At 44.0% G+C, this 576,716-nt stretch overlaps 2 protein-coding genes and 1 pseudogene across 2 annotated transcripts in view; 2 read left to right on the forward strand and 1 right to left on the reverse strand.

The window, feature by feature from the left end:
- Positions 1-35,016: 35,016 nt before the first annotated feature.
- EXOC6B (exocyst complex component 6B) lies at positions 35,017-477,721 on the reverse strand. The gene is made up of 22 exons (XM_054029651.1): positions 477,546-477,721; positions 404,630-404,795; positions 397,708-397,755; positions 394,761-394,851; positions 394,611-394,656; positions 391,007-391,211; positions 278,139-278,315; positions 269,395-269,463; positions 232,359-232,442; positions 232,152-232,198; positions 228,549-228,669; positions 225,618-225,689; positions 224,926-225,023; positions 221,003-221,108; positions 219,772-219,881; positions 203,342-203,453; positions 193,498-193,632; positions 191,679-191,858; positions 155,993-156,134; positions 134,199-134,272; positions 44,542-44,654; positions 35,017-38,579 (listed from the first exon to the last, which is right to left on the reverse strand). Exons 1-22 carry the CDS (start codon positions 477,656-477,658, stop codon positions 38,453-38,455), a joined length of 2,436 nt encoding a protein of 811 aa, XP_053885626.1. The 5' UTR covers positions 477,659-477,721; the 3' UTR covers positions 35,017-38,452.
- A 72,253-nt stretch (positions 477,722-549,974) lies between these two features.
- LOC128838754 (U4 spliceosomal RNA) lies at positions 549,975-550,104 on the forward strand (annotated as a pseudogene).
- A 15,128-nt stretch (positions 550,105-565,232) lies between these two features.
- EMX1 (empty spiracles homeobox 1) overlaps positions 565,233-576,716 on the forward strand; it is a 22,607-nt gene continuing 11,123 nt past the window's right edge. Inside the window, exons 1-2 of the mRNA XM_054028803.1 lie at positions 565,233-565,660; positions 572,102-572,286. Coding sequence (XP_053884778.1) covers positions 565,306-565,660; positions 572,102-572,286 — 540 coding nt within the window. The 5' untranslated portion in view covers positions 565,233-565,305. The remainder of the gene's footprint in view (positions 565,661-572,101; positions 572,287-576,716) is intronic.

The following is a 576,716-nucleotide window of genomic DNA, read 5'->3' on the forward strand; positions in this document are numbered from 1 at the left end:
ACCTTCCCCTCGGCAGAAACTCGTGACGTCTGCTTAAATGAACATTCAGCTTCTAGCCTTTCACCCCACAGCCCATCAATAAAAGACAGACGATCCAAGGAGAAGGATCCTCATTTATCTTCATTAGAACTCTGGCCAGCTCCTCTGATCACAACGTCAATGTAGCCAGGGATAGGACTGCTACTGTTCGACTCGCTGGCTTTCATACCCACACATACACTGAACTGTGTTTGCAAATATTTACGGGTGGAGAACCTGCTTTTCACATCACAACCACCTGCCCTAAACAGAGGGAGAAAGAGAAATTCATCAGCCAAGGATTCTTCTTGGACTGCAGTCTCCAGGAATTAAAAAAAAAGAAAGGAAGAAAAAGCAAACAAAGGTTTATGAGTATAAAACCTCCATCCATCATATCTTCTTGATCTAACGCCAGATTGCGAGGCGAGGCACTTATTAATAACACCCATGTGAGGGAACATAAAACCTGCACATGGGCAAGGCAGTAAATTGAATATACAGGAGTTGGGGTGTGGGGAGTTGAGATGTTTTATTGCAGTGGTTCTCAACCTTTCCAGACGACTGTACCCCCCCGTCAGGAGTCTGATTTATCTTGCGTACCCCAAGTTTCATCTCACCTAAAAACGACTTGCTTACAAAATCAGACATAAAAATACAAAAGTGACCCAGCACACTAGTACTGAAAAAACTGCTGACTTTCTCATTTTTACCATATAATTCTAAAATAAATCAATTGGAATATAAATCTTGTACTTACATGTCAGTGCATCGTAGATAGAACAGTATAAACAAGTCATTGTCTCTATGAAATTTTAGTTTGCTCTGGCTTCGCGAGCGCTTTTTCTGTAGCCTGTTGTAAAACTAGGCAAATATGTAGATGAGCTGATGTACCCCTTGGAAGAGCTCTGTGTACCCCTAGGGATACGCGTACTCCTGGTTGAGAACCACTGTTTTACTGGAACACTCTCTGTGCCTAACTCACAGGATTAAGGGATTAGCCGCAGGTTGAAGGAAAGATTTGGCAACACTTTCTTTGCCATCCTTACCCCTTTCATTAATCGTTATATCTCATCAATAATTGATGCTCTCTAGTTCCAACAGGAATTATTTCAGGGACGTTTTCTGGCCTATGCTATGCAGGATGTCAGACTGGATGATCACAATGGACCCTTCTGGCCTTGGAAGCTCTGAACGTAGGACTTGCTAGAATGAAGTAGGCCCATGATCCACCTAGGCTAGAATCCTGTCTTCCACAGCTGTAGAGGGACCTACAAGAAACACGGCATGCAGGAAGCAGCGGTGGGATAATCTGCGTCCACATTAGGTCTCCTCCTAACCACCCATAGTTTAAGACTGATTTAAACCCTGAAGCCTAAGGTTTAATATCTCTTCCAAAAAGTGTCAGCATTCACTAAAACAACTCTGGACATTCTAGATATCTGTATAAAGATTCAATCCCTCTTTGAATCTTTTGGAAGTCAGAAAAGTCTTTTGAATGTTTTTGGCCTCAATGACATCCTGTGACAGTGAGTTCCACAGTCTAATGAGGTCCCATGTGACCATGGATTTCCTTGAATGGGTGGTGAATTTTACCACCTTTCAATTTCACTGACTGTCCCCTTGTTCTTGTATGCTGCGTTGTTGTAGCTGGGTTGGTCCCAGGATATTAGAGAGATGAGGTGGGTGAGGTAATATTTTTTATTGGAACAACTTCTGTTGGTGAAAGCTTGTCTCTTTCACCTACAGAGGTTGGTCCAATAAAAGATATTACCTCACCCGCTTTGCCTCCCTTGTCCTTATGCTATGAGATAGGGACAACAGTGGTTTCTGATCTACCTTCTCTAGACCATTCACGATTTTATTTGCTATCAGGTCTCCTTAATTCATCTCCCTTCCAAGGTAACACTCCCACTCTTTCCAATCTCTTTCCTATCAGAGTTTTTCCAGACCCTTGATCATTCTCGTCACCCTTCGCTGAACCCGCTCTAGTTCTGCAATATCTTTTCTAGGATGGGGTAACCAGTTCTGCACACTGAATGAAGACAATGCCACACCATTAATTTATATAATGACATTCCAAATATTCTCCATATTATTCACCATCCTATTTGCATAGCTACTACCTGAGGGTGGAACTTCTGTGCGGGAGCAAATTTTAACAGATCAGCATTACAGCAATTAAATCATAAGGACAGAACCTGAGCGGGTGTAATTGAACATCACTCCATTGACTTCAATAAAGCGATGATGGTTTACAACTCACTGAGAATCTAGCCCATATCAAATGTGAGAAACGGAGTTTCACCGTTTTACCTGTGCTGGACTAGTGAAAGATCATTCCTAAAATATATTCTCCAGGGCTCTGTCCTCAGTGATTAGGTTCCCATGACATGACATCCCTGGGAGAGGCGCATTCCGCAGCAACGCTCACCCTGGGAAAAAATCTTCCATCATGTATTTCCCTTGTAATAGCATCCCGTTGCCTCAAACATCATATCCTGGGCACCTAAAAGACAACCCTAAACCAGTGGTTTGCAAACTTTTTGTAACTTTGAGTTACAATTTTTGGTTGTGCCACCCCCCCCCCCCCAATCCAGACAAAAACAGACATTTGCAAAAGTAAGCCTGATACCCTACTCATAAACCTAATGGAGACCCTAACAGAACTTTATTTAAATTAGCTACACCCTGGTCTACACGGGGGCGGGGGATCGATCTAAGTTACGCAACTTCAGCTACGTGAATAACGTAGCTAAAGTCGACGTACTTAGATCGACTTACCGCGGTGTCTTCACGATGGTGAGTCGACTGCTGCCACTCCCCCATCGACTCCGCCTGCGCCTCTCGCAGTGGTGGAGTACAGGAGTTGATGAGAGAGCGCTCAGGGGTCGATTTATCGTGTCTAGACTAGACGTGATAAATCGATTCCCGCTGGATCGATTGCTGCCCGCCGACCCGGCGGGTAGTGTAGACATACCCACAGATACTTACCCAGGGCACCAGCAAGGCTTCTTCAGCAGCGGGCTGCTTCTACCTTGCCGTCAGGCTGCACCACTAGGGCCACTCTCCCCTCGGGTTTTCAGGGTGGGGGAAGACCTGTGCGAAGGTCTCTGGGGACGGGGCCATCGTTGGGCGCAGAGGATGTTAACACTGACCCACAGGCTGGGTGGTCCGTTGCGGACAGTCAGGGGGTGGAAGTGATGCTTCCTCTCTGTCCCCCCCCCACTCCCGTGTGGACTAGCCCGGGCTTCCTGGCATCGCTGCCCCTGAATGTTCCTCCACACCCGCCTTGGGGGGGGGGGGACGCCCCACAGTTTGAAAACCTCCGCCCTAAACGGGAGGGAGCTCAGAGAGTTCATGCAACTGAGGAGCCAAAGCGAAATGAAATGGATGACGAAGAGGGAGGGGGCCTAGCAGAGACGGATGGTCCTGCGGCTAAGATGCGGGCGACACCTAGGACTCAGGAGCTCAGTGTTCACGTCCCAGTTTTACCACTTACTTTCTGTGCGAGAGTCTCTTTGTACCCTGTGTGTAAAATGGGCAGAATAATCCTTCCAATCTCCCACCCATTGTCTAGTTGATTTAGACTATAAACTCTTCAAGGGAGGGGCTCTCTCACCCTGTGTATGTACAGCACCTAGCAACCTGAGGCCTAAATCTCCTGGCATGGTTGTCACACAAATGAGAACTACCTGGCTAAGCAGCAGTTCTGCAGAAAAGGACCTGGGGATTACAGTGGATGAGAAGCTGGATACGAGTTAGCAGTGTGCCCTTGTTGCCAAGAAGGCTAATGCATATTGGGCTGCATTAGTAGGAGCATTGCCAGCAGATCGAGGGAAATGATTATTCCCCTCTATTCAGCACTGGTGAGGCCACATCTGGAATATTGCGTCCAGTTTTGGTCCCCCCACTACAGAAAGGATGTGGACAAACTGGGAGAGTCCAGCAGAGGGCAACGAAAATGATCAGGGGTCTGGGGCACATGACTTATGAAGAGAGACTGAGGGAACTGGGCTTATTTAGTCTGCAGAAGAGAAGAGTGAGGGGGGATTTGATAGCAGCCTTCAGCTACCTGAAGGGGGATTCCAAAGAGGATGGAGCTCGGCTGTTCTCAGTGGTGGCAGATGACAGAACAAGAAGCAATGGTCTCAAGTTGCAGTGGGGGAGGTCTAGGTTGGATATTAGGAAACACTATTTCACTAGGAGGGTGGTGAAGCACTGGAATGCGTTACCTAGGGAGGTGGTGGAATCTCCATCCTTAGAGGTTTTTAAGGCCCGGCTTGACAAAGCCTTGGCTGGGATGATTTAGTTGGGGATTGGTCCTGCTTTGAGCAGGGGGTTGGACTAGATGACCTCCTGAGGTCTCTTCCAACCCCGATCTTCTATGATTGTATACCTGACCGTGCACACCCTGAGGAGGAAGAATTATTTCCACTCACACCCATACCCAGGCTTGGGCGTGAGGCTCTGAATCAATTCCCCTCCTCCCCCCGCCCCCTCTCTCATGCTCAGCCCAGAGCTGCATGAGGTAATAGGTGTTTTCCATCCCTGACGTCTAGGAGGCCATTACTTTGTCACGTCTCTCCTGGGTGCTGATTAGATGCATGTCTGAACAAGGGTTTTATTTGCAGACAGCAAACAAAACATTGCTCAAGCCTGTCTGACCAAAGGTGACCTTTAGGACGGACTTGCTGGACATGTCTGTGAATCCAAGAATCCAAGAATATACCTATCTGCACACAATGTACAACCTCACCGTTCTTTTCTGTAGCCACTTGGTAACACTTTCTCCTTTTGCTTTTACTAAATACAGCTGGGGTCATCTAGTTCTGTATCCCAGCTGTGGCGTTAACTAGAACCTGAATGTTTCAAGAGTGGGAGGTGAAGGGGAAAAGTCCATAATGCATCTGTGCAATGTTGTACATAGGGGGACATTCCTTTCTGACGTGATCAGTTTATGCTCTGAAGCATGAGATTAGTAAATGATTTACCCTGCTTTTAGTATACCATTTTTCACAAAACTATCATCCAGCCTTTTAAAAATCCAACTACAATTCACAAGTCTCTGACTTCCTGGGTTATTGTGTATTCCAAAGGCCCGTGGCACACTGGATGAAGAAGTATCTATTTAGTTTATTGCAGAGAAAGTTGAGAGGACTTGATCATACACAGGACGAAGGTATCAGATGCTAAAGGGCTCTTGAGTTTAATGTAAGAGCCTCTGGCTGGAAGTGGAAGCTGGACAAATTCAAAAGGTAAATAAATCAAATTTTTAACCGAAAGGATAATTCACCTTTGGAACCAACATACCAAGGAAGGTGGTGGTTTCTCCCTCACTTGGAATCTAAGTCCAGACCGGGTGTTTTTCTAAAATATACACTCTAGCTCAAGCCGAAGTGATGGGCTTGATGAAGGAAGTGTTGAGTGAATTGTATGGCTTGTGTTGTGCAGGTCAAACTAGGTCATCAGAGATGCCAAGGCCAGAGGGACTAGTCTGACTCCCTGAATAACACTGGCCATAGAGTCAAGTATCAGAGGGGTAGCCGTGTTAGTCTGAATCTGTAAAAAACAACAGAGGGTCCTGTGGCACCTTTAAGACTAACAGAAGTATTGGAGCATAAGCTTTCATGGGTAAGAACCTCACTTCTTCAGATGCAAGTAATGGAAATTTCCATTACTGGCCATAGAGCTTCTCCAAAATAATTCCTAGAGCGGCACTTTGAGCAGCTCATCATGGTCCCTTCTGGCTTTCAGATCTGTGGACTTCCTGGTATTGGTTCTAAATTTGCCTGGCGCTAAAAGGACAGTGTACAAGTGCGAAATCATGGGTCAGAGTCAGCGTATGCCCAAGTGGGGTCAGTGCCACTCACTGCCGCAGGGTGTTGACTGTGTGCGCCAGGACTCAGTTCTGGTTTGTATGTTTACATTTTTTTTTTTAAAGTCCTTAGCCGTGTTTTAGTAATGACGCCATAAATGATTTAAACTGAAAGAATGATAAAAGTTCTTCAGGAGATGCAGTGGCGAGGAAGGAGGGGTGGCAGATGGGGAGTGGGAGAGGGCAAGGCTGAAGGGGAAGGGATCAGGGGTACAAAAGCAGGCACCAGAATGAGATCAGGATTCAGTCTGAACCGCACAGAGGAGATCAGGCGCCAGACCTAAATCAAACCACGGAGCCAGCTGATCAAAGAGTAGTGATGATTTAAAGCAGGTGTCACGCTGTCTGGAGTGGCTCACGACTGTGAGCGCCTACCTCAGGGCAGACTGTCAGCAAACAGGGCAGACACCCCAGACTGCTCGTATGTTCTATAAGATTTCACCAAGCCAGGGACAAATGCGAATTCCTGGATCACTGTACCAGGCTTCAGACAGTCCCTTTGCACTCTCCAGACTATCTTGCTACCCAGACAAACTGCACTCAGTGATAAAATGGCGACTTTACACCAAAAATCACATCACATTTAGGCTGCTTCCAGTCCCAAGAGACCAGTCACTTACCCCTGATCAACTGGTACTCCAGATCTTACACCAAAGACAACGCTGGCAGTCAATTCCAAGGTAAACTCACTAAAGGTTTATTGGCTAAGAAAAGGAAATGAGGTTTATTGAGAGGTTAAAGCAGGTAAATAATATATGCACGGGGAGTCACTGTTTGTAATTCCAAATGATGGCAGTGATGCAATAAACTGCCAGTTTCTCAAAAGTCTTTTCAGGGTACCCAGATTGTCTCTGTGGACCTCTGCTTTGCGTCTGATACACTTCCCTGTCAGAGTCCAAACAGTCCAGAGACCAGGATCTTCTCTTGAATCCATACTTGCAGCTTCTTCTCACAGAAAACTACTGGAGGAACCAACCAGGGGTCATTCTCCTGCTGCTCACAAACAGGGAAGAATTGGTAGGGGAAGTAGAAGTGGGTGGCAACCTGGGCAGCAGTGACCATGAGATGGTTGAGTTCAGGATCCTGACAAAAGGAAGAAAGGAGAGTAGCAAAATATGGACCCTGGACTTCAGGAAAGCAGACTTTGACTCCCTTAGGGATCTGATGAGCAGGATCCCCTGGGATGCTAATATGAGGGGAGAAGTAGTCCAGGAAAGCTGGCTTTATTTTAAAGAAGCCTTATTGAGGGTGCAGGAACAAACCATCCTGATATGCAGAAAGAATAGCAAATATGGCAGGTGACCAGCTTGGCTTAACAGTCAAATTTTCAGTGAGTTTAAACACAAAAAGGAAGCTTACAAGAAGTGGAAACTTGGACAGATGACTAGGGAGGAGTATAAAAATATTGCTCGAGGATGCAGGGGTGTAAATCAGGAAGCACAAAACACAACTGGAGTTGCAGCTAGCAAGGGATGTGAAGGGTAACAAGAAGGGTTTCTACAGGTATGTTAGCAACAAGGTGGTAGTCAGGGAAAGTGTGGGACTCTTAATGAATGGGGGCGGCAACCTAGTGACAGACGATGTGGAAAAAGCTGAAGTCCTCAATGCTTTTTTTGCCTCGGTCTTCAGACAAGGTCAGCTCCCACACTGCTGCCCTGGGCAACACAGTATGGGGAGGAGGTGAGCAGCCCTCAGTGGTGAAAGAACAGGTTAAGGACTATTTAGAAAAGCTGGACGTGCACAAGTCCATGGGTTCAAATCTTATGCATCCGAGGGTGCTGAGGGAATTGGCTGATGTGATTGCAGAGCCATTGGCCATTATCTTTGAAAACTCATGGCGATTGGGGAAGGTCCCGGATGATTGGAAAAAGGCAAATATAGTGCCCATCTTTAAAAAAGGGAAGGAGGAGAACCTGGGGAACTACAGATCGGTCAGCCTCACCTCAGTCCCTGGAAAAATTATGGAGCAGGTCCTCAAGGAAACCATTTTGAAGCACTTGGAGGAGAGGAAGGTGATGAGGAACAGTCAACATGGATTCACCAAGGGTAAGTCATGCTTGACCAACCTGATTGCCTTCTATGATGAGATAACCGGCTCTTTGGATATGGGGAAAGCTGTGGACATGAAATACCTTGACTTTAGTAAAGCTTTTGATAGGGTCTCCCACAGTATTCTTACCAGCAAGTTAAAGTATGGATTGGATGAACAGACTATACGGTGGATAGAAAGCTGGCTAGATCGTCAGGCTCAACGGGTAGTGATCAGCGGCTCAATGTCTAGTTGGCAGCCGGTATCAAGCGGAGTGCCCAAGGGGTCGATCCTGGGGCCAGTTTTGTTCAACAGCTTTATTAATGATCTGGATGATGGGATGGATTGCACCCTCAGCAAGTTCGCAGATGACGCTAAAGCTGGGCGGGGATGGGAAGGATAGGGTCCAGAGTGACCTAGACAAATTGGAGGATTGGGCCAAAAGAAATCTGATGAGGTTCAACAAGGACAAGTGCAGAGTCCTGCACTTAGGACAGAAGAATTCCAGGCACCGCTACAGGCTGGGGACTGACTGGCTAAGCAGCAGTTCTGCAGAAAAGGACCTGGGGATAACAGTGGATGAGAAGCTGGATATGAGTCAGCAGTGTGCCCTTGTTGCCAAGAAGACTAACGGCATATTGGACTGCATTAGTAGGAGCATTGCCAGCATATCGAGGGAAGTGACTATTCCCCTCTATTCAGCACTGGTGAGGCCACATCTGGAGTATTGCGTCCAGTTTTGGGGCCCCCACTACAGAAGGGGTGTGGACAAATTGGAGAGAGTCCAGCAGAGGGCAAGAAAAATGATTAGGGAGCTGGGGCACATGACTTATGAGGAGAGGCTGAGGGAACTGGGCTTGTTTAGTCTGCAGAAGAGAAGAGTGAGGGGGGATTTGATAGCAGTTTTCAACTACCTGAAGGGGGGTTCCAAAGAGGATGGAGCTCGGCTGTTCTCAGTGGTGGCAGATGACAGAACAAGGAGCAATGGTCTCAAGTTGCAGTGGGGAGGTCTAAGTTTGATATTAGGAAACACTATTTCACTAGGAAGGTGGTGAAGCACTGGAATGGATTACCTAGGGAGGTGGTGGAATCTCCATCCTTAGAGGTGTTTAAGGCCCAGCTTGACAAAGCCCTGGCTGGGATGATTTAGTTGGTGCTGGTCCTGCTTTGAGCAGGGGGTTGGACTAGATGACCTCCTGAGGTCTCTTCCAATCCTAATCTTCTATGATTCTATGAAAACAAGCTGATAGTGTCACTAGCCACTTGGGCTTTTCCTTTGATGATGTGAGTGAGGAATGCACTTTGAGTCTCTGACCTCTGATCATCACACACAATGGCCACTTGCTTTGAAATTAGCACTTTTCTGTTAAAGTCCTTCATTAGCATTCCACAAGGCTCCTTTCTTGTCTGAGGGGTTATTTAGTTGCAGGGGTATACACAATGTAAATGTTTCCTATTGCATTGTGGTAGGATACCGATAAGTGAAACCAATGCAAGTAACACTGCATTAATTTTCATGAAGTTTAAACACCAAATACACTCATACATTTAACTGTCACCTTGATCTCCACTAATACACAAGTGAATTGGCCTGGGGCTCTGTCATGAGCTGGTTCCTGGTCTGCCCGCATCACAGCAGGGTCAGATAACTGAGGGGTACTGGGACTTGGCACCATGGTTCTAGTCCCGGCTCTGCCCCCAGCCTGCCGTGTGACCTTGGCAAGTCACTTCCCTTCGCTGTGCTTCTGTTTCCTCCTCTGCCTTATCTGCTTATATTGTAAGGTCCCTTCCAACCCTGATATTCTATGACCCTCGCTCAACACTGTGCCTGGATTGGACTGCCCAGCATACAAAATGATGGGGGCTAACTGAGCTGTTACTACTCAAGAATGTGGTCTTGGAGTCATTGTGGATAATTCTCTGAAAACATCTGCTCAGTATGCAATAGTCAAAAAAGCAAACAAGGTTAGGAACCATTAAGAAAGGGATAGATAATAAGACAGTAAATATCATAATGCCTCTATATAAATTCATGGTACGCCCACAACTAGAATACTGTGTGCAGTTCTGATTGACCCATCTCAAAAAAGCTCTATGAGAATAGAAAAAGGTACAGAGAACGGCAACCCAAATGATTAGGGGAATGGAACAGCTTCCATATGAGGAGAGATCAAAAAGACTGGGGCTCTTCCAGCTTGGAAAAGAGATGACGAAGGGGGGATATGATAGAAGTCTATAAAATCATGACTAGTGTGGAGGAAGTGTCATTTACTCCTTCACATAACACAAGAACCAGAGGTGGCCCAAAGAAATTAATAGGCGGCAGATTTAAAACAAACACATGGAAGTATTTCTTCACACAGTCAACCTGTGGAACTCATTGCCAGGGGATGTTGTGAAGGCCAAAAGTATAACTGGGTTAAAAAAAGAAATAGATAATTTCATGGAGGATAGGTCCATGAATGGCTATTAGCCAAGATAGTCAGGGATGCAGCCCCATGCTCTGGGTGTCCCTAGCCTTTGTCTGCCTAGGGTGACCAGACAGCAAATGTGAAAAATCAGGACAGGGTGTGGGGGGTAATAGGAGCCTAGATAAGAAAAAAATCCAAAAATCGGGACTGTCCCTATAAAATCGGGACATCTGGTCACCCTATGTCTGCCAGAAGCTCAGAGTGAATGACAGGGGATTGCCTGTTCTGTTCATTCACTCTGAAGCACTTGGCATTGGTCGCTGTCGGAAGACAGGATACTGGACTAGTTGGACCATTGGTCTGACCCAGTCTGCCCGTTCTTAGAGTCTTATGTATGACTGTGTGTCTAGTATAATAGGGTGCAGAGTTCGGTTCACATGCATAATTACTGCAATGTTTCTCTTTCCTTCCACAACATTTCAGAGAGGAAAATAGTTGCACTGACCAACAAAGTGAATTTCCTCAACTTTGCTGCTGTTTTTACACAGATACACCAGCAACGCTTCTCCTGTGTGAAATTTCCTTATGAGGGTTGGGAAAGGGAAGGTGGAAGATGGTAAAACACATTTAATCCGGGGCCAACCAATCTAGATGTGTCAGCAAGATATATACTTTAGTAAGTGGCTCAGGTACTGTATGATGGGATCACAATGGTGACTACAGGGTTAAGGCGATAAGACAGTTTCTATTTTAAACTTGATTTTCACATCTCCTCCTCACCCAACCAACTCTACTTTCCACATAAGGCAGGCGGGAGGGGAGAGGGTCTCCCAAGATAAGGAGGATTGTATGTAATGGGCGGGGGGGCCTCACAGATGGGGAATCAGTCATTTTAGGGTTATGTATGATGGGTTTTTTCCTCTTGTCCTATTGCATGAGTGCACCTCTCCAATTTAAGAAGGGGAAGGGACTTTCCCAAGGTTACAAAGCAGGTCAGGGAGGAAGAGCTGCTACTGTGTATATCTATCCATGCATTATAAAGGGATTGCTACCTGCCAACAGGCTGGAATGGACTGCTCCTGTCAGGAATTATCTCCCAGTTGCAGTGCCAGGTATTAGAGCTACGGCCGTAGGCCGTGGAAATAAGTTACAATGCAGAAGTCAATCATTCCTCCCAGTGGAGTTCAGTGTTATGTACCCGGTAACTGTGGGCTTCGATCATCAAGTCAGAGACTTGAGAGGCAGGTACATAAACTATGAGCTTGGTTGACTGTGTCTGCACTGCAGGAGCCTTCACATCGTCCTCACTAAAGCCCTAGTTCAAGAAAGCATCCTTCATGCAGGAAAGCATTTAAAACTCCTAAATCAGGGCCCATTGGCCTGCTCCAAACCCAGCTGAAGTTAATGGAAAGGCTCCCGTTGACTTCAGTGGGCTTTGGACAAGGCCCCAGTAATCTCAAAGTCCTATCCCAGGATGCACTGGGCTCAATGTTAAAAACTGTTATGGAGTTTCTAGAGACCAGTGAGCTCTTTGGCTGTTCCAAAGCCTTAGCCAGGAACCTGAAAGAGATGTCCCCAAAGATATTATATCTCTCCTTGTACATGGATAGACCAGCAAAGTCATAGCTTTGCCTGCCTGCTATGAAGATCATTATCGTCTGGTTCGCTTCGTTTGACCCTTTGACCTCACTCCTGTCCCTGTTCTTTTATTAGTTGTCCCCCATAATTTTTTGGTCTTCAGGTCCTGTGGACCCCCCCCTTAGGCTGGGGGGGATCCTTTAGCAGCTTTGCCCGCCCACTTCCTGGATCCCAATAGGATGAAGATCATTATTACTCATGTCATCTGGTTAATCTTCGGTCGAACACGAGATGTTATTTCAAAATTCCCTTTGCAATGCCACACGTACCCCAGACCTTTTGACTCCAATAGTCTAGTAAGTGACGTCCAACAGTTGATTCAGAATAATCAGTTACAGACATGAGAGTGGCAAGAGATTGTTTTATTAGGTTTCCTTTGAATTGTAATTGCTATCATGAGAATGAGAAATAGCAGGGTGTGTATTATTGTGAATGATGGGAAGGCATAGCACACCTTGCCGCCTGATGGCCCTGAGCCAAACAGACCTACCCACATCACCATGGAACTACTTTCTTAGGAACTCTTGCTTAAGTGGATTTCTAACCTCATTAGAAAGGTCACCTCCCTGTAATAATAACATTGTTTCCTGCTCTATCGTAAGCTCTTAACATAGTGGGGTGGGCACACTTCTGTAATTCGCATGCTTGTCTCCAGGGTCTGCTGTACCAATGGAGGATGTTGTAACTATGCTTGTCCATGCCTGGAAAAATTCTCGTGCAGAAAACTGAAAGCCAAACATTCTTCTAGAGGACAACTGAAAGGAAAGCTGGCTTTAGGGTTAAAGGCACTAGGCTAAAGTTCAGGAGACCAAACTCCAGGCGTGAGCTCAGGCAAGTTGTACAATGCCTCAGGCCACCAGCAGTAAAATGGGGCTAGCATGGGGTGTCGTGAGGACTCCTCTGCCTGTAAATATGTAAAGCACTTTGAGATAAATGAAATATACTTAGTGCAACTGCTCTTTACCTGGAAAGGGAGACAGACAATAAAATATCCTGATTGGGGGCAAACTCTCAGGGGAATTACACAGCAGGGGCCTCTCAGGTTCTACAACCATTCACTCTAGGGTCCAGCATGGATCTGTTTCGTTACATTGCAAGGGTTTTGTCCAGGCTCCTACCACTCAGACAATGGGACTTCCACAACTTCCCTTGAGAAACTATTCCTCAGTCAACTGGATCTCGCTATTGTCTCCAGAGATCTCATATTCTCCCTTCATTAGTGAGGGACTGGGGGGTGTAATAAAGTAATATGATGAAAGGGAAAGCTAAGCGAAATATAGAAACACAGGAATTACCAGATTAGACCTGCAGTCCATCTAACCCACTGTCCTGTCTCCAATGATGGCCAGTACCAACTGCTTCAGAGGAAGGCGCAAGATATTCTGCAGCTCTGGGATTATTGGCCCCCAGGGAAAGTTTCTTTCTGACCCCAATAATTAAAGGTTGCCTTAGGCCCTGAAGCAGGCCCTAACCGTGACACCTACTCAGCTGTGGAAAAATCTCCCAAGGGAAATGGGACACTGAAAGCTGGAATGGCTGAAGCATTCGTAAATATTATATCCTGTTGGAGCAAAGGGCTCAGAGTCTAGAGAAAGTAATTAAAAAACAATGACAACAATGATAATAATAAGTAAATAAAAAGATTTCAGGGTCTGTTCAAAAGCCTCTGGCAATCCAGATTTGGCCCGCGGTCCACCTATTGACTATCCCTGCCTTGAATGGTCATGATGTCACCATACACAAAAAGCAGGTCCCTGCCAGGAGCTGTTTCAGGTAGTCACATGGCCCCTAACACATTGTTCTGCCTTCTCATGAGTTTAAGGAGAGGTGACTAAAGAATCCAAGCTATGCAGTTAGACTAGATCCCGCCCCTACGGAGCTTTCACCAGCCAATCGGAATGTTCCTTTTACAACCTATTTGCATACAGATGATTTTTAAACCAATAGTGTGGTGACCCAGGGGAACAAAGGTGCCAACCCAAAGCTAATAAGCAGTTTCCCACCGATAGCCTTATGAAAGTCCCTCCACAGCAATGATCTAAACTTTGCTATTGGCTGCAGGGTTCTGACGCCGTTCTGTAGAGTACACTACCTTAAGAGTTTAAGGCCAGACGGGACCAGCAAATCATCTAGCCTGACCTCCTGTCTATCACAGGCCACCAACAACACCCTCACATTAAACCCAACCACCAAAACGAGACCCAAGTGTTACAGCCCACAGGAGACGAGGCTGTTCTGTGCCACGGACAGAGAATAGGAGGGACCGAGGGGCACCAATGCCCGAGGCCCCCCGCAATAGCAGGGAAACGAATTGTTTTTATCCGACGAAGTGCTCGGAGACTGGGGAGATGGGAGCCGTATAAATTGGATGGATGGAGAGATTAGACAGATGAGTCCTCACCCCATCCAAACTAGGTAGCTGGGAGGTTCAGTGCATTTCCTATCTGGCCTCTGACCAGCCAACACTGACATCTGTCCTGTATTATCTATACTCCTCAAGTGCCTAGAAGCCCCAATCACAGACCAGGGCTCTATTGTGCCGGGCGCTGCACAAACAGAACAAAGAGATAGTCCCTGCCCCAAAGAACTTACAATCTAAGTATCAGACCAGAGACAACAGATGGAGACAGAGACACAGATGGGGGATACAAGCAAACAAATACCGGGCAGCCGTCTCTGCACGCCAGCAGCTGAACAGGACTTTGGTAGGCTTCCCAGCCAAGGAGAGCTTTGAGGAGGAATTTGAAGGACAATGAGTTGGCTCTGTGAACATTTACAGGGACTTCACCCCACACGAGAGGGGCAGCGGAAGAGAAAGATGAAGGTGCTGGCTCGAAACTGTAACAAGTGGGAGATGGAGGTTGGCAGCCTGGGCCGCTGGGAGGCGGGAGCTGACAGCTCGCTAGCGAATGAGAGTTGACAGGTAGGGTGGGGATAGGCCCAGAAGTTCCTTGAGCATGCAGACAAGCAGCTTGTGTTTGATGGGATAGAGAAGGGGGAGCCAGTGGAGGGATGCAAACAGAGGGGTGAGCTGGTCAAAGCAACAGGCTAGCAGAATGCAGCAGCCTTCCGAATGCATCTGAGCGGGGCAAGAGAGCATTTGTCAAGGCCCAGAGAGAAGGATGGTGCAGGGATGGAGATGCAAGCTGATGAGAGTTTTAGCTGCTAGGAAAGGCTGGGCCTAAGAGACGTCATGCAAAAAGCACTGGCAAGATGCTCCAAAGACGCCCTAGGCTCGGCCGGTCAAGGGGTTTGTGGAGCAGGGTGAATGTGCATTAGCAAAACTGCATTTGGGGCCACCGAACTGGAAAGAGGGGGCTCTTTGGGAGAGCTGAATCTGGTCCTTTCACTGCACTAAGCCAAAAGCTTTGCACCTCACTGCTGAGGTGCTTTGCCAGAGCTGCAGGTAGTAGCGGCAGGAAGAGATCGCATAGCCTCTGCTGCGCTATACCTGGCCCCAGCTCAGGACAGGGACCATACTGAAATAGAAGGGGAGCCCTTCTCCCATCTTCAGGCTCCCTCTTCCTTGGAGACACTGGCTGCATCAACTTAAGAGGGCTGGCTCAGTAACGGCTTTGTCCAGAGAAAAATGGAAACACCTTCGCCCATCACCACAATGCAGCCACCTCTGGAGTGGATTGTGGCCGCTGTTTAACAGCAGCGCTGCACAGCAGGTAGAGGAGGGGCTGGGGAGTGAGATTAAGCAGGCCACAATGCTCCATCCAGGATCATCAACAGTGGGCGCCAAAGGGAGGGTGCGTGCATGCATCTATGTGTGAACCATCCAAGGGCAGGAGAACCACTCCAGCATGAGGGCTAATGAATACAAACGAGCACTCCGTGCCCCGCAGCGGGGGACATTAACACTTCGCACGTCTCGGCGGACGTTGAGCGATCGTTTCCTGCGGCACTGCATACATGGGATTTAATAACCCTGCCCCGGCGCCCACCCCCGTCCCACGCTGTCCAGCATGGAGATGAATGGGCACCAAGATGACACGGCCCCATGACAATTTTTCATCCATAGCGTTGCTTAACCTTCCGTGAGCAAATGAGATTTCCCCAGTGCTGGGCCCCACCGTACCTGGAGTAGCTGCAACTGGGTCAGGGAGGGACACCAGTGATTGATGTCGTCTCCTGGCTAATCAGATTCTCAGCAAGGCAGATATTGATGGGCTCTTGCACTTGATGAACGGCTCTCATGAGCCTTCATTCAATTACTCCCCCACTTAAGGCAATGAGCAGGGCCGCTAAAGCATGTGTGTTACATTTCCTAAAAGACACAGCACGTCGCAAAGAGGGAAGGGATGGGGCCAAGGGGAAGGTGCACCGGCCCTGCCTGGGGAGGGGAACATGCATCTAGGGTGGCATGTTCTAGCAAGCCGATGGGAAAGTGACCAGGGGAAAGAGAGGAGGAGGAAACGGGCAACTCTGTAGAACAGAAGCTGGCTTGAGCGCTTCTCCCTCTCTTTAGAAGCTAATAGGCCAAACACACACAAAGTGATCTTGACATTCTCAGGCCTGTTCTACATCTAAAACTTAGATTGACCAAGCTACATCGCTCAGGGGTGTGGAAATTTTGCACCCTGAGCACCGTAGGTAGGCAGACCTACCCTCCGGTGTAGACATGGCTAGGTCCATGGAAGGTTTCTTCTGTCAACCTAGCTACTGCCGCTCAGAGGTGAGTGACCTACAATGACGGAAAAACCCTCCCACTGCTGTCGGAAATGTCTACACTACGGCACCGAAGCCGTGCTGCTGTAGAAGCTGTCGTGTAGACATGGCCTTACTCGGTGAATCCTTGGGGAACACTGTCTTGGATTCTCACTTCGTTCTGCTTAGGGCCTGCCCACCTAGAGGTGCCACCAGCACAAACCCCTCATGTAGACGCACCGCGCTGGTGCAAGACAGGCCTTGTACCTGTAAGATGATGCCTCAGGTGAGTCATCATCTATAGGGATCGAGTTGGGGATCCCTAGGTCTAGTAACATTAACCCTTTAGTGCCTGAGCTCAAAGGCCCAGCTTTGTTCTCTCAAAGGCTGTGGAGACTCAAACTTCTATGTCAGGGGGTGAGGAACCTACGGCCCATGGGCTGATTCATCCCCTTGCTTAATTTCATCCGGCCTACGGGGCTGGAGCCGCGAGCGCTGGCTCGCCCCGCTGTGGGGGGAACTGCATAGGCGCGGGAATTAGGGGTGCTGCAGCACCTCCGTGTTTTAAGTGGGGTCCCAGCTGCCGGCCCTGTGCCCACCCCCAGCTGTGATCCCAGCCTTGGGCCCCTTACCCCTGTCCGGGTCCCCCCTCCCAGAAATACGGCCCTGCTCCCGGTCCCAGCTCTAGGGGTGGGGACGGACAGAGGTAAGGGGGCTGGCTTTCAACACCCCCACCCAGCACCACTGGGAGAAGCCCTGACCCTCTGCACCCTCCCACTTCTCCTCCCGGCGGGTCAGTGGCCCAGGATTGATTTTTTTCTGTGGGTCAATGGCCTCTGACAGAAAAAAGATTCCCCACCCCTGCTTTATGTGGTCCAGCCACTACAGAGAGCGAGACATCCTGTGTAGGTGAAGGTTACATGCCCACATTGCTTACCAGAGGAAATCTCCCTGGTACAACATTTGTATCGGTGCAAATTTCCCTAGTGTAAACAAGCCTTTAACGCTGGATCTCCCTGGAGAGCCAATCAGAGATGGGCAGCAAGGAACCCTTCATGTCTCCTTCAAAACACTGCACACTCCAACAGGGCAGCACAAATAGCTAAAGGCCTTTCACAGCCAGCAGGAAGCAACAGCTTTCCCGGTTGGTTCACACCAAAATCAATCAAACAGATTTACAGGAGAAAACAAAGGGTGATTTTTAAGAACACGGGGACCTTTTCCCTTCTTCCAAGTGAAGCATTTTTTCCTTAGACCTTGGCTAGAAATAGACCTTGAGGCGGAGAATGTGAACAAGGGGTCCAGTTCATCACTGCGCCTGGTGCAGCCACTTACAGCAGTGCAAAGGGTCAGAGCAGTAGGGTTTCTGCACTCACCTTGCACTGGGACCAATGATGACACGGGGCAGGGCCAATGATTAATTAAGCCCTTGAGGGATTTTCAGATCAACTTTCTTTTCTGTCCTTGTTTGGTTTCCATCGGGATATTGCCTATGAAAATGCTACAGCAGCTCCAAGCCAAGCCAGTTCCCAGCTTCGGGGAAGGTGGCTCTCACTAAAAAAAGCAAAGTTCCTGGACCACAGGCAGTTGGGACAATTCCTCCGACAAGCTAAGAGATAGCAGAGGCATTGTTATGTCACGGTTCCAAAGAGGATGGAGCTCAGCTGTTCTCAGTGGCGGCAGATGACAGAACAAGGAGCAATGGTCTCAAGTTGCAGTGCGGGAGGTCTAGGTTGGATATTAGGAAACACCATTTCACTAGGAGGGTGGTGAAGCACTGGAATGGGTTACCTAGCGAAGAGGTGGAATCTCCATCTTTAGAGGTTTTTAAGGCCCGGCTTGATGAAGCCCTGGCTGGGATGATTTAGCTGGGAATTGGTCCTGCTTTGAGCAGGGGGTTGGACTAGATGACCTCCTGAGGTCCCCTCCAACCCTGATCTTCTATGATTCTATTTAGATGAAAGGTGGGATGCAATTATTTCATCCCATTCCCTGGAGAAACCCTGCCAAGTTCAGAATTACCACCACCACCACCACCGCAAGACTTGAACCCCAAGTTGAGAGGGTGCCGTAGGCAGAACAAAGACCAGCGTGGATCACAAGCGACCCACCACCCCTCTGAGGTAGGTAAATATGATCTTCCTTTCGCAGATGGGGAGATGGAGGCACTGAGAGATAAATGGAGCTGCCCATGGTCACACAGCATGTCCATGGCAGAACTAGAGATAGAGCCCAGGAACCCTAGTGTTCTACGTTGGAACCCTGAAACATGTCTAGGTACTTACATGGCACTTATCACCATGGTTTCTGAGCACCTCAGTCATTGATGGATTCAATCCTCAGACATGCCTGTGAGGGAGGGGCAGGGCTATTGTCCTTCTTTTACAGCTGGGGGAACCAAGGAACAGGGCAGATAAAGTGTCTTGCCCCAAGATCAGGCAGGGAATCTGCGCTGAGCTGGGAACCGAACCAGGTCTCAAGTCCCAGGGCATCCTTCCTCCTTGGGATAATTTCCACCCACAGGTGGGGAGGTCAGTCCTCGGGTATGTACAGGCTTCTGCAGCGCAAAACAACAGCAGCCCAGCGGCCTACTAAAACCAGTCTGGAAGGAACGTGGACACCACAGTAAATTCAGGATCCGCTGCGGGCTAGCAGCTCCGGAGGGGCTGTGAGGGTGCATGTTGCTTTGAAAGGAGCCTCCAGGATGGGTGCCGAAGAAGGAGAAGGCACAGCCCCTCTCTGGCTGACTTCTTCCCCTTACAACAAAAGGGACGGTTCCAGATATAGAAAGAGAGCAACCTGCTGGGAAGTAGCCAGAGGAGATTACGAGGCCGACTGCACTATCTGGAGCAGACGGTGCATCTGGAGACACACGGCCTACAGGCAAATTTGGACCCACCACCGCAAGGTAGTGGGAGGACTTAGCAGCAAAACAACACGGGATCGAGCTTTGGCACCCGCTCAAATAAAGGCCCCACGGGACTTGCGCCTCGACCACAGACTTCGGTGACGTGAGAGCTAGGTCTCTCCAGGGGCCCCTCTCAGAGACTCCTGGGGGGCCAGCTAGACAGAATCCCCAAAAGGAATTCCTCTCAGCAGGGACGACTAGCCTCTCATATATAGATTGTGTGTGAGCGGGTGCATAGACTCCCCCACCCCCATATCCTTATGTAAATAGCATGGATTACAGAGCTACAAACACAACACATCTGGGCCTTTTCAACCTCAGCTTCTGCGCCTGTAAAGTAGCACTGTGCCACATAACCACTTCCGGGGCAAAGGGACAGGCTGGGGCAGTCGCAGGAGTTAATCCATTACCTTGCTTTGAGATCCTCAGCTGGAAGCACCCTGCACCTTCCCCAGTTGCACTCTGCACTCCAGACCTCTGCCCGGCAGGCTGTGGGGCAGTGTGGTGTCCGGCTGGCCCAGGGACTGGCTGTGAAATGTGGCTGACCCTGGCAGGGGACCAGCTGTTGCTGTAGCGTGAAGAACTGAGTGTTTGGGTCTAAAAATCCAACAGGCCAGAGCATCCGACTAGCGGGAGTATCTGCAAACCCCACTGAAGCCAACGGGAGTAGTTCTCAGAACCGGGTCCCTTCTTCTGTGACTTTGGGGACAAACTGGGTGGGCAGGGAGTTGATTCTCCCCAACCAAGTTACGCACAGTCCTGAACCGGGGCCTTGGAGCGTGAGCTCTTCAAGCCAGGGAACGCCATTCCCACGTGCAGGTTTCAGAGTAGCAGCCTTGTTAGTCTGGATCAGCAAAAAGAACAAGGAGTTCTTGTGGCACCTTAGAGACTTAGGCCACGTCTACACTACCCACCGGATCGGCGGGTAGTAATCGATCTATCGGGGATTGATTTATCGCGTCTTGTCTAGACGCGATAAATCGATCCCCGAATCGACGCCCATACTCCACCTCGGCAGGAGGAGTAAGCGGAGTCGACGGGGGAGCTGCGGCGGTCGACTTGCCAGGTAAGTCGAACTAAGATACTTCGACTTCAGCTATGCGAATAGCGTAGCTGAAGTGGCGTATCTTAGATTGACACCCTCCACCCCCCAGTGTAGACCAGCCCTAACAAATTTATTTGAGCATAAGCTTTCGTGGGCTAAACCCCACTTCATCAGATGCATGCAGTGGAAAATACAGTAGGAAGATACACACACACACACACACACACACACACACACACACACACACACACACACACACCATGAAAAAATGGCTGTTGCCATACCAACGCTGATGAGACTAATTGATGAAGATGGGCTAATTGATTAAGGTGCGTGCATCACACCTGGCCCAATGGGGCTCCAACTTGGTTGAAGCCCCTTAGTGTTATTGATAATAAACAATACGATGGCCCATAGGACAGATGCTACACAAGCCTTCCCTTGCTGTTCTCATGCACGTCTCATTAGGGAAGTTAAAGCATTTCCTCCCAGCCAGTCCTTTTAAGCCTCAGGAATACACACACAGGCAGGAGTCACTCCCCATTAGCTCATTGGGCTTGGGAGTCTGTCTGCTTCTCCAGGGACATAACAGACCGTGCAGCCACTCTAAGCCATCCCCACCGCCTTAGGTCATGCAAAGCCTTCCAGCCCCCGGAGCAGAAAGTGACAAGAACGATAAATCCAAGCCAGCTGTCAGGCGTCAGTGCCCCGCTTGCTGTCGCCAGCGCAGGGCCACGGAGACATGCAGTGACTGTTCTCCCATTTCCCTGGGAAAAGCTGACAAGCAGCCCTTCCGTTTGTTTTGAGTGTGCATGTGTCAGGCCAGAAGCTGTCACTCCACTGCAGGTACCATTCTGAGAGCTGATTGCCAGGAAAATTAGCCTCAGAATATGCTTGTAAGTCCCTCGGTTATAATTTAAGGGTTATGTATTTGCTTAAAGAAACGTGAGGCAGATTATATTGGGTGAAAGGAAGCTCCATTAGGGAAGTTTAGCAGAGTGAATGGGCATTTTATACTACTCGATACGAATATGATGACCTTGTATTACTCATTCACTGCCATGGATGTGCCTGGTGACTTGTGGACAAACAAAATTGACAGATCTACAGATTTGTATAGGCCCCTCCCATTCAAGGATAAAATATACGGAGATATACCTATCCCCTAGAATTGGAAGGGACTCCAAAAGGTCATTGAGTCCAGCCCCCTGCCTTCACTAGCAGGACCAAGTACTGATTTTGCCCCAGATCCCTAAGTGGCCCCCTCAAGGATTGAACTCACAACCCTGGGTTTAAAGGCCCATGCTCAAACCACTGAGCTATCCCTCCCCCCAAACTGGCCAGCGTCTCAAAGCACTTTATAAACTTATTGTGTAGTAAGCCATGCAACACTTGTGGTGAAGGAAGAAAGACTCTTAATGGCGAGGTGGGGGGGGGGGGAGTGAACTGAAGGTTAAATAACTTGTTCAACATGGTCACACAGCAAGCGATCAGAATTTTTTTTAACCGAAACTAAAATTTTCCATGCAAATGTTTTTGTTTTGGTCGAAACACTAAACCTGTTTTGATCAGAATTCAAAATGATCTTGAAAAAATGGAGACTTGGTCTGAAATCAACAAGATGAAATTCAGTGAAACCAAGTGCGCAGTCCTACACTAGGAAAGAAAAAAATCAAATGCGCAACTCCAAAATGAGGAATAACTAGTTTGCTGAAAAGGAGCTGGGGGCCATAGAGGATCACAAATGGAATATGAGCCAACAACCTGACACAATTGTGAGAAAGGAGAAGATCATTCTGGGATGCATTAGTAGAAGCGTCATATGTAAGACCTGGGAGGTAATTGTCCTGCTCTCCTTGGCACTGGTAAGGCCTCAGCTGGAGTTTCTGGATGCCATGCATCAGGAAAGATGTGGACAAATTGGAGAAAGTCCAGAGAACAGCAACAAAAATGAGAAAACTTTAGAAAACCTGACCTAGGAGGAAAGGTAAAAAACTGGGCATGGTTAGTCTTGAAAAAAAGACTGTGGGGTTGCGGGAGGGGGGAGACCTGTCTTCCTCCAACAATCTTCAAATATGTGAAGGGTTTCTTATCAAGAGGATGGTGATCATTTGTTCTCCATGTCCACTGAAGGTCGAGAAGCAATGGGCTTAATCTGCAGCAAAGGAGATCCAGGTTGCATATTAAGAAAAACTTTATAACTCTCAGGGGAGTTAAGCTCTGGAACAGGCTTCCACGGGAGGTTGTGGGATGCCCATCATTGGAAGTGTTTAAGAACAGGTTGAACAAACACCGGTCAGGGATGGTCTAGATTTACTTGTCCTGCCTCAAGGCAGGGGGCGGGACTAGGTGACCTCTCCAGGTCCCTCCCAGCCCTACATTTCTATGACTCTCATGCAAATGTAACCTATGCTGGCAGCATGGCGCTTTGTTCCCCTCTGGTGCCTGAACCATGTCAAAGAGCCATTATGGTTCTCCTACTGCCTCCAAGCTAAAAGCGCCTGGTCCTTAAACTCAAGCAGTCAAGCGGCTCATGTTTTGCAGAGCACAGAGTCCACTCCTCCGAGGCTGTGAGCACAGGGCACCGTCAGGAACAGCTCCATCACACCGAGGGGGCTGCCAATAGGTCGGTTGGTTGCCTTAGGTTTGACTTTTCCCTGGAAGGGGTGAATCTCCAACCAATCAGGTATCATGAGCAAATGCAACAGCCGCCTTCTTAGCTGATGCAGGGATTGAACCGGTACCTTCGGAGCTGAAAGCGCCTTAGCTGGGGCCGTAACAACGCAGATCCCCTGTGGATTGTGCAACTCACACTCACCAGCGGGTTTGACGAATGCAGCTTTTCGACGGTACACCCAGCTGATTCTCACATGGCCGAGTAGACCCTGGACTTCAAGTTGATACTCCATTTACGGTCTCTCGCATCAGGTTTAAGCCTCTGATCCCAGCACACTCTTGCCACAGAGTTAAAGTGGTTTTTTTTTTGTTTCGTGTAACTAACAAAGCTGGGCCAATTTTTCACCATGCTTGAATGTTCTAGTTCCATTCCCCCACCCGTCACCTACTTGTGTCTTTTAGACTATAAACCTTTCAGGCAGGGCCGGTGGAAGGATGTTTCGCGCCCTAGGTGAAACTTCCACCTTGTGCCTCCTGTCCCCGAGCCCCCGCCCTGCGCCCCCCCCCGCGGCAGCTCCCCCCCTCCGCCCTGAGGTGCCCCCCTGCGGCAGCTCCCCACCCTGAGGCACCCCCCCGCCCCAGCTCACCCCTGCCCCGCCTCCTCCCCGAGCACACCGTCGCTGCTTCACTTCTCCCGCCTCCCAGGCTGATTGGCACCACAAGAAGAAAATGGCGCCCCCCAAATCCTAGCGCCCTAGGCGACCACCTAGGTTGCCTAAATGGTTGCACCGGCCCTGCTTCCAGGGCAGCAGATGGCTCTGTGTCTGTAGAGGGCCCTGCACAATGGGGTCTCGCTGCCACCACGCTACAAATATTTACTATTAGTTGCCCTTTTTTCTACCTATTTCTCTTACTGGTAACAAGTGGGTTGAGGGGGATGAAAGGAGGAGACGTGTATTTTTAAACATGTTCATTGCTTTAGTTCATTTCAGATGGTGGTTTTGTGAGTCCGTTAAACTTGCTTAATTTAATCAAGTGATTAAAAGTCAGACTCTCTGTTGCGAGAACCCGGTTTTGATCCATCATTGACGCTTATCTTTGTGATCTCCGGGAGCAGACACATTTTTGGCATTGACTGATACTTTGGACTCTAAGTAAGTGGATCCATTTTTTTCTTTTCCGGTAAGATACAGTTCTTTATGTCCTTCAGCCATCCAGACAGGAGAGGGATACTTACGAAGTAGCAAAGGGTAGATCAGGAAAAATTCCCAACTGTAGAAGCTTCATCAGTTGGGTCACACAGAATGGACTGGACAAAGCCCTGGAGAATAGATGGTGGGATGGATGGTAGGAGGGATTTTCATGAGCACTCAGCATTGGCCTAAACCGACTTCAGTCTTTTTTAGGAATGTGTTTGTGTCTCTTGTCTTTCTATCAATCTATGCAAGGTACCGGTGCATCCTGTTAGCTTCACACAGACCACTCATAGATCAGAGACTCATAGGCCTGGAAGGGACCTCGAGAGGTCATCTTGTCCAGTCCCCTGCACTCAAGGCAGGACTAAGCATTATCCATTACTCAGAGACCTTCCCTTTTGTAGATACCATCAGGCAGTTTGTTTATATTGTTTCACTCCACCTCCTTTACGTGCCAGTGCAGGCCGAGTATTTACAATGTTATCCAGCTTTACTAACCGGTCTCCTAAAGGGAGGGGGAAGGGAGGTGTCTCCTCCCAGGGAATTCCCTTTGGTCAGGCCCTACTAGTCTGTCTCCTGCATCTCCTCCCCCGCACGCACGGCCTTCCTGTGCTCTTTTATCCGCCCTCCTTCTTAATGGGCTAATTAACTACCCAGCCCCAATCTGATCTGGTAATCAGGAACTCCACCCCTTAATCATGCTATTCCCCAGGGCCCTGGCTGGTTAAACAGTGACCCGAGGGCTGGGCCAATCACTGATTCCCAGCACTCTGTCACAGGGCCCCCATTACCACAAGATCTGAGCCCCTCATCGTCTTCAGCGTAATTACACTCATCACCCCCCTGTCAGGCAGGCAGGGCCATTACCCCCGTGTACAGAGGGGGAAACCAAGGCTCAGGGAGACTAAGTGACATCCCCAAGGTTACAACAGGGAGTCTGGGGCAGAGCAGGGAATTGAGCCTGGGGCCAGAGTGGCACCCTGTATAACACAGGCCAGAGAACTTCACCACAATAATTCCTGGTTGAATTAGAGCATAGATTTTCGAAAGACATCCTATCTTGCTTTAAAAATTTACAATGATGGAGAATCCACCAAAATCCTTGGCAAATTGTTCTGATGGTTAATAACCCCGTTAAAATTTGCACCTTATTTCTAGTCTGAATTTGCCTAGCTTCCACTTCCAGCCACTGGATGCCATAATATCTTTGCTAGAATGAGAACACCTCTCTTGTCAAATTTCCGTTCACCACGTAGGTACGTATAGACTAAGATCAAGTCACACCGTAATCTTCTCTTTGTTAAACTACACAGACTCAGCTCCTTGAGATTCTCTCTGCAATGCTTGTTTTCCAATCCTTTAACCATTCTCATGGCTCTTCTCCACTCTCTCCCCAATTTAGCAACATCCTTCTTGAAGCGTGGACACCAGAACGGGACACAGGGTTCCAGTCGTGCTCGCACCACTGCAAAATACAGAGGTAATATAACCTCTCTACTCCTACTTGAGATTCCCATGCGAGGATCACATTAGCCCATTTGGCCACGGCATTCACTGGGAGCTCAGCTTTTACCCATCATGATCCGCAAGTCTTTCTCAGAGTCACCACTTCCAAGGATAGCGTCCCCCATCCTGTAAGTAGGGCCTACATTCTTTGCTTCTAGCTGGTTTATATTCGGCCATATTGAATCACATATTGTTTGCCTGCACCCAGCCTACTCTGTAGTAGTGACCTCTCCTCGTCATTGTTTACCACTCCCCCAATCTTTGTATCATCTGCAAACTTTATCTGTGATGATTTTCTATTTTCTACCAGGTCACTAATAAAAACGTTAAATAGCGTAGGGCCAAGAATCCGATACTTGCAGCACCCCCATTGGAAACACCTGTTTGATGATTCCCCATTTTCATTCTGAGACTGATCAGTTAGCCAGTTTTTAATCTATTTAATATGTGCCAGGCGGATTTTATGCTGTTTAGTTTCTTAACCAAAACGTTGTGTGGTACCAAGTCAAATGCCTTACAGAAATTGAGTATATTACACATACAGTGACAGAACTGAAATAGGTTTGTGGAATCTGATCTCTTGCTGCAAGAAGGCCAGACAAAGATACTAATATAACCATCACATTGAAAGGATGATAATACAATGAAGCAAACTGTGCAACACAAAATATCAGCCCTGCTCTAATGAGAGGGTAAAACCTCCCATAGGAGGTTAATGCAATTCCCCTTCCCTTGATGAACTGGCTCCCGTTATGTCAGCTCTTGCTTCAAAAGCTTATTCCAGGTTCGGGGGAGGGAGAGCTCAGTGGTTTGAGCATTGGCCTACTAAGCCCAGGGTTGGGAGTTCAATCCTTGAGGGGACCACTTAGGGATCTGGGGTAAAATCAGTACTTGGTCCTGCTAGTGAAGGCAGGGGGCTGGACTTGATGACCTTTCAGGGTCCCTTCCCTATGAGGTAGGTTTTTTTTTTAATAAATATATCTGCGAGCACAGACTTAATCACGGATGAGCAGGGCTCAAAACACAGCTTCCTTGAAGCCAATCATCCTTGTTTAAGGCAGAAAGATCATTAAAACCACCACTGAATTATTGGTGACTCAAAACCAGGCTTCAGCTCACAGCGAAAGGAGGGAGATGGGGGTGGGGTAAAGGAACTAGTTAAAGGGCCATTGGCCCTCGGGCCCAGCATTGTGAAACAACCCATGAAACAATAGGAAGAGTTTCTATGATCAACTAAGCAGTGGAGTGGTTGTTAGATAAAAACTTCACATGAAGTTTTGAAGGCAGGATTTGCTAATCACCTCCAGTTTAGCAAGAATGTGGCTGGGTGACCAGAAGCAACCCCTGTCCCATACCCCCCATGCTCCCTGCTCTCTCACCTTATGTTTTGAATAGAAATGAAATGAGCTGGCAGTACAGGATAACTGGGCGTGGTCTGAAATGCGCACTCCAAAGGGGAGGTTGGGAGGAGAAGTAAAAAATCATTGGGATACAAATGTGGTCAGGTGAGAACCCAGGAGCGGATTTGACACACCCAACTGCATCCCAGCCAGTGAGTGAGTCACCAAGTGTAGGTCTCACCCCAAAATAGAAACATTGGAACTGAACCAGAGCAGGGCCCGTCTAAGCCTGTAACCTGCCTCCGACAGTGGCCAGTACCAGCTGCTCCGGAGGAAGAACCCTTGCACTGGACAGTTTTGGGATAAGCTGTCTGCAGGGAAAGCTTCCTTCCAGACCCCCGGAGAGATTCTGTCTAGAAGCAGGTGGTTTATATCCCTTCCATTCATAGAATATCTGGGTTGGAAGTAGGGTTACCATACATCCGTTTTTTCCCCAGACACGTCCGGCTTTTCGGCAATCAAACCCCCGTCCGGGGGGAATTGCCAAAAAGCCGAACATGTTCGGGAAAAATACCGGACGGGCACTTCCTCTCCCGCGGCTGCTCTGCTCCTCCCCTGACTCAGACTTTGGCTCTGTTTAAGAGCCAAGCTGCCTGAGCCAGCGCTACCGGCTTCGGGCAGTCCCCGTGCCTCCGGACCCCAAGCCGCTGGCTGGGCACTTCCCTTCCCGGGCTCCAGCTGCTCTGCTCCGGCGGCGCAGGGTCTGGAAGCAAGGGGGCTGCCCGAAGCTGGTAGCGCTGGCTCAGGCAGCTTCGCTCTTAAACAGAGCCGAAGTCTGAGTCTGGGGAGGAGCAGAGCAGCTGGAGCCCAGATCCCTAAATGGCCCCTTCAAGGATTGAACTCACTACATTCTGTTTAGCAGGTCAATGCTCAACCCACTAAGTTATCCCTTCCAAAGCACTTGATTGTTTTTGAAGCGTTACTATAACACCTCTGGGTAGCCTTGCTAGCTATAGAAATGTCTAATCCCTCGTATGAATCCTGATAGGGGCTTTTGGGTGAGTTTTGGGGAAGGAGGGGTCGGGTTTGGTGGGATAGGCCAAAGCCAGGGAGCCCGGACGTAGATCTGAACCTCTGCCAAGCGCAGTAGGATTCAGGCTGAGTGCTTCAGAGGTCTCACTGGGCTAGATCAGGAAAAACAGCCTTGAGGTTAAAAGTACTTGCAAAGTATTTTTGAACGATCAGGTCTGTGACCATCTGTGCTTTTTTATGACGGATAAAGACAACCTGAAAGGGGATTACACCCCCTTCCTTCCTCCGCCCACGCCAGGGCTGCCCAGAGGATTCAAGGGGCCTGAGGCAAAGCAATTTCGGGGGCCCCTTCTATAAAAAAAAAGTTGCAAGACTATAGAATACTATATTCTCGTGGGGGCCCCTGTGGGGCCCAGGGCCTGGGGCAAATTGCCCCACTTGCCCCCCTCCCTCTGGACGGCCCTACCCCCTGCCAAAAAAAAAAAAAAAAAGGTTCTTCTCTCCTGCTGGCTTTTTACCATAAGAAATATCAGGTCTGGTCTTCCCTGGCGGTCCCTGGAGAGAGATCCATGATGGGCTCTCACACCTTAAAAGAAGGGGTGAAGGTGTCACATTTTTAACAGAGACACCCGCTCTCTCAGATGTTAATTAGACATTGGAGATAAATAAATGTCTAACCCAATCCTTCCCCTCTTAAGTGCTCAGCTTTCAGCCTCTTGGGATGTCATCATCTCACCAGTTCTTCAGTCTCCATAGAGGCTTCCAGGATAGACAAAACCTGAATGTCTAAATAAGTAGTTCTTTTAACACAGAAAAAACCCTTTTATTAGGACATCTTTATCTATCAGAAGCACCGAACGGAAGGGCACTAGCCCCTTTCTCCCACTTTGCAGGTCTCCTTTAAAGCCCAGTACGGGAGTCAGGAGACCGTGGTTTTATTCCTGGCTCTGTCACAGATTCCGTGTGTGACCTTGGGCCAGTTAGTTAGTTTCTCTGTGCCTCAGTTCCTCTTCTGTACCAGGGAGATAACAGCACCTGCCTCGATCGCAGCGGGGCTGGGACGCCAAATCCACTCAGACTTGTGAACTGCTTTAAGAACCTGGGCTGGAAGGCACTAGAAAAGTCAAACTTTATGTTAAAATTCCACTCGTTAGGCAAAACTAAAGAGCTCAGAGAGGGAGGAGAAGCTGTAAGTGGGGATAGTAGTAGAATAAAGAAAGGTGCAGTGCTAGGTTCAGAAGAGACTATACACTAAAGTGCATTTGCAGCTGGTACCTGGCCCGCATAACGTCTCTTTGGAAGCCCTGTGATGAGAATCCAAGGAAGAGGTCAGAAATCCTAGACAGGGGCTGAGATCCCTTTTTCCATCTCAGCAGAGGAGAGTTCTGGTCTCGTATCGGATGGCCCCGAATTACCATCATAACAGCTGCACATCAGATGACAACATCATGGACTCAGAGCAGAGGTTTTTAGCCAGCCGGGCACAAAGAGAAGGGTAACCCGAACCTAGCAGCTAAAGCAAGAGATAAAAGGGCAGATAGGGGAGGCACAAATGCACACAAGTTCCTTGATTCTCTGCTTTCCTCCTCCTCATTAGGCCTCAGGGTCTTTGTTCCACCTGTGAGATTCCCTCCAGTGAATAATACCCATTAGAAATAAATGGACGATAATGGGATGAGGTGGGGAACAATGCCAGGATTGCTGGAGGAAATCAAACAAAACCCAGAGATTTTAAAGGATCTCCAATACTGGAACTCACCCTCCCCCCACATCCCATTATAGTCTATTAGACGCCAACCCAGCAAGGCAGTTAAACACATGCTTAAAATGTAAACGTGCTGAAATCCCATTGACTTGAAAGAGACTTCTGCATGTTCAAAGATAAACACATACTTCAAGAATCTGCTGAATACCACAGGTGCTGGAACTAGGGAATTGGGTGGGGGGTGCTGAAGCACCCCCTGACTTCAAGTGGTTTTCATCGTACACAGGGTTTACAGTTCGGTTCAGTGGCTCTCAGCACCCCCACTATCCACATTGTTCCAGCACCTCTGCTGAATAGCGGTGGTTTGTGGATTCTCAGGACATTGAGGAAGGCCCCTTGTCTACCAGGCCCTGGAGAGGAATTTAGACTGGCCAGCTGATGGAGGTCATTGGTTGGGCAGCTGGTATATTTCATCAGTCCGGGGCAGGTCGATGCATTCCAAACTATTCACCCGTGGTTTGTACATTGCAGGGGGGTTGTAAGAGTTCTAGAGCTGCTGGGACGCGGATCAAACAAAACTAAATTGAAAGACAGAAAAAAATCTCAGAAATTAGAAGGACAAAATACAGAACTGGCTTCTGTGGTGAAGTGACTGCATAAAGACAGCTGGCCACTTCTTCCCCATCAGACCCTTGGCATGCATTTGGAGTCACACCTGCTAACTGCAGGGACAAAAGAGGTTTGGGCTTCCTCTTACCCTGTTGACCTTGCAAAGCCCGAAGGACGTTGTTGAGGGTAAGAACTGAGCAAGATTCAAAAAGGGATTGGACATTGATACGGCTAACAAGCACACCCAGAGTTCTAATAGTGAATGCTGACAAGAAGAGTATGGGAGGGAGACAGAACCTTGTATATCAGGGCTTAAACCAATCTCTCGGTATCAGAGCCCAGGATGAGACCTTCGTTAGGGCAAATTTCCCCACAACAGCTACTGCAGGGTTCTTATGCCTTCCCCTGAAGCAGCTGGTGCTGGCCACTGTCAGAGGTGGGATACTGGGCTAGGTGGACCTTGGGTTTGATTCAGTCTGGCAATTCCTATGTTCTTAGGTAACGGAGACTTAACTGGATTCTATTCTGGCTCATGCAAACCACTGCCAATCATCTGTATACATTAATCCAGCCCATAAAACAAGGTGTTCAATGTAGGGGGCCTGTAAAGTCTGTAGAAGATGGGCTAGACATCCACTGACGGCAAAAGTTATTTTCTTCAAAGGCGAAGGGCGAAATGTACGGCAGCCGCAGGGGACACAGCAATACGTGGATTGCTGGGTGGGTTCCAGCCAACACTGAGCTGAGCGGAGGAGGATCGTGTAAGTGCGGGTTCCCCTGGGCCAGGCTACACCATAGGAGTGATGGTGCAGGCTCTGGTACAAGGACAAGCCTGTGAATGCTGCCAGAAGAAGGCTGGTGATTAGGATGCTAACCCAGGACTTGGAAGACCCAGGTGAATATGCATACATAACCCCATGCCAGCAAGCTCCTGCAAACGTGTCCCCCTGGCCTCAACTAAATCTTGTCTAGGGGGAGTTTGAACTCAGAACTTTGTCTTCTGAACAGCAGCCGTAGGTAGTTATTTGGACAGCCAGGAAACAGAGGATAATGAGCAGGCCTGGAATTGAATTTCACCAGCATCCAGGTGATACTGCAAGTCTGATCTCTTTACTGTCTCTCCCAGCAGCCTCCATACACAGTGAAGAGGAGAGACAGAACGGAAGCCATCTCCTAGGTCAAAGTGAGCAATCGCCCATCATCCTGCTTCCTGTCCACCAGTTTTGGCCCCCTCCGTGAAGCACTCTGTATGAAAGTCACTCACAATTCATGCAGTCGATTGCTTTGTGATCAAAGTTAACGGACACACAGCATTTCAGCACGTGTTTAACCAGATTTATATGATGTATTATTTAATAGAAGTTACAATAGGATAAATGTACAGTTGAAATCAACATGCTAATTTCTAATGCATTTTAATCTGTAAACCATGCAGTCCATTTTTAATCAGCAGCTCCGCTAGTGAGTTTTAAGGAAAAAACATGTTCCCTTTAAAGTTAAACCTAATTTACTAAGTATTCCCCTTATTGTGCAACGACTTGTGCAAAAAAAGCTGTTTTCACCACATTAGGTTATAAAATAAACCTCCCCTCCCACCCCCTGCCCATAAAGGCAGCACAAGCAGCCAATGGACATTGAGGGGTGCATGTGGGGGCGAGGGAGTAAAATCAGAGGGACAAGCAAAATTAGAAAGCAATTCAGTGCAGATGTAAATCCTGATTAAGTAGAAGCACTAGCTCACTAAGCGCAGAATGGTCTAGACAGAAAGGTCTGCAGGGCTGTCCCTTTAAATTCAGAGCAGTTGGAGGGCAGGCGTAGAGTCACATTGGTATGAATCTCAGTTATGCCAAGGCCCCTTTACACCACTCTGGCAGCTCAAAGGGGCCTTATTGTAAACGAGAATCAGGCCCGTGTGTCTAACAAGGGCAAAGGCGGGACCAAGTGGACACCTGGACCAGATGCATTGTCTCCGCTCCTTGTGATTAAACCCAACTGGAACCAGGGTTTAACCCAGGACTAGCTAACAGCACGCTGATCACAACCTATGTCAACCGCAGTCACAATCAGCGTCGGGTCAGCTAACTCGACTCTTTGCACCCACGTTATAACCCAACATTTTGTGGTTAAGGCCAGGCCTGGGATGGGAGGGATCAGGTAAAAAGCAGCAACAGCAAGTGTCTTTTGCCGTTTAACCCTATGAAACAGGTGTGGGGCATAGTCTGCGTTGATCCCTTAGTCTAGTGTTTGTTGGGTGAGCACTTCACCCCTATATACACAAATGCAGACATCCACCAGAATCATCCCACTTTGAAAAACAAAACCCATGAAAACGGCTCAGAGTTTGCAACGTGGAGGGTCTTTCCCACCTTGAATTCATTAATTAGATGGTTTCCCTTTGTCTCCCAAGATTTGGGATAAAACGCAATTTACACCCCATCGCTGGAGGGTGAGCAAAGGCATTTTGGTATCCCAAGGGCATGTAGAAACTGGTCCTGAAAGTGAGGGGGAGTAAACGAAGCCTTTAAACATGTTCTTCTTTGATCAGGTGTATGCCTAATAGAACTGGCCCAGCCCATGGGTGGGATAAATGGAAAATGGTTGTTTCTCCATTGCATAGTCTCCTTGCAAGTGCTAGTACTGGAACCAACTAGAAAAAGCCGGGCAGTGACTTAAGGTGAATTCCGAAGCTAGGAAAGAAACGATCTAGAGATACAGTAATGGCAAAGTGAAGATAAATGTGGCAGAATTGGTCGCTGCTTGAGAAAAGGACTTGCTGTTCTCCCACCCCCTTTAATCAGCAGAGTTTTGGGAGCTGAAAATAACTCCCATTGCCAATTCACCATTGCTTGCCCATTTTCCCCTCATTTAAGTCTGGTGTTGAGATAATTGATGTTACACTCAGAACGGCTTTGCCTTGAGGCTGGAAATTAAATTCTGATTAGTTGTTGACAACTCATTCCAACTGAACCATCGGAAAGGGAACAGCGAAGTCTTTGAAGGCCAAGATTATTGATCCATGCTAGCAGATTTTGGATGGGGTACCATACCCTTCCACCCACACATCCATCCGTACATAGAGTCTTTGGCAGTACTTGTAATGCCTCCATCTAAGCATCAGCTTTGAATGTGACTCAGTGTCCCACAAACAGTTTTAGAACTGGACAAAAATGTCCAATCTATCAGCTCTGACATTTGTTAACGTAATCATTTTTGTAACTGCGCGGACAGCCTAGCTTTTAACAAACACCGAACAATGCACTGGACAGCTTTCCCACCGGAGAACAGAACTGTGGTCAGAATTAAAACAAAGTGCAAAACTGCTAAGAGCTTTTGTGACTTGAACTCCAACACTAGAGAATGAATACCCCCCCCCCCCCTACGCACTGGTACAATGTGTCTGTAAGTTAGTGCATTAAATACAAACCCTATTCCCAGTGCATAGGCTGTCAGAAGTGTGCCACCAAACTTTACAAAGAAGATATCTGGGTACTTCTCAGGGAGCAGAACTGTCTTCAACTGGTGCTTAAACATCTTTGCAGGGGGGAAAGTAATCCCGCCCTCTCTAGCATGACTTAAAAAAATGAAGGGCTGTTCATATATGTACCTGGGTACATTAATAGCAGCATTGTTTGATTTGGGAGGCACGGGTCTATCGTGGGTTCCGCTCCTGCCCCTGACTTGTACATTTATAATAATCTTTCCCTCATAAGCACTACCATTCGTATCAGAGGATACAAATCATTAGTAAGAGAGTTAGAGGGGATTTTAAACGTCTTCCAAAGCTTTTTAAGCAATCTGTTTAAAAGATTAATTTTATTTTGAAGGGACGGGACTGCATCTCTTGGAACAAAAAGTTAATTAGGAACAGAGCACCAAAATTCAATTTTTCATCCCCGCTAAGTGACGTGTGGTTAGGAGTTTGACCTCCCGAAATCAGAGACTCTCTGAATCTCCAACTTGGCGGGGGCTGCTTTCCTAGCAGAAAATCCTCAATCCCAGAGCCACAGCCAGTTCACATGATCCCGGTCCAGACGTTTTGCATGGCCTCTCCAAGCAGCATTAATTTCCTAGCCTTTTAAACTCTGGGCAGGCCATTGTACTCCTCTTTAAATTAAGCTTGGTGGAGACAGGACAGAGAGCCCAGCTGCAGGTCATGGAAGGTTCGGTGCTGGCTGGGGTCACGGCTGAAAGGTTTGGCTCAGGGATTCTGTTTACTTTGTTTTTTATATTAATTAGGCACCAAGTGGAATCGCTCAGTGGAAAATGGAGCCTACACCTTGGAATAACTCTGAATTTTAAAGCCTGAAGCATGAGTTTAACAGCTGGCGGCTTTTCTCTGCTAACACCTACTCCAGCATGGTAACCCCTCCCCTAGCTATCAGCCTGAGATACACATTTGGGGGCGTGTTTCCCACTCTCCCGTTCCTCCCCCCCCCCCCGCCCCGCTTCCCATCATTTAACAAGGAGTGGAGAAAAAATAATCACCACCAGCAAAACCTACACCCTGCCCAGCAGCAAAGTCAGTGGCTGACAAACGCGATTAAAAATTGTGTTTGACAGTCTCTCCTCCTCCTAATAAAAAACTGGAAAGGCCAGAGCGCCTTATTTGTCATGCTTGCTGATGCTCATTTATGCTGTTGCCAGCAGCGGCAGCAGCACGATTCCGAGGGATTTTAAAGTGCTCGTTACTATTTATGGCCCTTAAGTGCCTTGTGGACTCAAATCTCCCCTATTTTTTTCAGCACGGGGCTGCCATGGGTTTTTGATGTTTTTTTTTTAAAAAAAATCGCGATATTTATTTTAATGTGGGAAGTTTCTCTTGCATCTGAGGCATGTTTGCCTCTCAGTACGTCGCGACCTGTCCCCCCCCCTCCTGCGTCCGAGCAGTGTCCCTCTTCACGGCGCTGCAGGATGCGACAGCCCCACAGAAGGGAAAAACCTGCCTTTTCCATTTGTGGGAGGAGTAAATCGCATCTTTGTCCCCTGGTGTTTGATACTGATGGGACAGAGTTTTGCAAGAGTACTGGGAACTGTGACTGGCGACACTTCCTGTGTTTGCTAAGAAACCAGACCTTCTGGCCCTTACACTGGATTTTCAAAGCAGAGCTTTTCCCTTTTTCAGTAGCTAAGAGGAGTTTTCACTGTCGGTCGTCTTGTCCCACAAGCTTGTGAATTCTCCTCTTGCATTGAGCAGCGCCCTGAAACCAGAGATGCTGCAGACTGTCCCCTGGAGACAGCACCGTCCATCTAGCTGCTGCAGCCAAGGACTCACAAGACTTTGCAGGTGGGGTGGGTTCAGGACACACAGACTCTCAGCTGTTTTCATCAAGTCAGGTGAACCCATGGGCTTGAGGAGTCTGCATACACCATCTTCCTGGCACAGGAGAAGCTGGGTTTGCCAGCTCCACCTTCACAATCTCGTCGGGCACAGTACAAGTTTCTAGGTCGAAATGTAAAGGAACAGGGCAGAGCACGGAACTCCTTGCTGGCAGTTTGGAGCACGACCAAATGTAGCATTTTAGAGCTAGCGTAGGGTCTGAATGGGGAACCAGTCCCGTTCACATCTGTGCCCCCCATGTTGAGGAAAGCGCTTGCTCGCAGAGCAGTTCTTTGGCTTGCGGATCCCTCCAGCTTGCGGCCGCAGGTCCCTTTCCACCCAGGCCAATTTCCAATTCACCCACGTCGCTTTCACCATCCTTCAGAACCTGTGCTTTGGAGGTGTTTTTAAGCTATATTCAAAAAGGAAACACAAGGGAAATGCCAATATACAGCCCTCCCAAGTATAAAAAAGACCCTTGTACTTATCCCATCACTTGGATGTAGCCAGTAGCAGAAGTTCGCTGCTTACAAACATGGCTATTGACATTCAGGCCAAGTAATACGTACCCTTTTAAAAAACACATGGCTGAGGAACATTGGAAAAAATCGCCATTAGGAAAGACAAATAAAAAATAACCTCCTGGTCCACCCTGTGCTTAAACACGTGTTGGACGGTGGCACCAGCACCGTAGCCAGAAAATGCAGGATCAGCACGCGTGGTCGAAAGGAAGAGGGACTGAACGCGGCCTGGAGAGCCAGCCGTCACCTTGCGCATTACAGACAATTTGCATTGTGCATCGTATTTAAACAAGTTCCGTCACCTGCACAATATGAAGACTTGAGGAGAAAGAGGTTAAAACTAAATCTCTCTCCGAAGGCTAGAAAAGGTGCACTGGCTTCTTCAAAAATAATTGCAGTGTGAATAAAAACAACCCAACTAATTTAAACCGATGTAAAAAAAAATCCTATACTAAGTTTATGGCAGGTGTTGAAGCAACAGTACTGATGTGGTTATGTATACATTAAAGATCTTAATGGCTCCCTGTAATGTTATTAGTTTTAGGCAAATATGGAGCTTGGCATGACTGGTCCTACAGAAAAGGGACTCTATCACTAGAATATTTTTGTATCGGGATTTGATATTAAAGAGGGACCCACTAGATGTGTGTCCCCCCAGAGTAGTTACAATCTAGTAGGTAAATACAAGGTAAGGGCAAAAGTCTCCTCTATCAGGCAGAGTGAATTTCTCTGCCAGCATACATTCTGTACATAAGCACTCCAGTTGGCTTCAATGGGAGTCTTATGCAGAGGAGGAGGGAGGAATATGGAACAGATACTTGCTACAGACAAGAGAGGAGAATTTTGCCCGTGGGCACTTTTTACCAAGTGGATATTTGAGCTTGAATATTCAGCGGAGTGCTCTTAGAGTCCCATGTGACTCGGGAGTGCCCAGGAGTCTGTTCAGATCTCCACCAGAGTTATGCTAGTAACAGCAGTGCCCTGCGTACTGCAAAAGTCTGTTTGCTCAGTGCTCCCCACAACCTAACTAGAGTCACTGGGACGTCCCTCCGAACATTCAGGAAGGGGGATGACAGGAGACAGCGTCGAACAGAGTTGCAGAGAAAGGCAAAATTGTGGCATGATGTCCTCACGCTGTTTGCAGAGCGTTGATTTTCTTCCCTGCAACGTTAGCATCACAGGACTAAGCTGAATCACAACGAAGCAACAGCCTAGTGCAAACTTGGCACCACAAGGTCAGGCCATTGGAGCAGAATTATTCCGTGGCCCTCTCCAATCCCATTTGATGACGATGTAGCTCTCAAGCTCTTTCAGGTAGTGTCTTTGCAAAAGACAACAGCAGCTCCTAAAGAGTTATTCCAGATTACAGCATCCAGCCCTGCTCCGCAGGTCCAGTTACAGACCTGATGGATCTGTTTAGTGTACTTCTCCTGCCAGGAGTCGGCAGACTAAGGATGAAGTTAGCATGCACATCAACAAAACAAAGTGAATGGTTTTGCATTTGTTTGCCCTCCCTTCCTAAATATACCCAATACACTCATCAGCATTACGAGCTCACAAGCCATACTCTTTCCATTTGCAAAGGCGTAGCCGAGCTACAGGAATGGAGGAAAAGCATCGGAAACCACAATGCTCCCTACATTTTTTTTCTGCACTTGAATAACTTAACAAAAGAAAAGTCAAATGGATTCTCTGAATTTGATTACAAAAAATCATCTGGGCATGAACTTTTATCTCAAGTTTCAGCCTTTACGGTCAAGTTATAAACCCCTGAAAATAGGAGCTTATAGTGGGAAACCACGACCCCACCCTTCACGGCAGCAGTACAAACAATGCCGCGATATCACCATTTGATTATTCACCTAGCAACATTTTTTCATAAGGGTCAGTTCCATGAATACTATACACGTGAATAAAAAAATACATATATTCTCTTTAAACAGGAATCCCAACTCCAGGCGCATGGAGGCTGCAGTGCAGAGATTAGCACTGTCCTGAAATCCCAAAATCCCATCCCAAGCAGCTGACTACCCTCACAAATGGTGGCTGTTGATCAGACTTCGGAGCTGTTTAGCCACAGTGTCTATCAGCTTCTGCTTGTCCCTCTCATTCTTCCGGAACTGCGCAAAGACATTGTTCTTACGGCTGGTGTCTTTCATCCTGTGCAGAGTGGAAACAACCAGTCAGGTTACTTCATCTCATACATCACTGCTAGGTACCTTACCTAAAAAAACCTCCTACAGAACAGCAAGCCTGCATTTCCCTAGGCACACCTTTCAGAAGTGGTGTGCCGAGTCTTCATTTATTCACTCTAATTTAAGGTTTTGCGTGCCAGTCGTACATTTTAACGTTTTTAGAAGGTCTCTTTCTATAAGTCTTTAATATATAACTAAACTTTTGTTGTATGTAAAGTAAATACAGTTTTTAAAATGTTTAAGAAGCTTCATTTAAAATAAAATTAAAATGCAGAGCCCCCCAGACTGGTGGCCAGGATCCCGGCAGCGTGAGTGCCACTGAAAATCAGCTCGCGTGCCGCCTTTGGCACACGTGCCACAGGTTGCCTACCTTTACCCTAGGCTTTCAAGGACAGCTCTGTTCATACAGTAGTTTAATATCTGACACATCCACAGTAAGGTGACATTCTTGTACTGCCAGAGAGATAGTAGATGATCTAGGTCTTTCCCATCTCTAGCTTCTACGATCTGGGTGCAAACAAGGACGTATAAAGCCAGCGCCCAATACTACGCTGAGGCATTCCACTGTATAAAAACGTCTACAGATTTGTTCTTTAAACTCTGCAGTCACAAAAAAAGAGCCAATCTCATGGCAGAATGTTTATTTATGTGGTACCTTAATGCCAAAGCACTGTCTAGGTTCAGGTTCATCTAGTTCCCCTTCCCTTGCTTAGATCTATGTTGCTGTGTCCATGTAAATGCTTATTAAGTGATAAATGACAATACTGCAACGTAACTGCACAAGAGTCAGGAAATTCAGAAATCTGGAATTAAGCGTATGGCGTTAACTTTTACAACTTAAAATATACATCACATGTGGCTGAGTTTCACAGCATCTGTGAGTCCACCAAGTTCCTGACTTGCGAGTTTAAAAGATTATGCAATTTTACACACAGGTGGAGTTTCTGCATTGGCTTCCCTGATTTAGGAATATGTTCTTGATGCCTGTATTTTTATTAAAAGTCTAAATATGAAAATAAATCACTTATTTGCCTCAGCATCTTCCCTGAGATGCTGGGATCTCCAACTGTGCCAAAGAGAGGGAGAGATAACAATTGTGGGTCAGAAAGTGAAACAGATGCAGCTACATTTCTTCCAACATGCAGAGGTCCAGATTCATGCATGCTTGTGTAGGCACATGTAGGGGGCACTGTGCCTGGCTCCATGGCTAAAGTGTCAGCTGCGCATAGTCTCTGTGCACATTGGCAGAGCATAGAACATTGGAGGCCAGTGAGAGCTAAAGCAGGCAAGCAAGGTTGACAAAAAGTGTCACTCCACGCCCATTTACAGCAGCAGCTGGAGATGGCAATGTACTGGATTCAAAGCAGGTAAGGGGACTCTGTATGTCAAGCTGGAGGTGTAATGGCTAGCATGAGGAGACAGACCTCTGCTAGTTCAGACTGAACTAGTGCGCTAAAAATAGATGTGCGTACGATCCCATCTAAGGCTCTAGGTACATATGCAGGGGACTAGACACCTGAACTAACATCCAGCCCACTGGCCTCAAAAAGCCACCACTGTTTTCTGATAACACCATTGTTTGTAAATTATTATTATTTTTAATCAGGCCTGTCAGAGGTAATTATCCGTGGGCAAGGCGCACACATTTTCAGACCTGGATACCTAAAATTAGGCAAAAAAGTAATCTGATTTTCAGAGGTCCTAAGCTCCTATTTAGCTGTCTAAACATGGATTGAGGTGTCGAGCTTTGAGCACCCAAATGGGGAAACAGTGAAAATTTGGGGTTTTCCAAATTAAGAGGCTTTTGAGTTATCCAATCAGAAAACAAACCTCTTGAAACACCTCTGACAGATAAAAAAAATCCACTAAGTTCTCATGCTTCTATCTCACAAAAAGAGCGGAATCTGAAACATTCAAAACACTACAAACCTTGGAACTATTAACAAAGGATAACAACAACCTTTATCCCAAAGGATAATTATTTGCTAAAGTTATAAATGCCTGAAGATGGGCTTATACTGGGAGTGCTTTTTAACTATATAGCTTGTGACGATTTTACTCAGCAAAGCAAATGCTTTCGTGCACATCTTAAAAGAAAGCGTGTGATTGCCGGAAGCACCATGACATTAATCAGGGAGCGTGTACATGATGGGAGATGTTGTTAGTGTTGCTAAGTGCTACAGGAGACAATATTTTTAATACTACAGATTTCATGTTTTGAAGTGTTATTTAAAATAATAATTAGCACTTATATTTGTCGAAGGGGGCTCTGAGTGATTGCAGACAGACACCCTGCATGGCTCCAACTGCTGGATCAGGGCCACAATGAGTAAAATGGATAAAACGATTGTGTCCATTGACATTGTCAACATGCTGATTATTGTGGCAAAGACAGATAAGCTCGAGCTCTTACATTTGGGGCTGGATCCAAACTTCCTGAAAAGCTGGATGTTACCAGGTGGGATTATTTCCCCAAAGATTTAAGTAAACTACAGAAACTGAAGGTGTGTGAAAGCCTTGTATAGTCCATGCCCGGGACTGAATAGAGAATTGTTCTAAAGTATGGCAGAATGCAGGCCTCTGGAAGAATATTACTTGAGTTTACTAGCTGACACGGAGTATAACGAGGTATGCCAGAGAAAGAAAACATGCACATTTTGGAGATGGTTGAATTTTTATATTTGATTACTGTTTGATATGATAATACAGGTTTTAATCCTGCCATCGGTATTGGGCCGACAGACCCGTGAGATTCCGACTGATGTCAACTGTAGGATTGGAGTCTTCGATGTCTGATGTATAATGTAATTAACGGTGATTCCAGCAACTGTGTAATAGTATACGGGGACTATTGCATGACGTGCATCTATTGCTGATGCAATACAATGCTTTTTGGCTTTGCCATGGCAATCGTTACCTAGAAAAGTGACAAAGCAGCATTGTAATGATTTTTTTAAACCATCTGTGCATTCCTTTGGCAGTTTTATCTGTATTCAAAACATTGTGGGCAGTAAAGCTTATTTAAACTGGGCGCCTGTACTACCACTTGTATGTGGCTGGATTTCTTTCCTCTGGACATAGATTTGAATCCATAAATTGAAGCACATGGGCTTGTGCAAACTATGTGATTCATATTAACCCATGCATACAAAGTAATTTCACCTTTATCTGGCTAGAAAAATCTAATCACCATCTTTTTTTTTTAAACCTTTCCATAAATTCTAAGGGCCACATTTTGTATTTTAAATGTGTATTCTAGGCTCCCAATCATGTCTGAGGGTTCACATCAGCACGGAGGGCAGAGCTTGGTCATAACTATGCGTTTTCACTCAATCCAATGTGGTTAGGTTTCAGTGTTCTGCAGAAATTGCTGAATTCATGGGCCACGTCCATTTCAACATTAGCTGCAGAAAATTCCATAGAGAATTTTGGTTGAGGGCTGTACTCTATCATGCAAAAAAGCAATCTTTTTTTGAGTGGCCAAACAGTGCTTCAGGAATTGTAAGCTCTTTGGAATAAGGACTGTCCCTTTTATGATGTGTCTGCTCAGTGCCTAGCACAATGGGGGTTATAGGTACCATCATAATAGAGTTAACAATCAAAACAAAGGGAAGTTAAACTTTGTCCCCATCCCAGCCAACACCACCTCAGATTGAGTCAATTTTTGTTGAAATGAATCCATAGAAAAGCAACACAGTAAAAGCTCCTCTTTTAGTCGTATTTAGTGCATTTGAGACGATAAGGTTACAGGGGGGAACAGTTTCAAAGAGAGCTTGCATTTAGATCGTTTAGTGCTCCATTTAAATCAAACAATAAAGGATTCATTGCAAGGTGAATGTAAAAGCCCAAACGAGCAGCATACTTACACTCGCGATATCCTACGAAAGAGGTGAGATTAGGAAAAGAGATAATCATGAAAATAAGTTAAAAAAAAATGAACCAGCAGATCAGACTGTCCTGTTGGCAAAGCTAGTTACGTACAGGTATGGCCGGAATTCTGGTCTCGATGTCTGGGGGAGGAGAGGAAATGTACCCGCGTAAAGTTAATGCCGAGAGTTCGAGCCATTGAGACAGCATACGCTTTAGACGCCATTGGGACTAGTGGTGCGAGATGGAGTCAGCGCTACGTTATACACAGAGTCCACAAGGCGCCTAGAGTCTGATGGGGGTGTAAATAAGGCTGCGGAATCAAGCACCTGAATGTCGGCATGAACCTTACAATCACTTAGCTGAGGTATGTGCCAAGCCATTTGATGCACCGGGGTGCGTCTGGCAAACCACCTGGACACGTGAAACTCACTTTGACTAGATCAAAATGAGGCAAGTCCCGTGATGCTGGCAGGTGGAATTATTTGTTGTGGCTTTTTGAAACAAATACTCGATATGGAGGACTGATGTTCAAATGCTGCACAGGTGATATGGAGACATGGGTGAGATGTGTTGTAAGTGCCAAGCGTAAGGAGCTCTCCTCCCTCGCCTCCCATGGGTTTCTAGCTAGGCAGGCTAATTCCCGACTGACCCGGGAGTGGATTCCTCACCTTCCATCGACTTCAGTCACTTTAGGCCTTGGCTACACTGGCAATTCACAGCGCTGCACTTGCTGCGCTCAGGGGTGTGAAAAAACCCCCCCCCCCCCCCCCCGAGCGCAGCGAGTGCAGCGCTGTGAATTGCCAGTGTAATCAGCGCCCGCAGCGCTGCACGTGCGCTCGCAGCGCCGCAAGCTATTCCCCTCGGAGAGGTGGAGAGAGCTCTCACAGCGCTGGCGGCGCGACTACACTGCCACGGCAGCGCTGTGAATCCACGAGTGTACCCAAGGCCTTAAGTTACGTGCACCTTGCAGCTCCCACGTGCCTAGCACTTTGCCTGGGGTAAACGGCATCCTGCTAAAGCACTGCTGTTGCCACAGTGTGAACCAAGCCTTGTATGCAGACCGTTATTACCACGCCATGAATAACTCAGCATCTATGTACAGTGCTTTACCTGTCCAAAGAACTTGACAAATTTTAATTAACCCCCGTTTTACAGATAAACGGCCACAGTACAATTCTGTACGGAATTAGCTTCTCCCACCCATATGATGTCAGGATGCGTATTTTTGGAGGATTGCTGGTGAATAGTTGAAGGGCCGTGCGAAGCAAGATGCAGAATTAATGCAGCCTTCGAACATGCTGGGGGTATTACGAAAATAACACGAAGGCATCTAAGGTGAATGTGAAGCCTAACATTGGTAACCAACAATTTTCAACACTTGGGCTGGGATTTTTAAAGGTACCTAAGGGAGGCGGGGTGGCTAGCATTACTGGCCCTAGCCACTTGGCGCTACCTACAACTTATGAACAACTGGATGAACAAGGGAAGCAAAAGGTGCTTTCTTTTCATGCTGCCCCAGATCTTTGGAAGTATCATGTCTAAAGACAAAGCCACTTGGGAGCTCTGTCCCGCTCCCATAACTGAGCTCTTAGCATCCCTAGTGTGAAACTGTCTAGTCTTCCCTACAAGGTCGTTGCAGTGGATTACTTTTGGTGGCCACATCAGACACACACATATACAGGGGAAGCTACTTATAGTAAACTATGAGGAAACTCTGCTCAAAGTAAAGCAGAATGTGTGTCCCAATTGAAAAATATATCCGTATATAACCTATATAGAATAGAAATTTCTTCAAGGCATACGTAGAATGCAGCTCCAGTTAGTGTGAAATAGAGGGACTGGCTGCCAGAGGGACTCTTCCACTGTACACACCAGGATGCAAAAAAGATTGACCCTTTGAACGTAGGCATATGTGCTAGCAAGCAATTTTCCACTTACCTGAGATCAGCACAGAGGAGGCAGTGTGAATAATGAAATGCATTGCTGGAAACACCCTGGCTTGTTAAAGCAAGTACAGCAGTTGAAACCATCAAAAGAATGTCTTGAGCCATACTCACTTTTCCAGCAGGATAAGGGCTGTCGTTGGGTTCACACGAAGATATTTGCATGTGGGTTGCCCGTAGTCAGCCAAATACGTCGACCAGTCCCACTGGATGAACAGATCTAGAAGCTGCAACAAAAACAAAACCGCCATGTGATGAATACATTTTTTTTTAAAAAAAGGTCAGAGGGTCCACCTAAAAGCTACCAATGGATCAGGCTAGCAGGATCGCCTAGAGAAGAATTTTAAAAATGCTTTGCAAACGAGTTAATTTAGCTTCACAGCACCGCAGCAAGCTTGGTAAACACTACCTCCGTTTTACAGAGGGGAAACTGAGGCATACAGCGGTTAACTGACGTGCTCAGACTCACAAAGCAAGTCAGTGCCAGAGCCAGGAATAGAAACCCGGTGTCCTGTTACCATAATCACAAGACCATCCATATACAGATGTTAAAGTCATATTAAGTTCCTCCCTTCTTCAACTACATTACCTGATACTTCATTTGAACTGTGCCAAGGAAGATATTTCCAGCCATACACATTACAGAGTAGAGCTAGGTGAATAACTGATTTTTCAGTTCATCCAGGAAACCGAAAAATCAGGGAAAATATTTGGTTCTGAAAATGTTTGGAATTTGTCCGCAAATTGGTAGGGCCAGCAAACCACTGTGTGTATGTGTGTGTCCGTCCGTCTGTCACAACCTTTAGCCCAGTGATTAGGGCACTCACCTGCAATGGGAGTCTCAGGTTTGAATCCTCACTCTGGATCAGGCACTTAAACTCAACTCTCCCCATTCCCAGGTGAGTGCTCTAACCTGCAGGTTATTCTGTGGTGCATTGCTCTCTCTCTCTCTCTCTCAGTGGGTCAGAGAAAGAGAGAGAATGGCTCTGTAGCCTAAGAACATAAGACCGGCCACACTGGTTCAGACCAAAGGTCCATCCAGCCCAGGGGTTATTAAAACACTCATCTGCGGGGTAGAAAAAGATATGGGTTCAAATCTTTGCTCCTGGATTCAAAGGAGGAATTTGAATCCACCTCTCCTACTGCCCAGCTGAGTGCCTTAATCACCAGTCTGTAGAGACACAAGGTGGGGAAAGTAATATCTTCTACTGGACCCAGGGCCGGCTTTAGGCTGATTCTCCGGAATCGGGCTCCGCAGGTAAGAGGACCCCTCGCCTTAGGCTCACCCGCCGGTGGTCTGCTCCGGCAGCATTTCGGCGGCGGCGGCGGGGGGGGGGGGGGGGGAGGGGCGCTCCAGGGTCTTTGGCGGAATTTCGGCGGCGAGGGGTCCTTCAGTGCCGCGAAAGACACGGAGCGGACCCCCCACCGCCGAAGTCCCAGATCGCGGAATTGGACCCCGCAGGTCCTAAAGCCGGCCCTGACTGGACCAACTTCTGTTGGGGAAAGAGACAGCTCTCAAGCTCACACAGAGCTGCTCTTCAGGCTAGAGAGTCATTTTCACTCTCCTCTCTCTTTGGCCCAGTGAACATTTAAGTATTTATACAAAGTGGAACAGCGTCAATAGGAAAACTGTATCCCCTGAGTTTCCCACATCTCAGGCAAGCGCCTCAATCAATGAAGGGACTGAAAGTTATCAAGGGGACATATGGGCATGCGCACACCCAGTTTGCTGACCCTCAAAAAATAACCACTCACCCCAGCAGAAACCATTGGGTCAAGTTTGCAAATAGTTTCAGTTGCATCAAAACTGCATTTTTCAGTGAATAAACAATTTGTCCAAAACGCCTCTGTAATAGAGTGCTGGAAGCGTTCCAAGAGCTTTACAAAGGTCTCCACTACTGTGGAGTGGAGGGGAGGTCGGTGCCCAAAAGTTCAGACATTATCCAAGCATAACGTGTCTACAAAACTGGACTGGTTTGCGCAGGTGCTTTCCAGCCATTCTGCTTCTGGGTGGAATGCCCTAGCAGTTCCAGGTGGAGGCCGGAAGACAGATGGTTTCACAGATGTCTGAGAATCTTGGTTCTGAAGCACTGGACAAAGGTGCAGGGTGGTACATTCTTATTTGAACCATTTCACAAAGCCATAAAATCAACACATGCATGTGCCATGCACACACTTTCACTGTGCCAGGTGTTCCCTCTAAACCCTGATGGCTGCCCACTGTCAACAAAGACCCTGCTAACCTTGATCCTGGGTGAGGAAATAATCATGCTAATGGATTAGTTTTCTCAGGAGCCACTTTCAAACCTGGGATTCAAAGGAACACGTTCAAACTCTCCTCCCTGAACTCCAAAGACCAGTGACTAATCAAAGACATCTGGGATTTTTCACCCTCCCACCTTGGAGACGTATGCTGCATTGTTCAAATATTTGACATTCAAGTTCACCTACTTGACATTCAGTTCCACATCTTTCGCGGACATAATTTGATCGTCTTTTGCAGTCATACTTGACAACACTGTTTATCCTCTATGAATGTCAAGGCTTCTGGATGGCGTCTGGCTCCCGCCTCAGACACAAAGATGCTTAAGCTTCTCTTCCCCATGCTGCACTTTTAAACTTTGAGATCTTGGCTGCAGCGAGGGTGTTAATTAAGCGGAACTATGATCAGACGTGTCTTTTACACCCTAACTTCAATCAAAATGACAGTGCATCCAACAATATGCTTATGCACATTGGAAGGCCACATAACACAAGCTGGCTGAAGAAACGGCAACAAGCGTTTTTTCCAAATGAGTTTGGTGTAATGAATTTAAAATATAGAAGAAAAATTCATTTTTGGATAAGCAGCTGCATTTCAGCGATCCTTCACGACTGACATTTCATGCCACACTTTGGGATCCTGAGAGACAAAAGCCTGTGTGCTGTATATGTGTAAAGGATTTTATTAAATTAACTGCCCTGATGAATGGAACTGTATGTCAGGGGGAAACCATGTTCCAGCAGGGGAAATTTACTCAAGATTTTTAAGACCAACCCCTACTTTCCCTTGTGTTGTCTTATTTCACAGGACACTGAATTATCCTACTGCAGTGATTCTCAATCTTTTTTCATATTAGGACCCTCTTTTCCATACGAGGAGCCTTCCTTTCATTTAGCAGAGATCCAGAAAGGACTTTTTCCACAATATGGAAAGAGCAGGGTGCTCACGACCCCCAGGTTGAGAAACCTTCTCCTAGAGAAAGGCATTACCATTATCCTACTCATATGAAAGTTAAGGTGCTGGTTAAATAGGAAAATTATGGATGCATAATTTCTCCTTCCCCTTTTTACCTTTTATCCTTACTTTTTTCTTTTTACTTTCTTCCCCTGGTCTCAACACCCTTACAGCCACTGCATATCCCATGAGAAGAACAGCCCAGCTATTTTATCTACCAGTTAACGTCCTGAAGTAAATCAGGACCATAGAGAGCCCATTGTGCCTGCGTCTCCATGGTTTTCCTCCAGGCTCTAGTGCTGTTTAACAACACAGCCCACCACACAAAAAAAGGGATTTGGCTCCATGAGGACCTCAAGGTACAAAACAAAAATGTGCAACAAGATTCTTTTTGACTATATAGGTCACAGCAAAGAAAACAGACTGTGGGGAACAATCCCGCGCTGGCGGGGGGAGGGAGGGATTAGACGGGACCTTATAGGTCTTTTCCATCTCTCAGTTCTATGCGCCATTGTACAGTGGGTCAGTTCCAGCTCATTGTGTTAACGGCAAACTGAAGTTCAACATCAACGGCAGGAGTTTTTCCAAACAGAAACACTGAAAAGCCTTAAAGAGACAAATGCTTCAATATGATTTCATGTTCTCGTTTCACACATTTGCAGAATAATGGGGTCAGAACCTTCTCTTCAGATTTGTTGAGTCTGCCAGGAAATCATATATATACTGGACCATAATATCTACTGTCCGCTCGGGACTCAGCAACACAGGAACGTACTACATTGCCAGGGCATACACTGACACAAACACCGCAGCCTTGCTTCCCTGCAAATTGGTGTCTCCAGACCCTCCACCCGGCCAGGCAGTGACATGCATGGAGTTGAACTAAAATCCCAAAGCAGAGGGAGAGAAATACAGAGAGACACAGACGAGGCTTTCAAAGGAGATTTGAAGAAAGCTGAAGAGCGATGAGGCGGAAGGATACAGGGAGCTCTTCCAAATGGCATGTTCTGCTGTGGAGGCCGTGCTCATGCAAGAGGGTGTGAATGGAAAGAGACCAATACACAGATCCCGACCTTGGTGACACTGGTGTAAATCCAAAATAACTCCACCGAAGTCACCAGAAGAGACCAGTACCTGGCCCAAGGTGCGTACGGTACGCTACCGCAAGCGCATGGATAGGTGTTAAAATCAAGGGGGATATTTTTCATCTGGATGCTGGAATGCTGGGCAGACAGTGGAGCTGTCTGAGGGTGGAGGTGACGTGAGCATGAGCAGCAGTAATATTCGGCACACACTGGGCTTGGGAGAGCTCGCGCTTGGCTAGGCGCTCAGAAAAGGGAGTTTCATAGGCACGGTGTGTTCTTTTAAACAGCACATTGGTTTGGAGACTCATTTTTAAATGTAGGGGAAGCAAGGAGGGGGAAAGGAATTGAACGGAAGTTGAAAAGGCAGAGTTGGGCTTCCAAGGCATGGCTGGTTGAAGCTGGAGCCTCCTGAAGGGAACACGTATTTAGTCTGGAACGGAACACGTCTGGAACACGTAGTTAGTCTTCATCTGTTTCCAAGATGAAGTGCAGTATCTGCTTTCCCAGTGTCTTCCCGTGCCTGGGACCTGGATGAGGGCTGGTTGGCTAGGACCCAATCCTGGCAAGACCGAGGTGATGATGGCTAGCTGGGGGAAATGTCCTGAGGAGACAGGCGTGATACCTGCCCCTTGCTTTTTGTTAAGGTGTATGTGGATGGGTGTCATCCCAGAGTGTCCCCTGGTGGCCTGGGATGGCCCTGCAGGTACTTCCTCAGTTCCCTCTTGCGTTCTTTGCAATAACTGACTCTTAAGACCGGAATAAGAAGATTCCCCCTTGTGGGATCTTATTCATTCAGTCTGTTACTGGCTACAGACCCGTTGGCCCCACAGTTCCAGCTCTTTGCCCCCCTGGTTCAGGAGCCCTCCTTCTTGGGGGGTTTGTAGGATAATCCAAGCAAAATCCCACTCCCTGCCCCACAGCGCCTTCCTGGGGCCTTGTAGCTTTCAACTCTTCCCAGGCTCTGTTCAGTCCCTCCTCCCATAGCCTCTCCTGGGCTCCCCTCCCTGCTCTCCAGTGAGCAGCAACGCTCAGGGCTCGCTTCCTTCTCTGGCATCTTTCCTTCTCTTCCCTGCAACCCAGGCCTCTTCCTTATTTACCCCAGAGGCCTTACTGGGTCACATGATCCATTTTCCCCAGCGGGGGAGGCAAGTTAACCATGTCGCAGGTGGGGCTGAGAGCATCTCCTCTTAAAGGGCCAGCCACCCAGTGACTGAACAAGCCAAGAGTGCTGTTTTCACCTAAGCCTGGTGAAGCGTTTCCTTTTCGGGGGCTGGACCTTGCCTCATCCGTGGGCATTTGTGCAGTGCTCTCTGCATGGGGCTGCAAAAGTGAAGATTGTTCTCATCTTCAGTTGCTAGCTTCTTACTTAGTGGCATGTTTTGCAGGGGGTGTACAACATGGCAGATAGTTTGTACTAGCCACTATTTCAACTCAGAATGTAATTCAAGGTGCTGGAGTGGATTAGATCCTCCCGTCTGAGTCCTGGATACCTTACACACACACCCCCACTCTCCCCATACTGAGATCATCCCAGGAACTCATGCTAACAGCTGCCAGATTCAAACAGTGAGCATTTTCAGGGGAAGGTACCTACCTTCCACTGGGGTGAGAGGGTTTGAATTTGTTGACCTTCCAGACACTTCGCAAGGCCGATCTGCTTATGGCTTTTGCTGGAAGATTTAGCAGAGTAAATTCGGATGATATAGCAGGGAGAGTTGTTTGGTTTTTTTAGTCCACTCTGTTGTGTAATTTAGACGTCTCCAGTTGCATGCATCGCTTAGGGACCATGACCAGCGGATTTTAAAAGACTATAATAAATAAAAAACATCTTCTATGCATGCAAATGCCATTGCTAGGTCTGGGTCTTCCCTCAGCGATCGAGACAGCCAAGAGCCAAAATGTGACAGTGATGGACAGTCCGTGTATTTTACAGCTGTTTACCCACATCCATCTCGGGAGATCGGCAGGCCTGTGGGTACAGAGGCTTACACCTCTGGACTCTGGCTTCTTTATATGGCACAGTTTGAAGGCATCTGCCGTGTTTGTACAGAGGCACTGCTTTGCTGTAAAGTGGAGTGTTTTGTATTCCTTAGCAGATGAGGGAGGGAGGCCCTGAAGTAGGAAGTCTTATGGGTGAGCTGTCTCGAGACGATTTATCTGTCACATAAATGTACTTTTATTGGTTTTACTGTTTAAACTTTTCACCTCTGCAGCTAAATCTGAAAGTTAAAGGGGGAAGAAAGGTTTGTGCACAGACGTTCATGCAGCCCCGCTGCTCGCAGAGTTCAGTCTGTGCCTTCTGGGGGAAATTCCAAAATAAAATATGCAAATACCATTAATTCTTTAAACCAAAGAGTCTACTTTTCAAGTCCATAAATCAAACTCGACAGCACACACGCTGGAAAAAAAAAAAAAGGGGGGGGGGAGAAAGAGGAGTATTTCCCATTATGCTACTAAACTGCACTAACTGCACTCAGAGCCGAGCAGATGTCTCCTGGGCTACGTGCAAGATGATCAGTGACTGCTCACCTGAGGCACATCGGCGACAGCACACCATGGAAGTAAAGAAGTACACACGCTCTCTCGCTCTCTGGAGAGTTACTTGGAAGCAATTTAAATCCTCCTTGAAAGTTAGGGCCTGAAAAAGGATCAGGTCCTTTTTATACCCATAGGCAGCACAGCTGCAGCGGGAACTTGCTCGTTCTGTCTCGCTAGTGACTCTGACCTGCATGGATTCCACCCAACTCATACCAGCCTCAGGGCACGGTACAACCTCTCCAGCCACACTAAAGAGGATGAAACTGGTTCTGATGGCCCAGAGAGAACTAGCCACATTGGAAAGAGAAAAGAAAAATGGGCCAAAGGGGCTGGGGATTTGAGATGTGGTGGAAAACCATGAGGTCTAAGGTGAAAACTGATCTGCACCATCTACAGACAGTCTCTAGGGGATGTGCCCAGGGAGGGAGTTCCAGAGATGGGATCCCACGAAGGCTCTTCCCCCACTGGATGAAACTGAAAGTGAGATCTACCTCACCTCTGGGTTTGCTGCATGGCAGAATGGGCAATGCAATATAAACAAACAAACCGAAATCAGCCAGTGAACTTCAGCCACCCAAATCCCACTCAGACTCCTCCCTCAGATCCCAGTTTCCCTGGGACTTTTTGGAAATATATTTCTTGTCTGAACTGGCACAGTTTTGACAAACAGCACCCAAAGACAACACTACCTTGGATTCGCAACAAGGCTTTCAACTTTCCATAGCCTTCCGCCTAAGAATCTTATAGTGCTCTGTGAACGTGAGCAAATTCATATTCACCCCCCACCCCCAGAGACGTATTACTATTCCCATTTTACAGATGGGGAAACAAAGGGACACAAGTGAAAGTCCTGCTCCCCTTGACTAGCAGACAAAACTCCATTGATTTTAACCTGAGTAGGAGCAGGCCCTAAGTGAGATGCGTACGGTCACACAGGAAATCTGCCTCAGGGACAGATTTCTTGACTCCTGACCACCATTCCCCTTCTAAGGAGAGAGTTATGTAACAGGGATGTGCATCTGCATTCTGTAAAACCGGATTACATGTAATTATCTCAGTACTTGCCCGTCGCCATAGCACAGAGGTGCCAAAACCTGGCGGCCGCCTCATGGATTTTCAATTATCGGATGGTAGAAAAAGCACCCCTGAAGCTGACATCTCACTTTCTATCAGCTCCACAAGAGTCATCGTGAGCCTCTTAAAAGATTAAAAACAAACGTACAAAACTACAAATAAACTAATGCTAGAAACCACTCTCGGCCCCACCGCGCAGAGATTATTTCTTTTCGGACTATGCAGCAAGACCAGTGAGACGACTGGGAAAGAAGCTCCTTTGCCAACACAGATGCAAATTTTAAATGTGTCAACCACTCCTGGGGAGAGGAAATGGATAATAAAGCAGGAAATAAACTTCCCCTTCAATAAAGTCCAAATTAGGAAAAATTCTAGTTTTCACACTCCTACTGCCCTTCCAATCATTGTACAGCAGGAGATACAGGCTTAATCTCTATTAGGAGTCTGTTGATTTTCCATGGTGCTCAGGAATCGTGTATTATAGTGAAGCCAGTCTGCGAGGCATCCCCAGAAACATTATTCCCTGACAAGCCTCTCTCTGAGGCGCACTAACCACTATTCAAACAAACACACACACACACCATTAGCAAAAAATAGGCTGCAAAGGTAAAGATGAATAAGTCCATTAACTGGCAAATCCTTTAACCTGTTTAAACGAATTTAAACACAATTATCCTGGATTTCTTCCATCAGGTTGAACTAAAGGAATTATAGTTAACTCGATGCATCTCAAGCAAGAGACAGTCAGGTGCTTGGAAGAGTCAGACCTGGATCTAGGCGGTGCCAATAACAGGACCCTGCAATCTTGCCTCAGAAGGAGGTTTTATTGGGCGGTGGATTCAGTAAGCGAATGGATAAGCAAAAAGGAACAGCTGTGCTAGAAGGGTATGTTAGCCAAGGCTTTCCTGAATAGTATCAAGGTCTTCTACTTACCCGGCACACCAGGGCTCAGATCAGCCTAACACCCTCCCACTATCATCTGATACACAAGTCTAACACTAATGCTTTGGCTCTTAAACCTAAAATAGGGTCATTTTCGCAGCCCTGCTCTTGGTCTTCAAGATAGAGGCTCGTAAACAACAGAAGTCTTCTCTCTACACTAGGGATCTACATCTGCAGTTTGAAATTGGATCCAGCTCTAAAAAGCTGCAGCATCTCTTCCTCCCCAACCCTTTCCATTCAGGTAACACATGGCTTTGGCCAGAATGGACTGCCAGGTGTCTCCACTTTATTCTGTCTGCTCCCATCAAGGAGGATGAGCAGCCTTTTGCTTGCTGCCTTCTATGTACCAGTAGTTTTTTAGTCTTCATGCTGCCCAAAGACCTTCTTAAGTTAAATAGCCTAACACGGAGCTTTTCTTCAAATTTCCCACCCTCGCTATCCATTGCGCAGCTCCACTGGTGACAGCAACAGTGCGGGCTCTTGTACAAATAAAGAACTTGCCTTCTTACCACCGTGCCATCGAACCCCACCCAAAGCAAGGTCAGGACCCTTTCAAACGGACCCTTAGAACCACCACGTAAGGCAGGGGTGGGCAAACTTTTTGGCCCGAGAGCCACATTGGGGATGCAAAACTGTGTGGAGGGCTGGGTAAGGAAGGCTGTGCCTCCCCAAACAACCCGGCCCCTGCCCCCTGCATGACCCTTCCCATTTCCCGCCCCCTGACTGCCCCCCTCAGAACCCCCGACCCATCCAGCCCCCCTAGGCTCCTTGTCCCCTAACCGCTCCCCCCACCCCTAATTGCTCCTGGGATCCCACCCCCTATCCAACCCCCCTGCTCCCAGTCCCCTGACTGCTCTGACCCCTATTCACACCCCCGCCCCTTGACAGGCCCCCCAGGACCCCACGCCTATCCAACCGCCCCTATTCCCTGTCCCCTGACCCCATCCACACCCCCGCCTCCTGACAGGCCCTCCCAGGACTCCCACGCTTATCCAACCCATCCCCTGTCCCCCGTCCGCCCACAAGAACCTCAGCCCCATCCAACCGCCCCCTGCTCCATGTCTGCCACCCGGGACCCCCCGCCCCTTATCCAACCCCTCGGCCCCCTTACCATGCCGCTCAGAGCAGCATGTCTGGGAGCCGCACCGCCTGGCTGGAGCCAGCCACACTGCTCAGCAGAAGTGCGCAACCCTGTCGCCCAGAGCGCTGCCCACGCGGCAGCATACCTACAGGGGAGGGGCCGAGCAGGATGGTCCCACGGGCTGGATGTGGCCTGCGGGACGTAGTTTGCCCACCTCTGACGTAAGGCCTTGTCTACATTAAAAAGAGTTATCCTTGCTTGCCAATAGATGATAGCAACAAATACAGGTTTCAGAAAGTGGGCTGTAGTCCACGAAAGCTTATGCTCTAATAAATTTGTTAGTCTCTAAGGTGCCACAAGTACTCCTGTTCTTCTTTTAGCAACAAATACAGCTGAATCAGTGCTGACCATGGTTTTTGTCCTTGTCTATGCTTGCAGCTAAACTATGCTCCTTATCGGTTCCAGCTCCACCCGTTGTCAGCAATATAGAATTCTGTAATGTAGAAAAGCCCTAAGAGAGTCCAAGATCAGCAGCCACAGAGCAGCAAATTCAAATAATTGATTTTGGTGACGTTTCAATTATTCCTACTGGGAAAATAATATTTAGAGATAAAGAAAAACTCCTTTATTGCAGGAGTGACTGAGAGTTTGGACAAAGTTAGCAGTAAGACGAAAAGGCACCAGGAATTTGGTGTTAGTTCATTTACTTGTAAAAAAGAAAAGAGTGAAATTCTGGTTTCACTGAAGGCAAAGAGAGTTTTATCACTGACTTCAGTCCAGCCAGGATTCCACCCAAACTCTTTTATGAACCCTATTACCATAGTATGCGAGTGTCTCAAAATCTTCAGTGCATTTAACTTCACAACCCCCTGCGAGGTACGGAAGTTCTATTATCCCCATTTTACAAATGGAAAATCCAGGCACAGAGAGAAAGTAAACTGTACGTATGCTAGAAGGTCAGGATGCTAATTTAATCCTCTGAATTTTTCTGTCTTCTTTTAAGTTCTTTAAATGAAACAATTCTTGGAAGCATCAAGAGAAAAATCTGGAAGGGTTACGCGGAAGGGCCAGAATTTAATGGAGCAAAATTTGAGACTGACCACACCCTATTCTGTCCAGTCTGGATTATTTTTGGATTCATTATTGCCTGTTTATAAGATTCTGTATTTCTTAAATTGGGTTTCCAGTGGAAGGACTCCAGAAACATTTTCGTCTGCACATTGTATATAAAGGTTTTCTGTTTTTCCATCTGTAAATGTTCATAACTTATTGGGATGAATATCCCTGGATTTCCATTTACTTTGAAATTATAGTGAAATTACAGTGAGAGATCTTTTGTTTTCTTCAGAGGTTTATTACAAGATTCTTGTTAAAATCTTAGGCATGCTGCTATTCATATGGTTTATTGTGTGCTTTTGGTTGTAAATGACGTCTCTGTTTTTCTGAGAAGATAACAGTTGGGTTTTTTTGGTTAATAAATATTAATTTATTGATTTCTGGAGTCTTTAAAGCATGCCTGTGAAAAAGAAATGACATTCCAGTAGCCTGTGAGACTAAACTGAAGAACTAGAGGTGAGAATGATAACTCTGGTCAGAATTCAAGAAGTCTGATGTAGAGCAATATGAGCTCATGGGCAGGAATTAATGTGGCAGATTCTGGTGATAGTCTTGAAGATTTTTGGAAATTCCCTTAGGAATGGATCCTATCCCCCCTGAAGTCCATAGCAAAGCTCTCAGTGACTTTCATGGTGCAGGATCAAGACTTCAGTCACTAAGTAACGGGACTGGTGCCTGCAGGGAACGCTAAAGCCAATTTGAGGGAAATCTCAAGGTTCCAGACCCATTATAAAGCGACATCTAGAGCTGGTTGGAAAAGGGTGAAAATTTTTCATGAGAAACTTAATGAAAATTGGAATTTCGAAGATATAAAAAAATCCGAGTTCGCGCTAGTGACAACCGATTGGCTAGGGAATATTCTGAAAGGGCAATTAACAAGAGTTCACAGCGCTGGATTTATTAGTCAATTTGCACTCTGAGAAATGGTCATGCCCATCAACTTATTTATGCGGCACCATCTTTCCAGGTAAAGAAGATGGCAAAATTCCTGCCCTTAGGATTCTACAATCTAAATAAATTATAGACAATTTGGGGAATGGACAACAGAAAAGGAGATAAGAGACTGCTCATGGGGGAATGCTATTTAATAATACGGTGCACTTCTACAGCACCTTCTATCCAAGGGTCACTCTGTGCTTGGTAAATGTTACATTTAGGTTCCCTACACCCCTGCAGAGTAGATAAATATTATTATCTCTGTTTTAGACATGAGAGAATTGAGTCACACTAGAGTTTAGTGGCAGAATTGGGAAGAGAATCCAGTGCTCCTGACTCCCAGTAATTCCAACAACCTCCCCCACTACCCGTGTTCAGATGTTGCGCTGCGGTTCAAATTCCCCTTGCTTTTCTCTCCCAAAACAATTATGGTGAGAGAGGAAGTGTGTTGTGCCACGGTGCAGCTTAGCAGCAAAGTGCCTGAAGAAAGGAGTTTTAAGGAGGAATTTGCCAGGAAGCGGGGAGGGGACGAACAACAAGGAAAACATCTTTATGAGTTATTTTTCCTTCTCATTCTTAACATTTTTTTCTCCAGACTTTAGGAGCCAAGGAGTTCTTAAAGTCTGTCACCGGCTTCTGCAGACTGGCACATGCTGTTGTCAGCCAGCCCTGAACTCTGCAAGAGAGTTCTCCATCTCAGCTGCTGGCTGCCTTTCCAGACCAATTTCTATGGAAACGGAGTTCACATCAGGGAAAAAAAGGTAAGGATTGGAAATACTGACCGCTCTTAAAACCAAAAACTCTCCTGTACCTTGTTTGCATCACCCAATCCCCATTTTTACAATAACAGACCTGAGAAGGGCACCAGCAGCTGGCAAGGAGAGAGCTCACCCTTGAATGTTTCAGCTGCTAATTACAGCCCTTTAATTTGGAAGAAAAAAAGTTTAAAATTCATTTTTTAAAGTAATTACAAAAAAAAAATATGCCCTTATATACCAAAAAGATTTTCAGAAGGGCAATAGAATGGTCAGAGGACAGGAAATGGGATCTGTAGTCTTTGATCTCTGGTGCAGGTCAGTAGCGACCAAAATTTAACAAAACAAATACTACTCTTTAGCACTTATATACAGTGTCTCCATCTAAGTATCCCCCAGGTGGGTTACGAGCAATGAAAGCCCCACAGCAAATCCTCTGAGGTAGGTTTTACTATTCCTGCAGTACCGATTGGGAAAGTGAGACACACAGAGGAAACATGACTTGCCCATAGCCACGCATCAAGTCATTGGCAGAGCTCAAAACCGAAGTACTGATTCCAGTTCCCAGGCTCTCTCTAGATCCATACAAAGCTACTCTCTGGTCTTGTTTGTTTATTTGCACTATTAGAAACTTGGACATGGTCCTTTTTTGTAAAAAACAAAACAAAACACTTTTACAAATACAGGCAGAGATGACCTGTACCTGCGGATAGTGGGGAAGGGGGAAAGAGTGAGGGCAGCAGCTTAAGCAGATGTTATTGAGCATGCTCACTTAGTGACCAAGCAGCAAATCTGGGTGGCATTTAAACCTGCAAAGAATCTTAGAACATTAGGGTTGGAAGAGTCCATCTAGTCCAACCCCCTGCTCAAAGCAGGACCAACACCAACTAAATCATCCCAGCCAGGGCTTTGTCAAGCCAGGCATTATAAACCTCTAAGGATGGAGATTCCACCACCTGCTTAGGTAACCCATTTCAGTGCTTCACCACCTTCCTAGTAAAATAGGGTTTCCTAATATCCAACCTAGACCTCCCCGACTGCAACTTGAGACCACTGCTCCTTGTTCTGTCATCTGCCACCACTGAGAACATCCAAGCTTCATCCTCTTTGGAACCACCCTTCAGGTAATTGAAGGCTGCTATCAGAGGCTCACTCTTCTCTTCTGCAGACTAAATAACCCCAGTTCCCTCAGCCTCTCCTCGTAAGTCATGTGCCCCAGCCCCCTAATCATTTTCGTTGCCCTCCGCTGGACTCTCTCTAATTTGTCCACATCCCTTCTGTAGTGGGGGGACCAAAACTGGACGCAATACTCCAGGTGTGGCCTCACCAGTGCCGAATAGAGGGGAATAATCACTTCCCTCGATCTGTTGGCAATGCTCCTACTAATGCAGCCCAATATGCCGTTGGCCTTCTTGGCAACAAGGGCACACTGCTGACTCATATCCAGCTTCTCATCCACTGTAATCCCCCTGCATGCCCCCTCCCACACGTCGCCTCAACAGAGGCAACTTTTCTGAACAAAAATAGGCTCCTTATGACAACTAGACACCACTTACTGCACAACCACTTACACATACATTTATCTACACGTTCACACAATGTATTTACTAACAACATTCCAGATGACTGAAAATGCAGAAGCTCTTTCTCCTTCATTCTACTAGTCAAGTTATGTTGCTCACAAAGCAGCAATCCTACAACACTCTAGCGCGTGCCACCGAGCCCTCACAGGTAACTCTAAAATAAAAAGAAACGGGAAAAAATAGCTTTAAGTATCCAGTTTCTAGTGGAGGATATGCTGGATGAACCTATAGGGCCTGGATACTCGTAGCAAGCACGGTTTTGGTTTAGAGGCTGATAAAAACGATTTTATCATGTTGTGACATTTCAGCAGTAAATCTAAGATACAGGCCTATATAGCAGTCAAGTTTTGTATACACATTGTTGGAGATGGGCTGAGCTTCTTGGAAGACTTTAATGTCCCCCATTAAAATTTCAACATCTACTGGACAAGTGCAGCCATGATGTAGTGCCTAGATACTTAGGCAAACGGGATTCTGGAATGCCTAAGGGACAAATTCCACCACCCTTATTCACACGGCATAATATTGTACTCTGGTGAATGGTCCCATTGGTTTAAATGGGATTATTCAATGAGGAAGGTACTATTTGATGTAAGGGTGAGGTAATCTGGACCATCCAGCAGGTCTGATCCTCCTTTCTCATGCATGGGAAACTCATGATTTGATGCACATACTTGAATAAAACCCAAAAGATGCTGCTTAGCAATTTTCTATCCAGGAGCACAGTAACTGGTGGGTGACAGCAACTGCAGGATACCAGACTGTGCTTCCAGTTCATCATGCCACAATTATTTTTCTTGTTGTTAGAACTATGCCAAGTTCATTGCAAGTAGCATTTTTCTTTTGTTTACATATTAAAGGGAAAAAATAGGTAACCTCTCGCTAACCCCAGCCCGTCTGTGAGAAGCTGCTGCTGCCTTCACCTCTGAATGAACTTTCAGATTATTTTAGACAAGATTCACCTTGCATTGAACTTGTACACTGCTTTGAAGCACACAGTCACGTAGCATTGATTAAACATTACAGTGCAACGTGGCTATAAATTTAACGAGCATTTATTGGTACATTTCTGTTTCATTCTTGGAGAGAGAGAAATTGACCAACGTGAAGTGGTTTCACAAAGGGGAAATTTGTGGAATCAGTCCTTTCATGGTCATAGGTTGTAGAATAAACCAGTAGAGGTGCAAAGAAAAGGCGCAGCACATTACAAGGCTAAAACCTTTGCAAAGCAAACAGACTGAGATGAAACCAACAATTTCAGAGGAAATAAGGTGCAGGCCCGGACGCTGGGTCCCTCCACTCCCTTCATGACACTGTGCCTATGCAAAGAGCAGAGAAAGCTGGCTACTTGTCCCGGGGAACACAAAGAGCCATTTTAGGGGTTTCCGACACACCACCGCCAGCAGCCCTCAACACAGGGAGTGTTGTCATGGGTGTGGCTGAAATGTTGCTGCCCAGGTTGTACCTTTTCTGCAGATAAACAGAGGAGTTTGCTCTCAAGGGCCATCACGCAAGCCCATTTCGTCACCACTAAACTCGCAGGAAGATCATATCCTATGTGAGTAGGAGAGAGGTTCTAAGCTAACCAAGCCAAGTAGAATCACCCAACAGCCCCCAACAAAGCTATGGAAACATTTTGATTGGAGCACTGTATTTTAAAAAATATCAGGCGAGGTGGTTTAGGGAAAAACAGCCAACTGGTGCCAACCCCATGACTGATGGCAAAGAAAAAGGAAATAGAATTACATTATAAAAGCAGCTATGACCATTGAGAAGTACCTAGCACGATGTTTCTGCTCCCTAGCTAGTGTTTGGCTTGTCCTCACTCACATACGCACCCAACCCAGCCGTGGCCTTTCACTGCATTTCCTGACCTAAGCTCTGATCAAAACGGCTGAATCTGAACATGAGCCCTGTGTGGACAAGAGGGTTGCCGATTAAAGCAAGTCCCGTCTGGTAATAAAAATACAGTGAGAGGAACAGAAATATTTTTTGTCCAGAGAGATTACTTTGACAAACAGATGAATAATGAAATGTACAAAAGCCAACACAAGGAGGATTTACGTGGTTTTACACTGTAAAGACTGGGGAGGGGAGACAGAAACAATGCCACAGAAAAAAGCCAGGCGTTGCAATAGCTTTGGCAATTGGTATTGTAGCCAGGAAAGTACTGTGAAAGGGTGTGCATGATAATTGATAACCCAGAAGGAAGTCCTTTTCATACCATGTCCAACTAAACTCTGGATGGCCTTCTATGTACAATGCTTCACTGTACACCAATTTTTAGATATATATTGCGGGGGGGGGGGGGGGGACAGAGAGAGAGGCAGCTTCCTTTTATTCTTATGGCTGACACACAACTAAAAGACAGTAAAACACTGCAAGCCTAGCATGCATTCTGCCAAAAAGAGTCATTCAGCAAAGGTCATTTCACAGTTAAACAGGATAGCATCTGGGCAGTGAAATAGATATGTCTGGAATCTTTGTACAAGTTCAAGTGCCTGAAATACCTTTTTATTTCTTAACATACATCCAGAGCTAAAGTATCTGCTGCCTTGTGGGGTAACTTCCTCTTTCTTGTGCTGTTAGTTTTTGTTGATTAAGAAGAATTACATCTATTGTTCTCTAACTAGCCTTGCCTTGGGGTCCAGTTTGATTTCATTCTCATTTCTCCCTATGTAACTAATCTGATGCTTATTTCCTTTAATTATATTTTTTAAAGTTTAAGTGTACCACAGCATCCCTGGGTGGGTTGCTGGCAGCCAGGATCAAACCTGGGACCTTGAGAACTCTATTTCTGAGCTAAAAGACTCATGCATAGTCTGTGGAACTCACTGCCAGAGGATATCAATGATATCCAGAGTGGTTACAAGTCATACAAAACATCATGAGTCAGGGCTTAAAACAATCTTTAACTATTTGATACCAAGAGAAGAACTAACATAGGGAGCAGATTATCCCACATCTACCTTCTGTGGGGTTCAGGCATTTTCTTCAGAAGCATCAGGTGCTGGCCTCGGCTGGAGACAGAATACTGGACTAGGATGGACCACAGGTCTGGTCTGGAACTTTCTAGGTCAAATCTCAGCACTGTTCATCAGATACATAACCTTTAAACCCAACTCTTCTGAGTCACTCAAGGCCTGTGATGATTCTGAAATACTGGGTCACTGGGTTTGTAGGGGTTTTGTTTTTTAAAATTACCACTGCCCTTTGACTGCCTTCCAATTTGAAAGTGGTTGTATAAGTGTTTAAAGGAGAATCTTGTCAGTGAACTGCTGTCCAAATCCCCAAAGAGATAAACTCACTTCTGAACCCAGAGGCAGCTCACGTTTAAGATTAAATTAAGAGGTATGGGGTTCTACTGGAGTGGAAGATGGGGGCTAGAGTGGTTTTTTTTTTTAACATAGCCCTCTTGTAGTGAAGTCTCTCCCCCCCCCCCCCACTGCACATCTCCACTTGACATGAGGATAATAGGTTATCTAGGAACACTAATAGATTACTTAGACTGTAAACTCTATGGGGCAGGGACCATATTTTTGTTTGGTGTTTGTACAGCACCTAGCGCAATGAGATTCTGGTCCCTGACTATGGCTCCTAGGAGCTATGGTAATTCAAATGAGAAATAATAAGCAGGCTTCCCTATAATTGATTGCATTCGTCATAGTGCCGTCTATTGCAACATTTTCAGTACGGCATTCTGAGGTTGTAAACTCTTTCAGTAGAGATGGTGTCTTTTGAATGTATTTGGGCAACACCTATCAAAATGTGAGCCCTGGCCCTGACCAGGGCCACGGTAATATAAATATTATGTACTACCACTACACAATCAATGGTGTGTGTCAGATTCTGCTGGTGTAAATCAGGGTGCTGTGACGTGACTAGACAGGAAAAGTGAGGTGGGGCAAGGCTGGCTGTGGGGGGAGAGAGGGAGTGCACTGAATGAGCACATCCCCGCCCTCAGCAACCATCATCTGCAGGACATTTCAGAGGTGACTTTATCACCGTTTGTAAGTACCTATGGGGGAGAAGATTTCTAACAGCAGAGGCTGATTAAATTAGCAAAGACATAAGATCCAGTGGCTGGAAGTTGAAATTAGACAAATTCAGACTAGAGATAAAAATGCAAAATTTTAACAGCAAGGGTAATTAACCACTGGAACAATTAATCTAGGAATGGGGTGGATTCTCTTTCAATGACAAGTCTTTACATTACAATTGGTTGTCTTTCTAAAAGATAGGCTCTAGCTCAAACAGATGTTATGGACTTGATGCAGGAGTCACTTGGTGAACTTCTATGGCCTGTGTTATGTAGGAGATCAGTCTAGATGGTCATAATGCCCCCTTCTGGCTTTAAAATGTATGACTCTGTGGGTCCTGGACTGCGAGCCCTGAAGGAAGGCAATGCAGGAAACAGTGCATGCCTTCTCCTGGGGGTGAATTTTCCTGAGGTGCAGTGAGACTTGCTCATGCTGGGAGGTGAAATTTGAATACTAGCCTCAATCCTCATTTTTCTGCTTCCTTACAATTGTCTTCACGCCTTCTTCCTTGCTGTCCTTTAACACATGCCACCTTCCTTGACGTGACTGAGGAGACCACTAACCTAGGGTATGCCTCCAACGCAGTCGGTGGTGTAATTGGAGAGATACCCGGGCTAGCTTTAATCTAGCTAGTTTGGGTGTCAATAGCAGTGAAGCCACAACATGGACCTCAGCACAGTGTAGCCACTCGAGTAATTATCCAGGGTCTCAGGTGCCCTTGTACAGCCCACGCTGAAGCCCGTGCTACCGTCACACCTCCGACTTCAATGTAGACATACCTTTGACTTCAAACTGCTCTCAAGACCTGCTTCTGCTGTGATGATGACAAGAAGTGAGTCAGCTCATATCTAGCAGGATGAGGGGCACCTGGGAAGTGCGGATGTCCATTTATAAAGATGTATACATTTTGATGGTTATGCTTTAACCGTCTCTTGAACCGCTGGTGTACTGCTTGCCTCAGAGAGTGAGCTCTCTCTAGGGCATGGCCTGTGTCCTCAAGTGGGTGTGGACGGTGCCTTGCACACTGTAGGTGCTAGGGGAATACAAGTAACAACTGAACCTCCCTGTGTCAGCAGCGGAGAATTGGGGGCAGAGTTTCACAGTATCCCCGTTTATTATAACCAGGATGTGTTCTCCTGGACAAGGAGGATTTAGGTCCAGGCTATATCATCAATGACCCCTCTATGCATCCACCAATATTTACATATACTAACCTTGTTGATCCTTAGAGGAGCCTGGATGTTAAATCCCTGACATTTCTGGGCAGTGGCTTAGGACATCAAGCTCATTCACAGTTAAAGCATGGATTTAAAAATATATTGGGTAAAGCAGCAAAAGGGTGAGGTGCTGTACTGTGCTGGAGTTTTATTTCCTCCATCACTTGCCTGTCATGCTGCCAGGACACACACACACACACACAAGGTGCAGTCATCACCAGCAGTAAAATTTCCTCGTCTTAATGTGCCAGGGGAAAGGGAAAATCCAAAGGCGTCCTCCCTCTGCATGGCTGCTGAGAGAGTCAACCAACTGTTCAGTGAAGAAGGAACGGCAATCAGCCGCAGGGATTCTCATGTAGGAATCCCCCAGTCAAGCACTTGTCAGTGCATGTCAAAGCAAAAAACAGAGGATGGTGAAAAAAGAAAGAACATCTAGCCAAGAAAAAGACAGCAATAGGTCTTGACTGACACATGAATCCTCATAGAGGAAGGGGTGTGAATACCGGGAAGGGTGAGCAAAGGAGCTGTTCTTGTGATAGGGTGTTAATAGCAAGTGAAGTTTATCTATGCCTAATGCCAGTCATTATTGCTCTTTGTGAGTTACTGATTAAGAAGAAGGGAAGACTGGCCTGGTGGCCCATGCAGCGACCCAAGAGTCAAGAGATCCCGATGCTCTTCCTGGCTCTGTTACTCACTCACTGTGTGACTTTGGGTAAGTAATAACTAGAGCGGGGCCATGTTACAAAAATTTCAAAATAACGTTTTTCCCCACAAAAAGTGTAATAAATTTGTAGAAAGAAGTCACCATTTTTCAGCCAGCTAGAGTCACAACTTCTGTGCCTCAGTTTACCCACCTGCAAAATGAGGATAATATTTACCAAGGTGTTAGCTTCTACCAGCCTGCACAGAGAATGCAGATGTCATTTGTCTACACATGAAAATTAATCCAGAATAAGATAGGGTGTGAATTTAAAGATGATTAACTATTCCTAATTAACTCCACATGGGAATGCTCTTATTCTGGAACAGAGTGCTATCTAGAGTGCTGTCTAGTGGGTTAAATGATTCTGGAATAATTCTCCACATAGGCCAGCCCTTAGCTTTGCTGACTCACCATTCTCTGAACTTCACCCCTGGAGTTTATAAATTGGTCTGAGGGTATGTCTACACTGCAAGTGGAAGCAAGCTAAAAATAGCAGTGTGGATGTTGTGGCACTGGCTTCGGCGTGGGCTCACCACCCAAGCTCAGATCCAGGGGGGTCAGGCAGGCTTGGACCCTGGAAACTAGCCCCAGCCGTCACCCATGCCTCATTGTCCACACCGCTATTTTCAGTGCACTAGCTGGAGCTGAACTAGCACAAGTCTGTCTCCATGGGCTGGGAGCCACACTCCCAGCTGCAGTGTAGACACCCTTGGAGTGTCTCTATCCGAGGCAAAGAGATCGAAGGGGAGGGAGGTGTGTAATGTGATGAGAGATGGGTGAGAACTTTGCCTGTTCACACTTACCCATCTAAGAGCCCTTGTCAGGCCTAATTAATGCTTTGAAAGCACTTTGAGTTCCATGGATGGAAGGTGCTAGTGAGAGGCAAAGTGGCATTCTTCTATTTAACAACATTATCTGTAAGCTCATTGGGTGTGTGAAATAACTTTAAGATTAGGGTACTTTATTGCCACTATTTTTATAAGGCTGTGGGATACAAATTTCCAGAGCTAAAAATATCATTTGGAGAACAGCAAGCGCCATTTAGAACCATTCTAAAGACAAGTTCACAAGCAAAATGGATATTTAAAACAGCTGTGAAGACAAGACTGCGAAGAAGCATTTGGCTAAAAGCAAACGTGGAAATAAAATAACTTTGCAGAATAGGGAGACAAGGTTAAAAATCAGGGAATTTGGTAACGGACCCTTTTTAAAGGAAAACGCTTCAGTTTTTAGGCTTTCCAGAGACTAATAAATTATAAAAAAATGTAAACTCCTCTACTAGGTCCAGATTAACAACCATCACCTCAAGTTTTACTTTCCATCCTACCACAAAAGCTCTAGTATATTTTTCACTTCATTTATGCAGTCTACTATTGGCCTCCATTTTTTTTGCCTTTATAAAACTAAAGCATATCATGTTGAGGTGTAATGAATTCTGGGCAACCATCAAATGAAGAGGATCTCTATTTAAAAACCCTTGATGGATGTAATTGTAAGAAATCAAGCAGTTAAATGGGTGTGGCTGGATTTCCCCTTGGGAATGTTCTCCCATTCCCTTTGGAATCTGCAGGGCAAATCAATGCGAGCAGGATAATGCCACTAAGCATGGAAAAATGAGAGGATAAACATGAAGAACATCTTTGCTTCTTTCTAGCCCGGCTAGCAATAGCTGAGATTTGCATGGGGCATTATGCACAGAGATCTTACAAAGCCCCTATTTCACGCTATGTCTGTGGTAGGAGAAACAGCCATATATCATCTCCATCGCTTCAAAACACTGCCACTCACTCAGCTCAGTTTGTCTTATCCCTACCCAAACTTGGTTTGAATTTGATGCTGGATTAGCAGCTTTGGAGGCTGGAATTCTCTAGTTATCCACAGAACAGGTTCAGCATAAGCGGCAGAAGGGCATTCTTCTTCCACAATGCCACGTCTCAACCCTGACCCTGGCAACCATCTCTAAGGGAGTTCGGTCCCTATGGCCATTCAGTCCTTGGCCTCCCTGCTCAGACTGCCAGCAAGGGGCCAATTAGTGCATATTGTGGTGGTTTTGTGATGTGGCCACTGGTCCAATAGGATCTCAACAGAGGGACTATCAAATTATTGTGTCAGTTACTGGAACAGCCATCAGCTGTGCACTGGGCTGGATGAAAACCACTCCCTGGCGTGTCCCATTATCCTTTTCCGGAGCCAATGTGCTGTAGCAAAATCGTTTTTAAAAGGCTATGCAATATCAGCAAAATGAGCATTGTATAACACACCTTCAAAGTAATTTAAAAGCAACATTTCACCTTACATTGAAACTTCTCCTTCCACCAAAACAGCGGTGACAGCCTTTCTAATGGCTCAGTTATTAGCAACGTAGTCAGGCGCCCTCTGGTCATGGGGAATCTAGCCGCACTGTGAGGGCTGCAATCTCTGCCACACTCTGGCACTCTGTACAACTGGCCACAAAGCAGCACTGGGATGACTTTCAACCGTCCAAGCTGTAGCTTCAGTGCTTTGATGCAGTTGTTGCAGATTCCATTGTGCGAGTGAGGGATGCTGATGGCATCAAATATGACAACCCTTAAATGAGTGAAACTCCCACTCAGACCTTGTGATCTTCCTTTTATAGGAAGCTAAGAGATCCCTTTGCAAACAGCCTAGATGGAGAGGTTGGGCAAGAAAGCCACTGTATATTGAGAAGCATAGGCCTCTTTGCTGAAAATGATTTTTAATAATAGTTGCTTACTTCAAAGCTAGTCTAGCAACACAGGATTTTCTATGCCCGGCCATCCCATTTAATTTAGTATCTTGACTGCAGTGACTGCCACTAAGTGGTGCTTCGGATGCTTGTAAAGTCATGTGGTAGAGAATGGCCAGGTAGAGCGGAAAGTTTGGGGTTTTGAAAAATTATTGATAGCGTTCACAAGCCAAGTTTATTTCTCAATCTTTTTTTTTTTTTAAAAGATATTTCAAGAAAATATTGAGTTTATTTAAATTGCACCCCATTTTGTCATGCACAAGCCCTTTCTGGCAGGGTTAAATAAGATGGCCTCTAATGTATGGAGGAAGGACAGCCTTCCCACATGGGAAGATTTTAGACCACTTGTTTTTGACATCCTGAAAATACCCAAGGTAACTGCAGGGCAACTCAAAATTAAGCAAACCAAAAATCTCACCGAACATGCTTTATCATAACTTAAAACAACTTCGCTCCCGGGACCAGCATCAGGGTGCAGGGGATGCAGAGGGGGGATTACAGGTAAAGTAGTGCAAGCTATGGTAAAGCATTTAATCCTGATATTGCATATACTTAGCTTGTTGCTGCAATAGGCAGAAGTGTGTCACCCCTGGCACTAATCACAGGATTTATGACTATTTGTTGCAGATTAAAAAAAAATTACAGCAGGAATCTGAAAACAAAACGAGAACCTTTTCCTTATGCCATGTCACACGAACCTCTGGATGGCCTCATATTTATTGTCATATCCTTGGGAAGGCATAACCAAAGTCAGATTTCAGATGTCAAGAACAGGATCAGGCTGGCCAAGGAGTGGAAGGGGATCCTGTGTGTGTATGGTCATAATTCCAGAAGAAACCACCTTCCCAATGACATGTATTGTATAAAACTTCTTGATCTCAGTTGATAGTGTGCACACAAAGTTACCTGCACAGTATAAAGCAATTTACAATGAGAGAGGTGACAAACAGGGATGCCCATAAACTTTCATGTCAGGAAGGAATCGTGACGCCTGTCCAGTTTACCCTTTGAAATATGCCTGGCTCAGAAGGGAGTGGATGCATGCTGCAATGACAATGCAATGTGCTATTGTAAAATATCCAGTGTAAATGGTTTTTAAATGACAAGCTGCTTAGATCACATGCCCCTGGCTACTCAAATTCAGAAGAAAGGAAAGACTGGGGAGTGGAAGGGGGCAAGGAGCATGTTGATAAATTGGAGATGGTTTAGAGAAGAGTCACAAGAAGGATCAAAGGATTAGAAAACCTGTTTTACAGAGATAGACTCAAGGAGCTCAACCTATTTAGCTTAACAAAGAGAAGGTTAAGGGGTGGCTTGATCACAGTCTTTAAGTACCTACATGGGGAACAAATATTTGATAATGGGCTCTTCAATCTAGCAGAGAAAGACACAGGAAGTCAAAGCTAGACAAATTCAGACTGGAGATAAGGTGTCAATTTTTAACAGAGGGGGTGATTAATCATTGGGACAATTTGCCAGGGGTTGTGGTGGATTCTACATCACTGACCATCTTGAAATCAAGATTGGATGTTGTTCTGAAAGTTATGCTCTCAGAATAATTTTGGGGAAGTTCTCTGGCCTGTGTGATACTGGAGGGCAAACTAGGTGATCACAATTGTCCCTTCTGGCCTTAGAATCATCTATTTATGAAAGAAACTTCTCACGATAGCTCTGTAGCCTAGGAGTAAGTGCTCTGTGCTACCTTGTGGAAGACCCACGTTTGATTATTAGCAAACCTCAGGCTGGTACGTGACTGGCAATGGTCTGAAAAGTGGTAAGAGAAGTATTTTGTGTTGTTCATCAGCGATCACTCCAGGGGATTAAGGAGCACTACATGGCACCATCCTCACTAAGGACTAGTGTCAAGCATGTTTAGAAAGCTACCTCTCCACCCCAGACTTAGTCTCAAACTATGCGAACTATTTCTTTTTAAAATGCTTTGGTAGATCAATCACACAAAATAAAAGTTTTCAAAATCAGTTTGAGCTGAGTATAAGCAAGAGAAATTTTTGAGGAAGGATCATTTTGGAAAAGTTTCCAGGATACAGAAAAGGAGACATGGACTCGAACTGACCCTGAAATCTAAACCATTTCCTATTTGTGGAAGTGCTGTTCAGATTCAACCCCCAGATCTAAACCTACTCCCTATTCTTCTGGTTCTGATTCTAAACTGCCAGGACCTCTTATCCAGTTCTAGTTCTGATGCAACTTAATATGAAGACCGTTTTCAGTTGACCCCTTGAAAATTTAGCCAGTGAACAAGACTGTGGTGCCATCGAACCTGAACTAAACTCGGTTCAGCTTCAAATTCCAAGAATAAACCTCAATCCTGATTTGAATCTGAGCATCAACTCCTGGGTCAGCTTCTGCTAAAACAGATGCTTAGAATCAACGGGCCTCTTCACCATATGGTGCTACAATTCAATAAGGCATTGCATAATTTCCTTCTATTCAGTGCATTTATTTTTCGCAAGGTTCCTTAGACGTCAGGCTTCGCACATAGGTACCTATACACATTTCCTCCAACTTTCTGCTGCCTCATTCACTTATTTCCGTAGCATTATCCTGCATGAGCAGAGAGTCGCATAGGAACAGACAACCGAGCTGGGCCACAGCTGTTTGCTTTCTGCTTCCTACATTTGAGTGGAAGTGTTTGGGGAGAGTACAAACAAAACTATGTCACTCTATTTACACCAAGTTGTTTACTTTCTTTTTTTATTGTTTGGTATGAACATAAAGCAGAACCCCCAAATGATCAGCCATTTCTGAATCAGGGGACTTCTTGCAAATTTCCTTTTGTTGTTGTTGTTATAAACCTTTTTGGGGTTGTGAACTCTTTAAACAAAACAGCTGAGATAATTGTTAGGGGAAAAAAATGAGACGAACGTTAAAGTCACAGTTGAAGCAGCATGGACTTTGGTGAGAGGAAAGCCAAGACGGTGCACAATGAAATCTCTTCTAAGAGCACGACTACTGAAATACCTGATTGATCATAAGAATCAAGGCACTTGCAAGTGGGGAACAACTAACTACATGTATCCAGCTTGTGTTCATCAAACCCTTCTTTCCCACCTTCTTTTCAGTTTAATCACATGGAAAATGCTAATGTCTAATGACGATATTCTGTGCTTATACAATCAACAGATCTGAACTGGGACACCAGACCCCAGTGCTCTCAAACTGTGGGGAAGTTTGACTCCAGATGCAAACATTCATCTCTCATATGCCAATGATGTTGACTCCCCTTCTACAGCCTTCATCGCCCACTTGTTACATTTTCAACACACACTTTTGTGCTTTCTCCCAAACTGCTCCTCAGACATAGGAGGTGCTACCCATAAATATAGAATCACAGGATGAGAAGGGACCGCAAGGGTCATCTAGTCTAACCTCCTGCCAAGATGCAGGCTTTGTTGTGTATAACCCATCCCAGACAGAGGGCTATCCTGACTCCTTTTGAAAACCTCCAGTGAAGAAGCTTCCCCTACCTCCAGAGGCAGTCGGTTCTAGTGTCCTACTGTTTCTCTGCAACAAACTTTGCAGCGGTGCACAGTGCTTCTAACTTTTGGTATACAAATCTGTAAATAATTTAAACTCAGTCTGTCTGAACATGACGGAGGCTCCGAGGCACTTCTTCAATACAAATAAATAAATACTAATAATAATCATCATCTCTCTTTGTGGCTCAAACCCATTTCTATGAAAAGGAAAAACAGGAACTGTCCTAGATCACACTTAGTCAATCAGGGCTGGTCTACACTAAAGCTGTAAGTTGTCCTAAGTTACATTACTTGAGTTACAGAAATCACAATTACATAAGTTACGTAACTGACGTCAATGTAACTTAGTTAGACTTACAGCGGTGTCTACACCGCACTGTGTTGACAGGAGGCGCTCTCCCGCTGCTTACCTTCCACCTCTCGGGGAGGTGGAATACACGTGTTGAAGGGCGAGCGCTCTGCCATCGACTTAGCTTGTCTTCATCAGACCCACTAAATCGACAGCAGTGCATCGATTGCAGCAGTGCCAATTTAGCCAGAAGTATAGACAAGCCCTAAGAAAGCTAAAGAATAGAAACTGGAATCCTGAAGTCCAGTTCCCCTGCTTAAATCATAAGATGGCAGTTCTTATGGCCCAAAACCAAAAGCCTCTGATTGCCTAGCAAAGTAATTAAACTAAATACCAACTTTCCAACCTAGCAGCCCAGCCAATCAGAGAAACAGAAACCCAAACAGACAACACATCTCCACAAACTGAAACAGATGAAGAGTTTTAACCTCATTCAGGAAGAGCCCACAATATGGGAGAAGCACATTCTAACGATGCAGGAACTTTGGCAAAAACTGAGCTGCCCTCGGGTTCTCCTAAGATTATACTATGGGACGATCAGCATTTCCAACCCTGGCAGTCTCAGGGCAATGACAAGAGGTGGGGCAGTAGACGGTTCTCCAGACAGGCTGTGTTTAAATTATTTACAGATTTGTATACCAAAAATTAGACACTGAAGCACTGCACTGCTGCCAAGTTTGTTGCAGAGAAACATATTGCCAACATATAGATCAGTGTCTCCATTCCGGGTGAGACGTTAGAGGGAATCAAAAGAAATTCCTTAAAAAAGTGACTGAGAAAATTCATCTCTGCTTCGATCTAGATGTGAAGAACCGAACAACCCTCAGATTGATCCATATTGTCCTAGTGAGAAAAAGACAGAGCTGTAGAGAGCTGAATGACTTTACTGAGATTTGAAGCAGGAGCTCAAACTGGGGTGATGGATCTACCCATCTGTGTTGGGGTTCTGTCCTGCCACCCTTCACTGCAGTATCTGAGTACCTTCCACATGAAATAAATTAGCAGTGGTGAAGCTCCTAGTGGACTTCATGAAGTCTTTGGCTCTTCTCCAGGGTATAGAAAGCTCTGGTTGGGGCAGGGTTTGTTGTTTTGGGATGGGGGAAGTGAGAGAGAGGCAGCTGATGCTCTGAATACACTGGTCTACAATTTTTGAGATGTCGTCTGCTTCAGAGATAAAATGTGCTATTTATTATGTATTTTAATGTGCTGAATTCAAATATGACAATTGAAACAACTGATTGGCTACTGTTTCTAAGATATTTAAGTTTTTACATTTTATGTCTATGTATATTGGGTAGATAGTAGAGTTTTAATCATAAATTGTAAACCTAGGTCTTTTCATGTGTTTATGGTTGCTTTACATGATAATACTTCACCTATCCTGTTTATGTAACACTTTAAAAATCATCAAAAGGATTATATAAATAAAATTTATTATGAAACAAAAGGCAAAAAACTATTATGTACATAGTTTAGTCCTATTCAGTGTCTACTCGGCGCTTCTTGGCTTGTCTCTTGTATTCATTAAATGGAGCATCTCTTGTCACTGTCCAGCAATAGTCTGCAAGCATTGATGGGCTCCATTTGCCCTGATAGCGTTTCTCCATTGTTGCAATGTCCTGGTGAAATCGCTCACCGTGCTCGTTGCTCACTGCTCCGCAGTTCGGTGGAAAAAAATCTAGACGAGAGTGCAAAAAATGTATCTTTAGTGACATGTTGCAACCAAGGCTTTTGTATGCCTTGAGGAGGTTTTCCACATGTACTTGTCTGCCTTGTTGTTTCCGAGAACATTTATTGCCACTAACTGGAAGGCTTTCCATGCCGTCTTTTCCTTGCCACGCAGTGCATGGTCAAATGCATCATCTCGAAGAAGTTCACGAATCTGAGGACCAACAAAGACACCTTCCTTTATCTTAGCTTCACTTAACCTTGGAAATTTTCCACAGAGGTACTTGAAAGCTGCTTGTGTTTTGTCAATGGCCTTGACAAAGTTCTTCATCGGACCCAGCTTGATGTGTAAGAGTGGCAAAAAAATCTTCCTTGATTCAACAAGTGGTGGATGCTGAACACTTTTCCTCCCAGGCTCCAATGACTGTCGGAGTGGCCAATCTTTCTCGATGTAGTGGGAATCTCTTGCACGACTATCCCATTCGCAGAGAAAACAGCAGTACTTTGTGTATCCAGTCTGCAGACCAAGCAAGAGAGCAACAACCTTCAAATCGCCACAAAGCTGCCACTGATGTTGGTCATAGTTTATGCACCTCAAAAGTTGTTTCATGTTGTCATAGGTTTCCTTCATATGGACTGCATGACCAATTGGAATTGATGGCAAAACATTGCCATTATGCAGTAAAACAGCTTTAAGACTCGTCTTCAATGAATCAATGAACAGTCTCCACTCATCTGGATCGTGAACGATGTTGAGGGCTGCCATCACACCATCGATGTTGTTGCAGGCTACAAGATCACCTTCCATGAAGAAGAATGGGACAAGATCCTTTTGACGGTCACGGAACATGGAAACCCTAACATCATCTGCCAGGAGATTCCACTGCTGTAGTCTGGAGCCCAACAGCTCTGCCTTACTCTTGGGCAGTTCCAAATCCCTGACAAGGTCATTCAGTTCACCTTGTGTTATGAGGTGTGGTTCAGAGGAGGAGGATGGGAGAAAATGTGGGTCCTGTGACATTGATGGTTCAGGACCAGAAGTTTCATCCTCTTCCTCGTCTGACTCAAGTGAGAATGATTCTGGTGCATCAGGAACCGGCAGTCCTTCTCCGTGGGGTACTGGGCGTAGAGCTGATGGAATGTTTGGATAATGCACAGTCCACTTTTTCTTCTTTGACACACCTTTCCCAACTGGAGGCACCATGCAGAAGTAACAATTGCTGGTATGATCTGTTGGCTCTCTCCAAATCATTGGCACTGCAAAAGGCATAGATTTCCTTTTCCTGTTCAACCACTGGCAAAGATTTGTTGCACAAGTGTTGCAGCATATGTGTGGGGCCCACCTCTTGTCCTGATCTCCAATTTTGCAGCCAAAATAAAGGTGATAGGCTTTCTTAACCATAGTGGTTATACTGCACTTTTGTGATGCAAAAGTCACTTCACCACAAACATAGCAGAAGTTATCTGCACTGTTCACACAAGTACGAGGCATCTCTGCTCACTTTGGCTAAACAGAAATGTGTCCCTTTGCAAAATCAAACACTGACAAATAAGAGAGCACGACACTGTATGATTTCTAGAGCTGATATAGGGCAATTTGTTCAGCAGAGTGTTGTAAGCTTCGTTATGATTGCATCATCCATGACTTCTAGGACTAACATGATGCAATTCATATCATGTATGACGCAATACCAGCTTCAGATTGCATCATTCATTGTTTTGCCTAAAAAGCAAGTACTGTCCAAACCCAGTCATATATTTATTCATAGATCCAGTCAAAGATGTATTTTAGTCATTTCTGGTTTAAATTGAGATCCCTTCCCTTTATAACTCACTTATCCTCCGCCATTCCCAAGTCAAGGATCGTATATACTGACCCAATAGCATATATTGAAAACTAGAGCCAATCAACAATTTTAAGCATCATTTTCATTCTCAGTGACCCAGAATTAGTAAAGTTTGACTACATTTAGTTCAGAAGCATTTTGGCTGTAGAGCAGTGATATTATTCGGGTTACAGTGGAAAAACCTAATCAAAGAGGAAGATTTTGCAGCATTTCCTAAAGCTGCTCAGATGATGTGGATATACACTCCCAAGAAGGATATCCAAATTAAGGATCAAAATTCCAGCTTTGGATGGAGATTTTAATAATTCCTATGACTCTCCCTTTGCTTCCTGATAGGAGGAAAACTCACAGACACGGCAGTATAGCCTAATGCAGCGGTTCTCAAACTTTAGTCATCCAAGGACCCCCCTTGATTTAAAATTTTTCCACGGTCCCCCAAGTCCCCTGCTCAGCCCCAGGCTCTGCCCCCACTCCACTCCTTCCGCCAAACCCCCAGCCCCGCCCCATCTCTGCATCCCTGCTCCTCCTCTTCCCACTCTCTCCTCTGAGCACCTCCATCCCTCCACTTCCCCCCCCGCCCCAGTACCTCTTGCATGCCTGTTCCCCGGCGTGCAGTGTGCAGGATGCACTGGGAGGGAGGGGGAGGAGTTGATCAGAGGGCCCCCGAGCCCGCTGGAGTACCTTCGCGGACCCCCAAGGAAGCTCTGGATCCCAGCTTGAGAAACGCTGGCCTAGTGGATTGACCACTGGACTGGGACTCAGGAGACCTGGGTTTATTGCTGGCTCTGCCACTGCTGGGTGACCTTGGCCAAGTCACATCACCTCCCCATGCCTCTGTTTCCCCATCTGTAAAATGGGGATAAGGATATTAGCCTCCTTAGTAGAGGACTTTGAGATCTAAAGATGGTAAGTGCTAGGTATTATTAATATAGAGCAGAATTATTTTACCCAACACTGAAATTGAGTCCACTATTTGGTGGGACTCTTAAGCTATTTAACACTAAACATTAACAGTTGAGGAGAGAAAGAAAGTGAAGAATAGTTGCAGGGGGAATTTAGATACCATGACTATCGGTAGACTGTAATTTCTCAACAAGTCATTCATACAGGGCACAGCTAAACCAAAAGAAAAGGATGCCTGAGAGACATTAAAAGAAAATATTTGAAATCGACTAACCAACAAAAAAAAAATAATGGAAAAACCAAAAGGACATTGACAGATGACAACATGGTTGTGCCTCCCTCTCCAACCTGCTGCTACAGTTATAGACTCAGGCAGACAGATTTCCCTCTACCCATCCTATTATGTAATCTCTTGATCCACGAGGGATAGAATTACTCGCAAACCCCCAGAAGCAATTGTAGGCAAGATTTCATTTCAAATTGCCAGTGATACAACAATTTCCACTCAGCAGGATTGCTCTCACCCTTTGGTGAACTCGCTTAGTGTTTTTGGAGACCCAGTCCAGAGTCTGCAGCCGCTTTGTTCCCAGGCATCTTTGGTGCATCACATGTGAACAGCACGAACAAGCAATGGGATGACTGAGCCCTACCTTAAACTAGTTCTAACAAAGTTTACCAGGAGCAACAGCTAAGATACAGGTGGGTGAGAGAGGTAAAACTAGTGATACACAGAAGCGCACAGAAGTTTAACTTTCTTGTCTTTGCCTTCAAAACCCTACAAGCTAGCTCCTGTCTGTCTTTCCATTCTCATCTGCTTTTGTTTCCACCCAGACTACACGGCTAACAGCCGTGCCAATGAGCTTCATCTTTCATTCTTGCCTCCATGACTTCTTCCATGTGGCCTCCTTGCTCAGGGAATCACATCTCTGATCTGATCAGCTATGCCTCATCTCCTTTCCTCCTTGAAATGCACTTTTCATTGCATCCACCAACCTTCTATTTAGACTGTAAGCTCTGTAGAACAGGGACCTTGCAGGCTGCTGGTGCTATTTGCATAACAATAACGATGACCTATTTACCCTCTCTCATAATTAGGCTTGGAAGGACTGGATTTTTTCCGGTAAACATTGGTAAACATTGATTTCACTGAACATGCACAAAGCAATGAAAAAATATTTCCATCCATGGTAATCAAAATGTACAGACTGGCAAAGTAAGAGAGATGCTGCTTGAGAGCTTATTAGAGTTTGATTGAAGGATATTGACTTTGTATATTCTGACATTTGTGTTTTAGTGGTTATAAAGCTCTAACTTTGAATCTCATCGCCTACGGTCATAAAATAATTATTGTCTGACCCCTGCAGTGTGGTGAAAATTTAAATAGATCAAAATCTAAACAAACGCTTAAAAGCCATAATTTTGCTCAGCTGTAAAATTGAAATGGATACAAATAAAAAACCCACTAAAAATAACATTGCTGTTGTCTGTCAAAATTATAAAAAAATAAAAATTGATTTCTGCCAGGGCTACTCATAATACAAGAAAGAGCAAAACCTACCTTAAAAAGGTCACACATCTTAAACGTGTAAGAAGAAAATGCTTTTTCATTCAGTCTCCAGTTAGCCTGTGGGATTACTGAATTTCGGAAGATTAACAAGGGACTAGGCATTTATAAGAAAAAGCAGCAGTATTTATAGAGATACAGTAGCTAGGACTGAAATCATACAGGTTATTAAATCTGTATGCAACAGGGCCTAATCTAATGCCTAAAACAGAAGCGAAAAGAAGCCACAATGGGTATGTCTACACAGAAAGTTCATCACCCATGGCTGGCCTGCATCAGACGACTCAGGCTTGTGGGGCTGGTGCTGCCCTTTCACAGGGGCTCAGACGCCAGCCTGAGCCCGAACGTCTACCCCACAATTTTACAGCCCCGCAGCCCGAGTCAAATGACACACGCCAGCCACGGGTGTTCGATTGCAGCGAGACGTGCCCTATGTGTTATAGGAAAAACGATGCTTTTAGTAGCCCTAGGAATTAAAGGCATTTGATATTCTCTCTCTCTCTCTCTCTCTCTATATATATATATTTAATGTCTCCCTATACATCAGTTCATTCTGAAAGCCCTTCTAGGAGTTAAGTATCAGAGGGGTAGCCGTGTTAGTCTGAATCTGTAAAAAGCAACAGAGGATCCTGTAAAAAGAAGAACAGGAGTACTGTGGCACCTTTGAGACTAACAGAAGTATTGGGAGCATAAGCTTTCATGGGTAAGAACCTCACTTCTTCAGATGCAAGTCTGAAGACCCTCTGTTCCTTCTAGGAGTTGATCACTTGCTGGGGTTAGGAAGAAACATCAACTCAAGAGACGGAAAAGACCCATTAGATTATGCAGTAGCATCATCCTCTCGGTGCAGGATAGGTCCCTATTGTAAAATTACCAGCGTTTGCTCTAATACAGTTTTGAATCAGACTTTAAGGTCAGAAGGGACCATTATGATCATCTAGTCTGACCTCCTGCACAATGCAAGAAGCCACAGAATCTCACCCACCCAAATGATGAGGCTTTTACTCCTTCCACAGACGAGTGGATCCCATGGCTAGGTTTCGTACTGCACAGTTAGGTAGGCTACAGGGTTGTGCTCCTACCTCTGAAGCATCTGGCATTGGCCACTGCCGGAGACAGGAAACCCAGCTGCATGGACCACTGGTGTCTGTCACTATGGCAATCCCTACTCTGTGTCAGAAGACAAATGCTGTAGCTCTAAATGATCTGATTCCTGATGCCATATGTGTTAAAGATAAATTGCAAATCTTAATTAATTACGATAACAAGCTGCTACAACTGCCCCAACAGAGTGGAGACCTGGTGCTGTCTGCTCTCTAAATTATTCATTCTGCTTTAGTCACTGACGATCAATAAACTGCGGCTAAAAGTGACAGCTCTTAGTTGAACATATTTATCTGTCTGCAGTCTAGCTCGAGCTTCTGAAGCAAGCTGTTCAGGCTGTCAACGCTGCACTGGGGAACGGAGAGCGCTGGGGGAAGAATCAAGGCAGAGTTGCCACAATTATGAAGGAGCACTGGGTCGCTGTGATGTAGTGACAATAATACTACTTTGCACTTGGACTGTAGCTTTCATTCGAGGATCTCAAAGTGCTGCACAGTTAATTAAGCCTCAAAACGCCCGGTGAGGTAAAGATGGGGAAACTGAGGCATGCAGATTAACAGACTGTTTTTTCAGCGACACTAAGCACCTGCAGCTCCTATTGAAACATCAGAACATTAATGGCTTTCCCAAAGTCAGACATTGAACTGGTGGCACATAAAAAGGCCAATTTTATTTGATATAGGATCTTCCATGCAAACATATCAAAAAAGGCTTCACAGTACAGAGTAAAATAAGAAGTATAATAAGAGTGAAAGAAATTAAGAGGTGTAGACAAAAGAGATTTTCAACTAAGACTTGAAAAGGCATGGAGAGGTGGAAATACAGAGGATGTTCCAGAAGACAGGAGCCGCAGAGGAGAAGACTCACATGATCAGAGTAAGGGATACCCAAAGTGTGAAGGGACTAGACAGGTGCAAATTAGAGAGAGGCAAATCCATGGAGGATTTTGAAGTTTTTCCAAACTTATCACACACTGAGTGCTGAAAGAGAAAGCTCATTGATGAACTTGGAACTGCTGACAGAGCCCTAGTCATGAAACACAGAGACTAGACTCTCAATACATTCAGTGGAGGTGAATTTATTGTAATAATTAACATTAATTCGCAGATTTTGGAGCAGAAAAGGGATTAATGCTCCCGGCTGATTTTTTGGAGCTGGAGAGGAATTAGATATTTGGAAAATGCAATGGGAAAAAAAAAAAAAAAAAAAAAGATCAAATCCCCCCATTCATTTTAAGCCTGTCTACTAAAATCATTTCACTCTGGGAAAGTGTGCAAACCCTGAGTTATGAGCATAATTTAAAAATGATAAAGATCTGACCCATCCTTTGTGGTTTATAGATTATGAAACAATCTAGTCTCCCCCGGCCTGCATTCCATGTGAATGTTCATCGCAGAGAGGGTAAAAGGAAGGGTTAGCGTCTCCAATTACTTCCCCCTTCCCCCCTTCATTTCTCTCTTTTAGGCATCGGTGTATAGTTTACAATTTAATTTTCTGCCTTTGTAATCTGTAGCCCTTGTGTATAAAACGTCTAATGAAAAGGGCCTTTTTAAAATTAACGTGGTATTTGGGAAAAAACATGTGGTTCTATTTCATTATTGAGCTCCATTTATAAAAGAATCAAACGCTCAGACTCAGGGTGATCAGGTTCAGCTAGCAGGAAGCCGGAACATTTGAAGAATACAGCTACGTTAATGTCAACACCCACATACTACCAAGCAGGCTTGGGGTACACGAGCCTGTTCTTGCTGAAGTTAACGGCCAAGCTCCTTTATTAGGCAGGGCTTAGTACAGGGAATTCTGGTGTGTGCATCAGACTTTGGCTTTCCCTCCTAAATGCCTCTGGTAGAGGGACTTTTCCTTCCTCCTCCTGGCTCTCTGTGGTGTGCAATGATGTGCCCATATTTTTAAAAAAAAAGGGCAAGTGAACCAGCCTGACATCAACCCTGGGCAAAATAATGGAAAAGCTGATACAGGATTCAAATGAGAAAGAATTAAAGGATAGGAAGATAATTTATTCCAGGCAACATGGTTATGTGAAAAAAAGACCTTGTCAAACAAACCTGATTTAATTCTTTATTGAGATTACAAATTTGATTGATGAAAGATAACTGCATAAATGTCATATACTTAGACTTTTGTAAGGCATTTGACTTAGTACATTGATTAAAATTTAGCGCTATACTGTATCACTAGAGCACACACTCAATGGATTTAGAAGGGGCTGACAGACCTCAAAAAGTAGTTGTCAATGGGGAATCATCATCAAATGGGGGAGGTGGGCTCTAAATGGGGTTCTCATATGGATCGGTTCTAGGCCTGGAACTAGTCAATATTGGCATCAATGATCTGGAAATAAATATAAAATCATGGCTGATAAAATCTGCATGTGATACAAAGATTGGCAGAGTGGTAAATAATGATGAGGGCAGGACACACAAAGAGATCTTGATTGCTCGGTAAGCTAAGCCCATTCAAAGAAAATGTGTCTTAATACAGCCAAATGCAAAGTTATACACCTAGGAGCAAGGAATGGAGGCCATACATGGAATGGGGGACTGTATAATGGAAAGCACTGACCGAAAAGGTTTTAGGTCTCAAGCAAGTCAACATTGGCTCCCAGTGCGATGCTGTGGGGAAAAGGGCTAATATGAACCTTGGATATATAAAGAGGGGATTAATGAGTAGGAGCAGAACACTCTATCCAGTTCAGTTGTCCATATTTTAAAAAGGATGTTGAGAAATTGGAGAGGGTGTAGGAAAAGAACCACAAAAATTATCTGAGGAATAGAGAAAATGCCTCACAGGACAGATTTAAGGAGCTCGGTCTGTTTAGTGTATCAAAACAAAGGCTGAGAGGTGACTTGATTACAATGCATCTTCAAGGGAAGAAAATAAAAGGTACTGAAGGGCTCTAAGCCAGCAGACACACTCAGAACAAGAACCAATGGCTGGAAGCAGAAGCCAAATTCAAATTAGAAACAAGGCACACATTTTTAATATTAAGCAACAGAGGGTCCTGTGGCATCTTTAAGACTAACAGAAGTACTGGGAGCATAAGCTTTCGTGGGTAAGAACCTCACTTCTTCAGATGCAAGTAATTTTTAATATTGAGTGTGATAAGCCATTGGAACAGACTACCACGGGAAGTGGAGGTTTCTCCATCAAGACCTGATGCCTTGCTAGAAGATATGCTTCAGTCAAACACAAGTTATTGGTCTCAATACAGGGGTAACTCAGTTACATTTAATGGCCTGTGGTATACAAGAGATCAGACTAGATGATCAAAATGATTCCTTCAGGTCTGAAACTTTTTGAATTTATGTTGGAGTACAGGACAGATTGAGCAAAGCAAAATCTGTCTTCCTGCCCACCTTCTAAGTCTTCCAGTTTTGTATTCAGGAAGTTGTTACCCCATCTGCTGAAGTGGAATTCTAATCTTAACAGCCACCTATCACCACAGAAGGCTCTCAGATGCTCTGTGAATCCAACAACTCCCCTCTATACTATTCTCTGAACAGCCATTGCTTTAGATCCAGTATAGACTTCTCCTTTCTTCACTAGCCCTTGCCACAGGAAGGACACTCATGTTCATCTGCATTGACCCCTTTTGCAGATCCCACCTTGAGTTCTCTTCCCAGGTCCCTGAAGTTACCCTTGATTTTAGTTACTCGATGGGTGTCATTTGTTCCCACATGGATTTCAATTAGAGGGAATTCCCCAGAATTCAGGAATCCTTCACCTTTATCATTTCATCCTTTATCCTAACACCTGGGAGGGTGCAAACTATTGTTTTCCTTATCCATGTTGCAGGTCCATGGCATTAACTGTAACACAGACTTCTAAGAATGCTACACTTGTTTGTTTAAAAACGGAACATATGTTTCAACGCATTTCACCGTAATATAGCCACCAGTAAGCAAAGTCTTTTTAGCTTTGCAGATATCGTATGGATGCAAATGCTTTTTCCTATCTCAATTGTTTTGATATGCTCCGTCACTAGTGACAGAAACAGTGAACAGCGTTATTCCACAGACAGAGTGGTTGAATCTTTTGTGACTGCTAAGTTCCTTGGAAGGATAAATCAACTTTCTTGCCCCATTCCTGACCCGCGCAGTCTCCACAGAGTTCCAAGTGACACTGTCAACTGCAACAAAAATCTCTTCTATCTGAATTTTGATTTACCTGTTGTTAGAAACTGCTTTGGAGAATGAAGCTTAGGTTTAAGAATTCTCTGTTTTGTCAGAATGTTCACTTTGCGCATTTGACAGCGCTGGTATAGTTTCACCGTTTTCCCTGACATGTCAGTTTGCCTTATTTGTGTGGATCTTTCACACAGCCATGGGAGAGGGAGGGGAGAAGAACATCTGAACAAACAGGAAAGTATGATGGTAAAACCACAAACATTGGCAATGGGCACTACCTGAAATTAATTTTAACTCATTTCTTAATACTCTAGGCACACTATGTCTGGAAAATACCCAACACAAATCTTAATAACAACTACTATTTTTTTTCTTAATTGACTTTATTACAAGTCACTGGTGTCCCTTTAAGCAGGCAATTTAATTACTGACATTCTACAATGTAATTATATTGCATTTATTACACAGATGAATAAGGAATCTTGTTATACTAAATAAATAATAACTATATTAAACAAATTATTTTATAGAATCTAGAGATGGAAAACCCCCCTTAGGTTTTCTCGTCCAATTTCTTTTGCCAATGCAGGATTTTTTACTATTGTGCACCTAGTGGTGTTTTGTCCAGCCTAGTTCCACATGTGTTAAGTGATGAAACTCCCACTTTCCTTGTGAGATTACTCCATCTGTTAATAAAATCTCAGTCAGAAAATTCCAGTCTAAATTGCCCATGTCCTAATCTTATCCCATTACTCTGAGTTACTCACCCCAGCCCCTTTGATTATACTAAACAATTCCTTTTCCTTGGTGTGTTTACTACCTTCCAGTACCTCTGGTCAGGCTGTGGGGACAGCAGACAGGTGCTGAAGAGCTCCGAGGTTGGACAGATAAACCAGCTAGGGATGTCAGTGACATGAAAGGTAACTCTGTGTCCCACAAAGGGTAGGGAAGAAACTACAGCTGAACTGGATGAGGGGCAGGTTGAGGCCACACAAGTAATTTCTGAAAAGTAACAGGATGTTACATAGAAATGGACTCAGCCAAAAATAAAGACTATAAATATGTACAAGTATTGAAGTGATAAACGTAAAGGGGAAAAACAGGTGAACAAGAATGTCTAGCAATGGTAGAGGGACCCTGACCTAACAAGCATAACTTAAGATATAACTTGGCTATAAACTAGAGAACATGACCTATGAAGGAAGGCTGAAACAATTGGGTTTGTATAGTTTGGAAAAGAGAAGACTGAGAGGGGACATGATAGCAGTCTTCAGGTATCTAAAAGGGTGTCATAAGGAGGTGGGAGAAAACTTGTTCATCTTAGCCTCTAAGGATAGAACAAGAAGTAATGGGTTTAAACTGCAGCAAGGGAGGTTTAGGTTGGACATTAGGAAAAAGTTCCTAACTGTCAGGGTGGTTAAACACTGGAATAAATTGCCTAGGGAGGTTGTGGAATCTCCATCTCTGGAGATATTTAAGAGTAGGTTAGATAAATGTCTATCAGGGATTGTCTAGACAGTATTTGGTCCTGCCATGAGGGCAGGGGACTGGACTCGATGACCTCTCGAGGTCCCTTCCAGTCCTAGAGTCTATGAATCTATACTGGTTAGGAGAAGGAGGTAAAGGAATTGCAGTATACCTGAATGTAAAATGTAAGCTCTTTGGAGGAGGGACCACGATATTATGAACAACTGCAAAAATCTTCTATATAGTCAAATTTGTTGTTGCATGGGGATTTTTTTTGATCCAATGTCTAGATTAACTCCTTTTGTTTGTTGTTATCTCTAGAATGTTCTATCAATAAACATGAAAAAAGAAAAATCTAAGACATGTGTAAGGACCAAAATATAGAGTATGAAATCATGGCAAAATCTGTTTGAGGGAGGCCATTAAATGAGATTAGTTTTTACAAACACACACATAATAATGTTTTGAAATGCGTTGTTAGACTCTACATAAATAAAATGCTTAGATTCATTTACATGATGAGGGGAATCATTAAGTAAAGCTGCATCCACGTGTCTTGGGACACGTCACAGTGCTCTCCCTGTGCTCGAGCCTGGAACAAGTTGAAATTCATATTAAATCACCCGTAAAAATGAGGAGCTGAACCACTGACTTGGCAGTTGTCACAAGAAAGTCTTGTGAGGTTCTAACCAACCAGCATTGCTTTGCATTGATGTTCTTCTGGAAATCATGCGTGTGTGTGGGGTGTAGGTAGGCAGGTTTCTGCTCCTTACCTGTAAGCAGCAATAATACTAATAGTATCAAGGGTGGCCTTTTATTTACTTGTTTTTATTGATCTGTGTCCCATCATCATATCCCCTAGGCATCCAACAATACCCTTACTTGATGGGAAAAGCTCTGGATTCCTCCTCAGCAGTTTGGATTCTCCAGTTTGATAATCTTCAGAGAGATTCATTTGTAGAAATTCCATAATCTTATGTAATCAAAAAGAGTTGAGGTTACATTATCCATAACACTAGCCGTGTGCTTCAAAGCATGTGCTGAACTCCGGTCAGCTCCCTCACATAGAAGAGCATGACATATTCCCATGTGCTAAATACCCAAAGTTCAACACTGGGAGAATAAGCACACAAGAATACGAAGGGTAATCTTCTCCCCAAACCCACACTTCTGGGGAACTCCATGATGTTAAGGAGACTGAGGGTACAGCTATACTGTATACTGTACTGAGGGTACAGTGTTCGATGTATCAGGGATCGATTTATCGCATCTGAGATGCAATAAATCGATCCCCGAATCAACGCCTGTACTCCACTTCGGCAGGAGGAGTAAGCGGAGTCGACGGGGGAGCTGCGTCAGTAGACTTGCCACCGTGAGAACGGCCAGGTAAGTCGAACTAAGATACTTCGACTTCAGCTACGTGAATAGGCCTGAGAAGCAATGCTTACAAGAAATACAACTGTGGAGCAAAGGATTCCCGTCTAAATTATGAATGCAAACAGCAATAGTTACAAATGATGGTCTCTATAAACAAACATTTTTCTGGCTTTATTATTTTTCCTCCCCAAATGGCAAGTATTTGAAAGCTGCTCAGAGGTTCAGAAAGCAAGTTCTTCAGAGCACGGATATTTCTTTTACTTCTCGGTAAAGTGCCATGCACATTACTGGCACTGTAGACATAAAAAGAAGAACAGGAGTACTTGTGGCACCTTAGAGACTAACAAATTTATTAGAGCATAAGCTTTCGTGGACTACAGCCCACTTCTTCGGATGCATATAGAATGGAACATATAATGAGGAGATATATATACACACATACAGAGAGCATAAACAGGTGGGAGTTGTCTTACCAACTCTGAGAGGCCAATTAATTAAGAGAAAAAAAACTTTTGAAGTGATAATCAAGCTAGCCGAGTACAGACAGTGTGATAAGAAGTGTGAGAGTACTTACAAGGGGAGATAGAGTCAATGTTTGTAATGGCTCAGCCATTCCCAGTCCTTATTCAAACCGGAGTTGATTGTGTCTAGTTTGCATATCAATTCTAGCTCTGCAGTCTCTCTTTGGAGTCTGTTTTTGAAGTTTTTCTGTTGTAATATAGCCACCCGTAGGTCTGTCACTGAATGACCAGACAGGTTAAAGTGTTCTCCCACTGGTTTTTGAGTATTTTGATTCCTGATGTCAGATTTGTGTCCATTAATTCTTTTGCATAGAGACTGTCCGGTTTGGCCAATGTACATGGCAGAGGGGCATTGCTGGCACATGATGGCATATATCACATTGGTAGATGTGCAGGTGAACGAGCCCCTGATGGTATGGCTGATGTGATTAGGTCCTATGATGATGTCACTTGAATAGATATGTGGACAGAGTTGGCATCGGGGTTTGTTACAAGGATAGGTTCCTGGGTTAGTGGTTTTGTTCAGTGATGTGTGGTTGCTGGTGAGTATCTGCTTTAGGTTGGGGGGTTGTCTGTAAGCGAGGACAGGTCTGTCTCCCAAGATCTGTGAGAGTAAAGGATCATCTTTCAGGATAGGTTGTAGATCTCTGATGATGCGCTGGAGAGGTTTTAGTTGGGGGCTGAAGGTGACAGCTAGTGGTGTTCTGTTATTTTCTTTGTTGGGCCTGTCTTGTAGGAGGTGACTTCTGGGTACTCGTCTGGCTCTGTCAATCTGTTTTTTCACTTCAGCAGGTGGGTATTGTAGTTTTAAGAATGCTTGATAGAGATCTTGTAGGTGCTTGTCTCTATCCGAGGGATTGGAGCAAATGCGGTTATATCTTAGAGCTTGGCTGTAGACAATGGATCGTGTGGTGTGTCCTGGATGGAAGCTGGAGGCATGTAGGTAAGTGTAGCGGTCAGTAGACAATATATACCTTCAAGTCAGCGGCACTGCTATGGGTACCCGCATGGCCCCACAATATGCCAACATTTTTATGGCTGACTTAGAACAACGCTTCCTTAGCTCTCGTCCCCTAACGCCCCTACTCTACTTGCGCTACATTGATGACATCTTCATCATCTGGACCCATGGAAAAGAAGCCCTTGAGGAATTTCACCATGATTTCAATAATTTCCATCCCACCATCAACCTCAGCCTAGATCAATCCACACAAGCGGTCCATTTCCTGGACACTACTGTGCGAATAAGCGATGGTCACATCAATACCACCCTATACCGGAAACCTACTGACCGCTACACTTACCTACATGCCTCCAGCTTCCATCTCTTAATTAATTGGCCTCTCAGAGTTGGTAAGACAACTCCCACCTGTTTATGCTCTCTGTATGTGTGTATATATATCTCCTCATTATATGTTCCATTCTATATGCATCTGAAGAAGTGGGCTGTAGTCCACGAAAGCTTATGCTCTAATAAATTTGTTAGTCTCTAAGGTGCCACAAGGACTCCTGTTCTTTTTGCGGATACAGACTAACACGGCTGTTACTCTGAAACTGTAGACATAAGTGGCCTCAGTGCAGGAAGGAGGGACTTGTGGTTAAGACACAGGACTGGGACTCAAGCATTAAAAAAAAAAACAAAAATCTGATTTAAAATCTCAACTTCTGACCACCTCATGCCTTTATAATGAAGGACCCAGAGTGATTCAATAACCTGCGGGTCCTGAATTTTTATGTGGTTGCCAGGTTTTGAATGGATTACATGGTTGTCACTCACCATCCGTTCTTTTTCCTGAAAGGCTCAGTCATAAAACGTACATTCGCAGAAGAAACGCAAGCTAGATCATTAAAATTAGATAACTCTGAATAAACTGCTGTTGAAACACTACCTAGCTGAATGAAAACCTAAGATCAATTTTTAGTGGCGATAACTGTCATTTAATCGAGAACATGTGCAGCCTATTATTCTGACGTTTGACATAAGCTCTCAAGTGGTGTGTTAACAAGGCTTAACACGGGGACCTTGTATTGCACAGGTTTGTCTGCTACTGGGAATACTTATAAGATACAATCTGTTAAGACTGTAAAGCTAGGATGACATTTTTTGATGGTCAATGAAGCGGGGAAGTGTTTCATTTAGAGCATGTTCTACTAACAGCAATAAGAAGGTCTGATTGATAAATTACACGGCACCATCTTATTTCTGGGGATTGTTTTTGCCTTTGCTGTGTGATAACACAACAGAGGCTTTAGGATGTTCTTAGCTATGCTAAAAGCAACAGAGGGTCCTGTGGCACCTTTGAGACTAACAGAAAATACTTTGATACTTAGCTATGCTATTTATTTAGTACATACTAAGACACCAGTAGAGACTGTTCTGGCAGCATAATGTCGCCAACTCACCTAAGAGGCAGTTCCCTTACCCCCCAGAAATATTCAAAGGAGCAGCAGCACTTAACTTAAACAAAAAGACAAACTAAATAGATAAAGAAACTGAGAACAAGAGCTGCATTAATTCTATAAAGAGCAGTGTGCTTTCAAAAGGGAATTCACAGAAGGAGAATTTGCTTATGCACATCCAAGGACAGCAAGAGTTTACTTCTTTTCTGGGGGATTAGAAGTGCTGTGGCAGCTCCGAGGGGGTTGAGCAGAGAGCCTTATCACAGAGAGGGATTGGGAAGATTAGAGCAACTGGGAGGGGATCAAGTGAACAGTAACACCACACAAAAACCCCCATGCCTACGGACGGCAACAAGCTGCCTCAAGCATAATTTAAAAAAACTGGCATCGCTTTTTCCTATGGGATTATTTGAATACAGGGAAGTTTGCAGCAGACCTGTGGCGTAGAGGCAGCCAAAAGGGATTTTTAAAACATTGTCATTAATTCTTTTAATAGTGCCCCACAGCCTTGTCTGCAGTAAAGCACAGGCTCAGAACCTTTTTCACCTCCCAGCACATTTCCATTGCACTTTGAGTCCACACACAAACGTTTTCCAAATGGCTTACCAGCTGTGCCATGCAGACTGGGATTTTTCACTGGAGTTAGTTCAGTTAAAACTATTTCAGGCTGACCATTTCAGTGCCAGTGTGGATGAATGGCCACTAGTTGAAGTGGTTTGACCAGTCTCCCACTACTGTCCTGGTGGTTTTAGGAAATCCCCCAGAATGCACTCCTTCTGAGAGCTGAGCCAGGAACTGTGGGAAAGATACCCAGCCAGCATTGCAACGGAAACCATTTAAATCAGCACTAGTTAAACCACAGGGTAATCCTGCAATGGCCCTTAAACTGGTTCAGCCAGGCAGGGGTGGACTCATTGAACCATTTGTGCTTTTTTAAAAATTAAATTAAATTAATGGAGATATCCTATGTCCTAGAACTGGAAGGGACCTTGAAAGGTCATCAAGTCCAGCCCCCTGCCTTCACTAGCAGGACCAAGTACTGATTTTTGCCCTAAGTGGCCCCCTCAAGGATTGAACTCACAACAACCCAGGGTTTAGCAGGCCAATGCTCAAACCACTGAGCTATCTCTCCCCCCACTGCTTAAACCAGTTCAGTTACAATCAGTTCAATTCTCTAGTGTAGACAAGGCCAAAACATGCTAGTTGCCTCACAATGCAAACAGAGGATAATCTGACCAATTAATTATTTGAATAATGTGATATCATGAAGAGAAACAGAAGAGTAGGAAGGGGATCAGGGAGGAAGGACAGGGACTATGGCAAGAAGGTTATGCATTTACTCAGCAAAGGCTAGTGCACAGCCTGGTGGAACACACTTTTTTTTTTTTTTTTTTTTTAAAAGCATAAACACCACCTGGCTAATTTTTCACAGGTGTCCTGGTACAAATGGGTATTTGTACCAGGAGGAGTAGAGACTGGTGGCTTTATGGGCCCGTATTACCAGGGTATTCTATGCGTAGGGGGCAACATGCAAGAAATCATGGAAACACTCGTGACCAAAGAGTGCAGCAGGGCTGCCGTCACTGGCAAAGTGTAGGGGCAATGTATGTAGTAAGAGAGAGAAGCTAAAGAGGGCCGGATTTATGCGGGGCCTTGAAGGCAAAGACACGTTTAAATCTGATGCGGTGTAGAAGGTGAAAGCCAGTCGATGGATTCTTGAGGGTGGGGTGGGATGACATGATCAGATCGAACAGACCAGTAAGATGGTCCTGGTGGCTATATTTTGTGTGGATTTCAGGGGGGCCATCTGCATGTCATGGAGGCCAGAGAGGAGGTCAATCTTTTTTCCTCTGCCGGTCATCGATAAGCTGAAGAAAATAAAACCAAATGTGCTATTATGAGATTGTACCTACAAACTGGGCAATCTGTGTCTCTGCTCCTGAATCAGACTGAAATCCTTGACAGAAGGAATTGCATCTTCCTCTAGTCTGGCACAGCATCAAGCACACAGTAAGCACTCTATAAAAATATTTGTGTGTTTCTTTGTATTTATTCTCAAGCCTCTCCTATAGAAAATATTCATCATTACATTGTAACAATAACTGTATTTATTAGAAACCTTTCCAATCTTTCTGCATCGGAATTTGAAAAACATCTTGTAATACAGTTTCATCCAAGGATTTTAATGACAAACCACAAGAGCCAAACCTCAGCAGTTTATCATTAGAACTCTAAAATTAAATTTATAGGATCTGAATTACACCACTGAATGTTTCTTTACTTTTATAGACTATTTTCTAATATAAAAGTTATGCCATTTCAGTGTGAACCTTTTTTGAACATTCCATATTCCAAGCAAATGTTCCCATTCTGGAAAGCACTAGGATTGTCCTGCTCACATTCATACTATTGTAACATTAAGCATTCGATATTTTCTAAATGCTGTGCAAAGCACAGACGGGCGAGAGTTATTGTATGTTACATAGGACAAATGTTTTTTTAGAAGGGTTATTAAATCCACCTGCTTCAGGGCACGAACAAACCTCTAAGAATAGGGGGTTAAATTCCATAACTGTGCACTATGCGGCTTTTTACAATTACTTCTAAAGCAGCTGACTCTGATCAATGTCAGATATTGGACACTGGATTAGATGGACCACCGATCTGTTCCAAGATGCCAATTCCTATACGCCTCTGAGATGTAAAATTCAGATCCAAATTTCTAACTATCCCCTGCTCCCCTTAAAAACTCTCTTTCTCTCAGCACTTTGGTTTGGGGGTCATATCCAGTACAAACATTAGCACCTTATTTTGGCTAATTTAATGTATGTGTGTAAACGTTATACACCCACAACCTGATTTTCAGGAGGTAACGAGCACCTCATCTCCGGAAATCAGGCCCTGTGTGCCTAACGTTGGGCCCCCAAAAATGAGCAGCCACTTTTGAAAATTCGGGCCTACAAAACTTGCCCAGGGTCATACTAAATCAACAGCAGAAGCTTGGCCTGAGGCGGAACAAATGACCCTGTTCTCTCCTGCTCTCTGGGAACTGTCAGTAGCACACACACGTGGCAAATACATTGGTATAAAGAAACTGAATTTTAAAACTACACCTGCAACACTCAGCATACAGTGACCTACATTTGGTCTCAACAGCCAAACTCAGTAGCAAGGCAAAGGGCGGGGGAGGAAGCTGAAAGTTACTGGCAGGTTTCCCTCCCGACTTGGTTTACTGCCAAGGTCATTTAAGGGTCAGGCAGAGTTCTTGGTTTGGCCTTTTGTGTTTTCTTTTCTCCCTCCCTTATGTACACACTGATATGGTTTACAACCAAACCTCAACAGCGTTATCACATGGGGTTTTATCATCCTGGAGTTCACGGAAAGCAGGAAAAGAGGTCAGGTGCAGGTCAGGGTGTGGTGTAGCCCCACTTGTGTTATCAGCAGCTGAAGAAAGTGAATCCACCTGGCTTGTTTCTGGCTGTTAAGTGCAGCAAGGTCAGCCAGCATGCGAGAGGGTCATTCAGAGTTCACTTTTATCTAGGCCTCAGTTATCTACAGGATTTAGTTCATCAACTTTTCCAACTTGCAAAGACCAATTTCCTGCTCCGGTTCTCCCTCCCTGTAATCTAAATAGACAAGCCTAGAGTTCAGCCCCAGTTCCAGCCTTTAGCATTATTTACCCCGTTACAATGGTCACTCCCCCTTCTGCCTTAAAATAGTAATTGTAATAGAGAGCCATTGAGAAAAGCTTAAATTAGTCCAATGAATCTCTTTAAAGTAATCTATACTGTGTGAGGCATGCCTTGAAAGACAATATTATTATTCAAAATCACATAATATGGCACTATAAACTTGTGCTTTCCTAACTTTGGACAGTTCAAACAAATCCCAGTTGAGAAGCCATTTTACTGTATTATTATTACAGCAGCAAAAGACCTGTTTGCATTGGAGTGTCTGGAATGCCAGAGTCTACAACAGGCGGAGAACCCGGCCCTAAACGGCTGAAGGTTAATCTATTTAGTGTCTGTCTTTTGTATATCTAACTCCTGTTGGTCAGTGGTGACAAGTCTCGCAAAGAACAATGCCAGTGGGAATAATAGCCCGCCCGTCTCTCTGCTGAAGACTAAAAGTCTGTTGCGGTAGACAATCAGCCCTGCCCAAGCTAGATAAAGTACTGAACATGCTTTGGAATGAGCAACAGCAGAACTGCCCAAGAGGCCATCACCCTACGTTGGGCTAAGAATGGTTGATTTGACCACGTATATTAACACAAACAGAGAGTTGTACTGAAATAAATTCTTCCCAATGGCCAGAGCTCAGACCACATGGAATTAGCATGTTTCTATATATTGACATTATAGAAGTTCAGGCCTGAGGCCTTAGGGGTGCTGAGCACACACATTGGCTTTAACTAGAATTGTGTCAGACCCTTAATCAAACACACTATGCCTCTATGCATCCAAAGAAGTGAGGTTTTTACCCACGAAAGCTTATGCCCAAATAAATCTGTTAGTCTTTAAGGTGCCACCAGACTCCTGGTTGTTTTAATCAAATACTGGTTGACCAAATGTGAAGTTGCAGTAATGAAAGTAGAACGTACAAAACACTTGACGTGGTGTGCCTATGACACGTCACGTGCTATTTCTGCAAGGAACTGTTCTCTTGTCTTCTTGAGGGAATAGTTAGTGACACTTGTCAACAGGAGAGGAAGGTTAATGCACAGAACTGGGATGAGTGAGGGATTTTTTTGTGGGTGGCACAAGACAGAGTAGGGGGAACTTCCCCAATCCCAGAAAGCAAAAGGCTATTTTGCAAAGTGTTTGGCCATGAAACGTACCATAAGCCTCTGGACTTAATAGAAAATGTATTAATGAGATCACACTGATCCTACTAACTGGATAATTCCGGCCAGTTAAACCCATCAAAGGCAGTCACTTTATTTATTAATCCCCCAAAAGCAGAAGATTCAGCCAGCCTGTCAAAAGACCACAGTGAAGTCAGTTTGTTTAGTCTAATTATGAGCGGGCCAAGCCGAAACAGAAGAGAAACAAAACAGATCTTTGTGCTGTTTAATGTGCTGCTCCCAAAGAAACCACATAACACTGCATTTGGGAAAGTGGCGGGACTGTCTTAGTTACTCAGTGGGGTCAGAAAGAGTACTTACCAATAGGTCACGCTAACTACAAGCTTCAAGCTGTGATCGTTAGGGGAGCGTGGCACATAGTCTTCCCCAAATGGTAGCCATTATTTAGTTTTGTCCAATCTGCAAGGTGAAGGCTATGTCAAGTTCAAAACAACATTTCACATGCGTCAGCCAATTAAAAGTTCCATGGCCAAACCCAATTATTCCACCACTTTGATGACCTTGCACGTGCAGCTTTTTGCCATTACAACACTAAGTTTCTCCTACTGGGATTTCACCTGCCTGGTTTTGTACCATTCAATAAAGTAAGTTCAACCAGTGTGTCAACAGGCCATGTGGAGTTCAGGCAACACCTTGCTGCCCTCAGCTAGTAATTACAACTTCTTCCAAAACACACACAGATTCAATGCTATTTTCAGCTCTCGGCAACCTTACAAGGCCATGGTAACACATCTTACCTCCTCCTACTTCTACTTCAGGAATCAATTCACTTTAAGTGGTCAAGTGGAGTAATTTTCTCTGCAGCTTTAACAAATTGTTATGCCTCATGCTGTATCAGAGAGCAAAAACTCATTTGTATTTTCTGATTAACGCTGCTTAATTAATCCCATTCCCTCGCGCCAAAAATTAATCTGCTTTTAAAGAGCTGTAATCTTCTTTCTAAAAGTAAAATTGGCGCTGGATTTAACCATGATTTTCACCTGTTTGGGGTTCAATAAAGGCAAGTTCAGCCAGCGTACCAAGGGACTATGCAGAGGTCAGGCTAACACCTCAGCCATCAGCAGGTTAATTATAATTTCATTTACACACACACACACACACACACTCTGCTTGTTTCAACTCTAAATGACCTCACCTGCTTAATTTTTTTTTTTTTTGTCTATGTGGAGTAAATTTCTGTCAACAAAACTGCAAGGCCAAGTAGAGTTCATGGTAACAATTCACATTTTTTAACAGGTTTCCCAGAACTAAATCCTAACCTTAAACACCAAACATTCCTTAGAATATACAGGAGCTTTAAGAGAATAAAAATATAAATCCATACCACCTTCCCCTAGCATTGAAAATAAGAGTGCATCTGTACAATGCCTCCTGGGCTGATTTCTACAGGCTACAGTTGTAAGTCAGTCAGCTCAGAGCACTTCATCTGTTGGATATTTATCTCTTGCTTAATTGCAAGAACAAAAACTTCTTTCTACACCTGATGTATGCTGCTTTTTGAAATCATTATAATGGTGGTTCTTGGCATCATAAATTACACCTGTACATTTTATAGGGCAAAGCAATGTGTGAATCTTAAATTTCATTCTGGCATTCTACTTTCACAGGGATTTACTTCTGTTGTGGTGCTGAATACTGCCAATATGATACGTCACCTTCCTTTGTTATTGTCCTTGGGAGTCTGCATTCAGCATCCAAGGTTCCTCTGTATAAAGGTTTCGGAGGAAGGATGATAGAAATGAGCATTCAAATACCACCTAGTTTGATACCAACAGAAAGTAGTTAAGAAGGTTAGGACTATAACAGGGTTTAAAAGAGAACTGGATAAATTCATGGAGGTTAAGTCCACTAATGGCTATTAGCCAGGACGGGTAAGGAATGGTGTCCCTAGTCTCTGTTTGTCAGAGGGTGCAGATGGATGGCAGGAGAGAGATCACTTGATCATTGCCTGTTAGGTTCACTGCTTCTGGGGCACCTGGCATTGGCCACTGTCAGCAGACAGGATACTGGGCTGGATGGACCTTTGGTCTGATCCAGTACGGCCGTTCTTATGTTCTGATGTACATCTATTGACCATTTAATGGCTCATATGAAATGAGCTGGGGTCTCAGGCCAGATCCTCGCAGACAGGAATGCAAAAACCTCCTGCATAATTTCCATCATGCTCGAGTTTTAGAGCAAAGGGACCATGGAAACGGAACCACCTTTTCACTCTGGACCGATCCAGATCTCTGAAGTCAATGGCGAGGCTCCCGCTGACTGAAATGGGGTTTGAATCAGGCCTTTTTGAGGGGGCTCCCATCAGAGCAAGGTGGTGACGGTCTAGAGTTAAACTTGCATTGCCACTGCCCATGCTATACTTGTTCTTTATACAGAGGATTTTGGTCTCTAGGACAGTCAATAAAGACATGAAAATGACAAAAACACAATTTAAGCCAAAATATTGTCCTCTGCAAACAGAGATGCAGTCATGGTCTTGCTATCTGTAAATTAAAGTGACGAAGACTTATTTATATAAGAAATTATTAATCAGTAGTTACACAAAGACTTGTATTAAAAATGTCGGCTCAAAGATCCCCTCACAAACAGCAGTGAATGAACATGTGAAAAATTCCTACTTCCTCATTCCCGCATTGTGCCAACTTTCTTCCATTTCTGTCCAATCACCTTTGACAATTTGACATTACAGATTCCACAGTATTTATTTATTTCCTCTTCAGAGAATTCTTCTAAGTGGAGATGGAGGATGGTGCGGTGACCCTTTTAACTTTCAAACAGCAACCGCAGGATCATGCCTGTGGCTTGTCAGTACACTGCCAAGTCACATAACGTTTTTGGGTTATGTAATACTATGAGGTGATTCTCGCAATATTATTCATGGGAGAACTAACAGGCATGAAAAACGAATGTACAATTGCTGTCTTGTATAAAGGAGCTTGATCTAATGATTAGAATAGGGGATTGGGAATTAGGCTTCCTGGGTATCATTCTTGGCTCTGCCACCGATTCATTATGTGATCTAGAGCAATTCACTTACATTTTCTGGGCATCAGCCTACCCCTCTGCAAAATGGGTATGATAATACAGTACTTATTTATCTGAAAAGAGTTTTGTGAGGCTTCATATTTGTACAGCATTACAGCAAGTACAAGGGATTATTACTATTGTAATCTATGGCGGTAAGCATATAACAAGCCAAACTTTTAAACAGGCTAAATAGCCGTTACACAACCAAGTTATATATATCTTCCAAAATGAATTAAAAATATTCAATCTATAGCTCTCTAAGCCAAAAAGCAAATTGCCGGTACTAAATTACACAAAATCAACTCCATCAAGGAATTCCAATGTCATCTCAAACCATGAGAACACCAGAATAACCCTACTGAATAATTTCCGTGCAAGTCAGGCAGGACATCCATTATTCCCTGTATTGTACATGTGCAGTGCCAGCATCATAATCTAACAATCTGCAGGATTCATTACCCTTTTCAATTACCATAAATAGAATGTAATGTCATTGAAAATTGGTAAATAATGTACTTTCTACAAAGCTCAAAAATAGTAGTCCATATCAGTAAATATACTGTCATCCACTGTAGGGTTAAACTGTCTCCCAGTGTTTTCTGTGGGTTTCAACGTGGGGTGGAAGATGACAACTAGGGGTGTGGAATTGGTGATTTTATTTTTTTTTATTCTGTATTGAAGCAGGTTTTCTTGGGTTAGCTGGAAGGCCCATTCCATGATGCGATCTACTTCTCTGGTGGAGTGTCTTGTTTGGTGAACGAGATTTTAAGTGTGTTAGGTGTGTATCCTGGACTTTTTCCACAGCGCATATTCTGTGATATCTGAGTGCCTGGGCTGTAGATTTGTCCTCACCCACAACTATTTCACATTTGGGGACAATGTATACCTTCAAGTCAGCGGCACTGCTATGGGTACCCGCATGGCCCCACAGTATACCAATATTTTTATGGCTGACTTAGAACAACGCTTCCTCAGCTCTTGTACCCTAATGCCCCTAATCTACTTGTGCTACATTGATGACATCTTCATTATCTGGACCCATGGAAAAGAAGCCCTTGAGGAATTCCACCATGATTTTAACAATTTCCATCCCACCATCAACCTCAGCCTGGACCCGTCCACACAAGAGCTCCACTTCCTGGACACTACAGTGCTAATAAGCGATGGTCACATAAACATCATCCTATACCGGAAACCTGCTGGCCACTATACTTACCTACACCCCTCCAGCTTTCATCGAGACTACATCAAACGATCCATTGTCTACAGCCAATCTCTAAGATACAACTGCATCTGCTCCAATCCCTCAAACAGAGACAAACACCTACAAGATCTCTATCAAGCGTTCTTAAAACTACAATACCCACCTGCTGAAGTGAAGAAACAGATTGACAGAGCCAGAAGAATACCCAGAGTCACCTACTCCAGGACAGGCCCAACAAAGAAAATAACAGAACGCCACTAGCCGTCACTTTCAGCCCCCAGCTAAAACCTCTCCAGCACATCATCAAGGATCTACAACCTATCCTGAAGGACGATCCCTCACTCTCACAGATCTTGGGAGACAGGCCAGTCCTCGGTTACAGACAGCCCCCAAACCCGAAGTAAATACTCAGCAGTAACCACACGCCAAAAACACTAACCCAGGAACCTATCTTTGCAACAAAGTCCATTGCCAACTCTGTCCACATATCTATTCAAAGGATACCATCATAGGACCTAATCGTATCACCCACATCATCAGAGGCTCGTTCACCTGCACATCTACCAATGTGATATATGCCATCATGTGCCAGCAATGCCCCTCTGCCATGTACATTGGCCAAACCGGACAGTCTCTACGCAAAAGAATAAATGGACACAAATCAGACATCAAAAATTATAACATTCAAAAACCAGTCGGAGAACACTTCAACCTCCCTCGTCAATCAATTACAGACCTAAAAGTTGCAATTCTCCAACAAGAAAAACTTCAAAAACTTCAAAAACAGACTCCAACGAGAAACTGCAGAATTGGAATTAATTTGCAAACTGGACACCATTAAATTAGGCTTGAATAAAGACTGGGAGTGGATGGGTCATTACACAAAGTAAAAGCTATTTCCCCATGCTAATTTTTCCCCTACTGTTACCCACGCCTTCTTGTCAACTGTTGGAAATGGGCCATCCTGATTATCACTACAAAAGTTTTCTTCTCCTGCTGATAATAGCCCACCTTAATTGATTAGTCTCGTTATAGTTGGTATGGCAACACCCATTTTTTCATGTTCTCTATGTATATATATCTTCCTACTGTATTTTCCACTGCATGCATCCGATGAAGTGGGTTTTAGCCCACGAAAGCTTATGCCCAAATAAATCTGTTAGTCTCTAAGGTGCCACAAGTACTCTTCGTTCTTTTTGCTGATACAGACTAACATGGCTACCACTCAGATTTTTTTGGTGTGTCTGAGGTGGCTACTGGTGGGTTATCAAACAGTTATAACCCATACTTGATGGGGACACATCCGGAAAGAAATCTTTCCTGAACTCCCTCTTCTGGCCTTCAAACAACACTTCCATCCTAATCAACAGAAGCAAGCTCTCCACAGCCCACAACTCAAAGTGGCACCAGACCCTGTCAGAACAGATGCAAAATTTGCAGACATATCTCCACCATTATGATGATCAGTACCCCACACAACACACCTTTCAAGATGCACAGGTCCTACAAATGCCTATCGCATGTGGTGTATCTCATCCAGTGCACCCAATGCCCCAACAAAAACTATGTGGGTGAAACCGGACAATCACTACGCTCTCAAACGAACTCACACAGAAAAACGATAAAAGCCAAACACTCTGTTACCCAGGGGCCAATACTCTTCACAAAGCGATCACTCCATATCTGACCTCTCAGTCCCCCTATTTACAGTAAAACTGCACAGCACCTTCAAAAGACAAGCCTGAAAACTTAAATTCATAACTCTGCTAGACACTAAAAATCATGGACTTAACAGAGACACTGTTTTTTTGGTTCACTATAACAATTTGTAACCTAACCATCCTTTGTTTTATGACTGCAAAGGTGTCAATTGCAGTCACTTTCAGAGGTCTCCTGGAATGTGTCAACCCTTTATGCTTAACAAACTGTTCTACAGACCCTGATTATCTTTTCCAGATCTGAAGAATACCTCTGTGAAGCTTGCAAGCTTATCTCTTTAACCAATAGAAGTTGATCCAATAAAAGATATTACCTCACTCACTTTGTCTTGTCCATATGTTGTTATTGGAACATCTCTATGCAAGGAATAAGTGCTGTTCCTGGATAAACTTTTTGGTGGTTTTTTTTTTTTTTTAAATTGTTGTAAATGTAAAAACAATTTACAATACAGAAATTTACTTTTTTCAAAAAATGATGCAGGCAAAAAAAAAAATATCCCATCTGATTCAGATACTACTCTGTAAATGCTTCTCTCTCTCTTCCTCATAAACACACACTTCGGTTCTTTACTTGCAAATGCAATTAGACACAGTGAAGCAGAAAAAAACAGACTTCTAAGGCCTGGAGCCATGGACCCCTTTCATCTGTTTTAACCTGAAATCTCTGCAATGCCTCAATTTAAAACTGATACTAGTTTTTGTGAGGCACTTTGAGAGATTAATAATAATTATGTATGATATATATTTGTGAAGCACCAGTAAAATAGTACTATATGAGGCAAAAATACAGACAGTCTCTGCCCCCGTGTCTTTACAGTCTAGAAAACAACCATGGAAAGTGAAGACATCCTGGAAGGCCCAAGGGAAGACAGTACATATGATAAATATATATGTATTCAGATAACTGAGAATGTATGACATTGCTGAAAAGTTTAAACAGAAAGTTATTCAGTTAAGTACATATCTGACATTCACAGATTTTAATGTCAGAAGGATTATTATATCATTTAATCTAACATCCTGTATAATACAGACCATAAAATTCCATTCAGTTATTCCTGTACTGAGCCCACTAACTCGTATTTGACTAAAGCGTATCTTCCAGAAACACGTCCAGTTTGGACTTGAAGACTTCAAGAAATGGAGCACCTACCAATACTAACAGCCACAATTATAAAAGTGTTTTTCATCCATAAATCTCAAAGGACTTTACACGTTATCCCCATTCTATAGCTGGGGAAACTGAAGCAAATATATATGAACAATGTTAGACTCATATGTATGTTTACTCGTATATACATTCTTAATGATTTTTAACACAATACTCTCTCAGTTCTGTGAACGTCACGAGGAACAACGAATACTGCTTCAAGAAACAGAGAGGTTAACTAAAGCTCCAAGTCTGCAATAGAGTCTGCCTATTAAGCCAACTGGACTCCATGCAGGTGCAAGATCCGGCTGTCCATGCAGATTTGACTGCGGAATCAGGGTCTCAGCTTTTACTACAACACCACTCTGCACCTTTACAACACCTCTTGTCTAAGGCTCTCCAAACTCATCTAGATAGCACTTCTTGCTTGTCAATCTGATTTTGGCTCCTAAATACCTATATCCCTTTTGAAAATGAGCCATAGGTTCCTAAATCAGTTATGAGTTGCAATTCTGAGCACAGCAACGTCTACATACCTTTAAAACCTGGGTCTAAGCGTTAAAATCTTTGTCATTGACAAGGGATGGATCACTAGATTGTCTGTTCTGTTCATTCCCCCTGAAGCACCTGGCATTGACCACTTTCGGAAGACAGGATACTGGGTTAGATGGACCATTGGTCTGACCCAGTATGGTCATTCTTATGTCATAGCTAATTAAGTATTTTATTCGTTTTACAGATGGGCAAATGGACAGAGATCTTGTCTACCACTCTTGCTAGTAACAGCAGAAACTACTGTATATGCTGGCTGCTGGTGTTAACTCGAGTGGCTTGCCCACCCCTGAACTAAATCACTGACTGAGCTAATATGAAGTTATTTAAAATTATTTTTATCCCTTTCAACACCTTTGCATTATCTTGAACTAGAAACAAACAGATGATGTGATATGACTAGGTTCTAAACCATTATTAGCTACCATTCTAAGCACGTCCTAAAATAGTCAGGTCTCGAAATGCACTACATCGTGCAAGTGTTACTAGTTCCTTTTCATCTCCATCTTTCATGATCTTACTTTTTCACTGACAGACTCATGGTTTCCAAATCACATCCACAGACAAGTAAGATAATGGCTGGGTTATGTGCTATGTACAGCGATGTCTTAGCTGACATCTTAAATCAATGAAGTATCATTTATCAAAATTATATGATTAATTGCAAAGTTCTTCAACTGAAGCTATCTAATGATGATGCCGGGAACCCATGAAATACAGTTCAGGTTGCGGAAAGCCTTAATGAAATCTGCTGAGTAATACCTGTAGTTGAGCAATTCACAATCTGAGCAAAAGGGTGTTATGTTGACTTTTTTTATACTCAAAAATATAGTTCATTCAGAAGTGTACCCGAACCCTACCAGAACCAAGCCTTCTAGTCAGTATGAAAAACACTGGATAACCACTTCACAGCTATACCCCAACAATTTAAATTTACAAACAGCTCAATGCTGTTGATAGTACGTTTACTGTATTCATTATAACAATGCCAACAGACTTTCTAGTTAATACATTTTAGAAACATCACATACTATTTCTTCCATGCTCGTGTTATCTCCTTCTTGGCTTCTCTCTGTCTTCTCTCTCATTTCTTTTGTCCCATAGATCATGATTATCTTCTGTGCTGTTTTCAGTCAGTTCCCTCTTTTCCTACATTGTACGTTTTCTCTCTCTTCCCCTCTATTTTATGTCACTCTCTCATTCTCCCCCCAAAAAATTTGCCTCAATTCTTTAATGCTTGTTATCTAAATTTCAACCACTCCCTGTTTCTCCAGAGTATTTGCTCCCATCTGCTCCCCTCACCACTCAGTCCCTCCCCCATCCTGCTAGCAAAGAACAGCCGCTCAGCTTCCTGACTCCTAAGGAAAGAGAACAGGAGTACTTGTGGCACCTTAGAGACTAACAAATTTATTTGAGCATAAGCTTTCGTGGGCTACGGCCCACTTCATCGGATGCATGCAGTGGAAAATACAGTAGGAAGATAGATAGATAGATACACACACACACACACACACAGAACATGAAACAATGGGTGTTACCATAAACACTATAACGAGAGTGATCACTTACGGTGAGCTCTTATCAGTAGAAAGAGTAGCTCTGTTTGGGCCACGGGGCTCCTAGCTCGTTCCTGTTTTTCACTGAAGGGGGCCAAAGGACAGCCAGCCTGTTGTCTTGCTCCGCCTGTACATTTATCCTGCCACTAGATCGCCAGTATTATTTTCTAACCCATTCTTTATACATTCTAACTTTTTCTTTGCTTTCTGAGCATTCCTGCATAATGATCAGAGGACTATTTTGTACTGTCAAAAATGGTGCCCAGATCTCTTTCCCGAGTTGTCATGACCACTATCACCATCTCACAACATTTTACAGACAGGGAAACTGAGGCACAAGCAAGGTTGCCTGACTCTTCTCAGGTCACTCAGAATTTTCTCAGAACGTCAGTGGAACACCCTGGAGTAGAAGCCAGCAGGGTCTGCCACCTAGTGTTGTGCTCAGACCACTAGATCATATCCAGAATAGCCCATCGTCTCCTTTTATCACTGAACGGTGGAAACCATCTTGGTGGAGATTTTACTTCTGAAAGCTGAAAACAATCTAACAATATTACCGGATGGTGGAAACCACGACTCAGAAACAATGGCAACAGGTACTATGTGAAAACCGAAGACAAACACACCTTTCAGTTTCACTTTATGAACTACTCTAAAGGGATCTCCAGCAAACTGCTTGTTGCACAGGAATATGAAACTAAAAGCCAACCCTGTGTATTCCTGGCAATGGGTTACTGTCCACAGGCAGTACTTAGGAGATATTCCTCTGCGTATAGTGCTCCTATTCTAACTTACTGTTGTTACCCACAAATTGCACCAAGCTCACTGAATTACATGCGAGGCACAGCGATTCTGCTGTGAAGGTGAAGAACGTGTGACTATTTTTAACCAAGTATTTATTTGGATTATTTCAGTGCCTGTTTTAAAGGCCTTGAAAATGCCAGAATTTCTATCACCTTCCCAGGCAGGTGCGCACCTAGCCTTCCCTTTAAGGCATTCTAACAGATTAGCACTGGGGATAACCTGTGGAATATTTGGTTTCCACTCACATCAGATAAGTAACTGAACGGGTCCTGTTCAGAGTTTTGGCATTGGGAGCGAAGATGACTGTAGTTTGGCATCAATCCTAACAGTCGGAGATACCTTCAAGGCAGAATTTCTTGTTTTGAAATGGGGAATCTTTGGCCTTTTCCTTTCCTTTGTCTGAACGTGTCAGTTGGCAGGGCCATGGTTTTCTGATCATATTAGTCTTACTCCAAAATGATAACATGAAAAACATGCTTCCGAGTATCGCCTTTGGTTTTACATCTTTACTAACCAATGACTGAGAATGACAATAGAACGCTTTGCTCTCACACTGCACAGGCCACCGGAGGATCTCAAAGAGTTTAAGTCAGTCCTGCAAAAGTCTACTTGTACACTTGCCTGGAGCACATAATTCCTTTTATCAGGAGGGTAAAGCAGTGTTCATTATAGCACCAATGTGGGTATAGGAAGGGTAGGTAAACAGTTTGTGTATGACTGGTAAATATTTAGGACAGTTTTGCAATGCTGGATTAATTAAGACTCATGACCACCTTGCAAGATGGGTAAACAGCCAGAGAAAAGGTTAAATGACGTTCCCAATGTAACACTGCCAGTCAGTGGTTAAGTCCAAACAGGTTATGCTATTAACACTATTCTGGAGGTGGGAATGGGGGCTTGATATTCCTACTTGAAAAAGTTTAAAACCTCAGACCTATTTTATATTCTATTACAGTTACTGCAGACAAAGGGACTATCTATGAACTGTTGGCACAGCCTCTCCAGCCCAATAAACTGCGATGAGGGGAAAGCGGTGCAATTTGATGCTTCCCTAGCCCATTCCTGCCACAACACTGGGGTATAGAGATGCAGTGACAGAAGTCGTTATTAGTATGTATATTTTTCACAAAACTCTTGATTTCAAAGTGCTCGGAGTTCCTCGAATGAAAGGATTTCTAGAAGAGTATCTGTAAAATAGTAAGACCATTTAGCTTTCCTTGCTTAGAGGATGATATTTGGTGTGATACAGAATGACTCACATTCCTGGATGTTATATGGCGTGATCTCTCTCCGTTCAAATGGCCAGTCATTTTGGAAAGTGTATTAGGAAGTCTATAGCCCTTTATTCTAAGGAACTCAGGCTACAGCGAACCAGTCCATTGAAAGTGGGCTGAATGTTGAAATATCTGAAATGTTTGGTCTTTGGGTGAAGATGGCTACCATCTTGTCTTACAAGAATTGTGGCTAGGGTGAATATTCCTCTGACTGGGAGAAGGATGATTAAGATAATTTTTCTGATTGCCAGGAACAGCAAGTGTCTAATATCAGGAAACTAGGATTGAAAACAAAAATAACCAAGAATGACCTGCCCAGCAGGGAAATACCATGACATACTGACTGGAGAATTTTCTTCCTTCTCTTGGTACCCGCCCCAAAGATAACAATGGAATACAAAGTTTGTTGATAGCATGGAGAAGGAATGCAGCTGAAACTCAATTGCTGGGATTGGTGCATTAGACATGCAGAGATAAAATGTGCTAAAAAGGAACATTTCACTGTCTTGCTCTAGAAAGCTGGTGCAGAACTTCTTGCTGTGAATTAGTCAGATGACTGTGACAGAATTCTGCTGATTTAACAGGCACTTGGAAAACGAAATTTCTGGGGAAGTTTCCGTCCTATAAACACTGAGTTCCATCAAGAATTAAAATTCCTCTGCTTGCTGTTATAACTTATTTCTCATTTTCATGCCAACTTGCATAACCGAGGAAGAGTGGTCCCACAGTTCAAGCAGGGAGCAGAGAAGTCAGGATGCCTGGGTTCTGTTTCTAATTGAGTCACTGAGTCGGTTGAGTGAGAAAATCACAACCTTTTTGTGCCTCAGTTTACCATCTGTACCACAGAGTCAGTGATGGGATAGAGGGTGTTGCAAGACTTAACTAATGAAAGTGTTATGAAATCTTCCGATAAAAGTGCTAATAATGTTTGTTACCATTTGAACACAAGTAAAACAGGGGTCACAAAGAAGTAGGAGACACACATTGTTGAAACTGAGCATTTAAACTTTTGACCCCTGAAATTTGATTTGGTCACTCAGATGGATAAAAACTGTCTGCGCCTTGGAACCCAGAGACTGGAACTTGACAGCCACAGCACACGTGATGACTGGGGATCCAGAATGGCGCCAAGCAGAAGCTGTGAGAAAGCAGACCAGATGTCTGCTCTGACACTGTCACCCATCCAAGAGAGGCTCAGCTGAGTGGCGTGGAAGGCAGCCAGGTGAAGAAACAAAGGATGCCTGCTTGTTTTTTTGTTATTTAATATGTGGGCTTAGCATTCACCCTATATTTGTTCCTTTTCTCTTCACTGATAGCTACCTCATGTCCCTCCCATCTCCCTTAATAGGGACACACACTGTGCTCCACGATACACACAACAAGAGTTTGGGAAATTAAGTTCCTCGGCCATTAATGCAATGCACCATCATTGCATCAGTCTGGTACTGAATTCCTTATGAGGACATCCTATTCCAAAATATAATGGCCCTTAAATGCGCCAGATGAGAGCATGTTAAGGGGTTGATCTTTTGAAACTCTCCCGTTCCCCTCATAATTTATTGATGAAAGGATTCCTCCCTGGTTAGGTAATATCCCTCCAGATGAAAGCCTGGCTAAGTTTCTCTTCTTTCTACCATCTTCAGTAACATACACCTCCTCTCTAATGGCCCCCTGATGAAAAATTCACTACTCCACAGGCTGCAATGCCAGTAATACTGCCAGGGGATTATATTCCTTTTTACCTGTTCAGATTAATCAGGTTACAGCTCAAACCTACTAACAAAGCATGGCCTCACGCCTCAACTCTAGGACCTCAACCCACTTTGAACATACAACTTCTGCAAACGCTGCACAGTTATGGGGATGCCTACAACAAAGTCTGACCCACAGCACCCTGGGATGAGTACAAGGCAAAGCTTCAGGTTAAAAGGACACCTTTGTTCTCCCCGCATTGACACAATGCGCAAATCACATTTGCGCTTTGAAATCGAGCCTTTTTTAACAAAACAGGGTAGAGTTGGCTAATGCTTGGAGCCAGAGGAGTGGAAGCTAAGACTGTAGCGTTCTAGTCCTTGCTCTGCCCTGAACAAGGCAAAGCTGTCTAGTTGGTAAAATCGGAATATTACTTCCCTCCTCACCAGCCAGGAGGAGTCGTTTATATTTGCAATGTTGTATGAGAATCTTGCATGGATGGTGGTACAGAAGTGTTATTAATTAGCTAGTACATTTTGTACCCATCAGCCTGAGTTTATTCACCTCTGGGTGAAATTTGCCTTCTGCAGGGAACCCCAGGCCTACACCACCTGAGTCCTAAAACCATGTCTGAAAAGGTGCATAGGACTTGCCCCATCCCTCTACATGGGAGTAAATTTTAGCCCTCGTTGAAGAAACTGCATTTAGGAGAGTACTTTTTAATAACAGTTAAAGAGAACATTCAGCATGCAGTTCATTACCCAATTTCAGTTTTGACTATGTGGCGTGCAACAAATCTGTCTGCAACACGATACATTTTCTTAAAAAGTATTTAAAAAAAGACTGAAAATACACATTGTCAATTAATATTAACTGAAGGAACCGGTGTAGCCACTCTACTTAAGAATGCAAGTAACGTAGACTGATGGTGCAGCATGTGTGCCACACACCCAATGATGCCATTTATCCTAAAAGCGTACCTCGAGGTTACAAAGTACGTTAATCCTGAACTTGGGAATTTATATTCCATCTGATTACATTAATTAAATGATCCACCTGCTTAGTTTTCATATTTTGCTGGCTCTGTCAGCTGTTTTCTGTTCTTGTTGATTTGCGATTGGTAGTCCCAATGCTTTGCTCTTGGCTTACCTAACCAAGTGACCAATGCAGGTTAAATTTTCTAAACCCTGATCTGTGGAAACACTGATAACTCCTGAAGCCAAATTTATTCCTGAAGTAACTCCACTGTAAAGCTCATTGTAAAGTCAAAAGAATATTAACTACCAAAAGGAACCTTTGTGGATTGTATAATCAGCTAACTGGGAGAAGATCTGAAGGCAAAATTCCAAAGGCTGAGATCTTGACACCTCTGCAAATTGCCTTTGTTGTAAGGAAGGTGCTGAAGTGCTCCATAATTCATACTCCAAACCGATCAAGGAAAAGATGACAGACAAGACAGACTTGCTGAATACACTGAAAATCCAAAGCTTGGAAATGTAGAAGCTTAATTAATTTCAGCAGGCGAATATGGCTTCAGGGATTCTGAAACGATTATTAGTAAACCAATGTTTCTCAACGTTTTCAGTTTGGTGTCCCCTTACTCAAAGTCCAAAATTTTCATGACGCTCTTACATTTTCTGTAAAAGTAAGAGTAAAAAAAATATCTATCAATGATCAGCCTATATAATTTGTGCATGTATGTTTCTGTTTCAAGCGGCTGACAGAGAACACTTGACCTTGATGGGTAAGAGTGTAACAGGGAGCAGGAGAGCGAGACAGTCTTCACTTTAGATTGTAATAAAATATTTAATGCCTGATGACTCCCTGACTGCCCTTCCATGACCACCTGGGGATTGTGACCCACCAGGTTAGAAACCCTGGAACAAACACCACATTTATTCCTATTACATTATTATTAGCATTGCATTACATTGCATAAAGTTTTGCATTTCATCCAAGAACCACAAAGCACTTTCCAAATTTGCATTAAGTCTCACCCTCTTGTAAGGTCCCATTTTACAGCTGGGAAAAATAAGGAACAGAGAGGTTAAGTGAGTTGACCAATGATATCGTGATTCTGTGGCAGACCAGAATACTCCTGACTTCCAGAGCCTTCCTTGATAATTGTTGAATTTTCTATCACCCCAACATACACATCAGTGGCATGGTTCAAAACTAGGTTCAAGAAGTTCATCTTCCTCCATGGTGTCTTACATTGTTCAGATGTGCTTTATGGGTTTGTGTTGCTGGAGGTCTCCAGGCTGTTTCTGCTGTCGGAGTTAATCAGGCATGTTGTTTACTTATTGTAAATCACATCTTTAGTTAATTTCTGTTAAAATGCCCAGAGGTGATTAATAATTATGATCAGGATTCCCCACAGAAGGCGACATTCTCAGAAAAATAAAGTGCTTCAGAAATGTGAGGAATGCTGCATATGGACCAAGTGGTGAAGAAGTAATGGCTTAAATGAAGGAATCACATCTGGCTTAGTTTAGCCTAAAGCCATAACCAAACCACAGTCTCCTCAACAGTACTGGCACTGCTTTTGTGAAAAATCACACAATTATGAGACGACAGTTCAGAGTCCTGGTGGCAGGGAGTGAATATCACTTGATTAGGTGTCAAGCAAAACCTTCCTCACTGAAACAAATCTGATGATGATAACTCTGATCCCGGAGGAACGTGGTCAGATCATGTAACTGGATGGCTTAAGTAGGGATGCATGTCTTTAACGTGCCCCTGGAGAAACAGGCTAAGATGCACTGGCAGAGCGCCACAGTTAATCTACAGCATGCCTATGGTCTGGTGGTGGAAGAGATCATGCTCTGTACCCCACCGTTCTCAACAAGTATGGCAAAGTAGTCTCACAGTCACTATCCCTTTAGAGTGAGCAGTAAGTAGCATGCGGGAATCTGCAACTATTGGGCCCGATGCAGAGATGAGGTGCGTGCCCACAACTCCCATCGGCTTCAGTTCATTCACGAACGCATAACTGAATCAGCACTCGATTCTATGGCACTGAAGCCAATGGAAGCTACGGGTACCCAGGTCCAGCATTGGAATAAGGATGATAAACACCATCCAATTTTTATTTAAAGAACAAAAGCAGTGACTTGAAAGATCAGACCGAGTCGGCTGAGGGATACACGTTAATAACGCTATTCAAGACACTTGGCAGCAATGTCTTTTATGCTCCACTAACACCTCTTCCAAGAGAAACTGCTTTCTGTTACCACCAGCCTTGCTTTGTAGTGATGCTGTTCATCATTCCACAGGGGCAACACGCAAGACAAAACAGTATTTAATCTGTTCTTGACAAATTTTATGTGAATAAAATAACTACAAAATAGACCAAATATGGTATTAAAGGCTACAGTCAATGTAAGTATATTTTCTAAGTGGGAGAAAACCTGCCTGACTGCTGGAATTATAAAACGGTGAAAAAGAAATAGGTGGGGTGGAAATTTAACTTCAAAATAATTGCACAAAACGTATTTTTCATTCATTTATGAACATATGAACGGCCATACTGGGTCAGACCAATGGTCCATCTAGTCCAGTATCATGTCTCTGGCAATGGCCAGTATCAAAGCTTCAGGGGGAAATGTACAAAACAGGACAGTTTGTGTGATCTACCACTATCTTCCCCTCTAGTCTTCCAGCAGTCAGTGGTTTAGGGTCACCCCGAGCATGGGGTTGTGTCCCTGGCCATCTTGGCTAATAGCCATTGATGGCTATTAGACATCCTCCGTGAACTTCTCTAGTTCTTTTTTGAACGCTGTTCAAAATGAAATTTCAAAGATCGTTCATTCCCCCGGAACAGAGCCCAGTTAAGTTGCCTGTTACTTTTAAAATAAAACACTATTGTGAGGTTGCTTATTTCATTTTAAAACCAGCATGTGAGGAAAACCTCAACATTTACTTTATTTTTTAATACTAAATTCCACATGGGAATTTTGAAGGCACTGAGCTCCCTCAACTCTTCATGAAGTCAAGTCCTTGTTAGTAATTTAGTTTCATTCTCACAGGTGTTCGACTCATCACCAGGTTGGACCATGAGCAGCAAATACAGCCCCATCCTTCCTAAGCACAGGGCCTCTGCTTGGAGTGGAGCTGGGGTGTTCCTGCTGCAGAAGGATGACAGCAAGATTTGGAGAATCAACCAGGGCTCCCTGCGCATTGGAACATCACATCAGTTCTCAGTGATGTGAATGAGAACCCTTCTATGGACTTCAGGTGAGCCTTGGGATCAGGCTGTAGATGGTAAGGGGCAGTAAATCTGCCACTACACAGATCCACTATCTGCCCCTCCCCACCAAACCTCTTTGTATAGGGGAAAGCAATCAGTCCAGTGGGTACTCCAAGCCCAGGCATTAAGTAGTGGCAGCAGGGTAGCTCTCCAACTCATGTCCTGGCTGCACGGCCCGTGCTTGGGAAAGGATCTAGGCCTCCGTGTTTGTGAAAAGGGGGTGCCAGATTAACAGCGCTTTTGTTTCTTCACAAAACAACTCAGAAGCCGCAGAAGTGGCCCAGCCTCCCCCTCAGTGATGCAGAAATGTAGGGCAGGGGACTACCTGTAAAGGGTGACGGGTCAGCTCACTCTACAGATCAGTTCAGCTGGCCGCCCTACTGAGATTCTCAACAAAAGGGCCAAGTAGCGGCCATTGCAATGATGGCTTTTAGCAGGGCTTAATTTGTGCCGGGGCTGAGCCGGCACCTCTCGGCTTGGCAGTTCATAGCCCCGGCACTTCTGGGCTTGCTGCATCATGCGTGTAAGAGATTCATGCGTGTAAGAGATTCAAACCACTCTCACATCACGCAGCTGCCAGAGGAATATCCTGGGAGTGCTGCGCTGCTGCTCGCATGTGACGCTTGAGCCCCGCTGCCCCGGCACCTCTGGCTTGAGCCCCGGCACGCCTTTCATCACAAATTAGGCACTGCTTTTATGGTGAGGACCATGACCTCTAGAACTAGGCTCTGACTTCTAAGCAGGACACTGGACCAGCGTCAGATGGTAATTCTCAATCTCTACTGACTGAAGCCAGATTTGGAACCTAGTGCTAGAGCTGGGTTGCCAGAGCTGGTGGACATGCCAAAGAGCTGAATGCAGCCTCATCCTTTGTAGCCTAATGTTCTTTTATGAAAAAATAATAATCTCACTTGTATAAAGTAAAGAGCCTATTACCCTTTGTCGTCTGCAACATTTGTACATGGAGCCTGTGTGGCTTTTGCAACTAGTGAGCGTCAGTTTTGTTCGGTGTTAGAACAAGTTTATGTACTGCTGTGTGCGGCTGACTCAGTTACTAAACTGGCCACAAATCTTTTCAGTAACTCCCACAAAGTAGTTTTCAAATATACAGTGGAAAACACACACACAAAAATTCACATAAAAATGGTGGAATTAACAAGATCAGTGTTGAATTTCAGTGCTCACTTTGCTTATTGTCACACCCTGTCATCTGTATGTTTTCTGACCCATCATCCGTATGTTTTCTATTTAAACTGTAAACTCTCCCAGGCAGCGATTGTGTATTTTTTAGCTCTGTGAAGCACCTAGCAAACTTTTGGTGCAAGGATAGTTGTCGACAGTATTCAGCTACCACCAACAATTAATCACACCTTAATCAAACCAGGAAGGTAAGTCAGAAATATAGTTTTAAAAGAGTTGATGGACATCCTCTTACAGGTCACACTGAAGAGCATTTCCTCGCTTCTAATATAGGGAGGAAGGGTGTTCTTTTCATAAATACTTACCTCTTCCTTAATACTAATCATCCATAGAATTCAAAGCTTTTTACCGAAGAGGGAGTGTATCATTATTCCCATTTTATAGATAGGAAAACAAAGGCACAGAGAAATAAAATAGCTTGCTCAAGATCACGCGGCAAGTGGTGGCTGAGCTAGGAACAGAATTTAGGTCTTCTGACTCTCTGTCCACTCCGCTAGTCCATGCTGACTGAAAAAGAACAAAGAACTGGGAAACCTGGATTCTATCCCCAGCCTTGTCAAAGATTCTGGGCCAACATTTTACTCGTGAGAATAATCCCAGTTACAGAAATCTTGGACTTTCCCTCTCCATGATTTAGTCTCTATATCTGTAAAATGGGAATACTGCTACTTATCTACCACATAGGGCTGCCATCAGGGGATGGGGAACAGGGAGGGTTGGGAGTGGGAGTCCCGGGGGGGCCTGTCAGGGGGCGGGGATGTGGATAGGGGTCGGGAGGGCAGTCAGGGGACAGGGAGCATGGGGGGGTTGGGATTCTGGGGGGCAGTTGGGGCAGGGGGTCCCGGGAGGGGGTGGTCAGGGGATGGGGAACAGAGAGGGTTGGGAGTGGGAGTCCCGGGGGGGGGCCTGTCAGGGGGCGGGAGGGCAGTCAGGGGACAGGGAGCATGGGGGGCTTTGGGATTCTGGGGGGCAGTTAGGGGTGGGGGGTCCCGGGAGGGGGTAGTCAGGGGATGAGGAGCAGAGGGTGGTTAGATAAGGGGTGGGAGTCCCAGGGGGGCTGTCAGGAGGTGGATGTGTGGCTAGGGGTCGGGACAGTCAGGGGACAGGGGGGTTGGATAGAGGGCAGGGGTCCTGGGAGGGGGCGGTCAGGGGACAGGGAATGGGGGGGTTGGATAGGGGGTGGGGTCCCAGGGGCGGTTAGGGGCGGAGGTCCTGGGAGGGGGCAGTCAGGGGACAAGGAGCAGGGTGGGTTGGATGGGTTGGGGTTCTGAGGGGGGCAGTCAGGGGCAGGAAGTGGGAGGGGGCAGATGGGGGTGGGGGCCAGCCTGTTTGGGGAGGCACAGCCTTCCCTACCTGGCCCTCCATAGAGGTGCGCAACCCCAATGTGGCCCTCGGGCCAAAAAGTTTGCTCACCCCTATTCTGTAACAAGGAAATACCTCACCCAATAGATAAACTTGACTGTCACTGCTAGATTTGGTCAATTTTTTTGTCTAAACCTTTTTTTTTTTTTAAATCAAATAAAGACTTTGATTAAACACATTTTCTTGTGAAATCTTCTCTGTCTCTCTCTAAAAGGTTCATGGAAAGTAAAATACATTTTTTGACCAACTCGACTCACTTCCTTTCAAATTAGAAGTTCAGTTTTGTAATTGTTAATAATGCACGTTTGATACTTATATACTAAATGCTTTGTAAACTTGATTATATTTTCTAAATAAATAGTTATTTGAAAAACAATTGCTTTTCACTGTCTTAGAACAACTCAGACAACTCAAAGTGAAATTTGTTCCCTTACTCTTATTAACTGTATTTCAATAGTCCTTCGAGTCCCCCATCAGGGATCACTAATGGGGAACAGAGTGCTTGTGAAGCCCACACGGGGTGAGGAATTCAGAATTGCTGCTGGGAAGGACATGCAGAACGAAGAACAGGGGAGTCACAAAGCCAGCTAAAACGGACAGTCTCTACGTAAAAGAATAAATGGACACAAATCAGACGTCAAGAATTATAACATTCCAAAACCAGTTGGAGAACAATTCAACCTCCCTGGCCACTCAATTACAGACCTAAATGTCGCAATATTATAACAAAAAAACTTCAAAAACAGACTCCAAGGAGAGACTGCTGAATTGGAATTAATTTGCAAATTGGACACCATTAAATTAGGCTTGAACAAAAACTGGGAGTGGATGGGCCATTACACAAAGTAAAACTATTTCCCCATGCTTATTCCCCTCCCCCCCGCCCCCCACAGTTCCTCATATCTCCTTGTCAATTGCTGGAAATGGGCCATTTTCATTACCACTACAAACAGTTTTTTTCTCTCCTGCTGATAAAAGCTCAACTTAACTGATCACTCTCCTTATAGTGTGTATGGTAACACCCATTGTTTCATGTTCTCCGTGTATATATACATCTTCCTACTGTATTTTCCACTACATGCATCCGATGAAGTAGGCTGTAGCCCACGAAAGCTTACGCTCAAATCAATTTGTTAGTCTTTAAGGTGCCACAAGTACTCCTGTTCTTAAAGCCAGGGATGTGGGAGAGAGGAGGATGGGGAAAGAAGAGAAACAATGGGAGAAACACTAGTGGTCCTAAAAGGGGAGTAGATTTTCCCACCGAGTGAGGCTGAATACAGCCATAAGGTATCCAACCAAACAAATAGTGATCAGAACTGAAAGTTTAGTTTCTATATAAAGGCCAGATTCTGCCCATGACCTTTGTGTAAACCTCAAACTGGCTTCTTCTGAATCACACCTAACTGGTCTATCTTTAAAGAAAGCAATCTAATAATAGAGGTCATAATGTCCACCACCATCACTCTCACTCCTGATTACTACCTATACAGATTTCCTCACGACACTGAAAGAAAACACACTACAGTCCTACATTTATGCGTAGTCCACAGACTATAGTTAGAATTGGAATTTGGCCCTCTCCACCCAATGAGTTTCACATCCCTGTTGCAGGGTTTCTTGTGAGTGCTCCACCGCTGGAGGAGATTTTTGTTTTGATTAGATTAGGAGAACATTGAATTACTTATGTAAGAGCAAAAATGCACCAAATTATGTAAATGCTGCAAAGAGATACAGTGTTTAAGAAGAAGAAAAAAAAAAAGAGCCTTCCAACCTTGGCCATGTGTCGACACATTCTTGGGAATGTAGATTTAGTTGTGTAAATACTTTGCATAAATCCCTCAAAGTAACGTTTATTGGAACATCAGCAGCTCCAACAGCTTTAATTCAAAACTTGCATTTTGCATTAAGTGAAATGGATGAGTTTTGAATCTGGAACCCATCTTCCGTCGGGATGCCAAATTGGATGACCCGCTTTGACGTTTAGTTCTTCAACAGAACTCCACGTTCTCTCTGTTTAAAAGTGTGCTGTGCTACTCGCTGTTCCCACAGCACCTGCTGCTCGTTGAAGAACTGACCTAAATACTGGGTGCAAAGTGGAAGGAGGCAGAATTGCACATATAAAGGACTGAAAACAACAAAAACCACCACCACCCCAACACATTTCTCGCTCAAGTTGACCAAGCCTACAAGGTGCAGTAGATTATGGGCCAGGAGCAAATGCAATGAAATCTCAGGGAAGGAAAACATTATTTTAATCAAAATTATTCCCTTACATTTTACAACTGCTGGGCTTGCTATCTGTATTCTTGCTGCACAGAAGAATGATTGAGAGATTTAGCTCTCAGGCTTAAGTGAACCTAATTCTGAACCAGTGATTATCCAGAACATGCAGTGCATTGATACCTACTGACCCACTTTGCATCTGTAAAATATGATGCTCTTTAATAACTATAACAAGTTACTGATTGACTTGCACTTTTATCAAGCAAATCATGCAAGAGTTTCTAAGCATTTTACAAAGGGAGGTAAGTATCTTTTTTATTTATTTATTTTATTTTTATCTTCCTTTTGTGCCTGGTGAAACTGAGGCACAGATTGGTTGCATTTCTGATGCCGAATTGCTAAGTGAATAGTTGGCAACGCCTGCATACTGACACCCAGGCTCCAGCTCTAATTGCTAAACCATACTGCCTCTTTAAGAAGCCACTCTCCTGTTTGTGAGCTGAGAGTTACCTGGGGAAGTAGCAAGCAAAACATTACAGGGCGTCGCAGGGAGAGCAACTTGAGAACTATATTCCACTAGCTGATGAGAAGGAGCCATGTAAGGGGCTCATTAAAAACGGTTTATCCCTCTCCTTTATGTACTAACAAAATGGGAACTGGGGAGAAGGGCGAGTTTCAGCTAAAATATAAAGAAGCAATACTTTGCATTTACAATATATAGCATTTTTTCACTCCAGAGAATCCCTAAGTGCTTTGCAAGCTGTACCCATCCAGCACCAGAGAAATGCAGCCACCTCTGGGGTCGGGAAGATGAAAGACCCAGGATGCTGCACATCAGTAGGGATGGACATTTGGAAAGACGAAAGCAAGTGAAACCCTGCTCTTCCATGAAGGGCTGTGGATGGCTGATGCTTGGCTCTTATAAGCACTTTTCCTTTGAAGAGCATAAGATGCTTCACAAAGGAGGGCAGAGTGCCATGTCCACACAGAACAGATGGGACCTGAATTGTCAAGGTCTCTCCTGAAGGCCTCAGTGCAGTAAACTCCACTGCACCATCATCCACCGCAGAAAAGTGAAGAGCTGCCAGGATCCGAGCCTGTGGCTCCAAGGAGACGGCTGATGCCAAACCTGATGTTTATTCCCTTAAACCAGCCCCTCCGGAATAGATTTTTAAACACAGACTTTTAAAAACTCAAACAAAGTAGTTTCTGAAAATAGCAGATTTCACTAGTCTGGGCTATTTTTTAATTCAACATTCTGGAGCAGAATACCCTTCCTCCCCCATCCGCCTGAGACCTATCATGCTCACCCTGGCCAGCATTCCTCACCGTCTAAGTCAGGAACTTGGTCTGGTGTACAAAGTGCCGTGAACGTCTGACAGCACAGGCAGCAAAGATCAGTGGCATGGATACAGCAGTAATGCTTCTGGATCAATTAATCAAAAAGCAACGGAACAGTAAGTGTCCTTGGGAGCATCTGTAGTCACAGGTTTCAGAGTAACAGCCGTGTTAGTCTGTATCCGCAAAAAGAAGAACAGGAGTCCTTGTGGCACCTTAGAGACTAACAAATTTATTAGAGCATAAGCTTTCGTGGACTACAGCCCACTTCTTCGGATGCATATAGAATGGAACATATATTGAGGAGATATATATACACACACATACAGAGAGCATAAACAGGTGGGAGTTGTCTTACCAACTCTGAGAGGCCAATTAATTAAGAGAAAAAAAACTTTTGAAGTGATAATCAAGCTAGCCCAGTACAGACAGTTTGATAAGAAGTGTGAGAGTGACTCTATCTCCCCTTGTAAGTACTCTCACACTTCCATTCTATATGCATCCGAAGAAGTGGGCTGTAGTCCACGAAAGCTTATGCTCTAATAAATTTGTTAGTCTCTAAGGTGCCACAAGTACTCCTGTTCTTCTTTCTGTAGTCACAGTCTATGCTACTGAGCTTGGACTACTTCATTCCAGTTCATTTTGCCTTCTCCTATGCGAACAGCTCTGCATTTGAAGTACTTGAAGCAATCAACCAAAATAGGTTATTATTATTACCTGATTTCTCCTTATCAAAGGAAAAACTTTCCTGTGAAACTTATCACAAAGATTCAATAGAAATATCCAGAACCTGGTCTCATGTCAAAGATTTCATACATAGGACCTTTGGTTTTGTGTATTTGAACAATGGCATTTGTAGCAGCACTAGGTCCCCTAAACATGGTCCTGAAGCAATGCTTTAGCACTAACGCAGAGGCAGAAGAGTGCCAACAACTGAAAGACCAATTCTGTGCATTTCAATCTTCTTTGGTAGTCCCATCCCCGTAACTGACCAGCAGGACCCAGTTGCCCTGAAGAGGACACAGCACATAGTGGCGTGACAGGGACAGCATTTGTACAATGCAACAGTGCTGAAGCTCAGATCCACAGAGTACCACTACAATACAGTACATTATAGTGTACCATACTCCTTCCAGCACTTCCATTCCCAGCCTGTAAAGTGATTTCTGAACTACTGCTTTTTTTTTTTTTTTGGTCATGCCTAAGGAACTGCTGAATCTACTCGACACCTCCAAGCCATGACAGATGGCTCCACATGCTGCTGCTAATGCGCTGGAAACAGCCGAAGGATGCAGTTCTCTGCCTCGGCGTTGTGCATAAGTGATGTGTGAGCTTTAATGAAGTAGTTTATATTTCAATGGTTTTGTGCTTTTTTCTACTATTTATATCACAAGTGTGGTCAGATGAGTGAAGGAATAAAAAAGGGAATGTTATTTCCACAGTCCATTACATCACCCTCTCCTCCTGGAACAACAAAATAAATAAATTAAAAAAATCTTGATATTAAACTAAAACATTTCTGCCATAAACACTGAGGACATAAGGTACGTGAAACATATGCGTCCCATGAGGAATACCGAACTGCACATGACAAATTTCCCATCTCACAAAAAGATATTAGGGGATTCTCTGCCCACTGGATATGCAGACTACAGCTTGTGCCTTGATTTTGCTCTCCAGAGCTCCCTTTCTGGCTAGCAGGTATTAGCTTTTCAACATAAAGTGTCATTAAATATCATATTGAAAGGGGCAGCAAATGTTTTCAATATCTTCAAATCAAAACCTTACCATATACAAAAGCACATGAGGAAAAGCACAACAGACCAATCACCAGTGATGCATTCTTTAGGCATATTCCTATTCTTTAACCCAATCGGTGAACATTATGAGTGACTGCAAACAGAATGAAGAAGTGGTATTTTACCCACAAAAGCTTATGCCCAAAGAAATCTGTTAGTCCTTAAGGTGCCACCAGACTCCTTGTTGTTTTTGTGGATACAGACTAACACGGCTACCCCCTGATTCTTGGAAACAGAATAGGAATCGTTATGTAACCTGCAGTGGTCGATGCTCCTGCTATAATTAGTATTTGTATAAAACTCAACAATGCAGGTGTTCAAGGCAGGGAACATGTCTCATTCTAATGCTCCCATTATTACCAATGAAATCAATGGGACTTAAGTTAAGCGGGCAGAATTTTCCTACAGGTTTGGAAGTTACATGTACATTTATTATGCTTTCCTGACTGCACTACAAATTTGGGGCCTAAGTCATTTTTAACTGAAGTGAATTTAATAATAATAATAACTCTCTCTAACACTGGAGAGAATACAGTCAAGCAAATTATGTACTCTCAGTCTAACCTTAAAGAAATCCCCCAACTTAAAAATATAAAAAACTTTTTCCACAATACAAAACCACCCTCAATAAAAATGCCGAACTTGTGTCAAACTAATCTCAAACATGAAGCAAATTTCAATGTGCTATTTTCCTCTGACATCCCGGAATGTGACTCTCAAGTCCTCCTAGTCCTGCAGAAGCAATTGTTTTCAAACAGTTTTGAAAAATAATTTTGTATGGGGTGTGCATTCCAGGAAGAAAAGCCATTTACAAACGGTCCGTTTTTCTTTTTCTCTCTCTGCCTCCTATTTTAAACATTAAGAACAGAACAGGAACAGATTTCATACAAGTGTGTTCACAGGTACTGGATAAAGATGTGTTTGTTTTTACGGTACATGTGCCAAGCTACTTTTTTTGTTGGAACTTTCCGAGTCCATCAGCATGTTTAAATCCGAATAAGTCAATTCATCCACAATGAGAATCTGTTTTAATTAGCGGATCTTTACTCTGGGTACAAATTCTATTTCAGTTTACATGACACATGTAACTAGTCTATCTGTTTATGTTTTCTTAAACTTTAAACAAAGCAATCACGTCTACTATAATTCTCATTCCTGATTATCACGTCATTTCTACATCAGGTATGGTATGTCAGCAACCAAATTAAGCTATTAAACTCTGGAACATTTAACATGATTAGATTTCAGAAACGTTTACTCTTCCATTTGGATAGATGTGGTTTCTGTGGACAGGAGATGGTAGTGTGCCAAATAACGCTCAGCTTGATACACACCCATTGTTCTCTCTCTTATTGGCTGACTGACACCATATAATAGAAAAGTTGGAGGAGGTTTTGCTGGAAACATACTCCACCAGCGCACCTTGGGAAATCTTCGGCTCCATCGAGTGTCCAAAATGAGCTAGAATAAAACTAAACTCAAACACACACTTTCACCCTAGAAACCCGTTCTTAGAATTTCATTCACCCTATCATAGGAGTTGCCAGACTGGATTAGACCTGAGGTCCATCTAGTGCCATATCCTGTAACCCTCCCACATAATATGGGATATTCTGCATAACAGAATCCGGGTTAGACCCTGAAGCATGAGGTTTCATATCCTTTCCAACTGTACATCATATAGCAGAAACCTTGTGACCTTTGGGTCCAATCCAAACCAACTAACCCATCTCAAACATAAGACTATGAAATTATCACAGCAAACTGCTCATAAACGTCAAGAAAAACCAAAGATTATTTGTTAAAAGCATTCAGCAAATGGTCAATTAATTCAAGAAAGTCAAGGTCTGTTCACAGATAGCTAAATTAATTAAATTATTCATGCTTAATTATTTGTTCAGTTGTATTGAGAACAGGGCTTCTACATGACTCACATAATGTAACCATCTCTTTTCCAACAGATTATTCATTCGTTACATGTCAGTCCAAAAATATCTGCCATGTCATCTGAGATCTAGTGTAGGTGAGAAGGCAAAAAGGAATTCTATATTAGAGTTGGTCTAAATTTCTTGAAATTTTCATGGACATTTTTCACTGAAGTTTCACATTTCGGCAAAATCATGAATAAAACTTCTTGAAATTTGTTCAGGTTGTTCATCCAGGTGGCTGGCTGTGTGTAACGTGGATATGTGGGGCCCTCATTATGCTCCCCCCACGGCTGTTCCACTGGAGGGGCTCTGGAGTGTAAGCCCTGCAATCTACTGGGAGAGTGAAAACCTGTTCTTGTGGATCCCCTCCAAGATGCAGCATTTCAGGCATGCCGCTAGCCTGAAGGCTGGATTTGGCCTCTCCAAAGCTATAGAATTAATAAAGCGTAATACAACCTGACTGCAAAACAAACCAACAAAGTTTAACAGTGCCTTTTACTGGATCGAATCAAAACTGCAAGTCAGAGAGAGAGAGCGAGAGAGCCCTATATTGCCAACAGTATTTCTCCTTTAGTCCATATGGTAGAGGGTTTGTAATTTTGGAATGGGAAGACGTAAGTTTTGTCCCCGCTGTCACTATGAAGTTCTTAATAGTCACAGTGTGCAACATTATGACAACCATGTTTTCCTACGTGGCCACAGCTCTGCTTCAATATTAAGGGTAAAAAAGGGGCCCAGTTTGTCACTTAATTCTGGTATTTGAGATCACGCAATGAATGGTGCAAGCATCTATGACCCAGAGTTAAAACCAATTCCATTCTAGCTATTCTGGAGCAGGATTTTCCAATTAAGGGAAAGTTTATTTTTTCAGTGGTTTCTTTGTAATGATATAAAAGGATGATGCAGCTCCCTGAAGCAGTCTTTAATGGATCAATTCAAGCAACAGTCTCTCTCTGCAATTAACGTGCCTCTCCTCCGTCCAACTAATGTGCTTGTTTACACTATCTGGCAAACTGCAGATCAAGTGTCCATTTCATCACCAGTCTTCTTTTGCCTAAGCCAAGACTAACAGACCATGGTGGTAATTTAAACACTGAAAAACATTCACAATATCGATCCAAGAGACTTGAAGCCAGTTAACTGCTGCTACACTAAAATATATCCTCGAGGGGATGTGCCTTCAGTGAGGCCTGATAGAAAGAAAGAACTGAATGAATGGGAAGTTCGCTAGAGAGATTAATATGTATGACACATGACTTGAATAAGGTTGCATTTTACTTGGATTATTACATGTAGCCATGAGTTAAATTTGTTAGAAAGGGCAGAAGGGATTACGTGGGAGAAGAATGTGAAACCTACACCACAAAATGATCGTGGTTCTCTAAAGCAAATACTTATCTGGTATATCAGGACTGCTTCCAAATGATGCAGATGTGGTGCCTAGAAATGCTTAATAGCATCAAGTAATAACATGCACTAAATGAACAGATTACAGTTAGAGGAAACAAACCATGTATGAAGCTATTTACCTAACTTTCATGAGATTTACCGTCCGAAAGAGGAAAGGGTCTGGGACATTGTGTAAATTGTGAACTAATTCACCATTGCCCCTGAAGGAGGCATCTAATTCTTTGAAAAGTGACTCTGTAAAAGTGGTGTCACAGAGGATCAGTGGCACCTCTGCCCCCTTGTGGTTTCTCTGACAGCACCCCTGGAAGTATTAGACCTCTTGCTCTTACCTGTCTGGGATGGAAACTGGCACGCTTCCACTCTCAAGACTTGAACCTGGGTACATTACCCCTTGAATGCCAACTGCTCAATGCCATGCAGGCCCATCTCAGTCTGGGCACATGCTCGATCTTCCCTTTGGGAACCTGTGGCTGGGGATACTAACAGCCTTCTTCAAACAAAGTATTTTTATTTAGCAGTTGGAACAAAGTATCAGAGCAAAAAAGGATTTTAAAACACACAGCTACACGCATAGTTAGTCTTCTCTAACCTAACTGTTCACTACAAGTTGGGCAAACTAGCCTCTTCAGACCCACAGCAGAATCAACTCACATTCTCTTAGGGCGTGGCTACACGAGAAACTCCAAAGCGCTCCCGCGGCAGCGCTTTGAAGTACGAGTGTGGTCGCGGCGCCAGCGCTGGGAGAGCAGGTACTCCACCTCCCCGAGGGGATTAGCTTACAGCGCTGGGAGAGCGGCTCCCAGCGCTGGGGCACTGTTTACACTGGCCCTTTACAGCGCTGTAACTTGCTGCGCTCCGGGGGGTGTTTTTTCACACCCCTGAGCGAGAAAGTTGCAGCGCTGTAAAGCACCAGTGTAGCCATAAACTTAGAAAGCAAGAGGTCTCCGATGACCCACCGTGGTCACAACAGAGAGTATGTCCTGTTGCTCTCGCTCACCTCCCTTGTCTGTGAGAATCAGTTTTAAGTAGAAGACAGGCCCTCCAAGTTCAGAAGAAATCTATTACCGTACTGCTTACTTTTTCCTTTTCTTTTGTTGGTTACAGAGCCCAGGGGTGAAGTCTCCTAGTAACTCAGACTAGTTTCACCAGGTCAGCCAGAGCATCCAATGGGGCCTATCCAAGATTCTTGGGCCACAAAGCCACTGTGATAAGCTAGCTTGACCTCCTGTATTACACAGGCCAGAGACCTTCCCCAAAATAATTCCTACAGCAGAAATTTTAGAGAAACACCCGATCTTGACTGAAAAATGGTCATTGATGGAGAATCCACCACAACCCTTGGTAAATTGTTCCAAATGGTTAATTACTCTCATCATTAAAAATGTATGCCTTCCTTTTAGTCTGAATTTGCCTAGCTTCAACTTCTAGCCATTGGAATGTGTTATACTTCTCTGTGCCAGATTCAAGAGCCCATTATCAAATATATGCTCCCTATGTAGGTAATTGTAGACGGTGATCAAGTCACCCCTTCACCTTTTCTTTGTTAAGCTAAATAAATTGAACTCCTTGAGTCTATCATTATAAGCAAGATTATTTTACGATCCTTTCATCATTCTTGTGGCTCTTCTCTGAACCCGCTCCAATTTATCCACATCCTTCCTGAACTGTGGGCACAGAACTGCACACAGTATTCCAGTAAAATAACTCTCCACTCCTAATTGAGATCCCCCTGTATATGCGTCCCAGGATTGCATTAGCTCTTTTAGCCACAGAATGACACTGGGAGCTTATGTTCAGATGATTATCCTCCATGATCCCCAAATCTTTTTCACAGTCACCACTTCCCAGGAGAGTGCCTCCTATCCTGTATGTATGGCCTACATTCTTTGCTCCTAGATGTATATATTTACACTTAGCCACATTAACACCTACATTGTTTGCTTGTGCCCAGTTTACCAAGTGATCTAAATCCCTCTGTATCAGTGACCTATGTTCTTCATTATTTACCACTGCCCCAATTTTTGTGTCATCTGCAAACTTTATTAGTCACGATTATAGGTATTCTTCCAGGTAATTGATAACAATGTTAAATACCACAGGGCCAAGAACTGACCCCTAAAAAAACCCAAACCCAAAACCAAACAAAAAAACCCAACCAAGTTAGTTTGACAGGATCTAATTTTCACCAACCCAAGTTGATTTGCATTAATTACATTACCCTCATTTAGTTCTTTGTTAACTGTATCATCCGCTTCATTATCTTGCCCAGGACTGATGTCAGGCTGAAAGGTCTGTAATCACCTGGGTCATCCCATTAACCCTTTTTAAAAACTGGCACTACATTAGCTTTCTTCTAGACTTCTGGAACTTTCCCAGTGCTCCAAGACTTACTGAAAATCAACATTAACAGTCCATCAAGCTCCTCGGCCAGCTCTTTTAAAACTCTGGGATGCAAAAAGGATCCCCTGGTCATGGCTGCTCTGCTGTTCGCATGGTTAGACCAACTTGGTCGCTATGTACTGTAATCACTGGCCTAATGGCTATCTCCATTGGCTGCAGGTGGGGGTACTAAAAACTGTCTGATTATATGGGGATCTCTCATCCCCCTTTGTTAGTCTAACATACTATCTTAGAAGTCAAGCACGTAAATTACATTTTGGATATTTATCAAAATATGCAATTAATGCAGAAACACATGCTACTATTTTGTCAAAAATGGCATCATAATTGGGTTTCCCACATTTACTGTGTCTCAGTGACTTCTGGATCAAATGTGCTATGTTTCCAAGTCAATCTGGGATATTTCTGACGTGTCACCAGTTTGTGTCCCATAACCCACATGTGTAGATTATGCTCTGCCCTCAACTACTCTCTCTTCATGGGGGGTGCACAGGTGTAGCTGAAGATTTGGAACTGAGTTAACAGCTGGTACCTGCAACTAGAAACTCAGTAATTCTGTTAATATATGAGCTAGAATAGATTCCACCTCACTCTCCCATTATTCCTGTTGGCATCCCAGAGCCATCACCTCCAAAACTTACTGTCACTAAAGCAAGCAGATATGGCTCTGAAACAGAAGCTGACATTGTTTTAGAGCAGTACCACACTTTTCATGGCTAAACAACTGATGTTGAGTAAAAACATGAATTTCCCCAACTATAATGAAATCAACTTCTAAACAAACTAATACAAATGGTGAGAGAATTGCTTATCTGACCTATTAAATAATTAACTCATCCAGATTTCTAACAGCTACATCTATTCCTTTATTAGTTAAAAAACTATAACTGTTTTGTGAGATGTAAACCAGATCTATCAAAATGCAAATTATTGTAAAGAATGTATACTATTATTGAATGGGAGGTGGGGGGAAGGGGAACCACAGGGTAGGACAATGTTACAGAAATTAAAATACATTTTGCTGTAAAGTTTGCTGTTCTATAGTGCCACCTTGCTGTCAAGTCGTCAATACAGGGCTGACATCAATAAAGTGGAATGGCTGTCTTTCTAAAAAGGTATGTTGTAGCACAACCACAAGTTATTGTGTTCGATGCAGAATCACTGGAGGGAAATTATATGTGTGTTGTCCATGAGTTGTCAGAGTAGAAGATCACAAAGGTACACGCTTCTCGTAAAATCTGAGAGCACTTTAGTTAGGATGAGAAGACATCTACTGCAGATCTGATTTTTAATGCTTCATAACCTTCATCTGCATCACTTTGTATTGCATGCTTCCTGGCAATGTAATATTAGAATCATAGAATCATAGAAGATCAGGGTTGGAAGGGAACTCAGGAGGTCATCTAGTCCAACCCCCTGCTCAAAGCAGGACCAATCCCCAACTAAATCATCCCAGCCAGGGCTTTGTCAAGCTGGGCCTTAAAAACCTCTAAGGAAGGAGATTCCACCACCTCCCTAGGTAACCCATTCCAGTGCTTCACAACTCTCCTTGTTCTGTCATCTGCTACCACTGAGAACAGTTGAAAGCAGCTATCAAATCCCCCCTCATTCTTCTCTTCTGCAGACTAAATAATCCCAGTTCCCTCAGGCTCTTCTCATAAATCCCCTAATCATTTTTGTTGCCCTCCACTGGACTCTTTACAAGAAGGATGTGGAAAAATTGGCGTGTGGGGCCCAAAACTGGATACAGTACTCCAGAAGAGGCCTCACCAATGCCGAATAGAGGGGAATGATCATGTCCCTCGATCTGTTGGCAATGCTCCTACTTATACAGCCCAAAATGCCGTTAGCCTTCTTGGCAACAAGGGCACACTGTTGACTCATATCCAGCTTTTTGTCCACTGTAACCCCTAGGTCCTTTTCTGCAGAACTGCTGCCTAGCCATTCAGTGCCTAGTCTCGCAGTGCATGGGATTCTTCTGTTCTAAGTGCAGGACTCTGCCCTTGCCCTTGTTGAACCTCATCAGATTTCTTTTGGCCCAATCCTCAAATTTGTCTAGGTCCCTCTGTATCCTATCCTTACCCTCCAGCGTATCTACCACTCCTCCCAGTTTAGTGTCATCTCCAAACTTGCTGAGGGTTCAATCCACGCCATCCTCCAGATCATTAATGAAGATGGTGAATAAAACCGGCCCCAGGACCGACCCTTGGGGCACTCTGCCTGATCCCGGCTGCCAACTAGACTTGGAGCTACTGATGAACCCGATGATCTAGCCAGCTTTCTAGCCACCTTATAGTCCATTACATTAGCTTAAATACAATCCTGAAATGTCAGTCCTTGATTTGTTTGGCAAACACACCCTGTCTTTCCTTTGGCGTCCTCTCATTCCGCTCCAACCTTGTCATCGCTTTCCCAAAATCTTTCACTGGCTTTCTGTCTTGAACACATCAAATTTAAGCTCCTCCTCCTCCTCACCTTTGCCCCTATTTCACAAAGCCCCTCCATTTCAAACCGTCTGTCACTTCTTGTCCACCAAGGATGCTCTCTCCCTAAATCTCATCTCTTCCATGAATTAATCTTCCACTGGTCTCCTCACCAACAGTCTCTCCACACTTTGTCCTGAACAGGGATCCTGTGTTTTGTCTTGTCCATGTTAGTCTCTAAGCGCTTTAGGGCAGAAATCACATCTTATTCTATGACTTGTAAAGTGCCATGCACCATTATGACACTATCTAAATGGTTAATGATAAGGATACTCTTCAGATCAAGTGCAATAAAGTGAAGAGTCAGGAAAACTGAAGTGTTTTCCTTGAACAATTTTCTTCAAAATTCTTCTGAGACAATGATAGTTCCATGGCTGGGACAAATGTCCCATCGTTAAGTCAGCAGCTTTCATGGAAGAACGGGAAAAGGACGGCAGAGATCTGGAGCACACACTCATCACACAATCCTTAATACTGTTCGAGTTTGTACCATCATTTTGTGTATTTCAGCTTTTTACCTATTCATAACATAACTAAAATGAGAAATGATCTGAGAGACTGTAGATTTCTTGCCTGGCAGAACACGGATAGCTCTTTCCCAACAAAAAGCAGGATGACAACAGATCAAACCATTATCACTCGGAAAAGGAGAAGGTTCTTTGAAAAAAATAATTGGGGGTAGTATCTGCCTCTTTGGGGATAAAGGATTGTGCTACAGAACTGACTTAATTACCCAGTGGGCCCCGAATGATAGGAGCTAAAACATTCCTAAAATACACGGCAGCTAAATTCTCACTTTCGCAAGCAGCAAAATGGGCAGATTTTTTAAAATCTATAAGACGAAGGGAAGCTATCGAGCAAGGCAGCTCACTGAAGGTTCCTTTATCGATGGCAACTCCATTCAGCATGCATAGCTTTCCTAGCCAGCTCAAGAGTGACAGCTTCCAAGCATGCAGAGATTATTGGAGTGTATTCAGTTTCACAGGCAGGGATCTTGAGGTTAAGGGCATCCACCTCTGGCCCTCTTCATCCCCCATCAATCCTGCCTCAATCAACAGGTTAAAGGTGAAAGTGGGCCTTATCACTCAACTGGTGTCCATTTCCCTGATCAGATGACTGCCTCACAATCTCCTGCAATTAGAGGGCATCTGCCGTCAGGGTGGGGAGGAGAGGTTTGTTGCTACCAACAAGCTGGCTAACACCATCTAGCTACGACTGTTTATAATCACTCTCCATTACATGGCAGATATTTCAAAGTGACAGTTGTCTGATCTAAGCTGTAGGGAACTGATGACACATTCAAAGGGGCTTATTATCCCTAAGGAAGGCAATGAGAGTTGAACGAGCTCAGCAAAGTGCAGGATCAGACGCCAAATTTTAACAAATAACTAAAATGTGCTCCCAGTCTAGATGCAACTTTTCCTATTCACTGAGGTTTTGGGTGGAAATGGAGTTTTATCTGATTGAATATATTGTTTGCTCCACCACTGAAGGAAAAACAGACTAGCAAAGACATCCACATAAAACGAGTGCTCAGACATTTCTTTGCACAGTTGTCACAATTCGACCTCTCACAGCGTTGGGGGGAAAATTACATGATTCTCACAATAAGCTTCCAGTCTACTCCTTACTTAGATAGGACCATAAAGTTACTTCATAGATGACAATTGATTCTCTGACCCGGGAGAGTTTACAACAAAAGGATCCAATCTTTCTGACAATTAATATCGAACCCCCTGCAACATTTACTCCCAACAATATCCACAGGAGTACACTGTAATGAAAGAAACCCAGGCAGAATTTTTCTAGACTAACTGAAGCACTAACAGTATATGTTTGCACTCCCGATTTTTTGTTTGCAGGCTCTGGGGAGTATCTAGGCTGGCTAAATCCCCAGCATGCCAATACATCCTTTCTGGATCAAGGGTGTTGGGTTTTGATGGAGTCTGAGCAGCTGAATGAATTAGGGGTTGTGTGAGCTTAATATAATTGAACTGCAAAAAGCCATGTTTAAAGTACCATTAAGACTAGCTTAAACCCCCCAAAGCAAGGAAATTCAGAGTTAAGGCTCTAAATCCGCACTGAACTCATGCCTTCGTGCCTTTTAACTTCTTGCAGAGCAGTGTTAGCTGAAGACCATGTCAGCCTGGATTTCAGCACAAACTCTGATTCATCTTTCCTTTGTGAGTCAGACATTTAGCATTAAGTAATTTATTGATTTTGAAGAAAGGCGCCTTTTTCAAAACACTTATTTTTTAGTGCCCCAAAAACACATTCTGAGCCTAACAAGCAAGCAAAACATTAGACTGGATTCTGGAATCTGCTGCTAGCTCTTTTAGGATGGTTTAGTTGCTCCACAGAGAATTCCTCCATCATGTTTTCAGGAGCTGCAGGATTGAGAGAATCATCCTATGCAACACCCATACGGCCTATGGCTAGGTCCAAGAGAGGGAAGGGGCATATTCAGAATCAGAAGGAGTGTATGTGGCTGGAGTGCTCTGCTCTGGACAAATGGAGTAACCCATTAGGGGGCCATTCAAAGCCACCAGGAATTTGGACAGCCCTTGACAGTCCAAACCCACAATCCAGGAGGAAAAAAGGTGACTTAAAGTCACCTTGCCTCTTCCTATACCCATCAAAACGATCTTTCTTGAGAAGTGCAGTTCAGATTCAGGGTCACAGTTCCTTCCAAGAAGGGTGTACTGTCTTGATTTGACATGACACTACCATAAGGAGTCGGAAAGATAAGAAGGGGACGGGGGCAAGAGGACTAGGTGACAATAAAAAGATTTTGATGACAGGACGACGTGGCCATCTTGAGGATTTGTTTTTACTTTTTTCCTTTATTTGTTGTCACCTTTCTGCTCCTTCACTTCTCCCAGGTTATCGGTGGAGATGAGTTTACAGGGACACTTCAGTGTCATCACCAACAGATCTGAAGAGGGCATTCAATGCGCAAGGAAAGGCATGGAACTTAGGCCTAGCCTCCCCACCCGTGTGACTGTGTCAGACAGAACAGCCTCATGGTTAGAGCACAGGAAGTCGCCATTAGAACACTCCGGGTTCCTCCCACAGACCTGTTGCATCTTGTCTGACATTAAGCTCTTGGTAATTCAGTTTGCTCACAGATGAAATGAGTGTTATCCTTACTTGCCTGTCTCAGAGGGGTGTTCAGAGGCTTACCCTAATGTTCCTCAAGCACTCGGAGATCCTCACTTGGAGGGCATTATCAAAACCCAAGGTGTAACTACTCACAAATCTCCCACAGGACTAGCTTATTAATGCAGGGGTCATAAATGAAACAGTTGTTTAAATGGGGCATAATGAACCCATGACTTTGCATACGATGTATTGCTTTCCAACAAGGCATTATGGTAAAATATTTTCAAAGACAGGCAACTACATTTAAATATGGATTTAGAAGGCTAACTTTAGGCACCCGTTTTTGAACATATTGACCTATAAAAGTTAATTTTGTGCCTCTCTAGGCTGAGCTAAAAGACCCAGCTCTGTTAGCTCAAAGAGTGGTCCAGCGAGTCACACTGTATTAGCATAGGTGGCACAAGTAGCAACCAAACCCTATGAAATGAGGGGACTGAGTGGGGATACAACTCAGAGGGAGAATTAGAAGTACTGTAATGGGATGAAATGAAGGAAAGGAAAATTTGCACCGACTATCAGGAAAGACATCCGGACGGTATAAAGCTATAGCACATTCTCCTCCCACGGGAGAGGTGGAAGCCCCATTGCTTGGGGGCATTACACACTAAATAGGAAAGAAAACATCTAGGCATATGGCAGCAAGGCAATGCCTCACAAGCTGTAGCTCACTGACATCAACAATCCAGGAAGCCATCTCCTGCAGCATCAGCAGACTGGAACTTTTAAGCTACTTCTACCCTGCGCCTGAGAGTGCATTTCCCAGAGTGGGTAGACAGACAGGCGCTAGCTCTGCTCCAGCTAACACACTAAAATTAGCAAGTGGCTTGGGAGGTGATTAGGCTAGCCACCTGCGTGAATACCGGGGAGGTCGGGTGGACTTGTAGTTGGGAGGGTCGGCTGACCCGGGGCCTGTGCCACTGCAGCCCCATTGCTCGCACTAGCTTGATCAGATCTAGCACTTGACTGTCTACCCTTACTGGGAAGCACGCTCCCAGCTGCTCCAGACCTACCTAGAGTGCCAGGCTGAGAGAGACGGGGGATACTGCATGAGGAGCTGGTCTCTCCCTGACAAAGCGGTCTACAGAAGGATTTAGTTGGAGAGCTACTGCAATAAGGAATGCTCCTGCACTGGCTGGGAGATGAACTGGATGGAACCTAATGGGACATTTTGTCATGTCTAACGTCTAGGATTCTGTGATTAACGCCGCGATTAGCCACGTTTTGCAAGGTCTTCTCTTTCAACTGAAAAATGTGCTTCAAATATGCAAGTGCGTGTGTGGACCAAAGACATGTCAGAGGGTTTGTCAAAAGCAAAACCACTATTTTAGCTTCCCCTTCGGGGAATTATTCAGTTTAACTGACAATCTCTCTCTCATGGTTTGAACATTGCAATGTGTATTTCATCAAAGCATGAAACAAGCCGTTCTTGACATCTTTTAACAAGTATTTCTACACATTGCTGCACACTCAGTGGGACGGGCAGTCCCCGTCCAGGTGTGGCCAAGGACTAAATCTAAGCACTTGGTGTCGGGCTCATGCAATTGCCTGTTTTCAACCTGCCTCCAGTTTATGAAACTAGCCCTACGCAGAGAATAGAAATACATTTTCTTGGAAAAAATGGGAGAATCTGTGCTTACTGTCAAGCTGTCATGGCCCGTTCTGGGGCCATGCTTTCATGCTGCTGGCTGGCGAGGGTAGCCTTGAATGCAATTACTTCCTAGCATGAAACTGACAAGAGCGACACAAAGCAGACAGCAAGGACGGTGCAGACAGCATTGCAGTACAAAAGGTGTCCATTAGCAGGAGGCTAAACCCAAATCTTTCATTTCATCCAATTTTTACCACCAAGTTTCTGATTAAAACATGAACTGCAAATCCACGTTAAAGAAATACATGCATCTCACCAAATAACCTTCCAATTAACTTTGTCATGTCTATGAATGACCAATGAATTATTTAAAAAAAAAAAATCCATCTTTTCACTTTTTATTTCATGCTTCTCATAAAACAAGGGAGGCTACCTAGGATTATACAGGTAATGTAGGAAGTTAGGGAATATGGCGGGAGAGGGGGAGGAAAGTGTATTTTTGAGGGAAACATCCTTTGATTGTCATTCAACGTAAACCCACAACCACAACTGGCTTTGGGAAACAGTAAAAGACACATCTAAAATGTTCGCTGTTTGACAAGTGGTAAGCAAAACAGCTGCTATAAACTCAAAGCCAGCGGTTGTCTAAGTCTTACCCCACTGAAGTGGTTTGAAGGGGTGACTTTCAAATTTAGCTCTGTCAAGTTCCTACGGTTTCACATGATACAACAGTGACAGAGCAAAAGTGTCCGTGGAACACCCCAAACACATATTTATAGAAAGACAAGGGTTCAGGTTTTTTAGAATTGCCTGTGGTGAGAAAGTCAGCACGGCTCCATGTATGTGCAGGAGGTGCACAAAATTCCTTGCAGGATCAGGGCTTCACACAGTGAAAATCTGTGCAGACAGGAAACTTATATTTATGTAAAATGTCATGCACTACCCTGTATGAACAAATGATATCTGTACTTCCCAGAGGTTTTAGAATGACACAGAATGGTCAATTACCATGTGCTACCCAAGCAATACCCTACTTGTATCAAGACAGCATCACTCCGACACTCAAAGATATGGCGTTGCCTGTCCTGAACTGCAGATTCCACTAGGCAGGCTAGGTAAGTCAAGTTTTTACTTTACCCCAGCACAGATTACATCTTCGGCAAGTTATCAAAAATGCCGAAGACCAGTTAGTGGAAGAGAAAGAACAGAATACACTTAGTAGCAGGAAACTTACAAACAAATACAATTAGAGAAAACGTGTGTAGAGGAGAGTATTTGACCAAGGAGCAGAAATATTAGAGAGGAAGCAACAAATGGACCATTGTCTAGCTGTATCCTGGCTCATGTTGAATTCACTGGGGTGCATACTGCCCTTATAAACCATATTAACATTACACATACACCAGCCTACCAGTTAATACACTGCTTCATAGAAGTTAAACATCTGAGAAGCATTTATAGGGCATTTAATTCTTTAGAAAAACCCCACAGCTTTCCTCTTCAAAATCCCTGCATTCATCTCTGTATCTTTGGAGAAGAACCAACACCCCCATATTACCTAAAACACAAGGTCATGTGTGCTTAACTGACAACTCTGTATGTGATGTTGAAACACTTCTGTATGCAAAAGCTTGAGATTCGGGAATGACAACTCATTTCTTTTCTGCGAGGCATTTAAGACAATATTGCAAATGGACCTTACATGTAAGCGAATGGACAAGTTTGATATGGAAACAAACCGGGCAGAATTGAATTCCCAAACATAAGTGGGTGTGTGAAGACTCATTATCATCATCAAACTTTAACGTAGCTTTGCACAAGTGTCATTGGATGACAGATTACAATGCACATCAATTGGATTCGGAGAGGGTTCGCAATCCATTATGGGTTAAAAGCTGTTCCGGCATGAATCAGAGTCACAGTGGTGAGGAGATCATCGATACAAGGGATTATGCAGATTAAAGAAATACCCTATGCATCTGAAAGTTTTCAGAATGCAAACTATGTCAACCCTGCAAACAAGAGGTACTGCATCATTATGGCAGGAGAGACAAAGCAGAGGGGGTTTAACGGACAAAAAAAGATTGTTTTAATAGGAGAGAAACATCAGTCATCGAGTCCTACTTCATTCAGACTTTCTATCCAACCCCATCCATCTTCAGTGCCAAGAGATGACAGGGCCCTGCTCCCTTTTTCCCCCCGCCTGGTATATCAATAATGCCCATTTCTACCATAACAAATGACTCGCTAGAATGGCCCTTTTCCCTAAACTGGCTTGCCAAGCTCTAGGGATGCCTTAGTACCTGCTACGGTCAACATGGCTATAATGGGATCTCTTGTGAGGTAGGCATCAATGGGCGGAGCCTTTTGTACCCATCTTCATAAACAGCCACTTTGTCATTCATGGCTGGGGAATGTCTGCAAAAGAGGGAGCTGGGAGAAAAAAACACACACACACACACCCTACACAACCCAGAATGCAAATTCCTTCGCCCTCCTGAAACGCTTCTCCGGGCATTATCTGCGAACAAAAGTGCTCCATGCAGGCGGTCTCTGCATCACTGCTCTCTCTGTTAGCAACACCTGCTTAGTGTCAGCACAGAGAGTTTCAGAGTTATCTTTTTGCCATGTCTGCAGAAGCCAACCAGAGCACAATGGCCCATTGCTTGGGGTCACTTACGTCTTTCTCCCTTTCCCTACACCAACAACTTGTTCACCTCGGCCACTCCTAGGACCCTGGATAGCTAAATAAGTTGGCGGTCTTGAGTACAGGAGAGAAAGGGGGAGAATATAGGTCTCTGGCCTGAATCACCAATGCCGCTTCCCCTCCCCTCCCTTTTCCTTAAGACCTGATGGTCTTCAGTCACACATCTTAAAAGAAAAACAAAAAACAAAAACACAAAGACTTACTTGTCTCAAGTCGATGAAGGCCAACTGCAGTGTGTCCCCTTGGAACCCAGGCACTGGCCCGGATCTGGCAAACTCTGTGGGAAAGAAAAGAGGATAAAAAGCGCCTTTAACTAACCATGGACAGGGAGATTGGCAGACGGATGACAGGGAAGACAAGAGAGACTGGGGGAGAGGAGGACTGCACTTCTAAGGAGTCATGTCTCCCTCCCTTCAGCTTCTTTGTTTGCCCTTCAAAATTTGTGTCATCAAAACACCATTAATTCCACCGTCCTGACAGCAAGGAAACTGTACTAATTCGACCTGAAATTTATTCCCATGAGCCGCACTGGGCTTCAGAGTATTTGTTTTGTGAATGGACAAACAACTTGCAAAGAAGAAAGGGGAGGTGGGGGTGGAAAAGTTTTTCCTCTCAACACAATAAAATCTTCAGCTGTGAAACTCTTTTCAGTTCCGAAAGCTATTTATATTTTAGGGCACTGAAGGTATTTTCTAATTTCACGCCTGTCACCGGGTTCCATAAGCATTCATCAAAAAAATATGCCCAGCAGCACCATTAATTATTCTGCAGCAGATTATCTGCATTTTCGGGTATGAAACATTACTGCCCATATACAAGCACCCAAAACGGGAAGAACTGCCCCCACTGTTTGGCCTATTTATTTATTTTGGAAGTGGACTTTTGACATCTGAATAACATTGGTTTACAAAGCAAAGAACACTTCCAAAGCCACGTTTGCCCCTTTCTAGTGTAATCCGGCCCCAATTCTACAGGTGGTTTATTTTTCTTCTAATGTATTGGTTAAACTTAGTCCAAAACTAATATGTGGGACTACATTATGATTTCAGGTTAGAGGATCATTTCACAGCTCTTGGTCGATAATTATCACAAAGAAGCTGATAACCGTATTTCTCCTTGCTGAGCACTTGTGTTGAAGGCCATCTGATCTTGCCCAAGTTTACTAAACCAACCATTAGAACGACTCTTCATACAAAACCAGGACCTCACTTAGATACAAGGATCACGGCTGAATCTCCAACCTCACTTTACTCCCTCATGTCTAAGTGTACGCGGTTTGTGAAGTCACCTAGGAATACCATACGCCAACTGTATGTCCTATGCTTTTGCCTGGCTGAATTTTGTTGCTTTTGTGGAATTACAGTATGTCAAACTGGGACAATTTGCAGGAGACACCGTTTACCATGGCTGTACAGAAGAAGAAAAAGTGCTCCAAGCTATAGCTTTTAAATAAAATGATCCCAACACCCATGATTTAGCAGCTACTTCAGCACGGTTATGCATCATGTCAGGACGTTTTAAGGTAGGGGAGCAGTCCTCAGCCTAGCATGAAGCCTCCACAGCCCCCGGGCCCCTGCTGAGAGCAAAGGAGGATAAAAGCAAGGTTTTACTTCACATCTTCATGCCAAGACTAAGGTACTGAGGGATAATATATGGTTACCCACAAAGCCCTAAATGCTGCCACCTCACTCCATATGTTCCCTTCACTGGAAGCCTGCTTCCATTATTTCTCTCACTTTAAAGTAATACCAAGAAGGAAAAATACATCTAAGAACCACATTTTTAAGGCCCTGATGCTGCAGCCCAGTCACTTGAGCAGTCCCATTGGCTTTAATGAGACACATGGAATTTGCCCCATTTCCACATTCTCATGCAATTAAGATCATTTGTCCCCCCTCCACCGCAACCTTTTCATTCAAATGTCGGAGGAGGCACATCCTGCAATTTGGAAATTGGCTGCCATGTCCTTTTTAAAGTGCCAGTTTTCAAATGTCAATAGTTTTACTTTTTAATATTTTAACATACCAAAATAGTCTAAACTGGCATCATGACTAACCGCTCAATCAAGCATTTCTAAAGTGACTCTCACTGTAGTACAATAAAGGAACAGAATATTTGGAAAATTGAAGCAAGTTGTGTTTTGTTACAGAACTCAGAGAGGCAGTCAGATTAATAAACAGGTTTTCAAAACCAAAATTCCACACCTGTGCTACTAACAGAAACTTAATTTAACAAAGAATTTAACAAAAAATCTAATTTAAATTTCACCATTCAAGATGTTTGGCAAAGAAAGGTCCACCTCTGATGGTCCCTAAATATGGGCCCGAGGCCTAAATTTAGGCATGTGTGTTTGACAAGTTTGGTTTGGATTTACACTTGCACATCATGGAGATTGTACAGTTAAACTAGGCTGCTCAGTTTCTAGTCGATTTCATTTTCGGAGTCTCCAGCTATCGCCCATTGTGCTCCAGTGTCGGGGCTGCAAACAGTCCAGGGGAAAGTTGAAATTTAAAGTGACAAACTATTTTCATTGAATTAGTTTTAAATTTCATTAAACCATTTATATGCATGTTACTGTGCATTTTGTATAAACTTATTTAACAGACTCAATTTCACCCATGTACTCAGGGGACAGTTCATGCCCTAAGAGGGACTTAAGCAATGCAGAGGTCTCATGCTGGTGCTCTGCAAGAGGCGATTTTCTGTTACATGCCCATCCCTACAGCATCTGGGCACATTCACATAATAGAAAACCCCCATATTAAGCATCTGAATACCACACACATTTTAAATGCAGGAAAAAGCCTTCTGGCTTCCCAAGAATGCACAAAAAATATTATCACTGAGATGAGCAACAGAGGGTCCTGTGGCACCTTTAAGACTAACAGAAGTATTGCTCCCAATACTTCTGTTAGTCTTAAAGGTGCCACAGGACCCTCTGTTGCTTTTTACAGATTCAGACTAACACGGCTGTCCCTCTGATACTTTTCACTGAAATGGCGTATTTAAGTGGCCTGTCTACAGGATTATTGCACTGGGGCACTGTGCTGTAACAAAGGAGTGTTTTGAGAGGGGCAGGAGTATATTCTTGCTTCTATAGATGTGGCCAAATCCTGTTATATCTATAGCCGAGTGAACATTGGGAGAAATATCAGAAATTATTTTTTTGAAAAAAGCCAGTTTGTAAATTCAAGTGTCTAACAGTTGCTAGAAACTAATTTAGAATTCTAAAGTCAACTGTAAGATTCCCAATTTGTGCAGACACCATCTTTCAACTATTCATGACAATTTGTTTGCAAAAGATCTGCTGCTGATATCTTGAATGTTTCCAGATAAGCAATACATTCCCAAATCTTGTGATCTGTTTAGGGACAATTCAAGGTAAAATCCATCCCATTCATTACGTGTGTCTAATTATTAGCTCTGCTCTAGTTATGTTGAGGAACCAGGTTACAACCCTGTCTGTAGTGGGGTGTAACACACTTTAATAAACAACTGTAATAAAGTATGGTCCATCCTGTACAGGGAAGAGTAACCCATGTTACAGCACCGCTGTATTAAACATACACTAACTCAGTAAATTCTGTAGTGCAGACTGGCTCAAATGGTAACTCCTCAAAAAACTGGTGGAGGCATGGATTGCATGAATAATACATCCAAGGACTGAAACAGCCTATGAGATCATTATTATATTACTTGTATTACAGTACAAATGAGATCACAGATATTGCTTATACGATGCAATGTGTACATTGACTTCAAGGGATTGGAACAGGAATGAATGGGGTGTTTCACCACATTATTATTACAAAGTACTGCAGCACCCTCTGTACTCATAGGTCACATTTTACATACCAATGCCACAAACTTATCTGGGGAAAGGAAATGTACAAAGTCCTTTTAAAAAGGAACAGAGCTTTAAAGGAAAGACACAGCCAGTTCTTGGTTTTAATCTCCTCAATCAGGTTTCAGTACAGTTTTCTCAGAACGACCCAGCACAGTGGTGGCCTCAGCACTGTCAGATTCGTTTATTGTACTTTCTCCACTACCAAGGCGAGCGGCGAGATAGAGCAAGCCACCTACCATACGGCCCCTTGAGCAGAAAATCACAAGAGAATAGAGCAGATCTGTATGCGGCTGTTTGTACAAAGCATTTAGCCAGGCTAAAGGTTTGAGAGGCTTGTGTTCAGGCCAAAGAAGTAATGTCTTTGCAAGGCCTACAGCTAGGGCCACCCAGGGCAGGTTACAGAGGGACTCTAGCCTCTTTTCCAAAAGGCTTCTCCAATGAAAGAATCAAGGAACTGTTAAGCAATGAACAAAGAATAAAGAGTTCAAACACACAAGGAAAAAAGGCACCCATTGTAAATTAATGATACAGAATTTGGGAATCTCCTTTCATATACTGTAACACAGCTATACATGCAAGTATACAGAGATTCTAATACATCGTGTGTAGTTAGGAGTAAACACAGCTGGCTTCTTTATTCCCAAATTCACTAATTTAGGGACAAGGTTTTCTGCATCATACGTGTCCCACCTTCAGAATGATGGTGTGGATGGGTGGTACAACGATTTTATCATTTACTGTAACCTGCATAATTTGCTCATGGTTTCATTACCTGTGAATAATGCAGTTATCCCAAACTTGTGCCAATTAAACCTTTAAGCCAAACCATCAAGTTCTGTTTTTTACACACACACACCCACACACACACAGCCCCTTTTGTCACTGTAGTAGCTGAATTTTATATACACACACTATCTATATATACACACAGGTTTTTTATATTATACCACGTGTATTATGTATTTCACACACACACACACACACCCTTGCAAAATCCTACCTTCCCATTTGCTCATGCTATGCAATATTTTTGCCCCAGGTCAAGATGATAATTATAGAAGCACATTTTCTGCATGGGCTCATAAACGCTCAGAAGAGTTTTGCAAAGCTGACACATACACTTTCTTACTCTTCTCTTCACAGACATTGTTGGTAGGACTAGTGGAGGAGGTGGGTTTGCAGCAGACCTTTGGAGACAGAGAGGGGGGCTTGGAGTACAACAGCTGAGAGGCTATTGCAAGCAAAGGGGTGGCATCAAGGTAGGGTTTGCCTGAGCCCTCCCCCAACCCTGTTTATGGGATTATGAAGCTTCATACAGACAAGATTTAATCCTAGATGCTACAATGAGTCTGGGTCAAATCATAGTAGAAGGGGACAAGGGTTTTTAAATCAATTTGATATTATGAAAGTCACTGAACAGTAAGGAAGCAGAAAGGGCAGGAGAAAGACTTGGTAGGGAGGAGTTGGAAGAAACAATTTAGGAAAATCTTGGGTGGCAGGAGAGAAGCAGGCTCCTCCTATCAATCTGGGGAAACAGCAGGAGGGGAGGGCTAGCTTGGTAGGTAGCAAGGATAATCAGCACATCTGGAAATGAGGGAGGAATAAAAATTAAACATGGCAGCCCTGATGGCAATCCTATAGAGTATCTAACGAGAGCTCCAGACCTCATAGTGCTCCATAGCTGGGATGTATAACAGCGATTGAGTCTGAGAGTTGTAACAGTGCTGGAGCATAGCTGAACAGCATACAGGGTGGAACTTGAGATGTAGGAAAGAGAACACGGGAGCGAAGGGCAAACGGAGAGAACAAAGATGCAGGTGTGCTCAAATGTACGTATGCAGAGGTGGGTGACTGAGATTTTGAACAGAATTGGGAAGAAGAATTGAGTGAAGAGAGCAAATACACAGCCATAAGATCCATCAAGGGAAACACCAGACTGAGTAAGACGACTAAAGGACTTGGGGATGGATAGGAATTTGAATGACAGATGGTGACAGGGCTCATCTGCATACAGAATGAAGACCCCAGGAGGATAGGAAAAGGAGAGCAAGATGTATGAAGGAACAGTTTCCACCAGCAAGAAAGTTGCCTGCTATGGAGTTAGTCTCAGCTTCCATGGTGCCGAAAAGGTCTATGGCTTTGTCTACAAGATCCTGGGCAAGGAATGAATTTCCACTGGTGAGCGGGGTCAAGCATAGTATGTACACGTGTATTATATCTATTTATGTACAAAGGGCTAATTCAGCAGGAGATGCATATTGTGGATGGCTCAACAGTAATAAGAATCAGATTGGGATACTTACAGAAGGGGGTGGGGGCAAAAATGTGCTCAGAAAAAAGGAAAACACACATCATCTATACACATTTTGGACACCTACATATACGGTATGCCTTAGTGTGTACCATACATTTACACACATTCATCAAAAAAATCGAGATGTGCATGTAACCTAAAATAAACACGTGCAGTAACTTTCCTCTCTCTCTAATCCCACCGCATTGTTACTAGCACTCGCTGCCCTCTCGTGTGTGTGTGACAAACATCTCACACTTTGGGTGCAGTATAATAAATGTATTAGTGGTGGTGATGATGATCAGGGTTAGGGTGGAAAGAACTCTTAGGGGGTCAAGTTAAGGTGAATGAATTTGGAGGAGAAAAGTTCACTGTAGAGGAGTCTTGAAGGAGCAGTAACGAGGCGGATGAGGAGCACTGCAGGTGGTGTGGAGGACTGCAATGCTTTTAGAGAGAATAAATTACAAATCAAGCAAAGCTTCATATCCTTTGGTTGCCTGAGATTCTGCAGGAAGGTGCTGGGGTATGAGGATGTAGGCACAAAGAAAAGGAACAGGGATTAAATACATGCCCTAAATACAGTGGATTAGAACATATAAAACAAAGCACAGTTTAGTTGCTAGAAGCTAAAAGCAGGAATCAGCTTGTGGTAAATGCCACATAGTGCAAAAATGGTTGAGAGAGAGAATCCTCAGTAGAATCCAGTGTTAGCAAAGGAACTGGTGACAGGTAAGAATACAGAGGTCCAGAAACGCTGAAGACAGTTAGTTGGGCCATGCTGAAAAATGGAGTGATATTGGGAGCGAATCAAGTTTCTTGCCATACAGGGGAGGCTCCTGTTTCAGCTACTTCACAGAAAGTGTGCCTCTGCCACAAATGGCTAATAGGACACCATTAGAGTACAGTTTTTCCTCATCAGGGTCCTAAACAGAGCCATGCTGCTGAAAAGTACCAGGCATCCCACTCATTTCAATGGATGTCCAAGAAAACTGCGGTCACTACAATTGTTTGTGGTCATCGTATAGGTGTTTATCTGTACCGCTGAACAAATAGACATTTCACACAAGACTGCTCACTGTTGTATTAATTTCAATGGACTATATGGATCCAAAGAGTCAGAGGCGTTAAAATGACCGTGCCGCTGTCCAACATTTAACAGTGTTAAACAAGGTTCACGGTTTGGTACACAGAGACCTCAGCCTGCTTAGCACCAGGGCAAACACGCCTTTAAAAATCTTTTAAACCTTTTGCTAAAGATATGGAAAAAAGTAAAACTAGTTAAAGTATTAAATAAGGCTTTTATTTTAACCATAAGCCTTATTCCCTTTTCCTTTAGCTGTAGAGAGATTTTATAAGGAAAACCCATTTGTTGGACAGTCCGTTAGATGGTATTAACTGCCCTTTTTGGGGGAAAGAGAAGTGAGTTGAGATCGTCTGGAGATGTTATTGTTAAAGTCCAATCCCGTTTCCTAGAATACAAGTCAAGACAAACATGCACAAAAGGGGAGAACAGCAAAGAGAGAAAACGCAACTTCAATCTATGGTGTTGACTTTCACTTCCACCCTCAGTGCTGGAAAAACAGTCCCACAGAACACGGTTTTATCAGCCGTCCCGAGACCTGGCAAACTTCTCCCAGAATCAGGCTTTTTGGGGCATTGCATTTAGCTGGCTCTTTTGTCACCTGCTCACAACAGTGTTGCAAAAGATACAGCATTGGCCAGCTATGCCAGACTCTTATTAGACAGTAAGAAAAAGGAGATGGATAGGAAAGAGAAGAAATAAGGAGGGGAAGGAAAAGGACCCATTGGTGGGAGGGGTGGAGTGAGGAGGGAGGGGAGAAATTCTCACATCTCAGGTGGTGTTTGGGATTCAGCTGGAGCCAGTGGAGGTGGTGATGTCATCTGGATTGCTCTCTGGGCCTGGTCTGGTCAGGATGTCTCTCAGGATCAGGATGTCAAAGGCCCAGTGGTGTCAGAGTGCATGCCAGGGTCCCATGGTGGGGCTAGCAGCCATGAAGGTGAACTTCATTCCTTCCCCTTCTTTCAGTCAGTAATTTGTGGGCTTGTTCTCCACTTCCCCCCAAAAGTCTTCTTTTCAGGACTCCAAAGGGAAGTGATGGGCGGAATAGCTCATCCTCTCATTATTTTGTCCACCAGTGAGGCCTAATTTCAGTTAATTGATTTTCAGTCCCACGTTTCTTATTTATCTTAACACAGTCCCTGAGTTCTGAGGAGGCCATTTTATTCACAATAATCCAGTCCATCTCCCTTTTACACCTTTTCCTATCAACATTTATATGTAATTGGAACATTTATCCACTTTCCCACAGTTGAGATCACAATTAGAGGGCACAATTATAACACTACCACTTCCTCTCTCATTTCCCTCCTTCCCCACTACTAACACGTTTGAGCATCCAATGAGAAGTTAAAATTATACGGCAGACTTGTAAATCCTCAAAGGATGTCTAACTATAAATGAGTGTCGTCTGTTTCCACGTGCAGGAATTACAAGCAGTTTTAGTTCATGGTAGAATCCTCTCAATTGCTCTACGTGGCAATGAAATCACTCTCATCCCTAATGTTGGTACCTCTGTTGGTGTTAACACAAACACTGGTCTCTCATTTGCCTCCAAAAGGCTATGAAATTTGCCCCAAGGATAAAGATTAAAGGATGGATGCAGCGACAAATGGAGCCCTGAGTGTAGTTTTTGTGCTTCTGAATTTAGGGTCAGGCTCTGGCATAAAAGATCTGGCTGGTGAGAAAGAAATACTAGAAGGCACATTGATAGGGCTAGCGCAGGGGTGGGCAAACTTTTTGGCTTGAGGGCCACATCGGGGTTCCGAAACTGTATGTAGGGCTGGTGTAGTGTATTAAATTGCTCCCCATAGGAATGTGCTACTTACGGGGTACTACTTACGGCTGCCAGTCCTGGTGCTCTGCAAGTAGTACATTCCTACGGGGAGCAATTTAATATACTACACGTGGCGGCTCTCACAGCCCCACCACCCAGAGCTCTGGCAGCACGGCAAACTCAGGCTCCGGGGGAGGGGTCAGGGGCTAGACTCCCCAGCCGGGAGCTCAAGGGCTGGGCAGGACGGTCCCGCAGGCCAGATGTGGCCCGCGGGCCGTAGTTTACCCACCTCTATGCTAGCGGCTCCTAAGACCAAGGATTACTCAGCCAAAAGGGAACTCTAATTATGGACACATCTCTTTCCTTCTTGATATTTTAGAGCAGTGGTTCTCAACCTTTCCAGACTACTGTACCCCTTTCAGGAGTCTGATTTATCTCGCGTACCTCAAGTTTCACCTCATTTAAAAACTACTTGCTTACAAAAGTATCACAGCTCGCTATTTCTGAAAAATCGCTTACTTTCTTATTTTGTCTGTATGAAATTTTAGTTTGTACCGACTTCGCCAGAGCTTTTTATGTAGCCTCTTATAAAACTAGGCAAATATCTAGATGAGTGATGTATCTGTGACGTTGTGCAGTCTATATGGGTTTTATAAAAACATAATAAGAAGTGAATATAATGTAACTGGAATATGCTTCATGCAAAAGGTCTCTTGTAAGGTATCATTACAAAGCTTATAATCTACTGAGTGTGATCATCCCATTTGTATAAATGTACCACTCTTGTATCTAAAACTAGAAATATGAAATATAACTCTGAGGGCCTATTGTAATTATGTAAAGTATGGGCCATTAATAATGGTTTGGAATCTTGATGACTCCCATTAATCAGGACCATTGTCTGCAGATGGCTGTGTTTACCTGCGAGTCTTCCTGTATATGTGTGTGCTGGCAAGTGGGTAATGAAGTTTTGCAGTGACATGTGATCATGTCATCTGACCTGGAATCCATCTTTAACCTGGTGCTTTTCCAATGAGGGGGGGTGGAAACCCAGAGGGACAAAGGGTTCCCGCCTTATGCAAAAGATATATAAAGGGGTGGAAGAGAACAGAGGGGGAGAGGAGCCATCATGAAGAATCCCCTAGCTATCACCTGAGCTGGAACAAGAGCTGTACCAGGGGAAAGAATTGTGCCCAGGCCTGGAAGGTGTCCAGTCTGAGAAAAACTTACTGAAGCATCTCTGAGGGTGAGATTATCTGTATTCAGTTTGATTAGACATAGATTGGCGCATTTTATTTTATTTTGCTTGGTGACTTACTTTGTTCTGTCTGTTACTATTTGGAACCACTTAAATCCTATTTTCTGTATTTAATAAAATCACTTTTTTCCTTAGTCTCAATAAAAGACACGTTAGAACTGGTATCCTCTCCTAGTGTGTTGCACAGGGCCATGAGCAGATAAACACCAAGGAAAGCCCAGTAACCAAGGAGAAGATGCAAGTACGGAGGGGTACATGTGACACGTTGATAAGGAGTCAATGAGGTGTAAGCTATAGAGGGTGGCATGTGGCAGGAGCGGTAGAGAAAATAAGAAGAGATGAAGGCATGGATGAGGATGTGAACAGAGGTGAAATCAAGGCAGTGGTAGATACGTGCAACATTGCACAGGTAGATTTACAAATGTAGGAGATGGAAGGGGAGGAGAAGAGCTCATACGAGTAAATCAGTGAAGGAGATAGAAAATGGTTCCAGGACAGATGGAATGAGGAGTGTACAAGGTCAAGAATCAAATGAGGGTTGCACATAGTGGAGACAAGAGGTCTTGGGTGAGGAAGGAAATAAAACTGCTAAAGAGAAGCCCATCTATCTTTAACAGTCTGCAAGGCTTCCAAGATTTGCTTGAACAAGGTCTGAAAGGGTTCGTATTTTGACATGCAATATTGACGTATACCAATACACCCCTGAACCATTTCATTATCACCGTAGCATTTTATATCCTTTAAGAAAGGTCACATGAGGAAAATACACATGGAAGAAGGTGGCATTGCCTCTACTGACCAGGGATTCTACTCGTGTTCCCTTTGTGACTCCACACACACTAGTGCTGAAGAAAGCAAAATTATTTCAGTGACATATGAAGTCAAAGGTATGGTTCCTGAATGGCTGAGGTTGGAAGGGAAGGGACTTGCTCCTGTTTTGTCTTCCTAGCATAACATTCTCTTACTGAGAGCAATTAATACTCCTTGTAAGATTTTATGCTGGAAAAACAAGCATTTTTTGTCCATTTTGCTTTGTTTTCCCTTGCTGCTTAGCTCTGTTCTAGCGAGGAACATTCCAGTACATCTTGGCTAATAGCCATTGATGGACCTATCCTTCGTGAACTTTTCCAGTTCTCAACTGATTTATACTTTGGACCTATCACACTATGCCATGGCAACGAGTTTCACAGGTTAGTTGTGTGTTGTGTGAAAAACTACTTTCCTCTTGTTTGTATTAAACCTGCTGCCTATTAATTTCATCAGAGGACCCCTGGTTTTGTATTGTGTGAAAGGGTAAATAACACCTCCCTATTAACTTTTTCCATACCACCCTTGATTTTAACATAATCTCCCCTTAGTAAGCTCTTTTCTAAGATGAACAGCCCTAATCTTTTTAGTCTCTCTTCCTGCAGAAGCTGTTTCAAACCCTGGACCATCTTTATTGCCCTTCTCTGAATTTTTTCCAGTTCCACTATATCCTTTTTGAGCTGGGGAGACAAGAACTGGACACAGTATTCAAGACGTGAGAGAACCATGGATTTATATAGAAAAATATAATTCCAGTGTCTTATTTTCTATCGCTTTCCTAACGGTCCCTAACATTTTTGACTGCTGCTGTGCACTGAGCAGACGTTTTCAGAGAACTACTGATGGTGACTCCAAGATCTCTTTCTTGGATGTAACATCTAATTTATAACCCATCATTGTATATGTATAGTTGGGGTTATTTTTCCCGTGTGAATTACTTTGTGCTTATCAACACTGAAGTTCATCTGCCATTTTGTTACGCAGTCATCCAGTTTTATGAGACCCCTCTGTAATGCCTCACAATCTGCTCTGGACTTACTATCTAGAATAATTTTGTATCATCTGCAAACTTTGCCACTTCACTGTTCATCCCCTCTTCCAGATCACTAATGCCTCTCACCTATACATAAGAATGGCCCTACTGGGTCAGACTAAGGGTCCATCTAGCCCAGTATCCTGTCTTCTGACAGTGGCCAGTGCCAGGTGCCCCAGAGGGAATATTCCAAAAAGAACAGGTAATCATCAAGTGATCCATCCCCTGTCGCCCATTCCCAGCTTCTGGTAAACAGAGGCTAGGGACACCATTAACAGTAATATGATACATCGAAGATTAAAGAAACATCAGGCAACTGTTAGCTTTGCATATTACAAACCTTGGCAGTCCACACATGAGCAAGGGAAGGGGGCGCACAATAATTTTGGGCGAAGGCTGTAGTGCTAAATGAATAACAAGGTTTCCACGTGAGAAAATCTATGGAGCCAGCGAATATAGCGAAGAATGAAGAGATAAACAGTTGCATTGGGATCAATATAGGCACATTCTGGCATGCTTACTTATTGGGCTGCGGAGCTCCTCAAACTGGTTGGTACATCTGTGTTTCTTATTGACTATACCCAGGAGTAACTCCACCAGAGGTCTTTGGGGCCATCTGCCTGTCCCAAGTCAGGATATAGGAGAAGGGTTGGGCATGGGGGCTAGCAACTCCACCCCATAAAAAAATTAATTTGCTACAGAAACGCCAACAATAGAGATAACAGAGACTTTTAGCCTGGAAAAAGAAGGGCCTTCAACTCGAAGACGCATGACGCTGGGTGGTGAAAGTCGTGAAGAAGCCACTAAGCCGATTACCCTTCTTGCAACCAGGAAGATTACCATCGGTACATGGAACGTGAGGACCATGTACGAGTCAAGAAAGACGGCGCAGGTCGCAGCAGAGATGAGGAGCAACAACCTGACCCTACTAGGCATTCGCGAGACAAGATGGACGCAAGTTGGACAGAGACGACTGTTGACAGGAGAGCTGTTGCTGTATTCCGGACATGAAGAGAGCGACGCACCCCACACACAGGGAGTAGGCTTCATGTTGTCCAAGCAGGCACAGAAAGTACTGATTGGTTGGGAGGCACATGGTTCCAGGATCATCACAGCATCCTTCAGAACTAAAATGAAGAGGATTAAGATGAATGTTGTACAGTGCTATGCTCCAACCAATGACAGTGAAGAGGGGGACAAAGACTATTTTTACAACAGACTTCAGAAAATATTAGAGACTCTCCCAGACAAACACATTACCATCCTTATGGGAGACTTTAATGCCAAAATTGGACCTGACAACACAGGATATGAACAAGTCATGGGGACCCACGCTCTGGGAAAGATGAGTGAGAATGGAGAGAGATTTGTGGATTTGTGTGCACTTAACCTGGTCATAGGAGGTAGCATCTTTCCTCACAAGTGGATCCACAAGAGTACCTGGGTATCGCCAGCAGGCACGACAGAAAACCAGATCGATCATGTCTGTATTAGTAAGAAGTTCAGAAGATCTTTGCAGGACGTTAGGGTTAGAAGAGGAGCAGACGTAGCGTCCGACCATCACTTAGTGGTGGCCAGATTGAAGCTGAAGAAGAACTGGATAGACGCGTCAGATAGAAGAGCGAAGTACAACACGGCAGCCTTTTGAAGGATCATAAGATCAAGGAAGATTTTGGACTGACGCTGAAAAATAAGTTTTCAGTACTACAGGATGGGTCTGAGGAAGAGGAAGACAGTGTATCCAACAGATGGCAGAAAGTGAGAGGGACACTTAGGTCAGCAAGCCAGGAAGTGCTTGGAATCAAGAAATACCAGCAGAAAGAGTGGATCACAGCAGAGACCTTGACTAAGATAGAAGATAGAAAGAAGAAGAAGGCAGTAGTTAATAACAGCAGGACTAGAGCAGCAAAGGCTAAAGCGCAAGAAGAGTATGCTGAAGCCCATAAAGTAGTGAAGAGGAATATCAGGAAGGATAAGAGAGATTATGTGGATGGACTGGCAGCAGAAGCGGAACAGGCAGCATACAATGGTAATATGAAACAGCTGTATGACATCACCAAGCGACTGTCTGGAAAGTTCAGCAAGCCAGAACGTCCCGTCAAAGACAAGCAGGGAAAGTCTATAACAGAAATAGAACAACAGATGAATAGATGGGTGGAGCACTTTGAGGAACTCCTAAATAGTCCATCACCACTAAATCCACCAGACATTGACCCAGCCAACAAAGACCTTCCAATCAATTGTGATAGACCTACCAGAGATGAGATCAGAAAAGCCATCACTATGATGAAGAACAGGAAGGCGGCTGGACCTGACGATATTCCAGCAGAGGCCCTGAAAGTAGATCTGGATGCTTCAGTGGAAATGCTGTACCCCCCTTTTTTGAGAAGATATGGGAAGAAGTGATTCTGGCAGACTGGAAAGAGGGATACCTTATTAAAATCCCCAAGAAAGGAGACCTCAGCAATTGTGCCAACTACAGAGGAATCACACTTCTGTCGGTGCCAGGGAAGGTCTTCAACCGAGTTCTCTTAGAGAGACTGAAGGATGCCGTCGATCCACAGCTACGAGATGAGCAGGCAGGTTTCCGGCAAAATAGATCATGCACGGACCAGAAAGCAACTCTTCGCATCATAGTCGAGCAGTCTATGGAATGGAACTCCTCGTTGTACATCAACTTTGTTGACTATGAGAAAGCATTCGATAGCGTGGATCGAGAGACTCTCTGGAAGCTCCTTCGGCACTATGGCATCCCAGTAAAGGTGGTTAACTTGATTAAGAACTTACATGACGGCATACACTGTAGAGTGATCCATGGAGAGCAGCTTACAAACAGCTTCCAGGTGTGAACCGGAGTCAGACAAGGATATTTGTTGTTACCATTTCTCTTTCTCCTTGTCATTGACTGGATTATGAAGACATCCACTTATGAGCGCAGGAACGGAATCCAGTGGACGTTGTGGACCCAGCTTGATGACCTGGACTTTGCCGACGACCTTGCACTCCTTTCGCATAGCAAACAACAGATGCAAGAGAAGACTAACGTAGTGGCAGCCACGTCATCACAGGTTGGCCTCAACATCCACAAGGACAAGACTAAGATCCTCAAGATTAACTCCATCAGTAATGACCCAGTCACACTGAATGGAAGCCCTCTGGAAGAAGTGCAGTCCTTTACCTACCTAGGCAGCATCATCGACCAACAGGGTGGCACGGACGCAGACATCAAAGCAAGGATCGGTAAGGCAAGAGCAGCTTTCTTACAGCTCAAGAACATCTGGAGCTCCAGAGAGCTGTCTTTGGCAACAAAGATTAGACTGTTCAATTCCAACGTGAAATCAGTCTTATTGTATGGAGCTGAAACCTGGAGGACAACTAAAACAACCACCAGAAAGATCCAGACCTTCATAAATAGTTGCCTTAGAAGGATTCTCCAAATCCGCTGGCCAGACACCATCAGCAACATCTACCTCTCGGAGAGGACCCGTCAACTTCCAGCAGAGGAAGAAATTAGAAGGAGAAGGTGGGGCTGGATAGGACACACACTACGCAAGCAGCCAACCATCATCACTAGACAGGCATTGCGGTGGAACCCCCAAGGCAAGCGGAAAAGAGGCCGTCCAAGAAACACCTGGCGACGCGACCTTCAGGCTGATAGCATAAAAATGGGCTATACCTGGAACCAGCTAGAGCAAATGGCCCAGGACAGAGGACTCTGGAGATCTGTGGTTGGCGGCCCATACCCTGATTGGGGTGACGGGCATGAGTGAGTGATACCCAGGAGTGGTTTGAATGAAAAATTGGAATTTAATGACATTTAAAATATAATTTTACTGCCCTTTTAATTTCTCATAAATCAGCAGTTAAAGGACTTTAGAGATTATGGAATTGTTTATTTTATGATCTAAGTACTGTAAAAAACAATCTGGTTTAACAAGCACCGGACTATGTTACACTGGTGAAAAACACTTTTGTAAGAAAAACAACAGCCTTCTTTTCTCTTTTGGTCGCAATGTCCAAATTTGGGTCATTTGTGTTTCCAACTACCTCTGAGATATGCAAGGTTTGGAAAAATATCAAAAAGCAGGGGGTCCTAAACCATAAAAACGAATAGTGTGCATACAAGTAAGTTAAAAGCCACATATCAAACTCATTGTAAAATTGTAGATTATAAGAATGTCCTTGAAGACAGCACATAAATTCCTTTGCAAAAACAACAAAAAATAACTTTTCTATAACCATGGGCATTTCCTCTTCTATTTGTGGGTCCACAGCTTTTTGTTTTTGTTTTTGCTTAAAAAAAAAAAAAAAAAAGGTAACCAATAGAAATGTTTCAACAGACTGGAACTGGACCGCTGGGTTTAGTTCTGACTACTACAGCACTTGTCTGTGTCCTTGGGCAACTCACTTAACTTCTCTGTGGCTCAATTTACAATATGTACATAAGAACAGTCACACAGGGTCAGACCAAAAGTCCATCTAGTCCAGTATCATGTCTTCTGACAGTGGCCATTGCCCCAGAGGGAATGAACAGAACAGGTAATCATCAAGTGATCCTTCCCCTGTCATCCATTCCCAGCTTCTGACAGACAGACATTGGGACACCATCCCTGCCTATCCTGGCTAATAGCCATTGATGGACCTATCCTCCATGAATTTATCTAGTTCTTTTTTGAACCCTGTTACAGCTTTGGCCTTCACAATATCCTCTGGCAAAGAGTTCCATAGGTTGACTGTGTGTTGTGTGAAGAAATACTTTCATTTGTTTGTTTTAAATCTGCTGCCTATTAATTTCATTTGGTGACCCTAGTTCTTGTGTTATGAGAAAGGAGTAAATAACACTTCCTTGTACTATTTGTCAAGGTCTTTTATGTCTTCATATAACAGGTGCTATAAATGCAATGTAGTAGTAGTAGTATCATTACTAGTAATAATAGGAAAACATTTCAAAGTGACTGGTGACCTTCTGCAAACTGCAGCCATGTCACTGGTAAAGCTGAACAAAGAACTTTAAACTCTTCAGCAATTAATACATCTTGGGAAACAGTTTTGCAACTGGGAAAAAAAAAATCAATGTACCTTTATGCGTAGGTTTTGTTCCTTATAAAATTTTCTTTAGTGCTTTGTCCAACCTAATTTTAGAAGTCTGAAGCAATGTGGTTCCCATCAACTCCTTTGAGGGACAATTCACAGGATGACAGATCTCATGATTCACAGGTTTCGCTCCAATCACTAGCCTAACATGTTCGTTAGAACCTGGCAGCTCGATTCCTGCTTACCTTGCTCACACCAGAAATCCTGCTGACATATATTGGACTACTCACATGAGTAAGGTGGCAGGATTTGGCCTTTCATGTTTCCTTAAATGTATTTAAAGCCCTCAGAATGCTTTCTCTGCCAAGGTTTTTAAATAAATAAAAGGTATATTCAGTGCTTTGAAGCACTATCCAAAAAACGCGAAGTACATTGCTTCTCAGGAAGAATTTGTAGTACACACTGGGAATTCCACGATGATCATGTCTGGGTTTGGTGGTGCAGTGCTTGGCCCTAGACATCTGCCTGATTATTGGTTCAAGGTAAGTGGGTGATATCTTTTACTGGACTAACTTCTGTTGGACGAAGGGTCCAGTTTTTGAACTACACAGAGCTCTTCTTCAGGTCCGGGGAAAGACCTGAAGAATTCCTCCTCTTCTTCTTCCTTCTCCAGACCTGAAGATTTTTTTCAGCATAGTACCTAATCATTATGCAAAGACACACACACTAGACATTTTTTAAAAATGTGATCATGGACGAAAACTCTAACACCTCAAGATCCCATACCACTGAAGCCAAAGGGAGTGATGTGTGCTTCGCATATCTGTAAAACCAGCCTTTAATTAAATACCGAGGGTAATTAATACTTCAGGTGTGGAGGGCAGGGGCAGGAACAAGGCAAACTGCATCACTATTGAAGATGATAAAGCTGAGCTTTCCACCTAAACTGACAAGTAGATAGAATTCTCGCAAACAAATTAATTTTCTTAGTACATTGGCTATCCAGTGATTGATTTTTGTTTGTTTTTTAGCGTTGCATTAAAATCAGGACAGGCTGCTCCTCAGAGGAGGATTCAAATTATTCACGCTGTCAGCAAAAGCACCAGACAAACAAATAGGAGAGAGGGTTTTTGGTCTTCGAAAAGGAAGAATGACCTACGTCTGCGTTTACCATTCTCAGTGGCAAACAGCAGGGTTGACAGTGATGAATAGGAAGGTCAGGGCAACAGCATCTGTCTCAATTTTCCTGACTGACATGGCATCTCAGGCCTTGGCTGGGCGGAGCAGGTCGCCTGCCCCTGCTGCTCAGGTTGGCGGCACCTGCTATTGAATGTCTGAGTGCTCCTGATTTTGTGTCTCAGAACAATTGCCTCCAGATCTCGTGGAATTTAAGGAATCGTGCTTTTAAAACCTATATTAAATGTCATCCATTTTCCTTAGTGTTTGGGGGTTTTAAGAGGGAAAAAAAAGCTGCCGCTTAGTGACCCATGTTAATGAATGGGAAGAAAATTCGACAGGGTTACGAAGTCCATTTTCAGCCAAGCGAAAGAAAGCTAAACTATTATTAATGACAGATGCTTCCCATTATTTTCAGGAGCGTAGACTGGCCCTCCATGAACCCAGATGTTGACAATTTGGGATTGAAGACAACTTTTTCAGGGCCATAACCATTACTAGACTTTTACGTGTGGAACTGTTGCAAAATTCAGATACGGTTCACACTGCTTGGGGCCAGATCCTTCCTCAAGGAGGATTCAAATAAGAATGTTGAGAATTAGGAAAACGTTAAGGATCAGGCCCTCAGACAGAAGAAACTTAACTGGGTAACCAGCCAGGGAACTTATTTAACCTTGATAGTGAATGTCAATGGTTGCTGATTAATTGAAACAGTCTTAGCAACATTTGTGTTTAACAGGGATATTTGGACAGTATCAAATGGTACTCACTTAAAGAGAAGTGACATTTCAAGTTCTGATTTCTTTATATAAAGGTGTTACCAAATAAAGATTATAATACACAAGCATGAAATGCAATCAATATTTTCTCAGGGCCTGGTACTACTCGCACTGAAGTCAATGGCAGTTTTGCCACTGAGTTTAACGGGAGCAACATTAGACTGACAGAATGTCCCAATTCAGAGGGCTCTGCTGTAATGAGATTGTGCCACAGACCTTTGCCAAGACACGTTCCCAATCCTAACATCAACCTTCTGGCTTTCAGGGTCCAAAGAGAGCCACAGTGGTGGGTATTTTGAAAATGCCACAAGTGAAAATTCTAACCCAAGTTGTGTTTTTTGTTTCTGAAGTTAATTTAAAAAAAAACAACAACAACAACTATTTATCAGCCTATGCAGAGGAAATTTATATTTGCATCAAGCAGTGTATCTACTGCAGAAGTGGATCATTTGATACTATCACAAATGCCCAGGGATGTAATGACAGACACATTACATGGTATGGAGATGAAAGTTGGCATATAAATGGTCACTCTGAGGCAGTAATTTTCTCCTAGAAAACCCTAGTGGCTTTGTTAAAACATCTTTCCGCTGCAGTTGCAGAAGATTTGGGATGAGGTTTCAGGTCTTGTGTTTGGATACTCTGACTGAACAACTGCTTGATTTTATAATACGAAATTTCACAGAAAATTAGTCTGTACTGCAAAATGGTGACTTTTTGTATATTCATAAATGATTTGAAAATACCCTTATAATTTAACTTGGAAAAAATGTCAACTGAGCACGTGCATAGTATTTTACCTCTGCTATGAAGGAAACAAAATGGTTCCATTGGTTCTGCACTGCATTTTACTAACCCCTATGTAGACCTAGATAATGAATTACTTGGATAAGGCTTTGGGCCTAATGCAATGTTTACACCCAGTTTTTAGCCAGGCAAACTGAAATGGTCTTTACAGGAAGTTTTCCTGAGTAAGAGTTCGGTAAGGACATCAGGATTCAGTCTATATAGATTCACACGCATTCACGTGACACCTGGACATTCACATTGTGCCTGTTTCACGGACACTGCACTGCATCCCAAGAAACCCTAAGCTTGATATAGGGGCAAATTCTGCTCTCAGTGTAAATCCTTAACCTTAAATTAATCTGCACAGGTGTCACTGAAGTCAATGGGGTTGCACAGGGCATAATCTGGTCTGGAAAAAGCCCATTAATTTAGGGATGATGAATGAGAAGGAGCATCACAGCCCAAGTTGAATTTGTGGGGCTGGCAGTTAGAGAAATTGTACCTTGCTAACTGAACAAACTATACATTGAAATCAGTGGGACACAGTGATTACTTAACCCTGCAATTTCATTTTCACAAAGTCACTTTTTTAGGGTAGAAGTGCATTTTAAGCGAAAGATCTAAGGCTTTTTACAGGGTATGTGCATAATTATGCTGCGTACCATCAATATAGTCTACTCCTACCTATTCTCCTCACTGCGAAATCAAATCATTGTAGAGAATAATTAGGCAAAGCATCATAATCGCTTAATGAGGAGAATGATTAAACTATTATCCACGCCTGCAAATCCTTGGTGTGTGCTTGATATCATCTACTGCTATACCACCCAGTACATTTTTTAAAATGTTCACAACTTATTCTGAATGCAAATGTCATGGATTCAAACAGGCTAGAAATAAGAAAGACCTATCAGATGACTAGCCCATCTCCTTGCCAATGCAGGACTAGTCCCTACAGCATATTTTCTAGTGTTTTGCCCAGTCTTGCTTTAAACACTCCAAGCAATTGGGCTTCCACAGCTTGTCCTTCAGAGAATTTTTTGCCCTGCCAGGTGAATGCCATTGAATAACAGTGAGATACTGTTATTCAAAGGACAAATAGGAAAGTAAATGCAAATTGTTAGCCAAATATATATATATATATATATATTAGGCATAGCACACAGCACATTATTATTGTAGTATACAGAGCACACGGGCAGTTATGTTCACAAATTATATTATGCCTTTCCCACAATGTTATTCACTTCCATTCATGCAAAAAGTAATACCCATAACCCTTTGCACAGCTGAGATCAGCAGTGGCACAGGCAGATACAAAACCCTGTGAAAGGCAAGATGCCTGAATGTTGTGTTGTAGTACAGGTTGGGATGTACTTCTATGGCCTAACTAATACTTGGAATGCAGTATTTAAAACCGAGATAAGGAAGAAACTGGTGGATACAAGAAAACAAAACAAAAAGCTGGTTGGTGATTTAAGTCTTGGGTGATGTGCAAAGTGCTATCTAAACCCGCAAACAACCCTACAATAGATATTCCAAGTTTAAAGGCATATTTTTGGAAGCACTCTTTCTGTTTCAGGCGAACTGAACACCACTGTGATAATTGCTTCCCAGAAGGAATGGTAAAGTAGGAACTTTCTCCGTTCTGTACTGTACCGCTTTGTCTTTGATAATAACATTTGGCATTTTAGTTATTTGTTCTCTTACACATTCTTAACGACAAACCACAAGTTTGTCAAGCAACTGGCTACACTTTAGACAATAAAATAGAAAGGGATACTGCGGAAAATGAAGACTGTAAAGGACAGGCCAAGAAGCGTGTTTGTAAAGTGGGGAACCCCCATACGGAAGTTGCCTCAATAGTATATTTTCAACCGATGCCTATCATCACCCTGATCACATTTTATTTCCCCTCTCCTCTCCATTTTTAAATGTAGGCTCCTAAGAGTCAGGGACTGTGTCTTCCTCTGGGGCTGGAAAGTGCTACGGCAAAACAAACAGTTGCTTCCTTTCAGTAGATCGTCAAGATGAACCCAAGAACCACCACTGTCCTAGCAGCAAGCCCCAGTGCCCAACGACTAAACAAGGTACAACAGGATAAATGGAATGATTTTGTGCCTTACGTTCACACTCCTCTACATCCAGGTTGAACTGCTGTAAGGCCCCCAATGTAAGCTGCCTCACTTCAGCTTCTAGCAGCAGCTGCATCAGTGAAGTGGATAAGTGTTTGCATGCAGACATACATGCAGTCTGAGCCACCTTACCCTGGAAAATAAAAGGGAAAGCATTAAGGAAATGATGCATAGGATCCAAATGGGACCAACCTGTTCACCTGTTAAATCAAAAAAGTACTGTACATTCCACCCACCTTAAAGAGTCCCCGCTGGTACTTGGCATTTATATGGTTCCCAGACATATGAAACCTTATTGTAATGATCCTCATTAAAATGATTCCTTTTTAATAACTTTAAAGAAGCTACAGCAGGGCTAGATCCTGCCTGATGGAAAAGACTGCCTAAGAGCAGCTCAGAGCCCTCAATGCTGAAGACCACCGTGTTTAGTGCATTCAGCGCCTCTCTGTATCAGTCATGGATCAGCGTTCATGTCGCACTCCCCATCAGTACTCAGCCCGGGCCCAGGCAGCTAATGATCCAACCAGTGGACCAAATTCGATGATGAATCCTGGTCACGTGCCCTCTAAGGCACGTTGTGCACACGCTAAAAAGAATACCTAAGCAATGCCCAACAGCTAATGGGTACAAGTTACAACATAAGCTTATTTTGCACATCATCTTTCATGAAACCTGCATGCTTTAGAGAATTTACTTCGTTCCTAGGCCAAAAACAGTAGCACCAATTGTATTAATAAGTACTGCAAACTCAAATCAACAAATGAACCAGTAGCTGAAGATCTGTAGAGTGGGATTTTCAAAAATGTTTAGTAATGGCCTAACTCCGTTTGCATTAAAATCAACGGGAGTTTTATCATTGACTCCAGTGGGAGCGGAGCTAGGTCTAGTGCTGAATTTCTCCCCAGATAACACATGGAATCTAGATTATGGTGCGGCTCTAGCGCCGTTCTCAGGCACTGGTTTGGATGAGAAGCAGAGTGGGGGTAAGCCCGTGGCCCACTGTAGGGCGCACACACTCTTACTGTGTATAGCGGTCAATGTAAAGTCCATACTAAAGACTGGCTCTAGCAAGCTTAGTGTTCTTCAACCTCCTTCTGATGCTATCTAGGTTCCTTGCAGACACAAACAAGGCGCGAGCTGAAGGAAATGTCATCGAAGGAACAAGGTAATTGAAATAGCTGTGGTTATCCTGATAGAATCACTCCCCTGGGGGAATCCGAGGCAGTTGGCTGCACCTCCTGTCTTGTCCCACCCTAGGGAATGTGATTATCAACATTCTGCTCCCCTTAAACCATATCTAATTCACCAGTGATTAATTAACTGGTGATGCCTACAGGGAGGAAAAGTAACTCAGCCATTATTATGTGAAGGCAGCAGCGACTGCTGCTGTGCACTAAAGCAAAGCCAAGTGGTCGGTGCAGACATTTCAAAGCCTTCTTTAGCTCCATAAATGACAGCAAGTACAAGTGGCCAAGACTGCTCCGATAAAGAAGCAATCCTGCCTATACTGACAGGACATTAGGATTTTCTCACATTAGTTAGGAACTATTCCTCTTGTACATATATACCATTTAAACTCAAACATAAAACATGACCCATTTCCCGGGCTTTCAGTTTAGCCACACCTCCCCCCCCCAGTTTCAGGGCTCTCTGCACGGGGAAATGTACTGGTATAATTATACCAGTAGCGCTGTGCTAGTGTAAGTCACCATGGGGATGCTCTCTTTCGGGATTCAGAGTGCCTTTTTTGGTTCCACTTCAACCATTTCTAGAGAGACAAACTAAACTGAAAAGGGAACTCTAGATCCTGAAAGAGATGTCCACACGGGGAGATATACTGCCATAGCTTTACTGATACCACTGCTTAAAGCACAGTATACTTATATTGGTATAGCTATCCCAGTAAACTTTCTTGTGTAGAAAAGCCCTAAATCTCTAGTCCTGTTTCTTGGTGGAATGAAGGAGAATTCAATAAGAAACAGGATCAGAGTTTTAGGGCTTTTACACACACGGAAATTTACCAGTAGAATTATAGCACAGTATAAATATACTGGTACCACAATGTATATAAACTTCACGTAGAAAAGCCCTAAAACTCTGATCTTGTTTCTTATTGAATCCTCTTTCATGCCACCAGCTATGCCACATATACTGTCCCCCACATTACCTTCAGCTCCCTTGTGCCTGTTCCAACATTTGTAAAATAGGAATGACGCTTATCTTTTGTAGAAAGGCAATTTGAAAATGATGGATGAAAAGCCCTCCATGAAAGCCAAGTACGATTATTTGTGCAACAGGATTTAGGGACGGTCACACTGAGTGTTTTGTTGCACTTCTTTTTACTGCTCAGTTTAATAGTTTGTAAAAGTTGTAAGGTAATTTTTTACCAATGACTTAAACCTCTTGAGATTTGTTAGTATATTATTAAAAGCTTACATTTCTATTAGCTTCAGCTGCTACAGGAACTAAAGAGAAAATTCTTATTAAATCTTTAACTATTATTTCCAACACGTACTTTCTTTAGGCCTTGCCAATTGAAATTTCATTCTTGAAGAACAGTTGAGATCTCAACACAGGAAAGACAGTGCCAGGTACAACTGCCTGGAAAGGTCAGCCAATAAAATGACTGGAGTTAATTGTATGCAGTGGTGTAGCAGTGCTGCTCCCAGGATTTGCGAGAGACCAGGTGGGTGGGGTAATATCTTTTATTGGACCAACTTCTGCTGGTGAGAGAGACAAGCTTTCAAGCTCTTCTTCGGATCTGGGAAACGTACTCAGAGGGTCACAGCTAAATACAAACTGGAACGGATTGAACAGGAGTACCTATGGCACCTTAGAGACGAACAAATTTATTTGAGCATAAGCTTTCGTGGGCTACAGCCCACTTCTTCGGATGCATAGAATGGAACATATAGTGAGGATATATATATATATATATGCATACATACACACACACACACAGCATGAAAAAGTGGGAGTTGCCCAACCAACTCTGAGAGGCCAATTAAGTAAGAGAAAAAACGTTTGAAGTGATAATCAAGATAGCCCAGTACAGACAGTTTGATAAGAAGTGTGAGAATACTGACAAGGGAAGATAGATTCAATGTTTGTAATGGCTCAGCCATTCCCAGTCTCTATTCAAGCCTAAGTTGATTGTATCTAGTTTGCATATCAATTCAAATTCAGCAAGTTCTCATTGGAGTCTGTTTTTGAAGCTTTTCTGTTGCAAAACTGCCGCCCTCAGGTCTGTTATTGAGTGACCAGACAGGTTAAGTGTTCTCCTACTGGGTTTTGAATGTTATGATTCCTGATGTCAGATTTGTGTCCATTTATTCTTTTGCGTAGAGACTGTCCGGTTTGGCCAATGTACATGGCAGAGGGGCATTGCTGGCACATGATGGCATATATCACATTGCTTAGCCTAAGTAGTTAACACATATTTTAAGGGACCATTCAAGGTGAAGTGGCCAGTTAATGCCCCCCTGCAATGAGTAATCTGGGCAAAGCCAAGCACAAACTATTAAGATGCTTGCATACTCATGTAAGGAGCCGGGGAACAAAAGGGAGGAACTAGAGCTACTGGTGGTGCAGGAAGTAAACCAGATATTATGGGGATAAGCAAAACATTGTAGAATAGTAGTCATGACTGGAATACAGGCATTGAAGGGTATGTACTGTTCAGGAAAGACAGAAATAAACGTAAATGTCGTGGAGCAGCACTATATATTAATGATGAGGTAGACAGTAAAGAAATTAGAAGTGATGAAATGGATCAAATGGAATCTGTGGTCAAAATCACCGAGGGAAAAAAGGTAGCAGACGCTTCACTGGGATAGTGCTTGGGGTGTCCTACAGACTCCCAGGATTCAATTTTGATATGGCCAGAGACCTCTTAAATATTTTAAATGAAATAAATGCTACTGGGAATTGTGTGATTATGGGAGACTGATTTCCTAGTTATAGATTGGAGGACAAGTGCTACTAATAATGGTAGGGCCCAGATATTCCTGGATGTGACAGCTGAAAGATTTCTTCACCAAAGAGTCACCAGATCAATGGCAGAGATGATGCCATTTTAGATCTATTATTGGTAAGTAGTGAGGATCTCAGAAAAACTGGTTGTAGAAAACAACTTTGAACATAAGAACGGCCTTAATGGGTCAGACCAAAGGTCCATCTAGCCCCGTATCCTGTCTTCCAACAGTGGCCAAATGCCAGGTGCCTCAGAGGGAATGAACAGAACAGGCAATCACAAAGTGATCCATCCCCTGCCGCCCACTCCCAGCCATAGCAAACAGAGGCTAGAGACACCATCCCTGCCCATCTTGCCTAATAGCCATTGATGGACCCATCCTCAATGAATTTATCTATTAACTTTGGTTGAGTGATTCAGTTAATTCAGTTTAAACTAAGTGGCAGGATAAACAAAAATAGGTCTGCAACTAGGGTCCTTGATTTCAAAAGAAGAAACTTAAAAAAATTAAGAGAATTGACTGGAGAAGTAGACTGGATTGAAGAACTCAAGGATCTAAATGTGGAGGATGCTTGGAATAACTTTAAGTCAAAGCTGCAGAAACTGTTTGATGGCATCACAAGCAAGGTTAAAAACTGGACAGGGAAGGGCTAGAGACCAAACTGGATGAACAGATTATTAAGAAGCAGCAGAAAGCCTACAAGGACTAGAAGAAGGGTTGGATCAACAAGGAAAGCTATCTCTTGGAGATCAGAAGGTGTAGGGAAAAAGTGAGAACTGACAAAAGCCAAGGAGAGCTAGACTTTGCAAAGGAAATGAAAACCAATAGTAAAAGGTTCTTTAGACATATACATAAAAATAAAACAAAGAAAGAAGTGGGAGCACTAAGCACTGAAGATTTGGGTGGCGATTAAAGATAATCTAGGTATGGCCCAACACCTAAAAAAATAGTTTCCTTACATTTTTAATTAGTAATGAAGAGCTTGGGGACAGTGGCAGGATGGCTAATGGGAACGAGATGGAAATAGAAATGACCACAGCCAAGGTGGAAAACAAACTCAAACAGTTTAATGGGACCAAATCAGGACACTCAGATAATCTCCATCCAAGAATATTAAAGGAACTGGTACATGAAATTGCAAGTCCAACAGCAAGGATTTTTAATGAATCTATAAACTCAGGGGTTGTACCCTGTGACCGGAGAATTGAAAATATAGTACCTATATTTAAGAAAAAATGTGATCCAGGAAACTACAGGACTGTAAATTTTACCTCAATTGTATGCAAAGTCTGAGAACAATTTTTGAAATGGAGAGTAATTAAAGGCATAGAGGTAACCAATAATTGGGATAAAATACAATATGGTTTTGCAAAAGGTTGATCGTGCCAGACCAACCTGATTTCTTTCTCGGAGAAGATATCTAATTTTCTAGACAAAGGAAATGCAGTAGATCTAATCTACCTGGATTTCAGTAAAGCATCTGATATAGTTCCACATGGGAAATGAGTTAAATTGGAGAAGACAAGGATTGATATGAGAATTGAAAAGGAGAAAAGGAACTGGGTAAAGGGGTGATTACAATGGGTCATGCTGAAAGGTGAATTGTCAGGCTGGAGGGAGGTTACTAGTGGATCATAAGAACAGCCACACTAGGTCAGACCAATGGTCCATCTAGCCCAGTATCTGGTTTTCAGGCAATGGCCAATGCCAGATGCTTCAGAGGAAATGAACAAAACAGGGCAAATATTGAGTGACCCATCCCCGGCTGTCCACTCCTAGCTGTTGACAGTTAGAGGATAGGGAAACCCAGAGCATGAGGTTGTATCCCTGATCATCTTGCATTGATGGACCTACTCTCCACAAAAGTTCCTCAAAGGTCAGTCTTGGAACCAATCTTATTTACCATTTTCATTAAATGACCGTGGCACAAAAAATGGGAATGTGCTAATAAAATCTGAAGATGATACAAAGTTGGGGATATTGTCGATACAGAGGAGGACTGGAATATACAAGATCTGGATGATCATGAAAACAGGATGAAATTTAATAGTGCAAAGGACAAGGTCATGGCACTTAGGGACTACCAACAAAACTTTTTGCTCTAAGCTGGGGACTCATCAATTGGAAGTGATAGAAAGACCTGGGGTGTTTTGGTCAATCACAGGATGGCTATGAGCCATCAACGTGATGCGGCTACAAAAAAGGCTAATGAAATCCTAGTAAGCATCAGGCAACATTTTAACAGTAGAGATCGGGAAGTGTTAGTACCATTATACAAGGCACTGGTAAGACTTCATCTGGAATACTGTGTGCAATTCTGGTCTCCCAGAAAGATGAATCCAAACTGGAACAGGTGCAGAGAAGGGCTACTAGGATGATCAGGAATGGAGACCCTACCTCATGAGAGGAGACTTAGGAGCTTAGCTTATTTAGCCTAACAAAACAAAGTCTGAGGGGAGATATGATTGCTCTCCACAAATACATCAGAGGGATAAACACCAGGAAGACAAAGGAGTTATTTAAGTTAATGGCCAATGCTGGCACAAGAACAAATGGACTTAAACTGGCTGTCAATAACTTTAGGCTTGAAATTAGATGAAGGTTTCTAAACGTCAGAGGCGTGAAGTTCTGGAACAGCCTTTCAAGGGGATGAGTAGAGGACAAAACACCTAACTCGTTTAATGACTGAGTGATACATTTATGGAGGGATGGTATGAGGAGGCTGCCTGCAATGGCATATGCCCCATCCACAACTGCCATTAGCAAATATCTCCAATGGTCTGAGATGGGACGCTGGATGCAGAGAATTATTTCACAGGTGTCTCTCGCTGGAGGGTCTCATCCACACGTTCAGGGCCTGATTGCTATATTTGGGGTTGGGAAGTAATTTTCCTCTGGGTCAGATAGGCAGAGACCCTGGGGTTTTTTTTGATCTTTCTCTGCAGGGCAGAACATGTGTCACTTGCTGGTTTGAACTAGAGTAAATAGAGGATTCTCTAACTTGAAGTCTTAAAATCAAGATTTGAGGACTTCAGTAACTCAGTCAGAGCTATAAGTCTGGTTTTCTAAACCTTTTATCATTTTTGTCCGTCTCCTCTGGACTCTCTCCAATTTGTCCACAACTTGCTTGATGTGTGGCACTCAGAACTGGACACAGCACTCCAACCGAGGCCTCATCAGTGCTGAGTAGAGCAGGACAATTACCTCCCATGTTACTATACCCTAAATATTAGCCTTTTTTGTAACAGTATCACATTGTTGACTCATTAAATTTGTAACCCCTCCCAGCTTGGTGGCATCCACAAATGTTATATGCATACACTCCAGTCCCTTATCTAAGTCATCAGTGAAAATATTGAATAGTTTTGGACCCAGGACAGACACCCGCAGAACCTCACTAGATACATCCCCCGTCCAGTTTGACAGCAAAGCATTGATAACTACTCTTTTATTATGGTCTTTTGATCAGTTTTGCACCAATTTTATAGTAAGTTCATCTAGACTACCATTTCCTAGTTTGCTTATGAGAATGTCAGGTGGGACTGTGTCAAAAGCCTTACTAAAATCAAGACCTATCACATCTATCCAACTACAACTTTTGCTCTTATCCATCAGGCCAGTAACACTGTCAAAGAAGGAAACTAGAATGGTTTAGCAAGAAATGTCCTTGACAAATCCATGTTGGCTGTTACTTATCACTCATTTCTAGGTGCTTACAAACTGATGGTTTAATAATTTGTTCAATTAATTGTTTAATAATTTGACAAGATGTAAATAAGCCATCTTGTTCAGAGTGGCATTATTTTCAACTTTTTTCAATGAAAATAATAAGAGCTAAAACATTAAAATATTGAATACTATAATTTACAATGCTGTTCTCCTCTTGAAAAGTGGCTACCGTGTATGTAAAATTGGCATCTTCCTCAACCAACAGATAGGCTCTTCATGGGCATTTTCATGCATAGCTGCTCATACTTTCCTTAACAAAAAAACCCAACCACAAAATTCTTCTAGTCAACACAGCTATGAGAGCAAGTTTGACTCTTCTCTGTCTAATGCATTAGCCAAATCATGACCGGTGTACATCTCTACAACCCCACTTATGTCAATGGAGTTGCAGTGGTGTAACTGACAACATAATTTAGCCTGCAGATTCCCAAAAGATGAAAACAAACATGATGTGGGAGCAAGATAGAATCACAGAATCATAGGGTTGAAAGGGACCACAAGGGTCATCTAGTCTAACCTCCTGCCAAGATGCAGGATTTGTTATGTCTAAACCATCCAAGACAGATGCTATCCAGCCTCCTTTTGAAAACCTCCAATGAAGGAGCTTCCACAATCCCCCATGGCGGTCTACTCCATTCTCCTACTGTTCTTACAGTTAAGGAAGTTTTTCCTGAGATTTAATCTAAATCTGCTAAGAATCATAGAATATCAGGGTTGGAAGGGACCTCAGGACGCCATCTAGTCCAACCCCCTGCTCAAAGCAGGCCCAATCCCCAACTAAATCACCCCAGCCAGAGCTTTGTCAAGCCTGACCTTAAAACCCCATTGCCTCTTGTCCTACCCTCTGTGGCAAAAGAGAACAACTTTTCTCCATCTTTTTCAAGTATTTGAAGACCGTTATGTCCCCCACCTTAATCTCCTCTTTCCCAAACTAAGCATACCCAGTTCCTTCAGCCTTTGTTCTCAGGTTCTCCAGCTACTCTTCAACTCCCATGATATGAAAGGGGTTTGTTCTTTCAATAGGAAAACCAGGGATCTGTTTGTCAGAGTTTGAATTCCATCTGTTTCTGAAGAATTATGATGGAAATTATGAAGGAAAATAATGGTAAGGAAATGGTCTGATAGAGGTTGAAGAAAAAGGAAATTTTAACAGAAATTTAGGGAGGTGTGAAAAACCAAGCTTTCCTTACGGAATATGGTCATGGACGTGCAGATCATTGGGACCTGGATCCCATTCATCTGGCTGAAATACCAGCTAACAGGAAAGCTACCACTAGAATAGAGAAAATATTATAAGCAACCCACCTGAGGCTTTTAAAAAAGGGAGCACTGAGAGCCTTCCTTGAGGCTTGACTAAGATCCTAAGGCTGAGAAGGACATTGCACCAGAAGATAGATGTGGATAGGGTGTTTTGATGGGCAAACAGATTTCCCCACCCACTAGAGGGGAATGCTAACCACTAAGCAGACTTCCAAGGATGCCACCGTCTACAGACCAAAGCAACAAGGTGGGGCAAGTACGTTTCTTTTCCCTGCACATTTATCATACCCCATAGTCTCAATCTAATGCATTTTTTCTTGATGTGCTTTCTTTAATAATCTAACCGGTTTTGCTTGCCTGGTTTGTTCTCAGGTTGTCCAGCTACTTTTCAACTCCCAGTGGCAAAAGTTCCACTTAATTCTAATGGAAGCAGGGTTGGGTTTTAAGGTTTTTTGTATCAGTTGAAGATTCACTGCCACTCTACATTTCAAACCTTCTCTGGCTAAGAAAAGCTAGACGAAGTTCTCTTTAGAGCCTGTCAAGTCACTCCTTTGGCCACAGGAGTCCTAGAGAAGTGATATGGGGTGACCTCAGTCCCATTGCTGCCCCGCAGTATTCTGTTCAGATTCTTCTACAGCCTTTATCATCATGGTAGTTGAGTGCCTGCCAGAAATGTCCTATACAACTTGACTAATATCTGTTACATGGCTTTTTTCTTCTCCCTTCCTCTCTCTAGGAGGAAACTGTGTGGATATTTAAAAAAATTAAGCTTATATTATATATAAACACACACACACACACACCCTATGCTATTAACAAAAGGCTGATCAAAGAAGTGCACCTTGCACTTGGAGTGAACGGTGGAGAGGTTGGTGGTGGTTCTCGATCCTGAGGTCCTTCATTCCAGAGAGTTGGACCAACACTTAAGAAAGCTGTCATTGCACAGACAAGCTTAACCTTTGCGGTAGTCAGTTCCACTCTGCCTGAGGAGTCGAGCTGACTATTGTCCTCATCCTAGAGCTTCAGGTGACTTTTTAAGATGTCCTTGGGCCTGAATAAGCCTGAAGATAAGACCTAATGCCTTGAGTTTGGCAGTATATCTCTGAGATGCTAGTGTAGAGTGGACGATAGTTCTAATACACTTGCACGGGCCTGTGTTGCTGAGGAACTATGCTGCCATGTTCTGAAGTAGCTGGAATTCCCCAAAGGCTGATGGTTTCATGCCCAGGCAGATAACATTGCTGTCGTATAGCTGAGAAATGAAAAAGGCACGTATTACTGTGTATGATGGAGTATTTTAGCAAACCTCAGTATGATTGAGAAGAAACCAAAGAAACAAAATCTGATCTTGTGAGGTCAATGTGTAGACCTAATTAACGTTTTAAATAGTGTTATCTATGTATATGAACTCTTTTACAACTACGATGTTTCCATTAATCCATAGAAACTAATATTTTGCTCTCATACTAGCTTGTGCTTAAATTGCAGCACACACAGATTAAGCAGGTTCAAGATGCTAAAGGAAATGGTATTAGCAATTCAATAGGTAGCACTCGACCTTGTGATTCAGAATTGAACCAATGCCTCAGCACAGTAGTGAGTTCTGTGCTGCTGGAGGGGCACATTTCAAATATTTCAACTTATGGTCATTAAAGACCTTGTGTCACTTTTTTTTCCTACCGGGATACCGCTATCATTTTCAGCTGTATGCAATATTTTGCTTCATTTCCCGCCCTAAACTGGTTTGTAGTACTGCTATATAGAGTTCAAAAGCTGCTGTGTTTGACTCCACAAACGGCTGAAGTTCTTCTATATAAAAGTTCTCCAAATTTGTGTAATTTTTAGATACAATTTTAGACGACTGGACACTGAAATCATCTAAGCATCATCATCATCAATCAACATTTAACAAACGCAAGAGCAAGAAAAAGTTCCTAACTGTCAGGGTGGTTAAACACTGGAATAAATTGCCTAGGGAGGTTGTGGAATCTCCATCTCTGGAGATATTTAAGAGTAGGTTAGATAAATGTCTATCAGGGATGGTCTAGACAGTATTTGGTCCTGCCATGCAGGCAGGGGACTGGACTCGATGACCTCTCGAGGTCCCTTCCAGTCCTAGAATCTATGAATCTATGAAAACATTAAATAAGTATGTTTTAATAAAAACGGGGACATAGTTACAGAACAGCTGGTTTTTATGGCAGCTTTCCAAAATTCTACTCCCCTTCCCAAATGGGGACAGAATTTGGTTTTTTTTTTGATGGCTGAGCAAAGTATCATGAGATATTTTCACCACTGGAGTAAGGACAGGCAAGTAGATTTTAATGCCTGTGCTAGTAAGTTTTCCTGACAGTTTTAGAATAATCTGTTTTTAAAATTAATCCATATAATCTTAATATATCTTGCAAGCGACAACCATTGTTGGGTTTCATTCATCTTCTGCAGGGGGATTTTCCTTCTGGTAAGATGCTGGTCCATCCATTATGGAGAAAATACACTATATATGTCTCCTATTGTTTATTGCTGTTCCCAATGTCCATGAGCATTCATTACTCACCTCAAAACAAACAGCTTTATTAAAATTAACATGAAACATGGGAACTGTTTTGTCAGGTAGAGCCAAAGGCTTTTACATTTTATCATGTATTTGTACCATTTTGACACAGTCTGTGATTTAAAGATCACTTGTGCCAATTTCTCATTTCCAAACATAGTGGTAATCACAAAACTATTTCAGTGCTATTTTTCTTCATTATTGAGAACAGTCGCTTGGGTTTTATTATGCCCTGGCAACTCAGCTCTATTTGTTCACAATTTCATTCTAGCTTTAATTGACAGATATAAACAAAGCTGTCAGAAAGGACAGACAGCGGTAAGTCGTACATTGGGGCCAACATTTTGAAACATGAGATCATTTAAAAAATGTAACGTGCGCTCTCGCTCTGTTTTACAAGGAAATCAGGTGTTAAGAGCATTATTCTTTAATGAGAAATACAAATAATAATACTTTGTACCTGTCAGGCCAGATCCAACTGCCATTGAAGTCAGTGGGGCAAGACTGAGCCCTTACAGAACTTTCCACCTGTAATTCTCAAAGTTCTTTACAGAGGAGGGGAAGAGTTCCATTTGACACATGGCGTAACTGAAGCTCCCAGAAGTTGAGAAACTTGCCCAAAGCTACATAGTGAAGTTGCAGGCAGAGCTGGGAACAGAACCTAGGTGTCCTGAATCCCAGAACCATTTTAAGTCCATTAGATGACAAGTCCTCTTCTGTTCTGGATGCTACGAAAGATAACCTTTGAATGTCTGAAAGCCATTATTGAAGTTTTCTCTCTCTATGTAGACGGAAGATGGTGATCTGAACTGCCCTGGGACATTCATCGGGTATTCTGCCATGAAGCTCATCTTGTCAGCTATACCATAGCCATACCACCGTCTACTGTTATCCTATTGCCTACAGTTCTTTAGGAGGCATGTTGGTGGCAGTTCAGTATGTGGTGCTCTTCTTTGTGAGTCGGCATTGAATCCATGCTCCAAGTGTCACGAGAGGCCTGGACCCGAAATGACCTGCAGCCATCTTCTGTATGGACATAGCATAACCCGCAGCCATTTTGTATGTTCAGCCACCATACGTTGGAAATAAAAACTATAGTCGGGAAAATTCAGTCTTGGCTTAGGTAGATAGACGATACCAGTTGAAGCATTACTAACAGGGAGAGATGCAGTAAAGTCACAGATTCATGAGACTGGAAGGGAATAAGGACAAGCTAACTTGAGTTTCTGCAAGTTTCTTACTCGATAGCTGAGTTTCTTGTTAAAAGTTGCTTTTGCTGATAAGTAGAAACTATGAGGTTTTGCTGTTGCTAGAGAAATTGTTTTAGTCCATTAGGGGTTACGATTGGTTAGATTTATTGCATAGTCATGTTTTAAGTATAGGGGTTCTCACAACACATTTTTTGGTGGCCTCAGAGTGCGGCCACTAACTCTTGCTGGTGGCCACTCTGACATTTTTTCCCTAAAATACTTAATTAACGTTAGGAAAAACAAATAAATATGCACATATACATGTCCAAATCATTGACATTTATTTATGTAGGGTTTTTCTGCAGACTCAGTAATAAAAATAATGTACAGTTGTCTCTATTTACTGGACCAATACAGAACAGAAAAACAAAGAAGGTGCTTGCATGTTTTGTTTTTTTTGGGTGATTTTTTTTTTTTTTTAAGACTTGTTAGCTAGTGAGGCTGCTACTGTGAAAAGTGATATTTCACCCAGCAAACTGGGTGACAAATTAAGCCCTGGATAGGGAGGCAGGGAGACCAGGGGCAATGTGGGGGCTGGAGGCGGCAGTGGGGCTTGGGGTGATGGGAGGCTGGGGTGAGCCCAGAGCTGGAGTCTGGGGTCCTGCTGCATGGCTGGGGACTGGAAGAGACAGCAGGGGCCAGGGGTGATGTGCAGGGGGTGAGTCCGGGACTGGATCCCTGGGGCTGGGGGCCGGAGACCGCTGCCGTCCGGCCAGAGCCTGCCACCCACTATGCCAGGGCTTCAGCACTGCCCCTGGGAAGGTGGGGAACTCACACTGCTTGCCTGCTTCTACAGTGTCTGTGGCTCCAGAAGGGGACATGCACCAGCTGACGGCCCTGGGGGAGGGGCCACTGCTTTGCCCCTCCCCCCAATCACCACCCAGGAGGCTGTGGCCACATGAAAAGCTCCTGGTGGCTGCATGTGAGAAACACTGGATAAAGGACTCATTTTAACTATATAATGAGGGTCAAAAGAGAAGCTTGTTGGAACTTAGCTCCAGGACACAGCTCATGACCAAAAGCTGCCAGAATGCTTATATCCTGCACGACCCCGGAGCCCCAGGCAAAATCCAATCCTGACTGGCCATCGGGAGATGTCCATCTGCTTTATTGGGAGTGGCGAGCATTAGATGCTTGGAGTATGTATTCTGTTGATTAATTGATAATAAACATACATTAAGGCAATTTACTGTGTAAAGGCTCTTCCACTGGGAAAAGGTCCCATTAACCCGTCGAGGGTCACTGCACCCAGAGGGGGAGGAAAGGACTCTAAACTTGTGTGGATAACACAAGCTGGCACTAACGGGCACTTGTGGTTGCTGCTATCTTTCATTTAAGATGTAAAATAAAAATATCTTGGCCACTCCTGGACGAAGATCCTGCCACACTTTTCACAAGAGTACTGTCCTGATGTGAAAACTTAGTAATGTCAATTCCAATTCCAGCAACTGGACACACTACGGGCAAAAATCAAGGGAATAAAACTAGCAAATACTATGAAAGTGTAAGGAAACCCAGAAATCCCCTTTAGAGAATTCTTGGCTGTCTTTTGAATGGTATTGGCTAGGAATACCCACCCCATATGAGCCTAAAAACCATACAAGCAAACTGAACTGGGAAGGAGCATGAATGGCTTATAGGTATTTAGGACAATTGCTGTCAACATGCCTACCACGTTGTATGTGTTCTTTTGGCCAGCCGGGCTTACATAATGAAGAGTGGGTGACATGATGTTGCTCTGAGGCAAAAGAGCAAAATCTTGTGCTCAGGTATCTAGTCAATAAGCGGAGTGCAAGGAATTAAGGAGGGAAAGGTAATTTTATTATTACAGCTTGATAGCACAACAGTTTCTTTACTGAACCTTCAAACAAAGATTTTTTGCTGCCCCAAGAGATTTTCTAGCACCATTTCATTTCACAGACACTAACTGAAATCTGAAGAAGAAATAAACACAATAGCCACTGCCAGCAAATTCTCCCTGGCCACTCATTTTTCATGCAGCGGATGCTTGGGGCCAAACACACTGCTGGGGTCAGTGGGCACAACCCCACTGAACTCAGTAGAGCTACCTCCCTAGTCGAGAAAAAGGCCTTTGGTTTCCACAGCCCTGACATCTAAAGATGTTTATTCATTTAAATAAGATTAAATTCCCCACGTAAAAGAGAGCTCATGGTCTTAAAAGGATTTTAAAACATATACAAAGTCAGGTAATTTAGATCCAACATTTTTTGGCTTTGTAAAAATGTAACTATAAATATTTTCTAAATAAAAAAATCAATTAGCCCAGTTATAAACCACCTGAGCTTTAGTGGCTGTTGGACCAAAGATTCCATTTCTCCTCCTCCTCCCCTTTATCCTGGGTAGGACACAACCGTTGGGCTGTAGGAATGACCACACTGGATCAGAGCAGCGCCCAGTTTTCTCCAGTATCCTGTCTCTGACAGTAGCCGGTATCAGCATCAGAGGAAGGTTCAAGAAAACCTTGCCGTTACAGAATAACCTGACCACATTGAAAGCTTTTTTCCTAACCCCAACTTAATTAGACACTGATTAATTATGCCCTGACGTATGGAGGTTAATATCCCCTCCAAAATTCTTGGGGTTTTTAAAATCTGATTGTAAATCTAAAAATTCCTCTTAGCCATATATATGCCCAAAGTAAATGATACAGGATGTTCATGCTTGTGTTTGGAATGCATTCAGTTTAACGTTGTTGGCCATCAACTGCACTAAATGGGTCTTCACCCTAGAAACTTCTAAATGCTGTTTTTCTGCCTCTATTACACCACCTAACACAGGTAGCTCCTTTCACAGATTTTCTAGGGGCTCAAAGTGATGCACAAGTAATATATTTAGCCCAGGGGGAGCAAAGACTCCCTTCTTCCTCTCTCAAGGCTCCCAGCCAGGCACAGGATCAGCAGGCATATGCCATATGCTTGATAGCATGTTTCAATTTCTAGAGGGGAAACCGTTACGTTGACTGCCATGTTCTTCACCAGTCCTCCGATGAGCACTCTGCTAGCCGTCAGTAACTGCACATGCTGCATGAATGATGACAGCATCCGTGCAATGGTATAAGTGCTTTGGAAGAGTATAGGACACTTCAAATAGGATGCCTCTGGTCAGGCAGAATAGCTACAAACTACATCTCTGTCTCGAGCTAACTCACCAGTGGTGCTGCTAGATTTCAGAAGAAGCCACAATATGCCTCCATATCCAGAAGGGCAGGGCAGACCAACGTTTAATTTTTGCATGTAGGCATCCCAGTAGGTGATCTCACAGGCAACTTCCCTGGCGGCTGGGCAGTTGCATGGGTTTAAACAACAGCAGGCTCTGATCCCCATTATCCTCTCCAGGGCAGCTGTCCAATCAGCCTCAGTGTTGGCATATAGGCATTTCATAGGAAATGCTTTTACAATGGAGCCCTTCCAAGCTCGCCAACACTTCCAGGCCAAGAACAATCTTTTTTTAAGTGACAAGGGGGCCGTGCAGGCGGGGGAGATTAAGTATAACCAAGGACATGAGCGCTTTGAATGAAGTATACAGAAAAACTTTGTCTAGATCAAAGTTACCAATAAGTTATTCAATGACTTGACGGAAAGCTGAGGGGACTAATACATTAATAAAGTCTTCCAGGAAAACCACTGTTGTATCAACTGTTTATTCAAACCTTTACAAACTTCATAAAAAATTAACTGAATTTGGGGCAGGGAACCAGAGCCATAGGCGAAAGTTTACAAAATACAATCCTTGAGACGCCTGAATGTCTGCCGGTTTGCCCCTTTTGATTTCAATGCTCGGCATTACTCAGTTACTAAGTGGTTAGTACTCTAAATAAAGTGCTGGTCCTCCTCCCCCCAAATACATCATTGGAGTGGGGTTCATGGGTTTTGGTTTTTAAACTCCAGTAATTATGGCATTTTACTCTTATTTTACAATGAATCGCTCAGTTCATGTCCTTCAGTGCAATCTAGTTCAATGCATGTTTCATAACCATTGTTTCACCTCTGTGGTCTAGATCTACATGACATCTTCTCAAGGGGAAACTCCTGCCCTTTACAGATCTCCCTCCTATCCATGGATGTCACACCCAGTATGGCCAACTGGAAGTCTGCCCATGGATCAGGTGCAAGAACAGAACTCTTCCAGCAGCTGCGCACCACAGAGCCTTCCAGTAGGGTTAACGTGAAACCAGGCAAACCTTCAAGCGTGCAGTTCACAGGCTACCTCCGACAGAGCCTGCAAATCCCTGCTGAGTCAATCATGTTTCAGGAAATCAGGCATGAAATCATCTAATTTCATTTGTATTTCATCCTTGGGCGGTAGATTAAACCCTTAAGAACCCAAGGGGCAGAATAATCACCATGGGGAAGGTCAGCACGGTAACTGCAGAACGTTGGTATTATTCACGGTAGCATATTTGTTTGAAAATAGCAAATATGTTAACAATTAGAGAAGGGGAAAGCTGAAAGGCTGCCTTGTTAATTAAGGAACTTGCTATCAAAGGACTCATTAAAAGCTACTGAAACTGAATGGCTGTTAAAATAAATACCCATTAATCTTAACATGCAATCAAGGAGCATGCTGCCACTACCTACATCACTGCAGAGGAAGGGAAGGGGTTCCTCAGATGCACACCTAACTCTGTTAACAAGCATAAAACCTCTGTGTCAATCATGTAACCTAAAGGCAACACGCCATGGGTTTGAAATGCGAGGGAAGAGAGTTCCATAGGTTGTGTTAAGACTTCTACAATCATGGTGGTTCAAAACTAAGTGTTCCTGACTGGCTAGTAATTTAGCCAAGAAAAGGGCTTGTATAAAATGCTTGTTTATTTTCAAAGTAAAGACTTGGAAGATTTCTCAGAACTGAAAGGCAGCCCAGTAACAACATGCAACAATGAAGACGGAGACAAGGACTTGAAGTGACCTCAGACTTGCCAGTTTGGTCGCTGCCCAACACCTGAATTTCATTAATTTGTAACAAAATGTTAGGGGTGGGACACGATTAAACTGGGGTTTGTATGTCTATACATTAGAGTGCCCTTACTTCCTTAAAGGGGCAAGGCAGTGTTTGTTATACCAGACAGCAGAAGGAGGGTGGATGCCAGTAAGTGAGTGCTGCGTGACTGCACCCGGGTCGCAGCTGAGTCTATAGCGGGCTGGCTGCAGGGCAGCAATGCAACACCAAGTCTTGTCTGTCTAGTTTAACAGGGTCTACCACAGCACCAGTCCCTGCCTGGCAGAGAGCAGCACTGCCTAAAGTAAGTGTTCAAAACCCATGGGGTTTGTTTTCAATCTGAAATGCAAACAAAACTCTTTCCCCATGTACACATCACTCTGCCCCCATCCAGCCACCATGGCTACATCACAAGCAACATTGTGTTCTGAGCAGCACAGGAAACTCACCGGGAAATATCCTGAGCTGTTAATGGTTGATGCAGTGCTTCCTGTTTGCTAGCAGGAAAGAGCTGCTTCTGACCTGACTCTGCAATCTGCCTCTTCCCCTGCCACAACAATCACTTGTATTATTCAGGATTTTTATGAACATAGGACCAAGTATATCTAGACCATTCCTGACAGCAGTTTGTCTAGCATGTTCTTAGAAACCTCTAATGACAGGAACTCCCCAACCTCCCTAGGTAACCTCTTCCAGTGCTTAATTATCCCTATAGTTAGAAAGTTTTTCATATCATCGATCCGAAATCTTCCTTGCTGCCAACTAAGCCCATTGCATCTCATCCTACCTTTGGTGGACATAAAATAAAAAATAAAATAAAATATATAGAGATATACCTATCTCCTAGAACTGGAAGGGACCCTGAAAGGTCATTGAGTTGAGCCCCCTGCCTTCACTAGCAGGACCAAGTACTGATTTTGCCCCAGATCCCTAAGTGGCACCCTCAAGAATTGAACTCACAACCCAGGGTTCAGCAGGCCAATGCTCAAACCACTGAACTATCCCCCCCTGGGAAAACAACTGATCACCAACCTTTTTATAACACCTTTTACATATTTGAAGATTTAAGTCCCCCCTGCCCTCCTTTTCTTCTCTAGACTAAACATGTCCAGTTCTTTTAACCTTTCCTCATAGGTCACCTTTTCCCAACCTCTTACCAATTTTGTTGCTCTCCTCTATATTCTCTCCAAGTTGTCTACTTCTTTCTGAAAGTGTGGTGCCCTGAAGACAATACAGTACTCCAACTGAGACCTCAGAAGTCCTGAGTAGCGCAGGACAATTATTTCCCACGTCTTACATATGACACTCCTGTCATTCTGGGATGTATTAACATTTGCCGCTTTCTGCAACAGCATCAGACTGCTAGCTCGTATTCAATTTGTGATTCACTATAACTCTCAGATCCTTTTCGGCACCACTGCTGCCTAGCCAGTTATTTCCCATGTTGTATGTGTGTATTTGTATAAAGTCCTCTGGGAATTTTAATGATGAATTTCCTGATTTTTGCACAGCTAAATTCTAGATCTTAACACGGTGATAGTCAAACTGCAGTTCTCGAGCCACAAGTGGCTCTTTAATAGATCTCCTGTGGCTCTTGCAGTATGTGATATTAGAACCCTGTGTGATTTAACTATTAACCAGTCTAAGTTATTAACCAATCAGGATGCTTTTACTATGTTATTAACCAATTCAGTTATCAACTTGCACTACGTTATTAACTCATTTGCTGTGAGAATAATAAAAAACACTAAATATTTCCCGTCATTCACACGACTGTGGCTCTTCTGGGTAATGTTGATCACTACCGTGGCTCCTGAACCACTGAGGTCTGAGTATCGCTATCCTAACATAACATTGACGGAATATTTTGTGTTAAATTTCCATGTTTTGCTTTAAGAGTAAGTGATCACATGGTGAAGTAAAAGGCAGTTAAAAAAAAGGGGGGGACCAAAAGAGAGAGAGAGGCTGGTGCATTTATGTCCCTGGGCTAGACAGTCAGATACAGATTTGAAGGTGGCAGCCACTGACTGTAAAGTCAAATCAAACTGTGCAAATGCTGGGGCTCCAAAAATCAGAGTGAAATGCACCTGTGGAATGCTCCGCAGCAGTGGTATTTGCCAGGGTGACAGACAGCAGCAGAAAGGCTGCCAAAACTGCTGAATTCATTCCAATGCCATCTGTTAAAGTGATGAGTATGTGTCTAATGCTGATGGGGCATAAGACAAAAGCTAATTCCTCTGATCTTTAAAGATGGCTCGGGAAAGGCCTAGCAGGTCTCATGACTAAGTTCTGGCGCTCCTAATGACAGTTTCAAATTTTCCATGTTCTGTCAAATGAATCTATCCTGGGACATTCCACCAGGTTGAAAGTTTAATTGAAAAAGTTCTATAACAGCACATTGGAAGATCCATTGTTCTTCATCCTCAATTGTGAGGGGAAAGAAGGTCTAGTAAGCCAGGAGAAAGCTGGGACTGTTTTGCCAGACTGGTCCATCATAACTAGTTCTCCTTTACCTATAAACATGAAGAGAGCTCAAGGTATCATCTGTTACTTTGCTCCTCACTGGTGCTAAAAGTTGCATGGAACAGATTGTTCTGAACATGCAGTTTTCCAATCCTTATAAACTGGTTATTGTTAAACCACGTCTATTAATTGGTCAATAGCAGCTGTGCTCAATGATGGCTAAGGGCAAGATGCTACACGACTGAATTCAATGGGAGCGTTGTCATTAATTCAATAGGTGCAGAACAATGCCCTAAGTTCATAGAAAGTTTGAATGTTTAATTCTTCCCATGTGTAAAGTCTTCGGGGAAGAAATCTCCCCTGAAAGAAACAACCAAGTCCTTTGCTTAGGTATGCCATGGTTGTGTCAACCTTATGGCTTGTGAAAAGAAACTCCTTTGGTTCCAGGACCCCACAGAATTTCAGGACCTGATGACTAAGTCTCTTTCCCCTTCTCAGGGGTTTTGCACTAGTCTCTAAAGGCCTGTATGAAGGCAGAATGAATGAGGATGATACATTCTGTTTTGTTTGTGGATGGGTGATATTTGCCCTTGGATTTAGCCTGCTCACCTTTTTTTCTAGTTGGATTTCAGTGATGGCTACAACGTTCCTCCAAATGGTTTCAAACCTACTTAGAAAAATAGAACCAAGCCTGCTTCTCTGACTCAGATTTATTGGGGTCCTTTTTTGGGAGTGGAGAGGCGGAAGGGATCTTGAGCCCCCATGCTCCTCATCATCCTACATCTAACTGGAGAGGAAGTGGCAGGAAGACCGCCTCCTGGGAAGGACGACAGCCAGGATGCCATTCCTTACCAAGTTACTTGATTACTCACCTAAGAACCTGGATAAGACTCTGGACCTTTCCCTTTAGAGACAGAGAGGGGAGCAATCCTTGATGGCTAAGGACAGTCTGGTTTGTTGACTCCCAAGACCTGGAAAGGACAGTAGATGCCCTGATGGAGGTACCTCCAGAGGAGTTTTAGGTAGTCTGAGAAGAAGCAAACAACAATAACAACAAAGCTGTGCATGCTCTCAGTCTCTTCTCCTGAGGAGCGGGGGTCTGCAGGCAGAGAGTAGTTGTGGCAGAGCACCCTTTATGTGTTCCGGAGAGAAGGTCTCCTGGCAGATGGAGGAAGGTTCACTTCTTGACCACAGACTTGCTTTCTTCACTCTACTGTGCCATGGTGGGGAAGCAAGGAGGCAATAGAGAGATGGAACGGTGCTCCTGTTCTGGAAATAAAGCCTCACACACTTTTATCCGTTAAAGGACAGTAGCATTGCAAAAGGGGTGATGGGGAAATTTTGCTCCTTGCTACCTCAAAACCAGCTTTAAAATTTTAAGTAACATGTAAATAATGACAACACTGAAAAGGGCTTTCTGGACAATTAGCAATTGGTATGTTAAGGCAGGAGTGCTGAATCTCTGCTCTCTTTGTGCCACTGGAGGTAGAGAACCTGGTGCAAGCCCCAAAGGGGAACGGTCGAGCCCTTGAGTCCAATGGACAAATCTGAGCTGTGTTTGGTATTTGCAGGAAGAGAGGTGCAGCCCAAAAGGCTCAGATTAGGGGAACAGGTTGGGACCAAGAAAAGCGGTTACAATCTTCACGTTAGTCTTCTCTGAACAAGGGCTTCCTGTCCCTCTTTGCTCCATCCCAATACTCCTCTACATTTCCGCTAGCAGCTTGACATTTTTTTTTTTAAATCACTCAATTATTCTTGAATCACTGAAGATCAAGATGCCTCCTTCAAGTTGCTTCTGCCTCCAATACCCAGGGTTAGGCTCCTATCTGGAGACCTACCCAGTATGACGTTGGCTTAAACTAAAAAATTTCTTTAGCAGAAATAACTTTCAATCATTATCAACGTAAATCATTATCAACAGGCTCAGTAAAAACCAGTGACCTACAGGCAAACAAACACCTATAAAAGTAAACTACTTGACTATGGTCTCTTTAATTCCATCTCAAAAACATTAGAGGGATGGTTTCAGAGTAACAGCCGTGTTAGTCTGTATCCGCAAAAAGAAGAACAGGAGTACTTGTGGCACCTTAGAGACTAACAAATTTATTAGAGCATAAGCTTTCGTGGACTACAGCCCACTTCTTCGGATGCATCCGAAGAAGTGGGCTGTAGTCCACGAAAGCTTATGCTCTAATAAATTTGTTAGTCTCTAAGGTGCCACAAGTACTCCTGTTCTTTTTATTAGAGGGATGATTTTTTAAAGCAAACACCAGGCATGTAAATTGTGCACCTAGTGTGTGTGTGTGTGTGTGTGTGTAGATATATATCTTCCTACTGTATTTTCCATTGCATGAAAGTGGGTTTTAGCCCACGAAAGCTTATGCTCAAATAAATTTGTTAGTCTCTAAGGTGCCACAAGTACTCCTGTTCTTTTAACTATATCTTGGGAGTTCTAAAACTAGGGACTTTAGTTTAATTGTTTCAGCAGATGAGGATGGATTTAAAATTTAAGATACGGAGCTCATTTTCTCAGGTAAGTGTTGTTCTCCTGACTAGAAGACATGGGACCTGGAAGCGTTCACATCACAACTGGCACTGACTGACACTCTTGATGCAAGTCTCAGCAGAGAAGCTAAGGACTCAGCGAGCCATGGCAACGGAACTCCCTTCTCAAGTGGTGCCTCCAGGACAGGGTTGACACACGCTGCCATGGCAGCATGAAGGAAACTCGCATGGCCTATTCTCCATGCTGTCAACTGGACTGTGGAGAAATAAGGGATTTCCATCTCATGAGCTGTCAATAACACTTTTCCACAGCACTAAATTCTTACACAAACAAAACTTAAGGAAGGAAGGTATTGTGGATAAGGCTCCGGTCTCAGACTCAGGAGACCGGAATTCTATTCCTGGCTCCACCACAGACTCATTACATAGCCTCTATGTGCATCATCCTGCTCACTCATATTACAGAGGGGACACTTACCCTGCTCCACTAAGGAGCTGAGAAACTAAATTCATTCACGTCTGTCAAGTGCTTTGAGATTTTAGGATGAAGGTGCCAGGGAATTATTGGAGAAACACAAAGGTCCAACTGTTGGGGTCTCCAGTCACTTATGACTGAAAAGCATTTCAAATAAAAAAAAACTGCACTGAATGAGTCTGTTTACATACGGAAAGTCTGAGGCCATCTACAAATCTTCTCAATCCCGTTTACACTATGGAAAATATTTAGGAGAGTGAAATCTTCCACTGTTCAAGTAGACTTCCTCTTGTGCTCTAACTGGGTGAGCCTTTCCAAATGGTTTGAAATGAATCAAACCCATTCATACATTCCAAGGCCAGAAGGGACCATTGTGATCTAGTCCGACTCCTGTATCACACAGGTCAGAGAACTTACGCAAATTAATTCCTAGAGCAGATCTTTCAGAAAAACATCCAATTTTGATTTAAACATTGTCAGCGATGGAGAATCTACCACAACCCATGGTAAATTGTTCCAATGGTTAGTTACTCTCACTGTGAAAAATTTACACTTTCTTTCCAGACTGAATTTGTATTGCTTTATCATCCAATCATTGGATCAGGTTATACCTTTTTCAACTAGATTGAAGAGTCTTCTATTATCAATTTTTTGTTCCCCATGTAGGTACTTATGAACCTTAATCAAATCTTCCCTTAACCTTCTCTTTGTTAAGATAAATAGATTGAGCTCCTGAGTTTACCACTATCAGGAAAGTTTTCTAATCCTTTAATCATTCTCGTGGTTCTTCTCTGAACCCTCTCCAATTTATCCACATCCTTCTTGAATTGTGGAAACCAGAACTGGACACAGGATTCCAGCAGTGGTCACACCAATGCCGAATACAGAGGTAAAATAATCTCTCTACTCCTACTTTGGATTCCCGTTTATGCATTCAAGGACTGCATTTGCCCTTCTGGCCACAGCGTTGCACTGGGAGCACTTGTTCAGCCGATTATCCAGCATGGCCCCCAAATCTTTTTCCGAGTCACTGCTTCCCAGGAGACAGTCCCCCATTCTGTAAGTATGATCTAAATTCTTTGTTCCTAGATGTTTACATTTGCATTTAGATAGAAACACCCCCATTGCCCAACCATCATCAGTGAGCACCATTCCAAAATAGAACCAGAAAAACAGAGGACATATTTTCATGATGCTCTTTTGTTCTGTATTTGCTTTGGGAGTAGTATTCTTTCCATTTGAAAAAGGCAGATTTTCCATTAAATATGAAGCAGCTGCCATATTGGAAACAAAACTGATTAAGTGGATTTTTTCCCCTAATGTATACTCAGAGAGCTCAAACCATGTTTATTTTTTAAAAAGTAACCTTTATTACCTTAACTGGCAGACATTTTGCCCTGACAAACCAGCAGGAATATATTATAAAAAAATTGCAACAACTTTACGAAACAATCTTAAACTAAGTATTATGTGAAAGATTGACAGTACACGATAATGACGTTCTGTATCCACCCACGCAGCAGCTACGTTATGTGAAGTGGCACAAGCTTCCCCATACATTACCCCTGTCAATGTGACTAGTTCAATCTCCATGTGTATTTAGACTTCTGACTATTTGCTGAGATTGTCAGAAAGTGGGCAACATGGTTTTGTGATGAGCACACGTCTATTAGGAATGGGACTGAGACCTGACTTACGTCACTGATGGAGGCCAGACTCAAAATAGTGACTTAGAAGCCAAAAAGCACAGTATCCCCTTTCCAATCCTGTGAGCCATCAACTCCCACTTGACAGAATTTCCTTTCTGAACAGGGTTAGGAGAACTGGTTATAAAGGATCAGTGAACAATATGGCCGGCACATAACATTTAGACCAGGGGTCGGCAACCTTTCAGAAGTGGTGTGCCGAGTCTTCATTTATTCACTCTAATTTAAGGTTTCGCGTGCCAGTAATATATTTTAACCTTTTTAGAAGGTCTCTTTCTATAAGTCTATAATATATAACTAAACTATTGTTGTATGTAAAGTAAATAAAGTTTCAAAATGTTTAAGAAGCTTCATTTAAAATTAAATTAAAATGCAGAGCCCCCTGGACTGGTGGCCAGGACCTGTGTCACTGAAAATCAGCTCGCATGCCGCCTTCGGCACCGGTGCCATAGGTTGCCTACCCCTGATTTGGACTCGTGTTACATTTTTTATAAGAAACAAATATGTAAATTCCAACACAGTTTAAAACATGTAAAAGTTACACTGGTAAGTGTGGAGGCGAAAATATTTGGCTTGGAATTTTGCTTGATTCACTCCACTTATTACCACTCACAAAATACAATGACAAAGGTCCTCCTAAGTTTGAGAATCAAGCTAAAACCACGTAAGCACCTTGCTTGCCCTCTATTATGTCTAATCTGGACTGTAAGGTCTCTGAATAGACTTTTGTTAAAAGCTATGCTCATTTACACTGCTCCATAAATAATCATTAATCACAGTCATTTCTATAGTGCTGACTATTACAGTATTTGATCACTCAGATTGTTGTTGAAAAGAATAAATTAAAATAGCATGAATAACAACTCTTAGTGCAATTTCTGTGACAGTACTGTGAAAAGGGATTCCAGAAACACCAACGAGAAATCTATTACATTTGAAGATCTTGCTCCTTCCTCTAAGGCAGATTGGGCTGCTCCTGTGGTTACATGTAGCAAGATAGGTAGGGCTTTTGAAGCAGATGTGGTGTTAATCAGCATTCCTTTTCACATGCACAAGGGCAGTCTTAGGAGATTTAATGTGGCCAGTGCATGAAATAAGAGAGAAGCGTATAATTGCAAAGTCTATTGTTTCACTTAAATTTGAGCCTAAAGGGAAAACACTTCAACTCCCATTAAGGCTTTTGGAAGCTGTGCACTGGAAATCTGGTGCAGGAAACAAGCCTGTTTGAATCCCTTACCTCTGGAGATGGGCTTTCTATTGCTAATTTCAATGTTTCATACGCCTGGTTTTTCTATTGCAAAACTCTAAGTATATCATAGTAATTTTTAAAAACCAAGTCTGTGAAGTGAACCCAAAGCCAAACATAGCCAGTGTAACTAAACAAGTGACATCTAGGTGAATATGAACATGCCAGTTTAAAGGATTTATGGCACAGGGTATTTTGGCTTCACTTACTTTTCGAAGTACTGAGAGCACACAAGAAACCATGTAATTATAAGATAACTCTTTTTACCCAGCCTCTAGTTAACCAGCACTCCCCAGGTTAACCAAAGGTCAGTCTTGTCCCTGGATAACAACATACCCCAAACATTACTGCCTTTCTTATACTCATTCTTCTAAAGGTTTTGGATTTCAAAAACCCTTTATAAGGACAGGCAAGTACCAGTAACACATGGACATCAAAGCAAAACAGGTGAGGCAGCCCAGCCCAGCAGGGAACAACCATGTAAGTGATCCTGTTCCCGTTCACAATCTCAATCTCCCAGGTCTGGCTGGGCTTCAGGGGCAATATGTTCAAACTCATGGGAGGTTTGGTCCTGCACCCATTCACCCCAATGACAGTTTTCGCATTGACTGGAACAGGAGAAGAATCAAGCCGGGGGAGGGAGACACACAGAAGACTGCATGGATGGTATTTCAGAAACTTTGCATTGTCTCATCTTCACTAAAATGTAGCCATGTTTGTCTGTGTGTCCCAGACAAGTTACAAATAACCTCTAATTTTCATCTTTTTTTCTGTACACAAACGTGCTATAGACATGTTATGGAAACCACAGCGTAAACCTAGCTAGTACCTAGGTTAAAATATGGTTTCCTCTGTCTATCCAGACGGGCAAGAGGAAACCTTGTTATTTGGGATGACTATTGTCCACAGCCACCTTTAAACCCGGTTTCAGGATCTTTGAAATGCTGCAACATTGCGCTATCAGATTTTATTTTAAAATAATTCATTTTAAAAATGCACGCTGCGATTAGTGATCTGCTCGATCTATTAGTTCAAACTACCTACAGAACAAAAAATTAGAGGGTTACAGGGAAAAAAAAAAATCTGTGGCAGTTAAAAACAAATCAACTCAAAACAGTTTAGTAAAGCCCTACCGTAGGAAGGCACTCCTTCACTCCTCACGCATTGCAGGGGACTTACAAAGATTATTTTTCACCGATTTAGCTTAATGACACTAACGCACCCCTCTCCACAGGAAGCTGGCTCCATAGCGGTCTAAGCCCTGGATTACATTTAAAGAAAAAAATACGTCTGGCTTCTGAATAGTGGAAGTCCTGAAAAGTCAGAAGCTGGACTTCTTGTCCCTTAAAGCGCACGGAGGATAACCCCAGGGCTGGATCAAAACCAAGACAATAACCAGCACTGCTTCATTAAATCTCATAGGCGGGGAGAGAGTGCTGTCATCACAGAGGCACCCCTCTCCTGCGGAGGCAGAGTATGCAGTGGCCGTAGCACTCAGAGTCCCTGCTAATGCAAAGGATGAGGGACTGGGATCAGGAATTGAGCCATCGCTTTGATGGACTCTCGTCTCAAACTGCTTTAACAAACCACTTTCTTTTCAGAAGTTGGCCTTGATTTGAAAGCTACACGCTGACTTAGGAACCCCCAGGTGTTTGAAGGCTGAAAGCACTCGAGACATAGCTATGCTCAGTTTCCAGGAAAGGGGGTATATGTGCACCCAACTGCATCATGAAATGTCAATACTACTGTCACAGCCAACAGGCAGCTTTAATAAAGAGCATGGGTTAAATGCAGAAGCTTACAGTTGGGGTAAATACTACAGCGTAATGTGTACTATCTTACACCAAAGAACCCGAGTAGAGCAGAATTGTGTCTACAGTAATGAGGTGCACTTGTTAACACGTGCCTTGGCTTGCAAAAGTTGGAACAGAAAACAACAAGGTAGCCAGGATGTATTTTGTTTGTGATCTATCCATGAAAATGTCTTAGTTTTTCTACTGAACATGTAAACAAGCATAAATGACAACAATTAGAGGCATCCATTGAACCAGAATGCAGATCCTGGAGATCTGCTTTGCTTTCTTTGTGCTAATTGCCCTAATCCAAATAAGCATGATCGTAACATCAAGAGCCTGCACTGCTCACTGAGAAAATATTCCAGAATTATAAGCAGAGGGGAAGGTTTAGTAGTCTAAAGCATCAGGTTGGGAATATCTAGACTCTGTGGAACCATAAGTTCAAAACCCAGCAGGGTCAACTCCGCCGGTCAGCTGTGTGAGGTAGACACAGACTGAGAAACATGCAGATTACAGCGTACGTGGGAGAGGGTTTTTCCAATAAGATATTAAAAACAAAGGCCAAGTCTGCTAAGTGGAGATTAAAGACCCCATGGTACTTTTCGTCATAGGAATTTGCCCCAATTTCTTTGGCTAAATGACCCCTCTCCCATTATCGAGAAGGGGGTAGCAGGCAATAAGTGCACTGCATTTCAATAGCATTATGTATATATATTGATAAGTTTATGGAGGGGATGGTATGATGGGATAGCCTAATTTTGGCAATTAATTGATCTTTGACTATTAGTGGTAAATATGCCCAATGGCCTGTGATGGGATGTTAGATGGGTGGGATCTGAGTTACTACAGAGAATTCTTTCCTGGGTGTCTGGCTGGTGAGTCTTGCCCACATGCTCAGGGTTTAGCTGATCGCCAGATTTGGGGTCGGGAAGGAATTTTCCTCCCGGGCAGATTGACAGAGGACCTGGGAGGTTTTCACCTTCCTCTGCAGCGTGGGGCACAGGTCACTTGCTGGAGGATTCTCTGCACCTTGAAGTCTTTAAACCACAATTTGAGGACTTCGATAGCTCAGACATAGGTCAGGGGTTTGATACAGGAGTGGGTGGGTGAGATTCTGTGGCCTGCGTCGTGCAGGAGGTCAGACTAGATGATCATAACGGTCCCTTCTGACCTTAAAGTCTATGAGTCTATGATATTATTTATGATGTACTGGAATAAAAGGCAGTATTTAAATGTAGATCTTCTTCGTTAGTTCAACAATTTGGGACGGGTTCATCTTTCGTGAGGTTGCTGCAACCCTGCCACGTGGTGCCAGTATACTGCACTGCCTCAGCCTGTCATACTGGGGATATCAGCCCAGGAGAAAGCTTGGTCCTTGCTCTCTGAGCAGTGCTAGTGGGCTCTGGAGGAGGTCCTAGGCAGCACTCCATGGCTAAGAGGGCTGCTGCGGCCTTTGAAGCAGGTAAGGGATCCTGGCAGACTAGGTTTATGTGAGAGTTTGCACTAGAGTATTCTTTCTAAAAAGATGCTGTGTCAATGCTACACTTATTGACCCGAGAGCGCCTTGTATGTCAGGAAACCTGTTTCTTCACTGTGCTCCTACACGCTCTATTTATTCACTTTCTATTGATAAATGGAGGAAAATGCGTACATTCTGGCAGCAGTGAAAGGGTTAAACGTCTACTCCGAAACACTAAGATTTAGGTTGCTTTTCTTCACCCCTCCCAGAATACAGACCTTTTCTGGTTCAAATAACCCTCTAATATTTGAACTGCGAGCAGAACATACTGAATGCAAACAACACACAGTCATACTCACCGACATTGTAGAATGGACATCTACATCCCCCTACAGAGGACAACACAGGGAATTTAAATCAAATGCATAAGAGAGCAAAGTAACAGTGTGAATGGTAGTCAGGTGGGAGCAGTTCAGGAGTACGGTGATCATCTCCTACAACAAAGCTTACTCTTTAAACAAGACTCTCACTAAAGCTGTCACTTCAAGAACTTGACAGCATATTAAAGAACTGCACACACATTTAAATTGACACCCTTATCTCAGCATCTCACGATGATCTCAGTAATAAGCTACAATATAATGAAGTTTTTAGTGCTCATATTCTGTTTTCATGCCAGATATTTTCCACCAGGACAACATAAGATGAGCATCTTCCTTGACCAAAGCAGTAAAGGCTATGCTTACAATTTGTCCTGTATTTACTTCCATGCACTGTTTTCCTTCTTTCAATACGTGATGGAGGAAATGTTTCATCTACTAAAGCAACATAGGAAACCATTTTCTTTACAAGAAAAATCTACCTCTCTTTTAAAGTTCTCGCTACAAAACATGTGAACTGCTAGGATGACGGCGTTTATTTGCAACTGCAAAGAGATGTCGATACAGCTAATGGGGCACTGGACAAAGCATCCCATGCAAAGAATCCATAGAGTTTACACAGTTACAGCTGAAATCTGTGTTCACCATCTGGCAAAAATAAACGCACAGGAAAAGACTCCCTGTGCAAAGAGTTCGTGCTGAATTGCTTGAGACTGGAGAGGTTACAGTTGTAGGATTGCTGAAAGATTACTTCCCTTTCCCAGGTCACTGTCACCTCTTGGCCTCAGCCGATTACCTTCCAAAGGAGGTTATCAAGATACAAGACTAACAGAGGATTAAAGGAAATTTAAAATAAAAACAAAACACACCCCTTTCCCCAACTCCCCTCCCCGCCCCCTAGCAAAAAAACATCCTTGCTTTGTTAACCTGACAGCTCATTGTAGGTGTTGACACAACCCTCCATCTTTGAAAGGCTTAAAGTCAACAAATCAGTGTGTTTGGAGTAGCCTTGTCAATGCGATTTACATTAGCTTGTCTAACAAGAAATAAAAACAACCATCAGCCATCTTGGACAAAAGGCTTTTTCGTTCATTCTCTTTAAAGCGTTTTGCACAAAATATGAATCTATTTAAACTGTGGCCCTGTGCTCTCTAAAGAGCAGGGAAGCCACCTTTTTCTTTTAGCAAAGCATTTTATTTAAACTTTTACAGAAGGCGAGTACACTACCTTACCAACAGTGAGGCAGGCAGCATATGGTAAGTTACTTGCACTTGGTAATTCGGAAAGGAAAGGGCCTCAGGGCCAAACGTTCGCTGTGCTTTTTATTTCCAATAACGTATTATTTGTTTTGAGCTGTTTAGTGCACTTAGCAGACCATTTTTAAATTGTGGCTCTAAACCACCATGAAAGTTCTGTGCTGTGGTGTTATGTGCCAGAGTCTCGATGGCTTAACCATGAACTCTTCACCCTGCAACATGTGCTAGAGACATGCTGGTGGGTCCTGGCTCCAATTTGCAGCCCTGCATTTGCCATCTTCCCAAACTAGCAGAAAGTTAGGAAGAAATGCAAATATGTCCTTCCCTACACAGCCCTGTCCGTCCTAGCCATCAATACACTAATCAATGCTATAAAAATTCATATCTAAAGCCAAAATGCTGTCAAAGGATGAGAGCAAGAAACCTAAGAGAACCCAGGGAATTCAGAATTTAAGGAAATTGCCATTTTCCTTAGAAATACCTGCTGCTCTCACCCAATCTTGAGAGATGATGACTCAGTAGAAACTACAATAGACACTTCCCTCCCATTATCCCCTATGAAGTCCAAGCTGACACTGTAGAATTGAAACTGGAAAATACAACTCCCATTTGATTGTATGAGAACAAAGGAGACTTTCAAAGTTCTTTTTAAATTCTACTAACTTGTAATACTTTGGGTCAATATTAAAATTTTACAACTTACAACTATCGTGAAAGTTTAGGGTCTCTTGTGGATTCAAATCGGAATTGCATGACCAAAGCCCAGCTCTCAGACCAAAATTTACCCTGCGTATTGTTCAGAGTTACCACTTTAATTTTTTCAGCAAACTTGGGGCACCCAGGTTCTGCAAGTAAATCTGATCTGCTGGATACTTAGAGCCCTGACTCTGCAGGGACTTCTATACACAGGAACAGTCCTATTTAAGACAACGGAACTACTCACATGCATGAAGTTAAGCAAGTAAATAGGTCTTTGCAGGACCAGGGCTTTGTCTCAAGGTTATACTTCAGGTCTGGTCCTTTTTGTATAGCCTTGGCAAAATTCTGCATGCCCAGGGTGAATTTCTTTGATCAGCAAGCAAAACATTACACACTTTTATTTAGGATCATCATGATGAAAGGCAGGCAAGTTGCTTTTGAGTGTGGGCTGGTAAATTTTCATGACAATTTTCAAGGCTACTTTAATGCTTACCATTTAACCTGTCTCTTACTATTAGTCATTTCCAGAGACTTATGTTGATTTTTCTTCTAGTGAATTTGAAAAGTTAAAAAAATTGGTGGAGAATATTGGTGATATTTTTAATTGTGTGAATTCAGTAACTGTGAAAGGTGCCTGATCAACAACTCTGGGAAACAAAGTAACCACAGAACAGGAGCAAGATGGCCAGGGAAAGGGGGCTCTTCCCTCAACATGTCTCAACCCTGTTTTGCAGGGCCATTTCTAGCAGTAAGAGGATAGTTCACTCTCCATGGCCCACTCAATCTTTTACCTCTTATTAAACAGCTAAAAGTGTGCAGTCATGGTGGTAATTTGGGGGGAAGGAGGGAAATCGAGACTGCAAACTCTCTTCACACAATGCACCAACACTCATCCCATGCAGGGCCGGCTCCAGGCACCAGCACAGTAAGCAGGTGCTTCGGGCGGCCAATGGAAAGGGGTGGCATGTCTGGCTCTTCGGCGGCAATTCGGCAGCGGGTCCCTCAGTCCCTCTCAGAGGGAAGGACCTACCACCAAATTGCCACCGAAGAATGAAGCGACAGCGGTACAGCTGCCACCAAAGCGCCGCCAATCGCGGCTTTTTTGTTTGTTTTTTTACGCAGCTTGGGGCGGCAAAAACGCTGGAGCCGGCCTTGATCCCATGGTAGTAATACTCAGTTATTAATGACTTGGTCTGGATTCAAACCAACAAGCTAGAGGTGAAAGGCTCTATTATTCCTTTAGCAATACTCTCATATATACCTATAATTCATCTTTTTTATTTAGTAGTTTTCTCTTTCATCCATATTCTTCTACAAAGTACATACTGCTTTTGTATTGCTTCTACGTACTGCTTTTATATTGTTAGACTTGGGATTTCTTTTGTGCATAAGGGTTGACGTTTTATTTGAAAACAATAAAAAATACACTTAGAAACAAAGCAAAATTATGGGATCAACCAGGAAAACCCAACAAGAATGGGAGAGAAAAGAGAGACTTAAGTGTATTTAAGGATTTAAAAAAAACAAACAAACCAGGATGTATACAATGTCACATTTCTCCCTGACTAACATAGGCTACAAGTCACAGAGGAACCCTTGAACAACTTAGAATGAGGGCACATTCACACTGTTCTTGTAAAGAACATAGCTTTGAAATATTAAAAATTCCACACCCACCTCCCTCTACAAACTATTTAAGCTAGATGTGCAGCATTACAAATCACACTTTTAGATCTGATTAACTATCTCCCATACTTCCATAGGGCGGCTGTGAGGATTCGTTTTTGTATGATGCTTTGAGGATAAGGTGCTACATATGTGCTGGCTCAATGCTGTTAACTTGTTACTTGGCATCCTTACTATTAGGAAAGGCAGAGTGACTTTTTAAGCAGTTGGGTAGTTTTCCATATCTTAGCTTGATAGAGAGGTTGCTTCTACCCTCCTCAATCTTTTTTTGGAGTAAGCAGATTCCCTCCCTATTCCCAAAACAATTTTGATTAATTTGAAAAGGAAACAATGTTTTAAGGAAGATAAATCACCCCAGGTCCATCTCATAAATCACTATGGGCATGTCTTTCCTTCTTCACAGCCCCACGTTAGCCATGCTTAATGCTTCAGTGAAAAGATACCCTGTCAATCAGGTCTACAGCAAGACAACACAGAAGCTGAGGATGAACAAAGAGGGAGTTTCTCTTCTTACTGGAGGAGGCGTGTGTGAAAGGGTTGAAGGGGAAGGGGTATGGTGCAATGATTTTGTGGGCACTTAAGTATTTAATTTCCCAAATAAATATTCATTTGGATTCCTACAAAAACATGCCTCTTTTTTCATCCCAGGTGCTCATGCATTAAAAACACCAATAAAGCATCCAGGATAAACTGAGAAAGTATGAATTCTTCTTACTTTTTACTGTACCATCTCTACCTAGCAAAAACTTACTACTAAATTACTCCGCAAGTTCAAGCAGTAGAGGTGTGTGCTATGGGGCTGAAGGTCCAGATTCAAAACCTGATGACAACCCATGGTAGAGGTCACTGTAGTTATATCCAGATCCCTAGTAAGACAACATCTAGTAGTTAAAGAAACCAATCTTTGGAGCCAGCAATCCCCAAATTCTAAGCCTGGCTCTGACACAAGTCCCTGTCTGGCCACTGACATGTCACTTCCCTATCTGCGCTGCAATATGGGATGGAGTCATTTTGAAAACATAGGTGACCCAAAAGGAAGAGATGGGTGAAAACGCTGCAATCTCTCTCCACCACAGCCCAATCTCTCCCGCAAAAGTTAGTTGCGATGCTTAACATTCCCCCTTCTCACCTCATTCACAGTGGTGTCTTCAAATCTGATTAACTGGAACAAATCCTTCTCACCATGCCTCTGGCTGTTTCTCCATCCTTAGGAATCAGAACTAATTCCTTTCCAGCTGTCAAATCTTCTAGACACCACAACAAGGACCCTTATGGGATCCAAGATGCCGTAGGCGGAGGATTTCAAAAAGGTACCACTAAGGCTTTGGCTTTAATATTGGCTAAATGACACTGATGAGTGGTCTAAAACCTTTGTAGTAGATCAGTGAGAGAGATGAACAAGCAGGATGAAGCTAAGACAGACAGAACTACAAATGCTTAAGAGTCGGTCTTTTTAGTCTATATCACAGCTGATGAAATTTAACAAACTATGCGCCCAAATGCCACTGAGTTGGGCAGCTACCAGAGTGAATGATAAGTAGTAAAATGAAAGAGTGAAAAGCTGTAACCACATGTAATAGAAATACATTTTTCAATGGTTTTGACATTTCAAAGTTCTACTGATGGAAAATATTAACAGGGACAAATCCATAGGACCCAAAATAAATTTTAACAAGAAAGGAGTTATTTGTGGATAAGTGAAAATGCCTGATTATTAAGTTTACTTTACTATATAGGATATTATACTCTAGCAGAATTCAATGGATAACGGGATGTTTTCTCTAGAAATAAGTAAATGCAGGTGTATTGTAAACAGAGAAAAAGCTACTCTCGTCTATTCGATGCAGAGCTATATTTTGAACTGGTGACATTATGAGCACATTGTTACAAAATATGCAACTGAAAAACTCAAAGGCAAAATATATTCTCAAACGTGGTACCTTTTCTAAAATAGTCACTTAACACTGATTAAAATAAAACTATACCCCAGTTATTTAAAATCAAATTTAAACAGAGTACCTCATTAATTATATCCCTTACCGTATTTTTTAAATCAACAGCTCTGTATTTTTCTCTCAGGCTTTAAGAAGTGGTTTTGGGAGCTCCCTGAGGGAGCCTGACTTCTGATAACACTTGAAATGCCTTATTTGAAAAATCAGTTCTGTTCATGACAACAGCACAATGCATCATTTCCACTACACTTCAGAGGTAAAGTTCTACAGTGGCATCAGAACCCCCAGGCACTCCCAGTTTTCAAAGAAAGAGACCACTGTCACTTACAGGTAGGTGTGTGAACACAGCAAAGGTGCTGCGCAGGAAAGCAATGAGATCTACCAGGTAATCGCTGGCTTTGCTGCCCGGTTCAGCGGCCATCCAGTCGTAATCTGCCAGCTGCAAAAACTGGTCTATCTTCTGGTTCAGATTAGTGTAAATCTCTTCCTCTGCAGCATGGCGGGCATCCTGGGAAACAAGAGAAGACTCCTTACAATGAGATGGGGATGAAATTGGCCCACTTAGTGTACAGAGCATGCAGTGCTGTGCACCGGTTCAACTCACTCTACATTAGTAAGGTAACAAGATGTGGTGTCACATTCATGGTTTGTTCTTCATTGGCTTCCCTTTTTTGTCCTACATGCTGTGTAGATCTTCCTTTTTTCTACCAGTCTAGCTGATAATGTTTTTGCATTCTCCCATTAGTGGCTCTGTTCCCTTTTCTAACTGGGTAACAATGCTATTTACTTGCAAGTCAAAGCAGGAATGTGGGCTTGATTTCAGCCTCTGAAGTGCACAGAAAAATAGTAATTTCTGAATACACCACATAGTCCTTCCAGTTATTACCTGCATCTAGCAAGAGGTTTCTATCCACAAGGAAATATTATTCTGGGACAGCCATGTAGAGAAATGCATTAGCAGAACTTATGCTCAGTAGTTATACCTAGGTTATTTATACTGAATGTTGGTCTGGATGAGAACTGGTTCAAAGTTCAGCTCTGGAACAGGCTTCCAAGAGAAGTTATGGAATCCCCATCATTGGAGGTTTTTAAGAACAGGTTGGACAAACACCTGTCAGGGACGGTTGAAGTTTATTTGGTCCTGTCTCAGCGGAGGGGGCTGGACTCAATGACTTCCCAGGGTCCCTTTCAGCCTGACATTTCTATGATTTCTATGATGGCTACAGTCTTCTTATAGCCTAAAAATTACAAGTGTGTAAACTTATGGCCAAGAGAGCTGTCAAGCAAACAACTGCTCTCAAGCATAAATGCAGAAAGCTGGGATCTAAGAGAATGTTGGCTTGAAATTCGGTGGACATGGTCAAATGAGCTCAGCTGCGTCCATGGCTGACATACTGTAGGAAAGCCAAACCCAGCAGTGTTCTCCAGACTGCCGCTGCTTTCCAGTATGAATGAAAAAACGGCAATGATGTTTTTCCAGCATCCTGTCTTCCCTGTACTACTACCCTATTGATATTAGTTCACCGTTTCACAGAGAAAGTCCAGGCCTGGGTGCTTTGCTCTTTGGGAAAAGTCACTTATCTGTAATTTGTGTTCTCAAAAGTTAACCCATCCATGTATTTTTGGTGAGGTAGTATACCATTTGCTTGTCTGAGGGACTGTTCGCTAGGGGCACTAGGGGCTGATAAAATGCCTTAATAGTGGCAAACACTTGTTGATGATTTAGTTTGGCAGCTTTAGAATGCTACGGCAAAAAGAAATTTGTGTAGGTCACATGCACTGGGTGCACAAAGTGAGGAAAAACTCCAGCCTACCTTTTGGAACGTTATATAGGTGACTAATCTGGAAGTGACTCATTTGTTATTGTTTTCCTTGCTGCTTTGTTACTGTAGGGTTGATGATAAATACTAAATTGCTGACGACGGGCTTTTTTGTTTTTAAAGAAAGCAGTATTCAAATAATTTGAAAAACAACACATATTGAAAGGATTGCACAGATTTTATAAAATGATTAAAAAGATTAGTGTGGATGTTTCCAAACACATTTCACAGCACAAGATTATTTGTGGAGCATGCACAACTCACAAATGGTGTATCTACAGTCAGACATAATCCACAAAACACCCCAGGTTACTATGATTTTCTCACCTTGAAGGTGGTAGTGCCATAGAGTTTGGTAGTATGGACAGTCTCTGGGAGTACGTTGGTGATATTGGTTATGAATTCTTCTAGGAACTTGCAGGATTTCTCCAAATGGGTCGTATTTATAATAATCTGCACAAGCTGGGAAGGCAAGGAGATGTGTCAGGTGTGGCTTGTGTTTTTAAAGTAAGGGGTATGTCGGATTAATGGATGCCATAACCAGGGTGACCTGTAGTCATGCTGACACTGCACAAACATACTGTATCCCGCTAAAGGCTAAAAAAATATTGTCCTGTTTTAACATATGAAATTTAAATAAAAGCTCACACTTGAGAAAGTAATTTAGCATGACTTTTGCTAATACCACGAAAGACTATAATGAATTTTATAAACTCATTGTTCATTTTAGTACCGTTCAAATACTATTAAAATACAAAGGGTTACAGAAGATAACATATTTCTGGTCTGACATGGGATCTGTTAATAAACCCTAAATACCCTGTATTCTTGAGCGATAGCTCACAAAAATCACACAGTGGCATTTAGAAATGAAGCCACAGATGGTTTTGGTGATAACTATGAACTGATAAAATGCCTTACCAAAAAGACCAAGCATTGCAAGTTTAGGGCAAAATGACCTTGCTTTTGCCTCTGATTCATTCACAGATAATTATTTAACTTCGCAAATAACTTATTTAGTTCCTTATTCACATTCACTTCTCAGGCAGGAGCCCCGTCTTCTTGCAAATTGCCTCCCATATTTCAGATGCGATATAAGCAATAATGGAAAGGTTCCAAGAACTTGCCATTTAACCCTGATGTCACATTAAAATATCTTCTGGGACATTTGTGCCATTTTGCTGGAATATTAGAATTCCAAAGTGACATATTCGAGACAAAAGGAAGTGGACTTAGGACACCAGGAGAGAGTGTGCACGCTTTACTAAATTTAGAACATTGACCTATAAGTATTCAAGATCATTTGCTTTCAAGCACCAATGATTCAGAAATAGGCAAAGTCATATCTGACAGGGTGCTACTCCCTCTCTCCCTTTGCCCACACAATACTTCTTAATTAGGTTATAATAATTGATTTTTACAATTCAAATCACACAAACCTTCACACCAAGTTTCAGTAATACCAACTAGGCTGAACAGATGTGCAAAAATGAGCAATTTCAATTCCTCTTGTTTATTACCCAGGCTTCAAGCATTGGTGTATAGGCAAGTAAATAACTTCTCATCACGTCCCTTGATGCCTTAACTAATTTTAGTCTAATTAACTTGATTTTATTCCAAGTGAGTTCCAGTTTGTTCCCCCTTTTTATTTTCCCATTTTGTTGTTACTTTAACACCCTCTTGATTAGTCTAGCCAGCCTGCGCCCTAGAAGATCGATTCCCCTTTTACGGAGATGGAAGAGGGCATCCAAACTGTATAACTCATTCTCCCCATAGAAAAGTGGACCAATGTTTCACAAAATCAGACCCCTCTAATTTTACACCTCTTACCTAGCCAGCAGTTCACATCCAGGATCTTCTGCCTTGTGTCTTCCTTTGTTTAGGGGACAGGAAGCATCTCAGAGAAGAGCTCTTGGACAGTCTTCTCCTTCCGCATCCTTCTGAGTTCTTGGAAGTCATCTACTATCTGTGAGGTATCCTGCCATGTAGTGTCATTAGTGCCAATATTCACCATCGCCAGTGAATATTAGTGCCCATCGTCTTCAGAAGCTTACCCAATTTTAGTCACATCTCACATCTTGGCTCCTGGAAGACCGCACACCATCCCATTGTCCATCTGGGTCTTACAGAAAACATTCTATTCTTTCATAGTACAGAATCCCAAACAAGGATTGTCTGTCCTCACTGGACGGTTGGAGATCTCTTTGTGGGCAAGTTTGATTGTCCTGTGGGTTGGGCTGAGCAGCCATCCTCACGTACATCCCGTCTGCTCCATTCAGCCAGCTGGATCTTCAGAGATATTTTCTGCAGATTCCACATGGAGGACCTTCTAATGATTGGATTCTTCTAGCTCTGCAGAATTCCTCATAGTCCTCTTCCCTCTGGTAATCACAATCTGCCCATCCTCATCTGCTTCCAGACATGCAGAATGCTCCCTGTCTCTCTTGCCTCAAGTGCTTATGAAGTGGCAAGCTTACGCTCTAGTTTCCACACACACTGGTTCCTTGATAGTCAATTCCTTTCTTCCTTGAATCTGTAGTGGTGAGGCTTTTCAAATCTGGTTGTCCAAATTAAACAAATGATAGCTCTTTTCTCCCCCTCTTGTAATCCCTTGTGTCCCTGATATGCATTTGCTTAATCCCGCTCTTTACTGATAATGGCTGCCCCATGGCCCTTTGTCTCTTGGTGGGAGATCAAAGCACACATGGTTTTAATTGGTGATGCACAAATCAACAAGAAGGGGGGGAGTAAGGTTCATTGTCTCCAATGCAGTCTGGTTAGTATTTATATGGTATATCAAAGTGATGAGACATCTCAATTTACCAGGCTCAGTCCCACAGGCCTCCACCACGTTCCTACAAAACCCACTTCTATAAACTGACCTGCTACTTACCTTACATTAACTGTGGTCCTTTGAGATATTTTGTCGGTGTGGATCCCTCTTATGGTGCACATGCACTTCAGGCATGCAAGATCGGAATCTTTTGACTAGCACTGTCCACTGGGGCTGTGATTGTGTCCTGCATGTCCTCGTGCCCCCTCACCCAAGGGCATGTAAGTAGAGTGGCCCTGACCATCTCTCAGATTCATTGCTAATTCAAAATCCCAGAGAGCTGGATAATGAAGGCGATGGGATGGAGAGTGGCTGTGGAATCCACCTGGGTGAAACACCTTGGAGACCTACAGTTACCATTATGTAAATGACCTTTCTTTTTTTGAGTCTTTTTTGTCCATGTGGATCCTACTTACGACAACTAGTTAGCTGTTCCTAGATTAACAGGACACAGGTCTGAGAAGACTTACTGCAGCTAACCAAATAAGGACTGCAGAACTGCTCTCCTGACTTTAGCATCTGATCTAGTTGCTAAATCCAGGGCATAATGCTTGGTAAAGGTGTGGACTAAGTTGTATGTGAGTCCTGCAGCACTCTGATACGGAACATTTATTAGGCACATAGAGGAGATTGTATGGCCTCTAGCTGAATGGGTCCTGATGCTGCCCGAGGAGAGGGGCATATCTGTTAGTTGGTAACGAATTGTGATGCACCGAGTGATCCACTTGGATAATATCTGGGAAGAGGTGGCCTGACCTTTCACAGCCTTCTTCAATGCCACAAATAAATGGGATAATTTCCTGAATGGCTTGGTCCTGTCTAACTGATAAAGAAGGGCTCTGGAAACATCTGAAGATGGAGCTTGATTTTTCGCAGGTGTGAATGTGGTTTGGGGAAAGAAAACAGCGAAGCTGGTGGTTTGCTTTAAATGAAAATCAGACACCACTTTGGTAAGAAAGTTCTGATGATGACTCTGCACACCTTATCTCTATGGAAAAGAGTGGAAGGGGTATCTGCTACTGAGGCTTCCTCTGCAGCATGGGGCACGGTTCATTTGAACTAGGGTAAATGGTGAAATCTCTGTAAATTGAAGTCTTTAAACCATGATCTGAGGGCTTCAGTAACTCAGCCAGAGGTTTTGGGACTATTACAGGAGTGGGTGGTGAGGCTCTGTGGGCTGCGACGTGCAGGAGGTCAGACTAGATGATCATGATGGTCCCTTCTGGCCTGAAAGTCTATAAGATGTTTAAATCTCACTACCTCTTCTGGCTGAGGGGACAGCCATCACGAAAATGGTTTTGAGAATGAAATGCTGTAGAGAGTACTTGGATAAGAGTTCACTGGGGAGTTCCATGAGGCCCATAAGAACTACATTAAAGTCCCAGGCAGAAGTGGACTCTCAAACCAGCGGAATTGTATCTATGTGGACCCTGACAGAATTAATGGTGAGGCCTAATAGCTTAAAAAGACGTAGTCCAAAATCCTGGGAATAGGATTTAAAAGGATGAGACCATGTTGTGAAGCCCAGATGGAAAAACCTTTCCACTTTGAACTGTAGACTGATCTTGTCTCAAGAGGGCTTCCTGCTCTACATTAGAATTTTCTTGAACCTCTACAGAGCAATCGCTGTCTGTAGTGCTCAGTCACCAAACCTCCAACACATTGGATGTAAAGATGTTGGGTTTGGATGAATAATTTGTCCTTGATTCTCAGAGGGTACATCTAGGACATCGGTGAGAGATCTCAATAGCTATGTGGACAGATGCAGTAGGTCTGTGAACCAATACTATCTGGACCAACAAGGGGCTCTGAGTACTACTGTGGCCAGGTCCTACCTGATTTTCCTTATGATCCTGAGTATCAAGGAAATGGGAGCAAAGGCACAGAGAAGGTTGTGACTAAGGGGTTCGGAAGGCATCCTGGAAGGAGCCTGCACTGGGGCCTGCTCTGGAACAGAGTAGTGGACATTTGCTCTTGGTGGTGGCGAACAGATAAATTCTGGGAGGACCCCATCTGTGGAATACAGGTTTGAGCATGGAGTCTTTCAGTGACTGAGCCCTCATGAACGGTTGAGATGAATGGCTGAGTACTGCCTGCTGTGGTAATGCGCCAAATTGTTGTTTGCTCCCAGTAGGTGAAGAGCCATGGACGTGTTCCCATGAAGATGGCTTGATTGGTTGACAGAGGGAATTGAAAGTGCACCCCCCTTGCCTGTTAATATAAAACATTGTGGAGGGGTTAAAAGCAACAGAGGGTCCTGTGGCACCTTTGAGACTAACAGAAGTATTGGGAGCATAAGCTTTCGTGGGTAAGAACCTCACTTCTTCAGATGCAAGTAATGGAAATCTCCAGAGGCAGGTATAAATCAGTGTGGAGATAACGAGGTTAGTTCAATCAGGGAGGGTGAGGTGCTCTGCTAGCAGTTGAGGTGTGAACACCAAGGGAGGAGAAACTGCTTCTGTAGTTGGATAGCCATTCACAGTCTTTGTTTAATCCTGATCTGATGGTGTCAAATTTGCAAATGAACTGGAGCTCAGCAGTTTCTCTTTGGAGTCTGGTCCTGAAGTTTTTTTGCTGTAAGATGGCTACCTTTACATCTGCTATTGTGTGGCCAGGGAGGTTGAAGTGTTCTCCTACAGGTTTTTGTGTATTGCCATTCCTGATATCTGACTTGTGTCCATTTATCCTCTTGCGTAGTGACTGTCCAGTTTGGCCAATGTACATAGCAGAGGGGCATTGCTGGCATATGATGGCATATATAACATTGGTGGACGTGCAGGTGAATGAGCCGGTGATGTTGTAGCTGATCTGGTTAGGTCCTGTGATGGTGTTGCTGGTGTAGATATGTGGGCAGAGTTGGCATCGAGGTTTGTTGCCTGGGTTGGTTCCTGAGTTAGAGTTGTTATGGTGCGGTGCGTGGTTGCTGGTGAGAATATGCTTAAGGTTGGCAGGTTGTCTGTGGGCGAGGACTGGCCTGCCTCCCAAGGTCTGTGAAAGTGAGGGATCATTGTCCAGGATGGGTTGTAGATCACTGATGATGCGTTGGAGAGGTTTAAGCTGAGGACTGTAGGTGATGGCCAGTGGAGTTCTGTTGGTTTCTTTTTTGGGCCTGTCTTGTAGCAGGAGGCTTCTGGGTACACGTCTGACTCTGTTGATTTGTTTCTTTATTTCCTTGTGTGGGTATCGTAGTTTTGAGAATGCTTGGTGAAGATCTTGTAGGTGTTGGTCTCTGTCTGAGGGGTTGGAGCAGATGCGATTGTACCTCAGTGCTTGGCTATAGACGATGGATCGTGTGGTGTGACCGGGGTGGAAGCTGGAGGCATGAAGGTAGGCGTAGCGGTCGGTGGGTTTTCGGTATAGGGTGGTGTTAATGTGGCCATCGCTTATTTGTACGGTGGTGTCTAGGAAGTGGACTTCCCGTGTAGATTGGTCCAGGCTGAGGTTGATGGTGGGGTGGAAGCTGTTGAAATCATGGTGGAATTCTTCCAGGGTCTCCTTCCCATGGGTCCAGATGATGAAGATGTCATCAATATAGCATAGGTAGAGAAGGGGCATGAGTGGACGAGAGCTGAGGAAGCGTTGTTCCAGGTCAGCCATAAAAATGTTGGCATATTGTGGGGCCATGCGGGTGCCCATAGCGGTGCCACATGCCATCATATGCCAGCAATGCCCCTCTGCTATGTACATTGGCCAAACTGGACAGTCACTACGCAAGAGGATAAATGGACACAAGTCAGATATCAGGAATGGCAATACACAAAAACCTGTAGGAGAACACTTCAACCTCCCTGGCCACACAATAGCAGATGTAAAGGTAGCCATCTTACAGCAAAAAAACTTCAGGACCAGACTCCAAAGAGAAACTGCTGAGCTCCAGTTCATTTGCAAATTTGACACCATCAGATCAGGATTAAACAAAGACTGTGAATGGCTATCCAACTACAGAAGCAGTTTCTCCTCCCTTGGTGTTCACACCTCAACTGCAAGCAGAGCACCTCACCCTCCCTGATTGAACTAACCTCGTTATCTCCACACTGATTTATACCTGCCTCTGGAGATTTCCATTACTTGCATCTGAAGAAGTGAGGTTCTTACCCACGAAAGCTTATGCTCCCAATACTTCTGTTAGTCTCAAAGGTGCCACAGGACCCTCTGTTGCTTTTTACAGATTCAGACTAACACGGCTACCCCTCTGATTGTGGAGGGGTTGTCTGTCAGGATCTGCACCACTATGGTTCCTTTCAGAAGCAGTAGAAAAACTCCACAAGCTAGTTCAAATCACCCAGAATTCCAAACGGGGACCCTGAGCCATTCATCTCAACCATATGTGGGGGGTGGGGAAAACTTTCCAGAACCATCTGCTTTGAATCTAGGTGTTTTAGCCGGGTCCCCCAATCTGCTATAGAGACATCTGTAATCAGGGTCACTGTGGGAGGAGTGCAGAATATTTCTTTGCAGACAATCTTGGGGCCTTGTCCAACAGTCCAGAAAAGCTAGTACAGTAGTCCGTGCCACGAGATAAGTGTGCTTATGACGTTTGCTTGATTGGAAAACAGACCTCAAGCAGCTCCTGAGAAGGCAGAGGCAAAGTCTGGCAAAGGTACAGGATGCCACGTGACCTAATAGTTTGATGTTTGCACTGTAGGTCTCTGTGTAAGCTCGAAAGCGTCTCTCTTTCACCAACACAAGTTGGCCCAATAAAAGATATTACCTCATTCACCTTGTCTCTCAGAGATTCTTGCTGCTGTTGTAGGGTTTCCCCCGAGGTTGGATATTAGGGATGTGATGATCTGAAACCTGTCTAGACGGAGATATGCCTCCAGCTTGGAATCAAGAAGAGCCCCTATACATTCTATGGACAGAAGTGAGGGATGACCCAAATAGCCCGAGAGAACCTGCTTTAATATGGAAATATAACCCCTTCTGACTGCACACCTCTAGTTGTCACCTACCACCCCACGCTGGAACCCATATGGGGTATCATTAAACAATTACAACCCACTCTCGATAGGGACCACATCCTGAAAGAAATCTTTCCTGGATCTCTTCTTCTGGCCTTCAAACAATCCACCAACTTCTCCAAGTTCACCATCAGAAGCAAGCTCCCCACAGACCAGGATACGCCAACTCAAAGCAGCACCAGACACTGCCAGAACAGATGCAAAACCTGCAGATATATCACCACTGCTTCAATGATCAACACCCCCCCACAACTCACCTTTCAAGATCCATGGATTCTACACATTCCTATCACAACACATGGTGTACCTCAGCCAGTGCACAAAATGCCCTATCACCTGTGGTTGAACACTTTTCACAAAGCAAACACTATATCTGACCTCATCAGTCCTCATCCTTCAAGGAAACCTGTCTGGAAGATGATGAGGTGGTGGGTATTAATAGGAGAGGAGGGGGCTGTCTTATGGAAGGAACTAGAGATTTACTCTTAGAAGCTGCACTTCAGCTAAGTGCCTAAGTCACTTTTGAAAATGGGACTTGGCTCCTAAGTGACCTGGGAGGTTTTGGAAATTTTACTCAATCTGTGTGTCCCTCAGACACATTTTGAGAAACAGCGTAAAGCCTCTGAGATCCCCAGATGAAAAATGCAATGCACTATCATTTTATAAACACCGGCCAATATTTGTCCTACATAAGAATGAGCGTCAGGGTGAAGAACAGAGAAATAGTTTTGAGACAGAGCTAATGTCTTTTCCTCCTTTATCCGGACTAGAATGGGGCGGGGGGAGTTACCCATTTAGACCAGAATAGAAAAAAGGGGAAATTTGCTACCCAAACTGTATGTTGATAAGTGGTATGGAGCAGAAGGGTGACGCCAGCCTTAATATGAAAAAAGTGCCAAAGCAAAACACCGTAGGCAGGCAGCTCCTGCCAAATTAGACCTTTATTTTAAATTGGAGTCATTAAGTCTGAACTGTCGTGACCTGTAGGCATTTCCTGTGGAATCCCACTTCAGCTTCCAGAGCTTCCAGTGCCAATGCAGCTGAACAAACCCTCCACCACAGCACTCGCTCAACCCCATTATTTTCTTCTGCTGGCATCACCTTTCCTATGCCTCAGAGTGGAACACACACCATATGTCAAGCTCGTCTCTAAGCGGGGGGTAAGCAGCCTGGAGGGCCTCCCGTGGTAAGTTAACCAGTCAGCTATTAAGCGCTGTTCACAAAGTCACATGAATCAAATTGCTATTGTTTAAAAATATACTCGCAACAGAGGACAATTTTTTCCGCTGCATAGGGTAGGGCATAGCTCTACATTCCTCATTCCCAAGGACACCCTGGGGGGTAGGAGAGGAGGAAAATGCCCCCAAAGATCAGAGACGCTCTCCTGTGCTGGAGGACAACAAGGCAAGGGTGAATCCCAGTTGTAAAACTGAGCGCACATACAGGGATAAACCAGTTCTGATGTGATGAAATTCCCCTAGATGCACCCCCATCTTGGATGTATAATTGTTCCCAAAACACAAGAAAGGTTTTCACAGCAAAGTCAGCCGCGGATTTCTTAGAGTAAATGAGTGTTAGTCAGGTCTCACGTCACAATTCACATACAGTTACATCAATTAAATACAGCTCTATTTTATTTAATAGTCCTTGGATAGTAGAACCCGGAGGCCGCACTAGGATTCCTTAGCCTAAGCACAGTCCAAAGACTTGTACGTGTCTCAATTAGTTTATCATCTACTCACATTAAACTGATTTAATATTGGAGTTGACGCACATTTATAGAAAAGTCAGACACTAATCACGTGTACACGAGCATAAAATCGCTGGCTCACAAACATTTTGTAACTGCCATAAACCTCAGCTTTCCTCCAGTTTGGGAAGTTATTTCTAAATATCTGGAAAGAAACGCGCTCTAGGGGGAAAGAGACCGCCTTTTATACTCCACGTTTGTCTGGCATTTAGCGCAATGCTGCCCAATTCACTCACTGGAGTTCTGACTTGCGGCTGTAATACAAATAATAGTCATTTGTTTTACCTTATTTACATTTTTCATTCCCGTAACAAGGAATGTAATAGCCAGCATATAAATGTGTTCTAGAATTATAAATATTCAAGGAATACAGGCCATAAAATGATAGACAATGACAACTGAGAAAGCAGCAGAGAAATTCCTCTCTGACCATAAAGCACTTACTAATTATTACAGCAATGCTAAGCAGCTCCCCATTGTTCTTAGCGAACCTAACGTTACGATAATGGTCCCATTGCTGTGTTTTAAAGACGTGTACTAGAAAGCTGAAATGGAACCACAAACATTAGCTGACGGGATGCAGTCTCCTGCCATGACGAGTTTTTCTCGGGGAACTGAACTCCTTACCTCTGTCAGCCCTGTGTTTCTCCTCTTAATAACAGTCTGCAAACAATTGCTCAGCATTCGAGTCAGCAGCAAGTTGGTTGATTTTCGAATCATGTCGTCAACCTCCGTGGAGCTGAAAAACAAAAAGTTCAAAAATTAATTTGCACAATGCTTTGAAGCAGGGGGAAAATCCAAGGCCCCCAGCGCCACAGCATCTGAGCACCTCACAATCTTTACCCTCACAACACCCCCTGTGAGGTAGAGAAGTGCTGTTATCACCATTGTACAGATGAGGCAGACACAGATTAAGAGACTTGTCTAATGTCACATCGGGAATCTGTGGAAGAGCAAGGAATTTAATTCAAGTCTCCTGAATCCCAGGCTAGCACCCTCTTGCCTGGACCGACCACCCTCGCACTTCAGCACCTAATTGGCAAGGGTGCAGATTACCCCCAGTGGGTATTTAGCACTCCTTGGAACCCATGCCCACCTCTTCAATAGTGCCGTGTGTGTGTGTGTGTGTATATATTTATACTATAGGTATTATGTTTTGTGAAGTATCAGAGGGGCAGCCGTGTTAGTCTGAATCTGTAAAAAGCAACAGAGGGTCCTGTGGCACCTTTAAGACTAACAGAAGTATTGGGAGCATAAGCTTTCATGGGTAAGAACCTCACTTCTTCAGACTTGCATCTGAAGAAGTGATGTTCTTACCCACGAAAGCTTATGTTTTGTGAAGCTTCTTAATTCCTGGATAAGTATTAATATAAATAAAAACAGATTTTTTCCCCCCCAATGCTTTCTACTGTCCTTGTTTTTCATGCAATCATGTCATACAAGTAACAACATGCCAGCACTGTGCATTTCCACAGGTGGTTAGGAGAATCTCCCTAGAACTGGTTCTCCTCCTGTTGGGATCAATGCTTCCTTTCCACGCCCAAGTAAAGCAAGGTAGAGTAAACCTCCTGAGAAAGCTGCAGGTGAAAGGGAGACCGTGGCGACGCAGAAATGCTTCCCCCTGCCCAAGACTGCGATCTGAGGAGAAGCGGTGGAGAGTTAACATTGTTGGAGGCAATATTACCTATCCTTTGTGTACTCTGCAGAGCCAGGGAGCACAGCAGGTGACAGTAATTGACAGAACAGCGGCTGATTGTGCCATGGTGGGAAAAGGAGGAGTCCAGGAGAGTGGGGAGCTAGAGTCCCTCCACCCAGCTACCCCCCCTCAACAGAGCTGGTTGCTGGGATTCCCAACAATCCCCACCCTCCACTGTCTGCTTGAGCCCTGTCAGTCCCATAGACAGAGGGGCAATGAGGGAACATGTGCTGCCTCTATTGCTCCAACAGCGCTGCAGAAATCTTTCCATTTCTTTAACCCGCTCATTAAAGAGACATCCAGCCTCCATGCTGCAGCAGCCTTTCAATATCTGCTCTTTTATTTGCAGTGCATGCAGTTCTCCATTATTCCCAATATCCGCATTTTACCTAAACTTGCACCAAAGCCATCGATGCCAGGTCTGTGCTGGACAGAAGTACATTTGTTTCTAAAACAACGGACTTTGTATGGGTCAAGAAACAAGAGTGATAGGTCAAGAAACAGAGTGATAGGGCCCGATTTTCAAAGCTGGCCATGAACAAACCACATACACAGAATTAAGTATCGGGGTAGCCGTGTTAGTTTGTATCTACAGAATTGGGTGTGCCTAAACTTACATGTACTAATATCCAATATGCTTGTGCAAGTCAGGTCTTTTCACACACACAGACCTGATTTGCAAGCATAACAGGGTATATATGTAACACACTGGAAAAGTGCATGGTGCACCCACCTGCAGTGGCTGGCCTGCTAGAAGAGAACAGCCTATTACTGCTAACTGGCTGTTCTCTATCCTTTAGTTCAAGTGATCGAGATCTTTGGTGCTGTAGGTCCCCTGTTCAAACCTTGCTGATTATCTATGATGGGATTGGAGGGGTCATTATACACACACACAATGCTTACCTTGAAAAATCTGGCCCATATATTTTTCCTGAACCAGACCCACTTATAATTAATACAACCCCATTATAACTCATAACACTGATGACGCCCATTCACTTTAATGGTGTCAGAATGCTTTGGGCTTTATTTTTAAGTGGGTGTTTTCAGTATACTAGAGAGATATGAAGGCTATTAAAGAATATTCCCACTTTACAGGTCACTTTAACTGCTGCTGGGAAGCCCCCTCCCGCCCCCCCCCCCCCCCCCAGAAGTCCTGTTCTCCCTCCCCCCACACTCCAGTTAGGTGTAATCTTTTCTTTTTGAAGTAGGTTTTGGAAAGTGACTGAAATGTTGGCTCCTTTGATCTATCATCAGCATCACATTAGGCCTGAAACAACATGGCCTTTATCTCCGAGAGCAGGATGACAGGCAGCTGCTGGTGAAGAAAATCTCAAACTGGAAGGTTCAGAAACATTAATAACTTTAGGGCTCCTGGTAAACCAACCCTGTGACCTTTGGCTCCTTACCCTGTTTAACCTGACAAATGGAGAGATTACAAAGCAGAAAATGACATGGTAAACAAAAGAAAGCCTTCAAGTTAGCTCCGTCCACTTGTGCGCTAGGTAGCCTTGCTCTGTACTCTGCTATCCAGCATGTCAGCTCACTGAAGCCTGTGCTGGCAGCAGAAGCTAATGGGCCCAGCAGGCCTCTTCCCATCCCAGAACTCTCAATCCAAGTGATGTAATTTTTGTGCACAGCTGCTCTTATTTCAGTGAGATAAAGGAGACTCTGTTCTTACTGATCTTCCCCAAGGAGGAAAGAAAGCTAGCATAAGTACCTCTGCTCACAGTAGCCACTCTCCAATACCTGTACCCAACAACAGACTGCCTTGTCATTGCAGGTTGATCTCCTCTGCACCGGTAACCGTTGCGTCTCTTCTGGTTAATGCCGATTAGCATCTGCTCTTTTGGGCACTGATCCTGCCAGGTGCTTAGCACTTTTATCTGCTACTGACTTCTACGGGAGCACAGAACAGTCAGTACCTTATAGGATTTGACTCTTGATGACAGTTCCATTTTAAACTAAACACTCCTAGCTGAAGCCTCACCACGTGTCCCTGCCTGGTGCACTCCCTCTGATTCCTCAACTCCTTCCAGCCTTATTTGATTTTTATTATGTTGTACTTTGGGTTTGTTAGAGACGGGACAGAACCAAAACCCTAAGGACATTTGGATCCAGACACCAACTTCTTGCTTCAGGTCCATCTCTATCTCTGGTTCTTTGCAGTGTGGTTGGATCCACTGTCATGGACATACATTTTATTTATAAAGTGCTCCCCATCTCCTCCCATCCAAAGCTACTTGTGGTTCTGTACACCACACAATATAAAGATTAAATATAGCTATCGTAATATGAGCCATCCCAGGGAACATGGTAAAAGCAAAGGGGTTAAATAAAGCCACTACACTTCACAATATAAAAGCTAACTGTTGGTACAGAGGATCACCAGCTTTCTTTATCATGATGTCCCATGTTAATAAGAACGGCCACACTGGGTCAGACCAAAGGTCCATCTATCCCAGTATCCTGTCTTCTGACAGTGGCCAGTGCCAGGTGCCCCAGGGGGAAATGAACAGAACAGGTCATCATCAAGTGATCCATTCCCTGTCGCCCATTCCCAGCTTCTGGCAAACAGAGGCTAGGGACATCATCCCTGCCCATCCTGTCACCACAGCACAGCTGATCATCGGTGTCAGAGCAGACTGGGAGGGACCCCTATGCGTGGAGAAGGGCTTGCAGAGATTGGGGGGAGAGAGGTGAAAAGCCACACTGATAAGAGAGTAGCACGTACAGCCTGAAGGGCTGAGGGAGACCCAAAAACCATCTCATTTGGATTGCTGAAGTTAGCCAGTGTAGTAAGAGGAGGCCCTGAGATATAAACCTTGGTATCAGAGGCCTGGTATGAGGCCTGAGGCCTGAACTCAAGTAATGGTCAAGACTTTGCTAACATAAAGCAAAGCTAAGCTGTGAGCCAGAGGCAGGCCCTGCTCACAGAAGCTGGCAAGGAAAGGGCTGATGCTGCAAAAAGAGACATACCTAAAAGGTACTGGACACCAGATATCAGAACATACACTATACCGGAACATTCCGCAGATAACATGGAACAGGCCGACCCATCCCAACGACAGGGGCAAAAGGGTAAAATGATGGATAGAGTTGTTTGGATCGAACCAACATGTAGGCGGCACCTTACTACGTAGAGGGGTTGTACCTTGCTGCGTAGAGGGGTTGCACCTCAATACATCAGGAGTGATGTGTAACTTGTTTGTACCTGTGTATAAAAATGTATCCCTGTGTGGGGATGTATCATCCCTACACCAACCTAATGAAAACTTCCATGAGGAGGTAAGGGTCACGATGGGACACTTGCCAGGTAAACAAACATGGCCTTATGTAAGGCCCCCTGGTGGTCTAGGATTATATAAGATGATCATGGCCTTATGTAAGGCCCCCTGGTGGTCTAGGATTATATAAGATGAGGTAAACAAATCATGGCCTTATGTAAGGAACGGTTGAACCAATCGGTGTGGGGCTATACATGTGATAAACACATGATTCTCCTTCTTGTCCAATCCGTAAATGTGTTATTATAGCCTAATTGTGTTATGTAATGTTGAGAAAAACTATAAAAGAAAGCTTGCAATAAACAGGATTCGGATTCAGCTTGCAACCACAGTGGTCGTGTGCTTTATCCGCTCCGCCTGGGACGCCACAAATGGTGACCCCGACGTGATTCAGCTTGGACATCAAGGCAGCCAGGACTTTGCCCAGAGTGAGCTAGCAGAGATCATACTAGACACAGCCGCCAGTGGAGCAGGGATCAATGTTCTCAGACAGTAAACCCAACAGGTGTTGTCTCAGAAGCTAAGCAAAGAGAAAGCAGATCCAACCAGAAAAAGGATCTGAGAGGTCAGACTCTATGTCATCTCTCATGAAGAAACTGGAACAATTGAATTTAGATATTGAAGAGGCTCTCAGTGCTGGCTGTTCTCCTTCCAGAACTCCTTCTTCCAAAAAGCGCAAACAGCCATGCCCTGTTAAGGTGGAGACAGGCCTTCTTCACAGAGATAAAGGGAATCTGTGGGAATAAGAGGGCAGGGTACCAAGATTTAAATGGTTTGCCAAGCTCAGTGTCAACTGGAGCACGACCAAAAACTGAACATGGTTTGAGAAAAGGCGGAGGTGGCAGCCGCGGCAGGAGGTACCGGAGGATACCGGCTCCTGGTCGTCCGAGAGAGACGTTCGTGAGCTCACAGCCGACGGAAGCGTTCGGTGAGGAAAGGCGGAGATGGTAGCCGCGACAGGAGGTACCGGAGGATACCGGCTCCTGGTCGTCCGAGAGAGACGTTCGTGAGCTCACAGCCGACTGAAGCGTTCGGTAAGAAAAGGCGGAGGTGGCAGCCGCAGCAGGAGGTACCGGAGAATACCGGCTCCTGGTCGTCCGAGAGAGACGTTCGTGAGCTCACAGCCGACTGAAGCGTTCGGTAAGAAAAGGCGGAGATGGTAGCCGCGGCAGGAGGTACCGGAGGATACCGGCTCCTGGTCGTCCGAGAGAGACGTTCGTGAGCTCACAGGTAAGCGGCTGCTTTTAATAAAATGGGCTCTGCTTTGTCTGCAGAGAAGGAGACGGTGCATAATTTTTTATTACGCATCGCTAAAAAGCGGGGAGAGAAGCTTCCCTCTGACGCGTTGTCCCGTTTGTTGAAATGGGGGCAGAAACGCGGGAATGTACAAACAGGGCCTTCAGCTACAGGACATGCTGAATCAGTTGTCCCATTTGGCCGGTAAGAGCCATCCCCCGCAGTCCCACACATTGCGAGCCCTGAACCAGCCCGGCTTTCCTGTCACCAGTGATGTTTGTACCCCAGAGTTCCGGGCGGAGTTCCCGGGGCAGGGTGAGAAGTTGCGGAATAGGTTGAAAAGAATGGCGGAGCCAGGCTTATCTAACTTTGAAAGGACATATAGGAAAAAACCGCCAGATAAGATCCCTCCGGCGGATGATGTAGCTACCCCCTGTCCTCATTGTGGTTTGTGGGGCTGCGCGATTGGGTGCACTGGACGGGATAACGTGTCCACGCACCGGCCACTGGATGTCGCCAACCCGTTTGCTCATCCGATGTTTCCACCCTGCGACATGCTTCGGACAATATCCCGGGCGGCTCGGGCCCCCCAGACTCCGTACGGCGTTGGCATGGACTTATTAGGGAAGCCCATATAGAGGGGGAATTTGCGCCCGAGGCTTATCCAGTAGTAACACCGGATCCACAGAACCCCGTGGCACCGGACTTGCACTTGTTTGTCACAGCCTAAACACCTAATAATGCTGTACTTCTGTTTGTTCAGACTCCTTATTATAGGAGAAGGGGTCTTTTTATGTCCAAACTCTGTACCTTTTGTTAACCCACGACAAAATGTTTGGATCACCTGGGCGAACCAGACTGGCCAAGAAGCCCTTTTTGCTTGTCCATGGCCACCCCATCGGATCCCTTTAGAACATGTCTTATTGGCTATCCTTATTTACACCCCAATGGTTTTCATGGGTATTTATGTAATGTTATGTTTTTTAATAGTTCTCCATATATTTCGCAGTTGTTAAATGTCACCTGTCGTCAGTTTTATAGGTTCAAAAAAAGTAGTCAGGTGGCTAGTAATTGTCCTAATGTTAGTTGGACCCTCCTATAGGCCTTATTTAAGAAAAAGGGGGGAGGTGTGGGGATGTATCATCCCTACACCAACCTAATGAAAACTTCCATGAGGAGGTAAGGGTCACGATGGGACACTTGCCAGGTAAACAAACATGGCCTTATGTAAGGCCCCCTGGTGGTCTAGGATTATATAAGATGATCATGGCCTTATGTAAGACCCCCTGGTGGTCTAGGATTATATAAGATGATCATGGCCTTATGTAAGGCCCCCTGGTGGTCTAGGATTATATAAGATGAGGTAAACAAATCATGGCCTTATGTAAGGAACGGTTGAACCAATCGGTGTGGGGCTATACATGTGATAAACACATGATTCTCCTTCTTGTCCAATCCGTAAATGTGTTATTATAGCCTAATTGTGTTATGTAATGTTGAGAAAAACTATAAAAGAAAGCTTGCAATAAACAGGATTCGGATTCAGCTTGCAACCACAGTGGTCGTGTGCTTTATCTGCTCTGCATGGAACCCCACATCCCTGGGGTGGTGTCTTTGTCCGGCCGAGGGGGCAGTGGAAAGTCCTGCCACTGACTGAGCCGGGTCCGTTGCCAAGAGGCATCTATCTAGTAGTATGCCTGGTAGACTAAGTAATCTACGGGGAACTGCAATTGTGTCCGAGGTCGCAATAAACCTACTCGACGTGACTTTGCATCTTACTAGACTCTGTGGTTATTGGGGGTTCTCTTCGGGTCTGCTGTGTCAACTATTTGCGCAAAGCTGGGGCAGCACACAGAGGGAACACACACACGCAGCCGAGTGATATCAACATAGGAGAAAGCAGAGCACCACACCGGCAGCATCTGACAACAGCCAGCTTCTTGTTGGTTCCAACATTCATTTCTCCTATTTTTTAATCACTGAATGGAAGTTGAGGGTAGTGGTGGGTAGCAAGCTGGTACAAATTAAATTTTAGAGAGGGCTTCTTGTCCGTGAGCTCCCATTAGAGTCACATGGCTGAATCCCTGCAAAGAAGGGGCCACGTTATGACACGACATGAGCTGCTCAACTTGCATGCAAGCAGGAGAGCGAACTTCCCACACCTCTGTTCTTGTTGCATTGCACAGCAGATGTCTTCTGGAAACCTGCATGGAGGCCATTCTGTAGGCTTGTGATCAGTGGAGACTGTATTGATATGAGACTATTTTGCCAGAGTAAATACTGTAACGAATTTGGATGACAGAGTGGATTTTCTGTTTACTTTGAACACTGCCCATTTTGCTGTTTTAGGAGTTTTAGCTAGAGAAAGTTAGCAAGAGATGTTAAGAGTAACAAGAAGGGTTTCTTCAGGTATGTTAGCAACAAGAAGAAAATCAAGGAAAGTGTGGGCCCCTTACTGAATGAGGGAGGCAACCTAGTGACCGAGGATGTGGAAAAAGCTAATGTACTCAATGATTTTTTTGCCTCTGTCTTCACGAACAAGGTCAGCTCCCAGACTGCTGCACTGGGCAGTACAGCATGGGGAGAAGGTGACCAACCCTCTGTGGAGAAAGAAGTGGTTCGGGACTATTTAGAAAAACTGGACGTGCACAAGTCCATGGGGCCGGATGCTCTGCATCCGAGGGTGCTAAAGGAGTTGGCGGGTGAGATTGCAGAGCCATTATTTTTGAAAACTCATGGCGATCGGGGGAGGTCCCAGATGACTGGAAAAAGGCTAATGTAGTGCCCATCTTTAAAAAAGGGAAGAAGGAGGATCCGGGGAACTACAGGCCAGTCAGCCTCACCTCAGTCCCTGGAAAAATCATGGAGCAGGTCCTCAAGGAATCAATTATGAAACATTTAGAGGAGAGGAAAGTGATCAGGAACAGTCAGCATGGATTCACGAAGGGGAAGTCGTGCCTGACTAACCTAATTGCCTTCTATGATGAGATAACTGGCTCTGTGGATGAGGGGAAAGCAGTGGATGTGTTATTCCTTGACTTTAGCAAAGCTTTTGATACGGTCTCCCACAGTATTCTTGCCGCCAAGTTAAAGAAGTATGGGCTGGATGAATGGACTGTAAGGTGGATAGAAAGCTGGCTAGATCATCGGGCTCAACGAGTAGTGATCAATGGCTCCATGTCTAGTTGGCAGCCGGTTTCAAGCGGAGTGCCCCAAGGGTCGGTCCTGGGGCCGGTTTTGTTTAATATCTTTATTAATGATCTGGAGGATGGTGTGGACTGCACTCTCAGCAAGTTTGCAGATGACACTAAACTAGGAGGCATGGTAGATACACTAGAGGGTAGGGATCGGATACAGAGGGACCTAGACAAATTAGAAGATTGGGCCGAAAAAAACCTGATGAGGTTCAACAAGGACAAGTGCAGAGTCCTGCACTTAGGACGGAAGAATCCCATGCACTGCTACAGACTAGGGACCGAATGGCTAGGTAGCAGTTCTGCAGAAAAGGACCTAGGGGTCACAGTGGACGAGAAGCTGGATATGAGTCAACAGTGTGCTCTTGTTGCCAAGAAGGCTAACGGCATTTTGGGCTGTATAAGTAGGGGCATTGCCAGCAGATCGAGGGACGTGATCGTTCCCCTTTATTCGACATTGGTGAGGCCTCATCTGGAATACTGTGTCCAGTTTTGGGCCCCACACTACAAGAAGGATGTGGAAAAATTGGAAAGAGTCCAGCGGAGGGCAACAAAAATGATTAGGGGTCTGGAGCACATGACTTATGAGGAGAGGCTGAGGGAACTGGGATTGTTTAGTCTCCAGAAGAGAAGAATGAGGGGGGATTTGATAGCAGCCTTCAACTACCTGAAGGGGGGTTCCAAAGAGGATGGAGCTCGGCTGTTCTCAGTGGTGGCAGACGACAGAACAAGGAGCAATGGTCTCAAGTTGCAGTGGGGGAGGTCCAGGTTGGATATCAGGAAAAACTATTTCACTAGGAGGGTGGTGAAACACTGGAATGCGTTACCTAGGGAGATGGTGGAGTCTCCTTCCTTGGAGGTTTTTAAGGCCCGGCTTGACAAAGCCCTGGCTGGGATGATTTAGCTGGGAATTGGTCCTGCTTTGAGCAAGGGGTTGGACTAGATGACCTCTTGAGGTCCCTTCCAACTCTGATATTCTATGATTCTATGATTCTATGAAAGGGAGGTTGGGAAAAGGCCCTTTTTGAAATTATACTCACTTTTATTATTTAAACAACTTAGCCAACACGTAAGCTGTGCACTATACGAAAGTTCATTATTTAGTTAAAACATGGCCCTGCCATCAGGGTTTAGGGATCCAGCAATTTGATCATCGCCTTTACGCGTATATGTCCCAAAAGGATTTTGATAAATGGGAGAAGATTCAGAGAAGAGGAATGAGAATGATTAAAGGATTAGATAACACACTTTATAGTGATAAGCTAAACAGATTGAGACCCTTGAGTATAACAAAGAGAAGGTTATGGGACGACTTGATCATTGTCTGTAAGTACCTACATGGGGAACTAATATTTGATAATGGCCTTTTCAATCTAACAAAAGTTTAACAAGATCCAGTGACTGGAAGTTGAAGCTAGACAAACGGAGACTGGAAATAAGGCACAATTTTTTAACAGTGAAGGTAATTAAACAATGGAACAATTTACCAAGGGTTCTGGTGCATTCTTCAGCACTGGCAATTTTTAAATCAAGACTGGATGGTTTTTATAAAGATATGCTCTGTTCAAAAAATATTTTGGGGAAGTTCTCTGGCCTGTTATGCAGGAGGTCAGACTAGACGATCACAATGGTCCTTTCTGGCCTTGGGATCATTGAATCTATGATCCTGGCAGCACATTCACAATGCTTTGGCATGGATGATACTTTCTGCAAGAGGGTTGTTGCACCACTTTCCTCAAGCTAGCTGGAATAGGACAAACTGCTTTGAAAATCGATGGTTTAGTATCATCCCTAACTTCACCCTTAAAGCCAGCAATGACATTTCAACAAAAGCCTTTAGTACACAAACAACTAATTCTTAATACCAATGCTTAGCACTTACACGCTGCTTTACATCTTCAAAGCATTTCAAAACTAGCCGCTCTTTCTTTTTCAGTCCCCTAATATTATGCTGTCTGGCTCCAGTTCCTCCTTTGATGCATGAATACATCAATTTGTGACATAAATAAGGTAAGTGATGGGTTGTTAGTATGGAATATGGTACAATTTCCAACCTCTCTTTAATGGTCATTTAGATAGCTGGCAACATTGCCTGTTCGAATACTTCAGTTTTCTTTGTATTTTGGATAAGGTTGCTGGAAGACCTTTGGGTTTTGAGCCCCACAGAAATAAGAGTCAATTATTAGTAACAACACTACTCAAATATTCCACATGCTATACAAGATCCATTTACATGACTCCCTTGCGGGTAAACTCCAAATTCAAGCAGGGTTTCTATTCTATTCAGGCTTTTACACTGCCCCTACCACAGTGGTAACTCACAGTGGCTCAGTTGCAGAATGGCATCAGGAGGCATCACAATGAAGGACTTGATGCCTATATACACACCCACACACCCCATTCATTTTTAGGGTGGGTAAGTGCTAAGTGACCCTGGCTAATAGTGACATTCAGCATATTTTCCTTTTAGTTCCGAGCAATTGCAGTGTTGGTGAAAGATGCTGTGCTGATAACCCTGGAGGCCTCTGTTTATCCCCAGAGCAAGTAAAGCCAGGCACAGACAGTAAGCAGAAAGGCGGCAGTACAGGGTTTTCCATACTGCCCCACCAACAGGATTCCCTGCTGACCAGCAATGCCCAGCCCTACTTATCTAGGAATGAGACAATTGTTCGAATCCCCTGGAATGGAAAAATTTGCCCTCTTTTTCTTTACATCTAAACTCCTCAGGGCAAGGTCTCTGTATTTGTAATATTTACATATTTGTGTTTCAGGTTTTTTGGTTTGTTTTTTTAAGTTTGGTCTCAGTTGAGTTCCCGATACAGAACATCTTAGGCTTTTATATTAGTGCCCAACATGATAGTATCTGTGCTCTTTTTCCTCCCTTTCCTACAGTGCTATGTGTTCACGTATTAAAAATGTACTTGGAAACAGACTATAGACCGAAATAATATGATGGACTCCTCGGCTAGATGCAATGGTATAAAATGGATTATTTCTTGTATTGTTCTCCAGATAGGTCAGATCGTACAAGCACTTAAGCACATGAGTAACATTGATTTCAGTGGAGTTACACACGTGAGTAAAGTCATACCGCTGCTTAAGAACGGAATTTTCAAAAGAGACTAGGGGCTTGTTGTCACTACTGTGCTAAATTGGTACCGCTGTTGCAGCAGTGCTGATTTAGCATGTCTGGTGAAGATGCATTCAATCGATGGGAGAGTGTTCTCCTGGTGGTGTAATTATTCCACGTCAATGAGAGGCGGAAGCTATGTCAATGGGAGAGCGTCTCCAGCCGACATAGCACAGTGTAGACACTGATTTAAGTCGATGTAAGTTACGTTGCTCAGAGAGATGGTTTTTTCACACCCCTGAGTGACATAACTTACATTGACTTCGGTGGTAGTGTACATAAGAACGGCCGTACCGGGTCAGACCAAAGGTCCATCTAGCCCAGTATCCTGTCTACTGACAGTGGCCAATGCCAGGTGCCCCAGAGGGAGTGAACCTAACAGGCAATGATCATGTGTTTTCTCTCCTGCCATCCATCTCCACCCTCTGACAAACAGAGGCTAGGGACACCATTCCTTACCCATCCTGGTTAATAGCCATTAATGGACTTAACCACCATGAATTTATCCAGTTCTCTTTTAAACACGGTTATAGACCTAACCTTCACAACCTCCTCAGGCAAGGAGTTCCACAAGTTAACTGTGCACTGCGTGAAGAAGAACTTCCTTTTATTTGTTTTAAACCTGCTGCCTATTAATTTCATTTGGTATATTGTGGGAATAAATAAATAACTTTCCCTTATCTACTTTCTCCACATCACTCATGATTTTATATACCTCTATCATATCCCCCCTTAGTCTCCTCTTTTCCAAGCTGAAGAGTCCTAGCCTCTTTAATCTCTCCTCATATGGGACCCCGTTCCAAACCCCTAATCATTTTAGTTGCCCTTTTCTGAACCTTTTCTAGTGCCAGTATATCTTTTTTGAGATGAGGAGACAAGCCCTACATGATTTAGAAGTTCAAGCCCCGTGACATCAATGTGATTTGTGCTCCTAAATCACTCGTGTACTTTAAAAATTGCCCCCTACATGCCTGCAGAGATTGGGCCCTATGTTTGGACAATCAAAGTCCTGTTAGATAACAGGTTGACACATTTAAAGGTTTCCACCTGTCTGAAAAATTCTATTAGTTCCAAAGATAAGGAATATCTTTAAAATGGGAAATTCCAATAGAATTGGTGACCTCTTTTAAACCAGTGGAAATTTTTAAGACAACTTACTGGAGAAGAATCTCTAAAACATGACTCAGACTCATCCCAATGAAGAAATATTTTAAAACAAAGTTTTAAATTGAAATAGTAAAGCAAAACAAAAAGTGTGCACACCCACGAAAGCTGTTGAAAATAAGACAGGGTCTTTAAATATTTGAAACATCTTTCATAATCACCTCATTATAAAGGAGAATATTTCTGTCCAACAAATACAAGGAGCTGGTTTAGAATAATAATTAAAAATATATGACTCATGTTTTCTGCCGCAGGGTTTATTCTTCAGGAAAAGACTGTAGAGTACTTTAGAGAACTGTCTATGTTAATGATAGCTGATGTCCCATATCCCATAACAGTAGCCATGACCTTCATGCCTGCTGTGATTGACAGCCTGACCCCAATCACTCCAGGGTGCAAGGTAAGTGACAACCGCGGAAGAAAAAGAAAGAGAAAGAGAAAGAAAGTAAACTTGCTGCTGGCTTTGCAGCCCAACTTCCTAATAAAAACTCATTCAAACTGTCAGAGTGAAATGAAGAAAGTGTCAACTGGGGTTTTCAGAGAAATATTCAGTATGTTTGGATGGAAAAACACAACAGCTCCACTCCTTTCCCCTTGCCCAAACGCACCCCTCCAAAAAAAAAAAAAAAAAAGGATGAAAACTCTTAAGTCGAAAGGAATTTTAATAACTTCTCCATGGGGAGCCCCTGAGGTGGTACCCAGGAGAACACTTTTCTTCCATTCTCTGACAAACCTAATCATCTCAGTACTGGTTAAGAGTACAAAGCGCTTAGCTGCACTCCTCCAAGGCAAGCACCACTGGAGGAGTTAAATGAATCCGATAGCTCTGTGAAACGGGACCATTTTGCAAGAAGAGCAGAGGGCAAGCTAGCTTCAGAAGCCTAAATATTTAATGGCAACCCACAGGTTAACACCTGGGAGGCCCACCAATAAGAGCATTCTGCCATGAGATGATTAAACTCTGGGACTGACAGTGAGAAGGCAGCCACTGGGTCTCAGCTTCCATAGCAGGACACAGAGAGAATGGGGATTTCTCCAGGAACTGAAGCCCAGACCAAAACCGACAGCTATTCCATCCCTACAGAGCATTCTACAGACTCTGGAAAAGCGTAGCCTACAGGCGTCCCCAATAGCACTGTTGTAAAAGATCAGGCCATTGGTGCGATATCCAGCCTCCAGCAGGGCCCAGTACTTGAAGCTGCAAAAGATCGGGAACAGCCACATACTGCACAACACCTAGGTACCTGTGTACTGTGCACGGGCATTAGGGAAGAAGGAACCCTTTCTTGCCCTCCCAGTGAGAATTCACCATTTATTTATGCACCTTCTGCAAGTTAAATATATTACTGTGCGTAAGCAAGGCCCAACTTATAATTACTAGGTTGTATAATTGTTCTCCAGGCTTCCACAGACACAAAAACACTTGTGTAAATAGCATCAAGGCACCTGGGCAGGGAGGAAGGATTGTAAACAAAGAAATTTTGTAGGATATTTAAAAAATAGATTCAAATTTCATTTGTTTATTTATAAAATCCCATGGAAAAAAACTGAGACAACTTGTTTGGGAGAAGGCAAATCTTCCAAAACCACAGAGCTCACGGAAAACATGTTCTGACAGCATCTGAGTATTCAGCTTAGCGTGCGTGTGATCCAGTAGTTAGGTCAGAGAACTATGGGGTGGAATTCCTGAGTTTTATTCCTGGCTCTGGAACTGCAACATTGTGTGACCCTGGGCAAGTTTCTTGATCACTCTGGGCTTAGTTTAGAATTGGCATAAATACTACTTACCTTCCTCACTGGGGTGCTGGGAGGCTTGAATGGGAAACTTCTCCTATTTGATTTTTTTTTTTTTTTTCCATTCACTGAGAACTTTCTGCAAATCTAGTCTCTCGGGTATAGCTCCTCCCTCCAGAAGGTGGAGAATTTTTAATCTTTTTGGTGACGTCAGACCCTATGTATAAGGTGCTTGTTGGCTCACCAAAGCCAGGTGAAACTCTGAAAGTTCTTCTCTAAGAGGGCTTCATGTAATTCCTATGAGTTTACTCCAGTTACCAGCTAGAGAAGTTTCTCCGTTGGCTCACGTGATAGAGACCCAAGCTTTTAGCTTTGTAGTCCTGGAATCAGTCTCCATTATGGCTGTCTATAGAAGCATTGCCCTACTTGAACAGGTTGAGTAGCTAGGTGCCTGGAGAGTGATACCTGATGTTTCTGAGGCACGCTTTAGAGCAGACTCTCTTTGCTGAGTGGCTCTGTTGGCAGGTACCTTTTCCAAACTGGAAAGGGGAGGGGAGGAAAGGCTGCTGGATGTACAACTTAATTAGGAGAAGAGAAATGGGTGAGCATGGACATATACTGGTATTAAGGGGAGAGCATTACTGCCCTCGGTGACGCTGAGGGGCGGGAAAGGGGGCGGAGGACTTGCTGCTATTCTCTCATTGTGCACCTGTGCTGCTGGACCAAGATGGTGATACACGCTTCTGGTTTTGATAGCACAGAGCTTGTCGTCATAAGCTTCTTTGGAGAGCATGGAGGGTGAGTGGTGGAAACAAAAAGAAGGGAAATGAGTCGTTGGAGGAGAAAGCTAGTTGGTCAATTCCGTAGGTATGGGAGGGTGTCCCCCTCGAGGAGGGTAAATGAGAGCCTTGGGAAAGCAGAGTTTTCAAGACATAGGCCCTTGTGTTGTGACATGACCTTGGGCCCAAGAACACAGGGTGGACCCAGAGGGGTGGTGCCTAGTTTATCCTTTAGTTCCTGGAGTAGGGGAAGAGACCTGTTGGAGGCCACATACTGCCTACACTTCCTACAACTGTAGTAATCTCGGAAGGAGGATCCCTTTAACAGTTAGCACTTGACAACAGCTGTTCCAGAACCTTCTCTGGAGGCATTCCAGGGAGCCCTATGTGAGATTGCAATGCTATGCCCACACTATGAAGTCCCACCAGCCATTGGTTTGGAGAGCTAAAGACCATCACTACCATTGTCAGGGATGGCTGGGCTCAGCTGTGCTGTACAAACTCTTCAGAGGAATCACAGATGGAACAGACCCTAGTCCTCTGACTTTTTATGCAGCTGGCAAGATACTGTGCGCGCCACCAGCTGGAAACAGCCACAGCTGTTCTTCAAGAGCTGGCAAGCCCCTTATATGCACGGGATATCACACCACTAAAAAGGAGTGTACCATCTCTGTCCTCTGGCAAGAAGGAACTACCCCCAAATATTAGTACTGGCATGGAAGATTAAGGAGAAAATGAATATTTATAAAGTGTTTTGACATCCTGCAGTGAAAGGAGCTATATAAATTGCAAAGTTATCATATTTACATGAACAATCACCAGTATCTCATACTGTACCTCAGGTGAAGATCTTCTGAGAACTTTAGACAGGCATAGATGAATTCTTTAATCTGATTGTAAACTTTAGGCACAAACTCAGAAAAGGGGAACTTCTTTGGAAACGGTTGCTGTAAAATGCAGGAAAGAATTAAAATAAGGACAACAGCAGAAATTTAACAGGGAAAAGCACCACTCCCAGCAAAACCTAGAGTGTGGTAGCTGCTTTCGAGCTCCATGCTTTCAAATTAATTCTAATATTCAGCCAGGTTATGCAATAAAACAACAAGCCAGCATTTATTGTATGTTATACAACCGTTTCAGCCAAGTGAAGGACCAGATAATCACTCACAAATGGCACTGTACTGGGCCTGGAGAGAAATCTGCAGCTAGAAGGGAACAGTCAGAGGAACACCTCACCCATACCCATTACCAGCTCCCTTATTCATAAAAGGAAAATACTGGAAGACTCCTCAATGTTGATTTACCACCGCGCACGGCACAAGACATTTTGTTCTCTGTCACCTCTTACTGTTTCTGCCTAAGCCAGGCACTGGCTTACAACACCAATAGCAGGGAGGAAGCAGAGGTCATGTCCTTCAAATCAGCCTCTTACTAGTTTGGCTTCAACCACAGCCTAGACAGGGCCCAAGGGTCCAGAGCACAATGGTGAAGAAACTGGATGCCAAACAGATGGGGAATGGGAAGGGGGGTAAATAATGCCCAAACACCTAACTTGGATTGAACTCCTTCCCCCCGCAAGCCAGTTTGTAATTACACTCACCAGGCCGGGAGCATACATTTGCCAGAGGCTGAACGCAAGCCAAGCATGGTTTAAAGGGACACTGTTCAGGTCAAATTTGGCCCTACTTTTAGAGTTTTGTGAAGCCCAAGCTTTTACAAAACCGAAGGCATCGTTATATTTTAAAATTCTGCAGAAATTAAAATAAACCAAGTCAATAGAAACACTTCCATAAAATCAAAATGAAGTTCCAATGGAAACATACTTTTAAAAAACAAACATTCCCATGTATTGCAAGCATTGCAGAACTGTGCCAGCGCAATGATCCAAAAGTGAAACTGACTCAATACTGACAAGTCTGCTCTCTTCCTCTAAGCCCAGAAAATGTAAACCATGAAAAGTACACGTGATTTTTTTTAAAATTATTTCCATTTTAATAATCTTTGGTGTTGTTAGGAACTAGCTTCTTAATGGTATCCCAACAGGGTCCCCTTTTAGAGGCTTCCTTACCTTTTCCAGCTCCGGATCCTGGAATGGGAACTGTCCTATTATCTTCTTATAAAGTTCTTCATTAGCTACGGGTATAGGACTGTAATTATCTGAATCAAGTATATTTCTGTAAAATATAAGAGAACAGCTACAGTAACCCTTCTTGTGCAAAGAAATAGTGTTACCACCAGGAGCACATCTGTCCAGAAACCAAGCGGAACAGCCAATATCAGAGGTTACTGGCATTCACAAAGGCCTACCATAGTGAATTATAGCAGTGCAGAGCATTTCAAGGTGAGAAATGGGAGACATGTGGCTCTTTAACCTAAAATGGCTAGGCGTGCTGCTCTTACCCAGGTATTGCCTCTAGCCCCAATCCTTTCCCTACACAAAGACCTCTGATCCGAATTAGTAGTGCTTTCAGTCTGGGTCATCTGGGGTTTTCACTTGGGTGAGTAACCTGCCCACTTTACAGTGAGGACGCAGGCTAAGTCACTCGAGCGCTGATGATCCTCCAACGCCTTCCCACAATTCCCCCTCCGAGCCCGGAAGGACAGATACCTTTTCCCAGCATTCACTGACAAAAAAGCCACAGTGCAGCTCAGCTCACTGCAGCACAAAGAACTGGGCGATGTGCCTCCAGAAGCCCTGACATCACAGAGGTGAGTGCAGCACTAGTGAAGACACAGCAGCTCGGGTCTGGCTTTGAAGTGTGACTGGTTCACACCCAGGTTAGACTATCCCAGTGCTCAGGCCTGAGTGCCAATCACCCAAGTTAACTCTGCAATGAAGACATACCTTGTATTTTAGGTGGTCAAAGAAGTAGCACAAGTGAATGTATCACATGGATATCACTTGTGATGAGCGCTCTGAGGCTGACGAGTCATTTGAGATAATTACTTGCAAGGCCCAACCAAACCACAAGCCAGGGTCTAACCAGGTGACCATCAGGCAGGTATATAGGCTCCTAATGAAAGCAGTGACCCCAGTCTGCTCCACGTCTCTACTTTGTTGGTAGTTCTGACAGACTGCTCCTATGCCAGCCTGTTCCTGCCCCTGCTTCAACCTGTGCCTATCTCCGCTCCTGCTCCAGCCTTCATCTATTCCTACTCAAGCCACGGCAGGTCACCCAGACTGCTTCCCGACATGCTCACCTCTGGAAATCCCCCTGGCAGTTGGTCCGCAGCCTTCAGGGTCAGCTTGCCCAGTTGCAACAGGAGAACAATTCCCTCTGCTCCCAAATCCCAGCAGATCCAGTACTGCCGGCATCTGTCTCTCTGGAACATGGCCCAAAAGGTTCCACTGCCAGAAAGATTTGATGGCAGCTGCCAGAAGTTCTGTGGTTTTATTAAATGCTGCTTTTTGTTCTGGATGCATCCCGCAATGTATCCTGATGACCAGACCAAGATGGGTCTTCTCAGTTTATTGATCAGTGAAGCCCTAGAATGGGTCTCGCCACTTCTGGAACAGGCAAGCCTGGTCCTTACTTTCAATGAATTAATCTCATACCCTTTCGGTCCCATTTGATGATCCGAATAGCACTCGTGTTGCTGAAGCTGCCCTGCAGTTTCCCAAACAAGGCCTTTGGCCTGTCCTGCCATATGCCGCCTACTTTCAGTGTCTGGTTGCCGATACATCAAGGAACGAGGCTGGCCAGGTCTACCATTTCTGCCAGGGTCTGAACGATGATGTAAAAGATGAACTGGCCTAGGTCAAGCCCCCACTATTCTGAACTCATATTGAATTTTGCATTGGATCAAGAGTCATATGAGTGACTCCAAGAAAAAAAGACATACCTGTAACCTCAGCCAAGCCCTGCTCCATTGTGGCCATCTGCATGGACTGCTCCAAAGCTAGAGCCTATGCGGACCCATGCGACATGAAGGCACTTAATGGGTGAAACAGCCTTTGCCTATACTGTGGTGGACAAAGCTCCTTTGCCACTGAGTCCCGCCCCCGTAAATCCAGGCCCTTGACAAATCTAGGAAATGACCAAATCCAGCCCCATGAGAGGGGTCACAGCTGCACATGACCATGGAATCGAGTTCTCCACACAAGCCCTCTCTTCTGCCATCACATATCTTGGCAGCTGCTGTGTTGGTCATGGTCAACCTGCTTATGAAAAGTCACATTTTGTACCATACCTTCAAATTCTCACTGCAGAGGTAACACCCCAACTGTTTTACAACCATATCTTGAAACTCCATGGTCTACCATGTAATTTTACATCTGATCTTGGGGTACGTCTTCACTACCCGCCGTATCAGCAGGTAGCAATCGATTTATCCGGGATCGATATATCGCATCTCGTTAAGACGCGATATATCGATCCCCAAATGCGCTCACCGTCGACTCCGGAACTCCACCAGAGCGAGCGGTGGTAGCACAGTCAACGGGGGAGCTGCGGCCATCGATCCCGCGCTGTGTGGACTCCAGGTAATTCGATCTAAGATACTTGGACTTCAGCTACACTATTCGCGTAGCTGAAGTTGCGTATCTTGGATCGATTCCCCTCCCCAGTGTCGACCAGCCCAAAGACTGCAATTCATTTCACGTTTCTGGTGAGAGTCGTTTGATCTCCTGGACGTGGATCAGCACGTCTCCTTGGCTTATCACTCCCAGACCAATGGACGGATGGAATGAGTGAACCAAATACTTGAACAATACCACCATTGCTTTATCAGTTACCACCAGGATGACTGGGTTTTGCTTCTTCCTTTTGCTGAATTCGCTTACAACAACTCTGACCAGAGATCAACCCACCAGAGTCATTTTTACGCCAACTATGGTTTCCATCAACCATTTTATCCATCCATGCCACAAGTCACGCAGTCTCCAACCTAGTTGAACACTTGCACTGCATCTAGGAGAGTTGAAAACCCACCTAGAATCAGCCAAAAAGGATTACAAACATTACACTGACCTCTGTAGGCACGCAACCCCTCAATCACGGTTGAGGATGAAGTATGACTCTCCACACAACACTTTGGTTCGAGTCAACCTTCACGAAAAGTGGATTACTGATACTGTGGCCCACTGTGAGTCATCCAGCAGATCAAACCTATAGTCTTTGAACTCCAATTGCCCAAAAATATGAAAATACACCCGGTATTCTACATCTCCTGGCTGAAAAAGCATATTGACAACACCTTTCCTGGATGAGTTCAACTGCCTCTCCATCCAATATGGTCCAGGGACATGAGGAGTAACTGGTGAAGATCTTGGACTCCAAAGTTCACCGAGGGAATCTCACTCACTTTGTTGATTGGGAGGATTATGGTCCAAGCTGATTGCTCCTGGGAGCTGGCCAACAACATACATGCGTCTGCCCTACTTCGAGAAGTCCCTGTCACACGCCAATAAACCAGGTCTGAGGATGCCTGGTAGGCATCTTTTTTAGGGGTTGAGAGGGAGGGAGGAAGGTACTGTGATGAACCTTCTGAGCTTGATGAGTCATCCCTGAGCCTGAGTGTTTTGAGCCTGATGAGTCACTTGAGACGATTACCTGCAAGGCCTAAGGGCCCAGTCAATCCGCAAGCAAAAGTCTGACCAGGTAACCCCAAGGCAGGTATATAGGCTCCAAATGAAAGCAGCCACTCCAGTTTCCTCACTACCTTGTTGGGAATGCTCCCTGCTTGTTGGTAGTTCTGACAGACTGCTCCTGCTCCAGCCTGTTCCACGCCCCAGCCTCAGCCTGTGTCCTGCTCCAAACCCTCTTCTAGCCAAGGTTGGTTACCCAGCTTTGTTTGCAGCTATGTTGGTATTTCCTCTCCCTCTCCCAAGGTGGATAGGCTGCACCAAGTTATAGCAAGTTTAACATAGGTGGAATTTTAGACATTAGCATGCAGTTAGTGTCCCTTTAAATAAAAATAAAAAAACATTTTAGCCTGTACATAAAATCTCTGCAAGGAAAGTCTTGCCACCGTGTATAAAAAGCTTCTTACCTGAAAATTCCTGACCATTTCTTTAGCAGAGTGTCACTATATTGGTCTCTGATTTCCAGTAGCATATCAAACAGCTGGTTTACAGGGAAGCCATACCCCTGCATTGAGAAACGCAAGCACCTTCATTCAATAAGAAATGCTAACACTGGGATTTACCAAAAAAAAGGAAGGAGTCAATTCTACACTTCCATGACAATCATCAAATTTAATCTGATGCGAGGACTGCATGGCTCAGGGATTCAGTACCTGTGTACTAAACTCTAGGCAGCCAGTTCAAATCCAGACTAGATCACTAATGGTTGAATGTTATTGGCTTTTTCACAGGCCTGGCTCCTAAGAGATAGGAGTGGACATCACAAAAAGCCCTGTCACATTCAAACACCCTTGTAGGCAGTCTCAGCAGAAAGGCCAAGGGCCTACTCTGAACCCTAGAGGTGGTCTCTTTGGGTCCAGATGGAGCAATCACGTGGGTAAGGCAGCATGGGACACTGCCCACAGATTAACTGCCCTGTGCAAACAATGTGTCAGCCTCCTGGGCTATCAGTCTGGCCCCTGAATTCACACACCACAAAATAAAGAAACAGAGATGGCATGGTGAAGCGGTGCCCATCAGCCGGTTTAAATGGCTGACACCTTTCACAAGCACTACAGATGTTTAACAAGATGTACATCAGCATCTGACAGTCACATACCTGGAGTGTATCTGCAAACAGAACTATGAGGTTCTTCAAGTCTAATACCAGATTCGGGTCAGAACAGTAAGACTAAAAAAAAAAAGGGGGGGGGGAGAGGGAGGTTGAAAAAAAGTTTTAATCGTTACAAATAGAAAAAACATCCACACATACCCTTCTGTAATCCTTCATCTTCTCTAATAATATATAGACACTTGATACAACCTTATTATCGGTAGGCTTTTAATAGCCTATTATTATACAGCATGATCGGTCACATCATGATACACTGTCACAGAATACAGAAATACTGAAACATTATCCCATTCCAGAACATGTTGCAATCAAAAGCTCTACAGGACACACAAGGATTTCTGTTGCTGTGTAGATACCCCAGCAAGATGTCTTTAAAAGTACCAAGAAGTTACTGTATTTATCAGGAGACTGAGAAGGGAAAAGGTGCAAAAGCAGTACACTGACAGATCAAAGACACTGAGCGTTATCTATTGCTGAAAAAAATTGTTAATTACATTGTGTCTAATGTTAGCTAGGTCTTGCAAAACAGAAAATATCCCCAAAATTCTGTATATTAAGAAGATTTCATTTTTAACTAGAGTGTTCTGGAAACATGAAGAAAAAACATTGCATGTCTAGGTGTCAGCAATATTAACGTCCATACGATGATATAAACAATTACTACAGCTCAAGACACTAGTCAGAAAGATACACAGCCTTCTGGGAACAGCTGATCAAAATCGCAAATTAGATCATACATCCTCTTTGCACATAATCTTTATATTAGCAGACTACCCTACTAAGGAGAAATATGCCAAATTTCAAACAGACTCTCACCAAATATATAATCAGTGATCCTAAACTGGAAAAAAGAAACAGAGATTTCAAGTCCATTGGAAAACTCGAGGAATGACTCTGTTAATCAATGTGACAAAGAAACATTTCCCAATTCACTGCCCAGAAAACAGAGTAGGAAAGAAAGATAGATCCCTACTACTCTCCGAAATGATAAAAGATCTCCCACTCAAAAGCAAAGAAGAAAACCCAAGCATAATCCTGGCTGAAAGTACAGAGACGAAACAGGCTCACTAATGCGACAGCCTCCCACCAAATCAGAGATGAATGATAATACAGGATGGACATGCAGGGTCGTTATGTTGTTGCCAAAATAACTGTTTGGTGCCAAAATAATTTGATGATGACCATAATATAAATGCTGAACGACTACGTAAAACCGCATGATTGTTGTAAAACCTATTCTTATCAGACACTTCATGTATTAAATTGGGCAACACTTGTCACGTTAGTAAAGTTATTGAAATTTTTAAAAAATTGAAGTGTTTTAATTTGTTTTGCTCTCGTGGATTACACTGCGCCACCAGAAACCCGATTCAAAAGAGTACAGCTTTATGATAGAAATGTTCGGGTCTATTTTTCTCTGTACATATCCCCTTCCACAAGGCACAAACGGAGGCAGCCAGCAAAGTGTATCTCCAGTCAACACAGCTGTCATGCTATGGAGAACCAGAGCCATGGGAAACATCTGCAGATGCTCATCTATTTGGGTATATCTGAACACCAGATTTGTAGCCTGGATCCCCTTAACATGTTTATAACATGAATTAGTCCCATCTACACTGGTAAAACCAACCCCCTGTTTTGTAGCATCGTTTGCGCACAGCCACATGACAACTGAGCTGTAATTGTAAAGTAGATGAATAAATCTGAAAATGATTTGAAAGTAAATAGCATATTGTGCCTCCACATTACACAATGTTTAGGCTTTCCTATGAGCAGGTTACAGAACTGTGTTGGAACCGGCTAGAACAAGGGCTCAGATATGGTTCCAGCTGACCGTGGTTCCCAGAATAGCAGTATGGAAATGTTAACATGGGGCTGAAGGCAGTTTCAATGAACAGAGTTAAATTGTAGTAGCACTATAACTTTATAAACCGGTTCAGTAATCTGCTAGTGTGAACAGGCAGCAATAATAATGCACTACATGATGCAGTACCCAAAAGCAATCTGCAGCTGTCTGAGCCGTCTCGAAACCCACATTAAGGATCACGATAGCCAGTGGAGATTCTTCAAGGAAGGCGGGGTACAATGTGCCTACCTCAGGTAACTCGATACAGTAGAATGTGGACCTGCCATAAATCGAATTGGAAACAACTTGGTGTGTCAATTTCATTGCCCTCTTTTCAGCTCTCACCAGCCTTCACTGAGGGTAGAGTGGCCACGTTTTATTGTTGTTGTTCCCCCAAAAGAGACATTTCTAACTTTCAACTGATTTTTAAAAGAACATAAGAAGTATAGTGCCAGTGCATGAGAACCTGAAAATAAAACTGACCAGTTTATTTTATTATTATTTTACCAAGCTAAGAGAAATGTCAAAAATAAACAAGTCACCTAAGTGGCGAAAATATATATATATTTTTAAATACTTTCAGTTTTACTCATCCAAGACATTGTAACATAGGGAAGAAAATCTACTTCTTTGTCTTTAAAATGTAGGATATTTAAGCCTACGGCGTGTCTTTCACTGGCATTTACTTCAATGGAATACCAAAATGTCCGTGTTTCAGTTTAAAATACAGAACTCCATACAAAATGCATTAATCCAATGACGGAGAATAAGTAAACTCCCCCTACTGGTGCATTCCAAAAATGGTTGACCAAATAATGGAGAAATGGAAATGTGAACCAGTTTTTATTATGTCCAGTCCTGCAAACAGAGGAGAGCTCAGTGCAGGATGATTGGGACTATCTAGAGCGGAATAAAGCCTTATCAGTATATAGGTATATATTCAGTATATTATTAAAAAACAAACAAACAAAAAACACAAACAAGAAACAACAAAACAAAAATCGAACTCCCAGAGACTCAGATTGTTTAACTGTTGCAGCAAATATAATGAATCCGTGGCTTTTACTTACTGAATGTGTTCTTAGCGCGGCAATAGTTTTTGACAGAGCCATTTCCCACAGTTCATCGATATAGGCTCTATTGACCAAGCCCTGGGATGTATGTAAGATGTGATCTTCAACTACAAAAAAGCTAACAGAGGAGAAGGCACAGCTGTCAGACGGTAGAGTCCCTATGACATCAACATGGTTTTACAAACATCACATGCAACTGACACATGCAAAACTAGCAAAACTCTCCACCACCCCTCCTCCTGCCCAAGGAAAGCAATCTGCTGCCCAATTCTGTCTACGTGTACAGAAATACACACCAGGCGATAGACAGATATAAAACTCCACTGAATATTTCAACTGATGTTTTGAAACAAAGCTTTAATTTGTTGCTAGCAGCAAGTAAGCTGATAAAACATCAAATTTAAAGTATGTGTCAAGGAGACAGGTTTAAATAATGTCACCAAAATCCAACACACCCCACAACACAGATGTCAGAGGGCAAACACTTCCTATAATTTTTCCTACTGACCAATAGTTGCCTTGTGATCAGTTATGCTGCAGCGGAGGAAAGAGTATTTGAGAAGATGCCCTGTCCTGCATGAAAGGAAAGGGAAGGACAGTGGGATTATTGGAGTGGAGGGAACTAATCAGCAGTGACTTGCCTTCTTGGTCATTTTCCTGCATTTATAAACTCAATCCATGCATTTGTTTAGTTTCTGGCTTTCAGATCTGTGCCAACTTCCCTGCTCCGAAATGACAGGATTTTTTTTTTTAAAAGCGGTGCTAAATAAAGTAAACTGGGTCTCAGTATATGGAATAAGAATCAGGTATTTTCAGTACATGGGATATTTCCAATTGTAGGAATTTTTAATCACAGAAGCATAAGAGTTAGACCTAGAAGTGACCTGCTACATCACCCAGCCCTATCTCTTGGCCCATGTAGGACTGTGCTCTATAGCACACTTATAAATGTCTTGTCCAGTCTGCTTTTAAAAGTTGCAAGTGTGGAGGTCTCCACCCGGTCCCTTGAGAAGATAAGAAATCTCGCATTGTCAGGAAGTTTTCCTGCCTTTTAGCTTATGTTAGACTTTCCTTCATTTTTTATTATTACCCCAGTGTTTCACCCCAAATATTTCTTCTCCTTCTCTGGTGTTTATACTTTTCACATGTGTGTAGACTTATGTTCCCCTTAAGCATTGCTTAGTCAATTTAGAATTTCATATTTTTTATAAGACAATTATTCTAGCTCCATGACAGAAGACGAGGCATTGTTCCCAAGAAATGGATTCCCTAAACAAGTCACACAGAAGAGTCCATATATTTAAACCAGAAGTAAAGCTAGCATCTTCAGCTTTTACCCGTTCAAATTGCTCCAGGCACGCTGTCCAGCGGCCACTGAAGTCAACAGGACTTTACATGTCCTTAAAATTAGGTATGTTTTAGTACTTTTTTTGACTGAGGCTAGAGTGCACAGCACTTTGCAGGATCAGACCCCAGATGGTTATATAAACACATGGCATTATTCACGTTGCTACATTAAAGACGGTCAATATCTTCATTATAAATCCCTGTTTATCTGGTTTATAACCACCATAAAGTATTGTTCTTGGCTAAAATAAGGACAGTCTTACAATACTGAAATCCTACGATGAAAGGATATCTATAGATACAAAATATCGTTTTTATTATTAATATGCAGGCATAATTCCTAGCCACATTACACTATCAATAGGTTTTTCCCCTAATTTGAATTATCTAGCGATCTAGAAGGCAATCAATCCACTCCAATCTCTAGTTACCTAATATTTTTGCCAAATCAGAACAAGGAGTAATAAGTGATGTGCAGTCCATTAAAAAAACTCAATACAAAAAACCTAGATTATATAAAAATATCTGCTCAGTGGAGGAAGCCCATTAAGGTACAGTAACTCCTCACTCAATGTTGTAGTTACGTTCCTGAAAAATGCAACTTTAAGCGAAACGATGTTAAGCAAATCCAATTTCCCCATAAGAATTAATTTAAATAGGGGGGGGGTTAGGTTCCAGGGAAATTTTTTTCACCAGACAAAAAACTAGATTATATATAGATATATACATACATACACACACACACACACTCACACACAGTATAAGTTTTAAACAATTTAATACTGTACACAACCAATGATGATTGTGAAGCTTGGTTGAGGTGGAGGAGTCAGAGGGTGGGATATTTCCCAGGGAATGCCTTACTGCTAAACGATGAACTAGCACTTGGCTGAGCCCTCAAGGCTTAACACATTGTTGTTAATGTAGCCTCACACTCTACCAGGCAGCATGAATGGAGGGACGGGAGACAGCATAGCAGACAGAGACACACACCCTGTGTGTGTGAGAAAGAAAGAGATGCGCATTGCCCCTTTAAGTATGCTGACCCCACTCTAAGTATATTGCCTTTAAAAAAATCAGGAAGTTGAGACAGCAGCTGTGCCCAGCAAGCTCTCTCGGTCCTGAGCCCTGTCCTGTCCCCATCCTGCTCTATATGGAGAAGGGGTAAGCAGGGGACAGGAGTAGGGGGGATGGGGACACCCTGAAATTAGCCCCCCTCTTCCCCTCTCCCTTGCACAGCAAGCAGGAGGCTCCGGGTAGCAGCTTCAAGGCAGAGGGCAGGAGCAGTACATGGCAGTTGGGGGAGGGACAGCTGAACTACCAGCAATTGGTAGCCTGCTGGGCGGCTGCTGCACAGGGAACTTCGGGGAGCGGGAAGCTGATCCAGGTGCTACTCCACCCTGGTTCCAAGCCCCCACCTGCTAGCTGCAACGGGCTGCTCTTCCTGCAGGCGGCTGCCAAACAACGTTATACGGGAGCATTGCCCAACTTTAAACAAGCATGTTCCCTAATTGATCAGCAACGTAACAACGAAACAATGTTAACCAGGACGACTTTAAGTGAGGAGTTACTCTAGTACAAATCAGTGTCAGAATGCTATCAGTGTACATTTTACTAACGATTGCTGCTCAGATGGATATAAATGCATGCTGCGATTTATATTCAATCTTGGTTGATGAAATTTCTCCAGCATATTCCATCTTTTCAGGGGCAGCAGCCTTATCTTCTTTTCACTCAAATTTGGGCCATTTTTTGGAAGACTTACTAGACTGTAGTTTGCAGTAGTAACAAACTCGTTTTTTAAGCCACAGGAATAGAGGCTGAATGATCACACCAACAAACATCCTTTTCTGAGCAAGGCAAGGATTGGGATATCAAAGAACTATAATCAAGAGGATTACAACATCTGCATAATTCAATCAGAATTGGCCTATTCATCTCATTATAGCAGCAAGTTGACATACACAGTGCACAAAACATGTTTACTCTCTTGAACTCACTGCTTGCGAAATTTGCAAGCAGTGCACAATAACTGTTCAGTCTTTAGAATGCCTGCACTAGTGACACAGCAAGGTTTATGGGTGCAGTAAAATATGACTCTCCTCTTAAATGCTTAGGAAGCACAAACCGCACTTTTCCTGTTTTGGCTCCTAAAAAGAATTGTCAGAAAGATCAACATTTCCTTTTTTTTGTGCCATTCAATAACACAGCACACACATATTTCGAGAATGTGTATATAAAAAGAATACCTACCCTACAATTTGATTAAAATACTTCCTGTAGCCGTCTAAAGTTTCGTGCTGCAACAAAGAAAAGTGAACAAAGTTTAAAACAAAGAAGGGCAATAAAATTGGAAACAAATACGAGACCACACACATGCAACAATATGTGCAGAGATAATGTGCTGCTCCTTTATTAGGCAAAGCATCTTTGATCACTAAAGCTATTAGACAGTCATACCATATTTGAGGGGGGCTGAAGCACCAGTCTAGCCTGTTTTCTTCTCTGTTTCCTGTAGTAGTTCTCAAAGGTTTCTCTGGCACCCTGAAAAACAGATCAAATGAAGTCAAGTTCCTGGCCTTAGAGTTAACCCCAATCACCTACACATAAAACTGCTGCTTTTACATGTTAAAAGTTGATTTACACCATTTTTTTCTGACCTCGGTGTCAACATTCCTTTAAAAAGCTTGATTCAAATACCAGTTTGTCCTGGATATTTATATAGGTAACTATTTTGGCATAAGTATTTCTGAAGAATCCTGCTATGTTCACAGACACACAGACGTCCAACACTACTGTGCAGCATTTCTGTGTGCACTGATGTCTGCATAGCACACTTACTGTACTACAGTGCAAATAATAGAATGTCAGGGTTGGAAAGGACCTCAGGAGGTCATCTAATCCAACCCCCTGCTCAAAAATCCCCAAGCAGATTTTTACCACAGTTCCTAAATGGCCCCGTCAAGGATTAAACTCAAAACCCGGGGTTTAGCAGGCCAATGCTCAAACCACTGAGCTATCCCTCCCTACAATAGTTCTATCAGATTTTGCACACTTTAAAAAACCTAGGCCTGGTGGAAAATGAAACCATTTCAAGAGAGAACAAGCAAACATTTTGCGAGAAGGAACAAACAACCCTGGAGAAAGGTTATAGAAATGCCTTTAGACACTTATAAGGCCCTCACCACCCTTATATCTGAGCATCCGCAGTAAAACCCAGACCTACAAATAAATCTAGGACTAGAGCGCTGGTCCTACAGTTCTACAAACACAGGCCTCTCCCACCTGACACAAAGGAAGCTACCTCAGTTCAGCTACACAGGATGAGTGGTTTCCCCTTCACTAGGGAACTTAAGGCATTTCTATTTTTTTATCATTTGGTGACTGCTTCGTCTTGGGCATCTTGTCCACATCCAGGAGTGTGGCCATCCAGTCAGCCTTATAAACTTCTGAGCATCCTCAGAATCCACCTTATTGAGGCATCAAGACATCCAAATTCTGCCCAGGTTATGTGGCTACTGTGGCACCTTATTGTTTTATCCCTCAGTATTCCTACCTTACTCTGTTACCACCCTCCCCTCTCCACCTTCTTACTGTTTCACATCTGAAATTGGATTAGAAAATCTTTAGGGCAGGGACAGTGTCTCTATTTGCACTTTAAAGACCAAACATTTTTTTTTCAGATGCTGCACAAAACAAATAAAAACGACTCCTAAGTATTTGTAGTCTGCTCCATGCACCACAAGAGACTTGGGTCTTTTTTGTTTACATGGAGAAAGTGAATTAAAAAGCCCAACAATTGTTGCTATACTTCCCACACATAAGCCTCCTCCACATATTAACGTACAAACAGAGGCCTAGTCTTCACTTACCGGCTGGTCCGGCGGCACGCCATCGATGTTCTGGGATCGATTTATCGCGTCTGGTTAAGACGCGATAAATCGATCCCGGATCGATCCCGGAAGTGCTCACAGTCGGCGCCGGTACTCCAGCTCGCCGAGAGGAGTACACGGCGTCGACGGGGGGAGACTTCCGGCCGCGTCTGGACCGCGGTAAGTCCGGACTAAGGTACTTCGAATTCAGCTACGTTATTAACGTAGCTGAATTTGCGTACCTTAGTCCGAAGTCCGGACTAAGTGGGGACCAGCCCAGAGGCTGAGTTAACAGCCCCTTTATTAGAAGGTTCTCAGGAAATTTCTGCCATTAATATTTCTAGCAGTGCAGTCACACACACTCCCCTCCTTTGTGTGTAGATTATGGAGCGCCAGCCGTTTAGGTAAAATGTATTTCACTGAGTGGCCCCCTCCAGATATAGTCACCCAGGTGCTCTGTGTACCTAGATCTTGGAACACAGTTTTTTCACGTTTGTAACATTGGCTCTCTTTGTTAGAACATATGCAATGCCTTTGTCCTTACTGAAGGTGAAAAGGCAAATTCAGACCTGGCTTAAGCTATGGCAAATCCCTTGAAGTCAATCAAGTTGTTCCACTTTGTACCAGAGCTGAAATTGGTTTTAAGTCAACAGCAAGTTTGACATTTTAAAAAGAAGCATTAGGAGCTGTTTAAGAATAGCCTTTCCCCCTGTTCCTCCCTATCTCTCTTCTGACATTACTGCCATCTGACCCCTCATCGTATCAGCTGGGGTGGGATAACAGGATTGCAAGTCAGGGATTCACAGACTTTAAGGCCAGAGGGGACCATTATCATCGTCTAGTGTCTGACCTTTTGCGTAATACAGGCCAGAGAATTTAACCAAGTAACTTCTGCCGGCATGAAGTTGACAGCTTCTGGTTGAACTTTTAGAAAGACACCCTTAACACCCAGCTCCTCCCTGCAACCTCAGGTCTCAGACCTCCCCTTCCACCTCAACCAAGCTCCTTTGTGAGGATCACAGCCATTTCTCTGCAGGCAGACTCCCAGTTTGACAATTGGGGGAGAGAGAGCTCAGTGGTTTGAGCAGTGGCCTGTTAAACCCAGGGTTGTGAGTTCAATCCTTGAGGGGGCCACTTAGGGATTTGGGGCAAAATCAGGACTTGGTCCTGCTAGTGAAGGCAGGGGGCTGGACTCGATGACCTTTCAAGGTCCCTTCCAGTTCTAGGAGATAGGATATCTCCGTTATTATTTATTTATTTATACGATTCCTGCTTGTTAGGTCATCAGTGTTAGAAACACCAGCTTCATAGTCGCAAGTGGAAAGAAACTAAGGCAGGGAAACTCCAAAACTCAGTGTAAACTTGAGCAATTTTTTTACAATGGAATTTTCCCTTAGAAAGGCACCATCTGGGGATTGAATAGTACTAGCCTCCTTCTTAGGAACCGCAAATGGTGCCCCCACCTAGAGCGCTAAAAATCGTCAGACTTTTTAGCCCCCTGACTTGCATAATAAATACATCGACATTTGTCGGGCGATTGTTGCTATCCACTTCCTCTGACCTCCTGGTGACTGGGATGATAGTACTGAGACCAAGATTCTTGTCCCAGCTCCGCCACTGATTTGCCCCACCACTTTAGGCATGTCATTTAACTTTTCTATGTCTCGGTTTCCTCAATCTCTATTAGTGGCATAATAATGTTTAACTGCCTTACAAGGGGCGTCTGTGATGTGAAAAAGTTTGAGACCCTTGACAAGTGCAAATTATGGTATTCTAAATGAAGAATCTTTGAAACAATTTCTACACATCTCTGCACTTCCCTTATGCCATGCAGCAATTCAATGGCTATTATTCAAGCACTTTTCAAGACCAAACCTCTCAACTGTACCTTCATTATGGCCAGAGTTAGGTTCCTCTCCACTCCCCACAAATATGGCACTTGTCTTTTTTTCTGTTGAATTTAGGGCTGCTGAAAGGTGCAGGACTCATCCTTGCAACTGATGCTCCCTACTAACCCACATGACAAACAAAGCACCATCGGTAATAACATTAGCTCCTCCACCCCACAGCCTCCAATGTGTCTTAGAGGTTGTCTAACTCATTCATCCCTTGGCTACTTTGCTGACACTGCCAATATGGGTGCAAATTAATACCTGATGTAGCAGTGGCTTATACGATTAGGATTTTGTTGACTAGGAACTGGTTTGAAATGACCAACCCAATTGGCCAAACTTAAATTTATTCATTCCACTAATAATTCATTCCAATTGGCCAAACTTAAATTAAAAAAAAAAAAGCTGTCATTACCAGCGTGGTCTGGATTTGAACTTATGGCCAAGAGTAGTGGTTAAAGGCTCTGTATCCCATTCCATTTCTATGGCCCATTCTAGTCCTTTCACTTTTATTCTTATACAGAAATATAGTCAGAAATGCAGAATCATGATCCTCAGATTACAACGTTCATTAGGACAAAGTTTATTCCAGTTCATTTTAAGTTTCCTTTGCTAACCTCTCAACAGTTGTCTTGTATCATCCCATTTTACATCTCTGCCCCATCTACGGGCCTTGCCAGGCTCAATTCTTTTAACAGAAGGCCCTGAATTGGCACAATGGGTGGTACAGACTCAGCTACACGACCACATCAATCATCCTCAGACCACGGCAAGACGAAGGCCCCCTTCAGTAAGGTAATTGTCTATCTTGCTAAATGGTTGGGCAGGAACTTTTCCACAAACAACTAAAACAGGTTGCTGGCAAGAGAAAGTCTGTCTCTCTACTGACTACCTCCAAGGGTGAACCTACCAAAACTCACCTCTGACAGCATCATTCAGATTCTTGATTGAAACCACTCAGACTAACATGGAGCAGTCTCCTGTTAACACTGAATTCACAGAGCAAGCTCACACTAAATTCTAGTTTTTCCTTCCCGGAAAAATGTTTAGAAAAGCAACCTCAACTGACTGGGTGAGTTCCAGCAGTGTACAGCACCCTCTGGGAAGTGCAAACAGATGAGGTTAGGTGCAATCTTCAATGCGGAAGGGAACACACGGGATTCTTTCAGTCACTGAAACCAGCCACTGCGATTGCTTTATACAGAATCTGAGAGTCAATTGGTGGTTAATTTCCAATTATTTCCTGTACACAGAGGTTGCCATCTCACCAAACAATGTAGGTGAGATTTTGAGGTGACCTCAAGGGCTTAATGGAGTCTTCAAATGCAAGTCACTAGGAGCACAACAGCAATTTGAAACTGGTCAAACATTTTAATGAGTAACTTAAAGAAGAACTTAATCCACAATGAAGTTTCTGCTAGGAATAGCCCCCAACCATTCAGTTAAAATAAGGCACACTTTTACTCATCCCTCAAGATGCACAGCTAAGAACTCTCCTTCTTTTCCATACATTCCAAGGGAAAAGATGAGGAAGAGTCGCAGATATTGCCCTGATCCTCTCCTACCATTCCCCCAGCCACCTGTTCAAGTGCGCGTCTTCCATCTTCCTGGCATCCCATACCCCTTTTTGGTCAAGTCACCTAGTGACTCCCACAATCTCTCTGCTACCTCTGACAAGGTCGCACTCTCATTGGGTGTGCTCTAGGGCATGTCATACACCTTGGGGCATTACCCTTCGAACATGCTACCTAGGCAATGGGGCTTTGCACAGAAGGTGCCTTTGGTGTAGAACCTCGCTGCAGGAGAGCACTAAGGAAAGCCTACTGCACCCAAAAGCCACCAGTGCAACCAAGCATCTGACTTTCCCCAACCCAGTGTTTGAAAGCTAAATTGCCAGCTTTGTTTTTCTAAATGTTTTTTATTTGTCTTTTATAAATCCTCTGCCCATCAGCAATTATTTTATAAAATAAAATAAGGGGGGGGGGCAGAGCTGTTGGTTGAAAATGAAATATTTGAGGCAGCTTTACAATGTTCCCTCCCTTTCCTTCCAAAGTAAGCAGAGGTTAAGACTGATAAATGCTTTCCCTTTGGAAATCACTCCAGAGAGACTATGTGTAGAAGTGTTATTGCTTGACTTTAAAACAGAGTATTGAGACTTGGGGCTATATCATAAATTAGCCTCTCCATTTTTGAATGAAACCTCTTTATCCCCCGCAAACTTCTATACTTAGGATACTGCAGAAAGCAAATGCCTCCATGTTTCAATCTATCAAATGGCTTGAGTCCCAGATTTGAAAGGACTGGAGGGGGAGAAACAAAGTATTTGGAAGACATTAAAGAGATCAGAAACAGACAAGACATGCTGGTTCATCCCACTGATCTCACAGTCAACTCCAAATTGTTCGCTACAGAACCTAGTCCAGTCTATTTTTAAACGTCCCAAGTAATGTGAACTAAGAGATTATTCCAAAGCATAAACCCAGCTCTCTCAAGCAGTCTTTCCCGATATTCCCGATATGAGTCAGCAGTGTGCCCTTGTTGCCAAGAAGGCTAATGGCATATTGGGCTGCATTCGTAGAAGCAATGCCAGCAGATCGAGGGAAGTGATTATGCCCCTCTATTCAGCACTGGTGAGGCCACATCTGGAGTACTGAGTCCAGTTTTGGGCCCCCCACTACAGAAAAGATGTGAACAAATTGGAGAGAGTCCAGCAGAGGGCAACAAAATGATTAGGGGGCTGGGGCACATGACTTATGAGGAGAGGCTGAGGGAATTGGGCTTATTTAGTCTGCAGAAGAGAAGAGTATGGGGGGATTTGATAGCAGCCTTCAACTACCTGAAAGGGGGGGGAGGTTCCAAAGAGGATGGAGCTCGGCTGTTCTCAATGGTGGCAGATGACAGAACAAGGATCAATGGTCTCATGTTGCAGTGGGGGAGGTCTAGGTTGGATATTAGGAAAAAATTATTTCACTAGGAGGGTGGTGAAGCACTGGAATGGGTTACCTAGGGAGGTGGTGGAATCTCCATCCTTGGAGATTTGTAAGTCGGCTTGACAAAGCCCTGGCTGGGATGATTTAGTTTGGGTTGGTCCTGCTTTGAGAAGGGGGTTGGACTAGATGACCTGAAGTCTCTTCCAACCCTAATCTTCTATAATCCCACCAACATTTTTCCCCTTTCTTAAATTCATCCCATCCTCTTAATAATATTCCCCTGTACATCCCTAAACAGTTTCTCGTTCCTTTTTTCATTCTGCACTTCCCAAATATTAGGAAGTGTGTTTTTCCTGTGTTGTTGCTTTGCTAAACTATACATATTTTCACTCTTGATCTATCCTCAGTCTAGTCAGCCCTCCAAAAGTTATGTGTGTTTCTCTTCTGTGAACTTCCTCTAATAGAGGGGTGGCCAACCTGAGCTGGAGAAGGAACCAGAATTTACCAATGTACACTGCCAAAGAGCCACAGTAATACGTCAGCAGCCCCCACATCAGCTCCCCCATGCCTCCCGCCCACCGGCAGCCCTGCCAATTAGCGCCTCCCCCTCTCTCCCCGCACCTCCTGATCAGCTGTTTCATGGCATGCAGGAGGCTCTGGGGGGAAGGGAGGAGCGAGGGCACAGCAAGCTCTTGGGAGTGGGCGGAGTGGGGGCAGGGCCTGTGGCAGAGCCAGGGGTTGAGCAGTGACCCCCGGCACATTGGAAAGTTGGCGCCTGTAGGTCCAGCCCCGGAGTCGGTGCCTATACAAGGAGCCGCATATTAACTTCTGATCCACAGGTTGGCCACCCCTGCACTAATACATCAGAATCGTTCTGGTAGTAAGGTGACCAGAAGTGAATGCAATATTCCAGGTTTCTGTATTTTTTAATCTTTTATAAATGAGTCAATATGGAGGACAGGACCACCATAGGCAATGAATAACCTATATTTTATATTGTTCCCTTATAATCACCACAAAGTGTCATTACTAATGGTTATTTCTGTTCATGTCCCTATTTCTCTTTTTCTAAAGGGCTATCATTTTAGTATCTAAAAGCTGTTCAACAACCAGATTGCACAGAGAGGCCATTAAAGCATCACTGACCCACTCATGTTGTCCAGCCACCCTTCCTATCGCTTTCACACTCATCTGATCTTTTCTACAGATGGTCTCTGTGTCTTCTTGTCAGTCACAAATGTTCCCAACTTCTTTCTAGTCATATTCATGGCCAGAAGGGACCACTGCGATCATTAGTCTGACCCGCTGTATATCACCGGCCAGAGAACTTCCCCACAATAATTCCTAGAGCAGATCCTTTAGAAAAACATTCAATCTTAATTTTAAAATTGCCAGTGATAGTGAATCCATCATAAACCGTGGTAAATTGTTCCATTAATTACCTTCACAATTAAAAATTTACATACCTTATTTCCAGTTTGAATTTGTCTAGCTTTAATTTCCAGCCATCGGATCGTGTTGTACATTTCTCGGCTAGACTGAAGAGCCCGTTAGCAAATATATGTTCTCCAAGTAGGTCCTTATAGACTGATCAAGTCAGCCCTTAATATTCTCTGAGTTTCTTGAGGCTATCATTGTAAGGCTTGTTTCTAATCCTTTAATCATTCTCATGGCTCTTCTCTGAACCCTCTCCAATTTATCACCATCCTTTCTGAATTGTGGGCATCACAATGGGACATAATATTTCAGCAGTGGTCATACCAATGCCAAATACAGAGGTAAAATAACCTCTCTACTCCTGCTTGAGATTCCCCCATTTGTGCATCCCAGGATCGCATTAGCCCTTTTGGCCACAGCGACGCACTGGGAGCTTGTGTTCCGCTGATTATCCACTACGGCCCCCAAATCTTTGTCAGAGTGACAGTTTCCCAGGACAGACTCCCCCATCCTGTAAGCATGATCCACATGCTTTGTTCCTAGATATCTACGTTTACATTTAGCCATATTAAAATGCACACTGTTCGCTTGTGCCCAGCGTGCCAAGCAATTCAGATTGCTCTGCATCGGTGACCTGTCTTCTTCATGATTTCCCTTGCCTGCAAGTGTTTCTAAAAGCAGCTGTTTCACTCTGCATACCTTCAATACTCAACAACTCGTACATTCGGCATATCTGTAAAATCTATTCATCTCTTTTTTTTAAAATAGAAAAAGACAAATATTACTGGCCTAACAAAACAGAAGTCACATTGGAAATATTATCTTCACACCCGAAACATCTTGAATCAACTAGCAGCTAAAACTGGACAGGGAGAGAAAGAGAGAGTGAGGTTTCCAAGGTATGTTTCAGAGGATCTGCAACGCACTATGAAAACTTTCCTCCAAAGCAGACTATTGTCTGTGCAAATGTTTTTTTATATCTCAGTGCCTGTCTCTGGGGTAGACAGTCCCCAGAAAAGAGGGGAAAAAAACCACACGTGCTTGCTCATTTATTTAGATTTATTTGATTGGAACAGATTTCTCTCCCTCTCTGCCCCCCACCATTCAAGCAGGCAGCCAAAGATTCAAAATTACAGTCACAAACTGCACATTTATTCTAATCACCGGTCCAGGAAAAGCCATCAATAACACCATATGTTTTATAAAATTACTGGGCAGAACTTTATTTTTCAAATTAGCTTTGGAGCATCCAGTTCACAAACTTGGCAATGAGCGCCAGATAATCAAACTTGTTGATGATCACCACATCGGCTGCCATAAGGGAAAATGAAATATAATCACACGAAGGCAGATGCAAGATTTAAGGAACCAAAAAAAGCTATAGCTAAGGGGTAGCAGAGGTGAAAGTGCAGCCAGTTATGAATTACATGAGGATAGTTACAGTAAGTTTCATGGTTTTACTTTAATATATATTTGCATCTAATTTATTTTTCCTGCCATTTTAAATAATTAATGCACTGCTCTAATGTCTAAGAAGATTCACAACTCCATGCGTAGAAAAGTGTATTGTGGGTCCAAAACATGCTGAACATGTCATGTCTCACTAGGATAACCAAGAGGTTTAAGTGGTGTTAACCTTGAAACAGAAAACCGTCCAATGTACAGAATGTACTAATCATTTAAGAGCTGTGTAAAACATGGTAGTGACAACACTTTGCACGAATGCAGTGATTGTCAGCTGAGACACTCCAAGCGTTTTACAAGTGTTTTTTTAATCCTCTTATCACCTTTAATGTCTGCAGAGACCAGGCAGGACTTCTGTAATATCTCATGCAGAAGAGTCAAAGTAAATGGCAGAGTTTGCTATTTATCCACCTCAGAAGGTGGGAGGGCTGGGTTAGTCATGCTGGGATTTGAACCTAGAGTTACGAGGAGTCCAGGTATTTCAAACTAAAAGATTTAGCACAGACTTCCTACCTACTATAGTCAATTAATGCTTGATTCTGTAGTTGCTCCCCAAGCACAACTGCTATAAACATTGATAAGAATTGTATCTATGGAGTGGCTACAGAATTAGCCCTCTAGTCATTTGGAATAACCTAGGTTTCCAATCCAAAGGAGCACCGTTAATTTATAGCACTGGGAATCCTCTATCCACAGCTCATCTCATTCTAAATACCGCAGCTTTGGTTTAAAGTAAACAGGTTAACAATCAACTTGATCTTCCACTCAGCAGTGATAATCCTGAGTTAAAGCATGCTCCCATCTGGATTTATGGGTGTATTAGTATTTGCTACCGTTTGACCCAGCCTTTTCTTAAATTTACTCTTGGCATTCACTGGCTTTTTGATCCTTGTTAGACTTTGTTCCATGGTGATTTTCAGTTACACAGACTTTCCCCCTCCTTCATTTTCTCTGCGAGACTTACACAGCATCTCAACACAAACAAAAGTGAGATCAGCTCCATCGTTACAAAACCCACTCTGAGCTTTACAAAAACTGTTCACAAAGTAAGTAAATAAGGGGATTTTTGTACCTATGGAGACCCGCCTTCAAATTGCCTAAAGTCACAGGTAGAAATTTAACTGGGTGATCTGAAATTGAGGGACATTCTTGGAAATTCTCTGTGCACAAAGCTAATACCAAAGGCCACAGCAGTTCCACGAACAACAAACGTACAGGATTGGGATCAAATGCCCTGATCATTTTTAGTCATTTACGATCCCAGAGCACTCTTTGTGAGTTGGTGATGCCAGGGCCTTGGCCAAACTCCAGTGCTGGAGATTATATTCGGCCAGTTTTAACTAGATACAGTAACACTTCCTTCTCTACCCCATCGAGTAGTGCTGCTGTGCATTATTAACTATCACCTTCGCCTGGCTGAAAAGACCTCCCCGGATAGTTTGCATCTTATTTTAATTCATGTGTTTGAGTGCCAATGGTGCATTTGGCACCATATAAATATTAAACCCGGGGAATTGCAGACAAATCTGCTTAACTTCAGTACCCGGCAAGATAATGGAGCAAATAACAACGGTGCATATCAATTAGCAAACACCTAGCAGATAATAAGGTGATAAGTAAGAGTGAGCATGGATTTTGCAAGAACAAATCATGTCAAACCAACCTATTAGCTTTCTTTGACAGGATAACAAGCCTTGTGAATGGGGGGAGAGGGGGAGTGGTAGATGTAGGAAGGCTTTGGATATTGCCTCACAAGACCTTCATAAACAAACTAGGGAAACACAACCTAGGTACTATAAGGTGCGTGTATAACTGGTTGGAAAACCATTCCCAGAGAGCAGTTACTGGTTCACAGTCAAGTTGGAAGGGCATATCAAGTGGGGTCCTGCAGGGACCAGTTCTGGGTCTGGTCCTGTTCAATATCTTCATCAATGATTTAGATAATGGCATAGAAAGTACACTTATAAAATTTGCTGACAATACCAATCTGGGCAGGGCTGCAAATACTTTGGCGGATAGGATTAAAATTCAAAATGATGTGAAAAAGTGGAGAAATGGTCTGAAGTAAACAGGATGCAATTCAATAAGGACAAATGCAAAGTACTCCACTTAGGAAGCAACAATCCGTTGCACACATACAAAATGGGAAATGACTGCCTAGGAAGGAGTACTGCAGAAAGGGATCTGAGGGTCATAATGGATCACAAGCTAAATCTGAGTCAACAGTGTAACACTGTTGCAAAAAAAGCAAACATCATTCTGGGATGTGTTAGCAGGAGTGTTATAAGCAAAACACGAGAAGTCATTCTTCCGCTCTACTCTGCGCTGATTAGGTCTCAACTGGAGTACTGTGTCAAGTTCTGGGCGCCACATCTCAGGAAAGATGTGGGCAAATTGGAGAAAGTCCAGAGAAGAGCAACAAAAATGGTTAAAAGTCTAGAAAACATGACCTATGAGGGAAGACTGAAAAAAATGGGTTTGTTTAGTCTGGAAAAGAGACTAAGAGGGGACATGATAACAGTTTTTAAGTACATAAAAGGTTGTTACAAGGAGGAGAGAGAAAAATTATTCTCCTTAACCTCTGAGGATAGGAATAGAAGCAATGGGCTTAAATTGAAGTAAGAGTGGTTTAGGTTGGACATTAGGAAAAACTTCCTGTCAGGGTGGTTAAGCTCTGGAATAAATTGCCCAGGGAGGTCGTGGAATCTCCATCATTAGAGATTTTTAAGAGCTGGTTAGACAATCACCTGTCCGGGATGGTCTAGATAATACTTAGTCCTGACATGAGTGCAGGGGACTGGACTAGATGACCTCTCAAGGTCCCTTCCAGTCCTATGATTCTGTTTAACAGAGACACAGGGTCCAAGTCTGCTCACACTCCTGTTTCACCCCACCATAATGTCATTGTTTTTAATGGAGTTGCTCTGAATTTACATTGGTATAAGCAAAATCAGAATCTGAACCATAGTTCCTGCCCCAAAGGGCTGTAACAAACTACAGTAGATAACTATTAGCTCAGTCACAAGGAAAACCATTCAGGCATAATGCGCTTTGTCTCAGTGCCTGTTTGAGATAGTGCAGAAATTCTGGAATCTTGCAAACACCATCCCCAAACGACTTTGTAGAGCGTGGTGTGTTTTAAGGAAAGGTTTGAAGGAAGTGATGGTCATTTGGCAAATAAGAAGAGGAAAACTGCTAGAAGCATAAGGGGAACCATGAAATAAATTGCAAAGAAGTTGGTAAGGTGCTTGGAGACCCCTCAAGACGAGAATAAATCATTAGTGACTGGGGGACACAAGGAAACAAGGCTCCAATCCAGCAGAGCATTTAAGCACACACTGCTTAACTTTAAATACAAATATTCCCGATTAATTCAATAGGATTGTGTGTGTGCTTAAAATTAAGCATATGATGAAGTGCTTTGCTGGACTGGAGCTCAAAAGAAGGCTTCTGCCCAGCTCAGATAGCAGCACAGTATGGGTTCATTTCTTTACATTAAAGAACGAGCATCATTTTGATGGTGACAACAAAAGGTAAAGCAAACAGGGGAAAAAATGCAGTTGCTACTGTTTCTGAGGTGAACCATCCGCTTTGATATTTACAGAACTACATACACTCACAAGTGACCGTACTAATTTCTACATGCCTGGCACAACTGAAAACCAGGTACTGATGACAAGAGCAGAGGATTGTCACATTTCCGTTCTCCCATCACACTGCTGTCCTGAGCCCTCCAGTCTAAAGAGAGCCAGTCTCCTTGGTCACACAGCTGACTCTCTGCCTCATAGTGTTTTGTGCAAGTCGGTTTGCTGAGGTTTTATTTAATTCCTCTTCTTCCAGAAGGTCCATATTGTGCACTGGACACTGCATAGGTAAACATCTCCTCCTGCTTGTAGCTCCTTCTATATACACTCAATACTTGTTCAATTATTTCCTCTTGTCCCCCACCAACTCAATGTCGCACAAGCCAGACTAGATAGTATCCACTTTCAGACCTTACCAACCCAGGCCAGATTCAAACAGATGACTTAGTGGGGAAGAATGCTGTATCCCGTTTCCAGTCCCCTGCATCAGTCACTTCCGACCCATTTCAACTCCTTGACTTTATTTCATTTTTTTAACTAGTTTTAAGCAAGGTACGGATTGAAGTACGTTCCCTGGAATCTGGCCTCTATGGTCAAAGGCAACATATGACAGTGCTAATCAGGAGAGCAGCAGGTAGCAGTTAAACACACAGCTTGTTGCTTGCTGCCAGTCAGCTGGAGGTGGTCTGAGTTGATTGGCCTGCCTCTCCTGGAAGGAAGATCAAGTACTTTGAAGAGAAGCTTCTTCCCATCCTTCTCCAGATGGGGCTGCAAAGCTCTGGTAGACCCGGAAAAGCTTTAATTCACCTGTGGTTTCAAGCATACACTTGTGCATGTGGTGGACTGAATTTCCAGCGGTTTTTCTACAAAGAAATGAAGATGCACAAGAAGTTTCTCTTGTCTGGAAGGAAGTTAGCCTAACAGCAACTATTCTCAGTAGGAAAGTGGATCTCCTTGGACCTGATGGTGATCTCTCTCATATGGCTAACTATTGTATGACTCACCAGTTCTCCCACCGCAGCTGCTGATTTGCTTCCAACCACTCTGAGGATACAGCCAAGAATAGGTTAACTATACAGAATGGTGTCTTAAAATAAATAAATAAATCAATCCCCCCTTTGGGATGGTTTCACAGCAGCCACTCTCTAAAAGGGACCTCTCAGAAAATAGGGCATTATCCCTTCTTATTGATTGGGATGGCAGTGGAGCATTGTTCTCTCAGTTCAGTCTATAGGAAGGAATATCTATTTTCCATTTAGACGGGGTAAAGCCTTTAATTTCACCCTCCTGGCTGCAGCTGGAGTTCCCTTTTAACTGCCTGGCCATGGGAGTGAAGACAGTTTTATATGGAGGAAAATGCTGAAAAGGCCGCTTTAATATTCTTGCATGTGAAAAGGGGAGCGCTTTTCATAGTGCTCTGTAATGAGGGTCAGCGGGATATTACACTTCACCATATGGCTAATTTGCACAGCAGGTCAAATGCTCTATTTGCTTTTTAAAGACGGCCCTATAGATCAAGCGGCACTAAAACAAACCAAAAAAAGCATGAGTAAAAGATGCCCCCTACTGTTCAAGTCTGGAAATTGCCAGGCAGCAGACAAAGGCCACTGCATGGCATTCCAGTCACACAGACGAGTGCTACTTCATCACCTCTTTACCTTTTTAAAAGAGCAAAAAGTAGTAGTGTGGAAGATGCGTTAGTACAGAGCTCCAGCAAACAAGGCAGCAGGCAGAAAAGGAAAGCTGCTTTAGGGAATCCCAGTTGTATCAATATTTTAATATCCCCACACGGAAACACTTGCCAAACTCCACAGACTACTCAAAACGAGCTTTCACTCCATTTGCTTGCAATATGAACCTGTGCTAACTGCTGTCACTGTTCCAAGCGGTTGACTAGCTGCCTGACCTTCTGACTAACGAGTGCTCTGTTTATTAGCGTGATGGCCCTTGTAACCTATGTTTGTCTTGGCACTTCCTCCTTGCCGTGTCCCAGGCCTGACCCAAAGAAGAACTTCCCCTGCAGGGGCCAGCAGCAGTCTGCAGTACTAGAAAAAAAAATCTGATCACTAAAGATTATGGAGCCATGGGGCCTGGGCTTTTGAAGAGAGTAAACATTATGATTAACAAGCCTGGCCTTTGTAATCGGCTTCCACCCCTCCCCTCCAGATCAGAGTGTTAATTTATTAAATATTTTAACAAAGGGCCTTTATTACTGGCCTCAGCGTGGCTGGCTCCTTTCATAGCATTACCACCTACATCTAATAAAGCTTTAATTGACTACTGCTTTTCATAACCTCTGACCTAGGATGATAAACAGTTGGGCCATGGTAGCAAGAGGGTAAACCCCAAAGGAGTTTGCATCCTGCTCACGCTTAGCAACCCCCCAGTATAAAATGGATTTGCTTGAACAGAACAAAAATCTGAGCGTCATTTGCATTGATACTTAACTCTTGAAAAGCACTTTTCATCTGCAACGTTATTCCTAAAGATTAACTAATTTATCCTCACAACATCCTTTTTAGTAGATAAATATTCCCATTTTGCAAAGAGGTAAACAAGACTTAATGTCTTGGCAAGAGACTTGCTGTAGCTCAATCCGAGATCCTGGGCTTGATGCAGGAATCTCGGTGAAATTCTGTGGTCTGTGTTGTGCAAGAGGTCAGATTAGATCACCATGCTTTTTTCTGCCTTAAAAATCTATGAATCTATGAGCTGAGGTTTCAATGACTTGTCCAAGCCCACGTAGAAAGTCTGTATCAAAGCTAGTATTAAAACTCAGAAGTTACTGGCTCCCCATCCTGTGCTCTGACCATTCTTAATTAAAATTAGTTGTTTCCGTAAAAAACTTGCCACTTTATTCTTCTTTTTATAGGCACTAGCCTGGAAGATTAAGGAAAGCAGCGAGTTACAATAGGCAGAAAAACTGGGTTCCAATCCAACAACTCTTTCTCCAGGATTATCAGAGGAGCTCATCTTCTGCAAATATTAAACGTACAGCCCACGGGGGACCAAGTTCTCCAGAGTTGAGGCAAGGGGTTCCACCATTCACAAACTGCTGGATGTCCAGGATCTGCACTAATTTGTTTAAAACAGGGCAAATCACCACACTGACAATGCCTGTGCAACTAGAAATCCCAGGATGCAATATTTCATCTTGATAAAAGCATCCAGTCCACCATAGGCTATACCTCCAGTATTTTCCCAGGAGTCAGGCACAAAAATTATGAGATTGGGGGGAAAACCACCCACATTTGGGGGTCTATTTATCTGCCTTCTGTTTTCTGAGTCTTTAGAGTGCACTGAGGTCACGTTTTTAAGCTTTTCTCCACCAACATGAGGGCTAGAAACGCTCTCTTTAAAAAAAAAGAAGAAGAAAACTGAGATACTCATATAAAATCGCTTCTGTGGGAGCTGGGGCTTTAAGTAAAGCACAGAATGCTGCAAGACTCGTGATAAGATCATGAGGAATACTGTGCCAATCTAACACCCTCGTTTATTGCCATAACAGACTCCTTAAGCCCCTACGTTTTGTATAGAGATGTTTGAATGGGGTAAATTCCAAACATGTTTTGCCCACCCCCTCTTAAGGGATGCCTACACTGCAATCAGTGCGACTGCAGCTTGGACAGGCATGCTCACACTAGGTTTAGTCTAGCTAGCACAGCTAAAAAGAGCAGCGAAGAAGCCGCGGCACAGGTGGTACACGCCTGTCCAGCACCATGGGTGCCTAGCTAGCCACTGCCGCTTTACGGCTATTCTTTGCCACGCTAGCTAGATTAAAGCTAGTGCCGCTGGGCCTACCCAAGCTGCAATCAGTAAGGACGTACCTTTAGTAGTCAAGGTACGAGAGGTTCTGTGTGAAATCCCCACACAATCTAAAACCACAGCAATTGTCAAAAAACAAGCTGCACTAAGAATCTAGCAAGAATCAGATTTTTCGGAAAACGGCATGCTTAACACATTTTGTCTTAAATTCTGCAAAAGCTAATCTATATTAGCCCCATTCGGGACTGTTAAAGTACAAAAGGAAAATCTTGCATTTCTGGAGAGTACATCCACTGTTCACTTGACCCTTTTCTCTATGAAGCTGTGGTCAGGCCATGTATCAGGTGTTTCAATGTCACTGTTCTATATTCTCAAACAATCAAAAATTCCCCATTTACACCTTTCAAGTTATGCTGAGCTAGGGTTACCATTCGTCCGGATTTACCCGGACATGTCCTCCTTTTTGTGCTAAAAATAGCATCCGGGGGGAATTTGTAAAGCACTCACAATGTCCGGGATTTCCCCCTCCCCCGGCAGAGCGAGCGGCTGGGAGGGCTGCAGGAAAGTCCCGGGCTGGACTCCGGAGCAGCTTCCTCCTCCCACCCCCCCCTCCCTGCATTCTGAGCCGGCCGGCAGCTCCTCCTCCTGCAGCCCGCTCCGGCAGCCCTGTGCAGGGCCAGGGACCGGGTTTTGTGTTGTGCTGGGGAGCTCAGCCATGTGTCCGGCTGGCACAGAGCCCAACACCCTGTTCTGAGCAGCAGGGTAAGGGGGGGCAGGAGAAGGGACAGGGAGGTTCTGGATGGGGCAGTCAAGAAACGGGGGGGGGGGGCTTTTGGAGGGGAGTGGAGAAAGTTTTGGGCAGTCAGGGTACAGGTAGGGGGTAGGGTCCTGGGGGGCAGTTGGGGGGGGGTCTTAGGAGGGGGCAGTTAGGGGACAAGGAACAGGGAGTCTTAGGTAGGGGGTGGGGTTCTGGAGGGCAGTTAGGAGCAGGGGTCCCAGGAGGGGGCAGTCAGGGGACAAGGAGCGGGGGGTAGGGGGCTGGGAGTTCTGGGGGGGAGCTGTCAGGGGGCAGGAGTGTGGAGAGGGATCGGAGCAGTCAGGGGACAGGGAGCAGAGGGGTTTAGATGGGTCGGGAGTTCTGGGGGGGAGCTGTCAGGGGGCAGGAGTGCGGAGAGGGATCGGAGCAGTCAGGGGACAGGGAGCAGAGGGGTTTAGATGGGTCGGGAGTTCTGGGGGGGAGCTGTCAGGGGGCAGGAGTGGGGAGAGGGATCGGAGCAGTCAGGGGACAGGGAGCAGAGGGGTTTAGATGGGTTGGGAGTTCTGGGGGGGGGCTGTCAGGGGGTGGGGAGTGATTGGATGGGGCGTGGGAGTCCCAGGGGTCTGTCTGGGGGTGGGGGTGTGGATAAGGGTTGGGGCAGTCAGGGGACAAGAGGCAAGGAGGCTTAGATAGGGAGTGGAGTCCCGGGGGGCAGTTAGGGGCAGGGGTCCCAGGAGGGGGCAGTCAGGGGACAAGGAACGGGGGGAGGGTTGGGGGTTCTGGGGGGGCGGGAAGTGGGAGGGGCAGGGGCGGGACTAGGGCGGGGCTCCTCCCGTCCTCTTTTTTGCTTGTTGAAATATGGTAACCCTAGCTGAGCTGCTCCATTGTTATAATCCCTCACAGGGGTATTTACTCAAACATACTCAAGGCACGTCTACACTTACCAGTAGATCGGCACTGCTGCAATCGATACAGCGAGTGTCGATTTAGTGTGTCTGGTGAAGACACACTAAATCAATGGGAGAGCACTCTCCCATCAATTTGTGTACTCCACCTGCTCAAGAAGCATAAGGGAAGTCGATGGGAGATGTTCTCCGGTTGACACAGTGCACTGTAGCCACCACGGTAAGTGGATCTAACTACGTCAACTTCAGTTACGTTATTCACATAACTGAAGTTGCGTAAGTTAGATCCATTTATTGCGGTAGTGTAGACCAGCCCTCAGAATGTATAATTCTCTCATTAAGTGTCCTTTGTATGTTTTCCAAATCCATTCATCATATTTCTTGCTTTGGATAAACAGTTTCGGGTTCATGCCTTTCCAATAGCCATTACACAACTTTAAGTTATTCTGAAGATACATCCAACACAACAGTTGTATCACAGCTTGCAATCACATCTCTACCTGTCAAGGGCCATCAGATCTTTGATCTAACCTTAGAAATATGCTAGCACATTTATTTTCCTGCCTGGAGAAGTCAACCTGAATATAGCAAAGGGCTCATATTTTTAATTCTCAATTTTTTCCTATACTACCTCAAATATGAATCAACAGATGAGAATGATCATACAGTCTTGCCAACTCTCACCATTTGATCATGGGTCTTGTGGTATTTGGTGTTGTTTTTAAAGTCCCAGCCTTTGCAATCAAGAGACTGCATGAGAATCTAAGATTTCATTTATTTTTAAAAAGCCTACTCAGTTGCAAAGAAAAACTTTAAAAATGTGGAGTGTACCTTAATGGCTCAGAAACCAGAAAATAAATAAAAACTCAACGTTTATTCTTTTTTAAGTCTCATGATTAGAGACCTGCACGGATACAAAATTTGTGTCCGCATCAGATCCTCAAGCCGAAAAAACGGTCCGTGGATGTGGATACAGATATGCGCAGATAGAAAGCAGATGTCCACAGATTTGCAGGGTTCTAGATACAAAATTTGTACCTGCATCCAATCCACAATCTGCAAAAACCAGCCGTGGATATAAAGCAGATATCCATGGATTTGCAGGGCTCTAATCATGATTTCTTCAGGCCTTACTCGTGATTTCTGGTTCGGGTTGGCAATTATTATAACCAGCAATTTTCAGAATTTACCAAACAGCAGCCTCATCTCTAAAGCAGACTTGAAACTCTTTACCTTGAATAGTTACTGGATTTTGAAAATAATAAAGGTATAGTTTCCTATGACAGGGGTCGGCAACCTTAGGCACGGAGCCCATCAGGGTAATCCGCTGGCAGGTCGCGAGACATTTTGTTTACATTAACCATCTGCAGGCACAGCCCCCCACAGCTCCCAGTGGCCACGGTTCGGCATTCCCGGCCAATGGGAGCGGCGGGAAGCAGCACGGGCAGCGGGGGGCCATGCCTGTGAACGGTCACCGTAAATAAAATGTCTCGTGGCCCGCCAGCGGATTACCCAGATGGGCCGTGTGCCGAAGGTTGCCGATCCCTGGCCTATCACCCTGCCAAGCAGTGAGAGGTAGTGCTGGCGAGCTGTTAGGAGACAGACACTAAGTGCTGTGAGAACTGGGCTGAAGTGGTCCAAATTGTAAAGGAGAGCAGCAGAGAAGACTGACAGGAAAGGCATCTAAATAAACTCCTAGTTTTAATTTCCAGAATCAACCAAAAACACCTAAGCACATTTATGGAGTCGTATCAGCAAATGGGACTGGAGGTAAGAGCAGAATGAACTGAAAACTTGTATAAATCAAAAATTGAGTAAGTGTTTATAGTTTGTAATATGGCTTTTAAAAATGCACCTGTGTAATATGACTGACTGAACTGACTAATCTTGCTGTCTGCCCTTGAAAGAGTGGGCATGAAGCCATCAGCCCCTAGGAAACGCCAATCAGTAGAGAATGCTGCAGTATGTCTCCTCAGCAACACTGGCTACCAGTGCACACCAGACCTGTCCTCTGCTCTCTATGGCTTCCCATAGAATATCAATTCAAGTTCAAGGTCTCAGACCTTATCTTCAAGCCCTCTTTCTACTACAGGATAAAATTCATTTATGCAGCAGACAGAGCTTTCTCGGGGACTGTAAAACAAACTGTCAAGGGAACTAAAGAACCGTCACAAACCACAGCACCCTGCACTCCAAGTGCTAGGAACACTCCGCCGACCAGCCTCTTCTAACACACACAAAGTGTACATTTAAAAAAACCCAAAACACTACTTAAACAAAAACATACACACCTCTCTGCCTGGGGAAAGATAAGAGGGTACGTCTACACTCCCCGCTGGATCGGCGGGTAGCGATCGATCCATCAGGGATCGATTTATTGCGTGTAGTGTAGACACAATAAATCGATCCCCGATCGCTCTCCCATCGACTGCTGAACTCCAGCTCGGCGAGAGCAGGAAGCAAAGTCGATGGGGGAGCTGCGGCCGTTGACCCCCGCACCGCGAGGACACGAAGTAAGTAATTCTAAGTCGATCTAAGATACGTCGACTTCAGCTACGCTATTCTCATAGCTGAAGTTGCGTATCTTAGATCGATCCCCCCCCGCCCCCCAGTGTACACCAGGCCAGAAAGAATAATAAATGATGGATGCTAGTCACATCTCTTACTGCATGACGGGACGGTACTCAGATATTATAGTGATGAGGGTGATAAATGAATATATCATAGAATACCGAATAGGCACAACTGGCCTCCTCAGGGAAAAATTAGATCACTGCTTTCATCGAAGCACTTTATAAAGCAAAATTTACAAAGACTTCAGAGATGGGAGTAGTAATACTGATAATTTACCTTTACCTTTCATGGGCCATTTTACCTTTTCTTGGCCTTTGCAGGGTTCAATCACAGCTGCAATATTGTGACCTGTGGGATAAAAGGTAGGATTCCCCACTTTGAATTCTATTTGGTTGTTTAGAATCTAGCTCCTTGGAAACTTGAAACCAATGGCTACTTTCTTAAGAGAAAGGGTGTTTGAATCCATATGTTCAGGGTTTGGTTGGTTACAGGGTTGTGCTTTCTTTTTAAATAAGTAGAAGGAAAGCCCTTGCCACTTGCCAGCAAGTTAAAGAAGTATGGGCTGGATGAAAATGTTTTTGACAGAACAAGGAGTAATGGTCTCAAGTTGCAGTGGGGGAGGTTTAGGTTGGATATTAGGAAAAACTTTTTCACTAGGAGGGTGGTGAAGCACTGAAATGGGTTACCTAGGGAGGTGGTGGGATCTCCTTTCTTAGAGGTTTTTAAGGTCAGACTTGACAAAGTCCTGTCTGGGATGATTTAGTTGGAGTTGGTCCTGCTTTGAGCAGGGGGTCGGACTAGATGACTTCCTGAGGTCCCTTCCAACCCTGATATTCTATGATTCTATGTAGCAGTCAACACAGAGGACTAGGAGATGAGATCTGGGTTCTCTTCCCAGCCCTGCCACTGACCTTGGGAAACTGAAACACACAGAGAGTTTGACTCCTGTCTGCTGTAGAATATGGCTAGCACTGCTAACCTTATACAGGTGCAGTGAGGCTTCATTAGCATTTGTAAACAGCTTTGACAGCCTCAGATGAAAGGTGCTAGAAGAGTTCAATGTAATACAGAAGAAAGGACATTCTGAAGGACTTTTTGCACTTTACACTGAGCAACATAAAAATGGATGAATTTTATGTACGGACAAGCAAAAAAGACGGAGGGAATTTTGGATCTGCCAACTCTGACATCCTTTTAAATAAATGATTAGTGCTCAAGAGAATTTTAATCTTTATTTGCTATAATTCAAGATTGCAGAAATATCAATCATCTCCTGTGATGTCCCACAAGGGAGCTGGGCAAGTACTTGGATGAAAGACCTGTGAGGAATGGTGCACAAAATGGTATTAGCTGTTCAGTGAGGAACACTGTACTTTCCCCTTGAGCTCGGTACTGGATAAACCTACTAGTGAGGCATTAGGGGCTACTATCTTTTGGGTGTGACATAAAACCACAGACTTGACCACTTCGGTAAATAAGGATTCCAAGGAACATTTTGGGTGTTAGCCCCAGTGTGCTAGCTGAATCCCAACTCAGATAAAATCCATTTTACCTAAAATCCCCTATACTTTCAATTGGATTAGAGTCTTAACTTCTAGTCCTAAACTATTATGTACTGTCACGCCCCTTTAAACAGCTATTACATTACTCCCTAAAGGTGGATTTTAAGGTCAGAAGAGAGTATTATCATCTAGTTGGACCTCAAGCATAATACAGGCAATAAAATTTCACCTTGCATACCTCAGCTGCAAACAAAGTGGTATTTGTGTACACTTTTTATAGTGTTGCCGTAGCCGTGTCGGTCCCAGGATATTAGAGAGACAAGATGGGTGAGGTAATCTCTTATATTGGACCAACTTCTGTTGGTAAGAGAGACAAGCTTTCGTGCTCACACAGAGCTCTTCTTCAGGTTTTATAAACAGGTGTAAAGCACACTTGGATATTCAGGGTGAAACAGGCTTTCTTAGTATGATGCAGCCACAATTCTTCTTGAAGAGTAATCTATATCTCAGACGATCACTCACATTTTAGTAGGTTTAAATGTTAACCTGAAATGTGTCTTCTTCAAATTTAACAGTAGCTGATGAATTTGGTGCAAGTGTTTGCTACTCCTTCTGTCATTCAGAGATGCCAGAGTTTATTCAGCTATGGTATGACAACCCTTAGCATATTAGATTTTCAGCTTCTCCAATCCAAATTTTGTCCACCTTACATCATGCTTGGTAAAGTGTGGGGGTTATAATGTTTACTCAAAATAAGTAAAATATAACAGAACACAGATGATAATCTTCCCAATCGTGCAGCCCTTACAACTCACAAAGCTCCCATTGAGTTCCCTATGTACAAGTACTGCTGGATGAGACTTTCAAAATTAAATTTCTGGTATTTAAAAATAAATAAATAGTTTGCATATTTAAAACAGGTTTAATTTTCACACAGAATTAAACGATTTACAGGTTTTAAACATTTTGCTTTTGGGTTCTTCAGAATGGTCATTTCTATTTTTTTAAATAGCTAAAACAGGAAGAGCACAATATTTGGAACTACTATGGTTGCAAAGTGATCTGGAGTTATGATCATATTGGTTTTTAAAAAGTAAGCAATACACTAAACTTTTCTGAAATGACAGCTTTGGCTTTCTTATTTCCTTGTAGTTAATACTACTTGGAAGGGGTGAAAAATAACATGTACTAATTAAGATACATTGGGAAGAGTAATACTTTTGACTGATGAATGAATACATTTTTATCTCCAAGCAGCAGCAGTGAAACAAGCGTTGAAACACATGATCACACGCAAGAAGAGATCCAGGGCACTGATAAGACATCAAACAAAAACGCTTCTCAATTTTTTAAATTTTTATTTTGTTTTATGACAAAACAGTTTAAAAGCGTACTCTTATGGTTGGTAAGCCAACGCCTGCATATTCTCCTTACCCATCTGTTCTGAGGTCTTATCCATACTTGTCCCCTGTGATCAAAGCCACGGATGGACACATGCAAGATGCAGTCTCTATCATCAATTTTTAAAACCCATTTAAAATCAACATTTGATTATTTTCAAGCATTCTTCTCCTAGAACTACCAAGATGTGCACATGGCTAACTGGAGTGATCTGGTGCTGTAGCTATCCTTCCTCACCCCCGTTCTCCTTCCTAATATCAATTACCCCATGAATTGCAACATATCCAAGTTAGGTTGTAAAGCACTTAGTGGCAGGGACCATGTCTCACCTTTTATTTATTTATTTATAAAGCATCCAGAACACTTTAGGGATCTACAGGGGTAAAATACAGCCCTGCTTTCTAAGCTGGTGGAATTTTCTGGAACGGGGACATTGATTTGGGGATAGAGAAAGGTATTCGAAAGGTGTTTTTATGGCACATTTTGGACTAACTGGCCTTAACAGAGCTAACAATAAAACTAAAAGCTAATACACATGTCCACATTGTAAAGCTTTGAAGGATGAAAAGCAAACATACTGAATATAAGCTATATGCAGAAATCACTTCAGCGTCTCTGTTAAATGCAGCCATCTCTGGGGAACAGTGTGACAGCTCTTTGAGCATACAAAGCAATACTATTCAATTGTTTAGGACACAAAGGGTAGAAGAATTGGAGAGGAAGCCTGGTCCTGGGGCTAGGGTGCTAGCCTCAGACTTAGGAGACCCGAGTGGCTCTGCCACTGACTTCTTGTGTGACTTTGAGAAATTCATTAGTCTCCCTGTGCCTCAGATCACCAAACCTGTAAAATGGAGTATCTCCACTTTAGCATGACCCTACCTCACAGAGGTGTTGTGCTGAGAGAGACATTAAAAGACAGTGAGCTGCTCAGAGAGGCCATAAAAGTATCTAAGATAGATAAGGCAGAACATTCTGTTCTGTTGACAATGCAAGGAAGACTTGTATGAAGGCAAAATATGATTAACCAAATCACTGTTGTAACATTAACACAACAGGCAAATACATTTCTCTTGAAGATGTAGACTGGGGCCATTCAGTAAATCTTTATCCCGCACAGGAGAAAATGCCACTTCTAACATACCTGACAGCACAAAGAGCGCACATGCCAATGTGATATGCATATTCAAGTCCCTATACTTTAACAGCTAAGGAGGAATCCAAATCTATTTTGCAGTGAACACTTCTGCTCGATATCCTATACAAGGAAGCTGATGTTTTAAGTTTTGACTGACGAGACCTTTACACGGTGACATGCTGCAGGCTAAAAGAAAGAAGCCAATCTCAGACCAGAACTGTGTAACATTTTAAAGAAATTACTGCATGCTCAAACAATGGAATATTTGTCAAAGTACAACTTGATCACCAGAATTCATCTGTTTTTCATAACTTCACTTGACCTAAACTACATTGACTGAACAAGGTAGCCTGTGTTTTTCAGTCTGGAAAATATGGCTTTTCAACTTTTAAATTTTTTTTTTAAAAAGACCACACTAAAGAAACACTAATTACAAAATGACTGTGGCCCAGAAGACTGAAGTGCATTAGGATTTAGCCAAGGATGACGAAGAATGATTTTTCCTTGTTACAACAGCAAGCAGCTAGTCATCTTCAGGTCATATTTTTGACAGTCTCCCCTTGTTTCAGTCACCCTCCAAGGTTAAGCCCAGGAATGTCTGCCTTACTTGTATGTTGGTTTCCATTCTTTCCTCTATTTCCAGTCTTCCTTTCCTTTACTAAGGTTACCCCAGCATCCTGAGGTCATGATGAATGGATACAATAGTGTGGGGTTTATGGTTAGATGCTGTTTCATAACATGTTTTAAATTCTTCATTAAACTTTAATAGTGAGTTGGCATGAAAATCCTCCAGTTTTCAAGAGATTACCACTCTTCCCACCAGAAGAGCCATATATGCAAAGCCTTCGTGTAAGGAAGAGGGACAATTATTTCTCAAGTATAAGCTGTGCATACTGGAAGGAGCCTGGTCTAGCCTACCTCAGGAAAAGTCCGTTCCAAGAATTAGCAAAGAAGGGTTCATTCATATGAGTAGTATATAGTTCCACTGATTTCAAAGAGAATACTCACTGAGTAAGGTAATAATCATGGTCAGAGTTGCAGAATCTGCCCATGGGTACGATGAACAACAAAACTACAGGGCGTAGTGGGGACAAGGAAACAGGAAGACCACAGAAAAGGACAAAGGGAGACAATGTTTTTAAGAGAGTATTAGCTGCAAAGAATTCAGGTAATTAATTTTGTTCCTGTTTTGCATTTTGAAAGCCAAAATTCTGAAGGGGGTGAGTCTGTCTAAGATCACATACAGTATCAATGTAATATTGGATACCTTCTCTGTCAGGGGAAGGACTTGGTGATCTAGTAGCTGTTGTCCATCTCTATGACTTAACCACCAGACGGTTACTCCTTTCATTCACTACCGAAATAGGCTGAATTCAGACAGGCAATCTAGACACTTCATAGCCCACTGCTGACCAAAAGTGGATCTGAAGTGCAGTAGTTCTCTGAAAGATGGCCCTTCCTACTCGACCAATGTTCTCCTGCATGCATTCACAGTCAGATCTGCTTCTTTTACCAACTTAACAAAAAAAGTTTGCTCTTTTTATAAACCCTGTTAACACTGCGGAACCAATATAGTTTATATGGTGGAGTCCAACAGTTTGGGACTCGAGGTTGGATGGAGAGCGGCAGGAGTAAGGGGGTGGATTTATTATTAAAATTTCTCTCAGCATTGTTTTTAATGTTAACACATTGCAATAAAAGACAAAGGGAGCTCTTTGTGAAAGGGACAGTGCTTCCCTGTTTGTACACCATCACATTTTTCCATTCCACAGCATAAACAACTGTGCACTACAGCATCATATAAACTAGAGCAGTTTGGCAGGATTGCCTCGGGAAGCATGCTTAGGTGCCCTGTGCTTTCAAAAACAAGAGAGCTCACTGAGCACCCAAGATACAAATTTTTTTCTGTTATTCACACGTTAAAACAAAGAGGTGGTAAAATAAAATGGTATTGGATTTTTTCAAGCAGCTGCGTGCAAGTCGCACAGCACTTGGGCTACAATACCTCTACTGTGATCTCCCCAGTCTGCAATTTTCAGCATTATAGTCACCATCAGAAATATATATCTTTTGACTAAAATGTGCAGCTATTATTCAAAAGAACAGGTGCTTCTTTTATACAGCATTACACACACAAACACAGCTTTTCATCCTGAAGGATTCCAAAGCACTTTAAACTAAGTACTACAGCAACACTGAAATACAACCACTTCTGGGGTGAGAGGGCACTAGAAAAGCTGGATGCGGTATATCACGCAACAAGAAGATGTGGTTTAACAGTACAAGGTAAATGCCAAGTCTCTGTAGAATCTTAAGTGTCCATGTGTAGCACATAGGACCTCTGATTTTTAAGGTTTCACCCCACAGATCCACAAACAGTATGCCACTTAGAACTCAAATTATTAACTTCAGAAGGATAAAGGGATGAGTCATTTGTGCCAGATTTTAAACCAGTGATTCCAGGAAGTTTTGCAAAACTGAGTCAGCCTCAAAGCTATATGCAAATTTATTAAACATACTGCAAAATACATTACTGCATACATAGTGCTTATCAGATCAGATCTCAGAATCTTTGATCTTGCCTCATGTCATCCATAAAACATGACCAAAGTAGACCACCAGTTGCAGTTTGAAGAGGCATTGGTATTCAGAACATTACTCAATGTGTTTCTCTTATCTTTCCATCATTAAAACATCCCATCAGATAGCAAGCCACTTTGGTACCACACTCTTGGAATGCAAGGGCATCGTTTGTTCATTGTACATGCTGTGCCTTATTTCCACATTCTCCTGAACAAAGGCAAGTGCCCCTGAAATAGCGGGTGTATGCGTCATAAGTCTGTCCTGCACATTGCACACCCCTTCCTGAATAAGTATTTGTAAACAGACGGAGAATTAACATTCAGCCAACTCAAAATCCTTCATAAAAAAGGGACTGTATTCAAAACAGGATGACAATCATTTCCCAACTAAGGTACACAGGTATTTAAACTAAAACTATATACGTAGCAGGGAAAGAGCAAAAACACAGCTATGCACCAAGCAATTCTATGTGATTCACAGAAACATGGTGGCTAATTATGTCACGGTCCTCTTTAAGAATGGGAGTTTCTGGAAGCGCTTGACAATTCTCAGGAACTATGTCTGGAGAAAATATGTTTAGTAATGCAGATAGTTGGACTATACTACACAAATTCACATTCATAACTTTCTTTACAAGCAACATTTTAAAGGTTCACACTTTCCACTTACTCTATTGAATAAAAACACCCTTAAGAATCAAGGGTACCAAACATCTAGGTACATCAAAGTAATAAAATAAAACATGGATATCACACAGTCACGATTGGTATCACTTGCTAAAAAAAGAGAGAGGAAATGAATTCAGTATGCAGAATGTCAGGCTAAGAGCATGGTCTGACAGTCTAGTGGTAAGACTCTGCACTTCTATGAGACAATACAATCCAGGCACAACTCCAAAGGAATTTGGCCCCTGAGCTCTCTATTACTGGTCTCTCACCCTCAGAGGCATGGAGCACCACCAAGGTAGGGGCAGTAGATCATATTCAGTCCCAGAAGGTAGTCTCCTACTGTTCAACTGCAACACCACCTACAGCCATTTAAGGAGTATTTTTGACCCAGCTGCAGAAAGAACAGCAGCTCCGAAGTAGAAATCTGAGGGTGGGAAGAGAGGTTTAAAATGGGAAGATCTGCTAGGCAGGCAGAGAGAACCTTTTCCCCTCCAGTTTAACTGAGTTTTGCCTAGGAAAACAAACAATGGAGGCTGGCCTTGTTTTCTATCAATGGTCTCAAGTTGCAGTGGGGGAGGTCCAGGTTGGATATTAGGAAAAACTATTTCACTAGGAGGGTGGTGAAACACTGGAATGCGTTACCTAGGGAGGTGGTGGAGTCTCCTTCCTTGGAGGTTTTTAAGGCCCGGCTTGACAAAGCCCTGGCTGGGATGATTTAGTTGGGAATTGGTCCTGGTTTGAGCAGGGGGTTGGACTAGATGACCTCTTGAGGTCCCTTCCAACCCTGATATTCTATGATTCTATGATTCTCACTCTAATCCAATATGCTTTCAGAAAACTCTTTTCAGATCAGTGTTCCTCTTCAGCACTGGCTCCATCACTGTGGTGCTCTTCCTGAGAGAATACTGCACCTTGACACCACCACAGAAGTTCTTCACCACAATGTCAGAGCGTTCTCCAAATTCAGAATGTTTCTGTGACCCCTATGGATCTCACAAGCTCAGCAAAGTCAGGCTGGATCAGTATTTGACCAACACAAGAAGTAGTTCTGAGGATACTGAAAACTCAAACCACTCCATGCTCTGGACCATTTAAGATGAATAATCTCTCATGACAAACTGTCCTCTGAGTCCTGACCCCATACCTTCCCTGGGGCAACTAAGACTGATGGTTAACCCTTATTTTAACCACTGGGATAACAACTGATGTGACTGAATCCAGAGAAAGCCTTAAGTTATGCTTTAAAGTTTAAATTTATCTGCAATTTGCTAGTCTACATATACAGTGCGACAGACAGGTAAGGCTCACCTAGTTCTGTAAATAAATTTAAAAAATGGTGATCACCATGAAAGGGACTTGAAGCCCTGAATTAATCATGCTCTGCAACCCCTACCTTCAGGTGACAAGGATCCTGCATTTGGGTTACTGTACGTTGCCACTATATTTAGGAGGAATTATGTGTTTTTTCCCTAAGATGGCTGTTTTCCAAACTGAGTACTTGGAGAGCCAATGCGGTCTGTGATCATATCTAGCCAGCTTAGAACGAACACTGATTTCTCTGCTTCTTCTTTGATCGAAGTCAAGTTGTATCCCCATGGGTAATAAGGTCATAAGGTTAAAAGAGCAATATGACAATTACAAAAAGTTAAATCTATGGCCACCACAGATAGACACACTATCCAGGGTCCATTAGCACGTAGTACAGAGCAGTTATCTCAGGTCACTGACACCAGTTCACTCTAATGGCTTTTCCTGTGTCCTTATCAATCCAGTGCACAAAGTATCTCACCCTAGCCTTTCCCTATGATCTCAGTACCATGTTTACAGCTATCTAACTCCACCAGACACCGGTGAGTCAGCCAACTCAGCAGACAGTGAGATACGCCAGAACAGAATGATGGGACAATCTGCAAAGCAACTGAGATGAACTAGGAGTTAGATATTTCTAGAAGGAAAAATTTCCACTAAACAAAAAAAAATCTCAAGAGAAAAGGTGAAACTTTTTTATAGCTTTACATTCCCAAGGACACAGGGGAAACAAACGTCACAGCCCTGATCTAGAAAATAAGAATTAACAACAGACCCTCCGCATTACAGTTCACATTTCAGTATCAGTGAATAAAATAAATATGTATTTCAAAGAGGAAAGGCAGCAGCTCTTTTAGTAGGAAAAAAGTCTGAGAGCTATATTACTTGAACAGTAGTTTCAAGAATAAGAGATGCTCAGCTCTTAAAAGAGAAACTACTTCAATCCCTTTTACTAAAGCATGAGCAGATGAGATTTTTATCTAAACTGTAGCACCTCTAGTCTTGCAGATTGGGCAAGGAGCGAACAGTACCAGTCACAATAATCAATATTTCCAACAGGCAGACAAAGCAACAACTGGCAGTCACCAGTGCAAATGAAATATTACAGTACAAAGTCAGAAAGAAGAGGAACATGAATACATCAGAGTAGGGGACTATTAGGAGGGGGAAAAGTATTAGGACAAATAAATAACGACATTTAAGTTGTGATTCTGGAAAGTGACTCATGATGTTCCATATTTATGGTCTCTCGAGAACTCCAGATTTAATCTGCTCAGTTGAACGTCAAATGATGTTATTTCTAACTGCCAGTCCCAAAAATTCAGCCTGAAATCTGAAAGTCAAGCTGGGTTCCCTTGTGTCTCGTGAATCACTAACTGCATAGATTCTGCAATCAACACTTGATTAACAATTCTATGGACGCATGAGTCCAGCTCCCATTCCCACAGCTGTGCTGGCTCTGAAGGGCAAACCGAAGTACAGAGTAGTAAAAACCTGTTGCAGTCACTGAAGTAAACAAATGGCTGAATATATCCAGAGAGAACACCTGAGTAAGTGAGGAGTAGGAAAGGGCACATTTTACATAGCTTTGAGAGTTGAACCCCACCTTTAAGGGCAGGTCAACAATGGGAGAAGCCCTCTCGTCAGCCTAGCGCTGTCTATACTGGGAGATAAGTCAGTGCAACTGCATCGTTCAGGGATCTGGATTTTTCACACCACAAGCGATAGTTATACCGATGTAAGTTTATAGTATGTACCTGGCCTAAGACAATGAAATGGCTGATGAAAGGGGATGAGATGAAAACAGGAGCAGAGCTGACAACAAAATCTAGAGAAGACAAATCCTAAATGAACACTGATAGGGTAGGTCTACACAGCCCTCAGACGTGAGCCTCCCAGCCTGGGTCAACAGACTCGGCTTAGCGGGGCTTGCACTAGTGCTCTAAAAATGGCAGTGTAGACAGCAGTGTGCAGCTGCAGCTCAGGTCAGAGAACAACTTCAAAGCACTGTCTACACAGCTATCTTTAGAGCACTAGTGTGAGCCCCACTAGCCCAAGTCTATTGACCCGGGCAGGGAGGTTCACTTCTGCAGGCTGTGTAGACCTACCTAGACAACAATATTCACTGCCTGAACTAGCAACTTTGTTCTCCCTTTACCATTTCTGTACACCAAGGCCAGAGGTGTTAAACTGCATCTACACTAAGCACTCGGAAGTGTTTCAAATGAGTTTTAAAAAACTAAAATCTTTTCCCTCCGGACTCCTTTATCCAGAATCAGTCTCATCTGCCAGCTCCACGCAGATTCCTCTGCAACCGTAGCCCAAAACTGCACTGGATTTTGGTTTTGACTGTCTCACTCCTGCTAAGTTCCCCTCCCTATACCCTTCACTTTATGGGACACGTGACACAATAACCAATTTCCATTTTCTATCATGTAATGCAAAGCAATTCCATCTCTCGGGTTCGAAATCCAAGACTGCCAACAGCTATGCAGATGCCATAAGAGATAAACAAACCATCTAACCCAAACCCCATCTGTGCTAGTTACATTTGGGTGAGGGAAGACCTAGTATATAATAAATATCAATGGCAGAATCACTTCACCCAAATACTGTACTTCATCTCAGCTTTGTACAGTGCTCCATTAACCAGTTCTGCATACTGCTCCATTACCTCTGGGTCTATATAGGACATGAAAAAAAAACAAATAATGTAACTAAGTTGTAGATTTACAGACTAATTGTAAGTAAATGTCTTTACATATATTGCTGCTAAACAGAAAGTGGGTATGTTCTGTTATTTGTGTGTATCTGACTGGGAGTTAACTTTGGTCCATTGGTTAGAACAGAGGAGAGGCAGGGTTTTGGTCTAGGCTCTCTCCCTGACTCCCTGTGCTACCTAAGGCAAGTTGCTTAGCCTCACTGTGTCTCAGTGATGATGCATTTGTTCTCCCAACTCTCTAGTTCATTTTTTGCATGCAATTCCAGGATTTCAAATATTAATGTCTGTGGTATCCAGAGATCCCAAGTGTTGTCAGACGCTCCCGGTGTGGTGCACTGCTCTGTTCAATGTTGATATCAATTGAGGGGGAGGGATAGCTCAGTGGTTTGAACATTGGCCTGCTAAACCCAGGGTTGAGAGTTCAATCCATGAGGGGGCCACTTGGGGATCTGGGGCAAAATCAGTACTTGGTCCTGCTAGTGAAGGCAGGGGGCTGGACTCGATGACCTGTCAAGGTCCCTTCCAGTTCTAGGAGATGGGATATCTCCATTAATTTCTAATTTCTAATTTCTTTCAATCGGCTGCGTGCGTGTTCCCTCTGTGTGCTGCCCCATCTCTGCACAGATCGCTGACCCAGCAGACTCCGAGAGAACCCCCAATGACCACAGACTCTAGTAAGGTACGAAGGAACCCGGCCAGGTTTATTGTCAAATGAAGCACAGTAATAGTTCCCCCTAAACTTTACTCTAGAGGGCATACTACGAATATGTGCCCCCTGGCAATGGACTCAGCTCAGTCAGTGGCGGGACACTCCACTGCCCCCGTGGCTGGACAAAGACATCCACTCAGGGATGCATTCTTATACACAGATACAAACAAGTTACACATCACTCCTGACGTATTGAGGTGCAACCCCTCTACGCAGCAAGGTATAACCCCTCTACGTAGTAAGGTGCCACCTCTCACTTTGCACATGTTGGTTCGAACAAAGCAACTCTATCCATCATATTCCCTTTTTGACTCTCTCATTGGGATGGGTCAGCTTGTTCCTGGTTATGTGTGGAATGTACAAGTATTGGAGTGTTCTGATATCTGGTGTCCAGTACCTTTTAGGTCTGTCTCTTTTTGCAGCATCAGCCCTTTCCTTGGCAGCTTCTGTGAGCCGGGCCTGCCTCTGGCTCACAGCTTAACTTTGCTTTATGTTAGCAAAGTCTTGACCATTACTTTAGTTCAGGCCTCATACTGGGCCTCTGATAAGGGTTTTTGTTTCAGGGCCTCATCTTACTACACCAACAGAATTAGGGCCCCATTATGCTAGGCACTGTACAAGCATATTAGAAGAACATGTCTGTGTCCCTGTCCCAAACCACATACACGATAAGCCGTTAAAAGAGGAGAGGGGTACACCACATACACACAGTTTTTATGTGCATTTGTCATTTTTTATTTTGCTTGTAAATATTTAAAGTGGCATCTATTTCCCCCCTCCCACCCCCCGCCATTATTAGTCAGCTGATTTCTCAAAGTAAAGGATTTCTGACAAATAGTCCCATAAAGCATCCCTATCAGAGTCTGTCTCCCCTAGCTCTGTTACCAAGTCAAGGACCAATTCTCAATTAACCACAGCCTGACCCTTGTTCACTTTCTTTCCCTCTCCTCTGCCCTTCCTGCAAAAGTTCAGCGCTTCCTGGAAAAGTCTCACTGCCTGTTTGATATTGTACTTCGCTTTAGTTGCTGAAGGAAGGATTTACAGGTGCCTGGCCCCGTCTGCAAGACCATGACCGAAAGCTGACCTCATGTTACAATATGTGAACTCCTGCCCTGCTGATAAGGCTGGCAGATATGAGTAGGATTTTTCAAATAATCCTTTGGGAATTTATAAGCAGCACAGCCATAAAACTGAGGTGACTGGAAGGTCGATTTCACTAAAAATAATAAATATTGCAATGTTTATTCAAAGTAGGCCTTTGTAACTGCAGGCCAAGCACTTAGATAACACTATTGTAAATGACAAATATTAGGAGGTTTTGGTAACTATTATATTATGAGCCTTCCGTCTGACACTGATGTGACCATTTCCCTTGGGGCTTGTCCAATCTTTGATATTGTTCAACACTAGCTGGGCCTAGAAAACCAGTTCAGGACTCAACCACAGGTCAGGAAAAGGGTAATTTTCCTTTATGGTTGCTTGCCTTATTTCCCTGCTCTTGCTTTACATGCTTGTCTTCTTGAAAATTCTGCCTTACAGTTTCTCTTTTTCTTGCTTCTTCTAGGCCTTTTGGCTGAGATTCTGTATTGTAGGGGTTTGGTCTAGTGGGCTCAGCAGAGGACTGGGGAGAAGACCTCCTAAATTCTAACCCCAGCACAGTCACCAACACCTTCTGTGACCTCAGTTTTTTCCATCTGTCAATTGGGAATAACACCTACCTACCTATTCCACAGGGATGTGGGGCAGGTTAATGTTTACAATGCATTTTGAAGATGGAAAATGCTATATTAGTGCTAAGTATTAATATTTAACCTAACAATTTTAGGTATCTCAGAGCGCTTTACAAACATTGAGTCTCCACACCTACATGAGGCAGGCAGGAATAATAATTTAATCACTCAGACATGTATCCATTGGGGGACTATATTCTACCCCCAAAAGAGGGATGGACTTCATCTAACATGACTTTTCCCATCTCAAGTTACGTTTTGAGCACATCAGAGAGGCTCCAGGTGCACTCTCTCCAAGAGCATATTGGCTGGCTAATGGTTTACTTCCAGCTGCAGCAGAAAGCAATCAAACAGCAGCGTGGAGCATTAGCCTGGAATCTGTTTCTAGAAGTAGCATTTTTCTAGCATACAATAGGGGAAATACACAGCCACGTTCTATATATGACAAAGGATGAACAGTAAAAGCGCCATTACGTAAACCAAAATATAACGTCAGTCTAGAAATAAATATGTACAACAAACTACAATACTCTGAACATCCACTGATGCGAAAAACTAATGTCCTGTTTTCACCCTTTACATAATAGCATTATATATACCCTTCTATTAAACAGTTATATGCAAAGCTATGACAACAGAGCCTCTGATTTTGCTTTAAATTAAATATTTAATTTAAATATTTAAATAACGGGGGGAGGGATAGCTCAGTGGTTTGAGCATTGGCCTGCTAAATCCAGGGTTGTGAGTTCAATCCTTGAGGGGGCCACTTAGGGATCTGGGGCAAAGTCAGTACTTGGTCCTGCTAGTGAAGGTAGGGGGCTGGACTCGATGACCTTTCGGGATAACCTTCCAGTTCTAGGAGATAGGATATCTCCATAATTTTTTTTTTTTTTTTTAACACATATTCACCTATGTACAACTGAAGTTTTTCCAAATCAAATGACACTTTGAAATCTACCAAGGGGTTCAGACCATTGTAATTTTCTCCTAGCACACTCCCTGAAGCAGGCTTCCAACATCTAGTATTTTGTCTTTGTCCAAGACAGAGTACACTCAAAATATAACACATTCTGGGTAGGTTAACTTTTTAATGCCAATAAAGTATCATGGCATTGTAGCCGAAGCTATATAATTAGTAACAGATGAAGACATAAAAAGGTTATATACACATTTTTATGATGATTCCTTTCCTTTAGCAAATTCATGCACTCTTCTTATGTACTGGCTTGGCTTTAGAGGGTTCTCCTGTGGCCGAGAAAGCTGAAGAGCTTTCTTCAGCAACTGTGGGTGACTGTCATTAAAGAACAGCTGCAGACTAATAGGGACCCTTTGGGTCTGTGGATTTCCAGTTTGGAAGGCTCAGATGAATTACTCATAATTTTTAGACTCCTGCAGTATCTGGCACAAGGGAGTAAAGGCTGAAGTGTTACCCATGAAGGTCGTTTTCTCCGGTGAATTTTATTGGATTTTAAATGGACCCACCTTTCTAAACAAAGCAAGTATCTGGAAGTCTAGATCCATCATCTTCTCAAATGTGGACAGAAAATTAACTGGATCTAAAGTTGCTGATGATCTATCTATCTTGGGGTTTTTTACTGCCAAACATCCCCTCAGTATCTCAGTGCCTTCCAAGTAAAGATGATAGCAAATTCCCTAGGACGTCACGAAGTCTCTGGCTTGTCTCCCTTTTCAGAATAAAAACCTCTTGGTTTTGTTGGCTGGTTGATCGGTTTGTTAGTTACAAGTTTTTATCTTTGTATATTTTTGGGAGGGAAGGGAAATGTTTCGGTAAGTAGGAGTGCCAATGTGGTGGGTATCATTTTTGCTATTGTGGGAAGGTTTCCACCATTGTGTGTAACTGATGATCAAGAACTGACTAAAATGCAGCAGAAAATGGTCTTATCACTTACACAGCCATGTAAACATATCTTGATGTTTTTCAGGGCAGTCTGAAGAAGTCTGACTTCTAGAAAGCTGGAGCCAAGACAGTAAAACTGTGGATTTAGTTACATACCATATGATTTTAATGATAGGAAATTCTCCAGTCTTCAAAAGAAGGGAAGTGCAATAAACAACAACAACCACCTAAAACTGCTGTCTTTCTTGATTACTCAATACATTACTTTGCACTGATAGAACAGTTATTTTGATTAAAGAAGAATTATTTTAGGAAAATATATTTAAGCTAGAAAAATGTATTTGGCTCCTAATAAACCCCAAAGCTGTCGTGGCTGAAGAAAATGGTTTATATATCTTTGCAGTGTGCTAATATAAAATAGCTTTTTGGTTTTTACTCAAAGCCCTTCCTCTACTGTGGGCTCCCAATGTTGCCCTTGCTTCTCTTTGTCACATGCTGCTTAGGTTCTAATTTGACTAGATACTGCATTTTCTCTTGAGGTGAACATAAGCACACACTAATACTAGTTACGTAACAGCTTCTTTCCAAAAGTGTCTACATAGACATAAGGAGCTGCATCTAATCTTGCCATTCAAAATCAGGGCAAACTTCAGTGCCATTTGTACAAACTGCAGTGAAAACTCATTGCAGACCTACTTACCAGTACAGAATAGATGTGCAAGCATCGGTACACGGGCGAGAAATCCACCAAATCCTGGGCACCAGGCACCTACAAAAACATGAAATGGAAAACAAGAGGATCAACATATAATGTACAAAGCACCTGGCTACAAATGAAGTACATAGTGTGTGGGAATATACAGACACACTATAGACTGGATACCGAGGATTTCAGTTATAATGAATTTCAATAGCTAGTAAGTACTGTTCAATGTTTGGGTTTTTAAAGCAGATACGAGTGGATCAAAGCAGCAAAATTCAACTTATGCTGCCCCCACCACTCCGAGTATCTACCTCTCTAAAAAACACATACCGTATTCGTACCCTTTGTTAGTCATCTCAGCAGAGAGGCAAAAGATGTGACCGACCATGGTTGCTAAATGAGCTGGTGGTCCTAGCTAAGGGTTGAGGCATGTTGGCAGAAGCTGTCACTGACTTGATCTGTGCTGCACCTGTGCTGCGGGAAGGTACTTCTCCAGGACTGCTAATGTGGCATCAACACTTAATTCACTTAAAGGACAAACTGAGCCATTTTTAAAAAACTGCTTACTGAGCCTGCCACAGGGCTGAGAAAGCACACAAGGGCGAGGCAGAAAGTAAGAGACCATAGAAAACTGTGCATGAATGTGAGGTTCAGCATCCACAAGCTTCACACTATGGATCTACTCAGGTCAGTAGCGTACAATCGCAGGCAACGGGCAGTCGAGCGGGATTACTGACATCAATAGCTTGCGCCGATCTTTTAAAACCAAAACTAAATGTACCAATTGTACACACACAAGGAGCGAAGTAAACGTGTGCTCCTATCACTCATAGAATCATAGAAGATCAGGGTTGGAAGGGACCTCAGGAGGTCATCTAGTCCCACCCCCTGCTCAAAGCAGGACCTAATCCCACCTAAATCTTACCTTCCCGCCCCATAATCTCCATTTCTTACCTCTAAGTGTTGTGTCTTGTCTTAACTAGATTTCAAGTGTAGACATAGGGCTTGTTTACATTACAGGGGTTACAGCAGCAGAGCTACAGGTTCATAGCTATGCCACTGTAACCCCAGCGTGTGGATGCACACTACTGTGACAGAAGGGGTTGACCCATCACTGTAGTAACTCCACCTCCCCGAATGATGGTACTAGGTCAAAAGAAGCTTTCTTCTACTGGCCTAGCCACGTCAGCATAGCAGTGGATTTTTCATACCCGAGTACCGTAGCTATGTTGACCAAAGTTTTAAGTGTAGACCAGACTAGAGAGCATCAACTCCTCAGGCAAGAACTTTCTCTTGCTATGTGTTTGTGCAGCACTCAGCACAATGGGGCTCCAGTAATAAATCAACAGTAGTAATGGGGGTGGGTGGGACACATCACCTGTTCGCAACATACAACCACCAAATTATCTAATGATTTCCCATGAATTAGAATTTAACAACAATTACGTTTCTCAGATTGTTAGCAGTGATCATTAGCGGTCCTTGGAACCATGGCTTGTGGTCCACAAATTAAATGTTTTGCTAGCGAAGAGGTGTAGGTTCGGGGGAAGCAGGAGGGGAGTTGATCTACAAGAGGAGTTCTCTTACAAGAGCAGTCCACAATTTTTTTTTTAAATCTCTGTATTTCCTTAAAAGCCCAAACATACACAATATAATAGCTAAAAGAACAGGAGTACTTGTGGCACCTTAGACTAACAAATTTATTAGAGCATAAGCTTTCGTGGACTACAGCCCACTTCTTCGTATGCATCCGAAGAAGTGGGCTGTAGCCCACGAAAGCTTATGCTCTAATAAATTTATTAGTCTCTAAGGTGCCACAAGTACTCCTGTTCTTTTTGCGGATACAGACTAACACGGCTGCTACTCTGAAACCTGAAATATAATAGTTATTGCTCTAGAACAACTTCAGACCCCTTATATTAAGATTTAAACTGTATCTAAAGCATGTTCAATCATGCACAAATTCTATAGAATATCTGTTTTAAAAACACACACATCTTGTGGAAGTGCTCAAATCCTTTACCCTCTTGTGCAGGGTCTTAACCTGAGATTGACTTAATATGAGGAAAAGAACAGACTGTTCCCTCCACACAGAGCTCCAACCCTACGAGTGAATGAAATAACACACCCAGCCTTTTGAACTCTTTTCAGACTCAGTCCGCTGTATGCTTTTGCACGTACAAAGTATTCGAAACAAACTACTGTGGCAAATTTAAAACACTGCCCAACAATCTGCATTGTTTTCTACTGCACTGGAACAATACATTTATTGCTCTCCTAGCAGTCGTTAGCTTCCCTGGGTCATTTCTTGCGTAACTTTCACCACCACCCGTCACAAAAAGACGCTGGTCATTACAGTTTTGAACACAAACCCTACCGGAACTATGGCAGGTCAGCAAGGGATGCCCTAGAGACTGATGTCTGTACTACTTAATGTGGCTTACGAACTTGCCGCTCTGACGATACTGACTGCAATACAAAAGCAAAGCTCAGCACGTATAGTTTGTGATGGAATGACACATACTGGCAGGAAAAGGAAATGAACTATCATTGAAAATCACCCCTGAATAGCCAGATTAAGAGTATTTTAGACACTGAAGTAACGAACAATGCCACAACCAACATACCTCTGATTAAGCTGTGGAATCTCTCTTTGTAGCACTTGTTTTACTCTCATAGTAGATAAGCTTGTGTTTCTGAGGCTAGGTCTACACTACCCGCCTGAATCGGCGGGTAGAAATCGATCTCTCGGGGATTGAATGATTGTGTCTCGTCGGGACGTGACAATCGATCCCCGAATCGACGCTCTTACTCCACCAGCTGAGGTGGGAGTAAGCGCCGTCGACGGGGAGCCGCGGAGGTCGATTTTGCTGCTGTCCTCACAGCGGGATAAGTCGGCTCCAATAGGTCGAATTCAGCTACGCTATTCGCGTAGCTGAATTTGCATATCTTAAATCGGACCCCCCCCCCTCGTAGTGAAGACCTGCCCTGAGGTTTGAGGAGCAGCAAAGATATTTCTAAGCTTGCAATGAAAGGAACCTAAAGCCCCCTTTTAATAAAAAGGGCACTAGACTCTGCCATCAGCACCTCAGTCTCATCTCCTTTCTCCACGTTCACGAAAAGAAAGCGTATCCCATCCTTAACCTGAAATTTCCTTTCTTCAAACAGCGAAGCCCACAAACTCTAACTTTGGGTCTTCGGCACATTTGCAGTATGGGAAGGGGAGTGAAGACTACCACCACTTGGGTTAGCTTCAATGCCTCAGGATTCTAGCTGGCTTAACCTTTATAACAAATTTCTTAGCTCTGAAACAGGCATACATTGACTTAGGTGACAGCTAAGGAATGCTCCGCTTTTTAGTTTTGGCCCCAAGCGTGTCCAGAATGGGCTGTATCTGTGGATACTGCTACTTGTAGATAGAACCTTTTCATGTAAGTATGGCTACACTTCTCTGTACCTCAGCAAGAAAACAGCCACTGATCTTTTACTCTGGAGTTGATAGGAACGGCTTTAGGAGAACTTTCGAGGGGGAGCCCATTATTTTGATTACTTCTTTTTTTACAACCTTCCATTCAGGCACGATAGCTATGCAGTACACCTCCTCAAAGTCCACATCCACTGAGGGTTAAGTATAATTTACAATATTTAGCAAACTAATAGGCAGCCATCCTACATCTCTCTGCATACAGCGGATAGATTCTCTTGGCCCTGAATGAGTTCACTAACCTTAAAGACAAAGCTCTGATTGCTAATAGAGGTACTCCACTCCTTGCTTTGTACATCTGCGACGTGCAACATCTAATCCAGGTGGATTTGATGGCTTTGAGGCTTTTAACCCCATGCTGGGAGTAGTACACAATGAATCATGCTGCAGATTTACAACATCTTCTTGTGTGGTCTAGGTGTACTTCAGTTGCCCTATGAACACCTAGACTATGTCAATGAGGGCTGGAGCTATTCTAAGCACCATCTTATCTGCATGAATAGTGCAATACTAGAGCTCACCGGAGAGTTCTTCAAACTCAGACATTGTTCCAGCTGAGGTTATGGTGACAGCAAAACTACTTTGATTGACTGGAAGTAAGAGATCTCTCTCACAAAAAATTAACATGGCTTTTGCATAATTATTGGAGACAAATATAAAAAAAAAAAAAGAATGGTGCTCTCTGGATCAGACACAGCTGAGGAACTATTAATGTTCAGATGCATGGATATATTTTTCAGTCTGCCTGCTCCAAAAATGCTGAATAGAGCCAACACATTTATTTGGAGCATTGTATTTTTTATTCCCATAGCCAGGCACGCTGGGTACGAGCAGAATAATCCCTTGGGCCAACCAATGCAGCATTTGGATTTCTTCTTCTGGAAGTTCTCTGACACTAGGGTGATGGACACCAGGACAAAATCTGAAGTTCAGGTTTTTTTGCCACCTTAGATGCAAAGTCAGCCCTGGGCAAATTTAAATGCTCAAGTTCTACGACTCTAGGATAAAGACGCCATTCTCTCTGGTCTAACCCACATCTGCTCAGCCAATCTGCCCTGATACTGAGCTTCTCATTGGCAGGTGGGGAGGAAACATACCAGATTTGTTTCTCTATTAAAGGATCTGGGATCTCATCCTTCCTCTCTTTTTGGCCACCAGGTTCTTTGAATAGAGCCAGGGAGGACAGGACAGGTCTTCAATCTGGAGAAAGCCAATTCACCGTGAGGGTGTGTGAGGTCGTTGCCCCTTCTGAATATGGTCTGCAGAGCGCGCTCTCTCTCTTATCTAACTGAAGAAAGGAGAGTAAACACCAACCTACACTGGGACACATCTGACCACTGAAGGGAGACTCTTGTGCACTAACTTCTCTCTCCACCATTAGTTCGCATTTTGCTGGGGAAGGAGGTATGTGCTCTATTGGGACTGAGCACCCCATGTGGGTGGAGAGTAAGAATGATCCTTGGGAGCAGAAAGAGCCCATCCTGAACGAGAAGGGTGAAGAATATCCAATCTAGCCCAGACTGAGTAATTCACAGAGGGTCTGAAGCACAACATTAGGAGTCAGCTGCATGGGACATTTTTGAGGAATAAATCTCCACCACAATATGTCCTGGCCACCAGACCTACTTCCCAGGGAAGGGAGATCCTCACTGAGGAAAGCCCAAAGGGAAAACACCCCGTTTAACTGTGAAGACAGATGGATGAATGGCTGGAGAGGAGTCCTGAGGCCTCTCACTGTCCTTCTCCAGGCTGTATCAGTGTCTGCCAGGTGGGTCTCTTCTCAAAGAGTAGCTAGAGGTCCTGGATTGGCTTTTGTGCTGAACCAGGGCTGCTGCTGCAGAGGGTTTCGGGGGCCTTTAGTCTATCTGCCCCAAAACCCTACTGTTCCCTGCATGGGAAAGGGTTGTCTGACACTTCTCCTGGTTTCTTTGTCAGTGGTGCTCTGTTTTTCCTTGGGAGAGGTAAGCCTAAAACAGTCCCTTTGCGGAGAAAGCGATATGGTGCAGAAGATGCAGAGCCCCCCTATGCACTCCACAGGGTGGAGGAAGAGAAGTGCAAGAGGAGAAAATCTTCCTTTAAGCCTATTTTCTTGGCTGCCTGTCTTCCATGGTTCCTTCTTTTTAAGGAAGCAAGGTGGGACAACCCACCAGAGTGCATCAGGAGATGGTGGCTTCACACAAAACAAGCCAACATTGTTTATTCACCCTGGGGGCTTTTAGCCCTAAAAACAGCCAATTCATTTGACCTGAATTTGGAAAATCCAATCCGGAATCCTGAATACCCTAAACTCAGCAGCAGGTGGTCTGATTTCCGCCTGCCTGTGAGTGTGGAGACAAGAAAAACTTAGAGGGCTCTTCAAGAGGAGAGGCTTTCAATGACTAACAAGTGTGACTGTCTCCAAAGCTGCAAGCAGGCTGAGGATCCAATGTTAAGACCTCACTGAAGAGCATGGTATTAACATTTTTCTCACGTACGATTCCCTAGAACATTTAATGGTTGCATTTCACTGTGCTCCCTTCCAGATGAAAACAGCGGTATCTGCACTAATAAACTATTGTTTCCTTTCCAAAGAGCTTTTTTTCCCCGCAAGTGGAAGAAATCCGATTAAGATAGTTAAAAACACTTCCTCCGCCTGCCCCTAAGGAACTGCTCTCTCCAAGGAGCTAATGAGGAAACAACAAACAGGAGCTGCATTTTATATTCATGCTTGATGACTCTAAGCAAACTGAATAAACTTTATTTCTTCACTTGCTTCTAACAAGGCGCCTAGCCCCTGTCATTTTCATTAGCACTCCCTCTGGACACACGTCTGTTTCACTACTGATTTCATCACCAAGGACAGCAACTACTCATGTATGCTCTGAATCTTGTTTCTGCAAAGACATTAGTCCTGTTGCCAATTTAAACCAACTACCTTCCAAAAGGTATCATTAAACCAGGAACGAAAGCTTATTTACTAAGAATCTGGAAATGAAAGATCTCTTCAGTCATCCATCATTCAGCCAATGCAAAACTATTCCCTACTGCAGGTTTACTAGTGTTCTGCCAGTCTAGCATTTATTGTGCCAAGAAATGGAGCTGCCACCACTTCCTCCGAGAGACTATTCAACTACATAATAAATCGAACTGTTTGGAAGTTCAGCCTAAGTTTTCCTTTTCCTTAATTTCATCCCTGTCTCCTGATACTAGAATACTAGTTTTGCTTTCCTAAGTAATTCCTCTCCCTCCTTGATATTTACAACTTGCAGATATTTGTAGGCTGCACAGGTCCTGTGTCCACTGCGGCACATTAGTCTCAAATTCTTCAGCAGTACCATGTTCTACAGGGCGCTGGTGTCTTATTCTGCATCCAGCTCGACATTCCACGGCAGCATGGAATGCAGGCAACTATTCAAGAACAAAGCAACAGAGGGTCCTGTGGCACCTTTGAGACGAACAGAACTATTGGGAGCATAAGCTTTCGTGGGTAAGAACCTCACTTCTTCAGATGCAAGTATCTGAAGAAGTGAGGTTCTTACCCACGAAAGCTTATGCTCCCAATACTTCTGTTCGTCTCAAAGGTGCCACAGGACCCTCTGTTGCTTTTTACAGATTCAGACTAACACGGCTACCCCTCTGATACTATTCAAGAACATAAAGGTTGGGGGAAATCAAATATTATGTGTGCATTTACAGGTTTGTATTCATTTCCTAAAAATGCACCTTCCCTATTCATTCTCCCTATGTTTAACTTCTGCCCAATTTCTAATTTGCTGTGGGAATCAAGTATTGGTGCAACATAAAAAAACAGAGGGCCTGCCCACAGCTTTGAAGATCAGTGTATTACCCTACCTTCTCATTGCTATGAAAGGGCTAAGGCTGTTCACCTTCCTGGCTGCTGGCATGCAAGGGTTACAGCACAGTAGGTAGACTGTGTTGCCCTGTAGATATGATGCTTGCTTATATTTATACAGAAAATATATATATGAGTAGGCCCAAAAATTATTTCCTAAAAGCGAGCTTCAAATAGTCAAGCGAGACCTGGTAAAATATGAGTAAAGTGAAGTGAGACAATTCAAAAGCAAGCTGGAGATAAGTTAGGGCATAACCCCAGGTCGTGTTGTAAACACGTTTTGGTCCTATCTGGTTTATACAAGTGTTTGAGTTGAAGTGTTAATATTTTAGAAAATGCTATCTATATTAATAGCTATTGGTACGGTATTTACGCAGATACTAATTAAGATTATGTTTAATGTTAAATAGCCAATGAGAAAGAAAAGATTTAATTATGATAACAGAAATAGAGATATGGTAAAAGGTGGATTCAACATTAACTAATTAACGGGCAATATTATAACTGATTATAAAAAGGGTAGCAGGCTAATTTTCGATTAGGCATGCCCATCCACTGTCACGGTCCCTTAGAGAAAGGATTATACCCATTCTCCTCATTTAGGGACTGATCATCATTTCATCTCAGAATGTGAGTACCAGTGCAGTGTATGGTTAGTTTGTAATGCCTGTTTGTTTAACCACCTATTTTATAGTAAATAAAGTTTTTAATTTGATTACTTACTATGTCATTCACAGTCCTCCACTAAATTATCTGTAACCAGGGACGGGGAGGCAACAGGAGATTATGCATTCCAGGAGCAAGGGTCAGAAAGGTTGTATATTACACAATATATTTTACATTTTCTACTGGCAATAACTATTAAACTTCAATGGAGCTACACCAGCAGAGAATTTGGCTCCTAATAGGTAGAAAAAAAGCAGCAAGAGATTCCAAAACATTGAACTCTGTGGCTCAAGTTTTTAATGAACCAGAATCTTTATAATCAAGTTATTTAAGCCTCTGATCACAGAAAATGTGTTTTCATTGTCAGCCAATATAACATCCCAGCACAATTCCACAAAGGCCAAAGTATCTGTTTAATGGACTTTTTTCCTTCTTTCAAATTAAATGGCCATGGAAAACATCAGACTATGACGCCTAATAAGTAAAGGATTGGAGGAACCATCTCTAGTACAGAAAAGGGTAGTTCACTCTGTTCTCATTTAATTTTTGTCCTCTCCGCTGGATTGCCAACTGGGATGTGGTCCATAGCTCACTATGAACCACACTGAGAACCAACTACTCATTTCATATAGTCCACGAAACATCCTTCCATGATAAAAACCAATGCAGGGCAAATATGAGCTGGCAAACTGGATGTGAAATGCTCATTTACAATCCCCTGAGCCATCCAAACTCCTGGTTTTTATATTATAAGTGTACCTCTTCATCGTCATCCTCATCTTCAACATCCAGGATCCCCGAATCCTGTTCAGACATGGGGCTAGTGTTTTTCACCTCCAGATCTGAGCTTGCACAGACATCTTTCTTATATTTCTTTCCACCACCTATCCTGGGATGCTGAGATACAATATTATCCAGGTTTCTTTGCTGCTGGGCCTAGAACAAAAGCAGATTTAAAAGTTACTGATGACATTCAGTGATTTATTAGTTTGGATCAAAAGATGTAATCGTTCAGAAAATGCTACAAATATGAGACAAAAAACAAAACAAAAACCCACACACTTGATGGAACTGACGATTTATTTAACATATTTTCTAACCTAGATATTCCAAATAAGCAGAAGACTCATTTCAAAACCGCAGGTGATTATGTAATAACGCAAACAATATCATGACCGTTCACAAATCAAATTCCAAACCCATCATGCTGCCATATTGATCTATTTATAACACTGATGGAGAGATATTAGACCACAGGCCATGTGGTGACTGTCACAGGATAAATTAAAGGGCTGACTTAACTGTTGGATATGTTCCTCTATTCAACCCATGTTAACAGAAAGCCCTCCACATCTGGACCCCAGAGATTCCTGAAAGCATTTTTGTGGTACCCCAGGAGAATGTAATTGTGCACTGTTCATTTACATGATCTGTAAAGGTACACAACCGAAATTCTCTCAGTGAGATAATAACCAGGATTCAGGACTGGAATGGATGACCCAGTAGAGATCCCTTCACAGGAAAATTGCTATATGGGTCTATGATCTTGATCTGTAGGCAGTGTTACAACCAAAGGTTTGTTTCTAGGGAACGATGTTATGCCAAAAAAGCACACATCTACTAACCTGAAACTGGGTATGGATTTTCTTTTTATTAGTGAGCATAATATCTGTGAGAGACAGGTAAACTGCTTAGCCCCAAATGCCAAAGTATGTTGGAAGAGGGTTTAAATTTGAAATTCAAAACTGGGATTATACATAGGTGTTACACCGTCCTATACACAACTCCAAAACCCTGTTTAATCTGCCACAAAAAAATGCCTGCCCTGCAGTAGAAGAACTGATGCCATAGATGTGGACGGATATCTTGCTACAAGAAGAAGTATATCAAGTATTGAAAAACATGTCGAGATATACTGGACTCTCCAGAATGTCTTTCCAAAAAGCTTTTTTTTTTTTTTTCTCTTTTTCTTTAAAGTGCAGGTTTTCCCCCTTTCAAAAACAGATTCCCCTCATATCTGCATTGACTCCCTGTGCCAGCTTTAATTTCAACGGATACCTAAGTATTTAACTGTTTCTCTGCACCAGTGAGAATCCCATTGGCAACACATCACAAATGGGTAAGAAACAAATAGAGCACTCTTATTTATTCTGAGTAACTCAATACACTGAAACTTTGGAGACAGCAGACTACAGAACCAAGGTGTCAGTTTCTAGTGACAGTAAGAGTGATATGCACTCTACATTAATGCAAGAACCATTAGAATAGGGAAAGGGGACATTTAGATTATTTTTGTTTCTGCAATGGGGGAAGAGAGAACAGAAGGTTTCCAAAATCCAAATCTGAAGGCATATGCTTTAATGAATGCATTTTGTAAAAGAGTGCATGGATGTAAACTTTCTCTTGGACTGTTTGCAACACCAGGCATTGCAGCAGTGTGATACTGTGAGAAACAGGAAAGTGAACATGATTAGAAACCAAAAGATTAATCTATTGCCATTGCCCAAACTGAAAGAAAAATCAGGCAGCAAACAAACTATGTAAATAGTGAAAAGTAAATTGAACATTTTTTCCTTTTAAACATCTAAGGTGACAATATCACAAGTAAGGAATTTATTTTTAAAGTATGATTTTTATTTTGACAACGTCTCTTTAATGTCAGCTCCTTTTTAACGCCTGGTTGTGCAGAAATTTGCCACAATCAGAAATAGGGTTATTTATCCATATTAGAGAGATAAGGATCTTTAAAGCCCATGTATTCACATGCTACATTACTTTATATTTGAGCACAAAATACACAAAGATCTGCTTTATATCACAAGACTGACACACTTTTATGATGTACATATATGTAACACAATCTACTCATTCTTAATAGATAAATACAACCATTCAAATCAAAGGATTTTTTTTTTTTAAATCACAGTTGGCATTAAACATCATTGCGTAAGAAAGTAGAATGATGGAGTTAAATGCTAAATGCCTGGGAGCTACTTATTGTACTGTGCAGTAGCACAATCTTGACCTCTAGTGGTTGGAAAGCAGCAGAAAAAAATAATTAGGTTAAGCTTCAATGAGAAAAGAAAATAATGACTGGGCTGAGATGAGCAACAAACAGCAGACAGACTATTCTAAAGAGACCTAAGAATGAGGCTCAATGACAGATTTTAGCAAGACTGTCCCAGGCAAAAGTCTGTTCAGTAGCACTGCACAAGAGAAGTCTTCCTAGTGGTTGTGACACTTCAAACATGATGAACAACTGGGAAACAGAGTGGCAAATTCTGCACCAGAGTCTCTAAGGGTACGTCTTCACTACCCGCCGTATCGGTGGGTAGCAATCGATTTATCCGGGATCGATATATCGCGTCTCGTTAAGACGCGATATATCGATCCCCAAATGCGCTCACCGTCGACTCCGGAACTCCACCAGAGCGAGCGACGGTAGCGCAGTCGACGGGGGAGCCACGGCCGTCGATCCCACGCCGTGTGGACCCCAGGTAATTCGATCCAAGATACTTCGACTTCAGCTACGCTATTCACATAGCTGAAGTTGCGTATCTTGGATCGATCCCCCCCCAGTGTAGACCAGCACTTACTCCGGAAGTTCCACTCCATATAAACCTATTGCAACATCATATACCAAAGATTAGGACTCAAAAGGGAATATGCTTTTGTTCTTTCCAGCGTTCAAGCAAGAAAGATCCTGGACTTGTTTCTGCTCTCAGATACGCTGATTCAGGCCAAAGGAACTCATCTGAAGTGAATGAAGTTATAAAGTGAACAGAATTGTAAATGATACCAAATTCAAGCCTAAGGTTTCTATGAAAATCTCCCAGGTTTATAGAATCATTTTTCCTCTTGCCCTTTTTAAAAAGCATATAAGCAAAATTTTCTCCCAATACAAAGTTTTCCATGAAACATTAGTCTTTAAAAAGATCCTAAAATGGGCGGTTCAAAGAAAAATTGTATAGGAAATAAAGTAGTGACATTGGCCATGGGAGAGGGGGGGAAATAACTCAACGGAGTGAGCATGCTGGAGATAAATGAGTCTGTACTCTCACCCTCTAAGCTTTAAAAGTATTCAATAGGTTTTAGCATATGAAGCTGAAATACAGAATTAATGGCAAGCGAGGCCATATTACCCAAAATCTCTCCGAACAGAGATCATGTGATACTCCCTCCCACGGTGCACCACTTGTAGGTGAATTGTATTTTTATTTGGACAGAGTGCAGGTATTGATTATTTTTGTTTCTGTGCAAAGCATATTTGTTAATTAGTGAATCCTAGACAGGTCTGAACCAAAATCCCACAGCCAAACATTGTGTCTCTAACAAGAAGAGCCAAACACCACAGACCTGATTATTCCTAAACCTGGGAGTTCTAAATCCAGATCTGAACTCTAGCTATCCTGTTCAGGTTGTTTGGGTTCGGCCTACTAGAGAAAAAGGAATTTCAGCAATGAATTCAGATCCAAACCCAGCTCTGAGGTTCTTAACCTGGTTTTAGTTCAGGCCCATCTTTATTAAAGAGTATTTCTCCTTGTATTCTCTATTCTACCACTGCAGAGCCATGAAAGGCAGTTAGAGGGATTCCCATAAGGACTAGGAGCGTCTCATCATGCAAGAAGGAGCTGTATGCTTTTATGAATTACACACAAGTCTCCAATAATAAAAATAAAAAGCTATCCAGAGAACCACTGGTGTAATGTACTGGTGACCCCGGTCACATAGCAAGCCTCTGAATGCGACCCCCCCCCATAAATTAAAAAACACTTTTTTGTATATTTAACACCATTATAATTGCTGGAGGCAAAGCAGGGCTTGGGTGCAGGCTGACAGCTCGCGACCCCCCATGTAATAACCTCACGACCCCCTGAAGGGTCCTGACCCCCAGTTTGAGAACCCCGGCATGACACCTAATGAAAGCAACACAGCCATAGCTGATCACTATGAAGTCCATTCCTGTACTGCCATAGCGCTTGGTCTTGCTAAGACACTGATCTGATGCTATGTTAAAGGCATTCTTACAGAAATGCTAAATTGAAGTTGAGAATTAGTTCACAATGCTCAGATCCTAAAAGAAACAGATTCTCTTAGGTCTGTAATCTCAATGTTACATTCGAGCTCTATAACGTACATGCCAGAAAAAAAATTATTTGCTTTGTGTGTCTGTGGGGCTTTTTATCTTGGCAAGACCCAAATTGGACTGAAGTGACCTGTAAGTGAGAAATATCAAATTTTCTTTAACTTCTGCAAACTTGGGTGAAGTCACCAAGGTTTCAGTTTCACCTTGCGTGAGAAAAAAACCAGGGAGAGGCCCAGAGGAAGCTGCTATGGAGAAGTGTTAGCTTAACTGCCAAGGAACTCCACTGCTGCCTGTATCTTATACACACATGCACACGCGTGAACACGTACCCTTCCTGGGTTCTGGCAGGGAGAAAGCTGTACAATACGTTTGACATTGCACATAAAGGAAGAAAAATTACCTGCATCAGAGGCACATTTGGATTTTAATGCTCTGTTTCACATAAAGGCATCTATAGGGAGCCCAATGAAGAGGCACACGTTAGAAACCACATCAAAGCATAAGCGACACTCCAGCATGACCTCTGAAAATTGGCCTGGGGCCAAGGCGGGGGGGGCCCTCAAAAAAGAAACCTTACCTTTTGGTGTGGTTTACATGAAAGCAAGTGCGTTTTTCTATTATTCTGTAAAACTGCCTCTATTACCCAGAACCATCAATCTCTGTACTCTCTGCTTAATGTGACAATAAGAGAGAGGGAGGTTAAGAAACAAATGTCTGTTCACAATGCACATTAAATTTAACAATCCACGTAGTTTAAATTCCCTTTAAGCACAGTCATTTTCATCTGCTCACAAGGCTAGTGCAAGGGCAGGCCAATTTCAATTGTGCGTACCAACAGCTGCGCAACTGACCTGATCAGGCAAACTCCAGTCCTTCTAAAAAGAGCACCTGTTGGGGGAGATGGGAACTGGATGGCTCGGGTAATGGGATACAGAGCCTACCACCTCTAGGTAGCAGGATCAAATCCAGGTCACTAATTACCTAAATGTGTTAACCATCAGAGGGCTAGTCACTGGTCTACGGTCTGAAACAGGCTAAGATTTCTGTTCAGTTCCACAGTTGGTAAGTGTCCAGCTAACTAAAAAACACTCACACAACTTGTTGGTAGGTTGAGAGAGACCACAGATTGAAAAGACAAGGAAAAAAGCTCTCTTCCCAGTCTTAGTGCTCGTCTACACTGGGACGCTATTGCCAAATAAACTCAGGTGTGAATTTAAAGCACAAAGAGCTATTCCTCACTAAATCCCAATATGGACACACTCACATTCCGCACTGATTTCCTTTTCTCAGCCTGGCTCAAATCACTTTCAAAGTGGACAGCTATTCCGCAATCGCCATTTTTGGCTATTTCTCCACGTCCACAAATACTTACAGGTGACATCTCCCAACCAGAGTAGAGCAGTGTCGGGTAGTGCTAAATTCTCAATGAAAGTGTAAAAGGAAAAGGATAGTCCCCCCCCCCCCCACCCCACCCCCACCCACCCACAAAGATCACCCTTAACTAACGGTTCATATACAAGTCTTCACGTTCTGGAGTCCAGCCTTGTACTTTTAGTTTCCAGATCAAACTCTCATGAAGAGTAAGACTGCATGTAGGTGTAACTACCTGAGAGACTTACAACGAACCAATGGACAGGGATATGCTACGTGTCAGGCCATGTATTCCTTTATTCTTTGCCTGACAAGGCCCTAACAATGTTTTCCTTTTCAAATATATCAGCAGCTTTAGGAACTAACCGTTTTAAACAGCAACACACATTTTTTTGTATTGATTTGCCAGCGCTGATGGCAAAGCATATGTCTCATCTTCACTCCCATTGCTTTAACCCATCAAGGAAACTGACAATGTTTACTTTAAAATAAAGAATCTAATTAGCTTTTTCCTGATGAGATAGTAGATATGGCACAGCAAAGAATGATTTATTATTTAAACAGGGCTGAAGTATTGTTGTGGTTAGCTTTAGTGGTTTTGATTAGTTACTGAACATTTGCTGCTGTGATTGTTTTATAGACGGCTCTAATGGACTGAGATGTAGAACTTTAAAGAATATCCCTAGGAATGGAATACATATTCCTTAAAACAATATTAAAAAAGCAGACTAGCTACAGGGGAAGAAAAAAGAAAGTTAATAAAAAATGACAATGTGCCTGGCTCTCTGCCAAAGAACCATTTGAAAGTTATAAAATCACTCTCAGATCAGATCAAAGCGAGTATTATTACTGCAAGGTGTAAACTCAACACATCAACACAACTTCTGTTAAGTTTCAACTAAAATCCAGTCACATGTCACGACGCTAAGAGTTTTTGCCTATCTGCTTTCTCAGTGCTAACTGGTTATCACGGAGCGCAATTTGTCCAAAGTAAATCTGACAAAGTTCACCGTCAGTGCAGGAAATGGGGCCCAAGAACGTGATTTTTACTTGATGCTTGGTCTTAAGAAAAAAACCTGAAAACCCTAAATGTCTGAAGAGAGAACACTCTCCAATATTTCAATGTTACCACCAAGGACAGTCTCCTGCAAGTTCCCACTCTCCTCTCCCCAGTAACGTGACCACCACACCCTCACCCACCCCACTGCTGAAATCGAGATTGTGACGCTGATTCAATAGAAGCAACTGCAAGTACTGTACTCAGTATGGTGTAATAAATGTGCACTGTTCGTGTGATAACATAGACTTACTGGATCAAGCATGAAACTGACACCCAGGAATTCTTGAGTTCTTTTCTTAGCCCTGTTTCAGAGTAGCAGCCATGTTAGTCTGTATCCGCAAAAAGAAGAACAGGAGTACTTGTGGCACCTAAATTTGTTAGTCTCTAAGGTGCCACAAGTACTCCTGTTCTTTTTTCTTAGCCCTGTTACTTACATCATTCGTACCCTTGGGCAAGTATTTTATCCTCTCTCTGCCTCATCTTACCCAAGCATAAAATATGGTTACTAATACATATATCCTCATAGGATGTTATAAGGATTAACTAGTTTAGGTTAGTCAGGGTTATGAACATTTAAAGCTCTTTATAACCACTGAATACTGCTAACCTGTTTTCTGGGACACCTACTACGTGGAGAGAATGATTCTAATAAAGACTCACTCAATCACTAGCTGTAGTCCACAGAGAATATATCCTATACTAAAACGATAAACTAACTCTCAGCCAGGAGAAGCAATCAATATAGAATGGGGCTTAAAGAAAAGCAGGTTTTTATAAAGGAGTCCTTTTTCAAAGAAGCAATGGAGATTTATACCCACTGCTGATCTGACCCCAAGAACGAGCCACCTGAATGTGTGTATCAGAAGTAACCAGGCTAATGTTATGTATGTTTATCATACATGCGCAGAAGGAATAGAGGTGCGGAGAATTAAAATTAGTTTTCTGCATAAATGAGCAGACCCGAAACAGTAGCGGACGCAATGCTTTATCAGGTTTCTCAGACATACGATTTAACAGGAATAGAATTTGGTTGCTCGAGAAAAATATCCTGACAATGTCAATATTCAGATCTTTAATTTTTTTTTAAATCCCCAAACCTCTTGTCGTTGCCTTATTACCCAAAGCAAAATAGCAGAGTGCTCAGTCAAATAACTGACTACGAACATTCATCACCACTAACAATTTCGAAGTTCATAATCAAAGATGTTTCTGAGCATAAACAGCTGATGAAGTCTCCTGCTCCCTGCAGCACTGTTTACTCTGCAGCAGTTGTTAGTACTGTCTTTTCATAGCACACTGAGCATGCAAAAATGCACAGTGTCTTTGCTGAGATTTAATTATGGCTCAAGGCATATGTGAACACTTTTTTCCTGTATCTCAGTCCCACTTAAATTCATTAGAAGGATCAATACATAAAAATAATAGGAGCAACTAGATAATCTCAGCAAAAAAAATGGTAACCAGTTCAATTATTCCTTTCACATCAAAAATGGTTAACTTGTACCAGAATAGGGGTATGGAACAGCTTCCAAATTAGGAGAGATTAATAAAACTGGGACTTTTCAACTCAGAAAACAGATGACTGAGGGGGGATATGATAGAGGTCTATAAAATCATGACTGGTGTGGAGAAAGTAAATAAGGAAGGGTTATTATTTACTCCTAAAGATATAGGGGGTCACCAAATGAAATTAATAGGCAGCAGGTCTAAAACAAACAAAAGGAAGTATTTCTTCACACAACGCACAGTAAACCTGTGGAATTCTTTGCCAGAGAATGTTATGAAGGCCAAAACTATAACAAGGTTCAAAAAAGAACTAGATAAATTCATAGAGGATAGATCCATCAATGGCTATTAGCCAGGATGGGCAGGGATGGTGTCCCTAGCCTCTGTTTGGCAGAAGCTGGGAATGGGCAACAGGGGATGGATCATTTAATGATTACCTGTTCTGTTCATTCCCTCTGGGGCACCTGGCATTGGCCACTGGCGGAAGACAGAATACTGGGCCAGATGGACCATTGGTCTGACCAATTATGGCCGTTCTTATGTTTTTAGGTATAGATAGAGAAGCAAGGATGGGTTAAGCGCTTTCTTCTCCATAAGGAGCTATCAATAACCTTTTAAGTACTTCTGTGTTTAAATGGGCTCCTGATGGGACAAATGTAAAAGCCTTTTTTATTAGAACCGTTAAAAAGAAAAGATCCAGACAGGAGGGGTCTGTTTTTCAGAGACTGAGGGCAGTAGAGTAAAATCTCAATCCAAAGGCTGAAACTCTCTCTTTAAAAGGCTACTGAGGAAACACACTGGCTCCCTTCTACAATCCTTAAGTGTTGCTGTGGTCTAAACACTCGTATTACACGGTGACTACACCTAGACACTGAAACTTAGCAGCAGACAGCCAAAGTATGACCAAGTCAATTTATTTCTCCAAAGTTAGTATTAGAAGAGAATCCCAAGTCTTGGAACAGTGCTCCTGAGACTGAAATCCTTAAAACCTCAACATTCAGAGCCTTTAGGCAGTTCCACTGGAAATGGTATGTGCCAGCCCACACTGGTAGGAATTACTCTTGCCTCAATCATCTTTCTTTAGGATGGTTAGTACAACTTATGGGTTTTCCATTGAAGATACCACTATTTAGCAACTGTAAACTTTTGAAAGAACAACCATAAGATTTTGTTCAGTTATGAACAACCTACATTCCCAAAGTGTTCGTAACTCTGAGTTTCTACTGCACTTTATGTAGATATCTCCACTTGCAAATTGGGTGTATGAAGGCACAGAAGGTGAGTGACTCATCCAAGGGCACAAAGCGAGTCTGTGACAAAGCCAGATTTAGATCTCAGAAGTTCCCAGGTCTTCGCTCTGTGGTTATTTCGATAAACTACTCCAGCCCTCAAAAAACGTTTTGCTATTCAGTTAAGTTTTTCTCATATCTTGGCCACTACTGGTTTTGCTGTTTTTTTTTTTGTTCTGTTTTGTTTTTTTTAAAGCTGCCTTTTCTCTGAGATCTTCAAAGCTGCTATGCTTCCAATGCCCTCTGTGTGCCTTGTCTAGGACTTCATAGATAAGTTTCCTTTCAAGATCCTGTTTTTGTTTCCATTTGTCAGTCTGGTTTTGTTCTTTCTTTAAAAAAAAAAGTCTGAGAAACTGGCTGAAGACAATATTTTGCATGCCTCTCTCGGACAGTCCTGATTATCCTGGAGCAGAGAAAGATATGTCTGGATAGGAGAACTATTCGAGGATGATGCCTTGAGAAGTAAAGTCATGCACAAAATGCATGAGAGATAGCCTGGCCTTTCCCCAACACAGTCTACAAGTTTGATAAGTGAGCATGGAAGTTCTGGGAGGGAGATGTTCTGCAACATAGTTAAGTAAAAGTTCCCACAGAGTCTAGATTTTGTGTCAGAGATCTTATGTGATGATCTGAGAACAGGTTCCATAGCTGGCTTTCAGATGCATCAAAGCAATCTGCAAACTACTATGAAATTTAGCCAAAAGGATGGAGGATGACTCTTCTGGCCTCACACCATGAGAATTAAAATTTTTGCAGGATACACACCCACTAATGGCTCCTGGTACAACCTTGTTAATGTCTTTCCCTCACCTCTGCATTAGTGGTTCATCAGCTCCATGAACTGCCCAGCTGAGGCACTTTCCCAATGTCAAGCCCATTAACAGCTTCTAGTGCCCTATGTGCACTGAATCATAGGACTGGAAGGGACCTTGAGAGGTCATCTAGTCCAATCCACTGCACTCATGGCAGGACTAAGTATTATCTAGGCCATCCCTGACAGGTGTTTGTCTAACCTGCTCTTAAAAATCTCCAATGATGGAGATTCCACAGCCTCCCTGGGCAATTTATTCCAGTGCTTAACCACCCTTGCTACAATTTAAGCCCATTGCATCTTGTCCTATCCTTAGAGGTTAATGAGAATAATTTTTCTCCCTCCTCCTCGTAACAACCTTTTACAAGTACTTGAGAACTATTATCATGTCCCCTCTAAGTCTGCACCCCAGACTGTTTATGCATATTATTTTGCTAATTGGACTCCTTCTTAGTGCCTTTAGCCTCAAATCATATAATGTCAAATGCAAGCTTCAGCTGTGTGTCAATCCACTTCTTACTGTCTTCACATCAAAACTGGATTTCTTTCTGGAAGATAAGTGTCAGCCAAACAGCTTCCTGGGGGCTCGAGGGGTAACTAGGTGAAACAATGGCCTGTGTTATGCAGGAGATCATTCTCAATTATCTAACAGTCTCTTCTGGCCTTCAACTCTATGAATCTACGAAAGAGGTTTATAACTCAGATTTTGTATTACGCTTATTTAAGGTAAAAAAATATTCTATACAAAGGAGATGACAACCAGAGTAAAAATAAATCTCGCACCTTTTAGGCATGACAAACATTTGGTAATAATAACTATTCCCTAATTGCTACAATAGCCATAAATTGGAAAAAATGAATTAAAAACACAGAGGAAGAAAAATAATATGAGGGAAATAAGGAGCATCTCTTTCTCCAAGCAGGCGGACTACAAGGGATGTTGAGTGGCATATTATGTTTTTTCATTAAAAAAATTCTCACGTAGAAGCAGCTATATGAAGCTATCTGAGAGCATTTAATTTTTGTTTGGCTCATTTCTTTTCACTTAAAATCCACTAAGATTTTTAAATGAAAGGTAAAATATCCTGTTAGACACACCTATTTTCTAAGCAATCATTCTGAAAGTTTAAATAATTGGGCTTTCTGAGAAGGAACACTGGGAGGAAAAATGGCAGAGCATTTGTAATGATTACTGCATTACACAGCACAAACCCATGCTCTCTCCAAACTATCCAGTCAATTAGACTTTCAAAAAACAGTCAAAGAACATATTTGTCCACTCAACATTCTGGATAACTGTCTTCCATATCAAAGGATGTTTCTAAGAGAAACTTTTCCCCTAAATTTGTTATTGAGTATATCATTTGTACTTCAAATATTAAGGTATTTTTTAATTATGCAACATTGTGAATATATGTGGATAACTCAAGACTTGAAATTAACTCAAACTGCCCTTGTAAATTACCTTCACATTTATCATAATTTCTCCTCATTCAAAACTTTTAACACTTGTGGAAGAATTAACCGGAGCTATTCACATTAAAAATATATGTACAGTACACCCTCTATCCACAAGTTTCAATAATTCTCATTAAGACTTACAAAATGTAAATGCCAGAGTTATTTACTGAACATGCTCTGCCCTCTACAGGCTAATATGGAAACAGTATAGAGAATTATATTTAATTATTTCGACAATGCCATAGGTATCCCTGGGTCTTTATAAATACAAGACAACATAATTCTTGTCCTGAAAAGTTAACTCTTTAACCCTGAAGAGATTTTAAAGGGCTATTATATATCTGATTTATTTTCTTGTCTAGATGAGTAGTTACTTTCCTTTTCAAGTCACAAACGTTTCAATTAAAATATTAGAACTTGTACCATCTACAATGTGACTGAAACCTTCTACCAAAACACCTCAACATGAAAAGTTTCTAATCATCTGGGTTGAAAGCCTGGCTCCATTGAAGCCAGTGGGAATTTTGCCATTAATTTCAACGGAGCCAGGATTTCACTCCTGATATTTAGTTTTGCGGAGTATTAAAATATGAGAGGAATATACAAAATATACACCAGATCAGATCAGAGGCTGGGCAGAATCCAATCTATTTTAAAATTCTACAGTGCCAAGTTAAATCCGCTTCTTGTCCCACCTCAAATAATCCAGACTGTCATGAGAATAGTACAATTACAAATGCGGTATACACAGATAGCAAACTGATAGGATTGCAGTATTTTTAATTCTAACAATGAGTAAGATCCTATCTCATAAGTATTCTAGCCATTGATCTTGCCAATACCTCCATTTTGGCTAAAACAAGAAAGTCACAGCCCAAAAACCATGATGATGTGACGTTTGGCCATTTTTTACTTGTTTACTTCAAAAAAGCATTATATGCAGCCATTTCAATCATTGGTATTACTTCTAACTCTTCTAAATTTAGGCATCTAAATAAAATAGCCAGATTTTCAAGTCTCCTGAATACTTTCAGATCCCACATTACTTCCATGGTATTTGTGAGTGCTCTGCACTTTTGAAAGCTAAGGGGCCTTAACAGGAATTAAGAAATGCCATTTTGGGGCACTGAGTCATAATGACAGGTTTCAGAGTAGCAGCCATGTTAGTCTGTATCCACAAAAAGAAGAACAGGAGTACTTGTGGCACCTTAGAGACTAACATAATCATAATGTGTTTTAGCGATTTTGGTTGTCTCAGTCAAACTTGGCTGTTTCCTGCCAGTGCTATTTAAAAGATTAAAAAAAGAATAATAATACAGTCTACACAAAGTATTATATGCATTTCTATTTCATAAAAACAGCTTAAAACTCATGAGAACATGACCATGCATAAAAGAAATAAATCTCTACAAATTAAACACATATTGCATTCACTAACTGCAAGATATTATCATATCACTTACTGGGTTTTTTTTTTAAATGTACTTCTTATTCACTACCTGTACAGGACTAATGGTGAAGTAGGGTTTGGGTTAAGCTGTGACAGCCCAAGATTGAACATTTAGAACTTGGTATAGTCAGTCTTCATAGCAAAGAGCAAGTGCTAGCTTGGATACGTTGCACCCTCCCAGTTTGTGACCAATATGTACAATAAAGCCTTAGAATTTTTGTAATGCCAATAGTGTACTAGGTCCTTTATAGGTGAATGCACACATTTTCAAACCTGTGTATCTAGCTACTTTCCTAACTCATCTTTCAGCACGTAAATAAAAGTAGCCTGATTTTCAAATTGCCTGAGTACTTTTAGTCCCCCAAATGGCTTCAGTGGTATTTGTGAGTGGCACCATGGTTTAAACATGCAAAAGCAAGTACTTCTTCATGCAACGTACAGTCAACCTGTGGAACTCATTGCCAGTTGATGTTGTGAAGGCCAAAAGTATAACCGGGTTCAAAAAAGAATTAGATAAGTTCATGGAGGATAGGTCCATCAATGTCTACTAGCCAAGATGGTCAGGGACGCAACCCCATACTCTGGGTGTCCCTAGCCTCTGACTGCCAGAAGCTGGGAGTGGATGAAAGGGGATGCATCCCTTGATAGTTGTCCTGTTCTATTCATTCCCTCTGATGCTCCTAGAATTGTCCACTGTCAGAAGACAAGATACTGGGCTAGATGGACCACTGGTCTGACCCAGTGTGGCCATTCTTATTTTGAGTGCTCAGCACTTTTGAAAGTCCGGCTGTTTATATTAGGGATTCAGAAACATCATTCGGGGGCACTGGTTTTGAAAATTTTGGCTGATGTGTGTGCCCAAAAAGGGTTCAAGTCACCCATTCCCTACAGTTTTGACTGTTTATCAATGGTTGACGTACTGCAGTAGCCTAACTGACTGCGGACACTATTTAACCATCTGAACCCAGTAGAGACTGGTTTTCTGTTGAATTTCACTTGAATTCAAGGACATCATCGTAAAGCATTTATAAATCAGCAGTACAATCCCTTCATGGTAAAAGATGGCATTCAGGCAGGAACTCAGCCTGGAAGCATTTTTCAAAACTTACATTTCACAAGAAAAAAATCTGCATTAAAAAAATTATATAAAAGAGGGGAAAAAAAGACAATTCATTTCAGATGTGGTGTGGTTTTTCGTCTTGTTTTTCACATTTGTAAAGCTCAGACAATGGTTTAGATTTAAAGAATTAAATTTAAAACCTAATTTGATCATCAAAACAGTTTCATGTTTGGTGCTATTGAAGAAAATCTTCAGTGGACAATATATGAAACGAGAAAAGTAAGTTTTGGTTTTTTTGTACCCTTTGCATGCACACTTCCAAGATTAACTCAAATGGCTCAGAATCTTACACTGCCCCCTCAGGATGCTGGAACAATTTGTATAGTGGGGGTGCTGAGAGCCGTTCAACCAAACAGTAAACCCTGTATATAATGGAAACCACTTCAAGCCAGGGGGTGCAGTCTCACCCCCAGCACCTCTAATTCTAGCACCTATGTACCCCCTTCGCACAGAATGAACAGGCTTTAATCTCCCAAACACTAAACCTTCCTTCCTTAAAAGCCACATTCATGAAGCCTTCCAATATACTGATCCCTCAATGATCACTACACCATCTCGCACTGAACGGCTCATCTTGTGTATCGTGCTTGCCTGAGTTAGACTAAGTTCCTCCAGGAGACCCTGTCTTTCAAAGTGTCCTTTATAAGTGGCAGACACCTCATGTGCTGTATAATCACGCTAGAGTTAATAATACTTGGCATTTACATAGTACCTTTCACCCAAGAACTCAAATTTATGCTGGTGAAAGAGACAAGCTTCCAAGCTACACAGAGCTTGTCTCGCTCACCAACAGAAGTTGGGCCAATAAAAGATATTGACTCACCCGCCTTGTCTCTATCATTAATTTTGGTCTTTTTAAATTTGATTTTAATTTCCAAATCTATAGTTTTAAATACAGATTAGCATTACTTAGTGAGATGGAAGGCCGTGTTACCTAGTGGTCAGCAAAGGGACTGGAGTTTGGGAGATGAGGGGTCTATTTCCCACTATATCACTGGTTCATTCGGACATCTGAGGGAACTGGGGTTATTCAGAAGAGAAGAGTGAGGGGGGATTTGATAGCAGCCTTCAACTACTTGAAGGGGGGTTCCAAAGAGGATGGAGCTCGGCTGTTCTCAGTGGTGGCAGATGACAGAACAAGAAGCAATGGTCTCAAGTTGCAGTGGGGAGGTCTAGGTTGGATATTAGAAAAAACTATTTCACTAGAAGGGTGGTGAAGCACTGGAATGGGTTTCCCAGGGAGGTGGTGGAATCTCCATCCTTAGAGGTTTTTAAGGCCTGGCTTGACAAAGCCCTGGCTGGGATGATTTAGTTGGGGTTGGTCCTGCTTTGAGCAGGGGCTTGGACTAGATGACCTCCTGAGGTCTCTTTCAACCCTAATCTTCTAGGATTCTATGATCTTGGGCCAATCATTCAGCACCTATGTGCTTTTGTCTTCATGGGTGAAATCCTGGTCCTATTAAAGTCAATGGGAGTATTTCTTCAGAAGAACAACTCTGTATAGCTCAAAAGCTGGTCTCTCTCACCAACAGAAGTTGGTCCAAGAAAAGGCATTACCTCTTCCGCCTTGTCTCTCTTATATCCTGGGACCAACACAGATATAACACCACTGTAGCCAAAATCAACAATAGCTTTCACAGAAAATGCAACTTAAAAATTAGCATCTCCTTGGACATCTCTATAGTAAAAATTTTATAACCCTTCTACATGTGGCACTCAGCTATAAAACACGTTAGTGGGAATAATGCCCTTAACTACATTTCATTGTATATAATAATGTTTCATGATTGGCAAAGATAGCCTGGTTCCTATTACTAACTTTTTTCCATTTCAAATTTACTAGCTAATTTTATGGAAACAAATAAAGGAACCTGCATATTATAGATGCAACAACGACAAAAGCATAACTCTAAAAGAACCACAAGACAAATCTCTCACCCTCTTTCCTCCCTCCCCTTCCAATTTTAATTTATATACTATAAAAACTATTGTCTTTCAGCTGTGCTATGGATCCTCCCTTAGTCCCCTCCAGTAGCTCCCCTTCTAGCAACTGGCACATGTGCAGCCCAGCTGTACATGTCTAACACACAGGTGCTGGATTCTATGCTGCTGGATAGTATTTTGAAAGGTGGTGGAGGCATTTACCCTCAATTCTTTCATAGGCAAGTCCACCAGTTTGATAAATAAATTAGAAAAAAAAGATAAGTCAAAGCATTACAGCACGGTGTTAACAGGGGAAGTTGGAGGGTCACATTTAGACATGGTTTAAGCAGTTGCACCTGTACCTGGCATCAATGGCTTGAACCTGCTTTTCTCAAGGTGTGAATTTGGCCTAGAAAAAGCTTTGGTGATTCATTTTGTTATTGTATCAGAACAAGTTAAAGGTAAGAAGTAGTCTCATGGGACAAAAAGAGGGGAGGGGTGCTGAAAGGATACCACCATATCACCACCATCTCTTTGGAATGAGGAGAAAAATGAGTTCTTGCTAGACATCAACCCACCACCAGTCATAAAGGTCTTTCCCAATACCTATGAACATTCTTTACATCAGTAAAAAAGGTAGATTGAGTTTGCCTAGTTAATCATACTTTATTTCAGGATAACACAGAAATCCCGAGTCCATCTATGTACTTCATAGCACTCAGAAGTGTAACAGGTTCACCAACATTTTAAAACGGAGGACAATTTGGCTGTTACTTTACTGCTGAACTCTTCTCCACTCCATGAAGTTCCAGGAAAACATTCTTGTTCACAAAATTAATCTGGTCCACACATGGGATCTGGATAAAATGAGGTAGTGGTAGAAGACAAAAACACGACCGTCAGCATGTTGTTTATAGGAACATCTTCAGTGATGTAAGTCTACATGGGTGGTGGTATGTTGTCAGTTCTAACCCTGGGACATGAATCAATACAACATGTTGTCAATACATTCATTTTTCAAATGTTCCACTTACTCTGGAGTCTCAGGACTGCTAAATAACTATGTTTTAAGTGACTCCCGCACCAATTACTTTGCTTTTCACTTCATCTTGTTTTCCAGGGAGAGGCATAGATGGCAAGCCATAGGAACAGTTACGTCAGTTCATCTTTCTTATTAGCCCATTATCTTCCTTGAACTTCTATTTGTCTTACAAATACTTTTCCGACAGTCATTCTCAGGCACCTAACCTTCTTCAATTCACACTTCTTTGGAAGCCTACACATGAGTTGTCATATTTCTTTGATCAGTAAAGAAATAAAAATACGTATGAATTTGAAAAGCTGAGGGGGAGGGTTAAATGTCCTTGGTCAGCCCAGGAGGCAGACGCCCTGTGAATAGGTACACTATGAGCAGTGGTACTGCCTAAAGACTTGTGTGAAGGGACCACCAGTTTTCATGACCAGTCAGTCACTGTTTTATTTTCTGCTGAGACTGACAAAAAAAAGATGCTAATTAGTACCAATTCAACTTGTGAATTTTGTGATATGAATACCTAGGACCTAGACACCAATAGCTAGCTAAGCAAAGTGACAGTACATAAATTGTATGTCACATCTTTCAGACCAAAGCTAGCCCAGAGCACTTTAGAATAGATTGCTAGCAGGAATACAGTGATTGCATACATGACCACAGCAACTAATATTAAGCAATAGATCACATGACTGAGATTGACCTTTTCTGGAGACTTTGAACTGTGTTAACTGATTTTGTGACTTGCAGTTTTATAAGTATTCAGTGGGAGATTCTTCAATGGGGTAATTTCAGAATCAGGTTTCTAAATCACTACCAACTTTTCCTCTTCCTGATAGCCTTGGTGAAAGGGCATTCACAACTACTTCCCTTAACTCTGGGGTGCCACTGCCTGATTCTGTACAAATTGCAGAATATTGTGTTGCTAGAAAACCCGGGAGTATCAAGTATTTACTGTCTTTGTGTGTGCCATTTATTAGTCCACAAAATAAGGACTAAAGAAAAAGAATATCAAAATATCAGTCTTTTCTTATCGCGGTGGTAGAAAATGAAGCTTCCTTGTGATGTTCAGTGAAATGATTTTTTTCCCCTCAGGCTGGTAACTCACAACAGGTTGGGTCTGCAGATAGTGTACTTTAAATGGGTGATGGCCCAATGACACTAAATATGCAACCATCAGCAATAGCAGTAAACTGTTCTCGGTCAGTACAGCAATCGAAAACTCCAGAGCCTATTAGAATGGGACTCTCAAGAGATCAGAGAAGAGGGATCATTTTGTAACTAACTGGCCTTAAACTAAAAGTCAGTACCTGGGATCTTTCTTGTTCTGCACGGAGCTCCTCTTGGACCTTGGGCAAACCCCAAACTATGTCTTCCTTCATTCTCCATTGGTAAAATGGAGAGTAATGAGAGACATAATTCATTGATGTTCGCAAAGTGCTATGAAATCCTCTGATGGAAGGCACTCAAGAAGTATTAAATATGATTTAATTTCAACATCTGGCAGGTCTTTGAGCATCTGACATATCTGCTCTCTACGTGTCTGAGTCACATCTTATGAAACGCAAGTTTCAGCTTTGGTATCATGAACAAAGAATCTCATTAATGTTAACTTGATGGGCTCTGCATAGTTGTGGAAGAGCAGGCTGGATTGTAACTGCCTCATGCATTGACAGCGTCCAACTGCAGAATCTGTATCACTGGTGACTGGCGGGATGGAGAAAGAGCACAGCTTGATTTGCAGCTCCCAGGGGGAATTTACAGCCCTGACACTGACACAAAGCATAATCGGCTGAGGAAGTTTGCTGTGCAAATCACTGAAAGCGCAAAAATATGGAAATCCTAGTAATTTTTTCCAGGGTAGAAACACACTTTGAGGATTTGTATGGACTCCGTAGAACTACTGCAACTAGTTATAAATGATTAAGTGAAACAATCACATTCCATCCAACACACAGAGCATACAGACAATGATTTCAATCACAGCTTTGCTAATTGCTGCTCTATTCAACCCAGACTCAACTTAGTGTGTGGCTAGTAAAATGTTGACTTGATCTTTTCCTTCTTCTGGTGTTATTTTTAAAATGCACTACAAATGCTAGCATCATGCTTGGGAAGTATGTCTAGAATCAATTGTAGGTGGGTGGTTTGGGGGGGGGGGTTTGTGTTTTTGTTTTTTGGTAAATAATTGGAACGTTTTGCCCTGGGCAGATTTTCAGACGCAAGTTAATTAAGAAACAAACAAGCAAAAAATATAGCTTTCCAAGTCTACTTTGGTGGCCAAGCTGGCAATCTTGCTTTGCTCCCAGACTGTCAAGAGCTGGGAGCACTGCAGATACAGCCCATTTATCTTCTCAGGGAGGAATGACACCTAATGAGTCTTTGAAGGGAATCTTCAGAAGGCTTCGGTGCGTCAGGCTCAACTTCTCAGAAGCCACTTGTGCAGGGATAGGCTACTGAACTTGGATCAGTCCTCAAGACAAATTATATATGAGAGGAAAAGGCCAAGGTTTGGCTACATGTCAGAGACAGGTCAAAAATCCAGGTTCTCCATGACCATCCTGAGATACAAGAAATAGTTTCCACTTGTCTCTGTACTTTTCTCAGCCTCCAGAGGAAAGTCAACAAGGTTGTTATCCCAATGAACAGAGAACACAAATATTTCTAGTGTTAATGGATCTCTACTTACTATAGAATAGAGGCACCACAGGTGTGATAAATGAATATATTACAATGTTACCCACATTCTGATAAATTACCTACATACTTGTTGATTGAGGTGCCATTTCCTATCATATACTGGAACAGCAGAGCCAAACTGCCTAGGTAAACCAACACAACATAATCCAAACATGCTAGAGCTACGCCTACAGTACACATCAATGTCAGCAACATGCAGGGTATGTGTAGCTATACACCACAGTGAAAAGCAAGCTTTGTCCATACTGTGGCACGATCTACAAGTCAGTGAAAGTCTCCAGCATCCGGGGAAGGCTTCAGCATCTCCCCCTTGCCAGAGTCTTTCCCCACTACCAGAGTCTTTCCCTGCAGCGGGGGAAGGAGCCAGGAGCCAGGAGCCAGCAGGACATTACACTGCTAAAAACAGAAGTGTAGACGAGGCATTACGGCTTGAGTGAGCATAAAGACGCATAGGGTATAGGCTTCATGCAAGTTTTTACTAACCTAAGTCATGCCTCACCATCTACACAGCTATTTATACCTGTGCTGGGGGAGCGAGCGGGGGTGTGTGTGCAGTGTCCGTACTCATAGTAAATGTCAAAGTTATAGTCAGCAGTTGTGTAATATTGCTAAATATTGAAGATTTAAAAGATTTGTTAGTTCAATCTCCTTAAAAGAAAAGCTTGTCAAAGGATCTTGCAACAGCAGGTGATGGTTTACTTGCTCTCTTATCTGTACTGTATTCCCCTTTATGCTTAGTGATTTAAGGTCACAACCCATACCCTGATTTTCTGTTCCCCTGAACTCCATCTACAATCTCATATGTGAAGGTTCATGCCATGTGGTTGCTGAAACATTTCTCTTAATGAGCCTCCTCACTCCTCCTTGCTACTGGACTGTGTTAAAAATAACTAGGACCTGCCAGTCATGCTTAACAACCATTTGTCAGCTGAAGTTTAGTTGCCTTTTTCTCTTAGGGTATGTCTACACTACCCACCAGATCAGCGGGCAGCCATCGATCCAGTGGGGATCGATTTATCGCGTCTAGTCTAGACGCGATAAATCGACCCGAGCGCTCTCCCGTCGACACCTGTACTCTGCCGCCGTGAGAGGCGCAGGCAGAGTCGATGGGGGAGCAGCAGCAGTCAACTCACCGCAGTTAAGACATCGTGGTGAGTAGTCTAAGTACATCGACTTCAGCTACGTTATTCACTTAGATCAATTCCTTTTCCCCCTCTCCCCCGTTCCCCGCTCAGTGTAGACCAGGCCTTAGACATCTTTTCTTCCTCATGGTTACCTACTAGAAATCATCCAGACATTTCCTTTATTCCTTGGCAAAGGCAAGAGTACATTCATTATAGCACATTTCAGTGATTTAGAGAGTTGTAGTAGGATATCTTGGTTTAGACATTTAACATATTAAGGATGAGGAAGACTTTTCTAGTGAGAAGTCCTGGTTATAGGCACTACACTTATTTTTTAAAGGGTGGGCGGGAGGTATTTGTGCTTGTTCTTTCCTGTGTGGTCTAAATTTTCAGCCTTCTGCAGTGTTCTCTCTCTTGTCAGAAAGGCCCATTTTCTTCACAGTTTTAAGACATCCAATCAGCAAACTTCTAGCAAGCCACTCAAACTTCTCATTTGGTTCAGCCCATAAGATACTAATGTGGAGAACTGGGAAACATTTTTATTATTTTTACAACTATTGTATGCCTCTAGTGCATCTGTGCAATATGACCCCGCCCAAATACACAGTTAGCTCAGAAGGGTTGCTAAAGAAACTGGACAGGAAAGGGGAAACAATGACATAGGTAAGGAGCATCCCCTCAAACACAACCACCAGGTTTATAACCATGCAGAGGGACTTCTCGGCCCAACAGGGATGCTTCCAAGGCTGAGACTCTGAAGGTCAAAAGAGATGGGTCTGTTGAAGGATCTGCTCTACAGAAAGGGAGGGGGAAGCGGTCAGCAGCTGCAGGCTGTCAGACACCAGGAGGCAGGGGTCTGCAGTAAGAAGGCTGTAATATGGTACCCCGGGGGAAGGGAGGGTCACTAGGGCTAAGTCAGGCCTACCCCAGGGCTCAAGGGGAATGTCAAGCATTGGTATGACAATAAGCTTGTAGGGCTTGTTTTAAATCCCCTTATGGCAAAATAAACCACACTTGGTTTTAAAGAAGCTGCTTCTGTGTCACTGAAAAGAACAGATTTAAAAATTTTGACTAATACCGTGCACAGGCCCCCAAAGGGAAACTCGCTGGGCCTGTTAAGTAACAATTAGCAACCAGAAGGGGTATAACACCTGGAGACACAGTCCGAATGGTTGGATTGCAGGATCCCACTCTGAAGAGAAGTGGGCGCCCAGGCCTGCCACTTGAAAGGGCTGCACTTGAGGGACTGGAAAAGGGTCTTAGAAGCCTGGCCAGAGACTACAGCCACCAGGGGTCAGAAAAATTTCGTATTTACAATCATCCTACATTTGTTTCCCACAAAACAGGTAAGTTCAATTTTGTACCAAAGATAGTACAGAAATATATTCCCTTAAATACACCTCAGCTAAAAAAAAGCCTAAACGCTGTAATTCCCCTTTAGCCAATGGGATTTTGTGAATGAGGAGTAAAAAGAAAACCACTGAGGTCTAGCTCTCCACTGACTCTGAAGACCGCTCAGAAATGTCTACACTTGCAACTGAGATACATGTGCAAAGTTCTCTGTAACGGCATACATTTATAGAGTATACATACTAGGTAAACAAATGCATAACATACTGGCAGAGCCTTTGTGCAATCCTTCTGAATTGGGAAGTCAGTAACAATCAAAAACAGAAGTTCCCATGATAAACCAAATGGCAGAAATATTCAGACACCCCTGCAAAAATATTCTTGCACTAAGATATACAGTAGGTATTAATTATATTGTAATAAAGAGCTAAATGCATTGTACATTTTTTTTCTGATTTACTCTATCACTTCTTTTAATTATAAGCTAAGCTGTGTTTTAAAAATTCTTTTTTTTTTAAACAATAAAAATAGAAACAGCAGTGTGGCAAACATTTGGAAAATTTTCGGAGTCAATTGTTTATTGGGACTATAGCTGATTTTAATGAAAAATATGGTTACAATTTGAAAAAAACAGCGCTTTTATGTTTTGCATAAGGAAAGTCCCTACATTGCAACCTCCAGGGCACTTTTAAAAAAATCCTGAAATGGTCACAGGATTCTCTGGCCAAAAGCCCTAATCGAGAAGCAAAAGATGTGGGTTGCAAACTATTCCAAGTATCTACAACAAGTGAAACTGGATGTAGAAAAATATGTTCTCAACATTTACTTCTGTTTATGATGAAAATGGAAACATATGACCCATAACAACATATTGTGTGAACTGGTAATTAACCATCTACAGATGGAGCACAATTGTTGATCATTTCCATTCGGCTCAAAGAAAAGGTCAGCTAACGGGTAACCAAGTACCCTCATGCCAACAGGAGACCATCTCTAATATGCTAGCACTTACTGGAGATGGTCTGCCTGCTCTGCTCAATACTGGTTTTAAAAAGGAGATAACCACCTACTTTCAGAAATCTGTCCAAGTATTGCGGGATGTAGTTCAGGTTTCAGTAAGAATACTCATGGTCAATACAGCCCTTTTAACGAGTACCAAAATTATCCAAGGAAAATTAAATCTGATTTGACTCCAAAGTCTGTTGACAGCACCTGGCAGACTGTTGGCTGCTGAGGCTCCTGCAATGATTGAGGGAGGACCTATTTCTTCTGTATAATTCTCTCACCCTATATAATAGTTAAAAACTTTATTTCCCCTAGCTCCACCGCCACCCAAACCCTTCACAAACTACTCCTTATGCTCTCTTCCTTGCAAGCTTTAACTGTCATGCTTGTTCAGTTTCACCTCGCCTTTTCCAATAAAAGAATCTTTACCTTCCGATCTCTCAGCAGTGCCTAATTCAGGCATATTGGACGCTTCTTATTAATTGCATTGTCTCTTTCCTAGAAATTGTGCTTTGCACCTTAATTATGGCCTTGCTTAGAATGTTCCAGCCTTCCCCCACTGTACCATGCTAACTAGATTTCCTAGGGTCCAATCATAAGAGATGCTGAGCACCAAAGGGCACTTGTTTTGAACCTATTCCTTATACTGTGATTTTTCCCCTCTTTACTTGTTATTTCATGAATATCCAGAAGATCAAGGTTGTTTGCTCCTACTCCAATTGGAAATGTGTCAGAATCACCTGCATGAACAAAGGTATCTCTAAAGCCACAATGAAAGTAGTTATCTTGCATTTGGATCTTTTAAAATGTTAAGCAAAGACCATCACCTCCAGCAAGTGGCTTGCACATTATAGTGCAAATTCATTGCCAGTAAAGAGCTATCAGGACCTCACAGAAGCAGATCCTAAATGAGGAGGAAGACCTAGGAAATTATGGGAGCTAATTAAAGAAGTTACTTTACTATTGGTAATCATGTAGGCAAGGGTGATCCAGTGGATAGGTCTCCTAATTCATAGTCCAGTGTCCCATTTTCTAGTTTAAATACTGCCGCTGGTATGATGTGTGACTTTAGACAAGTCATTTAAGCTCTCTACCTCATTCGCCCACATCCCCAATTAAAAAAAAGGGGGGGGGGAGAAATGGTACAGACCCACCTTTGTAAAGTGCTTTGAGACAGGAGTCAGCAAAGTGTTTGTGGTAATTTTTCAAAAAATTTAATGACTGAATGACATAACCGCCCCTGCCCCCCATGTCCATCACTAAGTATGGTAATTTTGTCAAGTGTCCAACACGCAACATAGTGGTGCCAACCCCCTGCTTTGAGATCTATGAATGAGAAGTGCTGTATACATGCAAAGATATTAATTGGGAGGTTGCAGAGGACTGAAGAAAGCATTGCATCAGTTTTTACAAAGAAAGTGATTCTGGAAATTGCTATCCATTGAATGTAACTGCCAACCTTAGAAACAAAGGAACAAACAGTGACGGAGGAAAAACTTTAACCACAGAAGATAAAAGGAATAGATAAGCAGCATAAGTTAATAAAAGAGAAATCATATCATGCAAACTTGACATCCTCAACAATCAGATTATGAAACCTGTGAAAGCAATGGTGGATGCTCCGCTTGATACTGGCTGCCAACTAGACATCGAGCCATTGATCACTACCCATTGAGCCCAACAATCTAGCCAACTTTCTATCCATTCATCCAATCCATACTACTTTAACTTGCTGGCAAGAATACTGTGGAATGCAGTATCAAAAGCTTTGGTAAAGTCAAGATATATCTCGTCCACTGCTTTCCCTATATCCACAGAGCTAGTTAACTCATCATAGAAGGCGATCAGGTTGGTCAGGCATGACTTGCCCTTGGTGAATCCATGTTGACTGTTTCTGATCACTTTCCTCTCCTCCAAGTGCTTCAAAATGGTTTTCTTGAGGACCCGCTCCACTATCATATGGACTGAAAATTGATTTAAGAGCCATAAACCAAGATTCATGATGAATTTGGGAGGTGATTTGATAGAAAAAAGCACAAGACATGGTTTCATTTAACCACTATATTAAATGGACGGTAAATTAGAAGGTGCTGCTAACAGCAGTGAGGGCACAAATACAAAAGTGATCTAGAGAACTTGAAACCTGAACAGAAACTACAATCAGAATCAGCTAGGAAAAAATCTTCATATGTCTGTAACAATGAGAGAAAAACACATGTAAAAACACAGCATCCAAAAGAGACCAGGGGGCCACAATGGACCAGAAAGTAAGGTATCCGCCAGCAATTTAATGTGGCAGCAAAGACAGCCAAAGTCATTTGGGATTCCTTATTCAGAAGAATCACGACATGGAGTAGGACACAGCAGTTCATTTCTACCTGGCACAGATCTCAGTTTGGACACAATAAACCACAAGGATGTTGACAAACTGAAAAGACATCAGAGGACAAAAAATAATTAAAGGGGCTGGAGAGATTGTGAGGGAAGGTTAGGAGACGTTAAATGTATGTTCGCCGGCTATGCATACAATAAGGAGATACTTGTAGATAGGTATTTATTGTGTGTGAAGGGTGTACACAGTGAAAAGGAAAAGAGAAAAAGAAAAAAAAGAAAAAAGAGGAGTTTACTGTGGCCCAAAGATAAACAATGAATTGTAACATGTATGCAATAAATTAACGTATATATTTAACAAGGAAACAAAGATTAGGAAGTGCCACATATGTGCAATGTGGGTTTAACATGTGAAACAGTGGCAAGTTAAAGTTGCAGTCAAATCCTTATTTTGAAATGTCTTGGATTTAATAACTTAATGCTACTTTTTGCACTCAATGTCTTTAGACAGCACCAGGAAACTAGAGTTACGTTTTGTTCCAAGGGAAAGAGAGAGATGCTGTTAGATGTCTTTAGTAATACCTCCAAGTTACCTTTGTAATTGCAGGCTCCCAAATGTATTAATCTAGATGCTCAGATACCACAATGATGGGCATAGTACAAAAACCTGAACAGAAAATAATATAACCCACTCTAGGTAAACATAGAATCACAGAAATAGGGTTGGAAGGGGACTTTGAGACATCATCTAATCCATCTCCCTGCACTGAAGCAGGACCAAATATACCTAGACCATCCCTGACAGGTCTTTGTCTAACCTGTTCTTAAAAACCTCCCGTGATGAGGATTCCACAACTTGCCTTGGTCACCTGGTCCAGAGCTTAACTACCCTCATAGTTAGAAAGTTTTTCCTAATATCTAACCTAAATCTCCCTGGCTGCAGATTAAGCCTATTAATTCTTGTCCTAACTTCAGTGGACGTGGAGAACAGTTGATCACCATCCTCTGTATAACAGCCCTTAACATATTTGACAACCAGCTATCAGGTCCTCGTTCAGTCTTCTTTTTTCAAAACTAAACATGCCCAGTTTTTTTTAACCTTTCCTCAGAGGGCAGGTTTTGTAAACTATACTTCTACCTTGATATAACGTTGTCCTCGGGAGCCAAAAAATCTTACCGCATTATAGGTGAAACCGCGTTATATTGAACTTTATTTGATCCGCCGGAGCATGCAGCCCTGCCTCCCCGGAGCACTGCTTTACCACATTATATCCGAATTAGTGTTATATCGGGTGGCGTTATAACAGGGTAGCAGTGTATTATCATTTTTGTAGCTCCCCTCTGGACTCGCTCCGATTTGTCCATATCTTTCCTAAAAAGTGTGGCACCCAAAACTGGACACGGTTCTCCAGCTGAGGCTTTACCACTGCCAACTAGGACAATTATCTCCCATATCTTACATAAGTTTATACATCCCAGAATGAGATTAGCCTTTTTTGCATCTGCAACACAATGCTGGCACATCTGCAATTTGAGATTCACTGTAACCCCCAGATCCTTTTCAGTACTACCACCTAGCCAGTTATTCCCAATTTTGTAGTTGTTCGTTTGATTTTTCCTTCCTAAGTGAAGTACTTTGCACGTGTCTTCATTGAATTTCACCTTGTTGATTTTAGATCAATTCTCCAATTTTTCAAGGCTGTTTTGAATTCTAATACTGTTCTCCAATGTGCTTGTAACCCCTCCTAGCATGGTATCATCTGCCAATTGTAGAAACATACTCCCCATTCCAGTATACAAATCATTAATGAAAATACTGAACTGGACCCAGAACAAACCCCCTGCAGGACCCCACTAGATACATCCTCCCAGGTTGACAATGAACCATTGATAACTACTCGACCAGATATGCATCCACCACACAGCAATTCACATTTCCCAAGTTTCAGTATCAGAATGTCAATGTGGGAATGTGTCCGAAGCCTTATGAAAATCCCCCTTGTCCACTAGGCAAATAATCCTGTCAAAGAAGAAAATTAGGTTGGTTAGGCATGATTTGCTCTTGACAAATCCATGCTGGCTCTTCTTTATAATCCTGTTAGCCCTTACACATCAATTGTTTAATAAATAGTTCCAGTATCTTTCCAGGTATTGAAGTTAGGCTGACTGGTCTAGAATTCCCTGGGTCCTCTTCGTTCCTCTTTTTTTTAAAAGACAGATATTCTGTTTGCCCTTCTCCAGTGCTCTGGGATCTCACCCATCCTTTAGTTCTCAAAGATAATCGCTCGTGGTCCCAAGATTGCTTCAATTAGTTCCTTAAATACCCTAGAGTGAATTCTGTCAGTCTTGACGACTTGAATACATCTAACTTATCTAAATATTCTTTAACCAATTCTTTCCCTATTTGAGCTTGTGATCCTTCTCCCTTATTGTTAATATTAATTGTGTTGAATCTCTGATCACCATTAACCTTTATAATGAAAAATGAAGCAAAATAGGTATTAAATACCTCAACCTTCTTGATGTCATCTGCTGTTAGCTCTCCTTCCCCATCTAACAGTGGACCTACTTTCTTTCATCTTTCTCTTGCTCCTACTGTATTTATAGAACCTCTTCTTATTGCTTTTTACCTCCCTTGCTAAGTATAACTCATTTGGTCCCTTAGCCTTTCTGATTTTGTCTCTACTTGTTTGTGGTATTCTTTTGTTCTCATCCTTAACAATTTGTCCATGTTTCCCCTTTTTGTCACATTCCTTTTTGATTTTCAGGTCATTAAAAAGCTCCTGACAGAACCATAATGCATCAGAAAATACAGAATTCTAACCTGCACGTACAAAAATAGCAAATATTAATGTTCATAAGTTTAGAAGTTTAACAGGACCAGGGGCGACTATGTTTTTTGCCGCCCCAAGCACAGCAGTAGGCGACCTTCCGCTGGTCACGCAGATTCGGCAGCGTTTCTGCAGGTGATCTGCCGGTCCCGCGCCGTCGGCGTACCCGCCGCTGAATTGCCGCCGAAGGCGCAGGACCAGTGGACCTCCGGCAGGCATGCCGCTGAAGGCTGCCTGACTGCCGCCCTCATGGCGACCGGCACGCTGCCTCCCGCGGCTTGCCGCCCAAGGCACGCGCTTGCTGCGCTGGTGCCTGGAGCCGCCCCTGAACAGGACTCTTCAAACAACTTGTTTTTCTATCTTTAATGAATATAAAACTAGCTTTAGTGTCAGCTGTTTCTGAATTATGCAAGCATTACAATTTAAATTGAAGCCTGTATAGAAAGGGTTGGGGGGAGGGTGTCATGCTTATATAACTCAAAATAATTGAACTGATGTTGCTTAAACTTTCCAAACAAATTCACTTTTGGGATGAACACAAATGTAAACCTAGAAGTATTTTGTTTGAGAAAGTAGTGAGAAGCAAAAATGAGGGAGAGGTTGGGAGTGGGGGACCAAAACCACATCTCATTCTTAACTATGTTTGCTACTGGGGAATAATGTCATAATACAACAATAAATATATGCCAAAGACAATCAAGGAAATACTTTCCAAGTAATCAAAACTCTGGTATGTTTGATTTTTTTCCCCCCCAAGGTCAGTCATCCTCAACTGAATCAGACTTTTGTTCATTTTCCCGTAACACAGCAAATTTAACTATCCAAGAATTTTCTAGTGTCATCAAAATCCATAAACACGTTTTATTCTGTCCAGAAGAACATTGAACTTGGCGGGATAAAAGTACCACAGCAGTGGCCCCAATTCAAGAAAAATCCTCTCAAAGAATCGAAATGTTTCCTAGGAATGAAATGAACGAGGTCTGGAAAATGTGTGTCTAACCTAAATACATATATTCTCTCTTTCTGTATAATATTAATAATACATATAAAACACATTTTGTCTTTGACTTACTTTATATTAACTAACCTTCAGTGAAGTAGGCAAATTATCTGCATTTTACAGCTAGACCCACTGAGGCACAAAGAGGCTCCATAACCTGCCCATGGCCACACAACGAGTCTGTTCAGAGCCAGGATCACACACTGGAATTTCTGGCTCCCAAGTGGTCTTCAGACCTCATGTTATTTTTTCTAACTTTGACAGAACTTGGTTCTTACCACAAAATGAGGAAAACACCATGATTAATAGATTCATTGATAGGTTTTAAGGCCATGGAGTCACAGAGTTCAAGGTCAGAAGGGACCACTGTGATCAATCTCGTCTGACCTCCTGCATTACACAGGCTTTAGAACTTCCATGAATTAATTCATTCCTGTTTGAATTCGATCATATCCTCCATTAGCAAATTTCTGTTCTCCATATATGTAGTTAGACTGATCAAGTCACACAAACCTTTTCTTTGATAAGTTAAATTGATTGAGTTCCTTGAGCCCATCACTACAAGGCATGTTTTCCAAACCTTGCATCATTCTTGTTCAAGATCAAAGTTTAAATGTTCCGATCTTTGTAGGGCAGTTTCATCGGTCAATCTAGAAACATTTATTCAACCTCAGAGAGAGCCAAGATTTCTATACAAGAGAATAATGTTAAGGAGGTATTGTGTTGCTGAACTGCCTTTCAGATGAGGCACTAAGAGCTTAACTGCTTGTGGTTATTGAATATCTCATGATCACTTTCCATAAAGGTGGAAGGTGAGGGATAGGTGAACTCTGGTGTCTCTGTCAAATTACAATTTAGGCAACAAAGCTCTGATTTTCTCACAACTGTGTAGTGGTTTGGGGTGTAGAAGAAGCAGTACACCTCTGAAAGTTAGGACAGTCACACTCAGTTTCTCTCTCTCACTGGTCCTCACTTCGCATCCAGCTCTCTCACCTGTTGCTCCAAGTAGCTGCTAGTATGCAGAAATGTCCACATCCCAGGACACTGCTTTGACTGTCAGACTAAATTAAGTAGACGGTAGCTATGAGGGAAAATGCCTAGCCCCAGAATAGTAGCTCTGCTTTGACGGACCAGGTGGAGGAAACTTCTTAATGGTGGAAAGGCACTGCAACAAGGTATTATGGAACATGTAAGCTTGCGAAGGCACAAAAGCCATCAGTGGCTATCCACTGCAGCTACTGAAGTTCCCAGTCTCTGCAACCTTTCATGCGATCAGTCTTTGACTTCAGCAGCCGAGAGAGTGAGATTGCCCCCATGCAACAATCTTCTCACTTAAAAAAACCTCACGCACAGGCATTCGCGCATCATTAACAAAGTCCCATGGCAATGGGGGAGTGGGGAAGTGACAGGCGTAAATGAACACTGCATCACAGTCACAAATCTGCATGCAAGTGAGCTGGGACGCTGGTCGCTCAGCTTTAAATCTCGGGCAGCAAGGATGTTCAGTAACACCCTCGGTGCCTGAAGAGCACTTTTTCAGGAGAACACTCTTCACTCTAGTAAGGGAAGGAGCTAGAAAAGATTCCCTAACCATTGCCTAACCAACTTTAATTTGGCCAGTTCACTGCAAGTGGTGGAACATCCACCCAGCAGTCATTCTATAAATAAAATAAGAGTTGTCACTGTGGCAACACAGAACATACAGACCTTAATGGACATAGGTAACACATCAAGACTTGAAAGACATATAGCATTAATTGCAAGGAAACTTACTAGATACAGCATCCATATAGCTGCCCTCAGCAAAACCAGACTTGCAGACAAAGGCTCCATAAAGGAACTAAGAGGTGACTATGCCTTCTTATGGAAAGGGAAACCAGCAAAAGATAACAGAATTTATGGCATTGGTTTTGCCATTAAAAATAACGTTCTGAAATCACTAAGAGACTTACCTGTGGGCAAAAATAAATGCCTAATGACTATGACTTCCCTTTGGATATTCACACTTTGAAATGCTTCTCAGTGCTTATGCTCCAACCATGAACAGCACAGAAGAAATAAAAGAACAGTTCTATTCCGATTTGGTTGACAATCAAATCTACATCTAGTAAAGAAAAACTCATACTTCTGGGGGAAACTCTAATGCCAGAGCTGGAAAAGAGCATGGCTTGGAGTGATGTAATAAAGAACAATGGAGTCAGAAAAATGAACAGCGATGGTCTGCTCCTACTCAACAAGTGTGCCGAGTGTGAGTTCATTATTACCAACACAGTCTTCAGGCAAGCCAACAAATATAAAACTTTGTGAATACATTCAAGATCAAAGCACTGGCACTTCATTGACTATGTCACTGTACAACAAAAGAGCCATCAGGGATATTAAGATCACCAGAGCAAAGCAAGGAGCAAACTGTTGGAGTGACCACAGGATGATCAGAACCATTTTCATTACATGCTCTACCCCTTCGAGAAAACAATGCTGAACAGATTGAATTGAAATTGAATAAAACACAGTTGAGACATTTAATCAACAAAACCTTAGAGGAAAAATCTGATAGCAGTAAATCACCACCCAATAACTCACTCAAAAAATGAATATATTCAAGTCAGCCTTCTTTCAATCCTCAGAAGAAACTCTAAGCAAGAAATCAAAGACAGCACCAGGATTGGGTTGATGAAAATGATGATCAAATCAAAAAGATCCTTGAGGAAAAGAATGATGTGCTTATGTCTTGGCAAAACAACAAAGAATCATCATAAAAGTAGGACAAATTCAGGTATCTACAACCAAGGCTCAAAGATGGCTTCATGTTCTACAAGATAACTGGTGGGAAAAGAAAGCAGAAGAAAAAGAAATACAGCATTACATCGATACTTAAAGATGCCATTAATTGCTCATCAAAATCAGGACCAGCTCTACTTAATCAAAGACAACAAAGACACCTCTGAAAGATGGCTGCAGCACTTTACTGAGCTTCTCAACCATGCTTCCTCTGTCAATCCACAGGTACTAGAGGACTAACCCAGCAATCCATACATGTGTTGGGATTCCCTCTCAGATTCCTTCCATTTGGCTTCCACAAGTCAGACCTACAACATGAAGAAACCACTCAGTTGCCTACCGCTGAGGAAGTACATAAAGTTTTCAAACAAATGAAGCCAGATAAATCACCAGACAAAGACAGCATGAAATCTTTAAACTTGCAGACCCCAAAATTGATCTAGTTACACTACACAAAAATAAAGGCAACAAATCTGACTATGGAATCTCTCTGCTATTTCCATAGGTCATAAAATCCTCATTATGAAACAGTATCTGAGAAGCTTCTTCCAGAGACTCAAGATGGAGTTATCTCAGGTTGGAGCTAACAGACAATTTTCATTGTGAGACAGGCTCAGAAAAAATGCATAGAACTAAACATGGACCTGTATGCTGTCTTCACTGAGCTAAAAAAAGTGTTTGACACTGTGAGCAGAAATAGCTTCTGGAAAATTCTAGAAAAATTTGGCTGCCCCACCAAATTTGTTAACCTCACTTGTCAATTCCATGAAGACATGACTGGTCAAGTACTCTCAAAGCGTGACCTTTGTAAAGCATTCACCATGTTTAATGGGGTGAAACAAGGCTGCATGTTGGCACCAGTCCCCTTTGGTCTCTTTCTTGCAGCTGTTCTGAATTATACAACTGACAACCTTCCAAAGGGCATGTACGTTAGATACAGAACTGATGCAATCTCCAAAGACTTATTGCAAAGACCACAAGTCCTTGGGGAGCTCATACGTGAAGCCCTTTTTGCAGATGACTGTAGTCTACTTAGTCACAGTGAAAGTGACCTAAACCCTATCCTTGACAGGTTCTCAGAGGCAACTAAACCCTTTGGACTTACCAGCAGCCTGGAAAAAAAATGAAGTCCTCTTTCAACCATCCCATCAACCACTAACTAAACATCACCGTCAGCAGTACAAAACTAAAGAATATCAATCACTATACATAACTAGGCAGAACAATCTCAACTGACAGATTCCTGGATCAAGAAATATCAAACAGAATAGGAAGGGCAAGCCAGGCTTTTGGAAGACACAGGACACTAAATCAGCATACCATCGAAATGTTAACAAAACTGGTGATATACAATAGCAGCGACAAAATCCCTTTTATAAGGGTGCAAAACAGGGACAGTTTATCACAAACACATCAAGCAACTTGAAAAATTTCACATGTGCGGTCTCGCTCTGTTCTGAAGATCCGCTGGCAAGACAAAGTCTCAAACATTAACATTGAGGCAAAGATCATCAAAGCTCAGCTTTGAGGAGCAAGTCACATTGTCACAAGAGCTGATGACAGACTCCCCAAAAAAGTCCTCTATAGTGAGTTGAAACTTGGAAAGCGCAGGAAGGGCAGTCAACATCAATGCTTTAAAAGACATCCGTAAGCAGAATCTCAACTCATGTGGCACAAATATTGATAACTTGGAAGACAAAGCCAAGAACAGACCTGAATGGAGAGCAAATATCAATAAAGGTTGTCAACACTTTCAGACAGAAACTGATAAAAAAAACATGGCCAAGTGTCATGCCAATTTTTCAGTGGACGCTTACATAGAAATATCGAACATCTGTTTGTGATCTTGCTCCTCAGAGATCAGACTATAGAGTCACAAGAGAACATATAAGATACCGTGATGTCATCATCAGATAGGACAGATACACGCAGTAGTCTACTTCAAAACTGTAAAGAAGTGGCAGTGCTTTGAGAGGGGAAACTAAGCTAAAAAAAAAAAAAGAGAAAATTAAGTGCAAGTCAAGTTTCCAAAGGGAAGCATCCCACTCTCCTTGCCACAAGGAAAAATTAGGTCCATCTCTTCCCATGTGACTTTGGCAACAAGTAAACATGCTGATTTGGGACATTCCTAGGTCCATGTCAATCAGAGCTTTGAATTCATGGACCATTGAGACACTATTTGTATTTGGCAGTCTCTCTGGTTCAAAGGATCTAGGGTAGTATTTCTCAGATTGTAGCATTTGGGGTTTTTTTAAACACGTAAGCAGATCTGCAACAGTAGTCCATTGTAATCCTGTTGACATGCCATGTTATCAATTTATTCACCACATTTTTTTCCATACTGATTGGGAAACTTATACCAGGCTAAAAGAAAATGACATAACATTCCAGAGCAGAACTGTCCAGGATTTACAACATTAAGCACTTTATCAACAACTAACTACAGGCCCAAATAGCACGTGAAATTGGCATACAAAAATTCTACAACTTGCAAACACCCACAATATTTTCTTGCACACCTATCTTCCTTGGTAGTGGAACAAAAATGGCTAGTCCCAGAGTACATAAACAGTAAACACAGAAAGTTGATCAGTTGTGCTCTTACGCTACATACAAAGTAGCCAAAGGATGCAGTTGAACGTAGGGCCCGATCAATTTACACCTGTATTACAGGAGAATGAATTAATCTTATTTCACAGTTCTTTATTTACTAATAATGAGACAATATAAACTGCATCAATAGCTCATTTAACTAGAGGCAGGCAACTTTACCTGAACAACCTCTGACTGTCATGTAGGAGATATTTGAAAAACTGGATTGTTGTTCATAGAACAAGAATGAACACATCACTCCAAACCGAAATCCAGACAAAAGAGGAAACAAAGTATTTTTTTCATTATTCAGCCTCTGGGGAGGTTCCAGACTGATTTCAATCTACTTTGTCCACATTTCTACCTTCAATAACAGAAAAGCGTAAGTTCAAAAAATGTGACCACAACTACAGTAAATTCAGAGTTTCAGTCATGATGCCTGTAAACAATTTTCAGTATGCAACATCCCCACGCCCCAAGGTATACGTGTAGACAGAGGGAAAGGGGGAGCATGCACAAGTTGTATAAGCAATCAAACAGCTTTTATCTTCCCTGTAGCTTCCCTTCCAAATCCTCTGACTACGCCATGTAACATCTCGTATACAAATGTTTTCCAAAATCCCTAATATGCCCCAAGAAAATGTTCCATGGATCATGAATTACACCCATCTTCCTGCAATATCAAGATATAAAAATGTCAACACTAGGCTTACAACAACTGGATTTTAGGATCATCTGTATGGTTTATTCATCCCATTCCATTACAAAAGCACCGCAGGATGACTTCCAGAGATCTACCTCCCTGAATGCAATGACCTGACCCATGGTTCACAGTTGGTCAGCAATTTGGATAAACAATAATGGTTTCCAATTGGTTTTATTGTGGTTTCCAACTGAAATATAATTTTCCATTCTTCAAAGAAACAAAACCTCCTTTGTGTTATGGCTATCCTTCAAGTTTTCACTAAATCCCATTTCTACAGTAGCCCTTCTGTTACCACATCAGTCCTCCTACTGCAGCAAAAAAATACTTTCCACTGCTATTTTTATCAAGCCCTGGAAACAGAATAAAATGTAATTGTAAATAGAGAAACAGTATCTCTCTATTGGGGCCCCATAGGGATTAGTTCTTGGCCCTATGCTATTTAACATTTTTATCAATGAGTTGGAAGAAAACAAAATCATCACTGAAAGTTTGCAGACAATGCAAATATTGCGGAATAATAAATAATTAAGAGGACGGGTCACTGATACAGAGTGATCTGAATCGCTTGGTAAATTGGGCATAAGCAAACAATACGGTTTTTAATATGGGTAAATATAAATGTATGCATCTAGGAACAAAGAATGTAGACCACACTTAGAGGATGGGTGACTCTATCCTGGGAAGCAGTGACTCTGAAAAATGTTAGGAGGTGGTGGTGGATAATCAGCTGAACATGCTATATGCTATATGCTATATATCCATTCTATATGCATCCGAAGAAGTGGGCTGTAGTCCACGAAAGCTTATGCTCTAATAAATTTGTTAGTCTCTAAGGTGCCACAAGTACTCCTGTTCTTCTTTCAGCTGAACATGAGCTCCCAAATGAGATGCTGTGGCCACAATCTTTGGATGCATAAACAGAGGAATCTCAGGTAGTAGAGAAGTTATTTTACCTCTGTATTTGGCACTGGTGCAACTGCCGGAATACTGCATCCAGTTCTTGTGTCCACATTTCAAGAAAAATATTGATAAATTGGAGAGTGTTCAGAGAAGAGTCACAAGAATTATTAAAGGATTGGAAAACCTGCCTTATGATAGATTCAAGGAGCTCTATCTTTTCAGTTTAACAAAAAGAAGGTTAGTTGATTACAGACTATAAGTACCTACATGAGAAATGAATATTTGATCAGGGCTCTGCAACCTAGCAGAGAAAGGTATAACACGATTCAACAGCTGGAAATCTAGACAAAATCATACTAGAAATAGGATGTACATTTTTAATAGTAAGGGTAATTAACCATTGGAACAATTTCCCAAAGTGTTTTGTAGAGTTTTTATTACTGATAGCTTCTAAATCAAGATTCAATGTGCTTCTAAACAATAATCTCCAGAAATTATTTTAGGGAAATTCTCTGGCTTGTATTATATAGGAGGTCAGACTAGATTATCACAATGGTCCCTTACAGCCTTCTAATCTATGAATCTTTACTACAATCTAAAATTGAAAATACATCTTTATCATATGGGAAGAACAAAATGTTAGGTAACATACCAAAGGCTTAAATCAATTAGCCTTGCAAAACCGGTCATGAAAATTTACCAACCAAGGAAAAATCCCTCTATACTTCCCTATTCTACGCACGATGATGAAAGAATGTATTTTCACTGGGCTTTGGGGAGGAAGGGGGGAGTTTGCCCCATCAGAGTGAACAAATAGAACACTGCAAAACTGAATAAACAGCCAGCCTTCATATTTCACACCAACATTTCTCAAATTACAGTTTGGACTTCCTTGCAGTCCACAAAACCATGATAACAGAGAAAATCATAGGGAAATAGAGGATTGGGTAAAGGCCCAACAGATTCTCTCTCTCTTCCAAAGAGATTCACAGAATGAAAAGATTAAAAAACAAAACAAAACAACAAAAAACCCTAGTTCTCACCCCTGCAATTACAGTAGGGGAAAAAAAAAAAAAAAAAAAAAAAAAAAATCACAGAAGCACAATAACCCTGCCTTTTAATAACATCTAGCAGAATGAGGAACTAGGGCTACCGATTAATCGCCGTTAACTCACAAGATTAACAAAAAAATGAATCGCGATTTAAAAAATGAATCGCGATTAATTGCAGTTTTAATGGCACTGTTAAACAATAGAATGACAATTGAAATTTATTAAATATTTTGGATGTTTTCCTACATTTTCATATACATCTGTACTGTGATATAACGTGACCCGATATAACACGAATTCGGATACAACGCGGTAAATCAGTGCTCCGGGGGGGGCGGGGCTGCACACTCAGGTGGATCAAAGCAAGTTCAATATAACACTGTTTCACCTATAACGCGGTAAGACTTTTTGGCTCCCGAGGACAGTGTTATATCGAGGTAGAGGTGTATATTGTAGTCTGTGTTGATTGAAATCAAAGTGTATATTATTTTTAAAATGATAAACAAAAAATAGTATTTTTCAATTCACCTTAAACAAGTACTGTAACGCAATCTTTGTCTTGAAAGTGCAACTTGCAAATGTATATTTTTTTTTTGTTACATGACTGCACTCAAAAACAAAATGAGGTAAAACTTCAGAGCTTACAAGTCCACTCAGTCCTATTTCTTTTTCAGCCAATCGCTAAGTCAAACAAGTCTGTTTGCATTTACAGGAGATAATGTTGCCCTCTTATTTACAATGTCACCAGAAAGTGAGAACAGGCGTTTGCATGGCTCTTTTGTAGCCAGCATTGCAAGGTATTTACATGCCAGATATGCTAAACATGCCCTTTCATACTTCGGTCACCATTCCAGAGGACATGCTTCCATACCGATGACACTCGTTAAAAAAATAATGCATTAATTAAATTTGTGACTGAACTCCTTGAGGGAGAATTGTATGTCACCTGCTCTGTTTTATACGCATTCTGCCACATATTTAAAGTTATAGCAGTCTCGGATGATGACCCAGCACATGCTGTTCATGTTAAGAACACTTTCACTGCAGATTTAACAAAATGCAAAAAAGGTACCAATGTGAGATTTCTAAAGAAATCTGGCATGTAAATATCTTGCGACGCCGGCTACAACAGTGTCATGAGGACACCTGTTCTCACTTTCAGGTGACATTGTGAACAAGAAGCAGGCAGCATTATCCCCTGCAAATGTAAACAAACTTGTTTGTTTGAGCGATTGGCTGAACAAGAAGTAGGACTGAGTGGACTTGCAAGCTCTAAACTTTTACATTGTTTTATTTTTAAATGCAGGGTTTTTTGTACATAATTCTACATTTGTACGTTCAACTTTCATGATAAAGAGATTGCACTACAGCACTTGTATTGGGCGAATTGAAAAATACTATTTCTTTTGTCTTTTTACAGTGCAAATACTTGTAATCAAAAATAAATATAAAGCGAGCACCGTACACTTTGAAATCAATATATCTGAAAATGTAAAAAGCATCCAAAAATATTTAAATAAATGGAATTCTATTATTGTTTAACAGTGCGATTAATCACGATTTTTTTAATCGCTTAACAGCCCTATGAGGAACTTGTCGGTATTAGTGTAGTACAGTGAATAAATCATGCATTTTACTTGCTCAGAACACAGATTATCTGAAACAAATACAGCAGCAGAAGCAGCTCTGTAGTAGAAGGGAAATTTTACTTCCAGGATTTAGCAACTCACCCGCTCACTAAGTCACCAGAAATACATTACCTCAGTTTGCTTCTGGATTCCCATTGAACTGGCTCTCCATTGAACAGAGCCCAGCTCATGCTGCCTTTCAAAATTCTGCGTGGGATTGGCCCAAGCGACCCAAGAGGCCCCTCTCCTGCTTTGACAACTACTTCATGGTGCAGATTAGCTCCACTGGTAAAATGGCGCCGCCAGCAAGACTTGTATCCACAGGAGACAGAACCTTTCACGGACCTGAGACCAAAACTATGGAACTCAACACCAGACAAAATAAAAACCACCACCATTCAAAACCAAATGCAAAACCCACCTCTTCAACTTAGCATGTCTGCAATAACCCGCTCTAACAGATGAGTATTCACATTTTATATACAGGTTTCAGAGTAGCAGCCGTGTTAGTCTGTATCCGCAAAAAGAAGAACAGGAGTACTTGTGGCACCTTAGAGACTAACAAATTTATTAGAGCATAAGCTTTCGTGGACTACAGCCCACTATGCATCCGAAGAAGTGGGCTGTAGTCCACGAAAGCTTATGCTCTAATAAATTTGTTAGTCTCTAAAGTGCCACAAGTACTCCTGTTCATTTTATATACAGTTTTTTGTAGAAGTCTCAAAGATAAATTTAAACTAGTTCCTGCCAGCAGAGGTGGAAGAGAGATTTTTATATATTTTTGTGTTTACTTCTCATGCAAGATACTAAGATACCATAGGGATGGGGGACCATATAGAAAACCTCTAGGTAAGACAAGGGGTATTTTCTATCCACATGTGCAAAGATTTGGAAGTGGATTTGAAAGATGCATGATTGCAACCACAAACAAGGCCCATTGCTTTGCAAATGTCAAGGAGATATACAGTTTATGTTAAAGTTTCACTTTCTTGTCAAGCAATTAGCCAGTTTAATAATAATGGGGATCCTCCAGATGGTATATTCAGATGACAGAATAGTCATCACAATGCCTGTTTCCCCATAAATCTGAAATACTACGCACAACTTCAATAGTATCTCTAAATGAAAAGGCACACAAGGAACTAACATACCACCCCAAAGAGCTGAACGAAGGGTATGTCTACACTACTGGGACAGCACTTGTTGCCGTATCCGAGCTAGCTCCCTAAAAACAGCAGTGTCGTTCTGATGGTATTAGTGGCAGCACAGATTAGCTGCCCAAGTATGTGCCAGGCCACCCAAGCATGTATGGGTGGGACTGTACTTGGAAGACTAGCTTGTGTTGCCGCAACCACACTGCTATTTTTAGCAAGCTACCTCAATCACAGCTAGCTCAGGTATGTCTACACAAGCTGCAGTCACGCTACCCAACTGCTGTGTAGACAGACCCTCTGAATTCAGCGATACAAACTATATTTAGAGGGGCAACAAGGAACAAGGATTTCTTGAGTACTATTTCTGCATCTGCCACTGACTGATTACGTGGCCTTGGACTGAAAATGCAGATACAAACTTCCCGTCCTAGTATAACCCAGGGATGTAGAGAAGGAACTAGGTAAATTCTTGCTTAGTGCTTTAAAGATGGAAAGTGCTACATAAACAAGTACTAGGACTATACCCTATTTAAAAGAAAAAACAATTTCCCCCATCCCTCCACTTTCTGGGATGGGATGGTTCAAAGAAATTGTTTATTCTTAGTGCCACTGTATATACAGGAAGATTTATATTAAAAACCTAACTTACGGGAGGAATCCTTAGTCACTGACTGGCCCACGTGAAGGAAAGGCAAGGGAAGAGGTGGGCATTCAAATTGTTAAATTACTTTATTATGAGGATTTACCTATCACATGCAGAAAGTTTTGAGACACAGTGTTGGTATCGTGGACCATGAACAAGACCGGTGGTTCTAATCATTGCTCTCCTACCCCGAAGAGAGTAAAACCTACATTTTACATAACAAGGACAGGTTATTAACAGATACACAGTGGCCAGGGAGAGGAAGGACAAGAGTAACAATAAAGATCATGTAGTACCTCAATAAGGCACATATACATCAACAGTTCCGCTATTTTATTTCGGCAAGATGACAAAAGGAAGTTTTTAGGAGGGATCTGAATGATGCGAGAGAGAAGGGTTGACAAAGGTTTAGAGAGGCTGTTTCATAAAGGAGGGACATCAACGAGGTTATTCAATGGAGTTAGTGCAGGGAGATGAAAGCCTGGTGGAGAGAAGAGCTTGGAGGAATTTGAAAGGACTGTGAGAGACCAACATGAATGTTTATAAAGTGTATGGAGATGGTTAGATGGAAGATGCTGCAGATATACAAGGCATTTTACTACTTGCCTCTCTCACTAGGGTGTAGAGAAGAGATGTGTTTGGAAAGTGAAAAGTACTACAACAATGCTAAGTAATATTACTCCTTGGTTTAGTAATTTTAAATATATGCAATGCACTCCCACTAGAAAATATATCCAAACATCCATCTTCTAGGCAATGCTACACCAGTGACAGAGCATGTTTGATGTCTTACAAAGCACTAAGAGGTAGGTGTTGTTACTTACGCAGAGCGATTTATTAGAACAACAATTAGCACTCACATTGCAATTCAATTTTTCAAACACTTTACAAACATTCATTAATCCTCCCTGTGAGCTAAGGATTGGACACGTTTTCAAGGTGGGGCAGCTGAGGCTGAGTGAAAGAGAAGTTTTGTGCAAGACTACACAATAGTTTCCTGGTCTATAGCGCCATTCCCCAACCTCCAGGCTCCACTGATGATCAGCAGCTTCAAATTACAGCCAAAAAATTAACTTTTAAGTCGCAGTATTAGAGATTTACAAAGAGATCCATGCTTTATAGGGTACGTCAGCCCTCTCCAAGAAGTTCTTCAATCTTTAAAATGGATCTGTTCTGTTAACGTATCATCAGCTGTCTCAGAAGTCTGCTAAGCTTGGTTTGATTGCTGAAAACTTCTACGCTACAAACTGCAAGTTATTACATAATCAGGCAGGATCCTTTGATGTGGCATCAGCAAAGGGGGCCCCATCTAACGTGAAGAGCATTTAAAGCATTTTAGGTTTTCAGGGTCTTGAAATCAAATACAGAATTTGTGTTTTCAGTTTACCCTGAACTCTCAGCAACCTGAGAAGACAATCCCCACATGGAGAGATGGGCAACTTTATATGCTTGGCAGCTGAAGAAAATATGATCTGTAGAAACACTTATGTCTTTTATAAAGGTTCTGAGCAGTGAATGAATTTTCTCCCTTTTTCCTTTACTTCTGGAGGAACATGTAAGCAACAGACAAACTCACTATTCAAGACTAAAAAAAATCATCGTGTTTCTCCTGTGCTTGCTGTTGCTTCCACTTATACCTCAATTCCCTCCTCTTCTCTTTCTCTATAAAGCAAGGATCTTTTTGTAAATCTCTAATACTCTCCTAAAACATGGGGGGGTTGGATCTAGAGGTTCATCTCTAGACAGTTTTGCTACAGGGGAAGAGAGGAAAAGATGACAGGCTTGGATGAAAAACAAACTTTGCTCGTAATTAACAAAAACTCAGTGACACTGTTCATACATACACGGGTACACGTTGAATATGTGCTTGGATGTATATTCCAATTAACACACCTATATATTTGTAAATATATGAAACGTGAAAAATGTATATTTGATTTAAATGTGGTTTTAAACAGAACAGGAATTGCATCTAGCAGAATGGAGTCCTTAGCCTTATAGTGGTACAAACAAAAACCCCAGAGCATTTTACATACATCAAAAAATTAAACCTCACTATATGCCTGTGAAACAGGTAAATATTAGCCCCCTTTTACAGGTGAGGAAATCGTGGCAAGGAGAGGGATTACAAGGCTTGCCAAAGCTACCCATTAAGTCAGTGTTAGAGCTGGGACTACAACACACGAGCACTGGACTTTCCTTTCAAGTATAGAGTTAAACATTAGAGAGGAAACCTATTAGAGGTAATTTTATCCAAGCCCTTTTCCTTCCCTCAAAAGAAAGTCTCTAAAGGATTGCTCCGAACAGTATATTTTACAGTGGTGTATCCTAGAAGGATAGTGGGTTACTTGTAAAATGCTATACGGACTGAGGACACACAATACATCAGCAATGTTGGTCCAAAAAAAAAAAAAAAAAAAAAAAGACACTTTCGTTGCAGGCTCATCTCACATACGACAGTGGCACGCAAGCAGGAGACAGCGCACTGAACTAGAAGTCAGGAGACCTGGGTTCTAGTCCCTGCTCTGTTACTAACTTGTGGGAGTTGGGGGAAGTCGCTTCAACTGTCTAGAATGTTACTTCTCTCCTAGTCTTTATCTTTCTATTTAGACTGTAAACGGTTTGAGTCAGAGTCTTCTCAGCAGGTTTTTGTACATTACCTAGCACGGTGAGATTCTGATCGGGGTCTCTTGGCACAGCTGTAACATAAATAAGCCATGATATTTGGGTGAACACTACTCTACATATGTAGCATTGTGCTGAGTGTGTCAATTACCACCAGTAACTAAATGAATAAGCCACCATCCACAAAGGTAAAAAGAAGAACACTAGGGTTTGTGGAACCATGCTTACCAGCACCATTTAACACCCCACGCAAGCTGGCTGGTGGCAAGTTCACCAGGAGTTTAAAAAAAAAAATTGGAAGGGAGGGGCACACCTCTTTCACTCATGGCCACTGGCAGAAAGTTAAATGACTTTGCAATTCCATCAGATGGAACAATTTAGATGGCTTTAAAAAAAGGGGCCCATAGCCATCAAACCAGCACAGAGAAATACAACCACCCCAGTCGGACCTGCAGCTCTTCATCACTCCTTTCCCCAAAGACGTGCTCAGGCTTCAGGGCTGGTCCGGATAGAAGTCACGGTTCCTGACTGGACCTACAGCCCGTAATCTGGTAACCAACCAACCAAACTAGTCAACAGCAAGGCAGAGGGTTTTACAATGTTATTGACCAACCGGCTAAGTTTCTCTGACATATGCAAGAGTTTCATGACAGAACCAGCCTGTGCACCTGGATGGGTCACAACCTCACGTCCTTAACCTTCCTGCTATGTGTTAGGTTCTCTTATTACTTCTCTGTCCACCTCAACCTTTATTCGGTTTTTCCTGTTACTGTATCTGGTTTCTGATTCTCTCCCTCTCCGTTGGAGGGACCCCAGGACTGAATCTAATCTCTGTTGGAGCCAGTATGTAGTTTCCCATAGTTTTCTGCCCCTAATTCGGCCCTCCACTATGGATTTGCCCCACAAGCAGGTTCTGCCTTCTTCCGCAACACTGCACACGTACATAGCCACTTTTCGTTATTACGTCCCAGTAGATAGCCCCTTACCAAAAATCCATGACCCAAAGGAAGAACTAACATATGAGTTGCCACAACAGCATGTACAAGCTGAGGGGGCTTAACGCCTACTGGTGCTGAAAGGGGACGGCTTCACTCATCTTTTGCAACTCATTTATTATTTTTGCATTCTGGCAGCACAAAGGCCCAATTTACTAGCCCTAGCAATTGTAGGAGCATGTGTAACGACTGCCAGTGTGGCACCTCACAAGTGGACACAAGCACCTACTGACCCCCACAAAGACAGCACCCAGGTTCCCACCATAGTATGAGTTACCAGCACATGAGAGTTTGCATCTAGTTCTGCCAAAACTTCCTGCCCGGTTTAGCTTTGCAGCTGGGGCCACGTAGAACCCCATACCACATGCATCTTTATTTACATCCTGGCATTTGGCAAAGGCCAAAAATACTTCCTAGCAATTAAAACATCTCCTGGACATCCCTACAGGCCTAATTCCCAGCACACCGAAATCCAAATACCCAAATTGGAAAAAATAAAGAAAAAGAAATATACTGATTACCTGCCAGTAACCTCAAGAGTGGGAAAGCCAAACCGTTCAGAATCTGTGTTACCATCTGGCTACCACATAGTATCTGGGAAAATATTATTGTTCTAACTGAGTTTGATTTACTTGTCAAGTTAATTGTTTCAGTATTAATTAAATGTGCTGCTCTGCAGCTGCAGAGAAAGCTCACATGGATAATGTACCGATCACATAGTATACACCTCCCTTCAACCACCAGAACCGGGGTCATGTTATCCCCTGGGTAGTTTAGAAATATTTAATTTTAACGTTTAAAAAATTTGATACCTCTGCAGTACCCATTTACTCTAGGGTGAATTAGGCACAGGACACACATTCAAAATAAATACACGTTTCAAGAAGCATACGCGTTTCCTTACTAAAAATTCATTGCAAGAGTCGCTATTGCAGACATGGTTCAGTTATATCCAAGTATAACATTAACGGACAACACCACTTGACACTCACAGTGCTTTTCATCTGTAGATCTCAAAGCACTTTACAAAGTCACTGCCCCAGGGGGGAATTTTCTTCCAGAACTGAGGAAAGCAGCATATTTTCCGAGGGGCACAGACTCCACACTCTCTTCTCTGTTATATAAAAAGAGACACAGACAGACAGAGTATAAACTAAAGCAATTCCTTCCTCTGGGTCGCCCAATCTGTTCTGGCTTTGCCTTCCAGACTTTTAAACTCTATGGCACATTAAATATCAACCAGAAGAAACCCATTGAGTTTTTCCAGAAATACTAACACACTAAAAATACTGAAGACACTCAAGAAAGCTACAAAAGAATTTATAAAATCATACACGTGCTCTGTGATTCACTTCATAATTAGTTATTAGTTTATTTAACTAATTTACTACTTTAACTATTTATATACAGTATTTTTCAATTCACCTCATACAAGCACTGTAGTGGAATCTCTTTATTGTGAAAATGCAATTTATAAATAGACATTTTTTTTTTTACATAACTGCACTCAAACAAAACAATGCAAAACTTTAGAGTTTACAAGTCGAAGCATGAAGGGGCATGTGAATGTTTTTAGCACATCTGGCACGTAAATATCTTGCAATGCCGGCTACAACAGTGCCGTGTGAACACTTGTTCTCACTTTCAGGTGACATTGTAAACAAGAAGCAGGCAGCATCATCTCCTGCAAATGTAAACAAACTTGGTTGTCTGAGTGATTGGCTGAACAAGAAGTAGGACTGAGTGGACTTAGAATCCGAGAATATTAGGGTCGGAAGAGACCTCAGGAGGTCATCTAGTCCAATCCCCTGCTCAAAGCAGGACCAACACCAACTTGTATGAAGTGAATTGAAAAATATTATTTCTTTTATCTTTTTTACAGTGCAAATATTTATAATAAAAAATAATATCAAATGAGCACTGTACACTGTATTCTGTGTTGTAATTGAAATCAATATATTTGAAAATGTAGAAAAACATCCAAAAATATTTATACTAAATTTAAATTGGTATTCTATTATTAACAGTGTGATTAAAACTACAATTAATTGTGACTTTTTAAAATCTAGTTAATTTTTTTTTGCATTAATCGCATACATTAACTGCAATTAATTGAGAGTAATTAATACATACACATATATTCATATTGTAGTATATGGCTATATACTAATTTATTTGCGTTCTTCAAGCCCCTACCCTATTATGAAATTTCAACCAGCCAATCTGAATGTCCTTAGAACACACTATTCTGATGTTCGGGTCTTTTAAAAATTGATCGAATTCTAAGTTTTTTTACTTTACGTCCACAATTTTCTATCATTTTGATACAATGAACTGACAACCTCTTTCACAAAAATCAATTTGGTGTAGAAGTTTAAATTCCTCAATTTTAAATACTAGAAATGATGGAACAAAATCAAGGCTATGCTCCCTCAGCCACATTTCACCCTCTTCCTTTTGTTCTGTATTCAATTTATGACCATGTATTTGGATTAGAATAACCTGTATTGTTAAGTAATGGAAAGGGTTCACAGCTCCTTGGAACTGCTTTTGATCTTTTCTTTGCCTGGTTCTACTTCTTTGTTGTTAATTATGTCAAGCCAGTTTTCCATTGACACTACAGGCTGATTACATTACCATTTCAATACCTAAGTATCTCCAAAACCTGTAAGTTTACTGACTTTTCATAAAGTCCCATGCTATGTAAGTCTGCGCTGTGTTTGGATCAAAGTCATCCTCATGCTCAGAGCAAATTTCAACACTTATGGAAGTTGGACTCTCTTACCAAGCTCAAATCTTTGCCTTTCACCAACTGCTCTTTGGAAATTTTTGGGTTTGATCAGACTCTGCTCTTAAGTAAAACTGATGTTACAAAGCTGCTTGAATGCCTGGGACAGACACTTATAATCATCGCAAATGTGTTTAACTATGACATTGAAAATGTCTCAGTTGGAGATCAAACTCAATGTTCTGTTCTACCACTCAAATAGTAACATTCGATCTTGAAGAATCTAAAGAAGCAAATTTACTGCAATTTTTCAGATAAGTGTGAATTCTATTTTACTAATTAAAAACTTTTGACAATGTTTGTATTTTACTTAAGAAGAATTATCTATTTTCATTACTTTAGTCCATTCAATTTTTTCTCTCGTCATTTCTTTAAACTTCAGGCATGCTGAGCTAGATAAATTCACACAATGGAATTCTGTAATCACTCAACAATAATCATGGATTTTCAGTATTGATCAAAGGTTTCAAATTTACTATGATTAGCGTAAGAAACAACCACCTAGTGAATTCAGCACTGTAAAGACTGAAAAATAAAATGAGCTAGCCAGCTTTATAAAGAAACACTTTACCAGATGCCCTGCTCAACCTTCCAAGAGTTTCTCAATTCTAACAAACTAGACCCGGTAGTTACTGGCAGCAGGGGAAGATGCTGCCTCCTAAAGTTCCTTCTAGTTGAAACACCCTCCGCAATCAGGATACCTGGATTTTCTTTTCTTTTAATTACAGATTGTGTTAAATAAACTTGGAGGAAAAAAGCACACCAATTTACCCTACTGTAGAGCATGGGGAATTCCTCCTAATGAAACACACACACGTTTGGATGTCAATTTCCCGTTCTGTTCTGGCTCATCCTTTTGTCTTCAGAGTGGGCTGGATCTCCAGATCTCATTATTTGAAGAAAGGACATTTTCAGGTAAGCACAAATAAAATTCTCCTATTGATTGTGCTGCACCCCACAGATCCATTATGTGAAAGTCAAGATATGATCCAATTTAACATAACACTTGGGCTTTAGGTTATGGTCCAGCCTGTTTCCATGTAGAAAGATGTTGAGCTGTTTATTAGCTTGTGGATGGTATAGACGGAAGCAGATGGAAATTGTCTTTTTGGTACTAGGTTTAAGTCTCCATTACAGTAAAGGGCCAGCTCTTTCGTATCTGCCTCTGGGATTTCTTCTAGGTCATAGGCGCCAACTTTCTCCAGCGCCGGTGGGTGCTCCCACCCCCACTCCTGGCCCCGCCCCAACTCCACCCCATCCCCAAAGCCCCTGCCCTAACTCCGCCCCCTCCCTGCCCCATTGGATCCCTTCCCCAAATCCCTGGGGGCCTCTTCCCCCTCCTCCCCCTCCCTCCCTGCCCCACGAATCAGCTGTTTCACGGCGCAAGAGCTGGGAGGGAGGGGGGGAGAAACAGGACGTGGCGGAGGCAGAGGCAAGCTGGAGCAGGGGGGCGGGGCAGGGCCACGGGGAGCTGCCGGTGGGTGCTGAGCCCCCACCAATTTTTTTCCGTGGGTGCTCCAGCCCCGGAGCACCCACAGAGTCGACGCCTATGTTCTAGGTGACTGAAATCCCTGTCCTGAACTGCCAGACAAATGTTATTTGCATGGATAAATGCCTGGCAGTGATACTGGGAAGGTAATTTGTGAATAGCTTAAAAAGCGTTGGTACTACAACTGAGCCCTGGCGTAGGCCATTATTTTACCACCTTCAGAGGCTTTTTCGTTTGTCGAGTAAAACTTGGAAACTGAGGCCTCTCAGCAACAGTTCTACAACCATGACAACCCACTTCAGTAGGGCCAATGACAGGTTGTGTAGTAGGCCTGTACATCAGATTGTGTCATATGCAGCAGTAAGATGGAGGAATACTGGCATGTCTTCTGTGGGGCATGGAAGTCACTTGATGCAGATGGTGAGTGCCAGCATTGATTACAGATATTGTGGTTTATTATAGACTCATAGGAGTTTAAGGTCAGAAGGGACCATTATGATCATCTAGTCTGACCTCCTGCACAACGCAGGCCACGGAATCTCACCCACCCAATCCTGCAACAAACCCCTAACCTATGCCTGAGTTATTGAAGTCCTCAAATCATGGTTTAAAGACCTCAAGGTGCAGAGAATCCTTCAGCTTTATGTACACACAGATAGCACTGACTGTGGAGGTAATTCTTTCAAGGTAAGCCTTTCAAGTAATTTGCAAAGAGATGGGGTGGTAACCTGTTGCAAGTCAGTGGTCCCTCTCAGGTTTTGGTAGGGCTATTACTTTTGTTCTGTGCAACAGCTTAGGTATTTTATTCTCCCAAATGACTCAAGATAGAAAGATGGCTAGCCACTGTCTTAGTTTTTACCAGGTTCTTTAGGAATTTGGAGATGTTATCAAGCCCACAGGCTTTACCTGGACACTAAGGCATAGAGCAGACGTCTACAAATAAATGGCACTGGCTAAAAGCTGGATGATAAATACGTAAAATTTGGTGAATTTAGATAAAGATGACCAGGTAGCTGCCTAGGAGATTCCCCTATGGAGAGGGTGACTTCTCTGCCCTGAGACTATCCATGCTCCTAAGAACTGGATTTGATGCTTAACAGAAGGAAGACTATTTCTTGTATGTACTTTGGAAATCAATGCTACGACAGCTGTAAGGATTACTTGTCAATTAAAAGTACAATACGGGGTCTCATCAGAGAAAGCGCCCATCCTCAAAATCTTGTCTAATTGGAGATAGTCACCATTAGGACGTCTCTAATGCACAGGAATTACAATGACCCCTCCTGCGGGAGTTATATTCTGAATTCAATCTGGGTAGTGCTGAAAGGAGCAAACACAATTTCCAGACGGTGCTCTCTGTCCTTGTGCGGCAGGAACAAGGGTTGCAGAGGTAAGGAAGCATTTAATGTTGGGATTGGTACATAACTTCCTTTCCTTGAACACAGAATCATAGAAATGGAGGGCTGGAAGGGACCTCGAGAAGTTATCAAGTCTAGCCTTGGTGTATTGTGGCAGGACCAAACTGACCACAAACTACTTGACCCTTTTGCTTGGACACTCTTATACACTCACATTAAGGCCCTCCTGGAGGAACTCAGTTGGTTAGCATGGTAGTTAAGACACACCAGCCAGGAGAATAAATTCTACTTTGTGAACTTCTATTTTAGGGTCCATAAGATGATAATCACTCCATCCAAGTATCCATTTTGAATGTGTCTGGCCCTGAGACAGACGCATCAGAAGGTCTGATGATAATCAGGCCTGAGAACCGCAGCTGCTATAACCAGAAAGGTATAAATAGTATAACTGCAGCTTTTTCCTTCCTGTCTTTTGTATGGGCCTGGGGAGCAGTGAAAAAGCGGAGAAGGCATACAGCATCAACACTGCCAAACTTCGAGAGAGGTCATTCACCACCTCAGATCCTGGGTACGGAGAAAATGGAAGCCACAGGGCACCCGGATTCAGAGGTCAATGTCCGACCCACCACATTGATTTATAATGAGTGAGGCTATTTCTGGATATTTCCACTCTACTTAATCCAGTTTCTGCCACGTAAGCCGTGGTGTTCATCTACCCCTCAGTAGGCAGAACACAGAGATAGGAAACTTTGGCTCTGCCCAATACAGAGGTTGAGTTTCTCTGGATTGGGCTCTTTGCGTTCTTTCTAGTTTGTTTATATTTATGAAAACCCCATTAATTTGCCACAACCAGAACAAGTCTGATCTACAGAAGGAACAGTGTACCGGGACTTCAATGAATTGTGTTCCAGCCAGTGGATGCTACGTTCTCTCTCTTTATGGTGCCCATTCCCTGGATTGCACCGGAACCTGAATGGGACCCCTCCATTAGCCAAGCTGGCATCTGACAAAGATCATTCTGCCTGGTTCGCTACTGGGTGGATCCCTTCAAATAAACTGATTTTCTGCATTCATGCTGCCAATGGAAGCAATAGGGTGAGATGCAGAGAGGAATAACAGGAATTATTGGTTAGGTCTCATAGGAACTCTGGGTCATTATAGCTAAGCTTGGCAGAATCCTCCCTCCCCCCCCCCCAACTTAAACAATTAATATCGATTTTTAACTATTTCAATTTGTAACTATTTATTTTTACAGTTGCTGGAAATTAAGAGCAGGATAGGCTTGCGGTTTGGGCAGTGCTGAGCGCGGGGCTACAGAGAATTCCCAGCACTGACAGCAGGGCTGAAGAGGTTTCCCTGCATGGCCAAGAGTCCAAGGCAACTGGGTGAAGGCATGGAGGAAGCTGCGGTCCTGACCCAGCAGAGCAGAGACCCCTCCAGCCAGGGCTGCAAAGAGGAGGATGAGCGCCAGGCCACGGCTGAACAATTTCTGCCCAGGAAGGGCCTAAACATTCCTGGCTGGTGAGTGAGCGTGGCCATGACAGTGGAGCTGCAGAGAGCTCCCTGCATGGCTGCAGGTGGCGATACCTGATTCTTGCAGGCACAAGGTGCAGGGACAGCTGTGATCCAGGCAAAGCAGAGCAGAGACCGCCCCCCCCTACCAGGACAGCAAGGAGAATGACAACAAGTCCCCAGTCACAGGGGAGACCACTTCACTACTGAATGGTTCAATCACCAGGCAGGTGTCATTCAACTGAGGATGGACCCTCCTGCTCAACACTGTCCTCTTCACAGCGCTGGCCTGGGGCTCTCTGCTCTGCCAGCCTTCCCCTCACCTTGCGCCTGCAGAAATTCACCATACCACTCTGCAGATCCCCTGTCACGGCCCCACTCCCTCACTCTGTTGGCAGCGGGCTCCCTACGCAGCCGCAGGACCAGAGACACCCGATCCCTGCAGGCACCAGGTGCGATAGGGGAAGCTTCACTCACACAGTTACCTATGTGGCCAGGGACATGGCGTTTCTAACTGGTAGGGATTGTTACCTGAAAGACCGGCCTCCTCGCTTCTCAGGCCTCCATGGACAGCCAAGCAGGCAGTTAGCACCGTATCTCCCTCCCTTGTGCATGAAAAACTTCAGGTCGCATCAGACCAACCCAGGGGAAAAAAGTTTCATCTGAAACCCCAGGGCCTCCGCTTGCTTTCAGCAGCAGATATTTTTTCGTTGATTTCTGTGTGTCCGCTGAAACAGATGTTATCCAAAATCTATCGATTTAAATCGAACCTTTCCCAAGCCTAATTATAGTGTGTCTGTGGATGAGATCAGCATTCTCGACAGGCTCCAAACAGCAGATTTTTGTTTCTGTGACATCACTTTTTTTTTTTATAGCCATCTTTTGTTAACAGTCTGCTGAGACAAGACCCTGTAACTATAGTATTCATCCTCAGCCCAGGCCTATGACCGAACTTGCCTAACACCATATGTCTGTGTCTGTCATGAATCCAAGATACTCCTGAAACTGTTTTAGCTTTCTCTCTGTACAAAGTACTGATCAGAAAAATTGTCCAGGAAGACATGAAAGTGAAAGGAGACAAAAGTGAACTTAGGAACTCATTCATATAGAGCCCAGTTCTGTTTGTTCGCGAATCCCTGAGTTTAGGAACAAGATGGGGAATGGGTTGTATCATTCCATTCTGACGATAGATGGCTTCATTTATATCCTAGCATGTCCACAGGTCACCTGAGAGTGGGAATGGGACAAAACTCTTCCAGTGCCTCTTGCATAAATTCCAGACAGGACCTCAACCATGGACAATGTTCAGTAACCTCATTTTGACTAGAGCTGTTTGCTCCCAAACTGAGGGAACCTAGCACCACCAACTGGGGGGGTCTAACTCCAGAAAGGGCTGGTTGGGAGAAGCACAGATTGCTCTGAGACAACCAAGGACAGCTACTGACCTCCCTTCTGTACTGTGCACTTGTTCTGGCTACTGCTCACAAAGTAGTCTTGTCTTCTGTTGAACCAAAGAGACTGCTTCAATTTGCCACATGACCTGCATTCCCTTCTAGTGTGTCTGGCAAGAGCCAGGATTGTCAATAGACTTTTCCGATGACTGTGAATTGCATCAGGTCTCTATAAAGTTTCCCATTGTATTACTAAATGGGGAAATGATTTGCCTGTGCAACTGATCTCACTATACATTTGTGTTAAACAGATTTGTATCCCACTATCGTTTCCAGGGAGAAGCCCGTAGGCCATGGGACCTTCAGGTTGAGACAGACCATGCTTGCAATACTGTCCATGCATGTTAGCCCTGCTGCTTAAAGCAAGCGGAGGCCCTGGGGTTTCAGATGAAACTTTTTTCCCCTGGGTTGGTCTGATGCCGCCTGAAGTTTTTCCATGCACAAGGGAGGGAGATACGGTGCTAACTGCCTGCTTGGCTGTCCATGAAGGCCTGTGAAGCGAGGAGGCCGGTCTTTCAGGTAACAATCCCTACCAGTTAGAAACGCCATGTTCCTGGCCACCAGGGAAAATCACCACGTTAACCTTCAGTAGAGACACCAAGCTGAATTCAGATCAGTACACAATTTTGACTAGCGAACACAGAGGGACTTTCTGGCCTTACAAAACAGAAGCATGAGGGTCAAGAAAGCTGAAATGGTGGGGCGAGGAGCCCCTTCCTGTCTGCTTGTTCTTCTGCATTTGGACTCCTGCCCCGTTCATTGCTCCATAACGAGCTGCTGTGGAGAGGAGGTGGAGGTTATGATGAAGCCCGGCACGCTGCAGCAGAAGCTGGGAACCATAACCTGAACATTAGGGCGTGGTGACCCATAGCAGCAGTGGGGAATGACATCTCAAGACTTTCCCAGTCTTTTCAGGGTGGAAGGAAATCCCGTCTCGATTACATCTGCCCAGGGCCCATGAAGAGGAATATACAGCTATAGCTTCTCTAAGGCAGCTGCAGACATCCGAAGCACAGTTGTCAGAACTCTGCCTGAAGCAGCCCAAAGCCTTCTCTGTTTGGCTGTTTTGGTTTGCCTTGGTGTGCAAAGGAAGCCCAGTCTTGGGCTGTAATTGCAAGTTGTCCTGAATTGGTACTCTCATAAGCGTCCCACCAAAGGCAGCATTGTTACAGGGGGTTGTTTGTTTTTAATATTATGTATAATTTGATTCTCAAACTACACTTTGCAAAGCTGCCCTTCTGCCCATAAGAAGAAAATTCCCTTTATTTGTGTGCACACAACCAGAGAAACTGGCACTTCTGTGGCCTGGTCTTTTCTTTACTGATCTGCCATGCAGCACTCCATGAAGATGAGCAGGAGAAACAGCTGTGACTTTATTTCCTCTTTGGGAGTTTGCCACTATGATCCTGCTTCAGAGGGAGAGCACAACTGGATTCAGATATTGCTCCAAAAGTAGTTCAAGTAGCTAGCAATCTTCCCTGGCCTTAAAGAGACTCATCTTATTGTCTCCTGTTCTTCATGTGGGTCCCTTCCGGGTCTCAAGGAAGGGATTGGCCTGGGGTTCAAAGGAGGATTTCCCAGAAACTCTGCCACACCCTCTTCTGCCTGAGGTGTACATGGGCCAGACGAATTTCTGTTTCCCTTGAAGTCCCCAGCCTGGCACATCAGTAGGGATTTCCCTGGGAGGCCTGTTGTAGAGGTGGTAGCAGAGGAGGAAGCGGGACCATCAGAGCGGAAGGAGAAGGAGGTAGCAGCAGCTGGGCTCTCCAGACAGGAGTGGGACGCAACCTTCTACTGGGCGATCCTTCCTTCTGGAGTGGCTCCCCTCATTGTGATGGGGGAGGGTGAGCTGCTTGCTCCTCAAGTGATAGTTTTCAACATGGAGTCCACAGACTAGGTCTAAGCCGGGTCCATGAAAGGCAGGCTCCTCCCTGCCTATCCTGGCTCCGTGCTGCTCCCAGAAGCAGCCAGCACGTTCGGCCCCTAGGCAGAGGCACAGCCAGGTGGCTCTGCGTGGTGTCCATACCCACAGATACTACCCCCGCAGCTCCCACTGATCATCGTTCCCAGCCAATGGGAGCTGCGGAGCCAGCGCTGGGGGAGGGGTCAGCACGCGGCGCTTCCCTGATCGCCCCTGTGCCCAGGGGCCGGACGTGCCAGCCACTTCCGGGGAGCTGCCCAGAGCCAGGGCAGGCAGGGAGCCTGCCTTAGCCCCACTGTGCCACCAACCGGACTTTTAACGGTCCAGTCAGCGGTGCTGACCGGAGCCGCCAGGGTCCCTTTTCGACCAGGCATTCTGTTCAAAAACTGGACGCCTGACAACCTAGTAGGGGCACCAGCCACTGCAAACACCTCAGAAGGGGAAGCAGATCTGAGGGGACAATGTCCCCAGAAGATAAAGGCAGCCCTGAAATGTGGCTGGGAATGAGATGGGCACATTACAGAGCCAAACTGTTCGAGTTTTAAGTTTGGACTTTCCCTCAGAAAAGCTCAGCAGCAAGGAGTGCTGGCTGAGCGGCCAGAAACTGGCGAAGCAGAAGAAATGGAGGGAACTTCAGGGGGCAGAGGATTCCCCTGCTGCCAATGACTAAAAGATCTAGTTTTGCCCCCAGGCAGCAGGCAGACTGAAGTGCCCATTCTAACAAACCTGGGGCCCATAGCATAACGAAAAACAGTTGATGCCATCCATTAACCATACCTCCGGCTCCAATTACCAAGGACTCCACCCATTCCCCTTCAGGCTTCTCCACAGTCCTGCAATGTTATTTCCCAATAGACCTAATAAGAAACTCAAGGCTCTCAGCACTTCTCTGAACTTCTGACAATACAGTTTTTATTCACAGATTGAATTAGAGCCTGAAAACTTTCAAATGCTATTACTGTGTAATACTTCAGAATGGCACAGAAGTTCAAACGGAATGAAAAACTAGGGGGAAAAAATCTCAAATACCTGGTAGGATCTTCCTCACTCACATTAAAAGCAGAGCAAGGAGTTGCATTCCCCGTAATGTGTTAAATATAACTGATATCCATTTCCCAGAGGAAAACTGACTATGAATTTGGACTTGAGTAGTTAAGTAAAAGGGGGGAAATTATTTAATGCTTTGTTTTAAAATGTATTTGTAGTTGTAAGGGACCATTTAAAAATCATGCATTGTAGAGAATACTAACCACACTCAGATTATTAAAACTGAGGATTTTAACAATCCAACGGACTTAGTAATATTTGTGGGCTTTTTGCATTTTTTTTTTTTTAATTTGGAACATGAAAAACAACTAAGTCAATATTACTTATTTGTAGGATTTCCAGGTTCGCAAAGCTATGTGTTGGGGGGTTTATTAGTTGCAAGCAATGCAGTAAAATGCTCCGTTTTTAAACAGTAGTTTCCACCTTAATTTAAATAATTATGGAAACATTTCTGGTGGTTCTAATGTTTTAGAAAACATTGCTTTCTGAAACAAAATCTAAACTCAGGGCCAAATTTGAGCTATTTTCCAACACTACACAACAGATTATAAGACCTTGGACTCCAATTCAGCAAAGCACTTAAGAATGTGGTTAGCTTTAAGCATGTGCTTAAATTTTCATTAATGAGAATGAGACATAAGGACATGTTTAAGTGCTTTGCTAAATAGGGAGGTATTGCTGTAGCAGGACCTTGAGCAGTTGTATTTCAGAACTTTACGTTCCCTTTTTAATAGTGACTTATTATGGTTTCTTTTCTAACTGAAAATGAAAAATTAATATGGATGCAATGGTATTTTTCTTGGTAACTGGCATGTTTTTCCAATTCTATGCATGTTATTGCACTCCATTTTACATATAAGCATTATTTATTCAGCTGAACTATTTCCAGTTTATCCTGTATGATTCAAACATTAATTTGATTTTTGGACAACGGTGACTCCTTTCAGAAATCAGTAGGGATTTATCTACAATACACCAGATATTTTTACTGTAGAAATATGCTTTGTAAGAGTTACATTGATCTCAGATTAAAAATCAAATTGAATCTGTTTTTATACCAGACCATCACCATAATATCTGAGCCACTGCAAGAGGTTTAGAAAAATAAAATCTCTACTAAAGCCTCTAAGGAACACTGAAAATAGAAACTTAAAAGGCACTGTGTCAAATCCCAACCTCAGAGCTGCAAGACCAGCCCTAATTAACTTCAGTGGGAATTGTTTTGCGTGTGTATCTAAGGGCAGAATTTGGCCCAACAGCTGTAGGATATGAACCTATTACAATCACTTGATGCTATTTAAGCCTATCAAAATGAAGGCAACATATTAAAAGTGTTTTCCAGTCTATAATATTTCTAACTCATTTCAAGTTAAAAAAGGGCCATTTAGAAATTGACCAGAATTCAAAGTTCACTAAGAGTTGGAAGTGAGCCTGGTAAAAATGGTTTTGCTTTCCTCTTACTTTGCAAAAGACCTACACAAACAGCGAAACCACCTGTCGACAAAATGGTTTTGAATGCACAAGGTAAACACATTGAAGTAAAACAAATAAATGTTTCTCTCACTCTAAGCTGGTTCCATTACAGTCATCTTTGTGTTGTTTTGTTACAAGAGGATATAACATTTTCAGACAGATGTATGTTTTTTAAATTGACAGTGTCGCTTTAAGATTGCAAATATAAATGGTACAGTCATCCACGGATACTTTGCATTGCTATAGCATTCGCCATTTAAGGCTACGTCTATACTGCAATAAAAAACCCCACGGCACTGAGTCTCGGAGTTTGTACACACTAGCGCTTACTTCGGCATAAGTCACTCAGAGGTCTGAAAAAGTCATCCAGCTGGGCGACATAAGTTACACCCACCTAAGCACCGGCGTGAACAGTGCTATGTTGGCAGGAGACGCTCTCCCGTCAACATAGCTACCGCCACTCGAGGAGGTAGAGAAATTATGCTGAAGGGAGAGTTCTCTCCCGTCGGCATAGAGCGTCTGCAGCTATAGCGGTACAGCTGCACCGTTGTAGCGATTCTAGTGTAGACTGACTTTTAGCGTCCAGGTCAACTGATTCAGGCTTGCAGGGCTAAAAATTGCAGCATAGACGTTCAAGCTCAGGTTACAGCCTGAGCTTTAAGACCCATCCCCCTCGATGGGTTTCAGAGCCCAGGTTCCAGGCCAAGCCCAAACGTCTACACTGCAATTTTTAGTCCCCACAGTCCCAGTCCGAGTCAGCTGACCCAGGCTAGCCACAGCCATGCTGAGGGTCTTTTACTGACGCACAGACAGACCCTCAGTGCGTAAGTACTTGACAAATAAATTTTCAACACTTGGCATAGTAAGGAAGAAGGGGAAACCAAGGTAAGGAAAAAGGAAGTAATACACTCATCACGTGGCAGAGTTCAGAATAAAATAGAAACAGAAATTCAGCACTGACCAGGCACTCAGGAAACATGGAGTCTAGTCTCTGCACTGCCACTGACCAGTGTAATCTTGGGCAAGTCACTTCCCCTCCCATCCTCTCTTTGTCTTGTCTATGTAGATTGGTGCAAGCACATGCATGTGTTTGGTGCCTAGAACAGTGGGACCTCCAAATCTCAGTTGGGGTTTCCAGGTGCGAGTGTCTACAAATATTCAATAAAATCTCTTTTCCCCCATCCTGTGCTTTAATCTCAAGATTACCCCTTTCTCTTATTAAATCATCTGATATTCTTTCCTCTAATTATATAATCCAGGCTAAATTCAACCTCCTTATCCCATTATGTATGCATGATGGACTGACTAGTGGCAAGAGAAAATAATTCTATTAAGGTACAGACTGTACTCTGCAAGGAATAGGTTAAATTCACAAGATCACCTGCATCAGAGGTCCCCAAAGTGTGGTCTTCGAACCACTGGTGGTCTGCGGAGAGCTGGCGAGACTCATGACACCAGTTCTTCCCCATGTCCAGCTACTGCTATATTAGCATTATGCAACAGCTGATAGACTGAACCACTTTCCTAACATTACTTTGCCACATAAGCAATTACTGTAGATGTCATGGAGGTGTTGCAGGATCCCAAAAGGGGCATGTCGTGATCCACATGATCACAAAGTGGAGGGCAGGAGTTCCATGAAACTACATCAGTATTAAAATGTGGTCCAAGCTATGTCAGGGCTTGGGAACCCTGGACCTAGATGCAGCAGCTCCCAAACGTTATTGGTTCATATACTACTGTTTTTAAAACAATGTTGTGAAGTGAATGGATGGAACATCAACCTCACGGACAACTGTCTGGGACCCTTAACCTAGAGCATTCCCTAACATTTCTGAAGGCTTATATGCCTGCAGCAAGAAACACAAACTCAATAGTTTTTCCACAGCTGTGTCACTCTGCAGAGTACTCTTACAAACACCACCTCTGCAGAGAACTCCTTATATTCCCTAATAAGACAAGACACGTGTGACGTTTTGAGTATAATATAATATCTCATTGAAAGGTGACAGGGCCAGAAAGAGTTAATTAACTCACAGACTGACCTGACCAATGGCTGAACTGTAGAGACTGGTTAGGAAGATAGGTAAATGAATAGAGCTTTGAAATGCAAGTCTGTATTGTTAGAGGTAAAAGGGTAGATGTTTGCTCAGGGCTTGTGATGTAAGCAAACAAGTCTTGTCTATTGCTACAGCTTTAATTCAAAGATCAAAGAAGGAATATTAACATTTATGATGATACTTGAGTGAAATAGTAGTACTGTCTACATGTCTCTGAAGGTTGTGGTAACCTCTATCTGAACTGTTTACTGGATAAATTATCCTGTGCTAATTGCCATGTTGTTTAGAAGAAAGAAAGTTGAGCCTATTGTTTTCTCAGGCCAAAAGGCTGCTGGAAATGTATAAAAACCTTGGGAACGATCCTTCTGCATCTCAGATCTGCTTTGGGTTTCAAGAGGGGGAACCTTAAGCTACAAGGATTGAGATCCCCAGTCTTTGACTGGAGCCACCCTGTATATGGACATTAGAAATAGTCCATAGGTTATAGTCCAAAAGGACTTTGGCAACTACAAGCTCACCTCTGCTATGCATCTGAACCTCAAGAATTGAATTCAAGTCTGTATGTATGTTGATCTTTTAACCAATACTCTCTCTCTTTTCGTTTTTAATACATTTTAGCTTAGTTAATAAGAATTGACTATAAGCGTGTACTTTGGGTAAGATCTAAGTTATTATTGGGCCTGAGTATGTGGCTGATCCTTTGGGACTGGAAGAACCTTTTCTTTTATATGATGAGATAAGATTTTCAATAATCATCATCATCATATCGGACAGGTGTGTCTGAACAGAAGCCTGAGGCTGGGCACTTTAAGGGAACTGCGTTGTTTGGACTTCTGAGTAACCAGTGAGTACTATAGAAGCTGTTTTGGGCTGGCTTGGTAAATCTAAGTATTGGAATATCCACCAGCGTTTGGGGTTTGTCTGCCCCATTTTGTTTACAGTTCACCCTAATTGAGTGACCTTAGCTGGCTCCCACAGGCAGCACCGTCACAACATGTCTAAAGCAACTCCTGAAGTTAATTTGTTAATTATGCTCTTGGTTAGGATTAGCTAGGTTCACCAGCAGAAACCCTAAGGAAATTACTTTTTTTGACCGGGGCGGGGGGGGGGGGGGGGGGAGGAGAAATAAGGGGTTGAGTTGGAGACTTCTATCCTGCCATGTGGAGTCTACGTCTGGTTTTATGCTGTTGGTTTTGGCTCTTCAAAAGGGAATTAAATTAAATGAACAAGTTCTTTTTTATCCTTTCTGAATATGAGAATGTTTAGATGCAGAGCAAGGGGGGCAGGGGTTGCCTTTTCTTTGACCACACAATTTTTTGTCAAAGCTCCTTTTAAATTGAGAAGTCCCTCAAACATAATCCCCTGCAGCTGTTATCACCCACACACCAGGTCTCCAATCAACGTTCATGCCACAAATCTCCCTTAGCAAGATTAGTGGGTCATAGGATATTACAGGTTAGCAACTAAGGAGAAGATAGGCTGTTCTTTTTATGGTAGCCAGACAGCACCTGAAGCCCCAATCCTGCAAGTGGACCTGCAAAGGCAGCCCCCTTCTGTGGTGCTTTACCCATGTGAATCAGTTTGCAGGATCTCAGCCCAAGTGCACAATTTACAATTCCTGACTCTGTGGAGGGCATTATCAATTGAGTGCCAACAGCACGTCCAATGCTCTGCAATCACAGATTGAGATGCAGTCCCTGCTCCAAGGAGCTGACAGCTTACTTCAGACAAAAACCAGTTCAGACTCCTACAGGTCTGCAGTAAGGATTCACAGGTTTAAGACGTAATGGGGATCAAAGAGAAGGCAGAGGAGGAAGGTGACACGTATAGGAAAATGTGAGATGTAATAGCATGCTCAGAGCCCTGAGTAAAGATTTAAGCTATTGCAGATGGAGGAGAGCTCGTGGTAGTTTAACACAGAAGATATGGTAACTTACCTCTCTTGGGGCATCTTCCAGGAAAATAAAATGGAAGTGTGAATGTATTTGGATTATAAAAATATACACACAAACCGGTAGGTACGCAGAAGATACACACACTATAGTTTGGCACCAGCTTCCTATCAATAAGATATATTCCTGTTCTCTTGTATTTTACACCATTTATTTCTTCTTTCTGGCCTCACTTCTCCAATCTTTCCTTAACCTTCCCCTGTGTAAATATACACTCCCCTTACTCCCCACTCAACCATCTCCCCTTGTTTCCCACTGGTAACTTATTTTAGGAAAAACAGAAACAGAGGTTTAAAGGCCATATAGAAACAGGGAGAGGTTTAAAGATATGAAATAGAAAAGTAGTGTGTTTATTAAAAATAGAGACAGACCTTGGCTCCTAAAAAAGAAAAGGATTTGGGACAATCAGGTAGTGCCCACTATTAGACATGTAAGGGCAAACGCTTATTATGTTACCCCCATGCTCCCTCCCTGCTCCCTCCTCCATTGTTTGTTACACTTACTTGTTGAGTCTTCTCTTAAACTAGATCATAAACCCCTTGGCTGCATTTGTACAGCCTCCAGCATGATGAGGCTCTGACCTGAGCCTGTGGGTGCTACTGTACTCAATATTTCCAAGATGCCCCTTTTTCACATCAGCACCTACCTTCTTGCCCCCTGCAGCACCACCTACAACAATCCAGACTACACTTTCCCAAGGTCTAGAAATAGTTTCTGGGTCACAGCCTGACAAACACAAAACAACATTACAGGCAAAGACCACAGCCACACAGCCCAGCTCGCACATCACCCAACCAAACCGGGGGGGGGGGGGGGGGAGGAGGAGGGGGGAGGGAAAGAGTACTCTTGTTTCATAAATACCAGGGAAGTCTCCTCAATCATTTCAGCTATTTTAACACCAACTTCTACCTCAAAATTGGGATATGAATCGCTTTCCACGAAACGATGGTTTGCATCAGCCCGATTCTGCCCCCAATTAAAGAGTTAAAGCTAGCAGCATTCAAAGGCTAAATGTACTCAATATTTCTGCAGGCAGAGATTAGAAGCAGCATTTTCAGTAGCCACTGCTGTGGTGAGCAAATATCACTGTTCTAACATATGCATTTCAAGAGATAAAGTTGGAAATAAGTGGTGAAGCATATCAATAAAGCGAAGACTGGCTCTCTTATTTCTCCCACGAAGGGTGTAGGAAGAGCAGGCTGTGAAAGACAGAAATTAAAGAGCCCGACGAGTAGCAGAAATGACAAGATTAATAAAATTAATCAGCTGGAAAAGGCAGGAGTAAACCGGGGTACAGAGATAGGGGAGCTCACTGTACATTAGATAAGTCAAAGTAGCTCCTCCTTACCTCCTCACAATACAAAAACAAGGGGTGTATTCAATAACACTGAAAGGCTTCAAATTTATAGCTGATAAAATATTTTTTAAACTAGGGTTGCCAATTTTGGTTGGATGTATTCCTGGAGGTTTCATCACATGAGATAATCTTTAATTAAAAGATTAATCTTTATTTCCTGGAGACCCTAGGACATTCCTAGAGGGCTGGCAACTCTATTTTAAACACATCACGTGACAGAATCTGTAGAACTTGTTACCACTAAATGTCATGGGGACTAAGAACAAAAAAGGATTTGGCATGTGCCTGGCCGACTATAACATCCAGTTACATTTCAGGGGATTTTAATAAAGTCTACAGAATATAAACTTTCAAACTTCAGGGTTTAAGCCAACCTCAGGGCAGTTAGTAAAATTATTCCATAATTGTCCATTATGGGGATTTCTGCACCTTCCTCTGAAGCATTTGATATTGGCCACCATCTGAGTAATTATACTGGTATGATCTGCTACGGCAATTCCGACAAGCACCACAAACAATTTCCTGGTTTTTCTTGGTTGATGGACAATTTTATGCTGTTACTTGAATAAAAGTTGTGCATGTTTTCACAGTGACAAGCGATGGTTAAGATCCAGTTGTGATCAGATAACATGTCAAGGCGCAGAAGTACAGGCAAGAGAAAATATTTCTGAATTCAAAAAACACTCTTTGGTGTATAAAAATAAAACCTGCACAGCTCCTCAAAATCTTCTAAGAAACCTTCACACCGCTCATCCCTCCAAGACTTAGAGAACTTTTTTACCTTTGTGTGCTGCTGCCGCCTCTGTTTACCTTTTGGAGAGTTTCATAGTTTCCATATATTAATCTGGTCCTAATGTGTTTGTAATTATGGATTCTAATACACAACACTGTCTGATACCACATTTTCTTTAAACGACGACAGTAAGCTCACGAAGCATTAACAACAAAACTATTATTCTTTAGCACTGGAAGGACTCCAAGACTGCTCAATTGGGTGGAAACTACTCAAGTCATTCTGTTTGTATGACCAACGGTTTGAGAGATCGTTCTCCCAAAAGAATCGGATTGATTCCTTCTGGAATATCTGAAAATAGCCTTGTAAACAAGTTCGTTAAATTAGATCTTATGAGCAACAAATAAATCGTTGGCATCTGACATTTTTGCAGTCTTACAGAATTTATAACAAATCCAGGGCCACCTAGAACTTCTCACTGACCGCAATGCTGCTCCCCATGACTCAATTTCACATGGCAGCAGGGACAGAAATGTGTTCCTTCTGCTCCAAAAGTATAAGCCTTGTACCACTTGAACGAGAGAAGAATCCCCGTTAGCTACGAACGATATAGGGACTCTAGGCACACTGTTGAGCAGCACTGACACTATCCAGTAGAGGACACTGCCATGCACACAAAAACCAGTTTGCTACAATCTAAAAATGTTCAGCATCCTTTTTATATAGCATTTTCCTGTTCATATATGTCTGTTTTATAAGAAAATGCCAAAAAAAAATTAACTACAAGAAAATAATTCTAAAAAAGAGACGAGACCTAAAGACCAACAATGGTATTTCATGCAGGAGTTAAGCTAAATGGAACTATTTGCTACTGAGGTTGTTTTTGGAGTCACTTCATTACTAATCAGCATTAAAAATCCGTCTCGGTTATTGAAATACCACTCCACCAATGTTGAATAATGTGGAATATAGATAGAAGCACATTAAGAAGTAGCGGGTTCCCTCAGGCTCACACATCACACTCCATTGACTACACAAGAGTAATATCAAGGAAGACTATGTTATCTAGCAATTACAGCTGGAACATCAGGTGCCAGCTCATGCCAAGGCCTCTAGACCTAAACTGAACACTGATCAATACATCGCTGGAAATCAGCCTGGCTCATCTGTGTGTTAGCATGGTTAAAAGAGAGGTTAAGTTTATAAGAATGTGTTTAGACTTTATAAATTGCTCGTAGGATGCTGCATGTAATAATTTCACTTATAGCATCTGTACTCCATCTTATACAAGGTTATATTGAGTATTTGCATTGTAAACCTCTGTAATTATGTAACTCATCAAGCAGGAAAGGAGCATTAATTAATGCAAAATGAAGGTGTTAAGTCCTGCCCATCAAGAAGGCCCAATGAAAGCAAATGAGCCATTGTGAAACATTCCTAGAATCATAGAAGATTAGGGTTGGAAGAGACCTCAGGAGGTCATCTAGTCCAACCCCCTGCTCAAAGCAGGACCAACACCAACTAAATCATCCCAGCCAGGGCTTTGTCAAGCCAGGCCTTAAAAATCTCAATGGATGGAGATTCCACCACCGCCCTAGGTAACCCATTCCAGTGCTTCACCATCCTCCTAGTGAAATAGTTTTTCCTAATAACCAACACAGACCTCCCCCACTGCAACTTGAGACCACTGCTCTTTGTTCTGTCATCTACACTGAGAACAGCCCAGCTCCATCCTCTTTGGAACCCCACTTCAGGTAGTTGAAGGCTGCTATCAAATCCCCCCTCACTCTTCTCTTCTGATGACTAAATAACCCAAGTTCCCTCAGCCTCTCCTCATAAGTCATGTGCTCCAGCCCCTTAATCATTTTCATTGCCTTCCATTGGACTCTCTCCAATTTGTCCACATCCAGATGTGGCCTCACCAGTGCCGAATAGAGGGGAATAATCACTTCCCTCGATCTACTGGCAATGCTCCTAATAATGCAGCCCAATACGCCGTTAGCCTTCTTGGCAACAAGGCCACACTGCTGACTCATATCCAGCTTCTCATCCACTGTAAGCCCAAGGTCCTTTTCTGCAGAACTGCCGCTTCGCCAGTCAGTCCCCAGCCTGTAGCAGTGCATGGGATTCTTCCTTCCTAAGTGCAGGATTCTGCACTTGTCCTTGTTGAACCTCATCAGATTTCTTTTGGTTCAATCCTCTAATTTGTCTAGGTCACTCTGGACCCTACCCTATCCACCAGCCTATCTACCTCTCCCCCCAGCTTAGTGTCATCCGCAAACTTGCTGAGGGTGCAAATCTATCCCATTCTGCAGATCCTTATTAAAGATGTTGAACAAAACTGGCCCCAAGACCAACCCTGGGGGCACTCCGCTTGATACCAGCTGCCAACTAGACATAGGGACGTTGATCACTACCCATTGAGCCCAACGATCTAGCCAGCTTTCTATCCACCTTATAGTCCATTAATCCAATCCATACTTTAATTTGCTGGCAGGAATACTGTGGGAGACCATATCAAAAGCTTTGCTAAAGTCAAGGTATATCACGTCTTCCGCTTTCCCCATATCCACAGAGCCAGTTATCTCATCATAGAAGGCAATCAGGTTGGTCAGGCATGACTTACCCTCGGTGAATCCATGTTGACTGTTCCTGATCACCTGCCTCTCCTCTCCAAGTGCTTCAAAATGGTTTCTTTGAGGACCTGCTCCATGATTTTTCCAGGGACTGAGGTGAGGCTGACCGAGTTCTCTGTCTTCCCTTTTTTAAAGATGGGCACTATATTTGCCTTTTTCCAATCATCTGGAACCTCCTCAATCACCATGAGTTTTCAAAGACAATGGCCAATGGCTCTGCAATCATATCAGCCAATTCCCTCAGCACCCTCAGATGCAGCGCATCCGGCCCCATGGACTTGTGCATGTCCAGCTTTTCTAAATAGTCCTTAACCTGTTCTTTCACCACTGAGGGCTGCTCACCTCCTCCCCATACTGTGCTGCCCAGTGCAGCAGTTTGGGAGCTGACCTAGTCTGTGAAGACCAAGGCTAAAAAAGCATTGAGTATTTCAGCTTTTTCTACATCTTCTGTCACTAGGTTGCCTCCCGCATTCAGTAGAGGTCCCACATTTTCCCTGACCTCCTTCTTGTTGCTAACATAGCTGTAGAACCCTTCTTGTTACCCTTCACATCCCTTGCTAGCTGCAACTCCAGTTGTGCTTTTGGACATTAAAGAACAAAGACTTTGTTAATTGCTCCTCCCCACATCGATGAAGCTTGTGGACTCGACCCATCAGTTTGAACTCCGGGGGAAAGGAACAAATATCTCTGACATGAATAAACTGGATCTCTATGCTGCTTGGCCTTTGAGAGGGCAAGTTTTCTAAGCATAAACAAGGGATCCCCAGCTGCTTGGACTGGGTTACCCTTAAAGGACATAAACTGCAAATTACAGCAACTTTTATTGCCTTTTGAAACCTAAGAATGTAACTCATTTGTATGGGTGTTTACCTGCTTTAACTTTGTAAATAACTCATTATTTCTTCTTAGTTAATAAATCTTTCGTTAATTTATTGTAGGATTGGCTGCAAGTGATGTCTTTGGCATAGGATTTAAGGTGCAACTGACCTGGGGTAAGTGACTGAGTCCGATGGGACTGGCAGTAACCTGAATATTGTTTTGATTTTTGGTGTAAGGGACCATCTATCACAAAGGCAGGCTTGCCTGGGTGGCAAGATAGTCCCCTTGGGTATTCTGGTCTACCTGTGATTCCATGTTAAGACTGTTATAGTGCCTGAGCTCACACTTGACACTTGGTTGGTGAAATCTAAGTACAGTACAGAACTCACAACCAGTTTGGGGTTTGTGCCCTGCTTCTTAACAGTCTGCGAGGGGAGGGATAGCTCAGTGGTTTGAGCATTGGCCGGGGTTGTGAGTTCAATCCTTGAGGGGGCCACTTAGGGATCTGGGGCAAAATCAGTACTTGGTCCTGCTAGTGAAGGCAGGGGGCTGGACTCAATGACCTTTCAAGGTCCCTTCCAGTTCTAGGAGATGGGATATCTCCATTAATGTATTTATTTATTATTTGCTCTGAAGTTGGTACTCACGCTCCAGAGCGACTCCAGAAAGCTTGAAACTAGGGTAGAGGACGTTTGAACTCCTGTGATCCCTCTACTACTAAATCATTGTGAAACTTTCCCCCTATGACTGTGTTAACAGCCCACTTCACCTTGAACGGTCCCTTGAAATGTGTGTTAACTACTTATGCTAAACAATCTGTTTCACCTTCTATTTAGCTGTGATACTAAGTATGTTTCCCTGACCTGAAGAGCTCTGTGTAAGCTCGAAAGCTTCTCTCTCTCACCACCAGAAGTTGGTCCAATAAAAGATATTACCTCCCACACCTGGTATCTCTAAGATCTTGGCACCGACACAGCTACAATACCACTGCATACAACAAAAACAAATTTACTTGCTTCTTTATAAAATGGCTACGAAGAGCATTTGCCTACTGTACCTAAAAGCTGCTGAATCTTGCCATTTTTTTATCAACATCTTTGGAGATCTGCACAGGAGAAGTGCTATGGAAGGGTGAACTATTTATGCTGCTGTCGGAAAAAGGAAAAAGTTGAAATGTTTCACTTTTGTGCACATGTATAAAAATCAAAATGTCAACAGTGGCCATTCGGGATGCTGACCTCTCCTCCAATCCAACACATTTGGGTAACTCCTCTCTTCTTGCACATACCTGAAGTAGTTCAGACTTGTCAGTGGGGCCATGAGATCTGGCCACCCCCCATCCATCTGGGGCAAGATTCTTTGCCTTTGGCAATGCAAAGTGTGCACACCTCCACCTTGTACATTGCAATCCTGGGGCTTTTACTGCCAGACTCTTTTACATGGTACATGCTAGATGTGAGATTAGTGCTGCAGACTCTTTCCTGACTAGTCAGTTCTGCGAAGGTGTGTTTTCATGTGTTTCTTTCCATCCTACACACCTGGGCCCGAGACCATCCCTCCCTCCATTGCTAGATGGTTCGAGCGCTGCACCGCTGACACATACACAGTCACAAATAAACAGGTTTCAGAGCCCACTCAGTCCATTCCACGGTGATTTACTGGGAGGAAAGGGCATTCTGGCACCACCAAGCAGGTTTGTCAAGCTGCCACCTGTTACCCATCAACACTTATAAAAGCACTATGGGCTCAATCTTCATTCCTTTGAGGAAGCACCCCTTGGCAGGAAGGTGTTCCACAGGTGAACCCAAAATACATTAATGGACTTGTTTCAGGGAAGGGAGAACATTCCTCTTATGAGCAATCTCTCCCTCCCTCCAGACTAAATTTTCACTACTGCTTGCTGTCAGAAATCTCTCTTGGGGGAAAAAGGTCAGCAGCCAGAATGGAAAATTGGTTACCTGATTATTTCCTTCCAGACACTGGACTGCCTTCCTAATCCATCCTGCCTGAGCAAGGTCTTTGGGTATCTTTTTTATACGGCTGAATAAGCCACAAAAACATCTCAAAGCTGCAGATCGAGGCAAATTATGTGCTGTAAGACAATTAACTAATGACAACGCACACTTCAGAAAACAAAGGAGAGATGCAACAATGGCATTCTCTGGCTGGGAAGTGACTGAACTTTTAGTGCCAAGGAATATATTTGATGGGGATAAGCAGGAATGGAAGGGGTAACCACCCCATGGCAAACAGATCACTGCTGCTATCACCCAACCGCCTCTTAAGGCCCAGGCCAAGCCCTACCAGACAGACTTCAGTGTATTCCCTGCAGACCCTACACTTCCCGTCAGCACATCAGCGTCAATGATTCTTCTGTTTATCCAGCTAGTTTGAGGTTCTTGCTCACTTCCCAATACCTTACCCGTGAGAAAGGGAGTGAGAGAAACCCGTCCACAACTGTATTTCATTTGAGTCCCCCACAAGCCTCCGTGAGGTTCTTTATCTTGTTATTCTAATGCAAACAGACTTCTGTGATTTTTTTTTTTTCACATCCAAAATTTCACCATTGCAGTAACCGCAATCCTGGCAGGCTCTCCCCAGCCTGGAAAGGGAACAAACTTTCAAATCATTTAGAAATAACCATTTCAAGAACACAGCTTTTCTTCTTTCCGCCCACAAAAGGCAGAAATTTCGCTCGGAACCGCAAGCTGTCAGCTTCCCAGCAAACCCAAAATCCCACTTAACTCTCTATTGTAAACAGTGTAGTATTGAGCTACCACATCAATAAATAAAATTCTTGAAGGAATTATTTTTGTGTTTGATTCACATTTGTTCTGCATATGCCACTGAACCCAAGGTATTCGTAACATTCAACTCCTAAAAGCCTCAGCCTTTCCAAAGAACCACGCAAAAGGGAGAAGAAATAGCCTTTCCCAATGCTGTCACTTTACCTTGCTCCAAAAACCGACCAGCACGCAGTCAGAGATGAGGTTGATTTTACACCTTCCCCCCCCACACACACATTTTTTCAAGCTGGTTGAAACCTGTCTTTGGATTGAGATGTAGGGAATTCAAACTCTACACCACCACCCTGGGTGGGCACGATCATGTGATTACTGTCGATCCTCCAATCCGGAGACCCTTGGTTTAAACTCTGGCATCACCACCACTTTACATTTGCTTCCTGATATCTGGTGGTAAGTTTACACTTCCTGACCTTTTCAGAGAGAGGCAGAGGTTGCTCTGGGAAAGGAAAGCAACAAGAAAAAAAATGACTCATGAAGCTCTTACTGTCTAAAGGCCAAATGAACCATTTCTGGTAGTTGCTGACCATCACCCAGCATGTGTGAGTTGGGCTACTGTATTCTATTAAACAGCTACCTAGTTTCTCTCCATTGCATTTCATCAATGAGTGAAGTGATTCCCAAGCAGCTTTCAAAGAGCTCTGCACGCCTGCAGAATTTAAGGCGATCACAAAAGCTATTATTGGGAGAGGGCTGTACTCTAGTTACTTGAGCAAAGACCTAGGAATCAAGAACTACTCAGGCAGCCTTGCTTCAGGGCACATTAGGAACATCTCTCTGCAGACTCAAGCAGGCGGCTCCACACGAGGAAGGTCTCTTCTGCAAGCTCAGACAGGTCACACTACCCGAGTCATGCTGGGAAGGCGCTCTCTCTCTTGCCATAAGGACTAGTTTAGGCTCCATACGAGGAAGGTCTCTTCTGCAAGCTCAGACAGGTCGCACTACCCGAGTCATGCTGGGAAGGCGCTCTCTCTCTTGCCATAAGGACTAGTTTAGGCTCCATACGAGGAAGGTCTCTTCTGCAAGCTCAGACAGGTCGCACTACCCGAGTCATGCTGGGAAGGCGCTCTCTCTCTCTTGCCATAAGGACTAGTTTAGGCTCCACACGAGGAAGGTCTCTTCTGCAAGCTCAGACAGGTCGCACTACCCGAGTCATGCTGGGAAGGCGCTCTCTCTCTTGCCATAAGGACTAGTTTAGGCTCCACACGAGGAAGGTCTCTTCTGCAAGCTCAGACAGGTCGCACTACCCGAGTCATGCTGGGAAGGCGCTCTCTCTCTTGCCATAAGGACTAGTTTAGGCTCCACACGAGGAAGGTCTCTTCTGCAAGCTCAGACAGGTCGCACTACCCGAGTCATGCTGGGAAGGCGCTCTCTCTCTCTTGCCATAAGGACTAGTTTAGGCTCCATACGAGGAAGGTCTCTTCTGCAAGCTCAGACAGGTCGCACTACCCGAGTCATGCTGGGAAGGCGCTCTCTCTCTCTTGCCATAAGGACTAGTTTAGGCTCCACACGAGGAAGGTCTCTTCTGCAAGCTCAGACAGGTCGCACTACCCGAGTCATGCTGGGAAGGCGCTCTCTCTCTTGCCATAAGGACTAGTTTAGGCTCCACACGAGGAAGGTCTCTTCTGCAAGCTCAGACAGGTCGCACTACCCGAGTCATGCTGGGAAGGCGCTCTCTCTCTCTTGCCATAAGGACTAGTTTAGGCTCCACACGAGGAAGGTCTCTTCTGCAAGCTCAGACAGGTCGCACTACCCGAGTCATGCTGGGAAGGCGCTCTCTCTCTCTTGCCATAAGGACTAGTTTAGGCTCCACACGAGGAAGGTCTCTTCTGCAAGCTCAGACAGGTCGCACTACCCGAGTCATGCTGGGAAGGCGCTCTCTCTCTCTTGCCATAAGGACTAGTTTAGGCTCCACACGAGGAAGGTCTCTTCTGCAAGCTCAGACAGGTCGCACTACCCGAGTCATGCTGGGAAGGCGCTCTCTCTCTCTTGCCATAAGGACTAGTTTAGGCTCCATACGAGGAAGGTCTCTTCTGCAAGCTCAGACAGGTCGCACTACCCGAGTCATGCTGGGAAGGCGCTCTCTCTCTCTTGCCATAAGGACTAGTTTAGGCTCCACACGAGGAAGGTCTCTTCTGCAAGCTCAGACAGGTCGCACTACCCGAGTCATGCTGGGAAGGCGCTCTCTCTCTCTTGCCATAAGGACTAGTTTAGGCTCCACACGAGGAAGGTCTCTTCTGCAAGCTCAGACAGGTCGCACTACCCGAGTCATGCTGGGAAGGCGCTCTCTCTCTCTTGCCATAAGGACTAGTTTAGGCTCCATACGAGGAAGGTCTCTTCTGCAAGCTCAGACAGGTCGCACTACCCGAGTCATGCTGGGAAGGCGCTCTCTCTCTTGCCATAAGGACTAGTTTAGGCTCCACACGAGGAAGGTCTCTTCTGCAAGCTCAGACAGGTCGCACTACCCGAGTCATGCTGGGAAGGCGCTCTCTCTCTCTTGCCATAAGGACTAGTTTAGGCTCCACACGAGGAAGGTCTCTTCTGCAAGCTCAGACAGGTCGCACTACGCGAGTCATGCTGGGAAGGCGCTCTCTCTCTCTTGCCATAAGGACTAGTTTAGGTTTTGCAGAAACCAATGGAAGTGGTCCTGCTACTTACACACCAGGGAAAGCTTCTCAAGTAGAACTGGTGCCTGGACAAGTCATCCTTAGGAGAATTAACGTTGGTTAAGTACTTCAAAATGAAAAATCCCCCAAGCAAAATGCTTAATATCAACCACCACTGTAAGGAGCTCAGAGTTCAGCAGCAGGAGAGAATTTAGGTTGACCATTTCAACTTTCCACAGTGGGCGTCTGTCTCATTGAAGCCATAAAGAATTCCTCAGGAAGATTTCGGAAACAGAAGGATTATTTAGCCACCCACACACTGACAAAATTAACCAGTCATGGAAATTCAAGATAATAAATGCCATAATTTTGCTTTTAACTTCATGACTTTTTTGTTTCAAAAGTGAATGTTTCTACTTTATTGAGAGAGAAAATCTTTCATTAGTTTGTTTTTCCATGGGCCAGAACTCCCAAAAATATAAGAAATTAACACTCTAATCTAAACACACCGCTAGCGTCTGGTCACTGATCAGCCCTGCGCTAGTGTTCCTGGAACAGAGTTATACAGACACCAAAATTGGACTCTCCACACCATTTAGTAACCTCAAGCTGAAGTTTAAAAAGACTCTTTTTACCCATGCAGGTATTTTATAAAATAATTCTATACATTTTTATAGCCTCCACAGAGCTCGAGTCATTATTTAATATTAGGTGCTTCAAAGCAACCAATACCACTAAGCTCCAGTATTCAGTGCCCTAAACCAAAAACACCAACAAAGACTTTAGCACGCATTGCCAGGATCTCAGTGAAGCATTGCAGGAGAGTGTGAAAAGCTACTGAACCGTAATTATTAGGGCCAATTTCACAAAGCTGAAAATAATTATGAGCCAAATCAGATGAGAGGAAGAATTTAACCAGAAAAAATGTGAATGATAATTGGAAATCATTTAAGAGCACCCTACTAGGTGCCCAAAAAGATAACCCCACAATCAAGGAAGAAGGCAGAACTGTTTAAAAAAAAAAAAGGACCTGGTTTGGAGGGGAAACAAAGGCAGCTATAAAAATAATATATAACAAATGGAAGAAAGGGGAAATCAATAGTAATTAATATCAATCAGAAGTTAGGAATTACGGAAAATGGATCAGGGAAGCCAAGAGACACAAGGAGAAATCTATGTCCACTAGAGTTAAGGACAATAAGGAGGAGTTTTTAAAAGTAGGAACAGAAAGAATCCTAACAGGTATTCGTCCATTACTAGATGGAAATGGTGGAATTATCAATAATAGTGCAGAAAAGGCAGAAGTGTTCAATAAATATTTCTGTTCTGTATGGGGGGAAGCAAATATAGTCTCATTGTATGGTATTGATAACATTCTTCCCATTGCACTCATATCTCTGGAGGATGTTAAACAGAAACTAATAAAGTTAGACATTTTTAAATCAGCAGGTCCAGCTAACTTGCATTCAGAAGTTTTAAAAGAGCTGGCTGAGGAGCGTGACCATTAGTTTTGATTAAAAATGTAGAACTATATAAAATTAACATGACATCCATTTACTGGACTGAAAACTGGCTAAATAAGTCTCAAAATGTAAGTGTAAGCAGGGAATCATCAAGTGAGCGTGCTTCTAGTACAGGGGTCCAGCAACCTTTCAGAAGTAGTGTGCCGAGTCTTCATTTATTCACTCTGATTTAAGGTTTTGCGTGCCAGTCGTACATTTTAACGTTTTTTAGAAGGTCTCTTTCTATAAGTCTATAATATATAACTAAACTATTGTTGTATGTAAAGTAAATAAGGGTTTTTAAAAATGTTTAAGAAGCTTCATTTCAAATTAAATTGAAATGCAGAGCCCCCCGGATCAGTGGCCGGGACCCGGGCAGTGTGAGTGCCACTGAAAATCAGCTTGCGTGCCGCATTCGGAACGCGTGCCATAGGTTGCCTACCCCTGTTCTAGTGGGATCCCAGAGGGAATGGTTCTTGACCCTAAGCTATTTAACATTTTTATAAAAGCCCTAGGAAAAAAACTACTACTATCACTGATAAAGTTTGCAGATGCCACAAAAATTGTGGGAGTGGTAAATAATGAAGAGGACAGGTCACTGACTTAGCGATGTGGATCGCTTGGTAAACTGGGTGCAAGCTAACAATATGCGTTTTAATTCAGCTAAATGTAAATGTATAAAGCAGGCAACAAAGAATGCAGGCCATAATTGCAGGATGGGGAACTTTGTCCTCGGAAGCAGTGAATCTGAAAAAGACTTGGGGGTCATCTGAACATGAGCTCCCAATATGATATTATGGACAAAAATAGCTAATGAGATCTTGGGATGCATAAACAGGGAAAACTCGAATAGGAGTAGAGAGGTTAGTTTACCTCTGTATTTCTCACTGGTGCAAATGCTGCTGGACTACAATGTCCAGTTCTGGTGCCCACAATTCAAGAAACGTGTTGATAAATTGGAGAGAGTTCGAAGAAGAGTCGTGAGAAAGATTAAAGGATAAAAAAACATACCTTATGGTGATAAGTTCAATAGACTGAGCTCCTTGAGTCTAACTTAGGGTATGTCTTCACTACCTGCCGTATCGGCGGGTAGCGATCGATTTATCAGGGATCAATATATCACGTCTATCGATCCCCGAACGCGCTCACTGTCGACTCCAGAACTCCACCGGAGCAAGCGGCGGGTAGCGGAGTCGATGGGGGAGCCGCGGCCGTCGATCACGCGTTGTGTGAACCCCCGGTAAGTCCATCTAAGATACGCAATTTCAGCTATGTGAATAACGTAGCTGAAATCGAAGTATCTTAGATCGATATCCCCCCCCACAGTGTAGACCAGCCCAAAGAGGTTAAGGGGTGATGTTATTAGAGTCTGTAAGTACCTACATGGGAAATAAATATTTAATAACAGGGTCTTCACTCTGGCAGAAGAAGATATAACATGATCCAATGGCTGGAAGATGAAGCTGAACAAATTCAGACTGGAAATAAGATGTAAATTCTTAACAGTGAAATTAATTAACCATTGGAACAATTTACCAAGGTTCATGGTGGATTCTCCATCACTGAATTTTTAAAAAAAGACTGGATGTTTTTCTAAACGAACTACTCTAGGAATTATTTTGGGGAAGTTCTCTGACCTGTGTTATACAGGAGGTCAGAATAGATTAACACCGTGGTCTTTTCTGGCCTTGGAATCTATGAGTAACTTCATATGCAAAATACAACAACTGGATTTTCAGTTTTGCACTAACAATTAAGATCATCATGTTTCTCACTAGTTATATTTCAGGTTGTCAAACCCAAAATTCTCATTTGTGTCTCTTCTACTTCGAAGTCCAGGTGCAGAGGGGACATGCAATGCCACATAACAGACCACATAAGCCAGCGGTCGCATTGTGATGGGGGAGCTCTGGAAAAAGTGGTTGAGCAGGATGAGGTCCATGTGCCATCTCCAAATGTTCTTGCAGAAGCAGGATGGGATGGATCAGAATAAGGGCTAAAGGGTTTGTAACGACATGGATCCAATGGCCCAAAACCCTTGGCAGGAAACGTAGGGAACCAACAGTCCCTATTCCAACCTATGTCTTTCCATACACAAAGGTCAACCATGTCCTTGTGACCACAATGAGTTATTTTATGTTAAAGGGGGAGTGGGGGGGGGGGGGGAGAGAAACAGGAAAGAACAGAATTAGAGCCTCGGTAAAAGTGCACAGAGTGTGTTTGCATACCCAGCAATCTCCTCTGAAGCAGTTGCCTCTGAAAATGAAATTACTGCTGTACAGAACAAACCTGGACTGGCAGAGCCAGATGGATGTGACCATGATGGCAAAGACCAATTTTTTTCAACGAATGAGCCTCATACTGTATGGAAGTGAAATAGTGATTAGGTGAACTTACTTCATGTAAGATGGTAAGGGCCTACGTGTATTGAATGGATACAATGTTAGCTAGCAATATACAAGCTCATGTGTAAGCAATATATAAGCAATATAATTGTTGGTCTTATTGAAAGTAGTCAATAAGAACTCTGAATAACCCTTTTGGGAAGGAGTGCAAACAAAGCCTTCACAGCTTCCTAAATATCCTGTTATTCACTTTTTGGAATGTCCCTAAATGTCCCTGACTTGGGTATAGAACAAAGAAGAAGTTACTGTGACCTACTAAAAACGATCAGGGTAAACAAGGGAAGTCCCTGTCAAATAATAAGATTAACAGCTTTGTTACTGTTAATAAGCAGATCAACATGTTATTTTATCTAGAGTGTAATGCAGAACTTCATACTTGGTCATAAATTATTATTACATAAATCGGAGGGGGTGTTGATAGAAGTAGGATGTCATCTTGGGTATAAGAGTATATGGAGACTTAAATCTTTGCCTTTGTTTGTATACAGCCTTTGTTCATGTACATGCACCCAATTCATTGCTCTGTTACACCCTAACTGATCACTGGGGTGTGGTATCCTGTACCTATACTGAAATAAACCTGTTCCTTAGATCTGAACAAGGAGTTAGCAGCGGTTTTTGTCTGCTACAGTAAGCAGCGGTTGTCTGCTTTGTGAGGTTCGTAAGGTAACCTGTGGTCCTGGTTGGTGGGCCTGAAATGTCCTTATACATACCGCCCCTCTATTGGGACCTTCTCCAACTTGCCAACATTTCAATCCTTCACATACTTCACAGGATGCATGCTTCAACTGTATTTTCTAGGTCTAATTTAAGATTCTTGGGACAGGATTGTGTTTTCCTCCAAGTACTATACTGAGCAGATCAGTAGTGCTCTAATAATTTTTAGGGTTTGTTTGTTTGTTTTGGGGGGGGGGGGGTTGGGTTAAGATTTCTGGTTCAATTTTAAACAGCATGTGGCACTTTTCTGGGTGGAAAGTTTGTAGCAAAGACCAATTCTGGCGTCTCAGAAATCAAAAATTCCTCTTCTATTCTAATCCTTATTTCCTCCATACCTCTCCCAATACAGTAACCTGAAGGAGAATATTATAATTAACAAAATAGTCTCAAGAAAAAGAAAGATCACAATTATCTCTGAATCTTTTTTAACCTATTGCTAGAGTACAGATGAAGCAGATGGGGTATTTCTATTCATCATAATTAGGGCCCTATCAAATTCATGGTCCATTTTGGTCAATTTCACAGTCACGGGACTTTAAAAACACCAAATCAAAGAGTTTTGGAAGGGATATAAACTCAGCAACTGCACAGATTAAGTGCCAAACTCTAATGAGGGTTAGGAATAAACTTCCCCGTTATCAGGTGTTCCTATAATGGCTTACTACAGGATTGCCGAGAGGCAGTCTGGTTCAGCAGACAGGACTCTGGGCTGAGATTCCAGACACCTGGGTTCTAGTCCCAAATCCACTGATGATCTGCTTTGTGACCTTGAGCAAGTCATTTCACATGTATGTGCCTCACGCTTCCCCTCTCATCCTTTGTCCATCTTTGAGGTTGTGACTGTCTCTGTCTGTACAGTGACAGCACCAGAGGACTCTAGGCAAAACAAATAGTTTTTGCACCTTACTCTGCAGCAGCTAGTCAGATGATACTGGACTACATGGCCCACTTGTAGGGTAGTTCCTATAGTACAACGCACATCAAATATTACTATAGCTGAGATTTGAGGGGCAATATACGATTTCAATTTATTATCTGTATTTGACAGGATGTTGAGCTTAGGTTGGAGAAAGTGATCAACTATACCAGGAAAGCAATGCGTGTGTTGGTCTTTCACACCACAGCAGGAAGGAGAAAAATGGTTACCGTACACCTCCAAAAATGAGCGCAGTGATTCAAGGGCAAGTGTAGGATATAAAACTACCTTTTTAGTCCTTTTTTTTTTCAAATGGACACAGTCAACTTGAAATCCAGTCCCTTTCACATGAAGCCACGTTTGTCTCCAAACTCCATCCACACAACAAGAGCTTTTTGTAGAATGACTCATTTTTCCGCCCATAGAAAAACAAAAAATTTAAAAATACTAGTTTGATTCCATTTGTAAAGTCAGTCCTCGGTCTTTGGTGAAATGGTACATAAGGGATTGATTGCTCAAGTCTGAGAGTTACTTGGGCTTCTACTTAGATAAACTTTATGACTCACAGGATCCATTGAAGTGGTTTCCAATAGCTAAATCCTCAGATCATGCTGTCAAACTTCAGGGCTATGAACTCAGAGCATGAGAAGCAAAAATGCTGAGTGCAACTCTGCCTTCAACAAATAGAGCGAGCACAAAAATATTAATAATACACAGTGGCACAATCATGCATTCTGCTTTTATGCAACCCTTGCTATAGGAATGTCTCAACCACAGAACTTCATTAAACTCACTTCTCCTACAGTAAAGTTCCTTTTCATATGAAAATTTTGCTGTGGAATGAAATTTCACACACATTAAGCCATGAATGTATTTAATAAGGAACCCAAACATTTGCAACAGTCACCAAACTCATGAACCAAGCGTTTCCTATAGCCTAGCAGGGATCGAAGGGGATTTATGCAGGGCCAGAAAAACAAAAACCCAACAACGGAACACAACAAGACAACATCCCTGACCCCGAAGACTTTACAAAGCAACTCAGACAAGTACAATACACAGGGATAGAGAAGGGCATTGTGAATTAAGAGGTCAATCCAAATGTATCACAAAAATGGGGGCGTTTCAGAAGGGACACAAAAGCGATGAGGGAGAAGCACTTGACACAGGGAGCACAAAGCTGACACAAGCATAGGAGGGAGCACCAGGGTGACTGAAGAGGCCTTGTGACTGGGGATGTAGGAGGCAGCAAAGGCAGAAATGCAGGCAAGAATGGATTTGTGAAGAACCTTTAAAAACGTGGTTCAGCAAACAGGAAGATTCTCTGTATGGCACTTGCTTCAATCTGACGTTAGAGGCAAAACTAGATTTTTTACCTAAACTCATGGTAGGGAGAAGCAAACCATTCATTTTTAGCATATTATCACTCATTCTGATCCTTTCTTAAGATTATTCTGGCATCCGTGAACCCTGAATGTACCTTTCAAATAGACATTAAAAGGACGGCTCCAACACTACAAAGTATTTCCTTTAGAGAGATGCACTTTAAATACTTATTCAAGTGCTACCCACTGCATCAAAATGTCAGAGAAATATTGTAAGCACTATCCCCTGCATACCAGAGAACAATTTCAACTTACAACACTTCACATTTGTTTCAACGGTGGTTTGTTCTTTTGTCTGGAAAAGTAATTTTTCAAATGAATGGTTCAATTCTTTATCCCTCAGTACAGCACACTGAAAAAAACATCTTTCTTGCACAAGTACAGTACACAATAGGCTTTGTCTTGTTAAACAAAAGAACATGGACTTTCTTTCAATTATTTCCAGCTGTTTGATCGACGTCTTATGGGATCAGAAGTCAACAGCAATCGGCATCTGGCTACCTGCACAAAATGCACACAGAGAATCTGAAGAATTCAGTAAGATTAACTAATCTAATTCATAGATTTGAAAGCCAGAAGGGACCGTTATGATCATCCAGTTTGATCTCCTGTATAGCACAGGCCATAGAACGTCCCCAAAATAATTCCTAGAGCAGATTTTTAGAAAAACTCCCAATCTTGATTTAAAAATCATCACTGTTGGAGAATCCACCACGGATTGGTAAATGGTTAATTAATCTCAGCATTAAAAATGTATGCATTATTTCCAGTCTGAATTTGTCCACCTTCAACTTCCAGCCACTGGATCGTGTTATATCTTTCACTGCTAGAAAGATGTGGCAAAAGATGACTTTTGGCCACATAGTCACACTGGGAGCTCATGTTCAGATGATTATTCACCTCAAACCCCAAAATTATCACTCCAAAGAAAACCCCACACCAAATACTTTCTCCATAACACAAGTTATTGCCATCTGTCCAGTAGACATAGCAGCCAATTCCCCATAGGATCAGATGAACTTCCTCAGGTTTTTTGTAACTCCTAGGTCTGTAAAAGGCAACAGAGTTGCATCCAACGAAGTAGGCAGTCACCCACGAAAGCTTATGCTCCAATACATCTGTTAGTCTTAAAGGTGCCACAGGACTCTCTGTTGCTTTTTACAGATCCAGACTAACACAGCTACCCCTCTGATCCTAGATCTGTGTATGTTTAAGTTAGAATCACATGCAGGAAGTTCTCCAATGGGAGGATTCCAAGGTAGATATACAGACATTTCCAGGAGGCAAGAAAACCAGTGTTTATTGGGCTATTAGTACTGGATTGGATTTAGATCCTGAACTTCTTGACTACTATGCCAAGGAGGGAATGGAAGGATCCCTGAAGGAGAATGTATCTGTGACACACCAGACTACAAATCCAGACTAATAAACAGCTCTTTATTGCAACCTTGAGTGCCTTACAATGCTTTGGTTAAAACAGCTCCCACCTGGGCCACTCACAAACAGCCTTCCAGCATGCAAGCCCCACACTGCTGAGCATGTGTGTGAAACTATAGCCTGCCACATCTGGATTACATTTTGGCTCTCACCAACCTGGGTTATATGGTAGGGTGACCCCAACACACCCCCAGTCCTAGATTTTCCTCCAGAAACACATGTCCCATGCTGCCCAGCCCTCTCCTGGACAATACAAGTTATATAAAGTCTGTTATTTCTTTAATAGAAATAACATGCACACAATGTGCCACCGCAAATGGAGTTTCCCAGGCACTTCAATTTAAACACACTAGATCAGATAAAACAATTCAGCAAGTTTATTAACTACAAAGAGAGAGATTTTAAAGGAGTACAAGTATTGGGGCATAAAAGTCAGAAATGGCTAAAATAAAAATAAAAATAAAACACAAGTGGTTTCTAACTGAAACTGTGTTAAATTCCAAGCAATATTTTCTCACCACAGGCTTTCATCAGTCTTACTGACCAAATTTATTAGGTTTGGACTCCTTCTCCAATCTAACGATTGGTTACTTTGTCCCTTCAGGTGCAGTGAATCGATGGGAGAGAGGGGTGCCTGGGGTTTTTTGTCCTTCCTTTTTATAGCATTGGTCTCCCTCCTGAAAGACATTTCCAGCTGAGATTCAGGAGACAAAAAGTCCTTGTGAAAGGATATGATATTCCCTGCTGATTTTTCCCCCATTTGAACTTAGTCTCCCCTTCCTCCTTGATGATTTGTTTACGGCCTAAATGAAAATTAAGCAAAGCATACGTTCCTTTGTTTAGGACAGACCTTTTGCCAATTTCTGCTTGGCGAGAGCTATGGTTTGGAACATGTGTAAATAACATCATATGGGGGCTGTTATAACGTCACAGGCAATGTTGCCACATGTATTTTATCAGGACAATAATGACCAGCAAATTATGAGTTTTCCAATGATGCTTTGCAAGACATGCCTTGTACAAACATTATTACAATAGTGGGTAGGCTGGGAACACAGCGGTACATTCTGTCACAGCATCTTTACGTAATTTTGTGCTAGTGCAGTGGCTCTCAAACTTTATTACTCGTGACCCCTTTCACATAGCAAGTCTCAGAGTGCGAACCCCCCTATAAATTAAAAACACTTTTTTATATATATTTAACACTATTATAAATGCTGGAGGCAAAGCGGGGTTTGGGGTGGAGGTTTACAGCTCATGACCCCCCCCCCAAAGTAATAACCTCGCAACCCCCTGAGAGGTCCCCACCCCCAGTTTGAGAGCTAGTGCCGTCAGCAAAGTTTCCTGTTTTTCCTCAAAACAAGTATGTCAATGAGAAGTTCCTCATTTCTGGAAGATCTCATTTAGGGATCCCTCAGTTTCACATTCTCCCACTTACTCAGTCTGGTGCTAAGACAAGGAGTTAATCCTGGAACCTCATCCTCCCGGTCAGGAGACTGTGTATATGAAAAAATTAAATTTCTACATAAAGTTATCAACATTTACATTAAAAACTTCCGAAGACCCCCAAATTCCAAAAACAAGATTAACCCAACCTCCTCACCAAAATTACTATTCAATTAATTCACACAATTTAACCTTCATCTCAGATATAACTCTATACTCCAGTCTTTACCCCGTCCCAAAAAACCAAACCTCTCCTTCTGTATACAGTACAGTGATCACCAGTGAAAAAGGTTACTTTGGAGTATTTCCCTTCTCACATTTGGAGGAAGGATCACTGCATTCACCGTGGAAAGTTATGGTCAAGGATCATGGTGAAAACCAATACCACCACATGTTAACAATTGAACATTTAAGGACATCCACTGCACCTCCCGTAACAAACGGTAACATCACACTAAGAAAATTACTACAAAAAGTTGATCTGTACACAAAAGCTTTAGACCTACTTTTATAACGTAACTACTTATATTCAAGAAGACTTGAGAGATTAATTTTACATATAATATTTATATATGATCTCTCAAAATACTACGGTAATGATGTCTGTGTAAGTATCTGAGCACCTCACAATCTTTATTGTATTTAACCTCACATCACCCCGGAGAGGTAAGGCAGTGCTACTATCTCCACTGATCCTACGGGGAGCTGAAGCAGAGAGAAACCAAATGACATGCCGAAGGTCACATTCCAGATCTGTGGCAGAACACGGAACTGAATCTGGATCCCGCAAGTTCCAGGCTAGCTCCTTAATCATTGGACCACTCTTCCTCTCTGAATGACTTTCAGGTTTCCACATAGGGAACCAAATATACCTCTACCCCGATATAAGGCGACCCGATATAACACAAATTCGAATATAACGTGGTAAAGCAGTGCTCTGGGGGGGGGGGGCAGGGCTGCGTGCTCTGGTGGATCAAAGCAAGTTCGATATAACGCGGTTTCACCTATAACACGGTAAGATTTTTTGGCCCCCGAGGACAGCGTTATATCAGGGTAGAGGTGTACTATCTTTACCATCATGGCAAAGCCCGAAGAGACGTGGACTCCTAGCAAGTCAAGTGCCACTGTGACGGGGTGAACTCACCCTGCACTGGATGGCAAGGGTTAATCCACACTGTAGTCGAGGAAGCCACGTCCCCACCGGGTATACTCCAGGTGTAGCAGCAGTATAAGAAGGAGCAGCCCGGCTCAGTCTGGGCTGACCGCCGGAGAAGGAGGATGCTTCTTTCTGGCTCCGGTTCTGAGATCCACACAGACGCCCACCTACCTGTGGACACCCCAGGGAGCTCCGAGCTACAGGGAGTTGCACCGGCTGAAGAACCCAGAGACCCCAAAGATGCACAGATCACAGACTGGAGTGACAAGGTAGGAAGTAGCCCGGGGGGCCAAACCATTCTCCCGAGGCCAGTCAGCATGTTGTGGACAGATCCCCGCCGACCCAGTGGCAGACTCGCTTGCCACTGCAAGGGCCCTGGGCTGGGACCCAGTGGAGCAGGGAGGGCCCGCTTCCCCCTACCTGGCCACCACCCCCCACCCCCAGATGACAGCCCACACCTCCCCCCCTCCAAGCAGCCACCTGACTATACAGCCCCGCTCGGAGGGCAACTTTATTGGCTCCAGCCGCTAGGCCCTACAGCCCCACCCAGAGGGCTACCCTATTGACTCTGGTCACTAGGCCATACAGCCGCGCCCAGAAGATGACTCTTAGCTCCAGCTGCTAGGCCATACAGCCCCGTTTGGAGGGGTATCTCCACCGACTCGGGCTGCTACACCTGGCTGCCGGCGAACGCAGTGGATCATTAATGACTGTCTTCTAGGCCTTATTGCCCTGTAGACCCAGGATATCTCTATTGACTTTAGCCATCAGGCCTTACTGCCTTGCAAACCCCGGGGTACCCCTATGGATTCTGGCCGCTAGGCCTTACTGCCCAGCAGAGAAGAGCTACCCTCGGATGTGGGTCACGTGATCCTATTGCCCTGTGGAGCAAGGCAATTCCATAGACTCTGGCCAGCGGGTCTTAAAGCCCTGTGGATCAGGGCATCTCTATGGACTCCTGCCTTTAGGTTTCACGGCCTGGAGACCGCGGGCAGCTTGAAGGACAGGGTGAACTCACCCCACACTAGATGGGGTCTCCCACCCCCTGTCACAGCCATCCAGATCAATCTCTGGCAAGGCACTTACGGTAGTCTGATCGTTTATTCTGTTTATATCTATCACTGGCAATCCTGTCGCGAACCGAAGTCTCTGGCACCTACGTGATCACCGGCTGTATAGCAGCATTCCTTGGTACACACACTTCAGAATTCGCTGGTCTTTCATTCTGATAATAAGTCCATACCAAGAAACCCATGGACACCAAACCTGTGCTGGTGGAGACAGCTGCTGGGTTTGACTTTGAATATCTTCATTTCTGATCTTGTCCTGCCACTTGGTGGAGAGCAATTGACAGAGCCGATTACTGTTAGCAAGAACATGATCAATAATGGTCCTGGTGAAACCAGCAGACTGTACCATGTCTGCTTGCGAGTCTTTGGATGACAGAAAAGTAAGTCAGCAATCATCATGTCATCAGCAGTCACTGCCAAGTCCTATTCTTCTGCCCGAGACTAAAATTCCCAAGAGAATTTGCCCAGATATCACTTTCCTTTCCTACCTACGCATTAAAGTCACCCAGGATCACAATGACATCTCTTCTTGGAACTTCATTAAAAAGATTGACTGAAATTGCTGGTCAAAATTATCTGCAGCAGCATCGTTGGCTTTGGTGTTGGTGGAACCATACATAACAAGGATTAATAACTTGGGTGTCTACTGTTAGTTGACACCTTTACTGCGGGCACAGTGCTGACCTCAAATCCACATAATCTTCTCTCTATTTTTTAAAGAGCCCTGTTATTCTACTGGTTCTTTTGGAGGCTGGACGAAGGTGCATGGAGAAACGAATCCCCATTGGAAGCAAGGACTATATTTACTTTACAAAAGTTACATATACATGAAAATCTGCTACACTCTCAAGAAAAAGAAACACAATGAACATGTTTTGAAGACATACACAGTTTATAATGAACCCTTCATCAGTATCTCTACATCTAAGACTCCTGGAATAGACGCGTAGATCAATTGTTTTGGGAAGTTAACATGACTAAAAAAATGCAATTAAAATAGATCACCAGTGTTTTACCTTTCCCAGCTCTTACTCTGCTCCCTGGAGCATCCAGAGCCATTAGGTCAAATATGAAACCCAAGGTCACAGCTGCTAATATTTTACCTGAAAAATCCTTTGAAAATTCATATGCATTAGCAGCTGTTCACGCTTTCTAGCTCTCTCGTCATGAAACCCGAGTTGCCGAACATCTGCAACTCAGTTGCCAGCTACCAATTGGAGGATCTAATATCTTTGCCACCACTTTTTTTTTTTTATTATTACTTACCTACAGTCTGATTTCACTGCACAGCCTATCTTGAGTCATGCAAAAGAGCTGGTGATCAGGTACTAATGGAAAGTGACAGAAGGGAAGCAACCTTGTTTTACATGTGGTCAGGCCAGCTGTCAACTCTTTCAACTATTTCTATGTAGTGTATGATGTGCAGTAAATATCAGGGAAATCAGATAAGGGAGGAGGAAAAGTGTTAGTGACAAAGAAGAGAAGCTGCTAAGAGGTGAATATTTAGTGATTTCACATTTGGCCTCATGGCATAAAAAGTGTAACTGACCCAGGAAATCTCCACGAGGTGAACAAAAAGCCTACTACTGAAAATATTATGGCCTAAAACTTTTACATCTGTACAACCCCAGTAACTTCTTTTGCAAGAGATACACATGCATTTTCCAGAAGCATGGGGGAGATGGAGAATCATAAAGGATTGCAGAGTCCAATAGCTAAGGAGAACTTTGCTCCAGAAGAGGATTTTAGTGGGCTGTAGGGGAGAGGTTATATAGATATTGGGTGATGTTTTGTAACAAGTCATGCATAAAAACTAAGTAAACACAAGGCCTCATTATTGTAACCCTTGTTGGCACAATCTACTGTATTCCCCCAGCTATCATTAAATTAGAAATAAAATGGCAGGGCCTGGAAAATGAATTAGTACTGTACACTGCAGTGATGAAGGATTAAATAACATCAGGAGTGTTAGCCTACTCTAGAGGAAGGATCAAAAGTTTGGGAGTCAAGAGCGAATTCCAGAGTTGAGAATGCCTTATTAGGAATAGAAGAATGACCATATCAGGTCAGACCAATGGTCCATCTAGACCAGTATCCTGATTTCCAACATTGGCCATTGCCAGGTGCTTTAGAGGGAATGAACAGAACAGATAACCATCAAGTGATCCATCCTGTGTCATCCACTCCCAGATTCTGTCAGTCAGAAGCTAGGGATATCCAGAGCATGGATGACTCCCGCACAATGACTCCAAGATCTCTTTCTTGAGTGCTAATTTAGAGCCCATCATTTTATATGTATAGTTGGGATTTTGTTTTCCAATGTGCATTACTTTGCATTTATCAACATTGAATTTTATCTGCCATTGTTGCCCAGTCACCCAGTTTTGGGAGATCCCTTTGTAACTCTTCGGAGTCTGCTTTGAACTTAACTATCTTGAGTAATTTTGTATCATCTGCAAATTTTGCCATCTCAACTTTTTCCAGATCATTTACGAATATGTTGAACAGCACTGATCCTAATACAGATCCTGGAAAGACACCACTATTTACCGCTCTCCATTTTGAAATCTGACCATTTATACCTACTCTTTGTTTCCGGTTTTTCAACCGGTTACTGATCCATGAGAGAACCTTCCCTCTTATCCAAGGACTGCTTACTTCGCTAGTTGCTCTTCAAATTCTTTTTTGGCCTGCCTAATTATACTTTGACTGTATTTGTCAGAGTTTATGCTCCTCTCTATTTTCCTCAGTAGGATTTAACGTCCCATTTTTAAAGGATGCCTTTTTGCCTCTAACCGCTTTTTTAATTTGTTGTTTAGCCACGCTGGAACTTTTTTGGTCCTCTTACTGTGTTGTTTTTAATTGGGGGTATATATTTAATTTGAACCTCTATTATGGTGTTTTTAAAAAGTGTCCATCCAGCTTGCAGGCATTTCAGTTTTGTGACTGTACCTTTTAATTTCCATTTTACTAGCTTCCTCATTTTTGTCTAGTTCTCCTTTCTGAAGTTAAATGCTACAGTGGTGGGCTTCTTTGGATTTTCCTGCTCACAAGGATGTTAAATTTTATTATGTTATAGTTGCTATTACCAAGCGGTTCAGCTATATTCAGCTCTTGGACCTCATCCTGTTCTCCACTTAGAACTAAATCAGGGGTAGGCAACCTATGGCACATGTGCCGAAGGCAGCACGCAAACTGATTTTCAGTGGCACTCACACTGCCCAGGTCCTGGCCACCGGTCCGGTGGACTCTGCATTTTAATTTAATTTTAAATGAAGCTTCTTAAACATTTTAAAAACCTTATTTACATACAACAAGAGTTTAGTTATATATAGAATGTTATATCTAGACTTATAGAATGAAACCTTCTAAAAACGTTAAAATGTATTACTGGCATGCGAAACCTTAAATTAGAGTGGATAAATGAAGACTCGGCTTCTGAAAGGTTGCCGACCCTTGGACTAAATCAAGAATTGCCTCTCCTCTTGCAGGTTCCAGGACTAGCTGCTCCAAGAAGCAGTCATTTATGATGTCTAGAAACTCTTTGTCTACATCCCATTCTGAGATGACATGTACTCAGACAATATGGGGATAGCTGAAATCCCCCATTATTACTGAGTTTTCTGTTTTTACAGTGTCTCTAATCTGAAAACACCACGCCTACAGCCCCCTGCTACTTAAACTTGGAGACTCAGAGGGAGTTATCTGCAGCATCTCAACTGATCTCAGCAGTCACATTACCATACAAGGTAGAGGTGTTTTTCCAAGGTAGCCAGAAACCAACCTCAATTCTAAAATTCTGTAGATTGCTAGTCTCACTGGAGGATGAAGAGGCCAGGAAGTTGGATCTCCTCCCTCACCACCAGAAGTGGTCCCTCCATGCTTGAATATCAGCAGCCTTGCCACTTCCTATTTCCAGCTGTGCATAAAAGTATTCAGCCTTCAGGGTCAGCATTCTAGAAGATTTCAGCCACAATGAATTCACGTTAAGAGGCAGACACCCACCCACGTCTTCCAACGTTTTATTCTGCCTTTTCCTGCAAAAGGAATAAGCAGCATCCTCTAACACGGTGGCTGGAAATCTTTCCAGACGACTGTACCCCTTTCAGGAGTCTGATTTGTCTTGTGTACCCCAAGTTACACCTCATTTTAAAACAACTTACTTACAAAATCAGACACAAAAATACAAAAGTGTCACGGCCCACTAGTACTGAAAAATTGCTGACTTTCTAATTTTTACCACATAATTATAAAATAAATCAATTGGACTATAAATATTGTACTTACATTTCACTGTATAGTATAGACACCAGTATAAACAAGTCATTGTATGAAATTTTAGTTTGTTCCGACTTCGCTAGTGCTTTTTCTGTAGCCTGTTGTAAAATGAGGCAAATATCTAAATGAGTTGATGTGCCCCCCCGGAAGACTTCTGCCTACCCACAGCGGTGTACGTGTACCCCTGGTTGAGAACCACTGCTCTAATACCCCACAACTTTGTGTCCTAGCTTGAGAGATTTACAGAATGTCAAAGATATTAAAATACTCACTTTTTCTCTGAAAGGAAAGAACGGAGACCTATAAACAATGGCGTCAGGGCATTTCAGCAGCTTAATCCATACAGGGCATGGGGTTTTTTTAGTCAATTTAAGACTGGTGGGTCTATGAAGTCATAAATGACACGAATTTGGCTTAAGAGGGAGGAAAACAAATGTGTTAATGGAAATGGCTTAACATTTTGAAGACTTGTTTGTTTGTGATAAAAAATGCCAGGCTCAACTGTACACAAGCAAGCCAGCCCATACACAGACTACTGCCATTTTATTGCAATGGTTCCCCAGACCACCAAGTGAAGGGGGCGGTCAACATTTCCATCAGCAACAACTGTGCAGAGTTTTAGAAAGCAGAACAAACTTTCTCCAGGCTGGTTGACGCTTAGCGTTCAAGGTCTCTGCCTAGGTGGGGATTATTAGTATTTTTAGAACCACATCATAAGCAGAGAGTGGTTTTGGTTTTGCTCCTGCTCCAGGGAGAGGAGGGAGAGAGAAAGTGACACCCAACTTTGTAGAACTGTAGGACTGCAAATCAAAAGATTAAGTTGTGTAGGAGGCATTGAAATGCCAACAAATTTGGGCTCTGACAAACCAAGGTAGGGTGCAAGATGCCAGGTCTAGGATCCCCAATGAATAACCATCAGACAACGGGGCCTTCTCTTTCAAACAAAGGGACTGACTGTTTCAGTGCCACTTTATACTGGTTGCAACTGTGGTCATATCACACGGAGACACAGACAACCCCTGACCAGAGAGAGCTTTATAAAGATCAAAATCAACTCACTGAACTCCACCCAGACATTAATCTGAACCTAGTGCAGATCCCGGAGCACAGGCATAACATTCTACATATGAAGCACTGCTCAATAAAGCAGGAAGCCACATTCTTCTTTGACTTAAGAAGCAACTAAATGCACTTCTTACACAAGATATTTATGAGGAGACTGGCCAAACCACTGGATAACATACTGTGGAACACAATCCTGCAATGAGTTATGGGAACAGACTCTGTGCCCTACAAACGTGGGTGGATTTCCATCATTCCTAAATGTTAACGAGCCTACAAAATAGACAAGCAAGGGATTATGTCCCAAATTTCACACTAAGGTCCAAACTCTGGTCACATATACGTATGAACTACCATTTACAGAGAAATCATTGGGCATGCACATTCAAGCACAGATTTGGATCCAACGGATTAAGAAAGTTCACCAATGAGACAAAATATAAGATTAAGAACATAAGAGCCTCCATAGTGGATCAGACCCTCTTACCCAGTGTCCTGTCCTGGTTTAGGGTCGCCCCAAGTGTTGCACCCCTGACTATCCTGGCTAATAGCAATTGATGGACGTACCCTTCATGAACTTATCCAGTTCTTTTTTGTACCGAGATATACTTTTGGCCATCACACATCCCATGGCAATGAGTTCTGTAGGTTAGCTGTGTGTTGCGTGAAAAAGTACTTCCTCTTGCTCATATTAAACCTGCTCCCTATTAATTTCATCAGGTGACCCCTGGATTTTGTATTGGGTGAAAGGATAAATAACACTTCTCTATTCACTTTTTTGAAATTTCAAAGCTGTATTAGGTCAATGTTCAGTTGTAAACTTTTGAAAGAATCACCATAACGTTTTTTTTCAGAGTTACGAACAACCTCCATTCCCAAGGTGTCCATAACTCTGAGGTTGTACTATAAGTAATATCTAGCTCTTATGTGGAGTCATTATGCGTTTTATAATTAGGGCTCCGTATCGGTCACAGAGGTTGCGGAAGTCATGGATTCCGTGACTTTCCGCAACCTCCCTGACTTCTGCAGCCGCCAGTGTGGCTGACCCCAGCTAGCTCTGAAGCCAGCTACTCAGGTGGTCCCAGGGCCGCTGCTGGAGCAGCGCTGCAACAGCCACACTGGCCGTTGCTTGGGTAGCCCCAAGGACCGCCTGAGCAGCGGCCAGTGCGGCTGGCCCCAGGGACCTCCCGAGCCCCCGCCAGCCCCAGCCCCCCAAGATTTATAGTATAAGTCATGGATAGGTCACGGGCGTGAATTTTTGTTTATTGCCCTTGACCTGTCCATGACTTTTACTAAAAATACTCATGACTAAATCAGAGCCTTAGTTATAATCGCTTAGATGTGTATCATATAGTGTATACTGGTTAGCAAAAAAAGTACTACATTTAGTGTAAAGGCTATATTTGATTTCAAATCAACATATTTCACTGGTTATATCCACCAAGGAGAATGAACCTTTCTTTAGGAAAATAACTAAAAAATATAAATGCTAAACAAGATTAAAATCAATTATTTAAGTCAAGGTTTACTGCTTGCTGATGTAAATCATGATTAAAATCAGTGATTTAAATCAAGCCACCAAGCACTGATGTGATCTTGTAGCAGCCAGTAGCTAGTCAATGGCTCGGATAGCTTTTAACTAGCTAAGAAGGCAACAGTGCCAACCAAATATTTTCTCTGCTGGGGGGAACTCATCAGAAGGGTCCCTTCAGTGAGTCAGACACTGTAGCCCCATGTAAATCAGTGTATTCTGCCACGTCCTGTTCTACTCATCTGATTTGAAATTGCATTTTATTCAGTGATTTTGTTTTAAAGATGCAAGAGGGTCAGGAAACAAAGGAACAAAGATTCTAGGTTAACAGTTAAGTGCTGTTTCTAAAAAATCATATGTTTTCAACCATCCGGGCTCACAGTCAGTCTCCAAAGCTCCGATGGTGAGTGGATGTGCGTCACAAATGCCATACCTTGTTCAGCTTTTACTCTTGGACACACTTAACTGGGAGACATACACATGTTGTGTGTGTACACAGTGCAAGCACATACAAACTTAACTCTGCAGTAGCTACAAAAACAAGCTATCAAAAGTGCAGCTGCAACATTGCACTCAAAAGACGCTTCAACAACACCTGATACATTCAATTTTTTAAAAGTCAGATTTTATAGGGCCAATGTCCCTATTTAAAAATAAAACATGCACTGGTGGCTAATAAAACCGGGTTGTAACAGCCATGCTTGCAAAAGAAATGTTTTTAGAGTTAGCAAAGCTCATAGCCTTTTAATCGCACGTCAGGCACCGGGCTCTCAAGAACAAAGCCTCGGGTTTTTTTTGTAGTCTCTGCCAAGTGCTCCTAGATATTAGATCTCTGGCATCCATGCAAACCCCTCAGAACCGAAGGGGTTAATGCAGCCTCTGAAAGTCCACCAAAAACTTGTTAGCTTCAAGGCAATGCCACCAACTCTGAAATAAGATAAAATGGAAAACAATTGTGTTTGCCAACTTGGCTTCAAATGAAAAAGCTTATTAAAAACATTCACATTTACTGCTAATAGAAACAGTGCAAGTAGAAGACATACAAGAACTGTTTTCACTTGTTATCATATAAAATTTATAATATACAACAAATTTATTTGATCCACAGAATCCAAACTGCTTTTCCTACAAATCTGTTCATTAATATTTTCAGCGACCCACTGTTACAGAATTGCACTTGCCAGGAATTTTATGACGAAAATACTGAGGGCAACAAAAAGCATTTACATTTTGTAACTAATTCCTGGTAACTTCACAGCAGGAAGCAACAGCAGCATGCTTTACCACACAGAGATCCCGTTCAGGGACCTCAAATTGCTTTCCAAACATCAATTAATTATGCCTCCATACCCCAATGGTATAACATGGGTGGCATTCCCATTTCACAGAAAGGAAATGATGTCACAGAACTGTTAAGTGACTTGTCCAAAGTGTCACGGCAAGTATTAGAGCTGGGAATACAACTCAAGAGTCTTAATTCCCAGTAATCTGCAGATCAGACCTAGGTTGCTTCTGCAAAACCAGACAACTGGAAAAGTAATCTAGTGTCAATGTGAGAGGCACATGCCCTATCACAGCATCAAGGGGGCGAATACAAGACCAGGGCCCCCACTGTGTGCTGTCTGATATACAGATAGTAAAAAACAATGACAGGCCCTGTCCCAAACAACTCACAATCAAGGTTATGACAAACTGCAACAGTTGTGTGAGAAAGAAGCAGGTTGCAGAGGGGTTGGAGGGGAAGGATGAGTTTCACCTTAAAGCAAGCAGAGATTTCAACTAGTGACCAAGTTATCCAGAAGAAAGAGTGCCTGCTGCCAGAGAGAACAGAAATGCTATAACGGATGAGGGACAAATCTAGCAGAGTTCTAATAAGGTCTCATCTGACTACCCCAGAATGTGTACACTGCAGTAGGTGCCCCAAAGAGAGAAATTCATCCCACGTTTCATACGTTAACTCACACACATACTCCTGTCAGGAGTTATACCACCGCACTTACATACGCAGCGCTTCAGTTGCTACTGAGGAGTGTAGAAGTGACACCTCAAGTGCAGGCGACCAAATTCTGCAGCGTGGCCTGGACAGCACCCTCACCTTCATATGTTCCACCTGTGAATACTCTGCCAATACAGCCAACTTAAAAGATCAGAATATTGAAACTGATTGCATTTGACAAAGCCTAACTGAAGGCTGCTATGTGTGCTCCTTAAAAACGGATGAGCAGCCCTAGAACTGAAGATTAGTGGTCTAGGGAAGATGGCCTAGCTCAAGAGAATTAAGATCTAACATTTCTGGATTGACTTCTTTCCCGTTTATAGTAACTGTTTCTTTAATTTTCAGGGTCGCAAAAGAGAACCACGATGAGTAATTCATTGCCCAAGAGGATGAACTGGAGTTTATTTTAGGCAAATGAACTTTTCAGAGTGGCTCATAGGGCACAATCTTCTAAACTTAGGTAGCCCACATGTAGTGGCCATGATCCAATTAACCCCCTTTCCCTGAATTCTTTTCAATCCCAGGATGGAGGGGGAAATCTACATTAGAAGGGAGGCAGATAAGAGTGAAGCGGGGTTCCAAGGCACTGGGGGAGTAGCAGCTGTGCAGGGGGTTTGGAAGGGAAGAAAGGGGACGGAATTAACAGCAGAGGGCTGGAAAGGTTAGGGCCGGGAGCAGCAAGATAGAGCTGTGCTGGGAATGGGGAAAGCCAGGTGGTGAGAAAATAGGTAGAAGGAAAACTGAGCCACTGGAGAGGGAACCAGATTAAGACTAGGCAGGGTGACCAGCTGCAGAAGTAACTGTTAGCCCAGAAGAAGGGCTGAAGAGGTGGCTGTGAAATGGTAGGAGAGAGAAGAATTTCTCTAGGAATAAGTATGGCCCAGTAGATGTATCCCGCCAGCTCCGATTCATACTCCACTGATTTATACACATCTCATCCATTTTAAACTGTAGGAGAAGCTGGAACTTTGCTAATTGATCTGTGGTGACAAACCCGATGTATTTTGTGGGGTAAGGGTTTTCTCAACCTTTTTATTCTATCAAGAGCCTGGAAGGAGACACACAAAGTAGTTTAAATAAAGCACAGTTGAAAACATCATAGCCCTCACTCAATACAAATAGTCAGAGAAAGGGTCCTGGGCATGCCGGCAATCACACAAAAGAAAAGAGGACACGGCATGCCCCACACTTGCTCTTGACAAAAACTGAATGGAAACACTGAAGCCTGAAAACAAAGGTTGGGGATCCTCAAGAACAGAAGACACGCCAAAAACAGCTGGCGGAGGAGGGGCGGTTTGGGTTCTTTTTAATGAACTTAGAGAAAAGGAGGAATTTTGCTTATGAAAACAGGCCACAAAAACTTTACCTGGATGACCCAACACTCCCTGTATGTTTACAGGAATTGGCAAGTTCAGGAAACTCACTTTAAGCCTGCTTTAAATACACCTCAACCTCGATAGAACGCTGTCCTTGGGAGCCAAAAAAATCTTACCGCGTTATAGGTGAAACCGCATTATATCGAACTTGCTTTGATCCACTGGAGTGCGCAGCCCCGCCCCCCCGGGAGTACTGCTTTACCGCGTTATACCGGAATTCGTGTTATATCGGGGTAGAGGTGTACCACCTTAGAAATATAAAACTGAAGACTAATTGGTCTCTCCAGTTTTGCAGCTTGTTACTAATAAAAGACATAGTACATACAGCCTGGTACTTGCTGTTCACCTGCAGCAGTGGGGGGAAATCATCATGCCAATATCCTGGTCTGGAAATCTACACATGCTGTTTTCCATTCACTGTCTAAAGGGTTAATATGACATAGGTAAAGAGCTGCTGAATCCTCAGGAATGGAAGTATATGCACAAGTGATATACTTATGCTCACACGTGCTGTATTTTGTAGCAACACAATCATCCACCCCATCTCCCCAGCAACACATTTCCAAGTGCTTTCTCCAATTTGCCACTTTCTTCTGATATTTTCCTAAATTCCCACTGTACCTAGCAGTACTTGCTGTGCCCAAGAACCCAGACCTTGCCATCCTCCAAATATTACCCCCCACATGTCCCCAGAGCACCACAATCCTATTTCCCTATAGGCCACACACACAGCCCATTCTAGCCCACTGGCCCCTGAAAAAGACCTCCCTTAGTCATACTTCAATATGTTTTGCTACAAATCATTGTGGACTGGGCACCTACTTAGGTGAGATGTTGCTTCAGCTTTCCAACAATAGTTCCTGTTGTAGTGCAATTAGATGGGAGTACTGAACATGAGTAGTGATTAGAGGTGGAAACTGGATGTCAGGACTCAAGTTCTACTCCCAGTTCTGCTACTGAGACATGGTGAAACCTGGGTCCAAACAATGAAACCCGCTACATTTCAGTTTCACCATCTATAAAATGGAAATACTAATCTTCACCCAGTTTCCAGTGACCTTGTGAAAGAGAAGCTCAACTGTTTGCAAGGCACTTTGAGACCCTTGTTTTCTTTTTAAAAAAGAACACCACCACACTGAAGAATATAAAGCACTCAGCCACTTAATCTCCTTAGGATTTGCAATCAGCCTGCACCTGTCAGGACCAGATCTCCTGTAATGACTGATTGCATACAAGGTCTGTTACTATCCTGAAAGATAAGTTTTGTTCCATCTCATCAGTGGATCTAACCAGGGTTTACAGTACTTGTGTTCATTTAATCTCTCACTTTTTTACATCTGCTCAGTGGGAACACAAAGTTGAAGGACATGATAAAAAACCCTATTATTTCCATATGGGTTTCCAAATAAATGGCTTTCAATTGAAATACCATATGCGCAAAAGGACTCACGCAGGACCTGTAAGGAGTGCTGTGTCCACCGTACACATACATGTGTCCAGAGTCACTTTTCCCTTTTTGGTGTTTGATTCTGCTAAAACAAATACTTTAGCCCCTATCTTGTAGCAAGACATTTCTTTGCATGTCATTTGGCAGATGCAATTGTGGGGCCCTGCCAATTCACCCTGAAGCCCTCCGTTTTAATCAGTATCACATAAAGTTTAACACATGCTTTGAAATGTGCACCAGATTCAAAGCTTCGCCTCAAGGGGGTCCTGCTGAATAACACATACCATCCCGGCCGCTGCTCCTCTAGCAATTATCTTTCAACTTTGGCCGAACCATTCGAACTGTCAACGCCAGCACGCTGCCAACCAGAGGAAAGGTTGTGGGGTCAGAACTGAAAACAAGACTCCTAAAGGCTGGAGCGTACTGAGGACACTGTGGGGTGTTTGTTTATACTGCTGTCTGCTTATAAGGAGAACCCCCAGGGCACTTGTTTCATGGGTTAGCAGAACTATAAACAGCGTTAAGAGGGGCGGAAAAAGGTTAGCGATGACAGAAGTGTCAGCATCTGCTACGCCCCTCCTTCAAAAGTTTGAGAAGTCCAGAAAGTTTGCACATCATAACAGGCCGCCTTCTCTGGTGATCAGAACATAGGATGAGCCAGGAACTTCCAAATTCTAACCCCAGTTCTATCACTGATTCCCTTTGTGGCCTTTGTTAAATGAGGAACCCTCCCGATAGCTCAGAACTCATCACCTGTAAATAGCAGATCATGCACACCTGCTTCACCCGCGCGTTGTGAGGACTCCTGTTTGTAAAGCGCTAAGAGGACAAAAAGCACTAGGTCATGTTATGATTATTGTGGGATTAGGAGATTTAACAGAGTTGGAAGCAAGAGCAAAAACAGTGATTAAACAGCCCGCGCTTCCATCTATGGAGTGTTGGATTGTTAGTAGCTTGATTAGAAAAATCCTCATGCAATTCCTATTAGAGACTAACAAGGCAATCCCGCCCTCGCAACCGCAACTAGGAAGGTGGTGAGCTGGGACTACTGTCTACCATACGGAACTTGCTTCATTTCATTTCATCCTCTTCCTTCCTCCCACCACATACGTTAGTTGCATCCACCTGTTGCATCTTGCCATACAACGAGACTGCAAATTTTTTGAGGCAGGGCCTGTCTTTTTGTCTTCGTGACAATGCCCAGCACAAAGGGGCCTCAATCTCTGATTCTATTTGTAACACAAACGGTAAATAATAGTTTTGAGTCATAATTCTGTTGCTCCTCCCAGCCCAGCCTTGTCAATTTGTTTACGTGCCCACCATGTGCTCAAAAAAATCTCCGCTCTCCACCCTCTTGTGCCCTACAATCTCGGACATCAATATGATCATACGATGCAGCTGTTCTTGCTTATTTTTATTCAATTTAAAAATTAAGATTGGGATTTTCAGAAATGCTCTTTGTTGGCCTACCAGCTCCCACTCATGTCAATGCCACCAGCCTCATTGAATTCAATGCGAGCAGAATTAGGTGAATGCTGAGTGCTTCTGAAAATCCCATGCTGAGTATAAAAAAAAGAGAGACAAATCTCCATAAATAATTATACTTTAGAGACTGGGGAGTTAAAACAAACCCTACAAACAGGGAGGGAGGGGAGAAGTTTTTGCTATATAAATGTAATTGCTAAGCCAAGAAATTAAGTCATTAGCCCTTCAAGCAATCTTCTTTTGCTGTTAAAAAAAAACAGGAGTACTTGTGGCACCTTAGAAACTAACAAATTTATTTCAGCATAAGCTTTTGTGGGCTACAGCCCACTTCATCAGATGCATCGAATGGAACATATAGTAAGAAGATATATATACATACAGAGAACATTAAAAGGTTGAAGTTGCCCTACCAACTCTAAGAGGCTAATTAATTAAGATGAGCTTTTATCAGCAGGAGAAAAAAAACTTTTGTAGTGATAATCAAGATGGCCCATTTCAGACAGTTGACAAGAAGGTGTGAGGATACTTAATATGGGGAAATAGATTCAATTTGTGTAAAGACGCAGCCACTCCCAGTCTCTATTCAAGCCCAAGTTAATGGTATCTAGTTTGCAAATTAATTCCAGTTCAGCAGTTTCTCCCTGGAGTCTGTTTTTGAAGCTTTTTTGTTGCAAAATTGCCACCTTTAAGTCTGTTACTGAGTTACCAGAGAGGTTGAAGTTCTCCTACTGTTTTTTTAATGTTATGATTCCTGATGTCAGATTTGTGTCCATTTATTCTTGTGTGTAGAGACTGTCCGGTTTGGCCAATGTACATGCCAACGTACATGGCAGAGGGGCATTGCTGGCACATGATGGCATACATTTTGCTGTGGATTTCCTACTGCAAATTTCCATGGACAATAGAAATTATGGGCAAAATAGCCCTCATCAGTATAAAGGCAGAGTCCACAGTGAATTCAGGAAAACATCAGCTGCAGTATGGGGGAGGCCACAGAGGCTTCTGTTAAACAGCAAGTTGTAAAACATAAGACCATATTTGTAAAAATTGCGGCTGTGCCTGCCAGCAGTGAATTAATTGGTGCTGCAAACTGTACCCTCTTTTTGGATGAAACAAAGAATCCTGGATTAATGTCACTGGAAAAATTACTGAAGTGATCAACTGAGTGAAGTGGCCAAATTGTCTCACGTTGCTTCCTATCAATCAGTCCACAAGCATCAGAGGAGCTTGACCAGTAACTACCAGGAGTAACATTATCAAATGTGCCTAAGTGACTTAAATACCTAAATCCCAGTCCCAAAAGTGATTTAGGCATTTAAGAGCCTAAATCTCACTGGAAGTTAATAGGATTTAAACACTTACGTCACTGTGGCACTTTTCAAAACTTTTCCCCTTCTTACTTTTCTTCTCTACCACTGAAAAGATGCCTCCTTCATTCTTCTCATATGAAAGAGCTAAAATTTGAGGGGGGGGGAGAGGGGGAAGGAGAAGCCAACTAAGAAAAAATTCACCAGGACTGGTGGCAGTGGGTTCCTAGATTAAGGCCACAAGGCCCCACTGTGATAATCTAGTCTCATGTCCTACGTAACAGGCCACAGAACTTCCCCAAAAAAACCTCCTGTTTGAACTAGAGCAGATCTTTTAGAAAAACATCCAATCTTGATTTAAAAATTGCCTGTGATGGAGAATCCACCACAACCCTTGGTAAATTGTTCCAGTGGTTAAGCAGCAGTTCAGTGACAGTTCCATAGTAGTTTTCCTCCTGTTGTGATAAATGAAGAGGGGAGTAGCTCCCTTTTATGGACACCCAGCTAGCCAGTTAGCTATAAAGTCCCTCTTGGTGGCTGTTCTCTGCTTGCTTTACCTGTAAAGGGTTAAGGAAGTCCCTCAGGTAAAGGAAAGGGAGTCATTAGCCCTGACCAAAAGAGCCAATGGGAAGGCTAGAACTTTTTAAAAATGGGGAAAAAAGCTTTCCCTTTGTCTTTCGGTTGTTCTCGCTTGGCTGAAGAGACAGGGGCAGCAGGAATGTTGTGTAAAGTTTGAACTAGGTATGAAAAATTATCTTCCATACCTAGAAGGAGTCATTGGGACAGGGGATGTTTAGATAGAAGCAATCAGGTTTATTTCTTTATTTTGGCTTGTGGGTTTCCTCTGTGCTAAGCTCAGGTATTTTTGTTTTCTTTTGTAACTTTAAGCTGGACCCCAAGGAGCCATTCCTGGTGTTTAACCCCTTCTCAATTGCTTTATAAAATCTAGCAATAGCCTGATTTTCCAGATGTGTTTTATTTATTTATTTATTTATTTTAATAAAATTTACCTTTAAAAAAAAAACTGATTGGTTTTGTGTCTTAAAAGGTCTGTGCATATGTTGTTTAACTAGCTGGTGCAACAGCTAATTTCCTTTGTTTTCTTTCTCAGCTCTTCCCCGGAGGGGGGGTGAAAGGGCTTGAGGGTAACCCACAGGAATGAATTCCCAAGTGTGCCTTCCTGGGTTCCAAAAAGGGTTTTTGCATTTGGGTGGTGGCAGCGTTTACCAAGCCAAAGTCAGAAAAAAGCTGTAACCTTGGGAGTTTAATACAAGCCTGGAGTGGCCCCCACCTTCTGCACTCGATGTGCCAGAGTGGGGAATCAGTCTTGACACCTGTAAAGACAAACTCTAACCCTGTTAAAATGTCATCCTCCTTGTCCATTTGTGCATATTGTAGATTCAATACAACAGGCAGTCTAAATTAAAGCAAGGCACAGAACTAATAGCAGGCTTCTTAGAAGTCATGATAGATATCACACAGTGCAGAACCGTGCAGGAAAGCTTGTGCTGTGACCGGTAACTCAATGCCTGGCTTTAGTCATCTCTAGTCATTCCTTGTTTTCACAACAGCTAAATTCATGCACAATTTTTAAGAGGAAAAAACGTAAAAATCCAAAGCCCTAAACAGAACACTGTAAGGCTTTCTCGCCACTGACCCCACTCACTTGTTACTGCGTATCAGCCAACTCACCAAACGGACACTAAGCTACAATCAAAAAATTAACTGACAGAGAAAAGAGACCCCCCAAATCTTCCTTATTACATAAAAACTTTACAAAGCTCATGGGTGATGCAGAAATCATTCTTGAGGTTACATATGAAATTAAAATCTTGTTACTACCACATGATTTCTGGACCTAAATTCACTTCCCAATTTCAGATCATCGGAGGTTTGGGAGTGATTTTTTTTGTATTCTTCCTACTCGTACAGTATTTACAAAAGGCCATACAGAAAGAACTACTTCCAGCAAGGAACAGATCTATCCATTGCACTGCACTACGCTTTTTGGGGAGACCTGTACAAAGCAGGACCTCACTGCAGCGATGGAAAGAGCCGTTGTTTGTGCACGCACGATTCTGGAAAAACATATCGCTTGTGACAAAGACACCAGAAGAACCACCACCACCACCACACTACCTACAGGTTAGATCCTCAGCTGGTAAACACTCAGGTAGCTCCTCAATTTCAATGACTCTCTCCACCAATGGCCCCACACTTGGGCTTGGAAGGATTAGATTTCATCAGAGAAAGTTGAGATACATTGATATCACCATCCACACACAAGCCAGCCAAAAATGTTTCCATCGACATAAAATCAAAATTTACACTTAGGCAAAGAAAATTCTACTTGGGAACTTAGAGCCTGATTTAAGGCGATTTACGTTGGATATTTTGACATATGATGTTGACACTGTGTTTACTGGTCAGAAAGCTTTAACTTTTTGAACCTTAACCTCTATTGTCTTTAAAGAATTATTGTCTGACCTCTCAATTTCCCACAACTATGAAAATTCAAATCATTACAAATCAGAAATTTGCTTAAAAATAACCTGGTATTATTATTATAGAAATTGTATAAATAAAGGTGAATTCTGCCACGCCTACCTACACTTAATTCCCTAAGGCTTGTTACCTTGAAATACCGTTTTATTGCTGTGTTCTGTGGATTCATTCTCTTTAGGCTTCTGATCAATGGCACAGTACTTTCACATTTTCCACCAGTTCCTGTGTAAGAGTAATCAGGTTGTCTTTTGCTGTAACCCTCACTCTCACCTCTTCCCCATTTTTCAGTTAAATTAAAAAAAAAAATAACCCTCAAAAACGTAGTTTGCTGAAGGATTTCACTTTGTTTTAGTCACACACACCCATTTGTAATTTGTACAGTAGTGTCATACAACGTGTGCTCTGAGTTAGAGGCTATGGAGAGCTTAATCAGTAAGATCCATTGTAAAGTGTAATAGTCCCTTAATATGTTCTACTATAACTCATTAGCACACCAGAGTCCAGAATTTCCCAATGAGCTCAACTCTTTTGTTGAGTTTTAGAGGGCACCCGTTTCCATATTACCTGTCATCTGCTCAGATCTCACTAATTGAAAAGGGCTGGCCCAGGTCAGTAATCGAGAACGCCTCTAAAAGTCACCTGGCAATGATGGTGCCCAGGGGGGTGTTATGTATAGTGGACAACATGCCGCCAGAGGAGCTATCTTTCAGATGAATCATAAAACGTAAGTCTTGCCCCCTGGTGGTCATTCTAGATACAGGGCCCAGACCAAACTCCAACATATAGTCTCTAAAACAAACCTCTGCAGTTTTAAGTGGATACAAAATTCTAGGCACATCTGGGATCTAGCCCTGACATTGTGAAAGACTTCATCTCAGACAAGTCACTTAACCAGTCTGTACCTTACTTCCCCCATTTGCAAGTGAAATTAATGGTCATCCATCTTTGTAAATTGTTAACTTCTGCAGGTGAGGCGATCCATATTCATGCACAGTTCTACATATTCTGCTGCCCTACTAGGTTAACATGGGCTCCCAGAACCTTATCAACTTTACTTGTAATATCTACTGTCAGCCTTGGTACAATGACTAGAATATCCACCAGCTACAGACAGTAAAGGGAAGTTACAACTTATACACAATACAAGCACCTAAGACTAAAAACTTTTAAAGGGACTTTTAAAAATAATTAAAGGTTGATTAATTTGGGAAACTCTTAAATGTTATTCCATTAACACCTAGAGAGCCCAACCAAGCCTGTGGCCCTAATGTGCTAGGCGATGAGCTAGCGTCCCAGGAATAAAGCAATACAGGTCAACTGAACAGTTCCCCTTAGCTCACTTCAGTGTGGTATTCCAGATATCCCATATAGCTACAGTCCTCTGGCACAATAAGTAGGCACGGCGTAAGTTAAAAATGGCTGATTTGATATTTCTCTGCTTTTGTTAGCCTTTTTCAGTTATGACAGTTGGGAGGATGAAGGATTTATTTTGAGAAACATCCCTGGGTTTCAGGAGTTTAAAATGACCTAAAAAGCAACTAGTGGAAAAACTGGTCCAGCACAGGGCTGCCCTATAATTAAACTTTTGAGTTTACTTATGAATGACGTAGACACATCTACGAACAGCTCCATAGAGCAACCTGGTATGCTACAGGAATACTATAGTCCCTGTGGCCATTAGTCATAGATACACTGAAATAAATCAACTCTATGATTTAGCTGTTTCATTTTTGAGGTCATAAAAAAATCAGAAGAATCCCCATTAGTTAATAACATTTCTATAAAGTATAAATGTTAAACACAGACTTAAAGGCACAGAGTTCCTCTTAAATAAACAGAAAAACATTCCATGAAAAGCCAGGAAACATTAGAATAAAAGTTCTTTTATGATAATAAGCACATTTGTGCTCAAATCTTGTGATGTGGGGAAAAGCACAGGAAAGCATAAAGACCTCAAACATCACGCATCACGGGAACAGAAACGTGCTTATGTCAGCAAATGTACCTATCACCACCTCCACAGCATGGCCCACATGTGCCATTGGCCTCCACCTCCACTGAAATCCTCATCCATGCCTTCATCTCCTTCCTCCTTGGCTGCTGGCTTCCCCAAGTCCCAGTTCACCAGACTCCAAGCCTGGTCAGAATGCTGCTGCCTACCTCCTCACACATACAAGGAAGCCCTCCCACATCACACCAAATCTACCTTTGGTCAACTCCATTGGCTCTTCCATTCATTTCAGGATCCACTTTTAAATCATTCTTAAAATCTTTCCTTAGTTATTCCAACTCTCTCTGCTTGCAACCCTGTGCCATCTATTCTTGTAGCACTGGTTTCCTGTTTGGTTCTCCATACAATCCCCCTATTGTCAATGCCAGAGTCTTCTCCTCTGTATCTCCTGCTATCCTGAAAAGGCTTTTTACGTCTCTTTTTCAATCTCAACTCTAAACAGATATTTCCCTGTCTCAGCTATTTGTTTAAGCTTTAAAGCATCTTAGGTACAATTTGTATGAAAGATCCCACTGTTTGGAAGGTATTACACCAATATTTTTGCCTTGGTTTTGGATGAAAATAATGCTCATGAGAGAGATATACAGACAGACAGGCTAGTATCAACACTCTAGCTCACTAGCGCCCACACTTCTGCTACTTGCACAGCTTAGCGAATGTACCTGTCCTAATTTGCAATAGCATCCAATCCATTACTGTCTGTGAATCCCTAATGCAGAGATGGCCAGCCACAAGAGTGCAATTAATCACTGGAACATAACAGAGATGTGGTGGATTCTCAAACACCTGTCGGCTTGAAAGAAAAGGTATTTAGAATCCAGAGAGTATTTTTCAACAGTTTCTAACAATTTTAAAGAGGAACTGTAAACCTTTGAAGATCTCACCCTGACCGTAACAGAATGTGTAGATTTAAGTTACAAATACAGTATTTGGAGGAAGACACTTTACTGAATCTCTCCTAGGAAATTTTCAGATTAATTATATAATGAATGGCAAGTGCTAAATGATCAACTCAGTCAGTCGTACAATGGTCGGAATACAATTTTACATGTCAAATCTTAATGAAGTAGCAGCCTAAGATTAGAAGGAAAAATTAAAGATGAAATAAAAATGAATATTTCTTTTTACACAGGCATTTTGTACTGAAATAAAATGGAAAGCCTGTTTATTTTCTCAAGCTTTTTCTAATAGGGTTGGGCTGATAACAGAAAGTGGGTTGGGAAGAGGAGATTTTATGATGGCTTAACTCCCTGCTCTCCATGTGTCAGTATATAATGCCTGCATCTGTAACTTTCACTCAATGCATCCAAAGAAGTGAGGTTTTTATGGTTTTTATTCACAAAAGCTTATGCCCAAATAAATCTGTTAGTCTTTAAGGTGCCACCAGACTCCTTGTTGTTTTTGTAGATACAGACTAACACGGCTACCCCCTGATATATGATGGCTTGACAGTTTAATGAATATTAATCCATTAAATTAGTCTCTGTCTGCACACACGTGCATTACATGGTTAACTAAAACATTTTAAGTCTTCTCAAACTAGTGTGTTTTAAAATGGCATCTTTCGATTAAACAGCTGTTAATAGTAAAATAATCTACTACAGAAAGACATCATGCTGTTTCACTGCTTCCTTGTCAAACTCCTTCCTATTTTTGTCTGCTTCATGCACCTGCTGCCTCTTGTCACAAGCCTGGACAGCAACAGACTGTCTTCATAGCACTTGTTTGAAAAGCAGCTGGCACAAGGGGGTCCCCGAAGATACTAGTTTAATCCAAATAACACCACCACCATCCAAACTAAGTTTCTATTGCAGTTATAGTATTTCAGAAAATCAGTTCCACATTACCAAACTATCCAGGTGGGGAAAAACAAGAGTGAAATTAGAATAGCGAAACAAAGTAGATAGTCTGACATTGCGCCATCACTAGGTGACCTGGCTGGTCCTTTCCACAGGGTTTTTCCCCTTTAAAGTTACCTTCCTTTTGTCAGACTCAACATTATTTTAATTTATTGTAGTTTTTGTGCTTGTTAAAGAAAACATCTGGCCTGGGACAAGATTAAAGCATTCAGTGGAAGCTCTGAAACCTGAGGAATACTTTATCAGTCCTCGGCCATGTCTGTAAAACAAGGTCCCATAGAAATAAGCACGACACAGGGATCTTACAAGCACATTAAGAACTAACCTCAAACTTGGCACTGGTGTACGCAACCCACGTGGCAGGGGATCCTAAGACTGAAACAAGGCAAGCACAAAAGGCAAAGCACAAGAAACGACCTTTGGAATAGATCTGCTCTTGCCAAGAGTCTGACACACAGTAGAGCGGGGACATTCTCTGCACAATGCATTCAGAGAAGTACAGTTAAATCTAATTTACTATAAAATATACATACAAAGAAAAAACAACTTCCATATGTGTTACAGAAGATTATACAAAGTTTAAAAATCTTGGGGATGATGATAATTAAAACCACTGCACAAAATGCATTTCTTAACATTTTTCCCGGGCCATCGAAAGGCCAGCAATCAGCATCTGGAGTTCTAGCAGCAGTCTGAGAAAATGTCATTCTATCCCCCTTTCCAGAGAGGAATTGCTTTGCTCATTTGGCTCACGATGGTGTGCATGTGTTTACATTTAAAACGAAGCACAGGGACATAGCAGGATTTCCCAATAATACTGAAATTGCCACATGCCACGTCTCTACTTATCACCATCAATTCAAATAAATTAACTGACAAGAACGTCCTCAGATGTTTGGAAATATGTCAGCCATTGTGAAAGCAAGCTGAAACAGAAAGCCGAAGAGATTCACACTAGGTCCCCACCAGCCTCAGATCAGGGTTCTGAAAACCAGCTAACCCTTTACTAAGCCAGTGGTTCTCAACCTACTTACCACTGTGGGCCACATATGCGGCCCATACTGTGTTATGTGGGATGCATCCAATACTACCGGTATGGCCCTGAGGATGTCACATGGGTCACAGCTTATGCTAATTGTGCCGCAAGCGGCCCACGGGCTGCAGGTTGAGAACCACTGATTAGTAGCACCCTATACAACAAGTCGTCCTCTTGGCTTCAGTGGAATCACAATGTGAGGTACTAGTCAACCTAAGGACATCACAGTGTCAACCTAAATCCAGTAAGAATGCAAGACTACTGAGGAGATATATCAAACTTACGAAGTTCTTATCATCCAGGGCACGTAAATATTAGTTTTCCATGATCATCATGGCAAAGGGCAGGCAAGCAAGTAGATTTCTGCCTGGGATGGTAAATACTCGTGCCAATTCTGCAATTGCTATCTATTAAATTTAAATATTTGTCAAAGTACTCCATACAGTAATGTTGCTATATACATTAAACAATAAATTTACCTTCCGCCATTTAGGTGTGCTATTATTACAGACAAAAACTCTGTAAAGAAGCAGTGAAGGCTGAGAGACATCAGTAATTTAGAGTAAAAACCCTACAGAGATGTTTGTACCTCAAAACTAAGCATTATAAATCCAGGGAATTCAGAGTTCAGATGTAATTAGGGTCTGGAAATGCAATGTTTGAATGCCGTAACAACCTTAACTTCACCCTGCAATGATACCATGAATAACTATACAATTATAATTAATGTATATTAGCAATTATGGTCTCAAATTAAAAGAAGTTAGAAAAATATGAAAGAAATCGGACATCTGTGCTGACATTTCCTTTTAAATAGTAAGTGTAGCATTATGATAGCAGCATATATGCAGATATACTTTAGTGATCTTTGTCCAAACCTTAGCAAGCAATAAAGTGCTGTATTATATCTAAAAAAGATGAAGCCTAGTCCATAACAATTTCAGAAAAAGATGCAGTCAGGAGATCTGTATTCTATTCTAAGATCTGCAATGATACTTGCCCAGTGTCACACAATGTAATTTAATCTTTATCAGTTTCTCCCTCGGTAGAATACTTGCTTTTCCCACAGGGCTGTTACGAGGCAGTGTTTGTAAGTGCCTTGTCTTCCTCAGATGACCGACATCAAGGAAGTGCAAAGTTTTGTGTGAAAAGACATTGCACTCCTATCAAACACAGATTAACATTGATTAGGTTTGTATATCTCAACAGATTTTTAAGAGTTTGGGTGGCTGATATGTTTTACCACCTTCTAGGAATACATACCCCCAAGTCACACTTTACACCACCTGAAAGATGTCAAAAAATGTTATGGGTCTATATTTTCACCATACAATTGTTATATTTGGCTTGAAATAACAGGATCTGTGGCTAAAACAACTAAATAGCACCTTAAAAAAAATGACGAAAATACCAGCACATTTAGACTCGTAACAAGAGATCACTACCTACTCAACATAAACTGTGTCAATTCATCCTACAGATGCTATGAAAAATATGCTTGTTTCCATCTGTCTCTTTGAAAAGCAGGCTGAATGGTTTTGGCCGTCCAGACATAAACTTTATCCGATAATGACTTATGGATTGGTTATTTTTGGCCCCCCATGTCAAAACGCTCACAGGGCTCACACTGGATACTTAGCATGTGGCACCGTTTTAAGCGACCTCTTTCACACGCCTGAAATATTTCAGATGTTAAGCTATATAATACGAATACATACTGGATATCATCAAGTGTTAATAAGATGTAATTCATTCCCAACAACCCTATAACTCAGATCTAAAAAAAAAACAAACCAGGTTCACGGGGCCAAAGTCCAAAGCAAGTTCAACACTGAGACACTTTCATCTGCCTGAATGCTGTATATTTAGTAACAATATTTGGGGCAGCAGAGATTCCCAAGGGATAATAGGTAATAAGGTTCAGAGTTAAAACACAGACACGTGGCAAAGGAATTAAAAAATAGTTTCTCGATGGAGCAACACAAAAGTCTCCCGGTTCCTTCGTAAGACTGACCCCAGGAACTATGACTTGACTTCACCCCCCACTGTCAGTTTCCTGTCCAACAGAGGGAGCCAAAGAACTCCCAGCATCTTTGAATGCCAGCCAGAGACACAACTACAGCTTCCTGTGTTCCAAGACAGATAATTTTGAGTATCACAAAATGAAATGTTCAGCTCTTGTCATCATTGGCCTCAGATTCGTAATGCTACAGAAACATCATTTCCTTCAAACTCTTTCTGCTCCCCATTGGCAAAATCAGAGAGTGGAACAGAATGTATGCTATGCTCATTTAAACCGAATGCATAGGCCCTCTAGAACTGCCAATCGCTGTTCAACATTCTCCCAGGCCAGATATTATTACGGAGCGACTATCAACCAGAAACCGAACAGATTAAGCAAAAGCTACAGTGATGCAAGAAGTGGTGTTGTAAGTCAGCAGGGGGAGCTCTTTCCTTCAATTCTATCAATATAATACGTGAAGGGACACTGCTGCTGGCAACACAAAATTTAGGACCCTAGTCATTTTTGATCATTAAAGATCACATGGCACTTTTGCCAGAGTAAACCCAATGGACTGGTCAAATTCCAACTTCCCTGGCACTTTCAATGGGAAGTGGCATTCTTTGCATCATTTCCTAAGCTGCTATGTAATGCCGTTGTGCGTTTAAAAACAAACAGCAGGCCCCAACCCAGAGACAGATGCACTTCAGCAGTGGACGAAACAATCCCTGTTTTACAGTTTGCATCTTAGTTTACTAAGCCCGCCAAAATCTTTGGGATCCTTTTGTACGAAAGGTGTTATAGAAATGGAAGCTAGCAGTTGAGCATACTCAAGATTTCTAAATATTTGCTATTTAGTGAGTCAGGCTGTCACATGTCCTCTGTCCAATAGTCTGTTTCGCTTAGCATTTTATTAGCTTCTGCCTAGAAGAAAAAAAAATTTCCTTCTTAAGCTTTTTCCCCAAGTAACCAAAAGATACTCAACAGATCCTGTGCAGCCTAAAAAGGGTCACTGGAAAAAAACCCTGTAATCCAAAATGATGCAATTCAGTTCAGAAGCCTTTAAGACCAAAGAGGTGATGGATGAACAGGAAGGCAGCAGGAGATCAAGCACTACTGAAACATATGAGGCAGTGATCAGAGAGAAAATTTTTCAAAGAGGGCAAAAGAGACAGCAGTGCTTACTGAAGACCAGATGCAGGGAGTGACCGTAACAATAGCCAAGAGATTTTAACTAGGGCTGAATATCAAATCAGAGAGGTAAGGGTGAAGAAGCCAGAGGCAACAGGGTTGCAGGGGTCTGTCAAGAGCACCCCCGCCTTGTGTACTCTTCACATCGCTGGGAGGGGATCCAGCCACAGAATCCCTGCGGGATTTAAGCCTCTGGAGTCTAAATGAAGCCCAAGTGCTGCCCCTAGATATAGTCTCAAAGCACAAACGCTCTGTCTAGTATGCTCCTTGTGAGATCTGCAACCTCACTACACACAGCCCAGTCCATGGAACCAGTGTGGACTCCTCAGGTTTACCACACAGCTCAACCACACCCTCCCCCAGAATCCCAGCCCCGTGGATATTCTGGGCCCACAGTTCACCTGTTCAAGGGTATGTGAATAGTGTAACACAGCACAGACTTTGCAGAGGGTTAACACCATTGCACAGCTCTATACTAAAAATGCACAGCTCTATACTAAAAAAATAAACCCCATATGCCTTCAGTTCCTTACCACTCCAGAGCATTCTTTGGGATGGGGAGAGAGTTCACAGGAGCCATCCAGGTTCTTTCTGTTGTGGTGACAGCTTGTGTTCTGAAACATGGAGCCTTCTCCCCCCGCAGCACACACTCTCTGCCCTTGCTGGTCCATCCGCATCTTCTCTCCTGCCCCATGTTTCCAGTGTGGCTTACCCAGTCTCTCCCCCCACCCACCTCAAGAGACCCTTTTAAAACTCCAGCTTTGTCACCTTTCTCTCTGTCTGGTTTGGGAATTTTCCACTCTCTCCTCCCCCAAAATAAGTTGGAGGAAGTACAAGTCATGGACAGGTAACGGGCCAGACAGCAAACAAAAATTCCTGGCCCGTAACCTGTCCATGACTTTTACTAAAAATACCCATGACTAAAATGTAGCCTTAATCATTATCCCTGGCTTGGCAAGGATGTGACACAGCCTTGTCAGCAAGGGTGGAATCTACATACGTACAGGGGGATCCCATGATACAGCAATTTCATAATAACTTCATCATATCAATCAAAACTCATAAGTTGTACAGGCAGATTCCCCAAGTCATCACAGGGTCATCAACTACAAGTTGAAGGAACCAAGGCTGACACACACATCTAAATGATAGAAGAAAGAGGAATGTGATGGATAACTACCTGGAGGGAAAGAGGATGGGGAAAAAGAGACGGATTATGTGTAGTTTGAAAAGACTGAAGGTGGAAGAAGGAAGAATTGGAAGTGACAAGAGAGACGGCGTGTGAGAGAGAGGAGGAGACCCCACCATGAGAAAGGCTGTACTAGATGGGATGAGCCAGGTTTCAGTGAGTGCAAGGCAATGGAGGGACATGAGACACAGATCAGAATCTGCAGCGTGTGTTTGAGGTGGCCTAGCCACTCCATTGGGAGTAGCAGAAATGAATGGGGAGGTGGTGAGGATGAGACTAGTCCATTTCTGGGAGTAGAGAGGGTGCAGGAGAAGGCTAGGGCAGAGTAATAAGGATCCTCGCCAGAGATGGAGAGAGAGCAGAGGAGGAAGCAATGTGGGATGCGGATATGCGAGGATGAAGAGATGGATTCATCGGACTCTTATTCTGCCTACCCACTCCACGGGTGTATGTGTGCACCTCTCCCATGTCACCTCTGCCCACAAGACACCAACGCATACTGCTATGAGATTTCAATGTGCATTAAACTAGCCTCACCCCTGCCCCCAATGTCACCATGATGACAACACTGGAAACTAAAACAATCAGACAGAACATCTGCAAGCCCTTACGTTCCAACAATTAGTAAGCCTCCTTAGCTAGACATGGAGCGTATCTGAAGAACAGCACATTCCCTTCATTAGTTGGACCCCAAAAAAAAGTGACTGAAAACTATTACTTCTTTCCACGCACACGGCAAAGAATGACCTTTCAAGAAACTGGATTGGCTTTCATGGCCAGAAAAAAGAAAAGAAAAAAAAAAGTCTTTCCATAAACAATTATGTCTTCTAGTAACTGTTAGCATCAGGTAAATTCAGAACAGTTAATAAGACCAATTTAAATACCAGGAGACAAAAAAACACTTTCCAGACATTGTTACTATGCCTGAGTCTCTGACAGAATGAGATGATCAGAGCCATTTTCTTTGCAGATTCAGAGATGCTAACTTGACTTAACTTAAGTACTAGGTAGAATGGAAAAAGTTTGCTCTCCATTATTCCCAAAGTAATGGAGCTCAGAGTAGAAAGCCTATTCTATATTATGTTGCAGGAGGGTTTCTGAACAAGGATAACAACAGCAGACACAACATGAAGGAAACCAATTAATGGAAAAGATTGTAGAAAGAATGGCATTTAGAAGATAAAGAAAAAATCATTGAGAAGTTTTAAAGAATAGTAAGAAAAGTCGTATTTCCTTGCTGTAAATAGTTTTGGGGGTTTTTTAATGCACATTTATGTACAATTAACCAGGGATCGCTTTCAAAGTCAATGCAATGGCAAGGTATTTGTAAAATATATAGTGTAAAAATGTAGCTACTATTTGGAAGGAGCTCAGGATGCAGAAACGAAAGCATATTGCATGCTAATGTTTTACACTGACCATGGGAAATTGACACTGGTTCTTTCAGCTCTGTAATTTTTCACTATGCACAAATGCCAGGTTATGCTGCTAAATGGGAGATCTGGATTATACAACACACCTCGGCCTCCTAGACTTTGGGCTACTAGAAGTCATGGGCAAAGTACAGAAAAACATGTCAGCGCTTTGCAGCTGCATCAGAAACAGAAAACAGACTCTCCTAGCAGCTGTAGAATAAAGGATCATTCCGTTTCATATAGCAACACTTAACAGTTAAAGCAGTTTTTGAAACATTGAACTACAATCGTTAGATACCCTAGCATAGAAAAGGACAGTTAAAACTGAACAGGCATGCTAAGCTTATCAGTAGAATGCAACACAAGACCCTACCTGTTTCATTGCCGTCTCTCCAATCTTGTCAGAGTGCTTACGAATACTCTCCAGGAAGTCTTTGAGGTCTGACATGGAAACGTCTTTTATCTCTTCACGCAGTTTAGGGATATTATCCACCATGATCTTGCAGAAGCGGTAGTGGCTCACCTGTGGCAGGTACGTATGCTCAAGGTGCTCTAATGTCTTCAACGCAGGGTAATGTCTGGGAAGAGTGTAAATCAGATTCAGAAGTATACAAGACTATTCTGCTGTTCCACTTGACATCAGAGGATGATGGCAATAAATTAGCACTTCTATATACCCCCGGATCTCAAACCACTGTACAGAAGTACACGCACCTCAATGCTCATATACAATATAGGGGGAATTATTCTCACATTTGCAGATAGATAAACTGAGGTTTAGCAAGGTTAAAGTGTGGACATACTCTGAGAAGTGATTGTGTAAAAATGGCTCTGCTTTACTAAAGAGATGTCTGTCTTGTGCATATTGAGAATTGGATCTGGCTACCTGTCTAATTCTTTCAATATTGCCGAGCACTGTTAAAAGCTTCCCACCCTAGAAGCGGCTGCATTTACGTGGCGGATCAAGTAATTCCTATATATCCCTTCCCTACCTCACAGGGGTGCCGGAAGACACAGTGTTTGAAACGCACTTTGAAATCCTTGGCTAAAAGGCACCGTAGGAATGCAAACGGTTATTCGTATCCAGCTTCTTCATTTATTATTTCACTATGGTGCCCAGAGGCTCCGGTGAGAATCCAGTCTAGGTGCCGCTCAGGATACAATGGCCATCGTTGGCCCAAAGAATTTTGCTCTGATGCTGTTACTTCTATTCCTTTGTACTTCATATTTGAGCGTAAACTCACATTTACGTAGCACTCACCTTCCATCCAAAAGGACTAAGCTACGCTAGCTAATTGTGAACATAAAATAGATCTGATGAAGGGAAAACCATCAGAACATTGGCCCATCTAGCCCAGTATCCTGCCTCCAACAGCGACTGACGCCAGATGCTTCAGAGGGAATGAACAGACCACAGCAATTTATTGACTGATCCATCCAGTCCCAGCACGTAAACCTTAACTATGGAGCTGTTAGCGATATCTCTGAAAATTTATTTTGATCAGCACAAACATGTCTCTAGAGTGAAATAAGGCAACCATAACAGGACACAGTTTTGGAGACGTAATATAGAATACCACATCCAAAGGGAAAAGCTGTGGAGGTGAAAATTTAAGTAGGAACACAGCAGAGATTAAATTTGGCCAGGAGAATGTGAGTAAAAAAACCCAACTCAAGCAAAATACGTGTGTAGGCATAAGATATGCACTACCATATCACTTTAAAAAATAACACTCAAATCTCTTTTCAAAACAATTGTTACGTAAACATACAGTCAAGTCAGGGGAAATTATTTTAACTAAAAATTGAAAGGACCATTAAGAGCAGCAGAAGTCACATAGTTTAATCTTGTAACATGGGGCACTATTTATATTACAGCGGGGTACAAAAAGCTATTTGCAATAAAATGTAATCCCCTCTGGAGAGAGAAACTTAAGAGTGGACAGAAAGCCAGAGCTTAAACTGGAGGAATAAACACATATTGGGGTTTTGTTATATTTTAGGATATTGTTTATTGAAGTAGAAGATGCTAAAATGTGGCCTGCAGGAACAGTGTGTGTTCACTGATGAGGTCTACGACTGCCTGCCGAAAACAAAGTCTAAAATATCTGGAGCAGGGAGTAAGTGCAGAGGCCAGTGATTTTTATTAATGAAGTAATGCAGCTTTAGCCCCACAGTGCCTGGTGAGTTCTTAGCACAAGCAAGGCGTCCAACTGCGTTCTGCTCTCTCGGACAAGAACAGCGGCGCCTCAACCCACTACAGAAATCTGATATTTTTGAATCTAACATCTTACATTAGGTTATCTTTCACCCCAAATGATCCCAAAGTGCTTAACAAGCTACGCGCACAGAGGGATCATTTCACCAATGAAACGCAAATGCTTTTGGGGTGAAAGGATGGCAGCCGGGTACACAGATGGGCAAGAAGGCATTTTTGGCCAAGAATATCTGGGGCCTACTCTTATGAATATTGCCCTGGTAATCTTTCATGTACAAACCCAGAGCAGAAAGGATCTCATACCTTACTGTCTTGTCTAAGTGGCCACGTACAATTTAGGGGGGCTTTATTGGCATAAAAAGCTATGCAAGTGTTACCAAATAGGACATCCCTCAGCTGTCAGCCAGTGGTTGGAAAAATCCCGTTAGATCCGCACACTGTTTTGGGGGTTTGTCAAGAGTTAATTTGTCAGCAGTGTTCAATCCTAATGCAGTGACAGGTTCGTATATCGAGCAATATCTCCGCCATCTCTCTTTTTCTCCCAGGCTAGGCACAGTTTTTCCTCATCACTTTATGAGACTAATGAGTCCTGATCATCTGAGGAAATCTCTCTCACTTCCTTGGATTTTGGAGAAGGAAGTGTTGGGTCTCAATCTCTCCTGTACTCTGGGTTGTACAGTCAATCCTCTCCAGCACATCACGCACAGTGAACCAACTGAGACAGGGTATTCAAACCTGAAGCTCAGACTACCAACCCATCCCCTATGGGCTATCAAGAGGAGACAGATGCAAAAAGGGTTTAATTTGTTTTGCTGCTTTAGTAAATGGAGCCATCAAATCCAGACAAAACTAAGTGTTCAGATTTTACTTAAATATGGCCCTCAATAATAATTTCTATACAAGTCAAAATGAATCAATCAAAAGAAAAATTGAAGTGGTTCCCAGAATCAGTTCATGGAAACACTATCTAGAATGAGGGAATCATATGGCATACGAATTCCTTTCAGTTCACGCCACTGTGATCAGATCCAGCTCCCCCCACAAACACACCACCAATCGCTACGAATCCCAGCTACAATTAACATTTTAATGAACATCTCATCGGTCAAGAGATAAGCCCCTCACCGATGCTATACACATAGTCAAAAATAGACAGACTAGTAGGCTACCTTACCCCATGCTCAGACATACTAATGGGGGAAACCCCTTCTTGAACAGCTAAATAACGCTCTAACTTCCCCCCTCTAGTCTGACTTTCAGGAGCAAGCGTATCAATTTACCCAAGGCTTTGGAGATGCAGAAGCACAGGGGCTGATAGTATTTGTTGGGTAAAGGTGTTTCATGTCTGGTTAGCTATTTCTAGTTTGGAGTAAGTGCTAGTTCAATGATTTTTTATGTAACTGACTGGTGAGCCTAGGATGGGGGGGGGTGTGGGTGTGTCAGTCAAATTGAAATATATAAATAAAAATGTAAGTGTAAGTATGAACCTATTCACTAGAAAAACCTGGTATATGAGGAAAGATTATTCATTGTTACAACGACTATTCTAATCTGCACCTGCATTTGGATTAGACTGAAGAGAGGGTGAGCGGAAGAGTGGTTTGAGAGCTACTAATGAGAAATTAGATAGTTTCGAAGCTGAGCAAACTGCAGTATAGATCTCTCAACTCCTGAGAATATCTTCCTTTGTTGAGTTTAATTTAGGCCTCCAGATGGGTGCTTTGTGATTCTTCAACATGCATCAATCTGTAAAATTTACCTTTTAGATGTCATTTGCTCTCTCAGTTTGCTGTACATCTCCAGAACTGGGGAGAAAAGAAAAAAAACATACATACATTAAGACAAAATATATGAAATTAAATCTAGATGAAACTGTACCAGTAGCAATGATCAATTTCAGATTCCTCACCAGGAAGACACAGTGTTAGTTTATCGACGGTAGCAGAAATATTTCTCTGTTGTAGTCGACATTGTTTCAGCTCTTCCATTGCTACTACCAACTTAAAGAGAAGAAAAGAAAATTAAATTATGCCAACAGTGGTAAACAAACAGCTTGTATGTATATGTCTCCATGATGTACTCATCTCTCACCAAGTTCCCAACAGTAGGTCTACAACAATGCCTGCTAAGAGAGTTAAGGAACTCATTATTCACTCATGGAGTAGGGAAGAATTTTGAACCCTCAGGAAGTTACTGAGCAAAGCTCTAGGTCTGTGTAGTGCAGTAAGTTAGACTAGCTCATTGTGATCCCTTCTGGAAACAATCTATGAACTGTATTCCACTCCACATATGCAAAACAGTAGGGTCCCCCTCCTTGCATGAGGAAAGCAAGACTTGATGGATGCACAGGAGCCAGTAAACAGAGCTGTAAACAGGGGAGTTTGAGGGGGACTTCTATTAGCGGAGCAGGGAAGAGGCAAGCCCCTGGTTCGTAGGGGCAGTAAGTGAGGTTTTTTGTGGGTATGGTGTGTTTTTTCTGTTTTGTGCAAGTTTTTTTTCCTTGTTCAGTTTGTAGAGGCTGGTAGGGGGCAGTGTGCTGTGAGAGAAGCAGAGCCCTGATAAGGGGGTGGGGCTTCCCTGATGAGGGGGCCTATAAAAGCAGCCAAACAGTCAGCCAGAGGCAGAGGTGCAGCAGCACAGGAGCCAACGAACACAGGTGTAAACAAACAAGGGCGTTTGAGTGGGAGTTTGAAAGGGGAGATGGGGGAAGGAGTGGGGAGGGATGTTCTGGTTTTGATTTGGGATTTGTTTGGGGTTTTGGTTGTTTTCTTTTTGGGGTTCTTGGGGATTTCTGGTTTCCCACTTTGGCTGGTTGCTTGATTTGTTTGTTTTATGGAAGTGGTTTGAGTTTGTTTTTCCCCTAAGGTTTGCCAGCTCTAATCTCCGTGAGAAGCATCAGTTCCATCCCCCTCAGCCAGAGACAGATTATCTCTCCACACACTTTGCTAGTGGTTGTCAAATTTTAAATGGCCGAAGTATCACGGCTTCCAACACTTCCCTTGGGAGACTAGTCCTCACTCCAATAGGTCTTTTTCTTTTCCATTCTACGTCGGTTCTTATACTGCATTCATACATTGTCTATCTTAGCACCTTTTAGTCGTACATGAAAAAACAGAACTAACGTGCCCAAGGGAAGAAGTGTGTGCAGGGGAGTGTTTTGCTTCTATTTTTTTTTTAAAACGCGCGTGCGAGCACACACACACACACAGTTATACATTTATGTTAGAATAGATGAGGGCAAAGAAATGCACCTTGCACTCAGCTCCTGAGGGAGTTTATTTCAAAGTCTTGGGCTGACACCCAAGAGAAGCTCCGTCTCTCGCATAAAAGCTTTACCCTTAGGGCTGGTCTACACTGGGGAGGGGAATCGATCCAAGATACGCAACTTCAGCTACGCGAATAGCGTAGCTGAAGTCGAAGTATCTTGGATCAAATTACCTGGGGTCCACACAGCGCGGGATTGAAGACCGCGGCTCCCCCGTCGACTGCGCTACCGCCGCTTGCTCTGGTGGAGTTCCGGAGTCGACGGTGAGCGCCTTCGGGGATCGATATATCGCGTCTTAACGAAACGCGATATATCAATCCTGGATAAATCGATTGCTACCCGCCAATACGGTGGGTAGCGAAGACATATCCTTATTGTAGTGAGTTCCATTGTGCCTGAAGAGCAGGGCTGTTGGTCATGGTCTTCCTCCCATAGGCAGAGCCTCTTTCTTTCCTATCAAGTCTGACTTTTCCTCTTCTTAATCATAGCCCTTTATTCTGATAGCTATGCCTCCCTGGATCAGCCTAAATAATCTCCCCCATTCCTTGGTGTTTACCCCATTCAGACTCATGTACACTGATGTCCTCTTAGCCAACTAATAACTTCGTGACGGCCATCTCAATCTCTTCCAGAGCCAGTCCTAGGGATGTAGGAACAGTGCACTCGCCAGCAGCACACTGTTGGGGTCACCGTTTTTCAAAACACTGACATTTACCACAGGGAACTGTCCAACATTGGCAGGAAGATGGAATAGGTCTTTTCCACCTCTGAAGCCCATAAACCAAAGTACTTACTTTGAACGTACTGACAATAAAGTGAATTTCTTTGTGAACTAGGAAGATGGAAGAGGCGAGAAGAGCAGAAGATTTTTATGGGAATAAGGAGTAAGTGGTGAGAGTCCCTCCAGGAGGAGGAGAAGATGAGTTGCAGGAATAGACGTTTCTGGACACTTCTCCTATATTATATATATGCACACAATTGGCACTGATCTTTCTTCATATATCAATGCCTCTAGCTCACTAATCAACTGTGTTGCTATCCAAAAATTTCCCTTCAATTTGTCAATATCCCTTTAGTTTTAAGATGTAGAAGACTGAATGCAGTTAAAGGGGAAACCACACCGAAAACCATATAGAGCTTCACTTGCTCCCTGGTTCGATGCCTCCACATATGCAGCTGAAGAACACGTTGACTTACTGCTGCTGTACTGCTCTGCAAACTGGGAGCCTGATCCTTCAGTGTTTATTGGCACTAGTAAGGGGTGAAGGATTGAGCCCACTGTATGTCCATTATCATTTCAAAGACTTCATGCTTTCCAGGTTTCCCCGTCCATTCAGTTTTAACCCACAAATTATGGAAAGGGATGGTCGCTTCATACGCATCCCCATTACATCTAATGACAATTAGGTACAGGTATCACAAGTATTATACAGATTTAACACTATGGTCACACAAGTGATCAACAGTATTTCCCACACAGCTGTGGACTTCTGAAACAAGAAGTCTGTGCATTCTAACAGTATTATAATACATTAAAATATTCAAAGCTAATAGATCATATAAGGGAGGCTTTTAAAAATACAGGGCTTACTTCCTTCCCTTCACTCTGCAGTTTTCTATTCGTGTCTGTCACTTGATGCTGTGGGAGGAAAAGAAAAAAAAAAAACACATTAATTTTAAAATTTACATGTAATCAAGAGATATTTGCACAAGAGCCTTTACTATGGATTTCACCAGCTTCCCTGCAATTTCTTACAATTTCCTTCTGCGCCCCCTAAAATAGATGTGGTTAATTTGGCTTTCTGTGGCATTCAGTGGATTTTCTGACATAAGGAAAGATTCTAAGAGCAGCACAGATGATATGAAGGTGGCCATACAAGAGTTTCTTGCCAGTTACTAGACACCAGTGGAAGACAGCAAGGGGTAACACGGCGAGATGCCACCTTTGAAAAGCTGTGCCCCATAGCACAATATTCTGCCATTGTTATTCATGTAAAGTTGTAACTCACTACTTGAATTCTATTCTATAGGAGTAAAGGAGGCATGATCTGGTCCCTGAGTCAAGTGCATTTTTTGTCATCAAGTGAATGGCTTCTTATAAACTGAATATCGATTAGCTCACATGCTGTTTCATACGGCAGTTTATATGAACCGTTCAAAGTAGTTGACGGGGAAGGGGAGAAGTGGATGAATCCACGTCGACGTGGTACCTGTTCTTGAAACAGTGATGTTCAGTCCTGCAAAGTCTAAATTCTCTGGATCAACAGTTAGAGTTATCAAGTTATATAAAGTTTATAGCTATAAAGGGCACTAGGATTGTTCCTGTATAACACACAAAAATTAAGATAGTTCCTGTCCCAAACGAAGGGGTTTACATATTGTAACAGGGCCGGCTGCCTCACATGCATGCCTGGTTAGTACAGGGTCAAACTACAGGCAGCCTGCCTCAGTTTCCCGTCTTGGACTGTTCAAATAAATTTCATTTCAGGCTTTTTTGGGGTCAAAAATTACCCCTCATTGGGGACTGAGTTCATTAATATAAAATAAACCGCAAATAAAAATCAAACCCCAAAACCAAGTCCATTCATAAGTCCACACAAAAAAAAAGGTTTCTCTTCCTCCTCCCAGAACTTACTGCCTGGAGCCTTTGCCATCCTTCCCCGGCTTGGTCAGATTTTCTCCCAGGCCCCTCTGCCATGGAGAGCCTCTCTCTTTCTCTCTGCAGACACTATAACAGCTTCCTGAGCTTCCCCCTTCATTGCAGCCACTTGCTGTCCTTTATAGGGAATTATCCAATTCACCCCAGGTGAACTGGATAATTCTGTCATCAGGGTTGGCTAGCCCAAGTTCTTCAGCCCTTAAGGGGCGAGCCACCCTGTTACACATTCTTTGGCTAGGGAGGAAAAATTGACCAAAAAGGATTTTGGTAGAGTACACATATGAGTTTACACAGAATTGCACTGATCTACTGCTGTCTGCAAGCTTCCATTGGATTTCAACTTCTTGCTCAGCTCTTTCATCACTGAATTTTAAAAACTAATCCATAACTTAAAAAAATTACATGAATTTCTACAAAAGCAGCGAGAGCCAGGATCACAGCACCCTGAGCTACCACAGAGAACAAAACAACACAATGGATTATGGAGATATACCTAGCTCATAGAACTGGAAGGGACCCCGAAAGGTCATCGAGTCCAACCCCCTGACTTCACTAGCAGGACCAAGTACTGATTTTTGCCCCAGATCCTTAAGTGGCCACCTCAAGGATTGAGCTCAAAACCCTGGGTTTAGCAGGCCAATGCTCAAACCACTAAGCTATCCCTCCCCCCTTGTAGCAAGCAGCCCACCCTCATCACCTGTTTCCAGCAGAAGAGTAGTTGAACTTATACCAGGAATGGACAAACTTTCTGGCCTGAGGGCCACATCTGGTTATGGAAAGTGTATGGCGGGCCATGAATGCTCACGAAACTGGGGTGTGGGGTGCGGCCAGAAATTAGGAGTTCAGGGTGTGGGAGGGGGATCCGGGCTGGGGCAAAGGGTTGGGATGCAGGGGGGTAAGGGCTCCGGCTGGGGGTGTGGGCTCTGGGGTGGGGCTGGGGATGAGGGGTTGGGGGTGCAGGAGGGTGCTTTGGGCTGGGACTGAGGGCGGGAGGGGGATCAGGGCTGGGGCAGAGTGTTGGAGTGCAGGTGGTGGTCGGGGTGCAGGCTCTGGGTGACGCTTACCTCAAGCAGCTCTCAGAAGCAGCGGCATGTCCCCCCTCCAGCTCCTACCCGGGGGCGCAGCCAGGCGGCTCTGCACACTGCCCTGTCCACAGGTACCGCCCTTGCAGCTCCCATTGGCCACGGTTCCTGGCCAATGGGAGCTGTGGGGGCAGTGCTTGGGGTGGGGGCAGCGTGCCAAGCCCCTTGGCTGCCCCTACGTGTAGGAGCCAGAAGGGGGACATGCCGCTGCCTCTGGGAGCCACGCGGAGTGGGGAAAGCCCCCGACCCCGCTCCCTAGCTGGAGCTCAAGGGGCAGATTAAAACGTCTGGTGGGCCGGATGCGGCCCCCTAGGCCGTAGTTTGCCCACCCCTGGCTTATACTCAACTCTTCACCCTGTCATGATCCCCTTATATGAAACCATTACTCACTACAAACTCTGATGTCTTGACCAATTGCTATGGCGGCCATAGCAAGGATCTGCTGCTGCGGCCATGCTGAGGAAAGAGCAGCAACTAAGGGTAGGTCCACACTACCCGCCCGATTCGGCGGGTAGAGATCGATCTTCTGGGATCGATTTATCGCGTCTCATCTGGATGCGATAAATCGATCCCAGAGGCGCTCCCCCTTCGACTGCGGAACTCCTGCTCGCCGAGAGGAGGAACCGCTGTCGACGGAGGAGCTTGCCTGCACCACATGGACCCGCAGTAAGTAAACTTAGTTCGAGCTAGGAAATGTCGACTTCAGCTACGCTATTCTCGTAGCTGAAGTTGCGTTTCCTAGATCGATCCCCCGCCCCAGTGTGGACCAGCCCTAAGATTTCTGAATGAATTAGTATTAGTGAAACATGTCAGACTGACACCCTAGAAATGAGGTCCTCTGCTTATCCACTACAACATGTATTGCAGTGAAAACTTCCCCTAAACTGCCCCACAATGTACCTCAAACCTAACCTGGAATACTCCAATTCTAGAGGTGGAAGGATCATTCAGTCTCCATAAGCCATTCAATCCTTTACATCTCTCACAAAAATGTAGACAAGACAATTATGATGTTGTGTGGAGGATCTGTGATATAAAGAGGACCAAGACGCAACTCATTCCACAGTGGCTGCTGATTGGCCAACAGGTGGCAATGATTTTTGGCCACTTTCAACTTGGGTCAGATTTAAACTGGTGACCTAGCAGTGAAAGGTTTTAAACAGCCGCCCCAATACCAGTTGCCTGAACTGTCCAACCCCCACGACGGCCAGACTTTTTTAACTGCTTGTGCTTGTTGCTATAAACTTATCGCATTGCAGACAAGAAGGATTCACCTCATGACTTAACTTTTTACAACTTCACCGGAGTGGTCACATAGCAGCGCTCCCCCCACCTCCTGCAGGAGGTTCAGTTCTCCTGGCTAACTGCCCTACACAAAAACTGCTCATTTCCTTTATGATATACTGAGATATTTCAAGTAGAAGCATGGTATCTCCTCTGAAGATTATTTTATTTTCTTATATTCTGAAAAATCTTACTAGGAAAAAGAATTCACGTAGGCTAATTTAAACCTGCCCCAAAAAAGATGCCAAGTCTATACAAGTCTCCTATTAAAATTACATCTCAATCCCAGCTAAAGCAAAAACGAACAGGAATCCGTTCCGCCCTTGTACATTCTGTTTTTTAGAGTTACAGACACACACAGAAAAACAGATGATTATTTACATAGGAGTTCCATAGACACACACACAGCTTTTCAGACAAAGAGATTTGGAGATTTTATAATCTAAGACAGACAAGCACAGCAAGGGGTAACAAACAGCAGGTGGGGACATGGGAAGGATGAGGATATGGTAGTGAAGGATCATGAGAGGGGCTTACTTAGTTCATTCTTCTCTATATGGAACATGTGGTACCAGGCATTTGTTTAAATTAATTATAACATAGGAACAATCAGATGGAGGGCAGGAGAAGAGCAATGAGAGGATAACTGAAAGGAGTTATGAGCAGGAATATGAAGGAGAAGAGAGTGCAGTACATGGTACCGAGGACATTCATGGTACAATATTTTACAAGCCAAATAAGCAAAAGGTTATTTTAAAAAAGTAAAACTAGGAGAGATTAAATGTAAAAAAGTGAATTCGTGCAACCTTAAGGCTGCACAGTTATAATCAAAGAGTAAGCAGAAGTTTAAATGTTGCCATGATTAGAAATTTGTCCAGGTAAGAGTGACGCCTTTTTGAAGATCTGTTCCTGTGACTATTTAGTTACATCTGGGTTACTTTTCTGGCAAAATGTAACTTGCTACTCCTGATAGTACAGCAGAGCCTATACAGCTAAGGTAGGGAGACCATAACGAACCAGTGTCCCAGTGGAGAGCTGCATTGTTGGGAGATATCTTCTGGATGAGTCGTAAAAATAATAAGATAATACTAAGAGTTCCTGACTATGTGTCAGCCTTAATAAGCACACAGTATTGCCTGAAAAAGTTAGAGAACTTAACCCTGATGTTCTGATGCAAATTTCAACTTGAATTCTGACACCTAAAATGGACAGAGCAGTCTTCTTCACTTTGTATTGTAAACAGTTAGTGTTGTGCCATGTTTCACCCCAGCGGTGTTTGCACTTCAGTGGCCTGCGGGGGGGGGATGGGGTTGAGTCCTGCTATTTAGAGTGCCTGAAAGGCAATTCTGTAAATATAAGATTACACAAGACTCCAGAAACTTTAAAAAAAGCATATATAAATGATAAATGCTGTAGGTGAAATACTGAAGATGTAGATTTAATGCATATGCTATGGAACTATGTAAGACTAAAACTATCGAGGAAAAAACCAAAAACAAATACTGTACTGAATGAATAGTTGGAACACAATGAACACTCTCCACTGGATCCATGGATGGGTCTCCAGGGAAACCCTCATGAGAAGGATTCCACTACTTTTCACAAACAGATTTCTGCATATTCTTCTCTTGGGCCATTTTATAAATCAGATAGCTATGGAAATCGAGGGATCCCTAAGGGCACATGAATGGACTTCACAGTGTGCCACCAATAAAGAAGTGATTTGTAGATTGAGAAACCACAACAAGTCTTTTCAAAGAATGTCGTATTCTTGGCTAGAAACAATGGTATAAGAGTAGGCTGTTTCTTTCATATGTTCTTTGGCCTTAATCCTGCAATCGGCGTTGCCTGTCAATGGGCCTCCGGGCGAGAGCAGGAGTTTCCCTGCATGCATAACTGCAGGACGGTGGGCCTGTATGAGTAAAACCTGAAGTCCTGCTAGGATATGCCTTACACATGCACTGCGATAAAGAAACGTACAGTTACTTTTAAAACCTCAGCATATTAGAAGATGAAACTTTTTTACTCTCCAAAGAATTTTTCTGGGAAATTTTTAGTATTCTCCCCTGACACATCTTCTGCACTTAGACTTCCATACAACCACCCAAAGGTCCCACGTCAGGCTGCCCCATCCTTCCAAGCGAGAAAGGCTAGCAGTGTTACACTCCGGAGACAATCAAGGTGTCTTTGGGGGGTGGAGGGTGTCATTGTCACTAAAGAGCCAGCAATTCACTGTTCTTGGATGGTTTCTGTCAAACTATCGGTGACTCCTTGCTGTTGAAACCTGTAACGAAACTAGGCCTCGAGAATACACACCTCCAGGACATCAGTCATGCCCTACACCACCCTCAAGAAAATACCACAAGAAAATGAGGCAGCTTCCCCAATTCCGGAAACTCAGACGAGGGAGGGTTTGTTCTGATGTTACATTTTTAGAACTCACAAAATTGTTCATTCTCCACATTTTAGGTTACAGTGTCTGAGAGGAAGTTCCGAGGTCACCTGTTACTCCACCTGCCCCCTATACCTAGAACAGACTCCATCATCATCTGGGTTCTCTCTTTCCCCTCAGAGCTCATCCCTAGTTTGCTTGCCACTGCTGATCTGCACTTAAAGTTCATTTCACTGAGGGAACTGGTATAAGCTATACTGGCAAAAGTGCAGTCTTTTGCTGGTCTAAGGTGCGTCTATACTAGAAGAGTTTGCTAGTATAGCTATAGTGGTGTAAATGACCAGCAAAGCTTTTCAAGTTTAGACAAGGCCTTGGTCCTTCTGACGTTTCTCACAATCCTCCAGGTTTCCACTAGCCAAAATAATTTAGGATCATTGTCAAACTTCAACTCACAGCCTAGCTCAAATGAGAGCAGAGTTACAGGGTATGGCTAAGCTGTACTGAGGGGGCAGGGAGTGACTGCAAAACATGAAGGCATAACCGAGCTACCTTTAATCTAGCCAGCTAGGGTATCAACAGCAATGAAGCCACAGCAGCACACAGTGTATGCATATAACCCATGCGACCCAGGTTATATACTCAAGGGGCTAGACTGCACTGAAGTCCATGCTGTCGTAGACTCACCACTACTAGTATCAAAGCTAGCTCGATACATGTGCTGCAATCACACTTCCAACTGCAATGTAGACGTACCCAGAGCGACCACACTGCAAAACACTCGAACTACACAGAGTGAATGAATTCGCAGCTGATCAGTTGTAACATGAGCTACTGCATCCCCAACTGCATTACCAGCTTGGGGCTTCAACCCATCCCTCCCGATGGACCAGCTAGCTCAAGCTTAAATCACCCCTTAACTCAAGCTAGATTTCTGTGGGGGACGGGACGGGAGTCATGTTAGGAGCAAAACTCAAGCTACACCTCAAGCTAACAGTACAGTGAAGACAAGCCCTAAGTCAGTAATGAAAATATTTCACTGTGCCACAATATTACCCTTTGATAACAGAGATATGTCTTTGCTAAATTTCTCTCTTACCTTAAGCTTCTGGGCTTCTCCCCTAACTTTCAGGAGCTCCGTGATAGAATCGACAAAGCCCTGGTAATGGAAGTTGCACATTTTCTCAATCTCTCGGTCATGGTTTCGAATTCGGGCTTCCAGCTTTTCCATGAAACGACCATGCTCTTCGCCATCATAGACAGACCTAAGAAAGAGTTTCCACAGAGGTTAGAATTGCGTCACCTGTTTATATAATTACTTAGAATAAATTCACAAAATGCTCGTCGTTAAACCATAACCAATAGCCTATGGACCAAGTGGGGTGGGGTGGGTGGGGGGCATGTAAAGTGGCACTTTACTTCTGGTTTTAACTCGTGTTTGAGAATATTCTTGTCTCACACTCATGTTTTCCTCTTTTCCATTCAACAAACATTTGCTTTCATTCCTGTTTCTCTCACAGACCACAGTGTGTCTATTAAGAGCACTGGTAACTGGACACAGAACCTTCCACCTCTATTTAGGTCAGCAGTTCAAATCCAGCTAAGCCAGGAGAGACCAAAAGGGGCTGCGATTGGACGGATGATTGGTGGCCTTTATGAAGTGACTCTGTGGGCTTCAGATCAGCTCCCAGAGGACAAGTCACATGAGAAAAGCACAGTCTCTGCTGACACAAATTGCCCCCTTGTTACCACGGTCAGCAGAGCTGCTGGAATAAGTGGGACATGGGACTGAACTCCCCACCTCACCTCCCAAGTGGTCCTTCATTGTCAGAGGTAATGAACAAAGGCAGGAAGGCCTGGGGGAAGCTTGCATTCATCTTCCATGCTGGGGACAAATAGGTAATCTCGAATGGGGTCAATCCAATAACATCCATATGCACTAAATTCACACACACGGAAGTCATTCAACAGGACTTCTTGGGTTCCCATATTCCCAAACAGAGGACTCCCATATAAGATTTGATTACTCCCTGCATGGAAAGCTCAGACTGACACCTAAAAATAAACAAAATCAAACAATGTTCTTTTTGCTCCATACATCAGAGACAGAAAACACTGTAACAGCATCATCACCAACAATTCTGTGAGGCAGACTAGATTACATACAACTCATCCATCGGCAGATACATTGCTTCTGTAAGCCTAACAAACTTGGTCTTGGCAACAAAATAAGCAGATGTTATTCCAGAAAGATAAGAGTGATGTAAAGTATGAAAGGTACTTTTTTTCTGATCATAAGCACATTAAAACTTTTCCATTCATGCTAGAAAATTAAATACAGGCTTACAATCCACAGGATATCCCAAAGACACTGACAATTTTAAGACATCTAATTCTGAATTTAGCCTTCTTGACTGACTCGCTGATACTCCTGCAAACCTCGAAGTTTACAGCAAGTGTGTTTAAAAGTGATGTTATGTAATTTCAGAGACCGATTATCTTAATTCACTACTGCTGTCCAGTGATTTGAAAGGTTGGGGATGAAAAGATAAACTACAGAAATACAAAAAAAACCCAACTCAACAGATGTATCAAGTAACCCTTTAGAGGAGGCAGTCAACTAGGTGGCTCCTAGTGAACATTTTAAGTAATGCTGGGGGAGAAAAGCACTTAAGTGATTTAGGAACAGGTCTGGCTTTTGGTGGCGTTTGTGCTCCTAAATCACTTGAACATTTCACTTTCTGAACCCAAGATAGCATCCTTCTGTGTCTACAGTAAAAATCAAAATGGGACTAAGCGCTGAGGGGGAAAATGTTGAATAATTATCCTTATGACATGCGTCTGACGAAGTGGGTATTCACCCACGAAAGCTTATGCTCCAATACATCTGTTAGTCTTAAAGGTGCCACAGGACTCTGTCCTTATGATGTATTCTTACAACTTGAGTTATGCACTTTCAATCCCCCATTCTCAGAAGAGTCGTAATAGGGCGGAAACCCTACATATTTAGGGTCTTTACTTATTCTGCATTGATTGCAAAAGAAAGCTTTTAAATAAGTCCAATTCTACGCACATTTCATGGTCATTGACAAAAAGCAGAGTAAAAAGGCATGCAATTCTTTGAAGTTCACAACACAGCCTTCTTCAGTGCTATCCAGTTTCTGCCTTTGGAATAAGCATCTGAAGAGACAGTGACCTGACATTCACGAAAGCTAGGATGTTGTTACAGTATTGATTATGGTAGTTTTTATTGCACGGTAATCAGGTAGAGAGTTTTGCCAAGAAATGACTATTTAGAACTTAGAGAGAGACTGCCATCTAGTGATGGTCTATTTATTTGCAATGCTCCTTATGTATATCCTAAATCAACACTGCACATCCTTTCTAATTACCTGCATCTTAGCTACAATCCAAAAATACAAATATAATAGCATATGTATTATTCAGCTATGTAACTCCTTGGTGGATGGCACTATAAATTTAAAAGAAAATGGAAACACTAATTGAAAAAGTTCCAAGCTGACATAATGCAGTTCCACCAAGGGAAAAATACTGTTTTGCATTTATACAACACCTATTATCCAAGAGTCTCAATATGATATATGAACATTAAGCAAGCCTCACATCTCCCTAATTTTACAGATGGCAAAACAGATACAGACGTCCAGTGACTTATTCAAGGCCAAAGAATGAGTCAGTGACAGGAAGCAACAAATCCTAGGAGTCCTAGATATCAATCATCAGTTTAAACTTAACACAGCTAAAGCCAAATCCCTTGTCTTCCCTTCCAAACTCTCCCCTTTATCGATCACTGTCTACACCACCACCATGCTCTCTGTCACAACGGCCCATAAGATAGGCATCTTCTTCAACAACACTTGGATCTCCAAGACCCAAACACGCAGGCCACAGCCAAACCTTGCAGCTTCTTTCTCCATAGCATCTCGAAATTCCCACCAGACTGACACCACACACGTTTGTAGACCAAAGTCCTGGCCCTACAAATGAACTCATTGTAGGCAGACTACCGTGCCTGTGTGGTGACCCACTGACTTCAACAGGACTCCATATGGGTGAAGAGACCCATATGGGCTCACTGCAGGATCGGGGCTCAAATCTTATTTAGGATCTTAAAAATCAAGACTTCTTGAATAAAGGAAAAAGCTTCTTTTTCCAGCGACAGCCTTTTAAACCAATGAGGGCCATTTTATTTCATTCTGACAATACATCTGCCCCGTTTTAATTGACGAGTCCCTAACCTATTGCCATCATATTATCTTGAGTATCTGCAGCCGCTTCTAGGTTTTAATAACAAACAACTGTTATGATCATCTAGTCTGACCTCTTGCTTACGCAGGCTACAGAACCTCACCCAGTAATGAATGCATCAAGCCCATAACTAGAGCATACCTTTTAGAAACACGCCGAAGTCTTAACTTCATATCCTCTAAACTCACTGCTGGCACATTTGCCTAGCGACCGCCAATTCTGACTGCATGCCAGTTCCAACCCTCAGCTGTTCTTCTCAATTAAATGCTCCCATTAACTCAATCTTGCCATTTAAAATGCTGAAAGACAAGATGGGGGAGGTAATATCTTTTACTGGACCAATTTCTGTTGGTGAGAGACTTGTAGAAGAGCTCTGTAGAGCTTGAAATCTTGTCTCTCTCACCAACAGAAGTTGGTCCAGTAAAAGATATTACCTCATTCACCCTCTCTAATATCCTGGGACCAACACGGCTACAACAGTGCAAATTCTTAGGTATTTTGGCCACACTACACTCTGCTGTTTGATCACTTTTCTCCCCCTACTATTTGCATTACTCCTACATACTCTGACTTACTCTCTTACTTGCCTACTTATGCCTGTAGGCATCCATCACCTAGTCGACATCCATTTTATCCGATTATTCCTCTTGCCCTCACTTCTAACCCTCTCTGGGACTCTATCCCATTTGCATCCAGGCTGAAACCTTGTAAAGCCCTTGGAAATGTTCCGATAGAAGTTTTGTAAAAGTGTTCCTTCTTATGTCTGCCCATTGGAGTTTTTGTTTACTGAGCACATAAAAAAAGCAACTTAAAAACAAAAAAATTCAAGACTCAACACGACCTTGGATTGTCGTGTTTCATAATGCCCAGGTTCATTAAAACAAGCTTTGGTTTTGCAAAGGTCAACTGGAAAAAGCTTTTCAGGAAAGTTATAAAAGGCAAATGTACTACCAGAGACACAGTAGTTTGACAGTCTTGTTTTTAACAAAGTTTATCCCATACAGTGAGGCAGCCAAACTTCACCCATCTGAGGCCCATACTGTCAATCATCAGGGCCCCATCCAAGTGGCATGAATTGGAGCACTATGAAGCCACCTTTATCTTTAACATGGTGGTGAGGATCTTTGCGAAAGGCCTACACTGCACTGTTCCATCCTGATCCACTGCGCTTTGTTGTCTCTAAGCCACATCCTCATTCGAAAACCTGGATGGCTACGGCCTGCATGCGGCCCTTGGGATTCGTTTTGACCACTCCTTGCCATACATCTTGGTAACTCGTTAAAATGCATTTAGGCACAGGCTGGGGGGATGGAATGGGGGTTGTGGCTACCACACAAGACAAGCCTGGAAAATAGGAGTTGAGGGTTCTGTTCCAAGCTCCGCCACAAGCTTCCCGCATGGCCGAGCTAGTCACTGAGGGACAGGACATAGAAAAGCTGTGTGAAAATAGGGATAATGCTTCCCAGTTTTACAGGGGGGCTTTGAGAGTTCATTCGTTAATATTTGCAAAGGTCTTCGAGATCCCCAGATAGAAAATGCTATGGAAGTTCAAAGACGACTTATGCAAGCACAGCAGAATACTAATGCAACACTACAAGAAACACTTCCCAAGCCAGTATTCAGCCTGAGTAGGAACTTCTATAGTTTGTTCTGCATCCTGAAAAGAATGGGTCCAACGAACGTGGTTACCAGCACTCTAATCTGTTTCAATTAACGACAGATTAAGAGCCTGACCCTGCAACCTTTACTCCAAATGGGAATTTTGCCTGCTTTATGACTGCAGGATTGGATCTCCAACAGAAAAAAAATAAATTGAACAAATTACAGGAGGAGGAGGAGGAATGGGGAGGGAGGCAGGAAATATCTCCCAAGGAATCTCTGGGGACAAAATGAAAAAAAAAAAAAAAAGAATCTGGAACAGTACAAGGACATTCTGGGGACAATGAACAGAAGTGTCTTGCTTTATGTTTTCAATTAATATGTGGAAAAAAATTTTGAGTCTGGTTCCGGACTTCAATTTTTATTTTTATTTTTTTCCTTCTTAATCTTCTGTAGTGGTTTTAAGGCCTCAGAAACATTTCTTCTCATTCGGCTACATAAAAGCACTAGCATTTTGTTTATTCTGAAAAGTTAAAAATGAGATGAAAAAAATTAATTACTGCATAATATTAAAAAAAAAGATTAATGCAACATGCCCATGGAAGGGGTCAAACAAAGTTTGACAGGCTCAGATCTGTTTAGTACACAATGTGAAACACCAAAATCATTGAGTCCCTCTGTTCATATTCTTACGGTTTGCAAAATGTCTGTGTAGCAAAGGGACACCAGCAGATTACACGTAAAAAAACAAAAACAAAACAAAAAAACAGTTCTCTTACTCGTGTTACTAATACTTGACATTTTTTCCAATTGAAAATCTTAAGTATGGAATTTCCTTTTCATCTTGTATGCTACTTTTATTTGTGCACTTCACTACGTTTTTGCAGTGATGATCGATCAGTCAATCCACTTTCAGATTTTCCTGAACCAGCAGAGTGTTCTGACATTTGGGTTACAAACACTGCCAGGAAACATTAAAGCCACACCACTCTTGCATACTTTTAATTAAAAATATTTTTGTAATCATGACAAATTTTGTATTAACAGTCAAAGTGGTTCCTTTATTTGTATAAACTCAAAACCTGTATTTTCAACCTACATTGACAGAGTCCCTTTAACAACTGTAAACATTAGCAAACTACTAGGGGAAGTGATTTATGTTGTCATGAGATTTCTACTCTAGAAAGCAGTTCCTGAAAATAAATCCTGCTCTTTCCAGGGCTCTAACATGGCTGAGTAGCAGTTAAAATATGGTTTGACCCTGCTCTTACAAGCAAGTCCTAACCATATTATAAGGAGGTCAAGAAACGATCCCATTGTAACCCCAATCCCCACAATCAGTTTGCTTGTGTAGCTAGGATGCTGAGCTTTGAATCTAACCATTAGATGGCACTGATTAACACCTTTCATGAAACGGATTTCCTCAGCGCTTGCCTTCATCACATACAGCAAGATATGCTGTGACTGCCAACTCCGTCATAGATGATGGTTCCTGCATGGCTTTGCTGGAATAGGAAATTTAGGGAAATAGGAAGTAGATACAGGGCCTTTAAGGTTCCAAGGGCATCATTTAAGAAACAACAGGACACAGGCCAACCAAAGCAAGATAATGCAAAAATTCAAGCAAGCTTCCCCCACTTGTCTAGGTGTTATACATAGTGCACAGGTAAATACCGTAATATCACACCACGACCGGGAACATCTCAAACACGAAGGCATACCTTAGTGATAGCAGCCTTGGGACAAGGGGAAGATTGTAAAGAAGACAACAGTATGTAGTGTGAATGCCTGGTTTTTTATTCAGAAAAACAATGATTTTATTAATTTGTTATGGATCTTTATTAATATGCTAAACTTCAGTAGCACTCTTTGTTTGAGAATCTCAAAGCACCTTACAGCCATGAATTATGTCTCAACACCCTATTAAGTAGGAAAGGGATACATATAGATCACTTCCCTCGCACAGAAGGGGGGCCACTTCTGGAGTGAATACAGCAGCTGCTTAATAAAATTACTACATAAGTTTAAGACAGGAAATTAAGAAATTGTAGGGAAAAATTTAAGGAGTCTGAACAATTATCCGAGGAGGGATTTGGCCAAGAAACTACAGTTAATATCCCTACTCTAACAAAAGTGCTATGGGCCTGCTAATTACCATAAAAAGACAGGATCTCAATATTTACTTGACCCATTCAGACCTATCTATACTAAAAAATTTCTAAAATTCCTTCCCTTTACTACCACTGGGTCAAGCTCTACCAGTGGGTGCTGGCAGCAAATTAGAGCTTGGCTACACAAATTATTCTGAAATAACTTGGTGTGAAATCTTTTATTCCAGAATAAAAGTACTTTTTTCCCAATTTAGCTTAACGGATTTTGGAAGCAGATTCTGGAATAAGTATCCAGACATGAAGTTGTTCTGAAACAGCGATTCCACTTTAAATTCCCACCCTACGTTATTCCAGAATATCTCGTGTAGACTAGCCCTTAACCACCCTATTGTGGTTCCCTGTTCCGAACAGGGTTAGACAGCACAGAGCCTAAAATACTAGCGTCCACTGTCCCTGTCTAGGCTAGCTCCCTCACTGTTAAAGTAAATAGGAAGGCTAGTACAGCAACAACTATAGCTTCTCAGAGTCACACTGCCAAAGTAGTCATCAGCATGCAGACACTTAACAGGATATTGCAATTAATCTCATTGCTGTCAGTTCACTGTGTCAAGAATTTACCAAGGCCTTGTCTACAGACAAACTGTCCTTGGGTTAACTAGAGGAGTGTTTTAAAACCAATTTAGTAAACTCCGTGCAAGTTTACATTTAGATGCTTATCTTGGTTCGAGTGGTTTAGCTTAGTCTTATAAAAAAAGAAGTCAGAAGCCTCTTTGTTGACAGATCATGGACATGAGCCACCTCAAACCGGTTGCCACTCACGTGTGCCACAAGTACAGATTCTCCTTACTAACAGGGCTTTGGAGCTGTGCTCCGGCTCCGCTCCAGCTCCAGGCAAAAACCTGCAGCTCCACTGCTCCGGAGCTGCTCCGGGTTCCGCTCCAAAGCCCTGCTTACTAACATGCCACTCCTAAACGTATCACACCATGGCAAGACCTATGGAATTACTTCACACAAAGATGAATTAAGGGCAGAGGATCAAATTTCCTGGCATTGTGTCATGGTTTTATTTCCTCACCATTTTGTATTTAATCGGGCCCCAATCCTCCTATCTTTGTTTTTATTTCATTTTTCACAAGGGGACCCGCACAAACTCTAGCCACTGTGTAATCATAGAATCACAGGACAGGAGGGACCTCGAGAGGTCCCCTGCACTCACCATGATAAAACATATAACGAATAGTGATCCGCAGCAGATTATCTCAAAGCGATTTCTCACAACACTCGTTTGAGGCAGGGAGTGGGTCAGTACCAGAATATAAGTTAGGCAGAGAAACTTAGCATATAAGGGGACTCTGGGTTCTACTTGGGCACCTAAATGAATTAAGTGCATATTTACTCTGGTATTTCTAGATGCTGGAAAAGACTTCAACCGCCTGGTTGAACTGCTTCATGGATTTTGAATTGGAGATTCCTGAGAGTCTGTATAATAACTCAGAGGCTCTTTTTTTTGTTGTGAATAGTCAACTAGCAGTTTTTCCTGGCCAGTTTTTCATCCCCTCTCTACTGAGCTACTGACAATTCTCGTACAAAATCCAGAATAAAGATTTTCAAATCAGGGAAACTGTCCTAAGTCTCATTTACATTTGTTTTGGAAGAAAATGTGGTCTCTCTCTCTCTCTCTCTCTCTCTCTTTGATGCAGACCACAGAGATCACCAGTGGAGCTGAGCCTATTGGGCACGCCTCAGCATCCATGATACTGTTCTTCTCCTTTCCTGCCCGTCACTGATGTGAAAGCAGACACCCAGAGCAGGAATTTTTCCTCTTCCTCTCTTGAAGGAGGAACCCAGGGAGCAAGACGCAGCCCCAGGAACGGAAGTGCAGCCTCTCATCTCCTTTGCTTGCTGCAAAGAAGACCACCTGCTCCTCAGACACATCCTCTCTGGCATGAAGCAGGTCTTGTACTTTCCTGTGAACCTCCTGGTAGAATCTGGATGCCTGCAGCCAAGTAGCTTGAAGTATGGATGCCCCCATGTCAACTGCCCTGACCACCATTTCACCCGAGTCAAAGGATATCCATATCTGGTACTGAGCTAGTCCTGCCTTCTTGCGGACTAGCTTTTTAAGCTCCTACCATTTTTTTTTGTGGGGAGGGAATCAACCAGGATGGAGGTCTCTTTTCATAGCTCCATCCTTTAGCTATGCAAGCCTGGTATCCACAATGCAAAGAGCTTCAGAGACCACTAAATTCTTCCTCCAAATGAATCCCAGCACTATAGCTCAAGATTCTGGAATGCAGCACCACAGGTGAAGCTCATCTTCCCGCTAGCTATAACTACCTCTGCTGCCAAGGTCTCGTGGAGCTTGTGGGAGATAAAGCCAGCAACCTCCTTGGCGAGGGTGCACTTTTATACTCAGTGGTGTTGACAGGCATAACAGCCAGTAGAGGGTCTGAATAGCATTCTCCCCTGCTACCTCTGCCCTCAAGGGCCAAAAAAAAGACTAGTTGAGTTCCACAGGTGTCACACCAAGAGACTAAGACCTAGGAGTGCAAATCTGCACAGATTTTATTTATTTATTTATTTTTTAAAGCAAACAGCCTAATATGTGAGCTACTTAGGGCCCAATTCTCTTTCCACTAAAGTCAACATCAACCCTCCCAATGGCTTCAGAGGTGTAGGACTGGGCCCTCTGTTAATATTTATTAAGTGCTCTGATGCACCACTCAGTTGCTTATTTACAAGAGCAAAGCAATTGAAAGAATGTAATGCAGAGATCCCTCGGCCACATGTGGGGTGGAACACAGGAGCTGCTTTGTGCCAGCAAGTCCAAACAAGTCTTTAAGAAGAGGAAGTCAAGAATAATGACTCCAATTTAAATTAAGTTTCAACAGTTTGGTTACAATCTTCCAATGAGGGAACAGGCCTTTTATCATCTGCAGCTAAGAGGGAGAGCTTGAAAGCCGTTAACATGCGGCGTTGCAAAGCGCCAGGAAATGTAGGGAGCTACCCAAAGCCAGGCAGCCAGCATAGCTTCAGCCAACAAGAATCCCCCCAACTGAGGCAAATATGAAGAGAACTGGCCCTGAGCAAAGCTTTTAATTTCCCTCATTTTAGAGAACACAATGGAAACAATTCCCCAAGAACAAAAGCGATGCGTCAGTGGGCCCTACTGTCTCAAGCTCTTTCAAGTTGGAAGGACAGTTGATTTGCACCATGTGTAGGATAGGAATGCTAGCTAGAACCAAGCGAGATAAATTCAGCCCCTCCAAGCTGGTTAATATTAAACCGAAATGAATCATCTTTACAATAACGGTAAACAAAAACACCGGTTTACAATGGAAGAGATTTAGCAATGTGCCCCAGTCACACTTCCTTTGTGGAGAGTCTCAGTGTTCATACCTCATGTACTATTGTTGGCAAAAGTATTGAAATATGGGTCAGTCACATGCGTAAATGCCAGAGGACACGGTATTAAAGACACCACAATGTCCTCAACTCACCTCTGCTTGGCCTACCATGGTGTTCCAGCACATTCAGTTCTTTATTAAAGATAAAGCAAAGGGGAACATAGAATGGCTTGGATGCATAGCGTATGTGCTACAACACAGAGAGAAAAAGCTGAATTATAGATATCAATGTTCCTATTTTGGTGGGCATAGAGCTCTGTCCTTTAATAAAACTACTAAATAAAAACTGCATTGTTTAAAATGAAAGTAGCTATAAATTAATTGGAATACAATTCAGCTCTCTCTCATTCCTCAAGCGCAGAAAGAGTAGGGAGGTGATTTTACCTCTGTATATTGCATTGGTGAGACCGATACTGGAACCTTGCTCCCAGTTCTGGCATTCACATTTTAAAAATGATTGAAAATTTTGGAGGCTGCAGAAAAGACCCACAAAAGTTATTTGAGAACTGAGAAAATTCCTTACAATGAGAGACCTAAAAAGCTACATCTGTTTAACTTATCAAAAAGAAGATCAAGAGGTGACTTGTTTACAATATAAAGTACCTTTTGGGGGAGAAAATACCAGGAATTAATGGGCGCTTTTTTCTAGTGGAGAAAGGCAGATCAAGAATTAAAGGCTGGAAGCTGAAGCCAGATAAATACAAATTAGGAATAAGGTACTAATTTTAACAGTGACGGTGATTAACCACTCAAACAAACTACCAAGGGAAGTGGTGGCTTCTCCATATCTTGGTGTCTTCAGATCAAGACTGAATGTCTTTCTGGAAAATACGTGTTAGTCAAAAAAGTTATTGGGCTCAATCCAGAGGTGACGGGATGAAATGTCATACTCTGTGATATACAGGCAGATATCTAATGGTCTCTTCTGGCCTTAAACTCAATGAATCTATGAAATGCAGGCATTTTTAGAAGGAGATCAGCCTTCCTGTACCTGTACCTCACTGAATCTCCGTCTCATTTTCAAGTCTCAGATAAACACCTATTTCTCAACTTGTCTTTTATGTCTTAATTTCACTCTCCTTTATTAACTGTGTAACTGTATTTGAAATAGAGATTGTATCCAAGATGCCACTAATTCAAGGGCCGAACAAACTGTATGGCCACCAGAATGCGTGGTCTGTTCTCAAAAATCGGACACTACCACCTGAAGGAAAATCTTCACTAGATATAGTAGCATTTGGGATTCTGTTCAGGTAACGTTGGCAGTGGTGCACAAATGCAATCCAATATGTAGCAACACGGTGCAAAATAGTTGCATTACAGTGAATTTATAGTTGTGGCTAATACTCCATTATTCACACCACACTATTAGAAGATTCAAAATGACATCCCTGATTCCTATCCTTGGAGAAGTTGCCCCTTTTGCTCCCACCCAACAAGCTATCTTTGTTTCCTCCCTTGCCTACAGAAATGATTTACTTGCTAATATCGGCGATAACTAGCTCAACCCTTTTCATAAGGTTGAGGGTAACCTGGGCTCCTCTTTCAGCTGACTTTTCGGCAGCTAAGCACAAATATAGTGTGTTCTATACAAACCATTGTTCTTGCCTGCAGAGAGTTGGAAAGGAAAATGGGATTATTTTATATACAATAAGATAGAGTACAATTCCCATTTGACAACTGTTAAAGGTGACAATAGAGATGAAGACTCTAAAATCCGACTTACCATATCTCAAGATTTACAACCTGCTATAGAAAGTCTTGCAGCAATCATTATTGGCGAAGAAAAACTATTCTCAAAGCAGTGATCAGTCACTGACGCTGGGGCATAAACACTTACACTTCAGCATAGTCAGATGCCCTATAAACTGTTGAAAAATGCTATGCAAACGAAGCTTCCAATTTCAGCTGCATATAGAAAAAACTGGAGCAAACAGTATGCAAAAATATGCTCTTGGTTCAGAATATTAATAACTGAATAAAACATATTTTCAAACTTTTAAAGTGTTAATATTGTAGTCACTACACCTTTACAAAACACATTAGAATACCAAAAAAAAATTAATATCAAACTTTAAATAGGAAGCTGCCATTCTGGTAACCTGACAATGTAGATAAAGCAGCTCCCACGGGAAATCAAGTGACTCAAATTGTAAATTCTATTCCATCTTCCCATAACAACTTGCCCTAAGTTGCAACAGCCCCATTCCCCATGTCCTGGACCAACTCCTTGGAAGAATCTGTACAGTGGCAATTCTCACTTACAGAGACACCACCAACATAGATAGTTATCAGCGATTGAGAAATAACGAAAAGTAAAAAAAAACAGTGCAGCTTTCCTTTAAGCACAAAAAAAAAAAAAAAGCTACCATTTGAAACATAGCTGCCAATGAAATTATTCCAGCTCTATAAATAATTTGTAATACCTGCAAGGCACAGATTGATGGAATGGATCCAGCTTGCTTCCAAGCTACACATTCATAACAATCATAACATCCTCCCCCTTCGACATTTAAGATTGCCTAATTTAAAAAAAAAATCCATGCAATACATCTTTTAGCAACATACTATTATTTATTATTTGTAATGTGGTACCACCTAGTGGCCCCAATCACAGAACGGCCCAGTTATGCTGGGCTCTATATAAACATAACAAAAAGACATTCCCTGTCCTGTCTCCCTCTTCCCCAGTAACTAGATCCAGAGCTGCTTTCACAGTAGTTCTAAACTCAGCAACTATTTCATGCATTTAAGGCTCAGCTTTGTTTACATATAAAAAGGACAAGCCAGCAGCAAGATCAATAACAGGTTAGACATATAGAGAGGCTTTTGAATGCAGTAGCTAGAACTTCGGCTGTAGTGCCTTCCAGAATCTAGGGCCAGACCCTGTGTGAGGTAAAAAGGACCATGAAACTAGTCATTGTCAGAATTCCTTCATCAGGTTAGGATTTCTCCATTTTTCCCCTCACACACACCCCAGAAATCAATCAAATTATGTCACCTTCATGCCAGGAAGGGATGGACTGGTATTGTTATTTCTATTACTGAATAGGCACAACGGATAGGAGTAATGGAGTAAGATGTAGTCCTGGACATGGTGAGAACACTGGCCACTCTGCATATAATTGTTTCATACCTCAAACATCACACATTAGTGCAATAAAGTTCAAAAAGCATCCAGACATTGGGAAATGTCTCACTCCAGTGACAGCAGCTTTGCATTAATGGTGATTAGTTACAAATAAGCTATATCTTCAGTAAGTGTATGTCTATCTAAGGCATATCTTTAGTTCCCATTACCACAGTAGGGGGAGGGGGCTCACAATCATTAGGGTATTTATCTCACAATGCCCGTGAGGTAGGAAAGTACAATTACTCCCAACAATCTTTTTATTTTTTTATATATTAACCTACAGCAAGGAAACTGAGGCAAGAGAATATGCAACTTGCCCAAGGTAAAACAGGAATCCAGCACAGGGGACTGTACTGGGGTCTCCGAGTCCCAGGCTAGCACCACTGGACGACGAAGTCAGCTCTCGGGTTGACTTACTGTGTGGCCTTCTTTGGGTAAATCACTTAATTGTTGTGCCTCGGTTTCCCCATTTGTAAATTGATGATATATTTGATGATGATATATTTACATTAAGAAAGCACCCAGAGGCTCTAACTGGCATCAGTGAGTCGGGGGTGAGTGCTGGAGAAACACAAGTTAAAGTCCTTGCCTAAAGCAGCTTACAATCTAACTTAAGACAAGGCATAACAAGTGGGTATAATACACTAGAAGGGAAAGGAAGAGATAGGTGGCAGAAATAAGAATGTGTGTTAACCCCAGGGTCCCAGGACCTTGCACGGTCCAAGTTCGAGTCAAGCCGGGACCCAGGGGTCCAAGCCCTATTGCTTTGCAATGTAGCTGCAGCCCTACTTGACGCAGGTCCAGGGAGTCATCCAGAAGCATCTCACAATTCCATGGGGTGGCTATGCACATGACTTGACATTTCTAAAATCAAAAGTATGTTGTGTTGTTGTTTTTTTTTTTAATTGGGTAAATACCACTGGCCCTCTCCCCAGCTATAGCCAGTTGGCAGCTTCCGGCAGCCGCCAAAGTAGAGGCAAGTCGTGGGGAATGATCTGAAGGAGAAGGTTGTGGTTTTTCATACTAATTTAGAAATGGGGTTTCATGAGTAAGGGGCAGCATGGAAGAGAGTCAAGACGCTTGTGGGAGAAGTGGATACATGCTGACAGAGAGATAACTCAATAAAACAGACACTGAAAACCTGGTTTGCTCCTTAATCTGAGTAAACTAGATCATCCCATTCTTCAACCAGACATTTTCAGTGACACCACCATCTAGTGTTGCAAATTCTAAATTGCGTTTAGTTTAGGCTTCTCTTCAAGCAGAGTCACCGTGCCAAACAACATGCAGCTTGATTTCGGTGTGAAAGTGACTAAAATGAGTCCAGACTGATTACCTGGAAGGCCCCAAATTGAACTTCAAGCACAGAGCAGCTGAAGCCAGGTACTTCAGCTGATGAGCAATCCAGACTCCAATTGCAGTGGATTTCATAAGAGTTTAAGCCAGACACAGAACCAACAAAGAGGAAAGTTCTCAGAAAAAACAAACCCAAACAGCAGTTACCAAAAGCAATCTGGAAATATTGTAACACCTTCTCCCTGAATAATCTACTATGGCCACAATTTCGCAAAGGTTATACTGTACTGAAAAGTAGGACAGGAACCTGCAGACTTTACTCCGGAGGGAATTCTGTGGCAAAAAAATTAAAATTCTGCACACAATATTTTAAACTTCTGCAAAATTCTGCAAATTTTAATTTGTCAAACAAATGTGGAGGCTCCAGCATGGCTGTGGGGAGCACAGGCCACTGGCTGCACAGAGGTGGGAGATCACTCTGCAGCTCGCCCCCAGGACATGGACTCAGCAGTGAGGCTGCACCCAACACTGACACAGCGCAAGGACGGGGCCTGCCCCTCCATGGCAGGTGCGGGCAGGCAGGATCCAAGTGTGGAGGGGCTGAGTGTGGGGGGAGCCAGGTGTGGGGTGAAAGAGTTCTGTTTGGGGCAAGTTGGGTGTGGGCAGCTGAGTGGGGGATCCAGGTGCAGGGGAGAATCTGGATGCACAGGTGCTTGCTGGGGGGTTCCAGATGCAGGGGCAATAGAACTCTGCAGCACAGTCCAAAGTGAAGGTGATTGGGGCTCAGCAGGGTGGGGGATCTGGGAGTGGGCAGCTCATCAAGGTGGTCCAGGTGCAGGGGAAATGGAACTCAGCAGGGTGGGGGTTCTGGGTGTAGGTGGTGTGGTGAGGCTCGGCAGAATGGTCTGGGTATGTGGGGGGTCAGGATACACAGAGGTTGGGTTGACGGGGGAGCAATTCCCCATACAGTGATCTCTTCTCTCCACAGTTGAAAAGTGGTGGGTACAGGAAGCTGGGGGGGCGGGGGGTTTGCAGAGCTTTCTGCAGCCAGGGGAGATTTCCGGGGGTGGGTCTGACCTGGATCCGGCTGCTCCGTGAAGGGGAAGAGGAAGTCCCATCCTTCCCAACCTCTCAGCCCAGCCGGGACTAGCAGCTGAGCCCAGTACAGGGTAGGAGCCACCTGCCAGGGCTTCCCCAGCCCCGCCCCACCCCCTGCAGTGATTTACCTCTCTGCCAGCTGCTCTGGGCACCCAAAACACACTGCTGGAGAAGGGCACATTTCTGCTCTTGCGGCTTCCCTTTGCTTCCCTGTCAGAAAGTCACTTTTCTACAGGGAAGCAAAGAAAACTGCGAGGGACATGAATTCTGCGTGTGTGCAATGAAGCAGAATTCCTTCAGGATTAAAATTTTGGTTCTTGTCTTTTAAGGCCCATCTGAAATGTGTTCAGTAGTCTTCTTGGATGTGTAACATTACAAAGAACAGATGACTTTTTTTTTTTTAAACTGTGGTTTGTCAGAAAAGTACCTCTTTTAAGATGCTTTTTAAAGATCTATACAAGAACTTGAAGCAACTGATTTCCCTTAAACACGACCTTTCATCTGTAGCTATCAAAATATTTCACAAGCCATCCGTCCTCATATCCCCATAAGATAGGTGTTCTGCACATTTTACAATGCATTAAACTTAGCAGGGCAAGTTAAACAGAGCAATTATGTGACTTGCTTATGGTCACACAGCAAATCAACGGCAGTGCCGGAAATAAAGCCAATCACCTGCTCTCATCACCACACCCTCCCACCAATGGAGATCAGAAGCAAGAAGAGTTCAAATTCACAATGACAAATTAACAACAGTTCAAGTGTACGTTAGGGCCTAGTCTCCTCCAACCCACTCCAGGCCCCCAAATACACAAACATTACTCAATCATACTAACATGCATTGCACGTAAAATTTTCATAAGCGCTCAGCACTCAGAATTAGAGTCAGATTCTCAAAACGGTTCAACAACCAGTGGCTCCAATTGAGGATAATGGGAACTTCTAGGTGCTGGACGCTTGTAAGGCTGGCCACGTCATAGAGGTGACTGATGGAGAACTCTTTTGGAGAGCGTAGCCACATCTGAGACTATAAAGCCCTTGCGTATGCAGAATTACTTGCAAAACAAAAAATTGAGTCTTGTTATGAGGAATCGGTTGTCGAATAAAAAGAATGAGTAGTACTTGTGGCACCTTAGAAACTAACCAATTTATTTGGGCATAAGCTTTTGTGGGCAAAAACCCACTTCATCAGATGCATGGAGTGGAAATTACAGTATGAAGATATATATACACACACACACACAGAGAACATGAAAAGATGGGGGTTGTGGCGTTCTGTTACTTTCCTTGTTGGGCCTGACCTGTAGTAGGTGACTTCTGGGTATTCTTCTGGCTCTGTCAATCTGTTTCTTCACTTCAGCAGGTGGGTATCCTGATTATCACTATAAAAGTTTTTTTTCTCCTGCTGATAATAGCCCAGCTTAATTGATTTGTCTCATTAGAGTTGGTATGGCAACCCCCATATTTTCATGTTCTGTGTGTATATAGATAGATATAGATATAAATAATCTTCCTACTGTATTTTCCAATCAATGCAACTGATGAAGTGGGTTTTTGCCCACAAAAGCTTATGCCCAAATAAATTTGTTAGTCTCTAAGGTGCCACAAGTACTCCTCGTCCTTTTTGCTGATACAGACTAAAACGGCTACCACTCTAAAGTTAATTTAGAGCTGGAAATAGAATACTTGCCTTTAAAAAAAAAGAATTAGTAATGGTTACTCTAACAATCTTTATAATTACATACTTCACTATAAATGTAGAGTTTCCTCCTTTGTATTTTCAAATTTAAAATATAGTAGTTGAAATCTCACAGCATAAAGCCTATTAACTAAAAGAAAATGGTCTTGACCAGCTAACTGTGCTAGTAAGATACAGGCTGATAAGATATTCCATGTATGACACAGGAGGCAATTGTCCTGCTCTCTTCAGTACTGGTGAGGCCTCCGAATACTGGGTCCAGTTCTGGGGGACACACTTTAGGAAAGATGTGGACAAACTGGAGAGACTCCAGAGGAGATCTACAACAACAACGTTTAGAAAACCAGACCTATGAGGAAAGGTTTAAAACAATTGGGCATGTTTAGTCTTGTGAAAAGTAGGGTTACCATATTTTGAGCCTCCAAAAGGAGGACACTCCACAGGGCCCCGGCCCCGCTCCCAGCCCTGCCCACGCCCCAACTCCGCCCCTTTCCCAAAGTCCCCGCCCCAACTCCGCCCCCTCCCCTGCTTCCCGCGAACATTTGATTCGCGGGAAGCCTGAAGCAGGTAAGTGGGGTGTGGGGGGAGGAGGTGCGGCCCAGTCTGGCCCCCCCGGCTTTTCCAGCCTGGGTCGGCTCGGGCCCTGGGGTGCCGGCCCGGGGCCCGGCCCCCGGCCGAGCACCCCCGAGCCCCCGGCCCGGCCCCGCCGGCCCCGCATGTCCCGATTTTCCCGGACATATCCGGCTTTTTGGGATTTCCCCCCCGGACGGGGATTTGGAGCCCAAAAAGCCGGACATGTCCGGGAAAATCCAGACGTATGGTAACCCTAGTGAAAAGACAACTGAGGGCGGAATCTGACGGCAGTCTTCAACTATGTTAAGGATTGTTATAAAGAGGATGGCAATCAAGTATTCTCCGTGTCCACTGAAGGTAGGACAAGTAGTAACAGACTTCGTCTACAGCAAAGGAGATTTAAGTTAGATATTAGGAAAAACTTTCCAAGCATAATTATATATAAAGATAGTTAAGCACTGGAATAGGCGTCCGAAGGGTTTAAAGAACAGGTTAAACCAAACACCTACCAGGGATGGCGTAGGTATACCTACTTGGTCTTGCCTCAGCTCAGGAGGCTGGACTAGATGACCTCTCCAGGCCCTTTCCAGACCTGCATTTCTATTATTCTATGTTTAAACCAAGAAAAAAAAAAATCAACAGCCCGCAGTCGCACAGCACTATTCCTTTGCAATGCTTCACTGAATGTAATTTAAAACATTTGATTCCAGGACTCAGCTTTTTGCTTCCTGGGATTGCCATAGAGGTAGTGTGCTGGAATAGGAAGCAGCTACTAGGATGACCGGGAAAGCAGCTGGTAATGTTCATTGGCACTTCTGGCGCATTTACAAATAAAAGCAAAAATCAGGTGATCAGCGTAACCACTGAGAGTCGATTCGGCTGGGGATCTACATCTGCCACCCTACAAGCATACCAGCAGGGGACGCTTTCAGTTACCAAAAAAGAAACTACCTCCACCCCCCATTTTTTGCACAGAAATACCCATAAGGATAAATTCAGAGCAGTGGACCCACTACAAGAGAAGCCAAGAATGACCTTGTTTGTATCTGAGAGTTGATTAATGTACAGAAGGAGGAATTTTGTTGTAATTGTATTTAAAAGTACACCTGCATTCACAAAGACTGGTAGCGTGGTTTCAAAGCTGGGGTTACACCACGGGTCACTCAGTTCTATTAATCTGTGCCATTAACACACAGTCTAACCTTTGGCAAGTCTCAACCACCACTTTACCCATTTGCAAAATGGTTAGAGGCTATAATTTCAAGTTTCCACTAGTTTGGGGTGCTTCAGAGTCTGCATTCTCAACTTTAGACATCTAGGGTAGGGGTTCTCAAACTGAGGGTTGCAAGGTTATTATGGGGAGGGGCGTGTCACGAGCTGTCAGCATCCACCCCCAGTTCCCACTTCACCTCCAGCATTTATAATGGTGTTAAATATTTAAAAATGTGTTTTTAATTGCTGTGTGAAAGGGGTCACCAATACAAACGTTTTGAGAACTACTGATCTAGGGTCTAACTGACATCAAATGGAGCTGTGGACACGCAGGTCCTTTAAAAGGCACAACCAAGGTTACTAGGGGGAACCAAGCGCCGAAGCATCCCAAACTAAGGACTCCTAAACCCTTACCATAAGAATTAAGCCATCTCACACAGCTGCAAGGACTCATTACTTAGGGCTTGAATATTACCATACCTTTCATCAGAGGATCTTAATAGCCGGCACAGCCTTAGCATGCTAGATACGGATTGTCCTGATAAGTCTTACATGCATTTATTCACATCTGCTACATAAACTTATTTAATCCCTCTAATTGAACAGCTCCAAAGGGAGTGGTTATACCACCACCTTGGAGGAAAGCATTTCAAATTACAAGGATAGGCACAGGAAGCATGAGAATCCTGCACCTTTACCCAATGCTCAAGCTATTGGTTTCTCACTGACAGAAGCCAAGAAACTACATGAAATTAAAAAATAAAAATAAACCCAAATTTCAAAATATTCTAACAGGGCCACTATTTACATCCAAAATATTACAATGTAATAAGTGGAGCAGAATTTGACGGCTAATACTCAAACTTAGCACTTATATACATTACATCTTCACAGGGCTCTACAATGTGAACTAAGCCTCAACACCCATGGGAGGCAGTACCCCATGTTGTAACAACAGGGAAATGAGGTACAGATTGGTTAAGTATCTTACCCAAGGGAACAGAAAGTCAGTAGCAAAGACCTCAGCAGTTTCTGGTTCCCAGCCACGTACTTGAATCTAGTAGACGACCCTGTCTCTTTGAAACTACTGGGAGTAGACTGGTGGGGGTGGTGCAGATAAATGTTTTACTCCACTAACAGCGATTTCCATCACTTTAGCACACTGGACAGTAGAGGTCAGAAAGCTACCTGCCACTGGAAATCCATTGCTGGTCAGTATGGGACAATGAAAAAGCAAAAAAAGTATCAATAGTTTCTCTAGAACAGAGCCTTCCTGGTGGCCTAGCAGGGTGGACTGCAAGTGAAACTGACGTAGTGTCAGTTTCAGTTTGGTATCACTCTGTGGTGTGATATCAGGGATGAAGGAGGAGAGAGGCAGGACACACAAAATGGGAGGGAACAATCAGCCACCAGAAGTAATCCTAGCAAAGGAGCAGGATGGGTAGAGATCCAAAGAAAAAATACGGGCGATAACTTAAGTTGTCTGGGAAAAGGATGAGGGAGAATGGGCTGTGTGCTTGAGCTTCTTTCACGTACCAACCAGGGACAATTAACCAGCATGGTAACCAAGAGAAATTCAGAAATAAAACTGTTCGCTTCAGAACTTAGAATCTTCCCATTCGAATGTATTTTTGGTGGGAGGGAAGGAAATGTACGTACATCGAAACCAACATAATTTTCTTGTTAGTTAAATATACGGACTGCAAACTTTGAACGCGCGGTTTTCACTTATGCATGAAACTTCAGTTTGGTGGTGGGTTTCAAGATTACAAACCCAATTAAATGTTTAGAGTGCTTTTAAAATCAAGTACAACTTGTTATTCAGTTTTATCAAAATACCTCAAGTTTGAGCATTCGCCTGCTAAACCCAGGGTTGTGAGTTCAAACCTTGAGGGGGCCATTTAAGGATATGGGGCAAAATCTGTTGGAGTCCTGTGTGCTGTTATAGAGTGGGTACTGGGCGGTTGCTTTGACATATAGGTGCTTTTTGGTTAATAGAACATACTACTGAGGAGAACTAAATTTGAACTCTTACAGGATTAAGCGACACTTCATTACAAGACATTTGCTTTCAGAAAAGAATCAAATTTAATAGTTTTGTTTTGTTTTGGAAATAGCTGATCAACCTCAAAGTGATTGAGAACATTTACCCGATCATTCAAACTGAAGTGTGGTAATTTTAAGACACTCGGCCAAGTTCATTCCTGATGTAAAACTTCATTAACTTCAACAGAGTGATGCCAGGGACAAATTTGTCACATTAAGTGTAAAATGTCTTGATCGGATATAAAAACCAACAGGGTTTGTAATTAATATATATAAACTACTCTTCAGATATAAACCTTTACCCACAAAAGGAAAAATAATTGCTCAGCTTTCATGAGGAAGGAAGAATAGAGAGGCAATTAAGCATAACACTAGGAAGCCAGGAGACCTGGGTTCCATGCCTATTTGTGCTACAGACTTCCTTCTTTGTGACCTTGGGGAAGGCACTAAGGTATTTGTAATTCAGTTTCCCAATTTGTAAAATGAAAGATTTTTTTAATCTGTATTGCATAGTGCCCAGAGTCCCCAATAAGCTACACTTGCTTTGTGTAAACGAATTAATTCCTTAACTGTTGCAATGCACTGGATGCAAAGTATTACAGAGATGCAAAGTATTACTATGTTTTTATACCAGAATTAAGGTTTAGCCCTCTTTGCATTCTCCAACCAAGGTCCTGCAGTATTTGCACTTTTGCAACTTTTTTTTCTGGGTTTGTCACCCAGACTTTTTAAAAAGACTATCTAAGCTTAAATTGTAGGTGATCACTTGAACAACAAACATTTTGAACTGTTGAAAATAGGGACCCAATCAATAAAATCCCATGCGGAGAACAAAATACTGTAGTCTTTATAGAATTACACCATGCTTTTCATGCTGATCGATTTACAACCAAGCAATATAGCAACGTAGCAGAAGCAAACAATCAGGATAGCTAGTACACAGTACAGTCGCCAGATGGCAGCAAAGTACAAGATTTCTCTTCAGAAATCCAGGGCAGAAGAAATAGTAGAAAAGTTACTCAGACTGGCCTGGGTTGAGAGAGAAGTGCCAGGCTCGGGGCTTAATCCAATCACTCAAACTACACAGAGTGATTGGATTAAGAGATGAGTTGCAACCTTGAGCTGATGCATCCCCATTGCCTTACTAGCTCAAGCATCAGCGGCGCTCAGGCTTCAACCCCGCCTCCCCCCCACCAGGCCAGCTAGCATGAGCTCAAGATTTGTGTGTTAAGACTGGAGTCAGGTTGGGACAAAATTCAAGTTATATCTCAAGTTAACAACAGAGAAGACAAAGTCTTCGAAACTGAGTTTATGCCAGCACAATTCAAATTTCCCAACGCTGGTGGGTGCACTGGTGTGGACAAGTCACCAGCATTTAAGCCATCATACCATCTAACCCAGAGGTTCTCACAACAAATTTTTAGTGGCCTCAGAGTGGCCTCAACTCTTACTGGTGGCTGCACTGACACTTTTTCCTAAAATACTTAATTAACTTTAGGAAAAACAAACAAATATGTCCCTATACACGTCCAAATCGTAATTTATTTATGTAGGGTTTTTTTGTTTTTGCAGACTCAAAAATAATGCTGTGAAAAGTGAGATTTGTATGTTCGTTTATATCATAGATTCATAGATTATAGGACTGGAAGGGACCTCGAGAGGTCATCGAGTCCAGTCCCCTGCCCGCATGGCAGGACCAAATACTGCCTAGACCATCCCTAATAGACATTTATCTAACCTACTCTTAAATATCTCCAGAGACGGAGATTCCACAACCTCCCTAGGCAATTTGTTCCAGTGTTTAACCACCCTGACAGTTAGGAACTTTTTCCTAATGTCCAATCTAGACCTCCCTTGCTGCAGTTTAAACCCATTGTTTCTGGTTCTATCCTTAGAGGCTAAGGTGAACAAGTTCTCTCCCTCCTCCTTATGACACCCTTTTATATACCTGAAAACTGCTATCATGTCCCCTCTCAGTCTTCTCTTTTCCAAACTAAACAAACCCAATTCTTTCAGCCTTCCTTCATAGGTCATGTTCTCAAGACCTTTAATCATTCTTGTTGCTCTTCTTTGGACCCTTTCCAGTTTCTCCACATCTTTTTTAAAATGCGGCGCCCAGAACTGGACACAATACTCCAGCTGAGGCCTAATCATGTTTCACAGCAGACTTAGTAGCTGGCTGGGAGGCTGTGATCAGTGATATTAACAAACCTACAAGTACCACTGATTGCAGCCTCCCAGCCAGCCACTAAGTCTGCTGCGAAAAGTAATACTTGCATGTTCGTTAATATCACTTTTCTCAGCAAGCCCCAGGACAAATTAAGCCCTGCGGAGGTGAAGGAGGGTCAGAGGTGGAGGCAGTGGGACCAGGGGCAATGGAGGGATGGATGCAGGGCCAGGGGGAGGTAATGGGGACCCAAGGCGATGGACTGGGGGAGGCAGCAGGGACCCAGAGGAATTGGGGGGGGGAGGAGGATCAGCAGCCACCACTGCACAGTCAGAGCTGGGGGCGGCACGGCTAAAGTCAAGGCTCGGAGCCCATTGCTGCATGGCCGGGACTAGGATCAGCACCCAGGGTTGGCTCCCGCCGCCACACAGCCAGACCCGGGAGCCAGAGCCCACAGCCAGGGGCTGGAGCCCTAAGCCCCACAGCCAGGCTCCTGAAGTCCCACCACTGGAGCCTGCAGCCCAACCACCTCAGGGCTAAAGCCCGAGCCCCACTGCCCCCCTGCAATCCAAGATGGGTTGAGAACTCACCTCGCTCTTGCAGTGTTGTGCCCCACCTGTCTCCAGAGGCGGTGCAGGGCAGTGCATCCAGGAGCAACAGGAAGGGAGGGGGGAAGGCCGTGTTTTGTCCCCCCATCACTATCCAGGAGGCTGTCGTGGCCTCACAAAAAAACCCTGGTAGCTGCATGTGGCCACGGTGGCCGCATTTGAGAAACATTGATCTAACCCCACTCAAAGCAGTCCTAGATAATACAGGACTTGTTCAGACTAGGAACTGGAAGTTCACACATGCTAAACTATTCACAAAGCAGTGTGTCTAACATTTTAAACTGGTCAAGTTAGCGCTTAGTTCCTGGGTTTTAAACTTGACCATAGAACTTGCCAAAAAATGTGTTTTTCCTGCAGAAAGGCCTAATATTTTGATTCAGTAATGCTGCCGTGGTGCCTCATGGGACTTGTAGTACAGGTCCCTGATGCTGCCATTCTCCTCTATAGCCCAGGCTCCCTGGCCAGACTACTACTCTCATGATGCACCAGTCTTCCTTTTCAGAGAGGGAGGCAGTGCATCATGGCAGATGTAATCCAATTAGAGCACCCAGCCCTGAGAAGAGAATAAGGACATCAGGCAACTGAACTACAACTCCCACAAAGCACTGCAGTGACATATCCAAGTAGAACAAAGAGAAAAGACCAGTGCTAGAATAGCGTGACCAGTTCTTGTGTCCACAAGTCAAGAAGGATTCTGATTAAGTTGGAGAGGGTTCAGAGAAGAGCCACAAGAATCAGGATTAGAAAACATGCCTTACAGGGAGAGACAATTATTTATTTTAACAAAAAGAAGGTTAACGGGTGACTTGAACACAGCCTGTAAGTACCTAACAGGGAACAAATATTTAATATTGGGCTCTTCAATCTAGCAGAGAAAGGTATAATACACTCCAATGTCTGGAAGTTGAAGCTAGATAAATTCAGACTGGAAATAAGGTGTACATTTTTTAACAGTGAGGGTAATTAAACACTGGAACAAATTTACCAACTATCCTGGTAGAGTCTCCAGCACTGTCCATTTTTAAATCAAGATTGGATGTTTTTCTAAATTATCTGTTCTAGAAAATATTTCAGGGAAGTTTCTGGCCTGTGTTATACAGGAGGTCAGATTAGATTATCACAGTGATCCCTTCCAGCCTTGGAACCTAAAGAAATATTTCTAGTTTTGTCCAAAAACTGAAAATACTTGGGGGTTTTGGGCAACTGGTTTTTCAACAGAAATGTTTCCTCCGGAAAGCAGGCACATGTCATGAAAATTTTGTTTTGTTGAAAACCCAGTTTTTCATTGAAAAAGCAATTTGATGGAAAAACCAACCAGCCCTATTCGACCAGTTTAACACACATTAAAGGCACACTGCCTTCTTTATACTAGGTTAACAATTTATGTTGGGTAGTATCTTCCAATTCCTAGTCTAGACAAAGCAATGCTGGTCAAAACTCTAGCAACCTGTCTAGACTTGCACACCCACCGCTACCTGTGAAGGAGCTGCCTGGGTAGACATGCTACTCGGGGGAGGAAAGGGAGAGAGATTAAAAATGCAAGTGTAGACAAGTTTTATGAATTACACAGGGAAAAATCCCAACTATATAGCTGAATAGTTAGCAAGTGGATCAAAATTAGGCTACCGATTAAGTTACTTCTACTAGCATCAAGATCAAGTGTTATCCTTAGACAGTTTTCATCCCTTAATATTTAACTGCAAGGTGTATAAAGTATAATAGAAGGCCCTCACAAAACTCCATTGCTCTATTTTCAAGTATATTTGAAATGACTTATGTTACGAGGCTAAAACAAAGTTCTGTCCCCCTGAGAATGATGAAAGTAACCCACAACCACGTTATTCATTATTTGTACTTCAATAGCAGTAAAAGTCCCACTCATGGATGAGGACCCCTTGTGCTAGGCACTGTACAAAACACAAAACAAAGAGTTCCCATCCCCCAAAGAGCCTACAATTTAAGTATAAGAAAAGAGGCAGCAGATGGAGACAGGCAGACAGATAAGGGAACTCAAAAACAACGAGACAATATTGGTCAGCATGATAGTGGTCTCAGCACACCAGCTGTATTATTGTTAAGTTTTTGCAGGTATCCTGGCAAAGGAAAATTTGTAGAAGGAATTGAAAGGACAATGCAGTAGCTTTGCAGAACATATCTGTTGACAGATCAGTGGAAAGGTTACTAATTAAAGTTGTACAAAGTCTTGAGAAGCCCTCTATATAGTCTGTAAAGCACATTAGGATCCTGCAATAGAAAATAGCTATTATAGTAATGAGCTGTTGCATCACTGGGAACAAATAGTTTCAAATGTATATAGAAATGTATATTCCTAAAGCAATATGCTTATTTTAGATAACATCCACTTGGACTCTTTAAAGCAAATGTAGTTAGATTTCAAAAAGTGTTCTGTATGGTACAATCCATGTTGAACTCCTTTGAGGTTGCTAAAAGAATGGCAGATCTACTCATTGAGATACCAGATTTTTTTTAAAAATGATCTACAATATGTTCAACCAATTTCTATTTGTAGTTCCTGGTGCGCCCTATAAGAGGTAAAAGATGTGTCCTCCAGCTTTAAATAGATGCAACCCCTTCTGTTTGACCAAGGAGTTGAAAGTCCTGAATAAGCTTAAAGTTATTAGAATTTATACAGAGGAAAGTTGACCATTCTTATTCATTAAATTAAGTTTGGTCATGGCAGAATAGCATCCTGTTACCTATCTATAGCCCCACCTCTTTTGTGGATCATTCAGCAATAAAATGATTGTAGGCCACTTAGTGCCTGTTGCTTAAGGACTCGAGTGTTTAAGTTTAGGCACTCACTTGAAAATCTTGGCCTGAGCTGTTCTGATTAAGCACCTGAACTTGCCTAAAGAATGCCTAATCAACATAAATGCAAGAACCTGCACCCAAAACCAGCCACGCCCCCCACACACACACCCCAATGCTTACGGCACCACAGGTCTACCAAGAACTATGCAATTTGTGACTGTACCATACGAACAGGTCTGTATATCAGGAGGACTTGGCCCAAAATTTCAGTGTTGACATAATCTAGGTGAGCACTCCAGGTTTCTAGAGTGATTTTAAGGGAGTTTGAAAAAGAAATTTGTCAGATGGAATACTAATGGTTAAGCATTCCCATAACAAAAATTAACATAAAGGAAAACATTTCTACTTGTTAGGGGGATTCCAGCTGCAACTATGTTACTCAGGTTGAACTGAGTTTTGCACTCAGCACAGGGATTGAAGCTTTTTGGTAAGTATGAAACGTACACCATTTACTCTGCGTATAGAATGAATTTTCAAGTTAATTTGTTTGGGAGTTAAAATGTAAAGTGAGTATTCTAAGAACTGCAGCATCGCTGTTATGTATTTTGCCCTACATTACTGACACGTACTCTCAACCTTAACTCCATCTTGATGCCTTGGGTGTCCAGGAATTTATATTGCGAGAGCACCTAGAGGTCAGGTCAGGGCCCACTACTGGACTAAGTGCTGTCCAAGTGTATAGAAAATGACAACCCCTGCCCAAGGGCTGTATGCTAGCCTTACATGGCCCAGTTCCAGGCGGGGAAAGTCAGAGGCTTAAGTATTTCCTCTGAATTCTTTATTGCTCAGCACCAGTTTCAGTCTCTCCACCAACTGACAAAATAACGTGAAGCTCTTCAATACCATCCCCACTTATTATGCTATATGCTATCACACAGTAACATCTGCACGTACAGTCAGTTCTTTAGAGGCATATCAAGCATAAATTGCTAAATCTACTTGAGACTTATGCATTTGCTAATCAATCTGCTGGCATATAGGGTTGGTTCCTCTGTTGAAAACTGTGCTCATAAAGTAGATTTTACTTAAAATGAAAACAATAAGGAGAATTTTGCTAAAAATAAAGTCATGCCGAAAGTGAATGTAAATGATAGACTATCACCCCTGAAACTATGGCTTTGCAATCAGAGTAGCAGCTGTGTATTATGAAGTACTTTGCTTTATTTCTTTATTAGAAGCAGCCACACCATATTTTGAAAAGTTTCCTGTACTTTTATTAAATCAGTGGCAAATGCACCGGGCAAAGCCTGCCGCCCACCCCGCAACCACACACACCCCCTATACATGAAGGGACCTAGCTCCAGGTTCTGATGGGTCTTGTAGTACAAGTGCATGCAGGATGGAGCCAAAGGATCACAATTACAGGAACCAAAGACTGTTCCCCACCCTCTCCCTTCAATCTATCTAAGTTCTTATTCTCCATCCATCATCATAGTGTCTTGTCAACTCCTGAGCTACCTTTTTGGGCAAATTACTACAAGCATTTCAGTCTCAGAGGTTTGGTTTTTTTTGGGGGGGGGGGGGGAGGTTTGGCTCTGGTGGCTAGAACCATTTGAGATATAAGTGCTTGAAGCTGTGCATCAGATAAATCAGAAATGGAAAAAGGTCGGATAGATCATGTAGTCTATCCACTAGCCAGTGTAAAATGTGTTCTTGATCTGTAAGTGCTTTGTCCAGTCCTGTTTTCAGTGCCCCAAGGAGGCTCACTTCACCATTAGAAAGTTTTGAGACTGATTTTTCTTTTGCTTACTTGCACCCCATTAGTAACATCCTAATAACATCCTCAATTTCAAGCAACAATACTGGGTTTTGCCACTTGAGGGCACCAAAACAATTGCTAAATTCTCAAAAAGAAAGGCAGCAAAATGCCCCATTTATGAAGCTTTGCTGAGACCAAATGCTTTAAAACCCCAAAAGTGGACAACTTGTGGAGAACATATTTTACAGAGAATGTGCTGTAGCAAATAATTTATTTTATTTTCCTTAATTATAATTACAGCATCCAACAATACTGTAACAATTATCCGACTGTCTGCATTCTCAGCTGATGGACCCAGTTTCACAAGGGTTTATAGCTCATTTGCACTTGGTGACCAAAACTAGCAATTGAACCCAGGTTCATTAGTCATCCATGCCAATACACTGACAGTAACTTCATGAGGAAGCATCAGCTGCCTTCTATGGAAAATGCTTTGGAAGAGAATTGTCACAAAGCAAAGGTTTAAGGAAAACAGACATGTATTTTGCACTTTTGGCATTAACACCTTCAGCAGTCACAGGTCACCAGGCTCATTTTTGTTCTTCATGAAAACAAAGTGGTATCTTTAAAGACAACTCTTGTTTTCAATGCAAACTGTAAGAGGGTAAGCAGTATTTATAGTAACAGGCCTTACATTTATATAGGAATCAATTACAGGTAATCCTGTGGCCTGTGTTATTTATACAAGAGGTCAGACTAGTCAGTTACAATGCTCCCTTTTGCCCTTGGTAGCACCTTTCATCCCAGAGTATCCCAAGTCACTTCAACTGCCCCATCACTTGTACTAATCCGTAGGTAGAACACAACCATTTAGGACAGGAAGTAAATACCTTATGTATAACTACAAGGTGGACGAGCATTAGTTAGGGGAACAGGGGGCATTTTAAGATGTAGCGCCAGGGTACCAGGTGGTTTAAACATTATTAATTCAGCATACAGGATGCCTTGAGCTTGTTGATCTGTTCCAATGTTAATACTTAAGGAGCGATACTGCAGTCCTTCCTCGGGCAAAACCTTCCATTCAGTTCAGCAAAGGACAGACTGCATTATCAGGCCCAATTAGGGGGGAAGGAAATTTACTGAAAATGCTTTATCAGACCTGGTTGTCCTCTAGTTATGCAAGTTCCTAGTGGGTATATATACATGAATTAGTGTCTCATTTGCATACTAGTCCATGGAGAGAACTACCACCCCAAACACTCATTAGATGCCCTACACGGGATGTATCTATAATAAGTACCCTTGGGGAACCACATAACTGTACATTACAGTACTCAGAGCTCCTCTAAATACACAATCAGTAGGGAAATCCTGCCTGAATAGGTTACAATGGAAGAATAAAACAGGTTTGAGTTTGTTTTTTAAACATATGTAAAACTTACTCTGAAATATGATCACTTCCTACCTATGCCAGGTACCCAAGAACCACACACCCACCATGCTAACTTTTACCAATTGGTTTTTCTCTGGTGCATCTGCATAGTCTCAAAGGCAAACTAATTGCACTTGCATTTTGCTTTTAAGTTATATCACTTATTGCTGTACTGGATTTTCTTCGAAGGGAATCATTTTTTAATTACATGGGGTTTAATTAAAAAATATATTTAAGTCAAGGTTATAAATGAATGTGAGTTTGATGGCCTCAATCCCGTTTCCAGGAGACGGCAGTAGACTGCTGGTACAGACACAGAAAATTATGGAGTAATAAATAACAAGGATGAGTTATTTCTACAGAGTGATCTAGATCACATAGTAAATGGATTCATTTGAACAGCATGAACTTTAATACTGTTGAATGCAAGGCCATATCTAGGAACCATGAACGTAGGTCACATGTATAAGATTGGGGACTGTATTTTGGAAAAACTCAGAAAAAGATTTTAGGGTCACGATGGATAAGCAACTGAACATGAGCTCACAGTGCAATAGTGTGTCTGAGAGCAAAGGCTATCCTTGGATGTATAAGCAGGAGAACATTGAGAAGAAATAGAGAGGTGTTTTTACCATTGTCTATGACATTAGTGAAACCATCATTGGAATATACTGTGTCTAGTTCTGGTGTCAAAGTTGGAAAGGGTTCAGAAAACAGCTACAAGAATGGTTTGAGGTCTGGATAGCCTCCCTTACAGCGAAAGACTGAAGAAGCTCAACCTATTTATGTTTAAGAAAAAGATAGGAGGTGAATATGATCATGGTCTATAGGTACCTACATAGGGAGAAGATTAGAGGACTCTTTAGTCTAATAGACAAGGAGATGGAAGCTGAAGCTAGGAAAATTTCAGGATACAAATAAGGCACACATTTTTAATAGTGAAGGTAATTAACCATTGCAATAACCTAACCAGGGATGTGGTGGATTTTGTATCACTAAGTCTTTTAGAAAGATATCCAGTCTGGTTTAAAAAGAAATGCTCTAACTCAACCAGAAGTCATGCACCGAATGCAGGAATTTCTTGGTGAAATTCTATGGCCTGCCTTATGCATGAGATCTTGACAGTTTAGTGAAAGTGTCATTGGTTAGCTCCTCTCGGTACTTTTATAGGACAGGTATTAACACTAGTTGCCTCAGCAATCTGACCCCCTTGTTCCTAATTTCAGTAGGTCAGTCCAGAATCTTCTCATGTCAGAACTGCTGAGAAATCCCGACTCATTAACCTTCAATAGGGTGTGAGTAATATGCGACAGAAGAGCATTTATTTTGTTGTTTCAAATAAAGAGTTCAGGGTAGGTGCAGGATGGAAGCAAGCAACTAAACAGGCATCTGTTGTACACACAAGTAGACTGTAGATCCACCTATTAAACAAGTCCTTTTTCTAGACCCTTTTCAAGGCTTTAGCAAACTGGACTCTAGCAGAACCAAGCCCTGGTCTACACTGGGGGTAGGAGGTGAGGGGTGTGTGTTTGTCGACCTAAGATACGCAACTTCAGCTACGCGAATAGCTGTAGTCGGCGTATCTTAGGTCGACTTACCTGGCCGTGAGGACAACGATGAGTTGACCGCTGCCACTCCCCCGTCAACGCTGCTTCCGCCTCTTGCAAGCTGGAGTTCCGGAGTCGACGGGGAGCGCGTTCAGGGAGCGATTTAGCCACGTCTAGACGAGACGCGATAAATCGATCCCGATAGATCGATCTCTACCCACCGATCCAGCAGGTAGTGAAGACCTGCCCTAAGTCTGTGAGGTATAAAGCAGCAGGAGTTGCAAACACCATGCATTCTCCTTATTACAAAAGTAACTAATAATCCAAGTTCCGCAATCAGAATTTAAAAGAGCAGCTTGTCATCTTGCACCAGATCATTAAATCAACCCAAGCCGCCCATAAAGCACAGGAGGAAAAAAAGGAAACTAAAGCTACTCTCTGTACTAGAGTTAAGCAGCAAGGCAGCCTCTCCGATATCAAGCACATGTCATGCATTTGTGAAAACCAGTGCTAGTGTAAATCATCACTTGGAAACTGTCAGCCCAGTGAGAAGTATTTAACACCTGCTCTAAGATCCACAATCCACCTAGAAAAAACAAACTCGTCCAATATTCCCTTACAGAAGAAAGTGTTTAAAGATCAACCTGAAGGCTAACTGGGGGAGGGCAATCAAACCAATCATGAAGACCATGTGCAAACAGAGGAAGAATTAACACTGACTACACTTGTCAACACCACAAAGATCAGAGGTAAAAAACCAAGGAAGTGTGAAGCCTAAATCTCAGATGTCACTTATGAACTGCCTTACTCCTTTGGTGGCAGTGGGATTTACCAAACACTTCTGACACTGGAGGTAAACTGAAAAGGATTTATTTACATTTCTGCCCTCCTTTAAAAAAAAAAAAAAAAAAGTGTGCTAAAAATGTTTCCCCTCTTTTTCCCCTTGATCAACCAGTTTTCCCCACTCACCTGAGATCACTAAGGATATGTCTACACTACAAAATTAGGTCGATTTAATATAAGTCGATTTTTTTAGAAATTGATTTGATGCCGTCAATTGTATGTGTCCCCACTTAAGACCATTAAGTCGGTGGAGTGCGTCCACAATACCAAGGCTAGCGTTGGGAGCGTTGCATTGTGAGTAGCTATCCCACAGTTCCCGCAGTCTCCACCGCCCATTGGAATTCTGGGTTGAGCTCCCAACGCCTGATGGGGCAAAAACATTGTCGCGGGTGGTTCTGGGTACATGTTGTCAACCCCCCCCCATGAAAGCAACGGCAAAAAATCGTTTCTCACCTTTTTTTCCTGGGTTACCCGAGCAGACGACATACCACGGCAAGCATGGAGCCTGCTCAGCTCAGTCACCATACATCTCCTGGGTGCTGCTGGCAGACGAGGTACTGCAGTGCTACACAACAGCAGCTCCTTGCCTTTGCAAGTTAGCAAAGACGGTTAGCAGCCATATTGTACCGTCTGCTGCTGTCTCCCGGTTCCGTCTGGCCGGCCTCGGTAACGTCGGTCAGGGACTCCTGGGCAGACATGGGTGATCCTGGCCGGCCTTGGTGAGGTTGGTTGGGGGCACCTGGACATAAGTGGGAGTGACTCCAGGTCATTCCCTTCTTTAAGTTTCGTCTAATGGAGATTCAGTCCTGCCTGGAATATCAGGCAAGCCTACCAAAGAACCAGAGAGGCAAACGGCCACTCCGAGTCAGAGCCCCAGACATCCCGCTTCTATGATGAGCTGCATGCCATTCTAGGGGGTGCCCCTACAACTACCCCACCCCTGTGCTTCCCTCCTCCTCCACCCCTCCTGGGCTACCTTGGCAGTTATCCCCCCATTTGTGTGACGAATTAATAAAGAATGCATGAATTTGAAACACTGACTTTATTGCCTCTGCAAGCGGAGATCAAAGGGGGGGGAGGGGAAGGCGGTTGGCTCACAGGGGGCGGGTTTTCATCAAGGAGAAACAAACAACTTTCACACCGTAGCATGGCCAGTCATGAAACTGGTTTTCAAAGCTGCTCTGATGCGCAGCGCGCCCCTGCTGCGCTCTTCTAACTGCCCTGGTGTCTGGCTGCGCTTAATCATTTCGTCTTTTAGAACGGAGTTCTGATAGCACGGGTTCGTATCCCCATACAGCGATCAGATCCAGTACCTCCCGTCCGGTCCAGGCTGGAGCTCTTTTATGATTCTGGGACTCCATGGTCATCTGTGCTGATGAGCTCTGCATGGTCACCTGTGCTGATCAGCTCGCCATGGTGGCCAAACAGGAAATGAAATTCAAAAGTTTGCGGGGCTTTTCCTGTCTACCTGGCCAGTGCATCTGAGTTGAGAGTGCTGTCCAGAGCAGTCACAATGGAGCACTCTGGGATAGCTCCCGGAGGCCAATACCGTCAAATTGCGTCCACACTATCCAAATGCAACCCAGCAGGATCGATTTCAGTGCTAATCCCCTCGTCGGAGAGGAGTACAGAAATCGATTTTAAGAGCCCTTTAAGTCGATAAAAATGGCTTCGTCGTGTGGACGGGTGCAGGGTTAAATCAATCTAATGCTGCTAACTTCGACCTAAACTTGTAGCGTAGACCAGGGCTAAATCCAGAGTTTCTTTCAGATGAAGCCAGCTAACACTTCGTTCTCAATGGGGTTCAAATGATACTGACTTCAATAGCCCAAGCGTTTTCAGAACTTCAGCAACAGCCGGGTCCCAAAAGCCAATAAGATACGTCAATGCCAACTCATTTTAAAATGCAAGCAAATTTAAAAGCTTAAAAGCCGGAGGGTTTATTTAAGACAGCAGACAACCGTGGCCTTACATATATATGGTACTGTCACAGTTAAGGGCAACTGCACCTGTATTTCCCCCTCATGGTCCATCAGGGCACCCACTCCAGGCTTCCAGCTCCTCAGTGAGCCCCTCTCTTGGGAGGAGACCCACGTCTCTCTCCCTCTTAGCTGGGTTTTTTCCGGCTGCACAATCCCCTGCCTACACTGTGATATCCCAAGCAAGCCAGACTGCATAAATAAGCCAGCATCTGTGCTTTGCTTTCTCTCTGAAGGCCATGAACAGCTGTAATGGCCAGCAGTCACAAGTTACCGCACAACTCTTTCTAAAGCAAGCACATTCTTAAGGTGAAGCATTATAGAGAAAACATTAAATACAACAAAAACACCCACACACTTGCTAAAAAGCTTACCAGAGGTCACCCCAACTCCAGCACTGGGCTCTGGTAGGTGTCAGTCCTTCAAAATCCACAACTGGGTTTTCCTCATGGTTACAAGTTCATAACGGTCTCAAATTCAGAACCAGAACAGCCATGAATAGTTCAGTCTCTTTTTTATACTGATAGAGCCTTTGATTTCCAGATTCCGGGAACAGGTAATCAGCAGACAATGGTCCTCTCCGGAGAGTGCAGCTTCAAAAGGCTGGGTTTTTGCATAACGAAAGGTCAAAAATTTGTATTCACCTCTTCCTAGAGATTACCCAGGCAAAACCCTGGACACAGTCCCAAAAGTCCATTCTTGTCTGGTACATTGTTCAATACAGTTCTTTGAAGTTCATAACTAGGGCCCTACCAAATTCATGATTTCATGACCAGCATTTCTCAGATTGGAGGTCCTGACCCAAAAGGGAGTTGCGGGGGGCGGGTGGGGAAAGAGTCGCAAAGTTATTTTAGGGGGCTCACGGTATTGCCTTCAGAGCTGGGCGGCCGGAGAGCGGCGGCTGTTGGCCAGGCACCCGGCTCTGAAGGCAGCGCCCCACCAGCAGCAGCACAGAAGGGCAGCAATACCATACCAGGCCATCCTTACTTCTGTGCTGCTGCTGGCGGCAGCTCTGCCTTCAGAGCTGGGTCTCCGGCCAGCAGTCGCCGCTCTCCAGCTGTGAATGCAGCACCACTACCAGCAGCAGTGCAGAAGTAATGGTAGCAGTACTGCAACCCCCCCCTACAATAACCTTGCGACCTCCCCACAACTCCTTTGGGGGTCAGGACCCCCACAGTTACAGCACCGTGAAATTTCAGATTTAAATATCTGAAATCAGGAAATGTACAGTTTTTAAAATCCTATTAATGAAATTGACCAAACTGGACCGTGAATTTGGTAGGGCCCTATTCATAACATTTCCCAGGGTTCACATCACATCGCCCCAGGGAGGTTGCATACAATCCCAGCCCACAATAATACATAACCTATGCATTTAATACAATGGACTCCTAAATACTTAAAATTAATCCAATAAGGTTTTTCAAAGATATTGCAGGAAACTGCCATCTCTCTTTAAAATAGTTACTGCAATCCATTTCTTAATGTTAATTGGTAATACCAACTCATCCAGCACCCCTAACATACACGTTTGGAGAAGGAAAGACAGTAACACAAAGTTTTTGAGAGAGTACTGAATGTGGTGTTCCAGAACACATGCATTTTTGACAGGTATAGAGGATGTATGAAAGGTTGGCATGTGGCTGTTTGCACCTCCAACATTCACTGTGTGATGCCAATCTAGTCTTAAACGTTCTGGAGTCCTGTAGTACCTGTTTAGTATCTTGTTCTGGAAGAATCGCAAGGATAAAAGACGTGAACTATCTTTCACATTAAGATATCCTCCCAGGTTTCTGTGGTGACAGTAAGGCTAAGTTCTTTTTCCAATTTTTTGATACTGAGATTGAGAGGGTAATGCAAAGCACTACACCACCTATAAATAACGCCTACAAAGTGACTTTTGTTTCCATATTTCTTAACATCTTCTAGAGGTGAGACAGTTGAGACAGACCAATTGTCCCCTGTACTTGCATAAATCCTTAAACATAGCCACTGAAAAAGAAATTTGAGCCATCAGTAGATGGCATTTGTTAGACATGTAATCCAAGGAGGCCAGTCTATCATCTTGTATTATATCTTTAATTTTTGTTAATCCTTTTTCTATCCAAATTGTCTTCAGTGTGGTGATAGCCTTGATCCTGAGGCAGGGGGCTACCCCATAGTGGTACAAGAAGAGAATAAATAAGACTGGATGCTGTAATCAACATGTTGCAGGATGCCCCATGTAGATTCAAAGATTGGATTTTTCATTAAAGCTATAGGTAGCCTCCTACAGTTATTCCTGGGAGAATTCTGTGCCACTGCACGCAGAATTCATGTTGTCCTCAGATTTCTTTGCTTCCCTGCAGAAAAATGACTTTCTGATGGGGAAGCAAAGGGAAGCCACTAAGCGGTCATGTGCCCCTCCCCAGCAGCACGGGCTCGTGGTTTCAGCAGAGAGGTAAATCACTGCAGACAGGGCCGGCTCTAGCTTTTTTGCCACCCCAGGCAAAAAAAAAAAAAAAAAAAAAAAAAAAGGAGGCCAGACTGCCGAAACAAACAAAAAAAATTTTAAAAACGGCAGCGGCAGGGAGCGTGTGGAGGGCTGTCAAGGCGGCTTGCAGGGAGGTGAAGGGGGGCACCCGCCCACTCCCTCCACCCGTGGGCAGAACCCCTGGGGGCTGCAGGAGGTGCTGGCTCAGCCGCTCCTTTAAAGGCGGCTTGGCCGGGCCGGGTTCAGATCGGTGCAGGAGGCGGAGGCCGGTGCAGGCAGTGGGGAGTGGCGTGTCCCGGGGAGCCCGGCGCCTGCAGGGGTGGGCTGGCCGCCCCAAAATTGGCCGGAATGCCGCCCCTTACAATGTGCTGCCCACGGCACGTGCTTTCTCGTCTGGTGCCTGGAGCCGGCCCTGACTGCAGAGAAGGAGGAAGACTGGGGACACCCCCACCAGATCAGACCCACCCCCCCATCTGCCCAATCCCCATGAATCCGGACCACCCATACCCAGGTCTCCACACCGAGCCTCACCCCCCCCACATCCAGAACACCCACACCAAGTCCCTCACACCCAAATCCTCCCCACCGAGCCTTACCCTCTGCACTCGGAACCCCCTGCTGAGCCCCTCTCCACTGCATCCAGACCCTCACCACCCTGCATGGACCCACACCCTTGCATCCAGATAACTCCCCACCAAGCCCCCCACACTCGAACCCCCACCCCAATGCATCTGGATCACTCCCATACCTGGACTTCCACTAAGCTACACCTGCATCCCTACCCCACCAAGCTCCATTCCCCCAGCACCTAGACCCCCCTGCTAAGCCCCCACACCCAGACACACACAGACCCCGCTGAGTCCCAACCACCTTCACCTGGACCCCCCCACTCAGTCCCATTACCCCTGCACCTGGAACCCCCCATACACACACACACCAAGCTCTGTGCATCCAGATCCCCCACACACCCAGACCCCCCTGAGCCACACACACCCAGACTGCCCCACACAGAACCTTCTCACCCCGCACCTGGATGGCCCCACACTAAGCCCTTCCACACTTGGATCCTGCTGCGCTGGGCCTTCCTGCCCACACTTAACGCACCTGACGCAGAGAGGCAGGGCCCCACGGTGTTTCTGGGGCAGGCCCAGCCCTTGCACTGTGTCAGGATTGGGTGCAGCCTCACTGCCGAGTCTGTGTCCCAGGGGGCTGGAGATAGGGTGGGGGAAGAGCTGCAGGGTGATCGCCCACCTCCGTGCAGCTAGAGGCTTGTGCTCCCCACTGCCATGCTACAGCCTCCACATTATTTACTGACAAATAAAATCCACAGAATTTTAAAACACTGTGTGCAGAATGTTTTGGCACAGACTTCCCTTGGGAGTATAAGGTACATGCTGGTGTGTACACGGAGCTATTGCAGGGGAACCACCTTACAACAGGATGCATTTGAAATGCTAGATAATATAGATACAAATCTGGCAACCCCATACCTCAAGTTGCCCAGGATTTTTAAGGATCTTGTGTGACAAGCAAGGCAGATTTTTATCCCATATAAATTGTATGATGAGCATATTTATTTGAGCAAAGAGCAAGGGAGAGACCTTGAAAAACAATAGGCTAATGATAAAAGTTGATCTTGAGCAGATATTCATTTTGTCTATTTCTATTCTCCCCAGTAAAGATAGAGGGAGGAGATATTGCCTCTATCTTGTTGGACATTTCTTCTAATATATTGTCCATATTTATAGAATCAATTTTGGGAAGATTAGGACAACATTTTAACACCTAAATAAGTCATTTCCTTGCATATTTGAAATGGAAAACACTGAATCTGGGACGGAACCGGTCTTTTGGATATATCCATAGCTTAGGATTTATCCCAGTTAATGTGAAAACCGGGGATCTTTCAAAAAATATTAACTATGTTCAATAATGATGGGATTGAGGAGGATGGATTCCTCAACGGTACAAAAATGTCAGCAGGATATAAACTGATTTTATATTTTTTCCTGTTTATAGTCGCACCTTCAACGGCTGAGTGCTGACAGATGTACATTGCCAGTGGTTCAACAGAGACATTAAGAAGAAGGGGTGAGAGGGGACAGCCCAGCCCAGGCATGTCCATCTTTCTAGCTGAAATGAGGGAGAAAGAATTTGGTTAGTTCAGAGTGAAGCAAGGGGAGAGTTGTATAATACACTGACCCAATTCAGGAATATTGGTCCAATTCTGAATTTTTTTAGGACAGCCATTAGATAAGGCCATTCAACCCTATCAAAAGCTTTCTCTGATTCTAGATATAAACCAATGGAAGGAACAGCTGACATCTGAGCGATTTTTCTTAAATTATCAGCAGCCAATCTTCCTTTAACGAAACCAACCTGATCTGTATAATTGATGGGATGATGGTGTTCAATTGTGTCGCTAAAATTTTTGTCATCTGTATTCAAGAGAGATATAGGGCAGAAGTCACCACATTAGCAACCATCTTTGTTCTTTAATATTAAAAGTAATTAAAGCAATTCGCATGTCCCGAGACATGGTGCCTTTTTTGAATGTTTCAGTGACGATCTCTGAAAGAATAGAAGATAGCTGATTACATAATGTTTTGTAGAAATCTGCCAGAAAGCCATTCATCCCAGGGGCCTTGCCGGAACTCATTTTTTATAGCCTGTTCAACTTCTTGTGTTGTGATAGCTTTGTGCATAAACAATACTTGTCCTGAAGTGAGAATATTAAAAGGCAGGTCTTCAAACAAAATGATCAAATTTATTGGAGTCAAATTAGTTGTCTGATTTATATAAAGCTTGACAGAATTGCTTAAACTGATTATTTATATCTATTGGCTCACAATTGGCACTCCCTTTCTCTTGTAAGAAGAAGGAAGTAGCCAACAATAATATTTCTATCTTCTGGCAAGTCGTTTACCTGCTTTATTACCCCATTCATAATATCTTCATTTGACCCTGATAAGTTCAAATTCAACTTGGCTGGATAAGCATTCATTATATTTAGATATGGAGTTAATTAGAGAATGTAAGAGGTTTTCATTATTTGGGTCACTCTTGTGTGTTCTTTGCAACTCATCTATTTTCATGTCCAGAGAGATTCTAGTAACTGGAATCACGCTCTCTCGCCTTTTGGGAGACGTGCTTTATGCATTCACCTTTTACAATAGCTTTCTGAGCTCTCCAAAAGATGAATCGGAGATAACGGAGTGCTTATTTTGTTGTATGAAGTTAAGATGACTATGGAACAAAACTTTGCATCTTTTAGTAGCAAAACCTTCCAACGATAAGATTTTAACGATGTGTAACCAGCATCCATGGTAAGTATAACTGGAGCATGATCTGAAATTAAGATATTATCAATAACTGCTTCTAGGTATGCTGGAATCAGTTCTGAAGACAAGAAAAAAGTCAATTTGGAGTAAAATGAATATACTCTAGAGAAATATGTATAGTCACGCTCCTTGGGGCATCTCTGTCTCCATATATCTTTTAAAACAGGTTCATTCATTAACAATGAGGGTTGGCCTATTGTGCTTTGAGAGCTGGGTCTCATGTAATTGGATTTGTCCAGATGTCTATCTAGCACAGTATTCCAGTCGCCTCCCAGTATTACAGGAATGTCGGTTGTATTAGAAAGAATGTCTGCAATGTCTTTGAAAAATTCAGAATTACCTCCATTTGGATTATAAATGCGTCCTAGAGTTAACTTTTTGAGCTGAAACAGCCTTCAAGAAGAACTTATCGTCCTTCAGGCTCAGATCAAGACTTTACACATTGAAAAGTTAAACTTTTATGAATTAACACGGATGTGCCTCCGCTCTCAGGATTCAATGATGAATGATACTCAACACCTACCCACATCTTCTTGATTCTATCGGCATCTATTTCTGCTAGATGAGTTTCCTGCAATAAAGCTACTTTAAAATATATATAACCTTATTCCCCCACTGATACTGTAAAACCACATCTCTAGGATATGGTCTGTATTTATATACAGTATATTAGATACTGGTTAGTTTCTAATGAATTTATGTCTTCAATTGAGCCTTTAAGAGGGGTCAGGTATACAAAAAGAGCTATAGTTAAATATCATGCATCTTCCAAAGTATATTTGTAACAGAAAACAGAACAAAAGAAATTTTTTAACAGACTTAAAACAAGACAGCGTGGGCATGTTCAGATTCCAGATGGTTTCAGTGCCATCTGCTCCTCCCCTCCCAATCTTAGCTAACAATAGTCTAAATATCTCTAAATGAAAATATATTTTAAGTCAAGTATTACCCTGTAAATACCATTGGGTATTCTAGAACATGTACACTATACTCCTACCTAAACAAGTTTTTATGTATATATACACACATGCATATACATACAGACAGAGTCATCATATGTAAATTTACAACTGGCTAGGTAAATCAAATCTAAATTAGTACAAAAACGAAACAAAAAAATTACAATATAAAAAAATCATATTCATGGAATATCAAATGCCCTGCACAAATTGAATAACCAGTGCTATTTAAGTTTTAGGTAATAATCTAATTTACATCTCAGGAGTACTCACTGTTCCAAGGGACTTGTCAACATATTCCATCAGAGGCAGAGCTAGTGAAGAAATTCTGTCTAGCAGTGCAAGTTGTGATGATTAGTGCAGATAATACTTCACTCAGTAGACAGTACTATAAATCCCAGCTTAGCATTAAACTGTTACTTATGCATTGAAGTGCTATACAGTAATTATTGCTTAATTCCAATGGAGATCAACAGAAGAGTTGAGCCTAGCTGGTTATCTGCTAGGAGTGAGACTGAGGGGTTCGGAGGGCAGGAGGGGGATCAGGGCTGGGGTTGGGGTGTGGGGGGAGTGAGGGCTCCGGCTAGGGGTTCGGGCCCTGGGGATGAGGGATTTGGGGTGCAGGAGGGTACTCCGGGCTGGGATCGAGGGGTTCGGAGTGGGATCAGGGCTGGGGCACAGAGTTGGTCCTGAGGGTGCAGGCTCCAGGTGGAGCTTACCTGAAACAGCTCCCGGAAGCGGTGGCACACATCCCCCCTCCAGCTCCTACACGGAGGCACAGCCAGGAGGCTCTGCGCGCTGCCCCGTCTGAAGGCACTGCCCCGTCTGAAGGCACTGCCCCTGTAGCTCCCATCGGCCGTGGTTCCTGGCCAATGGGAGCGGCAGTGGTGGCGCTTGGGGCGGGGGAGGCACATGGAGCCCCCTGGCTGCCCCTACGCGTGGGAGCCGGAGGGGGGACATGCCGGCTGCTTCCTGGGAGCCACATGGCATGGAGGCTAGCAGGGAGCCTGCCAGCCCCACTGTGTGGTGCCGCAAACCGGACAGTTAACAGCCCAGTCAGTGGTGCTGACCAGAGCCGCCAGGATCCCTTTTCCACCAGGTGTTCCGGTCGAAAACCAGACACCTGGTCACCCTACCAGTAACTCCTGAAGTGGAGGGAATTATTCTTGAATACTATGTAAGTGAACAGTTATCAAGTCCAACAGCATGTGGTGCCATATATGGATTTTCTTCAGTGGTACTCAACCATCCTGTCTTGTAATTTCACCATTTATCACCTAGGAGGGGAGAGAGATTTCCACCCCGTCTCCTGGAACTTTTTACTTTCAAAACATTCTGAAGGCCATGCATTTTTTTGCCCATCATTCAGAGTAAAGTGATCATGCGTGAGCATAAAACAGCTCCCCCAGCGATTTAGAAAACTCTTTTCCGTATCTCCCTCCTCCACACCACATGTAGCTGAAAAAGCTAAACTCAAACAACCTGGGAGATGGAGGAGGATGAGGTGTAAATGTAAGCATGTCATTCAACAGAAGTTTAGAATTTTGCCTTGAGAGGAAAAAATAAAGTCCTATCTCTTTTCCTGTATGGAACCATACAAGGAAAAAAATAGCAGTACACGGCTCCAATAAAAAACACAGGATGTGTAAAAATAGGGCTCCCGATTACAACAGGACAGTCAACTATTTATGAGTTCCACTTCATATAAGGTTACTTGTCTGTCTCTCCCCCATGTCCAGCAGCTACCAAGGCTTCTATCTACACAAAGGTCTTGAACATTTACAATTCAAAGTGAAACAGAAATCAGGCTTTGTCCGCCCACAAACTTGCACTAAAGTGCTTTTAAATTTATTTATTTAAACCTCTGCAGATCCCCGTGTGGACACCCTTTAATTGGTTTAAACATGGTATTTGCAGATTCTGCCCAATGCAGATTCTAACTGCATTAAACTAAATCAACATAAATTGGGTTTAAACCAATTTAAAGGTGCTATGCCCATGCCAGGATTAGCAGTAGTTTAACTAAATCGATTTGAAACTCATGGAAGTTAAGCTAGTACAAATTTGCATGTAGAGCTACATTACTGTGATTTTAATTAGGAACCAGAGACAAGGAGAGCATATCTTGACTTTAGGAAAGTTTTTGATACAGTCTCCCACTGTATTCTTGCCAGCAAGTTAAAAAAGTATGCATTGGATGAATGGACAATAAGGTGGATAAAAAGCTGGCTAGATCGTTGGGCTCAATGGGTAGTGATCAACCGCTCGATGTCTAGTTGGCAGCCGGTATCAAGCGGAGTGCCCTAGGGGTCTGTCTTGGGGCCAGTTTTGTTCAACATCTTCATTAATTATCTGGATAATGGGATGGATTGCACCCTCAGCAAGTTTGTGGGGAGAGGTGGATACGCTGGAGGGTAGGGATAGGATGCAGAGTGACCTAGACAAATTGGAGGATTGGGACAAAAGAAATCTGATGAGGTTCAACAAAGACAAGTGCAGAGTCCTGCACTTAGGACAGAAGAATCCCATGCACTGCTACAGCCTGGGGACCGACTGGCTAAGCAGCAGTTCTGCAGAAAAGGACCGGGGGATTACAGTGAACAAGAAGCTGGATATGAGTCAACAATGTGCCCTTATTGTCAAGAAGGCCAACGGCATATTGGGCTGCATTAGTAGGAGCACTGCCAGCAGATCGAGGGAAGGGACTATTCCCCTCTATTCAGCATTGGTGAGACCACATCTGGAGAATTGCATATAGTTTTGGGCCCCCCACTACACAAAGGATGTGGACAAATTGGAGAGAGTCCAACAGAGGGCAACTAAAATGATCAGGGGTCTGGGGCACATGACTTACAAGGAGAGGCTGAGGGAACTGGGCTTATTTAGTCTGCAGAAGAGAAGAGTGAGGGCGGTTCCAAAGAGGCTGTTCTCAGTGGGCGCAGATGACAGAACAAGGAGCAATGGTCTCAAGTTGCAGTGGGGGAGGTTTAGGTTGGATATTAGGAAACACTATTTCCTAGGAGGGTGGTGAAGCACTGGAATGGGTTACCTACGGAGGTGGTGGAATCTCCATCCTTAGAGATTTTTAAATCCGGTTTAAAGCCCTGGCTGGGATAATTTAGTTGGGGTTGGTCCTGCTTTGAGCAGGCGGTTGGACTAGACGACCTCCTGATGACCCTAATCTTCTATGATTCTTCTATGTCTAGTGGTCAGAGAAAGGGAATGAGCACCATTAGAGCTGGGATCTATTCCTCACTGCTACTTATTTGCTGTGTGACCTCAGGTAAGTGTCTGTGTGCCTCCGTTTCCCCATCCATAAAGGTAATACTAACCCACCTTTGTAAAGTTCTTCTAAACCATGGCTTAGAAATGCACATTAACAGTGAAAAGGTAGAACGGAGTCCCAGCTGAGCCCAGTGAGAAATCCCACCGAACGCATGCTGTTTATCGCAGTAGAATCCATTTCTCTATGGGGGCAGAGACACATCACTATTGGTCAAGCATCAGTGCAGCTCCACTAGGGCTGGCAATGGTGGAAACATGAGCATATCCTGAGATAGACAACCTAGTGGTTAAGAGTCTTCACTAGCATTTACACCATCGCTAGCATCAGTGCTAGCTAAACAGACAATCTGAAGTCTTTAAATACTAACTCCCTCCATGGACTTGAAACCTCCCTTGTCAGTTTCCCTATACCCACTTTACAGATATGTGCCTCAGGAAAATGTCCCCAAATCATTGTGTGTTTATAAAGCACTGTGAATCATTATCCTCCATGATATATAACCTGTACATATTTCCCTGCACCTATCAATACCTGACAATAGACCATTTTGTAAGGGGCTAGCTACACACAACCCCTTTGGAGGGTCACTATTGTCAGACAGTTCAGGCTCTGAAGCACTTTCAGCAGAGGAATGGTCATGGTATTGCGGCATCTGTTCCAAGCATGAGCTGCTCTAAAAATACAAGCCACGTTATGGAGATTCAAAAAGCATGCCAAGAGCTCATTAAAGAGCGACAAAGTCTGCCTAAAAGAGCCTTCCGGCTGCATTTCAAAAGCTTGAAAACAAAGGAGGGGAAGGGTAAGGACTTGTGAGAAAAACCAAGGCTGCTAAAATTTCATATGTAAAAGCATACCCCAAAAATCAATAATAAACAGGCCTCAACATCTGTAGTGTCTACGGCAGTGGTGGGCAACCTGCGGACTGCAGGCCGCACATAGCCTGTCAGGGTAATCCGCTGGCAGGCCGCGGGACGGTTTGTTTACATTGACCGTCCACAGGCACAGCCGCCCGCAGGTCCCAGTGGCCACGGTTCGCCGTTCCTGGAAAAATGGAAGCTGCGGGAAGCAACGGTCAACGTAAACAATGTAAACAAACCATCTCGCAGCCTGCCAGCGGATTACCCTGACAGGCCATGTGCGGCCCGTGGTCTACAATATGAGCGGCAAATCATCCAATGCTAAACAATCACCAAACGCTCTGTTAATATCTACACACAAGATACTGTAGTCACATCTAGCAGCTGGAAACAACAAAGCCTAGTCACAAATTACAGTTACACACACACACACACACACTTACACGCATACACAGCTCTTTCTGAAAAGAAAATTTAAAGCATGAAAGGAAATAACCTGCAGCTCCTAGGAATCGCCAGAATGGATGAGGCCTGTGGTCCATCTAGTCCAGCATCCTGTCTCTGACAGAGGCTATAACAAGATGCTTCAGAGGAATGTGCAAGAAACCTTGCAGTAGGTAGATGTGGGATAATCAGCTCCCAGGGAAGATCTCATCTTAATCTCTGATAGAGAAGGGTTTAAAATGTGAAGTAGGTGGTTTTATATTCTAGCAAAAATTGTTACCATTAACTATTATAAGAACTCTAGATATTTCTGTTGTCAATATACGTGTCCAGCTCAGAATAAATAAAACCTCAGAAATAAACCTCAGAAATCCCCTGATAACTGGAGACTCCAAACAACTTTGGTAGGATTGGTAATTATCCTATAAAATCAGCCAATTTGACACCCTGTAAGCAACAGTTATAAGTAACTGAAACTTCGCACTGTCAGAAGCTGGGACTGGATGACAGTGGATAGATCACTCGATAAATTGCCTGTTCTGGTCATTCCCTCAAGCACCTGGCACCGGCCACTGTCAGAGGACAGATACTGAGCTAGTTGGACCATTGGTGTGATCCAGTATGGTCATTCCTGTGTTCGAAGTAGGGGATTTTCTTTTCTTTGCAATAGTCCCCATATACTGGCTGGAAGTCTATGGAACTGGTATAGGTTTCTTTTCTCTCTGGACTGAGGTTAAGTGGGTACTAAATAATTAATCTTACATGTCTATTAAGATGCAAAATTAACTAGTTTAATGCAACACGAAAGTGCAACACGAAATCTGAGAAGTGATTACGTAAAAATGGCACCTTCTCTGTATATTGCTTGTGCCCAGTGAGCATTCAGTCACACCCAACTAAAATAAGTTCATTGCATTTCACCACTTCTTTTACTGCAAGATCACTACAGCTATTGGAGACGGAGATGGATTCCATTCCTTTTCATGCATCATCAGAATTGTTAGTGAAGAGTTCCAATTGCAGGGTGAAATTATGCCCTTGTTTATACTCATGCAACACATTTGAACAAATGCTTGTGCAACCCCGGTGAACGTTATAATCAAACAGTTTAAATGGAGAAAAAATGCATATCCCTGGATCTAAACCTGATTGCTAGAGAGCCTCAGGCACACTATTTATCATCTGGTATTTAACTTTGCTAGTACCTAAAGGCCCTAATCAGGATCAGGGCCCTGTTGTATTAGATCTTGTATAGATACGTAACGATACCATCCCTACCACAAAGAACCTACAATCAGTTTGAAACAAGATATGACACATGAGTGTCAAACAAGAGGATGAGGGTAACAGCTAAAAGGCTTCAAGGTTACAAAGGTTAACTCTAGAGACAACTCAATACCTATGAATCCCTTACAAAAAAATAATATCCCCTATGGTACACTATCCTGACTGTCCCTTATCACAGGTAATTTTGTAACACTCAGCTTTGACCCCTATGCTTAATCAAAGAAAGGATCATCTAAAGATCTGACACGTAACGATTTCACACTAGTGAATTTTGGTATTGATCACAATGCATTGTGACAACACTGATTACTTGTGACAATGATTAGAGGAGAAAACTTCCATTCACACAAATATCTTGGCAATCAGCAATTAAGGGGAACAAAAATACTGGAAAACTGCATCACCTCAAAAGGATTTTGATAAAAATCACAGAACTGTAGGACTGGAAGGGACTAAGTGTTAATGTTACACTGTGCAGTGACAAAATGGGCCACTATTTTCCTGTAGGTTGCCAACCGAAACTAAGCTCAAATTAGTAATGCATGAAAGTTGTTACTTATGAGTTGATGGATTTTAGCCCAGTTCACAGACAAATGACACAAATGGCACTAATTGCCCCCTTAGCTAACAATCTCCACAGAGACCAGTGGAGACTAGGTTGCTCTGTCATCCCTAGAGGTGCTCTTAGGCTGAACAACACTGATGTGGCAGGGTGGGGATGCTTGCATTGTTTCTGGCCCTGCTATTCCTGTCCTGTAGATAACAGGATTTTAGTCAGCAGGGCTGTCAGCCTGGCACCTTTCACCAGAACTAAATTCGCACAAAAGATTGGGGGAAAAAAGGAAACCATTATCCAGTATTTTAAAGTCTGCCTGAATACAATAGTGGCTCTTGAAATGCACTTAGGTAGTTCTCTTCCTAAAAAGGGTAGAGATGAGGATGTTCATGTGTTACTTGCAGAGTTAATAGCCAGTTTACTCAGCAGAGCCACAGTTCCATGTTCCACAGCAGGAGTCTTGTTTACATGTCACCCAGGAGACTGACTCAGACATTAAACTTGGAAAGAGTCCTACTAGACCATCCCTTATTGCTGCTCTGAACTGATTTGCGAAGGGTCACAGGCCATATAAATAACTGAGGGGAGGGATATGAAAACCAGTTTTAAACCTTCGCCTATGCCACTGGCAATGCTGGACTGTTCCTTACGGCAAAACTCCTATTGCTTAAACTAAGCGCAAGTTAGCATTTTCACCTATACTTGTAACGTGACTGACAAGGCTGCTACACTCCGCAATAGGAGGGCTTACACCTTTTTACAAAGCTATTCTGTTGACTGAATTCATACATATCATAGACTTAAGTCAGAAAGGACCATCGTGATCATCTAATCCGACCTCCTGCATATTGCAGGCCACAGAGCCTCACCCACCCACTCCTGTAATAGAGTATAACTCTGTATCCTTGAAAATTAAGATGTGGCTGATTCAATAGGCGTGCTAGTTTGAGTATACTTCTGCAGTTTCATACTCAGCGTTTTTCCATTGCTTTTGAGGTGCTTTACTAAGAGCCTCACCTGAGTTTCCTCTCTCATCCCAGCCCCGCTTTTCACCCTTACTAGGAGTGTGGCTGTGGGGCTCCAAGCAGGTATCTTCTTGTACACAATTTCAAAGTACAGGTGAATTGAAAATTTTTAAAAGTGCAAGTTCGCTGAATTTCTTTAGTTACTTAAGTATCATTTTTATTAAGATTAGTTGGTGAAAGACTTAAATACAGTCTCCATCTTAAAATAAATGGATGGTTTCTTTACTCTGGATCACTTCTCTATTCCCCCCCCAAAAAATCAGAAAATTTGTCCCATCTTTTCTAGAATTTCTCTCCCCCCTCCAACTCCTCCTTTCCTCTGGGTTGGCATTGCCGCTCCTGCATTCAATAGCATGAGCAGCACCAGAATCAAACTGACAGCCATATAGCTAATTTCACCCTCAGCCTCTAGGCAGGTAGTGTGCAATTGATAGGAGCCTAATCTATGTCACTGCCTATGCTCAAAGGCCTAGGTGTGAGAGAGTGAAACCAACTAGGCTGCCATCAATTTCACGCTAGAGCTACAGCCCTGCAGGAATCCTCCCAAGCAGGGTTGTCCTGCAGAATAATTCTTTTTAACTGAATCTGTAAGTGGCTGAAAGAAAATACTGGATACCTAAACCCTGCAAACCATTGGGAGGCGCAGGTTTTATTTATCAAGCAAGCTGGACTTAATTAGTACAAACTTAAAAGACTGGTATAACCGCTTCAGCAGACAACACTACAACCAGTGCTGAGAATCACTGCCTCTCTGCTCTGACATGCTGCTTCACTGTGTTAGAAATATACTGGGGTATCCCTACACAGAGAGAGAAGCAGTGTGGCCCAGTGGAGGGGGACTAAACTGAGACGCAGGATACCTGGGTTCTATTCCTGGCCTGCTGAGTGACCATGGGCAAGTCTGAGCCTCAGTTTCCCGATTTGTAAACTGTGCTTTTGTATGTGCTTGGAAATTTACTAGTGAAGAGAGGTAGGTATTTTTGCTGCTGTCATATACCGTCCAAAAAAATCAAAAAGGCCTTTATCGTCTGCAATATCACATTGCAATCTCATATCTAATTTGTTATCTGCTATGGGGACTCAAAGCTTTTCAAGTATCTTCTTCCCACTAAGCATCTGCATTTTGGATTATTTGAGGTGAGGGGGCTCTCTCGATTTTTGTGTGCAGTGTCAAGTAAATTATTGGCATCAAAATTATTTCTCAAACTATAACCACTTGAACTGGGCCATGTTGAATCTCATTTCATTATTTCATGTTCATATTTCTAGCCTCTTTGTCCGTTTTGTATTATTTTTCTCTCCTCGCTGTTCTCGCCTCCATTCTTTGCAATTTAGTAGCATCTGCCAATGTAATTAACATGCTTTTTAACACCTCTTCCAGATTAAAGATGTGAAATAAAAGCAGGCACCACACCAATCACTGCAGCACCCTCTTAAGGAGCCCCCTGCCCCTCCAATTCATTCAATACATTATCATTTATCATAACCCTTTCTTTATGATCCTCCGGTCAGTTTTCAATCCCAGTGACAGCATTCATACTCAAACCAATCTGGATTCATTTACGTAGCAAGTTTTCTGAGCCACTGAGCCAAATTCAGACTTGGTGTAAGCAAGCATCCCTCCTTTGACTTCAGATGCACCTGAGTATAGCAAGTCTGAAGTTGGGTAACTGTATCAAGTCAGACTCAAAAAGGGAGTTGTACAACTAGACAGGAAGCAACACAGGCCCTGTTACTGCCATCTACTCCATGTGGCTGAATCCCTGGGCTTACACAGAGCCCCACTGATTTCAAACGGGCTCTGCACGAAGCAACTCTCAGAAGTGGGGCCTTACAGTCCAAAGGTTATCAAGGGTATACTAGCCATTATTTGAATGATTCTGCCAGTGTTTAGGGACTTGTTTTGGTCTATTTTTAAAAGACAATATTTTGATCTTTTTCCTAGGAGATACTATTTCTGTCATTTTCCCTTTAAAATTGTTATTTTAAGCTTATTTGGGATTTGTTTCTTCTGGGAGGGAAGGGAGTGCAGTTCAAGGATGAGTTTGTTTTGTTCTTGCTCCCCATACTTCCTCCCTTTTATTTTTTTAATTAGGTCAAGCAGGTTAACAGATGAAAGAGCAAGTTAATTTGTGTTTTCAGAAGCCCAACTAAAACACAGCAAGCGTGTTTCAGTTTTTAATGATCTTTTGTCTGGTTTTTGACTATTACAGTTATTTTGGGGATGTGCTAACTTTCTCCCTGGGAGTGCAACAGCACCTTTAGTTTCTTTCATTTAAAGAAAAAAAAAATCTTCAAAGATTTTACTGAAATCCACCTACCACATTCCTGTTGCACAGCAATTTTGTAATTCTATCCCCACCCATCAAAAAAAAAAAAAAAAAAAAAAACCAAATGTACATTCGTCTGGCATGCAAAAATTCAGAGCACAACACCACTGAGACAAGTGCATTCATTCGAAGTGGCTACTTCCAAACCAGGAAGGAAACCCACGGGACTGATGCATCTCACAGCATGTGGTGAAGAAACAAACTAAAGGGTTTATTTTAGTGGACTAATGCGACTGACAGTTCTTGGATACACATTCTGATCCATGGTTCTACACGATCCAAGCAGGTCACAAAGCTGATTCCTGGAGAGTTCATATGAAAACTAATGTGGTAGAAAGACATTTAACACTTACAACAATTTAGAGCCTCTTACACATCCTAGCTTGATTTCCTAGCTTGCGAGCTGCTGGGACAAGAACACGGTCTACGTCTAAGTCTGTTCTTTCATTATGTTTGTACAGTACCTAGCACAACAGGGTCCTGACCATGGCCTATAGGCCTTGTGCAAGTGTTGCCCAAAGGATGCAGTTCATGCAGAATCCAGTTTCTGTTCTGCAGCACCAGAGGATGACCATGACTTAAAAAAGGCCTATGGGCCTGGAATACCCTTTACGTGAACCTGCCATGAATCTTTTAGAAAGACATCCAAGCTTGATTTTAAAATGGTCGGTGATGGAGAATCCACCACAAACCTCGGTAAATTGTTCCAATGGTTAATCACTCTGACCGTTAAAAATGTATCCCTTATTTCCAGTCTGAATTGGTCTAGCTTCAATTTCCAGCCATTGCATGTGTTATACCTCTTTCTGCTAGATTGTTCCCCATGCAGATACTTGTCTTTTCTGCATTATTATTGATAATTCTACCATTTCGATCTAGCAATGGACCAATACCATTGTCAGAATTCTTTCTGTTCCTAATATATTTTAAAAACTCCTTATTGTCCTTCACTCTGCTGGCCGTAGATTTCGCCTTGTGTCCTTTGGCTTCCCTTACCAATTTTCTAGAATTTTGAACATCTAGATTTATATTCCTTACTATCAACTTCCCCTTTCTTCCATTTATTTATTTATTTATTTATTTATTATTTTTTACAACTGCCTTCACATCCCCTCTAAACCAGGTCAGTTTTTGAACCAGCACAGCTTTCTTCCTCGATTGTGGCTTTTTGGAGGGATTTAAGGGCTCTCTTAAATGATTCCCAATTGTCATCCACATTTTTCTGATTAAGTTCTTCCTCCCAGCTGATTTAACTCATAATTATAAAAAATAAATATCTAGAGATATACCTATATCTCATAGAACTGGAAGGGAACCTGAAAGGTCATAGAGTCCAGCCCCCTGCCTTCACTAGCAGGACCAAGTACTGATTTTTGCCCCAGATCCCTAAGTGGCCCCCTCAAGGATTGAGCTCACAACCCTGGGTTTAGCGGGCCAGTGCTCAAACCACTGAGCTATCCCAATTGTGAAATCGGCCTTATTAAAGTACCATATATATTTTTTTTTTTTTTACTAGTCTGGACTTCATTCTGCTTGCACAATATAAATGTGATCAAGTCTTGATCATTTGTACCTAAGCTACCATTCCTTTTTAGTTCTGTGATCAGTTCCTCTTTATCTGTTAGGACAAGGTCTAATACAGAATTCCCCTGTGTGGTTGCAACACTTTTTGAGACAGGAAATTGTCATCTATTATATTTAGAAATTCCAAGGATATTTTACTACTAGCAGCATGAGACCACCAGCATGTCACTCAAAGTCAAATCCCCCATGATCTTGCAGCTTTCTTCCTACACATTAAAGATAGGTGCATATGGGAGAGGTCATCCTGTTCGCTGGTGTGATTAGGTGGTCTGTAGGAGACACCAATTAGTGCCCTATCTTGTGCTTTATCTGTCGGATATTGATCCATAAGCATTCAAGATCATTTTATTCCAAGTTGTCAGTGACTCGGAAACAGGTAATGCCACTTTTGACATAGCGTTCCAGTCCCCCTTCCCTTTTGCCCACTCAATTCTTCCTAAATAGATTAAAAGCAATGGTTATAACATTTAAATTATGCAAATCATCCCACCAGGTTTCAGTAATACCAACTAGCTCAAAGTTATGCAATAAATGAGCAATTCCTCTTATTACCCACACTCCTAGCATTGGTTCATAGGCAACGAAAAACTTATCCTCCTTTGGTTCCTTGATTAATTTTGTTCTCAGCATGTCGATTTTGTGCTGAGTGATCATATCGTCCCTCTTTTTACCCTCCCCTTTTGCTACTAGTTTAATCCTCTCCTGAGTACTCTAGCCTGTCTATTCCTAAGGAGATTGGTTCCCCTTCTATTGATGTGGAGACCATCCAAACTATGCAGCCCCCTCTCCGCACAGAAGGAAGACCAATGTTCCATAAAACCAAAACCCTTCACCCTATACCACTCACCTAGTAAGCAATTCACTTCCAGAATCTTCTGCCTTCTGTCTTCCTTTGCTCGAGGAACAGGAAGGAGCTCAGAAAAGATAGTTTGGACAGTCTTCTTTTTCAGCACACTTCCAAGTGCCCTGAAGTTATCTATTATCTGTGTGATATCCCGGGACACAGTATCATTTGTGCCAATATGAACCCTCACCATCACCAACAGATCCTTGCCCATAGACTTCAGAAGCATATCCAGTTTTAGAGTGACATCTCGAGTCTTGGCTCTGGGAAGGCAACACACTTTCCTGTTGCATTTAGATCTGATCCACTTGCATCTGAAGAAGTGAGGTTCTTACCCACGAAAGCTTATGCTCCCAATACTTCTGTTAGTCTTAAAGGTGCCACAGGACCCTCTGTTGCTTTTTACAGATTCAGACTAACACGGCGACCCTTCTGATACTTGACACTTTCCTGTTGTCTGCCTGTTCCTTGCAGAATGTTTATTCAATTCTTCTGAGTACTGAACAAAGATAGTCTGTATACCTTGGATGGCTGGAGAACTCTTTGCAGGTAAGCCTGATTTTCTTAGAGGCTGGGCCAAGATGCCATCTACATGTGTCTCCCATATGTCTCTGTTTCCTTGGACCAGCTGGATCTTGAGAGGTTTCTTCCACAGATTCCATATTGAGGACCTGGTATCTATTTGAAACTTCTAGCTGTGGGAATTCCTCCTGCTTCTCTTCTCCCTTGTGGCCAGGGTCTGGCTATTCTCATCTGTCTCCAACCATGTGGAATGCTGCCATGATCTCGTCTCTGGTGGTTATGAATGACCAGGCCTCCCCTTTGACTTCCTCTGTAACCAATTCCTTCGTGGCCAGCTCCATTCTTCCTTGATCAGGAGATACTGGTGGTTTGTCAACCTAGTTATCTTAAGAACTCTTCAGCTTCTCCAATTCTTAGTAGCATCTCAATTTGCCCCTCCAACACAAGAATCTTTTCCTCCACTACAGGCACAAACTTGCACTTCAGGCACAGGAAATCCCTTCTGACTTCGGGCAGGAAAGAGAATATGGCACACCCGCCGCAGCTCCCTGGAGAAACTGAGCAGAGGGTTTTGTTCTTACCCGAAACCACATGTTATTCATGCAGGGAAAGCTGTGCATGAGGTTTGGTTCTCACCTGAGGTTGTGTGTTTAGTCTATGCTATTACTCAGGCAGAACTTAACAAGTCCAAGACTCTCCTCCTTCATTTTAGTCCTGACAATCAAATTGCTCATCTATAGCCTGATCACCTCACATACTGTTTATTGCCACCACCATCCCCTCTCTCACCTTCTAGATGCCAATCTTGCCCCTGCTCCAGTCCATCCAAAGTCATCTGACTTGTGTGATCATGTCACCCCTTCTATAAATCTTTCCATGGCTCTCCACCGCTCATCAAGTCTGAACTCTTTGTCCTTGGCATTCAAAGACCTACAAACCTCCCTCTGACTTTGTCTTCACTTATATTCCATCCTATCAGCAATCTTCATGTCCCCTTTGTTCCCCACCTCCTCCTCTGTCTCTCCTGCCATGCTGCTCTCTGCGTGTGAAATGCCTTCCATAAACTTGTTTGCCAAGCCACCCTCCTTACCTCATTGAAATCAGCCCTAAAAAAGCTCTATACTCCCATCTCACCTACAAGGAGTGAGACAGGAAATAAAAGAGAAGCAAGGAGAGTTAAATTAATGGAGCATCAAGATACATACATACCTTACTAAGTAGCTGTGTGATAGTACCACCCTTTCCTTCCCCCCGTTTTTTTGTCTGTTTATGACCCTGGCTTATTGTGTTATACTTATATTAGATTTATGCTCTTCAGCACAGGAACCGCCTCTGTACTTGTCTTTGAGAAGCTCCTAGCACATTTTGAGATAATAAAGTTAGGAATCATGCCATGAAATAAATACAGAGAAAATTTAAGGTTGAATCTCAGGGAAAACATCAATAGTGCAATCTATTATTTGGTGAAATAATCTCCAAAGAGAAGGAGTAGAAGTCCCATCTTTAACAGATTTAGACTAGGATAAAGTACTAAAAATATACTGGAGAGAACAATCCTGCGCTAGACAGACCAGGGAGGGATGTATTAAATGAGCTGTTAAGTCTTTCTAGCTCAAATTTCTAAGATCTACAGTTAAAATACAAAGGAAGTGAAGTTTAGATTAATTCAGTTCTCCCCCATATATACAATTTCCTTGGCTAGGGTTTGAAAAACATCTATCCAAACACCTTCTACCAGAAGACTAAACCTACAAGCCAGAAGCCCATACTCAAAATGGAGCTAATCCCTCCAGCAGGGTGTCACAGTTTCAGGAGGACACCATCTGTTTCCCCCACTTCCATGGTCCACTCCAGGAGTTGCCAGTCAGGTCTCAGACCATCACCTGTCTCTGGGCAAGAACCCTTGTTCCATTTCCTTCAGACTGGGGGTTTTAAGGCTGCACAGCTCCCGGCCTTACACTGTGATATCCCCAGCAGCCAGTCTGCCTAAAGGCCAGCACCTGTGCATTGCTTTCGCTCTGACGGCTATGAACAACATATCGCCAGCAGTTACAAGTTACCACACAGCTCTTTCTAAGCAAGCACATTTATTCTTGAGGTACAAGCATTGCAGAGAAAACATAATAAAAATCAACAGATTTAAACACACACTAAACATACAGGAGTCACCCATCAGTTTTATGGGACCCTAGCAGGCCAAAGTCTTTCCAACCTTTACAGAAGGGTATGGATCCCTCTTAGACAGAAGGTCCTGTCTGTTTGCTGGATCAGAAAGAAGGCCTTGTGTCAATTCAAACTCATCCTTTCATACTAAAAGCTCTTCCTTTGTTTAGTCTCAGTGACTCGCCTTAATCAGCCCCCACGGTAGGTAGCTTCTGTAGGAGCTGTGGTAACCCCTCCTGATGGAGTAGAACACAATCATATATAAAGCATCCATAAATTTAATAGAATGGCACCTAAAGATACTGCATGGGGTTGCAATATCTGTCACACAGGGTTCAAGGCAGTACCTAAGAACTCCTCCCTCACCTTGGTACTGGAAGTGCAGCCTTATCCTTGGACACCACCAAAGCTTCCTCAATCTTCCCTATCAGCCTTTGGTTAATAAGATGTCTGGTAAATGTGGCGCCCTCCTCTTCCCCTCTCAGCTGGGAGGAGGGAGGGTGAAAAAACATTGAGCATTGATCTTTCCCGGCTATTCCAGCTGAAAGGCAGGGGCACAGTACTCGGCTCCACTCTCATCCCTCCATGGGAGATCTGGTGGGTCTCTTTGTCTGAGTGTTGTTCAGCTGTGGAGTGGAGAGTTGGTCATTTCTCTGCCTAAGCACAAAAGCAGATCAGGGAGCAAAGTACCAATCACAGAAGCACTCTCTGCTCAGCTGTATCCTCAGCCCATGTGCTTCTTCCCACTTAGCAGACAGAACTCTGAACTACAAGACAGTCACGTGGAGAGGGTTTTTTTAGCTTTACTTAGGGCAAAAAGAGGTTGATGGGGAATTATTTTGAGTTGCAAGTAATATTTGAAAATGCAAATGAAGTATCACCACATGGGATTTCAGGAGATACCCGAAGTGAACCTAGCTATGGAGACTGAAGCACCCTCGCCCTTAATCAAATGTGGTTCTTCTGGGTACAAAGAGACAAGTGCAACATTGATCACCAGCACAAGAAATATCTTTAACTCTATTAATCCTGTGCTATGCTTTAAGAAATGAAAGCACCTCAAGCGCTCCTTGTGCGGTTGTTTGGCTAAATTCTCAATGATTAACACAGCTGAGTGCAGCTTCCACGGGGCTTCTTCACAGAATAGCAAGGGCATGAAAGGACATGTGCTGATTAGAGGCCATCAACTGTGCGATACATGTCGCCACACCCTGTGTGGGTGGATCAATGGGCAAAAGTACCATTGGGAAAGTCCTGTTCAGCTGCAATGGAATAGAGCATTCAAACCTCACAATATATAGTTTGCCTACTCAGATAATCATTTGAGAGAGGTGTCCTTGTAAGCAACCTTCATATGCACAATACTGCCTTACGTAATTTCAATTCGCTCCAGCCCACCTATTACTGCATGAAGCACATTCGCCCTCTGATGAAGGCCCAGGCTAGGAACATTCAAGCATACAACAGCCTGGGACATGCAAAACCCCACTTAGGACAAGTGATATTTAATCCCTTATTGCCTTACAGTCACAATGCTGACCTGAACCTTAACCTCCCAGTGCACTATCCGACCAGCCTCCATGACCTGAGGTTGAAAAATGCGAACTAGTCACCTGCCTCAATCTTCCGGTAGATGTCACTGAGCAGCAGGAGAAATTTGCTCATCTGGCTAAATCTGCTATACTCAACTGGCACGGCTCAGCCACTTGTGCACCTGACCGCACATCCGGAAGAGAGCACAAGCATAGTTTTGGATCCATCTCCACCCCTCCCAACCAAAAGTGTGGTACTAGAGGTCACTGCTAGTTGGTGACAAAGAAAATGCCCCTACAGGTGAGTTCTACAAAGGAATAGCCTTCTAAGAAGTCATCCTGACCTAGGTCAGGAGAGTTGGTCACCAATGGACTGATTTGAAAAACCAAAGCCAATTTTGACACTTAAAGATGAGTGTCCAAAGGGCTTATGGCACATCCAGATTGTCTGAAGAAAAGTGGAAGATGACAAATTAGGTAAGATGTTCCTTATGCCCTGAAATGAGAACAGGAAAGTGTCTCTGGTTAAGCATCTCCTTATTCTCAGCTGATACGGTACAGTAACTTCTTAAAGCAATACTCCCCAGCGAACCATAAACAGATGTGCCTGCTACAGCAACAGTACTAAGAAGACTCACCCCCTTCTCCTCTCCTCAAGCAGTCACAAAAAAACCCAAATCAAAGCTGAATAATAATACTTAGCACCCTTCATCTCCTCACAATGACCCTTTGGAAAGGTAAGTGCTATCATCAACATTTTATAGATAAGGAAGTTGAGGCACAGGCAGGTGTCATGACTTGCCCACGGTCACCCAGCAAGTCAGTGGCTGAGCCAGGACTAAAACCCAGCACTATTAGCTCCCAGTCCTGTGTTTAATTTATATGATTATGAATCAGAATAATCTAATAACTCAAACATCAGTATAAACATCAGTCCATGAAAAACAGTGATCACCAAAAAATAACCCCCATAGACCTTCTGACACAATTCCCACCCCAAAACTCTCAGCTCACCCAGACCTTCCCTGGACATCCAGGAGAAAAGAGGGACAACAGCCTGCTCTGTAGTTATGCCCAGGGTGGATTTGATTCAAATCACTAGTCAAGAAGACTCAATTTAATCATGGTTTTCTACATAGAAATGCATTCTTGTTGGTTATTATAACCTTAATACATATTCTTCACAACTCAGAGATAGATACAGATTTCATTTTTAGAAGGTACACACTATACATTTTTAAAGTGATTTATTTTGAAAACTTTTTAGATTAGTTTTACAGCTATATCAGAAAATGAATGATTGTTTGGTTATTTCATTTACCAAAGGTAATTGAAGCAGATATTTATGAAGTCATTGGGAGGTGAACTATCTCCAATTCATGACAAGAAAAGGATTAACCTGTTGATGTATTAGGAGAACATCACCAGACAGACATTTAAATTGTTTTATTTAACTAAAACAACAACATTAAGTATTCTGGATTTTTTTCTTCAACAGCAAACATATAATATTCTTAAAAAAAAAAAAAACCCACAAGCATATGTCCTTCACTTCTCACAATTACCTCCAGACTTCTTCTCCTTGTGCAGATCTATTCCACACACACCCCCCCCCATCTTCTATTCATTGAATTTTTTGAAACTTTGCACTTTTAGAGAGAGGTAAGGGATTGACTCTGTGTACACAAATTTGCAGAGGGACAATAGAGTTGAGGTCTGTTATTTCTCACCTCTATATATTAGCAAATATGTTTTTTAAATAAATGTTAACAAGCATGTTACCTCAGGAGACACAAATCCACGGTTTGAGAACTGCAAAACTAAGCATCTCTGATGGTATCTTCTAGACTGAGCACTGAGTCGATTGGGTAGATAGAAAGATTAACCTAAATAATCTATAGAGAAGCCCCTGAAACCCATAAGATTGGGTCCCTAATCCATGAACTATTGGAACTCATTTACAAAACTTTTCTTAAACATTACACGAATATATTGTCTCATACTAGAATTTATAATCCCTATTCCATGATGAGATATCTTTGAGCCAGAATGTATCTTAATTAAAACTATATTTAAGATGTTTTTTTCCTCAAAAAGCATTTTTATCAAAAAAATCTGATTTAAATAAAAAAATATATAATTGATTTTTATCCACCCTGCTTATGCCCTTCGGTTCTGCAATAGGAGTGCATCCCTGAAAGTAGTGCTAGCTTGTAATACTGCCACCACTTATTTCATACTAAGCAACAAGACTCATCGAGAGGCTAACATAAAAGTGAAAATAAAGAAATCCAGTGAGTTGCTGGGGGGAGAAAACACTCTCCTAGAATGGCCCAGACAGACTTTCAGGCCTCACCAAATAGGAGCAGATAGCGAGTTGATAACTTTTGCAAGTGAATTTAATTCTAGAAAGGAAGTGATTTTCCACGAGATTGATGAGGAAGTTAATACTCTCTATAAATAAACTAAGGTCGCTTCCCTGCAAACTACTCCGTGCAGACTGTAAGGGTTTACCAAGATGGAGCTGCTCATAGCAGGGGTTCTCAACCTTTTTCTTTCTGATCTCCCCCCACCCCCCAACATACTATAAAAATTCCATGGCCCATCTGTGCCATAAAAACTGTTTTTCTGCGAATAAAAGCCAGCGTGAAGAGGTAGCAACCAGGGCAATTGCCCGGGGCCCCACCAGGGCCGGCTCCAGCGTTTTTGCTGCCCCAAGTGGAGGGGGGGGGGAAGAAGAGGAGCCGCGATCGGCTCAACCACCGCCGCTTCATTCTTCAGCGTCAATTCAGGGACTGAGGGACCCGCCGTCGAATTGCCGCCAAAGACCCGGACACGTCGCCCCTTCCTGTTGGCTGGTGCCTGGAGCCGGCCCTGGGCCCCACACCACAGAGAGCCCTGTGAAGCTAAGTTGCTCAGGCTTCAGCTTCAGCCCCAGGCAGTGTGGCTTCGGCTTTCTGACCTGGGCCCCAGCAAGTCTAATGCTGGACCTGCTTGGCAGACCCCCTGAAGCCTGCTCACAGCCCCGCAGTGGCCCCAGGACACTGGCTTACAGGATCAGGGCTTAATATTATAAAAGGAAAGGTAAACATATAACTGAAAAAAGTACATCTTAGTCGCAAGTCACAGAAGCTGTAAGTGTCAGATTAAACCTGAGCAGTCAGTTCCTTAATAGTGTGTTTAAATTTCCCCCATAGACAGAAGGAAAGTAACAGGTACCAGAATTAATGTAATTGTTGATGTTTTCCCTGCTAGGGAGCTTTGAGCTGGACAGCATCAGGCTGATGATGTGGAATATTAACATAATTCAGGCAATAATGCTTTAAGCCGTCTTTTAAAAGATAATTACGGGCATACGAACAGGGCACATCTACTGGCGCAGTTTCATTCTCACTGCATTATGTTCTCCCATCTGGGAGGGGCTGAGGTGCACTGAAGATGCTCCAAAGAATCCTATTCAGCTTCTAGTAGCAACTTCCTAAACAAGCTTCCTGAGCGAGCTCAGTGAACAGAAGAAGAAGTTAGCATCTAATCGGTCAGGCCTATATCTTCATGACACATTCCTCTAGAGGCCGTTTGCATTTTTGTACAGTAATTCATAAGATATGGGACTGAATCAGCCAGCTCAGAATGTCACATGAGAAATATTATTCCTAAGGGTGGGGAAAAAAAAGAGGTAAAAAGGCTTATTACACAGAGATACAAATTTGAAACACGCAGACGGTAATAATAAATCTACACAGCATTCGTCTTCAAAGCATTTGACAAACAATAGGCCACATTCTTGGCTGCCTTCAGGCCCCTTTGCACTGCTCAGGCAGTGCAGGGAGAGGGGGTTTTCCTCAGCTGGTGCAGAGCAGAGTAGACGTAGCTGCCCCACTCACCCTTCCCAGCTGAGCCCTGGGTGCAGAGAACATGTCAGTACAGAGAGACAGTAAGATCAGAGTGCACTGCAATGCTGAGCTAGAGAATGGACCTTTAGGAACCATAACCAGCTGGCACAGATCTAAGCAGCCCCAATGCTGGGCTCATGGTGATACAGATTCCAGAGAGTCATAACAGCAGAAGCCATTAACCAGTGCTCAAAAAATTCCTGCACTAGAGATATCTCCATTTTATAGACTGAGGCAGACAGCCAACATTTTTGTCCTCCTATTTGGGGTTCCTCCATTTCTGAGCACCCAACCCAAGATACCTAGGGCCTGATTTCCAGAAGCACTGAGCACTCACAGCTCCCACTGACTTGGGTTGTTGGTGCTCAGAACTTGTGAAAAATCAGGGCCAAGAGGTCTCAAGTTGGGCACCCTAAAACTGAGACGCCAAAGAGCAGTGGCATTTTTGGACTAAACACCTGGCTCAAAGACACAAAAACACAAAGTAGAAAACCTCCCCTCCCAGGCCACTGGTAGTGGCCAAGCAGAGAATCAGGATCTTGGACATCTATTATTCTTTTATTGCAGTAGCACCCTTCAGGAATCAGGCCCCACTGTGCTAAGCGTCATGCAGACAAACAAAAAGATAGTCCTTGCACCTGAAGAACTTACAGTCTAAGTCTACAAAGAGTGTAAATGGTGAATTCTCTATAACTTGAAGTCCTTAAACCATGATTTGAGGACTTCAGTAATTCAGCCAGAGGTTAGGGGTCTATTTCAGGAGTGGGTGGGTACGGTTCTATGGCCTGCGATGGGCAGGAGGTCAGACTAGATGATCTCAATGGTCTCTTCTGACCTTAAAGTCTATGAGAGACGACGGAGGAGCACAAGAATGAAGTGATTATGAAGTAGCTTGATAAGTACAATTATTGCACACCGGCAGCCTGCCCATCCAAGAGTATTTTGCAGGCATTATCACAGAGAGGAGTTCAATGAAGAATTTTGATGTTTTACAGCACTTTTATAAACAACAAATTTTGTAAGACAAACTTCATTACTTTTTTTGATAGAAGTACAAATATAACGGATGAAAGGACTGAGATAGATGTAATATGTTTGGATTTTATTTGATACAGTGCCTCTCAAAACCCTGGCTTGAAAAGTTATTCCAGTTCATAAGAGAAACACTCAGGAAGGCTTAAAATTAGGAAATGATGTAGAACAATGTACTGACTTAAGAAAAGATGTTTGGTGGGAAGGGGAAGGTTAACCACTTCTTTTAGGACCAATTCTAATTGATAAGGGAAGCTAAAAAGGAAAAAAATCCACTGGGGATTGGGAAGGAGATGTGTGTTAAGTATAATAGGAACAAAAAGTAATCCTAGCAATGGTATACACCTGTTACTAGATGGAGATGGTAAAGTTGTTAGTAATAATAAGGCAGAAAAGGCCAAAGCATTAATAAATTTCTCTTCTGTATTTGAAAAGAAGCAGGATGGTGTACTTAGATCTTGATGAAGTAATTTACAGTCTATTAGTACCTAAAGAAGATGTTAGAAAGTGTCTACTAGAGATAAACATTTTTAGATCAGCAGGCCATTAACTTGTATGCAAGAGTTATAAAAGAGTTGGCTGAGTAGATCTCTGGACCGCTGGATATTAATTTTTTAATAAATCTTGGAATACCGCGTAAATTGCAGAAGATGGTAAGAGTGTTATCGTTGTGCAAAAATGATACATGGAATAATCCCAGAAAACTCTAGGTTATGCAAAAATCAATCCCAGGCAAAATAATGGACACGCTAATATGGGATTCAATTGATAAAGAATTAAAGGATAGGAATATAAGCAATGCCAGTCAACATGGTTACAGAAAAAAAAAAGTCTTGTTAAACATGATTTCATTCTCTGATGAAATGGAAGTTTGGCTGATAAAGGTAACCACATAGATGTCATATACTTAGACTTTTATAAGGCATTTGACTTAGTACTGCATGACATTTGATGAAAAAATTAGCACTACATAATATCAATAAAGAACATATTAAATGGATTAAGAAGCGGTTAACTGACAGATCTCAAAAAGTAGTTGGCAATGGGGAAGTATCATCAAAAAAGGGTCTCTCTTTGGTGGGGTTCCGCGGGGGATCAATATTAGGCTTGACGCTATTTAACATTTTCATCAGTGACTTGGAAATAAATAAAAAAAAAATCCCTGCTGATAACATTTACAGAAGACACAAAGATTGGCTTAGTGGTAAATAATGAGGAGGACTGGGCAGCCTTACAGACCAATCTGAAGCTGGGCCCATTCACACAAAACGCATTTTAATACAGCCAAATGCAAAGTTACATATCTTGGAACAAGTAACGCAAGCCAGACCTACAGAATGGGGGACAGTATTCTGGAAAGCAGTGACTCTGAAAAGGATTGGGGGTCAGAGTGGACAAGTAACTCAAACTCCCAATGCCATGTCGTGACAAAAAGTGCTAAGGCAATCCTTGGATACGTAAACAGGAGTAGTAGGGAATAGGAGTTTACCTCTGTATATATTGCATTGGTGACACCTGCATACAACTCTGGTGTCCACCCTTTTTAAAGGATGTTGAAAAATTGGAGAGGATGCAGAAGAGAGCCGCAAAAATGATCTGAGGTCTGGAGAAAATGCCTTACAGGGCAAGAGACTTAAGAGCGCAATCTGTTTAATTTAGCAAAAAGAAGATTGAGAGGAGACTTGATTCCAGTGTCAAAGTACCTTCACATGGAGAAAATACCAGGTATTAAAGGGCACTTTAATCTAGTGGCAAAAGGCGGAACAAGAAACAATGGCTAGAAGTTGAAGCCTGACAAATTCAAATCAGAAATAAGGCACAAATTTTCAACAGTGAGGACGATTAAGCATTAGAACAAACTACTAAGGGAAGTGAAGGATTCTCCCTCTATCTCTTGATGTCTTCAAATCAAGACTGGGTTCCTTTCTGGAAGATGTGTTTTAGCCAGACAAGTTACTGGGCTCATTACAGGGGTAAATTCATGAAATTTAATGGCCCGTGTTGTAACAGAAGGTTAGACTAGATGATCTAAGGGTCATTTCTGGCTTTAAACTCTATGGATCCATAAGTCATTTATTAGGAATCTAGACAAGCAAGTAAACCATACAATAAAGGAAATACACATAATGATAAATTGGAAGGAGGTGCAAATGCTAGTGAGGGGCAGAGAAATAATACAAACGATGCGAAAAAAATTTTTTAAAAGAGGCAGAAAGCAATCCAGCAATAAAAATGTAAGTTAATATATCTATGCAAAAAAATGATACATCACATACATTTATTGGGAGGAGACATTTGGAAAGGAGTAATGCTGAAAGATCCAGAAATTTAGATATGAGCTTGCAACTTTTTTTTTTTTTTTTTTTTTTTAAAAGGGTGTGATACAGTCATGCAGAGACATCCAGTCACAAAACTGTCCTCTATACAATTCTAGTGTGATTTCACACAGAATATTACCTTCACCACATCACCAGGAAGCTAGACAAACTGGAGGGAGTTCAGTGAAGAACAACAAACATGATCAATGAATTGATTATGGGGAAGACTGAAAAACCGAAGTGCTAGAACTTAGGTGGAGATGATTTATGGGCAGGAAGGCATTATTCTTCCTCGAGGCTGACTAGATACCACAATGATGGTATAAAAATCTGGATGGATAGGAGAGACAGGAAAATTATCTACAAATAACTAAATAATGTAAACACAAAGGGAAGGAGAGGAACCATTTAGGGTGGTACAATGGACTATAACTAGGAGTGACTGGATATCATTAGTAAAGGAAGCGTTTGCACTGAAAAGCAGGAAAGACATCCTGACGTTCATTATTTATATGAAAGCGGCATTCAAAGGTCCTAACCAGATTCCTGCTCCAAAGAGTTTATAATCTAATTTGAAACAAGACATGACAAGTTAATGTAACAAACAATAGCCCAGGAGAGGGAGGCCAAGTTAACAGTAAGATAGCATGGTTATGATAATAGCTATTGTATAACTTGATAGTTCTAAAGCACCTGAAAAGAGTCTCTTAAAAGTAAATACTTCAACTGTTCTGACAGCAAGGGACATATTAGGCCAGGAAATAGTTTCCCCAAAGGGAACTGGGGAAACCCCATGTTTAAACTAAACTGGATAAGACACTAGTAAATGTACTTCAGGAACTCTTATCTTTGGTTTTTCTATAATGCTCAGTACAGATATGCTGAAGTAGAGGCACATTAGACCTGTATGAGACTATCCACAGCGTACGCACTTCATTTGTTAAACAGAAGTGAGTCAGCAACCACCTAGTCCTCCCAAAGGAGTTTTATTTACAGAAGGAGCCACACCATCCGGGGCTAGTTCACCTGCACATCTACCAATGTGATATATGCCATCATGTGCCAGCAATGCCCCTCTGCCATGTACATTGGCCAAACCGGACAGTCTCTACGCAAAAGAATAAATGGACACAAATCTGACATCAGGAATCATAACATTCAAAACCCAGTAGGAGAACACTTCAACCTCTCTGGTCACTCAATAACAGACCTCAAAGTGGCAATTCTTCAACAAAAAAAACCTTCAAAAACAGTCTCCAACGTGAAGCTGCAGAACTGGAATTAATTTGCAAATTAGATGTAGGGATATTAAAGAAGGTACTAACAGTGATTCCCCCAAGTGACAGTGACCCCCTCATAATTTGTCCCCCACACTTTAAAATCCAACAGTTTCACCAAGAACAAAAATCTCTTGGGTCTTCTATTAAAACTTGTAAGCTACTGTCTGTAGAAATCATTGATTATATCTATCCTGTGAAAGATACTTTATTACTATGTAAAACTTACAAACAAGTTAATTGACTTTGTTCTTGAAGTAATTGATACAATGTAAACAAACACTATAAGACAGGGGTAGGCAACCTTTCAGAAGTGGTGTGCCGAGTCTTCATTTATTGACTTAAATTTAAGGTTTCGCGTGCCGGTAATACATGTTAACAATTTTTAGAAGGTCTCTCTCTATAAGTCTATATTATATAACTAAACTATTGTTGTATGTAAAGTAAACAAGGTTTTCAAAATGTTTAAGAAGCTTCCTTTAAAATTAATTAAAATGCTGATTTTACACCGCCAGCCTGCTCAGCCCACTGCCAGCCTGGGGTTCTGTTCACCTAGGCCTGCAGCGGGCTGAGCGGGGCAACTCGAGGTCAGGGCAGAGGGCTGGGGTGTGGGGGGTGCAGGGCAGAAGGCTGGGTGTGGGGGGTTCAGGGGTAAGGGCAGAGGGCTGGGGGGGTGTGGAGGTGCAGGGCAGAAGGCTGGGTGTTGGGAGGAGGTCAGGGCAGAGGGCTCAGTGTTGGGAGGAGGTCAGGGCAGAAGGCTGGGTGTTGGGAGGAGGTCAGGGCAGAAGGCTGGGAGGGTGTGGGGGGGTTCAGGGCAGAGGTGTGGGGGGTGCAGGGCAGAAGGCTGGGGTGCTCAGCTCATGGGGGTGCTCCCAGCCCCCTGCCCTGAGCGGCTCATGGCAGGGGGCTGGGAGGGATATGCCCTGTTCCACTCCCTTCTCCAACGCCCCGTCCCTACCGCTCTCTGCCTCCTCTACGGAGCAGGGAGCACGCTGCCGCTCGGCTCTGCTCTGCTCCCCCTCGCAAGGGCCATCACCGGCAGGGAGAGGGGGGAGAAGGAGGAGGAGGGGCTGGAATGCACCATGTTGTGGGAAGAAACGGGGGAGGGGGGAGCTTGGCTGCCACAGGACCAAGCTTCTGCCTCCTGCCCCCGCAGGGGAGAGCAGTGGGCGGGGAGGCTGAGTGGGGCAGGGAGGCAGAAGCTTGGTCCTGCGGCAGCCAAGCTTCCCCCCCCCTTCTTCCCCCAGCGTGGTGCTTTCCGGCCCCTCCGCCTCTCACCGGGCAGGCAGTGTGCCACTCAGAATCGGCTCACGGGCCGTGTTTGGCATGCGTGCCGTAGGTTGCCGACCCCTGCTATAAGCCGTTAAGTGACTTTCACTTCATTCAACGGCTCCTAGGACAGACCCCCACCCTCTGTGATTAAAGGGCCGGGAGTCTCAAATGAATTAGCTCACACCCTGAAAGTGGTGGAGACAGTAAATTAAAATACGGTTAAGGTATGGAATGTATGCTGATGATTGCTTGATGTACATAAATGGTTAGGAAGGTGCCAGCCTAGAAAGGGAGTATCCATCGGCCGAAAAAATGTGTCAAGTGGATGACCAGAAAACTCCCAGAGGGTAAACTGGGATCCACTCCATCACCTGGAAGGATGAGAAACACAAACTTTGGACAGTTTGGAGCCACCAGAAATGTGCCCAGGAATGTGTCCAGAAATGTGCCATCTGCTGATTGAGTCAGCAACAGCAGGATAAAACAGCTCCCATAGACTAACATAGGAATTAATTCCTATAAGAATGGACTCTCAAGACTGATGACTGAGTCTCTGGCTCTGCTGCCAACCTCCAGGAGCATCTGACACAGATTCGACTCCATCCTCATGACCAAGATACCTGGCCAGTAACTTGGCATGAGCAACTTCTAGGCTGGTAACTATAACACCTATACAGAACTTGAATGAATGATTGTGTGAATAAATCTATATATATATGTGTGTGTGTGTGTGTGTGTGTGTGTGTGTGTGTGTGTAATAAGTAATGATAGGAATAAGTAGTCAAACAACGTTGTTTACTTTTATCTTTTGCTTTATCATTATATTTACAATAAATGTGGCATCTCTGCCGTATCCCTCTTAATAAGATCCTGCTGGTTTTTATTTTATTGGTATAACAGATACCATCAGATTAGGCCTGAATAAAGACTGGGAGTGGTTGGGTCATTACAAAACCTAAACTTAATTTCCCCAATACTAATTTCTCCCTACTGTTACTCACACCTTCTGGTCAACTGTCTGCAATGGGCCACTCTCTTACCACTTCAAAAGTTATTTTTTCTCCCTTGGTATCCTGCTGTTAATTGATTTATCTCATTAGACTGACCTAACACTTGGTAAAGCAACCCCCATCCTTTCATGTATTTATACCTGCTCCTGTATTTTTTACTTCTGCATCTGATGAAGTGGGGTCTAGCCCACGAAAGCTTATGCCCAAATAAATTTGTTAGTCTCTAAGGTGCCACAAGGACTCCTCTTTCCCCCCCCCCCATGAAAATACGTGACTTAAATGAACGACACTGTCCGCACAGGAATCAGAACTCCATAGCAATGACAATTTAAATACAACTGGAGCTGGTCTACATACAGTCTTTATTACAAATATAATCAACGTAGAAACTGATTAAAGTGGTGCAACACCCCAGTGTGGACACAATTATAGGGATATGAAGCATTATATCAGTGATGTTTATTCCAGGGAAGCACTTTTATACTATTCTAATAGCATCCACACTAGGAGATTTTACCCCTTTTAACTATGTTGAAATAGAAACTAGCATAGCTAAGCAAGGCAAAAACTGTGTACAGACAAGCCCACGTTGCTAGCAGGATTCCAGCGCCATTTCCCTATACCATGGGCAGAGATTGTGTGAGTGCACGCATAATGTTATGAAACTGCTATTCCTCAAAGGGAGCCTAGCCTGTCTCCTGAAGACTCACTTCTTCCATGATGCCCACAAGTAGTGAGTCATTTAAAAAAAAAAAAGTTACATCTACTTCTCTGGCACACAGCATGTCTACTCTGTGTCTGTCTAGTGTAGACTGAAAGCTCTTTGGAACTGGGAGTGTTCATGCTTGTCATTAATAACACCGCTCAGTAAAATAAAAACAAGTCCCTCCCCATTCAAATTAGAAAAGCCATTCTAGAATCACTCCTGTAACAACCATGTTTATACTGCTACTCTGAAACATGTTTATACAGTTGATGGTAGCAGAATCCTGAGCTCCCCCACCCCTCAGACAGATACATAGATCCATTGTATAAAAGTCTGAAGACATATGAGGTCTGAAACCTCATTTGATCTCGGCTGAACATGCCAAGAATAGGAGACTTAAAACCTACTGCTGTAATTTTTCCACAATATGAAAAACCTGGATAGATGGCTCTTAAGTATTTTGACTTTTTTTTTTTTTGTATTAATAAACCAGATCAGTCTTCAGCATGTCCTTTCAATAACATCACATGGTCTATCCCTATAAGGTTACAGTTACGTCCCTACTTCTGCTAGGAGAATATTTAAAAGAAGATTTCAAAAATGAATCAAGAGCTGACCAAATTGTAATCTTATAATATCACAAAACAAGAGTTTCCTGCCAGTACACAAATGCAGACACAGATCCTGTGACCATATTCAAAGACCATTGTTATCAGTCAGAAAATTTATAGACATTTGCTCATTTGAAGGGAACCAGGCAGGTAGATTAACTCCAGAAGTTATGGTTTTGTAAAAGTGAGAAGGTTTTACATAAACCTGATATTAACATAAATGTTTGCCTTTTTTTAAGAAAACAGTTCTGTTTGGATTTAAATATCCCCCTTTACCATTGCAATTCTAAGCTCCACAGTTAGTGCACAAAAACCAAAACCTGACTACAAAACAAAGGTGAAACTGAATACTGTTTTCATTTCAAAAGGAGAATGAAACTGAAAAAAGAAAAATAGTGAAAAGTCAAAGGAGAGTTTTAGAAATATCAGTTTTAATCTCAGTTTTTGGTAACATGAGGAAATAATTTTTTTTTTAAAGGAAACATTTTTAAAACAACACTTCTACCCTTTAACATGAGGAATCTGGGTATAGTGGACTGTATAGCTGTTTGTTTTGGGGGGAGGGTAAAAATAAAAGTAGTTTACTTTTATATATAAAACTGGGTCCCATCAGGCCAGGGTTGTGAATAATACGCAGTCTGGATAGCTGAAACAGATTCCAAGTGGGTATAATTTATGTATCTAAACATTATAAAACCACACATAACAATCAGGTGATTCCTTCTGGACTACATGGACAAATATCATGTCTTCCAGATTAACAATGCAGCAGAAATCACTGCTGAGAAATCGTAAACTGCATCACAAAGGAAAAACAAAAGCATGAAACACTGACTCCAGAACTTCATAAACTACCACAGAGAGTGAACGAAAAGCAGAAACGATAGCATTAACAGCCATGCAACCTCTTTCATTTACATCCCTGGGACAGAGAGAAAAAATCAGCAGCTTCACAGAATAGGCAAAGAGTTTTTCCAGTTGAAAAGTACCGCAAGAACCACCAAAAGAGGATGTTTAATAAGGGAACAAAGGAGCCACTAACCAAACAGAAGCATTAACCTATATCATCATCAGGATGGTAACTGTGCCCATACCCCGTGGCTTTGCAATTAGTCATACTTTTTGTGAAACAGATAAAAATAAAAATCCCTAAAACAATGGTTAGGAAAATAACATTCAGACAGAGTCTGGGGTTTGCAATGAAATCTGCACATTCTCCCTGTATGTACATATTGTCAAACAGGCATCCCCACACCTAATGTGACAGTTTGCTACAGTTACCAAAGAACAAACACTCTATACAAACACTCCTTAGAGAGGTTGAGGAAATCAGACCCAGAAGTGCGAGTTTAAAAATAATCAGTAGAATATGGAACATTCTTTCACATTGACAGCCCCTTAAAGCAAGACAGGACCAAAAAAAAAAAAAAAAAGCCTAGAAGAAGAAGAAAACAATCAGATCATAGTGAAGCCAAATTACGAGTCTAAACAACTACAGGCAAGGCCCTGGGGAACGGGCCACAGTTTCAGATTACAACGTTTTATCTTCAGCTTCTTGATGCATCTCACCCCTGGCCTGATGAGAAATGCTTCAGCTCCTGCCAGAACTATGACGTGAGGATGGTATCTGGGTATAATGGAGAGGGAGGGTGTGGGACGGAACAAGAGGATTTCATACTCCTCTCCAGCCCAGAGGTGACTTCTGCAGAAAACATTTAAATGCACACAACCAAGGACAGGTTTTTCATAGTTATAAAACAGAGATTCAGAGTGGGAGGTTAGTAAACTAATTTTCAAGAGGGTGTCTAATTATTAGACACTTATAGCGCCCTACCATCAATGCTCTGCCCAAAATTCACTATAAAGGGGGCACCAGTTCCCAAATACAGAAGGCTTGAAGAAAGCCAGTCCCAGGCAATACTAGTACCTTACAGCCCCAACCCTCCCTATCACCCTTAGTATCATCTTTTGCTCCACCATCCCCCAAATTCAAGGTCTTGCTGATCCCGTTTTTCACGTCCCTGTCTAAAATCCATTCTTCCCTCTCCAGCACAACAATTAGAACCCTGGCCTGTACCTTGGTCACCTCCCACATCTCACCTCAACCCTCCAAGTCTATTCAAAACATTGCTTCCAAAAAAAAATAGTCTTCCCATAAGCTGCTCCAACTATGTTACCCCACACTCCTTCCTCAAATCCCTTCACTTGCCTTCCTGCTGAGTTATTAACCACGATCATTTTCCCCAGTGCCATAAATGTACACAGCACTTCACAAACAGAAAGAGACAAGGCACAGGACAACAGTTTCGAAAAATCAAACGTGTGGAGAGGGAGGAGAACAAAGTAGGAGAATTCCTGGCAGGAGATGGTTTTAAAGCAGCATTTGGAGAAGAGAGAAGGACCCTTCGTAAAGCAGGAAGAAATGAGTGCAGAGATTCAGGGGGCAGCAGCTGTTTGGGCTCAGGACAGCAGCTGGGGCAGGGGAGGATGACAATGACTGTCTGCCTGGCAGCTTATGCCATGAAACTGTCATTCAGTCAGAACAGGTGGAGTATCACGGTGTATACCTAGTTAAGGGGACATGGGGAAGCCCCCGTCTTTTAGGGATCTGGTATAGTCGCAAAGCACCAAGAGAGTCTTTCTTTGTTTAATTTGGGGGTTTAGAGGGTCTATCAGCAAGGACACAGAGTGGCAATTTGGAGGGATAACCCAGTTTGGTGGGGTTAGAGGGCTCTCAGTGTCTGAACAAGGAGTTGGGGGGGTCTCCCTACTTCAGGGGAAGTGATGAGGGAACTGGGGGTTCCCAACTTAGGGGAGCCAGGAGTCTCTAGATTGAGTGGGGCTGAGGACTCCCTGTTTAGAGTCTGGGGGGTTCCCTGCTCGGGGGGGGAGTGACGGGGGGGCTGGGGGTTCCCTGCTCAGGGGGGGAGTGACAGGGGGGCTGGGGGTTCCCTGCTCGGGGGGGGAGTGACGGGGGGGCTGGGGGTTCCCTGCTCGGGGGGGGAGTGACGGGGGGGGCCGGGGGGTTCCCTGCTCAGGCTGTGGCGGGGGGCCGGGGGGTTCCCTGCTCAGGCTGTGGCGGGGGGCTGGGGGGTTCCCTGCTCAGGCTGTGGCGGGGGGCCCTTCCCCGGGCCCGGCTGTACCTGAGCGTGGGGCCGATGCAGGCCGTGTCCGTGCTCTCGATCTCCCGCAGGATCCGCTCGTGCTCCGCCGCCGTCTCCAGGCTCTCCAGCTCCGCCATCTTCCCCCGCTCCATGGGCTCCGGGCCCGGCTGGGACGCAGCGAGCCCCGTCCACCCCCCAGCGCCGGAGCCGCTCGGCCTCAGCCCAGCCCCTGGCTCGCCGGCCGCGCCCCCTGCCGCGCCGCGTCTCCGCCTCCCGCCGCGCCGGCATGCCGGGAAATGTAGTCCTGGGGAAAGGGGTGTAGCCTGGGCCCAGAGAGAGACTCCCAGCGCCCCTCCCTGGGGGACCCCCACCCCCGTCAGACCCGCCCCAGCGCCCCTCACTGGGGGACCCCCACCCCCGTCAGACCCGCCCCAGCGCCCCTCCCTGGGGGACCCCCACCCCCGTCAGACCCGCCCCCAGCGCCCCTCCCTGGGGGACCCCCACCCCCGTCAGACCCGCCCCCAGCGCCCCTCCCTGGGGGACCCCCACCCCCGTCAGACCCGCCCCAGCGCCCCTCCCTGGGGGACCCCCACCCCCGTCAGACCCGCCCCAGCGCCCCTCACTGGGGGACCCCCACGCCCGTCAGACCTGCCCCAGCGCCCCTCACTGGGGGACCCCCACCCCGTCAGACCTGCCCCCAGCGCCCCTCACTACTGGGGGACCCCCACCCCGTCAGACCTGCCCCAGCGCCCCTCCCTGGGGGACCCCCACCCCCGTCAGACCCGCCCCCAGCGCCCCTCCCTGGGGGACCCCCACCCCCGTCAGACCCGCCCCAGCGCCCCTCACTGGGGGACCCCCACGCCCGTCAGACCTGCCCCAGCGCCCCTCACTGGGGGACCCCCACCCCGTCAGACCTGCCCCCAGACCCCTCACTACTGGGGGACCCCCACCCCCGTCAGACCCGCCCCCAGCGCCCCTCCCTGGGGGACCCCCACCCCGTCAGACCTGCCCCAGCGCCCCTCCCTGGGGGACCCCCACCCCCGTCAGACCCGCCCCCAGCGCCCCTCCCTGGGGGACCCCCACCCCGTCAGACCTGCCCCAGCGCCCCTCACTGGGGGACCCCCACCCCTGTCAGACCTGCCCCAGCGCCCCTCACTGGGGGACCCCCACCCCGTCAGACCTGCCCCAGCGCCCCTCACTGGGGGACCCCCCTCCCCTGTCAGACCTGCCCCCATACCCCTCACTGGGGGACCCCCACCCCGTCAGACCTGCCCCAGCGCCCCTCACTGGGGGACCCCCACCCCGTCAGACCTGCCCCCAGACCCCTCACTACTGGGGGACCCCCACCCCGTCAGACCTGCCCCAGCGCCCCTCACTGGGGGACCCCCACCCCCGTCAGACCTGCCCCAGCGCCCCTCACTGGGGGACCCCCCTCCCCGTCAGACCTGCCCCAGCGCCCCTCACTGGGGGACTCCCACCCCGTCAGACCTGCCCCCATACCCCTCACTGGGGGACCCCCACCCCCGTCAGACCTGCCCCCATACCCCTCACTGGGGGACCCCCACCCCCGTCAGACCTGCCCCAGCGCCCCTCACTGGGGGACCCCCACCCCCGTCAGACCTGCCCCCAGACCCCTCACTGGGGGACCCCCACCCCTGTCAGACCTGCCCCAGCGCCCCTCATTGGGGGACCCCCACCCCTGTCAGACCTGCCCCCAGACCCCTCACTGGGGGGACTCCCCACTCTTGTCATAACTGCCCCAGTTCCCCTCATTGTGAGGAGACATGCCTCCCCTTTCAGACCTGACCTGGGTGCCTCTCCTTGGGGGAGATTACCATCAGACCTGCCCCAAGAGGGTGACCACCTTTGTTGGATAGAAATAGGGAGAAACCACATGAAAAATACGGGCCAACGCTTAATTTTAAGGGACATTTTAGGGAAACACCATTTTCCTCAGCATAGCATGTATTTTTCTCTGAAGTGTACATTCGTACTGCCTTCAAGTATACAATACAATTATCATAAGCTTCAATATAATGTTTAAAATGGTCAAGGGATGTCCCTTAAAATCAAGTCAAGGGATTTCCCTGAAAAGGGACAAATCAATTAAATAAGGACCAGTTCCTTAAAATAAGGGGATGGATGGTCACCCTATGCCGCAGTGCCCCTCAGTGGAGGAAGACGTATACACTTCAGTCAGACCCACTCTCGGTGCCTGTCAGTAGGGAACACACGTACACACCATCTGACCTGTTATCACTGTCTCTTTCTGGGGAATCTCCAACAGTCAGAACTGTCCCCACTGCCTCTCTTTGGGGAAGAGACCCCAGTCAGAAGTGCTTTAATTAGGGGAGAGACTTCACTCAGCCAAACTTAGCCCCTGAGCCCATCCCAACATGGGGCACTGGGAGTAGGTCTGATTAAGGTGGTGTTTCCCCCAAATGAAAACATCCCATTGACTTTAAACTGCCTTTCATCTTGAAGGATCCTCTGATATCAAGGTCTCATAGTTTTGGTTCTCAGCATTTCTCTCTGATGACTACATGACTCCTTGTTCTTCTTCTTGTTATTTATTATCATTACAGCTGCGCTCAGGTTCTTCCATTACTAGGATGGCAACATTGGGTGTTGTATAAATACATAGGAAAAGCCTATCCCTGCCCCCAAAGAGTTTACAATCTAAAACAAACTGCAACAAGTAGGTGGAACAAAGAAGGGCAAGAGTAACAATGATATGAACACAGGGTTACTTAGACTATCTATGTCCTTTATTTCCTTGTTTTTGAGTCAAAGATTTTTGTTGTTTCAAGTTTTAAGCTATAATAAACAAGAAAGATTCTACTGGTCACCTTCTTCTTTGACTGCTTTGAATGCTACTGATCTGGATATAGCTTTCTCTTAGAATATCACCAGATTAAATGAAAAGGTGATAGGAGTGTCCAAACCACTACATGTGTCCTGAATGTACTGGTACTAGGAAGGGCAGGGGAAGCTCTAAAAAAAATGTTAGATCATGTTTACAGTTGCCAAATGTGGTGTGTTATGGGACCAGATGGATGTCATTCTGGATGTGTTAAAACCAGAGAGGAAATCTGTACTCTGGTGGCAGTCACCATGGAGATTTGATATATGCTCCCACAGGACCAAAAGCAAATAGACATGGAAGTGATATAATGAAAGAAGATACAAATAGTTGGGCAAATTTAGGAACCCAGCATCCTGGTGTTATCTTAAAACTCTGTAAGAGATAAATAAGACTAAAGTTCAGACCCAGATAATATCTCTATCACTTTTTAAAACCCATGAGGTAAGTAAAAAAAACCCAGTGTAAAGATAGATTTACTAAGATTTATTAAAATTAAACAAATTAACAAAGGCAACAGAATAATAGCTCAGAAGTTTGACCCAAAAGGGCATAAGGCCTGGCTCCCTTCTGCCCTTAGCAAGCTATGGGAACTCATTTATTTGCAGGAGATGACTTTCACTGGCAACTCGGACTGAAAGGCAGACAGCTGGTCATGACTGCGGATTGCTGCGGTGGTTGCTGGATTCTGGACCTGTAGCTGCCTTAGATGGGATTACAAGAGAGACACAGACTGAAGCTGGATCGGGATACCTACCTGAAGACCATCGCGGGGTCTCTCTCTCAGGCGTGGAAGAACTAGGCATGGGCTGCCCTGGTGGACAGCCGCTGGTGCTGAACGTGCTGGCCTTAAATAGACTTGGTCATGTGACCTTTTCCCGTACTTTTCTTCTCGCCATTGGGAGAAAAGGTGTCAAAATCTCAACCAAAAGGACCCATAAAATGGAGTCCAAACAGCAACTTGACCATGACCATTGACCCATAAGTTTCACAACAGTACATAAAAAGCACAGTATATAAATCAGAACAATAGATAAACTCTAATAAACGCTACATTTCCCCTCCTTGATGGTAAGAGGAGATACACCCTCTTTGCTGTCACAACCCAACCACTCTGATTTCATACATAATGACATTTATACCAACTTAAATGGAACAATGAATTTGTTGGACTTCACTCGTTTCTTAATCCAGACAGTTAAACATACCAGATACATCTCTATCCCGATATAACGCTGTCCTCGGGAGCCAAAAAATCTTACCGCGTTATAGGTGAAACCGCGTTATATCGAACTTGCTTTGATCCGCCAGAGTGCGCAGCCCCACCCCCTCCCCCGGAGCTCTGCTTTACCGCGTTATATCCGAATTTGTGTTATATCGGGTCGCGTTATATCGCGGTAGAGGTGTATATAATAATGACCATTTTAACAATCAAAACCACTACAACAGGGTGCAATAATATATGCCATACTTCATTATAATCAACAGACCCTCCAGATAGGTTTTCCCACCAGTGATTTGATGCAGTATCACTTCTGAATTCTTTTAAGAACTCGTTTGTTTTGGTCTGAGGCATGATGTACCGCAAACATGACCTCTTTTCCTTCCCTTTGAATTTGTCTTAAGTGGTATTTCATTTCTGGATGGTGCATAAGATGTTTTAAGGCTGATATATTCACTCCTAAGTGAAATGGTTCAAGATGTTCATATAGGAGGCAATGTGTCTGTATGGTTTGCATGGTTACTTTGGGTAGAGTGAAATTCACGTCACATCCCACTATGGGAAATATTGAAAATAGACAGATGTTTATGAATGGGTTGTGGGGAATTTTGTGGTAAACATTAACAATGAATTCACGGCCCCAGTTGCGAATACAAATACTATTGTCATCCACTAACACCATAGTGGAATGATTAAAATCAGACAGATGCATTTTATAATGGCATTTACCCTCCTTTGAATTAAGAGATACATGAGAAAACTCGATGACTTCTGAGCTACATGTATATCCCAGCCCCTTTTCCTTAATGCATGATTGCAGGTTAACAGCATGGTATTCACTATCCTTCTGATGGACCCATTTGCTGAGTTCCACTGGGAGCAATACAGAGTGATTAACATTTAGACCTAAGGGCACTAATGGGTACACCCATTCCTCCTGTGCTTCCTTCAAAGTCAGGATATAGGCAATAATGGTATGGTTACTGTGCACATAAGAGAAATTAACCATTCTGATGTTTCTGCTCGAAGTGGGTGGCATTTTTCCATAATACATGTCATACCTCTACAGGAATTAATCCATGTAGGCCATCTCTAATTATAGCCTTTGCAACATTCAGTACCCATTCTTGGGCTTGCACATATGCGAGCGCCATTGAGAGATTGGACTGCAAGACATCCAATGCTCCCATTATGCTGACGTGATCATTCTCCTGAAATTGCAGCCACACTGGAAGTGCATTGGCGATGTTAAATTCTGGACCAGTGATCTGCTAAGTCACTCCAATCCTTGACTCTGGGAGCCAGTCTTACCCTGCTCTGCTGTGAGAACCCCCACTTCTAGGCTGTTCACACATAGCCTCTGGCATGTAAGCTGCTCCTTGGATTGTGAAACTGAATGACACTAGCCAAGATCTCTGGTCCCAGACACAACCCTAGGAACCTCCGCCTTGCAGTGTCCAGTTATGTGCGCTGGACGCTGCAAGCTTATATGAGTTCATCAATTTAACAAAGAAATTGATATATACCAGGCTTGTTATCCCAAGGGGAGTCTCTGACATGCTTCAAACCAACCACAGTGCTTCAGGTAAACAAATTTATTTACTATGAAAGATAGATTTTAAGTGATTATAAGTCAAAGCATAACAAGCCAGATATGGTCAAATGAAATAAAAGCAAAACACATTCTAAGCTGATCTTAACACTTTCAATGCCCTTGAAAACTTTGATGCTTCTCACTACAGGCTAACTGTTTGCCCTCCAGCCAGGCTCTCCCCTTTGATCAGTGCTTCAGTCACTTGGTAGTGATGTCTGTAGATGTAGGTGGACCAAAGAGGAAGAGCATGGCAAACGTCTCTCCATTTTATCATGTCCTTTTTTCCCTCTTTGCTTCACCCTCCCCGCTTCAGAATCAGGTGAGCATTACATCATCGCAGTCCCAAATTGACCGAAGGAAGGGGGGTGATTCACTCGAGAGTCCAACAGATCCTTTTGTTGCTGCCTAGGCCAGCGCCCTTTGTTCCTGTGAGGCAGGGCTGGGTTTGTCCCATACATGCCCTGACGAGGTGTGAACTGCCCCTCTGCTCTTAGAGAGTTTTTGCCTGGGCATATTTTAAGCCACGAAGACACATTTTCAGCCTCATAACTATATACATGAAATTACAACCTATAACATTACTGTAACCATTACTATAACATCAATATAAAAAAAATGCTCAGAGCCTTACGAAGACACCCGATATGACAAACTTTGCATTGGATACCACACAATCATATGATAAGGATGAACACTGGATTAGGCAACTCAAAATCTATTCCCCGAATTGGTTCATCCTCCCAGATTGATTTTTGGGTTTTGTTTACCTTGCAATACCAGTGCTTGTTTTGATTAACAATTAAAGCAATTACAAATGTTAAAAACATAGAACACAAAGCTATATACAATATTTTTCCTAACGGACTGATGGTATCCTGGAACAGAGGAAACAGAAAAACAGGTTAGCATTCACTGATCACCTTTCCACTCTTTAAGATGTGTGGAATGGAACCACTTAAGCATCCCCTTTTTACCATTCTTAATTTCTACCTGATAGATAGTCGGACTAGCCTTGTTGGTGTTTACAACTGGACTCACCCACCGAGGACTTAGCGAATGGTGCTTTTATGAAAAGAATCTGTAAAGGACCTGGTCTCCAATTTGCCACTCAATAAATTTCAGGTTTGAATTTAATCTTTTATCTATTTGACGGAAGTTGTATTTTAATTGGGCGGCAACCTCCCTTTGTGCATCACTGATGGACTGGAGCAATTGGCTGATGTACTGGTCCACCTGTGTATGGGGTTGGTATTGATCAGGTGAGACCCCTCCTAGCCACCATAACTCCGGAGTTCTCAGGGGTCTCCCTTTCATTATCTTGTGGGGAGTATACCCATGAGATCCAACAGATGATCTAATTTCCATGAGCACGAAAGGCAACCTTCTGTCCCAATTTTTGCCAGAACTCTCAACAATCTTTCTGAGGGCAGTCTTTATAGTCCTGTTCGTACGCTCCAGTAGTCCAGAGCTCTGGGGGTGGCCCACTATGTGGAACCACTGCATAATATTTAGAGCCAGACAAATGTTCTTAACCAGGTCCCCCACAAAATGAGGCCCCTGATTGGAATTGATAACCTCTGGGAGGCCGAATCTGTAAAATGTTTGCTCTAATAATATACGTGCGGTGGTTACAGCTGTGTTATTCTTATCCAGATAGGCTTCCACCCACTTAGACAACTGATCCACTATGACTAAGCAGTAGCTGTCTGGAGCATGGCAAAGGACCAAAGTAGTCTATCTGTAGACGGTGCCATGGTTCCCCGATAGGCTGATGTAATAACGGATCCTTCACAGTTCTATGATCTAGATTGTTCTTGGTGCACGTTGGACAGTTCCAAATGTGCTGTTCTGTATCCTTAGCCACCATTCAACTGTCAGGATCCTTTTAACAGTCTTCTTGACCCCAAAATGTCCCTGTTGATGGGCTAGTATGATCAGTTCTTTTCTGAGGCATTTGGGGATTACTAGAACTGGGATGTCGTCCTTGGCATCATTCTTACTGGCCATGATGAGTTCACTCTGATGCTTAAAAAGTTTGTATCCCTTATAGTTCTGCTTTCCCAGTAGGTTTGTCACTTCTTTGTCCCATTTCTGTAGCTGTATTATGTCCAATTGTCTTTGTACTTCTGAGGGGTTGTAACTTGTGCATGATGGCCTTCGATTTCTCCCACAGAGTCTCAGGACCCATAAGGGCAGCTTGTTTAGCTAGGATGTCTATTTTGTTATTTAGCATGGAGATTTCACCCATGCTTTTCCTGTGTGCTCTTTAAATAAGTAGGTCTGTCCTGTCCTGGCTTCAGCCAACCTCCATGCATGCACAAGATATTTAGCATGTGCAACTGGGTTGTTATCAGCTGAGGTCATGTTTCTAGCTATCCAGGCTGTCATCCAAATGAGGAGGGCTCTAATGGCCCAATCCAAGTCAGAACATATAATGATGTCAGATTTCAAATCTGCTGCATCCAGGGCCACTACTACTGCCACAATCTCTGCTGCTTGTGCAGAATGAGGGATGGCCGTACCCTGCAGCTCTCTTCCAGTTGTTGCTTGGAGAACAGCATATCCCATACAAGGCTTGTCCTGTTGATGACAACTACTCCTGTCGACAACCCATATGTCTCGGCCTGTCTTCCTTAGCTTTTTCAAAGGCGACCTCCAGCTGGAAAGGGGATTTGATGGTTTCTACCTCCTCCTATGGCAGTGGCCATTCATGCTCTTCACTCTGTGTAAGCAGAACCAATGGGACTGTTGATAGGGTCGTTACCTTGTCCACCTGCACCTTTCTAGTGAGGAGGCTCAACGTCCATCCCATTAGGTGAGGGTTTGACACCCTGCCTTCATTAACTTTTCCAGACAAGACATAATGTATGGGTGTATGCGTTGTCCGTACCGGCACTGGGGACATCCCGATAAGATATTCCCCAATGTTTCAGGGACCAGATGAGAGCCAAAACTTCTCTCTCGCAGGGTGAGTACCTCTTTTCAATCTCGGACAGATGTTTTGATCTGTAGGCTACCGGCTTAAGACTTGCACCACTCTGTTACAGCAAGACAGTGCTCAGCCCTTGTACCATAGTGGAGAGTTGCAGATGAAATGGCTTGTGAGGATGGGGGTATGTGAATGCAGGGGCTTGTACAAGAGTTTTTTTAAGTTTACAGACAGCTTCTTGCTCTTGGTCTCCCCAGATCCAATCCTGTCTTTTTCTGAGCAGGGCATAGAGGGGTTGAGCAATCTCTGCGTACTCATCTATAAAGTCTCTTAAGAATCCCGTAAGGCCTAAAAAGGACCTCAATGCAGAGATATCACGCGGAGCCGGCAACTTGCAGATAAGATCTATTCTATTAGCGTCTGGTCGGTGTCTGTGTATTCCTAGTTCTACTCCCAGGTAAGTCACTCGCTGTTTTAATAACTGTGCCTTCTGTGGACTGATGAGAAATCCAGTTTCTTGAATGATCTTCAACACCTCATCTAAGACTTCTAGATTTTCTTCTCTTGATTTCGTGGCTACAAGAATGTCATCCACATAACTGATGACCTTGTCTTTATGATTCAGGTGTTTCCGCATTCTTGTCACATATCTATGACCCAGCGAGAGCGCATTGTAGTATCTTTGTGGTACCTGGTGAATGTTAACTGCTGATTGTCATACGTGAATGCAAATTTGTACCACGCATCATGTTGCAGGGGTATCGAGAAGAAGGCATTGGTCAAGTCAATCACTGAAAACTATTGCCCACCGGTGACTATTGCTGACATGATCTCTGGGAATTTAGCTACGACGGGTTCTAGTCTAGGTGTTCCAATATTCAAGGCTCTGTAATCTACTGTCAGTCTCCATGTGACCTTGTCAGATTTTAACACCGCCCATATTGGAGCATTACAGACACTGGCAGTTTCAACAAGGACTCCTTGTTCTTGTAACGAGTCAATGGTACTTTGGATCCCCTCCTGGGCCTCTTGTGAATATTTGTACTGTCTCCGTGGCCTCGGATTTGGATCCTCTACCATGACTTCTGCTTGGATCTTACCACAGTCCAACTTGTTCTTAGCAAAGACGTGGGGATATTTGCTGGTGACCTGAGCTATATCTTCTCCCCATGAAGGCATCCCAATCTCGGTTGGAGCTTTCAAAGTGTCTACACAGTGCAAGGCAGACACTATAAATCCTCCTTCCCCATTCTGGCCCTGAATTAACATCTGATTTGGGAGGTCCACAATCATATTCAATTTCTTCAGTATCTCTACCCCCAGGATGCCATGCCCATCTAGCCTCTGCATCCCAAAGGTGGCCTCCGTCATCAATGTCAGGATGGGTTTTGAGACGGGAACTGGGCTTTCTCTACCATTATAGCCTTATAGCACCTTGATCTCTTGGATGGGAAGCTTTTTGATTAGTGGAGCTGCCCTAGTACAGACTATAGACATTGTGGCACCTGTGGCCAGCAGCATTGTTTGCTGTATTTTGCCAAACTCCCCTACCAGGCAGATGTCAGCCACTGGTCTCCCCCATTTGTCGTTATTAACAGGTGCTACATATGAAAGGGGAGGGAGAGCTTGGCACCCTCATAAGGAGCTTTGCGGCTCTCCTGGTCTTGGAGGAGTCACTGCATTTGCTGTTGATTTGTCTCCCTCTATTTAGCCAAACTCCTAAGCAGCTCCTCTGTGGGCAGGCGATCGATTTGATCTGGGGTTATGTATTTTATGAGCCTTCTCCACAGGACTGATCTAAATCCCTTCATTTCATTTGCAGCAGCTCGACTGTAATTGGAGTCTCAAGCCTTGGCTGAATCATTATTCCCTTTTCCTTTGAACTCATTGACCTTCTTACTGTCAGCACCTTTGATTGCAGCTACTTTTTCCTTGTTCCCAGAGCCAGGGTAAGCCTCGCGTTGTAATTCATAAGATTCCTGAGTTTGGCTTTCTAATTCTTTGAGGCTAGTTACCCTGGGGTTAGCTGGTCCCATTCTCAGTGCTGGTAGTAGACTTGCACAAACATCTCCCTGAACTCAGGGGTGTCACATGTTGCCGCGCCATTTATGACTGGTGACACACCAGTAAGCCAATATAACAAACACTTTCTAGCGAGAAATTTCTCTGGTCTTTCCTTTAATTTCTGTCTGTCAGAGTACATTTTACCCAAGAGGTTCTCAGGGGGATTGTATAGTTTGGTTACCGCTGTGTAGCTATCTGTCAATTCATCTACATTAGCCAGCTGGACTTCACTTGGCAGAGCCCCAAACTCTTCCCCATTCATGCACTCTCTTATCAGGGTGACAGTGTTCTCTTTGCTGATACCAGCGGTGCTACTAATTTTCACAAGCCAGTCTATGGCGTTTTCCTTATTAAGGGGGCCCATGTTCTTACCCATTGCCCTAGCCTGTTCTGGCCCTACTGCATGAATTTCATAGCGTGTTTCAGGTGGTTTGTTGGGCCCATAATGTACCATTGTGGTGGTAATTAGTGCAATTGGAGGATATTTCCTCCTCTCCTCCTCTACCTGAGATCTCATGACCTCTTCGGGGCAGATGGTGGAGTACAGCTGTCATTGTATTCGGGAAGTGCTATTTCTCTTTCGCACTCATCCCCATCTGAATCTGATTCCCTTGACTCATACCCCTTTAAGGGATCAGTATGGATGGCACTTATAACCCCTTGTGTTTAACTTGTGTCTTCTATGATCACACAGATTACGATTCCCAGTACCCTCTTTGGCTTTTGTGACCACCTTCATCAGTTCCCTTACTGCAGCCTGGGAATCTTCCAGTTTCTTTGCCAGTATGTAATTCTCTTTCTCTATTAAATTTCCATTTAGTTGTTTGATTTGTTCGTCTAATTGGTTTATCTGTTTGATTTAATGTTAGAGCTGATGTGGTGTTATGCTGCATAGTGAACTTTTCTAACTCAGTTTCCTCGCCATTTACTTGTCCTTGAGCTCTGGAAGCAGACTCTTGGTGGAGTTCCACCTGTTCATCTAGGCCAGGGGTAGGCAACCTATGGCACGCGTGCCAAAGGCAGCACGCGAGCGGATTTTCAGTGGCACTGACACTGCCTGGGTCCTGGCCACCGGTCTGGGGGGCTCTGCATTTTAATTTAATTTTAAATGAAGCTTCTTAAACGTTTTTAAAAACCTTATTTACTTTACACACATCAATAGTGTAGTTATATATTATTGTAACCGTGCGGACTCACTCCGGCGACGCCTCCTGCTGGTCTCTTCCGGGAATTAGCTCTGCAGCCTTCGAGCGCCCTCTGCAGGCCGGTTTCCCGCTGCCGCTTGGCCCCAGTGTCCCTCCCTGGACTCTGGTGCCCCTTTATCTGGGGTGCTGCTCCCTGGCAGTACCCCTCAGGGTCTCCCCTCCCCAGGGAACCCCCACCCCATCCCCACCTCGCCTCAGTCGTAGGCTACTGCCAGTCACCAACTCACCCCGTGTCCTGGGGCAGACTGCCCCCAAAGTCAAGGGACCTCTTTTCTCCCCTCAAACCTTTCCTGAGCAGATAATAACGTAAAGATCTCCTGAGGTCCCTTCCAACCCTGATATTCTATGATAAAAACAACCCAGTGTTAAGATAATTTTAATAAATCTTAGTAAATCTAACAAAGGCAACAGAATAATAGCTCAGAGGTTTGACCCAAAAGGACATAAAGCCCTGCACCAGCACAGTGACCTGTCCTCATCCTTACATCCCCACCAGGCATGAATCAAGCCCAGTGTCTGTAGAGCATTTTGAACATGAAAAGTGCTACATATACATGTTCAGCATTATTGTTTTAATTAGATAGTTTAGGCCAAAAATCTAGGTTTTGTAAAAAGAAAATATATTACACTAATATGAATATAACCTTTTCTGTGCATCTAATCTAGCCATTTTTAGAGTGCCCATCACCATCGTATCCACTTGCCATTCTCAGTGGCAATCTGGTTTGTTTGCATGTAAACTCCTGCTGTGTAGGCTTGCCAACTTTTTAATTGCTGAAAACCGAACACCCCCTGCCTTGCCTCTTCCCCCAAGGATCCACCCCCTGCGCACTCCTCTCCCCCATCCTTCCGTCGCTCGCTCTCCACCACCCCTGCTCATTTCCCCCCTCCCAGGACTCACCTGCTACCTGCAGAGCCAGGCTGGGAGGTGCTGACACGGGGCATAGCAGGTCAGAGGGGGACTGGGGCACAGTGGGACATGGCAGGGGTCGGTCCCTGTAGTGAGGGGCCAGGGCCGGGGTAATCGGGCACAGCGGGGCAGAAGGGGGGGCGGACAGGATTCCCCTCTCCCAGAGGCAGCACTTACCTCTTGGAGCCTGGTTTGGAAGCCGGACACTGCTCTCTGTCAGGCTTCAGCTGCAGAGCAGAGAGAGCATCTCCATGTGGCTCCAAACGCAGCTGCTGCTCTTCCTGCCCCCACAGTGGCAGAGGTCGGTTACTGCGACTTAGCGCCCAGTCAGCTATGCTGACTGGACGCTGCCACGTTCCCTTTTCAACCGAACGTTCCAGTTGAAAACGGGACACCTGGCAATCCTATTTTTGCCCCAAACACTGAAATATTTCACTACTTCACGAGAACCAGACATCAGAATGAGTGACCTTCATATCAACCGCCCCGCCTGCCAACCCTCATCAGAGACATGCTAGCTTGTTTGGGCTGTGTGTAAGGCTGGGGAAGAATGAGGCCATATTTTTGGTACGAATGTTTATTTATGTAGAATATAGTGATATTTGTATCCTAGAATCATGTTGACAACAGTGTTGAATTGGATGTTTTGTTCAAAGGAAATGTTAAAATGAGAGGAATAGGCCACGTTTTTCAAACTTGAATCCCTCCAGTTATCCACTCCTATGTGGAGAATTAGATATACTTATATGCTTATATTTAAGTATCTAAATATGGGCTTAAGCAGACGGCTGGATGAAAATTTTCTGTCAAAACAGTTTTTGATAGAAAATCAGGTTTTTGATTAAACTACATTTTTCACAAAGAGCATCTGTTTTCCACAGAAAATTTAGTTTTCATATAAAAAAATGCTCAAAAATTTTAGCCGAAAACAGAACAATTTTGATTGGGAAATGCCACTGCGGTGCCTCAAGGGAATTGTAGTTCATTTATCCTATGTCCCCATTCTCCTCCATGGTCTGAGTTCCCCACCTGGAATGCATCTTCCATGATGCACAATGGCCAGGGACTCAGATGATGCTTTGGCATGGCTCAGCAAGAAGGGAGAAGATTGTGGTGCATTATGGGTGATGTAGTCCGCCAGGGAGCACAATCCATAGTGGAGAATAGGGGAATGGGGCATCCAAACTATAACTTCCATGAGGCACCACGGCAGGATAGCTGAATAGAAATGTTCTGATTTAAAACAAAAGTTTTAAATGTTTTTGATTTTTTTGCCAAAAAGTTGACATTTTCCTTGAGAAAAAATATTTTAATAAATTCATAGATTTGAAGGCCAGAACGATCATTGTGATGATCTAGTCTGCCCTCCTGCATAACATTGGTCATAAGACTTCCATGAATTAAGTCCTGCTTCAATCCAATTGCAGTGTTTGAACCTGAGCATACTTTCTAGAAAAGCACCCAGTCTTGAATAAATGGTAATTCCTCCATAACCCTCGGTAAACTGTTCCAATGGCTAATCAGCTTTACTGTTAAAAATGTGCACTGTATTTCTAGTCTAATTTTTTCTAGCCTCAACTACCAGTCATTGGATCTTTTTATACCATTGTCAGCTAGATTGGAGAGCCCTCTATTAACCATTCTCTTCCCCATGTAGGTACTTATAGACTGTGATCTAGCCATTCCTTCTCTTTGATAAATTAAATAGATGGAGCTCCTTGAGTCTTTCACTACAAGGCATGGTTTCCAATCCTTCAATCCTTCTTGTGGCTCTTCTCAGAACCCTCTCTGACCCTGCAGGATGATCATAATCGTCCCTTCTGTTCTTAAAATCTATGAGTCTATGAGTCTCTCCAATTTATCAACATCCTTCTTAAAGTGTAGACATCAGAACTAGACACAGTATTCCAGGAGAAGTTGCACCAGTGCCAAATACAGAAGTAATATAACCTCCCTACTTGTCCTCAAGATTCCACATATATATATCCAGGAATCACATTAGCCCTTTAGGCTAACATCACACTGGGAGTTCATGTTCAGCTGATTATCCACCATGCAGGGCCGGCTCCAGACACCAGCTTAACAAGCAGGTGCTTGGGGCGGCCAAGGGAGAGGGGCGGCACCTGCGGCAATTCAGGGGCGACAGGTTCCTCTCTCCCTCTAGGAGTGAAGGACCTGCTGCTGATCGCGGCTTTTTTGGGGGGGGAAGGGGGGGGGCCGAAATGCTGGAGCTGGCCCTGCCACCATGACCCCCAAGTCTTTTTCACAGTCATTGCTATCCAGGATAGAGTCCCCCATCCTGTAAGTATGACCTGCATTCCAAAGATGTAAGATCTTGCATTTTGACTTATTAAAACACATATTGTTAGCTTGTCAGCTGACCAAGTGATGCAGATTGCTCTGTATCAGTGACCTGTCCTCTTCATTATTTACCACTTCCCCAGTCTTTGTGTCATCTGCAAACTCCATCAGTAATGACTTTACATCTTCTTCCAGGTCATTGATAAAAATGTTAAATTGCATAGGAACCCGAATTGATCCCTGTGGAACCCCACTAGAAACACACCGGCTTGATCATGATCCTCCATTTACAATTACTTTTGAGATATATCAGTTAGCCAGTTTTTAATCCATTTAATGTGTGCCATGTTGATTTTATATCATTCTAGTTTCTTAATCAAAATGTTGTGCACTACCAAGTCAAATACCTTACCAAAGTCTAAGTATATTACATAAGCACTATTAACTTATCATCTTTGGATGGTGTTATACCTTCCTCTGCTAAATTGAAAAGCCCACTATCAAATATTTGTTCCCCATCTAGGTATTTATAGACTGTGATCAAATCACCCTCAATTAACCTTCTCTTTGTTAAACTAAATAGATTGAGCTCCTTGAGTCTATCACTATAAGGCAGTGGTTCTCAAACTATGGGGCAGGCCTCCCAAGGGAGGTGCAGGAATGTGTCAAGGGAGGTGCGAGCTGTGTGGTTTTTTTGGTTTGTTTGTTTTTTTAAGAGCTCTGGCTGTCACCCCCGGATGGCTGGGGCTTGTGCAGAAGGGTCGTGCGCATCCTGAAGGCAGGGATAAAGGAGACAGCCGGAGCCCAGCCACCTGGGGCTGAGAGCCGGAGCACCACCACCAGGCTCAGGCTCTCCTCTCCCCCCAACCCAATCCTTCACCTGCAGGTGGTAGGGCTCCAGCTGTCAGCCCCAGGTAGCAGCAGCTGCACAGAAGTAAGGGTGGCAATGAGGTGCTAAGTCAGCTGTAAAAAGTGATATTGACTAATGTCACTTTTCACATTGCCAGCCTTACTTCCATGCTGCTGCTGGCGTGCCACTGCCTTCAGAGCTGGGCACCCGGCCAGCAGCCACCGCTCTCTGCGCTGCCTTCAGAGCTGGGCACCCGGCCAGCAGCCACCGCTCTCTGCGCTGCCTTCAGAGCTGGGCACCCGGCCAGCAGCCACCGCTCTCTGCGCTGCCTTCAGAGCTGGGCACCCGGCCAGCAGCCACCGCTCTCTGCGCTGCCTTCAGAGCTGGGCACCCGGCCAGCAGCCACCGCTCTCTGCGCTGCCTTCAGAGCTGGGCACCCGGCCAGCAGCCACCGCTCTCTGCGCTGCTTTCAGAGCTGGGCGCCCGGCCAGCAGCCACTGCTCTCTGCGCTGCTTTCAGAGCTGGGCGCCCGGCCAGCAGCCACTGCTCTCTGCGCTGCTTTCAGAGCTGGGCGCCCGGCTAGCAGCCACTGCTCTCTGCGCTGCCTTCAGAGCTGGGCGCCCAGCCAGCAGCCACTGCTCTCTGCGCTGCTTTCAGAGCTGGGCGCCCGGCCAGCAGCCACCGCTCTCTGCGCTGCTTTCAGAGCTGGGCGCCCAGCCAGCAGCCACCGCTCTCTGCGCTGCTTTCAGAGCTGGGCGCCCGGCCAGCAGCCACCGCTCTCTGCGCTGCCTTCAGAGCTGGGCGCCCAGCCAGCAGCCACCGCTCTCTGCGCTGCCTTCAGAGCTGGGCGCCCAGCCAGCAGCCACCGCTCTCTGCGCTGCCTTCAGAGCTGGGCGCCCGGCCAGCAGCCACTGCTCTCTGCGCTGCCTTCAGAGCTGGGCACCCGGCCAGCAGCCACTGCTCTCTGCGCTGCCTTCAGAGCTGGGCGCCCGGCCAGCAGCCACCGCTCTCTGCGCTGCCTTCAGAGCTGGGTGGCGGTATATGTACTTGTGCATGGGGGGAGGGGCAGACACAAAGAAGGGGCCCCTGGTCAAATAAGTTTGAGAAGCACTGCTATAAGGCATGTCCTCTAATCAGTCTTGAGGATCTTCTCTGAACTCTCTCCAATTTATCAACATCCTTCTTGAATTCTGGACACCAGAACTAGACACAGTGTTCCAGTAGTAGTCACACCAGTGCCAAATACAGAGGTAAAATAATATCTACTCCTACTACTTTACCTGTGATGCATCCCAGGATCGCATTAGCCCTTTTGGCCATAGAGTCACGCTGAGAGCTGATATTCAGCTGATTATCCACCACGACCCCCACATTTTTTTCAGAGTCACTGCTTCCCAGGACAGAGTTCCCTATCATGGGGTATGGCCTCCAGTCTTTGCTCCTCAATGTATATATTTATCTATATTAAAATGCATATTGTTTGTTTACACCCATCTTACCAAGCAATCCAGATTGCTATGCATCAGTGACCTGTCCTCTTCATTATTTACTACTCCCCCAATTTTTGTATCATCTGCAAACTTTGTCAGTGATGATTTTATGGATTGGATTTTCTTTCAGATCATTAATGAAGATGTTAAATAGTGTAGGGCCAAAAACTGATCCCTGCAGGACCCCACTGGGAACACACCCATTCAATGATTATTCCCTGTTAACAGTTCAGAAAGCAGCAGCTGCTGTAGCCGTGGGGAGGCAGCTAGCTGAATTTGGTTAGTTTCCTTCCTCTGTGTGTGTCTGACAGCCACCCCCATGGATCTGTCAGCTACTTGGTTTCTGCATCCCAAGTTCCTCATTCCACCCCCTCGCCTGCATTTCTTCTACCCCAACCAGCTTCCTTGCACCTCCGCTTAGTCAGGAACATATGGCTTCTTTGGCCCTTGCTGGAGTCTTGGAGCTCCTGCTGCTGTCTCAATGCCTTCGCTTTAGCCTCTTGAGCCTTTCCCAACCCCATGCTGCTTCTCACCACGCTCTTCAGTCTCTTTCAATTTTCAAAGCCTCTTTTGCCATAACTGAACCCAATTTAACTGCATATAACATATATTAATCTGCCTTTTATCTGCCCTCACCACCCTAAGCAACTACTTGAAATTTGACAATAAATGTATATGGTATTTCTAAAGCAACTAATTAAAAAAAAACAAAACCAGCAAAACTACAGTACATTGTGAGGTGAATACATGATGAACACAGAGCAGCTAATCACCGCCGTATTGTTTACTTTGGGCGTGCAGTGTGGTTTACTTTTCCAAGGCTGACCTTTGGCATGCTCAACTTCAATCAACAGCCATGTTGACTTGTTAATTGCATGTGTGGCCTTAAACTATATTGCCTAGAAATCTGCCTACATTGCAAGGTCTTCTCTATCAACCATGGGTCTCTTTCAGAGTTACTGCAGTGCCCTAGAATATTTTTCTCCACAGGTGCTCACTTGCACGTATTAACGTATGATGGAGCCAGTAACCCAGAATGAGTTTATAACAGATGTAAATCCTAATTTTCCTAACCCCAAATCTCTGTTACCTGAAATCACATCCTATCCCGTATCCAAATTTCTTATAAAAACTGAAATTTTTAAGACCTTATGATTTTACTAAGATGTCCCCCATGCCCTTGTAAAATCAGTCTTTACATGTATGTCTACAATAATTATTCTTGTTTTGTTCATATATTTTATTGCACTTTTATTTTTATACAAAAAGATTGAGAAAGGAACAAATAATATTGACTGAGATATTGTAGAGATGGACTCAAGCCACAGTGTTTGGACTGATTTCTGGTTTTGAGGTTTTGGACGTGTTCAAATCTGGCATTCTGGTTTAGTTAATTATAGAGACGGGGCCTGTGATGGAGTGTATAGGTCTTTTGGCACCCCATAGAAGGCTTCCCAAAGTTCTGCCAAACCCCAGGTCAATAGTACCCCTAAAAGAGAGCCCCATGAAGCCAACCAGTGTTCTTGGATTTCAAAGGTTCATTCTCAGTCAAGATTCAAAGAAAAGCTCAGGGAGGCTCTACAAGCTGGGATCTAAGTAAGTACAGCTGGGAGAGTAGTGAGTTCTTCTGCTGACCTTGGGAAATCCTTGGGGGAGATGGAAGGGCAAGGGGTATGCAGGGAGAAGGCCTGCTGCGGTGGAGAAGGCAGAAGATAGAATGTACAGGGTCCCTTTGTTTGGAATCCCAAGGACAAGTAAACTCATCCTTAGGGTTCTAAAGCTGAATGGTATATGATATTGTTCCACTGTATGTCTGGTGGTGATTATCTCTGACTCCCATCTGGTCCCCAACCCAGTGATTTGTGTTGCAGCTCTGAGCTATATGGCTTAGCACTAATAGTGAATTGGAACATGACAAAAAAGAGCTGCACTCCCAAGCTGAAGGGAGAAGCTACCCCATCGTCTAACAAGACAAGACTTCCTCTTAACACACTTCCCTTCTCATTATGGACATCAGCATGTTAAGGGATTCCTGCTGTGCTCCCTTGCCTGTCCTCATTATCATTACTGGCATGAAAGGAAGGCATCAAGAGTGATGCATCTGGACAACAATACACAGCTCTAATTGATAAATGATCCACTGGTGTTTGGAGGATATCGACCACCTCGAGCTCACCCGTGAGTAATTAGGTGCTGAATAGGGAGTGGATGAGTGTAATGAGGACTGCTCACACCAGGAAGGCCTTGTGGGCCACGAAGAACAACATGCTGAGTAGAAACACTGAGGATTTGGTCCATTTACGCATGTAGTCATGGAAACGATCAGGGCACTACATGTGACTGAGCCCTGCCCTTTCTGGGTGGTAGGAGAGAACAGAGAACATCAGACCCTTCCTAAAAGACACTGTCAGCATCTCCTTTGCTGAACATATTCCTTTAGAAAATACCCTAGTCCAACCAGCACTAAAGAAACTACTCTTCAAAGCTAGAGACCTCACAAACTACTGTCCAATTTCCCAAACCTACTCAAGCTAACAAAAATCAAACCATCTCCAAAGCCCCCATGTAGCCTGCCAGTATCCTGATCCCTCTCAGTCAGGCTTCAGGCCTTATTGCTCTCGTAGATGACCGCCTGACCATAGCCAAGGGAAGTCCATCCATACGCCTTCTGCTGGACTTCTCTGCAGCATTTGATTCCAGTGGTCACCCAATACTTCTGCCTCACTTCCAAGAGGGTGCCAGAGCTAACAGAAATGTCTTTAAATGGGTCTGTTTCTTCGTCCCAAATTGAACCCAGAGGGTCATTACAGGCAACTGGCCTTCACCTCTAGACCCCTATATGGACTTAGTTGGGGTTGGTCCGGCTTTGAGCAGGGGGTTGGACTAGATGATCTCCCGAGGTCCCTTCCAACCCTGATCTTCTATGATCAATATCTAAATGAAGGTGTCGGAAGCACTGATGAGATAACACAGGGGGACGTTCTATCAGTAGGGAGATGACACCCAGCTCTCCAGCTCCTTTAACATCAAACATAACCAGTATCACCTCCCAGCTTCCTCATTGCCTAGCAGGATGAAGAGCAGCTGGGTAAAGCTGAATCCAGGCATCACTGAGGTGATGCTGGTAGAACAGGGAAGTGCTCCAAAGAACTTGTCTCCAAGGGCACCATTTGCTGTAAAGCAAGGGAGGCAGTTCCCCTTCCCCGACCTCTGTTGCCCCAACTTTTAATAGGTCTGTATGCTCCATTATTTGTTTCCATTTTTTGTCCCTCCCCACTCCCCCCCTGTTCCCCTTGATTTTACAGGATATAATGTAATCACATATAATGTTCTATACGCTGAGACAACTTTGCCCACCTCCATCCCTGAATTTTTCAGAAAATGACTCCCTGGCTGGTCTCTTCTACAACATTCCTCACTGTTGAGGGCATCTGTCCTCAGCTGGTTAAGTCAGTCCACAGTTAGAAGCAATGCTATTGGATGCATAAAACTCCCACTTCCATCATCAACTGGCCAGAAGATTGCATTTGTGGAGGGAGGGATAGCTCAGTGGTTTGAGTATTGGCCTGCTAAACCCAGCATTGTGAGCTCAATCCTTGAGGGGGCCATCTAGGGCAAAAATCTGTCTGGGGAGCGGTCCTGCTTTGAGCAGTGGGTTGGACTAGATGCTCTCCTGAGGTCCCTTCCAACCCTGGTATTCTATGATCCTGTCCTATTAGCCACAGACCTAGCCACAGTGATCCACTATCCTGATAACCATTTCCACTGCTTTGCACTGAACCTTTTCAGACTCTGTTATATTTGGCATGAGGTGAGACACTAATGAGTGCAGTACGAACACTTATATAGCTATCAGAGTCAAGCATCAATAGCCTTCTTCTGTATTCAGTGCATCAGTCATTGGGCTATTTCAGACACATATTCTCAGTTCAGCAGTAAATATAATGATCAGATTCCCTGTTGGGGCACACCCAGCACCTATACTTTCAAATGATGCATGGGCTGAACTACATGAAAATCCTACTCATATGCTACTTATACCCCCATAGAAGGGCTTATTACAGAGAAATCATTTCAAAATCAGTCTTGGCAAAAGGAATTTACCCTTTATTTGTTCCTCTGCTGGGATACACCAGTGATCAGTCCTGTCTCTTCACTTTCACCTTGTACAGCTGACAAAAAAAAAACAAAGCTTACTTTTGCTTTTTATTAGCTTTAATTTTTAGCATATGATTCCTACGTATTCCTAGCGCCGCATCTGACAACTGCTTCAAAGCACTCCAGATTTTTAATATCACTGACATCTAGTGTTTGTTTTCTTAATTGCATGCAGAGTTGTACGTGATGACCTAATGCTAATGAAGAGTTGCAGACTTTATTTTCTACACTGGGTTGGAAGATTCATTTCAGTTAGAAAATGTATTCCTTTCTTTTTTACCTTAACTATTGATTAATGTTTCTGAGCTCTGTTAAACAGCTATCATGTGTTACCCTGGAAACAGCTGCATTTCAGAGATTGCTTAGTGATCCTCATACAGTAGTTACAGTCCAGATAATTTCTCAAATACTTTTGAGGACTTTGAAAGAAAAGTACTATATCAGCGTCACTCATTATTATCGTAAAGTTCTTACTCTGGCAAATCTCAGGACAGGGTAAGGACTTCAGGATCAAATTCCTTGTGTAGAGAAATGCTTTTAGGAAACAATATTTTTGTTAAAAGAACAGGAGTACTGGTGGCACCTTAGAGATTAACAAATTTATTAGAGCATAAGCTTTTGTGGGCTACAGCCCACGTAAGCTTATGCTCTAATAAATTTGTTAGTCTCTAAGGTGCCACCAGTACTCCTGTTCTTTTTGCGGATACAGACTAACACGGCTGCTACTCTGAAACCGGTCAATATTTTTGTTGCCCTCCTCTGTACTTTTTCCAAGCCTAATATCTTTTTTGAGATGGGGCAACCAGAGCCGCATGGATTTATATAGTAGCATTATGGTAGTTCTGTCTTATTATCTATTCTTTTCCTAATGGTTCCTAAAAGCATTTCTGTACACAAAGGGATGTTGTGAAGGCCAAAAATATAACTGGGTTAAAAAAAGAATTAGATAAGTTCATGGAGAATAGATCCAGCAATGGCTATTAGCCAAGATTGTCAGGGACGCAGCCCCATGCTCTGGGTGTCCCTAAACCTCTGACTTTCAAAGGCTGGGACTGGGCAACGGGCAATGGACCACTCACTAAGCACCCTGTTCTGCTCATTTCCTCTGAAGCATCTGGCACCAACCACTGTTAGAAGACAGGATACTGGGCTAGATAGACCAGTGGTCTGACCCACTCTGGCTGTTCTTACGATCTTATGTTCTCCTTCCAATCTGGCAAACTGATGGCTGCTTTTGTTTAAGTGTCTGTCTGTTTCAATTGTCCCATGATGATTCTGCTGAGCATCCGATTTCCTGATTCTTCCTCTTCTTCATCAAAAGAGCTATCTGGATCATCCTCCCAGTCTCATTGGTCACAAATTGATCCTGGCCCTGACATCAGAGGATTTAGTCAAATCTGCTTCCAGATTTCCCCCTTTCCCTGTCTCTGGTTGTGAAGGTGTCTGTTCCACTTGAGCGCCGCATTGCGGTCCAGGGGACACCGTTGGGAAGCTTTGATAGAAGCATATCCCCCTGGAGTGTCACATGTCAGCCTTTCATACACCTAGTAGGCTTTGCATTGGAGCAGCAGGTCAGGAAAATCCAGTTTGGTGGCCTCAGGTGTTATCTCAAAGGGCAGCCAAGATAATTCTGAATGTGTAAAGTGGTATAGGTATCGGAATAAAAAACAAGCCCCTTTTTCCTCAAAAGAGCAGATTCACCCTCTGCGGTGGACTGGTGCAGATCTCCTCCCCTCTTCCCTTGTGTGGTGCACAATAAATATAACTGAAAAGAGATAAGGCTCAAAACAAACAGGTAACTGTCTGAGGGGATAGAATTACACAGATAGGGAAGGGATCAATGTAAATGACTCATAGCTATATAACAAACAAACCCAGTGACACAGCAGCTCTTCCCTGTGAGCGTGAAGCTCAGACCCAAGAATGAATCTAAACCCACCCTGGCATTTAAGAAATATGACTCCCAACTTAGAAACCCTAATTGGTTTCTCACTCAGTTTCCAGCACTTCAGTGATGGTGGTGAAGTCCAGGCCCTGTATTCCGTAGGTAAGTGAAACTCTTGGAGGAGGAACACTGGAGAGTCCCTTGATGGATGTCAGGACAGAAGAGTGGACTAGGAACCCTCTGGATGGTGACATTCTCCAGGTGCAGGACAGGTAAGATGGTAATGTGTCTTCTTTTCACTCTGGGAACGAATGGTGTTCTTCACTGATGCACGAGTGCCACGAAGACTCGAAATCGCACACACAGTCGCTATGATGGCCTGCCCCATCAGCCTATGATCACAGTTCTTTTATGGAGTCCATGGCGGGAAAACATGATCCATAGAAAGGCGGGAAGCAGTCTGAGGTGATGGAACCTTGGCAATTGCCCAGTGGCGGGAAAATCCCATTCAGTCCAGTTTTATCCAGGCCAGGCTGACAGGGTACAGAAGGTCACAAGATGACAGTTTGCAGACTCCTTCTTGGATTGCCACAGTGTCCTTAAAAATCACTGATCATTGGGTCTGTTACTCACATATACTTTAATAAACCGTGTGTAATGAACCAGAGAACAATACAACAGTCCATACCCAACACTGGGGTGTCCACCCCACATAAGGCTTGCTGGGGATATCACAGTGTATGGCAGGGGCCTATGCAGCCTTAAAACCCCCGGTCCGAATGGAGTGGAACACGGTTCCCACTTCCTACTCAGAGGCCTGTCCCCTGACTGAGAACTCCTAGAGTGGACCAATGTGGGGGGGGGGGGGGGCGGGGGCGGGAATCCAGATGCAGTTACCCTGAAACTGATTTTTTTTTTAAAAAAAGATCTGCTCTAGTTCAAAAGGAATTGTTTTGGGGAAGGTCTATAGCCTGCATTATACAGGACATCACACCAGATGGTTTCTTCTAGCCTTTAAATCTATGAAAAAAAATCTATTAAATCCATGGAACAAAATACAAGGTGTTTTATACATTTTAATAGAGTTGTATTATATGTTACCTCTGTGTCCTTTCCTGATGCTATTGGAATTGGAGTGTCCAGGGAGGGACAAGGCAGTACTGAGACCAGCTGAGTGCAAACACGTCTGCTCTCTGGTCTGTGTTGGCCAGTAGTTGAGTGAATCAATAGGCCGCAGTCAACTCTCTGAGCTGTTCACACAGTCACTGCAGCATCGTCAGGAGAATTGTGGGATTGCACAGTAGCAGCTGCTGCTGCACTGGGAATAGAGTGGAGCAAGCGAGGCAGGATGCAACAGTGCTTAGCATTGCTCCGAGCAAGTCCAGCAGCAATGATGATGTGACGGCCTGAGCACCATCTCGAGCACATTGGTGTGTGGGTAAGAGGTGGCATCAAAGGGATGCTAGGGTTTTGTAGTGCCAAATTCTCTAGTGTCGATATGGCCTTAGTGGCTGGCCACATAGTAAACCAGTAAGGGATAGGACAACAGCAGTAGAGTCCAGATGAGCACCTAGAGTTCCCAAATGCCAGCCTCATCTTCAGTCCATTAGAACACACCCCTTTCCTCGACCATGCTGTTGCCATAGGCATTATTTCTAAGGCTTTGGCCTCTAACAACTATGAATAACAGAGGGCCTAAAACCCTCAAGAGGAGGCTAAAGGGGTGGTCATCTATGCAAGGTTCTTATCATGGGGATTTCTCCTTAGTTGTTCTCTAGGATGCATGATTTGCCTTTCCTTCCCTCACCTGTTCAACAGAGCAGGCTGCATGGGCCATCCACAACCCTACTTGGACCCCAAAGGCTCAGCAGGAGGGCAGGTCCATCCATGCAGAGACTCCATGCCAGCTCTCGATCTCTAGCACTACCCACTACCTTGGCAGTGCCATGCCCGTGGTTGTCCAGGGACCCTCCATTAAGGGGCGGAGGAGTCTCCATTGGAGAGGTGGGGCTGTGGGAAAGTAACGAGTCCTTATTACATTTCCACCTCTAGCTGCAGGCAGCCACTGTATGGATTATGTTTTCCTCCATGGTAACCCTTCCCCTGCATGGATCCTGGGCATTTGGGGAGTCCAGCTGGGCAAAATGTTATGAACCAAACTTTTTGAGCAGAAAAATGCAGATTTTGGTCATCTGGTTGAAGAGACCCCAAAAGAAGGCTTGTTGCAATGGAGGTCTTGGGGGTATGATCAGGGCCGGCTCCAGGCACCGGCCCAGCAAGCGGGTGCTTGAAGCGGCCAAGGGGAAGGGGCGGCACATCGGGCTCTTCAGTGGCAAGTCCCTCGGTCCCTCTCAGAGGGAAGGACCTGCCACCGCATTGCCGCCAAAGAAGAAAGCGGCACGATCACGATTGCGGCTTTTATTTATGTATTTTTTTCACCGCTTGGGGCGGCAAAAACCCTGGAGTCGGCCCTGGGTATGAGTATTATTAGTAATACTTCTCATTCCTATGGCATTTGCATCCCTAGATGTCACAGTGCTTCATGCCGGTGGGTAAATATAAATTGGCTCCATTTTACAGATGGTAAAACGGAGGCGCAGAAAAGTTAACTTGATTTCCGGATATACTGAGCACCAACTCCAATTGCAGTTATTGGGAGCCTCAGGTACTGAGTACCACTCAGCTTCCTCGTCTAGCCTTAGTCCCACCTATATGGGGTCAGCTCTGCAAGTCCTTAGGTCTCTGTACTGATGCTCTCCTGTGCTCTACTCATTGAACCATACGACCTCTCTATCACACGAAATGATGTGTTTGACTCCCTGTTTGGCTATCAACACAACCCTTTCACACAGGGTTTTCACACTATTTTCTGATGTACTTGTTCTGGCTGTATTTTAAAGAATCCTTATTGCGGTTGCAGGAACAAACCATCCCGATGTGTAGAAAGAATAGTAAATATGGCAGGCGACCAGCTTGGCTTAACAGTGAAATCCTTGCTGATCTTATACGCAAAAAAGAAGCTTACAAGAAGTGGAAGATTGGACAAATGACCAGGGAGGAGTATAAAAATATCGCTCAGGCATGCAGGAGTGAAATCAGGAAGGCCAAATCACACTTGGAGTTGCAGCTAGCAAGAGATGTTAAGAGTAACAAGGAGGTTTCTTCAGGTATGTTAGCAACAAGACGAAAGTCAAGGAAAGTGTGGGCCCCTTACTGAATGAGGGAGGCAATCTAGTGACAGAGGATGTTGAAAAAGCTAATGTACTCAATGCTTTTTTTGCCTCGGTCTTCACGAACAAGGTCAGCTCCCAGGCTGCTGGACTGGGCAGCACAGTATGGGGAGGAGGTGACCAGCCCTCCGTGGAGAAAGAAGTGGTTCAGGACTATTTAGAAAAACTGGATGAGCACAAATCCATGAGGCCGGATGTGCTGCATCCCAGGGTGCTAAAGGAGTTGGCGGATATGATTGCAGAGCTATTGGCCATCATCTTTAAACTCATAGCAATCTGGGGAGGTCCCGGATGACTGGAAAAAGGCTAATGTAGTGCCCATCTTTAAAAAAGGGAAGAAGGAGGATCTGGGGAACTACAGGGGCAGTCAGCCTCACCTCAGTCCCTGAAAAAATCATGGAGCAGGTCCTCAAGGAATCAATTATGAAACACTTAGAGGAGAGGAAAGTGATCAGGAACAGTCAGCATGGATTCACCAAGGGCAAGTCATGCCTGACTAACCTAATTGCCTTCTATGAAGAGATAACTGGCTCTGTGGATGAGGGGAAAGCAGTAGATGTGTTATTCCTTGACTTTAGCAAAGCTTTTGATACGGTCTCCCACAGTATTCTTGCTGCCAAGTTAAAGAAGAATGGGCTGGATGAATGGACTGTAAGGTGGATAGAAAGCTGGCTAGATCGTCAAGCTCAACGGGTAGTGATCAACGGCTCCATGTCTAGTTGGCAGCCGGTTTCAAGCGGAGTGCCCCAAGCGTTGGTCCTGGGGCCGGTTTTGTTTAATATCTTTATTAATGACCTGGAGGATGGTGTGGACTGCACTCTCAGCAAGTTTGCAGACGACACTAAACTAGGAGGCGTGGTAGATACACTAGAGGGTAGGGATCGGATACAGAGGAACCTAGACAAATTAGAGGATTGGGCTAAAAAAAACCTGATTAGGTTCAACAAGGGAAAGTGCAGAATACTGCACTTAGAATGGAAGAATCCTATGCACTGCTACAGATTAGGGACCGAATGGCTAGATAGCAGTTCTGCAGAAAAGGATCTAGGGGTCACAGTGGACGAGAAGCTGGATATGAGCCAACAGTGTGCTCTTGTTGCCAAGAAGGCTAACGGCATTTTGGGCTGTATAAGTAGGGTCATTGCCAGCAGATCGAGGGATGTGATCGTTCCCCTTTATTCGACATTGGTGAGGCCTCATCTGGAGTACTGTGTCCAGTTTTGGGCCCCACACTACAAGAAGGATGTGGAAAAATTGGAAAGAGTCCAGTGGAGGGCAACAAAAATGATTAGGGGTCTGGAGCACATGACTTCGGAGGAGAGGCTGAGGGAACTGGGATTGTTTAGTCTCCAGAAGAGAAGAATGAGGGGGGATTTGATAGCAGCCTTCAACTACCTGAAGGGGGGTTCCAAAGAGGATGGAGCTCGGCTGTTCTCAGTGGTGGCAGATGACAGAACAAGGAGCAATGGTCTCAAGTTGCAGTGAGGGAGGTCTAGGTTGGATATTAGGAAACACTATTTCACTAGGAGGGTGGTGAAGCACTAGAATGGGTTACCTAGGGAGGTGGTGGAATCTCCTTCCTTGGAGGTTTTTAAGGCCCGGCTTGACAAAGCCCTGGCTGGGATGATTTAGTTGGGAATTGGTCCTGCTTTGAGCAGGGGGTTGGACTAGATACCTCCTGAGGTCCCTTCCAACCCTGATATTCTATGTGGTCTGATATCTCTGGGTTATATAGACTCCTAAGGCCAAACTCAGAGCTGTCATAAGTAGGTGAAACTCCAGTGACCTCAGTGACTTGCACGTGCTTACACGAGTTCTGAATTTAGCCTCTAGTTTGGGACAAAGCTCAGTAAAACTCCACAGGAGAGACACCAGGAGAACTGCCAAGAGAAAGAACAGCCACAGCTGCAACTCCATAAAGGTGCTAGTCCTGCAAGCTTTGCAGACTGGAAAAATGACCAGAGGGGGGGAAGTTACAGAAGATGATTGAAATTTCCTTCCCTGCTGTGAAGTGTCCCTAAGGAACTGTCCAGCAAATCATCTCCTGAAGACCAGCCTGCAGCCGGTGCTGAATGCTGCCCACCTGACAATGAGTGCTGTCAAGTGACCTGTCCTCCTCCAATGAACAAATGTCAGGACATAACTCTGAGGCAGACAGTGTTCCGACCTGGGACTGTCCCAACTGCTGCAATACAGAGCTCATTCTGCTTGCCTGATTCCAGTCGGAGGGACCAATTCTCCCACCCTTACTCAAGTGTGGTGACTTTTGTGAGTAAGTTCTCCCCAATGTGAGTAAGGATAACAACATTGGCTCTCCCTGATCCCCTGCTGTGCAGACAGCTGATCCCCTCCCCTTTCCACGCTGTATGGGTGAGGTCTGCAGGGTTGCCGTTTCGTTCCTGGTCTGTACAGCACCTAGAACAATGGGGCCCTGGTCCATGACTGGAGCGCGTAGGCACTACTGCATTAGAAATAATTATTCATGATAATAATTAGGGTGACCAGACAGCAAGTGTGAAGAATTGGGATGGGGGTGGGTGTTAATAGGAGCCTATATAAGAAAAAGGCTCAAAAATTGGGACTGTCCCTATAAAATCGGGACATCTGGTCACCCTAATAATAATCTGCAGCACACTGGTCGGGGCTCTAACATTTTAGGGGCTGGTCTTGCTCCCACTGACCTCACTGGCAAAGCTCCTCATGACTGCAGTGGGAACAGGACTGAACTTGCAGTTTTCTTAACAAATAACACATTTTTCAAAGTTTGTAGAGAGTCTTTTACTCTTTGATGTGAGCTTTAATGGGCTTGTATTCTCCACATCTTCATACACTAGCTTCCCTGAAAAGGTAAAATTCCCAAAACACATTGTCAGCATTACTACTACCACTACTGCCATTTTTCATTTGGTGCAAGTATACGGACTTGTGCTAATTAGATCACTATGTAAGTATCAAAAAGCCATTTTTGTTTAGTGAGGCCTTTGATTGAAGCCCAGTATGAAGCTGTGTATTGTCATCTCTAACACTTATTACTGACCTCTGTATAAGTGTCATGGAATTCAAAAACTAGCATCTGGAATAATTCATAGGCAATTTCAAATTAAAACCTTCTACCAGGCAGACTAAATGCTCCATTGAACTGTATGTATAAAAGCTTACAAATGGAGAAGCATAACATTAGGAATTCACGTACCTTTATATCTACCCACTATGCAGTGCGTGCCTATAGTTTGTAATCTACTGCTCCTGGCACACAACCTTCAGTGTGAGACTCATCTAGTCAGCAAATTTCAATTGAAAACAGAACTGTTATAATCACGTGTGCGATACTTTGACAGTTAGGAATATGTGATGTGAAGACATTGCATGTTAGTATATTTGCAAAATGTCGATATTTGCCATTTTTGCCACATGCTAAACAGCTTCATCATTTCTGAAAAAAAGATAGAATACTTGCCCTTGCAAACAGGGGTGGCTCCAGGCACCAGCGCGGCAAGCACGTGCCTGGGGCGGCAAGCCGTGGGGGGTGGCCTCTCGGTCGCTATGAGGGCGGCAGGCAGGCGGTGCGCCTGCGGGAGGTCCGCCGGTCCCGCGGCTTCAGTGGCAATTTGGCAGCGGATACTCCAAAGGCGCTGGACCAGCGGACCTCCCGCAGGCATGCCACCGAATCCACGTTACCAGTGGACCTCCCGCAGGCATGCCGCCGAAAGCTGCCTGACTGCCGTGCTTGGGATGGCAAAAAAACAGAGCCGCCCCTGCATGCAAAACAAATAAAAATCTTTTAACACATTGTGGTTTGGTAGCTTGGACCAATAAACACCACAATAAGATGTTGCAATTGCTTTGAACAGTAAAAACTATAGTCAGTCATATAGCAGTGTTTCTGAAACTCTTCAAAGAATGACACTCTCATTTTGGGGACCATGGTTTCACCTCACCTACAGGCTGACAGCACTACTTGACGGCCAGAGGCAGATTGGGGTTTGTGGGGCCCTGGGCCAGACCAAGTGGGGGCCTCTCCCCACCCCTTCCACCAGCAGTCCCCTCCACAGCACTGCTGCCAGGGCATGGGGGTAGGGCGCGGGGGCTTCCCCCACTCCCCAGCAGGAGCACCGGGTGGAGCAGGTCAGGGCATGGGGGCACCCCAATTGGCCGGGGCCCCAGGCATGGGCCCTGTTGGCCTAGTGGCCAATCCGCCACTGTTGATCACTCCACATCAGACTTCCTCTAAACGCACATAAAATAAACTTTTAAATTATATATGATGTGGGTGTGTGTAGAGTGGGTACATTAAACCCCAACAACATGGCCCTTTTTGGAGCATTACCACACGCCTAACACATGGTAAAGTATTCCGTAAGCAGAGCAAATCTCTTGCCTAGCAAGGGACTGATTCAGTTCCATTGAAGTCAATGGGAACCTCTTCATTGACTTCAATGGAGGTTGGATTGGGCCCGGGGTCCTGAGCTCTCCTGATTTGAGTCTTCGGCTGCAGGTGGAAATCAGGTTTTGTCTTTTCTTTTATTCCACTGCTATGAGTTTCTCCTCCTTATTATCTGTATTACAGTATCTCTTGGGAGTCCTAGTCAGAGACAAGGGCCTCGTGCTAGGCACCATATAAATACAGAACAAAAAGACAGTCGCAGCCCCAAAGACGTCACAATCTAAGTAACTACTAGTTATTACTATTGAGAGGAAGTCTCTGCATTTCAGAGCTAGTGTTCCAATGTCTCCCGTGTCTCGCTGCACCCTTCTGGCATGCACAGGCATGCCAAGCACCGGAAAGACCCCAAGATGCACATCCAGCCCTGATAAAGGGCACTCACCTGATGTAGGGGAAAGTTAGGCACAAGTCAGAGGCTCATTGAATAACTGTACAGCGCATTAGACATGTGCAAATGTTACGCTACAGCATGCAGGTGTGGTCAGTAGTCCAGGCCAGTCTCTCTTAATGCAGAATACCCAACGTGACCACCCTGCGGCTTGGAGAGCCACCTAATGCAGTGCAAATCAGTGCAAATTACAGCTCTCTCATGTCCTTTGCTGCACAGTAATGTGCAAGATGCAGATATCTCTGTCCCATGCTGATCTGCATCCATGTGAACACAGCAGAAATAAGGATTTATGCATTACTCTTGAAACCAGCGGCCTCACCACTAGTAGCAATAGTAGCCCACAGCCAATTAGCAATTAAGAGCATTTTGCCACATGCCTGCTAAAGCTCTGAGGGAGCGTGCAGTTACACACAGCATGCCTAAGGGTAAGTTCATTAAGCCTTCCCTCTCCTCTTCTGGATGCAGGAGCGGTATGTATCCAGAGCAGTACCATATATATATATATATAGCTGAAGGTAAGGAACAGTGAAATGGTGTGTGCTGTACTTCATGGCCAGCAGATGGCAGTATCACTCTGTTGCCATCATCTCTCAATGCTGTATTTAAGTAAAATATACCTATATACCATGGATTTCTGATAAAAGCAACAGTCCAAGTGTCTCAATGCTTCATAATGCTCCTGTGAGGCAAAAATTTGCCCAGCCATAAATGGGCAAGACCGTGACTAGCAGCCCATCAAAACAGCAGTGGGCTTCACAGCCGACTGAGGTTTGGTGACTACGTGCACACAGCAGCTGCATGCAAAGTACTATAATATCAGCTGACAAGTGACAGCAGTGAAGAACCACAGAAAGATCAGGTTTGTTTTCCCATCTGTAAAATGGGTAGAATGATACCAACCTCCTTTTTAAAGCTTTTTGAGATCTCCTGATGAAAAGCGTTATATGAGAGCCAGGTATTACTATTATAGACTCACAAAACCCACATTCTACAAGTACTCCAAAAATGTCTACTGTTACAGTGTCTTTCACAATGGGGCCCCAATCCCAGACTCGAAGCCAGAACAATAGTTCACTGCAGCTCCTTGGAATATTTTGCTATAGAAATGAAACAAACTCATGATTCCTACACAGTCAGGGGAACATTAGTTTTATGATTAACCTTTATATTACTAGTAACGAGCAGGCTAATACATTACCCAGAACCCCCCAGCTGTTTCATTGCCAATAGGCACTCTGCAATAGCAGCATCAAAATGAGCCAAGTTAACATTTCTTACCAGGTCAAAAAGTAATGCAAGGCAAATATCAGATTATTTCTTCATTAACACACAACCAACCAACCCACACACCTTGCCAGCTGCGAAGAATAATCCAAATACAACGTTCGCCATGCACATAGGGCTAAACTTATTTCATCTGTATTGTGTGGGCCAAAAAACCAGGGCAAAATAGCTAGACCACTGGAGAGTGAAGGAAAATATAGGCAGATTGGTGAATAGGTAAACTGTGAATGCTCCAAATATCAGACACTGTCAAAAGGTGCTTTTCCTGATTATTATTTATTGTAATAGCAACCATCAGCCCCAGTCATCGACCAAGGTCCGATTGTGCTAGGCACTGCAGAGACAGAACAAAAAAAGGATGGTCCCTACCACTTACCTGACCATCAAAGTAAAACCAACCTACTCTAAAAACCACAGCTTGCACATTTGCCTTCCTGGGCTTGGTCTTATTTACCAAGACATCACCATTACTGTTGTATTATAGTAGCACATAGAGGCTGCAACTGAGATCTGTACCCCATTGTGCTGGGTGTTGTATAGACTTATAGCGAGAGACAGTGCCTGCCCCAAACAGCTTACAATCTAAATAGACAGGGAGGAGAAACAAGCGATGAAGTAATCTGGCCAAGGTCACCCAGCAGGTCAGAGGCAGGACTAAAATCCAGGTGTCCTCACTCCCAAGCTAATGTCCATTCCACTAGACCACATTGATTCTAAGACCAAGATAGTAAAGTTCAACTCATACCTTTACCCCAGGCTTGGTCGCACTGCTAAGGCTCATGCTCAATCCACAGTCTTTCTCCCCAGAGAGCCACTCACACCTCCCTATATCAGGGAGGAGGGCAGGGGTGAGATGGGGAGTGAGACCTGGGCACAGCTCAGCCAGACCAGGATATTTGGGCCAACATTTGCTGAACTGTGCTACTATCCAAAACAAACCAGACAAGGTTAGATCTCAGATCATTTGCTTAGACATCAAATTGCAGGTACAGTCTGGAAGTTATTCCCATTAAGGTATATTTCTGGACTGCTATGTGGTGTTTCCAAACACCAAAGTAAGCCGGTACAGTATGGTATGGCGTACCGGCAAGAGCCGGTACACAGCCGACCATACCGGCAGAGTGCAGCTTCCCCAGGCCGGCAATTTAAAAGGGCCCTGGGCTCCCAGCAGTGGCCGGAGCCCCTGGCCCTTTAAATCACAGAGAGAGCCCCGGGGCTCCCGGCCGCCGTCTCAGCTACAGCTGCCATTGGGTTCCAGCGGTGATTTAAAGATTCTGGGGCTGCCGGCCGCTGCTACCGCAGCCAGAGCCCCAGGCCCTTTAAATCACCGACAGAGTGGTGGCAATTTAAAGGGCCCGGGGATTTAAAGGTCCCACCCCTCTGCCTGAGGGCCCTACACCCCACTGCTCAGGACCCCAGCCCTGCGTACTGGTAAGTCCCTTAAGTTACTTTCACCCCTGGTTTTTGCAGAGGAATGAGTTTTCCCTTTTGCTGCTTCAATCACAGTTGAAAAACAAAACAAAACCATTCTTTGTTGCCTGTAGAGTAGATAGACTCAGATTTTAAGGCCAGAAGGGATCCTTGTTATCATCTAGTCTGACCTCCTGAATGTTGCAGGCCACAGAACCTCGCCCACCCACTCCTGTAATAGACCCCTAACCTCTGGCTGAGTTACGGACGGCCTCAAATCGTGATTTAAAGAGTCCAAGTTACAGAGAATCCACCATTTGCACTAGTTTAAACCTGCAAGTGACCCGTGCCCCAGGCTGCAGAGGGAGGCGAAAAAAAAAACTCAGGGTTTCCGCCAATCTGACCCGGGGGAAATTCCTTCCTGACCCCAAATATGGCAATCAGTTGGACCCTGAACATTTTGGCAAAACCCACCAGCCAGACCCCTGGGAAAGAATTCTCTGTAGTAACTCAGAGCCCTGCCCATCTGGTGTCCCATCACCGGCCACTGGGGATATCAGCTATATGCCATTGTAGGCAGTTGCATCCTGCCATCCCCTTAGAGAGTTAATGCAGTGAAGAAAGGGGAGTGGGACATACAAGCTACATCTGCCATCACTAGTTGAAACTACCTGTGGTCAGAAAACCACCTGGAGCAAGGAGCTCTTGCAAAGATGGCAGTATCACACTGATTCATACATTTTAAGACTGTAAGGGACTGTTATGATCAACCTGATTGCCTTCTATGATGAAATAAATGGCTCTGTGGAGATGGGGAAAGCGGTGGGCGTGATATAACTTGACTTTAGCAAAGGTTTTGATACAGTCTCCCACAGTATTCTTGCCAGCAAGTTAAAGAAGTATGGATTGGATGAATGGACTATAAGGTGGATAGAAAGCTGGCTAGATCGTCGGGCTCAACGGGTAGTGATCAATGGCTCAAAGTCTAGTTGGCAGCCGGTGTCAAGCGGAGTGCCTCTGGGGTCTGTCCTTGGGCCGGTTTTGTTCAACATTTTCATTAATGATCTGGATGAGGAGATGGATTGCACCCTCAGCAAGTTTGTGGATGACACTAAGCTGGGGGAGAGGTAGATATGCTAGAAGGTAGTAATAGAGTCCAGAGTGACCTAGATAAATTGGAGGATTGGGCCAAAAGAAATCTGATGAGGTTCAACAAGGACAAGTGCAGAGTCCTGCACTTAGGACAGAAGAATCCCATGCACTGCTACAGGCTGGGGACTGACTTGCTAAGCGACAGTTCGGCAGAAAAGGACCTGAGGATTACAGTGGATGAGAATCTGGATATGAGTCAGCAGTGTGCCCTTGTTGCCAAGAAGGCTAATGGCATATTGGGCTGCATTAGTAGGGGCATTGCCAGAAGATCAAGCAAAGTGATTATTCCCTCTGTTCGGCACTGGTGAGGCCACATCTGGAGAATTGCATCTAGTTTTGGGCCCCCCCACTACAGAAAGGATGTGGACAAATTGGAGAGAGTCCAACGGAGGGCAACTAAAATGATTAGGGGGCTGGGGCACATGACTTACGAGGAGAGGCTGAGGGAACTGGGCTTATTTAGTCTGCAGAAGAGAAGAGTGAGGGAGGTTCCAAAGAGGCTGTTCTCAGTGGTGGCAGATGACAGAACAAGGATCAATGGTCTCAAGTTGCAGTGGGGGAGGTCTAGGTTGGATATCAGGAAACACTATTTCACTAGGAGGGTGGTGAAGCACTGGAATGGGTTACCTAGGAAGGTGGTGGAATCTCCATCCTTAGAGGTTTTTAAGGCCCGGCTTGACAAAGCCCTGGCTGGGATGATTTAGCTGGTGTTGATCCTTCTTTGAGCAAGGGGTTGGATTAGATGACCTCCTGAGGTGCAGGCAGCAAGCAGTGCAAACTGGCCATGGAACTGGTGAAAGGAATGATGGGCAATGGAATGTGCCATCAGTGGCAGATTAGCCATTGGGCCAATGGGGTCTGTGCCAATTGGGGTGCTCCTGCAGGGGAGGGTGGCAAGCCCCTGTGCCAGGCAGGCAGAGTGGGACAAACTGATTGGACAGGAGAGGTTTAGGTAAAGGAGGTTCTGTGACAAACGGAGACATCATAAGACAGCGTGAAAGTGAGGTGCGTCTTGGGAGCCATCAGACCTCACTGGAATGTGAAAGAAGCTGCTGACAGATAATCAACAGGAAGAGTTTGAATCTAATAATTAACCCCTGGTAATTTACTAGTCCTGATGCTGTTGCTATCCAAGATGACGCTGGAGCTAGAAAGCACTGAACTCTTTAGAGCTATTTCATTGCATGACCCGTGTTACAACATGGAAATGCTCAGAGGGTGTGTTTCTTCCTATTGCTTACTATCCCATCCTGGGAATGGCAACACTCATTTCAAACATGAACGTAAGAGAAGTGCAGACAATCAAATGCAAAGCAAATACCTATAACCAAGCAAGAATTCAGGGTACATAAGCCCCCTTTCCTCAGTACTGAAATGCTAATTAGGAAAATTGGTTATAATTAAACAAAAAAACAAAAAACAAAAAAACGATGCAACTGCCAATGTACAATGTTAATCCAAAATTGTTAATTTTGCCTTTAAAACCCACCAACATTATCCTGCTTCTAGCATCTCATTAAAAAGTGAAATTCCCTGCGCCCTGACCCTGCTTTCTGGCAGGAGCGCCGGGGAGGGAGGTCAGGGAGGGACTGCAGGAGGAAGGGGTGGGGAGGGCCCCCCCCATTTGTTCTGGCCCAGGGCCCCACAAAACTGTAATCCGCCTCTGGTGCCATGGACCAGAGACCTCAATGGGGCAGAGGTGTCTCAATATTATCCTTCCTCTTGGATACGTTAGAGGCTAAAAGTATTTTGTCAGGTTCAATTTCTACCTTTGCTCTTCAGTTAGAGATTTACTGTATCAGGAAGCAGCATCCCCTTTCCTTTGTTTAGCCTACATTAATGCATCACAGCTGCACCTCTGGTTTTCCCCCCTATATGCAGCCCCGGCTTTTCATATAGAAGCGGATTATTAACAAATAGGGAGGCGAAACTTCATAGCCCAAACCGTGGCTTCTACCCAGGATCCCAACGAGGACCCTGAAAATTATCTCACCCAGTGGGCCCTGATGCAGATAATGGCCAGTATAGTAACCGTACCCGCCAATACGGATTTAGATGCAATACCATTCTCCATGCAGTCCCTCGGGGATTGCGCCGTGTCGCTACTCCCCTACTATTCGGGCACATTTTCCATTTGGCAGGATGGGCACCCCGCCACCTTAAGAGAATTGAAAGGGATGGTACAACAGATAACCACCCATGCTGGACCAAAGCCTAATATTAAAAAAGAAAGGGTTGCGTATGTAGCGGCAATGGAGCCGACAGTCACCTACTCAAATGAGAGTGGAACAAAGGGATTTGCAGGATCCCATGGAGGGTATTCAAGAGGACGGGGGAATAACCAGTCCAGGGGTCGGCTGTACCCAGACCTTCCAAAAATCTCAGTCAGCCGAAGGGGGTAAACAGTCAGAGAAACCCGTCTCTGATGTACGCCATATGGCATGGAAACTATTACTGCAGCTGGGAGGAGATAGAGAAAAATGGGAGAGAGCCCCCCATGGCGGATATTATGAAAGAGATTCTTAGACCGCAGGGCCAGCGAAGAGATGTATCGGGGGTAACCACCCCAAGCGCCCCCCTGATGGGCCCGTCACCTCCTCTTCCTTTAGAGGATCAGGAATACTTTTAGGGAAGCCCACTGGTCGTAGAACCCCCACTTGGCTTAGTAGCCCAACAGTGGAGGTTTATAGGAGAATTGATCTGGGACCCAGGAGGAAGACCCTATATCTACGTCCAACAGGGAAATCAAGCTCCTATGATGGCACTAATTGATACCGGAGCTTCGGTCTCTTTAATTAAAACTGCTCCCCAGGCGGGGATAAGAGGGCAAACCATGATGTTACAGTCATTTCAGGGAAAACCCAACACCAGACAAATGGGTGAAGATCCCGTTCACCGTACAAGGATTCTGCACTGCCAGGAACCTGATTCAGACAAACATATGACCGATGACATGATCCTGGGTACAGACTGGCTGTTCAAAAAACATTATTGATCTCCCCAGAAGTGCTCTGTGGAGACTGGAAACCCTTCCCCCTTATCTCCCTACAGCGAGCCGCAACAACTCATGATCAACTCATTGCTGCTCTCACAGTAGAGCAAAAGGAGGAGTGGCATTCAAAGTTTCCCATGGTCTGGACCCAGAAGAAAACAGATTGTGGTAGAATTAATGCTTGTGTTAAAATTGTAGGAGAACTGGTGGCCCTGCAGAAGCAATATCGGAATTGCAGGGAAGCAGAGACACAGCTAGTTCAAATCATTCAGGACCTGGAAGAGCAGGGAGTGGTTAGAAAAACTAACTTTCCTTTTAACTCCCCTGTTTGGGCAGTCCTAAAGGCGGACGGACAGCGGTGGCGACTAACTATTGATTACAGGAGAATCAACAAGGGAAGCCTATCGATGGCTCCCATTGTGGCAGACATGACTCAGGTCATACAGAAGATACAAGCCACCTCCAGGTACTTTTCAGTTAGAGACTTGCTAACTGCTTCTTTGTGATACCCTTATACCCGGACTCGCAGGATTGCTTCACGTTCACCATAAGAGATCAGCAGTACACATTCCAACGCAGCAGGAGCCGGAGCAAGCTGCAACGAAGGGGAGGCCACGGGGGGTCAACGTTGGAGGGGGAGGAGGAGACTACATGGCAGAAGGAGGTGAGGGCCTAGGGGTCACACAGGAGGAGGACGAGGGGTAAACATTGACCTCCTGAATTCATCCCAGTCTCTCATGCAAGTCATTGACCTGCCGATCTATAAATTGTATTCTCTCCCAATGAGACAACATCTCCCTGAGCACCAGCCGGAACAGTCAACAACGAAGGGGAGGCTGCGGGGGTTGACGTTGGAGGAGACTACGTGGCAGAAGGAGGCGAGGGTCTAGGGGTCACGGAGGAGGAGGAGTGTAGTCGGGTGGTCACCCGCTATTGCCCTGAAGGGCTTAAAACAGCCCTGGGAGAGGGCTGTTGCAGGGGGCAGTAGCTACTAGGCTGATTGGGGAAGTAGCCGCAGCTGGGCCACGCCCCAATCAGGCCTCAGCTGGCCCTGTCTAAGAGGCTGCAAGCCGGGAGCCAAACAGACTCTCTCTGCCTTCAGAGAGAGAGGGGCCTGGCTGCTGGGAAGCTCAGGGTAGCTAGAGTAAGGCAGGGCTGGGGAAAGGCCAGAGGGGCTGGGGAGCTCCAGGCTGGCAACTCCCCAGGCTGCAGGGCCTTGTCCAAAGCCCCATAGAGGAACTGTGTTGCAGAGAAAGCAGCAGGTCCAAACCCTCCTTGCCAGTGATGAGTGGTTTATCCTGCAATCTGAGGAAACCCCCCAGGCTGTAGTTCCCCCAGTAGCGCTCTGGGGCCAGCCAAGAAGCTGCCTGCCCGTCTCCCCGCAACCCCCTGACAAGAGGCTGCCCACCCCATCTCCCCCGCTCCTCCTCCGCTAGCCCAGAAGCTGCTGTGCTCTGGCTGCTTGTCCCCCCCAGCCCAGCTCCCTCTGCCCTGAAAATTAGAAGGACTCACACATGCTGCGGTGGAGCCCGCTGGGAGCTTCAGCAGCAGCAGGGGAAACAGCTGACAGGCGGGGACTTTGCGCCAAACAGCTGATTGGCCGCAGACAGCCAAAGAGTCCTTGAGGAAACCCCCCGGCTGCCTCCTGCTGCTGAGAGCTTGGAAGCCAAAGGCCTATCAGGGAATGGCAACATACAGAGGCAGCAGGAGCTGGAGCCGGAATCAGAACAGAAGGGGCGGCCGCAGGGGTCGACGTAGGAGGAGGAGAAGATACTGAGCTCCTGACTTCATTCCACTCTCCTGGGCAAATCATCAATATGCCGCTCTACAACATGTGCGCCATCCAAATGAAAATCCTTGCATGAGAACACCCCAAAATGACTTCCCAAGATGCAAGGAGTCTGCTCCCATGTGAACAATGCCAGTTGTCAATAAACTTTGACACTTCACGTGTGTCCTGGGGGTCTTTGTGCGAAGCATCGGTTTGGAAATATCGGGTGTGGGCAGCAAGCAGTGCAAACTGGTCTTGGTGGAAGAGACATACCCTCTCCTTTGTGTCGCCTACATTAATGTTTCGCTGCTGAATCTGTTTTCCTTCCTTACACACAGTCCTGGTACTTCATACTGACATTTCTCGGTCTCTAATCATTTTAACACCTGGGGGGACAGAGGGGTGGAAAACCAAAACCCTACCACCCCAGGTGGGGAAATCAAAGTGGAAGGCCAAGGGCTTCATTCCCGGGCTGGCAGGGTGTAACCTCAGAAATGTAGGCTAAGAGGCAGTGAATGAAGTCTAGGAATAAATGGTTGAATTTTATTCTGGCAAGAGGTTACGAGTTGGTGCCACAAAGTACCCTAGGAGTACTGAGGTTTCATAGATTGATCTGGTAAAGGCGAGTGTGTGTTTTGGGGGGGAAATGGGGGAGCAGGCTAATGTTTAGGTTTGTCTGGACCAGAGAATACCTGTCTCAGGATGTGCAGTATTTCATAAAAATGAAATAGGGGACATAGAATCATAGTCATAATGGGATGGAAAAGAAACCAGAAATGTAACGCCATTATACAATCAGTGGAGACCAGAAGGATGTTACAGGAGAGTTTTTTAAAAAGGAATACTGAAAACATGCCATCTTAAAATCCCAAGAATGCCCCACTCCTGGTGTGTGCTCAGTTCTGGATACCCCATAAATAAATGGGGTTCAGAGATGCCTGTTCAAATGATCAGTGTCTCCCTTCATGGGGAGAAAATACCGGGCACTAACAGGTGTCACCGTTTCAGGGTAACTGCACCTGCATTTCCCTTCCATGGTCTAACAAGGGCACCCACTTTAGTCTTCTGGCTCCCAGTTGGCACCTCTTGGGCACAGACCCATGTCTCTTAACCTCCTGCCCAGAGATTTGAAAGCGGCACATCCCCATCAAGACAGACTGCCTATAATAAGCTGGTAGCTGTGCTTTGCTTTCTCACCGAGGGCTATGACCAGTGTATTGCGAGCAATAGAAGGAGCTGGGTGGTAACTTGTAACAGTCCCTTCTACGCTCTCCAAGGCACGCATTCCTGAGCCACACTGACAGGCACTGCTCCCAACTGGTTCCAGCCAATTCTCTGTCCCTCAGGTTCCGTGAGGAAAACAGAGTTTTGGCAGGAAAATGCCATGAAGAAAGGGTACCAAAATGGAGGTCAAACCCTTCCTATCATATGCGCCATCTTGAATTTCTAAACTCTATTTTGAATTGCAATAACATTCATAACAGAATATGACCATGTACCAAAATCACCTTACAAAAGAATGCAGTGGATGTAGAAATGTGGGGAGGGGATGGGGAGAGAAGCACGGTGGTTATCAGTGTTCATGGTAAGACAAATACTAGAATTCTGGCACCCGAATTTTGAAATATTGGAGAGGAGGAAGAAGAAAGAGAAAAGAGAGAGATTAAAAAAAAGAAGAAGAAAACTGAGGGGCAGAAAAATGCCGTACAGTGAGAGACTGAAAGAGCTCTATCTGTTTAAGCTTAGAAAAAAATAACAAAATGGGTACTAAAGGGCTCATTAATCTAGCAGATAAAGGCAGAACAAGAACCAATGGCTGGGAGTTTTAGTCAGGCCAAGTGAAATTAGAAATGAGCACAAACGTTTAACCATGAGGCTGATTGAGCATTAGAACAAACTACCAAAATGGTAGTTGTGATGGGTTCTCTTGATGACTTCAAATCCGGACTGGAAGGGAAAATGTTGGATCTATCAAAAAGAAAGGCATCCATTCCCAGACTTCACTACCAGAGAAAAATTGGATGGGAGGGGAACACAAATCTTTTCAATAAACTATTGAAACCATTCATTTCAATTGCCTCATTTTGATGCTACCCTTTCAAATTGTATATGAATTATACTATAGCTGATAATATAATGTATCAGTCTTATAAAATATATATTCAAAGTATAAGTTATTAATACAATAAAATTCTATTACATTAATATATGTACATTAAAAATATTGGTATAAATTATAATATAATATCAAAGTCAACATGAAAAGTTGAAACAAAGCACTTCAATTTTATCAAAATAAAATGTTGTTTTGATATTTCCATAATGAAATTTCAGAAATTCTTTTTAACGGAAAAAAGACTTTTCATTCAGATTCCGGGCAGAATCTCTATTTTCTAGCAGGGGTCTCAAACTTCCTAGGAGCTGCTTCCTGGAGCCGTCTGGAGTGGGGCATGACCACGACCCCACTCCCCAGCTGGAGCACCGGAGTGGGCGAGCCCCAGACCCCGCTTCCCGGTGAGAGCCTGAAAGCCAGATTAAAATGTCTGGAGGGCCGGATGTGGCCCCCAGGCCGTAGTTTGCCCACCTCTGCTCTAAAGCCTGGGGCTTCTGCTCTATTCATTCTCCTGCGTGCTTTGCCATGTGAGTGCTGGGGAGGGCTCTCCTATCGACCTTTACCAAGGGCATGTCTTCCGTGCAGTAGTGCTGCCACCTTGTGGTGATTTCAATAGCACACCCCCATAACATTTCCAGGGCTACATAGGGACCACGGTTATCATCCAGTCTGACTTCCTGAATAACACAGGCCAAAATAGGCTGATTTATTCCCCCAAAATAATTCCTAGAGTAGATCGTTTAGAAACCATCCAATCTTGATGGAAAAGTTGTCGATGATGGAGAATCCACCACATCCCTTAGTAGATTGTATCACTTGTTACCCTCATCAAAATGATCAATTTATTTCCAGTCTGAATTTATCTAGCTTCAACTTCAAGCCATTGGATCATGTTAGCTCTTTGTCTGCCAGAGTGAAGAGCCCATGGTTAAGTATTTGTTCCTCAGGTAGGTACTTAGACTGTGATCAAGTTACACTTCAACTGTCTTTGTTGAGCTGACTAGATTGAGCTCCTTGAGTCTATTACTATCTATAGGACATGTTTTCTAATCCTTTAATCATTCTCGTGGCTCTTCTCTGAACCCTCTCCAATTTATCAACCTCCTCCTTGAATTGTGGGCACCAGAACTAGACACAGGATCCCAGCAGCATTCACACCAGTGCCAAATACAGAGGTAAAATAACCTCTCTGCTCCTACTTGAGATCCCCTGTTTATGCATCCAAGGACCTCATTAGCCCTTTTGGCACCAGGTTACACTGGGATCTCATGTTTAGCTGATTCTCCGCCACCACCTTCTAATCTTTTTTAGAGTTACTGCTTCCCAGGGTAGAGTCCACAACCCTGTAAGTATGGCCTGCATACTTACACATTTACATTTAGCCATATTTTAAAAGCTTAGGGTTTGCTTACCAAGCAATCCAGTGTCCTGTCAGTGTCCCGTCCTCTTCATTATTTACCACTCCCTCAATCTTTCCCCCATTGCCATCCTGTTCAAAAGCTACACAGATGAGCCCCAGTGGGCCATGCTAGTCTACATTGTTGTTTAATAGGTGGAGTTGGTAGTGACGCCTACAGTTAACATTGTCAGATACACTTCCCATTATAAGACCCTGTTTTCCGTTGCTTATAACTTTGCCAAACTTTAATCATTCAGGTTGAAAATTTCTAAGCCAGGTGTCTGCTTCAGGCTGACTTTTTGGGGGAAAGTTGCAGCAAAATGGATTCACTTTCTCAGAAGAAGATGGTGGGATACACTATTTGCCTATGTTTAAAAAAATTATCACAATTGTTACTTTGAGACGCTCTAGGGCCCCCATTCTGTGCAGCAGGGACTGGAAATATGGTATGTGAGTGGGGCAGGGGGGGGTCACCCTTGTGTCAGGGATGTGCCTTTTGCTGTTCACAGGGGGGGAAAACCCAAATGTAACCAAGTTATAAGCATTTGGGGGGGAGGGGAGAATCTCAATTTGCACATGCTCAGCTGAGAATGGTTAGAGTTTGGCTGCTAAATTCTCTGAAGATGCTATCTGAGGCTGGAGCATGCTCAGTGAACACAGCCCTAACATGTGACCAGACAGAGCATGCTCCATCTCAGATATGTAGAGGCCAAGCAGGACTTTCCCTGAAACTGCTCCTCCCCAGCTGCTGGTGTAAAACACAGGAACTGAGAGCAAAGAGATGCTCTGTCTTGTGCTCTGAATGATCTCCCAATCCCAGCTAATGCCCAGGCAGCATGGAGGAGAGGGAGGTGGGAGAGGGGGCACAAGCAGAACCTGCTGGTGGTGATGGGGAGCTAGAGCGGAATTGAGTGGGATAAGGAGCCTGGGAAGGTGGGAGCCTGGGATTAGGAGCTGGGGTGGAGAAAGAGGAAGGGATCTGAGAGCCAGTGCGGTGGTGGTGGCGATAGGACAAGGTGTTGGGAGGTATAGGGGAGACTGGGACTTTCTGAGCAAGGCATCTGGGAGGGACTCTGGGATGTAGCCCAGGGAAGGAGACATAAGAAATGCTCTGCCCCTCAACTCCAGAGAGTTTCGCCCTGGGCTGTGTTGGCATAACTTCCTTGTCTATCATTATACCCTTGGTGTGGTACCCAGAGCAAGCATGTCATCAGTGTGACATGTTCTCAGGGAAGAAAAGTGGCCATGGGCGTCAGGGCACCTGGGTTCAATTCCCAGTTCCGCTACAGACTTCCCGTGTGACCTTGGGCCAGTCACTTCATCTCTCTCTGCCTGCTTCCCACACCTGAGAAATGAGGCTGTAACGGGGCACCAGGCTTTGGAGGGCTTGTGTATGCCCCAGTGAGACTGGGAGCTGTAATTGCAGGTCACATGCTTTCTCCTAGCCATGTGCCCTACAGGCAATTGCCTGTAAGGTTTCCTGCATCCTATGCAGATTGGAAAGGCTTGGTGCTCTGCACTAGATAGGTGGAAGATCTTGGGGGAGTGTGGCAGTCCACACCCCCAAAGGTACGGCGTGGACTATCCACCACCATCCGTAAAATACCCTTTCGTTCAGGGCAGTGTGGCCTAACAGCCAGAATTTATGATGTCCCCTTTAATGCAGGGTGGCGTGGCCTCACAGGCAGAGTCTCTAATACGGCCCTTGGCTACAGGGCAGTGGGGCCTACCGGCCAGAGTCCAGGACACAACCCTTGGTGGAGGGTAGCATGGCCTAGCAGCCAGAGTCTTTATCATTGGGGTGTGACAGCCCCAGTAGGGGGGTCCTGACCCAGAGCCCTTACAGTGGCATAGTGGCTTGCCACCAACTCAGCGGGGGGTTCCAACCAAAACACGCTGAGTTTCCCTGGGGGGGGGGGGGAGAAAGGTACCACTCAGTCACCCTCACGGGGTCACTTCCTACCAGGCTCTCCATTGGGATCTCCCAGGAGTCATCGGGTCCTCGGTACTCTGCAGATCCAGTTGTCTCCCAGGTCTCCTCCACTCACCAAGGTGCAGGCGGGCCATGGATGGCGTCACTTCCCAGTGCAGTCGGTGGTGTAGCTGGCCCACCATAGGCACTCCCCCAGCAGGTCCTTCTCCTACAGACTCCAGCCCAGAATGAGCTGGTCTCCCTCCCTTTATACTCCTGTAGCACCAGTCTGCCCAGGGAGGCAGGACTTCCGCTGCCAGTCCCTGGGGCTTAACTCCTTCCGGGTTAAGGCGGGATGGTCTGACCCCGCCACAGGGAGACATTCCTAGGGCGCAGACCAAGAGGAAGCTGTCGCTGGAGAGGGCTGTGAACCAGTGCCGTCACAAGGGTGAGGCGAGTGAAACACTTGGCTCAGGCACGCAAAGCTGAGGGGCGCAGAAAAAGACAAATTAAGTTTTTAAATTCTTATTATTTTATGAAAAATTATAATCACATAACATGCACATTGAGTCATGACAAATGAACAATGTAAATGGAAAATAAATAGAATACACTCTACAGTAATTATAAAGCATTGGTTCTGGGTCGCGACCTGGTTATGTGAGGGGTAGCGAGCCCCGACCCCAGCACGTGGCTGCAAGTTGCGAGCCCCGACCCCTGCACCAGGCTGTGAGCCCCAACCGCGATGCATGGCTGCGAGCCCCGACCCCTGTGTGGAGTTGCGGGGCTACGAGCCCCAACCCAGGTGCGCGGCTGTGAGCTGCGAACCCCGACCCCTGTGTGGAGCTGCGGGGCTACGAGCCCCAACCGCTGTGCCGGGCTGTGAGCTCCAACCCCGACAGGGACGTGTGGCTGCGAGCCCCTACCCCGATCCCTGCACCGGGCTGTGAGCCCTGACCCCGACCCCTGCGCCGGGCTGCGAGCCCCAACCCCGACCCCCACAGTTCATGATGCACTATGATGCACACCTTATATGTATTAGTTGATTTTGTATGTGGATCTTATGATTAAAATAAATGTGCTATTATCATTATTATTCTTGTTATTTATGTATTTTTCTTTTTTTACAAAGTAACTACAGTACTATGAAATTATGTGGAGGGGGGAGGGCGCAATTTTATATTCTTGCCTCGAGCGCAAAAATAGCTAGTTACGGCTCTGCTGTGAACTCCCTGAAGACAAGGGCTCAACCAGACCCGAGGGGCAGTGAGACTGTGGAGCTGGGTTGTTTTGTTTTGAATCTTTGTCAGTGAAGTCCTGAGAAGACAGGCAGAGCCCGTGCTGCCGTTTGGAGATTGCACTCAGCTGTTGGAAGTAATACTTCTCTGCTTCCCAGAGATGTGGCCGGGCTAGATCCAATTAACGTGGTTGCTCAGCTACTGTAGTGATAGCGGTGGAACAGAGACCTGCACTCAACAGAATTCTCGCTGACCTGGCCCAGTTAGGCAGTGGATGGGTTGGCTGGGCCTCTTGTCTGGCCTTCATCTTCAGTCCTCAGTAGAGGCCAGTAGATAATCATGGAGGTGATCATAGCGTAGTCTGGAAGTGACCAAGGCAAAGTAGATCACGGTGCTAAGATTGTGTCAGAGAGAAGGGGAGAAACAGCTTCGTTGGCCATGGGCGGGAAAGGGTATTTCTGGCCACTGATGGGACGTAGGTGTCCCCACTTTGGAAATGAGTCTCATGGTATTCGGCTGCTCTGAAATACATAAAGCAAAATCAGCAAGGGAGCGGGCAGAAGCTGCCAGCATCTCCTCGGTGCAGGTTCTGAATGCGTAAGCCCAACGCTCATTTGCTTCTCTTCAGATACAGATTTCTTGTGGACAGGATGTTACATGGAAATGGGTTGAGCAAAGCCTCAGCATCTATGTAGCCAGTTGAGAATCACAAAGAACATGCACTGCCTCCCTGCAGCTATGCACTGACTCCACTCTGGATGAAAAGGTCTAGAGGAGAGAATTCTGGATCACGCCCCTACATTAACACTCATCTGCACCAACATTTCAGATGGTCCAGGTTGGGATCAATATCTTTGGTGCCAAGCCTCTATTTGTCTGGGATAAAGGAGTGGTTATCATAGCCAATAGCTCATGCATGTGCTTCTTATGTTTGTGAAGCACTTTGAGTTGAAAGGTGCATTAGAAAAGGCAAAATACGGTATTACTGCATTTTCATCCCTTGTTCAGCAATTCAACGTCGTGCCAGTAGAGGGCACCTCAAGACCAGGTAACAACACCAGCCGCCCTGTGGTTTGAAGCTGCGGCCCTGTTGAAAGTGTGACAGCTGTTCTGAGTGACTCAAAAAGTAGCCCGACATCAATGAAAGCTAACCCCAGAATAATGACCAGCGAGACTGGGAAACATCAGCTGTCAAGTCTCAATGGAAATTTCACAGTCTGCTCCCACGAGTGGCTGACAAATGTGATACACTGGACAGAACATGAGGAAATGTACCTCAGGGACCTCTAGGGCGCTAAAGTCCTTCTTTGTTGTATGGCAAGAGGGGGGTGCGCCTGGCAGACAAATAGAAATATCAGCTTCAGGCAGCCTCCTGTCCTGGCACGCTGGCCCACGAACAGCTCTGTGGTAAGGGCCTTACCCATCTGTCACTGAGTGAGAGCACAGAGGTTGTAGGTAAACCATATCTGTCCTTCAATGTGTTTACACGGCAGCCAGCACAAAAGGGCCCTGACCTTGTCCAGGGCCTTGGGTGCTACTGAAATAGAAATGTTATTAGGGGTTATATTGATTCTCACCGAGTTCCCCCACACCTGCACTCCCACCTGCAATCTGTGCAAGCAGCAGGTGCCAATACATGGCTGTTGCTGGCCGTTCCTTGATTCAGCTTCAGTAAATATGGAGCTTTCTGAGAGTGGATGGCTGTTTCTCAGCCAGACTGTAAATAGATAAACACACTGTCAGCATTCCATAGAGCCCAGCTAAGCTCAGCTCAGGCCTTTCCAACTTGCTGTCTCACTGAAGAACTGCTGTCTAGTGGTTAGCGCACAGGACTGGGAATCAGGAGATCTGGGTTTTCTTCTGGCTTCTATCACAGACTTACCTTGGGCAAATCACATCCCATTATTATTGGCATTACTGCAGTACCTAGAATTCCCTCCTGAGATTGGAGCCCCCTCATGCATCTTAGCTGGAAAACTGAGCAAGTAAAATGCTCCTGTTTTTTATGACCACCTGTAAACAGTGTCGCCAACTCTTGCCTTGCAGTTTTATCGTAAGTCTCACAGTATTTTTTTCTTAAAGCGCCAGCTCCTGGAGTCAGGTGATGATGTGAGAATCTCAGCTTGTATTTTTTAAAAGAGTTTTTAGGCCTCCTGGTTGCATAGTAAGCTGGAAAATGTAACAACCCCCTACCCTTAAAGGCTCAAAACCCAGAAGGCAAATAAAATGATTTTAAAATTGTGATTTTTTTTTTTTAATGCTTGGGGTTGGCAAGAGAAAGGATACAGGCTGCACTGAAAGGCAGTACCTGGTCCAGGGATCATGCAGGCTGCCTACTGATCAATTTCCTTCCCTGCTCTCCACCATTGACACGGTCTGCGTGCTGGTGTGGTCTGGCTCCACTTCACTGTCTCTTGTGGAGTGTCGCCTTATGGGTCTGCCGTGGAATTTGCTCTTTGTGCAAACAGGAGGGAGGTATGGGAGGAAGGTGGCCGGTGGGGTGGGAGCTAGAAGGAAATGTGCAGTGCAGGCATCGGAAGAAAGCACAAGTAACTAACGGTCTAGCGTAACCACAGTGCGCATGTCACGGCTTGAGGGTGTTACAAAGGCTTCCACGGTGCCTGGAGAGGCTTCTGTGCCCCAGGACACCTGGCAGACTTATTCCTCTCTCTAAATCTTCCCTTGGCAGCTGTGGATTCTGCAGGTTATTTGCAAGGCATGCGGCTGGGGCAGATTAAAGCCGGATAGCGGGCGGCTGGGCCTTGCAGTCAGCTGCGGCAGTGGATCAGAGCCGCAGGTGGCACTATAGAGCACAGCTGGATGCAGGTGGCTGAGTGTGGCTAGCCTGTCTCAAGGAATCAAGAATGAAGATACTTGGGGGAGCTGGGAGGATGCAGGCACAAGGCCTGACCAAGAGCCTTTCCCAGGCCTTAATTGGTCATGAAAGAGGTGCTGGGGCTCAAGCAATTTTTTACATTCATAACGGAGGCAGCAAGCCCAGCGGTGCCGGGGCTATGAACTGCTAAGCCCAGAGGTGCTAAGGCTTAGCCCTGGCAAAATTAAGCCTTGGTCTTTTCAAGCATTGCTGGCTGCATTTAGCTGGGGTAAATCCTATGCCTGGGTGAATAATGAAGGTGGGCCAGAAGGTTCCCCTCCTGATCCACACTTTCTCAAAGCTTGGATCCTGGGCTAGGTTCAGGCCCATCTCTAGTCGATGGTGATGTGCATGCTATGCTGGGAGGATTTTGGGATGGATGTTAAATAGAGTCTAAAGCAGAGCCAGTAGATAGTAAAAGCAGGGAGGACTTTGTGACAAAGGGTCCCTCTGTCTGTCTGTCCTCACCCAGTTATGATAGCTAGCCAGCATCTGATCTTAGGGATGTCCTGGAGGGGCTAGTGCCTTGCTGTATTTTCTAGGAATTGAGGCGTATCCCTTTAAATCGTTTGTGAGCTCTCTAGTGGTCCTCACCATTTCCTATGTTTCCGAAGCCACCAGAGCCCTGCCAGAGCAACCGTTTGTACAGGTAGCCAGGCCTGGCATGTTCTATATGTTTAGTGAACATGGTTATTTGGGCCTCACTGTTCATGTGTCCTATAAAGAGCAAAAGACCCAACTTCCTGTTCCATCTACCACCCTGACTCCCGCTCTTCCAAACCCGGCTTTCAGAGGTTGTTTGTCCAGCCTCGCTCTGAACTCTCTGCTCAGCTGCCTAGGCGAGTGTGTCAGGTTTCCTGCGAGGAACACAGACCTAGCCCGTTATCGTAGGAGACCCGCTAGGGACACAGCAGCGCCTGGGCCCAACTGGAGATCAGCTGTCCATTGTAGAGAGCTGCGCAGGCCTGCCTCTCATTCCATCTGAGTGAGGCGATCTTATCTGCCAGGGGCTCTAATTCTCGTCCAAGCCCTGCTCTTGTTTGTGTTTCGGAGGCCCCCATGTTGGCTCTCGGGCTTTGCTTCTTTGCACGGCTATGAGATTCGGTTTCTCCTCTCCCCTATGAGAGCTCTGCAGGGAGGGGCCTGTGCGCCCCCCCCCCCCCCCCACTTAACCCAGAAAGTTGGGTCATGCCGCTCACGGGTCAGATGGGATTACTGCCACGCTAATCGTGCTATTATCAAATGTAAATGATGCTAAATAGTCTGACACTGTCAATCAAATTAAACAGCAGCCTCTTGTTCGGGGGTGGGTTTTTTTTTAGAACTGTCATGTCAACCGGCCAAAGGAGGAGGCGAGGTCTGTGCTGTGGGCAGGCACACAGGGAGAACTCACTGCAGCTCGCGGGGTTAGCCCAGCATGGCACGCAACACGCAGCTTGTGCATTCGCTGCAAGCCACAGGCCCCCCTGCTCTGGGCAGTGGCCCTGACTCCTCTCTGGCATCCCCCTGCCCTATGTTCTCAGCTCTGTCTTCCGCCTGCTTCTTCCGTACCAGAGCAAAACCAGGAAGAGGGAATACAGGCCCTTTGGGTTTTCTCTCTGTCTCCCTTTTCTGATTTTCCCGACTTCTTTCTTTTCCTCTTCTCCCCACTGTGACAGAGCGGGAGCCGCCTAAGGGGTGCGCACTTGTATAAAATATTGCTAAAGAAAGCACCCGGGGCTGAACCTACACAGGAGCATGTGTGAGGGATCCCTGCCCTAGGACTCCCCCACCCCTGCATTGTTTTACTTGAACTGAGTGATGACTCAGTGCCTAACCTGACCCTCAGCAGCAGCCAATCCCCCCTTCAATTCCACCCAGTGCAGCCAGGATAAAGAGGAATGGTTTGTGTTTCTCTCTTTCCCCTGGGCCTGCAGTAGCAGGGTAAAAGCTGCTCCGACCTGTTCTCTGTGCCTAAGGCAGTTCACCTCCATTGGTTCTACCCGACTGTCCACTGGGGATCCGTAGGCCCCTTGGGACTCCATCATGCCCATATAATTTAGCCCATCCAGACAAGATCATTTAAAAGGATCTAAACCAAATGAATATAATATCTGAGGCAATGCAGCAGAACTGACATCCTGCCCATGCCCTCCCCCGTTCCTCTCTCCTCTCCCTTCTGATCACTGATAGACTGGATTGGAGAAGATGGACAGCGCCAGGCCCTTGAGATTGCCAATTACAGAGCAATCTCCTCCCTTTGTGCTGCAGCTTTGGATTCCCTTCTCAAAGGCGTGGGTTTCCAGGAGACCCGACTGGGAGAGGGAAGGGAGCCAGCTCACAGCCTGCGTTGAAATGGTGCCTGAAGTTTGACTGAAGTGAAGCCAGGAGAATTCCCCTTGGACCGTGACCATCCAAACCTTTATCTCTTTCCATACGTTCCCCACATTTTCCCCCTCCTCCTATCTGGACAGCTGCTATGAAGAACTGTTCCTTCTAAGGCAGGGGGAAGAGTTGAGTGGGGAGGAGAAGTGGTGCTTGTTTACTTGCAGTGTATTATTCAGCCTGTAGATGTTGCTGTGTACCATATAGAGGACCAGCTGGGGTGTGGTCACTGGTGAACAGTGAAGACAAAACTGGAACTCAAACTGTGTGGATGCCTGTTGTTTGTTTCTAGTTTGTAGTTGCTTTCTTGTTTAAGGCTGACTGATTCCCTATAGCATGAAAGTGCTCACTAGGCCTTTCACATGAACATAGGAATTGCCAAACTGGTCCATCTAGTGCAGTATCTCATCTCTGACAAGAGCCAGCAGGGAGGATGTTGTAAGAAGTCCTGCAGCAGGCAGTTATGCGTTAAGCCGCTGCTAGGGGATGTTAGAACTTGGCTCCGGGGTCTCCTTCCCTTGTTGGTCTCCATGTTCTCTTTGCTCCAGCTCCCGGGTGAATCTCACTGTGACGCAGACTGGCATTCAAAGGAGGCGGTCTGTCACAATGGAAGATGCGACGTCAGAACTGAAGGGTGGGAAGTTTGAAATCAGACCCCATCTATGATCACAGTGGGGAACTCTCCTCATGTATGTTAGTCACTCACCTCCTCCCAGGAGTACCTCCCAGTTATTTCTCTCACACTCTCTCTCTTTGGGCCCCAGGATGGGGAGTCTGTCTCAGACTTTTCCAATCTGCATCTCTTTGATTTTAGCTTGAGGACTCCGGTCAGTTGCCTCTCGTGGCAAAATTGAGCTTGACTGCAGGACTGCTCATGACAATGGGCAGAGTTCCGACTAAGAACACAAGATGGAGCCATTCACGACAGGCACTGCAGAGGCAGAGCAGGCTACAGAGGAAGACAACCAGGCACAAGCAGAACGCATTTTAATTGGCAGTGCTGATGCAAACGTAAGGGCTTGATTCTGCCTCATAGTCACGTCAGAAATCCCATTGAGGTCAGTGAGGACTCAGCACTTCTGAAAACCGTTTGACGTACACACCTTGCCCAGGTGCCCTGACCTCCTACCCCCCTGCTCTAACCAGTAGAAAACACAGCTTCTTTTATGCTTCCTATGCAGTGATGTGTCCCACACTGACAAACACAGCCCTCTAAGAGCTTTAGACTGAAGCATGCAGAGGGTTTGTTTTTTAAAGGCATTGAAGTCACTTCTGGGATCTCTGAACCTGAGTCCCTGCTAGAGGCTGGGCTGGTGCCTCTGCCAGAAATCCCCGCCAAATCCTTGTGACCACAATGCAAAACCTTCCAAATTAAAAAGGGAGCATATGCGGCGACCTTCCCAAGCTTGGACGCTGACCCCATGCTGCTCTGGGATCAGTCCGTCACCAGGGCCTCAACTGCTCAGTATATTAAATGTTTCTTAGAAAGGCGCTGAAGCGCCATCTCACCACACCAAAAACAAACCAGAAGAATTTTCTCTGCCCTTCACACTAAGTACTCAGGTATTTCACCTGGGTCCTGGGAGCATCTTTGTGGGGTGAGTGAATCTCATTTGAAGACCTGATTTTTCACAGGTGCAGGTCCCATTCCATTCAGTGTGACTTCTGGGTGATCAGGCCAACGGCAAAGGAGGTATTGCCCAATTCATGAGGCACTGACAAGTGAAAAGTCTCAGGCCATGTTCTCAGCTGCTGTAGACGGCTGTCCTTCCCTTGACGTTGAGAGTTGATAGAACTCCAGGGGATTGACACCAGCTGAGAAACTTCTCTCTTATGCTCATGAGAGCCGTTTACAAGTGGGACTGATAATGCCTCAGGTTCCTGGTGGAGAAGATGGATGGCCCACTGGCTACATTGCTGGGCTGGGATTCAGTAGGTTCAAGGCACTGGTTTGCCATGGGCTTCCTGCGTGATATTAGGTGAGTCACTTAGGCCTAGATCTACAGTGGTATGTGGGCTCCTAGCTTCTGTGGATTTCAAATTGAACCTTTGAGCCTTAGTTTCTCTGAGTGGGAACCACAAAGGTACATAGGCACCTGAGTCCTGCTTTTAGGCACCACTGCAATCCATAAAATCCCGCTCAGCTGCTGACTAACCGGGTAGGCACCTAAACACGCGTGGCACCTGAAATGTAGTCGCTTCCCCACCGGGCTATGGGATATGATGAAGGAGTCTCCCCCAATCTCTCCTGCTGAAACCGTTCCACTTTAATAGACTCTGTAGCCCGGTGGGCAGGGTGCTCACCTGAGAGGTGACAGATCCCTCAGCAGGCCGAGAGGACTTGAACGGGGGCTCTCCCACATGCCGAGTACCCTAACCGCTGGGCTAAAGGTTATAAGGGGCCGCCACATGGGGTTAGGTGATCTCTGAGTGCACTTACGGGATTGGGCCCCACATGTGACTCAGGCAGAGGGGCGCCTGTCTTCCCCGGGGTTGTGGATTGCTGATGGAGAAATGCGCCTCCCAGCAGCCTGGACTTCGGTGCCAAATTCTGAGAGCGGGCCAGGAATTAGCCCACACTCCTCTCACCAGCATCTCCCCCGGGCTGGCTTAGACGGCTCCCTGCCTTGCCCACTGGCTTCTGTGGATCACAACCTAAGGTACCCAGTTCTCCTCACTCACTGTGTAGGGAGCCCAGGTGCCTAGCTCACGCTATGTGGATTGCAGTGTTGTTCCTGTGTTTTTTCTAGCTTTTAGGCACCACCACCAAGGGTGGGGGAAGCTTCCTAACAATGGGACCCACCCCCACCCCACCCCTTACCCTGAGGCTCCACCCCTCACCTCTGAGCTTCTGCCCTTTCCCCCCAAGACCCCACCCCTCCTCCTGTTGTTTGTCCTTATGGATGGTAAAAAGTGGGAGGGCATAGCCCTCCTACTTTTAAAACTGGACCCCCTGACCACCATGCTGAGTGTCACCACGCCTAAGTCTGTTTTGTGGCTCTAGGCTGCTGTCTCATTTCCTCCACTGTAAAATGGGATAACAGTACTGCCTGACCTCGCAGGGAAAGTGAAGATAAATATATTGAAGACTGTGGAAGACTCAGGCAACATGGCCCATATAAAGTATAGAGATTACATATTTTATTTAAATCTGTTACTTACATAATCCATAACTTTTCATCATTTGTGGTTTTGCTTTCTACATTCTATTGGACTCCGACAGTGAATCTAGACTGATCAGTTTCACTTGTGGTCGCTTGTCAGTTTCACTCTCTGGTTCTCATTAAAGGCTGTTGTGTTGGAGATTTCGTCTTACAGGGACTGTGTAAATCTCAAACACTTCTCTCACACAGCTCCTCCCCTGGGGTGCCTGAATGGACACCGGACACCTGGTACATTCTTTTCTGCACTACTCAATGATCCCAACCAACAATTTCCAGCCATTAGATCCTGATAGTCCTGCAAAGTGTGTGTTTAATACCAGGCCCCTTCTCCCAATACCAGCGTCCCACTGTTGACATCAGCATCGGCCCTCTGCCGAGCAGTGGCAGGTATCCAAGGCTGGCTTCCCAGTGGAAGAGGAATCGATAACGGGGAGTCTGGGTATATTTTAAGTGTAACTTGTTTTATTTGCATGGACGCACCAGTCCTGGACCAGAGGTGGTCACACTGCGTGCAGGGCAATCCCTTCTTGCAGGAATCACAACCCAACACCAACACCTAGTTTCCAAACCCCTGCTGCACCTGCAGCTCCTTCACTAGAAGCTGTCTCTACACAGAACCTTGCATAGCCCAAAACTAACGACTAACTGTGTCTTTCCAAGACTGAACACTAGTTTGCACCCTAAGAACTTGGAAGACTCTCTGGTGACACCTGCCATAAAAATATGACCCTTCTGAGTCAGTAGCATTTTGTTGTCTGCCCTGGTGTAAGTAACTGCACGAGGGGCTGGGAAGCAGAGAATCAGACCCCCTAATGTAGACACATTGCCTCAGTATAAGAAAGGGTTTCAAAATGGGGTAAGTCACATGGGTGCAAGTAATTTTTTACACCCGGCAATGCATCTGCACAAGGGGTTTGCACGGATGCAGCAGCCAGCCCAGCAACAAGAGAGACCAGAAAGAAAGGCCTCCCTGGGTCTGAGCCTGGGTGGCTAGTCTGGTGCTGCGACATCCACACAGCTATTGGTAGTGCACTAGTGCAAGCCAGCTCACACGGGTCCGTTTACTCAGGCGGGAAGCGTGCTCCCCGCTGCGGTGTAAACATACCCTCTGAGTTTTTCTCGGCCCGGATCCTGAACTCTCTTTTTCCTCCCCACATTCCCTTGATCCATTTGTCAGTGTCTCAGCATTAAATAAAACGCTACCCAACAGCTGCACATCAGCTTTGCCCCCAGGAGATTCTGCCCTCTAACACGTACCATTTGGTTGGTCAGTAAAGCGGAGACAGATAACAGATTAACCCAGTTTAGAGCGATGGAGCAATCAGTTAGCTGGTAAACTGTGCTGTTCCCCAGGGCTTCAAGTGCCTTTAATGAGTTATTATTTAGTAGGCTATATTGTGGTTAATGGAGGGACATTTCAGAAATGATCTGTTATTAATTAAACCATCCCAGGGCAAAGCTACCAAGTTCTTCTTCCAGGCTGAATTGGGTTGATTCACATCGCTTAGTATGGAAAGATACTGGAGGGTGGACTTCAGACAGGAAGGAAAGATGAGGTTGCCATTGTACAAACTGTATTTGTTTTGATTCTCCCTTTTGTTTGTATTTTTGATCCTTCTTTCCAGCTTGACTAGCTCTAGGTCCACTAGGAGTTCTGGGGTTCGGTGCAGGAATCACTGGGAGAGGTTCTCTGGCCTGTGCCATGCAGGAGGTCAGACTAGATGATCACAGTGGTCCCTTCTGGCCTTAAAAATCTATGAATACAGCCTGAATCCATTTTATTTATTTATTCTGCATTGCCACAGCACGTCCAGAGCTCCAGGCGTCCGCAAACCTCTGACAGCCAGAGGCTGGGAGTGGGCAACAGGGGATGGATTGCTCGATAGTTGCCCTGTTCTGTTCATTTCCTATGAAGCATCTGGCATTGGCCACTGTCAGAGACAGGATATGAACCGTTGATCGGACCCAGTCTGGGTCCCCTCCCTGTTGTGCTAGGCAGTGCACAAACATATAACAAAGAGATGGTCCCAAAGACTCCAAGTGATGAGTGAAAGCTATTACCAGTCTTGCATCTGAAGAAGTGAGGTTCTTACCCACGAAAGCTTATGCTCCCAATACTTCTGTTAGTCTTAAAGGTGCCACAGGACCCTCTGTTGCTTATTACCAGCCGGTGGCTGCTTGGTCACCCATGTGAAGCTTTTCAGTCTAGTTCCCAGTCTCCACCCATCCACTGATCACCTCATAGAACATGCCGCAGCTAACTGGCCCCCACTGCTGGCAGACTCAGCACAGAGACAGAGGGCAGGGTTGGATGTATGAGGCCTGGTTCCTTCCAGCTGGGGGCTGTGCAGACGAAGATTGCCCTGCTATTGTCTGTGCTATGGATGGACAGATGCCATCAGTTTCCAGGGCAGTCAAGCCAACACCTTTTGTAAGAACCCCTCACCTTGGGTCATCAGCAGTGCTTGAACTCAGGGCATTAAGCACCAAAACCTGGACTGTTACCACTTAAGAAAAAGGAGTAAATCCACTCGCTGCTAGCAGTAGTAGGCTGTCGTCTTCTGCATGCTACTGGAGGAGGATGTGACACACATTTTATGCCTTTGGCCATCACTACACTCACACAAAGAGCCAGTTAAAAGCAACCAAAGCATTGCCCAGAACCTCAACCGCATCACATCACCGAAACTTGGGCCAGATCCCAGCATGAAGTCATTGGAGCTATGTTGATTTATACCAGCTGAGGATCTGGCACCTTGTATGTGGCTCAAATATGTGCGGTTAACTTATTCCATATCACGCCCCTCTGAATGGCGTGGGCTTCGGCAGGCCTCGGGGGGACAGGTTGCCGCTAAAAGAGTCTGTTCTCCTGTTTCTCCTCCCAGCCCCGTCTTTCAGAGCCAAAGGATCAAGTAAGGATCTGAACTTTCCGCACCAGGTCTCTGACATTTGCCCGTCACTGTGTAACCAGCCAAACAATAAATAAAGGAGAAGGGTAGCTGCAAAAACGGAGCCAAGCGGAAAAAGCACATTATGGGGGCGGTGGGAAGAAATCACTAACGAGCCAGCCTGTGCATGTGGATCATGCATTTGGTCTTCACTGCTCTGGACTTTCCACTCTCACCTGCTTCCTGTTAATCAGAACCCACTTTACAAAACATTGCAGTTAATAGCTGGCAGCCAGATCTATGCCTCTCCCTCTTGGTTCCCTGCCCCCCCTCAGTGATAACAGGCAGCCTGGCCCCTGGTAGATGAGCTTGCTGAAGGGAAGAACTCCACGGGGGTTGTTCAGGCAGGAAATGGGCTAAACTGGGCAGGTCGTTGTTGGTGAAGGGGAGAAATGGGCCAAACTCACCTAGCTGGGTGACCAACTCAGAACTTGGGTGCTGTCCCCCTAGATGTCCCTTACTAATATACAGCATCTTCAGGTAACACCCTAGTGAATTGTGCGTTGCATTCCCTCTTCCCGCCTCCCTCCAGGGGCTAGTCCATATAGCAGATAACAACCTACTCCTGCTGCCTGCCAACAGAGTTCCTCCGTTAGCTCAGATTGCCTGAGCTTTGGTGCAGAATGTCTTGGTTTGATCCCCAGCTGGTGACCGATGCTGGGGGGTCTTATACTGGCTCAGCATGTTTGGTGGGGGGGCTGGAGGAAAGAGAGTGTGCAGGAATCGACTGCTCTGTGCAGTGATACATTATTGTTATGAGTCCTTAGAGTCACAGAAACTTCCCGTGTCCCTCGTTGGCCGAAGTTCAGCGGTGCATTAGACAATGGCTTCTTGGGGGCATCTGTGTACCTCAAGCCACCCGTGAGCATGGTGTTTGTTGTGCCTCTCTGTGGTCCCCCACCACTCCACATGAACAAACCTCCCCATAGGCCTGCAGTGATCAGGCCAAAAGGGAAGGGAAATATTCTGCCTCCTTCAAAGGGCTGATGCAAGTGAGTGTGTCAGTGGGAGCTGTAAATAACACCGGCAACAGAGCCACATTGGTCATTTCTGCCGCGAGTAAACCCAGCGTCATCTGCGAAAACAGGAACCAAGCGCCGACAGCGAGCTCTGAGCACCGAGCGAGCAAGAGAGCAGCGCCAACACCCTCCTCCTCCTCCCCCACTCCCAGTTCACAGCAACAATATTTTAAACACCGACGACAGTGCCTGTGACAAGGACAATTTACAGCTGCTCTGCTCTCCGGTTACTTTCCAGGGTCTGCTGGTTGGCGGGGGGAGGGGCAGGGGTGTTGCACAATATGCTTTGGTAATTGCAGGCAATACACCTCTACCCCGATATAATGCTGTCCTCAAGAGCCAAAAAATCTTACCGTGTTATAGGTGAAACCGCGTTATATCGAACTTGCTTTGATCCACCGGAGCGTGCAGCCCCGCCCCCCTGGAGCGCTGCTTTACCGCGTAATATCCAAATTCGTGTTCTATCGGGTCACGTTATATCGGGGTAGAGATGTAAATGTGGTTTTCAAGAACTGCATTGGCCATAGTGACATCCCTGCAAAAATGATACTTTGCATCCTCTGGGTGAACCCAGACAAACGAACCCAATTGCTTCTGCCGGTGCGGCTTTATATTCCAGATTGTAATGATTTTACTAGCGCCTAGCACAGTGATTCTCAACCTGCAGCCCGCATGTGATTCAATTAGTGCACAACTATGTCCCAGCTCAGCTGTGTGCTAAAGGCTGCGGGCTTTGAGCTCCCACTTGCCCTCCCGTGTGGTGGGATCCTGGATACCAGCTGCTGCCGTGCTGAGCAGTGGGCTCCGGGGTTACGGCAGTGTCCAAGGTCAAGGTCCTTGCTACCCCCCGACCTCCGCAGCGTCTGGGGTCCAGGGAGCCAGCTTCCACCCAGCCCTACACCACGGGGGTCCAGGCAGCTGACTGCTGCCTGCCCCGCACCGCAGGGTCCCAGCGGGGTCCGGGGTCGGGATCCCTGCCCCATGCCCAGCTCTCCGCTCCTGGCCCCATTCTGTGGGGGGGCGGAGGACGCTGGGTTTGTGGGCGGAAGGTTAGGTAGGGGGCCCTGTGGTTCTCAACCTGCAGTCCCGGTAACACTTTGGGGGCCACATATGCGGCCCACAATGATAAATAGCAACAGAGGGTCCTGTGGCACCTTTGAGACTAACAGAAGTACTGGGAGCATAAGCTTTCGTGGGTAAGAACCTCACTTCTTGCATCTGAAGAAGTGAGGTTCTTACCCACGAAAGCTTATGCTCCCAGTACTTCTGTTAGTCTCAAAGGTGCCACAGGACCCTCTGTTGCTTTTTACAGATTCAGACTAACACGGCTACCCCTCTGATAAATGATAAATAGGTTGAAAACCACTGGCCTATAAGCACCAGCTGAGATCAGGGGCCCATTCTGCTGGGTGTGTTCAAAACAGTAAAAGACAGTCCCTGCCCCCAAAGAGCTAACAGTCTAGCCAGACGGGACAAAGAGTGGGAGGGGAAGCAGGCGCAGAGAGGGGAAGTCACTTGCCTAAATTCACATAGCATATCAGTGGCAGAACTGGGAATAGACCAGAGGCCTCCTGACTCCCACCCCAGTGTTCTCTCCATTACATCACACTGCCTCTTATAGGTGGAATTGGTAGTACCATTTAGCGTTAAGGTTGCCCAACACTTCCCATTCTAAGCCCCTGCTTTCAGATACTTATAACTTAGTCAAATTTTAATCGTTTTCCTCCTCATGTGTCTGCCTCAGGCTGAATTTTTCTAGAAAATGTTGAGCCTAAATTGCTCAGCTATTTCCAAGAAAGAGGCTATGGATAAATACATTGTTTTGCCCATGTAAAAAGATTCTGACAACCTTTTCCTTGAGAAGCTCTAGCATCCCCATGCTTTGGAGCTGGAGCTTGAAATCTGGCAGTGGGGGAGTGGCCTTTGAGTCAGGGACGTGCCCTCTACTCTCCCCCTGGAAATCGGCCCAAATTTGGCCAATTTATAAGCCTTTTCAAAATTGCACTTTGCACATGCTCAGTAGAGCTTTGCTAGAGCATCACAGATAAATGCCCCACAGATTCCATCCGTGCTGGACATTCTCCAGCCCAGGGCTGAGCAGGACTTCCTCTGCATTTGCAGCACGGGTGATGGAGCCTGTCTCTCCTGCACTCTCCATGACCCGCTGCTGGGCCCAGGCACTGTGGAGGAGGAATTTGAATGCCAAGGGGGAAAGAGCCAGATCTGGGCATGATGCGGGGAGTTGACTGGGAGGGACACGGAGCCTGTGGGGTAGCGAGACTGGGACTAGAGGCTGGTGGGGTAGGGAGGAGACAGACTGGGAGTCTGGGGCTGCCTGATACGTCCCATTAAAAGTATGTATCTAGGTTGCCCATAGGAGCTGGCGTGGTAGGAGGCCTGTGCTTATGTAGATGGAGATTCTTTCCCTGTTGCTGCCATGGAGATACAAGCAAGGACTGGGCGCAGCTCCCTGGCTGCTGGGAGATCTCAGGTAGCCACAGATTTGTCATGGCGTTTGGCCTTAATGTTGTGCCTTTCATCCCAAAGTGCTTTACGGACTAGGGGGCTCTGGTCCAGCATGGAGACGAGCCACTCCTAAGAGGTGCTGAGTCCCCGCATCCCCCACTGAAGTCAATGGAGGTTTACATGTGCTCAGCTGAAGGGCTGAACACTGACGATAGGCAGGACCACCTGTGGGATAAGAGGGGAGCTCCATTTCTTTGGCCTACTAAGCCCTTGGCCATGCTGCGGAGGCTGCCAGCAATGGGGCATTGACCAACACTAGTTGTGATAGTCGCCTGGGCTGAGGCCACCAACGCGCTTGACACAGGCCACCAGACAGCCTTGAGACCACAGCAGCTTTGGGCCACCTGGATCTCTCTTATGAAGTGTGGCTTGTGGGTTCTCTCTGGCAAATGAACACTGCTTAGACAGGGCAGCTGGGGGCCATCCTGCAGAGCTAAAAATAGGTGGGGAAAGTCTTCCTCCTCTGAGACAACTCCTTGGGTTGGGGATATTTAAGGACTATAGTTCTCATCCACAGATCTCAGAGCTCCTCTGAAAGGTGGGCAAGTCAAACTATATTAGAATCATAGAAAGGTAGGGCTGGAAGGGAGCTCAAGAGGGCACCTACTCTAGCCCCGTAGCACTGAGGCAGGACCACGTAAACCTGGGTCGTCCCTGACAGGTGATTGTCGAACCAGGGATCACACAATGAAATTAATAGGCAGCAGGTTTAAAACCATCAAAAGGAAGTACTTCTTCACACAAAGCATGGCCAACCTGTGGAACTCATTGCCAGGGGATGTTGGGAGAAGGCCAAAAGCATAACGGGGTTAAAAAAGAGTTAGATAAGTTCCTAGAAGATGGATCACTCAATAATTGTCCTGTTTTGTTCATTCCCTCAGCAGCACTGGCCAGTGTTAGAAGACAGGATACTGGGCTAGACGGACCATTGGTCTGACCCAGTATGGCTGTTCTTACCTGTCCTTAAAAGCTCCAATGACAAGGATTATCCCATCTCCACCTTATAAAAGGGGTTCAGAGAGATTAAGCAACTTGCAGGTCTCACACAGCAAGTCAGCAGCAGAACCAAGTGTAGAAGTGAGTCTACCGGTTCCCAGGCCATTGTGTTAGACACTGCACCATGGCTTATTAGCGTTACTCGGGGGGAGGGGATGAGAGAGAGAGAGAGATCATGCAAATATCTGTCCCTGGTGTCCTCTCGGTCTTATTGCTGGAGATACGTAGGGGACAAATTTATTTTTCTCTCTTTCTTTCTTTCTATCTAAAGACAGATCTCTGCTCATCACCATGGTATCTGCCCTCAGTATTGTACTCAGTGTGGCTGCACGGGTGGGCAGAATTTGGCATGTAGAGTGTTGTATGAAATGTCACACTCATTTGGCTAACAGATATGGTGCCCATTTGAAATTCCTCTCCTTCCCCTCCCTCACTTCACATATGTTTGGGCGTTCAGAGAAACTTCAAGAGATGATCCAAAGTTACGGAGACTGAGGATATTAATAACCCCAGCTGGGACATAGTATCCCCATTTCAGGGATGGGGGTACCAGTAATAATCACCTATTTTCCAGGGGTGTTTTATAAAAGTTTGTTTCCAGAGAATGTACCTTCTGAGCCACATTGAAGTTGTTAGTGGCCCCTTAGTTTATACGGGATTTTGTGCTGTTAAAGGGGAGGGAAGGATTTTTAGTATTATATTTGCTTCAGTTAATTACCAAGTTAGTTTTGTAAACTATCACTGTGTGAACAGGGGCCTTTCCCAACCTACTCCAAATCAAAGTCCACAGGCTGTGGCCCCTATCTGAGGTTTGTCTTTGTTAATAAAGAAATTAACAATCAGACATCTTAAAATTCACCTTCAGATGTGTCCCCAAGTCCTCGCTGCTCCCGAGGCTCCTCCCTCAGAACAGCTCTGCCCATACCCTAGGTCTTCTTTCCCCACATAGCCACTCCCATTTCTTTTAACTCCAGATAGAGTAATGAGTCACCTGCCTTGTGAGACACTGATTCACATGTGGTTTCAGGGGTCCTCATGAGACGAGCCTCTTGTAGGATCTGTCCCTAAGTCCAGCAGATCCCACTTAACCCTTTCCCAACAGGATCAGCGCCTATCAGGCAGGAGACATTCAGGCAAACATTGCTGGCCTGTTACATGCTACTAAGAAAAAAACCCTCTGTCTGGGACTTCACTGCAACTTTAAGTACTGCAGCTCTCAAGATAAAACGGATACAGATAAGTTAGAATAAATGCCTTCTTATTAGTATTATTATTTACTATGACTTAGAACTCTTAAAAGCCCGAGCCCCACATATAGCAAAGAGACAGTCCCTCCCCCAAAGAGGTTACCATCTAAGTATAAGACAAGCAGTAACAAGTGGCTACCAATAGCACAGGAAAACAGCGAGTTGATGGTGATCAACCTGATAAGCAGCAGGCACCAGAGGTTTCTTATTAAAACTGCAATAATGTTACAAATGTGATTTACTTGTTTCAATTCATGCTTCAGGGCATAAATCGGTCTCTAGCTTTGGGGATCAGGAAGCAACTTAAAATAACTCTGGACCCAATAGCCCGTAACTGTCCACTATGGGGTTCCTTGCACTTTCCTCTGAAGCAGCCGTTGCTAGCCAGGGTCAGAAACAGGATACTGAACTAGATGGACCTCAAGTCTGGTCCAGTCTGGCAATTCCTATGTTTGTATTTTGCACTTTATAAAGTGGGCGTCTTTCCGTTATTGTCAATGGGTTTTAGATCAGGTCCTAAATGAGATGGATGATATTAGACTGGTTATTTCTACTTTGACATGTTAGTCAGTTTCACTCTCTGGGTCTTAAACTCAATCCTGTTGCTTTCGGATTCTCAGTACTTCAGGAGATTGTTCAAATCCAACTCCTGTGTCCCGTCCCCCCCCACCCCCATTCTCACTGAGCCTTTCAGGGAATGATCATGAAACATTTTCTCTCCCTTTCTGAGGTTTTTGTGGTGATGTCTATTCTTTTTTTTTTTTTAATCAAAACAAAAACTGAAATGCTAGGGCCTAAAGTAAATTTTGCCTCCTTTGAAATCTCTGGTGGGTTTTACTTCCATTAATCAAATCCTCCCATATTGGCTCACAGTGGAGAAGTTTCTTTCTTTCCCTTTTATTTTTTTTTTTTAAATAAAGCATCTCAGATCTCTAAGTTGCAACTCATCTCACACCTAAGCGAAATTGTGTTTTGCACAAGCCTTTCAGCTGTTTTCTCAATCTCTCCTCTGTCTCATTCTCAATTCAGTCAGTTGCTATAGGTATGTTTTAATCCCCAGCATGGTAGATTTTAATTAGTCTTTGTACAGATGGCCAATTAACATTCATTACTTTTGCCTTGAGCGATTAATTATGAGTTTGGATAGAAAGGGAGACAGAGACAGAGGAAAGATGGGCAGGTGAATTTAAAAAAAAAGGTTTTTAATCAGAGTTTGGGTTTTCGTTTTTGTACCATAAAAGAGAAGCGAAGGAAAGCATTTACCCTCCTGATTGAATCACTTACAGTCCTGGAGTGAAGGCAATGTGCTTGAACAGAAGACCCGAACCCGCTTACTCTCACTGTTGCTATCATTGGACCCTAAAGCCAATCGCTGGTGCCCCAATTAAATGCTAATTGAGCCTCTTAATCTGGAGCTGGTGAGACCTTAGCTGAAGCTTGGGAGGAGCAAAGGAAGAGTAAAACCGGATGGACAACTGATTCCTGAGGGATTTGGGAACATCCGTTACATCTCCGGAGGTCTAGTTTGAAAGGCACATAACGGAAGGGCTGGCTGTTCCTGGCTGGTACCTACTGAACTAGTGGTATTAAACCACATCCAGAACAGACTGTGAAACTATGTAACCTTTCAGTTCAAATAATAATGATGTTTTGCACCTCCATAGTACTTTCCATCTGAGGATCTCAAAGCACTTTATATATATTAATTGAACTCAACCTAACAAATTTCCTGTGATCTAGGTAGGTATGTTATAGATGGGGGCTGTGAGGGCAGAGAGAGATAAAATAACCTGCCCCTGGTCACCCAGGGAGTCAGTGACAGCTCCAAAAACTGAACCCAGATTTCCTGACTCTTGTGCCTTAATTACAAGATCATGTTCCCTCTGAATGAGGTGTGTTAGGGGGCAAGACTTAGCTTACACCGTTGTGTACTATTTTGCTGCCTCAGGGAATTGTAGAAAATTGATAAGGGAAGCAAAGGGACACAAGGCAAAATATATGGCCAGAAGAATGAAGGATAATAGGGAGGAGTTTTTAAAAGTGTATCAGGAACAAAAACAATCCTGACAAGTATGTTGGTTCATTGCTAAATGGAAATGATAGAATTATCAATAATAAGGCAGAAAAAGCAAAAGTGTTCAATAAATATTTCCTTCTGTATTTGGGGAAGAAAACAGATAATGCAGTCATATCATATGATAACATTATTTCTGTTCCACTAGTATTTCATAAGGATGTTAAACAACAGCTACTAAAATTAGACATTTTTAAATCAGCGGGTTCAGATAACTTGCATCCAAGAGTTTTACAAGAGCTGGCTGAGGAACTCAATGGAATGTTATTGTTGATTTTCAATAAATCTTGGCACACTAGAGAAGTTCCAGAAGACTGGAAGAAAGTTAATGTTGTGGCAATATTTAAAAAGGGAAAACAGGATGACCTGGGTAATTACAGGCCTGTCAGTCTGACATTGATTCCAGGCAAAATAATGGAGTGGCTGATATGGGACTCAATTAATAAAGAATTAAAGGGTGGTAATATAATTTATGCCAATCAACATGGGTTTATGGAAAATAGATCCTGTAAATGTAATGTGATATTTTTTATTGGTTGATAAAGGTAATAGTGTTGATGTACTATACTTAGACTTTGGCAAGGCATTTGACTTCATACCGCAGGACATTTTGATTAAAAAACTAGAAAGATATAGAATTAATATAATGGCCCACATTAAATGGCTTAATAGCTCCTAACTGATAAGTCTCAAAATGTAATCATAAACAGGGAATCGTCATAGAGTGGGTGTATTTCTAGCAGAGTCCTATAAGGATTGGTTCTTGGCCCTAAGCTTTTCAACATTTTTATTAATGACCTGGAAGAAAACATAAAATCGTGACTGATAAAGTTTTCAGATGGCAAAAAATTGTACAAATGGGAAATGAGAGCAGCTCACTGATACAGAGCGATCGGGATAGCTTGGTAAGTTGGGCACAAGCAAACAATATACTTCTTAATATGGCTACATGTGAATGTATGCGCCTAGGACAGGAGTGGGCAAACTTTTTGGCCTGAGGGCCGCATCGGGTTTTGCGTCCCCATCTCCTATCTGCCCCGCCCCGGGACTCCTGCCCCATCCAACGCCCCGTTCCCTGACAGCCCCGCTGGGACGCCTGCCCCATCCACACACCCCCGATCCCTGTCCCCTGACCCAGTGGCGTAGCCGGCTTTTAAGAGGAGGGGGAGCAAACCTAAAAAAGGCGCCCCCCCTTGCCTCCTCCTCTGGCCACGCCCCCCTTGGCTCCTCCTCTGGCTGCACCGCTGACCACCCCTCCCCCCCCGCTCCTCTGGCCACCATGCTGCGCCCCCCCCCCCCGCTCCTCCAGCCACGCGCCCTCCGCACCCCCATGGCTGCCAGCCACGCTATGGGCAGCCAGCCTGCGCCCCCCCACTCCTCCGGCCGTGCTGCTGGCGGCCAGCCTGTGCCCCCCCCTCGCTCCTCCGGCCGCGGCTGCGGGGCCGGGCCGCATGCTGCGCCCCCCTGCTCCTTCGGCTGCGCGCCCGCCGCCCCCCTATGGCTGCCGGCCGTGCTGCAGGTGGCCAGCCTGTGCCCCCCCTCGCTCCTCCGGCCAGCGGCCGCCTTTGGAAAGGTGCCGCTTTTGGGAAAAGGGATGAGGGGAAGCAGCTGCTTCCCCTGCACCCCGCTAGCTACGCTACTGCCCTGACCGCCCCCGGACTCCCGCCGCCCGATCCAACCCCTCCTCTCATTCCTGATGGCCCCCCCGGGACTCCTGTCCCATCCAACCACCCCTTCTCCCTGTCCCCTGACTGTCCCCAGAACCTCTGCCCCTGACTGCCCCCTGCGACCCCATCCAACCCCCCTCCTTCCTGACTGTCCCCCGGGACCCCTGCCCCCATTCAATCCCCCATCGTCGTCCCCCGACCACCCCGACCCCTACCCACCCCCCGGCCTCTGATCACCACCCTGAACTCCCCTGCCCGCTATCCAACCCCCCGTGCTCCCTGCCCCCTTACCGCTCTGCCTAGAGCACCCGTGGCTGGCGGCGCTCCAGCCGTGCCACCCGGCTGGAGCTGGGCCATGCCGCCATCGTCGCCACCACCACGTAGCACAGAGCACCGGGTCAGGCCAGGCTCTGCAGCTGCGCTGCCCCAGGAGCTCACAGCCCCACTGCCCAGAGCATTGTGCCGGCGGCGGAGCGAGCGAGCTTAGGCCGCGGGGGAGGGGCTGGGGCTAGCCTCCCGGGCCAGGAGTGCGGGGGCCAGGCAGGATGGTCCTGTGGGCCGGATGTGGCCCGCGGGCTGTAGTTTGCCCACCTCTGGCCTAGGAACTAAGAATGGAGGCCATACTTACAGGGTGGGAGTGACTCCATCCTGGGAAGCAGTAACTCTGAAAAAGACTTGGTGATCGTGGTGTATAATCAGCTGAATATAAGCTCCCAGTATGATTCTGTGGCCAAAAAAGCTAATGTGATCCTGGGATGCATAAACAGGGGAATCTCGAGTAGGAGCAGAGAGGTTATTTTACCTCTGTATTTGGCACTGGTGTGACCACTGCTGGAATCCTGCGTCCAGTTCTGGTGTCCACAGTTCAAGAAGGATGATGATACATTGGAGAGGGGTCAGAGAAGAACCATGAAAATGAGGAAAGGGTTAGAAAACCTGCCTTATAGTGATAGACTCAAATAATTCAATCTATTTAGCTTAACTAAGAGATGTCTACGGGGTGACTTGATTACAGTCTATAAGTAGCTATGTGGGGAACAAATATTTAATAATGGACTCTTCAATCGAGCAGAGGAAGGTCTAACATAATCCAATGACTGGAAGTTGAAGCTAGACAAATTCTGACTGGAAATAAGGTGTGAGTAATGGACAGTGAGAGGAATGAACCATTGGAACAATGTGCCAAGGGTCGGGATGGATTCTCCATTGCTGGCAAGTTTTAAATCAAGACTGGTTGGTTTTCTAAAAGCTCTGCTGTAGGAATTATTGTGGGGCAGGTCTCAGGCCGGTGTTATACAGGGGGTCAGACTAGATGATCACAATGGTCCCTTCTGGCCTTGGAATCTGTGATCCGGTGAGTCTTTCCAAAAGAGCTGATAAACCCACCTGGATTTACCTGGAGACAGATCATTTTTGTCATCTTCTAATTTCCTTGGTTCTACTGTAGGCTGGTTGGAGATGTTGCATATCTTAGGTCAGCCAGCGCACCCCACAGCACCGCTGGTATGGTACCTGTGTTACAACAACCCAGGGCTTTAGTTTCCTGTAGATTCGCATCTGCAAACACACACACAGACGACATGCAAATACACACAACATATATCATACACACATGCACATAAATGTGTGCACTGGCTGGAAGAATCCTAGAAATAAAGGGCTCGATCTTACCGTCTTTAGTGGAAGCTGGCTAAGACCTGAAGTGACAAAATTCTGTTAGAACATATGCTAGCCCATAGTTCTTGGGTATTGTTCCCTACAGTATATTCTCCAACCCCCCTAGTTCCACTGAAGTTTAAGGGACTTAACAACATACTTAAGTGCTGTCCTGAATAGGAATTGACTTAAGAATTCAATCTATTTAGCTGTGGGCTTAAGTGCTTTCCTGAATCAGGGCCTGTTTGCTTTGTCCACTCTGGCTTTAAATGTTGTAAGCTTCCACCGGGTCCCTTGGGAAAGGATTTTGCAATCTAATAGGACGTTCCCCCTAAATTCTCCTTTTCTCAGTGAATTCTCAACACAACTCCCCTACCACACAGATGCACGCCAACACACCGACACACAATAACATGCCTGACGACCAGGCGCCCTATCGTTTCTACATGGGAGAAAAACGTAACCCTGTCAGCAAGTGAGAAGGAGGTCGGTAATCTCTCGTCGCCTAGTTTTTGTACAAAACCGGGGCTTTATGTGTAGCGTAGTCCACTGCTCGGAAAGCGCTTTGGGAAGCTGAAGGCACTAGGCAGACACAGCTGACAGGAGCAGCTCTCAAAGGGAGTTAGACGACTAAATCCCTTTTAAGATGTGGCCCTTGGTTAGGGTGATCAGGTGTTCTGATTTTATAGGGACAGTCCCGACATTTGGGGCTTTGCTTTATATAGGCACCTATTACCCCCCACCCCCTGTTCCGATTTTTCATACTTGCTATCTGGTCACCCTAGCCTTAGTTATCATGAAGAAACAAAACTGATGTAAAACCGTTAATAAGCAATAATTTGTCTTCTATACCTGCGCAATGATTTACTAATTGATCCTGGAACTTGTACTGAGCCGCAAATAATTGTGTGCTAGTGTTGTGGCTCGTCGGTTTCTTCTGGTTAAGTTCTATTGGTGTAAATCAGGAGTAACACCACTGAGGTCTGTGTAGGTAGATGGGTGTGGAATGGGCCCAAGGAGAAGCACATTTGGACCCCGTCCACAGCTAAGGACATGAAAGGGGTACATTCCTAGCTGTCTAAAGTGCATTTGAAGCTGAGTTACAAATTCATCTGGCTAGCAATGTCAGCTAAAGGGCCCCATCCTGAGAGCGACCCACGCCAGGGCAGGCGCTGCATTGTGGGCAGTGGGATTGCTCGCCTGAGTCGGGATGACTTACGTGAGTCAGATTTGCAGGACGGGGCCCGTAATTCCCCCTGCACAATACCCACTTCCAGCTTCGGCACATCACTAATTCGTTCTAATTGATTTTTCACACTCTCGGGAGGGGGATTATGACATCCAATAACAGAGCCCTGATGTTCTGGCTTTCTCCGTCCCTGAAAAGAGCCTGAAATGCTAGACTCCACCCCCCAAGAGCTGGCATACTTTTCTCAGCCCTGGGTAGCCATGGTGAGACAGTTCCCAAACCCTTCCCCTCTGCAGTTTGGATCAGAGGATGGCTCAGCCTAAAACTCCCTTTCACTCAATATATGAATGTTACTAACGGGCCCGCTGCAGCTGTTTTGCTGCCTTTCCCTGTCTTCGGAACACTCTCTTTCTGGCTGTCTATTTACGCAGGCAGACAGAAAATGAAAAGAATAACTCACTGAGGGCCTGATTCTGCCGCCCTCACCCATGCTGCGTCGCATGTCCTCACTCATGGTGATTTCATCCTTTGCAGAATCGGATCCTCAGTTCATGACAAATTATAATTGATGGCCCACTTTTGTCTCCAAAGAGGCATTTAGTCCTTTAGCAGAGAAGATCGAAATTTTTCCGAACGGCCAACAGGGGCCTGTTCCTCCTTGAGGAAGTAGGCCCATTGATTTCAAATAGCATAAGGATGGCAGGCTCGGACCCCTGGCAATCTCAGGGCTTGAATCTTGCCTCAACTGTACCAGTTCTATCCTGGTGTAACTGCACTGATCACTGTTATGTTGAAATTTTGAGATGGGGGGAATTAACAAGCTTAAACTTGGGGTCTAAACTTCCTAAAATTGTCACTTTTGTGCAATTTTGCGCCAGATCAACTTGTCTTGAAAACTCTGAGCCAGGCATAAATTGGCATCGTTCCATTGGCTTCAGTGGAGCTGTGCTGACTTAGACCAGTTGAGGATCTGGCCCATCAATTGAAACACTGATCTGTCTGTTGTAAATGAGGGCCAGATTCTGCTCTCAGTTACGCCAGTCTCAACTCAGACAGTTACAGATTTCTGGCAAGCAGACTCTGATGTGGAATATAGATATATCTTCTTACTATATGTTCCATTCTATGCATCCGAAGAAGTGGGCTGTAGCCCACGAAAGCTTATGCTCAAATAAATTTGTTAGTCTCTAAGGTGTCACAAGTACTTTTTGCGGATACAGACTAACAAAGCTGCTACTCTGAAACCTGATGTGGAACTGATACATACCAGCAATGGACAGCTAGAAATATTACAGGAAAAGAAAGGACACCCTCAGCCTGAAAGCAAGGCCCAGCTCCTCAGCTGGTGTGATCCAGCATACCCACACTGACTACGTGGTATTTCACCGATGTAACCATGTGAGGATCTGAAAGTACAGAAACTCTATAGAAAATGTCACCCAATGAATTCCAGGTTCTCTAAGTCTCCTTGCCAATTTTTATGGTTGTACAATCACATTTTCCCATTACCCTTTTTTATTTTCCCCAGTTGCTGTGTGAAGGACCCACACTAACAAAGGAAACAGACAGCCTAACTAAGGCCCGAATCTGGCAATTCGCTCTGTTCAGATAAACCCCTGCAGAGCCACAGTGAAGTCAATGAGACTCTACATAGATACAGGAGTGCATCCCTAAAGGACTGATTGCAGGGGCCTGACTGATGACGGTGGGGAAAGCGGCGAAACTGACAATGTGCAAAGTGCTGTTAAAGGCTCAGAGTAAACAAACTCAGATATATTTCCTCTTAAAACACTTCCGGTTCTACTAATCATAGGGGTAACTTGTAGCAGGAGTCGGCAAGAAAATAGCAGGCGCAACAGTGGGGTTTTTTAATTGATGGTGTCCCTTTAAATTCCATTGAGCTACATTGGACTAGAAGCACTTTGAAACGGGGGACAGGATAGTGATAGTGGCAGTATCGTAGCCAATGAGGTTAATCCAAGGCGCGATTATTGCTAGTTGAAAACTTATTCTGCTGAAATCAGCAAGTCCCTTCTAAGAAGGGACAGTCGTAACCTGAGTACAAGGGAAAGTTTCATAGGGGGCTGCAGGTCATTTCTACCCAGGGCCACCCAGGGGGGGGGGCAAGTGGGGCAATTTGCCCCAGGCCCCGGGCCCCTCAGGGCCCCCCCGAGAATATAGTATTCTATAGTATTGCAACTTTTTTTTTTATGGAAGGGGCCCCCAAAATTGCTTTGCCCCAGGCCCCCTGAATCCTCTGAGCGGCCCTGTTTCTACCAGGGACTGCCAGCTAGGGTTGCTAACAGTCCCTTATTACAAGGGACATCCCTTCTGTTCTCATCTCTGTACAACAAGATTGGGAGTTGCTGAGTGCTGCAAAAAGCAGCAAGAAATTCCCCTGGTGAATGTAGGTGAGTCCTGCTTAGTGTTGTTATTAATAAATAATAATGATAATAATAGCGGGAGGGCGGCGGGGCAACCCGACTGCCAGCAAATATCACTGACAAAACTGGGACAAAAAAGGAAACATACAAGAAAAGAAATTAATGGTTGGACCGAATCCTTCTGCAGGTAAACTTTGGCTTCACACCAGTGGGACATTCCTTTGCATAAGGCCTATGGTGTCCAGTCCCCTAGGGACTGGCCAAACAGCAAATCTGTTTTGAATAATAGTGTCAATTCTTAATATAAAATGCTGGCACACACCCACCCCAACACACATTCTGGATAAGCGAACTGCAATCCGCTGACATACCCTCCTTTGTAGTTTTGTAAAATATTTATAACAGCAATTGTACCTGTTTGGCTCAGTCCAGAGACCGAAATCTTGGAAGTTCACACCAAATGGTTTGTGTATTGCACATGTACATATCTCTCTGAACTTATTCATGCTGAAAAGCACTTCTTCTTTTTAAGTATTTCCAGATCAGATCTGAGGAGAACACATGCAGTTTCTTTCCGTGTGACATCTCTAAGCTATGGCCTTTCCTCTCCATCCCCAGAACTGAAACACTCTCCCAGGCTCTCGTCATCTTGCATCTCCATCACTGCAACTCTGTGCATCATCTTGCATCTCCATCACTGCACCATCCATCTCTCTGGCCTTGCCAAATGCTCTCTTGCCTGGCTCAGATCCATTGCGAATGCAGCTGCAAAGCGGGTTTTTCTCGCTTGTTGCACTGACAATCTCACCCCTTTCTTTGCATCCCCGTCCTTAATTCCCCTTTCTCTGTCACCTCAAACATTAGCTACTTGTCTTCACTTTCAAGGCACTTCATGGCCTATTCCCACCCTACCTATCAACTCTCATTCGCTACCGAGCTGTCGATGCTCACATCTGATCAGCCCACGATACCAGCTCCCATCACTCACTTGTTATATTTTCATACACGCACCTTCATGCTTCCTCCAACGCTGCCCCTCATGCTTGGGAGGAGCTCTCCGTAAACATCTGCACCCACTTTCAAAACCCTCCTTAAAACTCTCCTGGGCAGCGATGCCTACAAAAAAATGTGACCGGGGTTAGACCGCTGCTGTGCAGAGACCAATATTGTCTCATTGTTCCCTTGTACTCCCCCATTAATCGGACTCCATTGGGTCTCGCTTGTCTCATACCTGGATTGTAAGTTCTGTGGGGCAGGGACCATGTTTTTGTTCTGTGTTTGTACAGCGCCTAGTACCTGGGGTTCCTTGGTGTCAATACTAATACTCAATAAAAATGATGCTGAATAATACTATAGTTTCCCTTTGAACAGCATGAAATGTCGGTTACATCTCAGAAGGTGCCAAGACATTTACATTTACGGGATGAAATGAGGATGGTTTATTTTCCATCTGATTCTATGTGACTTGTCCAAGGAATAGAACCCATCTCTCCTGACACCCACTCCCCTCCCCTAACATACTGCGGGGCTTGTCCCATAGCTATAAGATGCAAGGCACAGGCGCCCAATCTAGATGATCCCCGGTGGTCCCTTCTGGCCTTAAACTTGATGATTCTCTGACTGAGGCCAGGTCTACACTAGGCCTTGTCTCCACCACAAAATTAAGTCGACCTAAGTTAGGTTGATGTACAATCACCGCAGTAATTACTGAGGTAGTTTGTGTCCGTGCTATGCCCCCCTCTGTCAGTGGTGCACGTCCTCACCAGGGACATTTCCACTGACTTAACTGTGTGGGGTATTGTGGGACGCTGACACCTAGAGTCCCCACGAACGGGGGCCGATAGGGAGCCAAGCTGTCAGGCAATGTAAGTAATGAGGTGGCTACACAGACACATCATCACCTAACTATGTCAACCTAAGCGCTACACCTCTCGCAGGGGTGGAGTTATTAGGTGGGTGACATGGGCCACTTACATCGGCGAGAGCAATGCTGTATTGTAGATCACGTCCTAGAAAACTAGGTCGGCATAACTACCTGATAACTAATCCACACCCTTGAGCGGCGTAGTTAAGCCAACCTAAGTCCCCATGTAGACAGCACTAGGTTGACAGAAGAGTTCTTCCATCCGTTTAGCTACCACCTGGATTACCTGCGCCAACGTCAACATAGGTAGTGTCTCCACTGCAGCGTTACAGCGGCACAGCTTGACCACTGAATGCACCTTGCAGCCCTTTCAATAATAGCCGGTGTACATGTAAAAATCCAAGTACCTGCCCTATCCCTAGAGGCTGCTAAGAGCAAGGCCTTGTGCATGGAGTGGGGTAGGGTTGCATGGATGTGGTTTCACTAGTGCAAACCCCACCAGTGTAAAAGTGGCTTGTATTGTTGCAGCTCAAGTTGCACGGAGACAAGGCATGTTTTATACCAGCGCAGTGCATCTGCACTAGAGGTTTGCACTGGTACAATTCCACCAGTGTAACTGCACCAGTGCACCATCCTGCTGCATGGACAAGGACGGAGTTACTCCACTTCTGCCTTGGAACTGACCTCAGTGAAGTGATTTCCACATGGCAGAATATGTCACCCATGATGCTTCTAAAAGTCCCTGCTATATCATCAACTATAACAGGGTTCAAAAAAGATCTAGATAAATTCATGGAGGACAGGTCCATCAATGGCTGTTAGCCAGGATGGGCAGGGATGGTGTCCCTAGCCTCTGTTTGCCAGAAACTGGGAATGGGCGACAGGGGATGGATCACTTGATGATTGCCTGTTCTGTTCATTCCCTCTGGGGGGAATGAACCACTGTCGGAAGACAGGAGACTGGGCTAGATGGACCTTTTGGTCTGACCCAGTGTGGCCGTTCTCATGTTCTTATGCTTTAAACCTCCAGCATTGGGCACCCAGGAGACATGAGAAGCTGGAGTTGCTGATTTACTGGCCTATACGCTAAGAAAGAAATGACAACAATGAAGCCAACTTTGGTTGTTGGCTCAGAAGAGAGGAATCAGGAGACCCAGACTCTATATCCACTAACTCACTCCTTGGGCAATTCTAGTCACTCCCTTTACCTAATTTGCCCCATTCGTAAAAGGAGGCGAGTGATATCCACACATCCTTGCAAAGCGCTGTGAGATCTGCGGGTGAATAAATGGGAAGTATTATTATCTGACTGATGCCTGCTTCGAAAGAAAGTGACAACCAAGTCTAATCCCTCGGACTCTCCGCAAAAGGCTTCCTTCATGACCCCAAAATTGTCTTGGAGCCAGAGCATGCCCCCCAGTGTTTGTTTTATGCACGATTCCCATTTGGCACCTTCCTACAGAGCAATGGCAGGGTATGGCCCTCTGTAAGTATATGCCATTAAAATATGCACACTTCCTGAAAGCAATATGGAATGGCTAAATATACTGTGCACAAATCTGTTTACACTAATAATGGCTGGGAGTTTGCCATCCATATGACTGCAAGAAACCATCAATTCAACATAAATGAACTGAAAATTACAAGAGACGGAAACTAACTATTTTTTTCCTTCTCTCCCCCCGCCCCCTAGCCTGAGAAGGGGGAAGCACAGAGACATTGGCATCTATGCTATTGACAAGGATGGCTCTACTTGGCAAGCTTGCAGAGTTTTCGCCAAACGTTCTATGCCATCTCTTTTGTGCATTTGCAACCAAGATTAGCGTCTTGAGCCTCTGCAGAGGGAAGCTGAGAAACGATCACAGCTGAAGGCCATCAAAGCTTTCTTTTGCCCCTCTTCCCTTGCTCTTTTTCAGAGAACAGTTGAGGTTTGCTGAAAACCAGTCTGCAGATTAATCCCTGACACGGAAACACTTCAGGAACCGGTGCAAGATTTGAGCCTCCCCCTCCTGAAATCAGTAGCCAAACTTCAGGGACAACAGGACTGGCTCAGAAAATACACCAAGGATGAAGATGCTTTGTTTGCAACTTAGGACCTGATTCAGATCCTCTTACTCACAGCTGAGTAAGTACCTTGCTCTGAGGGTGGAGGAATGTATCCCTAAGTGACTGATTTGTACCAAAAGGAGTGGTGGAGAAAAACATCAGTTGAGAAGCCTCCTCTGGTTCCTCTCAGAGATTTCACTTTGGGCACTTGAGCTGAAAAGAGGAATAAACACACACAATATTTATCCACGCTCCCAGGAAATCTCAATGGAGACGCGAGGGCCCAAGTCATTGTTTTGGCATGGGCAGATTGCTAACTTGTTTAAATTAAAAAAAAATCCCAACTTAAAAAAATTGGCAGCTCCCGGCATATTAGTCAAAAAGCTGCAGACTTGGCTCCCAGTCACCTCAGCAACATAATGTTAAATGGCATCAAGACAGTATATCAGCCATTTACATATGTTGCTTATAGACGCCAAACTTATTAACACAATAAAACTGCTGCTAAGATGCCTCCCTGCCTATTTTTCTCATTGAGAATGTCAGTGTTGTAAGCACCTAGCAGTCTCGGATGGAAACACACTTGGTTTGCCTTTCATACGGCAACGGGGAAAATAAATATATGAATCATCGAAGGTCCCACAGACCATTTCCAAATAAATCTTTCCAGGAGGAAGATTCATAGATTCAAAGGCCTGAAGGGACCATTATGATCATCTAGTCTGACTTCCAGAGAATTTCACCCAGTAATTTCTTCATCAAGCCCGTAACTACAGCATCTCTTTTAGAAAACCAGCCAATCTTAAAGACTTCAGGTGACTGAGAACTCAACATGTCTCTACGAGATGGGTTCCGATGGCGAACCACCCTCCCTGTTCAAAATGTGCGTCTTGTTTCTAGAAGAAAACACGTTCCCGAAGACAGGATGTTAAGCAAAGGTGCCACTGAGTAACGATCCTCTGCAACTTACTGTGCCCATTGCTATTAACTAATGAATCCTGGGAAGGAAGTAGCCAGTCACTATTTAGTGTGCCTGTTTTACAGAAGGGTTGCTGGGGCATAAAGTGAAGTCAAGTGACGGGCAACAGGTCCCATAAGGCAGAAGTAAGACTAGAGCAGTTCAGTGCTTTACCCACTGGCCCATCCTTCCTGGAGATAAGACTGACCCATCAGTTCAGTATGAGAAGTCTAAGGGTTGACAATAATAACCACACGCTATTGGTCTCCAAGCAGGACTTTCCATTGATCTCCATCAGGTGGGAAGTTGCATAAAAAACAGTGGTGTGATGTAGCCCATTAACTGCATTTATCACCCCCGGGTGCCACCAGGCTGCGTGGGGCACTTTGCCGTTCAGACACACAATCAACGTTTCCAGGGATTAGAAGAAAAGCCCTCTGTGCTTCCCGGCTGTCCTGATAGTCTCCCCTTTGGGGAGGGATAGCTCAGTGGTTTGAGCATTGGCCTGCTAAACCCAGGGTTGTGAGTTCAATCCTGGAGGGGGCCATTTAGGGATCTGGGACAAAAATCTGTCTGGGGATTGGTCCTGCTTTGAGCAGGGGGTTGGACTAGATGACCTCCTGAGGTCCCTTCCAACCCTGGGATTCTACGAGTGGGGAGTCAGACCTCCTCTCCGCACCTTCACCAATGCTTTGCAGGCCCCTTTGGATGGTTCAGGATCTGGGCTCCCCATGCTGACCCGAATCCAGTTAAAGTGAATGTGATTGGTTAGGGTTAAACTCCCACAGGATCCTTCAGCGCTCCTGGCTCAAAGGAACCGCTGGCAGGTTGGTGGAAGATTTTCCTACATTCAGGAAGCATGGAACTGGGCGTTTCTAAGGGCCCGTGCTCACTCAGAGCTCCCACAGGCTGCTGCTGGAGCGAGAGACAGCCCCAGCTTGTAGCCAGGGGGTGACTTGACTGCACAAATTAAGGGTCTGACTTTGCACTGTGCTGATTTATTTGCCAACACCCCATCTAGGGACCCTCTGTACGTATAGGGTGACCAGATGTCTCGATTTTATAGGGACAGTCCCGATTTTGGGGTCTTTTTCTTATATAAGCTCCTATTATCCCCCCACCCCATCCTGATTTTTCACACTTGCTGTCTGGTCACCCTATGTGCGTACTTCCTGTGAAACAAATAAACGCCCGGCCTTGAGGAGCACCCTGAAAGCTCAGTAAAGAAACAGACGTTTCTTCCCTTCTACAAGGTTCTCTCAGCTCAGGGTGGTTGAGGAGGGCCCCTATGGGATGGGGCTATTGAAAAGCAAGGGGCGGGAAATGGAGAAATATCCAGGAGTTCTCATCTTACCTCTGCTTCTGCCCTTGACTTCAATTAAGACCAGGATCCAGTGGGCACTGACACCTGCTGGGCATAGCATGTCTGATCAAGTACCAAACCCAGGAGATGCTCCTTTTCCACTCGGGCTTCTTAAGTGCTCCATGGGGAAAGAGTGCACAAGGGGCATCCCAGACCTGGACAGTCAGCAGAGCCGTTGATGAGCTGACACCATGTGCACGCACTGGTGAGTGGCTGCTACTTGCTGTGACTGTGAGAGGTGCAAGAGCTAGTGTTATTAGTGCATCTTCTTTAAAGGAGCATCCCCGTGTAGTTTGTCATTAGGTCCGGAATATATTCGACTACCACTGGCCCCGGTCCTGTGTTCTTCTTGCACCCCATCCATGTGCTTAGAAAGAGATTTGATTGCACATCAGTTGCAGAATTAGTTGGGGGGGAGGGGACGAGCCAACTTGGGCGTCTGGGCCCAGAGGTTAAGGTAAGGGGGAGCTAAAAGCAGTGGGGATTTCCCCTTTTTCTGCCTGGCTTGAGGGAGCGGCACCCCACCCCCTTGTCAGGTGCAGTGAGACCTCCCCCTCCTGTTTCACTTTTGAACCACTGCCTGGGTGGGCCCCTACAGACTGCACCCCCCTATAGTCTTGTGAGATGGTCTGGCCCTTCTCGCCAGCCCCCCTCCCTCCAGCAGCAGTCGCTGCGTTTCCGGGTTGTAAGTGAATGTCCTGGCTGTGGGGCTGGAATGATCAGTGCTCGTGACAGGCCTCATTTGAATAGTTGTGTTTCTCCAGCAGCTCGCACCTGAAGCTCTCCAAGCACGCTACAACCACAAGGGGCTGAGCCCCCGGGGCTGCGGGAAATCAGGTCAGTCCTGCCATGCTCATTTGACAGATGGGGAAACTGAGGCAGTGCCGGTGAAAGTGACTTGGCCAAGGTTGCACAACAGGTTAGTGACTGAGCTGGGACTAGACCACCAGCCCTAAGTCCTATTAGATCCCCCCATTAGGGGACACTGCCCATCACTTCCATGGGCACGACGTCATGGGGCAATGTAAGAGTCTTGAATTTTATCCCAGGTGTCACACTCCAATGCATGATGTCGCCGCACCCTCATGCACTGACATCACATCAGGACACCAACCCATAAACGTTCCGGGATTAGGTTTATGGGGAGCCCAAGCCTAACTTCAGGGGAGTCCAGTCCTGCTCCTCCATTCCAACGCTGGGTGTCTAAGAGATCTGCTCTAGCTCAAACAAGAGTTCTGGGCTTCATGCAGGAATCACTAGGTGAGGTTCTCTGGCCGGTGTGATGCAGAAGGTCCGAGTAGATGATCACACTGGTCCCATCTGGCCTTAAAGTCTAGGAATAACTTTACTGGGAGTGGATGGTGCTCGGAGCTTCAGGCTGTCCCACCATCCTAATGCCTGAGCTGAAGAGAGAAAAATGCCATCCAAACCTTTCCTGTTACTCCCCAGGTAACTTTAGAGGTTTCCAGTTCCTGGGTTGCTATTGAGTCTGAGACCGGGATGAATTTCAGAAGATGGGATGCAGGGAGAGAATTTAGGGGTTATGGGAACTAGATGAGAACCCCAGGATGCCACAGCTGACCAAGCTTTCCCTTTATCGGGGATGGGGATTGTCTCTCTTCTCCCTCACATCTGGATTCCGGGCCTATAGTCCCCTGGAAGCAGCTTTAACTACCTAACAAATACAAGCTAATCAGGGAACATGGTTTTCCCCTAACTCAGTTGCACACATGGATAAATCTTGTAGCAGAGAGCCTGTGTCAGAACCAGGCTAAAACCTTGGTCAGAGACAGGGCCTGTCTGCTCTACCATCATTAAACACACCTGGGTAACAAGGCTGTAGCCAAAGTACGTCATTGAATGATTTGTTCTTTCCTGTGTGGACAGAAACTGCCATGTAATAGATAAGGCCTTTTGGGGGAACCGCCCACCATTGCAGCTCCGTCAAGAGTAGGAGCCCTAAAGCAGACAGGGTTCTAGACCACACTCTGTCACTGACCCTTGCTGTGCCTCAGTTTCCCCTCCCGCTCCTTGTCTGTTTAAATTGTAAGCACTCAGATAAGGACTGTCTCTTATACCAGCACAATGGGCCTCTGATTTCAGCTGTGGTCTCCAGGTTCTAATGAAACTCATAAAGTAATGCTCTTTCCCAGAAAAGTCCAGTATAAAGCCAGTCCAAACCGGAGAACCACCAATAAATTATGAGCTAAGGTGGGGGTCACGTGCCATCCGTTTTTAAGCGGAGCTCAGTGAGAAGCCCTGTTTTAACACACAGGGGCTGGTTGGCCCTGGGTTCCGTTTCAATGGGGTTATTTGTGTAGTGTAGACAGGGCCTAAAGAATCAGTCAGTTGAAGTGACTTGCCCCAGGAGAAGGGGTCAAATGCTTTTTGCTTCTGTAGTTCCTTTCATGTCAAGTTCCCTTGGTGCGTTATAGGTACTGTCCTCCACAGCCCCCAGTAGGCAAATCAACTCAGGATTATTATCCCTTCAAACAGATGGGGAAACTGGGGATCAAGGTGTTGGGATTCTTTCCGGGACCTTTTCTACTTGGCTAGAGAACACCTTGTTCTGTTCTGGGAGAACACTTCAGCCAGTTCTCTGGAATCCAAAACCACAGTTCCAATCCAGACTTGTCACTGAGGTTTCTCTACTGGCAGTTCATAAAGCTACATCTGAGCTGATCAACCTACATAATTATAAATCAGATTATATACATATTTGAAAACAGATGCAGATTACAGCCTACATTATATTACACGCTTTATGGTAGGTTTACTAATTACGGGAACCAATCCCTGAATAGAAGATAAGCTGTCCACCCACTACCCGGTGTACTGGTGAGCAAAGCTGCAAACTTACCCCATATTACTCTTCTCCTTGCTACTTCTTTATTTACTAGCCACATATTATTCACAAGGAATTCATGCTTTGTCCACTGTTAACCTTTGTTTCCCTTACTTCTGTTTTCTTTCATTGTTCATGCAAGGCCTATGCTGGGAAGCATAGTGACTTGTCCAAAGCAGCAGTAGGAGAGACAGTAACAGACCACAGGTTCCCTGACTCTTATTCTGGTGCCTTAAGGACAATGCCATCCCGCTCCGCCTAGTTGCCTGCCTATCTCCGTTCTCGAGCTGGGGAGATATTTGTCTATCCTTAACCCTTTACAAAGGAGAAAGCCAAGGAGATCAGAGAAATAACCTAGCAATTGGAGTTGAGGGTTGGGTGTAGAATGCCTTGTTTTAAATATTTCTGAACTGAGCTGACCAAAATCTAGAAGGATGAGTGAAAAGAGGCACAGAATAGACTGAGTCTATGGGTAACTCCTCACTGGCATTAGGGGGAGGCGTTTTACTAGGTCTGGGTACAGGATTCTGCAATCAGTAACCCAAAGGTGTGCTCAAGTAATAACCTGCGGTTAAATCATGCCCTCCAGCTGACTTTTGAGAGTTCCCAAACTTCATGTAGCCAGGATCAAATCAGCCCTGGTGGGAGAGAGATAAATGATGGAGATAAAATTCCAGCAAAAGCAAGTTAATAACCCCACCAAAATAATAATTAGGCGAGTTTAAAAGGAAATGATGCAGCACTTTGAAGTCTGATCAACTTTTAATGTCCCATCAGGCTCCTAACCCATGGTTGCCCTTTAGTGTCTGAGTCTTGATTTTCCACATTTTGCCCTTTGATGATGGAGGCTGATGTGTTACAGATTAACAGGAGGGCGGAGAGGGGGAGCGCCTCCAGTCCTCGGAAACAGCTAGAGGTCTGATCCCAGGAACCACTTTCCTTTCTCGGGGCTTGTCTACACGGGGAACTGCAGAGAGAGGGCAAGGGAGATGGGGAATCACTTTCCTGTAGAGTTAGAAGAGAGATGATAGAGCTAAGGAAGAAAGACGTAGGGAGCGGGTGGGGAAAGACAGAAAAACACCTGCAGTGCACATTGAATGTACTCCCAATCCCAGACCCGGCATTTCTCTCCTGTGCCCATCTCTGCTCCTTCCATTTCGCTTTTGTTGCCTGGCTGGAAAACACAATAATTATTTACCCAAGGCGCATCAAATTCCCGCTGGAGTTCTAACCCCTTCCGCCTTCGGGATATGCCCCCTCCAACCTCTCCGTTACCAATCCGGAGCCCGCCTCATTTCACACCGTCTCCAGAGTTTTGCCATTGCTGTTAAAATCGAATCAATCCCAAATTGTTTTCACTGGTAACTTTAATTAGTTTTGAAGCCGATCGGTCCTTTTTTTTATTTATTTTTATTTTTATTTTCTCGTCTAACTAGCAGGTTCCCCCAAAGAAACACTCATTTCGCTCAGTCAAGACAGATCAAAACTAGTTCCGACTTCATCCTGGAGAAATGCAACCGGGGAGGAGAAAAGGGGCCCCTTTCTTTCTTTAATAAAAATGGGTCCCGTAGACTTTCTAGCCTGTCTCTGATTTTCTAAAGAGCGGCTCTCTCTGGCAGTAGAAATTCCGCGTGAAATAATGGTCCTTTCATTGGTTACCCTAGAAAAGGTGGCAGATCTGATTCCGAGGCAGGTGACTTGAATAAGAATCCATCAGGAAATCCCAGGCAGAGCAGAGATGATGTTGATGATTTATTTTATTTGCAGTTGTTTTCCCTCCTCGGTAGCCGGGGAAACTTCCACCACACAGGCAAGCCGCCCTGCGAGGGGTTTATGGATTGATTGGTTTTTAATCGCGCCGTGTAATAACCCCCTGTTTGCAAAAGGAAAGTGAAGTGATTTAGTACTGGGTTTAAACAGCAGCGCCTCTTAAACGGTGTCAAGTCGGCTGCATCAGGGCATTGAGCGAACTGAAATTGACATAGCCGTGACTGCTCAGGGGTTTTCCCCCCTCCGGAGAAGAAATAATAAACACGATCTGAGCGACTCGCTGTTAGCTTTCGGCGACCCGAATCGTCTCAGGACACATTGGAGCCAGAACCCACTTCGGATCTTCTGTGCGAAGAAACACTCTGTTAAACAGCGATGTATCCTGCAGAAATGACGCCTTTCCCTCGGTTTTAATGGATAGGGAACAAAATGCAGCCGCTCCTGTTAGCCTGGTTCTTTAATGGTTTTACTAGCCTTTAAAAAAAAATTACCTCCCGTTTTCTGCCATCCGCAAATTGGGATTTCTCTTGAAAAGCCTAAACTTTACCCTGTGTGCAAAGGATCCCGCCTCCCCCCCGGCTCCCACGCGAGATGGTGGCTATGGACTGCTCCAGCGGCAGGAAATTTGTTCCAACTGAAAAGGAGCAGTGTGAACGCTGCAGGAGTGGAACGGCGTCGCCAGGCCGAACTTGATCCTGGTGAAGTCGATTTCAAAACAGAAATTAATCCGAATTATTATGTTAAAAGAGAAAAGCCGGCTGGGCCTGTCTGGCTGGCAGAAACGGAAGATCGATGGTTTAGGAATAAGGACCAAATTATTTGCTCAACAACAAAACGGGTGTTGGGAAGCCCCGTTCAAAAGGCTCTGGAAAACCAGGCAGCTATTAAGAATGACAGGTTTTGACACGTAGGCTGAACCTTCTGGGGGTTACCTCTGTGCGCATCAAATACAGACAATATTTTATTTTTAGATTTTCTTCTTTTACCCACCGAGTGTGTTTGCAAAAACAAAACAAAACCCACCCCGAAATCCCCAAATCCAACACACAGAGCCCTGCCTTCAAAAATGATTTTTAAAGAACTGATTCTTTTTTTACACCGGGAAGAAGAATTCTTTGTTTTTACCTTCCCAGTGGATCACTGTGGATCTGAAACCGCAATTCCCTGATTTCTGAAGTGTCTAATTTTACTCTGCCAAAGTAGAAAAGAATTGTGTTTCCCTATGGAGATTTGTCCCAGTGCTCGGGAGGCTTTGAGCTTGAATAAAATAATCTCCGTTCTTATTTCGATAGCCTGCTCACATCCATCTATCGGTCCCGATGAGTCGTTTCAAATCAATATTGGAAAGATCTGTGGGTTTCTGTGTGCGCAGGGCCTGGTCCTACACAGCGGTTTGATTCGAACCAAATCTCGGGCAGAGCAATTTTCACTCCCCTTCGCATTCAGCTCGAAGCCCTTTCTCGGGTCTTAAAATCCAATCGACCCTAGTCTCCCCCACACCTCCAGCCCCCCAAAGGCAACGGAACAAAAGGCTCTGGTGCTCCCTTCTATTAATCTAGGGGCCCGATCCCTTTGGTAGCCAGCGGACTCCAGCGTAAAACGCTCTGTGATTTCTTGGGCAGGCAGACAGCGCGTCCATAAATAACCCCCCCTCGGAATAAAGGAGACAGGTGTTTGCTGGCCGCCCGTGCGCGATTAAACCCGCTCGCACCATGCGGGGACAGTTGCTGGTGTCTCCCCATTACAGCGTCTCGGTCTTTATTTATTTTTCACTCTGTGTTTATTTCTCTTTCTTTGAACCTTCTTCCTGTCCCCAAAGCCAATTCGACCGGCTCGGCCCTACCCCAGCCCCCGCTATTGCGTGTCATCCTTCGCCTCACCTGCAGCCGCATGGATGGGTTTGCCAGGGCAGCGGTTTTGCGCTATTAGTTTGGAGCGGTGTTTTTACGTGTGTGTTCCCCTCCCAGCCCCACTTCGGCCGAAGATGCCCAGAGCAAAAAGAGGGGGGGAAACCCTAGGTGACTGGGCAGAGATCTTGTTGGAGAAGGATCTGTGTTCTCGGCTGTGTGGTGCCTCGATCGTCCTTCCTGAGGGCCATAGGGATCTCAGGACAGGAAAGCAAGGAGAATAGAAAGGGAGAGGGGTCTCCTCTCCCCACCCTTAGTTCCCCCCTCCTTAAATAGTCTTAATTTCCAGCAGAAGGAAGAGATCGTAGGTTGCCTGCCTGGCGCATTTCAGCTCACTGGAGTGGAAAATAGACTTTACACCCTCATTGTAGCGGACGCTCCGAAGCAGCCCCCTCCTTCACAGGGTTAACAAAACTAAATCAATGTGCGGACACTGGACTTCTCCAACAGGGAGCCAGACCCAAAACCTGGGGTGAACTCTGCGAGAGAAGGGGTGGAGATCTTACAGCACAGGGGAAGCGGGGTAACCACGGCTCGGGGAGTTTGCACCAGCGGCTGGGAATTCACATTGATTTTTTTTCCACACGCCCCTTTCCCAGTTTTCTCCCTAATTAAAAACATCAGGTGCAAGGGGAGGGGGGCTTGAGTTGGCCGGTGGGGAGATGTCACAAAGCCAGAGCGACCCCATCTTTGAGTTAACGGGGTCAGCAGCTAGCTCAGAAAGTCAAGAATAATCAGCCAGACCACAAAGCATGAGTGTACCCCGAGATCTTATTGTCCCGAGTGTCCTTGGGGGTGAGAGATTCACATTTTCATCTGAAAAGAACCCGTCAGAAATTGTCCACCTCTGTAAGAAAGTCAGGCACATCTACCCATCTATCTGCACAGCGTTGATCTTCTTCCTAAATGAGCACATTGCAGGTCCTCTGTGTGTGCAACACACACACACACATAATGCATGTGTGGAGTGATATGTCAGGGGTTGCTTTTAAACATGGAGCTCAACCCAATCAACAATAATCAATACTACACGTATTTGGAACAGAAGCTCTGAAATAGTCTATTTAAAAGCAAATCAATCAAACAAACAAACAAAAAAGACCCACAAAAAGACACATCACCGCTTCTGAAACCAACATCCTTTCCACACCAGGTCCTTTCTTGCCACAGAAGAAATAAATCAAATTTACACGGGGAGAAAGCGCCTGGGTTTGCTGTCTGCCGGCTGTGAAGGTGAATCTGAAATCTCTTAAGGAAATCAGGGAGCCCAGAGCTGGCAGGCTGTCGGTGGGTAACATTAGGGCTCCTGCGTGTTGTTTTTAAGGAATTAACTCTGTTCGAAATAATGTGGACGCAGATTGTGACGGCGCAGCCTTAAAAACCTCCTGTTGCTCTCCCGGGGGCTGCGCTGCCCTCTGATTTTGATCCACTGCGCGTTGGGTTCAAAGTGGATCGAGCGATTTCTCTCCGAGGAGTTAAACAACAAACACACCTGATTGAAAAGAGGAGGGGGGTTAAAATCGCCCCCCTCTCCCTTTAAGCAGCTGAGTGGATTTCGAACCCAAAGAACCTCTGTGTGTGTGTGTGTGTGTGTGTGTGTGTGTGTGTGTGTGTGTGTTGGGGAAGGTGGCTTAGCCAATGGAGGAGTCGGGAGCCCCTGTGGCCGCAGCCCTGCCAAGTTTGCGTTGCTTCTTCTGCAAAGGCTCCAGTCCAGTTTTTTCAGGAGATCTCTCTCCCCATCTGCCCTCCCCAACCTTAGGGCAGGTGAGTTGTCCAATCAGATGGTCCTTGCCAGGTACCAGTCTTATTTGTACTGCTCTCCGGCGAGCCAGCCTGGATTTGTGTACCGGGGTGTGAGTGTGCGTCTTGCGGGAGCCCCCCCCGCCTCCAAAGCAACCCAGCCTGCCTGCAGGACTCTGCTCTCCTCTCTGCAAGGGACAAGTTTGCCTGGATCGCAGCTCCCTGACTGCTTTCACCTCGCTGGGAAAGACGCGCTTACCTACTTGCACTTCTGGGCTGGGGGGTGGGGGGGTGGGGGGCAGAGTTGTGTCTGTGTTTCGGGGGGGGGATCTTTTGCACACACACACACGAGGCACAACCGCCTCCAAAGAGCTCACTCCAGACCAAACCATGTTCCAGCCAGCAGCTAAGCGGTGCTTCACCATCGAGTCGCTGGTGGCGAAGGACAATCACTTGGCTTCAGAGGATCCCATCCGACCTACAGCCCTCAACTACCCCAACCCTTCCGCGGCCGAGGCGTTTGTTAATGGCTTTCACAGCGCGGCAGCCGGCAGGTCCCTGTACAGCAGCCCGGAGCTGGTCTTCCCAGAGGCCGTGAGCCACCCCTCCTTGAGCGTTCACCCGCACCAGCTGGGCGCGTCCCAGCTCCAGCACCCGCACTCCTTCTTCGCCCCCCAGCACAGAGACCCCCTCAACTTCTACCCCTGGGTGCTGAGGAACAGGTTCTTCGGGCACCGCTTTCAAGGTAAATCACGAATCGCCAGCCTCTGGAAGGGAGGGGATTTCCCTGGCTTGTCGCTGCCCCTGTCCTTCGCCTTGTCCCTTCCCCTTCAAAACGCATCGACAGCTCTACCGAGCAAACCAGCCAGCCACTTCCCTTAGCTGGGGTCCAAGAAATAGTGGGGCTATGCAGGTGTGTGCTGGACATGTGTAGACCCAGGCGTATTCCCACACATACGAAATGCAAGGGAAGAGTTTTAGTGCATTGAACAATTTCTTGCTGTTGATTTCTTCTTGCATTCAGCATGCTATATCTAATCTATCTATCTATCTATCTATCTATCCCCATCCACCCCATTTATCTATCTATCTATCCTCTTTCCAGTGTTGTAGCCCTCTTGGTCCCAAGATATAAGAGAACCACCGTGGGTGAGGTAATGTCTTTTAAAGAAACAAGGAGGAGTCCGGCTGACTAACAGATTTATTTGGGAATAAGCTTTTGTGGGTGAAACCCCCACTTCTTCAGATGCATGGAGTAAAAACCAATTGCTACAAAAGCAATTTTCCCTCTCTTGGTATTGACATCTCCTCATCAATTATTGGGAGTGGACCACATCCACCCTGACTGAATTGGCCTTGTCAACACTGGTTCTCCACTTGTGAGGTAACTCCCTTCTCTTCATGTGTCAGTATAATAATGCCTGTATCTGTAACTTTCACTCTATGCGTCTGAAGAAGTGGGGTTTTTACTCAGGAAAGCTTATGCCCAAATAAATCTGTTAGTCTTTAAGGTGCCACCGGACTCCTCCTTGTTTTTGTGGATACAGACTAACACCGCTACCCCTCTGAGACTTGTCTTTTAAAAGACCAACTTCTGTTGGTGGCAGAGACAAGCTTTCAAGCTACAGACTTCTTCTGAAGCAGCTTGCACACATATGCACGTCTACACAAATGCATACATATATATATGTGTGTGTGTATATATATAATTGTATTACATGCATATACTGCTTGTGTATTGTCGTGTATATTCTGAAGAAGAGCTCCGTGTAGCTGGAAAGCTTGTCTCATCCATCAACAGTAGTTAGTCCATTAAAATATATATTACCTCACCCACCTTCTATCATCTATCTATCTATCTATCTATCCCCATCCACCCCTTCTATCATCTATCTATCTATCTATCTATCCCCATCCACCCCTTCTATCTATCTATCTATCTATCTATCTATCTATCTATCTATCTTCTTGTGAGCTTGCGTTTCTATTGCATGCTCAGATATAGGTGAGTATAGCTATATGTATTCTTTCTCTCTCCATAGGACTCTCTGACACTTTAATACACGACTATATTTCCAGTGCAACAATCTACACAAGCAGTATATGCATGCAATACAATTACAAACAGGAATGTGTGTAGCCCTGTATCTGTATATGTGCCGATTTGTGTGCGTATAGATAAAGAACCATGAGACTCGAAAACAATGCATCGCTGTTTCAAGGGAAAAACAAACATTGGATTACTAAGATCTCGTTTATAGCGATATTTATAATATATGAACGCGGTAGTTGAGATGTTGAAAAGTATACGAGCGTATTTATATTTTAAGGAACAAATATGAACGAATTAAGGAGCGTGTGTAGATAGAAAACACGGGTCTGTCGTAAATCGAATGTTTCCTTTTTAAAGAATTATTGGCTGTTGTTTTCAAGCTCTCTGGATTTTGATTTTGGTTTTTTATTATTATTTTAATTTCTTTTCTTTCTTTTTTTCTTTTTTTTTTCCTTTTTTTTTTCTTTTTGCGTGCTCGTTTTTGTTTTCACGTCAACTAAACTCGTCCTCCCTGTCCATGCGCTGTTCATGGCCCAATCTCACGTCAGGGAGGCAGGTTACGGAATAAATCCACGGGAAAGGTCTGCGGCGTTAAAACTGTTGCTTCCCCAGCCTTGTTCGTAAACTCAGCTCAAGTTTTCTTGTCCTCTCCCGGGACATCGGCTCTCAGCGTTCGGCGCTGCTGGCTGGGCGCTGGTGGACACAACCCCTGGGTAATTGGGAATCTAGTTTCCCAGAAGAAATAGAAAAACCTGGAGCAAGAAATGCGCTCGCATTTCCCAGGGCGCGTTGGGAGTGGGAGAAACCTCGCCCCCTGCGCTGGGGTATTTTTAATAATAGATCTGAGCGGGTCTGGGGGCAGAGAAGTACAATGATCGAATAAGGGATCCGACCCCGGGTGCCTTTGAACTCAATAAGTCAGGGGGAGTTTGGCCATTGATTGTAAAAGCAAGGATCAGCCCCAGTGTCTAGAGGCCAGGCACGTGGGAAAATTACCTATAATTATATTGGTTTAGATATATATAATTAGTTATATATATCTGCGCCTTCATGGTATGTGACCGCTATAACGTAGCCTAGAAAGTTCATATTATACACACAGTATAAAGAGATTGGATTCTATTTTACAAATATACTCATCTCTTTATATATAATTTTACATACTTTTATGTGGCCGGGGTGGCGATCGCATTTACTTTGTCACAGCTGGGATATAACTGAACCCTGGATGTGATGTGTATTCACGCGGCTGGCTGTTACTTCTTTCGATTTATAACAAAACATTTAACCTACATACGTCATTTTGATTTCTGATGTACAACTGGAAGTAAATGAAAAATAGAAATAGATCGAGGAATTGACACGCGTAAATAAGCGCATGCCTGTGGCTAGGTGTGTGTTTGTGTATCAGATCCAATTTGAATCCTATGCAAAAAATAATTCCCTATGCCCACGTGGGTGTATGTCTCGGAGAATTATTTATTTGAAATGCATAATATATTGGAAATGTTTCGTCCTTCCAAACCCACAAACTCCTGCAGATTTCTACTTAGCAATTATTATAGGATATCTCCTGCACTTGTGTGTGTATATATAGATATATTCAATTTCTCTTCTAGTCTCTAAATTTCTCTTCTAGTCTCTAAAACCAAGGGAAAGGTTTCGCTTGCACCTAATCTCCAAAAGGAGACTTTTTTCTTTTCTTTTTTCTTTTTGGTAAAGAAAACAGCCTGTGTAAGGAGTTTGACCCAGGCTGGGATTGCAAAGCTGCTGAGATACTCGGGTGTTTCTCCCCACCCACCCCCTCTCCCCAGTCCTCATTACCGAGTTATAAATGCAAATCCACATTAGGCTTTTCACTCCATACACTAAACCGAGTAAAAAGAGAGCAGGGGATCATCAAAGGCTGGCTTTGTTCTGGGCGGGAAGGGAAAGATTAGGTTATCTCCTCAGCAGCAAATTCTCTCGCCTGGCTCCTGGCTATGCCTGCTTAAGCAATAAATTGCCGCTCGCGAGATTGCTGAAATTGTTATGTGTCAGCAGCACTGATTAGCCTGACAGATAAAAAAAAATCCAGGGGGTCAGAGCAAGTTCCCTCTTTGGGCAAAATCCCTTTTTCCTGCTCGCGGGAGGGGATCGGCCGGACATCCCCGCCGCTGCCCGCCCTGCTTCTGGGCCGGGAACCGCAGGGGCAAAAAGATCCCCGGATCCCATGTGGCACCCGCCTCCCCCCGCCCAATATACAAACCAAACACCCCCAAAAGAAATCGTTTCTGTCCATCCTAGGCTCGGCGATGCTACTGTTTCGCGGGGAGGCGGAGCAGGGAAGTGGGCTACAAGGGGAAGTGTAAAGTCACCGTAGGGCCGCTTTGCGCTTGGAGATCCCTTCTGAATGGCTAGCACCGGGGGGCCTCCTGCCTCCTCCTGCTCTAGGGCATTTCAGCGGAGAGCGGCTGCGGGGAGGGAGTGTCCCGCCATCCCCCAGTTTGGGTGGGATCCCCCCACCTGACATGTATTCGCTGCTTTATTGACGATTGATTTGTGTCAGCGCCCAGAGCCTCCCCAAGTCAAGGATCCGGCGCTCGGCGCTGTACAAACCTGCCCGAGGGAAAGGTCCCTGGCCCTAAAGGATCGCAGCCCGGCCTGTCTCTCCCTCCGCACCGCCTGGGCTGCAGCCGAGTGGGGATGCGGCCGGCTTCGCGGGTAGCCCGTTCCCGGATCGCTGCTGGGGCCAGGCCAGCCCGGTTCTCAGCCATTCCCCAGCGGAGCCGCTTCGCTGGGACGTTGGTCACCAACTTCGCACTGCTCCCGGAGGGCGCGGCTGGGATTTCTTGCCCGGTTACTTGGCTGGAGGCGCAGCGGGGAGCAGATAGGAGGTGGAAACCCCCGGGGGCCTGGGGATGGGGGAGAAACGGGCCCCCAGCTGTAGAGTCAGGGCGCGCTGGGCTCCAGTGTAGACCTGGCTGGGTCGGGCTTAGCCTCAGTGTGCAACGGCCAAAGGCTGCCCGCCGGCCCGTGCCCTAACCCAGCCTCCTGTTTTCCCGGGCCGCCTGGCCAGCACCAGCGCGAGGAGCCGCTTCTCCAGACGGCCCGGTTTGCCCAGAGCGGGGTTTCTCCTCCGGAAAGGGGCGAGGGGTCTCCCCGATTCCCACCCGACTTTCCTCTGGGTCACTCAGACAAAGGGAGATGTGTGTGAGAAGTGCTCGGTCTTTCCCCTCCCGAGCTAATGTACCTAGCTCCACTTCTGTCGTTTTACCATAGATCTCTGATCCACTTCTTCGCCTCTAGCCAACAACTAACTAACTTTCTTTCTACACTTAACTTATCTATTTCCACTTCTTCTACTCTTTCTTTCTTTCTCTTATGTATCTATTTCTCTTTCTTTCTACTTACTATACTTAACTTACCCATTTCCACTTCTACTTTCTTTCTTTCTACCTACCATATGTATCTATTTCTACTTCTTCTACTCTCTTTTTTCTTTCTGTTTTATCTGTCTATCTATCCCCACACACCCCCCTCTATCTCTCTATCTATCTATCTATCCCCACACACCCCCCTCTATCTCTCTATCTATCTATCTATCCCCACACACCCCCCTCTATCTATCTGTCTATCTATCCCCACACACCCCTCTATCTATCTGTCTATCTATCCCCACACACCCCCTCTATCTATCCATCTATCTGTTGCTTTCCCGGCTGTCGCCCCCGTGTCCCGACCCCGCTGGAGCCGGGAGTCACTCCCATGACTTTGGATGTAATGGCGCTGGGTTTTGCGGCTCCTTTCCCCAGCCAGGGCCGCAGCGGGACAAGGGCGGGCGGTGACTGCAGCCCCTGGGACTCTCGCTAGGCCGGGCCCTTTCCGAGGCGCTGCAGGGCCCCTGGCCGGGGCCCCCCGGCTTCCCTGTCCCGGGCGGAGCAGTTCATTAAAAGCCCCGCGCGCTTTGCAATGGCTTCAGTGCAGGGTCCTGACAGCCGCCACCAGGTCGTTTGTCAGGGGGCTCTCGGCGGCCCCCGCAGCACCGCGCTCTTCCCGCGGCTGACCCCGCGCGGGATGGGGCAGAGATACGGCCCGTTTCAAAGGGAGCCTCCCGGGGATTTATGGGCCCCAATAAGCGCGGCCTCGTGACGCCGCCAGGCCTTTAATTACAGGGCAGGTCCCTGCGCGGCGCGGTGCGGTGCTCACCTTGCGGCCGGGGCCGCTCGCGGGGGCTGGGGCGTCTCCCTGCTTGGGGCGGTCCCGCTCGGGAAGTGGGGACGCAGGAGGCCGGATCGAGCCACCGCAAACTCATAGAAATCACCCACCGCCACGTCTTCCTCCAGGTCCCTCCTGTGTGCGCTTTTCGCTTCCCTGCGTTTGATTCGTTCTTCACTTGCTGTCTTGTCCTTTCTCGTTATTCTTCCTTCCTTCCTTCCTGTCCTCCTTTTTCTTTCTTTCTTCCTTCACTTGCTTTCTTCTCCTTTCTCGTTATTCTTCCTTCCTTCCTGTCCTCCTTTTTCTTTCTTTCTTCCTTCACTTGCTTTCTTGTCCTTTCTCTTTATTCTTCCTTCCTTCCTGTCCTCCTTTTTCTTTCTTTCTTTCTTTCCAGTCCTCCTTTCTCTTTATTCTTTCTTTCTTCACTTGTTTTCTTTTCAGTCGTCCTTTCTCTTTATCCTTTCTTCCTTCCTTCCTGTCCTCCTTTTTCTTGATTCTTTCTTTCTTCACTTTCTTTCTCTGGCTTTCCTCCTTTCTCTTGATTTATTCTTCACTTGCTTTCTTGTCCCTTTTCTTGATTCTTTCTTCACTTTCTTTTTCTTTTCCTGTTTTTCTTTATTCACTTTCGTTTTCTTTCTTTCTGTTCCCTAAAGCTCCCCAATCCTGAGGCTGCTCAAGGGACTTTCATTCCCAGGCATGAAGATCAGGGTGGGGGGAAGGGCAGCCCCTTGGGATGGGGGGGAGAGGAAAAGGAGCAGCCTGCAAATACCCATCCCTGAGAAAGGGGCAAGTCACCCCCAGGACACACTCCCCCCTTTCCCGGCGGGACAGGCCGCTGGTGAGGCAGGGAGGGGGCTGGGCAGACTAAGAAGCAGGGGGCGCCCTGGGGAGTGAGTCCTGGCCTGGCACGTCTCTGACTCGGTGCTTTGTCTGCAGGGAGCGAGGTGTCCCAGGAGGGTTTGCTACTGCACGGGCCCTTTGCCAGGAAGCCCAAGCGGATCCGCACGGCCTTCTCCCCGTCCCAGCTCCTGCGGCTCGAGAGGGCCTTCGAGAAGAACCACTACGTGGTGGGGGCTGAGCGCAAACAGCTGGCCAGCAGCCTCAGCCTCTCCGAGACCCAGGTAAGTACAGGGGGAGGGATCCATCCATCCTCCCTCTATCCCTCCCTCCCTCCTTCCAGAGCCTCTCTTCCTCCTTTCGTTGTGGTGCTATGTGCCAGGCAGAAATGGATAGGTCACCCTTTGCTTGGCTGCGGGGGTGCAGTAGCTGCCACATGTTTCATGGGGGGGGGGTGCACAGAGGGGAACAATCAGGGCCTGAACTCAAAGGGGACCCGAAAACATCTGTAACTGGGTGAAGTGGGAGGGCATCAGGCCCCAGGCAGTGCAGCAGGCCCCAGATTCGTCATCCCGGGTCTCAGCACCAGTTCCCTGAAGCGGCTCCCATTCTGCTGTGCAAACAGCTTTCCTCTGGCTGCCCAAGCTGGGCGGACGCAGGCGTTAGGGTGGGTGGGTACTCATACAAGATACTGCAAGGACTAGCGCCTCTTAGCGCAAATGGTATTTGCAGGCCAAGGGACTGATAGTCATGGAGCACAGCATCCTTTTCCTTTAGCAAAATAGGTTACTATTATTACGGTCTGGCTGTCCCTCGTATCTGTCGAATCAAAAAACTGTCAACTATCTACAAGAAATCAGTAAGGAGTAAGGATATCTGGGAAGGGGAGGAAATTCCTCAGGACTTCAAAGATGCAATCTTATTACACTATACAACCATAAAGGCAACAAATCTGACTAGCTTAACTCCCAGGCTGACTCCCTGCTCTCTGTAGGTGATAAAAGACTTTCCTCTACTTTGCTCAATCAACTTACTGTGATTATTATTATTCAGTATATCAAGGCCTTGAGACCCAGCAGTACAAATATTTGTAAGATCATTTCCCCCGAAGTCCTGGGCTAATGGAACGATACTCTGTGGATTAATTTTTAACTTATACATAATTATGGGATAACTATTCCTGCTAATAACAATCATTACAAAATGCGTTGCTATAAAACCCACAACCTGTAGCATTATTCCATTGCATGTAACACTGCAAAAAAGGAACCTTATTGCACTTGTTTGTTAATATAGACAAACGTTACAATTTGTAGAAGTCGAGCCAGATAAGAAATAGAAGTCAGGAGTTGCTGTAAATTAAAGAGGAATGGAGCTTCATTTTAATCGAAACTTTCCCCCATCTTGGACAAGATTTTACAAGGGCATTGTTCCTTACAGTGTTAATAAAAACTGAAATCCAGAAATTGTATAGATAGGAATGTGGATGTAAAAATATACCATAGAGAGAAAAGATGCAGAGGTGAAGGAACCAAGGAATATACCCAGACTGGATCAGACCAGAGGTCTGTCTAGTTCAGTATGCTGTTTCCAACAACATCAGCTTCTTCAGAGGAAGGTGCTAAATTCCCCACAGTGGACAAGTATGGAATGAGCTGCCCATCAGCAAAGTTTCTTCTTACTCCCCTCAGTCAGTGGTTGTCTTATTCCCTGAATTAGGAGGGTTTATATTCCTTCGATGTTGTTATCCAATCAAATGTAGCCGTGGATGTTCTCATTATCCACATCAGTGGCCAATCTGTTTTTGAATCTTGCTAAATTCTGTGTTAGTATATATTATACGGTATAAATATATAACTAAATTTACATGTATGTATACACACACACACATGCATGCATGCGCACACAGGTTCTTGGAAGAAATCAGCAGCAAAAAGTTGCCCCAGGATTAAAAAAGGTTTCTGAGTTTGGGTTATCAGGCATAATTTCAGGAACCGCTTTAAACCTTTGGAAAAACTGGTTTCATAGATAGATGAGGCTGAGCCACAGAATTCAGACTTGGATCCAGATCCAGTCTCCCCAGTGCTTTGGTTCTGCTTATCCCCGTTTGGAAATTTTTGATCCCCGGGGGATCATTTTAAATGTGTTCACCCCAAATCCAGTGAGACAGGTCAATCGCTGGGATGCCTTTTGCCATCCACCATCATCACCCATGCTCTGCGGTCCTGTGTTCTTCTTTGCTTCTTCTGTCATGCCTCACGTATGAAGCCAGCTCTCAGAAACCCCCCAAAGGGTAATGAAACAAATGCCAATTAGTTTTGAAGGCAACAGCCGTCAAATATTGCCCCAGGGGGTCAAGGAGTCCTTGGGATTGTGCTATTTTGCCCCAAGCCTAATTGCAATTTGTTCAGAGAATTGAAAGACGTGTATCTCTAAATCTGGGCGGACGTGCATGTGTATAGACAGAAAGAGGGTGGAATCTCACGTTTTAGTCTCTGTTCAGTAATATTGTATATTTATAGTTCTAGAAATCCTGTGGATGCATTTTTGTAGCTTTCTAGTACAGGGTTATTTATCATCTGCATTCACTCAGTGAACACAGGTCGGCGGCTTGCACGGAGAGACTTCTCTTTGGAATCGCCACTAACCTACGGCCAGATTCTGAGCCTTTAATAGCAGTTCAGTGTGACCTCACTCCACAAAGCGTCCCACAGAAATCATTCGGAGTAAGATGCTAAACTGGAGGAGGAGGATCAGACCTGGCCCTGAAATATCACCAAAGTAATTTAGCTCATAAATGCAGCAACAGCGCTATTTCCAAAGGGAACTTTTCGATTTCAGCCCAGATGCGTAGTGTTATTAATTGATTTTTTCATTTAGCTTGGTGGCTTTTTAAAATTTATATTTGATCATGTAAAGTGTGTGCGGGGGGGGGGGGGGGAAGAACCAATTTTCCATGAGAAATACACAAATGCTGTACCTGAAACATATGTATTACTGTACGAATGGGCATCAAAGTACTGACAGAGACTCCGACTGGTCTCTGGACTCAATCTATCCCAGCCACTCTTCTGAAAAGAGGAATTAAAAAGTGTAGCTCAGATTGTAACACACATTTATAGCCACCACATCTATTACTACAGTGTGGGTATATGATGTGTAAAATATACATGCACACACCTCACACACTCACACACTGCCAGTATATGGCATACACTTCATCATATATAAGACACACATGGTGTGTCATGCATGACACACGCACCATCGCATAGGTAAGATTCTCACACAAACACCCTTCTTACGTAACATAGGCACCGTCTGTCCTATCGCACCCACACAGAGCCTCACATATAAACATGCCCGTACATATTTTTGATTTTAGATGAGATATGAAAATTACCTAAATGTCCCCCTAAATCAGTAGCTTGACTCCCGGGCCTACTCTCGCCTGCAGAGGTGTGGCGCTCAAGGCGGGACCTTGCCCCATCTCTGAGCAGTTCTTCTTCTGGCACTTGATTTCTGAACTTCGTCCCAGTCTCAGCTAAGACTTTCTGGGATGCTTGGAAGCACCTGCCTCCGCTCCTGAGAAGAGGCAGCTGCAGTGTCACAGCTGGAGTGAGGCACAACTGGGACCAGAGAGCAACATCTGGAGCAGCCCAGAAAGAAGGTAGAGAGGGGTCTGAAGAGACCCACCCACACCTGTCCATCCTTTTGGGTCCCAGCCCAGGAAAGAGCTGGGTATTGCCCAGACATTGCCTTTGGATATAGGGTATGAGGTGTATAGAAGGGAGACTAATCTCCTGTCCTATGGAGTTAACAGAGACTGAGGCTGGGGCGTGGGAACCAGAAAGGGGGGCTGAAATAGATTCAACAGGGCTATAACACACCTACTAATGGGGGTCAGTCTGGGGTGTGTCCACAGGGGATCCAGCCCAGACCATACCCCTAACAGGAGGGGTGGTGGGTTTCTGGATGCTGTGCTGCCGTTGGGGGGTGTGTGTGTGTGTATGTGTAGTTTGTGCTATGTGCTGATTTGGTTAGGAGGGATGGTGGGTTTGTGGGTGCTGTGTTGCCATTGGGGTGGGGTGTGCATAGTTTGTGTGCTGTGTGTTGATTTGGTTAGGAGGGGTGGTGAGTTTGTGTGTGCTGTGCAGCTGTTGGGGTGTGGTGTGTGTAGTTTGTGTGCTGTGTGTTGATTTGGTTAGGAGGGGTGGTGAGTTTGTGTGTGCTGTGCAGCTGTTGGGGTGTGGTGTGTGTAGTTTGTGTGCTGTGTGTTGATTTGTTCGGGGAGTGGGGGTTTGTGAGTGCTGTGCTGATAATGCTGGCATGTATGTGTAGTTTGTGTTCTCTTTATATGTGGATTTGAGAAGGAGGGGTTTGGGGTTTGGTAAGATGTGCTGATGCTGTGATGTGTGCGTAGTCTGTGTCCAGCCTGTGGAGAACAGATCCATAGTACGTGGGGCAGACAGGACAATACATTGGTCCTAAGTCTAGCATCCGTGATAGCATCCTTCTTGTATAATACATGCACCTTCTCTCATCCCATTCATGCCCAATCACACACACAGATATTTTTAATTTCAGATGAGAGAAGTGCAAATTGCCTAACCGGCCCCCAAAGAGACACACGCACAACTCCAGTGCTGATGCTGGGGGACAGGGGGCGTTGTCTGTGTACTGTGACCTATACTTGGTCCAACCTTAGCCCTAC

Source organism: Malaclemys terrapin, chromosome 5 (assembly GCF_027887155.1).
Source record: "Malaclemys terrapin pileata isolate rMalTer1 chromosome 5, rMalTer1.hap1, whole genome shotgun sequence".
NCBI lineage: Eukaryota > Metazoa > Chordata > Testudines > Emydidae > Malaclemys > Malaclemys terrapin.

Bases quoted from the DNA above. Each gene is read 5' to 3' on its own strand.
- EXOC6B (XM_054029651.1), bottom strand. From the start codon at position 477,658: ATGGAGCGGGGGAAGATGGCGGAGCTGGAGAGCCTGGAGACGGCGGCG. The intron at 404,796-477,545 runs GTACAGCCGGGC...ACTCTTTCTTAG, and splicing joins TGCATCGGCCCCACGCTCAG to GTCTGTCTATGATGGCGAAG. The intron at 38,580-44,541 runs GTGAGTATGGCT...CACTCTGCACAG, and splicing joins GCCCTTATCCTGCTGGAAAA to GATGAAAGACACCAGCCGTA.